General features: G+C 47.3%; 1 protein-coding gene across 4 annotated transcripts; it reads right to left on the minus strand.

Annotated features, from left to right (window-relative positions):
- Positions 1-36,313: 36,313 nt before the first annotated feature.
- On the minus strand, positions 36,314-381,991 carry greb1 (growth regulating estrogen receptor binding 1). 4 transcript variants are annotated; one of them, XM_085996298.1, is made up of 35 exons: positions 381,712-381,990; positions 323,440-323,603; positions 258,215-258,284; positions 222,827-222,986; positions 218,113-218,235; positions 212,677-212,853; positions 189,016-189,198; positions 175,409-175,555; positions 168,791-168,928; positions 161,163-161,288; positions 150,451-150,588; positions 146,327-146,512; positions 143,969-144,319; positions 137,520-137,648; positions 133,739-133,861; positions 132,486-132,683; positions 128,841-129,021; positions 117,413-117,599; positions 115,621-115,757; positions 105,362-105,701; positions 100,817-100,932; positions 96,258-96,457; positions 92,357-92,452; positions 91,633-92,231; positions 75,901-76,003; positions 73,195-73,341; positions 70,426-70,568; positions 65,932-66,093; positions 63,427-63,631; positions 59,441-59,615; positions 57,475-57,702; positions 54,043-54,178; positions 46,717-46,917; positions 43,640-43,778; positions 36,314-36,789 (listed from the first exon to the last, which is right to left on the minus strand). In XM_085996298.1, exons 3-35 carry the CDS (start codon positions 258,257-258,259, stop codon positions 36,626-36,628), a joined length of 5,883 nt encoding a protein of 1,960 aa, XP_085852424.1. In that variant the 5' UTR covers positions 258,260-258,284; positions 323,440-323,603; positions 381,712-381,990; the 3' UTR covers positions 36,314-36,625. The 4 variants fall into 4 exon arrangements, with proteins under 4 accessions (XP_085852424.1, XP_085852427.1, XP_085852426.1 ...); XM_085996301.1 differs by lacking the exon at positions 65,932-66,093 and having other exon boundaries at positions 381,712-381,991; XM_085996300.1 differs by lacking the exons at positions 323,440-323,603; positions 381,712-381,990 and adding an exon at positions 245,819-245,914 and having other exon boundaries at positions 258,215-258,286.
- Positions 381,992-405,746: the final 23,755 nt, after the last annotated feature.

A 405,746-nucleotide genomic window follows, 5' to 3' on the forward strand; every position in this document is an offset into this window, starting at 1 on the left:
CCCTCCCAGTCGGGGAACACTTCAGCAGTCAAGGACATTCAGCCTCCGATCTTTGGGTAAGCATTCTCCAAGGCGGCCTTCGAGACACACGACAATGCAAAATCGTCGAGCAGAAACTGATAGCCAAGTTCCACACCCATGAGGACGGCCTCAACCGGGATCTTGGGTTCATGTCACGTTACATGTAACCCCACCTGACGTAGAGTCATCCAGACTCGAGTCATCGTTGGCTTGTTCTCTCTACACAGATGCGGCCGGACCTGCTGTGATTTCGGGAAAAAAAACTTTGTTTGTTTTTTGTTTTTCATACAGACCCCAGCATCTGCAACATTTGACCCCTTGTGACCCCACCTTATTGTTCTTTAATGTAATGTTTTCCTGACTGACCTGTTTGGACACCATTCACACCTTTGATTGCTGTGATTATCTCTCTGCCGAGGTGTGATAAAGGGCAGTTAGAAAGATTACCTGTAATCATCTGGCAGTGTTCTCTGACAATATATGCCATGCCTATATGCATCTCTTCACTTCACCTGATGAAGGAGCAGCGCTCCGAAAGCTTGTGATTTCAAATAAAGCTGTTGGACTATAACCTGGTGTTGTGTGACTTCTCACATTAGATTGTATGGCAGACTTTTCTGTTTCAGCTAAATATATAGTAACGTTGTAACGTACACAGGCAGGAGGAAACTGTGCGGGTAATTATTGACTTTGGGCGATAGTGTAAAACGTCCGATATCGGACCAGACGCCCGTTACACAGCTCTCCCAATGTTTTACATCGAATTACATCGAATGTGCAGCACAGAAACAGGCCACTCGGTTCAGCTTGTCCATGCCAGTGTTTATGCTCCACACGAGCCTCCACCCGCCTTACTTTAGCTCACCCTACAATCACACCCTTCTATTCCTTTCTCCCTCGTGTACTTATCTAGCTTTGCCTTAAAGGCACTCTGTTATTCCCAACTCCCTGTGCCAGCAAGCTCTACATTCTAACCACTCTCTGAATAAAGAGCTTTCTCCTGAATTACTTATTGGATTTATTAGTGACTATCTTATGTTTATCAAAGGATCAGGATAGTGAAATAGTTTGGGTGGAGATAAGGAATAAGAAGGGGAAAAAGTCACTAGTGGGCGTAGTCTATAGGCCTCCTAACAGTTGCAACTCTGTTGGTCGGAGTATAAATCAGGAAATAGTTGGGGCTTGTAATAAGGGAACAGCTATAATCATGGGGGATTTTAACTTTCATATTGACTGGACTAATCAAATTGGGCATGGCAGCCTTGAGGAAGAGTTCATAGAGTGTATTAGGGGTGGGTTCCTTGAGCAGTATGTAACTGAACCAACCAGGGGGCAGGCAATCTTAGATCTGGTCCTGTGTAATGAAACAGGATTAATAAAAAATGTCCTAGTAAAGGATCCCCTTGGAATGAGTGACCATAATATGGTTGAATTCCAAATTCAGTTTGAGGGTGAGAGAGTTGGATCTCAAACCAGCATACTGAGCTTAAATAAAGGAGACTATGAAGGTATGAGAGTAGAATTGACTAAAGTGGACTGGGAAAACAGATTAAAGTATAAGATGGTACAAGAGCAGTGGTCTACATTCAAGGAGATATTTCACATCTTTCAAGATAAATATATTCCACTGAGGAAAAAGGGGAGTAAAAGAAAAGACAGCCATCCACGGCTTAGTAAAGTAATAAAGGATAGTATCCGACTGAAAACAAGGGCATATAAAGTAGCCAAATCTAGTGGGAGGATAGAAGATTGGGAAGCATTTAAAAGCCAGCAAAGAATAACTAAAAGATTAATTAAGAAAGGGAAGATAGATTATGAAAGTAAACTAGCAAAAAATATAAAAACAGATAGCAAGAGTTTCTACAGCTATATAAAAAGAAAAAGGGTGGCTAAAGTGAACGTTGGTCCCTTAGAGGATGGGACTGGGAAACTAGTGGTGGGAACATGGAGATGGCAAAGACGCTGAACAAATATTTTGTATCAGTCTTTACAGTAGAGGACACTCAAAATATCCCAACACTGGACAAACAGGGGGCAATGGGGGGGGGGAGGAGCTAAAGACGATTAAAATCACTAAGGAGATGGTACTCAGTAAAATAATGGGACTTAAGGCGGATAAATCCCCCGGACCTGATGGCCTACATCCTAGGGTCTTGAGAGAAGGGATTGTGGATGCATTGGTGATTATTTTCCAGAACTCCCTGGACTCAGGAAAGGTCCCGGCAGATTGGAAAACTGCTAATGTAACGCCCTTATTTAAGAAGGGAAGTAGACAAAAAGCTGGAAACTATAGATCAGTTAGCCTAACATCTGTGGTTGGTAAAATGTTGGAGTCCATTATTAAGGAAGCTGTGACAGAGCATTTGGATAAACATAATTTAATAGGACAGAGTCAGCATGGTTTTATGAAGGGGAAGTCATGTTTGACAAATTTGCTCGAATTCTTTGAGGACGTAACATACAGGGTGGATAAAGAGGAACCAGTGGATGTAGTGTATTTGGACTTCCAAAAGGCATTTGACAAGGTTCCACACAAAAGATTACTGATCAAGATAAGAAATCACGGGATTGGGGGTAATATACTGGCATGGGTGGAAGATTGGCTATCTAACAGAAAACAAAGAGTTGGGATAAATGGTTCATTCTCGGGCTGGCAATCAGTAACTAGTGGTGTTCCGCAGGGGTCAGTGCTGGGACCCCAACTCTTTACAATCTATATTAACGATTTGGAGGAAGGGACCGAGTGCAACATATCCAAGTTTGCCGATGATACAAAGATGGGAGGGAAAGCAATGAGTGAGGAGGACATAAAAAACCTGCAAAAGGACATATACAGGCTAAGTGAGTGGGCAGAGATTTGGCAGATGCAATATAATGTTGGAAAGTGTGAGGTTATGCACTTTGGCAGAAAAAAATCAAAGAGCAAGTTATTATCTAAATGGAGAGAAACTGCAAAGTGCTACAGTACAAAGGGATCTGGGGGTCCTGGTGCATGAAACACAAAAAGTTAGTATGCAGGTGCAGCAGGTGATCAGGAAGGCCAATGGAATCTTGGCTTTTATTGCAAGGGGGATGGAGTATAAAAACAGGGAAGTCTTGCTGCAGTTATACAGGGTATTGGTGAGGCCACACCTGGAATACTGCGTGCAGTTCTGGTTTCCATATTTAAGAAACGATATACTTGCTCTCGAGGCGGTTCAGAGAAGGTTCACTCGGTTGATTCCGGAGATGACGGGGTTGACGTATGAGGAAAGGTTGAGTAGGTTGGGACTCTACTCATTGGAGTTCAGAAGAATGAGAGGCGATCTTATCGAAAGATATAAGATTGTGAGGGGGCTTGATCGGGTGGATGCGGGGAGGATGTGTCCACTGATGGGTGAGACTAGAACTAGGGGGCATAATCTAAGAATAAGGGGCTGCCCTTTCAAAACTGAGATGAGGAGAAACTTCTTCACTCAGAGGGTGGTAAATCTATGGAATTTGCTACCCCAGAGAGCTGTGGAAGCTGCAACATTAAATAAATTTAAAATGGAGATAGACAGTTTCCTAGCAGATAAGGGAATTAGGGGTTACGGGGAGAGGGCAGGGAAGTGGACGTGAGTCTAGGTTCGGATCAGCCATGATCCTATTGAATGGTGGAGCAGGCCCGAGGGGCCGTATGGCCTACTCCTGCTCCTACTTCTTATGTTCTTATGTTATGACCCCTAGTTCTGGACTCCCCACAAGTGGTAACAGCTTCTCTACATCTACCCTATCAAATACCTTCATCATTTTAAAGATCTCTATTAGATCATCGCTCAGCCTTCTCTTTGTTGTTTCCATTAGAACATAGAAAAATAGGAGCAGGAGTCGGCCATTCGAGCCTGCTCCGCCATTCAACACGATCATGGCTGATCCTCTATCTCAATACCATATTCCCGCTCTCTCCCCATACCCCTTGATGCCTTTTGTGCTCATTGAAGTCAGCTTCCATTGGAGGGGCCTCCTAAAATAGGGAATCGTATCCAAACTTCCATCGAGTCCCCCTGAATCTCCTCTACTCAAGAGAAAAAGCTCCCTTGGCACAGAGTGCTTGTCACAGCTCAGTCCTCGAAGTTCTGACCTTAACCTTGTGCCCCTGTGGTGAGCCCTCTCCCGCAGTGTATGTTCCTTTTAAAGTAGGGGAACAAAAACTAAACACAAAATTCTAGATCTGGTTACATTAAGGCCACATAAAATGTTAAGATTAGTCCTTTCGATTTATAGGGCTGATTATACAGTTGGGCGCACTGGAAAGGCCAACATCAATCAGGTGACGGGAAAAGAGGAAGGGTGGGAACACGGGACGACCTGTTTCTCACCATTCTGCAGCAAGGTTGTGCTTTCTCGTGCTGAGGGCATTTGAGCTTTTCATGGAATACGCTCATTAAGGGTTTAAAGATTCTGAGGTTGTTTTCCTGCACTGAAACTGTTGAACGCGCTAAAGGCATCTTCAGCCATTTTGGATATTATACAGGTGTCAGCTTAACTCAGTGACAAGACCGTTGACAAAAGGTTGTGGAGTCAAGCCCCACTACAGGGCCCATTTTATTTTGCATTTTTATTTATTTTTGGCTGTCTATTTTTCACAATATTGGCTGCTGCTACCCCAGCCACACCCCCCACCCACCCATCACAACGATTGATCATCCTACCCCACCCCACCCCACCCCAGACCTCCCGATACTGCGCTGTCCTGGAGAGGGTGAGCTGCAGCTATCCCTTCAGGGCATGCAGCTCACCAGCGCCACGACGATGAGACCTGGCCCTCCAAATGGGCCCAGGCCTGCCGCTGACAGAATCGAGCAGCCGGCCGCCCTTAGGTCTTAGATGCTGCCGTAGATTCTTTAGGCGTCAGCTTTATTCATTGTCATGATATAGTGCCCACATCTTCTCATGATTTTGTCATGAGCAATGATGTAAAAAGACTACTGAGAGCTTGGTTTGAGTATAAAACAAGGCTTTAATCAACTGTTTCACAACCATGAGATTCTAGTTACATCACTAGTTCCTGGTTACAGAAACATCCTGAGCAAGCTGGGCCCATGCCCGAGTATTTATAGTCCTTGGATGGCGCCACCAGCTGGCCGCCCAGTGTTACTTCATGAGTCATGATAAGATTCATGACAAGCAATCTGTAGGTGTCTCAATGAAGTAACCATCTAGACGTGGTGTTCTTCCATGAGAAAAAGGACATGATGTGTTTACGTTTATGTCACTGTGCCAGACTTGAGGTACCTTTGCTGCATGACTGGATGCCTGTCTTAAGTAACGCTTTCTGTCTTCTCAAAATCCATCTCCACTTTTTCCATGCATGGTTATTTCTGGCATGTGGACAGCTTACGTTAGCAGAAGACCTCTACGTCTACTGGCTAACGGTGCTTAGTGTGTAGTACAGCAAGATGGGGAATATCAATTAACGCCATGGCCACTCCTGCCAAGGTAGAATTTTTTTACATTTTTATTTATTCATTTATGGGATGTGGGCGTCGCCGGCAAGGCCATCATTTATTGCCCATCCCTAGTTGCCCTCGAGAAGGTGGTGGGGAGCCGCCTTCTTGAACCGTTGCAGTCCGTGTGGTGAAGGTGCTCCCACAGCGCTGTTAGGGAGGGAGTTCCAGGATTTTGACCCAGCGACGATGAAGGAACGGCCGATATATTTCCAAGTCAGGATGGTGTGTGACTTGGAGGGGAACTGGGAGGTGGTGGTGTTCCCGTGCACCTGCTGCCCTTGTCCTTCTAGGTGGAAGAGGTCGCGGGTTTGGGAGGTGCTGCCGAAGAAGCCTTGTCGAGTTGCTGCAGTGCATCTTGTAGATGGTACACACTGCAGCCACGGTGCGCCGGTGGTGGAGGGAGTGAATGTTTAAGGTGGTGGATGGGGTGCCGATCAAGCGTGCTGCTTTGTCCTGGATGGTGTCGAGCTTCTTGAATATCCTAACACTGAGATACTTCCACTGACAAATAGATGGAAAAGGCGGCAAAATGGAGCAGGTTGACATTTGAAGCTGGCAGAGTGCCAGACCGCCCTCAAAACTGAACGGGAAATGAAGCCTGTGTTTATGCTGCTGAGGCACCTGTTCCAGTCTCTTATATCTACCACATTACTACACCACCACTTTAACAACTATACTCCATTGTATTGAAATACATATCGAAAGCACGTGATTTACTTTCCTGAAATATTACAGACTTTGCTCTCGTTGTTTGCCAGACACTGTCATGTGCTGTCAGCTTCAACAAAGGAAATCTCAACATATACTCTTAGCTTTGTTCTGCTGAAGTCTATGGAAGCCAATACTGTTGAACTGTGTTGTTAAAAGAACTTACGCCAAGTTGATACCACCTGGCCAAAAAAATTAAACAAACTTAAAAATCGATATATATTGAGATTTCAGAGCTCTCAAATATTGCTCCTGTTGTCACTGGTTGTACAAACAAAGTCAATGAAGTTTCCACATTCCACACAATTCTGCTAAATATCCGATAGCTTCTGTGAAATGGAAGAGGATTGAGTAATGTGGTGAAGATGATCTCTATGCTTTGCCAGCAATCTAACTTTGGGTGCAGCAGCTGAACATTTTAATGACTTTTCTCTAGATCCCATTAAAATCTACATTTCATCTTGGAGTGCCATCCAATTATAACTCAGTTAGTTTGCACGTTGCCCTGTCCATCTTAAATTCACAGGCCCAGTGAGTTGAGCAACAGCATAATGCCTGGTGTCTTGACAAAGGGTTTGCCCCGAAACGTTGACTCTATTTTCTCTCCACGGATGTTGCCTGGCCTGCTGAGTTTTTCCAGCATTTTCTGTTGTTATTTCGGATTCCCAGCATCTGCAGTATTTTGCTATCGCATAATACCTGGTGCTGTGGTTATGGTGATCAAGCTGTGGTGCATGCATTACTACTCTGCACATGCTGTAGTTTATGCATTACTGCCCTCCACAAGCTGTGGTATATGCATTACTACCCTGTGCAAGCTGTGGTGCATGCATTACTGTGTTGCACAAGCTGTGGTGTATGCATTACTGCTCTGTGCAAGCTGTGGTGTATGCATTACTGTTCGGCACAAGCTGTGGTTTATGCATTACTGCTCTGCACATGCTGTAGTTTATGCATTACTGCCCTCCACAAGCTGTGGTATATGCATTACTACCCTGTGCAAGCTGTGGTGCATGCATTACTGTGTTGCACAAGCTGTGGTGTATGCATTACTGCCCTCCACAAGCTGTGGTATATGCATTACTACCCTGTGCAAGCTGTGGTGCATGCATTACTGTGTTGCACAAGCTGTGGTGTATGCATTACTGCTCTGTGCAAGCTGTGGTGTATGCATTACTGTTTGGCACAAGCTGTGGTTTATGCATTACTGCTCTGCACAAGCTGTGGCATGTGCATTACTGCTCGGCACAATCGGTGGCATATGCAGTACTGCTCGGCACAAGCTGTGGTGCATGCATTACTGCTCTGCGCATGCTGTGGTGTATGCATTACTGCTCTGCACAAGCTGTGGCGTATCCATTACTGCTCTGCACAAGCTGTGGTGCATGCATTACTGCTCTGCACAAGCTGTGATGTATGCATTACTGCTCTGCGCAAAATAACGAGCAAAAGTAATAGACCAATGATGCGCTGCCACATTGTAAAATTGTTTTACAAGTATTTGGTAGTAATGAATAGCAGATTCCTTTGCACAACATCTATTTAAACATGTTCAAATGTGATGGTTCATGAAGTTATCACTTGACATTACTGACAGCACATGGCATGTTATTTTTAGTGATACAAAAAAGAATCTGCAGGTTTATAGAAAGAATCACTCACATTTCACCAAAGTAGCTCTGCAAATCTCACTAAAAATTCATTTTAGAATTAACTAAACATTTCTGCAGATTTACACAATTCACTTGAATATCTTTTCTCCGTTAACTCTTCTTTAAGGTTCCTCTTGCTTGCCCACATCACAAACTCTAGCTGTGTGAGGTGGTCTCCTCTCAGTTAACAGCAAGCGCAAACTCACGCACTGATCTTACCTCTAACCATGTGAGGAAGCAACCAGCCTCAGCTCTGTTTTTGACAGCATGCACTCCCTTGCAATGCCAAAATCCACAGCAAAGAGTATTGGAGCATGAACACACTGCACATTCATACTTTCTCCAATTGAATATTTTACGACTAAATTACATGGATTTATATCTTGGCATTTTGGTCAGACACAGAACTCTTTGTTCTCAACTCTACATTTGTAGAATTAAAAAAAACATTCTTAAGATAGATAGATTTTTGTTAGGTAAGGGTATCAAGGGATGTGGAGCAATGGCAGGTAAATGGAGTTGATGTGCAGGTCAGCCATGATCTAATTGAATGGCTGAGCAGGCCCAAGGGGCTGAATGGCCAACTCCTGTTCCTATGACTCACTGCTAAGCATTTGACTCTGACCAGGTGACCTGAGTTTGAACCTGCATTAACTAACATTCACATTCAAGCTTCCTCTGAAAGAAAGACTTGCATTTCTATAGCGCCTTTCACAACCACCAGATGTCTCAAAGCGCTTTACAGCCAATGAAGTACTTTTTGAAGTGGAGTCACTGTTGTAATGTGGGAAACGCGGCAGCCAATTTGCGCACAGCAAGGTCCCACAAACAGCAATGTGATAATGACCAGATCATCTGTTTTTGTTATGTTGGTTGAGGGATAAATATTGGCCCCAGGACACCGGGGATAACTCCCCTGCTCTTCTTCGAAATAGTGCCATGGGATCATTTACGTCCACCTTGATACGCTTATCAATTACTTCATAAAAGGTGATGAGTCGAAGAAGAGATGATGAGTCGAAAGAAGAGATGAATAAGGCTTTTATTAGCTAAGAAGAGACCATGCTTCTTCGTGAGTGACTGAACAAGTCTGAACGAAACCCACACAGTGGTGGGTGGAGTCAGCTGAGGCATGCCTCCATACACAGCGCCACCCAGAGGTGGCAATATACAATACAGTGGTTTACCACATTCACCCCTTGTTTAATGTGAAGTCCGGCGGGGTGAAGGGTACTACAAGTTAAGTCTATCAGGAGGCCTTGTCTGACGTCCTGATCGTCGTGGTGGCGGCGGTGGTGTTGCAGCATCCGACGTCGGGTCTGGTGTCTGGGTGGTTGGCGAAGATTCCTGGGGCTTTGGCATGCCGTCTGCAGGGGTTGGGTTGGGAGGGGTGGTGGGGGATAACAGTGGTAAGGGGGATAACGGTGGTAAGGGGGGTAACGGTGGTAATTCAGGGGTACCCGAGGGTGCGAGATCTCGTATGGAGACCGTGTCCTCCCGCCCGTCTGGGTATGTCACCCAGGCATACTGGGGGTTGGCGTGTAGGAGGTGCACCCGCTCGACCAGGGGGTCCGTTTTATGCGTCCTCACGTGCCTCCGCAGTAGGACGGGCCCAGGAGAAGTCAACCATGCCGGTAGCGAGGTTCCCGATGTAGACTTCCGGGGGAAAACGAACATTTTCTCATGAGGGGTCGCATTAGTGGCAGTACAAAGCAGTGACCGAATGGAGTGAAGCGCTGCAGGGAGGACCTCCTGCCAGCGGGAGGTCGGAAGGCCCTTAGATTTTAGTGCTAAGAGGACTGCCTTCCAAACCGTCGCGTTCTCCCTTTCCACCTGGCCGTTCCCCCGGGGGTTGTAACTGGTGGTCCTGCTCGTGGCGATACCTCTTGTTAGCAGGTACTGCCGAAGTTCGTCGCTCATGAACGATGAGCCCCTGTCGCTATGTATATAGCTGGGGAACCCGAACAGAGCGAAGATGTCATTCAGACACTTGATGACCGTGGTACTGGTCATGTCTGGGCAAGGGATGGCAAAGGGGAAACGGGAGTACTCATCAACTATGTTGAGGAAGTACACATTGCGGTCAGCGGAGGGGAGGGGCCCTTTAAAATCGACGCTCAGGCGTTCGAAGGGGCGGGTGGCCTTGATCAGGCTTGCTCTGTCCGGCCTATAGAAGTGCGGTTTGCACTCGGCGCAGATTTGGCAGCTCTTGGTCATGGTCCTGACCTCCTCGATGGAGTAGGGCAGGTTACGGGATTTGATAAAATGGAAAAACCTGGTGACCCCCGGGTGGCAGAGGTCATTGTGGAGGGACTGCAGCCTATCACTCTGCGCGTTGGCGCATGTACCACGTGATAGGGCATCTGGGGGCTCATTGAGTTTCCCTGGCCGATACAAGATATCATAATTGTAGGTGGAGAGTTCGATTCTCCACCTCAAGATCTTGTCGTTCTTGATTTTACCCCTCTGCTTATTATTAAACATAAAAGCTACTGAACGCTGGTCAGTGAGCAGGGTAAATCGTTTCCCGGCCAGGTAATGCCTCCAGTGACGCACCGCTTCTACAATAGCCTGGGCCTCCTTTTCGACGGAGGAGTGTCTCGTCTCGGGGCCCTGGAGGGTCCTTGAGAAAAAGGCCACGGGTCTGCCCGCCTGGTTAAGGGTCGCGGCTAGGGCGAAGTCGGAGGCATCGCTCTCCACTTGGAAGGGGATGGACTCATCCACCGCGTGCATTGCGGCCTTCGCGATATCGTTCTTGATAAGAGTGAAGGCTGCACACGCCTCTGGTGTCAGGGGGAAGGAGGTGGCTTTGATGAGGGGCCTAGCTTTGTCTGCATAGAGGGGCACCCACTGGGCGTAGTAGGAGAAAAACCCCAGGCATCTCTTCAGTGCTTTTTGGCAGTGGGGAAGGGGTAGCTCCATTAGGGGGCGCATTCTGTCGGGGTCGGGCCCGATGACTCCGTTCTCCACCACGCAGCCGAGGATGGCCAGGCGCTTGGTGTGAAACATACATTTTTCCTTATTGTACGTTAGGTTCAGCCGTTGGGCCGTACGGAGGAAATTTGCTAGATTAACGTCGTGGTCCTGCTGGTCGTGGCCGCAGATGGTGACGTTATCCAAATAGGGGAAGGTTGCCCGCAGCGCGTTCTGGTCAACCATTCGGTCCATCTCCCTTTGGAAGACCGAAACCCCGTTGGTGACGCCGAAGGGGACCCTAAGGAAGTGGTAGAGGCGGCCGTTTGCCTCGAAGGCAGTATACTGGCGGTCCTCATGGCGGATGGGCAGCTGGTGGTACGCTGACTTAAGGTCGATGGTGGAGAATACTTTGTATTGCGCAATCTGATTGACCATATCAGATATGCGAGGGAGGGGGTACGCGTCCAGCTGGGTGTACCGGTTTATGGTTTGGCTGTAGTCGATTACCATGCGGCGTTTTGCAGTGGTTTTAACGACTACAACCTGGGCTCGCCAGGGGCTAGTGCTACCTTCGATAATGCCCTCCTTCAAGAGCCGCTCCACCTCGGAGCTGATAAAAGCTCTGTCCCCGGCACTGTACCGCCTGCTTTTGGTAGCGATGGGTTTACAGTCGCGGGTGAGGTTAGCGAACAGGGGAGGGGGGGGGACTTTTAATGTGGAAAGGCTGCAGGTGGTTTGCAGCGGGCGATTTAAAAGTTGTTGGTTGCAGACTGTGAGTGGGGGGAGGGGTCCACCGTATGCTAGTGTGACACTCTTAAGGTGGCACTGAAAATCCAACCCTAGCAGGACGGCAGCGCAAAGACGGGGCAGGACTAGCAGTTTAAATTTTTGATATTCAGTGCCCCCTACTGACAGGGTCACCACACAGTAGCCGCTGATGTCCATTGACTGGGACTTGGACGCCATAGAAATGCGATGGTGCGTTGGCAGAATCGTGAGGGAGTGGCTACGTACCGTGTCGGGGTGGACGAAACTCTCTGTGCTCCCGCTGTCGATCAGGCAACTGGTGGCGCGGCCGTTTACCGCGATATCCATCATGGAGCTGGATAGATGGTGAGGGAGGGCTTGATCCAGCGTCACGGAGGCCAGTATGTGGCTTAGTGAGTCACTATAGTCATCCGCCGAGACGGTGGTCGGTTCCGGTGACGAAATGGCGGTTGAGTGCGTTGGATACGATGGCGGCGGATGCCATGCGGCCGGGGGTACACAAAATGGCGGATAAGATGGCTGCTCCCACGGCCCGCACGCTGCGCTGCTGGCTGGCTTCCCCTTGCAGGCGTTAGCGTAATGGCCTTTCTTCCCGCAGCCCGAGCAGGTAGCTGTCTTAGCTGGGCAGTGCGCTCTGGGATGTTTTAACTGGCCACAGAAATAGCATTTTTGGGCCTGGTTACTGGGCATCGAAGCAGTTCTTACCGGAGGCTGCTGTCTCGGTTGGGTCGCTGCAGCGGTTGGTGCCGGGGGCGGCGGTCCCGTGTCCCACGGTTTCGATTGCCATGTCTCGGCGCCGTTACGGGGGTATGCCTCGAGGTTTCGGTGGGCCTCCTCTAACGAGAGCGCAAGGGCAATGGCCGTCTTCAGGTCGGGTTCCTTGCTTTCTAGCAGTCTCTGCCGGGTGTGGTCTGACTGGAGGCCCCTGACGAAGGCATCACAGGCGAGTCCCTGCGCGTGCTCCACAGCCGTTACCGCTTTACAATCGCAGTCTCTGCAGAGTGCCAGTAGCGCCCGTGCAAATGCCCCTACCGATTCTCCCGGTTGCTGCCTGCGGGATCCCAAGAGGTGTCGGGCGTAAATTGTGTTCACTGGGCGCGTATATTGCCCTTTTAGTAGCTCGAGGGCCGCCACGTACGTATTAGAGTCCCGGATTAGCATATATACTTGATGGCTCACCTGGGCGGTCAAAATTTTCAGTTTGTGATCCTCCTCTGTAACCTGTGAGATTGCGAGGAAGGATTCAAAGCAGCTCCGCCAGTGTTCAAACTTGGCTGATGCACCCACATCTTGAGGGTCGAGGTCCAGGCGTGGTGGTCTGAGGGCTCTCAGCAATGTCTGCTGTATCCGTTGCTGTTGTTGCTCCTCAGGTGTCGCCATTTAACTTTTAGCTAATAAAATTGATACGCTTATCAATTACTTCATAAAAGGTGATGAGTCGAAGAAGAGATGATGAGTCGAAAGAAGAGATGAATAAGGCTTTTATTAGCTAAGAAGAGACCATGCTTCTTCGTGAGTGACTGAACAAGTCTGAACGAAACCCACACAGTGGTGGGTGGAGTCAGCTGAGGCATGCCTCCATACACAGCGCCACCCAGAGGTGGCAATATACAATACAGTGGTTTACCACACACCTGAGAGAGCAGACGGGGCCTTGGCTTAACGTCTCATCCGAAAGACGGCACCTCCGACAGTGCAGCTCTCCCTCAGCACTGCGCTGGAGTGTCAGCCTAGCTTTATGTGCTCAAGTGTTTGGAGTGGGACTTGAACTCACAACCTTCTGACTCAGAAGCGAGTGTGCCGCCCACTGAGCCACAGCCGACACTGTGGGGGGAGGGAGGATGAGTTATGTCACCGTAATCCATATCATCTGAACAGGGGAGATAAGTTGGAATGGGTCTCTTCTGACTGCTTGAATGTATATCCTGGTGGGACACTAAAGTTGTAGAACTCAGTATCTGTATATGTTGGCCGCATTTGTTGAGGATGTCACCGTGGATACAAAGGCGTAAATATTAATAATTTGATTTAAATGTTCTTAATACACTTCGCTAATATCTAGGCTGAACTATGAACTGCTATGTGGAAGATCTTTGTGTGGCCACTAGAATTATACCAAGAGCTTCTGTGAAATGAAAGAGTATTGAGAATGGGGCGAAGGTGATCTCTATGCGTTGCCAGCTATCTAACTGTGGGTGCAGCAGCTGAACATTTTGATTTGTTCCATGCTTCTATGGCTAAACAGTGTGCACGTATACAAAGGCGGGTACACTTACTGACATGAATCAGTCATTCATGAAAGAAAGACTTGTGAAATAATATTGAGCGGCCTACGTGTGGCGCTGTCCAGGGAGAGTATAAATACTCGGGCACGGGCCCAGCTTGCGCAGAACATTCTTAACAGGAACTAGTGAAGGACACAACTAGACCTCCATGTTGTAAAACAGTTGATTAAAGCTTTGTTTAACGCTTAGACCAAGTGCCTAGTAGTTTTCTTATGTCACTTACCGTGCCACTTCTCCCGCTGTTACTGAACTTCTTCCAACAGACTTGGGAAAGTACATTCGCTTGCTCTGACACCATGAAACTCAGACCTGTGATTTAACAGGACGGCCTCCAGCTCCAAAGTGGCCACCCATCTACACTGCACCTCCTGCATTAAGACCACCGAGTCATCTGACAAGGAGGGAGTCTTCCCCACTGCCTTCATTGCACAAAGCTATGCACGCCCTCTCAGAGCCGATTAATCAACAAACCCAGTGCACTCACCCCTGATGCCCAGCGGTAGCCCTTTAACAGCTGCTGCGCGCCCAATTGTTGCACCTCTCAGCCAGTCGGGTTACAGGCCCGGGGAGCATTTGAAAATTAAGGGGAGTGGTTTATTATACAAAATCACCATGACCAGTCCACCCAGTTTTGGCACAGGTGTGTCTGGACCACAGGCAAATCCAGCCCCAAAATCGAGGCTCATGTGTTTGTCTGCTTAAGAATGAGCCTGTTTTTTATTTAGCACCTTGTCATATCCTCGGGACATCCCAAGTCACATTATAACCATCGTCATAGTTACTGTACATAGGCAAACATGGCAGCCAATTTTCACACAGTAAAGTCCCACAAACAGCAAATGAATGAGTGACAGGATAAACTGTTTAGGTGTTGGTTAAGGGAGGAATATTGACCAAGACACCAGCCGAACGTTCTGACCTTCTTTGAATGGATGGCAGACAGGGCTTCGGTTTAATATTTTATTCGAAAGACATGGGAGATGCGTATAAATTTGTGGCATAACTGCCAATGTGGTATTTCAGTGAACAGGTCAACAACAACAACTTGCATTTATATAGCGCCTTTAACATAGGCAAAAGGCTTGTGTGGAGCATAAACACTGGCACAGACCAGTTGGGCGGAATGGCCTGTTCCTTTGCTGTAAATTCTATGTAAAGGTCCCCGGGTGCTTCACGGGCGTGTAATCTGACAGCAAGCAGCACCTTCACAGTTATCTATGTACCGGAACATAAGAACATAGAAACATAGAAGATAGGAGCAGGAGTAGGCCAATCGGCCCCTCGAGCCTGCTCCGCCATTCAATGTGATCATGGCTGATCATCCAAATTCAGTACCCTGTCCCTGCTTTCTCCCCATACCCCTTGATCCCTTTAGCCTTAAGAAATATATCCAACTCTTTCTTGAATATATTTAATGAACTGGCCTCCACCGCCCTCTGTGGCAGAGAATTCCACAGGTTCACCACTCTCTGGGTGAAGAAATTCCTCCTCATTTCAGTCCTAAATGGCTTACCCCTTATCCTTAGACTATGACCCCTGGTTCTGGACTCCCCGGCCATCAGAAACATCCTTCCTGCATCTAGTCTGTCCAGACCTGACAGAATTTTATAGGTTTCGATGAGATCCCCGCTCAATCTTCTAAACTCCAGTGAGTATAAGCCCAATCGACACAATCTCTCCTCATACGTCATTCCTGCCATCCCAGGTATCAGCCTGGTGAATCTTCGCTGCACTCCCTCCATGGCAAGAACGTCCTTCCTCAGGTAAGGTGACCAAAACTGCACACAATCTCACCAAGGCCCTGTACAACTGTAGCAAGACATCCTTGTTCCTGTACTCGAACCCTCTTGCTCCGAAGGCCAACATACCATTTGCCTTCTTAACCGCCTGCTGCACCTGCATGCTTACCTTCAGCGACTGGTGCACAAGGACCCCCAGGTCTCTTTGCACTTCCCCTTCTCCCAATCGATTGCCATTCAAATAATAATCTGCCTTCCTGTTTTTGCCACCAAAGTGGATAACCTCACATTTATCCACATTATAGTGCATTTGCCATGTTTCTGCCCAATCACCCAACCTGTCCAAATCGTACTGGAGTTTCCCGACATCCTCCTCGCAGCTTACCCTCCCGCCCAGCTTTGTGTCGTCTGCAAATTTGGAGATATTACATCCAATTCCCTTGTCCAGATCATTAATATATATTGTGAACAGCTGGGGTCCTAGGACCGATCCTTGCGGTACCCCACTAGTCACTGCCTGCCACTCGGAAAATGACCCGTTTATTCCAACTCTTTGCTTTCTGTCTGCCAACCAGTTCTCTATCCAAGTCAATACCTTGCCCCCAATCCCATGTGCCTTAATTTTGCACGCTAATCTCTTGTGTGGGACCTTATCGAAAGCCTTCTGAAAGTCCAAATACACCACATCCACTGGTTCTCCCTTATCTATTTTACCAGTTACATCCTCAAAAAATTCCAGTAGATTAGTCAAGCATGATTTACCTTTTGTAAATCCATGTTGACTTTGTCCGATCCTGTCACTGCTTTCCAAGTGCTCTGCTATTACATCTTTTATAATAGACTCTAGCATTTTCCCCACTACCGATGTCAGGCTTACCGGTCTATAATTCCCTGCTTTTTCTCGACCACCTTTTTTGAATAGTGGGGTAACATTAGCTAGCCTCCAATCCGTGGGTACCGTTCCAGAGTCTATCAAGTTCTGGAAGATGATCAGTAATGCATCTACTATTTCTAGGGCCACTTCCTTAAGTACCCTGGGATGTAGACCATCAGGCCCTGGGGATTTATCGGCCTTCAGTCCCATCAATTTTCCTAACACCATTTCCCTACAAATACTGATTTCTTTCAGTTCCACCCTTTCATCCGACCCTATGTTCCCCGGCATCTCTGGGAGGTTATTTGTGTCCTCCTTTGTGAAGACAGAACCAAAGTATGCATTTAGTTGGTCTGCCATTTCCTTGTTTCCCATTATAAATTCCCCTGATTCTGACTGTAAGGGACCTACGCTTGACTTCACTAATCTTTTTCTCTTCACATATTTATAAAAGCTTTTACAGTCAGTTTTTATGTTCCCTGCTAGCTTACTCTCATATTCTATTTTCCCTTTCTTAATTAATCCCTTTGTCCTCCTTTGTTGACTCCTAAACTGCTCCCAATCCTCAGGATTATTGCTTTTTCTAGCCAATTTATATGTTCTCTCCTTGGATCTTATGCTATCCCTAATTTCCCTTGTTAGCCATGGTTGAGTCACCTTTTTTGTTTTATTTTTACGCCAAACTGGGATGAACAAATTCTGTAGCTCATCCATTTGGTCTTTGAATGTTTGCCATTGCCTATCCACCGTCAACCCTTTGAGCGCCATTCCCCACTCAATCCTACCCAACTCGCTCCTCAGACCAACATAAGAAATAGGAGCAGGAGTAGGCCAATCGGCCCCTCGAGCCTGCTCCGCCATTCAATAAGATCATGGCTGATCTGATCCTAACCGCCAATCCACTATCACAGAACCATCTCCTGAATCTAACAGAATTAGACACATGAAATAGGAGCAGGATCAGGCTACACGGCCCCTGGGCCCGCTCCGCTACCCATAGGGCCATGACCGATCCGAACCAAGACTCATGTCCAAATTCCTGCCTGCTCCCCGTAACCCTTAATTCCCTTTACTTCTAGGAAACTGTCTATTTCTGTTTTAAATTTATGTAATGATGTAGCTTCTACAGCTTTTTGGGGCAGCATATTCCATGGACCTACCACCCTCTGAGTGAAGTAGTTCCTCCTCATCTCAGTTTTGAAAGAGCAGCCCCTTATTCTAAGACTATGCCCCCTAGTTCTAGTTTCACCCATCATCGGGAACATCCTCCCCGCATCCACCCAATCCAACCCCTTCACAATCTTATATGTTTCAATAAGATCGCCTCTCATTCTTCTGAACTCCAATGAGTAGAGTCCCAATCTACTCAACCTCTCTTCATATGTCCATCCCCTCATCCCCGGGATTAACCAAGTGAACCTTCTTTGTACTGACTCGAGAGCAAGTATGTCTTTTCTTAAGTATGGACACCAAAACTGTACGCAGTATTTGAGGTGCGGTCTCACCAACACCTTGTACAACTGAAGCAATACCTCCCTATTTTTATATTCTATCCCCCTAGCAATGAAAGCCAACATTCCATTGGCCTTCTTAATCACTTGCTGCACCTGCATACTAACCTTTTGAGTTTCGTGCACCAGGACCCCCAGATCCCTTTGTACTTCAGTACTCTCCAGGAAGAGGAGATTTGGGTCAAGACCTGAGTAGGACTGGATCAAAGAATCCTCAACATATCTGACAAAAAGGACGGGCATAGCACGGGCCCGTGTGGATCCCCGTAACGACACCGTTTATTTGGAGGAAGCGAATGGAGTTAAAGGAAATGATGTTCAATGTAGATACAAGTTCAGCCTGGCAGAGAAGAGAGTGGTGGATGGAGACTGGTTGGGCTGCTGTTCAAGGCCCACAGGTGGTTCTGCTGAAGGTGGAGAGAGACTGAATGCCCATAGTTAGGAGACGATTATAGCTCGGAAACTGGAATTGGTTAATGTGGTGGATGGCGACAAAAGAATTGCAGATGTCGGTGGGTAGGGAGTGATTTGGAATGATGAGGTACATTTTAAAGTTGCTTCCTATAGCTCTGCCTGGCCAATAAGGTTGGGTTTGAATCCCCAATATGCTAATAGCAACTTTTTGTAATAAAAGAAAATCAATTAAAACTTTTTATCAAATCAAATTCAAATGCTTTATTGGCATGAAAGTTTACAGGGAACCATATTGCCAAAGCTTACATAACATATCTTAGTAATAATGATCTGCTGCTATTGAGAAAAGATGCTTTAGAATATAAAATAAATTAATTCATTTCCAAACAACAAACAGAAAGTAGTTTTGTATAAAGTTGAGCAAACGAGTAGAATTGAAGTCAACTGAAGTCAATGGGAAAACTCTCCACTGGCTGGAGTCATACCGAGCACAAAGGAAGATGGTTGTGATTGTTGGAGGCCAATCATCTCAGCCCCAGGACATCACTGCAGGAGTTCCTCAGCCCAACCATTTTCAGCTGCTTCATCAATGACCTTCCCTCTATCATTAGGATGTTCGCTGATGACTGCACAGTGTTCGGCGTCATCCGCAACACCTCAGATAATGAAGCAGTCCATGCCCGCATGCAGCAAGACCTGTGTACAACATTCAGGCTTGGGCTGATAAGTGGCAAGTAACATTCACGCCACATAAGTGCCAGGCAATGACCATCTCCAACAAGAGAGTCTAACCACCGCCCCTTGACATTCAACGGCATTACCATCACCGAATCCCCCACCATCAACATCCTGGGGGTCATCATTGACTAGAAACTTAACTGGACCAGCCACATAAATACTGTGGCTACAAGAGCAGGTCAGAGGCTGGGTATCCTGCGGCGAGTGTCTCACCTCCTGACTCCCCAAAGCCTTTCCACCATCTACAAGGCACAATTCAGGAGTGTGATGGAATACTCTCTACTTGCCTGGATGAGAGCAGCTCCAACAACACTCAAGAAGCTCAACACTATCCAGGACAAAGCAGCCCGCTTGATTGGCACCACATCCACCACCTTAAACATTCACTCCCTCCACCACCGGCGCACCGTGGCTGCAGTGTGTACCATCTACAAGATGCACTGCAGCAACTCGCCAAGGCTTCTTCGGCAACACCTCCCAAACCCACGACCTCTACCACCTAGGACAAGGGCAGCAGGCGCATGGGAACACCACCACCTCCAAGTCACACACCATCCTGACTTGGAAGTATATCGCCGATCCTTCATCGTCGCTGGGTCAAAATCCTGGAACTCCCTCCCTAACAGCACTGTGTGAGCACCTTCACCACACGGACTGCAGCAGTTCAAGAAGGCGGCTCACCACCACCTTCTCAAGGGCAACTAGGGATGGGCAATAAATGCTGGCCTTGCCAGCGATGCCCACATCCCATAAACGAATAAAAAATAAATCCTTTTTCATACAGGTGAATAAAATTGTGACGTCCACGTTTATTACTGATTCCAAAAAATGCTGGATAATTAAAGTTCAAAATCAAAATGTCCTGGGAATGCACGCTGCACTTTCATTGTAATTACTTGTTGTCATGTGTCGTAAGCATTTATTTGTTGCCATTTTCTGAGTTATCAGCTTTTTTTGGGAGCTGCAACAGCAATTTTTGAAGCTGTTGGTCAGCTTGCGATAGTTTTCCCAGTTCGGCTCACAATTAATACGTCAACCAAAGAGTAAAATAATCTCACAAACTTTTACACAGTACACAAACTTTGGAATTTTTTTCCCCATTTAAATGAACATCTAATCAGAGAAAAACAGAATCATTTTCTGAGCTGGGATTATGTTTCACGCTCTTTCATAATAATTTTCAAACGTGGGCGACAGCTGAAAGTACTTCGTGCCCACATGGTTCTCAGAAAGTTCAGTTTTAACATTCAAGAAATGATGAACATTTTGCAGTTTCTTTCATAACATTCTTGTACAAGTATAGTGAGAAACCATGTAGTGATGGATAATTGTGGGCAAAGTGCAATCATTTTTAATTATGTATCAACTCCCTTTTAAAACCATAGAAACACAAACAATTTTATTCGTCCACAACTAAATTTCATAAACATTAACTACAAACAGTACAGTCCATTTGCACGCTTATGGTTTCAAAATGACAATGTACAGTATGAACTTTTCCACATGCCCACAGAGCTGGGAACTGTAAGCGCAATAAATGAAACTTCAAGCTTTTGTCCATGTTGTGAAAACAAAGAGAATTTTCCAAAGACACTCAATGCAGGATTTTCACTCAGGAGTCGGGTTGGAGGCAGGACTACAACTTTCAGGGTTGTAGTCCCGCCTCCATTGAGATGTAGCCAATCCACGTGATTTTGACTTGATTGACCTTGTTGAGCCCGCCCAGTGTGCTCAGCAGGCCAATTAAGGGCCACCCGGCAACAGATGACGTCACAGACTGAAATTTCATCTGTCAAGAGCTTTTGACAGATGAAATATCAGTGTTTCACAGCTGTTTGAAGCTGTCAAACACTGACAGTCTTACTTCTAACCTGAGTCCTTCTCCACAGACTCAGTTAGAAGTCTCTCCTGCACAGTAAGCTGAAGGCTGTCACTTTTGACAGTTCACAGCCATTCTGCTTTCTGTGCCGGTGAGATGAGGGACTCCCGAGACCTAAAGGAAGGAAGGCTGTAAAGGTAAGAAAAGGTATGTAAAACTTCTTTAATCACTTTTAGACACACCAAATACACTTACCTTTGCACTCATGCACACATCACTCACCTGAACACCGACATCTCGACCCCTCCAAGCCCTTCAACCCGACGGCCCGACTCCTCCAACTTGGCGTGGTTTGGAGCCGTCGGGAATCCCACAGTTCAAGCTTAAAAATAGGGATTAGGCTAAAAACTGCCTGTTAAGAGGCAGTTAATTGTCACTAATACCTTCACGCCTCGGGTAGGCGGGTCCCAGTGCGGGGCGGGTACCCACCTCCTTTGAAACATGCATGGAGTCGGGTTGGGGGCGGGATGGGGTCGGGACCCCCGATTTTGGGAAGTTAACCCCCCGCATGCCTCCAAACCCGACTCCACGGCACACTGTAAATCGAGCCCGATGACTTTCTCCTTGCTCCGATAGCTTATGTTCTTCTTAACTACAAGCAACTTTGCAGAAGATCTCCTAAAAGGTCTTGTTGGGCCAATTGAGGTTATGGAATACAACCTTGAAAAGCTCTGAAACAGAGGAATACTTACTACTGGTCGTGCATGAACAAGATTATTCCAATGCACTGTAAACTAACTGACATGGTCTATTTTTCCTGTCACTGTTGTCTGTCAGCACTTGTTTCTAAGCCGATTAGTCTTACTGTGATTTCCAGCTCACCGGTGAAAAAGTGAGGTGTTTGCAAAATGTCACGTTGCCAATTTTAGGATCGACCATACATCTCAAAGTTGCAACATACTACAAAGTAATGTCACTTACAGCTGAGAGTTGAATATCATTTTAACCACTGACCTACAAATAACTAATAATAAGAAAACACAATTGTTCTAATGTCTGTTTATATTCCCTTTACTTGGCTTTTAAATGGGCACGGCTACTTAAATGTTGCAATGGTCACATAGCTGAGCCTTCGGAGGCCAAAAATTACCCTGGTGTACTCTGTTTATTTCGGAACTCCAAACTTTATGGCGATGAAATTGGTCTTTGCTGGTAGCGCGAAACAGGCTCATCGTGAATCAGCGACCCATTTTACACCGCGCCCTATTTTCTTTAGCATTCAAGTCAATTGTGTCCAACCTGGGCACCAACTTCAGGAAGGATGTCAAGTCCTTGGAGCGGGTGCAAGGGAGATGTATCAGATACCAGAGATTGGGGACTTCAGTTATGTGGAGAGACTAGAGAAGCTGGGATTGTTCTCCTTAGAGCAGAGAAGGTTAAGGTGAGATTTAATAGAGGTGTTTTGATGTTACCACTGGTGGGTGGGTCGGTAGCCAGTAACTATTGAATCTGCAGATTTAAGATAATTGGCAAAAGAACCAGAGGGGAGATGAGGAGAATTTTTTTTTTACACGGCGAGTTGTTGTGATCTGGAATGCGCTGCCTGATGGAAGCAGATTCAGTAGCAACTTCCAAAAGGGAACTGGATATATAGTTGAAAAGGAAAAATTTGCAGGGCTAAGGAGAAAGAGCGAGGGGGGAGTGGAGCTAATTGGAGAGCTCTTTCAAAGAGCCAGCAGAGGCACGATGGGCCAAATGGCCTCCTTCTGTGCTGTATCATTCTATGAAAATAAAATTGAGTAACCAATGTTATAAATCTCATCATTATAAAGAAATGACTCATGAAATAACACTGGACGGCCAGCTGGTGGCGCCGTCCAAGGAGTATAAATACTCGGGCGTGGGCCTAGCTTGTGCAGGGACATTTTGTAAGACAAGGAACTAGTGAAGTACAACTAGGCCTCCATGTTGTGAAACAAGTTGATTAAAGCCTTGCTTTATACTCGAACCAAGTGCGTAGTGAGTTTTATTACGTCAACCTTTAAGTAAGTTGGTCACATAACTTGGTATTAGCGATCACTAAACATACTTTACTTAAAATAATGTAAATTTGGTTTATCAGTTTGTATATATTAACTGGCCTGAAATCTGCAGATTATTTTAATGGTACATTTCAGCATTATACTTTGTGGAGTTACTTATGACCAGTTTTCTACTTTGTCCAGAATTAGTATTTTACAGACTTTGTAATATGTAAATAATTTCAATTTCTTCCACAGTAGCACGGATAATTGCCAATCAAAGTACAAAAACAAAACAAGCATCACAAATACATCAATTCCAGTGTCAAATATAAAAGTACCAAAAAGCACAAGGTCAATTTACTGTCCAGAAGTCAGAACAAAGAAAACTATTGCATAAATGTCCATCTGTAAAACAAAAAGTTTCTATTCTAATGTTTAGTAAAAGACTATGAAACCCTGGAAAAATAATTTAAAAAGATATTGGAAAACATTAACAATCTACTATTATGCCTACAGTTCAAAAATATAAATTGTTTGCGAAACTGTTCAGACAAAGTATGTACACTGTAAAAGGGAACCTGCCAAATTAAACAACATTAAGTCTGGTTCTTGTAGGTCAGAGTATGGTTACGCAATGTGCATAAGAACATAAGAAATAGGAGCAGGAGTCGGCCATTCGGCCCCTCGAGCCTGCTCCGCCATTCAATGAGATCATGGCTGATCTTCTACCTCATCTCCACTTTCCTGCACTATCCCCATATCCCTTGATTCCCTTAATATTCAAAAATCTATCGATCTCTGTCTTGAACATACTCAACGACTGAGCCTCCACAGCCCTCTGGGGTAGAGAATTCCAAAGGTTCACCACTCTCTGTGTGAAGAAATTTCTCCCCATCTCAGTCCTAAATGGCCGACCCCTTATTCTGAGACTGTGACCCCTGGTTCTAGACTCCCCAGCCAGGGGAAAACATCCTCCCTGTCAAGCCCTGTAAGAATTTTGTATGTTTCAATGAGATCATCTCTCATTCTTTTAAACTCTAGAGAATATAGGCCTAGTCTACTCAATCTCTCCTCATAGGACAATCCCCCCCATCCCAGGAACCAGTCTGGTGAACCTTCGTTGCACTCCCTCTAGGGCAAGTATATCCTTCCTTAGGCATTCATGGTCTTCATAATTTAGTTGACACCCAGAAAGTATTCCAGGAGGATCTGGCTTTTACATTAAATGGCTGGAAACTCTCAACGTTAATACAAAGTGTTGCACATCATTCAAACAATGCAATAATTAAATAGCCTTAAGAACTGTTCACATTTTACACATCACAAATAATAGTGAAATGGGATCAGACCACTCTTTGTACTGAGTGCTTCAAAAAGATGGATTAGTTGCACAGATTGTGGGGGCAGGACAGGGAAGAGGAATATTAAGGTTTACATACTCGGTCCTCATAATTCTCTGTTCTGGAGATTTGACTCAAATCAATGAACAGCTTGGGGGCGGTTTTAAGTCAGAGCCCTTGGGGGGCGGTTTTAAGTCAGAGCCCTTGGGATTTGGTTTTAAGTCAGAGCCTTTGGGGGGCGGTTTTAAGTCAGAGCCTTTGGGGGGCGGTTTTAAGTCAGAGCCTTTGGGGGGCGGTTTTAAGTCAGAGCCTTTGGGGGGCGGTTTTAAGTCACTGAGGCTGGCAGGGACGGGGCGGTAGCTGGATGTGGTGCACTTATTGCCGCCACGTTCCCGCCTATTGGCATTTTCCTGGGGACCACTGCATGGGCAGCCCAGGTGTTTTAGGGTGGAGCCTCAGTCAAATCTGCTAATTGGGGTCCCATGATGGATAATTATTAGGTACCAACAGGTGCGCTGCGCACTCCGCCCATGGTACCAGGCCTAGGACGGGCTAACCAGCACGGTGGCATAGTGGTTAGCACTGTTGCCTCACAGCACCAGGGACCCGGGTTCAAATCCGGCCTCGGGCGACTGTCTGTGTGGAGTTTGCACATTCTCCCCGCGTTTGCGTGGGTTTTCTCCGGGTGCTCCGGTTTCCTCCCACAGTCCAAAGATGTGCGGGTTAGGTTGATTGGCTATGATAAATTGACCCTTAGTGTTAGGGGGATTAAATACGTGGGGTTACGGGGATAGGGTGGGATATGTGTTGGTGTAGGGGTTACGGGGATCGGGTGGGATATGTGTCGGTGCAGGCTCGATGGGCCGAATTGGCCTCTATCTGCACTGTGGGGTTTCTGTGATTTCTGTGACCTCAAAGGGATTGCCGCAGGCAGCTTGGGAAAAGGTTAAGTTTTTTTTTAATTTTGTGGGGCCCAGGAAGAGTACAAGGCCCCGCAAACATCTTCCGACCTTCAGGGCACCTCTTCCCCCCCCCAAAGATGAAATTTCCGCTCTGTCAGAGGCGCTAGAAATTCCCACCCCTCCCGCAAGCTACCTGTGAGCACTGGAACAGCACCTGCCGTTCAATGGTCTAATGCAAGCGAGGCCCGGCTCTCAAAATGGCTCAAGCCATTCAGCGGGCACTTTGATCGGACGGCATGCATGGCCCACCACTCGCTTGAAATCCACCCAAACTTTAAACTGCTGGGCCTGAACACCACATTGAAGTCTCATTTCTTGTGCCAATGTAACAGTGTTAGAACTTCGATATATAACAATAAACACAAGCAAATTATTATAAATCTTAACTATAACCATAATAAAAACATGCTGAAAGATGTTGAAGAAGTGAGGACACATCAAAGTTATAATCAAAGCCTCCATTTTTCTGCATGAGAGAGGGGGAAAGAGGATGGGGGCAGGGGAGAAGTGGGATGGAGAGAAGGGAATTGTGTGGAGGGAGAGACGGGATGAAGAGTGGGAGGGGATGGGAAGAGGGTGGAAACTAGAGAGGGAAAGGGGGAAGAGGAAGGGGAGAAGAGCTCTTCCGCCTAGAAGGACAAGGGCAGCAGGCGCAAGGGAACACCACCACCTCCCAGTTACACACCATCCTGACTTGGAAGTATATCGCCGATCCTTCATCGTTGCTGATCAAAATCCTGGAACTTCCTCCCTAACAACGCTGTGGGAGCACCTTCACCACACGGACTGCAGCGGTTCAAGAAGGCGGCTCACCACCACCTTCTCAAGGGCAACTAGGGATGGGCAATAAATGCTGGCCTCGCCAGCGACGCCACATCCCGATAACAAATATTGAAAAAAAATGGGAACAGAGACGGGGCCAGGGCTGGTAAACTCGCTCAAGGTTTTTTGTAAGGTTGGGTGATTAGGCACGTAGTCAAGGTCTACGAATCTGAATGCAGCTGTGGAATTTGTTGACAGTCTTCTGAAGAAAGCAGTGATAGCTACAGAACAAGATTGGATCCAAGAGCAGATAGGATCAAAATCCTCAACAATGTCACATGACACGATCCATGATTCAGGAAACCCTTCACTGTGATGACAGAGTAACAACACAACCACATTATATTAAGTTTATTTCAGAACTAAATCTGCTACACTGGAGTTAGAAAATGAGATTTCAAAAATTAAACTAACGAGGGTAATTCTGAAGCTCAATCAATTTCCTGTTAGTACGAGTTTGCAGTTTGTACATTGTGTTACACATAGTTTAAATAGGTTTGTGATGTTGTGCAGCACAATACATTGTTCCAGATCAACGAAAGGTGAAATAAAAGGATAATAATGTAAAAAAAATGGCAGCATGTGTGCATACTTCATGGTACATCATGGAATTACTCGATGATTTTTAAATTTTATTAACTCAGTAATGGAAAATTGCAGGCAATCAGGAGTAAAATGGTCATGGTTTATTTCAAGAATGTGTGGAGAAAAGCACTTCTTTAACTAGTTGATGCCCCATGGTGTTGCATGTGGAGAGTCAAGGTCAAGGGCATAAAACAGATTAGAGGACAAGGGGGATAATTGGATCAAGGCAGGGGAAGTGGAGGAGGGGGGAGAGGAGAAAAGATTCAGTGGGGAAGATTTAAAGCGGAAAGGGTGGGGGGAGAGGAGAGCGAGAGGAAGATATGTGGGTGAGAATGGGAGGGGCAGAGAAAGGCATGAAGAGAAGGAAGGAGGAGTGAGTGGAGGTCGGGATGGGGAAAGCAGGAAGAGGAGCAAGGGAGAGGGAAAGGAAGGAGAAAGAGAGGGGAGTCATTTGGGAGGGAGAAGGCGGAGGAGGGTAGCAGGGGAGGGAGGATGATGGGAGGGGAGGAGGGTAGAAAGGATGAGGGGAGGGGTGTAGAATTGGTGGGGAAGAGGTGTGAGAAGGTGTAGGGGCAGGGGAGGATGGGGAGTAGAGAAGAGGGAGGGGGAAGGGACAGCGAAGAGGAATGGGGAGGAGGAGTTAGCGATAAAGGAGAAGCTTGGGTGACAGAAGAGGGGTTGGGAGTGAGGAGTGGGGAAGGAAAAATGAGAGAAACTGAGTGGCAAGTGGCTTGTACTGGGACATGTTGCCAGCAGTGAAGGGTGGGTTCTCGGGGCCACAATATACTGGCAGTAGGGGGAGCGGTTTAGGGGCCACAATATACTGGCAGTAGGGGGAGCGGTTTAGGGGCCACAATATACTGGCAGTAGGGGGAGCGGTTTAGGGGCCACAATATACTGGCAGTAGGGGGAGCGGTTTAGGGGCCACAATATACTGGCAGTAGGGGGAGCGGTTTAGGGGCCACAATATACTGGCAGTAGGGGGAGCGGTTTAGGGATAACAATATACTGGCAGTAGGGGGAGCGGTTTAGGGATAACAATGTACTGGCAGTAGGGAGCGGTTTAGGGGCCACAATATACTGGCAGCAGGGAGCGGTTTAGGGGCCACAATATACTGGCAGTAGGGGGAGTGGTTTAGGGGCCACAATATACTGGCAGTAGGGGGAGCGGTTTAGGGGCCACAATATACTGGCAGTAGGGGGAGCGGTTTAGGGATAACAATATACTGGCAGTAGGGGGAGCGGTTTAGGGATAACAATGTACTGGCAGTAGGGAGCGGTTTAGGGGCCACAATATACTGGCAGCAGGGAGCGGTTTAGGGGCCACAATATACTGGCAGTAGGGGGAGTGGTTTAGGGGCCACAATATACTGGCAGTAGGGGGAGCGGTTTAGGGATAACAATATACTGGCAGTAGGGGGAGCGGTTTAGGGATAACAATGTACTGGCAGTAGGGAGCGGTTTAGGGATAACAATATACTGGCAGTAGGGAGCGGTTTAGGGATAACAATATACTGGCAGTAGGGAGCGGTTTAGGGATAACAATATACTGGCAGTAGGGAGCGGTTTAGGGATAACAATATACTGGCAGTAGGGAGCGGTTTAGGGATAACAATATACTGGCAGTAGGGAGCGGTTTAGGGATAACAATATACTGGCAGTAGGGGGAGCAGTTTAGGGATAACAATATACTGGCAGTAGGGGTAGCGGTTTAGGGGCCACAATATACTGGCAGCAGGGAGCGGTTTAGGGATAACAATATACTGGTAGTAGGGGGAGCAGTTTAGGGATAACAATATACTGGCAGTAGGGAGCGGTTTAGGGATAACAATATACTGGCAGTAGGGGGAGCAGTTTAGGGATAACAATATACTGGCAGTAGGGAGCGGTTTAGGGATAACAATATACTGGCAGTAGGGGGAGCAGTTTAGGGATAACAATATACTGGCAGTAGGGGTAGCGGTTTAGGGGCCACAATATACTGGCAGCAGGGAGCGGTTTAGGGGCCACAATATACTGGCAGTAGGGAGGGGTCTGGCCAGGGAAGGGGGGCTGTCCAATTCCACAGGACTCACTCTCAGTGACACATTGCAGCACAGCTGGCCGGATGTCGATCAAGGTTTATGACCAGCGTCGGCACAATGAGGAGGCATTTCATTCAAATAATTAGGAATCAGATTTTCTTTCATACCAGAGTGATAGTAGCTCGTGGGGGCACGTGTCAGATTCCACTTGAGGTTTGTAGCTTCATTGGTTAAAAAGCGACACGGAGACCAAATTGTCACAGCAGGAGGGTATGGGGGGGGGGAGAATGGGGTATGGGGGGGGGGGAGAATGGGGTATGGGGGGGGAGAATGGGGTATGGGGGGGGAGAATGGGGTATGGGGGGGAGAATGGGGTATGGGGTGGAGAATGGGGTATGGGAATGGGGGGGAGAATGGGGTATGGGGGGGGAGAATGGGGTATGGGGGGGGAGAATGGGGTATGGGGGGGAGAATGGGGTATGGGGGGGAGAATGGGGTATGGGGGGGGAGAATGGGGTATGGGGGGGAGAATGGGGTATGGGGGAGAATGGGGTATGGGGGGGAGAATGGGGTATGGGCGGGGAGAATGGGGCATGGGGGGGAGAATGGGGTACGGGGGGGGAGAATGGGGTATGGGGGGAAGAGAATGGGGTATGGGGGGGGAGAATGGGGTATGGGGGGGAGAATGGGGTATGGGGGGGGAGAATGGGGTATGGGGGGGAGAATGGGGCATGGGGGGGAGAATGGGGTATGGGGGGGAGAGAATGGGGTATGGGGGGGAGAATGGGGTATGGGGGGGAGAATGGGGTATGGGGGGGAGAATGGGGTATGGGGGGGAGAATGGGGTATGGGGGGGAGAATGGGGTATGGGGGGGAGAGAATGGGGTATGGGGGGGGAGAATGGGGTATGGGGGGGGAGAATGGGGTATGGGGGGGGAGAGAATGGGGTATGGGGGGGAGAGAATGGGGTATGGGGGGGAGAATGGGGTATGGGGGGGAGAATGGGGTATGGGGGGGAGAATGGGGTATGGGGGAGAATGGGGTATGGGGGAGAATGGGGTATGGGGGGGAGAATGGGGTATGGGGGGGGAGAATGGGGTATGGGGGGAGAATGGGGTATGGGGGGGGGAGAATGGGGTATGGGGGGGGAGAATGTGGTATGGGGGGGGAGAATGGGGTATGGGGGGGGAGAATGGGGTATGGGGGGGAGAATGGGGTATGGGGGGGGGAGAATGGGGTATGGGGGGGGAGAATGGGGTATGGGGGGGGGAGAATGGGGTATGGGGGGGAGAATGGGGTATGGGGGGGAGAATGGGGTATGGGGGGAGAATGGGGTATGGGGGGGGAGAATGGGGTATGGGGGGGAGAATGGGGTATGGGGGGGGAGAGAATGGGGTATGGGGGGGGAGAGAATGGGGTATGGGGGGGAGAGAGAGAATGGGGTATGGGGGGGAGAATGGGGTATGGGGGGGAGAATGGGGTATGGGGGGGAGAGAGAGAATGGGGTATGGGGGGGAGAATGGGGTATGGGGGGGAGAGAATGGGGTATGGGGGGGAGAATGGGGTATGGGGGGGAGAATGGGGTATGGGGGGGGAGAATGGGGTATGGGGGGGAGAATGGGGTATGGGGGGGGAGAATGGGGTATGGGGGGGGAGAATGGGGTATGGGGGGGGAGAGAATGGGGTATGGGGGGGAGAATGGGGTATGGGGGGGGGAGAGAATGGGGTATGGGGGGGGGAGAATGGGGTATGGGGGGGGAGAATGGGGTATGGGGGGGAGAATGGGGTGGGGGGGGAGAATGGGGTATGGGGGGGTGGAGAATGGGGTGGGGGGGAGAATGGGGTATGGGGGGGGAGAATGGGGTGGGGGGGAGAATGGGGTATGGGGGGGGAGAATGGGGTATGGGGGGGAGAATGGGGTATGGGGGGGGGAGAATGGGGTGGGGGGGGGAGAATGGGGTATGGGGGGGGGAGAATGGGGTATGGGGGGGAGAATGGGGTATGGGGGGGAGAATGGGGTATGGGGGGGGGGAGACACCACCAACAATCAAGGTGTGTCAGACTGGAGCACGGGATTAAGGCTGGGCAGCGGGCTACCGCAGGTCTGGCCACTCTGGGATAATGGATGGAAATTTTGAGAAGTTGCATTTACAGGTGGGCTTGTTTCCTTAATCAGGAAAAAGTGAGTTCTAAGCAAATTAGATTTTCATTTAGGTATTTTGTTATCGCTCAACAAAAAACCTCACACTTTTAAAAAAGAAGAAACTCCCGGCCCACATTGGGATCCTGTGACAAGATCTACAACATCCCTATGCTGCTATCTAGAGTCTTTGTACTGGAACTGCACACCGACCCTCAGGCCCAGAATACCAGGACACAGCAACACACACAAGCTTTGCAACTCGCCTCCCGCGACAGGCTATTAACACTCGAGATGCCAAACCTATATGCATAACTGGTATTGCGGGTAAACGTTGATATTTTTCAAATGAGTTTTCCTATTGACAAAGCTAGACCCAGGAGTGAGTTTTCAATGCATTTTAAAAGTGAATGTTGTGACCCATCCAGCATTTTCAGTATACAATAGGTTTTTAAGAAAATAACACATTTGCACTTGTTTTTAAGAGCGGTGGCGATGTAAACTTGCGAATGTCGAGCGTTTCTATTGTTAAATCTTACCCTATCTTTAAAGGCTCTTGATTGTGTTTGATGAAAGCAGTGATTCCTTTCCTCGCTGTGCACTGAAGTGCTTTTTAGTTAATGTTATAGTACCAGGGCGTGAGGCTCCATCGGTTATCACGGCTCGTTTTCAAGTTAGTCACATGAATTTAAAGGATCTTTTGCTTATTCTGGACTTTTATGCTGGTCGAGTAAAGAAAAACACAGATACAAACTTCAGCACAAAATTACCAAACCTTCGTGGTGGAATTGCTTTTATTTTGTAACACTGTACTTGGAAAGGTATGTAAATTTATAAATAAAATAGAAAAATAATCTGTAAAAGTTAATGATTTGGCAAATTGAAATGTTCACAAATGTCTTGTTAATGAACTCGGACCCTTGAATGTAAGTAAGAATTCAGTCATTTCTCTGTGAAATATGTACTTCAGCCCCACAGATACTGAGCTTGATGGGGTAAGCACTGACTCGCTCATGGGCATGGTAGTTGACTTTTCGGTCTTCAAATGCTGATTAAAAGAGGAAATCTCGATTTTTACCGATGTTATTCAATGTATTTCCGAAAGTGTAAACCAAACGTCCCCCTTTTGTATGTTTATGGCAAAATATTAATGTTTGCGCTGCTGACACGGTCTAATCGAAGTAAATGATGTCCAATCACTATTGGAATTGTGCAGATAGTGGCCACTTTCTGTCTGAATATTGCTGTGCGTCCACATGTCATACTATTGAGTTACGCTATTAAATAAAAATTGTTTTTGCGAGCTCTTGTCTACGGGTCCATACAATATCTGTTTATCTATTTAAGTAGTTTAAAAAAAAGTTTTATAGATGGAAACAAGACCAGCTATTTGCTAACCTAAAAACAAAGGAATTAAGCCATACAAACCAGGACAATACCAGCTTTGATTTCCAAACTATGCCGTTTGCTGATCTCAACTAAGGTGGTGTTATGGATACTATGATTGGCCTTAATGAGCTGAGGGAGATGAAAAATCAGCTGGGGCTCCGACTCCTGACCACTATCCAGCGACACCGGCTGTAAATCATGAGTGTGTAGCAAATCGTGCAATGTCAGCGTTGGGCTTGTCTGCAACTACCTCCGAGTCGAATAGCCTGTCAAAAACCTACAGCGACACATGAAGAATGAGCGCTTGGAGAAGACACTCTTGGAACCAATCCCAGCCAAGAGCCAGTGCCTCAGGAAAGGGAGGGGGGGAAATCAAGAAAATTGTAAACAAAATCTAAATCAAAGCACTTTCTCTCTGACCTGACTAGCCGGTAGCTTCCCTACTGCTAAACTAAGATGGGGAAAGTGAAACTGCCCAAGACTTCGAGTACCATAAGCCTTTCCTTTCCTGCTGGGTGGAAAATGTATTCACAGCAGGAAGATGTAAAGTTAATGAAGGCCAAGGGCTCATGTAGGAAGCAAAACTTTGCATCAGTGCCTCCTTTATTTTCAGCCTAATACCAACACATCACTCAAGTGTACTCTTTGCAGGCATTAGCCAACATTTATGTTTCTTTCCCAAATGTGTGACATGCAGAGATTTCCAAGCCAGTGGGGGTGATGCTGAACCAAAACTGAAATACTGTTGCATAGAAATTCCACTGCGTGTTGTTACACTGGTTCTGCTCGAGTTCCTTATAAAGATTTGACGGATAGAATACTTTATACCTTTGGTTTAGAATCAAAGATGTAAGTGGTTATAATACAGTCAAATGGCATGGAATGGAAAGGGTTGGAGACATTGGCAAAACGCACTGGAGGTCTGCACACTCAAAGACAATCGTCACTTCACTGCAACCGCAACTCAGGATGAGAAGCCACGAAACAGGAAAATTCTAACAGGACTAGACAGACTAGATGCAGGAAGGATGTTCCCGATGGTCGGGGAGTCCAGAACCAGGGGTCACAGTCTAAGGATAAGGGGTAAGCCATTTAGGACAGAGGAGGAATTTCTTCACCCAGAGAGTGGTGAACCTGTGGAATTCTCTACCACAGAAGACAGTAGAGCCAATTCATTAAATATATTCAAGAAGGAGTTAGATATATTTCTTAAGGCTAAAGGGATCAAGGGATATGGGGAGAAAGCAGGGACAGGGTACTGAATTTGGATGATCAGCCATGATCTCATTAAATGGCGGAGCAGGCTCGAGGGGCCGAATGGCCGACTCCTGCTCCTATCTTCTATGTTTTTATGAAACAGAGCCTATCAGCCTGCCAGGTACTCAGCAAATGAACTCAGGAACTGTAGCTATAACTACAGATTAGAAGAAAATATAGGATTTTAACTCCTGCTGGGAGCCGTGCAGGCGGGGGGAGCTGAGACAGACGGGAAACCATACGCCCCCACCCCCCCCCTCCAGTGTGAAGCCCAGGAGATTTGAATTCCTGGGCCTCATCGACGTGGGCCCAGTCAGTCTACCACTCGAACCCGGCTGGAAGCACTAGCGAGCCGGTGGGCAGGAGCGGGATTTCAGGAGGCCGCAAGCGAGGGCATGAAGGAACAGTCCCCGGCACTCAGCCAAGTGCTTACGAGGATGGGGGTGAGAATGGCATCGAAGTCAGGGGAGGTGGAGGGAAGCCTGAGGCAAGGGAGGCCCAAGATTTCCTTGTGGGGCTCAGAGGGGCACTCCTGCCCCCCACAAGGAAACAAAAAGAAAGGAAAATAACTTAAATCTTCTGGGTCGCTTCTGGCCCTAGATCTGCTTGCTACCAGGTTTTACCAGCAGGTCCAGTACTGGGCGAGACAGCCACAATTCTTAGTTAAAATTGCGACGGGGTCCGAATTGCGTCACTAGACCCGGATTTTAATATATTCACAAAACCCCCCCGCCTGCCTGTGGTAGGCTGCCTCCCAAAAGTGTGAGGTTAAAATGGTGGCGATCTGGAACGCAGAGGTAAATACTCTACCGTTATTTTAACCGCTCGCCCGCCCTGGTCTGGTCTGGTCATGGGAGCAGGGTTAAAATCGGGACTTATAGTAGTCCTCATTCTCTGTGCATTAGGTAATCCTTTGAACACTGCATGACCATTTTAGCCCATTCAGTAGCAATTTAGTATTTATATTAATGTTCTGATAATTACTGGCTTGGAAATAAAACAAGGTAAAAAGTTGCTCAACTCCTGTGACATGACGTTTTGGTGAAAACTGATATTTAGATCTTACATACAAAGCTCAAAGCATACAACTTGTATACAAGTTGTCCTTTAGGAGGTCAGGGAATTGCACACAAGAAATTATGCAACATTTTCTTCAACAGCAGTGATTTTAACCCTTTACCCGGAAAAATATATTCCTGTCATTTGCATTATTCGCCATTCGGATGGAAAAGGTTTCCAAACACCTTTGCATTCGAAAATCTTACTGCCACCTTTCAAGCGTGACTCCTCGACTTCTTAACTTCCCAAATGTTGCAACTCTTTGAGGACTGCAGCATTTCTGTACCAGACTACAAAAAAAATGTAAAAACAAGATTTATTGTTTTTTTATGTTAATTCTACCGGGGGGGGGGGGTTGTGAACATGTTGATCAATTTAGGCTTTGGATTCAGATCATCTGAAACCTCAACTGAGATCATGGGAAAAATAAAATAAAAACAGATACAATTGGAGATATATTTCCAACCAATCCCCCCACCCCAGCCAGCAATGTTAAGGAACGACTCTTAGATAGTAGAAGCACAACTGTATACTCCATCCTCCTCGACTGACAACCCCACCCTATGGTCCGTATTGAGTCCCTGACACACAATGCCTTCAAAGTATGCAGAACTATGCCAACAAACATAACATACCAAGGTATAATCCTAAAAAGACCATGAAAACAAGATATAATATTGGCCCGGATTTTGCAGTGGTAATGATAGCGAAACCGTCAGTGTTCGCCGTCATTACCCCTCTGAAACTGACCGTAACTTCAGGATTTAGCACATGGGCAGTTAAATGCGGTCAGTCATTCCCTGCCTTCGCCATAGGCTGTGGTGTGAAATTCCCCATAGTCGGCAATCAGTGAAATCAGTTGAACTGATGAAAACATAAGCTTTTCTGCCGTAATATTGCTGTTAAACACCCCATAAAAAAGCTAAGCCTTGTTGGAATGGTGTAACTGGGGTTTTAATGGCTTATTGGCTGATGAACAACCGTTCTGGCCCTGAAAAACAATTATTATATTTGTGGAATGTCAAATTTCTCTTATGATAGAAAATTACTAGATTTTTAAAATAAAAAACGTCTTTGTTGAAGTTTGTTCTTGATACTTCAGCTTCTACTTTAACCCCATGCGTATGTCCCAATCTTTGTTTCGCTCTCTGTAAATTTTTTAACAATTGAATTGAATCAGTGCTTTTTATTTCCTGGTTTGCTGTCTGTGCGAATTCGTCAATGTGATTGGCTGCTTCGACAGCTTGATGACATCACTGCTGCTCGACACTCGGGATCCCCTTTCGACAGCACTGCCATCAATTTAACATTGAGAGCGCTCAGGTTTTCGCCAAAGAAATCGCGAGATCTTTGTGGGCAGCTTTCTTCGAGGGTCAGCGGTGATCGGCATCACTTCACCACTGACCGCAAAATCCGGGCCACTGATTAGCCAAATATGTTTATTGTATATAAACTTCTGATAAAACAACATTTAAAAAACAAAACTTTTTTTTAAAGCCTCAGTCCTTAAAAGGAATGACTTTGATTTTGAAAACAGAAAAGGTCTTTCAGTCCTCAAAGGGTTTAAACCCACTGCTATGTCACTATGTCAACACTTCCATTAAGGCCTGATCATGATTCAATCCATTACCTTCAGGGGCTTACTTAAGAGTGCAGTCCCTCATTATTCTTCTCACAGTTCAAAGGTTCTAAAGTGCAGACTTGCCACCAACTATCGCAGTATCTAATGAGGAGGGCACTCTTCCTGATTTCGATCAGAACAGCAGAGCGGTGATTCAAACCAGGACATTTCAAACTGGATCTAATACAAAATCATTTACTCTAAACTACAGCAAACATTAAAGTTTACACTTGTCTATTATTCAGGCAAGTAAAGACATTTCAAAAATTCTGTTTAAAAAAAAATATGTTAAGGCAGTGCATAAGATTGATGAAGGTTTACAGGAAATTGTTCTCAGCATGTATCAGTCTTTATATTTGATTGATTTGGTACCATTCGATTCAGTTTTGTAAAACACTGATTTAAACACTGCAATATGTTCATGGCTCAAAGAAAATTCTGTGTTACTTATGGAGTGCTCATTTCTGCAGTCTAAATTTTCATGCTTCAGACATGTCGTCCAGTCAGAAAAAAGAGTGGCTTGTCCTCTTGGGAGTTCGCTGTCTGGAATTCATCTCTTAACCTGAACTGCCACTCATCTTCCAGCTCCAGTCTTACAACAGTCTGGCGAAGAGAACTACGATCTTGACAAATTACACACAGCGTAGCGCCTAAACAAATGAATTTGTAAAGTCAATATAGGCAAGCTCTTTTTAAAAATGTGTTCGTTTAAAAACAGATCATTGCCCAAGGCGGTGTCCATTACAAAGGCACTGGAGACTATATATATATATATTTAACAAGCTTCAGGAAATGCTAAATGTTATGTACAATATATCAGTACATTCTTTCAAAGGCAAAATCAAATTTCAACATTTTAAACTTTAATAAAATGAAACATTTCTTGCATCTGAATATTACAAATCATGTTCAGGGGTATATTTTGCCACACTCGACCTCATTATCAATAATGATTTCTATTAAAATCCTGTTTATCTGTACACGAGAAAAAGCACTTCCTGTTGTTAGTAAACCCTTTTGTTTCCCGAATGGCACATGGGCTAACTGTAACATGCAGCATGGTACTGAGCCAGAGAGATCAGAAGGTCTTGTGTTCAATCCTGCTCTGTGTTAAGCGAGCTTGTCCCCGCCAAGGCAGTAGTAGGTGCTACAATCGGCTTCAGACTCCTGGGCTAAGGAAGGCTGTACTTCCTTATCCACATGTGACAGGTCAGATAATATCACTACACTATATTTTCCAGTGTCTTTGAAAGTTTAACTAATTATATAAACTGAATCAAACAGGATAATTAGAATACACATTAATTCCAGCTTTGTTGGAACCAATCCCCAAAAGGATTTTAGTGCACTTTTGAACTTTTTCTAACCTCTTTTCCCAAATAACTACCTAATTAATGCCTGCACATGATTAATATCCCACTTGTGGCATTAATCATAACTCACTTGTGATTTAGCTGCCCGAGTGTAATCAAGTAAGTCTGTTCATCGGACATGAATCAGATCTCACTGGCCTTCATTGTTTATCCTCTATTTACTTCCCACAGTCAGGCAGAAAGCAAGTCTAAAATTAATAAAGTTATGTTACTTGCTCTAAATTGTGCATCATAAATTTTTATATTTATGGTAGCATTTGGATTCTTTTTCATTTCCTCACTGCTATAATGGCACACTACGAGGGCTGACTACCCCACAACAACATTGAAGGAATGTGTCCCGATTGTGAGTCCTTTGCAAGACGATAGCCCTCAGCCAGATCTCACGTTTAGGTCAGGAACAGAAGACCTGTTCTGCAGCTTCACCTCAACATTTCGTATCCCGAAAAAAATCGGCACAAAATACCAGTGGCAAAACGTCACGCAGCAATGCATCATTTCTACCTGCGGAATATGCCTATGCCAAAGAGTGCCGTCAACAATAACATTCAGATCCCTGTATGCGGAAGTTCAAATGCAGAGTCACAGGCACTTGTCGAAGCAGCTTAGCTGCGGCCTGCACCTGTGGCTTGCCCATTGTTGCTCCGTGCAATTTCTCCCAGTCTCCTCTCTATGCTCTGGCCACAGCTAGGGTCAGATTTATGAGCCATTTTCTTTACACACAGTGTCCCCTAGCTGCACCCTTTTGTTACGCTGCCACATCTGGACAGTAGTGGTAAAATAGCAGAAGAAAGAACCAACAATATTATACAGCAAAATAACAACAGAGAATGCTGGAAAAACTCAGCAGGTCAGGCAATATCCGTGGAGAGAAATTTGAGTTGACGTTTCGGGTTGAAACCCTTCTTCAAAACTGGAAAGAAAATAAAAAGATCGAAGGCAAAGCTGCGATCGAACAAAAGAAGAAAAGAGACAATAAAAGGTATGCGAAGCCAAGTGAGATGGTAATGGGCCCGTGGAGACAAAAGGCAGCTGAGATTAGGTGTGAAGTGTACTGGCAGGATAAGGACAGCTGCCAGGTGAGAGAGAGAAACAAAAGGAAAGGGGGGGGGGGGGGGAAAGGACCCAAAACAAAAGGGGTGGAAAAAATTAAAAGGAAAAAAGTAATAGGGGCCGAGGTTATGATCGGAAATTGTTGAACTCGATAGAGAGTCCGGAAGGCTGCAGAGTGCCTAATCGGAAGACGAGGTGCTGCTCCTCGAGTTTACGCTGAGCTTCCGTGGAACAATGCAAGAGGCCAAGGACGGTGAGGTCCGAGTGGGAGTGGGGCGGTGAATTAAAGTGACAGGCGACCGGAAGCTCGGGGTCCCCCTTACGGACTGAACGGAGGTGTTCCGCAAAGCGGTCGCCCAATCTGCGTTTGGTCTCCCCAATGTAGAGGAGACCACATCGTGAGCAGCGAATACAGTATACTAGATTGCAAGAAGTACAAGTAAATCGCTGTTTCACCTGGAAGGGGTGTTTGGGGCCCTGGACAGTGGGAAGGTATAGGGGCAGGTGTTACATCTCCTGCGCTTGCACGGGAAGGTGCCAGGCGAAGGGGAAGGACTGTTGGGGGTGCTAGAGGAGTGGACTAGGGTGTCTTGGAAGGAGTGGTCCCTACGGAATGCTGAAAAGGGAGGGGAGGGGAAGATGTGTTTGGTGGTGGGATCACTTTGGAGGTAGCGGAAATGGCGGAGGATGATCCGTTGAATGTGGAGGCTGGTGGGGTGAAAGGTGAGGACAAGGGGAACCCTATCGTGGTTCCGGGAGGGAGGGGCAGGGGTGAGGGCAGAAGTGCGGGAGATAGAACAGACACGGTCGAGGGCTGTGTCGACCATGGTAGAGGGGAATCCTCGGTTGCGGAAAAAGGAAGACATGTTGGAAGCACTGGTGTGGAAGGTGGCATCATCAGAGCAGATACGGCGGAGGCGGAGAAGCTGGGAGAATGGAATAGAGTCCTTACAGGAGGCGGGGTGGGAGGAAGTGTAGTCCAGGTAGCTGTGGGAGTCACATTTGTCAGGAAGTTCCTGATCACATTGTCAGGAAGTTCCACAGCACTTTGTATAATGTTTTTTTCTTTTTTCTTTAGTGGTGTCGGTACTGTTAGATGTAACCTCGCAGAGTAGCAGAGATTGAAAGAATGAGCTGCTCAATAAACAGATAGTGATCTATCTCCCATGTTTTACCTTTGCGTAATAATTTTATATTAGCAAAACAGAAGACCACTGGAAAAGGGACCATTTTGGTTTGATTCCCAAGCGACTTTACGTCACTTAAGCTGTTAGCTGTGGCTCAGTGGTAGCCTTCTCACCTCAGAGTCGGAAGGTCATAGGTTCAAGTCTCACTCCAGAGACTTGAGCAGGTAATCCAAGCTGACAAGCTCCCGGCTCTCGGTTAAGCAGCGCCTCGATTTCAAAATTCTCATCTTTGTTTTCAAATCCCTCCATGGCCTCGCTCCTCCCTATCACTGTAATCTCCTTCAGCTCCACAACCCCCCCTGAAATATCTGCGCTCCTCTAATTCTGGCCTCTTGAGCATCCCTGATTATAATCGCTCCACCTTTGGTGGCCGTGCCTTCTGTTGCCTGGGCCCTAAGCTCTGGAATTCCCTGCCTAAACCTCTCCGCCTCGCTACCTCTCTTTCCTCCTTTAAGACGCTCCTTAGAACCTACCTCTTTGACCAAGCTTTTGGTCACCTGCCCTAATTTATCCTTATGTGGCTCGGTGTCAAAATTTTTGTCTTAAAATACTCCTGTGCAGCACCTTGGGACGTTTTACTATGTTAAAGGCGCTATACAAATACAAGTTGTTGTTGACACTCCAGTGCAGCACCGAGGGAGTGCCAGCACCAGCAAAGGTGCCATCTTTCAGATGAGATGTTAAACCGAGGTCCTGTCTGACTTCATGGGTGCATGTAAAAGATCCCACAGCACCATTCAAAGAGGAGCAAGGGAGTTCTCCTCATGTCTTGGCCTCAACCAACATCACCAAAAGTAGATTATCTGGTCATTTATCTCATTGCGGTTGGTGGGACCTTGCCGTATGCAAATTGGGTCGCCATGTCTCCCTGTATTATAATATAGTGACTGCACCTCAAAATGTTCAATCAGCTGTGAAGTGCTTTGGGACATCCTGAGGACGTGATAGGTATTCCATAAATACAAGTTCTTTCCTCTTTATCTTATCATTATAGCCTGAAGTCCGATCCTCAATTAGTACTTTAAAAAAAAAAATAAAGGCTCATTGCCTCATAGCAGCATCTGAAAAAAATGGTCACCATAGAAGTAGATTTAGATACTTAAATTTCATTGCTAAGTGTAGCAAGTTCAATTTTATTGTTTCAGCCATTTTAACATAGAAACATAGGAGATAGGAGCAGGAGTAGGCCATTCGGCCCCTCGAGCCTGCTCCGCCATTTAATGAGATCATGGCTGATCATCCAAATTCAGTACCCTGTCCCTGCCTTCTTCCCATATCCCTTGATCCCTTTAGCCTTAAGAAATATATCTAACTCCTTCTTGAAAATATTTAATGAATTGGCCTCAACTGCCTTCTGTGGTAGAGAATTCCACAGGTTCACCACTCTCTGGGTGAAGAAATTCCTCCTCATCTCAGTCCTAAATGGCTTACCCCTTATCCTTAGACTGTGACCCCTGGTTCTGGACTCCCCGACCATCGGGAACATCCTTCCAGCATCTAGTCTGTCCAGTCCGGTTAGAATTTTATAGGTTTCAATGACATTCCCTCTCATTCTTCTAAACTCCAGCGAGTATAAGCCCAATCGACCCAATCACTCCTCATAAGTCATTCCTGCCATCCCAGGTATCAGCCTGGTGAATCTTCGCTGCACTCCCTCCATGGCAAGAACATCCTTCCTCAGATAAGGCAACCAAAACTGCACACAATACTCAAGGTGTGGTCTCACCAAGTACAACTGTAGCAAGACATCCTTGCTCCTGTACTCAAATCCTCTCGCTATGAAGGCCAACATACCATTTGCCTTCTTAACCGCCTGCTGCACCTACATGCTTACCTTCAGCGACTGGTGCACAAGGACACCCAGGTCTTGTTGCACTTCCCCTTCGCCCAATCTATTGCCATTCAGATAATAATCTGCCTTCCTGTTTTTTGCCACCAAAGTGGATAACCTCGCATTTATCCACATTATATTGCATCTGCCCAATCACCCAACCTGTCCAAATCATACTGGAGTTTCTCTGCATCCTCCTCACAGCACACACGCCCACCCAGCTTTGTGTCGTCTGCAAATTTGGAGATATTACATCTAGTTCCCTCGTCTAGATCATTAATATATATTGTGAATAGCTGGGGTCCAAGGACCGATCCCTGCGGTACCCCACTAGTCACTGCCTGCCACTCGGAAAAAGACCTGTTTATTCCAACTCTTTGCTTCCTGTCTGCCAACCAGTTCTCTATCCAAGTCAATACCTTGCCCCCAACCCTATGTGCCTTAACTTTACACGCTAATCTCTTATGCGGAACCTTATCAAAAGCCTTCTGAAAGTCCAAATACACCACATCCACTGCTTCTCCCTTATCTATTCTACCAGTTACATCCTCAAAAAATTCCAGTAGATTAGTCAAGTATGATTTACCTTTTGTAAATCCATGTTGACTTTGTCCGATCCTGTCACTGTTTTCCAAGTGCTCTGCTATTACATCTTTTATAATGGACTCTAGCATTTTCCCCACTACCGATGTTAGGCTTACCGGTCTATAATTCCCCGTTTTCTCTCTACCACCTTTTTTAAATGTGGGGTTACATTAGCTACCCTCCAATCCATGGGGACTGTTCCAGAGTCTATAGCATTTTGGAAGATGACCAGCAATGCATCTACTATTTCTAGGGCCACTTCCTTAAGTACCCTAGGATGTAGATTATCAGGCCCTGGGGATTTATCGGCCTTCAATCCCGTCAATTTCCCTAACACCATTTCCCTACAAATACTGATTTCATTCAGTTCCTCCCTGTCATTAGACCCTATGTTCCCCGGCATCTCTGGGAGGTTATTTGTGTCCTATTTTATTTTGAAATAAATTTTCGAACATTTCTTCAAGACGTAATTCTCTGCCCCAGAGAGTTGTGGAGGCTCAGTCGTTGAGTATATTCAAGGCTGAGATCGAGAGATTTTCGGACTCTAGGGGAATCGAGGGATATGGAGATCGGGTGTGAAAGTGGAGTGGAGGTCGAAGATCAGCCGTGATCTTATTGAATGGCGGAGCAGGCTCGAGGGGCCGAATGGCCGACTCCTGCTCCTAATTCTTATGTTCTGATGTAAAATGAAGGGCGATATTTAAAAGGGGACCTTTTTAAAACGACAGTGGCCCTGACCTTGATGGGGGCAGGTTTTGTGAGCGGGGGAGGAATTGTGCGGGGGAGGGGGTCAGGGGTTTTGTTCAGGAAACCCAGAAGTCCACAGCGTGCATATTTTTTTCAAGCAGGTCCCCCTTCCCCCCGCCCACCCCTCCGCCCAGAAAGCAGCCTGATTGACAGGTTTGGTTCCCTGTGGGACGGGGAACGCGCCGGAGGAGTCCGCAGGCTAGGAGCAGGTAGGGAGGAAGGGTGGTTGACGATCTCAGCTCCCAGGATGACCAATCACGGAGGGGGGGGGGGGGTCTTTGGATCTGGGGGGTGGGGGCCCGATGGCAGGCAGGGAAGTAGGTTAGCTGGGTGGGGGGGTGGTCTGGGGAAGCAGTGCTGCAAAGGCACTTACCTCTTCCACAAAACACTTACCTCTTCACCTCCCTTTAGCTGTCGGGTTTCCCGACGCCTGGGAAACCCGATCAGCCTAGGAGACACGCAGCCTGGGAGTGGGTTGGTCGCCTGCCCCCTAACCCCGCCCCCTGTAAAACTGGAAGTGGCTGGGTTGGAGGCGTGTTTGAGAATCTTACATTTTTTAACAGCCACCTGACCCCAACCCACCCATTTTGTGGTTAAAATTACCCCCAGTATCTATGAAAGTCCACTTAAAAAAAACTCTAGTCACAATAAGAGAAAAAGCCATACTGACTTTTCAAAGCATGAAGACTAGAATGGAAAAAAGCTTAATTAAAGAATGCCTTACCTTTCAGAAAGTGGAATTGTTTCAAAATACTAGCTGTGACAAATGAGTCACAGAGATACAGAAGGAGACCACTGAAAGCAAGGCCAGAGCTGTCGATATTTAATGAATGAGGACGAGAACTCACAAAGCAAACAGTAATCTGAAATATTTAAAAAATGAGATTGTAAATGTCACGACATCCTGACATCTTTTACTTTACGCTTTAAAATAAATTAAACTGATTTAAATAACGAGTTTCAGACAGGAACAAATACCATTTGGAACAGCACAGGTTTCTTCTCGAGGCGACCAACATTGGGGGTGGAATTGGCTATCGCCGGCCGGCGGGGGCCAAGAAACAATCCCTGCGCCCGAACGGGTAAACCCGAGACACGCTCGATATCGGGCCTCATTGAAATTTGTCTGCGCGTCCCCAGGCAGCTCACCGGTGAAGCGGATTTAAATTCTATGCCGCTGCTATACTGGCAGCAGCCCTCGGGTAGGTCCTTGGAGGAGGGTGGAGGCGGAGGCAACCGAGAGTGGGGATCGGGGGATGATCAGGAGGCAGGGGTAGATGATCGGGAGAGGGGGGAGGCAAACAGTGAGGATGATACCGATCGACTGCAACAGGACATAGAAAGGCTAGCGGAATGGGCAGACAAGTGGCAGATGGAATTTAATACAGAGAAGTATGAGGTGATGCATTTTGGCAGAAGGAACAGGGAGAGGCAATATACACTTCATGGCACAGTTTTAAAGAGTGTGCAGGGACAGAGGGACCTGGGAGTTAATGTGCACAGGTCCCTGAAGGTGGCAGGACATATTGAGAGAGTGGTTAGCAAAGCTTATGGGATCTTGGGCTTCATAAATAGAAGTATTGGGTACAAAAGTAGAGAAGTTATGCTGAACCTTTATAAAGCGCTGGTTAGGCCACAACTGGAGTATTGCGTCCAGTTCTGGTCACCACACTTCAGGAAGGATGTGAAGGCCCTTGAGAAGGTGCAGAGGAGATTTACCAGAATGGTTCCAGGAATGGGGGATCTTAGCTACAAGGACAGGTTGGAGAAGCAGGATTTGTTTTCATTAGAGCAAATGAGGTTGAGGGGAGATTTGATAGAGGTGTACAAGATTATGACAGGTTTGGATAGGCTAGACAGGGAAAGGATGTTCCTACTGCATGATGGTACAAAGAGTAGGGGACACAAATTTAGCGCCCCCGCGGCTGAAATTCATTGGTAGCACCCCAAGAGGGAAGCGGGGTGCTACTGGAAGCGCTCCCCCTCCCTCTTGGGCGCTGCGAGAGAATTCTTAAAGGGGAGGGGCCTTGCGCAGCGCGACCCGGGCCACCAGGGATTGGAGTGCCGGCTAAAGAGCCCGGCACTCAAGAGAAGTGCTGGGCTCATGGAGCGCAGCCGGCACTCCGCGCGGGGGGCTTCAGGAGGCAGCCGGGGACGGCAACGGGGGCAGGTGCTGGCAGGCGGCCAGCAACAAAAATGGCCGTCTGGCACTTCCTCTTTAATTTGCGCCGCCCTGGCCGCAGGTAGGCCCCCTGACCCCGTTGGATATAGCGTCCGGCGGTAAGTCAGGGGACGCTACCGAAGATCGCGAGCGGGGCGCTGTGCACGACGATGATGTCATTGCCGGTGGCGCAGTGCGCTAACGGTTACCGCCGCCACTAACTTCCCGGTGAATTTCGCAGGAGGTGCTGGCGGCACCGTGCCCTAGTTGCTTTGCGAGCGAACGGGAGGCGCAAAGCAACCAAATTTTTAGGCCTATGACTCCTGTTCCTCCCGGCTTCACAGAAAGGTAAGTTTGTTTTTTAAAGTTACTCTTTTGGTGCCAGCTGCCAGCGGTCCCTTTAAGGACTGCCGATTAGGCCACGTGTAGAGTTAGTTTGAGATCATAAGAAATTGACTGTAATATTGTTCACTGATTATGCTCCGACAATTGTTTTCTCTTGTATTGTAGAGGCTTGAATAGTCACAGACACAAATGAGTGTCGAACATCTCTTGTTCTTCTAGTAGTACTTCACTATAAATCCTTAATAGCCTGAAGTTAAAAAAAAATCAGCTTTACTCAAATTCTGTACAACACCATGAGATTTGACAGTAGCAGGTTACTCTAATGGGCAAAAAAATTGTGTATACTGCAAATAAAACACACAAGTGTTTGTTGATAATGGTATATCATTTTACAGCATGGATCTGATGATATGGTGACCTCTTGTGCCCTCCTCCCCACTCTCGCCCCACATTAGTCTCAGACTTGCTCACAACCCCCCTCCCTCCCCGCCACTGCATCCACTCCATTTCTTGGCAGTGACCGACCACTACCTGAAGTCCCTCTCTCGCCGGCTGGCCAGGCAGCGATTCTGGCCGGATTCGGGCAGCGGCCTGACTTAAAACATGGAAATGAGGCTCAGCAGTTAAAATGATCCGGAGTTAAAATTCCACAAAGCGAGGGGTGTGATTTACGCTGGTATTGGCAACACAGGAAGGCTGGCTGCAACATTTGAAGCCTGCTCATAATCTCACTTCGAAGTTTATTGTTTTACACCCGAGTCAGAAGGTTGTGGGTTCACAGTCCCACTCCAGGGGCTTGAGCACATAAAAATCTAGGCTGACGCTCCAGTGCAGTGCTGAGGGAGTGCTGCACTGTCAGAGGTGCTGTCTTTCAGATGAGACGTTAAACCCGAGACCCGTCTACTCTCTCAGGTGGTCGTAAAAGATCCCATGGCACTATTTTGAAGAGCAGGGGAGTTATCCCGGGTGTCCTGGGGCCAATATTTATCCCTCAACCAACATAACAAAAACAGATTATCTGGTCATTATCACATTGCTGTTTGTGGGAGCTTGCTGTGCGCAAATTGGCTGCCGCGTTTCCCACATTACAACAGTGACTACACTCCAAAAGTACTTCATTGGCTGTAAAGCGCTTTGGGACCTCCGGTGGTTGTGAAAGGCGCTATAGAAATGCACAGTCTTTCTTTCTTGCGACCCAAGTACGTGATCAGACAGTTTCAAAGTAGCCAGCCAATTTTCACATTATAATTATTAATGAGAGACACTGTACAGATTTGATGATATTTGCGCCATACCTCTTGCCCTAGGTTGAGATAACAGTCTACTGACAGCACTGGATGACTGTAGTTCCTTACTGACAATGGGAAAAGACGTTTACTTGTGTGTTGCAGATATTTTTCCAGCAGTAACTGGGCTGGTGCTGCTAAAAATGTATGTTTGCTGTCTGGAGCACAGATATACTGAGATGGGGAAATGGACATTGGTACATCAGGGACCTGCAACAAATACAAATAGATTCAGTGTGGTCAGCAAAGGAAAATATGCTTGAACTTGTCCTTCACAAGACTGCTAGATGATATACATAAATACATGAAAAATAACAGCGATAGGAATTGGAATGAGATACTAAAATAAGGAATTGGGTGTGGTATTGATCGTCAGTTCTGACCGTCAAGTGAGAAATGAGAATGTGAAAATAATGAACTGGATTGGATGGTGCAGTGTGTTAACACACAGGCCTGTCTGCATCTGGAACCAGGGCTTCAGTCCAATTCTGACTGATGAGATAAAAGACCCCACACTCCCAACAGCTGTAAACTGAAATGAGTTTGAACAGACTCTACGCAGTTTCTAGTGCCTACAAGAACTGCACAAAACTTTGGGGTGCAATAATGCGGTGTGGCATCAGAGCTGATGCTCTTTGGGCACTGCACAGGCCTGGGATATGGGCGTCGCTGGCAAGGCCAGCATTTATTGCCCATCCCTAATTGCCCTCAATGGTGAGCCGCCTTCTTGAACCGCTGCAGTCCGTGTGGTGAAGGAGCTCCCACAGCACTGTTAGGGAGGGAGTTCCAGGATTTTGACCCAGCGACGATGAAGGAACAGCGATATACTTCCAAGTCAGGATGGTGTGTGACTTGGAGGGGAACTTGGAGGTGGTGGTGTTCCCATGCGCCTGCTGCCCTTGTCCTTCTAGGTGGCAGAGGTCGCGGGTTTGGGAGGTGCTGCCGAAGAAGCCTTGGCGAGTTGCTGCAGTACATCTTGTAGATGGTACACACTGCAGCCACGGTAGACCGGTGGTGGAGGGAGTGAATGTTTAAGGTGATGGATGGGGTGCCAATCAAGCGGGCTGCTTTATCTTGAATGGTGTCGAGCTTCTTGAGTGTTGTTGGAGCTGCACTCATCCAAGCAAGTGGAGAGTATTCCATCACACTCCTGACTTTTGCCTTGTGGATGGTGGAAAGGTTTGAGATCAGTTTTGCTAATGCATAGTGCATGGTGTGTACACTGGGAAAGGGGCAGATTATTGGGCACCTGATCATCGTAAAGCTGTCTTGCTTCTGAAGTGTGGGAGAAATGACTGAAGCAAGTGCACACCGCACAATGACTCCATGTAATGAAGAAGCTTTGGAGGCGCTGTTTGAACGACATCTTGCATTTGTAAAATTGCCTTATAAGATGCGTTAACAGAACTTCAGTGAAAATTTTGGGTGTTATCACTGAGGAAGAATACACGACACTCTGGCAAATAAGAACATAGGAAAGTAGGAGCAAGAGTCGGCCATTTGGCCCCTCGAGCCTGCTCCACCATTCAATAAGATCATGGCTGATCTTCTACCTTATCGCCACTTTCCTGCACTAGGCTCCCCAGCCAGGGGAAACATCCTCCCTGTATCTACCCTGTCAAGCCCTGTAAGAATTTTGTATGTTTCAATGAGATCATCTCTCATTCTTCTAAACTCTAGAGAATATAGACCTCGTCTCCTCAATCTCTCCTCATAGGACAATCCCCCCATCCCAGGAATCAGTCTGGTGAACCTTCGTTGCACTCCCTCTATGGCAAGTATATCCTTCCTTAGGTAAGGAGACCAAAACTGTACACAGTTAGGATACTTTCCAAATGTCCATGTTTTACCAGGATATGATGTATCGCTGCCACGGCACTGTGCATGCGTGGCCCATTATCTACGACAGGCACACAGCCAACCCAAGTATCTTCACAGACTCACAAGGTGCTTGCTGCCCTGGACATTTGAGAAAAACGCATCGTTCAGATTCCTCTTTCCAACATATGTCCCTTTTCCACCTGCTTTCAGGAGAAAGCTGCAGATAACAGAGGCTCGCGCATGTAGACCTTGGGGAGGGGGCAGGTTCACCTGACACACAACCCTTGACCGCATGATGAGAGGGCCTGGAGATTCTGAGCATGGAAGCAATAGGAGGGGGAGGTAACAGGCCTTCCCCAAAGGCAAGATTACAATCACCCTTTGTTCTTCATTCTTTAGCTCTGCACTGCAGCATAACACACAGGAATATCATACCCTGCAACACCGTGGCAATGGTGCAATAGGGTGGAGCTCTGAAGCGGTAAAATTATCTTTAAAAATGAGGAGTAGGTGACAATTCACTATTTGTATATATTCTACTCGGGTTCAAGTTACTTCCAACAATCCCAATGAGCAATCACAGCCAGGCACCTCACAGCACCCTGTGTCAGCCACTCCTACAGTGACAGGCACCTGTAGGTGTACCCATGCCCTGAGGAGGGAGGGTTCAGTTAGTGACTTGCAGATGGAGTAATTGGTGAAGTTCAAAGCAGGAAAAAGTGTAGATGGACTTGGTGAAGCTGCAACCTCCTGGTCAGAGGGTCAACTCGAGAGATCAGCAGAGCCAAGAATTCAAACCTTACAAACATCAGTAACTCAGAACTTCCTCCATCCCTACAACTCCCCCAGAACTCTGTTAATTCCCTGACCCTTCGCCCCATCATTGGCAGCCGTGCCTTCAGCCACCGAGGCCCTCACGCTCTTGAATTCCCTCCCTAACCCACACTGCTTCTCCTCCTTTAAGGGTCTCCTTAAAACCTACCTCTTCAAACAGGCTTTTGGTCACCCTTCCCGATATCTACTACTTAGGCTTGGCAGCCATTTTTGTCTGATTATGCCTGGGGACATTCTTTACGTTAAAGATGCTACATAAATCCAAGTAGTTGTTGTTGCTGTTGTTGTCATTTGAATGTGTTAAACAGTTTGGGAGCTTCTATAGAGAAACCCACAGAAAGGATTGGTGGGAGTGCTTTACGATCGCTTCACTGACCTGCAGACCGTCATGGAGTGCATGATCATTCCAGGGCTCTTTGCAGTAGAACTATACTTGGCTGAGGTACAAAGCTTCACAACAACTTATTTAATGAATACTATGGCTAGGGATTCAGGGACTACCAGCTCCAACCTACAGCAGGTGGTTACGGTAGCGTAGTGTTATGTTATTGGACTGGTAATCCAGAGAATGTGAGTCAACCACTCATACAGTGTCAGGCACCAGTGCAAAACATGAGTTTGAGAAGGTTTACTAGACTAATACCTGGAATGGGCGGGTTGTCTTATGAGGAAAGGTTGGACAGGCTAGGCTTGTATCCGCTGGAGTTTAGAAGAGTAAGAGGTGACTTGATTGAAACATATAAGACCCTGAGGGGTCTGGACAGGGTGGATGTGGAGAGGATGTTTCCTCTTGTGGGAGAATCTAGAACTAGGGGGTCACTGTTTAAAAATACGGTGTCGCCCATTTAAGACAGAGATGAGGAGACATGTTTTCTCAGAGCGTTGAGAGTCTTTGGAACTCTCTTCCTCAGAGGGCGGTGGAAGCAGAGTCTTTGAATATTTTTAAGGCAGAGGTCGATAGATTCTTGGTAAGCAAGGGGGTGAAAGGTTATCGGGGGTAGGTGGGAATGTGGAGTAATCGGATGAGCCATGATCTTATTGAATGGCGGAGCAGGCTCGAGGGGCCGAGTCCTGCTCCTAATTCGTAGGTTCGTATGGCAGTTTGAGAATTTGAATTCAGTTTTTAAAAATATGGAAATTTAAAAAAATGCTGGTACCAGTAAAAGTGAGAATGAAGCTGTTGGATTGTCGTAAAAACCCATCTGGTTCACGAATGTCCTTTAGCGAAGGAAATCTGCCGTCCTTACCCGGTCTGGCCGATATGTGACTCCAGACCCACACCAATGTGGTTGACTCTAAACTGCCCTCTGAAGTGGTCTAGCGAGCCACTCAGTTGTATTAAACTGCTAGAAAAACGCCCACCACCACCTTCTGAAGAGCGAATAGGGATGGGCAATAAATGCCAGCCTTGCTAGCGATGCCCACATCACAAGAATGAATGGAAAACATTCACCATGTTTGAGAATCAGATAATGTAGGGCACAACCTCATACCTGCGCAGCGGTCTGCTCCCATACAGATCGCTGGCCACACGACAATCACTCAGCATCAGGGAAATGGCAGGAGCTGGCACAGGTAACCGATGTCGCTCTGGGCAAAGTCCCATCTGTTTTACCCGGGTTGCTCTGCTCAAGTGATACAGATGTGCTGCACACACACTGCATGGATACCGGTGGCAACTGTGACTGCCGGGACACTGACTGACCCGGCAGAGTGAGGTAGATGGTGGTGCAGCTCCATTCTCACCACGGACACCCTGCAGTTAGCCATTTCACTCCCTCTCCCCAATGGGGAAACATTTCAAACAAGCACATGGACACTTTTGATAAGGGCACAGCACACTGAATCTTCTCCTCCTTCTTAAGCAGTCCCTCGGAACTGAGGATGATTCGCTTCCACATTAAAAATGAGTTCTCAGGTGACTGATGCGTCCAATGCGGGACCTACAGTCTCTGTCACAGGTGGGGCAGACGGTGGTTGAAGGGGCGGGTGGGTGGGGTGCTTGGGTTGACGTGCGCTCCTTGCGCTTGGCTTCCACTTGCTCCCAGCGAAGAGACTCGAGGTGTTTGGCGCCTTCCCGGATGCTTCTCCTCCACTTTGTGCGGTCTTGGGCCAGGGATTCCCAGGTGTTGGTGGGGATGTTACACTTTTTCAAGAAGGCTTTGAGGGTGTCCTTGAAGTGTTTCCTCTGCCCACCTGGGGCTCTCTTGCCGTGCCAGAGCTCCGAGTAGAGCGCTTGTTTTGGGAGTCTCGTATCGGGCATGCGGACAATGTGACCCGTCCATCGGAGCTGATTGAGTGTGGTCAAAGCTTCGATGTTGGGGATATTGGCCTGAGCGAGAACACCGACGTTGGTGCGCCTATCCTGCCCATGGATTTGCAGGATCTTGCGGAGGCAGCGTTGGTGGTACCTCTCCAGTGCTTTGAGGTGCCTGCTGTACATGGTCCATGTCTCTGAGGCATACAGCAGGGCGGGTATCACTGCTGCTCTGTAGACCATGAGCTTAGTGCCGGGTTTGAGGTCCTGGTCTTCAAACACTCTCTTCCTCAGGCGACCGAAGGCTGCACTGGCACACTGAAGGCAGTGTTGGACTTCGTCGTCGACATCTGCCCTTGTTGACAGTAGGCTCCCGAGTTATGGAAAGTGGTCCACGTTAACCAAGGCCTTGTCGTGGATTTTGATAATTGGGGGGCAGTACTGTGTGGCGGGGGCAGGTTGGTAGAGGACCTTTGTCTTACGGATGTTTAGTGTAAGGCCCATGCTCTCATACGCTTCAGTGGAGGTGTTGACGATGGTTTGGAGTTTGACCTCTGAGTGAACGCAGACGCAAGCGTCGTCTGCATACTGTAATTCGACTACAGAGGATGGGACGACCTTGGATCTGGACTGGAGGCGATGGAGGTTGAACAGTTTCCCGTTTGTTCTGTAGATTAGCTCCACTCCAGCGGGGAGTTTACTGAGGGTGAGATGGAGCATTGCAGCAAGGTCGAGAAGAGCATTGGTGCGATGACACAGCCTTGCCTGACCCCGGTTCGTATGTGAATTGGGTCTGTGGTGGAACCGTTGGTCAGGATCACGGCTTGCATGTCGTTGTGAAGCAGGCGGAGGATGGTGACAAACTTTTGAGGGCAGCCGAATTTGAGGAGGACACTCCATAATTCCTCACGGTTGACAGTGTCGAAGGCCTTTGTGAGATCAAAGAAGGCCATGTCCAGCGGTTGGTGCTGTCCCCTGTATTTCTCTTGTAATTGACAATCAGCACACTGAATAATACACATGCATCACACATTTGGAAGGGTTAATAAAAGTTGAGAGGACTGCTATTGTAAAGGGTCTGACAATTCTCTTGGTACGAGTTAGATTAAGGTAGTTGGAGAGAAAAGCTTTTGTCGTAATTGGTTTTGCACAGCTGGGGTTAATGAAGGCCCAGCTTTATTTGGGAAGTGTACTAAGCAGATGTGCAGACAACTGTCATGCTTAAATGTTTCAGGTACTTAATTAAAGGGATTTTTTTTGCAGCCTGCCTTACGACTCTTGCTGAATGAGTGACTGGTTCCTTTTGCAGACAAGTCTCATATCATCTTCTACCACTGGTTGCTGCTGTCTCTTTTCCTGTCCGCTCCATGGCAAAGCTCCTCTGCAAGGCAGAGATAACTTTGGACGCCTTGGCCAGGCTCCACCGCATGCCTCCTGTGATCCTGACCTTCCTATCCAGAGCCAGCTGGTTTGGCCGGATGGCCATCAAGATACCAATCGGTCCTCGTCAGGCAAAGCACAATTACAGTTTCCCCTGCTCTAAAACCCACAAATAGCAACTGGACTGCCGCTTTAAGAATGGGTGAATAGCAGCAGTAATGAAACTCAAGGAAGCTGTGAAATTGATAATGAAATTGCTGGGCCATCAGTCCGATGCTCAATGCAACGACCAAGCAGACTCCCTTTTAAGAAACAGGAAAGAACATTGTTGCACAGACTGATCATCCGATGCCTGCCTTATCGGGGGTAAAGACCTCATTAATGGGGTTTTTAAGTTCCCTGAGGCTTTACCGAGCCTTGCACATGTCTGGTGTGCAGGCCCTCAGCAGCATGGACACTTCACCACTGCAGGATACTGCGGGCCCCAGTACCCGAGTAAATGGATCGCCTGGATCCATGCGCCAAGCAGCACATCATTGGCACTAAGTTAACAATCTTGCACAAGTCACAAGGATAGTATGCACGGAAATAAAAAGCTTTACACTAGCACAGTGGTGGCCGAGCTTTGGACTCACTCGAGAGATAGATGATGTGATGCAGGAATGTCATTTTTTTGGTCTATTTTGGATGTATGAGCCATGATGGAGCAAATGGCTTCTTTTATCTGCATCAGTCTAGTCAGCTGCTACAGTTAGATTAAGGCACAATGTTGGGGTAGAGTACAAGGGGCCTTTAATCTGTATCGAATCCATCCCGTGTATCGTCTGGGGGCCTTTGATGTCAACACTGGGAACAAAAATGGAAAGTGTTCAGCTCCCCAACACTGCCAGCCTTACCCAGATGGGCACAACATTTAACCAACGGCAAAGAAACAACAATTACGGAGCACACGATGGTTAATGCATTGCTGGCATCTCGTTCTACCACATTTTCAAGGTTGGACAACTGTCGAACAGCACATTTTGAGGTTTCCTTAATAGTACCTTTGATTTAATGAGGAAGGTTCTGTGCCCCCCGATGGCAATTTGTTTCTTCATAACACTGAAGCAGTTAAAACGACAGATAAGAAGACCAGCACTATGGACCCGAAGGTTGAAATCCACATCAGCACAGGTAAATCTGAAAGAAGTTATAAACACATGCAATTATTTTTTTGACAAACAATTACAGGAAACATTTTTCCCTCGAACTGTGACCCAGCTAACTCCCAAGTTGTTATACTTTAGACTGTAGTAAAGAAAGAAAACATCAGAGTGCAAACTGAGATTTGGTGGGCCGGCATGTTCATGTACCAACTAACTCAGTTAGTGTGCAGCTGATTATTCGTTTCCCCTTGTGATTCCCCAGGGATGAGCTCCCGATTTCAGTGTCCTAATCGGGGACACTGTGGCAATGGTGCAATAGGGTGGAGCTCTGAAGTAAGAACATAAGAAATAGGAGCAGGAGTCGGCCATTCGGCCCCTTGAACCTGCTCCGCCATTCAATAAGATCATGGCTGATCATCGACCTCATCTCCACTTTCCCGCCCGATCTCCATGTCCCTTGATTCCCCTAGAGTCCAAAAATCTGTCCATCTCCACCTTAAATGTATTTAATGACCCAGCCTCCACGGCTCTCTGGGGCAGAGAATTCCACAGATTTATGACCCCCTGAGAGAAGAAATTCCTCCTCATCCCAGTTCTAAATGGACAACCCTTTATTCTGAAACTATACCCCCGAGTTCGAGATTTCCCCATGAGGGGAAACATCCTCTCTGCATCGACCTTGGCGAGCCTCCCTCAGTACCTTATATGTTTCAATAAGATCCCCTCTCATTCTTCTAAACTCCAATGAGTATAGGCCCAACCTGCTCAACCTTTCTTCATAAGTTAACCCCCTCATCTCTGGAATTAACCCAGTGAATCGTCTCTAAACTGCCTTGAGCTGCCTCGAAATATATTGACCTATGAAAGGGGCTGAACACTTCTCAGTGAAGATTTTAACCATCAGATGGCCAGCCAACAGTGCCGGCTGGAGGCTCGATCCATACTGAGGGCCGGGCCTCGTTAAAATGTACATGTGATTGGCTGCGGGCCTCAATCCGATATCCTGATGAATCTCATCGGCTCCAGGCCAGTGCAATATCAGCCGAGCTGGAGGCAGACACAGCCGCAAAAAAGGTAGGTCGGGAGGGGGGGGGGGGGGGGTTGGGGGGGAGCCTGGGACAGCAGAGGCCCACGTTCTTCTTGTGGGGCCCAGAGGAGCGCTCCCGCACATTCAATCCATATTTAGCATATTAAAACCACCTTTTGTTTTAACAGAAACCAAGACCCCCAGTCGCATATTCATCGACCTTTCTCCTTCCAGAAAGAAAATGCTTATTTCTGTACCTCGCAGAGACAGCCCACAGAAACAATTCATCCGGAATTAAGGAATTCAAATCAATAATCTAATATACATTTTTGTCACAACACGTAACAATATGCAAAATATTAGTACCCGAGAGCTACCCGTAACTCGCTAAGTAATCCGAAATTCTTCTGATTGTGATTAAGGATCTGGGAGATAACCACGATTATTTATTACAAAGGTTAGGACTCGCCGACTCCGGGCCGGGGCTCGCCGACTCCGGGCCGGGGCTCGCCGACTCCGGGCCGGGGCTCGCCGACTCCGGGCTATAGATCCTTCTGCTGCTAAAGACCAAACTTTGAAAGAGAAAGACACAGGTATCTTGGGTAGGTTACTCTCCAAGAAAAGTGGTGCCGGGCACCATTCAGTCCTCGACAGTAGGACTTCCCATCTCGGACTTTCTTTAGCGTTTACTCCAAGCTCCACTTTCTGCAGCTCATTCAGGATGTGGGGAAACACACTGCCCCAGTCAGAGTGGACTTTGTACTCAGCAAGCACCACTTGCTTCGTATCCTGTGAATTCAGCTGTGGTTCTCAATGCTAGATACAGGAGGCCAGTGGCAGTCATCCTTCTCTGGTAAAAAACCTATTACCCCTGAGAAGCGATGTACATGTTTTGACTTACACAGAAGGAAGCTGCATTCCTAGTAGTGTCAGCTGTGGCTCAGTGGGCAGCACACTCGCCTCTGAGTCAGAAGGTTGTGGGTTCAAGTCCCCACTCCAGAGACTTGAGCACTGATGCGCTATCAACAATACCAAAGACTACGAAATGGACTTATATGAAGTAGGCTTTTATTGACTAAGAACTAGAGCATGCCTCTGCTAGTGAATCCATCCTAAGAGCTCCCGGGGGAAGGGTGGTGAGTCACCTTTATACCCGGGCTTAGGGGTGGAGCCAGGGGCTGAGACATGCCTGGACTTGTACAGGGTTAACAGTGGTTTACCACACAGGCATGTACAGGTTAACAGTGGTTTACCACAAGCACATAAAGCTAGGCTGACACTCTCAGTGCAGTGCTGAGGGAATGCTGCACTGTCAGAGGTGTCGTCTTTCGGATGAGATGTTAAACCGAGGCCCAGTCTGCCCTCTCAGGTGGACGCAAGAGATCCCAAGGTGCTATTTTGAAGAAGAGCAGGGGAGTTCTCCCCGGTGTCCTGGGGCCAATATTTATCACTCAACCAACATAACAAAAACAGATTATCTGGTCATTATCACATTGCTGTTTGCGGGAGCTTGCTGTACGCAAATTGGCCACATTACAACAGTGACTCCACTTCAAAAGTATTTCATTGGTTGTAAAGTGCTTTGAGACATCCGGTGGTCGTGAAAGGCGCTATATAAATGCAAGTCTTTCTTTTTTTCTAAATCCAAATGGCACTTCATTAGAACTCTTGGATTAGCTTTGACCACTAACGAATGTCACAGAATTTGGCTGTAGCCAGAGCCATTTCTGCAGCAACAGACAGAATCACAAGGTGGCCTTCATATTGGTTCAATAATACCTCCCAAACCCGTGACCTCTTCCACCTAGAAGGACAAGGGCAGCAGGCGCATGGGAACACCACCTCCTCCAAGTTACCCTCCAAATCACACACCATCCTGACTTAGAAGTATATCGGCCGTTCCTTCATCGTCGCTGGGTCAAAATCCTGGAACTCCCTCCCTGACAGCACTGTGGGAGCACCTTCACCACACGGACTGCAGCGGTTCAAGGCGGCTCACCACCACCTTCTCAGGGGCGATTAGGGTTGGGCAATAAATGCCGACCTTGCCAGTGACGCCCACATCCCATAAACAAATTTTTAAAAATAAGCACCATCCAGGATGCCCCAATCTGCTGGCATGCCCTAACTTTTGGATTTCGGAATGAAATAATGAAATGGTGTTTAATGGCTTTTCTTATAACCCAAATGATGACGTTGCAAGTCCAACTTTAATGAGAGTGATCCCTTTGACGCTAATGAGTTGAGGACATCAAACTTTGACGGTAAGGTACAATATTTGGCAAATATTGCCAACAACTTACCTGTTCTGATTGTACTGCACGTTTTGTGTCAAGTCCACATTTAGCAGCAAAAAGTCGTGTAGGTGACAGTGAGAGAAAGGCTCCGCGAGGGACGGACTGCTTACTTTACTGGACCACTTCCGGATCCCACAAAGGGCATAGTGCGGGATTTGGGCAGCTGTCTCAATATGCTGGAGTACATGCTTCAAAGAAACATTCCTCTCGGAGACTTTTTGTTCAGCAGGGACACTGGACAATAAAAAGAAAACAAATAAGATTCAGTTAGTTCTTTTATTCATGATGAGGGTAGCCAGTCAAGGGAGACAGGAGGCTGGAGAGAGAGTTATAGCATGTACATTAAACTGTTCTGATTGGCTGAAGAAAAACATTTCTGTTGAAATTAAGATTTTTGTAGATTCAAAGAGTCAGCTGTTTATCTATAATCATTTGTTCAAATTAGCAGACTCTTTTATAGCGGTTCATTAAATAGCTGGAACTATACTTTTCTCTAATTATTTCATAAACAGGTCATTAATTCCCACACAAATCCTTCTTAACTTTTTTTTTTGCTAGTTCTTGAACATTATCTGAATTTCTCGAGAGGGTTTGCCTGTTGAGGTGCAATCACCATCTGAAGGTTCAAGCCCCACTCCAGAGACTTGAGCACATAATCTAACCCGACCCTTCAGTGCAGTGCTGAGGGAGTGCTGCACGGTCAGAGGTGCCATTTTTCAGATGAGATGCCAAACTGAGGTCCCATCTCCTCTCTCAGGTCGACGTCAAAGATCCCACAGCACTATTCAACAGAGGAGCAGGGAGCTCTCTCCATGTTCTGCACAACATTTATCCCTAAACACCACCAAAGAGAGATTATCTAATCATTTATTTGATCGCGGTTTGTGTGACCTTGCTGTGCGCAAATTGGCTGCCACGTTTCCTACATGGAATAAACTGTGTTTTAATTCCATAACCGGAATAAATTATCCTTTAGTTTACCAAATTCTGAAATGTTTTGTTTTAATCGAAAGCATTGAAGTTTTTATTTGTACAATAGTGTTTATATAAATTGAGCTCTAAATGCAGTATTGAAACGCGCATTGCTTAAACTGTGCTCACATTCCAGCAACTAAAACATGAAAGTAGTTATTTAAGGCAAAGTGATGTGAACTGGAGAAATGGTTTGGGTTTTTTTTGGTTTTCACTAACTTGTCCTGTTTACCTAATTGTAGTGTCAGCCATTGCTCAGTGGGCAGCACACTCGCCTCTGAGTCAGAAGGTTGTGGGTTCAAGTCCCACTCCAGGGACTTGAGCACACAAAGCTAGGCTGACACTCCAGTGCAGTGCTGAGGGAGTGCTGCACTGTCGGAGGTGCCATCTTTCGGATGAGACGTTAAACCGAGGCCCCGTCTGCTCTCTCAGGTGGATGTAAAAGATCCCAAGGTGCTATTTCGAAGAAGAGCAGGGGAGTGTGTCCTGGGGCCAATGTTTATCCCTCAACCAACACAACAAAAACAGATTCTCTGGTCATTATCACATTGCTGTTTGTGGGAGCTTGCTGTGTGCAAATTGGCTGCCGCGTTTCCCACATTACAACAGTGACTCCATTTCAAAAAGTTCTTCATTGGCTGTAAAGCGCTTTGAGACGTCCGGTGGTCGTGAAAGGCGCTGGAGAAATGCAAGTCTTTCTTTTTCTTCAATTGTAATTATCTGTACAGCAGATACATTAACTTGGACAGGAGAAATAGTTACTTAGTGTTTCAAGAAATGATTAATACTTCAAACTGCTACCAGATTCGAAGACCAGCTTTATTTGTTGAAAATGAAAGAGATGACAAGTTTATGTTGAGGGGCCGATGTATGAACAACACTTGTGATACTACATAACTGGGTACATTCAGAGCAAAAAAACTACAAACTAAAGAGGTCTATTTGAGTTCCCAATAGCAGAGAAAATAGGCAGTTTTTGAAGTGTGAGTGCTTTGATTACCTGGTGGAGTTCTTGGAGATTTCAGTATTAAGACTGTGCCACATCACGCAAGAGTCATCTGCAATGACAATAAATGGCCACACGTCTTGGGGTTTAGATCCAAGCTCTTCTTGGCGATTGCGTTCCAACTCTAAATTATGATAGGACAGCTCTTTAATCAAAAAATGAGCTGCACCTAAAACACAAATAAGAGAATTGCTAATCACATGAATCTGATAAAATCAAATACTGCGGTGCAGTATTAAAATAAAAGAAAAAATATCGCATATGCAAGTTGGTACTGTACTCTAATTTGCTTCTCTTTGTAACCCTCCCGAGCCCTTCACCAGTCCCGTGCTGTGCTTCCTGCTAATTTGGCTAAGCAACTGATTTTTCAGTACAATGTAGACCAGATCAGGCTGGGGTGAAGGACATTAGGGAGCCAGATGGGTTTTTACAACAAACCAGGTGCTAGAATTATTGAACTCACCACCTCTGGGTTGCTCGTCCAGTACCACGACCACTAGACTACTGTATACTCTCCATGTGCCTGGATGAGTGCAGCTCCAATAACACTCAGGAAGCTCGACACCATCCAGGACAAAGCAGCCCGCTTGATCGGCACCCCATCCACCACCTTAAACATTCACTCCCTCCACCGCCGGCGCACCGTGGCTGCAGTGTGTACCATCTACAAGATGCACTGCAGCAACTCGCCAAGGCTTCTTCGGCAGCACCTCCCAAACCCGCGACCTGTTCCGCCTAGAAGGACAAGGGCAGCAGGCGCATAGGAACACCACCACCTCCAAGTTCCCTTCCAAGTCACACCATCCTGACTTGGAAATATATCGCCGATCCTTCATCTCACTGGGTCAAAATCCTGGAACTCCCTCCCTAACAGCACTGTGGGAGCACCTTCACCACACGGACTGCAGCGGTTCAAGAAGGCGGCTCACCACCACCTTCTCAAGGGGCAACTAGGGATGGGCAATAAATGCTGGCCTTGCCAGCGACGCCCACATCCCATAAATGAATTTTAAAAAACACTTATACATAAAACATAACTTCTGCTAGATGTTTCAGACTTTGAGGTCGTCATACAAAGCAGTTTCTTTAAAGTACTTTATATTTCTATAAGATATTAAGGCGGGAGCATTATTAGAATAAAATCGGGGTCCTATACTGGTTGTAGGACCCAAAGGCAAGTTTTCATGTACCAATGGGCGGAGTGTGTGCCATGTGTACCAGGCATTAAGCGGCCTAAACAGCAGTCATTAAAGGGACCACTGGAGATGGCTGAAAAAACAGCCCCACAAGAATGTTTAGTGATTTTTCTGGGGCCTGGAGCAGCTTCAAACCCACTGCCGGACACTTGGTAGCGCCCCCCCCCCCACCCCACTACACCACCCCTCCCTCCGGCCAGGATTACCCCCCCCCCCCACCCCAAGGTTTTAACTCTGGCTTGGCTCCACAGGGGAGCCGCCACATTCTCCGCCCCACATGTGAATGTGAATTATACACATCATCATGTATAATTATAATGGTAATTAACTAGGATTATAATTTATGTAGAACATATATTGATGAGATCTTGAGATCTTAGCATAACGCACTGTTTAATCATCATTCATACCTTAACCTCTAAATATAAATAGTACACATGGTGTATACCTGCTACTAAATCCCAGACTGGAATTTTCAGAAGTCTTACGTTATAAATACAACTCACATTCGTTATGAGACATTCTTCCACCAAAATGTTACAGAACAGAACATAAGAAATAGGAGCAGGAAAAGGCCACTTGGCCCCTCGAGCCTGCTCCGCCATTCAATAAGATCATGGCTGATCTTGGGCTCAAAGCTACTTCCCCGCCCGCTCCCCATAACCCTTCACTCCCTTATCTTGCAATAATCAGTCTATCTCCACCTTAAATGTATTTAATGACCCAGCCTCCACGGATTGTAATTCAGTCCCAATGTAAACAAGATATGGTTATGACTGACTAAAGGCTGGTATTCGCAGCACAGCCAGTAGGGGACGATATTCACAGCTTAGCCACTGAAGGATGGCCTGAACAGCAGAGACACCACTGACAACCGGCACTAGGGGAGGGGAGGGGAGGGCGAGATGGGGGAATGCTAATCAAAGGCAATAAAACAGGAAGGTCACAGCTCACAAAACAAAACTACCTTTTTTTTAAAAACTGGTTTTCCCTTCCTCGAACATTTATTTACTTCCCGGCAATTTAACACAGAGTGACGACCAAAGAGTTTCCTCCATTGACTTTGAAAGTAGAGTTTTTTTTTTGGAGGTGCTTACCTTTGAATAAATTGAACCTATATAAATAGATCAATCATAATTCAATCAACCTGATGGATTAGTTATAGTCTTGCAGTATGGGCGCTCCAGGGCAGAATGTAAATTTGGTAGATTGTCCATCCATGACCATCACGTTCATAACCCACTTGTAACCCCTCGGGTTTTAATTTGCAGAATAGTTTACAGGATGCCAGGACAATATTGTTTAGTGCTTAGACACAAGTGGAGCGAAGTCGCTAAATCGGGGCCATCGGAACAGTCTCAAAAATTAATTTGATTTTTAAAAAAGCGTTGATTGTTGATGATTATTAACAAGATTAGTCGCTGTCTCACACGTTGGGCTTTAACTGATTAAGAGTTTTTCTTAACTTAATTTCATTTAATTGTGTTGAAACTAATTGAAAAAGATCCTGATTGTGGGTACCTTTTACCATGCCCAATTTGTTTTTGACTTAAATTGTTAATATTGTTATACCACTCCTAATTACAGTGAGACTTATATATGATTTTACTGGACACAAATATATTAAGCTCATAAAAGGCATCACATTTGTAAGCCTTCCCCTTATAAACCTGCACAATATACAGTAAAAAGTACAAAACGGATTTTGTATAAGTTGTCTGAGGTATTATGCCAATGACCATTCCACATAGCTGAACAACCACAGCAATTATAAATCCTCAAATAATTATATAAGGCAAACTTATATTAATTTTTAACTGTATGATCATGCTCATAAGCGAAGATTCACTGCTACGATTTTCTTGGAATATATATACAGGAAACTTTCTGGTGTCCGGCACTGACGGGACCGAGTTGGTGCCGTCCCATCAAAACTGCCGGACAAACCAGCGCGCTCCGTGTGAATCAACAAACCCTGTTGCTTAGCAACAGCTTCAAAACAGTCGGCCGCAGCTTAAAAGCGTCTCTGTAGCTAAGCAACAGCTTCAGCTTGACCTTGCAGAGCCTGACTGGGGAAAAAAAAGCAACGAGAAGTAAAAAAACTTATAGGAAACGGCTCCTTAATTTTGCCGGTAGCTAGAGCTTTCCGGACTTTTAACCTCCGGTTAAACGAAAGTTTCCTGTATATACATACACACACACACACCTTTAAAATTCTGGCCCAACCTATTTGAGTCTGTGGGCTACCAATTAGGCTCAAAAAAGCCATTAACACCGCATGAAAAGCTTCACTCCAGATGGGACTCAAGAATGAACAGAACTTTATCGAACAAATGCATTTCTAAATTAGTACTGAGAAGCTTGACTGAACTGCCATTTTACCAGCTGTGATTTTACAGCAATGTTTAAAATAAGGGAGGATATTTCCCCTGGCTGGGGGGGGGGGGGGGTGGAGTCACAGTCTCAGGATACGGGGTAGGACATTTAGGACTGAGATGAGGAGAAATTTCTTCACTCAGAGGGGTGGTGAACCTGTGGAATTCTCTACCACAGAAGGCTGTGGAGGCCAAGTCACTGAATATATTTAAGGAGGAGATAGATAGATTTCTAGACACAAAAGACATCAAGCGGGTATGGGGAGAGAGCGGGAATATGGTATTGAGATAGAGGATCAGCCGTGATCATATTGAATGGCGGAGCAGGCTCGAAGGGCCAAATGGCCGACTCCTGCTCCTATTTTTCTATAATACAAAAGAAATTCACGTGGATTACTTTTAAACATACCAACTCCAGAGTTGTTGAAGATGCTGGGCAGGACGAGCATGATGTGGTTGGGCCAATATTTCTTGTACACTGCCATCTCATACTCCTTGATAACTAGCACATGCAAATGGCTCGCACCATCCATAGCGTGATACAGATTGAAGAGACCATGCTCATGACGTCCCGTCGTAGGTGTAAAGACTGGGCTCTTTATGTAGTCTGGATTCTGGGACAAAGCAGATGTTTTAAATAGTCATGCTGTGATTCAACAAATTTAATTGCAGGAATGTTAAACTACTGAAATGTGATGAGAAATGAAATGAGCATTTTGAAGCAGTAAAGGATTTTTGTAAACTTTTCTTTGGTCTAGACTTTGTGCAGCTGATTAGTAGGGGGCAAGAATAAAACTTTCTATTCAATTCATCTTCACAAGCGCACAATCTGGGAAACCTCCAAATCTCATCCTCACATCTATCCTCACCTCATCAGGTCAGGTGAAACAGCTACACACACTCACCGCTGTACTCAGAGACAAGAAACACACACATTGCCAGACCAATCGTCCCACCAACACCACCAGCGATGATGTCCACATACTCTACAAATAGACTATGAGGGACTGAAGTTCCAACTAGGTTACTAAGAGATACGGACAGTCACTTCCCCCATGTAACATCACCACGGACTCATTTAAAAAAAATCTTTATATATCCAGCGATCCAAGTGCAGAACCCGCCCATCTACTTCCAATGGACCACTGAACTGACCATCAACACCACAAGATACATATTGCACCACTAGACTGACAGAAATCAGATACTTTCCCTCTCCACATACACACTAGTCCAGCAAGAAATGGATTTCTTTCACCCCTCCACTTCCCCCACATTCAGATATACACGAATACCAATCGCTTGCATCTGTGGCCCAGCAATAAACAATGTGTGCTACCTACAATATTGTGAAATTGACAATGAAACTGGTCAAATGATGGCATGCATCTGCAAAGGGATTTTTTTCCCCCTTCTGTGGTTTTGGAGTTCCAATTTTTAAATGGATCAGTCAACCCAAACCCAACGTTGAACAAAATTCATGTATTTTCAAATGAACACAAAGCAATCTATTCATTTCAAGTTTGGAATTTAGTTTCGATCTCACCGATACCTATTACACAAACTGCGTAACCATAAACAGAAGTGAACAACAGCAGAGGTTTGACCAGCCACAGGAAAGGTCCAATAGGTTTTATTCAGCAATAAGGATCCCTGTACTTAAAATCCCACTGTATCAAACTGCTTTCAATTTGTATGGACGGGGGTAGAGGGAAGTTAGGGAAGGATTGGGTCGATTAGGCTTATACTTGCTGGAGTTTAGAAGAATGAGAGGGGATCTCATTGAAACGTATAAAATTCTAACAGGACTGGACAGACTAGATGCAGGAAGGATGTTCCCGGTGGCGGGGGAGTCCAGAACCAGGGATCACAGTCCAAGGATAAGGGATAAGCCATTTAGGACAGAGATGAGGAGGAATTTCTTCACCCAGAGAGTGGTGAACCTGTGGAATTCTCTACCACAGAAGGCAGTTGAGGCCAATTCATTAAATATATTCAAGAAGGAGTTAGATATATTTCTTAAGGCTAAAGGGATCAAGGGATATGGGGAGAAAGCAGGGACAGGGTACCGAGTTTGGATGATCAGCCATGATCTCATTAAATGGTGGAGTAGGCTCGAGGGGCCGAATGGCCTACTCCCGCTCCTATCTTCTATGTTTCTATGAAAGGTAAGTCATTTCCCAGAAATGGTGAAATTATGGCAGATGTCCTGTGGTAAGCGTATCAGCTGCACCCAGGTCTTTGCCACAGGAGGAACCAAGACTATAACTATGTAATCAGTGTTAATGACACGGACCATTTCTCCCTGGTAAAGGTCATCTTTATTTTTTTTTTAAATCCCCAGTTTTACAGGATTCCAGTCTGATTGCAACAGGAGTCCACTTATGCTTTTCCGTTCCACTGAAGAAATGGAATTACAGGTAATATCCACTTAAATTGGCCCTTGAGTGCTACAAAAAAGATTTCTCGCCAGCCGTTAGCCGTCCCTTCCCACTGTTCCTTGCTGGCCCTCCCTTCTCCACTTCACGGGGGTTAGGTCCCTGGTACTTGTGGAAAACCAGAATTGAAACCAATAGTGTAAGGGCAAACACTGTTAAAACTGGCACAGAGCGAAACTACATTTATCTGTCCTACAGGGAAATAGCATTTGCCCCGAACCCAACAATGGAAAACAAAGCCTTAACACTTCACTTTTTGGGTCGACTTCGCCTCAATCCGCACTCATTACTCTCAGCCTCCTCTACAGAAGCTAGAACACATTTATTAAACTGCCTGCAAATGTTAGTAAGAGGTAGTAAATTATAAAAATGTCTAATTATTCCCGTTAGATCAGGCATCCCTTCATCATAACCACAACAAATGGCAGTAAAATTGCTGTTTTAATGTGACGATCGATCGCGTGGTATTTTCCCACCTTGTCAATAACAAGTGGCAACCTCATACTTTCCAGCTGGCCTCCAGGTTGACTGAAAATAAAATTATGTTCCTTTGATTTGGGAATAATAAAGTGGAGCTGGACTTCCTCTCCCAACATGGAGCAGGAAAAGGTGAAGGCATGGAGTGTGGCATCATATGGCTAACAGAAAACAAACAAGAGAGAGAAATTAGTTCTGAATGCATTTTGCCGTGCAGAAGAAGTATTTCTTCACTGTGTTTTACACCTGTCTTTCTGAAGATGATCAAACGAGAGATTCTATCTGCACGTTGAGAATCAAGAAGTGCCGAATTCTATTCTCTACAGGTGTTCACGCAGCACAAAGTACAAAATGAAGTGGCGTTGGGCACTGTACCCGTAACAGCTTATAGCAGATCCGACAAAAGGCCCTCCACCTGAAACGTTGACTCCGATTCTCTCTCCGCTGATGCTGCCTGACCTGCTGAGCGTTCCAGCATTTTCCGTTTTTATTCCAGTTTCTATCGTTCCACTTGCTAGTTTCAAGCACGTTGTGTCAGATCTCATGATCAGGTGTCAGATCGCACAGTTTGAGCGGAATACAGTGGAATCTGGACCTTAATAGTTGGCAGAACTGACTTAAGCTAATTCATTGCTTTTTTAAATTTATGTAATATACAGTTGCGTGTTATATATATATATATATATCTTATCTTTTACCCCATCCACACGCCAATTACATATGTAATTACATCTGTGTCACTAACCACCGGTACAGTGGTTAAGTAATAACAGAAATAAATCAGAAATGTACCAGGCCAATTTTCTGCATGCACATTCCACTGGGAGTGCAGGTCAGGAAATCAAAACTACGCTCCCCACAATTTTCCATCCGTTAATAAATAGGTCAGTATCAAAAACATATAGAATATGCAGCAGAATATACACAAATAAATAGATTACAAATTAAAGAATTTATTCATAACCTCAGTGAATTATATTGCATTGTAATGCCTGAAAATATAAACTTGTGACAAATTCCAGTCTTTAAAGTACAATTAGTAATATTCCGACTAAGAACACTCAGTAATATATTCATTCATTGTTAAGTATGTAATGTAGCAAAAATTTAATTTTTGTCCATAGTTTCTTTTTTTCCACCACGTCTCTTAGTATAACTTAGTTTTCAAATGCCACATTTAAAATGGAAGCTTTACATTCATTTAAAACACAATTTCCATTGGAAGAGACAAAATATCCTTGATTTGCAAATACAGTAGTTTGTTTGCAAAACTTGTCAAGCGTGAATGTTCACTAGAAACAGTCGTGGTAATCGTATCCACAAGTTTAACTTGTCCCAATTCAAAATGGGCCAATTGATGGTGCTTTGAACCCAGTGTCAATGAGACATGTGAAATGGTCCATCCAAAGACATCGAGCTGGATTTTACCAACCTCGGCGGGTCCATGTCGGGCGATGTCGGTGGCGGGTCCCGACCCCGCTGCTGTCTCCATCCCGGCCTCTGAAATGAATTTCCCTTGATTGGGCTCGTTAAGCCTGCCCAGCGTGTTGCCCAGCCAATTAGAGGAAGCGGGTCTGGTGACGTCATTTGATGACACATCATCAGCCGGTTTCCTTAAAGGGACCATGGCCAACTTTAATTTGACATTTGTGCTGTCAGTGTTCTACAGCATTGAGATGCTGCAAACACTGACAATCACTGCATAGAGGTGTACAGCTGCACCCAGGCTCTCCCATTTCTCCTTCCATATGCTTATGGAGGGAGTCGCAGTACACTGGGAGGTCCTCTTCCCTTCCCATGGGTGGAAGAGACCTCCCTAGGAGATCAACACAGCCTGGTTGCACATTGCACAGGAGGGCACAAGCAGGGATGTGGTCAGGAGAACCTGGGTGCAGTGCCGCAAATGTTTCAATGATCTCAGTAGATCACAAAACGTTAGTACAAAGCCACACTCAACCTCACCCTGCTGTGCCTCTCATCACATCCCCATCTCACTAGCCACCCCTCATACTCACCCTCATCCTAGTGTAATCATACCAACTAACAACACACAAGGGTAAGCACTTGGGTGTTTTATGCAATGTTCCTGTAAAGTTTCTAATAATGTGCTGTCAAACATTGAAACCTTTATTTTCAACACTTTGCATTCTTGGACAGATTTGTGTGCACCTTTGGAAGTGGCTTAGTGAATGGGGAGACATAACTGTACCCCTCACAATGGTGATGAGTGTGAAAGGAATGACTTGGGCATTGTAGGGATGCTTTATGGTGTTGGTGGGGGGTGGTGCCAACCTGGCAGCCAGGGTGCACAGTGTCAAGTGAAGTAAATCTGGCCATGGTGAGGTCATCCCTGGCAGGAATGTGGTTGGGTGCTGATGCTCTCTGTCCTGTGCAACATCAAGTGATTGCGGAGAAGGTTGCTGTTGTTGTTGGTGATGCTGGTGTTGGGGCTCATCATGGTGGGATTCTGAGGACCAAGGACAGAGAGTTTCAAGGGCACCGATGCTGATGTAATAGGTGGCAGGTGACGTAGAGATGACAGAAGCAATCTGTCAATGGTGGGAGAGGTAATGAGGTCAGACTGGATGGAGACTTGTGTAAAGACTTGCAGCATCCTGAATCTGTAGTGGAAATGCAGTTTAGAGAAGCTAGTCATTAAGGGAACATTTCTCAATCAGCTGGGAGCTTTGACTTGACATTTGAAGCTGTCAATTCATCAGCTGATTCAATGGCCACTGACCTCCCGCCTCAGCTTCGCAGATGAGGTCTAGGCACAGCAGGAAACCGGTGGGCAGTCTGTCAAATCCAAAAATCTGGGAATAGACCATTGTTAAGTGGCTGTAAACAAGCCACTGATGATTTTAATTGTCTCCCCCGCCACTGCGTGTCGGGTCAGCTCAGCGCTGACAGACCCGACATTTGGTGGCGGGTTCACAGCAGGGTCCCGACACACTGGGGGGGAAAAAACACTTTCCCACCCGACCCGCCACCGATCGCACCCGCTGACCCCCCATAAAATCCAGCCCATTGTTATTGTGCCTTTATGTTTGCAGGTTGGGTGGACTGTAGATGCTGTTCAAGTAGATAACTTGATCTCAGATTGTCCTTCAAATCAGAAACTGGTTTTTTTTTTTTTTTTAAAAGTTCTTTTATGAGTATTATAAAGTCCTACACATTATACGTACGTACGTAACAGTACTTTTAAGCTTTGTCTGCCCAAAGGGATAGTGATTTCACACACATGCAACCAGATAAATCCTGCAACAACTGCTTTATGTTGATTCCTTAAAGAATCAGACTGTGGTCTTTCTCTAAAAATTATTTGTTTTATCCTAAGTTTTGAAAGGAAGTTTTGAAAGGATTTCATTTGACTTGTTTGTCTGATTGAATCTTTGTGAACTGACTTCAGAACACAATGGCCCAGAAATTCGGCTCTCCCCGGGTGAGTACGCACGGGGTACTCACCCGCAGGCCCAATGGAAGTGCCGGTTTCCTGCATGCACTGCGCATGAAACTGGAACTTCCTTTCCCCTGAAAAAAGGGGTTCAGAGGTGGAACGCGTGCGCAGGAGAGGCAGCGCGTGCGCATTGAACATACGTTTTTTTTTTGCAAGTTTCTCTGGGAGGGTAAGTCTCCAGGAGTTACACTTTTAAAAAGCAGGCGTAAGGCCTGCTTTTAACAAGGTAAGTGGTGAAGTAATTAAAATTAAAACATTTTTTCCACAGGTTTATTATTTTTAAATACTTTAAAGAAAGGTAAGTTTATTTTTAGCCCCGTTAGAAAATAAAATTATTTTTTCAAAAATTTAAATTATTGTTTAAAATAGTTATTTCATGTAATTTATAGTTTATTTTAAAAAATTTATTTGAAGATTTAGTTATGTTTTGGGGCTTATAGTATTTATAGGTTTGACAGCTCTTCCCGTCAAACTTATGAATGAAGCATTCCCTGCTACCATTGGCTCCCCATGGCCCATGTGATCCCAGGGGACGCTTCGAACTAACTGCGTCCCTGGGATACGCAAGCACTGCGCGCCGGCAGCTGGAGGAGGCCCAGGATCGGAATCCCACGCGGGCCCACAGCTCAACGGCCGGCACGCAAGGTAAGTGCAGGTCGGGGGCTTACACCCGCGGGAAGCCCCCGACCCGAATTTCTGGGCCATTATGTGAACCGATTCAATAACGTGCCTGCATTATCGCTCCTGTGAATGACACAGCACAAATAAACCGGTCTGATTGTGCAGTCTGTTACAGCAAATGGCTGGTATTATCAGTCTTCCAGCATGAGACTTAGTGGAACTCGTATGTACTATCTGATAGCAATGGGGACTTTGTGCATCTGTTTTGATTCATGCGGAGCGAGAGCTTGCTTGTGGAACTAGACTTCTTTACTTGGGGCACAAAGAGAGTTTGTAGAATGAGCTCAAATAATTGCTCTTTGGATTTCTAAACCACACTGCTGTTGCTTAATTGTCAACCTCGCCACACGCATACCTGGCATCGGGGATTGAAACCCATGTATTCATGGCACTGTTCACAGTGGTGGTATGTGTTATACGCAGCATATTTGGACAACCTCATTCGTGTTGTATGGCGTCGCAGATAGATGTCATCTTCTTTCTTATTGGCTTTATATCCTGTTAAGTTAGGGAACTTTGGTCAGCAACTGGCAGAAACACACAAGGATAGATTTTACTAACTTGTGCTCAGAGTATGGAGCTGAGTACAGTGGGAGTGCACACTTCCATCTATTCATTTAATAAACAGAAAATCCTCCGCTGACCCAAATTCAGGATTCCCACCCCTGGCAGGGAAAGCTCCACTCTGGGAACGCAAATTCGTGGAACAATCTATACACTTGCAGTAGTATAACACTGGGCCAGGAAGCCAAGGTCCGGATGAAAATTGGCACGAAGGGGATGTTTAGGGCATGTAGCTTAACTTCCTATCATCCTGACCTGACCCTGGGGTCCACTAGTTCACAGTTAAATACCAGTGTCTACTCCAATCTTATAACATTAACTTTCTACACCTCATCTTGCATTTAAGTGACATTGCCAGTTTTGGTTTATAACTGGCAATTCCGACCTGTTATCAAATATTAGCCAACCAGCTGGATCTGGAGCGACATCCTCTCTCCCTGCGTCCGAGGCATTTCAGGCAAGCACAGAAGGTGCACTTGTGTTCTGCACTCCAAGAGGCCGATCTTCCTCTCCTGGCACTAACTGGGCGGGAGCAGCGCACTGGACAGTGCATTGATTTTCCAGTCGGTCCTCACCAGCATGGAGTGGGAATACCTCGACACTGGTAGAGGTGCTCTACTGGGGGAGATTAAGAAACTAAGAGGAAGTGCCAGCACTGAAAGGGCAGGTTAACTGGAAGACCCATGAGACCCCCAGAAGATTTTCTAATTTGAAAGGGTGGGATTTTTATTGTGCCAGCTTCTGATTCAGTATAAATTTTTAAGATAAGTTTTGCTGACCAGAAGCTGTGATTTGAATGCCAGTGGTCCTCTGATTTATTTAAAGCTTCCATCACTTGTGAATGAGTTTGAGAGTCTGTGCCATGGCAGTAACAGCAGCAGCACCTAAACAGTAGTCCAGACACTCCTGCAATCGAGCACCACTCTACTGCCGACCTGTATCCGCATCCCCCCACGCCCGAACCCCGCTGGTCTCTCCTCGCCCGCTTGTTGCATGTAAATGACAGCGGGGAGCTGGGGTCAAAGCCTCCTGCACACCCACCCATGTTGCTGCCACTTCCCGGGGTCACAACGGGGAAGGTCGGGGTAGGTCCCAGGAAGCGGTGGAATCAGCCGGAGGTGCTCCATGGAGCCTAAACAACCCAATTACATAACTGAGCAGAGGAACACCGCCCCCTGACCTCCTTAACCCCCCCACCACCGCCCCGACCTCCTTAACCCCCCCACCGCCCCCTGACCTCCTTAACCCCCCCACCGCCCCCCGACCTCCTTAACCCCCCACCGCCCCCCGACCTCCTTAACCCCCCCACCGCCTTAACCCCCCCACCACCCCCGACCTCAACTCCCCCCACCGCCCCCCGACCTCCTTAACTCCCCCCCACTGCCCCCCGACCTCCTTAACCCCCCACCGCCCCCCGACCTCCTTAACCCCCCACCGCCCCCCGACCTCAACTCCCCCCACCGCCCCCGACCTCCTTAACTCCCCCACCGCCCCCGACCTCCTTAACCCCCCCACCGCCCCCCGACCTCCTTAACCCCCCACCGCCCCCGACCTCCTTAACCCCCCCCACCGCCCCCCGACCTCCTTAACTCCCCCACCGCCCCCCGACCTCCTTAACTCCCCCACCGCCCCCCGACCTCCTTAACTCCCCCACCGCCCCCCGACCTCCTTAACCCCCCCACCGCCCCCTGACCTCCTTAACCCCCCCACCGCCCCCTGACCTCCTTAACCCCCCCACCGCCCCCTGACCTCCTTAACCCCCCCCACCGCCCCCTGACCACTTTAACCCCCCCACCGCCCCCTGACCTCCTTAACCCCCCCACCGCCCCCGGACCTCCTTAACCCCCCCCACCGCCCCCTGACCTCCTTAACTCCCCCACCGCCCCCTGACCTCAACTCCCCCACCGCCCCCTGACCTCCTTAACCCCCCCACCGCCCCCTGACCTCCTTAACTCCCCCACCGCTCCCCGACCTCCTTAACCCCCCCCACCGCTCCCCGACCTCCTTAACCCCCCCCCACCGCTCCCCGACCTCCTTAACCCCCCCCCCACCGCTCCCCGACCTCCTTAACCCCCCCACCGCCCCCGACCTCCTTAACTCCCACACCGCCCCGACATCTGCCCACAAATCACCCCCAAACCGCCCCCCCCCCCCCCCGCCGAGCTGTAACTAGCCTTGTGGCAACTGCGAGTAGGTACCAGCATTCTACAGTACTATGTACTGCAATATATTGTTGAACTCGCTGCTAAACTATCTTGCTTCAAACTATCATTTTAACAAGCTAACTGAAAAGAAATAAAATTATACCCCGCAGATGTACATTTCATCTCCCCCACATGCCACCCCCCCCCACCCCACCCGTGTTACCCTTACTTAATGCCACAGGAATGACCCTCCAGGATGTATTTCCAAATCATTGAAGCATTTTGCGCACAGTACCATTGCCTCTCATCAAACAGTGGCCTTCGGTCATTCCTTCAGCTTCTCTCTCTCTATATATGAAACATTTTTTTTTTGCTGGCTATACACTGACAGAATTGAAAATAATGAAATGATTGACCTTTGTTACTTGCAAGGTCCCTGGAATAAACTGGACTTGCATCTTCGTACTTTGAATCGTGAACGGTGGAGTCAAACAGCAGTTTACTGAAAGTCTCCGAATCCGGCCACAGTAAGCTCGGCTGTGGGGCAGGGTCCTCTCTGGCTTCTAAAAAAAAAGCAAATGGAAATAAGGAAACGAGATTTTGAGTTCATCCATTCGATTCTGCTGCTGCGCATTTCCAGTAACAAAGATTCAGTCTTCTGTGCGTAAATGTCTAGCGTTGTAAAACCACAAGAAAATTTGATTTCAGGAGGTATTACTGTGATTTCCTCAATTCATATTGAAACAACCTCGAGTAGCAGAACAAGATCAGCATCACCTCCTGACAAGTTGATAACATCAACATTATTTCCCATTAAGTTAATGATTTATAAGCTTTTTGGGTTTATAATGGCCATTACACCCTTATTGGTTTGAGAAATTAACAGTGAACGTACGAAAGCTTTAAATGTGGCACAACAGGTGGATGGTGGCGAGCTACAAGATGGTAATATAACTGGAGACTACTGCCATCATGTGCCAAATTACAGTCTTATACCTTCTAGTTATATTATTTTCCATATAATCATTCAAAGAAGCTTGTTATTATGTCCACCATTGTGTCAGCTGTGGCTCAGTGGGTAGCACACTCGTCTCTGAGTCAGAAGGTTGTGGGTTCAAGTCCCACTCCAGAGACTTGAGCACATAAATCTAGGCTGACACTCCAGCGCAGTGCTGAGGGAGTGCTGCACTGTCAGAGGTGCCGTCTTTCGGATGAGACGTTAAACCGAGGCCCCGTCTGCTCTCAGGTGGATGTAAAAGATCCCCATGGCATTATTTCGAAGAAGAGCAGGGGAGTTCTCCCCGGTGCCCTGAGGCCAATATTTATCCCTCAATCAACATAACAAAAACAGATTCTCTGGTCATTATCACATTGCTGTTTGTGGGAGCTTGCTGTGCGCAAATTGGCTGCCATGTTTCCCACATTACAACAGTGACTACACTTCAAAAAAGTATTTCATTGGCTGTAAAGCGCTTTGAGATGTCCGGTGGTCGTGAAAGGCGCTATAGAAATGCAAGTCTTTCTTTTCTTTTAACTTCACTGAGCACTGACAGACTAGAGCAAGGAGCTGTCAACAACTGCCGTGATATAAAAAACAGCCTCATAATACTAGGATAAAACCATCCAGAGAACTGAACATTAAAGATATATAGAAGAATAAAGGCAGATTGTTTTTTTTTTTTAAGAAGTGTCTTCAAACCTAAAACTTCCAGCTCCGAGCTCTCACACGATGGTTACAAATTGCTCTATTAACTCGTGTTTTATCGGATCTTCTGAGCCCTCAGGCAGATCACTGCCTTGTAACCAGCCTCCATTTCCTTATTCTCCATTGTTTTGAAATTACGCTGTGGTCTTAATGCAGGTAATTATGAACCGTTAATGGGGGCAATTGTGACTTTGTGCAGTAGTTTAAAACGGGCGACACGGAATCAACAGCCCAGTTTACATCTCTACTGATTTTTTATTTAAAGCGGACTGCCAATTTGCTATTGGCCCCTCTATCGCACAGTCAAAGTTACCCCCAGTCGATGTTCCCTTTAAACCGTGAAGCCACACAGCGATCTAGAGCTCCCGCGCAGCCGGCTTTCAAATAGGAAAAAAACCGCGCTTGCGTGGGAATTTCAATGGTACGTTAAAGGGGCCGCGCACCCAAAAAAAAATTAAAGGGGACACTGCCCCCAATGTGTTCATACGAAATTCCTTCTTCACCCCAACTCAGTTTTCATGGCTGGGTCTGGTTCGGCCACGCATTGCGGCTGCTTCGCAGCCTCCACGCCTGAAACCGGGCTCCGACGAATGTCTACCCCCTCGTGGTCATAAAAAAAATCAGTCTCAGGGAATAAGAAGGGGTCGGAATGAGTTTCGGTTCTATGTTTCATTCTTTTCCCCACATTACAACAGCGACTACGCTCCAACAAAGTACTGCATTGGCCGTAAAGCGCTTTGAGACGTCCGGTGGTCGTGAAAGGCGCTACAGAAATGCAAGTCTTTCTTTCTTTGTAAATAGTTGAAGAGTTACTGAACACAACCAGCTATGCCACCTATCATTTTTTTTCCTCTGTGGGTGTAAGCTGTGTATTCAGCAAAGTTGGATGTTATAAACAGGATCGGATCATGAAATTGTAATAAATTATTAAATACGAGTGAATCTCCTGAAAAGCCAAATATACTGGGCAAAACTTTCAACATCAGTGGGGCAAAAAGCAATAGGAATTGGATCAGGCTTGAGGAAAACCGGGCCAAGTGTATAAAGGGAGGACAATCTGGTAGCAGCTGTTTTATGCCCCCACCAAAGTTGAAAATTTCGCCCACTATTTTATAAGGACCACGTAGTACCATGTAACCCAGATCTACTATTCTGCTTCGAATGTGAAGCTGATTTTCTGTTTTTTTTTTAAACATGTTAACGCTAAGGTCACAGAGGATACAGACATTCTGGCTTCTGTGTCAAATAACTGTCTTTGTTTCTTTATATTTTTTTTTAAAGTGTGACACAGGAATTTTGAAACTTTAACTGTGACAGACAAGAAATGTATGCTATAAAATAGTATTTTTTATAATATTATAGATAGATGTTTGAAGATCATGCCAGGGTCTACGTTAAGTATAAAATAAACACTTACTGAGGTTAATTTCTTCTTCATCATAAACATCTACCTCCATCAGTCGAATCAACATCCTCGACAGAATACTAAGGAATTGCAGGTAAGCTCCCGTCTTCCCCACCTAAGAACAAAGACGTACATTAAAGGGACAAAGCACGTTTACAAAAAACACTCTTTATAAAAACATTAACTTCCACGTCCGATGGACTACAAAACAATAGGGAGCAAAATATGCCTGGAAAAGGCACATGACTACATGGGTCTGAATTTCCGATCGGAGCATTCGTGCGGGCGGATCTGTTAGAAGTATGAATGGGGATATTTAAAAAAACAGTAAAACATTAAATACATTTTTTTTTTAAAACCACATTTAAAATTAATTAAAATGACATTAAATTAAATATTTTAAACAAAAATTTAATTTTTTGAAAAAAATTAAAGTTTTGTACAGGGCTAAAAATAAACTTACTATTTTTTTAAAGTATTTTTAAATTATAAATCAGTGATAACATTTTCTTTTTCTTTTTTTTTTAAACTCTTATGCTGGTAAAAGCAGGCCTTACGCAGGCGTAAGATTTCTAAGTGTTTTCAGCGGGCGGAGGTTCTGCAGAAAGCGGAACTCTCCCCCCCGCAGAGGCCCTTCTCCAGGGCAGGCGTCCGATCTGTCAAGAGGATTCTTCACAGATCGGAAGTGCCAGGTTTTAGCCCATGCACTTCACACGCCTGAAACCGGCACTTGCGAGGCCCCTATGGGCGTGTACACGGCTCGTACACACCCGTGGGGGGTCGCAAAATACGGCCCATGAACTTAGAAGGCATATTAATTTGTTTCAATGTACACTAAAATGCAAGAAAAATAAAAATATAGGGGGAGAAAATCAACTTTCACTCTAAATGGGCGGCAAGTCAACAGAGTGGTTGCTCGATTTGAACGTCAATGCGAGCCCGAGGTCTGAGCGGAATTCAGCATCGGGCCTCATTTGAACAGAGACAGCAAGCTTCGACGGGCATCTTGATGCAGCTCCCCAGTAACAGCCTGATGAATTCAGGCCGGCGCAAAACAGGCGGCTATAAGTTGAATCTCGCTCCCATCGAATCGTATAACTTCACAGCACAGGAGGCAGTCACTCGCCCCACTGCGCCTCTGCCAGCTGCCTGAAAGAGTGATCCACTTTGTCCCATTCCCCTGCCCTTTCCCCGTATCCTTTTCAAATATTTACCTATCTCCCTTTTAAAAGTTATGATGAATATGGATAGCGAGTAGCTGATCGGATATCGCCAGTTTTGCGCCACTGCCCAAAGAAAAAATTAGCCCCACTATTCCAAATTAATTGTCAGCTGTGGCTCAGTGGGAGGCACACTCGCCTCTGAGTCAGAAGGTTGTGGGTTCAAGTCTCACTCCAGGGACTTGAGCACATAAAGCTAGGCTGACACTCCAGTGCAGTGCTGAGGGAGTGCTGCACTGTCGGAGGTGCCGTCTTTCAGATGAGACGTTAAACCGAGGCCCCGTCTGCTCTCTCAGAAGAACGTGAAAGATCCCATGGGCACTATTTCAAAGAGGGGAGTTATCCCCGGTGTCCTGGCCAATATTTATCACTCAATCAACATAACAAAAAACAGATTATCTGGTCATTAGCCCATTGTTGTTTCTGGGAGCTTGCTGTGCGCAAATTTGCTGCTGCGTTTCCTACATTACAACAGTGGCTACACTCCAAAGTACTTCATTGGCTGAAAAGCGCTTTGGGACGTCTAATGGTCGTGGAAAATATAAATGTCTTTCTTTCTAAACACGGCCTAACCAATGTTTTGTACAGGTTTAAGATTACCACTTTGCTTTTTGTGCTCTCCGCCCCTACTTGTAAAACCTAGGATCTCAAAAGCTTTGATTTTACAACTTTACAGAAGGTCGTGGGTTCAAGTCCCACTCCAGAGACTTGAGCACAAAAATCTAGGCTGACGCTCTAGTGCAGTACTGAGGGAGTGGTAAAGCGCTTTGGAACGTCCGGTGGTCGTGAAAGGCGCTATATAAATGCAAGTCTTTTTTTTTTTCTCGTCTTCTTCCAACTTGTCCTCCCATTTTAAAGATTTGTGCATCTGAACCCCAGTCTCTCTGCTCCTCTCCTCCTTTCAAATCTTTACCATTTGGTGTAGATTCTCCCGCCACAGTCATTCTCCCAAAATGTATCACCTCGCATTTCTGTGCATTAAATGGCATCTCCAACAGCATTGCTCATTGCTACTGTGGAGAGCAGTAAAGATAATTAGAAAGTCTTTACAGCATTATGAAAGACTAAAGTGAGCATTAATCGAGTGTCGCATTACAATAACACAATGGGAGTAAAATTGGGTGCCTTTGCGCCTCACGTTAGGGGCGCGAACGGCATTGCGATCGGACACGGCGCTGACATTGACTCCCGCCATATTCGGAGGGAGTTTTGCGGCGGCGTTACGGCGTTGTGCCCCAATCTCCTTCGCCCAGAGATCGTGACATCATCACTGTGCGCGTCGCCCCGGTCCCAAAAGTTCCTTCCGCCCCGTGCAGCACCGGTCGAAAACACACACATATCTGAATGGCAATAGATTGGGAGAAGGGGAAGTGCAACGAGACCTGGGTGTCCTTGTGCACCAGTCGCTGAAGGTAAGCATGCAGGTGCAGCAGGCGGTTAAGAAGGCAAATGGTATGTTGGCCTTCGTAGCGAGAGGGTTCGAGTACAGGAACAAGGATGTCTTGCTGCAGTTATACAGGGCCTTGGTGAGACCACACCTTGAGTATTTTGTGAAGTTCTGGTCGCCTTATCTAAGGATGTTCTTGCCATGGAGGGAGTGCAGCGAAGATTCACCAGACTGATACCTGGGATGGCAGGAATGACGTATGAGGAGAGATTGGGTCGATTGGGCTTGTACTCACTGGAGTTTAGAAGAATGAGAGGGGATCTCATTGAAACTTATAAAATTCTGACAGGACTAGACAGACTAGATGCAGGAAGGATGTTCCCGACGGTCGGGGAGTCCAGAACCAGGGGTCACAGTCTAAGGATAAGAGGTAAGCCATTTAGGACAGAGATGAGGAGGAATTTCTTCACCCAGAGAGTGGTGAACCTGTGGAATTCTCTACCACAGAAGGCAGTAGAGGCCAATTCATTAAATATATTCAAGAAGGAGTTAGATATATTTCTTAAGGCTAAAGGGATCAAGGGATACGAAGAGAAAGCAGGGACCGGGTACTGAATTTGGATGATCAGCCATGATCACATTGAATGGCAGAGCAGGCTCGAGGGGCCGAATGGCCTACTCCTGCTCCCATCTTCTATGTTTCTATGTAACACCGACAGCCGCAGGAGGCGAGCATCGTGCAGCCGGCCGCTTCGGGGGCGATGATTAAAGGCGAGGTGGCCGAGATAAGTAAAAAAAAAACTTACCATCATAAATCAATATAATATTGTCTGGTCACAAAGTATTGGCATCAGTACCGATGGAGCAAAGTCTGTGGAGTAGTGATGCTCCCAATGCGATGTGGGTGCATTGCAGTATACAGAGGGAAACACTCGCTGCCAAAAGCAGGCCTACCAACATGGAGGTGGTGCTGGACAATGCTGTGAAGATGGTAAACTCTATAAAAGCTCAACCCTTGAATTCCAGAATATTTTCCGCTCTATGTAATGAGATGGGAAGCGAGCACGTCAATCTACTGGTCCACACGGATGGTTCGATGGCTGTCACGTGGCAAGATCTTGGCACGTTCCTTTGAACTTCACTCCGGGGTCAAGTTATGATACAAAGCTGGGTGGGAATGTAAGTTGTGAGGAGGATGCAAGGAGGCTTCAAGGGGGTATAGACAGGAATATAATGTGGAGAAATGTGAAGTTATCCACTTTGGTAGGAAAAATAGAAAAGCAGAGTATTTTTTAAATGGAGAGAGATTGGGAAATGTTGGTGTTCAGAGGGACCTGGGTGTCCTTGTACACGAATCACTGAAAGTTAACATTCAGGTACAGCAAGCAATTGGGAAAGCAAATGGTATGTTGGCCTTTATTACAAGAGGATTTGAGTGTAAGAGTAAAGACGTCTTACTGCAATTATATAGGGCCCTGGTGAGACCACACCTGGAGCATTGTGGACAGTTTTGGTCTCCTTACCTAAGGAAGGATATACTTGCCATAGAGGGAGTGCAACGAAGGTTCACCAGACTGGTTCCTGGGATGGGGGGATTGTCCTATGAGGAGAGATTGAGTAGACTAGGCCTATATTCTATAGAGTTTCGAAGAATGAGAGGTGATCTCATTGAAACATACAAAATTCTTACAGGGCTTGACAGGGTAGATGCAGGGAGGATGTTTCCCCTGGCTGGGGAGTCTAGAACCAGGGGTCACCGTCTCAGAATAAGGGGTCGGCCATTTAGGACTGAGATGAGGAGAAATTTCTTCACTGAGAGGGTGGTGAATCTTTGGAATTCTCTACCACAGAGGGCTGTGGCGGCTCAGTCATTGAGTATATTCAAGACAGAGATCGATAGATTTTTGGATATTAAGAGAATCAAGGGATATGTGGATAGTGCAGGAAAGTGGAGATGAGGTAGAAGATCAGCCATGATCTTATTGAATGACGGAGCAAGCTCGAGGGGCCGAATGGCCGACTCCTGCTCCGATTTCTTATGTTCTTATTCTTTACAGATCACCCGCTATGTATCATAGAACTATTAAGCCATTGTTTAAGTTGTAAATGTGTATTATAATTTGTACATTTTCCACAATGCTTGGGCATTAAAGGGGTTAAAATATTGTGTGCTGGTAGGGGTACGCGGGCAGCTGGGAGATCTGGAAGGGGCTGCACAATAAGTAAGGTTTGGGAACCTCTGGCATATGCAAAGGGCCCAACGTCTGCTTCAGGCACCGGGTAAAGGACTCCTCGTTTGTCCTTACCCAATATGGCGGGCAGCACGGTTCTGTCGGAAGTGCGCACGCTCTTCCCCGCCCGGCATATTGGGGACAGAAGGCCGTGTAGCGCCTGAAAGACAAGCGTTACACGGCCCAATTCATAGGGCACCGTGTTTATCTTTGATTTGGGTATAGGCCGAGAGGCAGCGGTGTCGACATTTGCAGATGAATCCAAAAGCAGGAGGTATAGTTAATTCTTTAGAAGACCGAAGGAAACTGCAAAGGGATATTGATAAGTTGGGAGGAATGGGCTAAAAAAAAACTGGCAGACGGAATTCAATGTCAGTAAGTGCGACAGGCAATCCTAAACAATTATGTTAACTGAAAAAAGGCAACAAAAAAAACCTACACAAGTTGGAAACAAACAGCAACAACAACTTGCATTTATATAGCGCCTTTAACGTAGTAAAAGGTCCCAAGGCGCTGCACAGGCGCGATTATCACCAGCATTTGACACCGAGCCACATAATCAAATCAAATCAAATCAACTTTTATTGTCATTGTTAGTGCACAAGTGCAGTACAACGAAATGTAGGCTTGCGAAATGTAAGGAGCTATTAGGGCAGGTGACCAAAAGCTTGGTCAAAGAGGTAGGTTTTAAGGAGTGTCTTAAAAGGAGGAAAGAGGCGGAGAGGTTTAGGGAGGAAGAACAGGTCAGTCAGGATCTGTCGAGAGAAAGGACAAGTTAATGTTTTGGGTATAAACCCTCCGTCTGAACGGCAATAAAAAGGAACTGCATTTCAGACAGAAAAAGAACAAAGAAAAGGGGGAAGAAAAAAAAAATCACCCACACGAGAGAGGAAGTAGGGTAGAATGACCTGTAAATGTGCTTAAAAAGAAAAACAGGAGATCGTTCAACGGCTGAGGTGATATTAACACGAGATGATAGGAAGAAGCATAATAAAAGGAATTAATGACAAAAGGGAGACGAAGAATGTGTGAATAGCTGAGGCAGTGGGGGAGGTCAGTCGTGTCTCACATTGAAACAGGAGAATCTGGCAAAGCAGGACAGGTTTCACTGACCCGACGGGAGGGAACCTGGGCCAACACTGACAACAAGTGCAGACGGTGCTTTGATCCTTTCTTCTTCCTCCTTACTTTTTTAAAAATCCTCCTTATTTATTCAGTTCTACCAAAGGATTACACCCCCAAAATTCACTCATCTGCTCGCTACAGGGTAACTTCACTCTGCGAAAATCAAATGAAGCTTCTGGATTGTGGGCGATAGGCCAGCTTGTGGGAACTGCCATGAAATCACTGAAAGGGAAACGGTATTTAAAACTTGAAGTGTAGATAGTATCAATCATCTTTTTTTATGCACATTTCACTTTCTCTCTCTCTCTTAGGCTGTCCCTCGGAACCGAGGATGACTTGCTTCCACACTAAAAAAGTGAGTTCGCAGGTGACTGATGAGTCCAATGCGGGACCTACAGTCTCTGTCACAGGTGGGGCAGACAGTGGTTGAAGGGGCGGGTGGGGTGGGGTGCTTGGGTTGACGTGCGCTCCTTGCGCTTGGCTTCCGCTTGCTCCCAGCGAAGAGACTCGAGGTGTTCGGGGCCTTCCCGGATGCTTCTCCTCCACTTTGTGCAGTCTTGGGCCAGGGATTCCCAGGTGTCGGTGGGGATGTTACACTTTTTCAAGGAGGCTTTGAGGGTGTCCTTGAAGTGTTTCCTCTGCCCACCTGGGGCTCTCTTGCCGTGCCGGAGCTCCGAGTAGAGCGCTTGTTTTGGGAGTCTCGTATCGGGCATGCGGACGATGCGATTTCATTTTATACAACAACTTGTATTTATATAGCGCCTTTAACATAGTAAAACATTCCGAGGCGCTGCACAGGAGTATTATAAGACAAAAGAATTTGACACCGAGCCACATAAGGATAAATTAGGGCAGGTGACCAAAAGCTTGGTCAAAGAGGTCGGTTTTAAGAAGCGTCTTAAAGGAGGAGAGAGAGGTAGTGAGGCGGAGAGGTTTAGGCAGGGAATTCCAGAGCTTAGGGCCCAGGCAACAGAAGGCACGGCCACCAATGGTGGAGTGATTATAATCCGGGATGCTCAAGCGGGCAGAATTAGAGGAGCGCAGATATCTCGGGGGGTTGTGGGGCTGAAGGAGATGAAGTTCTTTATGACCTCCTTTGACATTACCCATCACTCTTTGTTTATCCAGTATCTTTACAATCCATGTGGTTTTTAACTGACACATTGTGCACATTACATTTGTATAGAATTACAGGATGGAAAAAAATCGGAGCATCAAGGCCCCAAATTTACTGATTGTTTTTGGTGAGCTTGGGGCTTAGAAGCAGTGTACGGACAACTGTGTCAGTGGATTCTGGGACAGGACCCATTGCCACAGGTTTTCCTCACACCGTGATTGCAGTGCTGTAGTTTCAATCGTCACCCGGGGCCTTCCATGCACGCGCTTGCCAAAGCTGCTGGCAGCTCAGAAGAATATATTAAAATGCAGATGTTGGAAGCCCAGGACCCGTGAATTGTGCTCCTAGTGCACAAAGAGTTAATTCCCAACCAGTTAAAAGAGGCGCACCTGCTGCCAGGATCAGCTGAGACCGGACGTGCTTTCCGTTGGAGCCTGCAGACCGGAGTTACAGAAGAGCATTTAACATGTTCTGATTACACCTGGTTAGAGCGGGATTTGCCCCAAACAGCGTGCGGGCTTCCAAGACCACCGGGATATTTCTGCCACAACCAACAGGGAGAGATTCCGAGTTCCAGGTATGAGAATCCAAATGGACATTCCCTTGTTTGCAATGTTAATGGAGGAGGAGGAAGAGGAGGAGCAAGAGGAGGAGGAGGAGGAGGAGGATGATGATGAGGAGGAGGAGGAGCAGGAGGAGGAGGAGGAGGAAAGGTGGGCACGACAGCAGATGCGGAGGATGCGACTACCCCTCCCGCCCCTCGATTTACGGGCCACACAGATCTTAAGATTACTTTGAGTACCTCTGCATGAGAAAAACTAATTGAAACATATAAAATTCTGACAGGGCTAAACAGACTGGATGCAGGGAGGATGTTTCCCCTGGCTGGGGGGTCTAGAACGAGGGGTCACAGTTTCAGGATACGGGGTAGGACATTTAGGACTGAGATGAGGAGAAATTTCTTCACTCAGAGGGTGGTGAACTGTGGAATTCTCTACCACAGAAGGCTGTGGAGGTCAAGTCACTGAATATATTTAAGAAGGAGATAGATAGATTTCTAGACACAAAAGGCATCAAGGGGTATGGGGAGAGAGCAGGAATATGGTATTGAGATAGAGGATCAGCCCTGATCATGTTGAATGGCAGAGCAGGCTCGAAGGGCCGAATGGCCGACTCCTGCTCCTATTTTTCTATGTTCAAGAAACTCTTTATTATCTGGCACCAACGGGACCGGCGTGGTGCCAGTTTATCAAAAAGTCCGGATTACAGAGAGGTATAGTTTAAAAGGTACGAGAGCTCCGTACACAGCAACAAATCCAGGCTTCCCTGTTGCTTAGCAACATGTGCAGGAACTCCGGCCACAGACCAAGCGTCCCTGTTGCTTAGCAACAAGTGCACGAACCCCAGTTACACAGCCACAGATCCAGGAACTGCCATTAATATGAAGTAAAACTTACCTGAACCTACTCCTGAATTTTGCCGGTTAAGAGAGTGTTTCCGGTTCTATGTTACTAAAAATATGCGCCACCTTTGGCAATAGAGAGACTGCACCCGCTCCTATATGAAGACTTGCAGCTAAGATTATCTGCCTGGACTGCTCTGCCTGCGGCGGTGAAAGTGACGACCACACTCAACCTCCTTCGCCAAAGGTTCATTTCAAGCAGCCGCTGGGGGTCTGTGCAATATCACGGAGGCATGAATCCGTCGGGTAACTTGACACACTTCTCAGAAGAGTTAGAGGGGGAAAAATTCGTGCACGCCGAGAGAATTGGCAGTGTCACCGGAAACTCGAGTTAACGGCCGTTGAAAATGGCCGCAGCTCTACCGGTGAAAAGTTGGCGCTGGGGTCTGGTGATGTGTAGCACAGCGTTAACTTGCCATGCAAGGCCCTCCTGGTGGCGTTAGTGGAGGCCTCCAACCCGAAGTTCCCGTCCACAGTTGCCGTTGCAGCTTCTCACAGCCTCTGGGAGCGAGGCTGTGGCGTTCACAAGGCATTGTGGGCAATTAAAGGGGCCGTGCATTCAGCACTAATAAAAATTACAAGGCAGGGAAAAAAATGCAGCTTTCATCTCTTACTGCCTTTCGAAAAAAAATCACCATTAAAAAGCAGTCCCAAATGGGAGTCTTCAGCACTTAAAGCTGAATTCCCTTACGAACCTCAAAAAATGGGAAAAGTGCTTCAGCACCAACACAAGCCAGGGAAGGGGCAGCCAGGGTCTCACAGTGAGCACTCCAGCTTTGTGCAGGGGGTCAACACTGCAAGAGAGGTCCTCTACCCACAGGGACCAGGAGGCCCTCCAGAAAGAAGGATGTGGGACCAGATCACCGAGGCTGTCACTGCCAGCAGTGTGGCCCCCACCACCTGGCTCCAGTGCCCAAAGAAGCTCCATGAACTCAGACCACTGGTCAAGGTCAGTGAGTGCATCTTCAAAAGCCGTCTCCTACCAACTGCACCACTAGCCTCACACACTGCTCAATGCACGACCCCCAACCACTCACCTACCAACAATCTGCACCAATCATGAGGCATATCTCCCATTCCTAGCCTCACCTCACCCCCTTGGGGGGGATGGTGCTGGCCATTCTTGGCAGGGCCATGGCCGAGCCCTTGGCCAGCGGCGGGGCTGAAAGGATGAAAGATGCTGGTATCCTCCTTCTGGCATGCACCTCTTGCTTTCCCGCCCTCCCCTCACAACACACCCAAGAAATGCTGCCTGCCCAGCCAGTGGGTGATGAAGAAGAGGGAGAGGAGAGTGAAGAAGATCGATTTCACACTCCCAGCCACCAGCTCCTCAAGGTCGACCAGCAAGGCCATCAGCAGTGTCCCCCACTGAAAGTCAGCAGCCTTCCACCAGCCATGCTGCAGCCACTGGGGTAGCACTGCGTGACATCACTAGGATAGGCAAAGACAGTCACTAAGAGAATGCTCAAGGGTGATTAGTTAATTTCTTGATGTCATATTGGATGGATAAAGTTGAATTTGGAAAGTTTACTCTGTGGTGGCTTTTATTGCACGCCGACTGACGTCACCAGTCCGCCATTTTTTTTTGCTGGGCGCGAATACTTTGCGGGGACGTCCAAAATGGAGGATGTCACAGGACTCGCCACCAGCTGGCGAAAGAGCAGCCATGCTTTGACGGTAACGGGTGGCGTAAAGCCCCCAAGTTTTTCGGCCAGAGAATTAATGTAGTTTGGCAGTGCAGCCAGGCAGCAGTGTGTGATAGAGCCGTATAGTTTTATCACATTACTGGCTTCTCCGACGTGCAGAGTACAATAGCTGGCAAGCATGTAGTATTATGAGCACCAACCAGTAACCCCCTCAACTATCATAATAGGAAGGGGTAACCACATGCTGATTGCATCTGGTTACACACAATCTGGACAAAGAATCATTCTTGAGGGTATGGTAGTGCAATGGTTGTGTTACTGGAGTGGCAATTGTAGTGTATGTAACTGTTCTACCTTTAAGAGAACTATTGTATGTAACCGTCCACCTTTAAGAGAACTATTTTAGGTGTGGCACTACTTTATCCTGGCTGCTGTATACTGTAATACCGACGGTGACCACACCGGTATATAAGTGCTGTGGCAGAATTTATTGGGCAGATTCGCCCTGACCTTCGAATAGTAAAGTCCTGTTTAAGTTACTCTTGTAGTCTGTGTATTACTTCGCTATACAACCCACAGACTTTACAGTAATCTAGTGCCCTGGACTAATAATCCAGAGAATGCAAGTTCAAATCCCATCATGGCAGTTTCAGAATTTGAATTCAGCATTAAAAAAAAACCACCACAAGAGTGCCAGGCAATGACCATCTCCAACAAGAGAAAGTCTAACCACATCTCCTTGATATTCAATGGCATTTACATCGCTGAATCCCCCACCATCAACATCATGGACCAACCACGTAAATGCCTTGGTTACTACAGCAGGTATGCTGGAGCGAGTGTCTCACCTCCTGACTCCCCAAAGCCTTTCTACCATCTACAAGGCACAAGTCAGGAGTGTGATGGAATACTCTCCACTTGCCTGGATGAGTGCAGCTCCAACAACACTCAAGAAGCTCGACACCATCCAGGACAAAGCAGCCCGCTTGATTGGCACCCCATCCACCACCTTAAACATTCACTCACTCCATCACCAGCGCACTACATAAGATTACAGAAACAGGCCATTCGGCCCAACCAATCTATGCCAGCTCCACTCGAGCCTCTCGTCTTTCCTTATCTAAATCTTTCAGCATAACCCTTTCTCCCTCATATGCTTGTCTAGCCTCGCCTTAAATGCATCTATACTATTCGCTTCAACCACTCCCTGTGATAGCGAGTTCCACAGTCTCACCACTGTGGCTGCAGTGTGCAGTACTTACAAAATGCACTGCAGCAACTCGCCAAGGCTCCTTCGGCAGCAACTCCGAAACCCGCGACCTCTGCCACCTAGAAGGACAAGGGCAGCAGGCGCATGGGAACACCACCATCTCCAGGTTGTCCTCCAAGTCACACACCATCCTGACTTAGAAGTACATCGTCGATCCTTCATCGTCGCTGGGTCAAAATCCTGGAACTCCCTCCCTAACAGCACTGTGGGAGCACCTTCACCACACGGACTGCAGTGGTTCAAGAAGGCGGCTCACCACCACCTGCTCAAGGGCAATTAGGGATGGGTAATAAATGCTGGCCTTGCCAGCGACGCCCACATCCCATAAACTGTTGCTGTTATGGATCTGCAGGAGGGTATAAACTAACAAATTGTGGGCATAACCCCCCATTGGGATTCAGGAGACAGAGGTGAGTGTGAAAGCTTCTGGCTGTCTGATAATTCACAGGATGCGATGGTAACTTTTCTAGGTGGGCACTCTCGAAACTGCTGACTGCACCCTCCCACTGATCTCACCATCTCCCATGGCTAGAGTACAGCTTCCCCTTAATAGCGCCGTGATCAGCCTTCTGTTGTCCAGAAGTCTCCCTCTGGTCCCTTGCCTTTCACGGGTATTGTGCGCAAGTATCTGCTCTAACAAGATTGAGGGACTGAAGTGAAGGCGAGCATTTGAGGGAAGTCTCCCAGGTGACATCAGACAGGTGATGTATTAAACCAACTGGAATCACTCTGTTCAGTGGATGAAGGGGTTTCAAGGTTCTGCATGCATGCTCGACACCATCCAGGACAAAGCAGCCCGCTTGATCGGCACCCCATCCACCACCTTAAACATTCACTCCCTCCACCACCGGCGTACCGTGGCTGCAGTGTGTACCATCTACAAGATGCACTGCAGCAACTCGCCAAGGCTCCTTCGGCAGCACCTCCCAAACCCACGACCTCTTCCACCTAGAAGGACAAGGGCAGCAGGCGCATGGGAACACCACCACCTCCAGGTTCCCCTCCAAGTTACACACACCATCCTGACTTGGAAGTATATCACTGTTCCTTCATCGTCACTGGGTCAAAATCCTGGAACTCCCTCCCTCCCTAACAGCACTGTGGGAGCACCTTCACCACACGGACTGCAGCGGTTCAAGAAGGCGGCTCACCACCACCTTCTCAAGGGGCAACTAGGGATGGGCAATAAATGCCGGCCTTGCCAGCGACGCCCACATCCCATAAACGAATAAAAAAAAAAGTAATTGCTGTTAGCAGAGATGGTAACACAGAATATAAGGTCCTGAGTTAGGGACCCCCTTAACCACGGGGCAGTGTGAAGAGTTCCTCATGCAGCTATTATTTTAGAGGGTGAACAGTGTGTTGATGTGCAGGATGCCCAAGGAAGAAAAGACAGAGCGGCTTATGTGTTACTTTTCCTGCCCTCATCTGGTCTTTCAACTTTTTCCAGCATTGGTCTGTAGTTCTGGGGGGGGGGGGGGGGGGGGGTGGGGTGAGACAGATGGAATTCAGACTTTTTTTTTCACAGCATCCTCACACAGACAGTCTCTCGTTCCCTCTCTCCATTGGTGCACCTCTTCCAGGGGCATCTGTAGGTTAGCCTCATTTAAATTCTGTGCTCTTCATTCCTGCCTCCTTCCGATGACTTCATTGGCTGCCTCGGTCAGCTCTTCCATTTGAAGACGTGTTTTAAAAATGCTACAAATTCTTACAAACCACCTACTATCTGACAGGCAGCTCACTCTAGCAACAACAACAACTTGCATTTATATAGCACCCTTAAATGTCAGCTGTGGCTCAGTGGGCAGCCCGCTCGTCTCTGAGTCAGGAGGTTGTGGGTTCACAGTCCCCACTCCAGGGACTTGAGCACATAAAGCTAGGCTGACACTCCCAGTGCAGTGCTGAGGGAGTGCTGCACTGTCGGAGGTGCCGTCTTTCGGATGAGACATTAAACTGAAGCCCTGTCTGCTCTCTCAGGTGGATGTAAAAGATCCCACGGCACTATTTTGAAGAAGGGCAGGGGAGTTATCCCCAGTGTCCTGGGGCCAATATTTATCCCTCAACCAACATCACAAACAGATGATCTGGTCATTATCACACTGCTGTGTGTGGGAGCTTGCTGTGCGCAAATTGGCTGCCGCATTTCCCACATTACAACAGTGACTCCACTTCAAAAGTGCTTAATTGGCTGTAAAGTGCTTTGAGATGTCCGGTAGTCGTGAAAGGCGCTATAGAAATGCATTTCTTTCTTTTTTCTTCAACATAGTAAAACATTCCGAAGTGTTCACTGCTTACTTACTGCATCCTCAGCTTGTTATTGCAATCTTCAGCCATTACAGGCCCTTTAAAGACCAACTCCTTCAATTTCCATTTCAAACAGCACTGTACTCTCACTCAGGCAATGCCAAAGTATATGAAAAATGGGTTGACCCCATGATTGACAGTGGGGTCAGTGCTGGAGAGGATCATTAGGCAGAAGGCTGCCTCTGGGGCACACAACTGACATAAATGGCCCCGTGGATTTTTGTGGTCAATATTGAGGAGGGACGTGTAAAATGTTGGACGACATTCAGACTTGGGCTAATAAGTGGCAAGTAACATTCGCGCCACAAGTGCCAGGCAATGATTATTTCCAACAAGAGAGTCTAACCACCGCCCCTTGACATTCAAATGGCATTACCATTGCCGAATCCCCCACCATCAACATCCTGGGGGGAGGGGGTCACCATTGTCCAGAAACTTAACTGGATCAGTCAGATAAATAATGGGGCAACAAGAGCAGGTCAGAGGCTGGGTATTCTGCAATGAGTGTCTCACCTCCCGACTCCCCAAAGTCTCTACAAGGCAGAGTAAAGAGTGTGATGGAATACTCTCCACTTGCCTGGATGAGTGCAGCTCCAACAACACAATGAGCTCGATACCATCCAGAACAAAGCAGCCCGCTTGATTGGCACCCCATCCACCACCTTAAACATTCACTCCCTCCACCACCGGTGCACCGTGGCTGCAGTGTGTACCATCTACAAGATGCACTGCAGCAACTCGCCAAGGCTTCTTCAACAGCACCTCTCAAACCTGTGACCTTTACCACCTAGAAGGACAAGGGCAGCAGGTGCAGGGGAACTCCACCACCTCCAAGTTCCCCTACAAGTCACACACCATCCTGACTTGGAAATATATCGGCCGTTCCTTCATCGTCGCTGGGTCAAAATCCTGGAACTCCCTCCCCAACAGCACTGTGGGAGCACCTTCACCACACGGACTGCAGCGGTTCAAGAAGGCGGCTCACCACCACCTTCTCCATGGCAACTAGGGATGGGCAACAAATGCCGGCCTTGCCAGCAACGCCTACAACATAGAAACATAGAAGATAGGAGCAGGAGTAGGCCATTCGGCCCTTCGAGCCTGCTCCGCCATTCAATGAGATCATGGCTGATCATTCAAATTCAGTACCCTGTCCCTGCCTTCTCCCCATATCCCTTGATCCCTTTAGCCTTAAGAAATATATCCAACTCTTTTTTGAATATATTTAATGAACTGGCCTCCACCGCCCTCTGTGGCAGAGAATTCCACAGGTTCACCACTCTCTGGGTGAAGAAATTCCTCCTCATTTCAGTCCTAAATGGCTTACCCCTTATCCTTAGACTATGACCCCTGGTTCTGGACTCCCCGGCCATCATAAACATCCTTCCTGCATCTAGTCTGTCCAGGCCTGACAGAATTTTATAGGTTTCGATGAGATCCCCTCTCAATCTTCTAAATTCCAGTGAGTATAATCCCAATCGACACAATCTCTCCTCATACGTCATTCCTGCCATCCCAGGTATCAGCCTGGTGAATCTTCGCTGCACTCCTTCCATGGCAAGAACGTCCTTCCTCAGGTAAGGCGACCAAAACTGCACACAATACTCAAGCTGCGGTCTCACCAAGGCCCTGTACAACTGCAGCAAGACATCCTTGTTCCTGTACTCGAACCCTCTTGCTACGAAGGCCAACATACCATTTGCCTTCTTAACCGCCTGCTGCACCTGCATGCTTACCTTCAGCGACTGGTGCACAAGGACACCCAGGTCTCTTTGCACTTCCCCTTCTCCCAATCTATTGCCATTCAAATAATAATCTGCCTTCCTGTTTTTGCCACCAAAACAAATTAAAAAAAACAATCTTCTGAATTCAGGTATATCATGATGAGTGGACTTTCTTATTTTAATTTCCACTCACAATGTTTTAAAACTGCAGCCATGAACCATTTTATGACCTATTGCTATCCAGCCCCTCCCCCTCACCTGTGGTGGGCCATTCAGCAGAAGTCTGCGTGGATGAAACATCTCCGTTCTGCTCTGTGTCTTGTTGAAATCCATGTGGTTTTGTTTAGCCACTGTCCACTGGCGATAGTACAGGGATTGCTCTGTGGAAGTCATCATCTTGGCCAACGACGGATGAAAGGAGGTTATCCAATGCACTGAATGGTGTGGAAGAAAGGACGATATTTTAGCCACGCCAGCATTGTCCACTTTAGTAACGATCTCGTAGACCAATTTTGGGAGAAACACAGTTGGCGGTTGACTTGCTGCCTTTGTCCTTGGGCATTGGGATGACGTGTGTCCCACAACGGGAGTCTGAGTCGAGGAAGAGCCAGAAGAAAAGGTTTTTGAGGTTCTTCTTGAGCTTTTGCTGCTGTTGTCGATTTGATCCAAGTTTATTCTATGCTTTTCTGAATAGCGCGTCTCGTGGATAGGCTTCTGCTGGGTGTTGTCTGCTCTCAGCTTCGGCTTGTCTCTGGTCACACTGCTGTCCTCACTATTAAGAAATTCAGCATTCAGTGGATGTCTTGCAGAATCCTCTGCTCCGGAGGCGGAGAAAGGATCACTCTCACAGATTAAGCCTAAATTTGCCATAGAAAAATAAAGATATTAACTTACGTCAGATTGCAGCAAGTTTGAGTAATGCTTCTTCTGGTCCACTATGTTTTTGCAAAACAATTTCAAAACTCAAGAGTATTTTTCTTACTTGAGGCTTTTGATGATCTAGATGAAGCTGAGTGATTAGAATATGAGCGCTGTCTCTTAATACTACATTTCTTTCCCGGGTCTGCAACTGTGGTCACTAAAATAAGAGCAACAAATAAGAAGTCACAGTGAAACATTAGTCACTGGAACACATTTATGATGCATTTAAAATATAAATGGTGATAATTCGTTTTGCCTGCATTTAAAATATAAGCCCGTATTTTCCGATTGGAGGCTTCCTGCGTGTGGAGGCCTCCTATCGGAAAAAAATCTACGAGCTTACCCGAGGGCTCCCGAGGTCCAGACACTTCCGCTCCTGGGCCTCTCCACAGTCGAAGTGTGCAGGGCCCAGGTATCCCGGGGGCCGCAGGGCCCGGGTATCCCGGGGGCGCAGGGCCCGGGTATCCCGGGGGCCGCAGGGCCCGGGTAGCGCAGGGCCCGGGTATCCCGGGGGCCGCAGGGCCCAGGTATCCCGGGGGCGCAGGCGGTTCGCAAGCCTCCCTGGGATCACGTGGGCCATGGGGAGCCAATAGGAGAAGGGAATCTCCCTTCGTACTTTTGACAGCTTAGACATGTCAAATATATGAATGGAGATCACCCTAAAAAGAGACTAAAACATTAAATACATTTTTTTTAAAACCATCACATTTTCTAAATGAGTTAAAACTACAATAAATTAAATATTTTAAACAAAAATTTAATTAAAAAAAAAAAATTAATGTTTTTTACGGGGCTAAAAATAAACTTACCTTTTTTAAAAGTATTTTTAAATTATAAACTCTTATGCTGGTAAAAGCTGGCCTTACACAGGCTTTTACCATGCGTAAGATTTCTAAGGGTTTTCAGCGGGCGGAGGTTGTGCAGAAAGCGGAACTCTCCCCCCGCAGAGGCCCTTCTCCAGGGCAGGTGGAGGATCTGTCAAGAGGATTCTCCACAGATCGGAAATGCCGGTTTTCAGCGTGTGCGCTTCACACGTCTGAAACTAGCACTTGTGAGGCCCCTACATGTGTGTACACAGCTCGTACCCACCCATAGACATCGGAAAATACGGGCCAATATTTTTTTCTTTCCTTGCCGTTGATCCTTCCACATGGTAATGTCTAGTGAAGGTGGTGAGCAAGTGACCTGCTCACAAGCATCTCACAAAGCTTCAGCAAACTGTTGGGAAGTGCAGAATCAGCCTTCTGTTCCCATCCCACTATATGGTGAAGCCCCGAGCCCTCCACCGAATCCATTTCATGCTGCACATATCATTGGCTAGGCTCCAATTGGAACATTATATCCGATTTTGGGCATCCTACTTTAGGGAGGATGTTTCCCCTGGCTGGGGAGTCTAGAACCAGGGCTCAGAGTCTCGGAATAAGGGGTCGGCCATTTAGGGCTGAGATGAGGAGAACTTTCTTCACTCATGGTGAATCTTTGGAATTCTCTACCCCAGAGGGCTGTGGAGGCTCAGTCGTTGAGTATATTCAAGAAAGAAAGAAGGAGTATATTCAAGAAGGAAAGAAGCGTATATTCAAGAAGGAAAGACTTGCATTTCTATAGTGCCTTTCACGGTCACCGGACGTCTCAAAGTGCTTTACAGCCAATGAAGTACTTTTGAAGTGGAGTCACTGTTGTAATGTGGAAAATGCAGCATCCAATTTGCGCACAGCAAGCTCCCACAAACAGCAATGTGATAATGACCAGATCATCTGTTTTTGTTATGTGGTTATGTTTTTTGTTATGTCAAGACAGAGATCGATAGATTTTTGGATATCAAGAGAATCCAGGGATATGGGGATAGTGCAGGAAAGTGGAGATGAGGTAGATGATCAGCCATGATCTTATTGAATGGCGGAGCAGGCTCGAGGGGCCAAATGGCCGACTCCTGCTCCTACTTCTTATGTTCTTATGTAGGAAGCATGTCAAGGCCATGGAGGGGGTGCAGAAGAAATTCACTCTGATGCCAGGGATGAGAGACTTTCGTTATTAGCAACGATTAGAGAAACTGAAGCTCCTTTCATTAGAGTAGCGCAAGTTAACAATTTTGATAGAAGTATTCAGAATTATGAAGCGTTTTGAGAAGGTAAATAAGGAGACACTACTTCGACTGGTCACGGAGTTGGTAACTGGAGGGCATAAATTTAAGATCAAAAGAACAAACGGAGAGATATGGGGATTTGTTCATATTATTCTTTTACACAGAGAGCGGTTAGGGTACGGAGTGCCCAACCAGAAACATTGGTGGAAGCATAATCCATAATGACTTTGAAAATTGAAGTGGATAAATATTTGGGGGAAAAAATGCAAAGGCTATGGGAAAAGGACAGGGGAATGGAACTAACTGGATCATTCTTTCCAAGAGGCAGCACAGGGGCGATGGAGCGAATGTTCTCCTTCTATTAAATTTGCATGTCGTCTCACCACTTCCTGACTATTGACTCATTCCCTGACTCATCGTGAGTTCAGCTGGCTAATGTTGTGTCATTAGTATTGAGCCATGCAGACCAGAGTACTTGACCATTCTGTGCTGTGGACCTCCAGGAACTAGGCTAAGCAGGATCAAATTTCACATTCAACAGACAGAGAAGACTTTCATAAAATCAATCTTGCTGCACTTGAACCCCAAGATGAAAGGTCAGTGTGCAACACAGTGCCCTTAAACCTTGTCATTCAACGTCGAGTTTTCCCCTCCCACTTGTCTCAAAGGTAGAGTAGCTCATCCAATAGTGCAGTTCGACAGGATCCTTGCAGTCCCCTGCTAGCCTTGTTCAGGCAGCAATCCTCGAGGTCAGTGGATGTAGACAGACTTTTACACTATGGTGCATCACAGCCAAGCCTGCACATCAAATGTCCAGATGTGTGAATTTTTCAGCAGGTGTCACGAGTCATCAGGAGCAGAAAGCCTGGCTGGTTTTTTTTTGTTTTCCAATCTAGAGACACTGAGGTCATTTGTGATGTCTCCCAACACTGCTCTGCATTTCACACTTCATTTAGAGCCATTGTTTGTTTCTTTACCTATCCTCCCTTCTTAGGCAGTCCCTCGGAACCGAGGATGACTTCCTTCCACATTAAAAATGAGTTCTCAGGTGACTGATGAGTCCAATGCGGGACCTACAGTCTCTGTCACGGGTGGGGCAGACTGTGGTTGAAGGGGCGGGTGGGTGGGGTGCTTGGGTTGACGTGCACTCCTTGCGCTTGGCTTCCGCTTGCTCCCGGCGAAGAGTCTCGAGGTGTTCGGCGCCTTCCCAGATGCTTCTCCTCCACTTTGTGCGGTCTTGGGCCAGGGATTCCCAGGTGTCGGTGGGGATGTTACACTTTTTCAAGGAGGCTTTGAGGGTGTCCTTGAAGCGTTTCCTCTGCCCACTTGGGGCTGTCTTGCCGTGCCGGAGCTCCGAGTAGAGCGTTTGTTTTGGGAGTCTCGTATCGGGCATGCGGACAATGTGACCCATCCATCGGAGCTGATTGAGCGTGGTCAGAGCTTCGATGCTGGGGATGTTGGCCTGAGCAAGAACACTAACCTATTACTATCTCGTCTCACCTTGAATATCTCTTAATGTCTCTTCTTTCATCCCCTCCCCCATTTCCCAGCCCCCAAACTGCCTTTTGTTTCATTTCCTGCCTTTTCTCAGTCCTGACGAAGGGTTTCGACCCGAAACGTTGACTCTATTTCTCTCTCCACGGATGTTGCCTGGCCTGCTGAGTTTTTCCAGTATTTTCTGTTGTTATACTGCTCTGCTTACACCAGTTAACCAAGGATCAAAGCTGGAATTTTCCTGCACGACGTGATTCAATTCTATGGCATGTACTTCATGAAACCACTAAGTCACCAGGATCACCTTACTCTCATCAGTTTTTATCCACTGGTCTCAAGAGTTTTTGGTCATTTGTGTCCACTTATTTGTTTCAAAACAGCATACCTTCAACTGCGACATTGTCCTCGTCATCGTCAGTGCTGCCTGGCTTATCCAGGTCACTCTCGGAATGATCATTCACCATCACCGACTGCCCAGGGGCGTCAAGAACTACATAACAAGCTGCTAGGCCCAGTTCTTGCTCCAGGGCAGTTCGCAAAAGACAAGTTGAGTTTATTAAACGTAAATCGTAGTACTTTGCAGACCTGGGAAGGGAGGAAAGCAGAAAACTAGTTAAAAGTAATGCCAAGCAAACTTTAAGATTATCTCATTTACTTCACCAACAAACAGAGCCTACAGCTCACTTTCTAAAAACAAATTCATATAACACACATAGAAATTGTACTTCTCGTAGGGATACAAGTTTCATCTTGAGCATTGCGAAGGGAAAAGGACAGCAGGAGCCAAACTATATTCGACATGTGCCAGTGAGAGAGATGACAGTACCTGCCAGAAGAGTTGCATTAATATGTGGGCCTGAAGGTTTTTTTTCCCCAAGCGGTGATATCGGCCAAACCAGAGCAAGGGATTGCGGAATTTCGAGCACATTTACATCCAGCACAAATCGAGTTTCCGAGATCTTTTACACTAGTTTAAAAAACATCACGCTAGAATCTGACCCGGGCCGTGCGCTCAGCTCGAACTAATTACCATTGGGAGTTTCCGCTAATTGCACCCTGCCCAGGGCGCGAACATTAAGCCTGTTTTTTGGGGTTTGGGGGGGGCACAAGGGCACCAATAGGCGGGTTTTAAAAGCTTCTGAATTTTAAAAAAATTACTAAGAAACTGACTGCTGTAGCCCAATATAATTAGTAAATGTTTCTGTAGAGTTTTTTCAAATTCATTTTCAGTTATTTAAAATCAGGCTAAATCACAGGTGGTCATCACAGTTTGACTAAAAATGCGTATTTTTTGTGATAAACCATTTTCAGCCGTATTAATCAAACTGCCCCCAGTTACCACGCTTAAATACATCAAGGAACATTTTCTAAAACAAATTTTTTTTTAAAATTAGGTGCTAAAACGCTGCTCGATTGTGCTGGTTAATGCAGGTTTTACGTTCGGCGATATGCAAATGAGTTTGAGCGGACACTTGCCGGGGTGGGGAGGGGGAGAATCACTTCTCAAAACTGGCGCAATTTGCACCTGGATCGCTGATTGTGCCCAATGTGGAAACTCTGCCCCATGATAAATAATGCCAATTCTAAATGCTTCACTTGTTCAATGTGTGGAGGTCACCTTCTCTTGGCTGTCCACATCCAATCAAACCATGTAAAAAGCGCAATATATAAAATTTAAATGGATCCACAAGTGGGAAAGATAGCACACGTATATTAGCAGTATTAATACCTTTGAAGGGACAGTTCTGCATTCCTAGCAGGGAGGATATTGCAGGAGATTGCGGACACACCCATGAGCTTCCCATGAATCTCGTTCCCCATGAGCATGGAATCAACCCTCAAAGGTCATCCGTATCTCCCCTCTGTCTTTTTAATTTCTTTATTTTTAATTTGTTCTTAGGATGTGAGCGATGCTGAATTTATGGCCCATTCCTCAGTGCCTTCTGAAGTTGTGCAGGGCAACAGAAGTAAATGAGTGCAGTTTATACCTCAAGTCACGTGTAGGCCAGATTGGTAGGGCAGACAGATACCCCTTCCTGAACCAGTTGGATGTTTAACGACAAAACCGCAGCTTTCGTGATCATTTATGTTCTCATTATCATTTTGTTGTTCCGTTTCCTGCCCAGCCAGCAGCAATCAGTGAAGATCGGGGTGGGGGAGGTGGTAAAGATTGGGGGGAGGTGGATGTCGGGGGGGGGGGGGTGGGGGGAGAGAGAGGTGGTAGAGGTCGTTGGGGGGGGGGGGCGCGGAAGAGAGAGGTGGTAGAAGTCGTTGGGGGTGGGGGGGGAGGGGGAGGTCAGACTGGCAATCAGGAGGGAGGGAGGGAGGGAACGACAGTGGGTTGAGGGGGGGGGGGCGGTGTCAGCAGACCATGGGGCAGAAGGCTCGGGATCGCAGGTTGAAGGAGGAGTTGGCAGATCGTGGCAGCGACGAGAGGCTGTGATCAGCAGAAGATTTGCTGTGCTCGAGGGGTCGGGGGCAGCACTCCTGCTCCTACCGGCTCACAAGGTGTGCTCCAAAATTCCCGAGCCCTGGGAAACCCCGCTCGACAACCGGCAAATATAAAATCAGGCTTCCAACTGCATTGTGGGAGCGTGATTTAAATATTATAATGAAGTGCCCCGCCTCTCCAAGATGGGTCACAGGCACGCCACGCAACCAATCGCTTTAAAACGAAGATTCTGGATTTACCTTATCCATTTCCTTAACTATCTTTTATGCCTCCATATAATCACCTCTCAAAGATTCCTCCTTTCCAGGATGAAAAGTCCAATTTTCCCCAATCTTTGCTGATAATAGTCCTTTTACACGAGGAATCAGTCTTGTGGCTCTTGCCTGCACTGCCTCTAATGCTTGAACATCTGCCCTATTCCCCGGTGACCGGAACGGGACACAGTACTCGAGGTGCAATCTAAGATAACAGGATTTCCACCCCCTTATGTTCTCCCTTTACAAAGAAAAAAAATTGCCAAGCAATTTGCATAAAGACAGTGACTCTTTATAGAAAAGCTGATCCTTGGCGTAGTGCGGCCTAGCCAGAGGTCCTCAAAAGGGTTTTCAACTGAATTTTGTGGGGTCAAAAGGAGCATTAATCTTACCCTCTCCGCACAATGCGTGACCCTCGGTGACCTTCCCCTTTAACCTACCTGAACTGGCTGGGCTCATTGCCTTCTTGAGACGACACGTACATTTTCCAGTTGAGTTTGCCTGGCAAAGTGGACAGGAATGCGTTGTGCAGGATCGCCACCCACTTTGCACACCACTTGCATTTCCAGGGCTGGGTATATTAAGATAAAAGGACTAAAGTCCTGTGCCCAAGCTCCTGACGCTCATGGTGTGCAGAGTGCTCAGTCATATTTACACTCGTGATTAACGAGAGTCCAGGGTCAACTGAGCAGCCTGCTGGTGGCGCTGTCCAGGGAAAGTATAAATACTCGGGCACGGGCCCAGCTTACGCAGGACATTCTTAACAGGAACTAGTGAAGGACACAACTAGACCTCCATGTTGTGAAACAGTTGATTAAAGCTTTGTTTAACGTTTAGACCAAGTGCCTAGTAGTTTTCTTACGTCACTGTATACATAACTTCTTCTAAAAAGGGAATAGTAAGGACATTTATTCAACAGTTTAAAGGCCATTTTTACGCCGTTTATGTTTTTTTATCTTAGGCCACTTAGCTTTTGAAATACAGTTTTTGCAGCTGTATGATGTATTTATATACTTCAAATATTGCCAGAAAGGACGACTGAAAATATTTCCAAGAATTCCTTGTAGAACTGCTGATAACTCCCAATGTTTTTATCTCCATAGTGTGCATTTAACAGTTCAAATATAATTTGGTACAGTAGCATATACCTTTAGAATTTTTAATTGTTGGTCTTCTGCACTGAGGTAATTTTGCTTAAAAGAGGGGGCAGGTCAACTGAACTAAAATCTATGAACTGGGCCAGATTTGGAATGGTGAAATTTAGCTCAGACTGATGGATATGGGTTAGTCAGAGTCAGAACGGCAGGGAAGGAGGCCATTCAGCCCATCGAGTCCGTGCCGGCTCCCTGTACGGCAATCCAGTCAGTCCTGTATCTCCGTTCCCCCCCGCCCCCCCCCCACCCCGTTATCTCTTGCCCAAAACTTTAAATCCGTGTCCCCCAGTCCTTGTACCATCAACTAGTGGGAACAGCCTTTCCCCGTCTAGCCTATCCAAACCCGTCATAATCTTGTACACCTCTATCAAATCACCCTTCAACCTCCTTTGCTCTAATGAAAACAAATCCAGCTTCTCCAACCTGTCCTTGTAGCTCAGATCCCCCATCCCCGGAACCATTCTGGTAAATCTCCTCTGCACCCTCTCAAGGGCCTTCACATCCTTCCTAAAGTGTGGTGACCAGAACTGGACGCAATACTCCAGTTGTGGCCTAACCAGCGCTTTATAAAGGTTCAGCATAACTTCTTACTTTTGTACTCAATACCTCTATTTATGAAGCCCAAGATCCCATATGCTTTGCTAACCATTCTCTCAATATGTCCTGCCACCTTCAGGGACCTATGCACATTAACTCCCAGGTCCCTCTGTCCCTGCACACTCTTTAAAACTGTGCCATTAAGTGTATATTGCCTCTCCCTGTTCCTTCTGCCAAAATGCATCACCTCACACTTCTCTATATTAAATTCCATCTGCCACTTGTCTGCCCATTCTGCTAGCCTTTCTATGTCCTGCTGCAGTCAATCGGTATCATCCTCACTGTTTGTCATACCCAGTTCCTCACCCGATGGAAAACCTTACCACCACCAGAATCCACATTTTCTCTAAAAAAACTGTAGTCAACACACATAACCGACATTCACAGTGATTTGAAATCACCTCCAATTCCCATCATTACTTTGGTGAGGAATTTCAGTTGGTAATAAAAGTAATTTAAAAAAAAATTCAAAAAAAGTTGCCTTTACCTTGGAAAAGATTCTCCATAAGGATCGGTGCCAGATAGGATAAGTATGCACGGCAGGTCTTCAAGATCCAAGTAGGTTTGAGGCGCCCAATCAGGGTCCTCTATCTTTTGCCAACCCTTTCAAAATAAGAGATACATACTGATCAAATGCTGGTACACATCAACTCTGGTCGAGTCTAAAACCTGCATTATTAAAGAACTCTTCAGCAGAACCAATGCTCTTAAAGCCCATGTATCAAACGAAGAGAGTCTGTGATCCTTTTGTTTGGTCAGCTGTGCCTAACCACCGCTATTTTACAGCCTGTTTGTGTCTGTTGACATTGTGCTGGAGGCACTTACGTCATTAACGTCCAATATGTTTACTAATTAGTAGATGAGAAGGGATTACCCAAGACTCATACCAGATGAATTAAAAAGTTACCAATTTGTCAAACTACAAGGATTAATGTGATAGTTATAAATCAGAAGTTGAAAGAAAGACTTGCATTTCTATAGCGCCTTTGACGACCACTGGACGTCTCAAAGCACTTCACAGCCAATGAAGTACTTTTTTGAAGTGGAGTCACTGTTGTAATGTGGGAAACGCGGCAGCCAATTTGCGCACTTGAGTAGGCCATTCAGCCCAGTGTATCTGTGCCAGGTCTTTGCAAGAGCAATTCAAACTAACCTCTCTGTCTGATACTCTTTCCCATATCCCTGTATTCTCTGACTCAAACATCTTATCTATTCTTCCCTTAAAAGATTCAATGATCTCGGACTCAACCATTTCATGCTTTAGCAACTTTTGGCATAAAGAAATTTCTCTTAATTCCTCTTCTCATTATCTTTATGATCATTTTATATTGATGATGACTGCTCACCATTCATTTCCAAACCAGATGAATTAGTCTTTTCCTATTCACCTTATCAAAAGCCTTCATAATTTTAGAAACCTCTGTTAAGTATCCTCTCTGCTCCAGTGGAAATAGTCGCAGTATCTTAAGTCTCCTCATAGCGATAGTTTCTCAATCCTTGTCTTCATCCCAGTGAATCTACACTGTGTCCTCTCAATGGCTTTAATGTCATTTCTATAATGGAGCACCTACACACAGTGCCCCAACTGTGTCTAATTATTGCCCTGTAAGAAATTTATTCTTATAGTACAGGAACTCTCGATTTACCGGCACCTAAATAACCGGAAACCTTTTTAACCGGCAAAATTCAGGAGTAGGTTCAGGTAAGTTTTACTTCATATTAGTGGCCGTTCCTGGATCTGTGGCTGTGTAACCGGGGTTCCTGCACTTGTTGCTAAGCAACTGGGACGCTTGGTCTGTGGCCGGGGTTCCTGCACCTGTTGCCATGCAACAGGGAAGCCTGGATTTGTTGCTGTGTACGGGGCTCTCGTACCTTTTACTATACCTCTCTGTAATCCGGACTTTTTGATACACCGGCACCACGTCGGTCCCGGATAAAAAAAGAGTTTCCTGTAACAAAGAAAGAACTTGCATTTATGTAGCGCTTTTCACAACCTCAGGACATCCCAAAGCTTTTTATAGCCAATGAAATGCTTTTTGAAGTGTAGTCACTGTTGTAATGAAGGGAAATGCGGCAGCCAATTTCTGCACAGCAAGCTCCCACAAACAGCAATGACCAGATAATCTGTTTTAGTAATGTTAGTTGAGGGATAAATATTGACCAGGACACCGGGAGAACTCCCCTGCTCTACTTCGAAAAGTGCCGTGGGAGCTTCCACATCCACCGAGAGGGCAGACAAGGCCTTGGTTTAATGTCGCATTCGAAAGATGGCACTTCTGACAGTGCAGCACTCCCTTTGTGCTACACTGAAGTGCCAGCCTAGATTGTGTGCTCAAGTCTCTGGAGTGGAGCTTGATCTTCTGACTCAAAGGCCAGAGTGTTGTCTGTCAAGTAGCATTGAAAATAAAGACATAAACAGGTCTGCCAATAACTTGAAAACAAAAAACAATTCTTACATTTATGGAGAAAATGCCCGATTGAATGTCTGACAGGCTATATTCTTGAGGCAGTTTTAGAAAAGTGATTTGTTTTTAGACATTTTGCCATCTATTTCATTCTGTTCTAAATTTCCTTTGATACTGTTGATAATTTGAGCTTTTGGAAATCACAGAGTTCCATAATTTTTGAGGTTCTGGGTAAGAACGCGTTGAAGCACGGTGGCATAGTGGTTAGCACTGTTGCCTCACAGCGCCAGGGACCCGGGTTCAAATCCAGCCTCGGGTGACTGTCTGTGTGGAGTTTGCACATTCTCCCCGTGTTTGCGTGGGTTTCCTCCGGGTGCTCCGGTTTCCTCCCACAGTCCAAAGATGTGCGGGTTAGGTTGATTGGCCATGATAAAAATTGGCCCTTAGTGTTAGGGGGGATTAAATATGTGGGGTTATGGGGATAGGGCTTGGGTGGGATGGCTGTCGGTGTAGGGACCGGGTATTAGGGTTTGGATGATCAGCCATGATCTCGTTGAATGGCGGAGCAGGCTCGAAGGGCCGAATGGCCTACTCCTGCTCCTAGTTTCTATGAAGCTTGGATTCAATCAAATAAAATGAAGTGAGGAGGAAGAGCATCTAGGATGACATACCTATAGCACGAGGGAACAAGAGAGAGAACAAACGAAGAAAGCACAAAGACATTAAAGAAAGACTTGAATTTATATAGTGCCTTTCACAACCTCAGGACGTCCCAAAGTGCTTTACAGCCAATGAGGTGATTCTTGAAGTTTAATCACTGTTATCACTGTAATTTCCTACATTACAACAATGTACAGTGCCAGACCAGGTCAAAGCCTTTGGAGATGTCCAAGACAATGGCAAATGAATCACCAGAGTGTTCAAGAGCAGAGCCCCAGAGGTGCACATCATCGGCAATCAGATCAACAATGGAACGGCAGGCTGAAGGAGTTCTGACGAAAGGTCATCGACCTGAAACGTTAACTCTGTTTCTCTCTCCACAGATGCTGCCCGACCCGCTGAGTATCTCCAGCATTTTCTGGTTTTTATTTTATATGCTGAAAACTATATTGGCAATCATGAATTAGGCCAGACCTTTTCAGGTGAGGGCTAATTTGAGTTTACAGGAGCTTTCATGACTTTAGAAACTATTGATGTGAGGGCAATAGGATCGTTGTTTGTAAGTTGAGAAGGATCACCTTTTTAAGGAAATGACGAACATAAGCAATTCCCCAAGGAGAAGAAAAGGTGGACTGACAGTAAGATCACAACAACCACTTGTATTTATGTAGCACCTTTAACGTAGTAAAACGTCCCAAAGTGCCTCACAAGAGTGTTACAAGACACAAAATTTGACACCGATCCACATAAGGATAAATTAGGGCAGGTGACCAAAAGCTTGGTCAAAGAGGTAGGTTTTAAGGAGCGTCTTAAAGGAGGAAAGAGAGGTAGCGAGGCGGTGAGGTTTAGGCAGGGAATTCCAGAGCTTAGGGCCCAGGCAGCTGAAGGCACGGCCACCAAAGGTTGAGCGATTATAATCAGGGATGCTCAAGAGGGCAGAATTAGAGGAGCGCAGATATCTCGGGGGGTTGTGGGGCTGAAGGAGGTCGGGAATGGTAGCATAGTGGTAATGTCGCTGGGCTAGTAATCCAGAGGCCTGGACTAATGATCCAGAGACACGAGTCCAAATCCCACCACGATGGGTTTTTACAACAATCCGATAGTTTCATAGTTACCATTATTGATACTAGCTTTTTATTCCAGATTTATTTAATTAACTGAATTTTAAATTCCCCAGCTGGAGTGGAATTATGAACCCACAATCTTCTGACTCTGTTACCCACTGAGCCACAGCTGACACCTGAAGGAGTACACGTGTATAAGATAGAGACCCAGGCCAGAACACAAGGTACTTCCATCGCTACACTCCCAGATCCTCACACCAAGCTAGTAGATATGGACCAGTGGAAGTCAACTTTCATAAGAATCAGGCAGCCAGACCACTTTAGAAAGCAACCGGAAACTAATTAGGTAACTGTGGTAGACCTGAATTCGTAGCAGACGGATTTGACAAAGGATCAGAAGGAATTACTGTAGAGACAGGAAGAAAGCAGATGATGCCTCTTTTCAACAATCACATTAGCAGCTGTAGTTATGGATTCACAGAAGGTACAAGCAAGAGAGAGAGCATCCGCTTGGGATACTACAGACTGATCAGCATGAATTTTCATGAGGGACAGCAGAACAGCAAGCATGAACTGAAGCCCATCTGGCAAATGAGGAAGGATGGGAAGGAAAACATCCGCGACAGTTGGATTGACCTTAAGTTACTTCACTGGCCTGGGCAGAAGGGTTACAAGAGTAAAAGCAGCGGTTAGACCAAGAAAAGGTGGAAAGAATTCTCAGCGATCATCCCAGCTGGCGGAGTTATAACGTTAAATAAAACTGATCTCATTTGCAGAATGTGATGCGTCACAAAGTACACTAAAAGAGGAAAATATGAGAGGATACTCTGCAAGAATCCAGATAATCATCCAAATCTCATTAGGCACGGAATGTAATTATTGTAAATATGAACCGGTAGTTACCTTCAGTTGTGTCAGAAAGTGCTGGTCAATATTGATTTTTGTGTTTGGAGTCCCAAGGATGATTTCAAACCTACACTGCAGGCCCAGACGATACCTAACTTGACACAATCGTTCGTATGCCAGTGCAGCCAGTGAAATGGAGGGAATCCTGAGCAAAACCATATAGCCATGACGGCTTGGACAGCTTCCCGCAGAATTTATAAGGCTCTGAATTATCTCTAGAGTTTCCACAGAAGAGTAGTTCTTCATCTGAGAGTGCCCTGCCGTTACCATCATGGCCGCTGAGTAATGCTGGATTAAAATGTACGTCCAGATCACAGCACTGTGCATCTTGGGAAACCTTAAACAAACAAAAAAGGAATTTTTTAAATCAACTTTCACAAAGGGATAACCAACAATAAAATTTAAAAGCTACATTCCTTCATAAGTTAATTGACAGGTTACATGTAATTTCAGTAAGAGCTCTAAGTGCACACTCATGTAGAATTTCAAAGCATTCGATTTAATGATTGCACAGAGTTTTTAAGCACTGTTAGACTCCATTGCTATTATAGAGACACTATTTTTATACTGATAGTAGCAAAATATTGCGGATGCTGGAAATCTGAAATAACAACAGAAAATGCTGGAAATACTCAAGCAGGTCCGGCAGCATCGGGGAGAGAGAAAGAGAGTCAACGTTTCGGGTCGAGGACACTTTGCCTTTGGAGTTCTGACAAAGTGGCCTTGACCCGAAACGTTGACTCTCTCTCTCTCCCCGATGCTGCCTGACCTGCTGAGTATTTCCAGCATTTGCTGTTACTATTTTTTAGACTGCTTGTTACAACATCATCATGCTACCTCTCGAGCTATTTCTTGTTTCATTAGTTCTGGAGTCAGATGAAACGGGATTGGATTATTGGGAATAAATTTCCAAATTGGTAAAAGGGTTTCTGAATCATTTGGAATAAAAGCAGCAGAGTCTGATGATATCTATTCTGATGAGTGTAATTGTTAAAAATCAATTGTGCTCTCAAAATGGTTAGGTCACGTGCATATAAGGGGAAAATCATGGTTGATGGTGAGAGACGATCAAAGGCAGATGACACAGAAGGAGCAGAAAGACGGGGAGGATGAGAGGTGAAAAATAAGAGGAAATAAAAGTCAATATTGTTGTGTATTATTTTTCCCAAATAATTAAATCCCTGGGTTCAGATGTTGCCATCTTTATCAGTGTTCTCCCCGGTGTCCGGGGCTAATATTTATCCCTCAACCAACATAACAAAAACAGATTCTCTGGTCATCACCACATTGCTGTTTGTGGGAGCTTGCTGTGCACAAATTGGCTGCTGCGTTTCCCACATTACACCAGTGACTCCACTTCAAAAGTACTTCATCAGCTGTAAAGTGTTTTGAGACGTCCGGTGGACGTGAAAGGCGCTACAGAAATGCAAATCTTTCTTTTCTTTCTTAGTGTGATGGTGCTGTAACAGTTTTAAAACTGAACTCTGGATGTAATTAATAGTAAAAGGCATCGACTCATTAATTCTCGTGGGCCAGTCAGGAACGCAAAGCTTCTCCTCCCAGAACACCTTGAATAAAGTTTAAACAAAACATCTAATTAAAAGGTGACAGGTATAGCCGGAAAAAAGCACAGGAGGATGCAACTATAATTCCTTGCAATGGTTTGATTTTGTTCAAGGGTCCTGATGGTAACTCAGACACTAGTTTTTAAATAAACATACAGTAGCAGTAGGAAGGGGTGTACTAAAGAGTGGTTGGTGCATGTGATTGCATTGGCAGCTGTATTCTTGGCTATTTTAGCGATCAAAGTACATAGAAGCTTAGGGCATGGGATTAAATTGTCACATCTTTTGTAGGCTATCTTAATAGAATACACCTGAATGTTATTGTGCTATACTTTTCGAAACAATTTTTAAAATAATTATTTTTAATTACCTCTCCTTCAATTTTGCCTATAATTGGCATCAGATTTCTCATGAATAATTAGATCTATCCAATTCTCTGAATTAAATACACTTGTTTTGAATTGTCTCACTTGCCAAGTAGCCGAATCTGAGCGCAATGTCCTGTTACATCCCCTCCGCCCCCGCCACCCCGCCAGTGTGACCGCACGGACCGAACACTCCAATCTGAGCACGCTCCATCTACTCCAGTGGGACAGTACAGACTGAACACTCCAATCTGAGCACGCTCCATCTACTCCAGCGGGACAGTACAGACTGAACACTCCAATCTGAGCACGCTCCATCTACTCCAGCGGGACAGTACAGACTGAACACTCCAATCTGAGCACGCTCCATATACTCCAGCGGGACAGTACAGACTGAACACTCCAATCTGAGCACGCTCCATCTACTCCAGTGACAGTACAGACCGAACACTCCAATCTGAGCACGCTCCATCTACTCCAGTGGGACAGTACAGACTGAACACTCCAATCTGAGCACGCTCCATCTACTCCAGCGGGACAGTACAGACCGAACACTTCAATCTGAGCACGCTCCATCTACCCCAGCGGGACAGTACAGACTGAACACTCCAATCTGAGCACGCTCCATCTACTCCAGCGGGACAGTACAGACTGAACACTCCAATCTGAGCACGCTCCATCTACTCCAGCGGGACAGTACAGACTGAACACTCCAATCTGAGCACGCTCCATCTACTCCAGCGGGACAGTACAGACCGAACACTCCAATCTGAGCACGCTCCATCTACTCCAGCGGGACAGTACAGACTGAACACTCCAATCTGAGCACGCTCCATCTACTCCAGTGACAGTACAGACCGAACACTCCAATCTGAGCACGCTCCATCTACTCCAGCGGGACAGTACAGACTGAACACTCCAATCTGAGCACGCTCCATCTACTCCAGTGGGACAGTACAGACTGAACACTTCAATCTGAGCACGCTCCATCTACTCCAGCGGGACAGTACAGACTGAACAGTCCAATCTGAGCACGCTCCATCTACTCCAGTGGGACAGTACAGACTGAACACTCCAATCTGAGCACGCTCCATCTACTCCAGCGGGACAGTACAGACTGAACACTCCAATCTGAGCACGCTCCATCTACTCCAGTGGGACAGTACAGACTGAACACTCCAATCTGAGCACGCTCCATCTACTCCAGCGGGACAGTACAGACTGAACACTCCAATCTGAGCACGCTCCATCTACCCCAGCGGGACAGTACAGACTGAACACTGCAATCTGAGCACGCTCCATCTACTCCAGCGGGACAGTACAGACTGAACACTCCAATCTGAGCACGCTCCATCTACTCCAGCGGGACAGTACAGACTGAACACTCCAATCTGAGCACGCTCCATCTACTCCAGCAGGACAGTACAGACTGAACACTCCAATCTGAGCACGCTCCATCTACTCCAGCGGGACAGTACAGACTGAACACTCCAATCTGAGCACGCTCCATCTACTCCAGCGGGACAGTACAGACTGAACACTCCAATCTGAGCACGCTCCATCTACTCCAGTGGGACAGTACAGACTGAACACTCCAATCTGAGCACGCTCCATCTACTCCAGTGGGACAGTACAGACCGAACACTCCAATCTGAGCACGCTCCATCTACTCCAGCGGGACAGTACAGACTGAACACTCCAATCTGAGCACGCTCCATCTACTCCAGCAGGACAGTACAGACTGAACACTTCAATCTGAGCACGCTCCATCTACTCCAGTGACAGTACAGACCGAACACTCCAATCTGAGCACGCTCCATCTACTCCAGTGACAGTACAGACTGAACACTCCAATCTGAGCACGCTCCATCTACTCCAGCGGGACAGTACAGACTGAACACTCCAATCTGAGCACGCTCCATCTACTCAAGCGGGACAGTACAGACTGAACACTCCAATCTGAGCACGCTCCATCTACTCCAGCAGGACAGTACAGACCGAACACTCCAATCTGAGCACGCTCCATCTACTCCAGCGGGACAGTACAGACTGAACACTCCAATCTGAGCAAGCTCCATCTACTCCAGCGGGACAGTACAGACTGAACACTCCAATCTGAGCACGCTCCATCTACTCCAGCGGGACAGTACAGACTGAACACTCCAATCTGAGCACGCTCCATCTACTCCAGTGACAGTACAGACTGAACACTCCAATCTGAGCACGCTCCATCTACTCCAGCGGGACAGTACAGACCGAACACTCCAATCTGAGCACGCTCCATCTACTCCAGCGGGACAGTACAGACCGAACACTCCAGTCTGAGCACGCTCCATCTATTCCAGTGGGACAGTACAGACCGAACACTCCAATCTGAGCACGCTCCATCTACTCCAGCGGGACAGTACAGACTGAACACTCCAATCTGAGCACGCTCCATCTACTCGCGGGACAGTACAGACTGAACACTCCAATCTGAGCACGCTCCATCTACTCCAGTGTGACAGTACAGACTGAACACTCCAATCTGAGCACGCTCCATCTACTCCAGCGGGACAGTACAGACCGAACACTCCAATCTGAGCACGCTCCATCTACTCCAGCGGGACAGTACAGACTGAACACTCCAATCTGAGCACGCTCCATCTACTCCAGCGGGACAGTACAGACTGAACACTCGAATCTGAGCACGCTCCATCTACTCCAGTGGGACAGTACAGACTGAACACTCCAATCTGAGCACGCTCCATCTACTCCAGCGGGACAGTACAGACCGAACACTCCAATCTGAGCACGCTCCATCTACTCCAGCGGGACAGTACAGACTGAACACTCCAATCTGAGCACGCTCCATCTACTCCAGCGGGACAGTACAGACTGAACACTCCAATCTGAGCACGCTCCATCTACTCCAGTGGGACAGTACAGACTGAACACTCCAATCTGAGCACGCTCCATCTACTCCAGCGGGACAGTACAGACTGAACACTCCAATCTGAGCACGCTCCATCTACTCCAGCGGGACAGTACAGACTGAACACTCCAATCTGAGCACGCTCCATCTACTCCAGCGGGACAGTACAGACTGAACACTCCAATCTGAGCACGCTCCATCTACTCCAGCGGGACAGTACAGACTGAACACTCCAATCTGAGCACGCTCCATCTACTCCAGCGGGACAGTACAGACCGAACACTCCAATCTGAGCACGCTCCATCTATTCCAGTGGGACAGTACAGACTGAACACTCCAATCTGAGCACGCTCCATCTACTCCAGCGGGACAGTACAGACTGAACACTCCAATCTGAGCACGCTCCATCTACTCCAGCGGGACAGTACAGACTGAACACTCCAATCTGAGCACGCTCCATCGACTCCAGCGGGACAGTACAGACTGAACACTCCAATCTGAGCACGCTCCATCTACTCCAGCGGGACAGTACAGACTGAACACTCCAATCTGAGCACGCTCCATCTACTCCAGTGGGACAGTACAGACTGAACACTCCAATCTGAGCACGCTCCATCTACTCCAGCGGGACAGTACAGACCGAACACTCCAATCTGAGCACGCTCCATCTACTCCAGCGGGACAGTACAGACTGAACACTCCAATCTGAGCACGCTCCATCTACTCCAGTGACAGTACAGACTGAACACTCCAATCTGAGCACGCTCCATCTACTCCAGCGGGACAGTACAGACTGAACACTTCAATCTGAGCACGCTCCATCTACTCCAGTGGGACAGTACAGACCGAACACTCCAATCTGAGCACGCTCCATCTACTCCAGTGACAGTACAGACTGAACACTCCAATCTGAGCACGCTCCATCTACCCCAGCGGGACAGTACAGACTGAACACTCCAATCTGAGCACGCTCCATCTACTCCAGCGGGACAGTACAGACTGAACACTCCAATCTGAGCACGCTCCATCTACTCCAGCGGGACAGTACAGACTGAACACTCCAATCTGAGCACGCTCCATCTACTCCAGCGGGACAGTACAGACCGAACACTCCAATCTGAGCACGCTCCATCTACTCCAGCGGGACAGTACAGACCGAACACTCCAATCTGAGCACGCTCCATCTACTCCAGCGGGACGGTACAGACTGAACACTCCAATCTGAGCACGCTCCATCTACCCCAGCGGGACAGTACAGACTGAACACTCCAATCTGAGCACGCTCCATCTACTCCAGTGGGACAGTACAGACCGAACACTCCAATCTGAGCACGCTCCATCTACTCCAGTGACAGTACAGACTGAACACTCCAATCTGAGCACGCTCCATCTACCCCAGCGGGACAGTACAGACTGAACACTCCAATCTGAGCACGCTCCATCTACTCCAGCGGGACAGTACAGACTGAACACTCCAATCTGAGCACGCTCCATCTACTCCAGCGGGACAGTACAGACTGAACACTCCAATCTGAGCACGCTCCATCTACTCCAGCGGGACAGTACAGACTGAACACTCCAATCTGAGCACGCTCCATCTACTCCAGCGGGACAGTACAGACCGAACACTCCAATCTGAGCACGCTCCATCTACCCCAGCGGGACAGTACAGACTGAACACTCCAATCTGAGCACGCTCCATCTACCCCAGCGGGACAGTACGGACCGAACACTCCAATCTGAGCACGCTCCATCTACTCCAGCGGGACAGTACAGACTGAACACTCCAATCTGAGCACGCTCCATCTACTCCAGCGGGACAGTACAGACTGAACACTCCAATCTGAGCACGCTCCATCTACTCCAGCGGGACAGTACAGACCGAACACTCCAATCTGAGCACGCTCCATCTACTCCAGCGGGACAGGACAGACCGAACACTCCAATCTGAGCACGCTCCATCTACTCCAGCGGGACAGTACAGACCGAACACTCCAATCTGAGCACGCTCCATCTACTCCAGCGGGACAGTACAGACCGAACACTCCAATCTGAGCACGCTCCATCTACTCCAGCGGGACGGTACAGACTGAACACTCCAATCTGAGCACGCTCCATCTACCCCAGCGGGACAGTACAGACTGAACACTCCAATCTGAGCACGCTCCATCTACTCCAGTGGGACAGTACAGACCGAACACTCCAATCTGAGCACGCTCCATCTACTCCAGTGACAGTACAGACTGAACACTCCAATCTGAGCACGCTCCATCTACCCCAGCGGGACAGTACAGACTGAACACTCCAATCTGAGCACGCTCCATCTACTCCAGCGGGACAGTACAGACTGAACACTCCAATCTGAGCACGCTCCATCTACTCCAGCGGGACAGTACAGACTGAACACTCCAATCTGAGCACGCTCCATCTACTCCAGCGGGACAGTACAGACTGAACGCTCCAATCTGAGCACGCTCCATCTACTCCAGTGGGACAGTACAGACTGAACACTTCAATCTGAGCACGCTCCATCTACTCCAGCGGGACAGTACAGACTGAACACTCCAATCGGAGCACGCTCCATCTACTCCAGTGACCGCACGGACCGAACACTCCAATCTGAGCACGCTCCATCTACTCCAGTGGGACAGTACAGACTGAACACTCCAATCTGAGCACGCTCCATCTACTCCAGCGGGACAGTACAGACTGAACACTCCAATCTGAGCACGCTCCATCTACTCCAGCGGGACAGTACAGACTGAACACTCCAATCTGAGCACGCTCCATCTACTGCAGCGGGACAGTACAGACTGAACACTCCAATCTGAGCAAGCTCCATCTACTCCAGCGGGACAGTACAGACTGAACACTCCAATCTGAGCACGCTCCATCTACTCCAGCGGGACAGTACAGACTGAACACTCCAATCTGAGCACGCTCCATCTACTCCAGCGGGACAGTACAGACCGAACACTCCAATCTGAGCACGCTCCATCTACCCCAGCGGGACAGTACAGACTGAACACTGCAATCTGAGCACGCTCCATCTACTCCAGTGGGACAGTACAGACTGAACACTCCAATCTGAGCACGCTCCATCTACTCCAGCGGGACAGTACAGACTGAACACTCCAATCTGAGCACGCTCCATCTACCCCAGCGGGACAGTACAGACTGAACACTCCAATCTGAGCACGCTCCATCTACTCCAGTGGGACAGTACAGACTGAACACTTCAATCTGAGCACGCTCCATCTACTCCAGTGACAGTACAGACTGAACACTCCAATCTGAGCACGCTCCATCTACTCCAGTGACCGCACGGACCGAACACTCCAATCTGAGCACGCTCCATCTACTCCAGTGGGACAGTACAGACTGAACACTCCAATCTGAGCACGCTCCATCTACTCCAGCGGGACAGTACAGACTGAACACTCCAATCTGAGCACGCTCCATCTACTCCAGCGGGACAGTACAGACTGAACACTCCAATCTGAGCACGCTCCATCTACTCCAGCGGGACAGTACAGACTGAACACTCCAATCTGAGCACGCTCCATCTACTCCAGCGGGACAGTACAGACCGAACACTCCAATCTGAGCACGCTCCATCTACTCCAGCGGGACAGTACAGACCGAACACTCCAATCTGAGCACGCTCCATCTACTCCAGCGGGACAGTACAGACAGAACACTCCAATCTGAGCACGCTCCATCTACTCCAGCGGGGCAGTACAGACCGAACACTCCAATCTGAGCACGCTCCATCTACTCCAGCGGGACAGTACAGACCGAACACTCCAATCTGAGCACGCTCCATCTACCCCAGCGGGACAGTACAGACTGAACACTCCAATCTGAGCACGCTCCATCTACTCCAGTGGGACAGTACAGACCGAACACTCCAATCTGAGCACGCTCCATCTACTCCAGTGACAGTACAGACTGAACACTCCAATCTGAGCACGCTCCATCTACTCCAGCGGGACAGTACAGACTGAACACTCCAATCTGAGCACGCTCCATCTACTCCAGTGACAGTACAGACTGAACACTCCAATCTGAGCACGCTCCATCTACTCCAGCGGGACAGTACAGACCGAACACTCCAATCTGAGCACGCTCCATCTACTCCAGTGACAGTACAGACTGAACACTCCAATCTGAGCACGCTCCATCTACTCCAGTGGGACAGTACAGACTGAACACTCCAATCTGAGCACGCTCCATCTACTCCAGTGACAGTACAGACTGAACACTCCAATCTGAGCACGCTCCATCTACCCCAGCGGGACAGTACAGACTGAACACTCCAATCTGAGCACGCTCCATCTACTCCAGCGGGACAGTACAGACTGAACACTCCAATCTGAGCACGCTCCATCTACTCCAGTGGGACAGTACAGACTGAACACTCCAATCTGAGCACGCTCCATCTACTCCAGCGGGACAGTACAGACCGAACACTCCAATCTGAGCACGCTCCATCTACTCCAGCGGGACAGTACAGACTGAACACTCCAATCTGAGCACGCTCCATCTACTCCAGCGGGACAGTACAGACTGAACACTCCAATCTGAGCACGCTCCATCTACTCCAGCGGGACAGTACAGACTGAACACTCCAATCTGAGCACGCTCCATCTACTCCAGCGGGACAGTACAGACTGAACACTCCAATCTGAGCACGCTCCATCTACTCCAGCGGGACAGTGCAGACTGAACACTCCAATCTGAGCACGCTCCATCTACTCCAGCGGGACAATACTGACTGAACACTCCAATCTGAGCACGCTCCATCTACTCCAGTGACCGCACACTCCAATCTGAGCACGCTCCATCTACTCCAGTGACAGTACAGACCGAACACTCCAATCTGAGCACGCTCCATCTACTCCAGTGACCGCACACTCCAATCTGAGCACGCTCCATCTACTCCAGTGGGACAGTACAGACTGAACACTCCAATCTGAGCACGCTCCATCTACTCCAGTGACCGCACAGACCGAACACTCCAATCTGAGCACGCTCCATCTACTCCAGCGGGACAGTACAGACTGAACACTCCAATCTGAGCACGCTCCATCTACTCCAGCGGGACAGTACAGACTGAACACTCCAATCTGAGCATTTGCTATGGTGTCCCAAATCATGAATGAACGAAAAAGCAAGAAATGTGCAACGCACTGGGTGTGCAGGTGTAATTGGGCTGTTTTCGTGCTGCTTCACTTACCTGAAGTCTCACAACTGCCCTGAAGGTCTCACAGAGCTGCAGCTGTCTCTGTGGTACCTCTTTTCCCTTGTGCCAGGCCCCTAACAAATGAGTGAGATAATGACACAAGGCTGATCTGACTTGTGGTGTTAAAAGCTCGTCAGTTCGATCTTATTTCTGTGTTAATCACCCACCTTTCTTCTACTGCAGTGACCATTGCTTCAAAGGAACTGTCATATCTCAACAGTGGAAGCCTGTGCCCAGAGTATGTGGAATCAATGAAATCTGAAAGCCCAAAGTACTTATTGTTGTCATGGTACAGGTTCACTCCCTAATGAGATGCAAAGAGGAGAACAAGGGACAGCAATATCAGTCAAATACAATGTGTTGCCCAAAAGATTAAATACAATGATCAACCCGTAGATCTTCAACGTGACCATTAGGTTGCTGTGTAAGTTACAAAGAAATGAGACGAGATATTTCCACTGAATTGGATTTTTTAAAGATTTGCACTGACAGTGAAAATGATACAAGAGAGGGCCGTCTTTTTACATTAGGCATAGATCTGTAGTTATGCCACTTTTAGATCAGTCACACTACATGCTTGGCCAAAGAATGGCATCACACAGTGCCAACACTAAAACAGCTCTTCATTCTCCACTGAGGGATGGTTAATGAGGAAACAATTGTTGCTCATGATGCAATTATCAGAGAACCCATTGCCCAATCGAAGGTATTGGTCCAATATCTGTTTGCAACACATTTCAGGTAGCGATCATGTAGCTGCAAGTGATGAATTTCTGAAGACTGATTTTTCTGCAAGTTTTTCTTTCCACCTACTTCCCTAACCGCCCGCCTCCCCTCCCCTAACCGCCTCCCCTCCCCGCCCGCCTCCCCTCCCGCCTCCCCTAACTGCCCGCCTCCCCTAACTGCCCGCCTCCCCTCCCCGCCCGCCTCCCCTCCCCGCCCGTCTCCCCTAACCGCCTGCCTCCCCTAACCGCCTGCCCGCCTCCACCCCCCGCAAAGGCATATAATATGATGCTACAATGGAGTGCAGGGTCTGGAAGCCAAGTCAAGCGAAGGTAAAATTTCAGGTAAGTTAACGTGGTTATCAGCAGAGGTTAGGTTTGAGAAGCATAACCCTCCGCCTGGGAATTCATTGCTCCATTGACAGAAAGGAGGGCAATGACATTAAAAAGGTAGTTGCAAATAATAATCATCAAGATTTAATGGCGCTGGACATGGCTGTTACCCACAGTTCTCTTCACAGTAAGTTCTTGATCGGGGGTCAAGCCTTCAAGAGAACGTATTCCCTCGAGGGAAGGTAGGAGAATTACAGAGGAAATACTGGCTACAGTTTATAGGCAGATCGCCTGCTCACCCTTTCGGTTGGGGAATGGGGATCTTAAAGAGTCCAAAAAGTAGAATGTCGTGCAGAGGGCAGACCACCACTTTATAATCACCTATGTACATTCGGGTGTCCTTTTCAACCAATTTAGGTCACCTTGACTTTCAAAATTTACTACTTTGCTGCAATTTCTTTCATTTTGCGAATTAACAGCCCCTTTTGATAACTTCCACCAGTTTCTAACTTATCGCCCACCCCCACAAAACAAGTGATCACTTGTCACATGTGAACCATGTTTACCGGCTATTCCACTGTATGGGGCAACACATAAGCCCAGTCCTGGTATTATCTGCACATTCCTACAAAGGGTGCCGGCTAACAGTAAGGATCAGAAGCCTTGGCTGATTTTGCCCTCTCTGGTCCAAGGTGGTACCCTTACTGCTTGCCCGACTCAGGAAAGCTCACTTAGGAAGGAAAGATGGAATATTTTCTTTTTCAATTGTTTGGTTGATCCTTTAACCTCAGAATTCCAAGGATCAGCAAAATAGGATGCTGGTTCCTTCTGCTATCAACTCCATTGTAGCAACACTGAAGAGCACTTAAATATTAGGAATGACAAACACATCAGTAACATTTACATTGTTGCCAGGTGAAGGCCAATGGATCTCGTTATAGGGGCTGATGTGGGTCTGCTGTGTTTGAAAAGCGAAGGGGAAGGACGTTACTTGGAGTGTTAACACATTCAGTGCTTCTTTCATGTCTCTGCAGTTTACGATTCTATCAGCCAGGCCCAGAAATGGTTCACTTTGTGGAAAAGCACCCCCACTAAAAAGCAAGACAAAAATACAAGAGTGAGAACTGGACGAGGTCATTCAGGAAATACATAAACACAGATGCAGAAAACTGCTATAGGAGAACATCACTTAATACCAACAAGTCCCAGGCAAGCCGAGAACAGAAAAAATAAATTCTGGCTCATTGTTTAAAGTGTAAAGAGTAAAAAGGCACCAGAAGTAAGTGAAACCACCACGAGTTATTTGATAAGTTAAAAGTTAATTAAAGTACTAAAATGCCACATGCACTGTATCTGTGTAGACCAACTGTCCACACAATCGGGGAAATCCATTTGTCTTTCATTTTAACCAGTCCCCAAGCAGTTGTGTGGCAACAGGGCGCTGCAGGGAGATGAGCCCTCCGCTTACAAGGCTCGTTAGTACTATTACTGCCCCGACACACTTTACAACCATCAGCAATCAAATTCCACTAGAAGTGGTAACCAGTTCAATCAGGGACTGGCTGAGTGATTCCTAGCAGCTGAAAGTCTGCACCTTCCATCTCTCTCTCTCCTCCCCAACCCTCAGGCAATGACGTTGACAAATGTGTGCAACATGTGATGTGACTTTACTTATTCTACATACCGCCGCACAAGAGAAAATATCATGGCCCTTAATTTCCGATAGGAGGCTTTCTGCGTGAGGGGGCCTTCTATCGGGAAAAATTCTACGCCGGAGGGCTCCCGAGGTCCGGACACTTCCGCTCCTGGGCCTCTCCACAGTCGAAGTGCGCAGGGCCCACGTATCCCAGAGGCGCAGGTGGTTCGCAAGCGTCCCTGGGATCATGTGGGCCATGGGGAGCCAATGAAAGAAGGGAATCCCCCTTCATACTTTTGACAGATAGACCTGTCAAATATATGAATGGGGATCACTGAAAAAAGACACTAAAACATTAAATAAATTTTAAAAAACCATCACTTTTTAAAATGAGTTAAAATTACATTAAATTAAATATTTAAACAAAAATGTAATTTAAAAAAAATTAAAGTTTTTTTTACAGGGCTAAAAATAAACTTAGCTTTTTAAAAAAGTATTTTAAAATTATAAATGAGTGAAAATTTTTTTTATTTTTTTATTTTTATAAAGTCTTATGCTGGTAAAAGCAGGCCTTACGCAGGCTTTTACCAGGCCTAAGATTTCTAAGTGTTCTCAGCGGGCGGAGGTTCTGCAGAAAGCGGAACTCTCCCCCCGCAGAGGCCCTTCTCCAGGGCAGGCGTCCGATCTGTCAAGAGCATTCTCCACAGATCGGAAATGTCGGTTTTCAGCCCATGCGCTTGGCATTCCTCAAACCAGCATTTCCGATGTCCCTATGGCTGAGTACACAGCGCGTACCCACCCGTAGGGATCGGAATATCTGGGCCAATTCACCACATTCCTCAGCACACGTGACCAGATCAATTAATAAGCTCTATTGTCGTCAGGTCTCCTGCTGAGCCCCCATTCTTTATGATGTTCTCAGTGCGGGGCTCACTCCCAACTGCTTTTACACAGGTCTGACCACTCGGCGATTCTGAAATTGCCTCTTGTATGTTTTAAAAGGCAATATGGAGGCAGCTTTTAAAAAAAAATATATTGTTTATCAAATTCTTCAATACACAATTTAACAATAAAAGGCCACTGGATAGCTGGTACAAACTGTCAACTGACACGCAGCATAACTTGGAAAAACTGGTGGATCTGATGAAAGAAAGGTCACAGCAACTTTGATCTATTGCAACCAGATTTCTGCCTTTATGTCCTCCGGAGGGCTGACTTTAGCCTTGCCCACCCAGCAACTGGCAAAAGGCAGTGGGGTCCTCCTTTAAATATGCAAATGTAATATATCCACGTTTGCTGATGATACAAAGCTGGGTGGAGGATGCAAGGAGGCTGGGCGAACTTAACAAGGTCAATCAAGGGAAAATAGCGTGGGTTGGCTGGACGTTGTTGGGGGCGGGACTGAAACCCGACAAGCAGCAGTCCCGCCCCCAACGTGCCCCCATTGATAAAATTCCCCCCCCCCCCCCCCATTATGTGAGAGTGGAGAAGCGGAGATAAGTACAGAGGCCTAGAAATTAGATAAGGCCCGAAAACAGGCGGGGCATCGCCCAACGCTATTTTTTTTAAAATTCATTGATGGGATGTGGGCGTCGCTGGCTAGGCCTGCATTTAGTGCCCATCCCTAATTGCCCTTGAGAAGATGGTGGTGAGCCGCCTTCTTGAACCGCTGCAGTCCGTGTGGTGTAGGTACACCCACAATGCTGTTAGGAAGGGAGTTCCAGGATTTTGGCCCAGCGACAGTGAAGGAACGGCGATACAGGTCCAAGTCAGGATGGTGTGTGGCTTGGAGGGGAACTTGTAGGTGGTGATGTTCCCATGCGTCTGCTGCCCTTGTCCTAAGTGGTAGAGGTCGTGGGTTTGGAAGGTGCTGTTGAAGGAGCTTTGGCGAGTTGCTGCAGTGCATCTTGTAGATGGTACACACTGCGGCCACGATGCGCCGGTGGTGGAGGGAGTGAATGTTTAAGGTGGTGGATGGAGTGCCAATCAAGCGGGCTGCTTTATTCTGAATGGTGTCGAGCTTCTTGAGTGTTTCGAGCTCGGCACGATGTTGAGCTCTTTTTCCGCCGCCTTCGTCTCCGTGCCCACTTCACTGGCCAGGAGTCTTCCCCCCGCACAACTGACCCTTTCTCCCGCTTGCAGAATTCCCGTTCTACCTGGACCCCTCCCCCTGGCCTCTTACCCTCTCTAGATCTTTTCATCGCTAACTGCCGCCGTGACATCGGCCGTCTCCATTTCTCTGCTCCCCTCACTCACTCCAACCTACCTCCCTCTGAACTTGCAGCACTCCATTCTCTTAGATCCAACCCTGACATTGTCATTAAACCCGCTGACAAGGGTGGTGCTGTTGTTGTTTGGCGTACTGACCTCCACCTAGCGGAAGCTGAACGCCAACTCTCCGACACCTCCTCCTACCTCCACCTGGACCATGACCCCACTACCGAACATCAAACCACCATTTCCAAGACTGTCACTGACCTCATCTCCTCTGGAGATCTTCCCCCTGCTGCCACCAACCTCATAGTTCCCCAACCCCGCACAGCCCGCTTCTACCTCCTTCCCAAGATCCACAAACAGGACTGCCCTGGTAGACCCATCGTTTCAGCCTGTTCTTGCCCTACAGAACTTATCTCTTCCTATCTTGACTCTATCTTTTCTCCCCTTGTCCAGTCTCTTCCCACCTACATCCGCGACTCTTCGGACGCCCTCCGCCACTTTAACAGTTTCCAGTTTCCTGGCCCCAACCGCTTCCTTTTCACCATGGACGTACAATCCCTCTACACCTCCATCCCCCACCCGGATGGTCTGAGGGCGCTCCGCTTCTTCCTTGAACAGAGGCCCGACCAGTCCCCATCCACCACGACCCTCCTCCGCCTGGCTGAACTTGTTCTCACATTGAACAACTTCTCCTTTAACTCCACTCATTTCCTCCAAATCAAAGGTGTTGCCATGGGTACCCGCATGGGTCCTAGCTATGCCTGCCTTTTCGTGGGCTATGTGGAACAATCTTTGTTCCAGTCCTACTCGGGTCCCCTCCCTCACCTCTTTTTCCGATACATTGATGACTGTATCGGTGCCGTTTCCTGCTCTCGCCCCGAACTTGACAATTTCATTCACTTTGCCTCCAATTTCCACCCTTCCCTCACCTTCACATGGTCCATCTCGGACTCTTCCCTTCCCTTCCTCGACTTCTCCGTCTCCATCTCTGGGGATAGGTTATCGACCAATATTTACTACAAGCCCACTGACTCCCACAGCTACCTGGACTACACTTCCTCCCACCCCGCTTCCTGTAAGGACTCTATTCCATTCTCCCAGTTTCTCCGCCTCCGCCGTATCTGCTCCGACGACGCCACCTTCCACACCAGTGCTTCAGACATGTCTTCCTTTTTCCGCAACCGAGGATTCCCCTCTACTGTGGTTGACACTGCCCTCGACCGTGTCAGTTCTATCTCCCACACTTCTGCCCTCACCCCTGCCCCTCCCTCCCGGAACCACGATAGGGTTCCCCTTGTCCTCACCTTTCACCCCACCAGCCTCCACATTCAACGGATCATCCTCCGGCATTTCCGCTACCTCCAAAGTGATCCCACCACCAAACGTATCTTCCCCTCCCCTCCCCTTTCAGCATTCCGCAGGGACCGCTCCCTCCGAGACACCCTAGTCCACTCCTCTATCACCCCAAACAGCCCTTCCTCTTCGCCTGGCACCTTCCCGTGCAAGCGGAGATGTAACACCTGCCCCTATACCTCCCCCCTTCCCACTGTCCAGGGCCCCAATCACCCCTTCCAGGTGAAACAGCGATTTACTTGTACTTCTCGCAATCTAGTATACTGTATTCGCTGCTCACGATGCGGTCTCCTCTACATTGGGGAGACCAAACGCAGATTGGGTGACCGCTTTGCGGAACACCTCCGTTCAGTCCGTATGGGTGACCCCGAGCTTCCGGTCGCCTGTCATTTTAATTCACCGCTCCATTCCCACTCGGACCTCACCGTCCTTGGCCTCTTGTACTGTTCCACGGAAGCTCAACGTAAACTCGAGGAACAGCACCTCATCTTCCGATTAGGCAGTCTGCAGCCTTCCGGTCTCAATATCGAGTTCAACAATTTCAGATCATAACCTCGGCCCCTATTTCATTTTCTCTTGATTGTTCCACTCCTTTCCCCCCCCCCTTTCCTTTTGTTTCTCTCTCACACCTGGCAGCTATCTTTTGCCCTGCCAGTACACTTTACACCTAATCCCAGCCTATTACCATCTCGTCTAGCTTCTAATCTCTTTTACTTCTTTTGTTTCTTTTATTCTTTTGTCCGATCGCAGCCCTGCCTCCGATCTAGTTTCTTTTCTTTCCAGTTTTGAAGAAGGGTCCAACCCGAAACGTCAACTCAAATTTCTCTCCACGGATGTTGCCTGACCTGCTGAGTTTTTCCAGCATTTTCTGTTGTTATTTCTTGAGTGTTGTTGGAGCTGCACTCATCCAGGCAAGTGGAGAGTATTCCATCACACTCCTGACTTGTGCCTTGTAGATGGTGGAAAGGCTTTGGGGAGTCAGGAGGTGAGACACTCGCTGCAGAATTCCCAGCCTCTGGCCTGCTCTTGTAGCCACAGTATTTATATGGCTGGTCCAGTTCAGTTTCTGATCAATGGTAACCCCCAGGATGTTGATAGTGGGGGATTCAGCGATGGTAATGCCATTGAATGTCAAGGGGAGATGGTTAGAGTCTCGCTTGTTGGAGATGGTCATTGCCTGGCACTTGTGTGGTGCGAATGTTACTTGCCAGTTGTCAGCCCAAGTCTGAATGTTGTCCAGGTCTTGCTGCATATGGGCACGGACTGCGTCAGTATCTGACGAGTCTCGAATGGTGCTGAACAGTGTGCAATCATCAGCGAACATCCCCACTTCTGACCTTATGATGGAGGGAAGGTCATTGATGAAACAGCTGAAGATGGTTGGGCCTAGGACACTGACCTGAGGAACTCCTGCAGTGATGTCATGTGATTGAGATGAATGACCTCCAACAACCACAGCCAACTTCCTTTGTGCTAGGTATGATTCCAACCAATGGAGAGTTTTCCCCTTGATTCCCACTGACTTCAGTTTTGCTAGGGCTCCTTGATGCCACACTCGATCAAATGCTGCCTTGATGTCAAGGGCAGTCACTCTCACATCACCTCTTGAGTTCAGCTCTTTTGTCCATGTTTGGACCAAGGCTGTAATGAGGTCTAGAGCTGAGTGGCCCTGGCGGAACCCAAACTGGGCGTCAGTTATCAGGTTATTGCTGAGTAAGTGCTGCTTGATAGCACTGTCGACGACACCTTCCATCACTTTGCTGATGATTGAGAGTAGACTGATGGGACGGTAATTGGCCGGGTCGGATTTGTCCTGCTTTTTGTAGACAGGACATACTTGGGCAATTTTCCACATTGCCGGGTAGATGCCAGTGTTGTAGCTGTACTGGAACAGCTTGGCTAGGGGCGCAGCTAGTTCTGGAGCACAAGTCTTCAGTACTATTGCCGGAATGTTGTCAGGGCCCATAGCCTTTGCAGTATCCAGTGTCTTCAGCCGTTTCTTGACATCACGTGGAGTGAATTGAATGGGCTGAAGACTGGCATCTGTGATGCTGGGGACCTCAGCGCCCGTTCAAAGTGGTGCAGGAAGAACGCACAATTGGTGCTGCCTGCTCATTTACAAAGTTGCAGCGCTGATCTCCGCACTAAATGCCCCGCTGATTGGCTTAACGCTCAACAAGGGGGGGGGGGCAATATCAAGTGCAGTCTACGGGCCAATAAAATTTTCCGAGGCTCTCTCCACTACTTAAAGGGGAGGTGCTTTGTTGCAGAAGCATCTCATTGTCAGTCGAAAGGGAGCCATGGCCCAACAGCCGGGGGAAAGGGCGAGACGATTTTCTGATCCGACACTGGAGGCCTTGGTCCTGGGGGTCCAAAGACATCGTGAGGTCCTCTACCCGCAGGGGGGCGGGAGGCCTTCAAGGATAACCACAAAAAAGATCTGGGAGGAGATCGCGCGATCCGTCACTGTGACAAGTATTGTCCCCAGGACTTTGATCCAGTGCTGCAAAATTTCTAATGACCTTACACGAGTGGTCAAGGTCAGTTAATGCATCAGTAAATGCCATATCCCCATCATCTGCACCACGAGCCTCACACACTGCTCAATGCACCACACCCCCATCACTCACCGACCAACAATCTCTACCTATCACCACTCACACCTCACAATCATGGATTCACCTCACCCTCACACACTTACCACTGCTGCAACACTCACACCCACATCTCACACCTTGCACATACCGTCAGCTATTCAACTATGGCAGGCACATCACCCAAACACATTGCACCACACTCACTGACGCACTTCCCTTTCTCTTGCAGGTAAAGGCGGCACAGTACAAGAGGGAGCAACAACAGACGGGAGGCGGCCAAGCCACAACCAAGAACCCGACGGACGTCGAGGAATCTGTCCTTGAAATCATTACATGGATGTCTTGCTTTCCGCCGCCCCCCCCCCCCGCCCCCCCTCAGCACAACCTGACCCTTGTGCCTTTCTCCTTTCAGACACCCAAGAACTCCAACCTGGTCAGCCTGTCCCTGAAGTTCTGGAGGAGAAGACGACACCATCGCTGCATCCGACACTCGCAGACAGCAGCTCAGAAAATGGCACTGCGCCGAATGTAGAGGGTAGTATTTAAGAAATAGCTGTTAGATTCAAAGATGGGTTTTCATTCTTAGAACAGGGACTGACAACATGCAGCCGGGAACAGAGAGCAGAAATGCCAGCAAGGTCAAATAACAAGCATCAAAAGACAAATAGAAGTGATAAGGGAATCATGAAATGCAAAACAACACAGGGTGGTGAGATTAATAGACAAAAATGGAGCCGAAGTGTCATAAAATGTCCTTAAAGAAACATAATAAAACATTCCTCTGAAAGAGGAGAGAGAGGCCTCGTCAGCCATGCAGAAAGGGACAGCGAGGGATGCCTTCCTGCTTCACAATTGGACAATAGGATGGGGGATCAAATGACTAACGCCAGGTGATTACCAGCCCACCGAAATAACTATAAATATTGACGACCGAGAGGGGAAATCAGGCAGTTAGGGGCAAAGGCTTCCCCGAGGTGGCTACGGCCTAACACCTTGGTCAAGTTTAGCCTCTGAGGTGGCTGACGGCCTAACACCTCCATCAGCTCGAGAGATGACCCAACGGAAGTGACCGCTGCAGCAGACTGCAGGAATCCACCCAATCAGAGACCACCGTACTGCCTCCCCGTCCGTCCGGTCGTGGCATTCCGATTCGGGAGTCGTAGATCGCTCCTACTGTCACGGGTTGTATGTCTATTATACTCGGCTTAAACATATGTGATATCTGATTATGCTTTAAAACTGTAGCTCTTTAATAAAAGCCTCGCAACTGCTAAAACCCTTTGGGTAATGTGTGTGTGGCCTGTGATCCTAACCTTGCAGTATAGAGGCGGGATCTGCACATGGCGAGTCCCTGGGCACCAGTGGGCTGCAGCAAAGCCAGGGGGAAAGGGAAGCTCGGGTGCTCCACAGGACTCAGATGATGACCTCAATGGTGTGGCCTTCTGAAGAAGGGTGGTGGGCATACACACAGAAATGCTTGTTGCATTGGCAAGCCTGCCAGAGAGCCTCTCATTAGTGTCAAGGAGTATGGAGGAGTCCGGCTCCAACATTGGACGGGCTTTTACGCCGAGCTGGGAGCCCATGATTTCCAGGCTGGAAATGATGGGCAACTTTAGGAGAGACCTTGTGGACCCAAAGATGATGCTGGGTGTGATGGGTGATGTCGCAGCTTCCATTGCAGCACAGGTGGAAACAACCCAACATCTTAGTGCTGCAGTGGAAGCGCAGATCGCTCTTCTGTAGTCTCAGCTTGCAGCCACCCAAGCTCAGACTGCTGCCATCGTGGCTGGCATTATAAGTGTGAAAAGGGATTTGCAGGATCTCACACAGTCCAGCAATCTGTGCTCCAAACTATTACTAGGATTGCTGAGGCACTGCCCCGGGAGAGTGGCAGCGGTTCCGTGGAGCAAGAACCTGCTGTCCTCTCAGAATGACAACATTCATACTCCCACCACTGCCACTCCACCAGTGCCCTTGCTATTGCCCAGTCAGCCAGCCCAGACTGCTGCCGTCCATGCCGAGGTGGTGCAGTCCGCAGCCTGGCCTTCTAGGCCCAGAGCTGCTCGAGGTCGTCCTGCAAGGTCCATCTGCAGTCTCCCCTGCTGCAAGTCAGCAGCCTTGCACAAGCGATGCTGCAGCCACTGGGGGAGCACTGGAGTAGGAAAAGGCACACGGAAGACAGACACCAAGGGAATGCACAAGGGTGATAAGTTGACTTTGTCCCTTCTCCTGGAGTAGAGAGCCACTGTGACCTCTCGGATGCAGTGATGGACGACGAACATCGAGATGACCGCTATGTCTCCTGCTCCAGACTGGAAGGATCCAGTGGTGAAAGCACTGAGAGCCATGGTGCCCTGTTCGGAGGCTGCAGGTCTGGTTGCAGGAGTTGGCAGAGTTCTGTGACCACCTCCTTGGTGGAGTGGAGCCTCCTAATACACTGCTCCTTGCTTAAGTGCAGGTACGAGAGGTGCTCTTGGAAGACCCTTGGGTGGGTAAGGCCTCCTGCTGAGAGCCATCCACCTCCTCTCTGCGAGCATTTTGTCCTCTTCTTCGCTGCATCTCCTGTCATACCCAAGCACGAGGGGGACTGCAAGTCGAGCCCCCATGACTGTGAGCAGAAGCCTTTAAATCAGAAGCAAGACGTTCTCCACTTGCACCAACACTCCCCATCATCTCACCGATTTAAATAACTTTAGAAAGCTCCAAACAGTTGCACAAACTTACACAGGGCCAGCAGAAATCAAAAAGCAAGTCAGCTGCAAGTTGTTGCTGATCCCTTTAAAATAGCGCTGCTGGGGGGGGGGGGTCCTTCCTGCTGCTGAACGCGTGTTCAGTTGGCCGTGATTAGGAGAGGGCGTTAAATGGAGCGGCAAGATCCACAATGGCAGATCGTGCATCAGGTCAGCGTGCAGATTCACTGGCGTCACGATCTGCCTCATAAGAACATAAGACATAGGAGAAGTCGGCCATTCGGCCCCTCCAGCCTGCTCTGCCATTTAATGAGATCATGGCTGATCTGATCTTGGCCTCAACTCCACTTTCCCGCCTGTTCCCCACAACCCTTGTGATGTAATAAAACTCACTACACACTTGGTTTGAGTATAAAGCAAGGCTTTAATCAACTTGTTTCAGAACATGGAGGTCTAGTTGTACTTCACTAGTTCCTTGTCTTACAAAATGTCCCTGAGCAAGCTGGGCCCACGCCCGAGTATTTATACTCCTTGGACGGCGCCACCAGCTGGCCGTCCAGTGTTATTTCATGAGTAGTTTCTTTATGATGAGATTTATAACACCTTGATTCCCCTGTTTTTCAAAAATCTGTCTATCTCCGCCTTGAATATATTCAATGAACCCGCCTCCACAGCTCTCTCGGGTAGAGAATTCCACAGGTTCACGACCCTGTGAGAAGACAAAATTCCTCATCTCCGTTGTAGTGGCGCTTCTGGCTCTTACATCCGTTTTAAATGGGTGACCCCTTATCCTGAAACTATGCCCCCTAGTTCTAGATTCCCCCACGACGGGAATCATCCTCTCAGCATCTACCCTGTCGAGCCCCCTCAGAATCTTATATGTTTCAATAAGATTCCCCTCTCATTCTTCTAAATTCCAATGAGTATAGGCACAACCTGCTCAGCCTTTCTTCACGAGACAACCCCTTCATCTCCAGAATCAACCTCGTGAACCTTCTCTGAACTGCCTCCAATGCAAGTATATCCTTCCTTAAATAAGGAGACCAAAACTGTACGCAGTACTCCAGGTCTGGTCTCACCTGGATCTAAATATGTGGAGCGAGCGCAGGCAACGGCAGCGCTACCGATCTCCCCAAAATGGTGCCGCCACAGGATACGCCGGAAGTGGGTGGAAGCGAGTTGGCCGCCATTTTTTTGGCAAAACCGTCCGGCGCTAAACCTCCAAATTTGATGCAGCAAAAGGTCGGAGTGCAGAAGTCGTTGCTGCAATTTCAGGAATATGTGTCACTTTTTCATTCCCTTAGTAATGAATAGGTTGATAAATGTCATGATTACATACCCAAACGTAAGAAATACCCTCAATACGACAGGATCTTGAATTAAGTAGTGCCTGTGTATAAAATGCAAAATCAAGAGGAAAAAGAAGAGGCTTGACAATTACCAGTGCAGGATCTCCGAACAAAGACTGTGCAAAACTCAGACAGCAGTGTTAAGTTTCAGGGCCCCAACTAAAAGTGGAAGGTGACAGGTGGTCAGTGACCAGCACTGGGTGTGGGGGCTAGGGGGAACAGTGCGCATTCACCCTGCAATAAACAGCGGACACCGTGAGCAATGCCACTGGCATACTAGAACATACATTGCGTTAGTGAACAGAAAAACCAGAGCATATGGCTCCATTTTGAACAATGGCAGGTACATTTTCTAACCAAAATTTTAATTCTAAAAACAAAAGTCATGAAAATTATAGGGAATGCATTTCAAATTCTGGATACGGTGCAGAGACATGTTTAGTCCTACAACTGAAACATAGGAAGAATAAAATCAATCTCAGAGATTCACCTGGTCAAATCCCAGTGTGCATGGTCATGGATCAGAATGAACAGTGTGTAGGGGTTCTTCAACGCTCTTTGCTGAAAAGCTTCAAACTTGCTCTGAGCTTCTGCAGTAAGCTTCATCACATACTGCTCTGTACACTGATTTGCAACAGACTCTGTTTCCAATCCAAGTTCCACCAAGATCCCTGCAAAACACAGGTAAAGCCCAGAGATTACACTTTGCTGAATCCCAACACAGTATTTAGGTGCTTAAAAGATATTCTATCCAAGGATAATTGCCTAAGAATATTCTCTATTGATAGGCTATTGAGCATCTAGCATGGCTTGTTTTTTTTAAAGGAAAAAATAAGTTAAATTTCAGATGCAATTTCCTGATTGGAGGCAAGATCCAGACGATCACAATCACATTGGCCCAGAACTTCGGGTCTCCACGGGTGAGTACACACGGGGTACTCGCCCGTAAGCCCAATGGAAGTGCCGGTTTCGTGTATGCACTGCGCATGCGCGGGAAACCGGCACTTCCGTTCCCCTGAAAGAAGGGGTTCAGAAGTCGAATGCGTGCGCAGGAGAGGCAGCGCGTGCGCATCGAACTTACGTATTTTTTGCAGGTTTTCCCGGGAAGTTAAGTCTCCAGAAGTTAGACATGTAAAAAGCAGTCGCAAGGCCTGCTTTTTACAAGGTAAGTGGTGAATTAATTAAAATTAACAGTTTTTCCACAAGTTTATTATTTTTAATAAATACTTTAAAGAAAGGTAAGTTTATTTTTAGCCCCGTTAGAAAATGTAATTAATTTTTTCAAAAATTTAAATTATTGTTTAAAATAGTTATTTCATATAATTTATTTATTGTTAAAATGTGATGTTTTTAAAAAATTTATTTGAAGATTTAGTGATGTTTTGGGGCTTATAGTATTTATAGGTTTGACATGAATGAAGCATTCCCTGCTCCGATTGGCTCTCCATGGCCCACGTGATCCCAGGGAACGTATCGAACTAACTGCGCCCCTGGGATACGCAAGCACTGCGCGCCGACAGTTGGAGGAGGCCCAGGATTGGAATCCCACGCGGGCCCACAGCTCAACGGCCGGGGCGCTAGCTAAGTGCAGGTCGGGGGCTTGCACCCACAGGAAGCCTCCGACCCAAATTTCTGGGCCAGTGATTTTCATGGAGGTTCGAGATATCTTCCAGTGATAACCACAATCCCTCTCTATTGCATCAGCTGTGGCTCAGTGGGTAGCACACTCGCCTCTGAGTCAGAAGGTTGTGGGTTCACAGTCCCACTCCAGGGACTTGAGCACACAAAGCTAGGCTGACACTCCAGTGCAGTACTGAGGGAGTGCCGCACTGTTGGAGGTGCCGTCTTTCGGATGAGACATTAAACCAAGGACCCGTCTGCTCTCTCAGGTGGACGGAAAAGATCCCATGGCCACTATTTCGAAGAAGAGCAGGGGAGTTATCCCCGATGTCCTGGGGCCAATATTTCTCCCTCAATCAACATAACAAAAACAGATTATCTGGTCATTATCACATTGCTGTTTGTGGGAGCTTGCTGTGCATAAATGGCTGCCGCGTTTCCCACATTACAACAGTGGCTCCACTTCAAATAGTACTTCGTTGGCTGTAAAGTGCTTTGAGATGTCCGGGGGCCGTGAAAGACGCTGGAGAAATGCAAGACTTCTTCCTTCCTAATTCACTTCTTTGGACATTGAGAATCTCTGTAATGTGCTACGGACATGTTTTCTGCAAATGGAGGTGCACTGGTGACGGCAGATGGAATGAGCTATACTACAGTTATTTAATCATGGAAAGTAGTCCTTTTCTAATGCAGATGTAAACACATTTGGTCAGAGTAAGAATTAACAAGCTTTTTAAAAAAAATTAAATATACACTTTTTTTTTAGCATTCATAAAATGTTATCATTAATTCATCTTAGAATGTAAATATATTTATCACACATAAGCTCATTTGTCTGCTTTCAATGTTTGGAATCAGCTTTCTTTAGCTGCGCTGGAGACAAGCAGTTGTGCTGACGATGAGCTTTACCTGTGCAGAAAGCAGACCTGGAATCTGGGTATGGAGCTCAGTTGGGCTCACAGGCTTTTCCACCCAATCATTGTAATATCTGGAGGGGGGCAGCGGACCTCCGCACCCAAATCACCATCACGTGCTTACAAAACACTAAGCCCCGTGCAGGAAGCAAGTATTCATAAAATCCACCTTAGGATTCAGACGTCAGCACATTTTGTGGGCTATGTTCTATTACTTTACAATAACGGTTACGGGTCGGACCTACGAAGAGTGTGTAGGGCGTTCTTTAATGCTCTTAGCTGAAAAGCAGGGGGTACTTTTGACTGCATTTTCTAAAGACAAGTAACTTTTTAGCATAAATCAGAAATGTTTTTCCGTGAAATCTGAACAGGACAGTAACCTTTTAATTGGATACCTTTCGGAAAGCTGCAAGATCTAGAACTCTACAAAGGGACCTGCACCATAGCCGCTTTGTCCACACAGGTCACTGAAGTGCATCAATAATAGTCTATTTTGAAAGTCAATTTTTAACGTACAACAATTTTTTTTTAAATGGCGAGGGATTTTTTACTCCTAAAAGATTAATTTTAAAAGCTCAAAGTTTATGCAAGGAGTGTGCCTGGTCTTAAAAAATGTCACTTTAAACACAGACTCCAACAGTGCTTTAAACTCACTGCAACATAAATAGAAGTACAAACTTAAAAATATGCGGTTGTTTGGTTAGTCCTGGTAAAATCATGGGCACGATCTTGCCAGCCCTGGGGAGGCGGGACTACCGGGAAAATGGCAGAATTTGGGGGCGGGTGCCCAACTGGTGACGGCAGATGAAATGCATTATACTACAGCCGGGTCCAGTCTCCTTGGAGGCGGGAAGGGGATTACAACCCCGCCAGGGTCACCGAGGCAAGTAGGGGGTCTGCGGGGTGCAAAAGTGCACTGTGAAGGCAAGTGATGGGTGCAAGTGTGGAGAGGTGAGTATGTGAGGTAAGTGGAAAGTGTTAGAAAAAGTCTACTTCCTTTTGTTTCTTCCTGCAGCCTACAATCGTTGGGGATGCGGAGAGTCTCGTACCTCTGCGGCAGAGATAACAGATGGCCGCTGCATTCTCCAATGCAACAGCCATCTAATTTCTGCTAAAGAGGTTTGATGAGTCTTGAATTCAAGAACTCATCAAACTACAGAGAATGTCAGTGTTTGACAGCTTCACAGAACTGTCAAACGATGACAATTCATCTGTCAAAAATGGACAGATGAAACGTCATACACTGACATTCTCTGTAACCAGTTTTCCCTTAATTGGCCTGCTAAGCCCACTGGGCGGGCTTAACAAGGTCAATCAAGGGAAAATAGCGTGGGTTGGCCAGACATCGATGGAGGCGGGACTAAAACCCGACAAGCAGTAGTCCCACCTCCAACAGGCCCCCATTGGCGAAATCGCCCCCAAAGTGTCCAAGTATTAAGTCTCTGGTCTGTGATCTTCAAGTTTACCAAGCATCTGCCTCAACAACTAATTAAGACTTTTCTGTGCACAACTTCTCTGAGCAGCTCTGTTACATTTGTAAACTGAACTACTTACAGAGCGGAAATATACAAGAAATAGTGGCTTGAAAGTGTAATCTTCACCTGACTGCCGGACACGCAGCACGGTTTGCTGGTAGGTCACTTCTGACGGAGGCACCAAAATAAGGAAATCTACTTTCTCAAAGGAGCCCAGATCCAGATTTTGCGTGCTGGAATCGGCAATAGCGCAGACATGAGACAGTAACTTTCGAGCGACAGCAAGCTGGACAGGATGAATCTGACATGTTTCTTTGTTTGAAACTGTGGAACACAAATGGAAGTTAAAAGGAAAAAATTCATCACTATTTTTAAAATTTCAAGTTTGTTGAATTTATACGGTTAATTAATTGGATCGACTAAACTGACAACAGCTGGAATTGTATGGATTAGATTTTATTCCTCCAATCAGCCTAACAAAAAACATGTAGTGTACCGCCAGACAGAAAAAAAGCAATTTTTTTCATTACCTCAAACCCTTTTTATTATGATCACTGAATGAATATTCAGACATTTAGAATACGCCAATTGATTTTGTTTGTCACTGCTCACAGACTAAAATCCTCGTCTCTCATTCCTCTTCTAGCCGTTACTCCACCTGTCCCACATTCTCTAATTCCGTGTGGCGCCTCTCTGACTTTCTGTTAGTCTTCCACTCTTTCAGTCTCCCTCTTTCTCTCGATGTATAGCTCCGGGACATTCTTCTGTTGTCACCTTTGCATCAGTCTGCCTCCGAGTCTATCTCACTGTTTTTGATTCCCTTTTTCGCAAATCATATTTTTATATCTTGCATTTCATATTTTTGCTGGAAGGCCAGGGAGAAATAGCTACAAATGCCACTGGGTGGCAAAGGAAACAATAAACTGGTAGGAGTTAGGAATTTAGAACATCAGAAATAGGAGGAGTCGGCCATTCGGCCCCTCGAGCCTGCTCCGCCATTCAATATGATCATGGCTGATCTTCTACCTCATCACCACTTTCCTGCACTATCCCCATATCCCTTGATTCCCTTAATATTAAATCTATTTAGAATCCAATATACTCCATCCTTTACATTGGAAAAGTAAATGAAGAAAAGGACTTCCTTGAATGGAGAGTGTCAATTTTGTACGCCAGTCTGTCTCCATCCTTCTCATCCAGAAGACGTGTGCATGATGTGCCCACAAGATCCATTTCCACCTGTGTGCCACTGATCTGATCAGCGTTCTTCCATAGAACAAATGAGCAAATTTTGGCTCTGAATGTTGCTGTACATTACTCAATGATCCCAAATGTTTTAATCACGTGCAAGCTGTAAGGGAATTAATCCTGGTGCTTACCTGAACAAATAGTGGGTCTCCGAGCTGTGGTGTCATCAAATTTCTTTGATGAAGCAGTGAAGCAAGAACCTTGACCATTCCTTGCCAGACTGCACTTCTCTAAGAGAGTGTCGATATCTCCTTCTAGTCAAAATAAGAACAGAAAGCAAATAAGTTACACACAGTCGTTATCTTGGCATTTTAACCTGGTTTCTACAGCTAATGAGGGCAATAATTCCACACAAACTCCTTTTAAGCATTCATTCATCCTTTTCAAAGAGAGGAATATACGTTAAGCAAACCATATGCAAGAATGTTCTGTGGATTGAACAGAACATTGCCTCTCAGTTTAAGATCACACATTCAGGTTAAACTGTTATCCATACTGTGTATTTTCATTCCTTTTGCTTCTGAAGTAAATACATTTTGGAGAGAGAGAGTTGCCAGAATTTGCTTTCATAGAATCATAGAAATTTACAGCACAGAAGGAGGCCATTCGGCCCATCGTGTCCGTGCCGGCCGACAAAGAGCTCTCCAGCCTAATCCCACTTTCCAGCACTTGGTCCGTAGCCCTGTCGGTTACGGCACTTTAAGTGCATATCCAAGTACTTTTAAAATGTGATGAGGGTTTCTGCCTCTCCCACCCTTTCAGGCAGTGAGTTCCAGGCCCCCACCACCCTCTGGGTGAAAAAATTTCTCCTCAAATCTCCTCTAAACCTCCAACCAATTACTTTAAATCTCTGCCCCCTGATTATTAACCCTTCTGCTAAGGGAAACAGGTCCTTCCTATCCACTCTATCTAGGCCCCTCAATTCAGTCTCCCCTCAGCCTCCTCTGTTCCAAAGAAAACAACCCCAGCCTATCCAATCTTTCCTCATAGCCAGAAGTCCCCAGCCCAGGCAACATCCTGGTAAATCTCCTCTGCACCCCGTCTAGTGCAATCACATCCTTCCTGTAATGTGGCGACCAGAACTGCACGCAGTATTCTAGTTGCGGCCTAACTAGTATTTTGTACATGATGTGGAGATGCCGGTGTTGGACTGGGGTGGACAAATGTAGGAAGTCACACAACACCAGGTTACTGTCCAACAGTTTCAAATAAAGCTGTTGGACTATAACCTGGTGTTGTGTGACTTCCTAGTGTTTTATACGGTTCAAGCATAACCTCCCTGCTCTTATATTCTATGCCTCGGCTAATAAAAGCTCATGACTATCAACCACAACATGGATGTGATCGCATTAAATGTCTACAAATAAACATAGAACAGAGCAATAACAAATATAGTAAAACTGGTGCTTGCTCACTTCTCTTCATATTGACCGTACATATTAAGGCGGCTTTGAAACGCTCAAACATCCTGAATCTCTTGTTTTTGAATATTTCATTTCTGGTCAGATCAATCTGCCATTTTTGTTCTTTACAAAGAAAACAATAAAGAACACCCAGAATTATTTTTTTTTTTAGTAAATCTCACACCCTAAGCATATTTGTTAAGCTGAAATGGCTGAAGGTCGCAAGGGTTGAGAGAGCTTCTGGAGTGCTGAGCATTTCACCTTACAATTCATTGGAGACAGAGGGCTGAATTATCCGGGGTGGTAGCGGGCGCGATCGGTGGCGGGTCGGGTGGGAAAGTTGTTTTATTTGACAGCGGGTCGGGAATACAAAATTCTTACAATGCTTGACAGGGTAGATGCAGGGAGGATGTTTCCCCGGGCTGGGGAGTCTAGAACCAGGGGTCACAGTCTCAGAATACGGGGTCGGCCATTTAGGACTGAGATGAGGAGGAATTTCTTCACTCAGAGGGTGGTGAATCTTTGGAATTCTCTACCCCAGAGGGCTGTGGAGGCTCAGTCATTGAGTATATTCAAGACAGAGATCGATAGATTTTTGAATATTAAGGGAATCAAGGGATATGGGGATAGTGCAGGAAAGTGGAGATGAGGTAGAAGGTCAGCCACGATCTTATTGAATGGCGGAGCAGGCTCGAGGGGCCAAATGGCCGACTCCTGTTCCTATTTCTTATGTTCTTATGTAAACGAGGCCTGGCCGAGGACAATGGATGGGCAAAATGATCGCACCACCTGCTGTCCACCCAATAACCACTTCGGATAAAAATCAGCCTCCTGGTCTCTATATGGTTAACACTACAGCAGTATCAAATTAAAATCTCTAACGCAGAATAAACAAATCCACCGAAGCTACCGACCGCTTCTGAAGCTGTTCCAATGAAGTTTGATTTCAGTTCTGTAAGTGTTAATTACCTCCAGTAGAAAATAAGCTACATGTGTCTGAATGAATGGTTTTAAGCCAAAGCCTCATGGCTCCTGTTGAGGATGGACAAACTAACATTCTTTGGGGCAAAAATTGGGTTGCGCCCCCTTTGGGGCGATAACTTTTAGCGCCCCGGAAGACTTAGCGCCCGAAATTAAACGGTAGCGCCCCAAGCAGGAGGCGGGGCTACAGGAAATGTTCCTCCTCCCTCTTGGGGCGCTCCCATGGAATATCGCGGCGCCACAGGCAACAGCGCCACGGGCGTCGGCATGTAGCGCCGCGGTACTGCAGGCCTCCCTCCCCGGATTAAAGGGGAGGGGCCTAGCGCTGTGCCCTGCTGGACCGCTGGGGAGCGGGGTGCAGGGAAAACAGCCCGGCACGCGAGGAGTGTCAGGCTGACCGACTGCAGAAGGCACCCCGTGGGAGGAGGGCAAAGGGGGCAGGTGCTGGCAGGCTGCCAGCCAAATAAATGGCCGCCCGACACCTCCCCTTTAAATATCGCCGCCTCGGCCGCACGTACGCCCCCCCTGAACCGGTCGAACATAATGTCCGGCGGTAGGTCAGGGGGTGCAACCGAAGTTTGCAGCTAGGGCGAGTGGGGCGCTGCGCACGGGGCTAACATCATCGGCGGAGGCGCAGCGGGGCACTACCGGCTACCGTCGCCGCTATCCCCCCCATAATTTCGCGGGAGGCATTAGCAGCGCCACGCCCAGTCGCTAGTTGCTTTGCGCCCCGTTAGCGCCCCGAGGGCGCTAACAGGAGGCGCAAAGCAACCGAATTTTGCCCCCCATTGTTTTTTAAAAATGTGTTTTTGTGTTTATAAAAAGATGTTAATGTTGGGAAACAGACAGTGTTTAATTTATCTACATTATATTATATTATATACTCTCGAGAACTTTCCTGCCCAACAAGGAATGAAGCAGCGTTGGATCTAGTTCGGGAGAAATGAAGAGGGGCAGGTGGAGCACGTTTCAGGGGCGGAGCATTTTGGGAAACAGTGATCACAATATCATCAGGTTTCGAACAGTTATGGAAAAGGACAAGGAAAAATCAAATGTGAAAGCTTTCAACTGGAGGAGAGCTGATTTCCGTGAGTCGAAAAGGGATCTGGCCCAGGTGGATTGGCAGGTAAAACAGTAAGTGAGCAATGGGAGGCCATGAAAGAGGAGATAGTTCAGGTACAGGCTCGACACATTTCCACAAGGAGTGAATGGAGGCGCATCCAAAGCTAGAGCTCCCTGGATGACAAGACTTATAGATTAAAATGAAGCAGAAAAAGGAGGCTTATGATAATTGTTAGGTTCCTAATTCAGTAGAGAACCAAGCTGAACAGAGGAGATACTTCAAAGGTCATCCGCGCTCAAAGCGGTTCAGGGAGGACTGGGACTGGAAAAGAGCTGAATGCAATGAAAGCAATAGTTGCGTTTCCCCTCGTCCCCCACCCCCTTCCCCCCCACCCCCCCCACAATCAGATTCCCCAGCTCTTGGGGAACAGGTTTGTGTGAGAAACACCTGACAGCAATATCTTACCTGGACAAAGGCTGCTGAAGAAAGCTCCAAGGGCCCCGACTTTCCCAGTCACGAGCTCATAGTTGATTTCTTTCAGATGCTCTTTCGGACAGAGCATTCTTTCTGCTAGAAACCCGGCCTGACGTTTTCCTGCAGAGAACAGAAATGGACAGTTGGGCACCGGTTAAAATAAATTACACAGCAAAGACATCTTTACCAATCAATTTCAAAAGATGCTCACTATCTCTGTAACCTCCTTCAGCCCCACAAACCCCACCCGCCGCCGCCCTCCCCCTCCCCAAGATATCTGCGCTCCTCTAATTCTGCCCTCTTGAGCATCCCTGATTATAATCGCTCCACCATTGGCGGCCGTACCTTCTGTTGCCTGGGCCCTAAGCTCTGGAATTCCCTGCCTAAACCTCTCTGCCTCGCTACCTCTCTTTCCTCCTTTAAGATGCTCCTTAAAACCCACCTCTTTGACACAGCTTTTGGTCACCTGCCCTAATTTATCCTTATGTGGCTCAGTGTCAATTTTTTTGTCTTATAATACTCCTGTGTAGCGCCGTGGGACGTTTTACTATGTTAAAGGTGCTATATAAATACAAGTTGTTGTTGTCATTTGATCCTAATTCAGTGTGAAACAACAAATCTGGATTTTTAGCAATCACAAAGAATGACTAGAAACATATATTCAGGAAGAAATGAAAACAAATGCATCATCTTGGATCACTGCAGTTTTGTTTAAAAAACATAAAAATGCAGGTGTTTTCATTTAAGAACGGGAGGATGAGCAGAACTTCAAAAAATTGCTGAATAGAAAAGAAACACCGAGATGCAAACATGCAGAGGGAATAACATTTCAAAAATAATATCTACATCTCATCACTGTCTACCCTCACACACACTCTAATTTTCCTCCATCAATGACTCTTTAGTCGATATCCTTTAACTCAGTAGATACATCTATTAGTGTATTTAGTCCAGTTCTGACTTAGCATTTCTGGTCCAAGTAGCTCCCCATAGACAGCAGCAACCACACTCTGGTAAGCTATCTTGAGTACGGAGTTAAACCAGGTGAGAACGGCAGGTGGCAGCTACTTCCACAAAGGGGCATGTCGCAAAGTCTACATTTTGTAGATAAAACCATCTTCAGTAGAATCGGTGGAACAGACTGGCTCAGTGAGTTTAATCAGTGATGGCCATAGTGCAGGGTGCTGTGACAAACTGAGGGCAGCACTCAAGGACTCTCAAGGTATTGGCCACCGACACAGGTAGACGTCCATTTCCTGCACTGACTGGCGAAGAGCGCTGGAGCGCGCCGCAGACAGGCGAAGAGCGCTGGAGCGCGCCGCAGACAGTAATGGGCTGCATTGCAATCTCTCCCAGCCACCTTTGCATGTAATTCTCCTGGATTCAGAACTAAAAAGGACAATAACGAGAGAGTCCGTGTTGGGGATCGGGTCAAGGAGTGCCACGAGGTCTCTGTCTCTGTGAATAATGGAAACCCCACCTCGAAAGAAGCAGCTTCATTCTCTTGCTGATGCTGTGAAAGTAATTACAATAGTGAATTACAGCTCCAGCGTGAAATTGCTGAACAGTTTGGCATCAGTCTTGTTTTGTAAGATTTGCTATACTGCACTGTCATGAAGCAAATGACATAAATACACTTTCGTAACGACTGTGTGATCGTTTTTACTGTACTGTAAATGCAATCCAGTTTGCATTCCATTGATGGCTTCTTGCCAATATTGATACAACAGTTAAAATGGATAAAAGAATAGAAGGGTTAAGTGAATAAAATTACTGGGCAAAATCATTACTGATTTAACAGTTTTCCTCTGTACTTAGCTGGCTGGTGAATTATGCTGTTGATTATAGTTTGTGCTGGGAAAATAGTAATTGGCCATTGGCATTTACATTCCCAATACCATTGGTTCCAATGGGAATTCCTCAATAGCTAATCCACTGCAGCTACTCACCAAGCTGACTTTGACAGCACCTCTCAGCCGGTGACCTCGAACCAAAAAGGTCGAGAGCAGCAGTGTCATGGGAACTTCACTGCTTATAGGTTTCTCTCCAAGGGACACACCATCCTCCTGGCTTGGACATGTACTACTGCTCCTTCACTGCTGCAGGATGAAATCCCTGGAAATCTCTACCTTTTTTTAAAATTCGTTTATGGGATGTAGGCATCGCTGGCGAGGCCAGCATTTATTGCCCATCCCTAGTTGCCCTCAAGAAGGCAGTGGTGAGTCACCTTCTTGAACCGCTGCAGTCCGTGTGGTGAAGGTGCTCCCACAGTGTTGTTAGGGAGGGAGTTCCAGGATTTTGACCCAGTGACGATGAAGGAGTGGTGATATACTTCCAAGTCAGGATCGTGTATGACTTGGAGGTGGTGGTGTTCCCATGCGCCTGCTGCCCTTGTCCTTCTAGGTGGAAGAGGTCGCGGGTTTGGGAGGTGCTGCCGAAGAAGCCTTGGCGAGTTGCTGCAGTGCATCTTGTAGATGGTACACACTGCAGCCACGGTGCGCCGGTGGTGGAGGGAGTGAATGTTTAAGGTGGTGGACAGGGTGCTGATCAAGCGGGCTGCTTTGTCCTGGATGGTGTCGAGCTTCTTGCGTGTTGTTGGAGCTGCACTCATCCAGGCAAGTGGAGAGTATTCCATCACACTCCTTACTTGTGCCTTGTAGATGGTGGAAAGGCTTTGGGGAGTCAGGAGGTGAGACACTCGTTGCAGAATACCCAGCCTCTGACCCAAGAGCGCCATCAGTAAATGGACTGCAGAGACTCGAGTACGTAATCCAAGCTGACACTTCAATGTAGTACTGAGGGAGTGATGCTCTGTCGGAGGCACAGTCTGTCAGATGAGATGTTAGACCGAGGCCCCATCTGCACTCTCAGGTGGGCATAAATGATCCCATGGCACTATTCGAAGAAGAGCAGGAGTGTTCTCCCTGGTGTTCTGGACATTATTTATCCCTCAACCAACATCACTAAAATCAGATTATCTGGTCATGTATCTCAGTGCAGTTTGTGGGACCTTGCTGTGTGCAAATTGGCTAACTGCCATGTTTCTGACATTACAACAGTGCAGACTGCATATCAAACATTAATCATTGGCTGTAAAGCACTTTGGAACACCTGGAGGTCCTGAAAGGCACTATATAAAACGCAAGTTTTTTCCTTATTTGCTAGGTGATTATACTCAGTCAGGTATCTCCCCCCGCCACACCCACCGCCCACCACCCCGCTCCAGGTGACAGAGGCTGCATTTCAGAACACAAAGGAATCTGGGTGAGAGGCACTTATTCCAGAGATGTATTTTATGAATTTGCTCCGTAGTTGCAGAATACTGTGTGGGACACACTGATCTCTATGCCTGAATGTGCACACAAATGACCTGAAGTGCTAATTCTGAAAATCTATACCACTGAGGCAGCATAACAATAGGTGGATAAGGTGGTTAAAAAGGCATATGGGATACTTGCCTTCATTAGCCGAGGCATAGAATATAAGAGCAGGGAGGTTATGATGAAACGCTGGTAAGGCCACAGCTGGAGTACTGTGTGCAGTTCTGGTCGCCACACTATAGGAAGGATGTGATTGCATTGGAAAGGGTGCAGAGGAGATGTACCAGGATGTTACCTGGGCGGGAGCGCTTCAGCTATAAAGAGAGACTGGACAGGCTGGGGTTGTTTTCCTTAGAGCAGAGAAGGCTGAGGGGGGACCTGATTGAGGTGTACAAAATTATGAGGGGCATAGATAGGGTAGATAGAAAGGAACTTTTCCCCTTAGTAGAGGGGTCAATAACCAGGGGGCATAGTTTCAAGGTAAGGGGCAGAAGGTTTAGAGGGGATTTGAGGAAGAACTTTTTCACCCAGAGGGTGGTTGGAATCTGGAACTCACTGCCTGAAAGGGTGGTAGAGGCAGGAACCCTCACAACATTCAAGAAGCATTTGGATGAGCACTTAAAATGCCATAGCATACAAGGCTACGGACCAAATGCTGGAAAATGGGATTAGATTAGATAGGGCTTGATGGCCGGCGCGGATGCGATAGGCCGAAGGGCCTCTTTCTGTGCTGTATAACTATGGCCTAGAAATTCGGTATAGCCGCGTTTGGGGCGCTAGTCCTGGCGATGCGCAAAGTTTAGCGCCACCTAGCGCGATATTGGGTTGCAGCGCCCCTAAAGGTGACTGCGGTGCTAAATCAGGCGCTGCACGCTACTCTTAAGGCGCTAACCTGGCGGTGCAACCCAATTTCGCGGCGGCGGGGCGCAGCCAATAATTATTTTCCCTGAGACACAGTGGCGCCGGCCAGCTCTTAAAGGGGCAGGCCAATTGGCATCACCAGACACACTCACTGCCTTGTAGGCCTTCAAAGCGGTGGGAGCCTACCTGTGGCGCACCAGCCTAGCAAGACATGGAAAGGGTGAGGCAGAGGGCAGAACGCCTCACTGATGGGGCATTGGATGCTTTGGTTGGCGCAGTGGAATCAAGGCCAAGGAAGATGGTCGGAATGTGATTTATGTTTTGGACAGTCTCCCGGGTGTGAGAGGCAGTTATGTGTCAGTGTATTAGTTTTGCTTTCTGTCGCCATAGCTTTCTCATGTTTGAAGGAACCACATTTTGTGTAATGAAACACTTTCTTCATTTACAATGGCCATGCCTGCTATTTACATGCATCTTGCCCTTCACAGGCTTGGGGGTATCAGACCGGTTCCATTCCTGTTCTTGGAATGGCAGCAAGCATTCCGTGAGAGGGGCCTAGAAGCTACTTCTGATCAGCCTCTGACGCGCAGCCTGAGAAGAGCCGTTCGCGTAGAAGTTCAGGCCAGCAGCCATCTTCTCAGCCGCCGACAGAGATGTCCTGCACCTTATCTGAGGCTGCAGATCTGGCTGAAGCAGCTGGCACAGCTCAGTCACCACCTCCTTTCTAAATCGCAGCCTTCTGACACACTGCTCCTCCGGCATGTTTATGTAGGAAAACTGCTGTCGGATAACCCTGCCAGCGTAAGGTCTGCTGTGGCGACGTCTGTTGGCCCTCCTCCGTCTGGCCATGCCCGCTCCCCTCTCCCTGCGTCTCAGTGCCCTTTCCAGATGATTCAGCAGCAGGACGTTCCCCTCCAATGCAGCCCCCATAATAAGTGCCCACAGGAAGGTTCCCCGTTGTCAAGGCTCACCAACAGCAAGGTGATGGTCAGAAGGCTGAAGATCGTCTGCCTGCGCTGGCTCAGTGGTCAAATGGCTCTCAGTGTGCAGCTCAGCAACTCTTTGTAGCTCTCGAGGAAGTTGTGATCCAAAAATGGCTGCCACTTTTAAACCACACCAGTCCCCTTTAAATAACGCTCCTCCAGCCCGAGAGCGACTCGGTAAGGCCCAGGTAAGCTGTCACTATTGGCGCCAGGCGCTACGGAGGAGGGCGCCACTGAATTTCCAGTCCGGGGCGCCCAAAAGGCGTTTCACACTCAAATGACGTCATAATCAGCCTGCGCCCATGAGCGGGCGCTAAGATTTAGCACCGGCGCTAAATGCATGCTCAATATGGGGCGAGGCGCTAGGTGCCTTGCGCCCGCCCAGAAATTGGCTAGTGCCCCACTTCTCGGCCTCTTTAGGCGTTAATCGGTGGCGCTAACAACTGAATTTCTCCCCCTATGACTCTATGTATTGATATAGCGCCGTTAACGTAGTAAAACGTCCCAAGGTGCTTCACAGCAGCAATTATCAAACAAAATTTGACACAAAGCCACATAAAAAGAGATATTAGGACAGGATAGATCCTTGGGGGACTCCAGGGGTAGCGATGCGGGAGTGGGACAAGAAGCCATTGGAGGTGATTCTCTGGCTACGACTGGATAGATAAGAATGGAACCGGGTGAGGGCAGTCCCACCCAGCTGGACGACAGAGGAGAGGTGTTGGGAGGAGGATGGAGTGGTCAACCATGTCAAAGGCTGCAGACAGGTCGAGCAGGATGAGGAGGGAGAGTTTACCACGGTCACAGTCACACAGGATGTCATTTGTGACTTTGATAAGGGCCGTCCCAGTGCTGCGACGGGTCAGGAACCTGATTGGAGGGGTTCAAAAATGGAGTTGCGGGATAGATGGGCAGGGATTTGGGAGGTGACAACACGTTCAAGTACTGAAGGAAGACTTTAATGAACCCTCAAACTCTGTAAATAAATTCTAGTATGATAGCAAAATACTGCGGGTGCTAGAAATCTGAAATAACAGAAAATGCTGGAAAAACTCAGCAGGCCAGGCAACATCCGTGGAGAGAGAAACAGACTCAACGTTTCAGGCCGAAGACCCTTCGTCAGACAAAGGGTCATCAACCTGAAACGTTAACTCTGTTTCTCTCTCCACAGATGCTGCCTGACCTGCTGAGTTTTTCCAGCATTTTCTGTTGTTATTTCTGTAGATAAATTATTCCGTTTATAAATAAGCAACTTTTGTAAATCCCAAACACTGACCTGTTACCACCACACACGACTCCGTGCTTTGGTTCTTAGTGATGCAAATGATCACCACAAAATTCTTCCCTTGCAACTTCCCCTCAATGAGAAGCTTAAACGTTTCTGCGATGCCTTCCGCCAATGAACTGGACGAATCAAGGATCCGGACAACATTCTTGCAGGAGCTGGCTGCTAACTTGGCCAGCCAAGTGAGCTGCTTTGGGGTGACGGCCAAGGACTGCGATGACACATACGGCACTGACTGAGAAACAGCTTGCTGGTATTGCTTGGTTTCGGTAAGATTAGATTCCTGCCACGCTCGCACCAATATATGCTCCAAATCCTCAATCAGAGGCACCTGATCTGGGGCTAGGAGTGAAGAAAAACAAATCAAGGTTTCAACTAGTGTAAAGAGCCAACGCACAATAGTCTTCCCAATACAAAATTAGGCACAAAAAAAAGGGAAATGTGAAGCTACATGAGGCAAAGTTGGTTTATAGCCTTAGAGAGTAATTTAACTCAAACTAACAGCCCTGTGCAAGACCTGCAGACACCCGGGCTTCATGACACATTCCTTAGCACGGGTAAGAAATAATTTTCCAGTTTGGCAACATACTGTGCACCAACAAGCCATTAACACTGATATGAGTAGCCCTCTGAAAAATGCATGTACGTTATGAGAAGTGAAATGAAAACGGGAAGACAATGAAGCCCCGTAATCGAGACTCCCCAGTCCCAGTGTGAAGAGCCACATTTGAACATAGCACAGTTCAGAAAATCGGTCACAGAGGTTCACATGTCCAATTTGTGGTGCTCCACATTTTCCAGCCTTTGATTTTAAAGGCTCTTCAATTTGTCAGAATGTTGTGGGTTTAAGTCCCACTCCAGGGACATCAGCACAAAATCCAGGCTGAGGGAGCGCCGCACTGTCGGAGCACCGCACTGTGGGAGGGGCAGTACTGAGGGAGCGCCGCACTGTGGGAGGGGCAGTACTGAGGGAGTGCTGCACTGTCGGAGGGGCAGTACTGAGGGAGCACCGCACTGTCGGAGGAGCAGTACTGAGGGAGTGCTGCACTTTCGGAGGGGCAGTACTGAGGGAGTGCTGCACTGTCGGAGGGGCAGTACTGAGGGAGTGCTGCACTGTCGGAGGGGCAGTACTGAGGGAGCACCGCACTGTGGGAGGGGCAGTACTGAGGGAGCGCCACACTGTCGGAGGGGCAGTACTGAGGGAGTGCCGCACTGTCGGAGGGGCAGTACTGAGGGAGCGCCGCACTGTCGGAGGGGCAGTACTGAGGGAGCGCCGCACTGTCGGAGGGGCAATACTGAGGGAGTGCTGCACTGTCGGAGGGGCAGTACTGAGGGAGCGCCGCACTGTCGGAGGGGCAGTACTGAGGGAGCGCCGCACTGTCGGAGGGGCAGTACTGAGGGAGCACCGCACTGTGGGAGGGGCAGTACTGAGGGAGCGCTGCAATGTCGGAGGGGCAGTACTGAGGGAGTGCTGCACTGTCGGAGGTGCCGTCTTTCGGATGAGACGTTAAACCGAGGCCCCGTCTACTCTTTCAGGTGGATGTAAAAGATCCCCATGGCACTATTTCGAAGAAGAGCAGGGGAGTTCTTCCCGTGCCCATGGCCAATATTTATCCCTCAACCAATACCTAAAAACAGATTATCTGGTCATTATCACATTGCTGTTTGTGGGAGCTTGCTGTGTGCACGTCGGTTGCCGCATTTTGTACATTACAACAGTGACTACACTTCAAAAATACTTCATTGGCTGCAAAGTGCTATGGAATGCTCTGAGGTTGTGAAAGGCGCTATATAAATACAAGTCTGTCTTTTTTTTTAAAAATGGGACAGGAATACATTCTCTTACATTATGCCATTATACTTCCTGCTTTCAAGTATAGGAGGGGGTACTGTTGCTTCCTAATATTGTAGGATAAGAACATTACAAAATATGGAATTAATGAAAATTTAACAACATTTTACATGAGGAAAATTGGTATTCTTGATCTTTGCAACAACAACCTCCATTTATCTAGCACCTTTAATGTAGTAAAACCGTCCCAAAGTGCTTCACAGGAGCAATTATCAGACAAGGTTTGACACCGAGCCGCATAGAGATATTAGGACAGGTGACCAAAAGCTTGCCCAAAGAGGGAGGTTTTAAGGCGCGACTTAAAGGAGAGAGAGGCGGAGAGGTTTAGGGAGGGAACTCCAGAGTTTATGCAATTGTTAGATTTACTGTTTCTAGAAAGTATCGCTTTGACCAAAATAGCGACGCTCAACTGTGTGAAACATCTGCCGACTCCAGAACAAACAATAAGTCATACAATATTTTTTTGATAAAGCAGAAAGCAACCAGTTAACACTTACCGAGTTGAACGAGATAGTACACCGTTAGTAGGATTTGCATCTCCACAGACAACACCGTAGTCACAGATGTGCTATGTTGTTCATGTACTCTGGGTAAAGACTGGGTATTTCCGTAGCAGCTCTGCAGTAGTGGACTGACCACAATATCATTCAGATTACCACAAAGGTAAGGAAAGTTGCCATGGCCTAAAAAAAATGAAATTGTCACATTTATCCTTTCTCTTCCCAACCATTAATTATTTCATTCGGATTTCACGATAGGCGTTATTCAGATTTAGCAGCATTTGCATCTAAAGTTTGTTTCTTTATAACTCCAATAAGTAAATGAACTGACGCTTGTGCTGGTCGACTTGGCAGACTCGAAGATAATGAGCGCTTTGTAAATTACAGACTTTTTAAAAATTCGTTCACGGGATGTGGGCGTCGCTGGCAAGGCTGGCATTTATTGCCCAGCCCTAATTGCTCTTGAGAAGGTGGTGGTGAGCCGCCGCCGCCTTGAACTGTAGAGGGGCAGTTAAAGGTCAACCACATTGCTGTGGGTCTGGAGTCACATACCGGCCAGACCGGGTAAAGACAGTAGATTTCCTTCCCTAAAGGGACATTAGTGAACCAGATGGGTTTTTACGAAATCTGATAGTTCCATGGTCACCATCGCTGATAATAGCTTTTAATTCCAGATTTATTTAATTAACTGAATTTAAATTGCCCAGCTGCTGTGGTGGGATTTGAACTAACGTCTCCAGATCATTAGTCCAGATCTCTGGATTACTAACCCAGTAACATAACCACTATGCTACAGTTCCCATTACTGAACTGTGTGATATTATGGCTTCAATTTTAAACCCCCCCCCCCCCCCCCGCACAACCAATGGGCAGGAAAGAGTAGATTAAAATCGAAATCCCGCCTCAAACCCATCGCGTTCCTGGCCACCGTAATATTAACAGCGGCAATTCAGGCCTTGGACGAGGCTCCCGCTAAAAGCAGGCAGGGGTCTACTGAAGATGCAAAAGTTGCAGCCCGATGATGTTATCGGCGCCACAACTTAATATTAACAGGAAGGCAGGGGGAGTCAGGCACGGCGGGAAACACCGACTGGCCAGAAGAGGTCACAGTCATTTTTTTTAAATGTCCTTCTCTTTGAACTCCTTGCTGAGTGCTTCCCCAGGGACCTCAAGGAGTTCTTGGGCATCCCCAGCTCCGGCCTCCCATGGGCACACAACTCGAGGGAATCCCATCCCTCCCCGGTCTGACCTCGATTGCCATGGAACACTTCCTCCCACTAACCATAAGAACATAAGAAATAGGAGCAGGAGTAGGCCAATCGGCCCCTCGAGCCTGCTCCGCCATTCAATAAGATCATGGCTGATCTGATCCTAACCGCCAATCTACTATCACTGAACCATCTCCTGAATCTAACAGAATTAGACACACGAAATAGGAGCAGGATCAGGCTACATGGCCCCTGGGCCCGCTCCGCTACCCACAGGGCCATGACCGATCCGAACCTAGACTCATGTCCAAATTCCTGCCCGTTCCCCATAACCCTTTATTCCCTTTACTTCTAGGAAACTGTCTATTTCTGTTTTAAATTTATGTAATGATGTAGCTTCTACAGCTTTTTGGGGCAGCATATTCCATGGACCTACCACCCTCTGAGTGAAGTAGTTCCTCCTCATCTCAGTTTTGAAAGAGCAGCCCCTTATTTTAAGACTATGCCCCCTAGTTCTAGTTTCACCCATCATCGGGAACATCCTCCCGGCATCCACCCGATCCAACCCCTTCACAATCTTATATGTTTCAATAAGATCGCCTCTCATTCTTCTGAACTCCAATGAGTAGAGTCCCAATCTACTCAACCTCTCCTCATATGTCCATCCCCTCATCCCCGGGATTAACCGAGTGAACCTTCTTTGTACTGACTCGAGAGCAAGTATGTCTTTTCTTAAGTATGGACACCAAAACTGTACGCAGTATTCCAGGTGCGGTCTCACCAATACCTTGTACAACTGAAGCAATACCTCCCTATTTTTATATTCTATCCCCCTAGCAATGAAAGCCAACATTCCATTGGCCTTCTTAATCACTTGCTGCACCTGCATACTAATCTTTTGAGTTTCGTGCACCAGGACCCCCAGATCCCTTTGTACTTCAGTACTTTCCAGTTTCTTGCCATTAAGATAATAACTTGCTCTACGATTTTTCCTGCCAAAGTGCATAACCTCACACTTTCCAGTATTGTATTCCATCTGCCAAATCTCTGCCCACTTACTTAGCCTGTCTATGTCCCCTTGCAGGTTTTTTATGTCCTCCTCACTCACTACTTTCCCTCCCATCTTAGTATCATCTGCAAACTTTGATATGTTACACTCGGTCCCCTCCTCCAAATCGTTAATATAGATTGTAAAGAGTTGGGGACCCAGCACTGACCCCTGTGGAACACCACTAGTTACTGATTGCCAGTCCGAGAATGAACCATTTATCCCAACTCTCTGCTTTCTGTTAGATAGCCAATCCTCTATCCATGCCAGAATATTACCCCCAATCCCGTGATTTTTTATCTTAAGCAATAATCTTTTGTGTGGCACCTTGTCAAATGCCTTTTGGAAGTCTAAATACACTACGTCCACTGGTTCCCCTTTATCCACCCTATATGTTACTTCCTCAAAGAACTCCAGCAAATTTGTCAAACATGACTTCCCCTTCATAAAACCATGCTGACTTTGTCCTATTAAATTATGATTATCCAAATGTCCTGTTACTGTCTCCTTAATAATGGACTCCAATATTTTACCTACCACAGATGTTAGGCTAACCGGTCTATAGTTTCCAGCCTTCTGTCTACTGCCCTTTTTAAATAAGGGTGTTACATTAGCAGTTTTCCAGTCTGCCGGGACCTTTGCTGATTCCAGGGAGTTTTGGAAAATTATTACCAATGCATCCACAATCCCTACCACCCCTTCCCTCAAGACCCTAGGATGTAAGCCATCAGGTCCAGGTGATTTATCTGCCTTGAGTCCCATTATTTTACCGAGTACCACTTCCTTAGTGATTTTGATCGTGTTTAGCTCCTCCCCCCCTATATGTCCAGTGTTGGGATATTCTTAGTGTCTTCTACTGTAAAGACTGATACAAAATATTCAGTGTTTTTGCCATCTCCATATTTCCCACCATTAATTTCCCGGTCTCATCCTCTAAGGGACCAACATTTACTTTAGCCACCCTTTTTCTTTTTATATAACTATAAAAACTCTTACTATCTGTTTTTATATTTTTTGCTAATTTACTTTCATAATCTATCTTCCCTTTCTTAATCAATCTTTTTGTTACTTTTTGCTGTCTTTTAAAGTTTTCCCAATCCTCTATCCTCCCACTAGATTTGGCTACCTTATATGCCCTTGTTTTTAGTCGAATACTATCCTTAATTTCTTTACTTAGCCACGGATGGCTGTCTTTTCTTTTAAACCCTTTTCTTCTCAGTGGAATATATATTTTTTGGAAGTTGTAAAATAACTCCTTAAATGTACACCACTGATCATGTATCGCCTTACCCTTTAATCTATTTTCCCAATCCACTCTACTCAATTCCGCTCTCATACCTTCATAGTCTCCTTTATTCAAGCTTAGCACGCTTGTTTGAGATCCAACCTTCTCACCCTCTGATTGAATATGGAATTCAACCATGTTATGGTCACTCATTCCAAGGGGATCCTTTACTAGGACATTTTTAATTAATCCTGTCTCATTACACAGGGCCAGATCTAAGGTTGCTTGCCCCCTGGTCGGTTCAGTTACATACTGCTCAAGAAACCCATCCCTAATACACTCAATGAACTCATCCTCAAGGCAGCCCTACCCAATTTGATTTGGGGACCATTCCCACGGGTCCCCAGCTGCTGCCTCCTATGGCCAAATTCCCACTCTTGCTCCCCTGGCCAGGTGTGGGGCAGGAGTTCCGGAAGCTTTATTTAAATGAGGCCCTGCTGAAGGTCAACAGGCCCTCCCCTCCACGTCCCCGACCTGTGTCTGTGCACCACTCGCTACTGGGCTCGCTCGCAACCTACCCCCAGCCCCCGCCACCCACAGTGAAAACAGAGGCCTAAATGTCTAACTTATATTTGCTTACCTTTAAAAATTACAGGTCTGGTCCTGCAGATTTTAAGTAAATTGTCGGGTACAACCACAGGCTCCTCTGAGGCAGTAAGTAGAGAAGGAATTGGTCCCAAAAGGCTGGATTGAGTCATACAAGCTAATTCCACAATGTCTGCAATTAGCAAAAGGAGACAATGAATTTCATGGAACGTTAATGAACAATGGGTAGTCCAGTATGCAATGCAAAGGTGTATGTACATTTCCTGTGTTGGATTAGTACTGCTTTGCACCTAAATTAAGTAACAACATAACTACTGAGTGACCACCAATACTTTAGTCATTCACCCTAGAATATATATAGGTAATTAATCTCCCATGACATTTTTAAAAATTCATTTATGGGATGTGGGAGTCGCTGGCAAGGCCAGCATTTATTGCCCATCCCTAGTTGCCCTTGAGAAGGTGGTGGTGAGTCGCCTTCTTGAACCGCTGCAGTCCGTGTGGTGAAGGTGCTCCCACAGTGCTGTTAGGGAGGGAGTTCCAGGATTTTGACCCAGCGACGATGAAGGAACGGCCGATATACTTCTAAGTCAGAATGGTGTGTGTGACTTGGAGGTGGTGGTGTTCCCATGCGCCTGCTACCCTTGTCCTTCTAGGTGGTAGAAGTCGTGGGTTTGGGAGGTGCTGCCGAAGAAGCCTTGGCGAGTTGCTGCAGTGCATCTTGTAGATGGTACACACTGCAGCCACGGTGCGCCGGTGGTGGAGGGAGTGAATGTTTAAGGTGGTGGAGGGAGTGAATGTTTAAGGTGGTGGATGGGGTGCCAATCAAGCGGGCTGCTTTGTCCTGGATGGTGTTGAGCTTCTCGAGTGTTGTTGGAGCTGCTCTCATCCAGGCAAGTGGAGAGTATTCCATCACACTCCTGACTTGTGCCTTGTAGATGGTAGGAGGGCGAGATGTAAGTGATGTAGGTTTATAGAATTTAAAAATCAAAACTATGGGGCCACAACACAAGTGAAGTGGGGGCTTACCCGTTTAAATTGTGCAGTGCCAGGAATTTGGCAAATCATGATGGCGGAAGTTTTAGGAAATGTTTTTGCCTCGGATCTGGTTTCCAAACGGAAAGATGGACGCAGGCCAAACAAAATATCGTTTGTCCAATCAGAAAGTATCTTTATAATGTCAGAATTTATTTTGCGACCGACAGCAAGACTGGCCATTCACACAACAAGCTATGATTTCCTATTTGTAAACCCATCCTACCCACCCGGTGAAGTATTAGATGGAGCAGAGAGAGAGAGAGGAGAGAGAGAGAGAGAGAGAGAGAGAGAGAGAGAGGGAGAGGGAGAGAGAGAGAGAGAGAGAGAGAGGAGAGAGAGAGAGAAGCAACCTTAGTGTGCATTCCGAGAGCTGTCGTCCATCAGAGGGAAACACACACTGACCCTGCTACAATCTGGGAGTTGTAATCTATCCCAGTGCGGTATGCACAGAATGGCACTGATACAGACACACAACCATGGAAGCACCATCACCACAAGGGCTGCAATTGTTCAAAGAGAACGCTCACCACTCAGGACAACTACAGATGGGCATTAAATGTGCCCTTAGTAGCATCTCCCACATCCCAAGAAACAGTAAAAAAAATTCTATCGCATCTCACACTTGAAAGCTTCATCTTTTGTTACACAGTGTGTACCATCTACAAGATGCACTGCAGCAACTCGCCAAGGCTTCTTCGGCAGCACCTCCCAAACCTGCGACCTCTTCCACCTAGAAGGACAAGGGCAGCAGACGCATGGGAACACCACCACCTCCAAGTTCCCCTCCAAGTCACACACCATCCTGACTTGGAAATATATCGGCCGTTCCTTCATCGTCGCTGGGTCAAAATCCTGGAACTCCCTCCCTAACAGCACTGTGGGAGCACCTTCACCACACAGACTGCAGCGGTTCAAGAAGGCGGCTCACCACCAAGGGCAACTAGGGATGGGCAATAAATGCTGGCCTTGCCAGCGATGCACACATCCCATAAACAAATAAAAATAAACCATCCCAACTAGAAAAATAAATCATTCAAAATACAGGTCACACATCATCCGGCTGACTCAAATGTCAAATTAATAAAACAGCAAAACGAGGAGGAAGTACGGAGGAGGTATAAGAACCACCAATCAATATTCAGCAGTCAACAAAACAACTATTAAGAAAAGAATTAGCTGCAGGAAAACAACCAATGAAGCCACTCAAAATATTTTTTGTCGGTAAGCAAAAGACATGACACTGAACCCAAGCTTCGGAACATTAGGGGGATGACTTTCTGCAGGAGAAATTTTGTATTTGGAAATCTCTCCAACAGCGATTTCCTCTGGCGGCCTGGCCCGTTTCGCACAATCACCGTGTCAGCTACCCTGATTGAAAAGGTTCCACAAGGTGCCAGACTCCAGCTCCTAAAATGCACCAGTGTCGTTCTGTGCCAGCACTCTACACAGAACAAGTCCCAGAATGTAACTGAAAGGATTCTGCAGCTTGCGTCTCGGACTCCGAGAGCAACACCATGGCAGTTCTACTTGCATGGTTAACATTTATTGAATAATTATTTTGCTTGTTTACACTGCAGTGCATCACTTGATTTTTCTTTGAGGTAATTACACAAACATTGCTTCATTAAAACTCCTGTGTAAGTGATGTACAGAGCGCAAACTGGGATTACTCCCTTGCATGTTCAACTTGTCTCAAGGCTTTGAAATAGTCACAAATTCAGGACTCTTAAGAACATAAGAAATAGGAGCAGGAGTCGGCCATTCGGCCCGTCGAGCCTGCTTCGCCATTCAATAAGATCGTGGCTGATCATCGACCTCAACTCCACTCTCCTGCACTATCCCCTTGATTCCCTTAGTATTCAAAAATCTATCAAACTCTGTCTTGAATATACTCAACGACTGAGCCTCCACAGCCCTCTGGGTAGAGAATGCCAAAGATTCACCACCCTCTGAGTGAAGAAAGTTCTCCTCATCTCAGTCCTAAATGGTCACAGACTACCACAAAATAATACTTACAACAAAAACAGAAACTGCAAATTCATTTGTCAGCCTTGCAAAATGTTTCCACAGTTAGTTACAATGGAAAACGGGCGAGGCATCACCCAACATATTTGCCTGCGCCCGTTCAAAGTGGGGCAGGAAGAACGCACAATTGGTGCTGCCTGCTCATTTACAAAGTTGCAGCGCTGATCTGCGCGCTAAACGCCCCGCTGATTGGCTTAACGCTCAACAGGGGGGCCAATATCAGGTGCAGTCTACGGGCCAATAAAATTTGGCCGAGGTTCTCTCTACTACTTAAAGGGGAGATGCTTTGTTGCAGAAGCATCTCATTGTCAGTCGAAAGGGAGCCATGGTCCAACAGCCGAGGGAAAGGGCTAGACGATTTACTGATCCGACACAAGAGGCCTTGGTCCTGGGGGTCCAACGGTGCCATGATCTCCTCTAACTGCAGGGGGGGGAGGGGGTAAGGGGGAGGTGGGGCAAGAGGCCTTCAAGGATGACCACAAGAAGGATTTGGGAGGAGATTGCTCAGTCACTGTGACAAGTGTCGCCCCCAGGACCCAGGATCCAGCGCCGCAAAAAATTTATTGACCTCACACAGCTGCCATATCCCACCATCTGCACCACAAGCCTCACACACCGCTCAATGCACCACCCCCATCACTCACCGACCAACAATCTCTAGCCATCACCACTCACACCTCACAATCAGAGAGTTGGATTTTGCGGGGGGTCAGCGGGTGTGATCGGTGGCGGGTAGGGTGGGAAAGTGTTTATTTCCCCCAGTGAACCCACCACCACACGTCTTTACCAAATGTTGGGTCTGCCAGCGCTGAGCAGACCCAACACGCAGCGGCGGGGGAGGCAATTAAAATCATTAGTGGCTTGTTTACAGACACTTATCAATGTCTTTTCCCCCAGCCTTTTGGATTTGACAGGTCACCCACCGGTTTCCCGCTGTGGCTAGACCTCGTCTGTGAAGCGGAGGTGGGAGGTCACTGGCCATTGAATCAGCTGATGAATTGACAGCTTCAAATGTCAAGTCAAAACTCCCAGCTGATTCAGAAATGTTCCCTTAACCACTAGCTTCTCTAAACTGCATTTCCACTACAGATTCAGGATGCTGCAAGTCTTTACACAAGTCTCCATCCAGTCCGACCTCATTACCTCTCCCACCATTGACAGATCGCATCTGTCATCTCTACTTCGCCTGCCATCTATTCCATCAGCATGGGTGCCCTTGAAACTCTCTGACCTTGGTCCTCAGAATCCCACCACGATCAACCCCAACACCAGTCTCACCAGGCACACCAACATCACCAAACTTCTCCGTAATCAACTGGTGCTACAAAGGACAGAGGGCATCAGCACCCGACCACATTGCTGCCCGTGAGGCCAGGGATGGCCTCACCATGGCCAGATTTACTTCACTTGATGCTGTACACCCTGGCTGCCACATGATGTGCCAGGTTGGTACCACCCCACACCAACACCATGAACCATCCCTACAATGCCCAAGCCATTCCTTTCACACTCATCACCATTGCGGGGGGTACCGTTATGTCTCACCATTGACTGCAACTCACTAAGTAACTTCCAAAGGTGCACACAAATCTGTCCAAGAACGCAGTGTTGAAAATAAAGGTTTCAATGTTTGACAGCACATTAACAGAGACTTTACATGAACATTGCATAAAAGACCCAAGTGGCTACCCTTGTGTGTTAGTTGGTATGATTGGACTAGGATGAGGGGGAGTGAGAGGGGTGGCTAGTGAGATGGGGAAGTGATAATGTAGGTAGAGAGGGATGGGTGGAGGTGCAAGGTAAGTTGGTGTGAGTAAGGATGTGCAGGAGTAGGTTAGGGAAGGCAGAGTGATGGGGATGTGATGAGAGACACAGCAGGATGAGGTTGAGTGTGGCTTTGCAGTAACGTTTCGTGATCTACTGAGATCATTGAAACATTTGCGTCACTGCAGCCTGGTCCTCCTGACCACATCCCTGCTTGTGCCCTCCTCTGCAATGTGCAACCAGGCTGTGTTGATCTCCTAGGGAGGTTTCTTCCGCCCATGAGAAGGGAAGAGGACCTCCCTGCGTGCTGTGACTCCCTCCATAAGCATATGGAGGAAGTCATGGGAGAGCCTGGGTGCAGCCCTGCATCTCTGTGCAGTGCTTGTCAGTGTTTGCAGCACCTCAATGCTGTAGAACACTGCCAGCACAACTGTCAAATTTAATTTGGCCATGGTCCCTTTAAGGAAACCGGCTGATGATGCGTCACCAAATGACATCATCAAATCCACTTCCTCTAATTGGCCGGGAAACACGCCCAATCAGGGGAAATTCATTTCAGAGTCCGGGATGGAGCCGGCAGTGGGGTCGGGACCCGCCACTGACATCGCCCGACACGAACCCGCCGAGGTTTGTAAAATCCAGCCCACAGCTTCACTTCACCCTCACACACTTATCACTGCTGCAGCGCTCACACCCACATCTCACACACTGCACACACTGCCAGCTACTCAACCATGCCAGGTACATCACCCAAATGCTACACTCATTGAAAACACTTCCCTTTCTCTTGCAGGCCAAGGTGGCTCATAACAGCAGACGGGTCGAGGCCAAGCAAGAATTGACAACCTGACGAACCAGAGGAAACAGTGCTGGACAGCATTGGAGGAGCAGTGATAGAGTCCCTGGCGAGCGGAGCAGTGGAAAGCATCGCTGATGACGGTATGCTCATTCCTAATCCTCCTTCTCACATCCCATTTCCCCCTCATCCCACAATCTCTTCTCACTTACAAGCTGCTGATGTTGTATGCATGGATATCTTGCTTTATCCCAACCCCATCCCCTCCTCAGAACCTGACTCTTGTGCCTTGCTGCTTTCAGATAACCAAGAATTGAAACCTTTGTCAGTCTGTCCCTGAAGTTGTGCGAGAGATTGATGGAGGAGACGACACACCGTCACTACATCGGACACTCGCAGACACCAGCTCAAAAAATGGCACTGCGCCGAATGTAGAGGGTAGTATACAGAGGCGGGATCTGCACATGGTGAGTCCCTGGGCATGAGTGGGCTGCAGCAAGGCCAGGGGGAAAGGGAAGCCCGGGTGCCAGCTCCCTGGAGGATGTGTTTGTGCACAAGATCTGCTCCACAGGACTCAGATGATGACCTCGATGGGGCGGCCTTCAGAAGAAGGGTGATAGGCATACATACGGAAATCTGAGGTGCAATGATAAGCCTGCCAGCAAGCCTCTCGTCAGTGTCAAGGAGCATGGAGGAGTTCGGCTCCAACATTGGACAGGGCTTTACGCAGAGTTTGGAGCTCATGTTTTCCAGGATGGAAACGATGGGCAACTCCATGAGAGAACTTGTGGACCCAGCCATGATGCTGCATGTGATGGGCGATCTCGCAACTTCCATTGCAGCACAGGCAGAAGCGACCCAACGTCCGAGTGCTGTAATGGACTCTCCTGCAGTCTCAACTTGCAGATTGCTATTATGGTGGCTGGGTTTACGAGTATGGAAAGGGGCTTGCAGGGTGTCGCAGCAGGCCAGCAATCTGCCCTCCAACAGATGGCTAGGAATGCTGAGGTGCCGCCCCGGGGGAGTGGCAGTGGGTCTGTGGAGCAAGAACCTGCTGTCCTCTCTCAGGATGACAGCATTCCTACTCCCACCACTGCCACTCCACCATTGCCCTTGCCGCTGCCTATCATCCAGCCAGGCCTGACTGCTGCAGCCCATGCCGAGGTGGTGCAGTCTGAAGCTGGGCCTTTGAGGCCCAGAGCTGCTCGAGGCCGTCCTGCAAGGCCAGCTGAAGTCTCCCCCACTGAAAGTCAGCAGCCTTCCACCAGCCATACTGCAGCCACTGGGGGAGCACTGCGTAGGAGCACTAGAGTAGGAAAAGGCACACGAAAGATGGGCACTAAAGGATTGCACAAGGGTAATTAGTTGACTTTGTTCTTTTGATTTGAATTTGATAAATTTATAAATTATGTTTGGAATGTCTGTTTTGTGGTGGCTCCCATTTCAGCTTTGTACCCAGGAGGACGCAGTGATGTTCCGTGACAGAGGGATGGTGCGATGGGGATGTGGTGAGCAACGGGGACCTGTGGTTTCATTCACTGGAACCGGAGTCTGATGAGGCCTTCACAGACAGCCCATCCGGAATGGGGATCCTTATGAGGTGGGTGAGGAACCCGTGGTGACAAGGGCTGCACCCTCATGATGGACAAGTTGTGAAGAATGCAGCAGACCGCCACGAAATGGGACACCCGCTCCAGCGAGTACTGGAGGGCTCTTCTCAAGCGGTCAAGGCAGCGGAACCGTTGGGTGAGCACCCCGATGGTCTGCTCGATGACGTTCCTCGTGGCAGTATGGCGGTCATTATATGAGTGCTGGCTACGAGTGATGCAGAGGGGAGTCACCCAGCCAGGTGTAGAGTGGATAGCCCTAATTTCCGAGCAGCCACCCTTGGGTTTGTCGTTGTGGCTGTAATATTGCTGGCTCACCGGACTGGCATAGGATGAAGACATCATGAGAGAAGACAATGAAGTCCCTTCTCCTGGAGTAGAGAGCCTCTGTGACCTCCCGGATACAGCGATGGATAGCGAACTGGGAGATGTTGCCTGGTGTAGACTGGAAGGATCCGGTGGCGAAAAATTTGAGGACCCCGGTGACCTTGAGGGCCACTGGCAGTGCAGTGGTCGTCCTGCTCTGAGGCGGCAGGTCTGGCTCCAAGAGGCGGCAGAGTTCTCTGACCATCTCCTGGGTGAAGCGAAGCCTCCCAATACACTGCTCCTGGCTTAAGTGCAGGTAGGAGAAGTGCTCTCGGAAGACCCTAGGTGGGTAGGGCCTCCTGCCCGTCGTCCTCCTTCCTCCGCGAGCATCTTGTTCTCTTCTTCGCCGCCTCCGCTCCGTCTCCTGCGGCAGCCCCCATTTTAGGGAGGTTGGTAACACTGCCGTTGCCAGCGCTCGCTCCACATAATTAGATGAGGCAGATCGTGACGTCAGTGAGTGTGCAATGCTCATTTGAAGCACGATCTGCCACTTTCGACGTCGCCGCTCCATTTAAAGCCCTCTCTTAATCACGGCCAGCTGACTAAGCGTGACCAAACTCGAGCGCGAGGGGGACTGCAAGTAGAGTCCCCATGGCTGTGAGTAAGTGGTGCGAGCAGAGCCAATGTTGCTGTGTAGCTGCGCAGCCGCACAGCTACCTGAAGCTCCCGCGCAGGCAGCTTGCCGGTTTCTCAATGGAAGTTTGAATGGCCAGTGCAGTCCATTAAAGGGGCTGCGCACCCAAAAAAATTATAAAGAACATTGAGCAGATTGCTTCAAATGAGAAACAAGGCCTTCTCCACTTGCATCAACACTCCCCGTCACCTCGGCGGCTTTAAACAACTTTAGAAAGCTCCAAACAGTTGCACAAACTTAGAAATAAAAAAGCGAGTCAGCTGCAAGTTGTAGATGATGATGAACCCCAGAAATAGCGCTGCTGGGGGAGGTCCTTCCTGCTGCTCAATGCTTGGTCATCTTGTCGTGATTAGGAGAGGGCGTTAAATGGAGCGGCGGCGGCGAAAATGGCAGATCGTGCGTCAAATCAGCGCTGCACACTCACTGACGTCACAATCGGCCTCATCTAATTATGTGGAGCGAGCGCTGGCAACGGCAGCGTTACCGACCTGCCTAAAATGGCGGCCGCTGCGGGACCCGCCGGAAGCAGGTGGGCCGCTATTTTTTCATCAAAACCGGCCAAGATGTTTTCAAAACCTGAAAATATTATAAATATCTATAATCTAGTGCTTTTCAAGGTCTGTTTATTTCAAGAACTAGATCCATCACTTCTGTCTGTTTCGAACAGTACCTAATTCACAATAATGAGGAAGATGTTTCCCTGGGACTACAAAGCCACTAATGTTCTTGGGTATATCAGGTTGTCCATAATGAACACTGCATAAAAAAAAATTTGGTGCGAATAAATCAAATAATGGAATGCAGCTATTCTAAGAAAATAATAGTGGAATAAAGCCCTTTTCATTGGTACTGCTGATGTACAATGGATTAGAAGCTGTTCTTGTCCCTCCATGTTAGTTGAAATCAATTTAATGAATGTCTCAAAAACTAAAAATGGCAAACGAATCCTGTTCTTGGTGGGACAAGACCATCATGTTTCTGGACTTACATAAAAGTCAAGGGCAGATGTGCAACACGTCATTTGAAAAATTTTAATGCAAATACATTGAGCAAATTATGAAAATAGCAAACTTAATAATGGATCTAATTACACAAAGAGCGAGGATGGAAACAGCAGTGGCAATTTTGCATTTGGAGAAAGAGGGGGTGAAACATAATCCATGCCCAAAAACTGGAAGCACATACTCCAAACACTCAATTTCTAACATCCCCGGCCCCCACTCCCCTACCCCGAGCACACGAGTGATATCAACTTGAATACTCACCAGAAATAATACTCAATTAAAGATGTATAAACTTCTGTGAAACACTGTACATAAATTCCGGGGGTGGGGGAGAAATTCGGTTGCTTAGCGCCTCAAGTTAGCGCCTCTGGGGGGGCGCTAGGAATTTAGCGCCACTCGCGAAATTGACCAGTCGTTTTGCGGCGGCGCTAAACACTACCGCCACGATCTCTTGCGCCCACAGATCGTGGCGTCAGTCAAGCATGTGATGCCCCGGTAACGCCCCAGACCGGATATTGAGTCGCGCCCCCTGCCTTAACGCCTGCCGCTAGGAACAACAGGTAGAGGGGAACGTTTTCAAGTTGGGAAGGGGCTGCTTCCTGCCTTTTCTTGTCAGCAAATTTTTTGGTTTTAACACTGTCCTAAGGAGTTTTGGCCCTCAGCACCACTTTTGAGGTTCCGAAGTGCCGAGCTCTTTCCGTGGGCCGATCCATTAGTGCTTCCAACACAATTGTTTTTGAGGTCTCTGCAGGCTGAGATTCAAGGCTGCAATGAGCAGAGAGTGGCTGGCCAGCAAGATGGCCCCTCCCCTTTAAGAACTGGAAGGCGCCAGTCTGTCTGGCTTCCATGGTAACGGACATCGCCTGGGCTTCGGTAGAGTTCTGAGGTAGCGCCTCGCTCCCCGACGTTAGCGCATTAAGAGAGGTGTGTAGCGCCTGATTTAGCGCTCAAATCACCTCCAGGGGCGAGAGAGATGAATTTTGCAGCCAGAGGCGATAATTAGCGGCGGGCGCTAAACTTTGCACCCGGACGATATTAGCGCCCCAAAATGGGCGATACCCAATTTTTCCCCCCCACCCATGTGTATCAGACAACATTTGTACAGTACATCACTATAACTTAATAGTCAATGGTGTAGTAAAAAAAGCTAGAAATAAATAAAACAGTTCATTAATAAATAGACATTCTTATTATGAACACAGCTAGCTTCTAGCTAGTCATTTATTCAGTACACGTTCTCTAGGTACAGTATCTGTAGAGATGCAGCATGTGTGCTCCTGTGTGCAGGCTGCCATCTTGACTGTTGCCTTGTGCCTCATGGGTAATGTAGTCTTAATATATATACAGCTGGGTAGTGTAGTCTTATATACATACAGCTATATACAGCTCTACGGCTCCACCTAGTGTCCACTATAGAATGACATGTTATTGATCGTTACAAATGGTGTAGTAAAAAAAGCTAGAAATAAATAAAACAGAAACTGGATAGTGAGAATGAGTGATACAACTTACCAGCTTTGCTTCCTGAATTTTGAGCTTGTGGATTGCTCTGAATGGAGCCGGTTTCTGTTGCCAGTGGGGAGTCTGGTGACCAACCCCGGTGGCGTTTCTTTGGAGGACCTGAATTTGCTAAATTGCCTGTTCAAGAACACAAAATATATCAACAATTATGACAATGACATGCACATACACTGACTAGAAGGCAGAATACCACACTTGCAACTGTGTGTACTCAGGAGTTTTATTTAAGGTTGTTACCAACAATTGAAAGAGGACCAAGGACAAAAATGTTAAGTATTTCTTTTAAAGCTGTACATTTCCAGTGTATGTTTCAACCTTTCCAAAGTGGCTGGCAAAATAAATGTGGAGGGAGGAAGTGGAGTGTACGGTCTAGGTTACCAATGATATGGCTACCAATGGTGGGGTGAAGTGAGAGGGGATGCTCAAGAGGCCAGAGTCAGAGGAACAAAGAGCTTGGGGTGGCTGCAGCACTGGAAGAAGTTACATTGAAAGGAAGGGGTGGTGCCATAAAGGGTTTCAAACAAAGGACGAGTACAGTAAGTTCAAAGTGTTGGGAAACCGTGGGCCGATGTAGATCAGAGAGGACAGAGATAATGGGCAAACAGGACTTGGGTTTGGGATAAGATTTGGATGAACTGAGATTTGGATGAACTGAGAGGGTGGAGGATTGTTGGCTAGTCAGGAGAGCATTGGAATAGTTGAGTCTGCAGGTGACAAAGGCATGGATGAGCGTTTCAGCAACCGATGGGCTGAGATAGAGGCGAAGGCGGGTGGTGTTATGGAGGTGGATTGGAATCAAGTCAAAAGGTACAGAGTTTGGGGCAGTGACTAAAGACGAAGAGCTTTGGTCTTCCCAGTGTTCAGCTGGAGGAAATGGCGGCTCATCCAAGACTTTGTTGGACAAGGAGTCCGTCGGCCCAGAGGGAGTGGAGAGGTAGCGGAGAGGTAGAGATGGGTGTCGTCAGTGTATGTGTAGAATCTGACCCCATGCCTTTGGATAATGTTGCCAAAGGGCAGCATGTAGGTGAGGAAGAGGAGAGGGCCAAGGATGGATCCTGGGGCAAGGTGACAATGAGAGGAGGGGGAAGTGACGTACATGGTAGAGCTGCTCTGGCTACGATCAAATAGTGAGACGAAGTGAGGGCAATCCCAGAGCTGGACAACGGAGAAGAGGACTTAGAAGAAGACAGTATGATCGACTGTGTCAAAGATTGCAGAGAGGTTGAGGCTGAGGAAGGATAATGTACCACCGTCACAATCCTGGCCAAACACAAAGAACATCACACTAGGCTTCACTTCAGTGCAGTAATTTTATTAGACAAAAAATTGTGCAGGCTTCGAAACAGGCACAAGGACCACTTTAGTTAAATTCCCAATGTACACCCCAGCTGCACAAAGCTCTGTGCCTGATGCACTACATTGTCACTGCATTGAGAGAGGATTGGGGCCGGCTGATTGGGGTGGGTGAAGAGAAGATCGTGGCCGGCCTCAGCCTCGTGAGGGGGTCACCGATCGCGGAGGGCGGGTTGCGTAGGGACCCTGGATCTAGAAGGTAGGTATAAAGCCAACTACCTCCTGGATCCAACAGTCCCCATCTTGCTGTAACTGCCGGGTTTTACGAATTGTGTAAAACCGGTCCACATGCAGTTAAAAGCAAAATGGAGGTTAAAAAAGCAGCTTCCAGCCTCATTATAATATTTAAATTTACATCCCGCCTCCTGGGACCAGGTTGGTCGCCTGCCCCCATTAAAACCGGAAGTGGATGGGTTGGAGGTGGGTTCAGGTTTAACAATTTAACTACCCCCATGCTGCCAACCCACCCGTTTTTTTAGGTTACAATCCACCCCCCAGCGTTTCCACTTGTGGGGAAGAGCATAACTAGAGGCCATCAATATAAGATAGTCACCGAGAAATCCAATAGGGAATTCAGAAGAAACTTCTTTACCCAGAGAGTGGTGAGAATGTGGAACTCGCTACCACAGGGAGTGGTTGAGGCGAATAGTAAAGATGCAGTTAAGGGGAGGCTGGACAAGCATATGAGGGAGAAGGGAATAGAGGGTTATGCTGATAGATTTAGATGAGGAAAGACGGGTGGAGGCTCGAGTGGAGCATAAACACCGGCATGGACTGGTTGGGCCGAATGGCCTGTTTCTGTGCCGTATATCCTATGCTATTAAAAATCACACTCATTACATAAGCGATGTAGCTCCAGCTGGTTGCCCCATGGTCAGATTTTCTGATATCCCAGTTTTTGTCACTGGGTTTAAGGACTGGAAAATCGACCTGAACATTTAAAACTAAAAATTCAAATGTTTTTGTTAGTAAACCTTGTGCTGGAAGTAAGTTCAGTTCCGGCTCACTGAGAGCTCCTTAAAACTGCAACCCATCCACCACACCAGCTTGTTTCCCCACGGTGCGGTCAGTGTGTGCTCCCGATAAAGGAGCCATGCAACTCATAAGCTGCAATCCCAGCCCAGCAAATTATCCGACGGAAAACAGGCAGCACCATAAAGGTTCCGGTACTTTTACCACCTGGCTGGATTCCTCAAAATGTTGAACATTATTGATTGAAGCAAACCTAAAGGCAGCTGATTTGACAATTGAACTGATGGCAGCGGTGAGGAAATTTGTATTTCAGACCATTCTGCCTTCTTGGCTGGGACAATAATTATGGCACTGGGTGGTGGAAATGGGGGTCGAACAGCAGGATGTGAGAGAATGCAAAAAGATCCACAAGTACTGGCAAGATCACAAGCATGCGTACAGAAACACTTAACCATAAGAGTAAAGACGTCTTACTGCAATTATGCAGGGCCTTGGTGAGACCACACCTGGAGTATTGTGGACAGTTTTGGTCTCCTTACCTAAGGAAGGATATACTTGCCCTAGATGGAGTGCAACGAAGGTTCACCAGGCTGGTTCCTGGGATGGGGGGATTGTCCTATGAGGCGAGATTGAGTAGACTAGGCCTATATTCTCTAGAGTTTAGAAAGAGAGGTGATCTCATCGAAACATACAAAATACAAAACCAGGGGGGTCACAGTCTCAGAATACGGGGCGGCCATTTAGGACTGAAAAGGAGAAGAAATTTCTTCACTCAGAGGATGGTGAATCTTTGGAATTCTCTACCCCAGAGGGCTGTGGAGGCTCAGTCGTTGAGTATATTCAAGACAGAGATCGATAGATTTTTGAATATTAAGGGAATCAAGGGATATGGGGATAGTGCAGGAAAGTGGAGATGAGGTCGAAGATCAGCCGTGATCTTATTGAATGGCAGAGCAGGCTCGAGGGGCCAAATGGCCGACTCCTGCTCCTATTTTTTGTTTTTATGTCTAGTGTTTCACTTTTATCTGCTTAGTCACTTTGCCGAATGACATTTACACATTCAAAATTTATCAAAAAGCTAGACTGGTTTCCTTTAATAAGGTTTTCAGGTTCTGCGAGAGAGCAGTTCTACACAGCATAGCACCTTGTTGCAGTAAGAGCGAACATCCACCTTAATTGTAATGTCATTGAAAAAGAGAACGTACGACAGCCCGACCTTCTACTGGGAAAATGACAAATATGGTCAAATCTTCCACCCACGAGGAGTCCTGATGCCCACAGGGATGGCCTTTACCGTGCAATTACACCCAAGGGATCTCTGCCAAGCCGAAACAGCTGTGAACCCTGTTCAGCTGATGCCTCCTTTCATAAGAACATAAGAACATAAGAAATAGGAGCAGGAGTAGGCCAATCGGCCCCTCGAGCCTGCTCCGCCATTCAATAAGATCATGGCTGATCTGATCCTAACCGCCAATCTACTATCACAGAACCATCTCCTGAATCTAACAGAATTAGACACACGAAATAGGAGCAGGATCAGGCTACACGGCCCCTGGGCCCGCTCTGCTACCCACAGGGCCATGACCGATCCGAACCTAGACTCATGTCCAAATTCCTGCCCGCTCCCCGTAACCCTTAATTCCCTTTACTTCTAGGAAACTGTCTATTTCTGTTTTAAATTTATGTAATGATGTAGCTTCTACAGCTTTTTGGGGCAGCATATTCCATGGACCTACCACCCTCTGAGTGAAGTAGTTCCTCCTCATCTCAGTTTTGAAAGCGCAGCCCCTTATTCTAAGACTATGCCCCCTAGTTCTAGTTTCACCCATCATCGGGAACATCTTCCCTGCATCCACCCGATCCAACCCCTTCACAATCTTATATGTTTCAATAAGATCGCCTCTCATTCTTCTGAACTCCAATGAGTAGAGTCCCAATCTACTCAACCTCTCCTCATATGTCCATCCCTCATCCCCGGGATTAACCGAGTGAACCTTCTTTGTACTGACTCGAGAGCAAGTATGTCCTTTCTCAAGTATGGACATCAAAACTGTACGCAGTATTCCAGGTGCGGTCTCACCAATACCTTGTACAACTGAAGCAATACCTCCCTATTTTTATATTCTATCCCCCTAGCAATGAAAGCCAACATTCCATTGGCCTTCTTAATCACTTGCTGCACCTGCATACTAACCTTTTGAGTTTCGTGTACCAGGACCCCCAGATCCCTTTGTACTTCAGCACTTTCCAGTTTCTTGCCATTAAGATAATAACTTGCTCTACGATTTTTCCTGCCAAAGTGCATAACCTCACACTTTCCAGTATTGTATTCCATCTGCCAAATCTCTGTCTCCCACTGTAACTCTGGCACCAGAACATAGCAGGGAAATGTTTCACTCTGGCTTTGCACCTCGTAAACAAAGTGTTGGTTGCCTGCTTGGTACACATTTTCACCGCAAGCTGTCTAATAGGGCAGATGTCCCCAGTGGTGGATTGGAAGTATGCATTGACACAAGTTTCATGCTGTGATAATCTTCTTTCCCGTGAGAAGAGCCATTCCTGTTCCGTATGTTATCCTGCAGGTCATCCTGCACCAGACAGCAGCAGCTGTTCTTGCAATTAATGTCATTATTTCCCACATTCCAACAGTGACTCCACTTCAAAGATACTTCATTGGTTGTAAAGCGCTTTGAGACGTCTGGTGGTCGTGAAAGGCGCTATATAAATGCAAGTCTTTCTTTTTATTCTAGATAAAGTTTTTAAAGAGCTGTTACAGTAGTCAGGAAGCAGAAATTAGTTTAGAATTGATGTGGTCAATTCATTAGGAAGGTTTCCAAATGAATGACAACGGAAAGTCAAAAGGCATATTCAAATAACACGCCAACAACACATGCAAAGAACAGCACACTACCCACTCATTGTCACTGACATATAGGCCCAGAACTTGGTGTCGGGGGCTTGCCGCGCGTGCAAGCCCCCGATCTGCACTCACCCTGCGCGCTGACATCTGAAGCCCGGGCCTGCTTGCATTTCCTCTCACAGGCCCGGTTCAGATGTCAGCGCGCAGTGCTTACCTGATCCAGCGGCGTAGTTAGTGCGATGTGCCGGCTGGGATCAGGTGAGCACTGTACAACCAATCAGGGGAGGGGAAGGTTCATTCATGAGTGGTTAGCACTGTTGCCTCACAGCGCCAGGGACCCGGGTTCGAATCCGGCCTCGGGCGACTGTCTGTGTGGAGTTTGCACATTCTCCCCGTGTTTGCGTGGGTTTCCTCCGGGTGCTCCGGTTTCCTCCCACAGTCCAAAGATGTGCGGGTTAGGTTGATTGGCTATGATAAATTGACCCTTAGTGTTAGGGGGATTAAATACGTGGGGTTACGGGGATAGGGTGGGATATGTGTTGGTGCAGGGGTTACGGGGATCGGGTGGGATATGTGTCGGTGCAGGCTCGATGGGCCGAAATGGCCTCTATCTGCACTGTGGGGTTTCTGTGATCTGTGATTAACTGTCAAACTCATGAAAACTACGGGGGCCCAAAACACTATTTAAAGTTTAAATAAAAATTTAAAAAAACATCCCAATCATTAAATTAAGTATAAATAAGTTTAAAAAATAATTTGAACAATAATTTTTTTTTTTTGAGAAAAATAATTTTAATAAAAAGGGTCTCAAACTAAACTTACCTTATTGTAGATTCTTTAAAATAATAAACCTGTGGAAAAAAAATTCTAAATTGCACTAAAACACCACTTACCTGTAAAAATAAATACTTACGTGTGCTTTTTACAAGCGTAAAGACCGGAGGCCTTTACACATGCGCAAATCCCCCAAAACGGAGGAAATCCAAGACGCATGCGCTGCCCCCTACAGCACACGCGCTAGCCTCTTCACCTCTTGGGTTAGAGGAGAGGAAATGCCGGTTTTCAGCGCATGCGCTGTGCATGCTGAAAACCGGCATTTCCTCCGGCCAGGCACGTGAGTACCCCTTCCGTACTCACGCGTTTGGGGAGGAATTACTGCCCCATTAAGGCATGTATGAAATAAAATTTACAACTGCATCCTGAAGCTGTTCAATCACCGAGAATTAATCTACAGTATTATCTAAAATGAGCTGTGAACCCTGATGAGCATTGCCACAAAAAGAAAACAAGACTTGCATTTATATAGCGCCTTTCACCACCTCAAGATGTCCCAAAGCGCTGTTGTAATGTGGGAAATGCGGCAGCCATACAGGCACAGCAAGCTCCCACAAACAGCAATCTGATAATGACCAGATAATCAGTTTCTTTAGTTATGTTGATTGATAGATAAATATTGGCCAGGGCACCGGGGATAACTCCCCTGCTCTTCTTCGAAATAGTGCCATGGGATCTTTTACATCCACCTGAGAGAGCAGACGGGGCCTCGGTTTAACATCTCACCCGAAGGATGGCACTTCTGGCAGTGCAGCACTCCCTCACTACTACCGCTCCGACAGTGCAGCGCTCCCTCAGTACTGCCCCTCCGACAGTGCGGCGCTCCCTCAGTACTGTCCCTCTGACAGTGCGGCGCTCCCTCAGTACTGCCCCTCCGACAGTGCGGCGCTCCCTCAGTACTGCCCCTCCGACAGTGCGGCGCTCCCTCAGTACTGCCCCTCCGACAGTGCGGCGCTCCCTCAGTACTGCCCCTCCGACAGTGCGGCGCTCCCTCAGTACTGCCCCTCCGACAGTGCGGCGCTCCCTCAGTACTGCCCCTCCGACAGTGCGGCGCTCCCTCAGTACTGCCCCTCCGACAGTGCGGCGCTCCCTCAGTACTGTCCCTCCGACAGTGCGGCGCTCCCTCAGTACTGACCCTCCGACAGTGCGGCGCTCCCTCAGTACTGACCCTCCGACAGTGCGGCGCTCCCTCAGTACTGTCCCTCCGACAGTGCGGCGCTCCCTCAGTGCTGCCCCTCAGTACTGTCCCTCCGACAGTGCGGCGCTCCCTCAGTACTGCCCCTCCCACAGTGCGGCGCTCCCTCAGTACTGCCCCTCCGACAGTGCGGCGCTCCCTCAGTACTGCCCCTCCGACAGTGCGGCGCTCCCTCAGTACTGCCCCTCCGACAGTGCGGCGCTCCCTCAGTACTGCCCCTCCGACAGTGCGGCGCTCCCTCAGTACTGCCCCTCCGACAGTGCAGCACTCCCTCAGTACTGCCCCTCCGACAGTGCAGCACTCCCTCAGTACTGCCCCTCCCACAGTGCAGCGCTCCCTCAGTACTGCCCCTCCGACAGTGCGGCGCTCCCTCAGTACTGCCCCTCCGACACACAGTTACTGTACCTATCACTGAAGGCCTCGACATATTCTGACTGGATAAGTTGTTGGTCTTCATTGCGTTTTGCTGCCTGGAATCTCTGTTGTTATGAGTTACAGAAACCATTGTAACAGCTCGAGCAAGAGCCTGATCTATTGGTGCACCTGCAATCACAAACAAATCTGCTCATGGTCGATGTTGTTTAGCCGACAGGAATATAAGGAGGCATTGTATTCCTAATTTAATAGCTTTCATATGTTTGTAAATTAGTAAACATGAAGTAGACAATAAAATGTTAATACTCAATCAGCTAATCAGGAAGCGGTTTTCAGGTAAACAGTGTGCTAAGGTACACAGACTCTCCTTTACACGCACACTGCCTCTCTGCCCCTGGGAAGGTTGCCACCAGGATCTGGGAGGTTTTCCCTTCCCCTTTCCCTTGGGGATCCAGGATGAAAACACTGACCTTCCACTTTTCCACCAGTACCAATAAAACACCCACTAACCATCCACCGTACCAACAATACCCTGTCCAGACACACACTACGGGCTGAATTTTGCCGGCGCGCAGAGGGTGGGTTCAGCGGCGGGTCCGCTGTCAAAATCCAAATGACCGACAGCGGGGCGGTATCCCGCTCTGAACCCGCCTCCTTGTGAGTTTCCCTAGTGCCGGCTCTGCCTGCGCTTTGCAGATACGGCACCAAGCCGCGGGTCATTCAATTGTGCTCGTTGAGAGGGTGTTTAAACCAATTTACTCACCATTTTAGCAGGCGCAAAGTATTTCCCCAAGTTTTCCACGAGGTTCCCGTTGATCGAGGATCACGCCAGGTAAGTATGTCGGGTTCTGAACAACTCTCCATTTCTTTCAATAGGTGACAGCTGCAAATGTGGTTTAAAACCTGCCATTTTACAGCTGGTCACTTTCCACTCTCAGAAGCTTCAGGCTTGAGCATTTGGAACAGATTTTTAAGCTTTATGCATTTGGGAAGTGTTTGCTGTAAACTCTCTATTCACTGTCACCTCCTGGTAACATCATATCTAACCCTTGATAGATTGGTTCTGTCATCTGAACTTCACCTGCTGTATGAATCATCAGAATGGGCACCATTTATGCTCGGTCACCTTAGTCCTCCGAATCTGATGACGATCAGCCACAGCAGCAGAACCAGCCACACCAGCAGCAACAAGAGCGCCAACCTTCTGCTCAACCACCTGATGCTGCACAGGACAGAGGGCATCAGCGCAGGGCTGCACGGCGCCGGAGGCCATACCCCCAACACAGGGTATACAGGCAGAGGATGAGCTTCCTCAACATGACGGAGCACCAGTGCCAAAGGAGGCTCAGGCTATCGCAGCAGGTCGTTGCCGACATTTGTGCTTCACTGGAGCAAGACCTGCAGCCCAGAGGAAGGGGTGGACACTCCTTACCAGTGGCTGTCAAACTCACCCTTGCTTCTTCGCCTCAAGCTCCTTCCCGGTATCTGCAGCAGATCTTTGCAGCAATTTGCAGTCGGCCGCACACAGATACATCGCACAGGTAACCGATACCCTCTTTAACAAGTCCGCAAATTATATCCATTTTGCCACTGATGAAGCCACTGTCAATGAGCGTGCGCTCGGCTTTGTCGCTCTAGCTGGCTTCCCACGGGTGCAGGGCATCATCGACTGCACACGTGGCCATCAGGGCACCCCATCACACCCTGGTAGCATTTGTTAACCACAAGGGCTTCCACTCCCTCAACATTCAGCTGGTCTGCAACCATAGCAAGATTATCATCCATGTGTGCGCCAAGTTTCCTGGCAGCTGCCATGACACGTACATCCTGCACCAGTCCACCCTCCCTCAGCTCATCGCACCACCAGTCTTGGCGGCTGGCTGCTTGGAGACAAGGGCTATCCCCTGAAGACGTGGCTCATGACATCTTTGAGGCCAACAAATGGGCCTGAGGGACATTATAATCAAAGCCACATCTCCACGAGAAATGTCATCGAGCAGACAATAGACTTCTTCAAAATGCGCTTCAGATGCCGCGACAGATCTGGAGAAGCCCTTCAATACGCACCAGCTAGGGTCTCGCGAATAGTCGTCATCTGCTGCGCCCTGCACAACATAGCGCAGCAACGAGGATTAGTACTGAGCGCAGAGCTTCATCGGAGGACGAGGAGGGTGAGGATGAGGATGCTCACCATGAGGTTGGTTACGAGGGTGAGGAACACCTGGAAGAGCCGGCGGTCCCATTGCAACCAGTACGCGAGCACGTTGCTGCCTGTCACGCCAGGGATACCCTTATCAATGGCAGATTTCAATAACTTGATGCAGCTCATACATGTGGCTGCCACCCACGTACGCAGGTTTGCATCACCCAACACCAACACCATGCAGCAGTCAAACAATGATTCGTCCCTTGCTTCGACTCTCACCACCATTGCTGGGTGTGAAATGAGCCCTGACCCTTCACTCGGCCACTTCCATTTCATCACAATAATTTGCCAACGACCTCCAAGTGTGACAATTAGATGATTTATTAACAGCACTTCATAGAATACTAACATGACATTGATAAAGAAAGACAGACCCGAGTGACAACCCCTTGTGACTATTTATGTGGGATTTTCCTTTTCCGGGTGCTTCTACGTTGTGCTACCCCTGCAGCCTCAGCAGAGCTGGAGACAGCCTCTTCACCTCCGTGCTGCGCCTGCTTAGACGCTTTTGGCGGTTGTCCTCTGGTTTTGGAGCCACTGATGGCTCCACCAAAGTCTGCTCCTCCTGCGGCTGTGCATGTGCAGACTCGGCCATCACTGTCCGGGGAGGCATCTGGGGCTCTGACCGAGGGGTTGGCAAGGGGGTGGAAGTCAGAGTGCTTGGAGCGGAGCTCCCACTTCCATGTCCCCTCCCACCATCATCCCTCTCTCATGGACCACCCGCACTTCCCTGCTAGCAAGTAGCTGGAGAGTACCTTGCTGCACTGCAGTGGGGCCATGAGGGCCCACCTCTGTACTGACATCCCTCCTACAAAGGACGTCTATGAGCCTCTGGCTTCTCTCCTCCATAGATGCCCATCTCTCCTCCATTTTTCCCCATCTCTCCTCCATAGATGAGCATCTATTTTGAAGAGAAACCATGTTCTCATGCGACTGGTGCCGTGTCTCCTCCATGCAGGTGGCCATCCTATCCATGGAGGAAGCTAGAGTTGCCAGTGAGTGCGCCACGGTGTTACTCATGCTGGAGATGGACTCCTCCATTCTCTGCACACTCGCAGTCACAAAACCAGTCAGAGCCTCCTGCACTTGTTCCTGCAGCTCCAGGATCGCCTTCTTCCTGGATGGCCCCCCGAGGCTCAGCGTCTACATGCAGCCGAGCAGAGCTAGGAGACTCCTGCGCCATCCGACGAGGAGTCTCCACTGCTGTCAATGTCTCCACCATCTGCTGCTGCTCAGTTGTGATCTGTGAGACACCAGGTGACGACACTACTCTATCTCGCGACATACCCACCGAGGTGTGCGGCTCTGCGCTGGTGATGGGTTGCGTTGTCTGAGGTGACGCTGCACCCTCAGAGGCAGGAGGCTCCTCTGAGGAGTCTTCTTGCTGTTGCTCCTGGACATTGGGGGGGGGGGGGCTCTTGATGGACCTGTGGGAGAGTAAAGACATCAGTTAGAGACACAGGATGTCTACTGCAGACACATACCATTATCCACATGATGTGCATTTATCTTGTCTTGACATCACACCCTATATGAGGTAATGATGAAAGGCATGCAATTGTATGGAAATTCATTCTGTCACCAGCATCTTCTACTGAGCCCCTCTCTCCGTCCCCCACTTCCGTAACGTCCACCACTCCAGCAATCTCCAGTGCTGCCTCCTCTGCACTCGTCAGATATGACATGGCTTGTGGAGGCCCTCCTCCCGTTCTCTCCCTCTCATTGTGCGCTATCTTTTCCTGCAAGGAGGTAAAGAAGAGAAGGTTCAGTGAGAGTGATGGTATGAGTGTAAGGAATGGAATGGCAGAGAGCTTTACACTGACAATTTGATGGAGTGGGTTGGCAATACCAAGTTGCCTCCTTTTGTGTTGTTATTTGTTGTCATTGCATAATGATGAGGCTCAGTGTGAGGGTTGCATAGTAAGATGGTAACCTGATAATGTAGATGGAGTTAGAGGGATGGATGACGGTACAAGGGATGTTGGGCTGTGTAGCGTTGTGCAGGAGTAGGGGTGGCAATGTAGAGTGGTGCGAATGTGATGGGACGCACAGCAGCATCAAGGTCATTGTGGCTTAATACTCACTTTTCCTGATCTTACCAGATCATTGAACCTCCTGCGGCACCGCACCCAGGTGCGAACCATCACTGACAGCCCCGTGACCTCCTGCGATATCTGCAGCCACGCTGCCTGTGTCTGCTGGGGAGGGAGGCCTCTTCCTGCCGTCCTCAGGGAAGAGAACTTCCCTACGTGCTCTCACTCCCTCCACAAGATGGAGGGACTCACCTGTGAAGCGAGGAGCTGCTCGTTGGCGCTGCCAGCTCAGAGTGCAGAGACTCAAAACACTGACAGCACTGAGTGCTATCAATTTGCAACTGACAGTAACTGGGGCCATGGCCCCTATAAATAAACCGGCAATAATCGCGTCATCCGGTAACGTCACCAGACCCGCACCCTTTAATGGGGCCGGGGAACGCGCAGGGCGGGCCTAACCAGGCCCATTAGGGCAAGATTCGATTTATCAATGGGATCCACGCAAGAGAGGGGTCGCCCCCCTGCCCCCTCCCGCCAACCTCACCCGCCTTGAAGCCGAGGAAGGTGAAATCGCGGCCTAGCTCTCCACTATACTGCCACCACTTCTCTACCACAGAAGAGCTTCCAAAGTAGTTCATCCTAACAATGCATTCAATATAAAAAATACTTTTTATCCAAACACAATTCTTTATAATAGGGCAGACTGCATGGCAATGTCTAATTAAAAATGCAACATAAAAATAGCACCAAAAACCTTCCAATCTAATATAATCAATACATTAATCACAAAAATGCCACATAATAATATCCTAACAAATAGATTATCATAATAATAAATCCACCCAACAAATAGTATTGTCTTACAATTCCAAAAATCTGCAGAATCAGCAATATCCAGTCTACCCAAATCCCCTTATCTTGGCTGCTGCTGTTCTCTAGCTCTACCCGTTGATCAATCTTGCCTCTCGAATCAGCTTACAAAATTATAAAGCAAACTGCACAGACTCCAAACATCATGAATGTTTTTCTGCGCTCTGCCCTAATTAATCCCTGAAACACAAATCACAGCTTTAAAAGTACAAAAAATGCAAAATACTGCAAACTGAAAATCCTGTGGTAACCCGAGTATAAACATCAATCACTGGACTCAATGCCATCTTCTTCTTCTTAGGCAGTCCCTCGGAACCGAGGATGACTTGCTTCCACATTAAAAATGAGTTCGCAGGTGACTGATGAGTCCAATGCGGGACCTACAGTCTCTGTCACAGGTGGGGCAGACGGTGGTTGAAGGGGTGGGTGGGTGGGGTGCTTGGGTTGACGTGCGCTCCTTGCGCTACCTGCGCGTGGCTTCCGCAAAGAGACTCGAGGTGTTCGGCGTCTTCCCGGATGCTTCTCCTCCACTTTGAGCGGTCTTGGGCCAGGGATTCCCAGGTGTCGGTGGGGATGTTGCACTTTTTCAAGGAAGCTTTTGAGGGTGTCCTTGAAGTGTGGGACTCGACACCATACCGTGACACTGGGATAGTTGGACGAGTTTGCGCTCTTAGTGTGGAGCTCAGCCGCAGGTCATGTGTCTCAGGAATTTGGGCAGAAAATTGGGGACGGAGGGTGCCTCGATTACTGGCAGGTGAGTCTCCACATCAAGAGTGTGGATACATAAAATCACCCCTAATTGCTTCACTTCTGCTATTCAGACAAGTCTAGTTATTTTATAAATAGCAGAATCAGTCGAGGCTCCCCACGGGGTGAAATTCAATTCTGGCAGAGGCACAAACGAGACAGTAGCCGATAGACCACCCGTAATACCCCCCCCCACACCCCCACTCCGTCCCCCACACCCCCACTCCCCCCCCCCAACTCCTCCCCCCCCCACTCCTCCCCCCCCCACCACTCCTCCCCACCCCACCCAACTCCTCCCCCCCCACTCCTCTCCCCCCCCACCCCACTCCACCCTCCCCCACACTCCACCCCCCCCTCCACCCCACACTCCCACCCTCCCCCCCCACTCCTCCCCCCCCACTCCACCCTCCCCCCCTACTCCACCCTCCCCCCCTCCACCCCACACCCCCACCCGCCCCCCCTCCCCACTCCACCCCCCCACTCCAGCCCCCCCACCCCCTCCACCCCACACTCCACACCCCCCCCCCCCTCCGCCCCACACTCCCACCACCCTCCCCACTCCAGCCCCCCCACCCACAATATTCCTTTCCATTGACTTCAATAGAAAGGTAACTCAGGCAGGTTGCATAGAGGCCGGCTGATCCAACACTGCCTCCTCTGCCCCTGCCAAAGTTACATTTCACCACCCCAGTCTCCTCTATTTGTGCTTATAGATTTTTAAGATTTAAATTAGCAGTATGGGGACCTATTGAAAAGAACACTGATAAAAAGGTAAGAGACAGTTAGGAGAACCTGCTTGCTGAAATCCAGTTGATGCATTCGGATTAGTTCCAGCAATGCTTTCGGCCGATGCTGCTGCAGTGGATGAGGCTGGACTCTCCGGTGGTTGTGAGGGAATGCTGGAGGTGGAACTCGAGGCTGACTGCTGTGTCCTACCCTCTGTTAAAATAAAAGTGAGTTTAAGCTTACAGCGTAATTAATACTTAACATTAGGCGATAGTAACGAATAGCTGGCAGCCCTTGGTTTCTGGAGCCCTTTGGACACAGGCAACGTCGTCGTAAGTGACATGAATCAGTCATTCATGAAAGAAAGACTTATGAAATGATACTGAGCGGCCTGCGGGTGGCACTGTCCAGGGGGAGTATAAATACTCGGGCACAGGCCCAGCTTGCGCAGGACATTCTTAACAGGAACTAGTGAAGGACACAACTAGACCTCCATGTTGTAAAACAGTTGATTAAAGCTTTAACGCTTAGACCAAGTGCCTAGTACTTTTCTTATGTCAGTAAGTCTGTCCCTTTTCTTCGCAGCAAATCTCTGTGTAAAGCGGTTCTTTGAGTATCGAGGTTTTAACCCATTCCTTATCAACAGTTCGTTTAGCCAGTGTCCATATATGGTCTTTAATGTAGCCAAGTGGGAAAATGCAGTGAATATTTAAGTCCACTAGATGGCGCGGTTCATTTTCCCCTTTAGAATTTGAAAAAAGGAGAAAAGGGTTATGGGTAAGGCCATGTGATGCCAAAGGAACCTCCCCTTTCTTCACAGCCTCCATTTTCTAGATCCAGCGTGGGGGGTGTGCTCTGAGGAGAGTTGGGGTGAATATGACTTTTGAAATGAACTTAGTCTGCGTAAAGTACAACTAAAACAGCATTTAGTGCAGCCAGACATAGTTTTAAAGTGATATTGTTTCCCAAATCACTCGATATCACGGGGATGCTTGTAGATTGTCCCACCATGTGCTGGTGTTAACCTTTGTTAAAATTGTTGTTGAGTCCTTGGGGCTACGTTTCGAACGAGTTTAATACTTTCTGTTTGCTTGTAAGAGGTGACAAGTGATAACGGGACATACGAATGTATGGTATGATATGTTTTGTTTTGTATAATGATTGTTAGTTAATTAACTGCCTTCACCTGTGGTTTGCCTCATGTTCTGTTTTGCAGCAAGCCACTGCCGTATTTTGTCGACTGTGTTTTATGTATTTACAATTTCATCCTAAACCTAGACCCAAGTTATTAATACAGAATAAAAAAACCCCAAAAACGAAAGTTCGTGTCCTGTGCTGCTCCATTTCGCCAGGCTACACATTTTGGTACCAGGAGTGGGGTCTGTTAGCTTGGAGTTTCTCAGGTTTGGGAAAGTTACATAAAATACGGCAGTGGGGGAAGAGCGGTGTGGTGCCAAGTGGACCTGGAGACGGACGGAGAGTGCTGCCTGGGGTTGCTAAGGAGGACCAGACCAGACAGACGGGATCCAGAGGGCGCCAGGACCAATCTGGGAGAGGACCCATCAAGGCACCGAGGAGGGACACCATTGGAGAAGAATCGTCACAGCGGCCATCCCATTCAGTGACTGTCAGGGACTTGTGAACTGAGTCAAAATGTTAGACCCTCCTGAGGAGGCGGGTGGAGCTCACAATTCGGATGGTGAGGACAATACCTCGAGTGTGGGTGAGGGCAACCAGATAGATCAACTCAAGGCACAGATTTCAGAGTTGAAAAAAAACCATGACCAAGCAATGGCAATTATTGCCACTCTAGGTAATGGGGCAACCAAGTCATATGTGTATGTACCCAGAGAGCGTCAGATCCAACCATTCAGTGGTGAGGTATCTAAAGATAGTCGTTCAGTTGATGAGTTCATTGAAGAGGTTGAAAGTGTACTACGAGCTAGAGATCAGACTCCTGCAGAGCAGGTAGATTTCATTCGATCTTTGTTGAGGGGGCAGCCCTACAGGAAATTAGGTTACGGTTGGGTGGAGAGTCTAAGCAGCCCAGTGACCTGTTCAGTTACCTAAGGGGGGCTTTCACCGAAAAACGCAGTGAGTCCCAGCTGTTAGAAACTTTCTATGGACGCAAGCAAGAAGAGGGTGAAGGTTTCCAAGAATACTCACATGCACTCTCTCAGATTATTAGAACTTTGGTAAAGCAATCACCTGATGCTGTGCCGGACACAAAACGGGTTGTCAGAAACAGATTTGTTGATGGTGTTAGAGATCCCTCACTCCGGAGAGAGTTGCGCAAGTTTGTACGAGACAACCCCCAGTCTACCCTGTTCGATGTACGTGAGGAAGCTGTCTTATGGTCCTTAGAAGACCAGCCCTGTAGCACTAAAGTTGCAAAGAGCAAGAATGTAGTGTGTGACAGTACGGGGAGGGATCTTCAGTGTTCTGCCATTGGGGTACCAGGCAGCCAGGCTGTCACTTTACAGGATGTTCTTAAAGTGGTGGCGGAACAGGGTAAAGCTATCGGGGAACTAACAGAGGCAGTACGGGGTCTTGCTCTACAGAAGGAAAACACGGGTAATGACAAGGTTGGGAAACCTAGAGCCAAGCCAAAGTTCACTGATGAAGGTCAGCCTATTTGCTTTAAGTGCAACGGGGCGGGGCACATTGCCAAACAGTGTCCTCAGAAGCACGAGGTAGCAAACACATCCACCAATGCTGGCTGGGGTGCAGGAAAACTAACTCCGATTGCCATGAGCCGGGCAATGCGAGGAAAACCTGCAGGCTCTCAGAACAGTACTGGTATTCGTGACAGATTTCTTGACCGTGCAGTAGGTAAATGTCCAGTAGTAGATCTCAAGATTGGGGGGGTTACTGCTAACTGTTTACTGGATACCGGGAGCCAAGTCAGCACTATTACTGAAGTTTTTTTCAGAGAGCACTTACTTGGGAGGGATGAGGATATGCTGCCTACAACCGGGTGGCTTAAGATCACTGCCGCCAACGGGTTGGACATTCCCTACTTGGGCTACCTTGAGTTAGACGTTGAAACTATGGGCATAACCTTACCCGAATGTGGTTTCCTGGTAGTCAAAGAGCATCAGCAGTCACAGCCTGCAGCACCAGGTCTTATTGGTATGAACATCATCAGCCGATGCAGACAACTAGTTCATGCTGAGTTTGACACTACTCTAGGGGGAAAGTTGGATTCAGATTGGAGGGAAGCATTTCAGCAAGTACAACAGTGTAACATCACTCCAAAGTCATCTTCTGTCCGTGTAGCTGGTAGGGGTGCTGTACATGTGCCTGCGTCTTCCATAGCTACAGTCTATGTAAAGGGACTTAAAACTCAGTCAGGTGGCAGCACTAAAATGCTGTTGGAGCCAGGTAACACACCATTGCCAGGTGGCCTGGTAGTTGTCCCCACTCTAGTTGAATCAAAGGGACATTTATTTCCAGTGCAGGTGGTAAATTTCTCTGAGGAGGATGTGTGGTTAAACCCCAGGACCAGGCTTGGTATTCCGACTCAGGCAGAGTGTGTAGACAAGGACTCCTGTGAGGTGCGATTTCAACGCATCTCCACTGACACAGAGGAAGTAACTGTTGGCAGACAAGAAGGACAGATGACAGACAAAGACATTCAGTTGCTTTTGGACAAACTACACATAGGTGGCACACAGGGCCAACAAGCAGAGTTAGGTGCACTTTTAGCCAGGTATTCGGAAGTATTTGCTTTTAAGGATGAGGACCTAGGCTACACTGATAAAGTTGAGCATGAGATTAACTTGGTAGATGACGCACCAGTTACAGAGCCATACCATCGTATCCCACCTACACTGTACAAAGAGGTGAGGGACCACATCACTAAGCTTTTAAGAAAGCGTGTCATCCAGGAGAGCAATAGTTCATACGCTTCACCCATAGTGGTAGTTCGTAAGACTGATGGAGACATACGACTATGTGTTGACTTTAGGAAACTAAACTCAAAAACCAGACGTGACGCATTTCCTTTGCCCCGCATTGACGAGAGTTTTGATGCCCTTCATGGTGCAAAGTTCTTCTCGACCATTGATCTTGCAAGTGGGTACCACCAGGTTGCTATTCGTGAAAGTGACAGGCCTAAGACTGCTTTTACAACTCCTTTTGGCCTTTTTGAGTACCTCAGAATGCCTTTTGGTGTCTGTAATGGACCTGCGACTTTTCAACGACTTATGCAAGCGACTATGAGCGACTTAGTGTTCCACATCCTATTAGTGTATTTAGATGACATCCTTGTGTTCTCTCAGACCTTCCCGGACCATTTAGAGAGGCTTGAGGCAGCTCTAAGACGACTGAAAGAGACAGGTTTGAAAGTAAAGCTTGAAAAGTGTCACTTCCTGCAGCAGGGAGTCAGGTTCCTTGGGCATCAAATTTCAGGGGAGGGTATAGGGACAGATCCAGAGAAAATTGCCGCCGTAAAGAAGTGGCCGGTCCCCAGTACAGTCAAAGATCTGAGGTCATTTCTTGGTTTCTGTAGTTATTACAGGAGGTTCATTGAGGATTTTTCTAAACGAGCTGGCCCTCTCCATGACGTAGTCAATGCATGCCTTAGGGAAGACAGCCCAGCAAAAGCAAAACGGTTGTTTGAAGGTTCATGGACAGCGGCGTGCCAAGCTGCTTTCGAACAGCTGAAAGAAAAGCTGATCAGTGCTCCAGTGTTAGGTTACGCAGATTTCACTCAGCCTTTTATTGTAGAGACGGATGCCAGTAACCTAGGATTAGGTGCCATCCTCCACCAGCAGCAGGGAGATAGGAAGAGAGTGATAGCATATGCCAGTAGGAGGCTCCGTAATGCTGAAAGAAATGACAGAAACTACAGTATGAAACTAGAGCTCCTCGCCCTCAAATGGGCTGTTTCAGAGAAATTTCGAGGTTACCTTCTAGGTTCCAAGTTCACTGTCATAACAGATAACAACCCCCTGTGTCACCTTTCTACAGCTAAGTTAGGTGCTGTTGAGCAAAGATGGGTGGCTCAGTTAGCTGTTTTTGACTTTGACGTCAAGTACCGCCCAGGCCGCTGTAATGCAGCAGCAGATGCCCTCTCTAGGCAGCCGTTAGCAGGGGAGCCCGAGTCAGACAGTGGGGATGCGGACTATGATGGTTGTGTGGCCATATGTAATGTCACTCACAAGGGAACAGCTCTAGGACCAGACTTAGGGACAGCAGGAGTCAAGTGCTGTAAAGTCAGACAGATCCGTGTTTCGGACGCAGAAGAAAGTACTGAGCGTAGTGAGTTGCAGGGTAACACACCAACACTTCCCGGTTACTCTAAAGAGGAACTACGTAAGTTTCAGGACACAGACCCCACCCTCAGCGTGTTTAGGAAGTTTTGGGGTGAGCAGCGAAGGCCAACTTACAAGGAGAGGTCGCAGTTATCCAAGCTAGTATTATCCACGTTAAAGCAGTGGCCCCGTATTTGTGAGCAAGATGGTTTGTTGTACCGTGTAATCGAGGATGTCCATGTTGGTGAGTGTCACCAGCTACTACTGCCCTCTTGTTTGAAAGAAGTCGTGCTTGAAGGTGTGCATGATCGTATGGGCCATCAGGGAATAGAGCGCACACAGAACCTTTTGAGACAGAGATGTTTTTGGGTTGGGATGTATGGGGATGTGGAACAGTGGGTCAAGAAATGCGAGAGGTGTGTTTTGACAAAAATGCCCCACCCCAAGATACATGCCCCTATGAAATCATTTCTAGCCTCCCGGCCCCTTGAAGTAGTTGCTGTAGATTTCACCATGCTGGAACCGGCCTCCGATGGTCGTGAGAATGTGTTAGTGGTGACCGATGTTTTCACTAAATTCACACAAGCCTTCCCTACTCGGGACCAAAAGGCTGATACCACGGCAAAAGTCCTTCTCAAAGAGTGGTTCATGAAGTATGGGGTCCCAGAAAGATTGCATTCAGACAGAGGTCGAAATTTTGAGAGTGAAATCATTGCCGAGCTGTGTAAGCTTTATGGTGTAAAGAAAACCCGCACTACCCCACACCACCCAGAAGGAAATGCTCAATGTGAGAGATTCAACAGATCTTTACATGATCTTTTGCGTACACTGCCTCCAGAAAAGAAGCGCCGCTGGCCTGAGCACTTATCTGAGTTGGTGTATGCCTACAATGTAACACCCCATGCTACGACTGGCTACTCACCGTACTATCTGCTTTTCGGGGTTCATCCACACCTTCCTGTAGATGCTTTATTAGGTCAGGAGCAAGTGTTAGACAAGAAACATGAGTGGTTGGTTGTCCACCAAGAGCGTTTGAAGGAGGCACATGCAAGGGCAAGAGAGTACACTGAAAAGAAATCAGCTCAAAGAATTGAACTTAACAAAGACAAAGTGTACTGTCCAACCATTGAGGTGGGTCAGTTGGTATACTTACGACACAGGCCTTTGGGTAGGAACAAAATTCAGGATGCGTGGGGTCCTACTGTGTACAGAGTGGTGGAGGTACAGGGTACTACACATGCAGTTGAGCCTGTAGAGGGCGGTCCTTTAAAAAGGGTCCATAGAGTTAATCTTAGGCCATGTGTTACCCCTGTCCCTGAGCCTAGGCAGACGAGAACCAAGTCCCCTGTCACCGTACCCCCTGTCACTCTTTTGACAGAATCGTTGCCAGAGCCCTCTGATACTGAGTTTGTTGTGGTAGAGGAAGTCACCTATCCGGAGTTAACTCAGGAGGAAAAAGTAAACAATGATCCTGTTGGTAACGCCCAAGATGTACAGGAATCAGAGGCTGTTTCTGAGCCAGAGCATTCAGATCCTTCTGAGTGTGGGACTGAGGTTGAGGTACCCATTCCGGCTCCTCGCAGAACTAAAAGAGCCAATGCTGGGGTAAACCCTAACCCATACCATTTGCCTCAGTCAGCCTGTAATGCAGTCTCACTCAGTCCTGAGGTGTTCTCTCATGTTTTATCGAGTCTGGGTACTGCATTTTTTCGAGAAGCTGTAAAAGAAGTGAAAAACGGGTGCTAAGTCACCGAGGACGTTGACTTTAAAGCAGGGGAGAATGTAGCCAAGTGGGAAAATGCAGTGAATATTTAAGTCCACTAGATGGCGTGGTTCATTTTCCCCTTTAGAATTTGAAAAAAGGAGAAAAGGGTTATGGGTAAGGCCATGTGATGCCAAAGGAACCTCCCCTTTCTTCACAGCCTCCATTTTCTAGATCCAGCGTGGGGGGTGTGCTCTGAGGAGAGTTGGGGTGAATATGACTTTTGAAATGAACTTAGTCTGCGTAAAGTACAACTAAAACAGCATTTAGTGCAGCCAGACATAGTTTTAAAGTGATATTGTTTCCCAAATCACTCGATATCACGGGGATGCTTGTAGATTGTCCCACCATGTGCTGGTGTTAACCTTTGTTAAAATTGTTGTTGAGTCCTTGGGGCTACGTTTCGAACGAGTTTAATACTTTCTGTTTGCTTGTAAGAGGTGACAAGTGATAACGGGACATACGAATGTATGGTATGATATGTTTTGTTTTGTATAATGATTGTTAGTTAATTAACTGCCTTCACCTGTGGTTTGCCTCATGTTCTGTTTTGCAGCAAGCCACTGCCGTATTTTGTCGACTGTGTTTTATGTATTTACAATTTCATCCTAAACCTAGACCCAAGTTATTAATACAGAATAAAAAAACCCCAAAAACGAAAGTTCGTGTCCTGTGCTGCTCCATTTCGCCAGGCTACATTAAAAAAAAAAATCACCTTTTTTAATTGGTTCTAATGGTCAAAAATACCATTATCACTCAGGTTAAGGTGAGTAACCTGGCCACTCCTTTTCCAGTACATTTCCATTAACCCTGTTCCGCGGTCGTGTTATCTTGTTTATAGCTTTTCAGCCCATTGGAATTTACTTTATCTCTCTCATTTCTAGCTTCAAGTGGTACAAGGCCTTTCTCTACACCAAGGGCCCAGATCATTTCAGCGCTGTTTCACTAGTCTTGATGAATCCAGACTATCTCACTTTAATCTACCAGATAAATACCGTAACTTCCATGATCTCTCTCATTTTATTGGAATTTATACGAATTATCCTTTAAATATTGTTGCAATTAGTTTTGTTAAGCGAGTTCCAAGTTCAATTCAGCATTAGAATATGTTTTTCTTAGCAATTTAATGATTTGACCTTCACTCGCAGTCTGTGGCTGTTTGTTATTAAAACTTAGTGAAAACTGCTTTTGACCGTGCAGCTTGTGGTAAACCACTTTTATCGTTCACTATCGTTACACTATGTTTATATCGTTACACTATGGTTATCACTGTTTACACTGTTGTATCACTACACAAGGTCACCTCTTGTCACGCTGTTATACCTGGGCTGACCACAGCTGACTCCGCCCATGGCTCCGCCTGCTTGCCCAGGTATAAAGGTGGTCGACTGGCTGGTATTCCTCCTTGTTGGACCCGATCACCCACGAGGGTGGGCTCTGTTATTTAGCCAATAAAAACCTATAGTTACTATCTTAACTCATCGCTTTTCATTGAATGAATTGATAGGTATATCAATTTTATTGGCTAAATTTTGAAATGAGTGGATCGGAGCAGCCAAACGACCAGCCAAACGGCCAGCTACAACAGCCACAGCAGCTGGCCTGGCTGCGAGCCCTCCGACCGCCGTACCTGGATCTAAACCCACAGGCAGCGAACTCAGCCCTCAGCTTCGAACACTGGCTGAGCTGTTTCGAATCCTACCTGGGAGAATCCGGCGTGCCTCCGGGATCCAAACTAAGAGTTCTGACCGCCCAGGTGAGCCCTAAAGTATCTGCATTCATCCGGGACCTTGCTACATACGAGGACGCCCTCAACCTGCTGAAAGAGCAGTACCGGAGCCCGGTAAATTCTATGTATGCCAGACATCTCCTAAGATCCCGCTCGCAACAGCCAGGAGAGTCTGTAGATGAATTTTTACGGGCGCTACAAACACTCGGCAGGGACTGTGACTTTAAAGCTGTAACGGCTGCAGAAAATACGGAAGGGAATATCTGCGATGCCTTCGTGAAAGGCCTTCGGTCCGACTACTCACGGCAAAGACTGCTCGAATCAAAGGACCTCGACCTGAATACAACTGCAGCCCTCGCTCGCTCTCTGGAAGTGGCCCATCGGGACCTCGAGGCGTACTCCAGGTACTGTGCTGCGCGACCCTGGGACTCGGGCCCGACCCCGGCCGCAATACCCCTCGCACCGCCGCCTCTGGGACCTACCTCAGCGTCGGCGTTCCAGAACCGATCGGGACCGCCACCCCCGGTACCGGCTGCGACATCGGAGCCCCGCGATCGGGCCGCCGGCTGCTTCTTCTGTGGCCAGGCGAAACACCCGAGGACGCGCTGCCCTGCAAGAAACGCGACTTGCCCCGACTGCCACAAGAAAGGCCACTTCGCGAAGGCCTGCAGGGGGAGAGCCACAGACGCCAGCAGTGCCTCATGCGAGTTGTGGGGGCGGCCATCTTTCATCAAGGCCACAGATGCCAGTATCCCCTCGTGAGTCGTGGGGCGGCCATCTTTGATCAAGGCCACCGACGCCAGCAGTGCCTCATGTGAGTTGTGGGGGCGGCCATCTTCTCCGCCATTTTATTCAACGTCGTGGGCGCCGCCATTTTGTCCACCACACTTGACCGCCACCTTGTCTCCAGACCCGACCACCGCCTCACCCGCAGACTACAGCAGCTCGCTCAGCCATACACTAGCCTCCGTCACACTGGACCAAGCTCGCCCGCATCACCTGTCCAAGTCCATGATGGACATCAAAGTAAACGGCCATGCCACGACCTGCCTGTTCGACAGCGGAAGCACGGAGAGTTTCATCCATCCAGACACGGTGAGCCACTACTCCCTCACTGTCCGGCCAACGCGCAACCGGATCTCGATGGCGTCAAGGTCCCATTCTACAGACATCAGCGGCTACTGTGTTGTGACCCTGTTGGTTAGGGGCACGGAGTATAAAAATTTTAAACTCCTCGTCCTGCCCCAGCTCTGCGCTGCCGTCCTACTAGGGCTGGACTTCCAATCCCACCTTCAAAGCGTCACTTTGGCATACGGTGGACCCCTCCCCCCACTCACAGTCGACAACCAGCAGCCTTTAAACCGCCCACCGCGTACCACCTGCGGCCTATCCACCCTCAAGGTCCCGCCCCCCTCCCTGTTCGCTAACCTCACCCGCGACTGTAAACCCGTCGCCACCAAGAGCAGGCGGTACAGCGCCGGGGACAGAGCTTTTATTAGCTCTGAGGTGCAGCGTCTCCTGAAGGAGGGCATCATCGAGAGGAGCAACAGCCCCTGGCGTGCCCAGGTCGTAGTCGTTAAGACCGGCAATAAAAACCGCCTGGTCATCGACTACAGCCAAACCATAAACCGGTACACCCAGCTAGGCGCATACCCCCTTCCCCGCATATCTGATATGGTCAATCAGATTGCACAGTACCGGGTTTTCTCTACCATTGACCTTAAGTCGGCCTATCACCAACTCCCTATCCACCCTGAGGACCGCCAGTATACCGCCTTCGAGGCGAATGGCCGCCTCTACCACTTCCTTAGGGTTCCCTTCGGTGTCACCAACGGGGTTTCGGTCTTCCAAAGGGAGATGGACCGGATGGTTGACCAGAACGGGCTGCAGGCCACGTTCCCTTATCCAGATAACGTCACCATCTGCGGCCGCGACCAGCAGGACGACGATGTTAATCTGGAGAAATTCCTCCGTACGGCCCAACGGCTGGACCTCACTTACAATAAGGAGAAATGTGTGTTTAACACCTCGCGTCTTGCCATCCTCGGCTGCGTAGTAGAGAACGGAGTCATCGGCCCCGACCCCGAAAGAATGCGCCCCCTCATGGAGCTTCCCCTCCCCCACTGTCCAAAGGCGCTGAAGAGAACCCTGGGGCTCTTCGCCTACTATGCCCAATGGGTGCCGAATTATGCGGACAAAGCAAGACCCCTCATGAAGTCCACCTCCTTCCCCCTGACGGCAGAAGCGTGCGCAGCCTTCTCCCTCATAAAGGGAGACATTGCTAAGGCCACAATGCACGCGGTGGATGAGTCTATCCCTTTCCAAGTGGAGAGCGATGCATCCGACTTCGCCCTAGCTGCAACCCTTAACCAGGCGGGGAGACCTGTGGCCTTCTTCTCAAGGACCCTCCAGGGCCCTGAGATCCGACGCTCTTCGGTCGAGAAGGAGGCCCAGGCGATCATGGAGGCAGTACGACGCTGGAGGCATTACCTGGCAGGCAAACGATTTACCCTCCTCACCGACCAGCGTTCGGTCGCTTTTATGTTTAATAACAAGCTGAGGGGCAAAATCAAGAACGACAAGATCTTGAGGTGGAGAATCGAGCTCTCCACCTATGATTATGATATCTTGTACCGGCCTGGTAAACTGAACGAACCCCCCAGATGCTCTATCACGAAGTACATGCGCCAACGCGCAAATTGATAGACTGCAGACCCTCCACAACGACCTCTGCCACCCCGGGGTCACCAGACTTTACCACTTCATTAAGGCCCGCAACCTGCCCTACTCCATCGAGGAGGTCAGGACCATGACCAGGAACTGCCAAACCTGTGCCGAATGCAAACCACATTTCTTTAGGCCGGACAGAGCAAGCCTGATCAAAGCCACCCACCCCTTCGAGCGCTTGAGCATCGATTTTAAGGGGCCCCTCCTGTCCTCTGACCGTAATGTGTACTTCCTCAACATCATTGATGAGTACTCCCGTTTCCCCTTTGCCCTCCCCTGCCCAGACATGACCAGTACCACGGTCATCAAATGCCTGAACGACCTCTTCGCCTTGTTCGGGTTCCCGAACTATATACATAGCGACCGGGGCTCATCCTTCATGAGCGAGGAACTTGGCCAGTTCCTACTAGCAAGAGGCATTGCTGCAAGCAGGACCACCAGCTACAACCCCCGAGGGAACGGCCAGGTGGAAAGAGAGAACGCGACTGTCTGGAAGGCCGTTCTCTTAGCCTTAAAGTCTAAGGGCCTCCCAACCTCTCACTGGCAGGAAGTCCTCCCGGCAGCGCTGCATTCCATCCGGTCACTGCTTTGCACGACCATTAACGCCACCCCCCATGAACGAATGTTCGTTTTCCCCAGGAAGTCGACTACGGGAACCTCGCTACCAACATGGCTGACTTCTCCGGGGCCCGTCTTGCTGCGAAAGCACGTGAGGGCCCATAAAACGGACCCCCTGGTCGAGAGGGTGGCCCTCCTGCACGCCAACCCCCAGTACGCCTATGTGGCATACCCAGACGGGCGGGAGGACACAGTCTCCTTACGAGACCTTGCACCCTCGGGCACCCCTGAGACACCACCGTTACCCCCCACCACCCCCCCAAATCCAGCCCAGGTAGACAGCATGCCGGAACCCCACGAGCCTTCGCCGACCACGCAGACACCAGCATTAACATCGGATACTGCACCACCACCGCCGCGCCGATCAGAAAGACTTACGAGGCCTCCGGACAGACTGACATACCCGAACTGGTAGTGCACTTCACCCCGCCGGACTCAAATTTAAACAAGGGGTGAATGTGGTAAACCACTTTTATCGTTCACTATCGTTACACTATGTTTATATCGTTATACTATGGTTATCACTGTTTACACTGTTGTATCACTACACAAGGTCACCTCTTGTCACGCTGTTATACCTGGGCTGACCACAGCTGACTCCGCCCATGGCTCCGCCTGCTTGCCCAGGTATAAAGGTGGTCGACTGGCTGGTATTCCTCCTTGTTGGACCCGATCACCCACGAGGGTGGGCTCTGTTATTTAGCCAATAAAAACCTATAGTTACTATCTTAACTCGTCGCTTTTCATTGAATGAATTGATAGGTATATCACAGCTACATTTTGAACAAGTCTTAGTTTTTTTTTTAAGTTACCCAGGAGTAATTATGGGTAATATTATTTGGTCAATGGCTACACTTAGTTATACATATATGATTCTTGTCTACTAAATATCTTTATTCATATAGTATAAACAGCAACAACCTGCATTTATATAGTGGCTTTAATGTAGGAAAAACGTCCCAATGGCACTTCACAGGAGGATAATCCAACAAAAATTGACACCGAGCCAAAGGAGGAGTCATTAGGACAGGTGACTGAAAGCTTGGTCAAAGAGATAGGTCTTAAGGAGCATCTTAAAGGAGGAGAGAGGTGGAGAGCTTTAGGGAGCGAATTCCAGAGCTTAGGGTCTCACCAGCTGAAGGCACGGCCGCCAATGGTGGGGCAAACGAAGTGGGGATGTGCAAGAGGCCAGAATTGGAGGAACGCGGAGATCTTGGAAGGTTGTAGGGCTGGAGCAGGTTACAGAGGCAGGGAGGGGGGGCGAAGCCATGGATATATTTGAACATGAGCTAGGAGAATTTTAAAAATCGAGACATTGGGGCAAAGGGTGGGAGAGGGGGGTCAGCACTTTGTCCCTCGCTTTTTGAAATGTAAAACAGAAGCGTAAAAACATTCTTGATAATGGCAACATTTCAGCACGAGTCCCCAGAATCAACTGAAATCAGTCTTTCCTGAGCACTGATCTGTGCCAACAAAACCTAGGTGGACACTGATGGATTTATTCGTCTCGCTGCACTTATCTATCTTGCTCTGGATAATTTTATGTTTTTAAGAACAAACTTCACATTCCAGCTCTCACCTGTGCCCTTCCAACAGATTAAGGGTCCTTTAGTGAGACTGCCCTGTGAATTCTTGATCAGATAGCACTTCAGGTGCTTTTGTTTCTTGGGCTGGGTGACGAGTTTCAGGTTGATGTGATTGGAAAACTCGGTGAAATAACGAAACCCTTTTTCTCCACAGCCAACACAATTGCCAGAGAAGCCTACAGAAACATGAGGATAAATGCAGTCAACAGGAATGAAGATTTCTCGCACAACCTTAATAAATAAAACTACTCAAGCTCATTTCACACAGGACCCTTGCAACTGGTCAGAGAGGAGACTTTTATCCCCTCAGTCTTGACGGCATTGAGATCCAGGTACCAGAGATGAAAGGACAGTGTGATGATCTACTACTGCAAATGGTCACTATTTGAGTGGTAGATTGATTTAAAAACATTCTTTAAGTCCTAAAGTTCTTCTTGGGCATCAGGTAATATTTGGTGCACTCCATTAAGATTTACAAGTATCAGATTACTGCTGATACAGGAAACTCTCGTTTAAACGGCACCTAAATATCCAGAATTCTCTGCTAACCAGCAAAATTCTCACTCCGAAAACAACACCTCAATAACCGGCAATGTTGCCGAGTCCGAATCCGAGTCCCGCGGTGGCCAAGTTAGTCAGTGGGGGTAGTTCTCCAAACTGACACTACTCGGCTTCTTGGCGCTGTCGGAAGTCGGAACACCTCAATAACAGGAGTCTGACTCTCCCGCGCTGCCGGTAGTCTCTTCTGATCCGCCATTTTACAGGGGTACTGTGTGTCTCCCACGCTGCTGGTAGTCATTGCATTGCATTACCCTTAACTGGCAGTACTGTACTTAATCAAGCATCTTCCACCATCCATTTAACACAACATTCTGTAGGCGAGTACCCAATTACTGTATACTGCACATTTCTTGATTTTTTTTGTTAAAAATAGCCTCGTTAGATAACGCTCTCCCTCATCCGGAGTTTTTGATCAACCGGGAACACGCCGGTCCCGTCAGTGCCGGATACCAAAGCGTTTCCTGTATCTATCTCAGTCATGAAAGTTACAATTGTCCCAGCATCCACAGCCTTTTGGGGGAAGAAAGTTCCAAATTTCTCCAACCTCTTGTGGGAAAAAGTGTTTCCTGATTTCACTCCTGAATGGACTGACTCTAATTTTAAGATCACATACAGATCAGACTGGAGAAAGACGGCAGGTTTTCTTCCGTAAACGGCATTAATGAAGCAGTTGGATTTTTACGACAATCACGAGAGATTTATAATCACATTTACTGATCACTATTTTTTTTATTTTCAGATTTTACAAACTGAATTCAAATTCTCAGACTGCCATGGTGTGATTTCAACTCATGTTCTCTGGATTATTAGTCCAGGCCTCTGGATATCTAATCCAGTAAAATAGCGACTATGCTACCGTACCAGCAGCAGCAGCAGTGGCAACAACATCCTGAAATTTATGTGGCATCTTTGACGTAGAAAAATGCCCCAAAGTGCTGCAAAGAGATGCAATGGAAAAAAAGGACGTGAGCCAAAGGAGGGTGGCACAAAGCTTGGTCAAAGGGGGACATTTTAAGGAGAGTCTTAATGGAGGAGAGAAATGTGGAGAGACGAAGGGCTGTAGTCAAGAGGGCACAGTCCAGGCAGCTAAAGGCACAAGTTCTAACGGTGGGTGCGAGAGCGTCTAGCAGCCGGGACATGGCTAGAGTTGGTATGGATGAGGCTGCTGTCTATAAAAGTAATGCAGAATCAGCCTTTCCGGCACTGCCTCCCGACAGCGCTAATTAGTGAAGATGTGCCGAAAGTGGCAGGGCTAGCCGTCCACCGCAGCAGTGGACTTGGCAGATCCTGCAAATCCACTGGCAGGATAGGCGCATCGACGTCAGTGTTCTCGCTCAGGCCAACATCCCCAGCATCGAAGCTTTGACCACACTCGATCAGCTCCGATGGACGGGTCACATGGTCCACATGCCCGACACGAGACTCCCAAAACAAGCGCTCGACTCAGAGCTCCGACGCGGTAAGAGAGCCCCAGGTGGGCAGAGGAAACGCTTCAAGGACACCCTCAATGCCTCCTTGCAAAAGGGCAACATCCCCATCGACAACTGGGAATCCCTGGCCCAAGACCGCACAAAGTGGAGGAGAAGCATCCGGGAAGGCGACGAACACCTCGAGTCTCTTCGCCGGGAGCAAGCGGAAGCCAAGCGCAGGCAGCGTACGTCAACCCAAGCACCCCACCCAACCGTCCCTTCAACCATCGTCTGCCCCACCTGTGACAGAGACTGTAGGTCCCACATTGGACTCATCAGTCACCTGAGAACTCATTTTTAACGTGGAAGCGAGTCATCCTCAGTTCCGAGGGACTGCCTAAGAGAGAAAAGAGAACTCGGCAGAAACAACTGCATGGTCATCTCAGAAGCATCATAAAGCGGCTCAGAGCCACCTCAATCCCAAAAGACTCCCTTTGAGACCCAGCAGGCAACTGCCACACTAACGTCTTCCAATGGGAGTCAGTTAGAAGGCACATAATGTGCAAGCATTAAGGGGAAACAGTGCACCAAAGTATGGCACAGCAGGTGCACACGACAAATTCGTGAAATAAATTGGCTGCAGTTTGTGTACGCAGCTTCTTTGAAATGATGCAAAATAAGGTAGCAAAATATGGATGGTAGTCAAGGTGGTGCAGAGGACTAGGTGGGGGAAGAGTCTTTTGTGCCATTTGATTGAATACATGTGGACAGTTCATTGAAGTGGCAGCTCAGGAACCTAAATCATAGAAGTTCACAGCACAGAAGGAGGCCATTCGGCCCATCTTGTCCGTGCTGGCTGACAAAGAGCTCTCCAGCCTAATCCCACTTTCCAGCTCTTGGTCCGTAGCCCTGTAGGTTACGGCACTTCAAGTGCACATCCAAGTACTTTTAAATGTGATGAGGGTCTCTGCCTCTCCCACCCTTTCAGGCAGTGAGTTCCAGACCCCCACCACCCTCTGGGTGAAGAAAGTTCTCCTCAACTCCCCTCTAAACCTTCGACCAATTACTTTCAATCGATGCCCCCTGGTTATTGACCTCTCTGCCAAGGGAAATAGGTCCTTCCTATCCACTCTATCTCGGCCCCTCAATTTTATTCACTTTTATTAGGTCTCCCCTCAGCCTCCTCTGTTCCAAAGAAAACAACCCCAGTCTATCCAGTCTTTCCTCATAGCTAAAATTCCCCAGTCCAGGCAACATCCTTGTAAATCTCCTCTGCACCCTCTCTAGTGCAATCACATCCTTCCTGTAATGTTTGTGGTCTACATTAATGATTTGGATGTGAATGTAAAAGGTATGATCAGTAAGTTCGCAGATGACACGAAAATTGGTGGGGTGGTAAATAGCGAGGAGGGAAGCTTCAGGCTACAGGACGATATAGATGGGTTGGTCAGATGGGCGGAACAGTGGCAAATGGAATTTAACCCTGAAAAGTGTGAGGTGATGCATTTTGGACGGACTAAAAAGGCAAGGGAATACACAATGAATGGTAAGACCCTAGGAAAGACAGAGGATCAGAGGGACCTTGGTGTGCATGTACATAGATCCCTGAAGGCAGCAGAACAGGTGGATAAGGTGGTTAAAAAGGCATATGGGATACTTGCCTTCATTAGCCGAGGCATAGAATATAAGAGCAGGGAGGTTATGATGGAGCTGTACAAAACGCTGGTAAGGCCACAGCTGGAATACTGTGTGCAGTTCTGGTCGCCACACTACAGGAAGGATGTGATTGCTTTGGAGAGGGTGCAGAGGAGATTCACCAGGATGTTACCTGGGCGGGAGCGCTTCAGCTATGAAGAAAGACTGGACAGGCTGCGGTTGTTTTCCTTGGAGCAGAGAAGGCTGAGGGGGGACCTGATTGAGGTGTACAAAATTATGAGGGGCATAGATAGGGTGGATAGAAAGGAACTTTTCCCCTTAGTAGAGGGGTCAATAACAAGGGGGCATAGATTCAAGGTAAGGGGCAGGAGGTTTAGAGGGGATTTGAGGAAAAACTTTTTCACCCAGAGGGTGGTTGGAATCTGGAACTCACTGCCTGAAAGGGTGGAAGAGGCAGGAACCCTCACAACATTCAAGAAGCATTTGGATGAGCACTTGAAATGCCATAGCATACAAGGCTACGGACCAAGTGCTGGAAAATGGGATTAGATTAGACAGGGCTTGATGGCCGGTGCGGACGCGATGGGCCGAAGGGCCTCTTTCTGTGCTGTATAACTCTATGACTATGACTCTAATGTGGTGACCAAAACTGCACGCAGTATTCTAGCTGCGGCCTAATTAGTGTTTTATACAGTTCAAGCATAACCCCCCTGCAAGTATCCCGTATACCTTCTTAACCACCTTATTTACCTGTCCTGCTACTGTCAGGGATCTGTGGACATGCACTCCAAGGTCCCTCTGTTCCTCTGCACTTCTCAGTGTCCTACCATTTAATGTGTATTCCCTTGCCTTGTTAGCCCTCCCCAAATGCATGACCTCACACCTCGCCAGATTGAATTCCATTTGCCACTGTTCTGCCCACCTGATATCTTCTTACAGTCTGCAGTTTTCTTCTTCATTACCAACCACACGGCCAATTTTTGTATCGTTTGCAAACATCTTAATCATACTTCCTCCATTCAAGTCCAAATCATTGATTCAGGAAACTTTGTGATATCCGGCACCGACGGGACCGAACTGTTGACGTCCCATCAAAACTGCCGGACAAACCAGCGCTAATGTTAAAGCTCCGTATCTAGCAACAAACCCTGTTGCTTAGCAACAGCTTCTAAACAGTCGGCCGTAGCTTGCAAGCGTCTCTGTAGCTAAGCAACAGCTTTAGCTAGACCTTGCAGAGCCTGACTGGTGAAAAAAAAGCAACGAAAAGAAAAAAAACTTACTGAACCGACTCCTGAATTTTGACGGTGGATCGACCAAAGTTTCCTGTATATACCACAAAAAGCAAAGGACCCAGTACTGAGCCCTGCGGAACCCCACTGGAAACAGCCTTCCAGTCACAATAACAGCCTAACAGAACGTGTCCTGTATGAACAGTTGGTGCAGTAATCTTCTGGGCTCCAATAGTGGTTTTGCAGCAGCATAGTAACAACTTGGGCTGAGTGGCAGCAATCTCGGAGTCAGAAAGTTGTGAGATAAGGTCCACTCCATCCAGGACATGAGCACAAATTCTAGGCTGACACTTCAGTGCTGTACTGAGGGAGTGCTAGATTGTCGGAGGTGCCGTCTTTTGGATGAACTGTAAACCTAGGCACAATCTGCTCGCTCAGGTGGATATAAAACAGCGTCATTCGAAGAAAAGCAGGAGAGTTCTTCCCGTGCTCGGTCCAACATTTATCCCTGGACCGACACTGCCAAAAACAGATTAACTATTCATTCACCCCACTGCTGTTTGTGGGACCTGGTGTGCGAATTGGCTGTTGGACTTGCCTGCAAAAAAACAAGCGGCTACATCTCAGAAGTTCTGACGAAGGGTCATCGACCTGAAACGTTAACTCGGTTTCTCTCTCTCTCCAGAGATGCTGCCTGACCCGCTGAGTGTTTCCAGCGTTTTCTGTTTTTGTTTCGGATTTCCAGCATCCGCAGTATTTTGCCTTTGCTCAAAAGTAATTAATCGGCTGTGAAGCACTTTGGAATGTACCAAGAACAGGAGGTGCTGTATCTGTGGAGGCAGGTTCCCTTGGTCACTGCCAGTTAAGGTGGACCAGGAACTGCAGATACAGTTTGCGGCATAACAGCGCTTATAGGCAGTATGGATCTAGTGCCAACTAATCTCCTTAGCACGCCTCTTTGATCTTCATCATCTTTATGCATTAAAATCTGTTGTCGGAGCATTCTGAAATAACACCTCAAGTTTTAAAGTAAAATTGCCATTGTTCTTGCCATGGAAGGAGTTCAGCGAAGATTCACCAGGCTGATACCTGGGATGGCAGGAATGACGTATGAGGAGAGATTGTGTCGATTGGGCTTGTACTCGCTGGAGTTTAGAAGAATGAGAGGGGATCTCATTGAAACCTATAAAATTCTGACAGGCTGGACAGACTAGATGCAGGAAGGATGTTCCCGATGGTCAGGGAGTCCAGAACCAGGGGTCACAGTCTAAGGATAAGGGGTAAGCCATTTAGGACAGAGATGAGGAGGAATTTCTTCACCCAGAGAGTGGTGAACCTGTGGAATTCTCTACCACAGAAGGCAGTAGAGGCCAATTCATTAAATATATTCAAGAAAGAGTTGGATATATTTCTTAAAGCTAAAGGGATCAAGGGGTATGGGGAGAAAGCAGGGACAGGGTACTGAATTTGGATGATCAGCCATGATCGCATTGAATGGCAGAACAGGCTCGAGGGGCCGAATGGCCTACTCCTGCTCCTATCTTCTATGTTTCTATGTTATTAAAAATGACTGTGCATCTTAATGACTGTGTGTCTACAAGAACTCCGTTCTTCATGAGCAAGAGCACATATCACCATTTGTGGCCACTTTGAACAAACATACTTAACACGAGGAAGCACTTTCAACCACACAAAAAAAATCAATCAGAAAATGGAGTGCTAAATATTGACACCATTATTATTTAAATAAATTAAACATGCATAACAAAGCTCTTGTACATTTTGTACAAGATCTGCATCATCCAAAAGGGAACATGACTCAGAGAAGAGTGCAGCGTATAATAATTTTCTAGTTCCCGCTTTCAACATTACGCCAATGGGATTGAACCATAAAACCATCGAAGTTTACAACCCGGAAGGAGGCCATTTGGCCCACAATGTCTGTGCTGGGCCTCGGCCAGAGCAATCCAAAACTAATCCCACTGCCCAGGCTCCCCTGAAAGCATTGCATCTGCCTCTGGTTCAAATATTTATCCATTTTTCCCTTAAATTATGCCATAGTTTCTGCCTCAGCCATTCCATTTGGCAAAGCTGTCCATGCTCCAATAACATTCAGTGAAAAAAAAAGTCTTGCATTTATATAGCGCCTTTCATGACCACCGGACGTCTCAATGCGCTTTACAGTACTTTTGAAGTGGAGCCACTGTTGTAATGTGGGAAACGCGGCAGCCAATTTGCGCACAGCAAGCTCCAACAAACAGCAGTGTGATAATGACCAGAGAATCAGTTTTTGTTATGTTGGTTGAGGGAGAAATACTGGCCCCAGGACACCGGGGATAACTCCCCTGCTCTTCAAAATAGCGCCATGGGGATCTTATACGTCCACCTGAGAGAGCAGACGGGACCTCGGTTTAATGTCTCATCCGAAAGACAGCACCTCTGACAGTGCAGCACTCCCTCAGCACTGCACTGGAGCGTCAGCCTAGCTTTATGTGCTCAAGTCTCTGGAGTGGGGACTTGAACCCACAACCTTCTGACTCAGAGGCGAGTGTGCTGCCCACTGAGCCACAACTGACACTGAAAAGAAATATCTGTTAATTTCTCTCCTCACACTCGTAGTGACAATGTTAAAGTGATAATCCCTCATCACCGACTTCCCAACTAAAAAGCAAATAGTCTTTCCCTTTTAACTCCATCAAAATGCTTCATAATTTTAAAAAACCTACATTCAATCTCCTCTTAGCCTTCTCTGGCTCAGTGGAATGAGTCCGATTATATTAAATGTCTCTCCTCAAAACTATAGGCCCCGATATTAGTGGGCAGGAGTGGGGCGCAGTTTTGAGGTCAGGAAACCCGGAAGAACAAGTTTCCCTCAGCTCCTGCCCAATTTAACGGCAGGACCTGATTAATATTTTTTTGTCTCCATTTCCTGGCCACAGCCAATCAGATTGAGAGGCTGGCAGTCGATTGGGTAGGCCTTTGTCACCAGGCGACAGCCGGGGAGCGGAGAGGAGAGAGGGAGAGATCGGGGGTGGGGGGGGGGGCCAGAGAGAGATCTGTGGAGGAGGGAAGAAGTTCGCAGGGGGAGTGGAACAATCGAGGGAGGAGGGGTGAAGATCGCCGGGGGGAGGGGGGGGGGTGGAGGGGGAGGGGAGTGGAGAGATCAGGGTGGGGGAGGGGTGAAGATCGCCGGGGGTGGGGGGGGCGGAGAGATCGGGAGGGGGAGCGGAGAGATCGGAGGAGGGGAGGGGAGGTGTGAAGATCGGCAGTGGGTGCCGTGGAGAATATGGGGGGGGGCGGCCAGGAGGAGATTACAGGCCGTGTTGGACATCGGGAGCGGATCGCAGGGCTGGCATGTGGTGGGGGGGGCAACAGATCACAGAACTTCAAATTGCGCTGAATGTGATTTATGCTTGAAATTCCGTAATATTTTGGGCTGGTTTGGCCAATTTGGGGCAAATTGCGCTGGAAAAAAACCCGAGCGGAAACTCCTGTGCCTTGAGTTCAAATCATACACTGAACAAAAGTGCACCCAGCACCAACCCCTGGGAGATACACACACACGGACACTATATGCGTGCATGGTACTTATTTGCTTTTATTTTAATAATGATTTTTTGCTTGAGAAGTACGTACAGGAATCCCGCCCCAACCGTGGTTTTGCCATACGCGGATTTCAAACATACACGGTTTCCTCTCTGCGACAAATTTTGCCCGACCGCGGCAGTGAATTTTGCGTATACGCGGTTTTTAATTTTCAAGTTGCACGGGTCGCGCTTCCAAACACGAGACTCCATTCATCCGCGCCGTTCTTTCGAGCATATTTACTACCAGGCGTGGTCTCGCTCCACTCGTGGAAATACTGTGTGTGTGTGTGAACGTCGTCTCGTTGCTACCCATTTTACCTTTACTTACAGTATTGTTCTGTTTAGCCCTTAATCATGGCCCCCAAGCATAATCTCAGTGGTAAAGGTGAATCAATAGCGAAAAGGGCAAGGAATGTACTAGTAGTTTAATATTCAAGCGCGGTTTGGAGGATTTAATGAGGCCGTACAAGCAGGTCCAGAAAGATATTCAGAAAAAAAGTCAACCATCCATCGCAGAATTCTTCAAGAAACTGCCCAGTTGAATCAACCAGCCACAATGTCGCTTCTCCGCATTCAGCCCCCTCGATTGATGATCTTTTTTACTGTGTTATCTATATATATAAAGCGGCTCTTCTGTCTGTCTGTCCCGATGTCTGTCTGTCTGTCCGTTCTCTATACGTTTGAAAGTTACAGAGCGTACCGACGCGCGCGTCGCCTCAAAAGAAAGCTTGCGATTCCGGACCGGTCATAGGCGTATTTACGTTTCGGCCGGACAAAAATCCCGCCCGCGGTATCCCAAAAACGTTCAGCGTTCCGCTCATTAGCATCTCATTAGCGACCGTGTGACGTCGAGGTCCACCAATCGGACGGCGGGTTCCTTCCTACAGTTGAGTGTCGAGTGACTCGACGATTGACCAATCCTACGCTTCGGTGACCTGACCGGTCGACCAATCGGTGCGTGTGTGGGCGGGCCTTATCCTTCTGAACCGAGGTGAGTGGCCGCCATCTTGATTTTTCACAATTTTTCCCCCCACACTTTCTGTGTGTTAGGGAACTAAGGTAAATATTTTAATGATGTGTTAGGGAATTAAATAACAATTTAATAGGGGGGGGGGGGAGCCTCGGGAAATCGCGGGGGGGGGGGAAAAAGAGCCTCGGGAAATCGCGGGGGGGGGGGGAGCCTCGGGAAATCGCGGGGCGCTCGCGCCGCCCGCACTGACCGCGCATGCGCCGCCCGCACTGACTGCGCATGCGCCGCCCGCACTGACTGCGCATGCGCCGCCCGCCCGCCCACAGCGGCCGTCCATCAGCCGCGCGATACGCGGGGGACCTCAGCTCCGGACCTCAGGCGCTAGGCAGGGGGAGGGGCCGGAGAGAGGGACAGAGGAGAGTGGGGGAGCGGGGGAGGGGAGGGGGTGGGCGAGGGGAGGGAGAGGAGGGAGGGGGAGGGAGAGGAGGGGAGGGATAGGACAGGGAGAGGACATGACAGGGAGAGGGGGGACACACAGGGGCAGGGAGACCAAGCGCCCCAAAATTGCCCACTGACCGCGCATGCGCCGCCCGCCCGCCCACAGCGGCCGTCCATCAGCCGCGCCATACGCGGGGGACCTCAGCTCCGGACCTCAGGCGCTAGGCAGGGGGAGGGGCCGGAGAGAGGGACAGAGGAGAGTGGGGGAGCGGGGGAGGGGAGGGGGTGGGCGAGGGGAGGGAGAGGAGGGAGGGGGAGGGAGAGGAGGGGAGGGAGGGATAGGACAGGGAGAGGACATGACAGGGAGAGGGGGGACACACAGGGGCAGGGAGACCAAGCGCCCCAAAATTGCCCACTGACCGCGCATGCGCCGCCCGCCCGCCCACAGCGGCCGTCCATCAGCCGCGCCATACGCGGGGGACCTCAGCTCCGGACCTCAGGCGCTAGGCAGGGGGAGGGGCCGGAGAGAGGGACAGAGGGGAGTGGGGGAGCGGGGGGTGGGCGAGGGGAGTGGGGGAGCGGGGGTGGGGGAGGGGAGGGAGGGAGAGGAGGGGAGGGAGGGCTAGGACAGGGAGAGGACATGACAGGGAGAGGGGGGACACACAGGGGCAGGGAGACCAAGTGCCCCAAAATTGCCCTCGCAACGCGGGGCTCCCCAGCTAGTTTAAAATAAAGCAACTTACTTGGGCTCTGAAGAGTTTAAATGCGTCCGCGTTGCCCCTAACCCCATTTTTCCCATAGGGTCTTGTATTTGCCAACCGCGGTTTTACTAACCACGGGGCTTTTCAGGGACATATCGCCCGCGGTTGGGGAGGGATTACTGTATGTTGAAACAGACACTGGGGTAGAAATTGCACTCATTTTCAGGCATAATATGGGCGCAAAGTACACGGATTTAGCAGCGGGATGGCCTGTGCCCAATCTGTGCAGGCGTTGGTCCCACTGGCAAACTCATGGGGCCCACAGGCATTCGGCTCCCATAAAATGTAAATCAGGGGTCTGATGCCGGTTAAAGGACGCCTTTTGGAAAGTCGACGGGTCTGCCCTGCTCAGGAGTCTTCAGCAACCCCCTCATGAACACCAATTCAAAATTCAATTGAAACAAATTCAAAAAAATAACTTGTTTCTGGGGGGCAAGGAGGAGCAGGAGTGCTCCTCACAGTCCCAAAGATAGTTGCCAGCCCCCACTCGCTTCTCCCCTCGCCCGATCGTCGCCTCCCCCCAAGGCTAGGAGGGGGGGTGTGGAGATTGTAACGTCCGTGTGTAATTGAGACACGGACTGCAGGAGTTGGTTATAACAGGTGTTTACTGAATGGAGACAAAACTGGAACTACTATACAAAGTTACTACACAGGCTTATATACCGGGGTGGTCACTACTGGTACTACAGTATACAGGGGCTGCAGAATATAGTTCCTTCTTCAAAGTACATACACTACAGAGATAAGCCAAGGAGCCCATGACCTGATCACTCTCGACTGGATGGTGCGTGTGTGCAGATATCAGGTGAGGAGAGGGTTGGGCCGTGATTCCCCTCGCTGGTAGAATGGCTATTGGCACTCATTGCCTAGGCTCACACATTAATGATGGCCACTTGTGCAAGGTGCCAGTGATCTGGTGACATTTGTGGAGCTGTACAGCTTTATGAAGAAAGGCAGGGAAAAAAATTGGGAGATGAAGTATTTTAGGCGTACTTATATAAAACTCTCTTGTTTGATATCCAGCCAGTCATGTTGCAGCCCTGCTTGTTTATCCATGAACTCTCTCAATAGCATACGCTGTTTGTCTTGTAACTGAGTGCATCATTCGGCCTGGTTTCCATGGATACACAACACAGCTACCCGTTAGGTCAGAAAGCATTTTTCCAAACGGCGTTTGGAAAATAGGTATTTTAATCATTCAATGTAGTTTCACGCAAGGTCTTAAAAAGTTAAACCAATGATTGAGAGCTGAAATAAGATCTTAAAGCAGAACCTGCACAACAGAGATTCTGTGCTAAAACTGTTTGTGTGTACTTACAAAGAAATATAGAAGATAGGAGCAGGAGTAGGCCATTCGGCCCCTCGAGCCTGCTCCGCCATTCAATGAGATCATGGCTGATCATCCAAATTCAGTACCCTGTCCCTGCTTTCTCCCCATATCCCTTGATCCCTTTAGCCTTAAGAAATATATCCAACTCCTTCTTGAATATATTTAATGAACTGGCCTCCACTGCCTTCTGTGGTAGAGAATTCCACAGGTTCACCACTCTCTGGGTGAATAAATGCCTCCTCATCTCTGTCCTAAATGGCTTACCCCTTATCCTTAGACTGTGACCCCTGGTTCTGGACTCCCCGACCATCGGGAACACCCTTCCTGCATCTAGTCTGTCCAGTCCTGTCAGGATTTTATAAGTTTCAATGAGATCCCCATACTTTTTATGCGATAAATCTTCTACAGCTTCCAGGCTCACAAGACTCGAGACTAGCTTGGAACATCCAACTTGTCTCATGTTAAAAAAAGGGTACAATTTCCAAAAATTGGATTTTTTTTTAATTCTAAAGATTTTCTGGCCTGTTATGGAAAGGAGTGGGATCGATGGGAGCTGAAGCAGATCTTCACATATGCTACATGTCAATCTTAAATTCAATGGCCTAGAAATTCGATCAAACCCAAAAACAGGCCCACGGGGGGTTTGGAGCGCACTGCACGCACCTGTTGACATAATCCCAGGCAGTGGGTTAAATTAGTGCCGGGACCTCATTAAAGTGATTCAGGCATGTGGCCAGTGCTACCCACGCTATTCACTGGCTGCAACGTCTGTTTGGCGGGGTGGGGCGTAGGATTCAGGTGTCTCTGACGCGACTTAAAGTCAGCCAGCACCTCTTAAAAGGAAAGGTGCACTCTATCTGCAGGCAACAGGGAAATTTGAAAAATGGCTCGAAGAGGTCCAGACAGGGCATCCAGGTTCTCCGATGCTGCGCTGGAGGCCCTGGTCCAGACAGTGGACAGGAGGAGGGAGATCCTGTTCTCCCCCCCCAGGGGACAGATAGTACTCCAGGCTACACCTCTGCCACCAATGGGAGGAAGTCGCGGAGGAGGTCAACAGCAGGAGCTTAGCTCCCAGCACACAGCTGTATTGCTGGAAAAGGTTCAATGTCCTCACCAGAGTTGTCCAGGTAAGAATACTCTGCTCTTACTCTCTGCTGATGACACCTCCACCATCTGCAGTCTCACTACTTACAATACTCCCCTTCCCCGCTTCCCTCCACTCTCCTACAATCAACTGCACCACACTTCACTCCAGCTCCTTCTCCCCATACTCACACACTCATCACTATTACAACCCTCACTTCCCCATACCTCACTTCTTGCACACTGCATACCAGTAATTCTTCCATGACAGACACATTTCCCCCCTCCAATACCGCACAAGGATGTCACTAACACGCTCGTTTCTTTCTTGCAGGTGAAGGTTGCACACAACTTGTGACAGGGAGCTGCCCCCCGAGGAGGCTGAGCCCGTCTGTATGCCCTTTCCCCCAGGGAAGGGAATGTTCTGGCCATCATGGGCCGGGGAAGAGTCATGACCATGGCGACTGGCAATGCTGGAGGACACAAGAACATATGACGTAGGAGCAGGAGTCGGTCATTTGGTCCCTCGAGCTCGCTCCACCATTTACAGTAATAAGATCATGGCTGATCTGATCTTGGCCTCAACTCCACTTCCCTGCCCGCTCCCCATAACCCTCGACTCCCTTATTGTTCAAAAATCTGTCTATCTCCGCCTTAATATATCCAATGACCCAGCCTCCACAGCTCTCTGGGGTAGAGAAGTCCAAAGATTCACGACCCTCAGAGGAAATTCCTCCTCATTTCCGTTTTAAATGGGCGCCCCCTTTATTCTGAAACTATGCCCCCCCCAGAAGGGTGTCTTCACAACTTACTGTCTCTTGACCTTTTCAACAATATTTAATGTAACAGCACCATTGCTCTTTAGCAACATCCCAAGTTCAAAACAATCAGTTGTGGTGAACTGCTAAACAGTCAAGCCCTGAAATTGCAGGACTCCACTTCAAGCTGAAAGTTGGGAGGATTGTAAACTGGGCATACTGACCTCCACAGCGAGTCTCTGAGCAGTGCTCGTCAAGCGAGACTCCACAGTGGGATCAGGGTTTGGGAGGATTGCAAACTGGGCATACTGACCTCCACAGCGAGTCTCTGAGCTGTGCTCGTCAAGCGAGACTCCACAGTGGGATCAGGGTTTGGAAGGATTGTAAACTGGGCATACTGACCTCCACAGCAAGTCTCTGAGCTGTGCTCGTCAAGCGAGACTCCACAGTGGGATCAGGGTTTGGGAGGATTGCAAACTGGGCATACTGACCTCCACAGCGAGTCTCTGAGCTGTGCTCGTCAAGCGAGACTCCACACTGGGATCAGGGTTTCACAAGTTCAACATATACATCTGCATTTCTATAGCACTTTTCACCACCTCAGGACGTCCCAAAGAACTTAAAAAAAAAAAGTACTTCATTGGCTGTAAAGTGCAGTCACTGTTGTAATGTGGGAAACGCGGCAGCCAATTTGCGCACAGCAAGCTCCCACAAACAGCCATGCGACAATGACCAGATGATCTGTTTCTTTTGTGATGTTAATTGAGGGATAAATATTGGATTTCAGGGATTATAGCTGATGAAACATCCACTCCAGCACCTGTTTCATATTAAAAAACAGTCACTTGTTAGCTCCACAGAATTACTTGTTACATTTCTGCCTTTCTGTTAGCCCTGGTCTGTCCAGCTCACCGCCAGTATACTGAAATCTACCATGATTATTACATCACAGGTTTCCTGCAGACTCTCTTAGTCACATAAACAGCTCCTGCACAAGGGCAGGTTCACAATAACATTGTGCAGACAATATTACTAATTGCTCAGGTTACTGCAGCTGATCTTTCAGAATGAAGGTTAACCTTGTGTTCTGAGGCTTGAAGCTATCCATACAACAGGATGCACATCGATAAAAGTCCTCTCCCATTCCTCCAATGATGCAAAAATGGTTAGAATTTCACCACTGTATGCCTACACATACATACAAACCAGGAGCAGGAGTCGGCCACTCGGCCCCTCGAGCCTGCTCCGCCATTCAATAAGATCACGGCTGATCCGATTACTCCACATTCCCGCCTACCCCCGATGACCTTTCACCCCCTTGCTCATCAAGAATCTATCTACCTCTGCCTTAAAAATATTCAAAGACTCTGCTTCCACCGCCCTCTGAGGAAGAGAGTTCCAAAGACTCACGACCCTCTGAGAAAATAATTCTCCTCATCTCTGTCTTAAATGGGCGACCCCTTATTTTTAAACAGTGACCCCTAGTTCTAGATTCTCCCACAAGAGGAAACATCCTCTCCACATCCACCCTGTCCACACCCCTCAGGATCTTATATGTTTCAATCAAGTCACCTCTTACTCTTCTAAACTCCAGCGGATACAAGCCTAGCCTGTCCAACCTTTCCTCATAAGACAACCCGCCCATTCCAGGTATTAGTCCAGTAAACCTTCTCTGAACTGCTTCCAACGCATTTACATCCTTCCTTAAATAAGGAGACCAATACTGTACACAGTGCTCCAGATGTGGTCTCACCAATGCCCCGTATAACTGAAGCTGAACTGAAACCTAGCCTAATGATTGCATTTTTTTGAGTTACCCAAATGTAATAACCTTAAAATGAAAATAACAGGGTGGGGTCAGGGTTAACAGGCTGTCCACAGTAAACTGTTCATGGGTAAAACAACAGATGATCAGTGGGAGATGTTCAAAAAATAATTTACGGTGATACAGAACCAGTTTATACCCGAGGGGCAAGAGGTCTACTTGCAAAAAAAAAAACCCAGCCATGGACGACTAAAGAAGTGAGGGGCAGCATAAAACTAAAAGAAAAAACATGCAAAAAGGCAAAAAACAGCAGATCTTGGCGAATGGGAAAGATACAAAGAACAGCAAAGGGTCACAAAACAGACAGCAAGAGCTACAAAAAGGGAGTATAAAAGGAAACTTGCAAGAGACATCAAAATCAACACTTTTTTTACAATTATATTAGGAAAAGAGGGCAGTCAGGAGCAATGTTGGCCCCTTAAAAACTGAAAGTGGTGATATTATCAGTAATAAGGAAGTGGTGAGCATGTTGAATAATTACTTTGCGTCAGTATTTATAGTAGAGGAAGAGGATAGCATGCCGGAGATCCCCAGGAAACTAAATCAGGGACAGGGACTCAATAAAATTAATGCAAGTAATGAAGAAAATAATGGCACTAGAGTGACAAATCCCCAGGACCAGATGGTTTCCAGCCCAAGGTATTAAAGGAAGTCGGTGAGCACATTGGAAGATTATAGTTCGGGCATCTGCAAAGTTCTCTCGATTCAGGAACCGTTCCTTTAGATTGGAAAACTGTGCATGCCACTCCGCTATTTGAGAATGGCGAGAGAGAAACCAGGGAATTATAGACCAGGTAGCCTAACATCTGTTGTCGGGAAATTGTTCGAGTCTATAATTAAGGTTAGGGTGACTGAACACCTCGAAAATTTTCAGTTGATCAGAGAGAGCCAGCATGGATTTCTGAAAGGCAGGTCATGCCTGACAAACCTGATTGAATTTTTTGAAGAGGTGACTAAAAGTAGTGGACAGGGGAATGTCCACGGATGTTATTTATATGGACTTCCAGAAGGTATTTGATAACAGTCCCTTATGTGGGACTTTAATTACGGTAGAAGCAACTCGCCAAGGCTTCTTCGGCAGCACCTCCCAAACCCGCGACCTCTTCCACCTAGAAGGACAAGGGCAGCAGGTGCATGGGAACACCACCACCTCCCAGTTCCCCTCCAAGTCACACACCATCCTGACTTAGAAGTATATCGCTGATCCTTCAGCGTCGCTGGGTCAAAATCCTGGAACTCCCTCCCTAACAGCACTGTGGGAGCACCTTCACCACACGGACTGCAGCGGTTCAAGAAGGCAGCTCACCACCACCTTCTCAAGGGCAACTAGGGATGGGCAATAAATGCTGGCCTTGCCAGCAACGCCCTGATCCCATAAATGAATATTTAAAAAAAATTGAGAGCAAATTATTACCTGGTTAGGAAATTGGCTGAGCGGCAGGAGACAGGCAGTAGGGATAATGGGCAGGTACTCAAATTGGCAGGAGGTGACTAGTGATGTCCCGTAGGGATAAGTTTTGGGGCCTCAACTATTCACAGTATTTATTAACAACTTAGATGATGGCAGAGAAAGTCATATGCCTAAATTTGCTGATGACACAAAGATAGGTAGAATTGTAGGCAGTGTAGATGGAAGCATAAAATGACAAAGGGATATCGACAGATTAAGTGAATGGGCAAAACTTTGGCAAATGGATTTAAATGTAGACAAATGTGAGGTCATCCACTTTGGACCTAAAAAGTATAGAACAGAGTACTTTCTAAATGGTGAAAGGCTAAAAACAGTGGTGGTCCAAAGAGACTTAGGGGTCCAGGTACATAAATCATTTAAATGTCATGACCGGTACAGAAAATAATTAAAAAGGCTAATGGAATGCTGGCCTTTAGATCTGGAGGACTAGAATACAAGGGGGTAGAAGTTATGCTGCAGCTGTACAAAGCCCTGGTTAGACCACACCTGGAGCACTGGGAGCAGTTCTGGGCACCACACCTTAGGAAGGATATATTGGCCTTGGAGGGAGTGCAGCGTAGGTTTACCAGAATGATACCTGGACTCCAAGGGTTAAGTTACGAGGAGAGATTACACAAATTAGGGTTGTATTCCCTAGAATTTAGACGGTGTGGGGTGATCTGATCGAAGTTTAAGAAATTAAGGGGAACCGATAGGGTAGATCGAGAGAAACTATTTCCGCTGGTTGGGGATTCTAGGACAATGGAGGGGCCTAGCGCAGCGCGATCCGGGGCCCAGCTGCGCCACCAGGGATCGGAGTGCCGGCAAAAGAACCCGGTGCTCAAGAGAAGTGCCGGGCTCACGGAGCGCAGCCGGCACTCTGCAGGGGGGGGGGGGGGGCTTCAGCGGAGGCCGGCGACGGCAACGGGGGCAGGTGCTGGCAGGCAGCCAGCAACAAAAATGGCCACCTGCCACCTTGCCTTTAATTAGCGCCGCCCCGGCCGCAGGTAGGCCCCCCCAGACCGCGTTGGACATAGTGTCCGGCGGTAAGTCAGGGGGCGCTACCAAAGATCCCGGCCGGGGCGCTAACGGTTACCGCCGCCGCTAACCTCCCGATGAATTTCGCGGGAGGCGTTGGCGGCGCCGTGCCCGGGCGCTAGTTGCTTTGCGCCCCGTTAGCGGGCGCTAACAGGAGGCGCAAAGTAACCGAATTTTTCCCCCACTCTATGATATTTAATAAAATGACGCAACGTCTCTGGGAAATAGCGCTAGAGAGTGAGCGCCGAGAGTGGTGAGCGCCAAAAGTGAGAGCGTGCCGAGCGTGAGAGCGCCGAGAGTGGTGAGCGCGCGCCGAGAGTGGTGAGCGCCGAGAGTGGTGAGCGCCGAGCGTGAGAGCGCCGAGTGTGCTCCTCAATTACTGTCTCACAAGCTGCAGAGAAAACGCTGTCCTGCTCTGGTGCTGTACTCCATCTGCTGGGCCACTTGTGAGCTGGCTTAACCCAGTTCCAGCAGTGAGTAAAGGATTACACTGAAAAGTAAAACAGAAGAAAAAGAAAAGAACTTGTGTATTGATGCTGGCCCAGAAATTCGGGTCCCCACGGGTGAGTACGCACGGGGTACTCACCTGTAAGCCCAATGGAAGTGCCGGTTTCGTGCATGCACTGCGCATGCGCGGGAAACCGGCATGTCCGTTCCCCTGAAAGAAGGGGTTGACAGGTGGAACGCGTGCGCCGGAGAGGCAGCACGTGCGCATCAAACTTACATTTTTTCCACAAGTTTATTATTTTTTAATACTTTAAAGCAAGGTAAGTTTATTTTTAGCCCCGTTAGAAAATGTAATTAATTTTTTCAAAAATTTAAATTGTTTAAAATAGTTATTTCATGTAATTTATAGTTATTTTAAAAATGTGATGCTTTTAAAAATTTATTTGAAGATTTTGTGATGTTTTGGGGCTTATAGTATTTATAGGTTTGACAGCTCTTATGAATGAAGCATTCCCTGCTACCATTGGCCCTCCATGGCCCACGTGATCCCAGGGGACGCTTCGAACTAACTGCGCCCCTGGGATACGCAAGCACTGTGCGCCGACAGCTGGAGCAGGCCCAGGATCGGAATCCCACGCGGGCCCACAGCTCAGCGGCCGGCGCGCTAGGTAAGTGCAGGTCGGGGGCTTACACCCGCGGGAAGCCCCCGACCCGAATTTCTGGGCCAATAAAAATTTCTCCTGAAGTACAGCCCCTTTTATATATTTTTTTTAGTTTCCCAAGAGACGCCAATTTAAGTTAAGGACGTACAATTCGAAGATGTGGGGCCCGATTTTAACTACGGCTCAGTTTTTTTTGGGCGGGTGAATAGTGGCGCGAGTCAGAAAATCACCCGGGGCTATTTTAACTCTCGGGTCTCGTTTCTATCCGAACAGCCAGCTTCCCACCTGTTGCGGGTGGAAAACTGCACAGCCCGGAGACCGCCCACCAACAGGTAAGGGGCAGGGTCCTGTGGGGGGGCCCACGACTGGGGAGAGTGGGTCGGGGGTGGAGGGGTCTGGTTCGCGGGAGAGGAGGTCTAAACATTCCTTGTGGGGGGCCGGAAGGAGTACTGCCCCGTCTGTCTTGGTCCCCACAGTTAAGTTTAAAACAAAATTAAACTTACCTTTTTGGGCCCCCAATCCTTTTCGCCGCCGGGTTGGTCAGGCGAGAAACAGACTGGGTGCTTCCCGCTTAGGCCGCCTGGTTAAAACCGCAGTCGTATCCCGATTACATCACCGGGGCCCAGCATGCACCTGTTAAAAAAGGACCCCCGCTGGCTTCGTGCGGGTGTCCTTGGCTGCCTGCTCAGAAGAGAAGGTGAAAAATCTAAACCCGCCAGTCAGCTCCCAGCGGCTCCAGGGTGATTTTAACTCCCCACCCAGTAGGCTGGGCTGAAATCGCCCCCTTAGATTGCTCCAAGTATCTGGAAATTGAAATACAATTGCATGGAAAGATACCTGGCAGGGCAGCTGGCTTCTCCAAGAGCCTCAACTAAAGATGGAGTTCCGAAGGGTGAATGGTGAACGCAAAAAGAGGTTTTCTCATTTCATGCCTTTTTATATAAATCACTGTAAAAATAGATGATGCAAACCAAATGTTTTTGCATCAGAATGCTATTATAGCAAAATATTTCCTTGCTAATTGCTTGTTGCATTTTAAAGGCTGCTTACGCAGTTGGCTTCCATCTAAAATCATTTTTAAAAGGTTCATCAACCCTTCAAATAGCGCAGTTTGTTACTAGCTCAACTAAATCAACTGATCTGAAGAAATAATTTGGCCAAATGTACAACATTTTATTCACTGAACTTAAAAATTGACTTCTGGATTGTACAAATCGGTTTATTACAAGTTCAAATCCCACCACAGCAGCTGGGGAATTTAAATTCAGTTAATTAAATAAATCTGGAATAAAAAGCTAGTATCAGTAACGGTGACCATAAAACTATCGGATTATCATAAAACCCCATCTGGTTCACTAATGTCCTTTAGGGAAGGAAATCTGCTGTCCTTACCCGGTCTGGCCTATACAAGACTCCAGACCCACAGCAATGTGGTTGACTCTTAACTGCCCTCTGAAATGGCCGAGCGAGACACTCAGTCGTACCAAATCGTTACGAAAAAGCATAAGAATAAAACTGGATTCGGACACGACAAAGGCAAACCCAGCCCAGTCGACCCTGCAAAGTCCCCCTCACTAACATCTGGGGACTTGTGCCAGAATTGGGAGAGCTGTCCCACAGACTAGTCAAGCAACAGCCTGACATAGTCATACTCACAGAATCATACCTTTCAGCCAATGTCCCAGGCTCCTCAATCGCCATCCCTGGGTATGTCCTGTCCCACCAGCAGGACAGACCCGCCAGAGATAGCAGTATAGTGGTATACAGTCAGGAAAGATTGAACCTGGGAGTCCTCAACATCCACTCTGGACTCCATGAGGTCTCATGGCATCAGGTCAAACATGGGCAAGGAAACCTCCTGCTGATTACCACCTACCGCTAATGAATCAGTACTCCTCCGTGTTGAACACCACTTGGAAGAAGCACTGAGGGCATAGAATGTACTCTGGGTGGGGGACTTCAATGTCCATCACCAAGAGTGGCTCGGCAGCACCACTACTGACCAAGCTGGTCGAGTCCTGAAGGACACAGTTGCTAGAGTGGGCCTGCAGCAGATGGTTAGGGACCAACACGACGGAAAAAACCGACTTAACCTTGTCCTCGCCAATCTACCGGTCGCAGATGCATCTGTCCATGACAGTATTGGTAGCAGTGACACCGCACAGTCCTTGTGGAGACAAAGTCCCGTCTTCACACTGAGGACACCCTCCATCGTGTTGTGTGACACTACCACCGTGCTAAATGGGATAGATTCAGAACAGATCTAGCAGCTCAAAACTGGGTATCCATGAGGCGCTGTGGGCCATCAGCAGCAGCAGAATTGTATTCCACCAAAATCTGTAACCTCATGGCCCGGCATATCCCTCACTCTACCAGTAACATCAAGCCAGGGGGCCAACCCTGGTTCAATAAGTGTAGAAGAGCAAGCCAGGAGCAGCACCAGGCGTACCTAAAAATGAGGCGGCCACCTGGGGAAGCTGCAACATAGGACTACATGCATGCTAAACAGCAGAGGCAGCATGCTATAGACAGGGCTAAGCGATCCCACAATCAATGGATCAGATCAAAGCTCTGCAGTCCTGCCACATCCAGTCGTGAATGGGATGGTCAAGTTAACAACTAATAGGAAGAGGAGGCTCCATGAATATCCCCATCCTCAATCATGGTGGAGCCCAGCACGTGAGTACAAAAGACAAGGCTGAAGCGTTTGCAACCACCTTCAGCCAGAAGTACCGAGTGGATGATCCATATCGGCCTACTCTTAAGGTCCCCACCATCACAGAAGCCAGTCTTCAGCCAATTCGATTCACTCCACGTGATATCAAGAAACGGCTCAGCACACTGGATACAGCAAAGGTTATGGACCCTGACAATATCCCGGCTGTCGTGCTGAAGACTTGTGCTCCAGAACTAGCCGCGCCTCTAGCCAAGCTGTTCCAGTACAGCTACAACACTGGCATCTATCCGACAATGTGGAAAACTGCCCAGGTATGTCCTGTCCACAAAAAGCAGGACAAATCCAATCCGGCCAATTACCGTCCCATCAGTCTACTCTCAATCATCAGGAAAGTGATGGAAGGTATCGTCGACAGTGCTATCAAGCGGCACTTACTCACCAATAACCTGCTCACTGATGTTCAGTTTGGGTTCCGCCAGGACCACTCTGCTCCCGACCTCATTACAGCCTTGGTCCAAACATGGACAAAGGAGCTGAATTCCAGAGGTGAGGCGAGAGTGACTGCCCTTGACATCAAGGCAGCATTTGACCGAGTGTGGCATCAAGGAGCCCTAGTGAAACTGAAGGCAATAGGAATCGGGGGGAAAACTTTCCACTGGCTGGAGTCATACCTAGCACAAAGGAAGATGGTTGTGGTTGTTGGAGGTCAATCATCACAGCCCCAGGACATCACTACAGGAGTTCCTCAGGGCAGTGTCCTAGGCCCAACCATCTTCAGCTGCTAAATCAATGGCCTTCCTTCCAACATAAGGTCAGAAGTGGTATGTTCGCTGATGATTGCACAGTGTTCAGTTTCATTCACAACTCCCCAGATAATGAAGCAAGCCGTGCCCACTAGCAGCAAGACCTGGACAACATTCAGGCTTGGGCTGATAAGTGGCAGGTCAACTTCGCATCACACAAGTGCCAGTCAATGACTATCTCCAACAAGCGAGAGTCTAACCACCGCCCCTTGACATTCAACGGCATTACCATTGCCGAATCCCCCAACAACATCATCCTGGGAGTCACCATTGACCAGAAACTTAACTGGACCAGCCACATAAGCAGATCAGAGGCTGGGTATTCTGCAGTGAGTGACTCACCTCCAGACTCCTCAAAGCCTTTCTGCCATCTACAAGGCACAAACCAGGAGTGTGATGGAATACTCTCCACTTGTCTGGATGAGTGCAGCTCAAAAAACACTCAAGAAGCTCGACACCATCCAGGACAAAGCAGGCTCGCTTGATCAGCACCCCATCCACCACCTTAAAACTTCACTCCCTCCACCACCGGCGTACCGTGGCTGCAGTTTGTACCATCTGCAAAATTCACTGCAGCAACTCGCCAAGGCTTCTTCGGCAGCACCTCCCAAACCCACGACCTCTTCCACCTAGAAGGACAAGGGCAGCAGGCGCATGGGAACACCACCACCTCCAAGTTCCCCACCATACTGACTTGGAAATATATCGTCGTTCCTTCATTGTCGCTGGGTCAAAATCCTGGAACTGCCCACCCAACAGCACTGTGGGAGCACCTTCACCACACGGACTGCAGTGGTTCAAGAAGACGGCTCACCACCACCTTCTCAAGGGCGATTAGGGATGGACAATAAATGCTGGCCTCGCCAGCGACACCTACATTGATGCTAACTGTACTGGAGCAATAACGTCGCCCCATTTTACCATTCCTAGGAAGACTGAAAGAGATAGTTAAGGTAAAGAATAATCTTACCCAATAGAGCATTTCGGCCATTATCATCTGGTAAAAATCGTTTATCCACAGCACAGACTAAAAGGTGCTCAGGAAGGTTCGGAGACTTGGCACCGATTAGCAAAAACCCCGATGGCACCTCAATCTGCTCGGTCGACAGAGAAACAAGTCGTAAGTCCTTTCCTGCCTGACAGAAGCCTAAAAAAAAAGAATTCACAGGTAGGTATCAGACCTAAACAAGTTAATTTCTTTAAGAAATAACAGAAAATGCTGGAAAAACTCAGCAGGCCAGGCAACATCCGTGAAGAGAGAAACAGAGTCAACGTCAGGACTGAAAAAACACAGGAAATGAAACAGATTAAAGGCCAGTTTGGGGGCTGGGAAATGGGGATGAGAGAACAAAAGAGAAGTGAAGAGACATTAAGAGGTATTCAAAACCAGACGAGCTGGTGATAGGACTAGTGGAGACAAAAGACGGCTCTAGATGTTTATTAAATGAATGCAGTGTGAAGTGTGAAATGAGAGACAGCTGCCATGTGGGAGAGAAAAAAAGGGGGAAGGGCACAAAACAAAGGTGTGGATAAAAAATAAGTAAAAATGTAATAGGGGCCGAGGTTATGATCTGAAATTGTTGAACTCGATGTTGAGTCCAGAAGGCTGTAAAGTGCCGAATCGGAAGATGAGGTGCTGTTCCTCGAGCTTACGCTGGGTTTCCGTGGAACAATGCAAGAGGCCAAGGACGGTGAGGTCCGAGTGGGAATGGAGCGGTGAATTAAAATGACAGGCGACCGGAAGCTCGGGGTCACCCTTACGGACTGAACGGAGGTGTTCCGCAAAGCGGTCACCCAATCTGCGTTTGGTCTCCCCAATGTAGAGGAGACCGCATCGTGAGCAGCGAATACAGTATACTAGATTGCGAGAAGTACAAGTAAATCGCTGTTTCACCTGGAAGGGGTGTTTGGGGCCCTGGACAGTGGGAAGGGGGGAGGTATAGGGGCAGGTGTTACATCTCCTGCGCTTGCACGGGAAGGATTACTTTAAGACCTGGGGAGAGAAAAGGTTCACTTGCAATCAGCAGAACTGCAGGTTCCTGAATTTTAACATTTATAGACTGACTGGGTCGCATGGTTGGAACATTTTTCTTGTGATCAAAACCGTACAGTGAGTGAAGTCAATTTCTAAAATTTGTACTTGTTTAAAAACTGAAGTTAATCTTTAAATAATCAGTACGAATCCAAAACTACAGAGAGAAAAGGTAGCTCGTGTGTCTCTTTACGGGAATGATGTAAATACATCTCGTCTTGTATTTAATATTGTGATGTGTTTTACCATCAATGAAAAGAACCTTTATATTTTTTAATCAGAGTTGTTCACTGTTTTTATCCTGTCCCGGTTCTTAACCCTTTCTGCATCGTGGACGCGTCACCTTCCCCAGTGCAAGCTGGTTGCTGTCGTCATGACAACTCATCCAGACATAGCGCATCTGAGTTTGACACTGAAACATCCGGGTAAAATTTGACCTGGTCATGCCTGTAGTGCATCCAAGTCAACCTCTGGAACTGTCGGCCCCAACCTGAACATTTCAAACAGCATTAGGAGTAGCTTTTCGGCCAGATATAACTTAATTGATTCCAGAAAGCCACGGAAAAAACAGGTAAGTAAATGTATTTAAAAGTTATTGTACAAAAGGAGTCATAGAAATGCTGAACTCGTTTATATTAAATGAGGTGAACAGTAAATAAAAGCAAGGCACCAAAGGTAAGGCACTTTGCTGCAGGGAAGGGGAAGAAAAACAGACAGGCTAAGTGAGTGGGCAAAAACATGGCAAATGGGATATAATGTGGAGAAATGTGAAGTTATCCACTTTGGGAGGAAAAATAGAAAAGCAGAGTATTTTTTAAATAGTGAGAGATTGGGAAATGTTGGTGTTCAGAGGGACCTGGGTGTCCTTGTACACGAATCACTGAAAGTTAACATGCAGGTACAGCAAGCAATTAGGAAAGCAAATGGTATGTTGGCCTTTATTACAAGAGGATTTGAGTATAAGAGTAAAGATGTCTTACTGCAATTATATAGGGCCCTGGTGAGACCACACCTGGAGTATTGTGTACAGTATTGGTCTCCTTACCTAAGGAAGGATATACTTGCCATAGAGGGAGTGCAACGGAGGTTCACCAGACTGGTTCCTGGGATGGGGGGATTGCCCTATGAGGAGTGATTGAGTAGACTAGGCCTATATTCTCTAGAGTTTAGAAGAATGAGAGATGATCTCATTGAAACATACAAAATTCTTACAGGGTAGATGCAGGGAGGATGTTTCCCCTGGCTGGGGAGTCTAGAACCAGGGGTCACAGTCTCAGAATAAGGGGTCGGCCATTTAGGACTGAGATGAGGAGGAATTTCTTCACTCAGAGAGTGGTGAATCTTTGGAATTCTCTACCCCAGAGGGCTGTGGAGGCTCAGTCGTTGAGTATATTCAAGACAGAGATCAATAGATTTTTGAATATTAAGGGAATCACGGGGATAGTGCAGGAAAGTGGAGTTGAGGTAGAAGATCAGCCACGATCTTATTGAATGGCGGAGCAGGCTCGAGGGGCCGAATGGCCGACTCCTGCTCCTATTTCTTATGAAAAATCCAATGGGAGTATTCACCGGAACAATCTCGTGCCTCCGAGTAGCTTGCCGAGTCATAGGCCACCCCATCCTCTGCGGACGCAAGCGATATATAAGCGAATAGCAAAGAGAGAAAGATAATTTGAAAAAGATGGTGACCAGACACTCGTTCTTATCCTAAAAAAAGTTTAATCTTTAGTTACTTGTAGTTTCATTTGTTTACGGGCGGTTTCCGTTAAATGGATATCCCTCTTTCCAAAAAGAGATTAACTTATCGGAAGCATTATTTTAACTGGAAATGACAGTGAAGGAAGCATGAGTATTGCTGTTGCTCTTCTGTCTCCCAGATAGCAGAAAGCAGAAAGCAGTAAATCTTGGCCACTGGGCTGAAAGGCTGTTGAGTGCATATGCAATGAATGCATACTGCAGCTTGGAGGAAGGGAGATCCTTGAGCCAGAGTAATTCACGGTACTACCTGGCAGTACTGAATTTTCAGGTCTCTGATGCCTACGATCGGTATGCAGAACAAAATAAATGCAGATTTTTAATTTTTATTCGTTTATGGGATGTGGTTGTCACTGGCAAGGCCAGCATTTATTGCCCATCCCTAATTGTCCTCGAGAAGGTGGTGGTGAGCCGCCTTCTTGAACCACTGCAGTCCGTGTGGTGAAGGTACTCCCACAGTGCTGTTAGGGAGGGAGTTCCAGGATTTTGACCCAGTGACGATGACGTAATGGCGATATATCTCCAAGTCAGGATAGTAAGTGACTTGGAGGGGAACTTGGAGGTGGTGGTGTTCCCATGCGCCTGCTGCCCTTGTCCTTCTAGGTGGAAGAGGTCGTGGGTTTGGGAGGTGCTGCTGAAGAAGCCTTGGCGAGTTGCTGCAGTGCATCTTGTAGATGGTACACATTGCAGCCACGGTACGCCGGTGGTGGAGGGAGTGAATGTTTAAGGTGGTAGATGGGGTGCCAGTCAAGCGGGCTACTTTGTCCTGGATGGTGTCGAGCTTCTTGAGTGTTGTTGGAGCTGCACTCATCCAGGCAAGTGGAGACTATTCCATCACACTCCTGGCTTGTGCCTTGTAGATGGTGGAAAGGCTTTGGGGAGTCAGGAGGTGAGACACTCACCGCAGAATACCCAGCCTCTGACCTGCTCTTGTTGCCACAGTATTTATGTGGCTGGTCCAGTTAAGTTTCTGGTCAATGGTGACCCCCAGGGTGTTGATGGTGGGAGATTCGGCGATGGTAATGCCGTTGAATGTCAAGGGGAGGTGGTTAGACTCTCACTTGTTGGAGATAGTCATCGCCTGGCACTTGTGTGGCGCAAAATTCTTATCCTAAAGGATGCTATGGAATTTCTCAATTAGCAGAGCCAAAACTGATCATCAACTGAGTCATTCTTTCCCAAGTATGATGATGGCTAGAATGGCAGATCTCAGAGAAGCAGCAATAATAGTTTTTTTCTACAGAATTGTAAAGAGACACTGGGCCATATTTTCCAATCGCTCCCCATCCCCCGCTGATTTTTCATTAGATCTGGAATAGGCACATGGCGGACAATGATTTGGCCACACCCTTTGCCACGGCTCCAGCTTGCTGTGATTTTAGAATTCTTCCACCCTGCCCCAGAGTCCAGTGGCATACAACATGCCCGCCCATGGGTGGTATGTTCCAACAAGATGCAAGTTAGAGATTCAGTATTTAATTAAGGTTAGAATGTTTTAAAGGCAAGTTTATCAATTTACAAATAGCTTTACTGTAAAAAAAATCACAGCAGATCAGCAACCCTCATGTTACTCGTCGCTTTACCTTTGTTCCAGTATTCAGGGCTTTTGTTTTACCAAAGGAAACAAAAAAAGTAGCTTAGTTACATTGCACAAAATGTAAAAAAAGAAACACTCCGTAATACGTAAAAGCTATTTACCCAGGGTTAGCTTACAATAACAACCTATTTGCTTGTTCGTCCTTTGTTAAATACATTTGCTTAATGGTTTTAAAATTGAAATGAAGTCTGAAGGCGTAACGCTCCAAACATTCATCAAAAGGTGAAACAAAACCCACGAGGACTTCGGATAATTGCAGTAACTAAGAAATATTAAGAAACTGTGTTTTGTTATCCCAGACACATTACCCAAAGCTTACCTAGATCTCAAGCCTGGGACAGTCATTCTCGAAGGTACGGGAAGTTGGGACTCACCCCCGCCCCCCCCCCACGAGAGTGATCTTAGATACAACAGTCATAATAATCCAGAGTAAGGGCAGTAAAAATCAAAAACCCAACAGAGCCTCGACCACATCTCCCTTCCCAGTCAGCCATTTCATCGATGACACAGTTGACGTGCGAGAAGCCACGGGGACAGCGGAGGCGGGATCAACGCTAGCGTGAAGCATTTTTAGTACCACCAATGCAGTAATCTGAAATAACATTCGGTGCCACAAAGGCGGCATTTATTAAAACCTGGAACTGGTGCAGCAGCCCTCCCCCGCAGTACATGCCTTAACGTGAGGGCAAACAATAAGGAGGGCCGGGGAGGGGGGAGTCACAATTCAGAGGATGTAGTACAGATGGCACAATGTAATTAGACAAGAGAAAGACATGTAATGGGTTCATGCCGGGTATTTATTTATTTATTTATTTTTTAAAAAAGAGGAAAAAAATTCCAATGCTCATTCGCTCCCTGTGATAGCTCTTGTTCCCCCCTGTTCTCAACCATTTCCTTTCATTCCAAACGAAGGAATTTATGGAGCCCAGTTTAGTTGTTGTAAGTTTGAGGCTGGTCACTCTTTATAGCACCAACTTCCACTGAAAATCGACATTCTTTAAAGTGAAGCTTGATCTACTCACCATCGGTGGTACAACAACCTTCTGGGGGAGCCTTCATCTGATATGGGATGAGGGGGCTGCTGGACTCTGAGCCATCATCCTCCTCCTCTTCTTCATTCCCTGGTCTTTTGCAAGCTGTATTGTCTGGAAGGCCATTTGTATTACTGACACACAAACATCTGATTCTCTCCGAGCCCCCAGAATTTTCACCAGCTAATTTAACGACTGATTTTACACACTGGTTGAATTCTTTGAAAACAGACCGTTAAGCGTGGGGTAACTTTTCCTGTCCAGCATGCTGTTCTGGGTGTCAGAAGGTGCGGGGAACTAAAATTTAACCTGAATGGACAGCAAATAATGGATGCATGCGGCCAGATTCTCATATGCGCTCCCAACATGCAGAGTCTGGTATGTGTCCACAGAACATGAAGACCATATGGAATTTATAAAATTCTAACAGGACTAGACAGACTAGATGCAGGAAGGATGTTCCCGATGGCGGGCGAGTCCAGAACCAGGGGTCACAGTCTAAGGATAAGGGGTAAGCCATTTAGGACAGAGGTGAGGAGGAATTTCTTCACCCAGAGAGTGGTGAACCTGTGGAATTCTCTACCACAGAAGGCAGTTGAGGCCAATTCATTAAATATATTAAAGAAGGAGTTAGATATATTTCTTAAGGCTAAAGGGATCAAGGGATATGGGGAGAAAGCAGGGACAGGGTACTGAATTTGGATGATCAGTCATGATCTCATTGAATGGCGGAACAGTCTCAAGGGGCTGAATGGCCTACTCCTGCTCCTATCTTCCATGTTTCTATGAACCATGCTAATGAGACAAGAAGGGGTGTTCGTGAACTATGTTGGGAATGCTTTGCAGGAGTGCCCAGAAACAGCTCGCACTGTGGCCTGGACCCAAACCACCATGGACCAGAGGGTTCTCATTGTCCCACAGGCAGGCCACAAATTTTAGTTTACACTTCAAAATGAGCCAGAATGTCCCAATCAACCAGGCCACAGAGGCAAGGCAGCTGCAGCCTGACACCCCCCACCCCACCGAGTGATTCAAATGGCCCAGGACAAGAAGTAGGGGCTATCCCAGGGCTGGACAGGTGTGGCAGACTTCAGGCGCGCTGTACCTGTTTAAACGCACAGGCAGAGAGGGCCCAGGAAAATCAGCCGTACTACATGATGTTAAGCTTCAGTTAAATCAGCTTACTCAATATTCAAGGCAATACTCGTCAGTCACTTGTACTTCACTGTAGGGTGCCCAAAACCACATTATAATGAACAAGAAATGCTCGTCCTTCAGTGTCTCTGCCACTGTCAGCGCAAAATCAAGGGCACTTATAACAGCAACAGCACAAAATGAATGGATGGCGCAGTAACTGAAGGATTGTTTGTATCTGCTGAGAGAACACTGATCCAGATCGGCAAAGGAAGGGTTGGCCCTCTGCACAAGAAATTTAAAGCAGATTTACCTGTACACACTAGGATCCGTGTTACTATGACTGAAAAAATTACTTATCTCAATACAGTCCACTCCTAAGAATTCAAAGCAATTTTTATGCAAAAAGTGTGAATTATCCAGCACTTTTAATTGAAAGATGGAGAGTGAAGTAGTTGACTCAGAGACTAGGGTCCTGAATTTAAATAAAGGAAACTACGATGGTATGAGGCGCGAGTTGGGTAGGGTTGATTGGGGAATGTCACTCAAAGGGTTGACGGTGGATAGGCAATGGCAAACATTCAAAGATCGCATGGATGAACTACAGAATTTGTTCATCCCTGTTTGGCATAAAAATAAAACAAAAAAGATGACTCAACCGTGGCTAACAAGGGAAATTAGGGATAGCATAAGATCCAAGGAGAAGACATAAATTGACCAGAAAAAGCAATAATCCTGAGGATTGGGAGCAGTTTAGGATTCAGCAAAGGAGGACAAAGGGATTAATTAAGAGGGGGAAAATAGAGTATGAGAGTAAGCTTGCAGGGAACATAAAAACTGAACTGTAAAAGTTTTTATAGATATGTGAAGAGAAAAAGATTGGTGAAGTCAAGCGTAGGTCCCTTGCAGTCAGAATCAGGGGAATTTATAATGGGGAACAAAGAAATGGCAGACCAATTAAATACATACTTTGGTTCTGTCTTCACAAAGGAGGACACAAATAACCTCCCAGAGATGTCGGGGAACATAGGGTCAAATGAGAGGGAGGAACTGAAAGAAATCAGTGTTTGTAGGGAAATGGTGTTAGGGAAATTGACGGGATTGAAGGCCGATAAATCCCCAGGGCCTGATAATCTACATCCTAGGGTACTTAAGGAAGTGGCCCTAGAAATAGTAGATGCATTGCTGGTCATCTTCCAAAATTCGATAGACTCTGGAACAGTACCCATGGATTGGAGGGTAGCTAATGTTACCCCACTATTCAAAAAAGGTGGTAGAGAGAAAACGGGGAATTACAGACCGGTAAGCCTGACATCGGTAGTGGGGAAAATGCTAGAGTCCATTATAAAAGATGTAATAGCAGAGCACTTGGAAAACAGTGACAGGATCGGACAAAGTCAACATGGATTTACAAAAGGTAAATCGCGCTTGACTAATCTACTGGAATCTTTTGAGGATGTAACTGGTAGAATAGGTAAGGGAGAACCAGTGGATGTGGTGTATTTGGACTTTCAGAAGGCTTTCGATAAGGTCCAGCATAAGAGATTAGCGTGTAAAGTTAAGGCACATGGGATTGGGGGCAAGGTACTGACTTGGATAAAGAACTGGTTGGCAGACAGGAAGCAAAGAGTTGGAATAAACGGCTCTTTTTCCGAGTGGCAGGCAGTGACTAGTGGGGTACCGCAGGGATCGGTCCTAGGACCCCAGCTGTTCACAATATATATATAAATAATCTAGACGAGGGAACTAGATGTAATATCTCCAAGTCTGCAGACGACACAAAGCTGGGTGGGCATGTGTGCTGTGAGGAGGATGCCGAGAAACTCCAGTATGATTTGGACAGGTTGGGTGATTGGGCAGATGTATGGCAGATGCAGTATAATGCGGATAAATGCGAGGTTATCCACTTAAAACAGGAAGGCAGATTATTATCTGAATGGCAATAGATTGGGAGAAGGGGAAGTGCAACGAGACCTGGGTGTCCTTATGCACCAGTCGCTGAAGGTAAGCATGCAGGTGCAGCAGGCGATTAAGAAGGCAAATGGTGTGTTGGCCTTCATAGCGAGAAGGTTCAAGGACAAGAACAAGGATGTCTTGCTGCAGTTGTACAGGGCCTTGGTGAGACCACACCTTGAGTATTGTGTGCAGTTTTGGTCGCCTTATCTGAGGAAGGATGTTCTTGCCATGGAGGGAGTGCAGCAAAGATTCACCAGGCTGATGCCTGGGATGGCAGGAATGACGTATGAGAAGAGATTGGGTCGATTGGGCTTATACTCGCTGGAGTTTAGAAGAATGAGAGGGGATCTCATTGAAACTTATAAAATTCTAACAGGACTGGACAGACTGGATGTAGGAAGGATGTTCCCGATGGCCGGGGAGTCCAGAACCAGGGGTCACAGTCTAAGGATAAGGGGTAAGCCATTTAGGACAGAGATGAGGAGGAATTTCTTCACCCAGAGAGTGGTGAACGTCTACCACAGAAGGCAGTGGAGGCCAATTCATTAAATATATTCAAGACGGAGTTGGATATTTTTCTGAAGGCTAAAGGGATCAAGGGATATGGGGAGAAAGCAGGGACAGGGTACTGAATTTGGATGATCAGCCATGATCTCATTGAATGGCGGAGCAGGTTCGAGGGGCCGAATGGCCTACTCCTATCTTCTATGTTTCTAAAGAAAGACTGTGCATTTCTATAGCGCCTTTCACGACCACCAGACGTCCCAAAGCGCTTTACAGCCAATGAAGTACTTTTTGAAGTGTGGTCACTTTTGTAATGTGGGAAACGCGGCAGCCAATTTGCGCACAGCAAGCTCCCGCAAACAACAGTGTGATAATGACCAGATAATCTGTTTTTGTTATGTTGGTTGAGGGATAAATATTGGCCCCAGGACACCCGGGATAACTCCCCTGCTCTTCTTCAAAATAGTGCCCATGGGATCTTTTATGTCCACCTGAGAGAGCAGACGGGGCCTCGGTTTAACATCTCATCCAAAAGACATCACCTCCGACAGTGCAGCACTCCCTCAGCACTGCACTGGGAGTGTCAGCCTAGATTTATGTGCTCAAGTCTCTGGAGTGGGGACTTGAACCCACAACCTTCTGACTCAGAGGTGAGTGTGCTACCCACTGAGCCACTGGCTGACAATGAAGCAATATAAATAGCACAGCAAAGTTATCTTTTAAACCTAAACGTAGCTTAATGTAGAGAGGAACAATTCTGCAATCTTTGCTACAGACAATACAACTAAGTAATTTTAGAGGCTGTTTGCTAGACTATTTCTGAGAATCTACTGTCCAGAGGTAATTATCAATTGTGATGTTAGTTAGTTACCAGTAACAACAACCAAATGAGTCAGAAAATGGAGTACTTCGTACAAAAACCGTACACTTAAAAATCTAACAATGTAGAGAGAGGAAAAGATAAGAGCCAGCATGTGACTTTTCCCCTGAAAAGGTGGAAACCGTTTATCTTTTGCTCATTTAAAATAGACTAAACACTAATTGTAAAGTTTTTGTTCAACTTAAGAACTAATATAGATTCAAGTTTTAAAAAAAGGAACCATGTTCTTACCTTCTAAATTCGAGATCAATTGGTGCTCAGCCTCCAGATATAACTGGGAAAACACAGGCCTCGGGACCAAGTTGTTTGAACGCAGGGAGGCTTCGATAGAATTGTGTAGAACTTCTTCAAAGCGGGTTGTCTTCAGTTGTCCAGCATATGAGTTTCCCATCTTTACAAAAACAGAAACAACTAAAAACTAAGAAGCAGCCGACCGCAGAACTGAACAACAAGAGTAACAGTTTCTGAAACTACTTTGGGCTATTCAAAGAGGAATTATATTTTCCTTCTGAATTTTCTTAAAAAACATGCTCAGTAAAGTAAAGCAGGGCAGCAAAAGCTCCCTGCTGGTAAATGACAGGAAACCCTGTCCTCAACAGCCCAGGGCAGAGGCACGGCAGAGTTTGACACCCTTCCGATGGAGGTTATTGACATCTAATGTTACAGGGTAATGAGGTGTGCAAAAGTAGAGTGCACGCATCTAAAACAGCAATAAACCCTGTCTACAAGACCGTCTCATTCTCCAAGGTAAAAGGCAGCAATAACCATTGAAATATAAATATCTGTGAAGCCTACTGGTGCATGTTTGTTTTGTCACATGGATTAGTCTAGACTGGGGCTGCGAGCTTCGCATTGACTTATTCTAAGACTGGTCGTTTAGTTGCAGACAATTTATGTTGAATATTGAAGGCGCCAATTGGTCTGAATTTGCAAACCTTGAAAAAAACAGTTGGAGCTCGACGGAACAAATTGGTTTGTATCTGCAATCCTTTAACAAAGCCAAAAGAATACAACAAAAAGTGGTGTGTGAGTCGAGATATCTAATAAGGACAAACTTCTTGAAGATCTGATTATATAACAAAACAGCTACACAAAATAGTAGCTTTACTGAATGATGCAATTAGAGTGTTCTCAGATGACTGTCTGGCTTGCTATACGTTCGTAGTTTTCCTTGGTGACTGTTCTGTCGATTGTCTTGTAAAGTCATAAGATTAAGAGCACATCACCCTTGGAAACAACCACAAACATTCTGACCCAGGGTTACAATGTCCTGCTCATGGGAGTGGATAATAACTGGTGGATTATTGACAGCTTATATTGACAGTTACATTTCATTAATGCAGCCAGAGATGTATGTACATAACAGGGAAAAAAATTGAATACTTTTCAGCATTTTAAAATCTTGGGGCGGGGGGGTGTGGGCGGTGGGGAGGAGAAATTCGGTTGGTTAGCAACTTAGCGCCCGAGCATGGCGATTTTAACACCGCTCGCAAAATTGACCTGTCGTTTTGCACTACCGCCATGATCTCCTGCGCCCACAGATAGTGACGTCATGCAAGCGTGCAACGCCCTGGACCGGAAATTAAGTCGCACCCCCTGCCTTAGCGCCTGCCGCAGGAATGACGGGTAGAGGGGAACGTTTTCAAGTCGGGAAGGGGCTGGGGGAGCGCTATTTGAAGACGGGCGCTTCCTGCCTTTTTGGCAAAATCTTTGATACACGCAGGTTGAGGGGGAGTGAGACATCTGGAGAGATTTAACGCTGTCCGAAGGAGTTTGGCCCTCAGCACCACTTTTGAGGTTCCTAATTGCCGAGCTCTTTCCCTGGGCCTATCCATTAGTGCTTCCAACACAATTGCTTTAGAGGTCTCTCCAGGCCGAGGTTCAAGGCTGCAATGAGTAGGGAGTGGCTGGCCAGCAAGATGGCCCCTCCCCTTTAAGAACTGGACGGCGCCAGTCTGTCTGGCTTCCATGGTAACGGACATCGCCTGAGCTTCGGTAGCGCTCTGAGGTAGCGCCTCGCTCCCCGACGTTAGCACTCTAAGAGAGGTGTGTAGCGCCTGATTTAGCGCTCAAATCACCTCCAGGGGGCGATAGAGGCAAATTTTGCAGTCAGAGGCGATAATTAGCACCGGGCGCTAAACTTTGCGCCCGGCCGATATTAGCGCCCCAAAATGGGCGATACCCAATTTTCCCCCCTTGACCTCTTAACGTAAATGTAATTGGTAGAAATATTCTAATGTCTTTGGAGGAGTGGAATCCAGTAAATAACTCAACTCATGACAGTGGTCAGAGATGTAAAAGGGATTCCTGTATTTCACAGAACTTCTTACTCATCAACTGATACAGATAAGAAATCTCAATTTTAAATGCGTTTTTCCTCTTTTTCTGCTAAAATGTCCATGATATGAAATGTCAGCCATAAAAAGGTGAATTTGTTTCAAACAAGAGTCATAAAGTGAAGTCTGGATCGAGATCACAGAGCACATTGGCAGCAGTGTGAGGCATCTGACCCAGAAACACGACAGCACAAGAACTATCGAGGAGGTGGCAGCAATCGGACAGGCTATGGACATTCCCTGTAACGGCACAGACAAGACGCAGGGAGGACAGAAATAAAACTGAGATAAACAGAAACAGACTGAAAAACAGCAGAGACAGAAGGCATGTATATTAAAAAAAAAGTAGAAAGAGCAGAAAGAGAGCGTAGGCACAATGAGAAAGAAAATAAACCTCAAACAGCAGGAACAGAAGGAGAAAAGAGCAAAGGCAAAAAAAAACAGCAGGGAGACAAGCAAAACAGACAGAAATAAGTACATATGAAACAGAGTGGGGGGAAAAGGAACAATGGCCGGGATTTTGCGGTGTTGATGGTGTACTCACAGCTCATGCCTTCACAGCGTATGCCATCGTAAGCCTTCTGCAATGCCCCACAAGTTTACGCACATGCCATTCGCCCAACTACTGCCCACGAAACCCTTACGCCTGGTAACAGCGGGCATAGGGCCTGCTTTCACCAGCATAAGGCTTAATATAAATCTTAAATTAAAAATTTTAAAGTAAAAAAATCAGGCACAAACGCTTAAAATTAGTTTATGCAAATTTTGGTCCGGATTAAAATGACAAATTATTTTTCAAAAAAAATTACATTTTTACTGTACATGCTTTATTGAAGGGACTTTTCATTACAGGAAACTCTTTTTTATCCGGCACCGACGTGGTGCCGGTTTATCAAAAAGTCCAGATTACAGAGAGGTATAGTAAAAGGTACGAGGGCCCCGTACACAGCAACAAATCCAGGCTTCCCTGTTGCTTAGCAACAGGTGCAGGAACCCCGGTTACACAGCCACAGATCCAGGAACAGCCACTAATATGAAGTAATACTCGCCTGAACCTACTCCTGAATTTTGCCGGTTAACAGAGATTTCCGGTTATTTAGGTGCCGGTAAATCGAGAGTTTCCTGTAAATTGGAAAATGGGAACATTTATTTTTACTCCAGTTGTATGAATTATTTAACTATCTGGGGATTCCTCATAAGTTTACGGGGATTCCGTTCGGAAATGGAATCCCCAAAAGCAGATTAGGAATCCTCCTTTCTGATTGGAGGTTCTGGCCCTCGTGATCCCCGAGGACGTGGCCGAACCGCCCGCATCCCCGGGATCCGTTGGCCTTTACGCAGGCGCACGCCCGCTGGCCCAGGACCCGAAGCCCGAGGACCTGAAGGTAAGTCCAGATATTTTTAGTGGGTTAGAAACATAGAAAAATAGGAGCAGGAGTCGGCCATTCGAGCCTGCTCCACCATTCAATATGACCATGGCTGATCCTCTATCTAAATACCATATTCCTGCTCTCTCCCCATACCCCTTGATGCCTTTTGTGTCTCAGAATCTATCTATCTCCTTCTTAAATATATTCAGTGACTTGGCCTGGGTTGGCGGCATACCGAGTGCAAATTCCGGGCCATTCACTCCTGATGGTTCAGTTGGTTCATGCCGTAGGGAGCGGAGTTACACCGAGCAGGTAAACCCCAGGTTTGAATCCAGTGTTGATTTAGCCGATTTCAGTCCAGGTGGCAGCAGGGGCAGCATAAGGGCCTCAGCATCACTGGGTTGGGGAAAGGTGGGGGGGTAAAAAAAAATCACCCAGTGTTCCTGCTCCTCATCACTGCACCGAGGGCCTGATCCTCATCACTACACCGAGGGCCTGATCCTCATCACTACACCGAGGGCCTGATCCTCATCACTACACCGAGGGCCTGATCCTCATCACTACACCGAGGGCCTGATCCTCATCACTACACTGAGGGCCTGATCCTCATCACAACGCCGAGGGCCCGCTCCTCATCACTTCACCGAGGGCCCGCTCCTCATCACTACACCGAGGACCCGATCCTCATCACTACACCGAGGGCCTGCTCCTCATCACTACACCGAGGACCTGATCCTCATCACTACACCGAGGACCCGATCCTCATCACTACACCGAGGGCCTGCTCCTCATCACTACACCGAGAACCTGATCCTCATCACTACACCGAGGACCCGATCCTCATCACTACACCGAGGACCCGATCCTCATCACTACACCGAGGACCCGATCCTCATCACTACACCGAGGGCCTGCTCCTCATCACTACACCGAGGGCCTGCTCCTCATCACTACACCGAGGGCCTGCTCCTCATCACTACACCGAGGGCCTGCTCCTCATCACTACACCGAGGACCTGATCCTCATCACTACACCGAGGACCTGATCCTCATCACTACACCGAGGGCCTGCTCCTCATCACTACACCGAGGGCCTGCTCCTCATCACTACACCGAGGGCCTGCTCCTCATCACTACACCGAGGACCCGATCCTCATCACTACACCGAGGACCCGATCCTCATCACTACACCGAGGACCCGATCCTCATCACTACACCGAGGGTCTGATCCTCATCACTACACCGAGGGCCTGCTCCTCATCACTACACCGAGGGCCTGCTCCTCATCACTACACCGAGGGCCTGCTCCTCATCACTACACCGAGGACCTGATCCTCATCACAACACCGAGGACCTGATCCTCATCACTACACCGAGGACCCGATCCTCATCACTACACCGAGGGCCTGCTCCTCATCACTACACCGAGGACCTGATCCTCATCACTACACCGAGGGTCTGATCCTCATCACTACACCGAGGACCTGATCCTCATCACTACACCGAGGGTCTGATCCTCATCACTACACCGAGGGTCTGATCCTCATCACTACACCGAGGACCTGATCCTCATTACTACACCGAGGGTCTGATCCTCATCACTACACCGAGGACCTGCTCCTCATCACTACACCGAGGGTCTGATCCTCATCACTACACCGAGGACCTGATCCTCATCACTACACCGAGGGCCAGCTCCTCATCACTACACCGAGGGTCTGATCCTCATCACTACACCGAGGACCTGATCCTCATCACTACACCGAGGACCCGATCCTCATCACTACACCGAGGACCTGATCCTCATCACTACACCGAGGGCCAGCTCCTCATCACTACACCGAGGGTCTGATCCTCATCACTACACCGAGGACCTGATCCTCATCACTACACCGAGGACCCACTCCTCATCACTACACCGAGGGCCTGATCCTCATCACTACACCGAGGACCCGCTCATCACTACACCAAGGGCCTGCTCCTCATCACTACACCGAGGACCCGATCCTCATCAGTACACCGAGGGTCTGATCCTCATCACTACACCGAGGGCCTGCTCCTCATCACTACACCGAGGGTCTGATCCTCATCACTACACCGAGGGTCTGATCCTCATCACTACACCGAGGACCCACTCCTCATCACTACACCGAGGGTCTGATCCTCATCACTACACCGAGGGTCTGATCCTCATCACTATAGAGGACCTGATCCTCATCACTACACCGAGGGTCTGATCCTCATCACTACACCGAGGACCCTGCTTGAAGTGCACACGTGGATGTTGGATAAGATGACACGATCAGGCTCAGCTGTGATTCGTTCTTCCCGTCTCCCTGTGGTCAAGCGGCCTGGCACTCATGTGGCAGGGCCTACACAGAGTATGCCGCTTTGCCAAGATACCAGAAAGTGAGCCGTTGCCTGTGTACACTGGCAAAGAAAAAATAGTCAACACAAATCCGGCACCACAGAGGTGAGGAGTCGGCAAAGATCTGCCCAGAATTAGACCGAAGGGAAAGGGACAAATCTAACAAATAAAACTGACCGTGAACAATTATAGCATGGCTAACAGATCGATAAATGTGCAGCACACATTTTACCCACATTATTGGGTTCTGTAAATATACATAGACTATAGTCTGGAAATTAAACTGTGCAATATTAATGAACAAATACTTACGGTGTTCATATCAAAATCCTTTGTTCTGTTATTTCAACAAAGAACTGTGTTAAACAGCGGCCAGAGATTTGACAGGAATGTGTTATGTGCTTGTAAAAATACCACAAATTGGAATTTCCAAGCTTAAACATAAAATATTTTTCGCTGCAGAACGTACCAGTTTAGCAGTGCGATGGCCTACGCCCAATCTGTGCAGGCGAGGGTCCCACTGCTAAATTCACGGGGCCCATTTTTTTTTTTAGGCATCCCAAGCAGCCGCCTAAAACAGTCGTCAGGGCTTTTGCGATGTTAACGGCTGCTGAAGAACCTCTCGCTGCAGAACGGGTTACAGACGATCACGGCAGGTGTCGGGCCCACTTTGTTCAGAATTCTTCCCTGCGGCCGCCAATTACAGGTAAATGTTGTTAATTTTCTTTTTTTTTTTTAAATGCTTTGTGATGTCAGGAGGAACAGAAGTGCTCGCTCCGTCTCCCCAGCACCTCGTCCCGAATATGTAGACGAGGGCTCAGGAACCAATTCCTGGCCATCCTTGGGCCTCTTGGTTTGGATACAAGACTAATTTTGATCCCTTCAAATTATACTAATACAATCTTAAAGTCTCTCCCACTACATTCCTAGATAATATTTTTAACATAACTGTACGAGTTGCAAATGCTCTATATCTGAGATAACAAGCCAGTTATCGCTAAAATTACTCTACCCTGCAAAGTGCCAGCCAATGACTATCTCCAACAAGCGAGAGTCTAACCACCGCCCCTTGACATTCAACGGCATTACCATCGCCAAATCCCCCATCAACATCCTAGGGGTTACCTTTGACTAGAAACTTAACTGGGCCAGCCACATAAATACTGTGGCAGCAAGAGCAGGTCAGAGGCTGGGTATCCTGCAGCGAGTGTCTCATCTCCTGACTCCCCAAAGCCTTTCCAACATCTACAAGGCACAAGTCAGGAGTGTGATGGAATACTCTCCACTTGCCTGGATGAGTGCAGCTCCAACAACACTCAAGAAGCTCGACACCATCCAAGACAAAGCAGGCTGCTTGATTGGCACCCCACCCACCACGTTAAACATTCACTCCCTCCACCACCGGCGCACCGTGGCTGCAGTGTGTACCATCTACAAGATGCACTGCAGCAACTCGCCAAGGCTTCTTCGGCAGCACCTCCCAAACCCGCGACCTCTTCCGCCTAGAAGGACAAGGGCAGCAGGCGCATGGGAACACCACCACCTCCAAGTTCCCCTCCTAAGTCAATATATCGCCGATCCTTCATCATTGCTGGGTCAAAATCCTGGAACTCCCTCCCAAACAGCACTGTGGGAGCACCTTCACCACACGGACTGCAGCGGTTCAAGGCAGCAGCTCACCACCACCTTCTCAAGGGCAATTAGGGATGGGCAATAAATGCTGGCCTTGCCAGCGACGCCCACATCCCATAAAACAATTTTTTTTTTTTTAATTGAACACATCTAAACAAAATGTGTCAGGGTCCTAATCTGTAATTATTTGCTGGAAGTTGAGGTCTATAACAATTGAAGTAAATGCCCTTCAGCTCATTTGCTTTCCTGACCTGTCCCTTCCATAATATACAATTCAAATCACACTTCAATACTGTACATAATTACTTCTCTCAATCATTTCTACTCAACAAAGCCCCTGGAAATAAAGCTTCCAATCAAAAGCTCTGTTTTATACTTAGTTTAAAAAGCACGGCCTGTAATTTGCAAAGGCGCTCGCCACTGGTCCCAAAGAAAGCCGCCCACACAGATCTCGTGATCTCCGTGGCGAGAAGTTTGGCTTTTTCAACGTTCAATTGATTGCAGCGCCGTGAATAGGGGATTCCTAGGGCGATGCTGCAGTGATGTCATCAAGCTGTCTAAGCAGCCAATCACATCGAAGAATTCTCACAGACAGCACCACCAGGAAATGAGAAGCTGCTTTTATCCTCACTTTTTTATTAAATGTTACAGGAGAGCAAAAAAAAGATTGGGGCTTTCACAGAAGGTTGAAGCTGAAATATCATGAACAAACTTAAAATATATTTTTTTATATAAACTTTTTTTTAAATTGTAATTTTTTATCCTAATGGAGAAATTTGATACTCCACAAATATAAAAATTAGTTTTTCAGGGCCAGAACGTTTGTTCATCAGTCAATACGCTGTTAAAACCCCAGTTACACCTATTCCAACAAGGCTCAACATTTAATGGGGTATTTAACAGCGATGTTACCGCGGAAAAGCCAGAGTTTATCATCAGTTTCCCGGATTGCTGGCTGTAAGCTGGGGGTGGGGTGGGTCCACACCTCAGCCAGTGTCGGAGCAGTGAATGACTGATCACAACTTCAGATTTCCGTGTTTAGATGCGCATGCGCTACATCCTGAAGTTGCGGTCAGTTTCAGAGGGGTAATAACGGCGTACGCTGACAGTTTGCCGCCATTACCCACCGCAAATCCCAGGCCAATATGTTTTGCATCAATACCTCAGTATACAAGTTAGCCTAACCTAATTCAGAACCCACTCATAATGACAAGCATCATAAAACATAGAAATGAAACCAGTCCGTGTTGCTGCTTATCCTCCACACAACTGTAGTTCTAATTCCATACGCCCACCCAGTTCCCACATCTCTTTAGCTCTCGTTCCCTCAACCTCCTGTCTAATCTATTCTTGAATGTTGACATGGTCTCTGCTTTAATCACCAACTCTGGTAGTATATGCCACAGCCTTACAACCCTCTGTATAAAAAAAATCCCTGCTCTCAGACCTAAATCTCTCACATTTAATCTTGTATCTATGTCCCCTCATTTTAGGTCCCACAATCACTGGAAACCATGGGCTGGATTTTCATTGAGGAGGCGGGACTACAACTTTCGGGGTTGTAGTCTCGCCTCCATCGAGTTGTGGCCAACCCATGCGATTTTCACTTGACTGACCTTGTTGAGCCCGCCCAGCGGGCTCAGCAGGCCAATTAAGGGCCACCCAGCAACAGGTGACGTCACAGATTGATATTTCATCTGTCAAGACCTTTTGACAGATGAAATATCAGCATTTCACAGCTGTTTGAAGCTGTCAAACACTGGCAATCTGTACTCCAAGTTAATTCCTTCCTCTCAGGATGATTTAGAGATCTCTCCGAAACAGAAAGCTGAATGCTGCAGATTTTGACAGCTCGCGGCCATTCTGCTTTCTGTGCCGGTGAGATGAGGGACTCCCGAGACCTGAAGGAAGGAAGGCTGTAAAGGTAAGTAAAACTTCTTTAAACACTTTACACACACCAAACACACTTACCTTTGCACTCATGCACCCATCACTCACCTGAACACCGGACAACTCGACCCCTCCAAGCCCTTCAACCCGTCGGCCTGCCTCGCTAACTTGGCGTGGTTTGGAGCCGTCGGGAATCCCACACTTCAGGAATGAAAATAAGGATTAGGCTAAAAACTACCTGTTAACAGGCAGTTAATTGGCACTAATCCCCGTCCCGCCTCGGGGAGGCGGGTCCCAGTGCGAGTCGGGTACCCGCTTCCTTTGAAACTGGCATGGAGGCGGGTTGGGTTCGTGCCCCCCCGATTTCGGGATTTTAACCCCCCACACGCCTCCAATCCCGACTCCACGGCCCAATGAAAATCCTGCCCGATGTGTTTCTATCTACTCTGTCCCATTCCTTCATAATTTCAAACACCTCTATCGAGCCACCCCATAATCCCTTCTGTTCAAGTGAACAATGACGACTCCACTACTGGACTTGAAATCCGATGAAGAGACTCAGAATTCAACTGATTTTTATTGGAAAGAAAGACAGAAAACAGCATTTAAAATACAGAAGTATACGTGGTTTATCTAACTTAAGACGTGATGGTGAGACCACAGGATACAGGTACAAATTGACAGCAAGTCTTAATATAAGTTTTTTTTGCCCCTACAGAGTTTGTGAAATCGACTTCCACCAAACCCAGCTGATATTATGCCCAAGAAAACTCATTTTACAAAAAAATGCTGGACAAATATTTTGCTAAGTTGGAATCACTAAAGAAAAGTTGATGCGCTATCAATTACTCATAAAAGACTGAGAGTTAGGAGAGTAACTAAAGGCTTTTATTAACAAAAGAATGAAGGTCTGCCTCGAGTGGTCGACCGGTCCAGAAATACAAAGGGCTGGGGAGCAGTCACCTTTATACCTGGATTCGTGGGAGGAGTCAGCCGAGGCATGTCCAGGCATGTACACAGTGGAATACAAACAGTGGTTTACCACAAAAGTGTAGCCCTAGATGATCAAATATTCTACGGAATACTATGGTCGCGATCTTTTTAAGGCTATGTGAGGGTTATCTCAGAAATGCAACTGGTGAGAGATGAATAATGTAGATTGTAAAGTTAGATTAATATCATGGAGTTTCCTCTCAAATACTCCTGGGAGTTGGGAATAAATGTCACCGTTCTAACTTCTTGGAATTTTTGGCCCCCCCAGGAGATGAAGTATATTGGGGAGAATCCAGGATAGTACAAGTTGTACATGGTCTATCAGAACAAGCAGGTCCAATGGGTCAAAACGGCAAATAGCTAAGAGTGAAAACTAGTAAAGAGATACTTCATCTTCCACTTACAAGTTTCTACCGTCTTCGCTTTCTGCATGTCCTATTGATGTCTTCCCATTGCCTTACTGAGGTAATTCTTTTATATCCATGTGCAAACCTTTTTGGAGTGCGAGGCTGTGCAACAAGTAGCACACTGCCACAGTCCGAGAGACTCCCCAATGGGAGGCACAAAGCAACTGAATTTACCCCCCCAAATAACTTCACTGTAACTATTAATAATCAGTAATTGGAAACTGATTTTAAAGTATAAAATATAAGGTAAGCTAAGGTAGGGTAGCTATTAACCTGGGTGCTGCTTGCACTGTTTTAAAGTGTGTACCTTCATTACCTATTTAAATTACTTTCATTAAAACATTAGTTTTAAAATGGCACTCTCAAAGTCAGCCTGTCCCACAGTATATTCCAAGAACAATCTATTAGGCCAGAACTTTGGGTCCCCACGGGCGAGTACGCGCTGGGTACTCACGTGTAGGCCCAACGAAAGTGCCGGTTTCGTGCATGCACTGCGCATGCGCGGGAAACCGAAACTTCCGTTCCCTTAAAGGAAGGGGTTCACAGGTCAAACGCGTACGCCGGAGAGGCAGCGCATACGCCTGGAACTTCCGTTTTTTTTTTGCAGGTTTCTCCGGGAGGGTAAGTCTCCAGGAGCTATGCTTTTAAAAAGCAGTCATAAGGCCTGCTTTTAACAAAGTAAGTGGTGAATTAAGTAAATTTAAAACATTTTTTCCACAGGTTTATTATTTTTAAATACTTTAAAGAAAGGTAAGTTTATTTTTAGAAACTAATTAATTTTTTCAAAAATTTAAATTATTGTTTAAAATAGTTATTTTATGTAATTTATAGTTATTTTAAAAATGTGATTTTTAAAATTTATTTGAAGTTTTAGTTATATTTTGGGGCTGAATTGTATTCATAGATTTGACAGGTCTTCCTGTCGAACTAACTGCGCCCCTGGGATACGCAAGCACTGTGCGCCGGCAGTTGGAGCAGGCCCAGGATCGGAATCCCACGCGGGCCCACAGCACAACGGCCGGCGCGCTAGGTAAGTGCAGGTCGGAGGCTTGCACCCGCGGGAAGCCTCCGACCCGAATTTCTGGGCCATTATGGTTAGCCTTCAAAGGTTGAACCAGTCCTAAATTAAACTCAATACGAATTCAAATCAAGGGGAGATGAAAGGCTACTACTCATCAATTTCTGCTGGCATCAATAAATGTATTTAGCCTAGTTTTCTTCAGAAGTAGCCTGTATTATGCTCTATGATCATTTGTTCAATTAAGTTATTCAGTTGCCAACAATTTATATATATCTATACTCCTGTACGAGTGGATAAATACCTCACATTGGGGGGAAAATTCAGTATCGCCACGTTTGGGGCGCCATTATCGGCCGTGCGCAAAGTTTAGCGCCTGGCGCTAATTATCGCCTCCGACGGCAAACTTGGCTTTTATCACCCCTGGAGGTGATTGGAGCGCTAAATCAGGCGCTTTGCGCCTGTCTTAAGGCGCAAAGACCGAGGAGCGAGGCGCTAACTCAGAGCGCTGGCGAAGCTCATGTGATGTTAGTCAGCAATGGAACACAGACACACTGGCACCGGCCAATTCTTAAAGGGGAGGGTCGATCTTGCTCTCCATTCACATCCTGCTCATTGCAGCCTTGAATCTCGGCCTGGAGAGACCTGTACATCAAATCTGCTGGAAAGAACAATGGAGAGACCCAGGGAAAGAGCTCAGAGTGCAGCCCCCACAGTCTCTTCTAAATCGATACAAGGAAGGGCAAATTAAAAGGAACCTGCAAAGTGCTGCTCAGTATGCAAAACTCCTTCACACAGGTTACGGGGATCGGGTGGGATATGTGTCGGTGCAGGCTCGATGGGCCGAAATGGCCTCTATCTGCACTGTGGGGTTTCTGTGATTCTGTGATGTCTCTCTCTCTCTCAGAATGCGTGGTGCAAAAATGTCACCAACAAAAAAAGGCAGGAAGCGGTCACCTTTAAATAGCGTTCCTCCAGTCCCTTCCTGACTGTCAAATGCTCCCCTCAACCTGTCGTTGCTAGCGGCAGGCGGCGCCACTCAATATCCGGTCCCGGGCGCTACCGGGGCGTTGTGTACTCGACTGACGTCACGATCTGCCGGCGCAGGAGATCGTGGCGGTAGTGTTTAGCACCGCCACAAAATGTCTAGTTAATTTCGCGAGCAGCGCAAATATCGCTGCGCCCGGGTGCTAGTTGCTTTGCGCCCCATTAGCGCCCTCTTAAGGCGTTAACAGGAGGCGCAAACCAACTGAATTTTTCCCCCATTGAGTGTTAAAATCAATTATTTTATTGTACATTGTTTAGAACTTGTTTTAGTAGGTTACTACAACACAACACTCTTGGTGGCATTGTTGGTTCGGTCAATGACTGGCTTACTTTGAAGCAAGACCTGGAACTAATTTAGGAGCAGCTATATCTCTTGTACCTCTTGCAACTCTGGTCTGTAAATGTGCCAGTTTGTCTAGCAATGTTGCCACGGGCCTTGGCTATGTCACCCTTGCAAACCAACCTAAAAAGGTATTCTTCAGTCATGAGGTCCCTGAAGATACAGGGAGTTCTGACCGTCAAAGGTTTCGCTGCTTCCCAATCTTTGGGCAGATTTTGCTCCAGCTCGCTCCATGTGTGTTTTCTGGTAGCAGGGTGAATGTTTCTCTCTCCCAAACTTTTCCTCTTCGAGCCTAAATGTACCGACACATTCTTGAGGTGTCAGTAAATCACTGGTACATCACCTAAATGCCCATTTTTAATGTGAGAACATAAGAATTAGGAGCAGGAGTAGACCATATGGCCCCTCGAGCCTGCTCCGCCATTCAATGAGATCATGGCTGATCTTCCACCTCAACTCCACTTGCCTGCCCTGTCTCCATATCCCTTGATTAAACACAAGTGTCAACGGCTTATCTGACTATATAAATGCAAGTTGCTTTTTTTTTTCCCACACACACATTCCAGTTGGAATTACTAGTCAGCAATGTAAAACGGGAATCTTGCCTGATTTTCCCCCTCCCTAGGCAAGCACTTTGGAGCTAGATGCATCATTCCAACTCCTACCCTGACTGAGATCACTTAGCATGAATCAGAGATCAAACCTGTGACCTTCTGGTCTGTATAGTTTATTATCACCATGGGTGCATTTATCCACTAAGACATTGGAGAGGCAAAGACAAAATGCTTTAGGAATTAAATCATTTTACAAGTTATGTGGTTGAAAGGGTTGTAAGACTATTCTACTGTCAGGCAATAAAGATGACTGCTGACATTATCCCCAAACTTGACTTGATTAATTCTGTTGCCGAGTGCAACTGATCGCCGAGGTCTTATTCATCCTTTGGGATCATCGCTCTTCCTCAGTCTGTCTGAAATCTGTTTCTAATGGCTAATATGTGCCAAGAAGGTTGCAATGTGATTTCTTCTTGCTCATGAGGGTAAATGATGATTTGTGCCAGTTCAGGCATACAATGCAGACCCACTACATGTGACCTCAAGGGACATGTAGCCCCAAACGTTTTAAAAGCTCCAACTGGCATGGTCAATAACATTTTAATGCCACATCAAGGTAAATGAACTTCACTTTACATATTCTTGTATTGTTAAACAAAAGTATCCGAGACTGACATCTAATAATCAGTTTGAGGGAGTTTTCAGATGAAAGGAGAATAAATTGTTCAGTTGTCTTGAATCTAGTTGTGTTTTTGTCAGTCTAGTTTCCAAGAAAAATGGACTTGCATTTGTATAGTGTCAGCCGTGGCTCAGTGGGCAGCACACTCGCCTCCGAGTCATGAAGGTTGTGGGTTCAAGTCCCACTCCAGGGACTTTGAGCATAAAGCTAGGCTGACACTCCCAGTGCAGTGCTGAGGGAGTGCCGCACTGTCGGAGGTGTCGTCTTTCGGATGAGACGTTAAACCGAGGCCCCGTCTACTCTCTCTGGTGGGCGTAAAAGATCCCGGGGCACTATTTCGAAGAAGAGCAGGGGAGTTATCCCCGGTGTCCTGGCCAATAATTATCCCTCAACCAACATAACAAAATATCTGGCCATTAGCACATTGCTGTTTGTGGGAGCTTGCTGTGCACAAATTGGCTGATGCATTTCCCACATTACACCAGTGACTCCACTTCAAAAGTGCTTCATTGGCTGTAAAGCGCTTTGAGACGTCCAGTGGTTGTGAAAGGTGCTATATAAATGCACGGCTTTCTTTGTGCTTTATCGTAACTCTCAGAAATGTCCCAAATACAAACTACACTGTATAATTTTGTTGGTTGCCTTAACTATTGGTACAGTTCCTTAACAACATAAGAAATAGGAGCAGGAATAGGCCACTTGGCCCCTCGAGCCTGCTCCACCATTCAATAAGATCATGGCTGATCTCGGGCTCAAAGCCACTTCCCCGCCCACTCCCCATAACCCTTCACTCCCTTATCTTGCAAACATTTATCTATCTCCACCTTAAATGTATTTAATGACCCAGCCTCCACGGCTCTCTGGGGCAGAGAATTCCACAGATTTACGACCCTCTGAGAGAAGAAATTCCTCCTCATCTCAGTTCTAAAAGGGTGACCCTTTATTCAGAGACTGTGCCCCCGAGTTCTAGATTTCCCCACGAGGGGAAACATCCTCTCTGCATCTACCCTGTCGAGCCCCCTCAGTATCTTATATGTTTCAATAAGATCACCTCTCGTTCTTCTAAATTCCAATGAGTATCGGCCCAACCTGCTCAACCTTTCCTCATAAGTCAACCCCTTCATCTCTGGAATTAACCAAGTGAATCGTCTCTGAACTGCCTCCAATGCAAGTATATCCTTCCTTAAATAAGGAGACCAAAACTGTGCGCAGTACTCAAGGTGTGGTCTCACCAATACCCTGTACAGTTGTAGCAGGACTTCCCTGCTTTTATACTCCAACCCCTTTGAAATAAAGGCCAACATTCCATTTGCCTTTTTGATTACTTGCTGTACCTGCATGCTAACTTTTTGTGTTTCATGCACAAGGACCCCCAGGTCCCTCTGAACTGTAGCATTTTGTAATCTCTCTCCATTTAAATAATAATTTGCTTTTTTATTTTTCCTGCCAAAGTGGATAACCTCGCACTTTCCCACATTATACTCCATCTGCCAAATGTTTGTCCACTCACTTAGCCTGTCTATATCCCTTTGCAGATTCTTTGAGTCCTCTGCACAACTTGCTTTCCCACCCATCTTTGTATCATCCGTAAACTTGGCTACATTACACTCGGTCCCTTCATCCAAGTCATTAATGTAGATTGTAAATAGTTGAGGCCCCAGCACCGACTCCTGTGGCACCCCACTAGTTACCGTTTGCCAACCGGAAAATGACCCACTTACCCCGACTCTCTGCTTTCTGCTAGTTAGCCAATTCTCTATCCATGCTATTACCCCCAATTCCGTGAGCTCTTATCTAATGCAGTAATCTTTTATGTGGCACCTTATCGAATGCCTTCTGGAAATCCAAATACACCACATCCACTGGTTCACCTTTGTCCACCCTGCTCATTACATCCTCAAAGAACTCCAGCAAGTTTGTTAAACATGATTTCCTTTTCATAAAACCATGCTGACTCTGCTTGACTGCATTATGATTTTCCAAATGCCCTGCTACTGCTTCCTTAATGAAGGACTCCAGCATTTTCCCAACAACAGATGTTAGGCTAACTGGTCTATAGTTTCCTGCTTTCTGTCTCCCTCCTTTCTTAAATAGGGGTGTTACATTTGCGGTTTTCCAATCCGCTGGGACCTCTCCAGAGTCCAGGGAATTTTGGTATATTGCAACCAATGCATCCACTATCTCTGCAGCCACTTTATTTAAGACCCTGGGATGCAGGCCATCTGGTCCAGGGGACGTGTCGTCTTTTAGTCCCATTATTTTACCGAGTACTATTTCCTTAGTGATAGTGATTGTCTTTAGTTCCCCACTCCCTGTGGCCCCTTGATTATCCATTATTGGGATGTTGTTAGTGTCTTCTACCGTGAAGACAGATACAAAATATTTGTTCAGAGTCTCTGCCATTTCCCCGTACCCCATTATTAATTCCCCAGTCTCATCCTCTAAGGGACCAATGTTTACTGTAGCTACCCTCTTCCTTTTTATATACCTGAAGAAGCTCTTACTATCTGTTTTAAAGGTTCTTGCCAGTTTACTCTCATAATTCATCTTCTCTCTCTATTTTTTTTTTAGTCATTCTTTGCTGGTTTTTAAAGATTTCCCAATCCTCTGGTCTCCCACCAATCTTGGCAACATTGTATGCCTTAGTTTTCAATTTGATACCATCCTTTACTTCCTTATTTAGCCACGGATGGTGCTCCCTTCTCTTAAAATCTTTCTCTCTCACTGGAATATATTTTTGTTGAGAGTTATGAAATATCTCCTTAAAAGTCCGACACTGCATTGCAACTGTCTTACCCTTCAATTTATTTTTCCAGTTCACTTTAGCCAGTTCTGCCCTTGTGCCATTGTAATTGCCTTTGTTTAAGATCAGGATACTGCTTTGAGATACAACTTTCTCACCCTCCAGCTGAATTTGAAATTCAACCATGCTATGATCACTCTTTCCTAGAGGATCCTTTACTATGAGATCATTTATTAATTCTGTCTCATTACGCAGTACCTGATCCAGGATAGCCTGCTCCCTGGTTAGTTCCATCCCGGATGCACTCTATGAACTCCTCCTCAAGGCTACCATGGCCAATTTGATTTGTCCAATCAACATGGAGATTAAAGTCACCCATGATTATTACCTTACCTTTTTTACAGGCCTCCATTATTTGTTGATTTATACTCTGTCCAACAATATTGCTACGCCCACCAGAGACTTTTTCCCTTTATTATTTTTTATCTCCACCCAAACCGATTCTACATCTTGATATTCTGAGCCAATATCACTTCTCACCACTGCACTGATTCCATCCTTTACCAACAAAGCCACCCCACCTCCCTTTCCTTTCTGTCTATCCTTCCGAATTATCATATACCCTGGAATATTCAGTTCCCAGCCCTGGTCACCTTGCAACCATGTCTCTGTAATGGCGATCAGATCATACCCATTTGTATCTATTTGTGCCATCAACTCATCCATCTCGTTACGAATGCTGCGTGCATTCAGATATAGAGCATTTAACTTTGTCTTACCATTCCTACTTGTTTTGGCCCCATTTTCTGTTGCACTCTTATTTTTAAACATTCTGTCCCTTCCTGCCACACTCTGGTTATTATTTCCCCCATCTCTATCCTGCTCTATTGCTTTCTCATTTCTCATTGACTTTTTAAACTCCCGCTCACACCTGGATCCTCCCCCCCCAACCCCCCACTATTTAGTTTAAAGCCCTCTCTACAGCCCTAGTTATTCGATTTGCCAGGACTCTAGCCCCAGCATGGTTCAAGTGAAGCCCGTCCAAACGGAACAGCTCCCTCTTATCCCAGTACTGGTACTGGTTAACGATGCTACCACCAGTGAAATACTGCAAAAATAAAATACAAAAACAGATTTACAGTGCAGAACAAACAGCAACAACCAAAGGGTACTGGTATGTCTTAACACAGTCGCTCAGAATTGCCAATGCCAAAGGACTCCTCACAATTAAAAATGTCCTAGTAAAGGATCCCCTTGGAATGAGTGACCATAACATGGTTGAATTCCATATTCAATTAGAGGGTGAAGAGGTTGTATCTCAAACAAGCGTGCTAAGCTTGAATAAAGGAGACTATGAAGGTATGAGAGCGGAATTGAGTAAAGTGGATTGGGAAAATAGATTAAAGGGTAAGACGATACATGATCAGTGGTGTACATTTAAGGAGTTATTTTACAACTTCCAAAAAAAGTATATTCCACTGAGAAAAAAAGGGTGTAAAAGAAAAGACAGCCATCCGTGGCTAAGTAAAGAAATTAAGGATAGTATTCGACTAAAAACAAGGGCATATAAGGTAGCCAAATCTAGTGGGAGGATAGAGGATTGGGAAAACTTTAAAAGACAGCAAAAAATAAAAGATTGATTAAGAAAGGGAAGATAGATTATGAAAGTAAATTAGCAAAAAATATAAAAACAAATAGTAAGAGTTTTTATAGTTATATAAAAAGAAAAAGGGTGGCTAAAGTAAATGTTGGTCCCTTAGAGGATGAGACCGGGAAATTAATGGTGGGAAATATGGAGATGGCAAAAACACTGAATGAATATTTTGTATCAGTCTTTACAGTAGAGGACACCAAGAATATCCCAACACTGGACAAACAGGGGGCTATAGGGGGGGAGGAGCTAAACACGATCAAAATCACTAAGGAAGTGGTACTCGGTAAAATAATGGGACTCAAGGCGGATAAATCGCCTGGACCTGATGGCTTACATCCTAGGGTCTTGAGGGAAGTGGCGGTAGGGATTGTGGACGCATTGGTAATAATTTTCCAAAACTCCCTGGACTCAGCAAAGGTCCCGGCAGACTGGAAAACTGCTAATGTAACACCCTTATTTAAAAAGGGCAGTAGACAGAAGGCTGGAAACTATAGACCGGTTAGCTTAACATCTGTGGTAGGTAAAATATTGGAGTCCATTATTAAGGAGACAGTAACAGGACATTTGGATAATCATAATTTAATAGGACAAAGTCAGCATGGTTTTATGAAGGGGAAGTCATGTTTGACAGATTTGCTGGAGTTCTTTTGAGGAAGTAACATATAGGGTGGATAAAGGTGAACCAGTGGACGTAGTGTATTTGGACTTCCAAAGGGCATTTGACAAGGTGCCACACAAAAGATTATTGCTTAAGATAAAAAATCACGGGATTGGGGGTAATATTCTGGCATGGGTGGAGGATTGGCTATCTAACAGAGGGCAGAGAGTTGGGATAAGTGGTTCATTCTCAGACTGGCAATCAGTAACCAGCGGTGTTCCGCAGGGGTCAGTGCTGGGTCCCCAACTCTTTACAATCTATATTAACGATTTGGAGGAGGGGACCGAGTGTAACATATCAAAGTTTGCAGATGATACTAAGATGGGAGGGAAAGTAGTGAGTGAGGAGGACATAAAAAACCTGCAAGGGGACATAGACAGGCTAAGTAAGTGGGCAGAGATTTGGCAGATGGAATACAATACTGGAAAGTGTGAGGTTATGCACTTTGGCAGGAAAAATCGTAGAGCAAGTTATTATCTTAATGGCAAGAAACTGGAAAGTACTGAAGTACAAAGGGATCTGGGGGTCCTGGTGCACGAAACTCAAAAGGTTAGTATGCAGGTGCAGCAAGTGATTAAGAAGGCCAATGGAATGTTGGCTTTCATTGCTAGGGGGATAGAATATAAAAATAGGGAGGTATTGCTTCAGTTGTACAAGGTATTGGTGAGACCGCACTTGGAATACTGCATACAGTTTTGGTGTCCATACTTAAGAAAGGACATACTTGCTCTCGAGTCAGTACAAAGAAGGTTCACTCGGTTAATCCCGGGGATGAGGGGATGGACATATGAGGAGAGGTTGAGTAGATTGGGACTCTACTCATTGGAGTTCAGAAGAATGAGAGGCGATCTTATTGAAACATAAGATTGTGAAGGGGTTGGATCGGGTGGATGCAGGGAGGATGTTCCAGATGATGGGTGAAACTAGAACTAGGGGGCATAGTCTTAGAATAAGGGGCTGCTCTTTCAAAACTGAGATGAGGAGGAACTACTTCACTCAGAGGGTGGTAGGTCCATGGAATATGCTGCCCCCAAAAGCTGTAGAAGCTACATCATTACATAAATTTAAAACAGAAATAGACAGTTTCCTAGAAGAAAAGGGAATTAAGGGTTACGGGGAGCGGGCAGGAATTTGGACATGAGTCTAGGTTCGGATCGGTCATGGCCCTGTGGGTAGCGGAGCGGGCCCAGGGGCCGTGTAGCCTGATCCTGCTCCTGTTTCGTGTGTCTAATTCTGTTGGATTCAGGAGATAGTCCTGTCATGGTAGATTGGCGGTTAGGATCAGATCAGCCATGATCTTACTGAATGGCGGAGCAGGCTCGAGGGGCCAATTGGCCTACTCCTGCTCCTATTTCTTATGTTCTTATCAGCTGCTGACCCGTTCTGTACATCCAACATTTTCAGTTTTTATTCCTCATCATCACTGTTAACTGGAACAACTCAACCAGCCCTCAGCAAAATCCTAGACAGCACCAGAACCCTCTGTATACTCAATTCCTCAAAAGCGTCTTCTTCACTGGATTTGGAGTTCCATTCCGGTACATCTGGTGACTTTCCTGTGATCCCAACCTTTCTAAATCCTTTGATGCAGAATCTTCAGGGTACAGGTTTCCAAAATACTGAGACCTATTCACATATTTCAAATATGGTGGGCTTCCTTATTTTGCCAACATTCCCACAACTAGCCGACAGCAACTTTGAAAACCTATTAACTGCGAACATTGAATGACTTTTCACTCAGAGGGTGGTGGGGGTCTGGAACTCACCGCCTGAAAGGGTGGGAGAGGCAGAGACCCTCAACACATTTAAAAAGTACTTGGAAATGCACTTGAAGTGCCGTAACCTGCAGGGCTACGGACCAAGTGTGGAAAGTGGGATTAGGCTGGAGAGCTCTTTGTCGGCCAGCACGGACAAGATGGGCCGAATGGCCTCCTTCTGTGCTGTAAATTTCTATGATTCTATCACTGTTAGACTTTGTGATATCATAGCTGGTGTCGACCTTGATTGCACAGGCCAGTTTCAACCTTGGCCAGTCTGTGGCGGCACAGTTTGGTGCCGAGAGTTTGACTCTGGGGTTAAATATTGCTCTTTGCCCAATGCCAGGCCTCGATTCCCTCCTAGATCAGGTCCCCAATCATCCAAGAGTGGTCCTCGCTGTAGGGTCTCATTTCCAGAAGCACGAGCTTTAATTCAACTTCAATTCTTTGTCATTTTGTTTTTATCTCCGCCATCTCCACTTCAATGAAATGAGCACGATGGCTTTTCAACACACTGGTCTGACTGCACCAAAATATGTTTATTTAGCTTTAAAATTTGCTATGATTTTATGAGCTCCAAGACACCTACCATTGTAATACCAATCTTATTCTAACCACAAAGGAGGAAAAATTGAGTCGCGTCCCCCTTTGGGGCGCTAACTTCGCTGGGCCCGAAAAAATTTGTGCCCCCGTGGCCGAAATTTACCGGGAGCGTCCCAGCAGGGAAGCAGGGTGCTACTGGAAGCACCCCGCCTCTCTCTTGGGCCGCTGCGAGGGAATATCGCGGTGCTACGTGCAGCAGCGCCACGCTCTGCGGCACGTCGCGCTGAGGTACTGCAGGCCGTCCTCCCCTTCTTAAAAGGGGAGGGGCCTAGCGCAGCGTGACCCGGGGCCCAGCTGGGCCACCAGGGATCAGAGTGCCGGCAAAAGAGCCCGGCACTCAAGAGAAGTACCGGGCTCATGAAGCACAGCCGGCACGCCGCGGGGGAGCTGGAGAGGAGGCCGGGGATGGCAGAGTGGGGCCGGTGCTGGCGCTAACAGGAGGCGCAAAGCAACCGAATTTTTAGGCCAAAGATTTTGGGGTAGGTTTTGGTGTGGGCCCACAAACAACAATCTGTTAATCTGTTTGGTGACATTGGTTGAGGGACAACTGTTGGCAAGGAGAGCTCACCCTGTTCGTCTTGTATGTCCACGTGAACAGGCAGACGGGGGTCCTCAGTTTAACACCTCACCCAAAAGAAAGGGGGAGAGGGAACTTCCTCTTCAATGCGGAATGGGCGCAAAGTCTGCGCGCGGCCTGGCAGTGTGCTCGGAGTTGGTGATGGGAGGCCTGCACCATTTTCAGGTCCTTGCCTCATTTGAACATAGCCGGCGAGTTGCGGGTGCTCCCAATCATTATATACAATTTATAGATAAAGCTGCTGGTCGGTTCCTTACGCAAAAAAAAAAAACCAATAAAATTTGGCAAGGACTGCCCTTTTTAGTTTTGGTTTCATGTGCCCTGTTCTTTTGAAAAACCAGAATCTGGATGATTACTTTGACCTACTGTACTGATCAATAGTAACAGGGTGAAAATTTACTCTGGTCACAGCGACCTGTACACGCTGAACTCCACAATTTAAAATGTGTGGAAAGGAAGTCGAAAATGCAACTGTAAAGCTGCAGAAGCAATATACACTCCCCACTCTCAAATGTTCCACAAACTCCACAGAATTGCAATTAGCATCTCACATCTACATACCCATTCGACCCAGAGAGGAAAAACATCGACAGCAAACCTGTGTTTTCAAATGTCAGTCTTCACTTGTGATAGCAGAAGTATTTGCTGGGTCATGTTGCCCTAACTCAAAACGGCAGCTAGCTGCACTGGTAGCCTAAATTCAGGAAAAGCAAAAATCAGATAACACTCGAAGAAATCCAAAATATAGAAATGTGCAATATCTCACTGTAAATCCAGTGTTCAATAACCACATTTAGTGGAGGACAAAATATCTTTTAATATTGTTAACTATTTCTTTTCCAACAGCTTGCGGTGCCTGCCAAATTCATGCCAAGTTACATAGCTGAAATCAACTAATGAGGTAACCACACATGTTTAGACTGCTTTAGAAGGAGGAGGTTCGTGAACAGACTTCCCCCACAAAGGAAACTTTTTTTCTGAAATGAACGTTTAGCTTGAAAGAGGCAAAGCACTAATAGTTTACGAACCTACACTGGTAGTTGCAATATAGGGCTGGCAGTACAACAATTATACTAGGAATAAATGTCAAGACGACCCACTATTGACATAGCCTTCTATAATTGCCATGAATTTGATTCTTGAATTGTTCACTCGATAAAGTGCTTTTCTGTGCTGGGGAAAAGTGCCACCATACAGCCACTTATGATTGGGTGCTTCCTCGGGGAGCAGTGAGCGCTGATCAGGAAGTTGCAGGCTACAGCCTGGCGATTTCCCAGCCTGCGCTCCCTGCTCGTTCGGTATGTACTCGATGCAGAATCAGCCCTTAAATCGGCTAGCTCAGTGAAACATAATAGCAACTCCCACCAACCGCTTATGCCGAACAGTTGTGGAGAACTTGGCTTCATTTGGCTTCATTATTTAAGTCCTAAGTGGGAGTGTTTTTAGCAAGTGATTGAATTGGATTTAATGCCAGGTCAAAGGTTAAAGAGCAGTGTTGACCTCAACTGTGCCCACTTTGCTCTCCAATTGTAATCTGAAAGAAAATACAACCAATAGGCATGTTCGATTTCTGACATTTTTACAGAGAAACATTAAACTTCAATTTGTATTTTTAGTACAGTAGATCTCAAGTTTGTATAACAGTAGAATGATTCATTTTGTGTCAGTTATGCCTATTATAACCATTGTCTGGCATCACAATATTGTAATCCACTTCCTTTCTCGGTCATACAATATAATAGCATACAGCAAGGCGTGTTGGCAATAATGGCAACAGTAAAGAGTTCAATTGCAAAACTTAAATGAAAAAAAGCTTGAAAAGGTAAAACTCAAAGAATCTATAAATATTATAAACAATTAAAAATGTTTCAGTTAAGTTCAAGGATATAAGACCAAACCCGGCACTAAGCTCATGGTCTACAGGGCAGCAGTGATACCCGCCCTGCTGTATGCCTCAGAGACATGGACCATGTACAGCAGGCACCTCAAAGCACTGGAGAGGTACCACCAACGCTGCCTCCGCAAGATCCTGCAAATCCATTGGCAGGATAGGTGCACCAACGTCAGTGTTCTCGCTCAGGCCAACATCCCCAGCATCGAGGCTTTGACCACGCTCGATCAGCTCCGATGGATGGGTCACATTGTCCGCATGCCCGATACGAGACTCCCAAAACAAGCGCTCTACTCGGAGCTCCGGCACGGCAAGAGAGCCCCAGGTGGGCAGAGGAAACGCTTCAAGGACACCCGCAAAGCCTCCTTGAAAAAGTGCAACATCCCCACCGACACCTGGGAATCCCTGGCCCAAGACCGCACAAAGTGGAGGAGAAGCATCCGAGAAGGCGCCGCACACCTCGAGTCTCTTCGCCGGGAGCAAGCGGAAGCCAAGCGCAAACAGCGGAAGGAGCACACGTCAACCCAAGCACCCCACCCACCCGCCCCTTCAACCACCGTCTGCCCCACCTGTGACAGAGACTGTAGGTCCCGCATTGGACTCATCAGTCACCTGAGAACTCATTTTTAGTGTGGAAGCAAGTCATCCTCGGTTCCGAGGGACTGCCTAAGAAGGAAGAGAAGGCGGCTTTCGCTGACATTAATAAACTGTTGTGTGTTTCACTCTGAACACAAGAGCATTTGAAATGGATGAGAAAAGTTATTTAACACACTGAAGCTCAACACTCGAGTACCCCAACTTTCTAAACACCCAGCTGCAATTTGAACAGCCTTAATGTTTTCTCACCAATAGCCAATGAGATAGATTACTCCAAATATTTCATCACACTTTTAAGTAAAGAAGTAATTCCTAGTATCAATTTTAAATTTACATTCCACTAATTTCAACTTTGTCCTCTGGTCCTAATCTCCTGGCTTAGAAGTACAGGTAGACTATCCTTTATCCGAAAACCTCGGGACCAGCTGTGTTTCGGTTTTAGGAAAATTTCGGATTTCGGAAGGTGCGCGAAAACACTTCGGTTTTCAGAGGTAATTCGGTTTTCGGGAGTGCGGATAAAGGATACACTATCCCTTATCCGAAAATAACGACTATAAATACTGTAGTTACAGGGATAAATACTGTAGTACAGTTTATTTGTAAGGAAAACATTCAGTAAAACTTCAAACATGTACAGGTACAAACTAAGCTAAATACCTGTACATAAACATGCAATAAAGGTACATTATATCTGGCTTGAGGATCTTGGAGAAGAGGGTACATCAGTGTTGGCATCATTGTCATCAGGTTGGAGTTGGACATCTGAAGATGGGCCAGGAACAGGATTCTCAAGTGATGAAGCATGACTACGACAGACGGCCTTTTTAAAGACTTCTTCCAGTGTCATCTGTCTCATTAACATTGGTTTCTGTCTAAGCAGTCTCTCTTTAATTGAGTAAACTTGCATAATCTCTTGCTCACTGATAAATGCACGTTTTTCAAGGCCAGCAATTAACTGATCACACATTGTCACCATATCGTCTATGGGGATTTTTTCACCTGTGTTCACAATGTCATCATCATCATCACTACTGTCCTCATGCTTGTCTTTATTTAACACCATTTCAGCAATTTCCCCATCACTCAATGAATTCACAACAGGTGCATCATTGTCAATGTTCAGCACTTCTTCGATGTCAGCTTCCTCTAACGTATTTACACTTTCGGATGATAAACCTTTGGCGTAAGTGAGGAGGTTTGATATCATCATCTTCTCCTGACTGACAGGAAATCCTTCAAACTCGTCATCTGCAGGTCCATCTTCATGAAACATCGTTGAAGGCCAAAGTCTGCGCCAAGCATTTGTTAATGTTGGTTTGTCAACATCGTTCCAAGCATTATCAACTGCATAAATGGCATCCTTAACATTGAATTCTTTCAGGAAGCTTTGGATTCCTATGCCTCTGTTGATTGCATCAAGCATAGAGTTCAAAAAAACGTCTTTATACTTGCTCTTCATGGAGCGTAAAATTCCTTGGTCGCAAGGCTGTATTAAAGATGTCACATTAGGGGGAAAGTTAATGCCGAAAACATAACTTTTCACAAGAAGTTCAGGAGGGGGATGTGCGGAGCAGTTGTCCAGGAACAATAAAATTTTGCAGTTTTCTTCCAGTCCAACTTGCCTGCAATGAGCTCGTGTCGCTGGTACGAAGTGGTTATTGAACCAGTGAGAAAATATTCCTCTGGTTACCCATGCTTTCCTGCTCGCATAATAATGCACAGGTAAATTGCATACACCTTTCAAACATCTCGGATGTTGGCTTTTTCCAATCACTACCAACTTTAACTTGTGTGTGCCTGCAGCATTGGCACACCCAAGAACAGTCAATCTGTCCTTAGCATCCTTAAAACCTGCTGGTGCACTCTCATCAGCCGTTGCTAATGTTTTTCTAGGAACGTAGCGCCAGAACAGAGCTGTTTCATCAGCATTGTAAATTTGTTCAGGACCGAGGTTTTCATCCGATATTATTTTTGCAAACTCATCTATGTAATTTTCAGCTGCTTCATGATCAGCAGAAGCTTTTTCACCACAGATTTTCAGATATTTTATACCATGACGCTTCTTAAATTTATGCAGCCAACCTTCTGAATATTCACACTCAACTTCAATGTTCAGTTCTTCATGGTATATTCTAGCTTGCTTCATGACCATCAAACCAGTCAGTGGCACACGTTCACCTCTGCGTTGTCGAATTCACTCAATCAGCACACGGTCAAGATCTTCATTTTTTGCCCTATGCAATGTTTTCCTAATTTTCATTAGTTTATGGTCATCACTGTCAGTGTAAAATTTCAACAACTTGTCTTTCTGTTTCTTTAAGTCATAGACGGTGGTACTTCCCACACCATATTCTTCAGTAAGATGTCGCACAGACACACCACGATCAAGCTTCTGCAATAACTCCACTTTCTGCGATATTGATAATGAGTGATGCTTCCTTCTCTGCTTCTCACTGTTACCCATTGGGGTATCTGCAGCTCTTTTTAGCATTTTCACAAATTGTTAAAAGCCAGCAAATATCTAAGAGAGCAGCAAATATCTAAGAGAGCTGCAAATATCTAAGAGAGCAGCAAATATCACAGAGAGCAGCATAACACCTGCGTGGGTCAAGCATCGGCAGCGTCGGGTCATGCTTTGCGCCACTTTCGGCTTTCAGAGGTTTTCTGGTTTCGGATGTGCGGATAAAGGCTGGTACACTATCTCTTATCCGAAATTGGGTGGGGTTCGGCGGGGGTGGGGTACGGCGGGGGGGTCGGGGGTCGGTGGGGGTCGGGGGTCGGGTTCGGCCGGGGGGGGGGGGGGGGGTCGTGGTCGTGCGCATTTCGGTTTTCAGAAGTCATGCTTTGCTCCACTTTCGGCTTTCAGAGGTTTTCTGGTTTCGGATGTGCGGATAAAGGCTGGTACACTTACGCTGAGCGATTTCGGTTTTCAGAAGTGCGGAAAAATGCTACACTATCCCTTATCCGGCTAGGCCTGTAAGTCGTGCGCCACTCTGGTCATGTCGTGCGCACAACTTACGCTGACCGAAAAAACCTTCGGTTTTTAGAGGGTTTCGGTTTTCGGAAGTCCGGATAAAGGGTAGTCTACCTGTAATACCCTGGGGGTTACCTGGCCTATACTATTTAATATTTCATATACATTAATGAGATTCCCCCTTAACTGTAGAAGCAGAAGCTGCAGTCTAATCTATCCTCAAAGCTGACCCTTGTTGCACTTGGGATCGGTCTTGCTGCTGTGCTCACCATCCTTTTCAATATCTGCATGTGTTTTTTGTGCCATGCAGACCAGAACTGAATACCAGACTCCAAATGTGGAAGGCTACTGCATTGTAAAACCTCAACAGAACCTCTGTAGCCCACCACTCGGTCACAGATTTATATTCCTGCATTTTATTAGCTTTTTTATTTGTTTTGCCATACTTTCTAGGCTTTTGTAGACATGACCTCTGGACACGACAGTGTCGAAGAACTAGCATAGTCTGTTACTGCACCCGTTTAATTTTTACTTCTAAATCACATCTCTTTCCGCTGTAATTAAATTTAAATCAAAAGAAAGGTTAAGAAACAGAGTCTTGCCCTGCTGCTCTAAGAATAAACTTGCCAACACCTCACCACATCTCTCAAGATATCCACATCGACCTCAGATTCAGTAAATTACTGTATGTAATGCGGTCACTGTTGTCATATGAATAAACATGTCAGTCAGTCTGTCCACAGCAAGGTCCCACAAACAACAAATAAGATGAATGACCACAGAAAATGCTGGAAAAACTCAGCAGGCCAGGGCAACATCCGTGGAGAGAGAAACAGAGTTAACGTTTCAGGTCGATGACCTTTCGTCATAAGATGACCTTTCGTCAGGCGAAGGGTCTTCGACCCGAAACGTTGACTCTATTTCTCTCTCCACGGATGTTGCCTGGCCTGCTGGGTTTTTCCAGCGTTTTCTGTTGTTATTTCGGATTTCCAGCATCCGCAGTATTTTGCTATTGTAAGGTGAATGACCAGCTCATTTGTGTTTTGCTGGCGTTGGTTAAAAGGAGAAATGTTGGCTCGACAGCTTTTAAATTAAAACTTTAATTAAATTTTATCCGAGGAGTGTTGAAGAAATAAAACAATCTGTCGTCCATTTTATTTGTACTTCGCTTAAAATCCATTTTTTAAAAATCACATTTTTTGCTACGATTATATTTAAATGCAAAGCAAGGAGAACGAACAGAGTTTTATCCTTTAAATTAAAACGAAACCTTGCTCTTTATCACAGAGTGCGAGATCGCTGTTGTCCACTTGAGCAAGCAATTGGTTTGATCTTTCATCCAATTCTTGTATTAAAAATTTGGGCCCAATTCATCCTGGTATCAGCTTTCAAGATTTCCCCAATTGTAAGACAAATTTGGCAACCAATTCATACTGGCCAGTATTAACATAAATTCAGCGCTAAATTATGAAAACAATTAATTTCAAATTGGTGGCCAAAAATTCACCCCAGCCTGGTCTATGGAAGGCGGTGCCAATACGCCATTCATTTTGTACCTAACCTTGCGTATTCACTGAAGCCAACACAAATCCCCAGAACCGGTGTGCATCATGACATGGCAAAAATGCAGCGAGTGTTTCAGGTGAAGGTAGACCACGCCCAGTGTGGGAAACTTGGTTCACAAGACTGCACCCTGAGGTGGACTGCACAAGAGGCCGGTGAACAGACAGACCAGCACTAATCGACAGTGCGACGGATGGTGTTGCAACACATCAGCTTTCAGGGCCTCTGTGAACTCCAACCGAAGCTTATTTTATTTCCTTGCTGCCAAGGGAAATAAACGCACGTTTTCAATAATTATTACAAATAAAAATGAGAAAGTCGGTGTGTTGCAGCAGCAGCAGGAAAACCAGGGAGAATCTCCAACATTATACACAAGTCAAAGATCAACTCTCAGGATGGGAATGGTCTACCTCAAGCGCAGGGGTCGATATAAAATCTGTCTTTATTATTATTTTTTTTTTAACGTCACTTTTATTTTCAAATTATCACTTAATTCTGGTATCAGTAATCTACTGAAAACAAAATAGGTTGTTTCCACCCTCCACCACAACCCCCAAAAGTACCAATTCGTCTCATCTCACCGAAATCGATCTAGTTCAAGAAGGCGGCTCACCACCTCCTTCTCGAGGGCAATAAATGCTGGCCTTGCCAGCGACACCCACATCCCATAAAAATGAATTAAAAAAAAGTTTACATGAGTAATGGATGCCTGGGAATGATTACAGCGATAGTTTTCCCCAAGAGGTTCAAACATTATAAACCAGGGGAGCAAATTCTCTTTGCTGCGCAATTTCAGTACATTTAAGAACCCGCTGAAAAGAGAGGGAGCGGAACCCCGCACAACAGCAAAATACTGCGGACGCTGGAAATCTAACAGCAGAAAATGCTGGAAACACTCAGCAGGCCAGGCAGCATCCGTGGAGAGAGAAACAGAGTTAACGTTTCGGGTCTGTGACCCTTCGTCAGAACCAACGTTGTTATAAGCAGAACGCTGTGCTATTTAAAGAATCATGAAAAGACCGTACATACTCGTGAAAACTTATCCTGAGCACCCCAGTGTATTCCTTTAAACTCAAGTGAACTGGCAGCATAATCGCAATAAATGCACAGGGTTAATTAATCTGGTCAGATATCAGCACTCATTATAGATTTACATGTACACAGCTGTACGAGATTTATATTAAATGGCTGCTAATCTGATCTGAAATAGCATTTTTTTTTAAAACATAGGGATATCAGAAAACATTCCTCATGCAGACAAGCAACTTACAGATTGCCTTTCCGTACAAACCCTGGAAAATCATTTTCAGTTTGGGTCACCCTGACCAAAACTCTAATCTCCAGAGGTCTAAACTATAAACAGGGACATTGATGGCTTTGAATTTACTGCATGATCTGTTTTATCAGCAAAGGTTACGCACCCTTGAACCCTTCCTGTAGGTGCACTGAGCACTTGCTTAAAAAAAAAACTGTCTAAATTAAAAGAGCCAAAAAAAAAAACTTTAAGTTCTGTAAATCTGAAATAAACCGGAAATGCAAAGGAGGTCAGTTATCATCTGAAAAAGCCAGATCTGTTAATATTTTCAGTGGGAGCCTCCATCAGAATTAGTCTGGAAATTTTAACTTATTTTGCTATTTCAGATGCTGACCAGCTGTGCATTTCCACCACTTTCTGTCCTTAATTACAGGGGTTCTGCCCGAATGGAAAAGGGTTTGATTTTTTTCCTTTGTGGGGAAGAGAAGCGAGCACCATTTCATCACAATACACTCTTAAATATATAATTTAATCTGATTAAAGTCTTTTATAAAGAAGAAGTTTTGCCAAGCTGTTTTTCATGAAGCAAGTGCACGAATGGACAATCACATTGGGGCATATTTTTTTGTCTTTGCCAACATCAATGAAAAAGATGAGTAAACAGTGATAACAAAATGGATGGAAAGCTCAGATACACTATACCTCCATGTTTATCACTGTGCGAGGATTCTCCACACTCCAAACTCTTTTATAATCTTGAGCGAGCATTAACATTTTTACTTGTTATTCAAGGCCAGTCATGAAGAACTGAATTAAAATGACAGTACAAGAGGTATTTTCTGCTCTAGTCAATGGATAGAATAGTCATTGCCAAGTATGTCACAGCGCAGGGAGGAGGAGGAGGAGGAGGAGCAGGGGACAACCCAGAAGAGCAGAGGCCACAGAAGGCACATAACTTGCAGTAGGATCTGTGCCAGGCAGGTCGGTCTGAACAAGGTCAGATAGTTACTTTGGCAGAGTGGAGAAGTAGTGGATGAATAGGCTTAAGCTCAACAAGGAAGCGGTGGTTGAGGTGTGATATCTGACCAAAGAAGACAGGCAGAGCTACAGATACACAGAAATAGAGAGAGAGAGAAAAATGCATGCACGGTTTGAGTGAAGCGGAGAACGAACTTAGCAAGAACTCGCCTTTATAAAGTGCCATTCCTGTCCACAGGACATCCCAAAGTGCTTCAGATAAATGAATCACTTTTGAAGTGTGATAACTTGTTATACGGGCAAAGACTGCAGGATCCCACAGCAGCAATGTGACAACTGACAAGTTAATCTGTTTTGGTGATGCTGGTTTGGGGATAATGTTGACCAGGATGTGGGAGAACACCCTACTGTTCCTCAAATAGTGCCAAGAGGCCGCCATTCGACAGCTCACCTAAAGAAGGCCAGAGTCTCACGGAAGTGTCAGCTACGTTTTGTGCCCATCTCCTGGAGTACGACTGAACTAACAGCCTTCTCACTCAAAGGCACGCTACCAACTAAACCAAGTTGGCATTTGGAACCACAAATGCACATAGGGATGTACATACACTAGTTAATCTCCATGGCATTGCTCACAGATAGTCAAGCGCTGGCTTCATTAACCAGGCTTCGATGGCAGGAGGATATTTGGACCACAGCAGGGGGAGGGAAGGGGGGAGAAATGCATGAGGAAGGGGGAAAAGGAGTCAAGCAGGAAGAAGTGGAGAAGGAGGAGGAAGGGATCAGGGAGTGACGAGTGTGCTTGTATCAACAACAACAACAACTCGTATTTATATAGCGCCTTTAACGTAGTAAAACATCCCAAGGCGCTGCACAGGAATATTTAAGACAAAAAGTTTGACACTGATCCACATAAGGAGAAATTAGGGCAGGTGACCAAAAGCTTGGTCAAAGAGGTAGGTTTTAAGGAGCGTCTTAAAGGAGGAAAGAGGGAATTCCAGAGCTTAGGGCCCAGGCAACAGAAGGCACGGCCACCAATGGTGGAGTGATTATAATCAGGGATGCTCAAGAGACCAGAATTAGAGGAACGCAGAGATCTCGGGGGGGGGTTGTGGGGCTGGAGGAGATTACAGAGATAGGAAAGGGCGAGGCCATGGAGCGATTTGAAAACAAGGATGAGAATTTTGAAATCGAGGCACTGCTTAACCGGGAGCCAATGTAGGTCAGCGAGATTGGGAGATGGGCGAATGTATCCATTAACAACCATCAATAGAACATGTTTCAGACACAATTGACTCAGAGAATTACCAGTCAGTTGCAGAAGATTTTCTTCCTATTTACTTTGCACAACAGTGTTACTCACTTCTAAAGGTACTGGCACATAGAAACATAGAAGATAGGAGCAGGAGTAGGCCATTCGGCCCCTCGAGCCTGCTCCGCCATTCGATGAGATCATGGCTGATCATGCAAATTCAGTACCCTGTCCCTGCCTTCTCTCCATATCCCTTGATCCCTTTAGCCTTAAGAAATATATCCAACTCCTTCTTGAATATATTTAATGAATTAGCCTCTACTGCCTTCTGTGGTAGAGAATTCCACAGGTTCACCACTCTCTGGGTGAAGAAATTCCTCCTCATTTCTGTCCTAAATGGCTTACCCCTTATCCTTAGATTGTGACGCCTGGTTCTGGACTCCCCCGCCATCGGGAACATCCTTCCTGCATCTAGTCTGTCTAGTCCTGTTAGAATTTTATAAGTTTCAATGAGATCCCCTCTCATTCTTCTAAACTCCAGCGAGTATAAGCCCAATCGACCCAATCGCTCCTCATACGTCATTCCTGCCATCCCAGGTATCAGTCTGGTGAATCTTCGCTGCACTCCCTCCATGGCAAGAACATCCTTCCTCAGATAAGGCGACCAAAACTGCACACAATGCTCAAGGTGCAGTCTCACCAAGGCCCTGTACAACTGCAGCAAGATGCAGGGTCTCACAGCACTCCAACAACCTGTCCCCCAACAGATGGCTAGGAATGCCGAGGCACCACCCCGGGGTGTGGCAGTGGGTCAGTGGAGCAAGCACCTGCTGTCCTCTCTCAGGATGACAGCATTCCTACTCCCACCACTGCCACTCCGCCAGTGCCCTTGCTGCTGCCTGTGAGCCAGCCAGCCCAGACTGCTGCCGCCCATGCCATGGTGATGAAGTCTGCAGCCGGGCCTCCGAGGCCCAGAGCTGCTCGATGTCTTCCTGCAAGACTATCCGTCATCTCCCCCACTGAAAGTCAGCAGCCTTCCATCAGCCGTGCTGCAGCAACTGGGGGAGCACTTCGTAGGAGCACTAGAGTAGGAAAAGGCACACAAAAAAGAGAGACACTAAGGCCGCGATTTTGCCGGCGCTCAGAGGGCGGGTTCAGAGGTGGGTCAGCTGTTAAATTCGAAATGATTGACGGCAGGTTGGGAACCCATTGCAATCCCGCCTCCGTGTGAATTTCCAAAGTGTTGGGTCTGCGATTTCAGAACAGACCCGACACCAAGCGGCGGGTGAAGGATTTAAGATACTTAACTCCTTGTTAAGTGCTTGTTAACTGCTATTTTGAGAGCCTTTTCCTATTTTGCCACATTTTCAACAGGTTTCATGATGTTTGGAGATCACATCAGGTGAGTATGTCGGGAGGACCAACGAGCTGAATTCTTCACAGCTGCAAAAGCTTAACTCTCACATCTGTTCACTTTCAAATGTCAGAGGTTGTTGATTTCAGGATTTGGTAGACACATTTGATCTGTCTTGAGGCTGTAAGTGTGTGGTGTTAACTCTATATGCAGTCGGTGGTTGAAGGGGCGGGTGGGTGGGCTGACGTGCGCTCCTTGCGCTTGCTCCCGACGAAGAGGCTCGAGGTGTTCGGCGCCCTCCCAGATGCTTCTCCTCCGCTTTGTGCGGTCTTGGGCCAGGGATTCCCAGGTGTCAGTGGTGGGTTTGAGGGTGTCCTTGAAGCGTTTCCTCTGCCCACCTGGGGCTCTCCTGCCGTGTCAGAGCTCCGAGTAGAGCGCTTGTTTTGGAAGTCTCGTATCGGCTGCCCCACCTGTGACAGAGACTGTAGGTCCCGCATTGGTCCACTCATCAGTCACCTGAAAACTCATTTTTAATGTGGAAGCAAGGCATCCTCGGTTCCGAGGGACTGCCTAAGAAGAAGATTTGTACTGTCACCTCCTTGGAATAACCTCTCTCCCCATTGAGTGAATGCTTATAACATCTCATCCTCAACTGCCATATATAGCAGCAGAATGAGAACCATTTATGCTCCTCCCATCTCAAATGATTTATAAATGATTAGATAGCTGGCTTTCTATGTCCCGCACTGGATCCTTGGCAGAGGCTGAATACTAACAGCGGATGTATTTGTTACCCAATAAATAAATCTGACTTAACAACAGAAAACGCTGGAAAAACTCAGCAGGCCAGGCAACATCCGTGGAGAGACAGTCAACGTTTCAGGTTGAAGACCCTTCGTCAGAACCTGTTGACTCTGTTTCTCTCTCCACGGATGTTGCCTGGCCTGCTGAGTTTTTCCAGCATTTTCTGTTGTTATTTTGGATTTCCAGCATCCGCGGTATTTTGCTATCAAATAAATCTGACTTGATAGTTATAGATATGTGACAGTTCTAAGATTGATATAGATCAAGTGTAAGCAAGAAAAATGGGAACATGCAATGAATAGTGCGAAATGGAAAAGTAGATTATTTACCTTGTAATCCTCATCGTTCGATTGGAAGATCTCCTTCACACACATACGGGTATTTCCTCCTACTGCATGCCTGAAGGGAAGAGAGAGAGGGGAAATCAGGCCTCCCTGTGTCTCTTATATCCTCAGATCACAATATTTTAAAATTCAAGTCTTGTGAAATTGTGCCCATATTTGCAATGTCATTCTTTCTCCCATTTATTCCATTCTGGAAGTGCTCGAGACAAACCTCTTAACTATTGCATCCACTGGGAGTTCCAGATTCTGAAAGAAGGGCTTCCCTTGATAATTCAAGTAGTAGATTTTCAGGTGAGTTCATCCAGTTTACTGAGATCAACATTGGAAAATCATGCACAGTGCACACCCAAATTTCCAGTCTGAGCTCCAGCAGGCAAAGCCCACAGCCAGGGGCACAAGATTGGAAACCTATCCGCTACTGGCAGTGGACAATGACTATTTTCATCCTGGGCTTTTTGACCTCTTCCATAGGAGTAACTTTCCCTTATGTAAAGAAAAAGATCGAAGCCTAGAAATTCGGTATAGCCGCGTTTGGGGCGCTAGTCCTGGCGATGCGCAAAGTTTACCGGCAAGTGCAATTTAGCGCGATATTGGGTTGCAGCGCCCCTAAAGGTGATTGCGATGCTAAATCAGGCGCTGCACGCTACTCTTAAGGCACTAACCCGGCGGCGCAACCCAATTTCGCCGCGGCGGGGCGCAGCGAGGGTGCTGTCAATAATCACTTTCCCTGAGACACAGTGGTGCCGGTCAGCTCTTAAAGGGGCAGGTCAATTGGCATCACCAGACACACTCACTGCCTTGTAGGCCTTCAAAGCAGTGGGAGCCTACCTGTGGCGCACCAGCCTAGCAAGACATGGAAAGGGTGAGGCAGAGGGCGGAACGCCTCACTGATGGGGCATTGGATGCTTTGGTTGGCGCAGTGGAATCAAGGCCAAGGAAGATGGTCGGAATGTGATTTATGTTTTGGACAGTCTCCCGGGTGCGAGAGCCAGTTATGTGTCAGTGTATTAGTTTTGCTTTCTGTTGCCATAGCTTTCTCATGTTTGAAGGAACCACATTTTGTGTAATGAAACACTTTCTTCATTTACAATGGCCATGCCTTCTATTTACTTGCATCTTGCCCTTCACAGGCTTGGGGGTATCAGACCGGTTCCATTCCTGTTCTTGGAATGGCAGCAAGCATTCCGTGAGAGGGGCCTAGAAGCTACTTCTGATCAGCCTCTGACGCGCAGCCTGAGAAGAGCCGCTCGCGTAGAAGTTCAGGCCAGCAGGCATCTTCTCAGCCACCGACAGAGATGTCCTGCACCTTATCTGAGGCTGCAGATCTGGCTGAAGCAGCTGGCACAGCTCAGTCACCACCTCCTTTCTAAATCGCAGCCTTCTGACACACTGCTCCTCCGGCATGTTCATGTAGGAAAACTGCTGTCGGAAAACCCTGCCAGCGTAAGGTCTGCTGTGGCGACGTCTGTTGGCCCTCCTCTGTCTGGCCATGCCTGCTCCCCTCTCCCAGCATCTCAGTGCCCTTTCCAGATGATTCAGCAGCAGGACGTTCCCCTCCAATGCAGCCCCCATAATAATTGCCCACAGGAAGGTTCCCCATTGTCAAGGCTCACCAACAGCAAGGTGATGGTCAGAAGGCTGAAGATCGTCTGCCTGCGCTGGCTCAGTGGTCAAATGGCTCTCAAGTGTGCAGCTCAGCAACTCGTTGTAGCTTTTGAAGAAGTTGTGCTCCAAAAATGGCAGCCGCTTTTAAACAACACCAGTCCCCTTTAAATAACGCTCCTCCAGCCCGATAGCGAGTTGGTAAGGTCCAAGTAAGCTGTCACTATTAGCGCCAGGCGCTACGGAGGGGGGCACCACTGAATTTCCGGTCCGGGGTGCCCAAAAGGCGTTGCACACTCAAACGACGTCATAATCAGCCTGCGCCTATGAGCGGGCGCTAAGATTTAGCGCCGGCGCTAAATGCATGCTCAATATGGGGTGAGGCGCTAGGCGTCTTGCGCCCGCCCGGAAATTGGCTAGCGCTCCACTTCTCAGCCTCTTTAGGCGTTAATCGGTGGCGCTAACAACCGAATTTCTCCCCCAGAGAGTTCTAATGGAAGGGCCATCTGAATTACAAACTGTGCAATATATTACTTCGAACCAATATAATTTTGCCTAAGAAATAAAAAGCAGGGTTCCACCTCTAGAAGGCGGAGAAATAGATTTTTGGACTCTCGGGGAATCGAGGGTTATGGAGATCGGGCGGGTAAGTGGAGTTGAGGTCGATGATCAGCCATGATCTCATTAAATGGCGGAACAGGCTCGAGGGGCCGAATGGCCTACTCCTGCTCTTACTTCTTATGTTATCAAATGCATTTGATATAGAAGAACCATTTTATTATGATCTGAAATTAATCTAGTATGCAAGTAGGTCTTGCTATCTCATTAATATCTAAAGATATTAAGTGAAGAAGAATGTCTACGGGATAGAGATGTTGAAATTTAATTGGAAAGTCGAAATAAGTCAACATTTAGCTGTAATTCCGCCTCTCCTCCGGTTTCCTCCTTTAAGACGCTCCTTAAAATCTACCTCTTTGACCAAGCTTTTGGTCATCAGCCCTAACAGCTCCTTATATGGCTCAGTTATGAATTTTGTTTCGATAACGCTCCTGTGAAGCACCTTGGGGCGTTTTACCACGTTAAAGATGCTATATAAATGCAAGTTGTTGTTGTTTTGCACCAATTGGTTGTGGTCATGTCAGTATTGGGAGAGAACTCGACTGGATTCTCTTCACCTCTGCGAGCGGCAGCCGAATCCAGACCAGGCAGATTGATTAAAGGTTCCGTTGTGCTGTAAAGTGACATCGTTTCCAGTGGGCATTGGTCCATAGGACAAAACTGCCCCTAATGCAACATTAATTGGCAATCTCACTCGGGGAAAGGTGGTGAAGGTTGGCGTGGGAAATGGGATCATGTCACATTTCTACGTTTGGGGCTGATGCACATTATTGGGGAAATTAGATAGAGCTTCATTTTGCATCTAATCCTTGCCATACCCGACTTGGGAGTAATTGAGGCTGATGCTGGGCATCCAAAACATTTCCATTTTCTGCACATTACTAAGCACACAATTCATCAAAATATTAAGAGGAAAAAAACCTATATATGAAATTTCACAATACTTGCGTCAAATTCATTGTCCTACAGCCATAGACTTGGCGGACAAACCCTCGACTCCCCCGCCACCCATCCCTCATTTCAATATAACGACATCTGCTCCATTACATCAGACCTAAAAGGATGAATTTCCTCAGGGGCTCAGAAACAAACATTTGTGTCTGATCTTCCCATTTAACTTTGAAGCTTTGAAACTCATTCAAATGAGTGTCAATCAAGGCATTAAGATTCAAAGTTCAATAACATCTTGGAAAAATAAAGACATTTTACGTAAGTTTGAGCTTTTTAATCCATCTTGTCTTTATCTTAAACACTTTTATGACTCATTTAAGACATTACTTGGAGTATACTGCCATTCCCCTCCCAACTATTTAAAGAAGGACTAAATCACTTTGATAAATGTTCAAGTTGAAAGGGCCATTCTGGAACCCTGAAACCGATTTGTAGAATGACCCGATAGCAAAGCTGCAGAGGGAGAAACCTTAGAATTTAAAAATCCACTGACATCAGTGTTGCTCTTGGAGACTCCAACCCGTCCCTAAACTGAGCTTGTCTGACTGATTCACATACTACAACTAGAACAACAACCTGGCACCTTTAACAGAGAAAAATGTCTCAAAGTAATAAAAGCACAATTAAAAAAAAAATGGACTGAGCCAAAAGAGTCGAGATTAGGAGGGGTGACTAAAAGCTTGGTCGAAGAGGTGGGAAGTAGAGGTGGCGGGACAGAGGGAATTTCAGAGGGTGAGAGCTGGGTGCTACAGGCATAGCTGCCAATGGTGGGGCAAAGGGAGAGGCGAGAGTAAGAAGGGAGAGTTCAGCAGAGTTATAAGGATGGACAAGGTTACAGAGATAGTGAGGCCTTGAAGGGACATAAACCAGGATGGAAGAGGTTGCAGAGATAGTAATGGGCAAGGCCTTGAAGGAATTTGAACACAAGGATAAGAATTTTAAATTTCAGACATGGCAATTTAGGTCAATAAGAACAGGGGTTACTGCCAAGAATGACGGAATGGGATAGGTACAAGCAGCAGAGTTTGGAGGAGCTAAATTTTACAGAGGATGGCGGATGGGAAGTCAGCCAAGGGAGCACGGAATTAGTTTGGAGTTGACAGATATATGGATGAGGATTTGAGCATTACAGGGGCTGAGGTAGGCAATGTTACAGAGTTGGATGCGGGTGGTCCTTCTGACGGAGAGGATGAGGTCAGAAGCTCGGCTTGGGGCTGAAGTTGCGAACAGTCTGGTTCAGCCTGAGATAGTGGCCGAGGAGGGGGATGGTGTCACTGACAAGGCTACAGTATTTATGGTGGGAGCTGAAGACGATGGCTTCAGTCAACCCAGTGTTTAGTTGGAGAAAGTTGCAGCTCGCCCAAGACTGGATGTCGGACAAGCAGCTGGGCAATACAGAGGCAGTGGAAGAGTTAAGAGAGGTGGCGCAGAGGAAAGCTGGTCATCATTAGCTTACATACTGAAGCTGATCCCATGTCTGCGGTTGATGCTGCCATGGGACAGTTTGTAGATAAGGAAGAGATGGGGACCAAAGTTGGATTCTTGGGGAACTCCGGATGTAACGATACAGGGATGGGAAGAGAAGCAGTTGCTGGAGATGATCTGGCTACACTCAAATAGGTAAGAGTGAAACCAAGCGAGGGCAGTTCCACCGAGCTAGAAAACAGGAGGTGTTAGAGGAGGATCGTGTGGTTGATAATGATAAAGGCTGCAGAGAGGTCAAGGGGAATGAGGAGGGTTAATACACCACAGTCACAGAGAATGTCCTTCATGATTTTAGATAGATCCATTTCTAAATAAGGACATCATAGGTACTGCAGATCAACGACAGGCCGCTGACCCTCTCCACCTCCTCTCACACACACAGCAGTTAACTAATGAAAAACTGTAGCAGGAAAAAGACTTCCATTTCGATAGCGCCTTTCACAACCACCAGACGTCTCAAAGCGCTTCACAGTCAATGAAGTACTTTTTGAAGTGTAGTCACTGTTGTAATGTGGGAAATGCGGCAGCCAATTTGCGCACAGCAAGCTCCCACAAACAGCAATGTGATAATGACCAGATAATTGGTTTCTTCAGTTATGTTGATTGAGGAATAAATATTGGCCAAGAAACCAGGGATAACTCCCCTGCTCTTCTTCGAAATAGTGTCATGGGAATCTTTTACGTCCACCTGAGAGAGCAGACAGGGCCTCGATTTAACGTCTCATCCGAAAGACGGCACCTCCGACATTGTCAGCGCTCCCTCAGCACTGCACTGGAGCGTCAGCCCAGCTTTCTGTGCTCTAGTCTCTGGAGTGGGACTTGAACCCACAACCTTCTGACTCACAGGAGAGTGTGCTACCCACTGAGCCACAGCTGGCACTTTAAGAAGAAGCCTGGTTCAGGACAATTAACATCTGGAAATTCCACCCCCCACCCCCCCAAGTTTGGCTCCTCAGAGGTACATGGAAAGTGATTCTCTGAAGGGTGATTCTGAGGCTGCCCACTTCAGCCCTCCCCAATGAGGTTCCTTGATGTTATGTCACCTCCCTCCTGAAGTAGACTTGCCCTGTAGCAGTTCAAACCTTTACACCTCAGTGTGGTCCATCCTTTACAATTGTGAGACACTGCCCATCTCTCTGTGTTTCTGCATCTAAATAAATGTCACAAGGTCTGCAGCAATTAAAGAGAAGACTCAATACTACCTTCTGAGCACAACTAGGTATGGGCAATAAAATCAGCCTTGCCGGTGTTGCTTTCATCCGAAAAACATTTAAAAAAAAACTGATACCCTTTCTGTATGCAAATCTAAACTTCGTTTCTCAATTTGCTTTCAATAAAATATGTGTCCACTTCGGTTTCTGCAACAATTCAGCACCCCTGGTTGACAGAGAAAATAATTGGGCAGAGTTTCTGCTCCAGATCACTATTCAATAAATCCTGCTACAAAGTGTGCATCTGTGGATGTCGGACAGCCTGCATACACTGTTCAGGCTCGTGTATGAGGAATGGCCACCTGGCTGAGGTACCAGAGGGTGACCGACGCCAGTGAAACTATACCCCAAGCATGCATCAGGGCCTTCAAAAGCGGAGGGGAGGAGAGAAAGCTGGAAGAGGTAAAACACTTATGAATAACTTATGAAAAAAATACCTAGGGGGAAAAGTTCGATTGATTTTCGCCTCCTGTTAACGCCCCAAGAGGAAGCTAACGGGTCACAAAGCAACTAGCGCCCGGGCGGGGCACCACCAACGCCTCCCGCGAATTTCAGCAGGAAGTTAGCGGCGATGGTAACCGTTAGCGCCCATAGGGCGCTGCGCCTCCGGCGGTGAAGTAATCGCCGTGCACAGCGCCCCGCCCATGATCTTCGGTAGCGCCCCCTGACCTAACGCCGGACGCCATGTCCGACAGGGTCAAGGGGGCCTACCTGCAGCCGGGGCAGCGCAAATTAAAGGGAAAGTGCCGGGCGGCCATTTTTGTTGCTGGCCACCTGCCAGCACCTGCCTCCATTGCTGTCCTCCTCTTGAGCGCCGGGCTCCTTTGCCGGCACTCCGATCCCTGGTGGCTCAGCTGGGCCCTGGGTCGTGCTGTGCAAGGCCCCTCCCCTTTAATAAGTGGAGGAAGGCCTGCAATACAGCGGCGCAACGTGCCGCAGCGCCACGCCGCGATATTCACTTGCAGCGCCTCAAGAGGGAGGTGGGGTGCTTCCAGTAGCGTCCTGCCTCCCTCTTGGGGTGCTTCCAGTGAATTTCAGGCGTGGGGGCGCTAACTTCTTCGGGGTGCTAGTTAGCACCCCAAGGGGGGGGCGTGACCCAAATTTGCCCCCCTCGCCTTTTTTCATTTAACTGTGCTTCATCAGCTAAATACAAGTCCTTAAATGTTCTTTTTTTTGGTTAACAGACTTTAGTGCTCCGAAGCAGATCAGCTCCAATGAATGTGACCACAAACTATTATGCAGAAATGTGTACGTCTGTGCCTCAGTTTAGTTATAGCCAACTCTAAACGACGTCAGTGAATTTGTGAAACGGGTTTGTAATTTCACCCATCCTTCTGGTACAGACAAGCTCTAATAACAAGATACAAGATACTCCCTCCTTTTGAAAACCAAAACTTGCAACTTTTTCAAGTTGTCTGAAACATAACTGCCAACAAGTCAAGAGTCTCGATCCCCAGAACAGGAGGCATCATCACGCTGGAGTTACAACCAAGACAAACAAGTTATCACAAAGAAACAAAAAAAAATATTTAAAGGGGCTAATATTACGCACTGGGTATTTTTACTTTGTAAACACATTAACAAAATATTTTTATACGTTCTCATGTAAATTGCTACCATTTCACTTTTCTCCAGAAAAATCTCAAGTGTTCAACCTTTTTGCGTTTGCTGTCCAAATGTGACTGTTGTTGCCTAGCACCAACTTCATTCATCATCAACCCCAAAGCTATTGTTCAATGTTAAGGGCCGTGCAAGGGTCAATAGAGGTTTGAATTTATTGGAAACGAGCTCTATCTGTCTCTGGAAGAAATTTGGCACGCTAAGTTTTTCCCCCCGATTGCATTTCCCAATTATCACAGCGAGGACTATAATGGTCAAAACAACTATAGTGTTAGGTGCTGATGGAGTGTTACGTTCTGACAAAGACTCACATCCAAAACAACAAACTATCCTTCACCATTTGAAGCATTTATTATAGTTTTATACTTACTGCTTTATTAATCTCTCATTTCCTAGTTAGAGCATTTCAGCCTCTCATACATTAGACGTAGGAGCAGGAGTCGGTCATTCGGCCCCTCGAGCCTGCTCCGCCATTCAATAAGATCATGGTTGATCTGATCTTGGCCTCAACTCCACTTCCCTGCCCGCTCCCCGTAACCCTCGACTCCCCTATCGTTCAAAAATCTGTCCATTTCCACCTTAAATATATTCAATGACCCAGCCCCCACAGCTCTCTGGGGAAGAGAATTCCAAAGATTCACGACCCTCTGAGAAGAAATTCCTCCTCATCTCCGTTTTAAAAGGGTGCCCCCTTATTCTAAAACTATGCCCCCTAGTTCTAGATTCCCCCACGAGGGGAAACATCCTCTCTGCATCTACCCTCTCAAGCCTCTTCAGAATCTTATATGTTTCAATAAGATCCCCTCTTGTCGGACCTCTGTGATTCCCTGTACAATGGACAGACAAGAAAAACTCTCTGGCCTCTACCAAATGCTGATTCATTTACACACCATGGACAGAATTTTAACCCCAAGGACAGATGGGTTAGGGGTGGGTGGGAAGAGAAAACATTTTTAAATTATCAAACCCGACCACAACCAGCCTCCAGCCCACCCACTTCCGGTTTTTTAAAACGGAGGCGGGTCAGGGGGACAGGCGACCAACCCGCTCTCAGGTGGTGTGTCAGTCACAAAAATCTCTTCAAGGAGGCCGCGTGGCTCGGTTTTAATTTTTTTTTTAACTCCCGAAAGCCGGAATTCCTGGGCCTCCAGAAACCCGGCAGGTAAAAGGAGGCATGAAGAGCCGAATCCTCGAGACAACTGCCTTCATTGCACTGCTTCAGGCCCAGGAACATTTCCCCCCAAGGCCCAAACAAGCTTACCTCCACGCAGTCAGCCGACCCCCCGACAATGTCCAAATCTCCCCCTTCCCCCCCCCCGCGGTCAGACTCACCTGACATCCACTCCTCAGCTGCTTTCCATGTCCACCAACAGACAGCCTGTCAATCTGGCTGATTGTCGGGTGGAAAGCCGGTTGAAAAATGTTTTAAAGATGTCTTACCGCTAAGTGAGCTGATAAGTGGCCGGTAACATTCGCGCCACACAAGTGCCGGACAATGATTATCTCCCACAAGCGAGAGTCTAACCACCTCCCCTTGACATTCAACGGCATTACCATCGCCGAATCCCCCACCATCAACATCCTGGGGGGTCACCATTGACCAGAAACTTAACTGGACCAGCCACATAAATACTGTGGCAACAAGAGCAGGTCAGAGGCTAGGTATTCTGCAGTGAGTGTCTCACCTCCTGAATCCCCAAAGCCTTTCCACCATCTACAAGGCACAAGTCAGGAGTGTGATGGAATACTCTCCACTTGCCTGGATGAGTGCAGCTCCAACAACACTCAAGAAGCTCGACACCATCCAGGACAAAGCAGCCCGCTTGATTGGCACCCCAGCCACCACCTTAAACATTCACTCCCTCCACCACCGGCGCACCGTGGCTGCAGTGTGCACCATCTACAAGATGCACTGCAGCAACTCGCCAAGGCTTCTTCGGCAGCAGCTCCCAAACCCGCGACCTCTTCCACCTAGAAGGACAAGGGCAGCAGGCGCATGGGAACACCACCACCTCCAAGTTCCCCTCCAAGTCACACACCATCCTGACTTGGAAGTATATTGGCCGATCCTTCATTGTCGCTGGGTCAAAATCCTGGAACTCCCTCCCTAACAGCACTGTGGGAGTACCTTCACCACATGGACTGCAGCGGTTCGAGAAGGCGGCTCACCACCACCTTCTCAAGGGCAGTAAACGCTGGCCTTGCCAGCGACGCCCACATCTGGCGCTGTGTTTCCAGATGGTGTTGCCAAGAGACCAATAGGAGGGGACCGAGGATAGATCCTTGGGGGACACCAGAGGTAATGGATACAGGAGCGAGAAGGGAAGCCATTGCAGGTGATTCTCTAGCTATGATTAGATAGATAAGAATGAAACCAGGCTAGTGGAGTCCCACCTAGCTGGGTGACGGTGGAGAGGTGTTGGAGAAGGATGGAGTGGTGAACCGTGTCAAAGGCTGCAGACAGGTCGAGAAGGACAAGGAGAGAGAGTTTACCTTGTCACGGTCACAGAGTGTCATTTGTGACTTTGACAAGAACCATTTCAGTACTGTGGCGGGGCAGAAACCTGATTGGAGGGATTCAAACATGGAGTTCCGGGAAAGATGGGCACGGATTTGGGAGGTGACAACATGTTCAAGGACTGGAGAGGAAAGGGAGGTTGGAGACGGGGCGGTAGTTTGTAAAGACAAAGGGTCAAGGGTTGTTTCTTTTTTGAGAGGGGTGACGATGGCAGATTTGAGGGAGACGGGGACAGTACCTGAGGAGAGAGAACCGTTAACAATATCATGGGAGCCAGGAAGGGAAGTTGGGTGGTCAGCAGTTTCGTGGGAATTGGGTTGTAGGAGCTGGAAGTGGGTCTCATGGACAAGATGGGCTCGGAGAGGGCATGAGGGGAGATCGCAGAGAAACTGGAGAAAGATGCCAGCTCAAGACTCGGGCAGGGGGAACCTCAGAGGAAGTTTGGCTTGGTGGGCGAGGGGAAGGGAGGGAAGTATCTGGTAGAGGCAGCTGATCGGATGGTCTCAATCTTGGTGACAAAGAAGTCCATGAGCTCCTCACACCTGTTGTTGGAGGCGAGGGTGGAGGAGACAGGGGAGGGGGTTCACGAAGATGGTGAGCACTAGAGAAAAGAATCAGGGTGCAGCCTCGTGTTCTGCTCAACCTTGAGCTGATCTTTTTATCCCACGTGCAGTCAGTCAGTCAACAAAACAACAACAACCCCCATTTATCTAGCTCATTTAATGTAGGGAAATGTCCCAAGGGCTTCAGAGGCACCAGGAAAAATGGACACTGAGCCAAAGAAAGAAACATTAGGCCCGGCGACCAAAGTTTGCTCAGAGATGGATATTAAGGGGAATTCTGGAAGAGGTTCTCGGCTGGAGGGGGTTACAGAGCTCGGGAGGAGCAAATCCAAGGAGGGGTTTAAACACAAGGATCCAAATTTTAAATTGGGAGTCATGGGGCTAATGAAAGTCAGCAAAGATGAGGGTAATGGAAAGGCTCGACATGGTGTAGGACAGGATATTGGATGAGCTGAAGGTTACAGAGGATGCAGGAGGAAAGGTTGACCAGGATAGCGTTGGGGTAATCAAGTCTGGAGGTGGCAAAGACATGAATGAGGGTTTCAGCGGCAAATCGGCTAAGGTAGGGGGCAAAGGCAGTCCATGTGACTGGGTCGGTATTTTCCATACCCAGTGATGTAAGAAAACTACTAGGCACTTGGTCTCAGCGTTAAACAAAGCTTTAATCAACTGTTTTACAACGTGGAGGTCTAGTTGTGTCCTTCACTAGTTCCTGTTAAGAATGTCCTGCGCAAGCTGGGCCCGTGCCCGAGTATTTATACTCTCCCTGGACAGCGCCACCCGTAGGCTGCTCAGTATTATTTCATGTCTTTTTTTCATGAATGACTGATTCATGTCACCCAGTACAATCCTTGCTAGCACCAATATTTTTGTCCTTGTGCTACTAAAACCCTAATCTCTGCCGTCATCATCATCTCAAGGACTGATTTTTCAAACACTTCCCTCACAACTTCCCCTCCTCTACCCTTCACAGACTTCAATTAATATTTGCAAGGGCTCCCCCACGCAAAAGGTTTGAAAACCACTAATTTGAAGGAAGAGAAGAAGGGGTAAGAAAGAAAGAAAGAACATGCACTTAACGAACACATTTCACATCCTCAAAATGTTCCAAAGCGCTTCACAACCAAATAAAAGTTGGCTTGGACTTTTCCTGCTCTTCTTCGAATATTGCTATGGGATCTTTTACATCCAGCTGGATGTGTATACAGGACCTCAGTTTAACACCTCCACTGAAATGCAGTCATAGCATGTGTAGCTCTCCGCTGGCATCGGATTCTAGTCTCTGACCCACTATTCTATGCATCTGCAGCACATCAAGGCACATACGTTGGGTGTCTAGGAATTTAATGCTAAACTGGTCCTGTGCATCAGCATACTTGTGCGATGATGCTTTTTTGTGTCAAGATAAAAGCATGCTGGTATACTGAATGGGATCAGAGAGTTAAGGAGGCCGCACAAGGGCATTGTTCCAATGGCCCAAATAGTAAGTCTCTACTGCATCAGCTATATGGGTTGTTTATGTTTATATTATGCCATTAACGGCAGACCTGCGGTTTTTGCACATTTCAAGAGTTAAGGAGGCCCTCAATATGAATTCGGAAGTTTCGAAGTATATAAATCAAATCTTTGATGTTATTATGGATGTGTACTCAGCGCTAAGATTTGTGTAGATTCAGTCACTTTGGGGTCAAGTTGGTTCAAAGACTTCATGCCTAAAAGTTGCAAGTTTGAAATTCAAATCAACCCCCTGTGACCCTTAGTAATCGGATACCTAAGCCAAGCAGATCTGCAGTACTCCCGGGCACTGTTTATGATTAATTAGTTAGATGCCTGGTCATTGGGACCTGGAGGGGTGGACCTGGCACTGAGGTCTGGAATTCTTCTCAGTCAGCCCCAGATAACCTTGCAAGCCAATGCCCTAATGGGTAGCAGTCCAGGTTGGACAAACAGCAGGAAAATTGCTGCTGCTGGTAAACTGCAGTTTGGCTGGATAAATTCCAGTACCTCTGTGCACACTTGGGGGGGGGGTCTCTGAGCCTGGGCTTTTGCAAAACTGCACCTAAGCTCGCCGGTAAGTAGGGCATAGAATCATAGAATCTTACAGCACAGAAGGAGGCCATTCAGCCCATCATGCCTGTGCCGGCTCTTTGAGTAGTCCCACACCCCAGCTTTTCTCCCCATAACCCTGCAGTGAGTCCACTTCGAAAGTACATGTCCGATTACGTGTGGAATCTGATTCCACCCACCCTTTTAGGCCGTGCGTTCCAGAGCTTAACAACCCTCTGTGTGAAGGTATTTCTCCTCATTACCCCTCTAGTTCTTTTGACTATTTTAAATCTATGACCTCTGGTTACCGACCCACTTGCCAGAGTAAACAGTTTTTCACTACTTTCTCTGTTAAAAACCCTCATAATTTTGAGTACCTCAATTAGGTCTCCCCTTAACCTTCTCTGCTCTAAGGAGAGCAATACCAACTTCCCAAATCTCTCATCCCTGCTATCATCCTGGTAAACCTCCGCTGTGCCCTCTCCAAGGCCTTGACATCCTTCCTAAAAAGTGTGGTAGGACTCGGGAGGACTCGTAAAAATCAACATTTCATTGTGCAGTACACACGTCTGCTGCATATATGACAAATAAAATTGAATTGGTGTCCAGAATTGTACACAATACTCCAGCTGAGGGCTAACCAGTGATTTGTGAAAGTTTAGCATGACTTCCTTGTTTTTGTATTCAATGCCGTATTTACAAAGCCAAGTATCCCACACTTTCTTAACCACCTTCTCAACTTGCCCGACGTCTTCAAAGATTTGTGAATCTGCACACCCACAGGTCCCTGTGCTCTTGCACGCCCATCAAAATAGTCCCATTTAGATTATACCGCCTCTCCATGCTGATTCTCCCAAAGTGCATCACTGCACACTGAACATTAAATTGCATCTGCTGTGTGTTCCCATTTCACCAGCCGACGTCCTCCTGAAGTCTGCTGCTATACTGCTCACTCTTTACTACGCTGCCAAGTTTTGAATCATCCACAAACTTCAAAATTGTACTCCCTAAACCCAAGTCCAGGTCACATATATAACAAGAAAAGCAATTGTCCGAATACCGACCTCTAGGGGACCCCACACCACTGCATTCTTCTCTCCCATCATAAAAACATCCACTCACCACTAATCTCTGCCTCCTAGCCCTTAGCCAATTACATACCCAACTTACCTCTTGTTCCTGTAATACCATGTGCTTCTATTTTCTGAGTAAGTCCATATATGCAACATCTGCTGTACTACCTTCATCAACCCTCTCTGTTACTTCATCATAGAACTCAAGAGACAAATCCATGCTGGCTGTCCCTTACTAACCCATGCTTCTCCAAGTGAGAATTTTCACCTTGACAATGGTCTCTTGTAGTTTTCCCACAATGACAATAAACTGTTTGGTCTGTAGTTACAAGGTTTATCCCTCTCCTCTCTTTTTTGAACAGAGGTGTAACATTTGCAATTCTACAGTCTGCTGGCACCACTCCCATACGCAAGGAGGATTGAAATATTGTGGTCAGAGCTTCTGTCATCTCCATCCTAGCTTCCCTCTGCAACCTAGGATACATCCCATCCGGAGCGGGTGACTTGTTAACTTTGAGTGATGCCAACCTATTTAGCACCTCCTTTCTATCTATTTTTTTTCTATCCAATATCTCTACTCCCCCATGTCAACAACAACAACAACTTGTATTTATATAGCACCTTTAACGTAGTAAAACATCCCACGGTGCTTTACAGGAGGATTTTTAAGACAAAAAATTTGACACTGATCCACATAAGAATAAATTAGGGCAGGTTGGTCAAAGAGGTAGGTTTTAAGGAGCGTCTTAAAAGGAGGAAAGAGGTCTAGGCAGGGATTTCCAGAGCTTAGGGCCTCAGCAACAGAAGGCACGGCCACCAATGGTTGAGCGATTATAATCAGGGGTGCTCAAGAGGGCAGAATTAGAGGAGCGCAGATATCTCGGGGCGGGGGGGGGGTGCGGTTGTGGGGCTGAAGGAGATTACAGAGATAGGGAGGGGCGAGGCCACGGAAGGATTTGAAAACAAGGATGAGAATTTTGAAATCGAGGCGCTGCTTAACCAGGAGCCAATGTAGGTCAGCGAGCACAGGGGTGATAGGCCTTATGTATGTCCCGAGAGAGAGAGAGAGAGAGAGAGAGAGAGTGTGTGTGTACACGCCACAGTGACCAACCAGAAACTCCACCTGTGTGGATTTCTCAGCAGTTTGGTTTGGAAACACCTGAACATAGTGATGGATTTCTGCATGTGTCAGACACCCAGTCTACCAAAAAAAAAATACAAATTACAAAATGCTTTCTTAGTTAATGGACAACAAACACAAAGCTATAGAAGTCTTGAGCAATGAGAGACAGACACAAGTTTGAATGTGTTTAAATTGTGCAGATGCAATTATTTTAATTATAACAAAGTACTGGTCTGGCAATTATCCCCAGCAGGTTCCTCTGACAGATAAGCTAATCTTCTTGCTCTTTATTTCTCCATGTGATGCCTGGAAACATTAAGCACCTGCTCTTTCTGTCTAACGTCTCAATCACCAAGAATGAGTAACATGGAGAATAACCTGAAAATCTACTCCGATGTGTGTGCAGTAGGATACCCTGTCAAAACCTTCTCCTTATAATCATCCTGCTTCACCTATTTTGAGCTTGCCTTTCTGCCACTCTCTCCCCAGCTGCCAAGTGATCTCCTTTTCTGTGTAACAAAGCAATTTGAAGACGAGGATTCCAAAGCATTATGCTTATGTAGCTTTGCCCATTGTGAATAAATCTTTTACTTGACAGGACTCGGGGAGTGTGGGGGTGGGGGGGGGCGGGGAAACGGGGGACCAAAAACAGCCATCACCCAGCCTGTATCATATGAATCTACTTTGAGTAAAATAAAACAAAATCTTTAACTTACTGAGGTCACAAAATACTTGAAAGTGTGCACATGTGGACATTAATTGAGGACAATGTAAGGCTCGGGTGTGATGCCCTCCAGTCAGAAAGCCTACCAATACTCACCAATTGGGCTCAAATAGGCAGAATGGCCACTTGGGTTAGGAACCAGAGACCGCAGCAACCCACGGACCCGTACCCTAATACGAGCCTTTAGAAGAGGGGAGAAAATTGGGAAATTAAAAAGGCAGTTTGGTACAGGTCAGCTCTCCTTAGATCAAAAGGAACAAAGTCCTTCATCAGGATGAGTTTATGTTGAAGGGTGAAACATGAAGATGTTTGGTTGAATCTGATGAAATGTTTTTGAGGGGATGATTTTATGTTGAAGTGTAGGATGTTTGCAGGCAGACTGTCAAGTGAACGGACAGTTGTGAAAGGGATCTGGCAAATGAGCAGAAATCTTTACTTAAAGTTTAGTTTGCATCAATCGCAAATTAAGTCGGAGTGCTAAATAAAGGACAGCTCCTTAAACCATTTCAAATAGACCCTCTTCCAGCTACTGTTTCCACAGAATTGCACAATGCTGATTAGAATTTTTGTAATTTAATCAATAAATTATTGGATTCAAACAGTCCACTTAGACATTGAACTTACTGAGATCTAGGATCAGTTCGGTGTGTTTAATAGGCCAGGTCAGATATATTATTGATTCAACAACTGTGTTCTTCTCATGCTATACATTTATTTTCATCCAGTATCAAAAAGATAATCTTGAATTTCAGTTTGAAAAATCTGAAAATTGCCTTTGCCTTGACTTCTATGCGCAACAGAATTAGATCTTTCTTTAGGTGATCCCGGAGCATTCAGTTAAATTAGATCTGCATGAACATGCTAGAAATATGACTGATGGGGCTCCTGTGGACCTCCTGTCTAATGCAAGCAGCTCTTTCACTTCTGACTTGTCAATCATCCTGTACGTCCACTCATGATCGACAGCAAAGAACACACACACACACACACACCCTCCCTTGTGGGCCCAGTTCAGACGATTCAATACATTTCTTTTTACACCCAACATAAAAGCCAGCTCCCACAAGCATGCCTGCACTTATCATCAAGACCACGTTGACAAAGTAATCTGGCACAGCATGCCCAGGATGAATAATAGATCGCCTTATTCCCTGGATTTCACACTGGATATTCGCTATGTACTCATGCCACTTCCGAAAAAGATCATCAGCAACGCCAGACACTTTCCTAGCAAATTCAACCACCCAACAACTTTATTCACCATTGGCAACAGCAAGTTATCAACGTTAGTCCAAATACCAACAGTTTTGAACCAGATACTGAAAGAATAAACTAAAGCCAGTCAGTTGAATTACTTTGAAGTTTTCTTTTACAGACCGTTCAAACAAATGAGAGACTTCTTCGAGAGGGAGTCGCTGTCCAATCCCTACTAGTTACAGTCTTTCTCCGAGGCTATGAAGACATCTTGGGGGTTAAATTGCATAATCCCCAAAAACAGGCGTGGGGATTGCAGTACGCAGTTAACCCGTGCCCGTACAGTATGTTGCATGCAGCCCATTAAATTTATGCTGCCTGCTGTTTTAACTGATCGCTGCGTGCAGCCAGCGCTACCCGCACTCTTCATTGGCTGCACACATCAGCAGGGGGGCCGATTTTGCGAGTGGCCAGCGCTATTTAAAGGCAGCCTGCACCTCTTAAAGGGGAGGTGCACTGTAGCTGCAAGAAGCGGCGAGAGTCCTTTGAAAAGTGAATCTGTGCTGTGACACTCTGCGGAATGGCTGATCATGCGAGAGAGCGAGCACCAAGGTTTACTGACACTGTACCGAAGCTCCTGGTGCAGGACGTTGAGAGAAGGAGAGAGGTCCTGCATCCGCGGGGGTGGCAGGAGACCCTCCAGACTCATGCTCAGGGGGCAGTGGGAAGAAGTAATGGCAGAAGTCAATGCCTGGAATGTTGCTCCAAGAACATGGATGCCGTGCAGGAAGAAGTTCACACGAGTTGTCAAGGTCAGCGAATTCAATCTTCAAATGCCATGTTCTACCAACTGCAGCACAGGCCTCAGCCACTGCTCGATTCAGTGCACCCCCAGCACCCACCTACCAACAATCTCTATCAATCAGGACTCAACCCTTCAATTCATCTGCTTTTCCTCACCCTCACACACTTGGCACCGTTACAAACCTCGCACCCACAACTCACAGCTCGCACCCACTGGCGGCTATTCAACCATGACAACCACATCACCCAAACACATTGCACGACGCTCACTGACACACGTCGCTCTTTCTTGCAGGAGAAGGTGGCACATCACAACAACAGGCAGCTGCAAAGAGCGGGAGGAGGACAAGCGTTTCTGTGTGTTTTAACCCCCATGGAGGAGACCGTGCTGGCCATCATGGGAAGGGGCCTCGCTAAGGCCGTGGCCACTGGCGTGGTTGGAGGGACTGATGACGATGATATCTGCATACCTAGTCCTCCTTCTCTCTTCCCATTTCTCCCTCATCCCACAATCTCTTCTGACTCACAAGCAGATGGTGTAAGCACACACTTCTTACTTTCTCCCTCTCCACAACCCAACCCTTGACCCTTTTTCGTTTCAGATACCCAAGAACTGGCACCTTCCCAATCAGGAGGAGGAAGAGGACAGTGAAGGCGAAGAGACACAGTCACTCAACCTTGAACTTGCAGCCACCAGCTCAGACACCGACACTGTGCGTATTTCAGAGGCTAGGAGAGAGGAGGGATCTGCACATGGTAAGATACCGGGCACAAGTACGCAGGAGCCAGGGTGGGGGGGGGGGGGGGGGGGGGCGGGGAAGGACAGCACAGGTGCCAGCTCACCGGAGGCAATGCTCTCCTTGCCCTGCTTTGAGGCTGCAGTTGGCAGATTTCAGTCACGATTTCTTTTGAGGCGAAGATGTCTTATGGTTGGTCCTCGCTGAAGTAGAGGCAAGAGAATTGCTCCCTGAAGATTCTCAGGGAATATGACCTCCTGCTGTGTGCCATTCTCCTCCTCTTCCTTCCTCTTCGAGCAACTTGTCCTGCTCTGCGTGGCCACTCTTCATTCTCTCAGTCACGTTCAATTCCCAGAGAAAGCCCCACCAGGCCACCCATGTCTGGAAGCAATTTGTTCCAGCATAAGATTTTAAATGACAAAAATAATACTTCTTCAAGACCAGCCAGAACACTCCCTGTAGAGTATTCAGACTTTAGCCAAGTACAGTAAAGCTCCAAAAATGCGTACAATTTATCTAGCAACTAACCTGCAAGTTCTTCATGAGCCCTTTAAATACCATGGTGAGGAGTGCTTCATTACATTTAGCTTCGTGTTCAGCTGTGTGAGGCTAAGATAGGGCGCTGGCTGGAGCGTAGAGTTCAAAAATGGCAGCACCGACATCAAATCAGCATTGCACGCTGAACTACCCATCATCCCGCTGCTCTACATTTCGCTAGCAGGCGTTAGGCGCGCGCACAAACCCCTTAACCAAGGTGGCGTCCTGCGCACTTCCCGATGGAAGTTTGCACGCTCATCTCGGACCTCATTTTCGACGATTGTGTGGCCGTGCAGCGCCTAAAGAGGTCGCTGCATGGCCCAATTTAGCCCCCCACCCCCGCCACTTATCTACGGAGTTGCATTTTGCACCACGATCGTTGTGATCAATGTTCCTGTTTAGCCACTCGGCCGCGCCGCAGTTCGACGCTCCCGCGCAGGCTGCCTGCCAGTTTCTCAAATGGAAAAACCGCACAGGCGCGGAAGTTTGAATGGGCCGCGCAGCCCCTTAAAGGAACCGCGAACCCAAAAATATTAGAGGGAACGCTGGTCGTGACTAGATTAAAAATGTAACTGGCGTATTAAAAGTGTCATACCCATAAACCTCTTTAAACAGTGCTCCCTTGGAGAAGTCACTCTACAAAGCAAAGGTCAATTCCTACTACATTCATCATTTATAAACACAAATGGCCTGAAGTTAGCAACCTGTTGTATTTGATAAAAATTATAAATAGGCAACGCCTAAATTTGGATCATTAGGGCATTCCAATGAAACCCTATTCAAAGCAAGCGGCCTTCCTGATTTGATTAGACTGAGTGGCTGTTATGTATTCTTAACAACTTTCCAATTAAAATATTAGCATTTTAAGTACTTGATTACAAGACAGAATGTCTATATCCACGTCAACAATATGCTGGGTTAATGAATGCAGCGCATCCGGTTAGAGCATGATATTTTTAAGAGGATCTGTTTTAAACTAAGAAATACTGCAAAGAGTGTGATGAAATATGCCATTCATCACTCACAGTATTCTCTGCCTGTGACTGTGGTTTAGTTTCGGTTTCATTTCCCTTACCTCAGTTCCGTTTCCTCACCATTGTATTGTATTGTAATGTATTGTGTGTAGGGCTCCGCCCATACCTGGCCCCTATGTAAGCTGGCTCAGCCTGCCTCACATCCAGTACAGCAGACCTCTGGATGGAAGATACCTCTCCACTGTGTGTTACCGTCTAAGTTAATAAAAGCCTTGTTTTGTTCCGCTAACATTGAGTCTCGGATTTATTGAGGCACATCAAAGAGCAGACGTAAATAAACTATGGACAAAGTACTCCACTTCACTCACATCCTGTTCCATATGTTCACTGAAACTATACGTTATACAAGAACTTTTTATGTTACCATAGCAAGGCAATACATTTTAGGAGAAAGTTTCAAATTAACAAGGGTATAGCGACTAAACGATCACTCCAATTCCTCTCTTGCAAAGTTCTGCACACCACCTCCACATCTCCCCACAGCAATTTCAAGATCCTCGTCCTCCTTTTCAAATCTTGCGCTAAACCACACTCCTCTTCTCCACCCATGTGTCCCTGCCCATGCTTCTCGTTCCTCTCACTCTGGCTGACCTTTTCTCTTTGGAATTTTCTCCTGAAACCGCTTTGCCTCGCTACCTCTCTCTCTCCCTTCACAAAGGAGTTTTCAAATTGTGTGCGTGCGAGGGTCCCTCCGAATATTAACCCTCTCCCTGGGATCACCTGCAAATAGTCACACAGAAATTAATGCCATGATTACAGGAAATATATTTTTTAAACTAGCATACAGCAACATGTGTTAGCAAATCAAAAAATACAGAAAACATACATAAACCTGATAACTTCACAGACCCATTGAGATCCAGGAAACCCAGTTTGAAAACAGCAAAAGTCTCCCAAATCCTCTCTCTCAAACTGTGCGTTCAGTCTGCCCCCTTTCATTTTTTCAGTGTCTTCCTATCCCCTTTGTAAGTTGCTTCTATATATTTTTCTACATGAAGGGTATTATACAAATAGAAACAGCTGTCGTTCTGGGAGGCAAGAGAATCTAGCCAGTACAGTACGGACAGCATCGGAGTTAGACCTAACCTGCACTTGGCACTGCTCCTGGAGATTAGCAACATGAATTGTGGGAGAATCAACCTACATCCCACCACTCTGTGACCTAGTACCACAGGACAACAATGAGGTACACAAATAGGCTACTTGCCTGGATTGTTATTTATGATAACAAGCACCTCCAGTCCGAACTCACAGGCAGTACACTTGGGAAAGGCTTCGTGGTCTGACAGATCATGACATGCTGCTCGACAAAATGTTGAATGCAGCAATCAGCAACAGGCAGCAATCCGAACCCAATCGCTCCACCTGATTAGAACACTGACATAATAAAAGCTGGCAAGTGCTCACAGTTCTACATTGCAGAAAACCAGCTTAAAGTTGCATCAGGTTTCTTTTATTTTAAAAAAGTACAGCAGTTCAGGCACAAACTACAACTTCTGTGCAGTAAAGCGTCAACAGCTTGAACCAGATCTAGCCTCAGAAGGCTCTCAAAGCAAGTATATATATATATATTTTTTTTTTTTTTAAAATGGCTTAATGCCAGGGCATCCTGACCGATAAAAATGCTTCTTCCCTTGTATTGTAATAACCTAATTGAGTGTACTGCACAACAGCCCATGGATTATATAGCTAATTACGAGGTTCATTCGCACCAGGCTCCTACAGAAAGACAAGGCAAGCTGACAACAATTCTACATCTGAATATTACAGTCACCGTCTGGCTTCACACCTGCAGTAACCCTTTACAGACGGTGCTATTTTTACACTGTATCTATAAATAAAAGATCAGAAGTTCAGTAATCATCTTACACCAGTAACAGGAGTAAAACGAGTGATGAGTTACGCCACAATCTCGTAGACTTGGTTTAATATTGTGTGTTATCCATTCCTCAGAATTTAAATTTTAAGTTTTAAATGTTAAAAGATTGTTAGTGAAACGTATTATGGAATATTACAGGGTAAAATATCAGTCAGAATTATTCTCTCGTGAGATATTGTACTGTAATCCAAAAATCTTGAGACAACTTTCAAAACGTTTGCACTCGGATTTGGTGGTCAGAAATGTAAACACTGTTCAATACCACAGATAGGTTTCATAGGAGTCAGATACAAAATTACCTTTAGCACAAAGTTAAATGAGGTAACTAAAACAAATACCAAAACAGTTTATTTTGTACCTTTATACAAGAGCCAGATTTGAAGTGCTAGTGTCAGCTGTGGCTCAGTGGGCGGCACACTCACCTCTGAGTCAGAAGGTTGTGGGTTCATAGTCCCACTCCAGGGACTTGAGCACGTAAAGCTAGGCTGACACTCCAGTGCAGTGCTGAGGGAGTGCGGCACTGTCGGAGGTGCCGTCTTTCGGATGAGACGTTAAACCGAGGCCCCGTCTGCTCTCTCAGGTGGACGCAAGAGATCCCACGGCACTATTTCGAAGGAGAGCAGGGGAGTTATCCCCGGTGTCCTGAGGCCAATATTTATCCCTCAATCAAAAAACAAATTACAGGAAACTTTGGTTTATCTGGAGGTTGTATGTCCGGAATACTCGATCTAACGGCAAAAATCAGGAGCCGTTTTCTATAAGTTTTTTTAGTTCTCGTTCTTTTTTTTCCCCCCAGTCAGGCACTGCAAGGTCTGTAGCTATAGCAACAGCTTCAGCTAGAGACGCTTGCAGCTGCAGCCGACTCTTTAGAAGCTGTTGCTAAGCAACAGTGTTTGTTGTCAGATACGGAGATGAAAACCTCCGTATGCTTCAACATTAACTTTGTATGTCCGGCAGTTTTGATAGATCGGCAACACGCCGGTCCCATATTCCACAAAGTTTCCTGTATGTAGTCATTATCACATTGCTGTTTGTGGGATCTTGTTGTGCGCAAATTGGTTGCCGCGTTTTCCACATTACAACAGTGACTCCACTTCAAAAAGTACTTCATTGGCTGTAAAGTGCTTTGAGATGTCCGGTGGTTGTGAAAGGCGCTATAGAAATGCAAGTCTTTCTTTTTTTTAAATCCAAACTATCACATTTCTTCAGGAAAATCCAAATTTAGTCCAATTTATTTCGAAATTTTTTCCAGTCATTTTGGATTAGCTTTATTTTCTGACCCTCACAGGAAGAGGATCAGGACATGCCATTCAACAAATTGGAGGTAGGGAGAGAAGTTAATAATAGGAACAGATTCAAGTCCCATCGAAGGGCAATGGGCTAGAGGGATCTGCCCTTGCAATGTTGAGCCAGGTTCAGCTTGGTACATTCAGGACCGGTGAAACATATATGAGATGGTCACAGTGTACAAAGTCCTCCCCACTTCGCCCTACAGAGCAGACTAATCTTGCTCACCATTTAATCATAGATGCAAACATTACATCGAACTTATTGTTCAGATCAATATATAGATTCTATACACGTCCATGCTATTCAGTCAGTGAAGCATCCGTAGAAGTCACAGCTTTTGTATTAGCTGTTGTAATCCGATACCTAGTGGGCCTTGGCTCAGTGGTCGCACTCTTGCCCGAGTCAGAAGGTCATGAGTGCAAGCCCCACTCCAGGGACCCGAGCATATAATCGCGGCTGGCACTTGCCGAGGGAGTGTTGCGCTGTCGGAGATGCCATTTTTATGAGGAGGTGTTAAACCAAGGTGTCTGCCCTCTCGTGTGGATGTAAAAGATCCCACGGCACCATTCAAGGACGAGTTCTCTCGGTGTCCTGGCCAACATTTATCCTGCAAGCAACACCTAAACACAGATAATCTGGTCGTTTATTTCATTGCCGTTTGTGGGGCCTTGCTGCATGCAAATTGGCTGCCGTGTTTCCAACATTACAGCGATAACACTTCAAAAGCACTTCTTTAGCTGTAAAGCGCTTTAGGATGTCAAGAAAGGTGCTATATAAATGCAAGTTCTTTCGTTCCTTCTTTCTTTACTTTTAACATTGTCCCGTTTTTGCACCACTGGGAGTCCTCAGCAGACAACATCATGATCGGGGACTCCTTGGGTGATTACTTGTTCAAAGTAGTTCCACCAGAGGGACCTCCTGAAGCTAGACATGGGGAACCACAAGGAGGCCATAGACATTGTTCCCATTGATGCACATTGACCAGAAACCTTCAGGCTTTGTTTAGCCATCTTTACTAAGTACAAGTAAGGATACATGTAAAATTATTGGAGACATTAATCAGCTGCTAACACTGACCAACACTTAAATGAAAAGGTATAGGGGAATTCTGTATTGGAAATAAAAAGTGAAAATAATTATTTAAGGGGATAATTGGCCCACAGCTAGACTGTATGATGACAGGCACAGTAATCAGTTAGAATTTCTCTTCATTAATAAATACTTTCAAGTCTATTGTGAATTATACCCACCTAAAGTGTGGACACCAAATATGCGGAGTTACCCTCACGGCACAAGCTCGAACCATTGGAAGCAGAACAATACCCTGACGTCGTTCAAATCATGTGAAGAAAATAATTTAGCTGCAGACAGGGGGCAGTTAGACTAAATTAGCAGAATAGAGAAGATAAGCAACAGAAAGCCGACAGCAATGAAGCAGAAAACAAAATGATAAATGGGGCTGGTGCTGCAAATAAGCTCACGGGGAACTCGAAAGCCGGCAGGTTGCTTTGTTGCTCCACTCAAAAGGTGACATGGAACTTGTTAGATCAGTGTATCTTGATGTTGTGTCCTTCAATAATTAGACAACAAGACTGCAGGGAACGATCAACAGGTGTTTACTGAATGAGGGTTACTCTAGAACTAACAGTACAGATCACTACTCAGGGTTTATATACAGGTGTGGGTACTAGAGTATACAGGAGCTGTAAAAAGTAGTTCTCCCCTTAAAGGTACATACATTACAGAACTCACCCAAGCTGGTCAGTTACTGTATTTTTCACTGGTGCTCTGTGCTCGCTCTCTGTCATGCAATGGCTAAAAAAGGTATGTGTGCACCAACAAGCCACCATCTTGGTGACAGAGAACAGAGGTCCCGAAGCAACTAAGTAACAAAGATAAAACAAGATGATTTGGGGTGAAATGTATACTTGGATAAATGGTTACTATTATTGTGCTCTAGCCTGGTCTTAAATCCTTGGATCTAATAGAGCTGGTTTCTCTTGCAATATTCCTTGGCAGCTTGTTGGATACAACCTACAAGCTGTGATCAACTAGTCGGCAATCAGAAAAGCCTTCCTGCAGCTTAAGAGAAAACTTGATACAAGGACTTGTCCTATACTGAGTACAAGTAAAGCTGAGCAATTTAAGCAAGGAACTGGGAAAGATCATTGAAAGAAAAACACATTACTCAAGCCAAAAGGCCTAATTTGAGTGTGGTACTGAGGAAACAATTTTCAATTCTATTCCAATGCGCCCCGGCTGGTCTCCCACCTTACAGGCTCCGTAAACTTCTCATCCAAAAACTCTGCTGCCCATATCCTAACTCGCACCACCTCTGTGCTCACTGACCTACACTGGCTCCCGGTTAAGCAACGCCTCGATTTAAAAACCCTCATCCTTGTATTCAAACCCCTCGTGTCCGACTCCTTTCCTATCTTTGCAACGTCTTCCAGCCCCACAACCCTCCGAGATCTCTGCACTCCTCCAATTCTGGCCTCTTGCACAACCCCGATTTCCATCGCTCCACCATTAACGGCCATGTCTTCAGTTGCCTGGGCCCTAGGCTCTGGGGTACCCTGCCTAAACCTCGCCGCCTCTCTCTCTTCCTTTAAGACACTCCTTAAAACCTCCTTCTTTGACCAAGTTTTTGGTCACCTGTCCTAATACTGTATCTCCTTATGGCTCGGCGTCAAATTTTCTCTGATAACGATCCTGTGAAGCGCCTTGGGATGTTTTACTATGTTAAAGGTGCTATATAAATGCAGGTTGTGGTTGTTGGTACCACACAAGAGCAGCACAAACTCGACAACAGTAGAAAACAATCAAAGATAAGAGTGTAGAAGGAAAGGTATATTCAAGGTATGGAAAAGGGAAAGGTCGTGTTAAAAATGATCAGGTACTTAGATTCATAGAATGGTTACAGCAGAGAAGGAGGCCATTCGGCCCGTCGAGCCCGCGCCGGCTCTCTGGAAGAGCACTTCAGCTAGTCCCACTCCCCCGCCCTTTCCCCGTAGCCCTGCAAAATTTTTTCCTTCAGGTACTTATCCAACTCCCTTTTGAAAGCCATGATTGAATCTGCTTCCGCCACCCTTTCAGGCAGTACATTCCAGATCATAATCACTCACTGCGTAAAAAAGTTTTTCCTCATGTCGCCTTTGGTTCTTTTGCCAATCACCTTAAATCTGTGTCCTCTGGTTCTCGAACATTCCGCCAACAGGAACAGTTTCTCTCCATTAACTGTCTAGACCCCTCATGATTTTGAACACCTCTATCAAATCTCCTCTCAATCTTCTCTGCTCCAAGGAGAACAACCCCAGCTTCTCCAGTCTATCCACGTAACTGAAGTCCCTCATTCCTGGAATCATTCTCGTAAATCTTTTCTGCACCTTCTCGAAGGCCTTCACATCCTTCCTAAAGTGCGGTGCCCAGAATTGGACACAATACTCCAGTTGAGGCCGAACCAGTGTTTTATAAAGGTTCATCATAACTTCCTTGCTTTTGTACTCTGTGCCTCTATGTATGAAGCCCAGGATCCAGTATGCTTTTTTAACCGCTTTCTCAACCTGCCCTGCCACCTTCAACGATTTGTGCACATATACCCCCAGGTCTCTCTGTTCATGCACCCGCTTTAGAATTGTACCCTTTAGTTTATATTGCCTCTCCTCGTTCTTCCTACCAAAATGTATCAAATGTATTAAAAAGAACCAAAGTATATTTAATGTAAAAGCCTAGGAGAATACAGACAGATGAGATTGAAGGACAGGAAAAGAGCAGCTGGTCTCTCCAGTCTGTCGCGTACTGTCATGGTCCAACTGATGGAAATATAGAAAAATAGGAGCAGGAGTCGGCCATTCGGCCCGTCGAGCCTGCTCCGCCATTCAATATGATCATGGCTGATCCTCTATCTCAATACCATATTCCCGCTCTCTCCCCATACCCCTTAATGCCTTCTGTGTCTAGAAATCTATCTATCTCCTTCTTAAATATATTCAGTGACTTGGCCTCCACAGCCTTCTGTGGTAGAGAATTCCACAGGTTCACCACCCACTGAGTGAAGAAATTTCTCCTCATCTCAATCCTAAATGTCCTACCCCGTATCCTGAGACTGTGACCCCTCGTTCTAGACCCCCCAGCCAGGGGAAACATCCTCCCTGCATCCAGTCTGTCTAGCGCCGTCAGAATTTTATACGTTTCAATGAGATCCCCTCTCATTCTTGTAAACTCTAGTGAATACAGGCCTAGTCAACCCAATCTCTCCTCATACAGCCCAGGACCCCATTCCCCCACCAATCATCGCACAACCTCCTGGGAGATGCAAAGAGAGAAGCCGGTGGCCAATTTAGAGAAAAGAAACTCTGCGACATTCTCCTCCGCTTCCCAAAGGTGAACAAACAAGCTTCAGGAGATGGCAGTGACGGAGGCAGATCTCCCAATACCCACCTACCTAGTTGTATCAGCCACACTCAGAAAATCATCCAGTTCCCTTTTGAATGTTTGCAGCCGATCCACGGTCACTGCACAAGCCAGCACCTCACCTCTGAATAGTTTCGAGGGCCTCAGTATCACCCACCGGGTGAGGCAATTACAACTGGAAACACTATTATAATTGGGGCCTAACAAAGGCCTCATGCAAAAACAGTGCAGCATTTCTTTGTATAATTTACATCCTGGTAATACAACCCGACACTCTATTTGGATTTCCAATAGCCTTGCAGCACTGGCCGTGAACCTTCAGAGATTCACGCATTAGAACATCCAGGTCCTGGTCTTATGGTATGAAAAATGAGAACAAATAAGGAACCTAAATTCGTCAAATTTTAAAGACGGTTTTCAACAAAAAAAAGGGAGTAAATTCTTCAGTCATGACAATGTTATCTCGGGGAAGGGCTGCACAATTACAAAAGTTCATCGGGCAAAAAGTTCATTTCGCTGATCCCCATTATAAACATTTTGAAGTTGCATTCTCCACTTTAGCTTTATAGCCCATTAAAACTTAAAGTATATCCATTCTGCAAGATAAGGATCTTGGAAAAAAAATTTTTTTTATTGCAAGCTGGAAAAGATCATTCAGCATGAAGGGGTTAATCAATCTCCCTTCACCAAAAAAAGCAAGAAAAATACAGATTATTAAGCAGATTTCTATTATTAGTGTGTTTAGGCTAGGCAACATTTTTCACACAGTTGCTCTGACCTTCAATAGCTGGTCATATCAGGCCTGTATAACACCCTGTACTTTCAATAAAGTCATGGTCACAGAATTTCCTGGCATTGGGAGAGATGTTATCCATTAGTCTGAACAGACTCAATTTAAACCATTCACATAAAAGAAATGACAATTGGGGCAGATTTTCAACTTGGTGCAAATGTCTGTACCGACACTGAAATGAGCATGTAGCAGTCGGGGTAAACAGGCAGGAATCCATTTTGCAGGGTCCCCAATCGCCTTACACTGCGCAACAATTTCTGGCCACGATATATTGTGACAGCAGCGCTTTAAATAAGCAATTTGCACATGGGAAATGAGGCCAGACACAAAATCCCAAATTTTTGCGACCAGATCTTAGGTGCAAGTAGACCACACATAAATAATGATCACAAAACGTCATGAACATTCAGGCCTCGTCCAGGAATTAGGAAACAAAAAATGTATTTTTGGTTGCAAGCAAAAAAAGTGTGCTAAAATTGGTACTGGACTGCCTGCACCCGCCATAACCCACACAGTCGTGTTCACAGACCCGTGCACACCAAGCTGGGAACATCAGACACCTTGGGCTCTGTAGCTGAGGATGCTGAAATGAGTCAGCCCTCCGGCCGGCAGGTTCCCACTCCTGCACTGCAACACAATACCCTCCTCCTCCTCACGCGTGCTCTGTTATTCACCCAGTGCCACCTCCTCAAACTGATTATTCGAATCCCCCAAGCCCCGTCTGCCCTCTCGGGTGGACGTAAAAGATCCCCACGGCCACTATTTTGAAGAGGAGCAGGGCGAGTTCGCCCCGGTGTCCTGGGGCCAATATTTATCCCTCAACCAACATCACTAAAACAGATGATCTGGTCATTATCACATTGCGGTTTGTGGGAGCTTGCTGTGCGCAAATTGACTGCCGCGTTTCCCACATTACAACAGTGACTCCACTTCAAAAAGTACTTCATTGGCTGTAAAGCGCTTTGAGACGTCCGATGGTCGTGAAAGGCGCTATATAAATGCAAGTCTTTCTTTTTTAGTGAGTGATGCAGATGAGAAGGGTGCCGGCTTCTTCTGTGGCCTTGGGAGCTAAAGCTCATTTTCGGGGGGGGGGGGTGCTATAGAAACAGAAGACGTGTCATAAATCTCATCATCGAGAAACTACCTATGAAATAACACTGGACGGCCAGCTGGTGGCGCCGTCCAAGGAGTATAAATACTCGGGCGTGGACCCAGCTTGCTCAGGGACATTTTGTAAGACAAGGAACTAGTGAAGTACAACTGGACCTCCATGTTCTGAAACAAATTGATTAAAGCCTTGCCTTATGCTCAAACCAAGTGCGTAGTGAGTTTTATTACGTCAAGAGGCACATGTTTCAGAATGTTGGGCACACTGATCCTCATTTAATTATTACTTACCTGTCACCATATTGAGTACCATGGTGTTGTGTCTGAATGTATGAGTGAGTGAGCGAACATGGTGAAAGGAAGCAACAGGAAGAGGATGGTACCTGCCCTCCATTCGGGGTAGGCCTCCAGCTTTAGCTAGGACAATTCTCTCGCCGCGTCATTACCAATGATTTCCAGAGCTGCTTCTTCAAAAATATTGAAGGATTTGAAATGGAGCGTACCTCCTCGTGCGCTCTGCGCTCCCTTCTGTTAGCTGATTTGCCCGACCAGCTGAGAAATAGGGCTGGATTTTGTCAATGGGGAGCTTTTGGAGGCGGGACTCCCACTTTGAGTTGTAGTCCCGCCTCCATCGACTTGTGGCCAACCCACACTATTTTCCCTTGATTGACCTTGTTAAGCCCGCCCAGCCGGCTCAGCAGGCCAATTAAGGGACACCCGGTTACTGGTGACGTCAGCAATTGACGTTTCATCTGTCAAGAGCTTTTGACAGATGAAAAATCGGTGTTTGACAGCTCTGTGAAGCTGTCAAACACTGACAATCTGTCTTCTAACTTGAGTCCTTCTACTCAGACTCAGTTAGAGATCTCTCCAGACCAGAAAGCAGAGGCTGCAGCTTTTGACAGTTCAGCGGCCATTCTGCTTTCTGTGCCGGTGAGCTGAGGGACTCCCGAGAACTGAAGGCAGGAAGCCTGCAGGAAGAAGTAAAGGTAAATAAAACTTATTAAAACACTTTACACTCACCTCACACACTTACCTCTGCACACATGCACCCATCACTCACCTGCACAACAGACAATTCGACCCCTCCAACCCCTTCAGACCGACGGTCCGCCTCGCTAACTTGGCGTGGTTCGGAGCCGTTGGGAAGCCCACACTTCAGGGCTAAAAATAGGGAATAAGCAAAAAACTGCCCGTTAACTACCTGTTAACAGGCAGTTAATTGGCACTAATCCCCTTCCCGCCTCGGGGAGGCGGCTCCCAGCACAGGTCGGGTCCCCGCCTCCTGGGACATTGGCACGGAGGCGGGATGAGTTCCTGCCCCCCGATTCTGCAATTTTCCCACCACTCCCGCCTCCAAACCCGCCTCCTCGGGGCTTGGTAAATTGAGCCCATAGTGTCCGGATTTTGAAAGTCTCATGGAGCACATATGCGGATACTTAAATGCACATTCTGCATCCCAGCACGTGCGAGAGTAAATGAACATGCATTATGCAGCTAGATTTTGTTTCGTGAGAGCCTCGTTAATGGCATAATTCACCCTCAAAAATTAGGGTGGCTGGGAACGCAGCGGGTTGGAGCCGGGAGATAACATTTTCAAATTCTCGCTGGCCAAGGCGGGGTTAAAGTCACAGTCACGGCCAATGTCTTTCTCCCTCTATCGCTCTTGCTGTCTCATAGGTGTTTGCTTAAACCTTTTGAGATAGATACCATCAGCAATTAACTTTTCCAAATGTCAACAAAACACAGGCGAGATCATTAGTTTTCTTCACAATTCTACTTTTTCTTAAAATAAACTAACATTAACAGAAAGAAAGACACTCTCTCCCTCAGTTTAATATATTTTAAGTTTATAGGCCAGGAAACAAAAAGTTCAAGGGCATTACCAGTTTCACGTATACAGAGCCTCTATGTTTTAAAAAGAAAACTCAATATAAACGTTACCCGAGTGAAGCTTTTTACATTTTTCCTCCTGTACTTCAAAATTAATTGAAGAAAAAGTAATGATCATAAAGTGCTAGAAGCTTGAAAAACAATATTGGGAGCCCCTGTGGTCTCAGGCACAGGTTTGGACCCTGCACCTCCTGTGCACCTAAAGATGTGCCCGAATTTCTGGGCCAACATGTTTCACCAATGTAGAGAGCAGCAATCAACAAAGCCAACAGAATGTTCAACTATCGAGCCAAAACAGGAAAAGTCAGAGTAAGTCTTGATCACACTGGATAGTGTACTGGTCAGCTAAAACCTCAAGCACGGTGTCCAGTTCTGGTCACAGGGGAGATATTCAAATACTGGAAGCAATGCAGAGAAAGCGAATCCCTAGTGTCGGGAGCTCTGAGCAAAGATTGGGAGAAACTTGTGCCTTTCAGACCTGAAGGGAGACATCAATGAGGTGACCATGTAGAAGTACAAAATGGTATGGGAAAAGTAAAACCCCCAAAATTATTTTATATTAACTGTGCGAGTAGAACAAAGGGACACAGGTACAAACTAGTTAAAGTCAAATTAAAAACTGATATCAGGAAATTCTCCTTCACACAAAGAGTAATCAATGCATGGAATAGACATCCAGATAGAGTCGTTGAAACAAAAACCATGGAATTATTTAAGAACCAACTATGCAACAGTGGCAGGGTGCGTGTGTGTGTGTGTGTGTGTGTGTGGGGGGGGGGGGGGGGGGGTGGTGGAATGTGAGTATTCTGGATGGATTAAATAGAATTAGACAGTCGCCCCACGACCTGGCTCCAATGCCCAAAGAGGTTTCATGACCTCAGACGAGTGGTCAAGGTCAGTGAATGCATCTTCAAAAGCCGTCTCCTACCAACTGCACCACTAGCCTCACACACTGCTCAATGCACAACCACCCCCCGCCCCATCACTCACCTACCAACAGTCTCTGGTGGAGTGGAGTCGCCGAACACACTGCTCAATGCACCACCACCACCCGCCCCATCACTCACCTACCAACAGTCTCTGGTGGAGTGGAGTCGCCGAACACACTGCTCAATGCACAACCACCCCCCGCCCCATCACTCACCTACCAACAGTCTCTGGTGGAGTGGAGTCGCCGAACACACTGCTCTTGGCTTCGGTACAGGTAGGAGAAGTGCTCCCTGAAGACCCTTTGCCGGTAAGGCCTCCTGCTGAGAGCCCTCCCCCCTCTGCGAGCAGCTTGTCTTCTTTGCTGCCTCTGCTCCATCTCCCTGTCATGCGGCAGCGCGAGGGGGACTGCAACTTGAGTCCCCATGACTAGGAGCAAGTGGTGAACTCCGAGCCCTTCCAGTAGCAGCCAACGCCTCCCTAAATGTCCAGCAGCACTCCCTGCACACTTCAACAACTTTTTCACTATCTTCCAGCAACCCAGCACTCCTACAAACTCTGCAAGAGCCAGTACAAAAGCAATAAGCAACTAGCCTGCAAGTTGGCTGTATCCCTTTAAGTAGCGCTGGTGGGGGGGGGGGTCCCTGGTGCAGTAGAATGCACGTTCAGCTGAGAGTCTTTAGGAGGGGGCGTCGAATGGAGCGGTGATGTGGAAAATGGCAGTTCGTGCGTCAAGTGAGCTCACAATCTGCATACTGGCGTTGCACGCACGTACCGCCCTTGCACGCACGTACCGCCCGCGCTACTGCCCTCACTAAGATGGCGAACAGCGCCAAAAGTGGGTGGAAACAAGGCAGACGCCATTTTTGTTAAAAACAGCCATAACTACCAAGGTGCTGAATTTCGCAGCCAGCCAGTCCCTCTCTTCTTTTTGGCAAAATCAAAGTGAGTTGTCCACCATAGTCATAGAGTCATAGAGTCATAGAGTAATACAGCATGGATAGAGGCCCTTCGGCCCATCGTGTCCGCGCCGGCCATCAAGCCCTGTCTAATCTAATCCCATATTCCAGCATTTGGCCCGTAGCCTTGTATGCTATGGCATTTCAAGTGCACATCCAAATGCTTCTTAAATGTTGTGAGGGTTTCTGCCTCCACAACCCTTTCAGGCAGTGAGTTCCAGACTCCAACCACCCTCTGGGTGAAAAAGTTCTTTCTCAAATCCCCTCTAAACCTCCCGCCCTTTACCTTGAATCTATGCCCCCTAGTTATCGACCCCTCTACTAAGGGAAAAAGCTCCTCAGCATCCATCCTATCTATGCCCCTCATAATTTTGTACACCTCAATCATGTCCCCCCTCAGCCTCCTCAGCTCCAAGGAAAACAAACCCAACCTGCCCAGTCTCTCTTCATAGCTGAAGCGCTCCAGCCCTGGTAACATCCTGGTGAACCTCCTCTGCACCCTCTCTAACGCGATCACATCCTTCCTGTAGTGTGGCGACCAGAACTGCACACAATATTCCAGCTGTGGCCTAACCAGTGTTTTATACAGCTCCATCATAACCTCCTTGCTCTTATATTCAATGCCTCGGCTAATGAAGGCAAGTATCCCATATGCCTTTTTTACCACCTTATCCACCTGTTCCGCCGCCTTCAGGGATCTGTGTACTTGCACACCCAGATCCCTCTGACCCTCCGTCTTGCCTAGGGTCTTTCCATTCATTGTGTATTCCTTTGCCTTGTTAGTCCCCCCAAAGTGCATCACCTCGCACTTTTCCGGGTTAAATTCCATTTGCCACTGTTCCGCCCATCTGACCAACCCATCTATATCGTCCTGCAGACTGAGGCTACCCTCCTCGCTATTTACCACCCTACCAATTTTTGTATCATCCGCGAACTTACTGATCATACCCTTTACATTCATATCCAAGTCATTAATGTAGACCACAAACAGCAAGGGACCCAGCACCGATCCCTGTGGTACCCCACTGGCCACAGGCTTCCAGTCACAAAAACAACCTTCGACCATCACCCTCTGCCTTCTGCCACTAAGCCAGTTTTGTATCCAATGTGCCAAGGCACCCTGGATTCCATGGGCTCTTACCTTCTTGACCAGTCTCCTGTGCGGGACTTTATCGAAGGCCTTACTGAAATCCATGTATACCACATCCACTGCGTTACCCTCATCCACACACCTAGTCACCCCCTCAAAAAATTCAATCAAATTAGTCAGACATGATCTTCCCTTGACAAAGCCATGTTGACTATCCCTGATTAATCCTTGCCTCTCCAAGTGGAGACACATTTTGTCCCTCAGGATTTTTTCCAATAATTTTCCTACCACTGATGTTAGGCTCACTGGCCTGTAGTTCCCCGGTTTTTCCCTACTACCCTTCTTGAATAATGGTACTACATTAGCGGTTCTCCAGTCCTCTGGCACATCCCCTGTGGCCAGAGAGGTCCTGAATATATGTGTTAGAGCCCCCGCAATCTCCTCCTTTGCCTCACACAGCAGCCTGGGATACATTTCATCCGGGCCTGGGGATTTATCCATTTTTAGGCCAGCTAAAACCGCCAATACCTCCCCCCGCTCGATGTTAATATGTTCGAGCATATCACAGTCCCCCCGCCCTATTTCTATGTCTACATCGTCCTTCTCCATAGTGAAAACAGACGCAAAAAATTCATTCAGAACCCCTCCTACATCTTCCGGCTCCACACACAGATTGCCACTTTTGTCCCTAATGGGCCCTATTTTTTCCCTAGTTATCCTCTTACCCTTAATATACTTATAAAACATCTTCGGATTTTCCTTTATTTTGCTTGCCAGTGTTATTTCATGGCCCCTCCTTGATCTCCTAATTTCTTTTTTAAGTATCCCCCTGCACTTTTTGTACTCCTCTAGGGCTTCCTCCGTCTTTAGCCTTTTGTATCTACCAAAAGCCCTCCTTTTTTTCCTAATCCATTCCCGTATATCCCCTGACATCCAAGGTTCCCTGTGGTTTTTGGAACCACCCTTGACCTTTACGGGAACATGTTGCCATAGTTGGCGTGTGTATTTCTAATGTTGCAACAACAGGAGTATTTTTATTTGACTGACAAATTTGACAGCTGTTTGGACAGTCTTAATGTTTCTCATATACATTAGGCCACCAGAAGCAGCGGCTAACCAATCTCTTTATTTATTTTTTTTAAGAATACCTGTACCACTATGTTCTCCCAGTAACCCAAAGAACAATTTTGGTTACAGGACCTCAAGTGTTAATAAACAATCTCCACAGACCATTCTAGTTTGTTAAACTATGGCTTTAAGTCATCATTAGGAACACTTACAGAACAACCTGACAAAATATATTCCTGCACTTAACACTTTTTTTTAAAATTGCAACTTTATTATTGTTTGAAGTCAAGGAAAGATTACCTTAAAGGAAATCTTATGCCAAATCAATACTCTTGTGATCACAGCTGCTTTCTAACCTCCTACTAGGAAAAGGTTTGTTGAGAATAAGTGTATCGAGAGGCTAATTTGTACACTTTGGAGGTATTGAGAAAAGTTGTTAAAGAAAAGGAACTGCCATGATACCCTTTAACCTGCTCCCCGACCTTTGGACCTGCAAGCAGACTTAAGGGGTGGCTGCTGGGAGACAAAGGATACCCACTTCAAACTTGGCTGATGACACCCATGAGGAACCCCGCAAATGAATCCTAAGAGCTGTACAAAGACAGCCGTATAACCACCAGATGCGTCACTGAGCAAGCGATCGGTATGCTCAAGACGCGCTTCAGGTGCCTGGACATATCTGGAGGCGCCCTTCATTACTGGCCAGCCAGGGTCTCCAGAATGATCGTGGTGCGCTGCGCTCTGCACAACATTGTGCAAGTGTGATGATTGGAGCTGCAGATGGAACATGGCACTGAGCACACATCGTCTGCGGATGAATCAATGAAGGGGAGGAGGAGGAGGCGGCGGTGGATGAAGATGGCAATGCGGCATCAGCTGCTCAAATTGCTGCCCAGGCCAGGATGACAGGGATTCCCTTATAGCTGGCCGGTTCAGTTAGTCACCACCACGGGACTCATGTAACAATCACAACTAACAGCCACTCTCCACCATCCCCCCACCCCAATCCTACTGACATAAAGCAGTCCTGTAACCAACCATTCACCCATTGCACATTCCCCTTCGGTCCCCGTTAAATTCACATCTTCCCATTCATCAACAAGGAACTGAAAAGGTGAGTTCCCACCCAGCATCCAAGAACAGACAACATGGGAAAGTGGTGCAAAGTTAAAAAGTGTGTGTGATCTACTAAACAATGGAAACTTAACATCGTAACATTTTGCCAAACATCCATGTGCATACCCTGTGCAACCCCAAAGCCGAACACTTCCTTGTTCTACCACTCCTACATGGTGCAACTTGTGTGGCAGCAGCAGGGGTCCAGGCAGGCTACTCAGGTGCATGCTGCGACTGTGGAGATGCTCTTGGTCAATGACCTCTGGGTGTTGGAGCCCATGAGGGCCCGGTCTGCACCTGTGCAGGGGCAGACTTGACCATCGGGAGAGGGGGAAGCATGTCGGGTACTGTCTAAGGGGGTGGTGCCTAAGGAGAGTGTTTCAAGACCAGGACCTCAAACCCGGCACTAAGCTCATGGTCTACAGAGCAGCAGTGATACCCACCCTGCTGTATGCCTCAGAGACATGGACCATGTACAGCAGGCACCTCAAAGCACTGGAGAGGTACCACCAACGCTGCCTCCGCGAGATCCTGCAAATCCATTGGCAGGATAGGCGCACCAACGTCAGTGTTCTTGCTCAGGCCAACATCCCCAGCATCGAAGCTCTGACCACGCTCAATCAGCTCCGATGGACGGGTCACATTGTCCGCATGCCCGATACGAGACTCCCAAAACAAGCGCTCTACTCGGAGCTCCGGCACGGCAAGAGCGCCCCAGGTGGGCAGAGGAAACGCTTCAAGGACACCCTCAAAGCCTCCTTGAAAAAGTGTAACATCCCCACCGACACCTGGGAATCCTTGGCCCAAGACCGCACAAAAAGTGGAGGAGAAGCATCCGGGAAGGCGCCGAACACCTCGAGTCTCTTCGCCGGGAGCAAGTGGAAGCCAAGCGCAGGCAGTGCAAGGAGCGCACGTCAACCCAAGCACCCCACCCACCCGCCCCTTCAACCACCGTCTGCCCCACCTGTGACAGAGACTGTAGGTCCCACATTGGACGCATCAGTCACCCGAGAACTCATTTTTAATGTGGAAGCGAATCATCCTCGGTTCCGAAGGACTGCCTAAGAAGGAAGGAAGGTGGTGAGGGGCAATGGGTGAGCAGTGGGAGCGCTTGGAATGGAGTTTCCACTTCCATGTCCCCTTTTGCCATCATCCCTCTCGCGGGCCAGCCGCGCTCCCTGGCACTGTGCTGGAGAGCAGCTTGGTGCAGATCAGTCACGTGCTGTAAGGCCAAGACTAAGGAGTTCGTCATCCTACTTAAGGCACCAGATGTGTTGGCATCCAGAGTCTGCACAGCGTGGTCAAGGCCTGCATGGACTCATTTGATTGCTGTGATTTATGTTCCATGGAGTCGGCCAATCTCTACATGGAAGACGACATCTTCGCAATGCTCTGCAACATCAACCCACTCACGCCTGAGCCGGCCTCCTCCACTGTCTCTGCAATCGTGGACAGTGGGCCTGAAGGCCTGCCAGTACATCACAGATTTTTTTGCTGCCCCTCAAATGATGATCTGATACCTGGGATGGCAGGAATGACGTATGAGGAGAGATTGGGTTGATTGGGCTTGTACTCGTTGGAGTTAGAAGAATGAGAGGGGATCTCATTGAAACTTATAAAATTCTGGCAGGACTGGACAGACTAGATGCAGGAAGGATGTTCCCGATGGTCGGGGAATCCAGAACCAGGGGTCATAGTCTAAGGATAAGGGGTAGGCCATTTAGGACTGAGATGAGGAGGAATTTCTTCACCCAGAGAGTGGTGAGCCTGTGGAATTCTCTACCACAGAAGGCAGTTGAGGCCAATTCATTAAATATATTCAAGAAGGAGTTCGATATATTTCTTAATGCTAAAGGGATCAAGGGATATGGGGAGAAGGCAGGGACAGGGTACTGAATTTGGATGATCAGCCATGATCTCATTAAATGGCGGAGCAGGCTCGAGGGGCTGAATGTCCTACTCCTGCTCCTATCTTCTATGCTGCTATGATTTGGGGTACGGCATCTATGTCCAGCTGAGCAGAGCTTGGAGAGGACAGTACCCTCCGACGTGGACTCTCCACAGCGGTCCCCGCCACTACTATTGGCTCGTGCTCACTTGTGAACCGTGAGTCACCCTGTGAAATCCCAACTAAACTGCCGAGCTGGGCCCACCGAAGAGCGAGTATCTGCGCTGGTGCACGAGTCCGGTGACGGTTCCCCCCTCAGAATCAGCTCCTCGGAGGATTCATCATCCGGGAGATCCACCAACTGCTGCTGTGCACATGACCATCAGGGCCAGGCATCAAACTGCATCAGGACCAGGGTGAGTGGGAGTGGTGGAAGGATAGATGGGGGTGTGGGGAAGTGCACAGACAGAGACGGATGGGTGCGCATGTAAGGTAAGTGGGTGTGAGGAGTTATGTGATGGGGTCGACTTGACAAGGTAATGTGCACAACAGGGTGTAGAGGAATGTGCAACTGGTTAGGTCATTAAAGCGCTCCCTGCACTGAATCCAGCAACGTGGCACAATGCTCCTGGTGCGGATCTCCTCGGCCACCTCCAGCCACGCCTTGTTTATTGGAGCAGCAGGTTTCTTTCTCTCGTTGCTGGGGGAGAGCATCCATCTCCGATTCTGCACTGCACCCAGCAGTGCATCATTCAATCTTGGTGAAGCTTCCAGAATCCACTGCAGCACTTCGTCGCTGCAACTCTCAATTCCTCCAAGTTTCATCCTTGGATTGGCCCTTTAAATGCTCCAGTGGGGATTGCTTCACATGGGTCCGCAGCACGCTCGCTGTCCCGCACTGGACACAAAGCCCAGAAGTTATATCATAATGAGGTGGCTCTGTTGAACTACCACAAACCGACGCGCTGAAACTTTTTTCCAGATTTCGCACCCAACATTGCAACGCAACTGCGCTCCGAATATGCCTCAGAGTTATCATTGGGGCCAATGTGTCTGCTTTTAACACATGCTCTACTCATCTTTACCGTTAAAGGTACGCAATTTATTCTGCCCCTGGAGAAACAGGATTCTGCACGATCAGCTTTCTCAGGTTTGGGTATTTATTGCATGCACAGAAGTATTTTTCCACTTAACTATTTTGTTTATTAATTCACAAGACACGGCCATACATTGAACCAGTGCATGACTGCCGAATCATTCAAAGCATTGTAGATTCTGCATCAGCTATCAGCAGGACCACTATTACCTTCATATTCTTCCTCATGTTCTGATGTAGTTGTGTTTCACTACATCAAAACATACAAATGCAGGGAATATACGTATCACAAACATATTTAACCCACCATAAGAAACTGCTGTGATGATTATGTTCAATGCATTTTCAAACTGATGTATAATTATCTGTGACTTTATTACAATAATATTTGCAAAGTACAATTCAGAAAGCATCCATTCTTCCTATGTAAGATTGACAAATTGATAATATTGCAGTTTCTTCTGCAATATGCAACAGCAAATTGTATCAATTACTATCTTCTTCTATAAAACAAACTATGGTTCTTACACTAACATGAGGGAAGGGGGAATGTATTTCTCCATTCATGTTATTAAGGAGGCAGTAACAGGGCACTTAGAAAATAATAATAGGATTGGGCAGTCAACACGGATTTTTGAAAGGGAAATCATGTTTGACAAATCTGTTAAGAGACTTTTGAGGTTGCAACAAGCAGAATAGATAAGGGGGAACCAGTGGATGTGGTGTATTTAGATTTTCAGAAGGCATTCGATAAAGAGCCACACAAAAGAGGTTATTAAACAAAATTAGGGCTCATGGGATTGGAGGTAATACACTAGCATGGATTGAGGATTGGTTAACGGACAGAAAACAGAGAGTAGGAATAAACTGGTCATTTTCGGGTTGGCAGGCTGTAACTCGTGGGGTACCACAAGGATCAGTGCTTGGGCCTCAGCTATTCACAATCTACATCAATGATTTGGATGAGGGGACCAAATGTAATATATCCAAGTTTGCTGATGATACAAAGCTGGGTGGGAATGTAAGTTGTGAGGGGGATGCAAGGAGGCTTCAAGCGGATTCAGACAGGCTAAGTGAGTGGGCAAGAACATGGCAAATGGAATATAATGTGGAGAAATGTGAAGTTATCCACTTTGGTAGGAAAAATAGAAAAGCAGAGTATTTTTTAAACGGTGAGAGATTGGGAAATGTTGGTGTTCAGGGGGACCTGGGTGTCCTTGTACACGAATTACTGAAAGTTAACATGCAGGTACAGCAAGCAGTTAGGAAAGCAAATGGTATGTTGGCCTTTATTACAAGAGGATTTGAGTATAAGAGTAAAGACATCTTACTGCAATTATATAGGGCCCTGGTGAGACCACACCTGGAGTATTGTGTACAGGTTTGTTCTCCTTGCCTAAGGAAGGATATACTTGCCATAGAGGGAGTGCAACGAAGGTTCACCAGACTGGTTCCTGGGATGGGGGGATTGTCCTATGAGGAGAGATTGAGTAGACTAGGCCTATATTCTGTAGAATTTAGAAGAATGAGAGGTGATCTCATTGAAACATACAAAATTCTTACAGGGCTTGACAGGGTAGATGCAGGGAGGATGTTTCCCCTGACTGGGGAGTCTAGAACCAGGGGTCACAGTCTCAGAATAAGGGGTCGGCCATTTAGGACTGAGATGAGGAGAACTTTCTTCACTCAGAGGGTGGTGAATCTTTGGAATTCTCTACCCCAGAGGGCTGTGGAGGCTCAGTCGTCGAGTATGTTCAAGACAGAGATCGATAGATTTTGAATATTAAGGGAATCAAGGGATATGGGGATAGTACAGGAAAGTGGAGAGAAGGTAGAAGATCAGCCATGATCTTACTGAATGATGGAGCAGGCTGGACGGGCCAAATGGCCGACTCCTGCTCCTATTTACATAGAAACATAGAAGATAGGAGCAGGAGTCGGCCATTCGGCCCCTCGAGCCTGCTCCGCCATTCAATGCAATCATGGCTGATCATCCAAATTCAGTACCCTGTCCCTGCTTTCTCCCCATATCCCTTGATCCCCTTAGCCTTAAGAAACATATCTAACTCCTTCTTGAATATATTTAATGAATTGGCCTCTACTGCCTTCTGTGGTAGAGAATTCCACAGGTTCACCACTCTCTGGGTGAAGAAATTCCTTCTCCTCTCAGTCTTAAAGGGCTTACCCCTTATCCTTAGACTGTGGCCCCTGGTTCTGGACTCCCCCGGCCATCGGGAACATCCTTCCTGCATCTAGTCTGTCTGGTCCTGTTAGAATTTTATAAGTTTCAATGAGACATAAGTTTCTTATGTCTCTGTACATTTGATTGATGTGATTTTGACTGTTAAAAGCCACATGGTATAAATATGCTTCAATAGATTTAAGGGCTTGTAACCAAAAAAAAAATCTATTGTATGGTTTTTGTTTAAATAAAATCTCAATGCTAGTGTCTTTTGTCAATCGGTATTCCCAGCACAGAGAACGGAAGGCAATTTCTAGCCTGGTTTCCCGCAAAAGAACCCAGATATCTGATGACTGAAAATTATAAAATGGTAACCCCGGCTTTAACTCGGGACACACGTGCGAGGAGCGAGGCAAGCAGCAAGCTCACACGGCAGTGCTGGCGTTAGGCCAGATCCATTTGAACTCCCGCGCCTCATCTGCATATTGGATGTCAAACTCCCGCCCGAAACCAGTGGACACTCGGGCCTAGAAATTCAGTAAGGCGCTGCAAGCTTTGCGCCCAGTTACCGCCTAAAGAGGGTTTCTGCGCCAGTATAGGAGGTTGCGCTGATATTGAGCTCGGCGGTAATGGCGGCGGTAGCGCTGCGCCGGCACCGATGACGTCATCGGTGTGCGCAGTGCCCCGTTTCCGCCCCGACGCCCATATTCAGTTGCCGCCGCCTCCTCCGTGGCGGCCGCTACTAACATCCGGAGACCAGGGCCTTACTGCAGCCTTAGTGGGGCGCATAAAGGTGGAGGTGCGGCCGGCCGCTTTTTCGGCGGCCGCCTGCCCGCACCTCCTTCCCTGGCCTCCTCCACCACCACCCCCCGCGGCATTGCCGGCTGCTTTCCGCGAGCCCGGCATTTCTCCGTGGTGCCGGGCTCATTTGCCGGCACAATCCAGCGGCGATCTCCCCGTTGCAGGCACCTCCACCTTAAGAGAAGGAGGAGGCCTGCAGTACCGCAGCCTGCCGCACCGCATCGGGTGGCGCAGCGGCACTTAGAGCGCTGAAATTCAGTTTCAGCGCCCCAAGCGGGGGCGGGCACACCCTGGAATAGCGTCCGGTTCCGACTTGGGGCGCAAAAAGCGAATATCGGACGGTCGCACATGGCTCCGCGCCCAGCGCTAACTTTTGGCCGTTAGCCAGCTGGTGGGGCCATAGTAAATTTCTAGGCCTCGGTGACCGAAGGGTAGGAACAGGATTTTGTGCAGCAGAAGTTCACCACCAGGGATCCGGGAGAGCATCGCATTTGGGAATTAAGAGGGAGGGACTCCTGCTCCTCCTGACCAACAAGGAAACCCAGGAGAAAAAAATAAATAAAATGACTTGCTTTCCTGGGCCTCTTCTGTCCCCCCCTCCCGTTTGCCGGCAGGACTCGCTGGCACTGTCCACGTCTTGTGCAATTTGCAGTTAAAATCGCGTCAAGGTCCCAATTGAGTCATAGGAGCCTGACTTTAACATATTCATGAAGCCCACGCCTGCCTTTGGCAAGCACCTCTGATGCTTCTCAAAACCCAGGTGTTAAAATGGCAGCGGGCAGCGCGAATGGAGTGTTGAGTACTTTTACCGCATTTTAAACCCCCACCCTCCCGCCCACCCCATTCTTGTTGGGCACGGGAGGTAAAAATCCAAGCTGGTGTTTAAGCTGTCTGGTGGTAAGTCAGTACTTCTGGACATACTTACTAAAACATCCATTTTCTTCACGCTGATTAACGATTGTCTAAAATTTCTGTGTAACCATATAATCAGAGTGGTGAAAAACAGTTGAGTGCGGAACGTCAACTCAAATTTCTCTCCACGGATGTTGCCTGACCTGCTGAGTTTTTCCAGCATTTTCTGTTGTTATTTCGGATTTCCAACATCTGCAGTATTTTGCTATCGTACGAGTGCTTTCATGTTGTTTGCTCAACAGCCTTGTATAGATGTGAAAATTGGGCCGTGAATGCAGAGGCGAGATGATGGAGAAGTTTGACTGATGGTGTTAAAGACAGATATTAAAACGTGATTAGCGCGGGGAAACAAAAAGAACAAAAAAGAGACAAACAACAGAGGAGGGAGAGCCAGGAAGTATGGCTTTTGCAGACTGGACTAGCCATGGTAGCATTCACAGATGTATAATTAAACAGCCAACCAAGATCTCATGAAGCTCACCCAGTGAGGGTATTAACAGTGTATTTTTATGTTAATTTATATTTGAATATTAATCTATGTTTCCATCTATGTTTCTATAAAAGACGACTGGTAAAATCTGCTTGGAAAGTTTTCTGCTCGATCATATTTTGGAAGTCCACAGATATAGAAAAAATTTGCATTTATATAGCGGCCTTTCATGTCCTTGGGGCTCTCTAAAGAACTCGACAACTGTTCTGAAGTGTAGTCACTGTTTTATAGACAAACAGCAGCCAATTTGCACAAAGCAAAAGGTCCCACGAATACCAGCAAGATAAGTGACCAGTTCAACTGTTTTGGTGGCGTTGGTTGAGGAATAAACGTTGACCAGGGCACTGGGAGAACTCTTCTGCTCTCGTGCCAAGGGATCTTTTACATGCGCTTCAACTGACACAGCCAGGGTTTCACATCTCATCCAATAAAAAGACTGTACCTCCAACAATGCAGCACACTCCTTTAGTATCGCTCTGAAATGTCCATCTGGACCATCTGCTAAAAGTCCCTGGAGTGGGCTTGAACCCACGACCTTCTGACTCAGAGACGAGAGCACGACTACCAAACCAAGCTAGCACCGTAAGGGAAAATGAGGCTGGCTAAGGAGCTTTAAACATGGACCATTAAAAGAGGAAGTCATGTGATATGATAATACCGCGCTCCTAAAGAGGCAGTCAGCCAACGAAGTTTGAACCCAACGCGATTTGTTATCTTTAAAAGGGAATATCCATGTCATGCAAGAGAATCAAAAAGCGAATGATGTTGTGCTGAAATTATAAAATTATCCAGGTGTTGTCTAAAGTATAGACACCTGACGTATGTTAAATATATGTGAAGAACTGGAGGATGAAACGAGAAAGCTTCCATCCTTTACTAAACTGTACTATAACATCCATTTAGTCAAGCCTGCATGAAGCAATAAACACTAATCCTGGCACTGAATAAAACCCCACGACTTGCAATGTCATCCAATCCCATTTTTTTTTCTTGGCCTGCTTCCTCCCATGAAGCCAGATGTCAGCCACCTAACACATAAGCTAAAGAGGATTCAAAAACAATTATCTAGAGGGAAAAAAACTGTTTCGTTCCAGGGGAAAATAGCATTTATATCTGACCGGGAAAAACTGGGCCCTCGAGAAATATAATTGGTATATACATGTAAAGTAGCGTACAATTACGTTCGAGAAAGCTTCCATACGAGAAAACCTGTTGGTTCAATATTTGTTCAAGACAAAAAAGAACAGCAAACATTTTTTTTTCCTGACAGGCAACAAAATAAAAAGGTTACTGTGACCCAGCGAGTTCATTGGCTCTATTGGGAAATTGCAAGGTCTGAATGGAGCAGCATCAGACATAACACACTACAAAAGACTGAAAAGCTTATGTAATTATGCCGTGACAATCTGAAAATGGACAACTCCACTTAGAAGAGGAATACAACTCACGAGATAACGGTCATGTTAACTATCCCGAGATGTATCTGGAATTTACTCTAAGTTTTTTGTCTTCATTAAGGTGAAGAGTGAAACAGGTTTCCACTTTGGAGTCTATTAATGCACTTTTAAGAAGAGTATGACTGTTCTCTAGGAACTGCATGTAATTATGAAAACCTCCTCTTACTGAATAAACCATAATCCGGGGAAAGATAATGTACAGCACAGTAATAATTCTCAGTCCACAATGTGTGAATGTACAATAAAAAAAACAGAAAATGCTGGAAATACTCAACAGGTCAGGCAGCATATGTGGAGAGAAACAGAGTTAACGTTTCAGGTCGATGACCTTTCGTCACAACTGCTGAATGTATATTTCACCTGTTTTTCACGGTTTTTGGGGAAAAATGCAGAGTGGACCCAAAATTCTTAGGCTTATTTCTGACCACAGATACTGTAAATTAAAGATTAGGGTCTTGAAAGCAACCAACAATCACAAGCTATTTCGATTAAGAATTCTGTACAAACTTTATAGAATTACAATTTGGGGTATTTCATGACTAATTTGCAATATGAAGGCGCAAATTTATGAGAATTTTATCATTTTTCATGGAATAATGCAGTTCACAAAATCATACATTGGTTTCAAATATCAAGTTATTAGTCGATCTATTGTAAAATTCAGAATTTTTCTGCTGAAATGTAATCACGTGATATTTTTGGTGAATAAGATTTTTTGGAAAATGCGATTGGTAAATTTAAACTGTTTCCAGTGGCAGGAGGGTCGGTAACTCGAGGACACAGATTTAAAGTGATTGGCAAAAGAACCAGAGAACCCAGCGAGTTGTTGCGATCTGGAATGTACTGCCTGGAAGGGTGGTGGAAGCCGGTTCAATAGTAACATTCAAAATACTCACTGTGAGCAGCGGACCTGACCGGGGACCGGAGCAGAGAGAGAGAACAAAAATCAAGGAGTGACGTCAAAGGACGGCAGATAGGTGATTGTTTTTTTTGTCTCTAAGCTAGTGTAGTGTTTTAAACTAAGAGCTGGGGAACAATAACTAATACTTTATTAAATGAATAACTTAACTAGATAAACTAATTAATTAATATAACTCTAAATAATCACTTGATTAAAAACTTTAACTAATTTAAATACGCATATAAATAAAAGAACTCCAGAGATGGCAGGGCAGGCTGTGTGTCGGGACTGTGGTATGTGAGAGTTTGCGGACAGCGAGACTGTCCCAGATTCCCACATCTGCAGGAAATGTCTCTGCCTTCAATCACTCCGGCTCAGAGTCATTGAGCTGGAGTGCAAAACACAAGGGAGGTGGTGGAATTTCTGGACAGTTTTATCCAGAATACAGTCACAGCCCAGAGGAAAAAACAGCTTCAGGAAGGGGAGGGTGTGACTGCTAGGGAGCTGGGTAGTGGGGACTCTGGAGAGGTTGAGAAGGAGGTCCCGCAGACACTGGTCCTGTCCAACAGGTCCAATGTACTCGCTACCTGTGTGGACAAGGAGAAAGACTGCAGGGAGGACAGCAGCAATGCAGGTCAAAGCACCGTGGCTCAGAAGGTTGTCCAAAGGCAGGGGGGTGGAAAAAAGCAGAATAGAAATGTGGTAGCAATAGGGGATTCTATAATTAGAGGGATAGATAGTGTCCGCTGCAGCCAAGAACAAGAATCCCGAAGGGTGTGTTGCCTACCTGGTGCCAGGGTAAGGGATATCTCACGGCGGCTGGAGAGGAACTTGGAAAGGGAGGGGGTAAATCCAGCTGCGGTTGTCCATGTCAAAACATACAACATAGGTAGGAACAGGGAGGAGGTCCTACTGAAGGAGTATCGGGAGCTAGTAGCTAAATTAAAAAGCAGGACCTCGAGGGTAATAATCTCTGGATTATTGCCTGAGCCACGTACAAATTGGCACAGAAGCAGACAGATCCGGAGAATTAACACGTGACTAAAGGGCTGGTGTGGAAAAGAGGGGTTCCTTTTCATGGGACAGTGGCACCAGTACGGGACAGGTAGGAACTGTATCGATGGGACGGGCTCCACCTGAACCAGGATGGGACCAGTGTCCTAGCGGAAAGGATAAATAGGGAGGCAGCAAAGACTTTAAACGAGTAAAATTGGGGGAGCAATCTACAAGAAATGAAACCAGCCTAAATATAAACAAAACAGGAAAGGAGAGCATAGGAAAGAGTAAAGTAAGGGAGGATATTGATGGCCAGGGAATAAATGGAGTTATAGAACAGGAGTCTAAAAAGATGGTTAAAAATAAAGTGAAAGGAACTGCTATTAAAAATGAGTTAAACTGTCTGTACAGCAATGCACACAATGTCCGTATTAAAATAGGGGAGCTGGAGGCAATCATGCGTTGCGAGGAACCAGACATAGTAGGGATTACTGAGACATGGCTGCAGAAAAATCAGGACTGGGAATTAAACATTGCAGGATATAACCTATTTAGAAAAGCTAGGAGAGGGAAAAAGGGGAGGTGGAGTAGCTGTACTTATTAGGGATAACATAACGGCAGTAGAAAAAAGTGACACAGCTATCACCAAGACAAAAATAGAATCCATAAGGATAGAGATAAAAGACAATAAAGGATCAATCACACTAATAGGTGTAGTCTACAGACCACCTAATAGTGGAAGGGAGGTGGAGGAAGAAAAATGCAGACAAATTAGGGAAATGAGTAAAAACCAGAATAATAATTATGGGGGACTTTAACTACCCAGATATTAATTGGTCAGAAGAGGTAGTTAAAGGGGATAAGAAAATGGTGTTCCTACAATGTGTACAAAGAAGGTTCACTCGGTTAATCCCGGGGATGAGGGGGTTGACATATGAGGAGAGGTCGAGTAGATTGGGACTCTCCTCATTGGAGTTCAGAAGAATGAGAGGCGATCTTATTGAAACATAGAAGATTGTGAAGGGGCTTGATCGGGTGGATGCGGGGAGGATGTTCCCAATGATGGGTGAAACTAGAACTAGGGGGCATAATCTTAGAATAAGGGGCTGCTCTTTCAAAACTGAGATGAGGAGAAACTTCTTCACTCAGAGGGTAGTAGGTCTGTGGAATTTGCTGCCCCAGAGAGCTGTGGAAGCTACATCATTAAATAAATTTAAAACAGAAATAGACAGTTTCCTAGAAGTAAAGGGAATTAGGGGTTATGGGGAGCGGGCAGGAAATCGGACATGAGTCTAGGTTCGGATCGGTCATGGCCCTGTGGGTGGCGGAGCGGGCCCAGGGGCCGTGTAGCCTGGTCCTGCTCCTACTTCTTGTGTTCTAATTCTGTGTTAGATTTCAGGAGATGGTTCTATTCACAGGGATTAGTGGAGACCTCGGGAACAGGCTGCCAGCTAGGTGTCCTTCAAGAGTAAATTGGGACTGTTCCTGGCTGGGGTGGAGATCACCTCTTACAGAAGGTAAGTACTGCAGGAAATACAAGGACAGAGTGATCTCCTGGACGAGTTTCGATCGCCTAGATGGGTCGGAGAGGAATTTCCCAGATTTTTTCTCCCAAATTGCCCATTGGGTTTTTTGCATTGAGTGGTGCTGGAGTTTTGCTAAGTGGGAGAAAAATCATTTAAGTGTATTTTGTGAATTTTAGTGTGTTAAGAAGTCAATTATTTGAAGTAAGTTTAATTTTTTTAAGGGTTTTTTAAACTCTTGGGCAGTTTAAACCGGAAGTAGAATCCGGGTATAAAAGGGGAGGGGCTAGTGCAGTGCACGGAGTGCCTTGTGCATTGAGTGGTGCTGGAGTTTTGCTAAGTGGGAGAGCTCAGATAAGTGGGAGGTGAGCGTGTGTTTTTTGCTTTGTTTTGTTCCCCACTCCCAGGCTTGGACAACACTGCGGAGGCGGAGCAGCGAGACGAGTCAACCAAACAGGCCCCACAGACAGTATTCAAGGAGGAGGTTGGTGATCAGCTGGTTGGTTGGTTTTCTTCCTTCTCTTCTCTTTTATACCTTTAAGTTGGTAAGTCCTTTGAATAGTGGTGTGACATTATCATCTATACCCGGGCAGGGTCTTCATAACTAATAATAAGAAATTTAATTAATTATATAGAATGGAGCAGGTGATGTGTTACTGTTGCGAGATGTGGGAGCCGGTGGTCCCCATTGAGGCTCACGGTGATTACATCTGCGACAAGTGTTTGCTGCTAGAGGAACGCAAGTTCCATGTTATGGAGCTTGAGACCGAGCTTCAGACACTGCGACACATCAGGGAGGGGGAGAAGTTCCTGGACTCTATGTTTCAGGAGATGGTCACACCTATGAAGTTAATTACTGCAGATGTAGTCCGTGGTCAGGGACAGGACGGTGTGACTACGAGTGAGGAAGGTACAGGGATCCAGGATGTAGTGTTGAAGGAGACGCAGCCCTTGTTCTTGTCCAGCAGGATCGAGGTTCTTACTCCCTGTGAGGGCGGAAGCGGGGACTGCAGGGAGGATGAGCAACCTGGCCACAGCACTGTGGTACAGGGGGCCATTCAAGTGGAGGGAGTCATTCAAGTGGAGGGAGTAAAAAGAAATGTTGTAGTGGTAGGGGATAGTATCATTAGGGGGATAGATAGGGTTCTCTGCAGTCAAGAGCGGGAGTCCTGAAGGCTGTGTTGCCTGCCCGGTGCAAGGGTTAAGGACATCTCTTCTGGGCTGGAAAGAAACTTGGAGTGGAAGGGGCAGGATCCAGTTGTCGTGGTCCATGTTGGTACAAACGACGTAGATAGGACAAGGAAGACGGTACTGTTAAAGGAGTATGAGCAGCTAGGGGTCAAATTAAAAAACAGAACCTCAAGGGTAATAATCTCTGGGTTATTACCTGAGCCACGAGCGAATATGGCTAGGATAAATAAAATTAGAGAGTTAAATGCGTGGCTCAAAGACTGGTGTGGGAGAAATGGGTTTTGCTTCTTGGAACACTGGCACCAATACTGGGACAGGAGGGAGCTGTTCCGTTGGGACGGACTCCACTTGGCCAGTGCTGGGACTAGAGTCCTGGCGAATCATATAACTAGGGCTGTAGAGAGGGCTTTAAACTAATTAGTGGGGGGGAGGTTTCTAGAGAGCAAATAATAGAAATGACAACAGAGAAGGTCATAGACTTAGGTAGCAGTGGGGGAATTAAAAAACAGAATGTGTCAGGAAGGGACAGAAGGTATGGAGCAAAAAGTAAAGTACTAAAAAGGGAAAAAACAGGAACTAAGTGTTACAAAACATATTTGAAAGTTCTTTATCTGAATGCACGTAGCATTCGTAACAAAATGAATGAGTTAACGGCACAAATAACGACATATGGGTATGATCTTGTGGCCATTACAGAAACATGGCTGCAGGGTGACCATGACTGGGAATTAAACATACCAGGTTATTTAACAATCAGGAAGGACAGGCAGGAAGGGAGAGGAGGTGGGGTGGCTATGTTAATAAAGGGAGGAATCACTATAATACAGAGAAATGATATTGGGTCAAAGGAGCAGGATAGTGAAACAGTTTGGGTGGAGATAAGGAATAATAAGGGGGAAAAAAACACTAGTGGGTGTAGTCTATAGGCCTCCGAACAGTGGTAACTCTGTTGGACGGAGTATTAATCAGGAAATAGTTGAGGCTTGTAATAAGGGAACAGCTATAATTATGGGGGATTTTAATTATCATATTAACTGGACAAATCAAATTGGGCAGAGCAGCCTTGAGGATGAGTTCATTGAGTGTATTAGGGATGGGTTTCTTGAGCAGTATGTAACTGAACCAACCAGGGGGCAAGCAACCTTAGATTTGGTCCTGTGTAATGAGACAGGATTAATTAAAAATGTCCTAGTAAAGGATCCCCTTGGAATGAGTGACCATAACATGGTTGAGTTCCATATTCAATTAGAGGGTGAGAAGGTTGGATCTCAAACAAGCGTGCTGAGCTTGAATAAAGGAGACTATGAAGGTATGAGAGCGGAATTGATTAGAGTGGACTGGGAAAATAGATTAAAGGGTAAGACGGTACATGATCAGTGGTGTACATTTAAGGAGTTATTTTACAACTTCCAAAAAATATATATTCCACTGAGGAAAAAAGGGTGTAAAAGAAAAGACAGCCATCCGTGGCTAAGTAAAGTAATTAAGGATAGTATCCGACTAAAAACAAGGGCATATAAGGTAGCCAAATCTAGCGGGAGGATGGAAGATTGGGAAGTCTTTAAAAGACAGCAAAAAATAACTAAAAGATTGATTAAGAAAGGGAAGATAGATTATGAAAGTAAATTAGCAAAAAATATAAAAACAGACAGTAAAAGTTTCTATAGTTATATAAAAAGAAAAAAGGTGGCTAAAGTAAATGTTGGTCCCTTAGAGGATGAGACCGGGAAATTAATGGTGGGAAACATGGAGATGGCAAAAACACTGAACAATTATTTTGTATCAGTCTTTACAGTAGAGGACACTAAGAATATCCCAACACTGGGCAAACAGGGGGCTCTAGGGGGGGAGGAACTAAATACGATTAAAATCACTAAGGAAGCGGTACTTGGTAAAATAATGGGACTCAAGGCGGATAAATCCCCTGGACCTGATGGCTTGGATCCTAGGGTCTTAAGGGAAGTAGCGGTAGGGATTGTGGATGCATTGGTAATAATTTTCCAAAACTCACTGGACTCGGCAAAGGTCCCGGCAGATTGGAAAACTGCTAATGTAACACCCTTATTTAAAAAGGGTAGTAGGCAGAAGGCTGGAAACTATAGACCTGTTAGTCTAACATCTGTGGTTGGTAAAATGTTAGAGTCCATTATTAAGGAAACAGTAACGGGACATTTGGATAAACATAATTTAATAGGGCAAACTCAGCATGGTTTCATGAAGGGGAAGTCATGTTTAACAAATTTGCTTGAGTTTTTTGAGGAAGTAACATACAGGGTGGATAAAGGGGAACCAGTGGACGTAGTGTATTTAGACTTCCAAAAGGCATTTGACAAGGTGCCACACAAAAGATTATTGCTCAAGATAAAAAATCACGGGATTGGGGGTAATATTCTGGCGTGGGTGGAGGATTGGCTCTCTAACAGAAAGCAGAGAGTTGGGATAAATGGTTCGTTCTCAGATTGGCAACCAGTAACTAGTGGTGTTCCGCAGGGGTCAGTGCTGGGTCCCCAACTCTTTACAATCTATATTAACGATTTGGAGGAGGGGACCGAGTGTAACATATCAAAGTTTGCAGATGATACAAAGATGGGACAGAAAGTAGTGAGTGAGGAGGACATAAAAAACCTGCAAAGGGACATAGACAGGCTAAGTGGGCAGAGATTTGGCAGATGGAATAAAATACTGGAAAGTGTGAGGTTATGCACTTTGGCAGGAAAAATCATAGAGCAAGTTATTATCTTAATGGCAAGAAACTGGAAAGTACTGTAGTACAAAGGGATCTGGGGGTCCTGGTGCACGAAACTCAAAAAGTTAGTATGCAGGTGCAGCAAGTGATCAAGAAGGCCAATGGAATGTTGGCTTTTATTGCTAGGGGGATGGAATATAAAAACAGGGAGGTATTGCTGCAGTTGTACAAGGTATTGGTGAGACCGCACCTGGAATACTGCATACAGTTTTGGTGTCCATACTTAAGAAAAGACATACTTGCTCTCGAGTCAGTACAAAGGTGGTTCACTCGGTTAATCCCGGGGATGAGGGGGTGGTCATATGAGGAGAGGTTGAGTAGATTGGGACTCTACTCATTGGAGTTCAGAAGAATGAGAGGCGATCTTATTGAAACATATAAGATTGTGAAGGGGCTTGATCGGGTGGATGCGGTGAGGATGTTCCCAATGATGGGTGAAACTAGAACTAGGGGGCATAATCTTAAAATAAGGGGCTGCTCTTTCAAAACTGAGATGAGGAGAAACTTCTTCACTCAGAGGGTGGTAGGTTTGTGGAATTTGCTGCCCCAGAAAGCTGTGGAAGCTACATCATTAAATAAATTTAAAACAGAAATAGATAGTTTCCTAGAAGTAAAGGGAATTAAGGGTTACGGGGAGCGGGCAGGAAATTGGACATGAGTCTAGGTTCGGAATGGTCATGGCCCTGTGGGTAGTGGAGTGGGCCCAGGGGCCGTGTAGCCTGGTTCTGCTCCTATTGTGTTCTAATTCTGTGTTAGATTTCAGGAGATGGTTTTATTCCTGTTCCTGGCTGGGGTGGAAATCGCCTTTACAGAAGGTAAGTACTGTAGAAAATATAGGGACAGAGTGATCTCCTGGAAGAATTTCGATCGCCTAGATGGGTCGGAGAGGAATTTCCCAGATTTTTTTCTCCCAAGTTGGCCATTGGGTCTTTATCTGGTTTTTCGCCTCTCCCGGGAGATCACATGGGTTCGGGTGGATGCGCAGTGATAGAAGATTTGAGGTTAGGATCAGATCAGCCATGATCTTATTGAATGGTGGAGCAGGCTCGAGGGGCCGATTGGCCTACTCCTGCTCCTATTTCTTATGTTCTTATGTTCTTATCTGGTTTTTTGCCTCTCCCGGGAGATCACATGGGTTCGGGTGGGATGGAGAGTGAAAGTAGATTTGAGGTTAGGATCAGATCAGCCATGATCTTATTGAATGGCGGAGCAGGCTCGAGGGGCCGATTGGCCTACTCCTGCTCCTATTTCTTATGTTCTTATGTACAGGACTCCTTGCTAACCCAATATGTAAAAAGCCCATCAAGGGAGGATTTGCTATTGGACCTAGTAATGGGGAATGAACCAGAGCAGATAAGAAAAGTAAAAGTAGGGGAACATCTAGGCAATATAATATGCTTTAAAATAATAATAATTAAGAAGGACATAAGTATGACGAAGACCAGAGTAATAGATTGGAGAAAAGCTGATTTTGAGGGGCTGAGAATAGAACTTCACAAAATAAAATGGGCAACAATATTGGCAAACAACAATGTAGAACAGTAATGGGAAACATTTAAAATGGTGTTCAGAGTCCAGGAAAAATAAATTCTGTTAAAAAACAAGAACAAGCTAAACACTAATGAGACTCCATGGATGAATAAAGTCATGAGTGAAAAATTGAGGGTAAGGAAAGAGGCATACATTACGTACATGGACAGCAGGGGAGAGCATGATAAGGGAAAATACAAAGAGATTAGGAAATAAGTAAAAAAAACAATTAGGAAGGCAAAGAGGAACATTGAAATTAAATTATCAAGGAACATAAAAAGAATAGTAAAATATTTTATAGGCACATCAATAAAAAAGTCAGGTTGGGAATAGGGCCACTAAGGAATAGACAGGATAATACCACAGGAACTGATAGAGAGATGGCAGAAATGTTAAATAATTACTTTGCCTCAGTATTTACCAGGGAGCTAGAACAGGTGGACATGACATTGGATCATGAGATTAGGAATGAAATAACTGCATTTAAAATAAAGAGAGATATATTAAACAAACTAATCAAGCTCAGAGGAAAAGGAACTGATGAAAATTTGAGCTTTTCCGTTCTAATCTCACGGTTCAACAGCCCATTAAACGTTAAGCCTTGTTGGAATAGTGTATCTGGTGCTTTAACAGTGTATTGACTGCTAAACAGTTCCGCCCCTGAAAAACTAATTATACTTGTGGAATGTCAAATTTCTCCATTATGATAAAAATTACAATTAAAAAAATTCTCCATTATGATAAAAATTACAATTTTTAAAAAATAATTTTTTTTTAAAGGTTTGTTCATGATATTTCAGCTTCTACCTTAACTCTACATGTATGCCCCAATTTTTACTTCACTCTCCAACATTTTTTTTAAAAGTGTGGATAAAAGCTGCTTTTCATTTCCTGGTTTGCTGTCTGTGAGACTTCTGCAATGTGATTGGCTGCTTAGACGGCTTGATGACGTCACTGCTGCACTATGCCATGAATCCGCTATTCTCAGCACTACAATCAATTACACGTCAAGAAACCTAAAGTTTTCGCCACATAGATTAGGAGATCTCTGTGGGCGGCTTTCTTCAAGGTCAGCAGCGATCGCCGTCACATCGCCACTGACCGCAAATTAATGTCAGGCCCTCGAATCCTGGGGACACTGGCAGGTTACGAGCAGATAGGTAGGAAAGCAAAGAGGAGCAAGCATTTCACGAGACGATGTGATTAAACACGGCATCTAGATCTGTAACGACTGTGCATAACTAATGATGTTTGTTTTGCCGAGCTAAATTCACCTGTAGTCGCTTCATCTGAGATTGTATGCTGATTGAGCAAAGCATCCTACACCTTCCACTTCATAGTCTGAGGTATTTCACACCAGGCTTGCTGAAGAACAGATTGGCTTGCTGCCCACACTGAGACCTTTTCACCCAATCTCATGTATTTCAATAATAGCTTCCAACTGCTGAGAGCAAAGGGATCCTAAACACTCGCTGCGTCAATCGGTTTTCCTCATGTCGCCTTTGGCTCTTCTGCCAATCACCTTGAATCTGTGTCCTCTGGTTCTCGACCCTTCTGCCAATGGGAACAGTTTCTCTCTATCGACTCTGTCCAGACCCCTCATGATTTTGAACACCTCTATCAAATCTCCTCTCAACCTTCTCTGCTCCAAGGAGAACAACCCCAGCTTCTCCAGTCTATCTACATAACTGAAGTCCTTCATCCCTGGAACCATTATTAAACGTTTCTGCCCCCTCTTTAAGGCCTTCACATCCTTCCTAAGGCGAGGTGCCCAGAATTGGACACAATACTCCAGTTGAGGCCAAACCAGTGTTTTATAAAGGTTCATCATAACTTCCTTGCTTCTGTACTCTATGCCTCTATTTATGAAGCCCAGGATCCCATATGCTTTTTTAACCACTTTCTCAACCTGCCCTGCCACCTTCAATGATTTGTGCACACATACCCCCAGGTCTCTCTGTTCGTGCTCCCCCTTTAGAATTGTACCCTTTAGTTTATATTGCCTCTCCTCGTTCTTCCTACCAAAATGTATCACTTCGCACTTCTCTGCGTTAAATTCCATCTGCCACGTGTCCACCCATTTCACCAGCCTGTCTATGTCCTCTTGAAGTCTATCACTATCTTCCTCACTGTTCAGGACTAAATATTGTTTTTAGGGGTTTTGTTACCAGTTAATAATAAACGTCACCAATAAGGAAGTACATGTATTGATTGTTCCTGGAGAAAAACAGAGGCATCCAGTTTGATGAAGAACAGCAAAGTTGTCCTTTTTCTCTCTTCCATCCCCCAAACCAGTTTTCTTCTCCCGCTTACTACATCGAATTTTCTCTCTCTGCCGCGAGTCTGATTTTCTCCTATTATTTGTGCTTATTGTCCCTCTGATTTTGAGAGATTACTTCTCCTCCTCATTAAGGTACTGGTGTGTGGTTTCACATTTTGGGGGAAAAATTCGGTTGATTAGCGTCTCCCGTTAGCGCCCTCTAACGGGGCGCAAAGCAACTAGCGCCCGGGCGTGGCAATGTTTGCGCCGCTCGCGAAATTGACCAGACATTTTGCGGCGGTGCTAAACACTACTGCCACAATCTCCTGCGCCCGCAGATCGTGAGGTCAGTCGAGCGTGCAACGCCCCGGACCAGATATTGAGTGGCGCCCCCTGCTTTTCTGAGAGAGAGAGAGAAAGAGAGAGAGAGAGTGACTTCTGGAGAGATTCAACGCTGTGTTGAGAAGTTTTGGGTACTGAGCAGCACTTAGCAGGTTCATTTTGATTTGACCCTCCTTTCATCGATTTAGAAGAGACTGTGGGGGCTGCACTCCGAGCTCTTTCCCTGGGCCTCTCCATTGTTCTTTCCAGCAGAATTGATGTACAGGTCTCTCCAGACCGAGATTCAAGGCTGCAATGAGCAGGGTGTGGCTGGAGAGCAAGATCGACCCTCCCCTTTAAGAACTGGCCGGCGCCAGTGTGTCTGTGTTCCATTGCATAGAAACATAGAAGATAGGAGCAGGAGTAGGCCATTCGGCCCTTCGAGCCTGCTCCGCCATTCAATGTGATCATGGCTGATCATCCAAATTCAGTACCCTGTCCCTGCCTTTTCCCCATATCCCTTGATCCCTTTAGCCTCAAGAAATATATCCAACTCTTTTTTGAATATATTTAATGAACTAGCCTCCACCGCCCTCTGTGGCAGAGAATTCCACAGGTTCACCACTCTCTGGGTGAAGAAATTCCTCCTCATTTCAGTCCTAAATGACTTACCCCTTATCCTTAGACTGTGACCCCTGGTTCTGGACTCCCCGGCCATCAGAAACATCCTTCCTGCATCTAGTCTGTCCAGACCTGACAGAATTTTATAGGTTTCGATGAGATCCCCTCTCAATCTTCTAAACTCCAGTGAGTATAAGCCCAATCGACACAATCTCTCCTCATACGTCATTCCTGCCATCCCAGGTATCAGTCTGGTGAATCTTCGCTGCACTCCCTCCATGGCAAGAACGTCCTTCCTCAGGTAAGGTGACCAAAACTGCACACAATACTCAAGGTGCGGTCTCACCAAGGCCCTGTACAACTGCAGCAAGACATCCTTGTTCTTGTACTCGAACCCTCTCGCTACGAAGGCCAACATACCATTTGCCTTCTCCTGCTGCACCTGCATGCTTACCTTCAGCGACTGGTGCACAAGGACACCCAGGTCTCTTTGCACTTCCCCTTCTCCCAATCTATTGCCATTCAAATAATAATCTGCCTTCCTGTTTTTGCCACCAAAGTGGATAACCTCACATTTATCCACATTATAGTGCATTTGCCATGTTTCTGCCCAATCACCCAACCTGTCCAAATGATGCTGACTGACATCACATGAGCATCGCCAGCGCTCTGAGGTCGTGCCTCGCTCCTCGGCCTTTGTGCCTTGAGAGGTGTGTAGCGCCTGATTTAACGCTCCAATCACCTCCAGGGGCGATAGAAGCCAAGTTTGCTGTCGGAGGCAATAATTAGCGTCAGGCGCTAAACTTTGCACCCGGCCGATAATCGCGCCCCAAACGGGGCGATACCGAATTTCTCTCCCTTTAATTTTATTTTTCTTCTGGGACCTGCCCGAATGCAGTCTGATATGCAAAAACATCTCTCAATTATTTCTTCCAATGTTCAAAGCAGTGTGAGTCGCAGCCACAAAGCCAAAGAATTGAAAAATAAGCATTATAAACTAACATTGAGGACCTTAGAAGCATTTATATAGCACATATATTGTAGAAAAGTGTGCTTCAAATAAATTTAATTTAAAAAAAACGGATAATGGACCAAAGGAGATATTAGGAGTATTCAAAAGCTTGGTCAAAGAGGTGGGTTTAAAGGAGGAGTTTATGGCGATCTTTTCAGAGCGTGGGACCTCGGCAGTTGAAAGTGCAGTTGTCAATGACAGAGCAAAGAGAGGCCAGAATCAGAGGAATGGAGAGTTTGGATGGTTGTAGGGCTGGAGAAAGTTACAAAGATAGGGATGGGCAAAGCCACCAAGGGACTTAAACACAAGGATGAGAATTGCTTTGGGGCAATCGGAACCCAATTAAAGAAAATAACTGAACGATTCTTAATTTTGACTCCATTTGTATCATTCCTGTTCAATTAAAGAAAGACTTGCATTTATATAGCGCCTTTCACAATCATCTGACGTTTCAAAGCGCTTTACAGCCAATGAAGTGCTTTTTGGAGTGTAGTCACTGTTGTAATGTAGGAAACAGAGCAAGCTCCCACAAACAGCAATGTGATAATGACCAGATAATTTTTTTGTTATGTTGGTTGAGGGATAAATATTGGCCCCAGGACATCGGGGAGAACTCCCCTGCTCTTCTTCAAAAGAGTGCCACGGGATCTTTTACATCCACCTGAGAGCGCAGATGGGGCCTCGGTTTAACCTCTCATCCGAAAGACAGCACCTCCGACAGTGCAGCACTCTCTCAGCACTGCACTGGAGTGCCAGCCAAGCTTTATGTGCTCGAGTCTCTGGAGTGGGACTTGAACCCACAACCTTCTGACTCGAAGGTGAGTGCGCTACCCACTGAGCCACAGCTGACAGTAACTAACAAAAGCTAACTTGTACATAGGACTACTTTGTTGTCTTCTATTCAGATCGCAGTGGGCAATTGCACATCACATCATTATCTATGAAAAGCAAAGATGTTGGGTTAGAAATTCGATGTCTCTGCGACCATTTTTCAGGTACAATACGTCCAAAGTCAGCATCTAATATGGCGGATGGGGCACACACCAGAACGACTTAAAACGGTGAATTAAATATTTGAATTAGGGTCCTGCACTCCTTTTCCGATATTGGACTCGCCATGTGCCAGAGAATCACCTGCAATGGCTTGTCTTCCCGCTCTATTTCCTCTGGTGTCTCCCCCAAGCATTTATCCTCGGCCCCCCTCCTACTTCTCATCTACATGCTGCCTCTCTGTGACATCATCTGTAAACATAGCGTCAGGTTCCACATGTAGGCGGACGACACCCAGCTCTGTCTCACCACCACCACCACCACCATCTCCCTCCACGGTCTCCAAATTGTCAGACTGCTTGTTCGACATCCAGTCCTGGATGAGCAGAAATTTCCTCCAACTAAATATTGGGAAGACCAAAGCCATTGTCTTCGGCCCCCACCATGGACTCGTTCCCGAGCCATCGGCTCCATCCCTCTCCCTGGCAACTATCTGAGGCTGAACCAGACTGTTCACAACCTTGGTGTCCTATTTGAGCCGGAGAGGAGCTTCTGACCACACAGCCGTGCTGGGATCGCCTATTTCCATTTTTGTAACACCCTCCATAAACCTAAGCTCATCCAAAGCTCTGTTGCCCGTGTCCTAACTTGCACCAAGTCCCGTTCGCCCATCACCTTTGCGCTCGCTGACCTACGTTAACTCCTGGCTCCTAAATAAGCACCGCCTCCATTTTAAAATTTTCATCCTGGTTTTCAAATCCCTCCACGGCCTCATCCCTCCCTATCTCTGTCACCTCCTCCAGCCCCACAAACAGCCCCCACCCCCCACCCCCACCCAAGATATCTGGGCTCCTTCAATTCTGGCCTCTTGTGCATCCCCGATTTTAATCGCTCCACCATTGGCGGCCGTGCCTTCAGCTGCCTGGGACCCAAGCTCTGGAATTCCTTCCCTAAACCTGTCCATCTCTCTTTCCTCCTTTAGACGCTCCTTAAAACCTACCTCTTTGACCAAGCTTTTGGTCACCTGCCCTAATGTGGTTTGGTGTCAAATTTTGTTTGATAACGCTCCTGTGTGAAGAGCCTTGGGATGTTTGACTACGTTAATGGCGCTATATAAATACAAGTAGTTGTTGGTGATAAACACACCCAGCAACTCATGGCACCAACAGGCAAGAAGGGCCCTTCAGCATCGCTACTTAAAGGGCGATTAAAGGGTTACATACAGATTTGTTGGTGGTTTGTCATTTGAGGCTTAATTCTGACTGCTGAGATGATGATTCTTCTCGTGCTGGACTGTTTTTGGCTGCTTTGTCAATAGTTGGACTGCATTATGGGTGGCCTCGTAGGGTTGTCTTTGGGGCTGGAGGAGGGCAGCAAGCAAGGCAGGAGAGAGGAGGAGCTGCTCGCAGAAGAGGGCGGTGGAGAGCACTGCACAGGAGGCCATATCCACAGCGGGTCTTCAGGGAGCACCTCCCCAACATGAACTTCTCGAGGACGAATAGGTCAGGCACTGTAACCCCGTCTTTATGAGGGACCAGCCCTTACTACCAACTGTGCAGCAAGAGGTTCAGCAGGGGAAGGAAGAGGAGGGAGAAGAGCAGGAGCACGGTCGACCACTAGAGCCTCACACTGCCAGAGCAGCTCAGTCAAGACCGCTTTACGTGAACCATCCCTCCCACCCACCCCCAACACACCGACACCCCTCCCGCCCCCCCAACACACCGACACCCCTCCCACTCCCCAACACACCGACACCCCTCCCATCCCCAACACACCGACACCCCTCCCATCCCCAACACACCGACACCCCTCCCATCCCCAACACCCAGACACCCCTCCCATCCCCAACACCCAGACACCCCTCCCGCCCCCCAACACACCGACACCCCTCCCGCTCCCCAACACCCAGACACCCCTCCCATCCCCAACACCCAGACACCCCTCCCATCCCCAACACACCGACACCCCTCCCATCCCCAACACACCGACACCCCTCCCATCCCCAACACACCGACACCCCTCCCATCCCCAACACCAACAGTTCTACAATCCTCATGACCGCCATCCCATTGCCTTCCTGCAGTCCAGCCTTCTGGGTCTTGTCCACACCACGACAAAAAGAACCACCAACACCAAATCCATACTGGAAAACAATTTGTGTCAAATATTTATCAAGAATAATTACGAATCACCCTTGTGCAACTCCTTAGGGCTGGTTTTGTGTTCTTTTACGTATCCTAGTGCTCCTACTGTGGCTACAGTATTGGAGGTGGAAGGCTTCTAGGTTGCCATTGAGGACATTTCAAATGACTGTGGTGGGTGACCTCAAGCGGCGCTCGGCCTTAAGGGCCTGGCTGCAGACTGAAGCGTCTCAACGTGGGCAGGGGCAGTCTAGCCTAGCTGGCTGTTCAGCACTGACTCGCAAGGCGGGTAGCAGTGGAGCAGGCATGCTGTCATCCTGAAAGAGGACAGCAGATGCCTCTCCCATGGAGCCAAGGACACTCTCCTAGGACTGTACCTCATCATTTCTACGGCTCTGTGTGAGACAAGAGTGCAGGAGTGATGTGACGCTCTGGAAACCCTGTGAGCACTGGCCTCCCAGAGCCACGACGCCAACCATCTGAGATTCCATGGCAGCAGTGTGTGAGCTGTCACCAGAAGCTCTGTCATAGTGGACACCACTGTCCTGTTCATTAAGCTGACCACTCCGTCCATGTTGGACAGCATGGTCTCCATGCTCGGCATGAAGCCTCAACACAAGTTGCAGCTGGACACCTCCATTCTCCGAGCAATTGCACGAAAGTTCATTGGCAGGCTTCCCAATACACCTAGCATTTCCTGGTGTATGCCCACCGGCCTTCTACAGTATCACGGGTCCGAGAGTTCAGCATCCGAGTCATCTTCAGTTAAGCTAATATACGATCTCACTTTCCAAGGAGCTGGTACCTGTGGCTCCAATCCCCCTGCCCTAGCTCCTGCACACTTGTGCTCAGTGATCCACCATGTGAATCCTACCCTCTAAAGTACATGTGGTGCCCATCTCAGAGCTGGTGCTTGCTCGAGTCAGAAACATGGAAAAATAGGAGGAGTAGTCCTTTCGGCCCTTCGAGCCTGCTCCGCCATTCAATATGATCATGGCTGATCCTCTATCTCAATCCCATATTCCCGCTCTCTCCCCGTACCCCTTGATGCCTTTTGGGTCTAGAAATCTATCTATCTCCTTCTTAAATATATTCAGTGACTTGGCCTCCACAACCTTCTGTGGTAGAGAATTCCACAGGTTCACCACCCTCTGAGTGAAGGAATTTCTCCTCATCTCAGTCCTGAATGTCCTACCCCGTATCCTGAGACTGTGACCCCTCGTTCTAGACCCCCCAGCCAAGGGAAACATCCTCCCTGCATCCAGTCTGTCGAGCCCTATCAGAATTTTAGACATTTCAATGAGATCCCCTCTCATTCTTCTAAACTCTAGTGAATACAGGTCTAGACGACCCAATCTCTCCTCATACGACAGTCCTGCCATCCCAGGAATCAGTCTGGTGAACCTTCGCTGCACTCCCTCTATGGCAAGTATATCCTTTCTTAGGTAAGGAGACCAAAACTGCACACAGTACTCCAGGTGTGGTCTCACCAAGGCCCTGTATAACTGTAGTAAGACATCCTTGCTCCTGTGCTCAAATCCTCTTGCAATGAAGGCCAACATACCATTTGCCTTCCTAACTGCTTGCTGCACCTGCATGTTTGCTTTCAGTGACTGGTGTACAAGGACACCCAAGTCTCTCTGTACATCATTTCCCAATCTATCACCATTTAAATAATACTCTGACTTTCTGTTTTTCCTACCGAAGTGGATAGCTTCACATTTATCCACGTTATGCTGCATCTGCCATGTATTTGCCAATGACGCAGGTCAAATAACGCTGCATTTTCAGGAATGCTGGCCCCCTTTTCCTGAAGTGTAACACCGGCTTCCACCTTTCCTGGCCAGTAAAGCTGCCTCCTTGCACTTCGTTCCACCAATAATCAGGACTGCGGAAAAAGGCCAATAAAAGCTTGATGTCACTCCGCAGCGCGTCAGCAGCATCAAAGGACACCAATAATGGTGCCATTTCTATTGGCTGGGGATTGTCACTGGTTTGCCGTTCAGGATCTAGTTTGAAGCCCTCTTGTTGATGGCAGTGGAACTGCTCAAGGCATGCTTCCTGCGCATTTCACAAAGTCCCGCAGTGAGAGGGCGGCGGGCCAAACCGTGGAGCTGTATTGTTATTGAAATTCGGCAATGTCTAAAAGGAACAACAATGATTCCTAAAATATTTTTACCCAGTGGTGCCAGATGATGAGCTGAGCAAGACAGTGTGAGATATAATATCTGCTACAGATAAAAGGGCAGTCCAGGGATACTCTTAGCACCTACAGGGCCTCGGGCTGTAAATATACATCATCGGAGGGGGGGGGCGGGGGAAGGGGGATAAAGTTGGGAGTCTAAATTGAATTTTGGGGGGAAAAACTTACTACCGTACAAGTAAATGGAGGGGGCGGTGAGGGGAGGCGAGGCGAGACGAGCACATGAGGGAGAAGGGAATCGAGGGTTACGCTGATAGCTTTAGATGAGGAAAGACGGGAGGAGGCTCGAGTGGAGCATAAACGCCGGCATGGACTGGTTGGGCCAAATGGCCTGTTTCTGTGTCGTATATCCTATATAATCCTGTGTTTGTTCACACAAATTAGTTAACAGATTTGAGAACGAACCCCACACCACCACCCTCCCTCCCTCCCTCCCCCGCCCCCACCGTCCCTCATTAAAATTTCTTCTATCTGCAGTCTGAGTGAAAACACACAAGGTCTTATTTAATGTTTTGAATATTCTTTCAACTTCCTGTTGGATGTATTTGCTAAATATGCATGATATGCATCAGTAATCCACAATGTACATCATGTAATTCACAAGTTGCTGAGAATTTGGAAAAGAGCACTGACTGAGATCTTACTGTCTTACACACTCGGTTTAACTACTCGAGGAACCTTCCCTGATGAAGCAGCCATCTGGAACAATTTGGTATTTTGTGACTTTTATTTTATAAAGTGATTTCACACCAGTAAAATTGGAATCTCAAAAATAAAGAAAAAAGTCAGTTTGCTAGTAAGTGGGAATAACTGCTTACTGCAAATAAAATCACACCTGCTGGAAGCCGATTGTACATTTGAAGACAGCAAGATTAGGTGTTGGTAAGTTTGAATGCGACGAGTTTAGGTGTAGCTGAACTATTTTGCTTTGTGGCTAGAGTTGTTTTATTATCTAACTTCCTCACAGCGAGATCTGGCTTTTAATGATGTTTCTTTGGGAAGGCAAAGGAGACAAAGAACAAAGCAACATAACACTGCCTGGACATTGCTTTGATGTCTCCAGGCATCGTCCTCACCAACTGGCCTGTGGAAACAAAAGAATTTGCTGAAAGCCCCATCTCGATCACAACTATTAATCTCACCACCTTTTGACATCCTGAGCCCTTGTACCATGACCTATGCATTTAACACAAAGGCCACATTTTAGGAATGGTCAGTCAAGTCAAAAATTCTATTCAGCATTAAGTCAGTAAGCCTGGGATTTTTCTTTCTTTGTCAGCATATTTTTAGATACCAGCTGGGAAGTGAGAACACAGACTGGAGAAATATTTTCCTGTCCTCTTCATGGAAATTCAACTTTATTTTTAAAGTTTGAACACAACTACCAGAGAGACAGTAAAAGTTTGTACTAACACGACATTGTAACTAGGGCTGGTCTAGTAAAGTCATTCACATTTTGAGAAATGAAAGCTACTCAAAATCACACCAACTATAAAGCCTGTAGCTCCAGCGTGCTGGAGTACAGTACCAACATGAGACAGTAGACGGGTTCATACAGCCCATTCTGATCTTACCTAAGTCACGGTGACGAGATGATTGGCCTCCACTCAGCACCTCTTCAGAGGGTGAGACAGAAATCAGAGGAAAAATTGCTACTGGGCTGATACTGCACAGCTTTTAGCAGTCAGTTAAACAAAGATAGAAGTCCGGGAGAGAAGGTCGCATTTTCCTTTGTGGCCTGTACCAGGGCGAGAAATAAAAACAGCAGTGATTTCAAACCGTGAACTAAAACACAATTAATCCATACATCCACATTTAATCACGAAACAAAGCAGCACCCAAACAAGCTCCATTAGTTGGAGATTAGCAAAAACACATGACAGGTATTATGCTATTCTGCCAGGAACAGAAATGTTAGAAAATATTTAAGTTCAAACAGAGTGCTATTAACTGACAAACCACCACATTATTAGAGGTTTACACCACCAGGCAGAGTATAATCGTCAAGGATCCTGTAAGGAAATCCATGAGATTCCCAAAGTGTTTCCCGTTTATACAAAAAACAATTCTAAAAAGCAAATGTTTCACTTAGAAAAGGGCAGAAAATAGGAATTAAAGGTGAATTAAGGTGTTGCATCGCATCGTGACATTATGCAAAAAGTTGAATCTTCTCAAAGTAGTAAAGAAGTCATTGGTTCTGCTATTGTCATGGCTTTGAATTGGAGGCAGTTCAGAGAAGGTTCACAGGGTTGATTCCGGAGATGAAGGGGTTGTCTTGAGGAAAGGTTGAGCAGGCTGGGCCTATACTCATTGGAGTTTAGAAGAATGAGAGGTGATCTTATTGAAACATATAAGATACTGAGGGGGCTCGACAGGGTAGATGCAGAGAGGATGTTTCCCCTCGTGGGGGAATCTAGAACCAGGGGACATAATTTCAGAATAAGGGGTCACCCTTTTAAATCGGAAATGAGGAGGAATTTCTTCTCTCAGAGGGTCGTGAATCTTTGGAATTCTCTTCCCCAGAGAGCTGTGGAGGCGGAGTCAGTGAATATATTCAAGGTGGAGATTGACTGATATTTGAGCAACAGGGGCGTCAAGGGTTATGGGGAGCGGGCAGGGGAATGGAGTTGAGGCCAAGATCAGATCAGCCATGATCTTATTGAATGGCGGAGCAGGCTCGAGGGGCCAAGTGGCCGACTCCTGCTCCTACATCTTATGTTATGTTTGAGTTAACATGGTAAGTTTAGGTCTGCTGTTAAATGCTGGGTTAGTTCTTGCTTAGTAAATAAAGACGAAAGGGAAAAACGATCTCTGAGCAGTTAATATGTTGTTACGCCAAAATCTGGAATGAAAATTGTACTGTGAGTTAAACAAGGCAGCCCATCCTATATCAATTTCCACTACCAAAAGGACTGCAGTAGCATTTATGCATTGAAACTATTAATTAAAAGGATAACAGCAGTTCCGCAGTTAATGGATATGACATTAGAATCATAGAATGGTTACAGCACAGGAGGCCATTCGGCCCGTCGAGCCCGTGCCGGCTCTCTGGAAGAGCACTTCAGCTAGTCCCACTTTCCCGTCCTTTCCCCGTAGCCCTGCAATGTTTCTCCTTCAGGTAATTATCCAATTCGCTTTTGAAAGCCACGATTGAATCTGCCTCCACCACCCTTTCAGGCAGTGCATTCACGATCATAATCACTCGCTGCGTAGGAGTCTCTGCACTCCTAACAAAGAATCTATAACTTGCTGGAAGTTAACAAACTGAATTTATTGTCTAAGAACTTTACAAAACAAGAAACTACAGGAGAAGCTCAAAACAGGTCTTTTCTCTTTCAATCCACACGAGGACTGGCTGGTCCCGCCCTCTACCTCTGACATCATGACGTCATGATGTTTCCCGCCGAAGGGGACGTCACGTGACCCACGTGATGACGTCATCGCGTCAGATCGCGATGTTGTCGATCTAGCTCTGTTTAACCAGAGCCAACTTGAAAGGTAATAACATTGGTTACAGACAATTAATGCTAGAGGTAATAACATTGGTTACAGACAATTATGTAAGTCACTTAGTGGTTTTGCCACAGCTGCGTAAAAAAGTTTTTCCTCATGTCACCTTTGGTTCTTTTACCAATCACCTTAAATCTGTGTCCTCTGGTTCTCGACCATTCCGCCAATGGGAACAGTTTCTCTCTATCTACTCTGTCCAGACCCCTCATGATTTTGAACACCTCTATCAAATTTCCTCTGAACCTTCTCTGCTCTAAGGAGAACAACCCCAGCTTCTCCAGTCTATCCACGTAACTGAAGTCCCTCATCCCTGGAACCATTCTCGTCAATGTTTTCTGAACCCTCTCCAAGGTCTTCACATCCTTCCTAAAATGCGGTGCCCAGGATTGGACACAATACTCCGGTTGAAGACAAAGCAGTGTTTTATAAAGGTTCATCATAACTTCCTTGCTTTTGTACTCGAAGCCTCGATTTATGAAGCCCAGGATCCCTTATGCTTTTTTCAGCACTTTCTCAACCTGCCCTGCCACCTTCCATGATTTGTGCACATATATCCCCAGGTCTCGCTGTTCATGCACCCCCTTTAGAATTGGGAGGGAGGGATGGATGGATGGAAGAGAAAGAAAAGAAATCTGTCGTGTTACACATGGTTTAAATGCTTTTTTTTTATAAACAGACCACGTGTGTGTGTGATATCATTTAAACCCCAAAATACAGTGACCAACGCCAGAAAAAAAATTCTTATTGTCTAAAATCAAAGAACCAAAATGTAATTAGTACTAGGAGACCGAGGAAAGTTCAGATTGTTCAGCATGGCTCAGTAATTGACAGCAATAGGAGGTGAAACAATAACTTGTGCAGAGTGAAATCTCCCTTACCTACCATAGAGTGAGGCACGGGGCGCTGGGAGGGTGGGGGGGCTGATCTCCTTCTGCAGAACGGAAATTGGCAAATAATCAAGAATCCCAAATTTTGGTCCAATGCCTTTGGTATAATCATTATCTTAGAAAATGAAGGCAAGTGCAATACAAATAACAAATTCTAATGAATCTTTCTCGGGGCTGTGTGTTTCGTTTATGTGAGGCAGAAGGCTGCGGCTGTTGTATAAGGTCATTTTTCACTAAAGAAATGATCGCACAAAATTTCTGACGGATAACTGCTGCATCGCTAATGGAGGTTCCACTGTAGGCAATGTTATAGACCAACTAGATCATCTGGCAAATAAGGATCAATTTGAATCAACTGATAGCCTCGGAGTCAAGAGGTTGTGGTTTCAAGCCCAACTCCAGGATGCGAGCGCAAAACTCGAAGCGGACACGTGAAGTGCAACGCTGCATTGTCAAGAGGTCCTGTCCTTTGGATGAAACATTAAACCAAGGGCAAGTCTGCCCGTTCCAGTGGACCTTAAAAAAAATACCGTGGCACTTTTCAAAGAAGAGCAGGGAGTTCTCCTGTTATTCTGGCCAGCAATGTCCCTCAACCAGCATCAACGATAGTTTAACTGCCCATTCATTGTGGGAGGCTGCCGTGTACAGAATGACTGCCACATTCACCTATGTGATTGCAAATTACTATGTGAAGTACACTGGGACATTTCCAAGGGCCACACAAAGGCAAGTTATTTTTTGCAAGCTGGGTAAAGTATAAAAGCGGAGGGGAAAATTGGGAAACGGTGCCTGTGCTAAATTGAATTTTCACACTCCAATGGACTAATTTTAGATCTGTAAAAATACAACACATCATCTCCCTGGTAACAGACTTGTCAACACAAAGGTTAACAGGAGTTACACAAGGTGCTCTATAAGGCAGCAGTCACTTCATTACCAGTATCTGAAACCCAAAAGTAAAAATCACTCACCTAAAGGGAGGAAAAATTAATGAGTTAAAATAATACTGATAGAGGTTAAATTTCTGTGAGTACTCCCAATTATCTGCCGTAACTTCAATGGAAGAGCCACAGAAATCGGAAAGAAATTGCATACACAGTGTGTACACCATTTCTCTGGGGTTTCTGCATATCTTCTGCCAAAGTTACTGTGCGATCAGGAGCGTTGTTCTTTATGTGTGAGGATCAAAAAAGCTAAATATTTACTTGCAACTGTGGCGAAGAGTGAAGAGAGACTGCTGACTCTGTTACCGAGGAAAGGAAAGTGCAAATTATGCCCAGATCTCTGGCTCAGTTAAACTAAAAGTCTGTCTGAACAACTGAATGTGGAAGAGGCTGCATTCATTAACGGTTGAGGGAAGTCTATATAAGCTGTGTCTTTATGCATTTCTCCACTTCACCTGACGAAGGAGCAGCGCTCCGAAAGCTTGTGATTTCAAATAAAGCTGTTGGACTATAACCTGGTGTTGTGTGACTTCTCACATTTGTCCACCCCAGTCCAACTCCGGCATCTCCACACCATTTCATATTCTAAGTTGGTTCAGTCTGACGAGACCAGTTGCCAAATAGCATATAGAAGTGCCTGACCATTTCAAGTGACATCAAGTAGAGAGTGGGTCTGGAGGAGATGCAGGAAAACTCAGGTGGGAAAACTGGCTCGCGCCCCCTTTGGGGCGATAACTTCGCCGGGGCGCTACTTTTAATTGCCCTGAAAAAGTTAGCGCCCCCGTGCCTGAAATTGAATGGTAGCGCCCCAAGCAGGAGGTGGGGTACTACTGGAAGCGCTCCCCCTCCCCCTTGGAGCACTCCCATTGAATATCGTGGCGCTACTTGCAACAGTGCCATGCGCGTCAGCATGTAACACCGCGGTATTACAGGCCTCCCTCCCCTGATTAAAGGGGAAGGGCCTAGCGCAGCGCGACCCAGGGCCCTGCTGAACCACCGGGGAGCGGGGTGCTGGCAAAAGAGCCCGGCACTCCTCGATGGCAGCCGGCACCCCGCAGGAGGCGGCGAGGGGGGGGGGGGGGCAGGTGCTGGCAGGAGGCCCCAAAAAAATGGCCGCCCGGCACCTGCCCTTTAATTATCACCATCCCGGCTGCAAACACGGCCCCCTGACCCTATCGGACATGGCGTCCGGCGGTAGGTCAGGGGGCGCGAGCCAGGTTTGCGGCCGGGGCGCGAGCGGGCGCTGCGCATGCCGATGACATCATTGCTGGCGGTGCAGCGTCACGGGGCACTACCGGCTACCGCTAACCTCACGCTGAATTTCACGGGAGACATTAGCGGTGCCGCGCCCAGGCTCTAGGGCTTTGCCCCCCGCCCCCCTCAAGGCACTAACAGGAGGCGCAAAGCAAACTAAACCCAAGTTTAGTTCACCAATTTTTTTTTTTTAAAGATACTGATGCTTTTATTTTTGAGTTAATTTGGTACTTATACCAGTTATCCACTGGAAAGTGTTTCAAAAGTGTATTTGGACTTTGATACGGCAAGTTCTCATGAGCACAGTTAGAACTCCAGATGCAGTGGATAATTTTGCCCTTTAAAATCGTGCATTTGCAGCATTAGGTGTAACTCTAAATATTTTGTTCTAGTTCTCTTTGGACAAACCACTTGCTGCTTTCTGCCTGAATCTGGAAAAAAAATGGATTAAAAGCAGTTCCTGTATGTGTGGTTGAGAAGGGAGGGAAAAAAAGCTTCCATAACCCTGGCACGGATTACTGTCTTATCTGCAGGATTATTCCACGCACTGCTTTTTATAAGCATGTTTATTATATGCCTGGCATTGGGAATCATTACTGGATCCAAGTTCCTACTTAAGAAACAGTAGGAAGATAAGTAATAAAACTCTGCATATTTACACAAATAGCAGATTGAAGAGCGGTTGGGGTGGGGATGGGAAACGTCCCGGTCCCGTCAAATGGAAGAAAATTGAAGAAGAATACAAAATTATTTCAGAATGGCTTTTTGAAACATTCAATATTACCTTCCTGGTTAGTAGGAACATAGGGACAGGAGGAGACCATTCAGCCCCTCGAGCCTGCTCCACCATTCAGTGAGATCATGGCTGATCTGCGACCTAACTCCATCTACCCGCCTCTGCCCCATCCCTTAATACCTTTGGTTAACAAAAATCTATCAATCTCAGATTTAAAGTTAACAACTGATCTAGCTTCAATTGTCGTTTGCGGAAGAGAGTTCCAAACTTCTACCACCCATTTCCTAATTTCACTCCTAAAAGATCTGGCTCTAATTTTTAGACTATGCCCCCTCATCCTAGAATCCCCAACCAGCGGAAATAGTTTCTCTCTCGACCCTATCTGTTCCCTCTTCAATCTGATCACCCCTTAACCTTCTAAATTCCAGGGACTACAACCCTAGTTTGTGTAATCTCTCCTTGTAATTTAACCCTTGAAGTCCGGGTATCATTCTGTAAACTTACGCTGCACTCCCTCCAAGGCCAATAGATCCTTCCTAAGGTGTGGTGCCCAGAACTGCTCACAGTTCTCCAGGTGTGGTCTAACCAGGGCTTTGTACAGCGGAATGGAGCAGAGGCATTCCTGGGGCTGTGCCTGAGATCAGAGGTGTTCTGACATTGAGGCAATGACATAGGGCAGTGAGAGAGCAGCAACTGCAAAACATGTAGCATGTTTGGACTAGCTTTCTTTATTATGGTAAAAGATCCCATGGGTACGATTTCGAAGAAGAGCAGGGGAGTTCTCCCCGGTGCCCTGGGCCAATATTTATCCCTCAACCAACATAACAAAAACAGATTATCTGGCCATTATCACATTGCTGTTTGTGGGAGCTTGCTGTGCGCAAATTGGCTGCCGCATTTCCCACATTACAACAGTGACTCCACTTCAAAAAGTACTTCATTGGCTGTAAAGCGCTTTGAGATGTCCGGTGGCCGTGAAAGGTGCTATATAAATGCAAGTCTTTTCTTTATTATATAATACAAACCCTTGAAAATGGTTATTTATTTGGGGGAATTTTACAGGGGCACAGCAGGTGGGTTGAGTGGGGGGAAAAAAATTTCTGACAGCAGGTCGGGAACCCGCCGTCACACAACTTTCCCAGATGTCGGGTCGGTCAGGGCTGAACAGACCCGACGTGCAGCGTCGGGGGAGGCAATTCAGGTCATTATGACCTCGTTAACAGCCCAGTAAACAGTATTTTGAGCTCACCGTACCATTTTACAAGGTTGTTCACGGGGATCACTGATGTCAGGTAAGGAGGTCGGGAGTTAAATCAGCATGGATTCAGCTCATTGCTTGACAGCTGAAAATGTGCTATAAAATTTCCCATCTCAAAGCCGTTCACTTTCCAAGCTCAGAAGCTGTTGCTTACTGCATTTGGAAGACAGATTGTGCTTTATGCAGGTTGCAAGTGTTTGGAGCAAACTCTCTATCCAGTGTCACTTCATTGGAACAACCTCTCACCATTGACAGATCACTTCTGTCATCGCAAGTTCACCTGCCATCTATTCCATCAGCATCAGTGCCCTTGAAACTATCTCACCTTGGTCCTCAGAATCCCACCACAATCAGCTCCACCACCAGCAGCACCAGGCACACCAGCAGCACCAACAACAAAACCAACCTTTTCTGCAATCAACTGATGCTGCACAGGAGGGCATCATCACCCGTGCACATTGCTGCCCAGGACGCCAGGGATGGCCTCACCATGGCCAAATTTACTTCACTTGACGCTGTACACCCTGGCTGCCACATGATGCACCAAGTTGGCACCACCCCACACCAACACCATAAAGCATCCCTACAATGCCAAAGCATTCCTTTCACACTCATCACCATTGCAGGGGGTACCGTTATGTCTCACCATTCACTGCAACTCACTAAGCCACTTCCAAAGGTGCACATAAATCTGTCCAAGAACGCAAAGTGTTGAAAATAAAGGTTTCAATGTTTGACAGCACGTTAACAGAAACTTTACATGAACATTGGCTAAAACACCCAAGTGCCTACCCTTGTGTGTTGTTATGATTGCACGAGGATGAGGGCGAGTGTGAGGGGTGGTGAGTGAGATGGGGGAGTGATAATGTAGATAGAGGGGGGATGGGTGGAGGTGCAAGGTAAGTTGGTGTGAGTAAGGATGTGCAGGAGTAGGGTAGGGAAGGCAGAGTGATGGGGATGTGATGAGTGGCACAGCAGGATGAGGTGGAGTGTGGCATTGCAGTAACGTTTCGTGATCTACTGAGATCATTGAAAGGTTGGCGCCACTGCAGCCTGGTCCTCCTGACGACATCCCTGCTTGTGTCCTCCTGTGCAATGTGCAACCAGGCTGCGTTGATCTCCTGGGTGGTCTCTTCCGCCCATGGGAAGGGAAGAGGACCTCCCTGCGTGCGGTGACTCCCTCCATAAGCATATGGAGGGAGTCATGGGGGAGCCTGGGTGCAGCCCTGTACCTCTGTGCAGTGATTGTCAGTGTTTGTAGCACCTTAATGCTGTAGAACACTGACAGCACAAATCTAAAAATAATTGGCCATGGTCCCTTTAAGGAAACCAACTCATGATGCATCATCAGACCCACTTCCTTTTAATTGGCTGGCTAATGTGCTGGGCGGGTCTTAGCAAGCCCAATCAGCGTAAAATCATTCAGCAGAGCGGGCTGGAGCCAGCAGCAGGGCCATCATCACATTGCTGTGTGTGGGAGCTTGCTGTGCTGCCACGTTTCCCACATTACAACAGTGACTTTGAGATGTCTGGTGGTCGTGAAAGGTGCTGTATAAAGGCAAGTCTTTCTTTCTTTATAAATCCTGGTGCGTTGTGCCTGTTATCTGCTCCAAAATGAAGGAAGGCGGCTGGAAGCTGCATTCTGGGAATTGAGCACAGAGTGACACTGGTGGATGCTGGGAATTGTTGTGTGCTCTGTCGTTGAGCCTCTTTAATCGGAGTCACTGATCGTTGACCTGGTGGTCGCTGTGGGAAGCCTTCGAGACGAATTCAAGTCCCAGCGACCCGAGAGGCGGCAGCCTCCAGAGAAAATATTGTAGCAGATATTTTAAGTACAAAAAAACAAACTGTATGGGAAGTTAAATTTTAATTCACAATAAAATCAGTTGTTATTTATTTAAGTAACAATCCTTATTAATTTTATTTTAGAAAGAAAGAACTGGCATTTACATATCAAGGGTGTTCCAAAGCACTTGACTTACTTTTGAAGTGTAGCCAGTGCAGCTGAACAGATTCTCAAAAAAGAGTGATTACATTGGTTCTTTTCTCCACCTCGGCAAGTTGTTTTATTGGTAGCCGCTTGTTGACTACTAATTCTTGATTACGATAGCAAAATACTGCAGATGTTGGAAATCCGAAATAACAACAGAAAATGCTGGAAAAACCCAGCAGGTCAGGCAACATCCGTGGAGAGAAATTTGAGTTGACGTTTCGGGTCGAACCCTTCTTCAAAACTGGAAAGGAACTAGATCGCAGCCCTGCCTTCGATCTATTTTCTTTTCTTTCCAGTTTTGAAGAAGGGTTCGACCCGAAACGTCAACTCAAATTTCTCTCCACGGATGTTGCCTGACCTGCTGAGATTTTCCAGCATTCTCTGTTATTATTACTAATACTTGATTGGTAGTTTCTGTACCTCTGGTACTTCTGGATTCGTATTTTCCTTCTCAGTTGTGATTTGTTAATTCATAGGTTCCTTACTTGTGCCGGTGTAATTTGTTGTTCTTTTATGAATATGACCAAACAGGTTTAAGTATGACACATACTTAGCATATGTGAACACTTTTAAGTGCGACATTGAGGTGTGACAGAAGCATGCAAAACTTTTGCACATCCACCTACCTTCCGTGGAAGATTTGCAGCAACCCCAGGAGAAACAGGCAGACAACTGGACAAATCGTGGACATTAACGACGATGGCCTCTGCTTCAATCACTAGCTCTGGTAGTGCATTCCACAGCCGTCGGTGTAAAGACTTTCTCCTGCTCCCTGTCGTAAATCTCTTACAAAATTAAATGTAAGAACGTAAGAAATAGGAGCAGGAGTCGGCCATTCGGCCCCTCAAGCCTGCTCTGCCATTCAATGAGATCATGGCTGATCTGATCTTGGCCTCAACGCTACTTTCCCGCTCTCTCCCCATAACCCTCGACTCCCCTGTAGCTCAAATGTCTTCAATCTCAGCCTTGAATATATTCAATGACCCAGCCTCCACAGCTCTCTGGGGTAGAGAATTCCAAAGATTCACGACCATCTGAGAGAAGAAATTCCTCCTCATCTCCGTCTTAAATAGGCGCCCCCTTATTCTGAGACTATGCCCCCTAGTTCTAGATTTCCCCACTAGGGGAAACATCCTCCCTGCATCCACCCTGTCAAGCCCCCTCAATGAAACAAACTCAATGTTCATCTGAAGAACACAGACAATGTTCCACACTGTTTTAGAATAAGAAGTCCTGCCTCCAGCCGCTGATGGGTCGAATTATTCTCCAAATTTGCGGGTAAAAGCTACCCAATGGCTAGGATCAACATTTCCCCCTAAGGTGCATGGCTGTCCGGAAGTCCCGCGCAGGCCGCTCACCAGCTGTTGAAGATACCGCGCAGCAAATTTAAAGGGACCACGCACAAAATAAAAAATTAGAGGGAACATTGGCTCGGATATACTTGGATTTTCTGAGACATTCAAAATTTTTCCCCTCAAAATTTTCCCTCAACCATTCTAGAACCACAAAAAAAAACTTCACTCATATCGTGTCAGCTGTGCCTCAATGGTCGTACTCTCGCCTCCGAGTCAGAAGGTCGTGGGTTCAGCTCCCACTCCAGACACTTGAGCACAAGATCTAGGCTGACACTTCAGTGCAGTGCTGAGGGAGTGCTGCACTGGCAGAGGGGCCATCTTTCAGGAGAGATGTTAAACCATCTGCTCGCTCAGGTGGGCGAAAATGATCCCGTGACACCATTTCGAAGAAGAGCAGGGGAGTTCTCTTCGGTGTCCTGGCCAATATTTATGCCTCAGCCAACATCACTAAAAACAGATTATCTGGTCAGAATCTAATTGCGGGTTGTGGGACCTTGCTGTGCATAATTAGCTGCCTTGTTTTCCTACATTACAGCAGTGACTCCACTTCACTGAAATGTTTTCGGATGTCGTGAAAGGCGCTATAAGAGCAAATACTTTTTTTTTTTTAATCTTACATGGGCATTTTCTCCTGCTTCAGTTGCCGTCAGTAACTTATCATTTGGCAGAACCTCTGGGTTTGAAATTATTTCATGTGTCAATAAATTAACCGACATGCAACCACAGCAATCGTCAGTTTTTCAGGACAATTTGAAATGAAAATCTAAGTTTCCCTAATCACCAAAATGAACAGTGGAATAAAGAGGAACAAACAAGAAGATAAGTAAAATATCTTGGTTATTTCACGGTGTTTTTTTTGAAGGTTGCTGATCTTCTCTCCTCCGGTTACATGTTTGGTCCTTGAAGAGTCTTAAAGCAGTTCAAAAATAGAAAACCAAACACACCAAATGCTGAACACGCACAGCAGGTCCATCAGCATCTAACAAAGGGAAAACACAGGTTAACCGGTGAAGATATAGGCCCCAATTTTCTGCCAGCCGTCGGGCAGCTTTTCGAGCGGGCGGGGGCCGAAAATCGCCAAAATAGGGGGTCGTGACGCCCCCCGCGCCCCCCCCCCCCCCCGATTCCCCGCCCGACTTTCGGACCGCCGTTTCTCTGCGAGCCGATTCAGTCCCGCCCGCCGCTGGCGGGACTGGCCGTCGGGACCCTAAGCAGCAATTATTGGCATGTTTAATGCCATTTTAGGGTGCCCATGCGATTTTCAGGGGTTCCCCACGCTAAACACGCCTGCGGGGAACCCCGCTGATGAAACCTGGCGTGAAGCTTGCCGGCTTGCTTGCTCTCAGCTGCAGGTTATTTGGGAAAGCTGGGATTTAAAGGGACAACATTTGTATGTTGAAGGACCTTACTGTTGAAGGCTTGGGGCTACTTCAAGGCTTAGGCACAGCTGTGGAAGGTTGGATCCTCACACACTTCTCCAATGTGATCTCCTGGGAAGCCCCTCTCGCCACCCTCACTCAGCGCTTCCTCAGCGGAGGCATCTGCCAGAAGCATGGAACGCCTTTTCTTCCTTCCCTACTTGCCATTAGAGGATCTCCAACAGCAGAGGCGGCAGCAGCAGAACCAGGAACAGCAGGATGAGCACCAGGAGCACCAGGCTGCTGCTCACTCACCTGAATCTGCACAGGCCAGAAGGGGCCAGCGCTTGGAAGTGGCTTGAGAGCACCTTGCTGCGCTTTAGGGGGCCATGGGGACCCGTATCTGCACTGGCAGTCCTACTCAGAAGGACTTCCATGAAGATCTGGTTTCTCTGTTCAACAGATGGCCAACGCTCCTCAAGAGAGGTCATTCTCTTATGAGCACTCACCATGTTTTCTGTACCCTGGCGAGTTATCTCCTCCATGGAGGTTGCCAACATTTCCATGGTGATGCATTCCTGCGCCAATGACTCCACAAAGGCTCTGCTCACGGTCGCTATGGACGCCTCCATTCGCAGTGACCCTGAAGGCAAAACCTGCCAGAAACTCCTGCATCTGTGCATGGAGATCCATCACCTCTTCTCTTGCGGATGGACGCAGAGGCAGAGGGTCGACATGCAGCGCAGCTGAGCTGAGCTGGCAGAGTCCTGCGCCCTCCAACGAGGACTCTACACTGCTGCCCCTGTCTCCAGAATCTGCTGAGGCTCACTTGCGAGCTGTGAAACACCAGGTGCCAACACTACTCTATGTCCCGAAGGTCCCCCCGAGGTGTGAATGTCTGCGCTGCTCCTGGGTGCGCTTACTTCTGCTGACGCTGCGCCCTCAGAGGTTGGAGCTTCCTCTGAGGAGTCTGGCTGCACAGCCTCTTCCTCCTCCACAGTGGGGACGGGGGCTCTGGATGGTCCTGTGGGGGAGTAGAGGAAGGAGTTAGAGATGTGATGCCAAGGTTACATGCACATTCGAGTTGACATCTGCTGACACCTGCATCCATGCAGCCTTGGTCTCAGTGGGAGGCCTCTTCCTGCCTGACCGAGGGAAGAGGCCCTCCCTGTGGGCCCTAACCCCATCCAATAATGCCTGCAGTGAAGCTTCGTCGAATTTGGAGGCAGCTCGGGGTCTGGCACTGGCCACAGCTGCTGAAGGCTCCTCTGCCATCCTGTATGGTTCGTTTGGAAGCCAACAGAGGATGCAGTGCTTGCTATGGACCTTGAAAGCACCACGAATGATGACATCATACTGTGGGGCTTCCTGACTAGAAATGGACAATTAGCAAGGCTGCCCACACGCTGGGAATTAATTGGCCACTTGAGGGAAAATTGTGTGGCACTGGCTGACATTTTTGTGTGTCAGAACCCCACATTCGGGGGAATCCGACCATTTCCCACACAATCCACAACATCGGGCCCAGAGAGTCTTCGCCCAAAATATTAACCTGTTTTTTCACACGCTAGCAGATCTGCTATATCTTTCCAGCATTCTCTGTTTTTAAACGACACTCTTTTGGCGCTTACACCACTGTCTTTCAAGACGGAAAGCTGTTATGTACTGTTGCTGGAATGAACACGAAAAGTGCAAAAAGAAGCTTTTTCTATGATTTCTCTCCTGTACTCGAGACTCTTCCAAGTTCCTGTTGTACGCTCCCAGTGTGCAAAGCTGTGAACTGGAACCTGTGAGGAAGAAACTTTACCCAGAGTGTTGAAGTTAGACCGCTAACTGTTCAACTCCACTGGCTGCTGTGGTTTACTTTGTTCCTCGGAGAGTGAACTTTTCAGATTGCTCAAAGGCAAACGTTGTTCGTAATTGAAGTGTGGGCAATGGAAAGCTTGTACCATCATGTTTTATGTTGATCAGCACAACAATGGGCTGAATTTTAATGGGAAGGCGGGCTGGGAGCGGTGCTTCCGAAGCAGTTGGGAAACCCGGGAGAAGCCGGCTCTGCCAAATTTAATGGCAGGACCTGGCGTTGCATGGGAAGCGACTGTTTCCTACCCGCAGCCGGCCAGAGAGAGAAGCTGGCTGTCTCCGGGTGGGTCGGCCTGCAGCACTAGGTCACGGAAAGGAGGGATGGCGTGGGGGCCGGAGGAGCAGAAGGTGGGGGGAGTCTCCGATCACGGGGGATCGTTCGGGCAGGGACCCTGGATCCAGGCGGTAAGTGTAAAGGCACTTACCTCACAGATCGAGGAGTCCTCGCTTTACATCAGCTGACGGGTTTCACGCTAAACCTGACCAGCTAAAATTATCAAAATGGAGATTAAAGCAGAGGCCTCATTATAATATTTAAATAGACCACCCGACTCCTGGCAGCGGATTGGCTACCCGCCCCCCATCTCGCCTCCATTGAAGAGGGTGGGTTGTGGTCGGGATTCAGACAGTTAACACTAACTTCCCACACGTCCCCAACCCACCCTTCTTTTTTAAAAGGTTAAAATTCCCCTTTACATGTTTCTATTTCAACTTTATTAAAAATCAAATATTAAAGAATGAGAATATTCAAATCTGGAATATATTAAAAATCTTATCTGCACACACTTCTTGTCTACAGAGTTTGTTTTCCTCTTGTTACTTTTTTAAAAATATCATATTTTGTGTCACATTTGCCCCCATTATAATGAGTCCACATTTATGAGTTTTGCTCATATAAATTTGTCACACTGTAATTATACACTCTGGCTGCTTGGTAGGTTTCTGCCCAGTCTGTGAGCATCCTCACAGAGCCTCGCTGAATAGTTACAGGGCCCGTCATCTTCAGGATCCCAAACTTATTCCAATGAATTGTAAGTCACTAATGTTATGGATAATCAATCAAAGTCACCAACTTTGTTCACAGCAACATCCCAATGAGATGAATAACTAGTTAATCTTTTTAATGGTGTTGTTTGAGAGAGGAATCTTGGTTATGACCTCGAGAACACCCCCATCCATTCCTTGGTCACCTGCAGACTCGACTATTCCAATGCTCTCCAGGTCAGTCTCCCGGTCTCCCGAAACTTCAGCACATTAAAACCTCTGCTGACTGTATCCTAACCCACTCACCCATCACTTCTAGTCTTGATGACTTACACCCAGCGCCTCCAATTTAAAATTGTCATCACTGTGTCTACACCCCTTCATGGCCTTGCCCCTCCCTATCTCTGTAATCTCCTCCAGTCCTACAACCCCCATCCCTGAACCCTCTGTTCCTCAGCCTCTGGCCCCATGCTTTGAATTTCCTCCCTCAAACCCTCCACCTCTCCACCTCCCTCAAACCCACCTCTTTGATCAAGTTTTTTAGTCACCCCTTCTAATAGCTCCTTTTTTGTCTGGGCATTGATTCTCATCTAATTACAGGATCAGGATGGTGCCGGTTGATTAAAAATTCCGGATAACGGAGAGGTATATCTACCGAGGCTATTTTTAACAAACAAAAAATTTTTTAAATCAAGAAATGTGCAGTATAATTGGGTACTCACTTACAGGATGTTGTGTTAAATGGACTCGGACTCGGCAACATTTCCGGTTATTGAGGTGTTCGGATCGGAAGAGACTCCCAACAGCGCCAAGAAGCCCGAGTAGTGGCAGTTTGGAGAACTACCCCCATTGACTAACTCGGCCACTGCGGGAGACTCGGACTCGGCAACATTTCCGGTTATTGAGGTGTTGTTTTCGGAGTGAGAATTTTGCCGGTTATTGGAGAATTCCAGATATTTAGGTGCCGTTTAAACAAGAGTTTGCTGTACTCCTTTGTGTAGCACCTTAGGATGTTTTTCTACATTGAATGCCTTGTATAAATGCAAAAGCAAAATACAACGGATGCTGGAAATGTGAAATAAAAACAGAAACTGCTGGAAATGCTCAGCAGCTCACGCTGCCTGACCCACTGAGTAGTTCCAGCATTTTCTGTTTTTATTTCTGTATAAATGCAAGCTGTTATTGTGAAAGGCACTATTGGGCCGGATTTTCCAGGGCCCGTGACAGCGTACACACAGCGTTCGCAGTCCTAAGGGCCCCGCAAGTTCCGGGTCTCCGCACGCGATGCGCCTGCGCGAAAACCCGGAGCTCGCGATGTCCAGTTTCAGCTCGACAGACAGTGCGAATCCGAAGGAAACGGACACTCGCTGGCGCAGGGCTGGGCTATTTGCTCAACTAATGCCCACGAAACTCTTACACCTGGTAACAGCAGGCAGAAGTCCTGCTTTTACCAGCGTATGGGTTTAAATAAATAGTAAAATAATTTTTTTTAAATCATTAAACATTCAAAAATTAGTTTAGGTTATTCTCTGGCCCCTTTAAAAATGTTTACAGTTATTTTTCAAAAATTACATTTTTGTTTTAAATGTTTAATGAAATTATATTTGAATTAATTTTAAACATGTGACAATTTATTTTTATTTTAGGTTGTGTGAAAATGTTTTTTTTTTTTTTAAAGTGATTCCTTATGTTAATGGAATCCCCATAAGAATCAACAACAACTACTTGTATTTATATAGCGCCTTTAACGTAGTAAAATGTCGCAAGGTGCTTCACAGGAATATTATAAGACAAAAATTTGACACCGAGCCACATAAGTATAAATTAGGGCAGGTGGTCAAAAGCTTGGTCAAAGAGGGAGGTTATAAGGAGCGTCTTAAAGGAGGAAAGAGAGGTAGTGAGGTGGAGAGGTTTAGGGAGGGAATTCCAGAGCTTAGGGCCCAGGCAACAGAAGGCACGGCCACCAATGGTTGAGCGATTATAATCAGGGATGCTCAAGAGGCCAGAATTAGAGGAGCGCAGATATCTCAGGGGGTTGTGGGGCTGGAGGAGATTACAGAGATAGGGAGGGGCGAGGCCATGGAGGGATTTGAAAACAAGGATGAGAATTTTGAAACCGAGGTGCTGCTTAACCGGGAGTCAATGTAGGTCAGCGAGCACAGGGGTGATGGGCAAACGGGACTTGGTGCGAGTTAGGACACGGGCAGCCGAGTTTTGAATCACCTCAAGTTTACGGAGGGTGGAATGTGGGAGGCCAGCCAGGAGTGCGTTGGAATAGTCAAGTCTAGAGGTAACAAAGGCATGGATGAGGGTTAAATAATGGGAATCCCCCTTTTTGATTGGTTGGGCCGTCCCACGTGATCTCAGGGATGCTTGCGAACCGCCTGCGCCCCTGGGATACGTGGGCCTTTACGCAGGCCTACGCCTGCAGGCCCAGGAGCACGAGTCTTCGTAGGCCCGGGGCCAGCGGGTAAGTACGGACTTTTACTTGCGGTTTGGAGGCATTCGCCCGCGGGCAGCAATTTCAGGTCCACGAAAGTGTTAAATAAGGACTTTCTTTGGGACTGAAAGCAGAACCTTCTTCTTCAGACAAAGCCTGACCAACGCACGGCCTGAGCGCCGAGATGGAGTAAAAGATACAAAATAATCCGTGAAATATTTCAAAACGAATTGGATGCTACAATGGCAGGCGGGGGGACGACTTTGGGGTCGTTCTGTATGGATGAATGAAGGGGTCAAATGGCCTTCCTCATCTGTAATCATCCTTTGACCTTGTGATCTGACTGGCATCCTTGGGTAAATTAAATACAATACAGCTACTTTCAGGAAAACACCACAAAGCAATTAGTCTGACCACCAAGATTCTGGAATGTCCAATTATCAGAAATTGAGGCTGCAGTTATACTGCAAATACAAGCCTCAGACTTTGCTTGGATGCATGTTCAGAGCTTCAGTCCACAGCACAAAATCAAATCAGTGGCAGGCAACCTACTGGAGATAGTTGGAATATCAGCTTCCTGACTTGGAAATATATCGGCCGTTCCTTCGTAGTCCTTGGGTCAAGATCCTGGAACTCCCTCCCCAACAGCACCGCACGGACTGCAGCGGTCCAAGGCAGCGGCTCACCACCACCTTCTCGAGGGCAATAAATGCCGGCCTTGCCAGCGACGCCCATGTCCAGTTAACAAATAAATAAAAGAAAACAGTTTCACAACATTTGTTTTCAGTGCAGTCAGAAGTCAGGACTGCTGACCTGACTCCACGTTGGTGCACACCCAAACTGGTGCACACCCAAACTGGTGTACACCCAAACTGGTGTACACCCAAACTGGTGTACACCCAAACTGGTGTTTATTGGCACAAAAGTGTTCATACAACTGCAGCCCAACGATACAATGGCAGGCGCTGAATTGTCCGAATGTAGGCGACAGTATTAGAGTATTTGTTGACAATGCTCAAAATATATTACTCAAGTCCCGAGTTAGGCCACAGTTAAGGCTGCAACGCTACATACACCCAAACTTCTACGTTTACTTGGCAGGTCTTTGTTCTGCTGGGGAACTTTGTAAGACCTGTGACAAACAGACTAATTACTCACAAGCTGTTCTCCGCAGGTGTTAAGGACATCAAATAATATGAACTTCATCAAATGCTGCATGGACGACTGCAGATGAATGAGATTTCAGCCGTGGCTCAGTGGGTAGCACCTCAAATCAAATCAAATCAAATCAACTTTTATTGTCATTGTTAGTGCACAAGTGCAGTACAACGAAATGTAGGCTTGCGGCTCCCGAGAGTGTACATTTGGATTAAGACATTTAAACATTCAACATACATTTGGCTTGTAATACATTAACATAAACATAACCATAATAAAGTGCATTGGCAGATGTGCAGGCTTTAGAGTTTATTTGTGGAGTTCAGTAGGATGACAGCCCTGGGAAAGAAGCTGTTCCTAAATCTGGTCGTACGGGTGCGAATGCATCTGTAGCGTCTCCCAGATGGCAGGAGGGCTAACAGACTGTGGCTGGGGTGGGTAGGGTCTTTGATGATGGACCGTGACCCCCGTAGACAGTGTTTCTGGTATATGTGCTCTATGGTCGGTAGCCGGGTGCCGGTAATGCGTTGGGCAGTTTTGACTACCCGCTGCAGGGCTTTCCGGTCATAGTAGCTACAGCTGCCATACCATACTGTGATACAGTTCGTCAGGATGCTCTCTATTGTGCAGCGGTAAAAGTTAGAGAGGATCAGGGGTGACAGATTACATCCCTTCAGCCTCCTTAGGAAATATAGGCGCTGCTGGGCCTTCTTCACCAGAGAGGAGGTATTGAGGGACCAGGAGAGGTCTTCCGTGATGTGGACTCCGAGGAACTTAAAACTGTCCACCCTTTCCACCACAGCCCCATTGATGTGGATGGGGGTGTGACTTCCGCCTTTGGACTTCCTGAAGTCCACAATGATTTCTTTTGTTTTCTTGGTGTTAAGGACCAGGTTGTTATCGGCGCACCACTTCACGAGGTACTGGACCTCCTCCCTGTAGGCTGACTCATCGTTGTTGGTGATCTGGCCTACTATCGTGGTATCATCCGCAAACTTGATGATGGTGTTGGAACCATTAACAGCCACACAGTCGTGTCTCTCGTCTCTCGAGTCAAAAGGTTGTGGATTCAAGTCCCCACTCCAGAGACTTGAACACAAAAATCTAGGCTGACACTACAGTGCAGTGCTGAGGGAGTGCTGCACTGTGAGGTGCCATCTTTTGGATGAGATGTTAAACCAAAGCCCCGTCTACCCTCTCAGGTGGACGTAAAAGATCCCATGGCCAGTATTTCGAAGAGGAGCCGGGGCGTGCTCCTCGGTGTCCTGGCCAATAATTATCACTCAATCAACATCAGTAAAACAGATCTTCTGGTCATTATCACATTGCTATTGATGGGAGCTTGCTGTGCACAAATTGACTGCCACGTTTCCTACATTACAACAGTGACTCCACTTCAAAAAAGTACTTCATTGGCTGTAAAGCACTTTGGGATGTCTGGTGGTCGTGAAAGGCGAATCCAACATGCTGAACTCAAGTTATGCTGAAAACAACTATTTAGCCCCAAAGTAGCTCACAAGTAAACTGGCTGGGCCAAACTGGTATGCAAGATTCACTTTTAAATCCCACAGTTAAAATGTCCCAAATCTCACAAGCTAAAAAACTGTCCATCACTTCCTATTCTATTGATCACCTTCTGTAGCTAGTTCACGTCCGATACAACAGTTCTCCCCCGCTCCCCACCCCCACAACCTCCCCAATTTACAAATACTGCTGGATGAGAACCAGCTGAATTAACCTGAAGGTTTAATTTTTAAAAGAAACTACTGTGCCTGCATATGTGAAGTGTGCGATTTATTTCAAGCACCTTGAGGTTCTGAAAGCCAATGAATCCTCCACCCGTAGTCATCAATACTTAAAAAGGTAATATAAATAATTTCAAGCTTGAATCTTCCCAATGATAATTATCACTTCTGCCTCTAACTGCCGTGCTGCCTTACATCAGTGTTTTTAACTTCCGAGATCACCCGATATAGAATTACCGCTGCTGGTTCTACCTCCAACTATCAACCCAGACGAAAATTTTGAAATGTAGGCAATAGCCGTCATATTGGCATTAAAAACTCTCTGGATGATAATTCAATACGACTGCACAGGTTACGATTATATCCCCACATCCCCAAAATGTGTTACCACTTTGTATGTTAGTTATTTTAAATCTATCCAAAAGTTGTATTGCACATCTAAAATCTCGGATAAACTGAGTTTATTTATTTGTTAGTCAAATGTTACATAAAATACCACCACAAATTATTCCTTCTATGAAGTACTTATTGTACATGAGCCTAATTGTGGTTTTAAACTACACATTTTACAAACTAGGCACCCATCCCAGCGATGTACAAATCAGTCTCATGTTTTTTAAAACAATGTTACTATTTGTGATGGTGACTTTTTAAACAGTGCTACAATGCTGTAAGAAACCAACCGCCAGTACAAATGCATACCTCTTTCCATAGCCAACTCAGGACATGGATTTAGAACAATACGAAATTCAGGTTACCTCTGAAAGTGGTTTTCTCTGCTATATATTTTTATTTTTCTAAAAATACTTAAGTGGCGTATTGGCTATACAATTTGAAGGGCATCACAACCGAGTCTGATCATATCTTCACCCGACATCCACACACTCACTTTCAGCAGAGCTGAATAACAATCAGAGCCCGAAGCCATCCCCAGCACTGGAAAATTGAGGCCAATTCTAGAACTTCCACTGTTGCCTTGGCTGAGTTTAGTAACCACATTCACACCACACAAGTGCCAGGCAATGACCATCTCCAACAAGCGAGAGTCTAACCACCGCCCCTTGACACTCAACGGCATTACCATCGCTGAATCCCCCACCATCAACATCCTGGGGGTCACCATGGACCAGAGATTTAACTGGACCAGCCACATAAATACTGTGGCAACAAGAGCAGGTCAGAGGCTGGGTATTCTGCGGCGAGTGTATCACCTCCTGACTCCCCAAAGCCTTTCCACCATCTACAAGGCACAAGTCAGGAGTGTGATGGAATACTCTCCACTTGCCTGGATGAGTGCAGCTCCAACAACACTCAAGAAGCTCGACACCATCCAAGACAAAGCAGCCCGCTTGACTGGAACCCCATCCACCACCTTAAACATTCACTCCCTCCACCACCGGCGCACCGTGGCTGCAGTGTGTACCATCTACAAGATGCACTGCAGCAACTCGCCAAAGCTCCTTCAACAGCACCTTCCAAACCCGCGACCTCTACCACTTAGAAGGACATGGGCAGCAGACGCATGGGAACACCACCACCTCCAAGTTCCCCTCCAAGTCACACACCATCCTGACTTGGAAGGATATCGCCGTTCCTTCATCGTCGCTGGGTCAAAATCCTGGAACTCCCTCCCGAACAGCACTGTGGGAGCACCTTCACCACACGGACTGCAGCGGTTCAAGCAGGCGGCTCACCACCACCTTCTCAAGGGCAATTAGGGATGGGCAATAAATGCTGGCCTTGCCAGCGACGCCCAGATCCCAGGAACAAATTTTTAAAAAAGGTCCACACAGACCCAGCATCAATTTGAGACCGTTTCTGTCTGTATAGCTCATCCTAATATCCATTTTGACTTACGCTCAAAACAGTAAAGATAAATACTCATCTTTTCTGTACAGCAGTCACTGTCCTTCAAATTATAGCATATCCGCACACTAGGGAAAAGTCACTAATCCAAATGGCAAAAAATATTGAAGTTATGTTCCTTTGAGGTCAAATCATATCACAGCCTTGCTGCATTACTACAATGCCACACAATCACCAGTCCTCCGCTGGTGTCAGCAGCAACTTCAGTATAAAACCTATTCACAATTTCAACTTTTTTTTCAATTCTGTGGTCTTCCAGGGCCAAAAAAGACAGGCAGCCTGCACCCAGTCTTCCAACCATGCTTCACTGCACTGACGATGTGCAAGAATGTCCCAGGCCGCTCTCCTTGTAATGATCCACCTTTCCTCCCGGGCTTCAACCACACTATAAACTTATCAGAGAGAATATTTACATAAAGAAGCAAAATACTGCGGATGCTGGAAATCTGAAATAAACACAGAAAATGCTGGAAATACTCAGCAGGTCAGACAGCATCTATAGAGAGAGAAACAGAGTCAACGGGGTCGATTTTGTGGAACCTGTCGGGAAGGCGGCGGGACTTCCCCTTTCGGGTTTCTGACCCGCCTACTTCGACGTCCGGCCAATCCGTGCGATTTTCCCTCGATTGACCTCGTTAAGCCCGCCCAGCGGGCTCAGCAGGCCAATTAAGGGCCACCTGGCAACAGGTGACGTCACAGACTGCAATTTCATGTCAAGAAAATATCAGCATTTCACAGCTGTTTGAAGCTGTGAAACACTGACAGTCTGACTTCTAACATGAGTCATTCTGCACAGACTCAGTTAGAAATCTCAGCAGCACTCAGCTGAAGGCTGTCACTTTTCACAGATCGCAGCCGCTCAGCTTTTAAGTTCCGGCTGAATGATGGGCTCCCGACGGCTAGAGGAAGAAAGGCTGTGAAGGTAAGTACAGGTAAGTAAAAGTTCTTTACACACTTTAGACACACCAAACACACTTACCTTTGCACTCATGCACCCATCGCTCACCTGAGCACTGACATCGTGACCCCTCCAACTCCTTCAACCCGACGGCCCGCCTGCTCTAACCTGGCGTGGTTTGGAGCCGTCGGGAATCCCACACGAAACTCCTCAAAATAGGGATTAGGCTAAAAACTACCTGTTAACTACCTGTTAACAGGCAGTTAATTGGCACTAATCCCTTCCCGCCTGGTTTTGGCGGGTCCCAGTGCGGGGCGGGTACCCGCTGCCCCTGAAACTTACGTGGGGCGGGGTTTTGGGCGGGATGGTGTCAGGACCCCCAAAGTCAGGATTCCCCCCCCCCCCACACGCCTGAAACCCCGCCTGACGGCTCCCCGAAAATCTAGCCCAACGTTTCAGATCGATGAAGGGTTCTGACAAAGGGTCATCAACCCGAAACGTTAACTCTGTTTCTCTCTCCACAGATGCTGCCTGTCCTGCTGAGTATTTCCAGCATTTTGTTTTTATTTTACATAAAGAATATAGCTAACATCATAACACACACACACTTTATTGCTCAGTCACAAAGTGGTCATCTTTATCTAACCAGGTAAAGCTGCAAGGTATAAAAGAGAAATTAAGTTAGTCTGAAAAGGACTGCATTTTGTTGCACTCTCTCATGCAGTGAAGCGGCTGTAAATTAGAGAAACTACTGAAAAGAGCTCCAAGTAATAATGTCCAGAATAGAATCGAATGGTTCCAGCCCAGGATGATCCAGGCACAGCATGATTTTACTGGCTACATTTATGATCCATGGGACATATTGTTGTGCCCAATATCCATAGACAAGAGTGATTTTGTTAGTCACTTTCTAAGTGCCGGGATACAAGAGAGAACAATAATTGAAAAAAAAAAGTTCCATTTACATCATACCTCGTCACGTCTCTTGAGATGTCCCAAAGTGCAGTTGGCAAAAGCAGCGACCACTTTACGCACAAGTTGATCAGACAAGCCATGATGAGATGAATGGCCATTTATTGGGGGTGGAAAATATTGGGAAGGACACCAGGAGAGCTCCCTGCTCCTCAAATTACACCATGGGGATTTTTTTTGGGAAGTAAACAAGACGACAGTTCATTATCTCAGCTGACCAACAGCACCAGGAGCGGTGCAGCTCTTAAAAACAGTTGGAAGCTTTTTAATTTTTTTTTAAATTCCAGTTATACCATACATTTTTAATACAGGCTCCTGCTGTTGATTTGTTGGGCTTATGATGAAAAAAAATTGAGAATTTATAGCTTTTCTAACAGTACATATTATATCTGTGAAATCTAGAAAAACCCAATACTGTCTCTGCTAATTCACCAGAAAGGCAACTGTAATTGGAGTATTTCCAGGACTTCGGCGGGACAGGAACAGCTTAAAAAAAGGGCATGAAAGAGGAGCTCTTACAATACTAATGCAGCTCAGATAACAAGGTATCCAAGGTGACCAGTCCCTTTGCAGTCAACAAGTTGCAATTAAGGGATGGCTTTGAAATCCACAAATACAGTGTTGCATGGTTGAGATCGTACAAGATGACAGAAAGCATGATTGGGAGGTCAGTGGGCACCAGAGCCAGTCTGCCCACACCCGTCTAACGAGCAATAAATGCAGAGAACTTGCTCCTCAGGCTATGGGTCGACGTGGTGCCGGTTGCAGATCTGTGACAGAAAGAGCAACTGCAGCCAACCTGCACCGTCGGAGACAGCATCGTCCGCGGCAATCTAAGTCACCTCCTCCCTCAACTTGTTTGCCTCCACCTCCGCCTCCTTTCGCGCTGGCATAAGTATCATCTGCGTTATCGGCCAATGCACTGCTCACGCACTTAGCAAATAGGCGACTGATGCACAAGCTCGTCATTTCAGCTAATCTCCCACTGAACAGCAACAGCAGCGCGACACAGCAGCCCGCTATCACCACAATGCTGCATTCCCAAAGTGGAGAGTCATTGATAGAAGTTACGGAACTATCCGGTCATGCAAGTAGGTTGGGTTGTAAGGGTATTATTTGTGAAGACCTTTGAAGATGCAGGTAAAAAAAGTGTCCACAGCAAACGGTTACCTGAGTGTGTGACTTAATGGAATATGGGCAGGTATGATAAGCAATGAAAGGTTTAGTAAGGACTGATATGAGCCAGCAGTAAATGTGGAACAGTTGACAGGCAACCCTTTGAGGCAATGGAATCTTGGGCCTTCAACCTGATAAATGTTTCTGTGGGTAGGCTTACCACTTTTTTAAAAATCATTCATGGGATGTGGGAGTCACTGGCAAGGCCAACATTTATTGCCCATCCTTAACTGCCCTTCAGAAAGTGGTGGTGAGCCGTCTTCTTGAACCGCTGCAGTCCGTGTGGTGAAGGTACTCCCACAGTGCTGTTAGGGAGGGAGTTCCAGGATTTTGACCCAGCGACGATGAAGGATTGGCGATATACTTCCAAGTCAGGATGGTGTGTGACTTGGAGATGGTGGTGCTCCCATGCGCCTGCTGCCCTTGTCCTTCTAGGTGGAAGAGGTCGCGGGTTTGGGACGTGCTCCCGAAGAAGCCTTGGCGAGTTGCTGCAGTGCATCTTGTAGATGGTACACACTGCAGCCACGGTATGCTGGTGGTGGAGGGAGTGAATGTTTAAGGCGGTGGACAGGGTGCCAATCAAGCGGGCTGCTTTGTCCTGGATGGTGTCGAGCTTCTTGAGTGTTGTTGGAGCTGCACTCATCCAGGCAAGTGGAGAGTATTCCATCACACTCCTTACTTGTGCCTTGTAGATGGTGGAAAGGCTTTGGGGAGTCAGGAGGTGAGACACTCGCCGCAGAATACCCAGCCTCTGACCTGCTCTTGTAACCACAGTATTTATGTGGCTGGCCCAGTTAAGTTTCTGGTCAATGGTGACCCCCAGGATGTGCTGGTGGGGGATTCGGCAACGGTAATGATGTTGAACGTCATGGGGCGGTGGTTAGACTCTCGCTTGTTGGAGATCGTCATTGTCTGGCGTGAATGTTACTTTCCCCTTATCAGCCCAAGCCTGAATGTTGTCCAGGTCTTGCTGCATGTGGGCAAGGACGGAGGAGGTGCGAATAGAACGGAACACTAATCATCAGCGAACATTCCCACGTCTGACTTTATGATGGAGGGATGGTCATTGATGAAGCAGCTGAATGGTGTTCCACATGGAGGGGTACTGATTCATTGGCTGAGGGAGGGCAGCAGGTGGTCATCTACAAGAGGTTTCCTTGCCCTTGCCTGACCTGAAGCCATGAGTCTTCATGGGGTCCGGAGTCAATGTTGAGGGCTCCCAGGGCCATTCCCTCCCGACTGTATAGCACTGTGCCACCACCCCGGGTATGATGGGATGGTGACCAATGGTTACATTGGCTGAAAGGTATGATTCTGTCAGTATGACTATGGCAGGCTGTTGCTCGACTAGTCTGTGGGACAGCTCTCCCAATTTTGGCTCAAGTTCCCAGATGTTACTGAGGAGGACTTTGCAGGGTCGACTGGGCTGAGTGTGCCATTGTTGTGTTCGAAGCCAGTGCCAAGGTCGATGCCGGGTGGTGCGTCCGTTTTTATTATTATTATCATTTTCCGTAGCAGTTTGGTTCAACTGAGTGGCTTGCTAGGCCATTTTAGAGGGCAGTCACATTGCTGTGGGTCTGGAGTCACATATAGGCCAGACCGGGTAAGGACAGCAGATTGCCTTCCCTAAAGGAAATTAGTGAACCAGATGGGTTTATATGACAATCTGATAGTTTCATTGTCACCATTACCGACACTAGCTTTGTCATTCCAGATTAATTTAATTAAATTAACTTAAATTAAATTCCACAGCTGCCGTGGTGGGATTTGAACTCATGTCTCTGGATCATTCATCCAGGCCTCTGGATTACCTGTCCAGTAACATAACCACTATGCGACAGTGCCCATACACCTCAGCATCGTCAAGATGTTCCATCACCTGCTTCTGTTACCACGTACTATACACAGTACTACCTTGACCACCACATGCTGCCAGATATACGGCACTGCTGGGCTCTGGGGAGGGGGTCCACCCAGTTGCATCAAGCTGGGCAACCTTCGTCGCTTCCACCTCATGCAGCAGCATCTTTACTTTGCCAGCATCAAACGGGGACTTTGGGTGCGATGCTGCTCTCTCGCTTGCCCACAAGTTCAGTTTCCTGCATCCATCTTTATTTTTTCTAATGCAACCTTTCCAAAAGCTGAAATACAGATCCACTTCTGACAATTTTACAGTCTTTGTGATCTTTTGCTCCCGTATGTCAGGGTGGCTGTCACAGGGCCGTGTAGACACGGGGCCGTGCTGTCCAGGCGAGGCTGGTTCTGGACCCAAGTGCGGACAGACGAGGCGAGAAGCAGATATGCAGTCTTAAATAACAGTACTTTACTAGAATCACACAGGTAAACAGTTACGAAACATATGAGCTCAAGACAAGCTACCACATAGGCAAACGGCTAGTCAAGATAGGAACTCAAGACAAGCTACCATGAGGCAACTGGCTTGTCCAAACTGAGCACCTAGTCAAGACAGAGCACCTTGTCAAGACTAACTCCCTTGTCAGGACTGAGCCCAGAAGGAAGAAACCACAGAACTTAAATACAAGCAAAAACAGGCGAAACCAATAAACCAGATGAAAGGCAGTTAAGTAATAAACAGGAGAAACAAGTAACAATTAACAAAGGGAAACCCACCAGTGAAGGTGCCATCTAGGGGTTAGTGAAGCAACTGACCGGCACCCTCAGAGGAGCTCATTGTGTTGCAGCAGTGAGAGGAGAAGGCTGTGCTGTTCCTGAGCTCCTGCTGCTGTGGGGAGCACCACTACTACTAGCAGCCTACATCATTTACAGAGGTGCCTGGAGAGGACAGAGGGAGAGGCCAGCATTCCAACAGGAGGGGCTTTTTTTTCCATCACTGCCTCCCAAGTCGGCCTCCAGCCCAGGAGAGGGAGAGAGGAGACCAAACAGCTCCACGTGGAAGGAGGGGAGGAGCTGCAACTCGAAACATCTGCAGGTGGGTGTCTATGTGCATTCCCCCCTAAAGACTTTACATCCTAGGCGGGGGGAGGAAAGAAGACGGGCCGAAAGCCTGGCCTGGGTTGGCTGGAGCCTGCCCAGGTGAAGTTTTGTTTCCTCCATACCAAGAAGACCTGGTGTGGGCTGAGCCTGGGTTTTTTTCCAGCCTACCCAGGTGAAGACATCTTTTCCCCCTGCCCGAAGACCATCGGGAAAGACTTTTTTATTCCATCGGGGGAGTGCACCCAGCCGACGCCCACCCACTGACCAACACCTTAAGTGGGGACCCTGCCTTTGCGGCCCCCCCTCCTTCCCATCCCCCTCTTTCTCTCTCCTTGTCCTCTCTCTGCCTCTCCAAAAGGCACCTCTTTTATTTTTTCTAATTACCCATTGAGCAGAGGGAAGGAAGGGCCCCCCTCCCAATTAATACCATCAGGGGGAGAGGCGGGCCAGTTAATTTACACTCCCTCTGCTCTGGGAAAGACACACTTACTGAGGCCATTAACATCTTGGGGCCTGTGACTTTTGGGGTGTGTGTAGCTCTTCCTTAAAAACCGCCCCATTATGGCGAGCACTTGTTCGGCGGTGACGGGGTCAGCAATGACCTATGCGGCGGCGGCGGCCAGGGCCGGGGCTGCTCCCGCTGCTGCTGCGGCCCCGTCGCCGTTCCGACTGGTGACCATGAAGCTCGGGGTGAAGAGCTACACCCACCCCGACATGACTATTGAGGCGTGCGTGAAGGCTATGGCCGGGGTTGTCGGCCCTCCGGCCATAGTCGCCGCCTCAAAAATGTACGGGAAGGCTGTCTTCTTCCTGGAGTCCGAGCGGGCGGTGGCCCTGGCCATCGCCCAGGGGCTCACCGTGGGCGGGACTTTCCTGCCGGTGGACCCGCTGGAGGCCACCGCGCAGAGGGTTGTCCTGTCGAATGTCCCGCCCTATATCGCCGGTGAGCTCCTCCTCCCCCACCTTCGTCAACTTGTGGAGGTGAGGTCGGGGATTTCCCCGATCCCGCTCGGGCTCCGGGAAAGCAGCCTTCGCCATGTCTTCTCCTTCCGGCGCCAGGCCTTTGTCCAGCTGGCGCGGGAGGGGGAGACGGACGGGGCTTTCACGGTCCTCCACGGGGGGACCCCGTACCGCACCTTTTGGATCACGGACGGCGTGCGGTGCCACGCCTGTAGGGAGGTGGGGCACGTTCGGAAAAACTGCCCCACCTCCAAAGCCGCCAGGGTGACTGGCGCGACCAAGGCTGGCGCCGCCGCCGCTCCTCCCTCCGGGTCTAGCCGCGCCCCCTCCCGAACAAAAGCTAACGGGGCGCGGTCGTCGTCGGAGGCCAACGTCATCCAGGCCTCCGGCAGGGGGGAGGAGGGAGGTCCGGTCGGAAAGGCGGCGCTGGGCAAGAACAAACACCGTAGGGTGGGTCCCCCCGTGGAGGGCGAACCCTTTGATGTGGACCCCCTGACGCCCGAGAGCATCGCGGCATTGTTCGTGGAGTGCGGAGCTGGGAGGGACCCCGTGCCTGAGCCCGTGGCCGCGACCGCCGAGGCGGGACCACCGGAACCTGCGGCCGGGCTTGGGTCCGGGGGACCCAAAGAACTCGCTCCTCTGGAGGGAGCAGGGGAGGCCCCTGAAGACATGGAGGCCTCCCTCTACCCCTCCGCACTCAAGCGAAGGCGCGACTCCTGGGACGAGGGGGGGGACCGGGAGGTGGAAGGTCCCTCCGGTCAGGGGGAGTCGTCGCCCGCCGCGGGCGCTGCGCCCCACCCCACCGCTATCACCATCGCGAGCGAATGGCAGGGGTCGCCTGTCCCCGGGGAGGCTGAGGCAGAAGCGTCTGCCCAGCTCGTGCCTCCCGGGGACGGGGACGAGACCCTGCCCGTGGGGGGGGTCGCGGAACAACCCGCGGCGGGGATTGACCCTCTAATGGTGGCATTACCCCTCGACGGGTCGGGCGGCCAGGGGACCGGGCCGGGCGAGTCATCCGATGATGAGCTCGCCCAGAGCGGCCCGGACCTTTCCCAGGTGCTGCTCGACTTCGTCGAGGTCTGCGGGAAAATCACCCCATCTGCTGGGTCGGAGGCCGGTGGCGTAGCAGAGGAGGGCCCTCTGTCTGTGTCTCCGGCGCCGGGCGACTTGGAGGAGATCAGTTGCACGTATTCTCCCGTCTCTCCGGTCGTTCCGGCGCCTGGGGCGGAGGGGGTCTCCGAACCGCCGCCGCCTTCTGGCCCGGCCCCCCTAGAGGAGCCCGGGGGGGAATCCTCCGCTACCGATCCTGGGGGTGGGATCCGGGCGGAGGCGGGGCCGGCTGTCGCGGCCGAGCCGCCCGATGCGCACTGCGTGGCGGACGGTTCGGCCGCCGGTGGCGACCCCCCGGAGGAGGACGGGGACTCGGTGGTGGGGGCGGAGGAAGACTTAGAATCCATCGCCGATGAGGCGATGGATGACCTCGCGCCCCTCGCCGGGACCCCCCTCATTCTTATTCCCATCAGGGAGCTCCGGGAATTTGTGGCCACGAGCCAGGGTCGCCGCAGGACCCGGCAGGCCCTCGACAGATGGTCGGGGCTGGCGCTGCTCATCGGGTCGGCCCGCGTCGCCTATAAGACCATGGGTGCGGACGCGGGCGTGAGCCCGTCCGAGCTGCGTCGGTTCCGGACATTCTTCACCGGGCTGCTAAGGGAGTGGCGGTTGACTAGCGGCCGCCCTCCCTTCCCCCGTTAGGTTTAAGTAGGGGTTGGTTGTGCTTCTGAAATGAAGATAACCATAGCCAGCCTCAACGTCAACAGCAGCAGGGAAGCTAGCCGCAGATTTAATAACTTGTCGGTCCTTCGGGACGGGAAGTATGCGGTGTGCTTCCTGCAAGAAACCCACACCGTTCCGGGAGACGAGGCCACGTGGCTCCTGGAGTGGCAAGGAGGGGTCAACATGAGTCACCTCTCCAGTGTTTCCAGTGGGGTGGCTATCTTGTTGGCCCCGCATTTTCAGCCGGAGATCTTGGGGGTCAAGGAGCTGGTGCCGGGCTGCTTGCTCCAGGTCACCGTTCGCCTGGGGGGCGTGCCGCTCCATTTAGTGAACGTGTACGCCCCTCGGGCTGGTGCGCAGCAAGCGCGCTTCTTTGAAGAAGTGTCCACTCTTTTGGGCTCCATCGACGCGGGCGAGTGCGTCATCCTCGGGGGGGATTTTAATTGTACCCTCGAGGCGAGGGACCGCACGGGTACCCAGCCGAGCCCGGCGTCGATGGGGAAGTTGAGGGACCTGGTCGGGTCCCTCGACTTGGTGGACGTCTGGCGTAATCTCCATCCCGACTCCAGCGCCTTCACTTTTGAGAGGTCTGGGGGAGGAGCGTCCAGGATCGACCGCCTCTACATTTCCTGGGCATACGTCTCCTGCGTTCCGACAGCTTCCATGCGGCCGGTGCCGTGCACGGACCACCACCTGGTGTGGGCGGAGCTCGTGCCGCTGCGCGCCGGGGGGGGGGTCCGCGTACTGGCACTTTAACAACCTGCTGCTGGAGGACGCGCAGTTCCGGGATTCGTTCGGTCGGTTCTGGGCCGGCTGGAGAAGGAAGCAGGGGGGCTTCCCCTCCTTGAGGCTATGGTGGGATGTGGGCAAGGCTCACATCCGTCTCTTCTGTCAGGAGTACGCGAAGGGGTCGACCAAGAGGCGGGAGGCCCGGGTCGGGCAGTTGGAGAAGGAGGTGCTCGACCTGGAGTCCCGTCTCGGTCAAGTCGCCGAGGACCCGGCCCTGCGGCTGGCGTACGAAGAGAAGAAGGGCGCGCTGAAGGACCTGCAGCTCGTCGGGTCCCGAGGCGCGTACGTGAGGTCACGGATCCAGTTCCTGCGGGACCTGGACCGCGGCTCCCCCTTCTTCTACTCGCTGGAAAAAAGACGGGGGGTCCGTAAGCCGTAAGCAGCTTTTGGAGCTGCTGGCCGACGACGGATCTCTGGTCTCGGATCCGGAGGGAATCTGCGCGGAGACCCGCGCCTCTTACGGGGCTCTGTTCTCTCCGGATCCGTCCAGCGAGGACGCGCGCAGAGTTTTGTGGGAGGACCTGCCGAAGGTCGGCCTGGAGGGCGCCGAAAAATTGGACGCTCCTCTGAGTTTGGAGGAGCTGTCCGGCGCCCTCCGCCAGCTCTCTAGGGGGAAGTCCCCGGGGCTGGACGGGCTGACCGTGGAGTTCCACAGGGCGTTCTGGGGCGTCCTGGGGGGCGACTACGTGCGGGTCCTGGGGGAATGTTTGGCGACCGGGGAGATGCCCCTCTCGTGGCGCAGGGCGGTGATTGTCCTGCTGCCTAAGAGGGGTGATCTCCGCCTCCTTAAGAACTGGCGCCCGGTCTCCCTCCTCAGCACGGATTACAAAATCTTTGCCAGGGCCATGTCTGTTCGCCTTGGCACCGTGCTGGCCCACGTGATCCATCCCGACCAGTCCTACACGGTCCCGGGCCGGACCATTCATGATAACATCCATCTGGTCCGGGACCTGGTCCACCATTCCCAGAGGGCTGGTCTGTCGGTCGCCTTCCTTTCCCTGGATCAGGAGAAGGCGTTCGACAGGGTGGATCACGAGTATCTTTTCGGGACTCTGCGCGCATTCGGGTTCGGGACGCATTTTGTCGCCCGGATCCGACTTCTGTACGCTGCCGCGGAGTGTCTGATTAAAGTTAACGGGTCCTTGACGGCGCCCCTTCGCTTCGGGAGGGGGGTGCGTCAGGGATGCCCCATGTCCGGCCAGTTATATGCCATTTGCGTGGAGCCTTTCCTGCGCCTCTTGCGGAAGAGGTTGGCGGGATTGGCTCTGCAAGGGCCGGGCGTGGAGGTGGTCCTCTCGGCTTACGCCGATGACGTGCTCATGGTCACAGATCCCGTTGACTTGCGGAGGATGCGGGAATGCCAGCAGATTTACTCGGACGCATCCTCCGCCAGGATCAACTGGGGGAAATGTTCTGGACTCCTGGTGGGTCGGTGGCAGGTGGACTCTCTGCCGGAGGAGTTCAGGCCCTTCGCCTGGAGTACAACGCACCTCCTCTACTTGGGAGTCTACCTCAGCCCGGCCGAGGACGCCTGGCCGGCGAACTGGCACGAGCTGGAGGCCAAAGTCACCGCTCGCTTAGGACGTTGGACAGGATTGCTCCGAGTGTTGTCCTACAGGGGTCGGGCGTTGGTCATAAACCAACTGGTGGCCGCCATGTTGTGGTACCGGTTGGTTACTCTGATCCCCCCCCCTGCGTTTGTCGCCAAGATACAGAAGAAGCTCATCGACTTCTTCTGGAACAACAGGATACACTGGGTCGCTGCCGCGGTTCTGAGTCTCCCGCTTAGGGAGGGCGGTCAGGCGTTGGTGTGCCTCCGCACCCAGGCTGCGACTTTCCGTCTTCAGACGCTGCAGAGATACCTGTACGTCGAGAATCCTCCAAGATGGTGTGCGCTGGCGACGTATTTTTTCCGCCAGCTGCACGGCCTCAATTACGACACGCAGCTCCTGTTTTTGGAGGTGAGCGGCAGGCGTGAGAGCCTGCGGGAGCTGCCTGTCTTTTACCAGGAACTACTATGGGTTTGGAATTACGTCGCCTCCAGGCGGAGCTCCCCGTCAGGAGCGGCGGCTGTCCTCCGGGAGCCGCTGTTCAGGAATCCGCACCTCCACGTCCGCGAGTTCGGGTGGCTGGCGGAGCGCAGGGCTGTGCCTGGCAGGGTGACGAGTCGGGGACCTATTCGATGGCGGAGGAGCGGGCTGGATGGCGCCAGAGGTGCTGGCGCGACGCATGTCATGGGACAATGTCCGGCTCGCGGTCAATGCCATCGGGGCGGTGAAAGCGATGTTGCCCCCCAGCGCCACGAGGTGTGTCGAGGCGGCTCGGGCACGTGGGGAGATCCCGTCCGAGCTTATTCCCGTTCGGACGGAATTCCTTATCGGCGCCTTGCCCCGAAACTCCCCTCGGGGATCGGTGCCTCACAACTTGAGCCGTCTCGAGGAAATACCCTCCGTGCTTTTTCATTGTGCGCGGAGGGGTTTCCTGTACGGGCTGCTCTTGCACACCTTCCACTTTGCCATCTTCGCCTGTCGTCCGGACACGCCGTGGCGTGCCGTTTTACCTCCGGACGGAGACGGAGGTCCCCAATGGGGGGCTCTCTATGCGGGAGTCCTCCCTTGTTCTATTGGGGACTTGGCCTGGAGGGTGTTGCACAGAGCAGTTCCGTGCAATAGATTTTTAAATAGGTTTACGGACTCCCAGACTGCCTGTTTGTTTTGCGGTCTGGAGGAGTCCGTATTTCACGTATATATGGGGTGTGAGAGGTTGCAGCCCCTCTTCCATTTTTTGAAGGGGCTGCTCCTCAAATTTTGGTTGCACTTCAGTCCCACGCTCCTGATCTACGGTCACCCCGTGCGGAGGGGAGCGGGCAGGTTGGAGGACCTCCTCGTGGGCCTGCTCCTGGGCCTGGCCAAGAAAGCCATTAATTGGTCCAGGCAGCGGGCGGTCGAGGGGGTCGTCCGACCGGATTGCCTCCCCCTCTTCCGTGGCCATGTTCGCGCCCGGGTGGCCCTAGAGATGGAGCACGCGGTGTCCGCCGGCGCGCTCGAGCTTTTTCGTGACCGGTGGGCGCCGCGGGGACTGGAGTGCATAATTAGTTTAAACAACCAAATTTTAATTTGATTGGTTAAGGTTTATTTAAAGGGTTATTGGATTTTAGTTACAGTTTATTTGTTAACTTGTTTTGGTTGCACGCAAAGAGGAACCAGTGAAGGTGCCATCTAGGGGTTACTGAAGGAACTGACCGGCACCCTCACACCGTATGCAGCCAGTTACCTTAAAGTGACAGCATCCTTTTCCAATTTAAGCTGCAGGCTTTAAAGGGATGGTGAATGCACACAAGATTCCATGACCCTCTTTGACAAGCTCCCATCACCAGAATGGTCGAAAATTTGCCACGAACAATTCATTAAAACTAACCCTGTAAAACCCTGGGAGTTTGCCTCAGTTGAAAGTCAGTAAGCATTATACACACCCTGCTCCAGGCCAACTGATTTAGCACTCGACCAAAAAATATATACTACAGTCTGGAAATTACTGTGAGTAATGTTACCATATGAACACTAAACACATTTACATCAAGTTGCACTCGCCACTATTTAACAGAAGAGTTCATTGAATTGAAATTAAATGAGGAACATTGTCAAATTCCTCTTTCCAGTTTTGAGAGCAATGAGCACATTAAGCAACTGCACTCATACATCACTCTCAGTAATTTCCAGGCTTATATATCTGCAAATGTACTTTTACCAACAATCTTATTTTGCACTTCCACTTCAGAAAATAAAGTTGAAATATTTAGTTAAGTGACTGCAACCTACATTTATACAGATAAAGAAATGAAAATAACCAGTTCTATTTCCAACCTGGCTCGGCGTACCGAGTCATTGTTCAAAGATCTCAATAGCACCTCATTTTCATCACCACAATGACATAGAACAGCTACATGTCATAAGCAGAAAATAGCACAGGCATTAATTGCTGAAATCTCTTACCAATTGCTAACATAAAAGGCTATTTTAATGTGGGCAGCACAGTAGCACAACACATAGGAGAGAGAATCAACGCACAGTGCCATGGTGCAGAGAGACAGATGTCGACTCCCGAATCTTGTTGAGTTCCCAACTTCAGCCAAGGTGGTGTGAAGCAACATAGCTTCATTGGGGAATGCAGTTCCAATCCCTCAAAAAATGCAGCTGAATAGAAACAAGAGCCGAGGTCTGAGAGTGAATAATAGTGTCGGAATCCACTGTATATCTTCTCCTATACTTGAGCGCATAAAGCTAGGTTGACACTCCAGTGCAGTGCTGAGGGAGTGCTGCACTGTCAGAGGTGCCGTCTTTTGGATGAGACGTTAAACCGAGACCACGTCTGCTCTCTCAGGTGGACGTAAAAGATCCCAAGGCACTATTTCGAAGAAAAGCAGGGGAGTTATCCCCGGTGTCTTGGGGTCAATATTTATCCCTCAACCAACATAACAAAAACATTTTTAAAAATCTGGTCATTATCACATTGCTGTTTGTGGGAGCTTGCTGTGCGCAAATTGGCTGCCGTGTTTCCCACATTACAACAGTGACGACACTCCAAAAGTACTTCATTGGCTGTAAAGCGCTTTGAGACGTCCGGTGGTCGTGAAAGGCGCTACAGAAATGCAAGTCTTTCTTTCTTCTTCTACCATAGGCTGCATTGTTCAGACCATGTGCATATGATTTTCAATCTTTTTTCCCCTACATATTAACCATATATACTAGAGCAGGGATGTCCAATCTTTTGAAGTTGAGGGGGACAGATAGACATGTCAAAACCAGCGAATTGGCTGCAAATGATTACAAAAAAACACAAGATTCCCATACACAAAAAAAGTGAGACCCCCCTCACGTGAAAAAATGCCAGAGAATCCCCCCCGCCCGCAAACACCATTCATCGCAAAACTGAAGATTTCAGTCATTCAACTTTGTACAGTAAATGTGTAATAATCGAAGGAACAATCAATTTGTGAAGATGATGACTGGAGCCAAATAACTCGGAAAGCAGCTTTCGCATCTCTAACGTAACTGCAAATAAATAATCGATCTCGTCAGCCAGTGAGTACAAGCCTAACCGGGATTTTACACTCGCCACTATTTCACAGGCAGGGTTGTTGGTGGACGGCACTGCAGCAGTTTTTCCTGTGTGGTTGGTTAGAGTCCCCATGGTCACCAAGGCCAGGTTCCAGGAAGGGATCTTCGATAAAAAGGAGGGGTGCCCAGGAGCTTCTGTATGGCGGAAACCGTGCACTCTATTTTGACTCTAATGAGGTCACCTCAGGTCGAAATCTTTAGGGTTCAGATTTCTTATTCTAAGCAGCTAAAGCGGTCATAAAATCACCAGAAGTCCTCACTTCTGGTGTCTTCCCCCTGCCCAGTACAAAAATTCTTTTTCTCTTGCCAAAACATTTCAACCAGAAATCGGCCTCATCACTCTACCTTTCAACACCATAACTCATACAATGCCAGTATCCTCTTAAGAATTTAATTTCCAAGTTTCACATTTTATTAAACAGCTCATTTGCAATGGCTAAATGAAGATTTTACACTTCATCTACAGCCATCTTTTGTTTCTTAACTTGTCCTATTACCATCTCCTTTTGCCTCGCACCATCTTCCCTTTTGTCTCTTAATCTCTCCTGCCTTCCACCCTATCACAGACCTTCCTCATTGTTCTTTCCTCCCCTTCTTCCCTCTCCCGGCCCCTACACTTGCTTAAAAACCTCTTCCATCTCCAACTTTTTCCAGTTCTGATGAAGGGTCATCGACCTGAAACGTTAACTCTGTTTCTCTCTCCTTCTCTCTCCACGGATGCTGCCTGACCTGCTGACTATTTCCTGCATTTTCGGTTTTTATTTCAGGTTTCCAGCATCCGCAGTATTTTGCTTTTGTATTAGTGTTGCAATGGCTATCCTTGGTTTAAAAACTTATTTATTTCAGCCATCTAACTAACATGGTAAGAATATTGGAGTAAACTATTTTATTGACTTCTATTACTATGTTGTTGACTCGGGTATATTTTTGGGACATCTTTCATTCGGATCCCACTTACGCTTTGCATTTCTTTTGAAACCATATTCCAAACTTTCAATAATCTCTTGTAAGCTTTCTTTTGTGACTGCAATTTATAGTTTCATTGGTGTATCTTAGGTTATCAATTTTCTATTGATCTTGAACCCAATTCGAAATCATTCAAACAATCTTCTAACAAGACAAGATGTTGAAATGATTTGAGTCATAACGGCACAGAAGGAGGCCATGCGGCCCATCGAGTCCGTGCCGGCTCTCTGTGGAGCAATCCAGTCAGTCCCATTCCCCCGCTCTATCCCCGTAGCCCTGCAAGTTTATTTCCCTCCAGTGCCTATCCAGTCTCCCCTTGAAAACATCGAGTGTCTCCGCTTCCACCACTTCCGTCGGCAGCGAGTTCCAGGTCCTCACCACTCGCTGCGTAAAAAAGTTTTTCCTCACGTCCCCCGCCGTATCTCTTGCCCAAAACCTTAAATCTGTGTCCCCTAGTCCTTGTACCATCAACTAGTGGGAACAGCCTTTCCCCGTCTAGCCTATCCAAACCCGTCATAATTTTGTACACCTCAATCAAATCACCCCTCAACCTCCTTTGCTCTAATGAAAACAAATCCAGCTTCTCCAACCTGTCCTTGTAGCTAAGATCCCCCATCCCCAGAACCATTCTGGTAAATCTCCTCTGCACCCTCTCAAGGGCCTTCACATCCTTCCTAAAGTGTGGTGACCAGAACTGGACGCAATACTCCAGTTGTGGCCTAACCAGCGCTTTATAAAGGTTCAGCATAACTTCTCTACTTTTGTACCCAATACTTCTATTTATGAAGCCCAAGATCCCATATGCTTTGCTAACCATTCTCTCAATATGTCCTGTCACCTTCAGGGACCTATGCACATTAACTCCCAGGTCCCTCTGTCCCTGCACACTCTTTAAAACTGTGCCATGAAGTGTATATTGCCTCTCCCTGTTCCTTCTGCCAAAATGCATCAACTCACACTTCTCTGTATTAAATTCCATCTGCCACTTGTCTGTCCATTTTGCCAGCCTTTCTATGTCCTGTTGCAGTCAATTGGTATCATCCTCATTGTTTGCCACACCCCCAAGTTTGGTGTCATCAGCAAATTTAGAAATTCTACCCTGTATTCCAATATCTAGGTCATTTATACAGTATATATATATATTTTTAAATCACAAAAAACAAGTGGCCCCAGCACTGATCCTTGGGGAACACCACTGGCTACCATCCTCTAGACTGAAAAACAGCCATTTACCACAACTCGCTGTTTTCTGTCCTTAAGCCAATTCCTTATCCAAGCTGCCACTGACCCACCTATTCCGTGAGTCTCAATTTTGTTAACCAGCCTTCTATGTGGTACTTTGTTAAACACCTTCCGAAAATCCATGTAGACAACATCAATTACATTCCCTTCATCAATCCTCTCTGTTACTTCATCAAAGAATTCGATTAGATTAGTCAAACACGATCTGCCTTTTACAAATCCGTGTTGGCTTTCCTTAATTAGCTTAAACCTCTCCAAGTTCCCGTTAATTTTTTCCTCGATTATTGTTTTTAAAACTTTACCCATCACTGATGTTAAACTGATTGGCCTGTAGTTACTAGGATTGTCCTTACACCCTTTCTTGAACAATGGTGTCACATTTGCCACTTTCCAATCCTCAGGCACCTCCCCTGCATCTAGGGAACATTAGAAAATTATGGCAAGCCCTCCGCTATCTCCTCCCCCAATTTCCTTAGCAACCTGGGATGCAAGCCACCTGGACCAGGCGACTTGTCCGCTCTAATCATACCCAGTCTTTCTAGTACATCCTGTCTATCAATTTTTACCCCTTCCAATGTTTCTACCTGTGGTAAACCACTTTTATCGTTCACTATCGTTACACTATGGTTATCACTGTTTACACTGTTGTATCACTACACAAGGTCACCTCTTGTCACGCTGTTATACCTGGGCTGACCACAGCTGACTCCGCCCATGACTCCGCCTGCTTGCCCAGGTATAAAGGTGGTCGACTGGCTGGTATTCCTCCTTGTTGGACCCGATCACCCACGAGGGTGGGCTCTGTTATTTAGCCAATAAAAACCTATAGTTACTATCTTAACTCGTCGCTTTTCATTGAATGAATTGATAGGTATATCAATTTTATTGGCTAAAATTTGAAATGAGTGGATCGGAGCAGCCAAACGACCAGCCAAACGGCCAGCTACAACAGCCACAGCAGCCGGCCTGGCTGCGAGCCCTCCGACCACCGTACCTGGATCTAAACCCACAGGCAGCGAACTCAGCCCTCGACTTCAAACACTGGCTGAGCTGTTTCGAATCCTACCTGGGAGAATCCGGCGTGCCTCCGGGATCCAAACTAAGAGTTCTGACCGACCAAGTGAGCCCTAAAGTATTTGCAATCATCCAGGACCTTACTACATACGAGGACGCCCTCAACCTGCTGAAAGAGCAGTACCGGAGCCTGGTAAACTCTATGTATGCCAGACATCTCCTAAGATCCCGCTCGCAACAGCCAGGAAAGTCTGTAGATGAATTTTTACGGGCGCTACAAACACTCGGCAGGGACTGTGACTTTAAAGCTGTAACGGCTGCAGAAAATACTGAAGGGAATATCCGCGATGCCTTCGTGAAGGGCCTTCGGTCCGACTACTCACGGCAAAGACTGCTCGAATCGAAGGACCTCGACCTGAATACAACTGCAGCCCTCGCTCGCTCTCTGGAAGTGGCCCATCGGGACCTCGAGGCGTATTCCAGGTACTGTGCTGCGCGACCCTGGGACTCCGGCCCGACCCCGGCCGCAATACCCCTCGCACCGCCGCCTCTGGGACCTACCTCAGCATCGGCGTCCCAGAACCGATCAGGACCGCCACCCCCGGTACCGGCTGCAACATCGGAGCCCCGCGATCGGGCCGCCGGCTGCTTCTTCTGTGGCCAGGCGAAACACCCGAGGACGCGCTGCCCTGCAAGAAACGCGACTTGCTCCGATTGCCACAAGAAAGGCCACTTCGCTAAGGCCTGCAGGGGGAGAGCCACAGACGCCAGCAGTGCCTCATGCGAGTTGTGGGGGCGGCCATCTTTCATCAAGGCCACAGATGCCAGTATCCACTCGTGTGAGTCGTGGGGGCGGCCATCTTTGATCAAGGCCACCGACACCAGCAGTGCCTCATGTGAGTTGTGGGGGCGGCCATCTTCTCCGCCATTTTATTCAACCTCGTGGGCGCCGCCATTTTGTCCACCACACTCGACCGCCACCTTGCCTCCAGACCCGACCACCGCCTCACCCGCAGACTACAGCAGCTCGCTCAGCCATACACTAGCCTCCGTCACACTGGACCAAGCTCGCCCGCATCACCTGTCCAAGCCCATGATGGACATCAAAGTAAACGGCCACGCCACGACCTGCCTGTTCGACAGCGGAAGCACGGAGAGTTTCATCCATCCAGACACGGTGAGCCACTACTCCCTCACTGTCCGGCCAACGCGCAACCGGATCTCGATGGCGTCGAGGTCTCATTCTACAGACATCAGCGGCTACTGTGTTGTGACCCTGTCGGTTAGGGGCACGGAGTATAAAAATTTTAAACTCCTCGTCCTGCCCCAGCTCTGCGCTGCCATCCTACTAGGGCTGGACTTCCAATCCCACCTTCAAAGTGTCACTTTGGCATACGGTGGACCCCTCCCCCCACTCACAATCGACAACCAGCAGCCTTTAAACCGCCCACCGCATACCACCTGCGGCCTATCCACCCTCAAGGTCCCGCCCCCCTCCCTGTTCGCTAACCTCACCCGCGACTGTAAACCCGTCGCCACCAAGAGCAGGCGGTACAGCGCCGGGGACAGAGCTTTTATTAGCTCTGAGGTGCAGCGTCTCCTGAAGGAGGGCATCATCGAGAGGAGCAACAGCCCCTGGCGTGCCCAGGTCGTAGTCGTTAAGACCGGCAATAAAAACCGCCTGGTCATCGACTACAGCCAAATCATAAACCGGTACACCCAGCTGGACGCATACCCCCTTCCCCGCATATCTGATATGGTCAATCAGATTGCACAGTACCGGGTATTCTCCACCATCGACCTTAAGTCGGCCTATCACCAACTCCCTAGCCGCCCTGAGGACCGCCAGTATACCGCCTTCGAGGCGAATGGCCGCCTCTACCGCTTCCTTAGGGTTCCCTTCGGCGTCACCAACGGGGTTTCGGTCTTCCAAAGGGAGATGGACCGCATGGTTGACCAGAACGGGCTGCAGGCCACGTTCCCTTATCTAGATAACGTCACCATCTGCGGCCGCGACCGGCAGGACCACGATGTTAATCTGGAGAAATTCCTCCGTACGGCCGAACGGCTGAACCTCACTTACAATAAGGAGAAATGTGTGTTTAACACCTCGCGTCTCGCCATCCTCGGCTGCGTAGTAGAGAACGGGGTCATCGGCCCCGACCCCGAAAGAATGCGCCCCCTCATGGAGCTACCCCTCCCCCACTGTCCAAAGGCGCTGAAGAGAACCCTGGGGCTCTTCGCCTACTATGCCCAACGGGTGCCGAATTATGCGGACAAAGCCAGACCCCTCATGAAGTCCACCTCCTTCCCCCTGACGGCAGAAGCGTGCGCAGCCTTCTCCCTCATAAAGGGAGACATTGCTAAGGCCACAATGCACGCGGTGGATGAGTCTATCCCTTTCCAAGTGGAGAGCGATGCATCCGACTTCGCCCTAGCAGCAACCCTTAACCAGGCGGGGAGACCTGTGGCCTTCTTCTCAAGGACCCTCCAGGGCCCTGAGATCCGACACTCTTCGGTCAAGAAGGAGGCCCAGGCGATCGTGGAGGCAGTACGACGCTGGAGGCATTACCTGGCAGGCAAACGATTTACCCTCCTCACCGACCAGCGTTCAGTCGCTTTTATGTTTAATAACAAGCTGAGGGGCAAAATCAAGAACGACAAGATCTTGAGGTGGAGAATCGAGCTCTCCACCTATGATTATGATATCTTGTACCGACCTGGTAAACTGAACGAACCCCCAGATGCTCTATCACGAAGTACATGCGCCAACGCGCAAATTGATAGACTGCAGACCCTCCACAACGACCTCTGCCACCCCGGGGTCACCAGACTTTACCACTTCATTAAGGCCCGCAACCTGCCCTACTCCATCGAGGAGGTCAGGACCATGACCAGGAACTGCCAAACCTGTGCCGAATGCAAACCGCATTTCTTTAGGCCGGACAGAGCAAGCCTGATCAAGGCCACCCGCCCCTTCGAGCGCTTGAGCATCGATTTTAAGGGGCCCCTCCCGTCCTCTGACCGTAATGTGTACTTCCTCAACATCATTGATGAGTACTCCCGTTTCCCCTTTGCCTTCCCCTGCCCAGACATGACCAGTACCACGGTCATCAAATGCCTGAACGACCTCTTCGCCTTGTTCGGGTTCCCGAACTATATACATAGCGACCGGGGCTCATCCTTCATGAGCGAGGAACTTCGCCAGTTCCTACTAGCGAGAGGCATTGCTGCAAGCAGGACCACCAGCTACAACCCCCGAGGGAACGGCCAGGTGGAAAGAGAGAACGCGACTGTCTGGAAAGCCGTTCTCTTAGCCTTAAAGTCTAAGGGCCTGCCAACCTCTCGCTGGCAGGAAGTCCTCCCGGCAGCGCTGCATTCCATCCGGTCACTGCTTTGCACGGCCATTAACGCCACCCCCCATGAACGAATGTTTGTTTTCCCCAGGAAGTCGACTACGGGAACCTCGCTACCAACATGGCTGACTTCTCCGGGGCCTGTCTTGCTGCGAAAGCACGTGAGGGCCCATAAAACGGACCCCCTGGTCGAGAGGGTGGACCTCCTGCACGCCAACCCCCAGTACGCCTATGTGGCATACCCAGACGGGCGGGAGGACACAGTCTCCTTACGAGACCTTGCACCCTCGGGCACCCCGAGACACCACCGTTACCCCCCCACCACCCCCACAAATCCACCCCAGGTAGACGGCATGCCGGAACCCCACGAGCCTTCGCCGACCACGCAGACACCAGCATTAACATCGGATACTGCATCACCGCCGCCGCTGCTGCGCCGATCAGAGAGACTTACGAGGCCTCCGGACAGACTGACATACCCGAACTGGTAGCACACTTCACCCCGCCGGACTCAAATCTAAACAAGGGGTGAATGTGGTAAACCACTTTTATCGTTCACTATCGTTACACTATGGTTATCACTGTTTATATCGTTACACTATGGTTATCACTGTTTACACTGTTGTATCACTACACAAGGTCACCTCTTGTCACGCTGTTATACCTGGGCTGACCACAGCTGACTCCGCCCATGGCTCCGCCTGCTTGCCCAGGTATAAAGGTGGTCGACTGGCTGGTATTCCTCCTTGTTGGACCCGATCACCCACGAGGGTGGGCTCTGTTATTTAGCCAATAAAAACCTATAGTTACTATCTTAACTCGTCGCTTTTCATTGGATGAATTGATAGGTATATCACTACCTTTTCCACTTCTACCGATATTTTGTCAGCATCCATCTCCTTAGTAAATACTGATACAAAGTACTCAATTGAATATTCTAGCCTTGCCCTGCGCCTCTAAGCATATATCACCTTATTTGTCTCTAATAAGCCCCACCCCGCCTCTTACTGCCCGCTTACTGTTTACATGCCGGTAGAAGATTTTGGGGTTCCCTTTTATGTTAACCACCATTCTACTCTCATTCTCTCTTTGCTAATCTTATTTTCATCTTCAAATCCCCTCTCAATTTATTGTATTTGGTCTAGTTCTCCCTTAAAGAATTCACCTGACATGCATCATAAACCCTCTTTTTTTGTTTCATCATCTTCCCTATCTCCCTCGTCATCCAAGGAGCCCTTGCTTGGATTCCTTTGCCCTTCCTTCTTGTTGGAATGTACCTCGCCTGTACTTGGAACATCTCCTCCTTAAAGATCACCCATTGTCCCGTTACAGTATTTCCTGTCAGTCTTTGGTTCCATTTTACCCTGGCTAGATCTTTTCGCAGCCCATTGAAGTTAGCCCTATTCCAGTTTAGAAGTTCCACTCTAGATTGTTCCTTGATCCTCTCCAGTGCTAATCTAAATCTTATGATGCGATGATCACTCGTACCCAAGTGTTCTCCCACAGACACTTGGTCGACCTGGCCCACCTCATTCCCCAGCACCAGATCCAGCAATGCCTCCTTCCTAATTGGGCCAAGAACATACTGATCAAGGAAATTCTCCTGAACACATTTCAGAAATTCCTCCACCTCCTTTCCCTTTACCCCAGCATTATCCCAATCGATATTTGAGTAATTAAAGTTCCCCAATATCACCACTCTATCGCTCTTGCATATCTCTGCAATTTCCCTGCAGCTTTGCTCCTCTACCTCCCTCTCACTATTTGGAGGCCTATAGAATACCCCCAATAGCGTGATCATACCCCTTTTGCTCCTCAACTCTAACCAAATGGATTCTGTCCTTGTCCCCCTCAAGAACACTACAACTGTTTGCCATCAGCCCTTACTGTTCATTTCTATGCCACAAATTAACGTGAGTCTTGTGGTGGTAAAAATCGCATTCATGAACACGTGAATTAACTCAAAATGAAGGCCCAAGGACATTCACACGACGCAGCAAATGAACAACATTTGGACAGAACTGCATAACATATGCGGCCCTCGCTGGAAACTGATGAAGTGTGAAGTGAGAGACTGAGAAAAACAACAGATTAAGTGGGAGTAAACTGAACTCAAATCAATGCGAGGTCAACGTGCCTAGAAACGACTGCAAGTTCAAAACAATCAACCAGCTGAAGAAGCTCGAAATATTAAAGCAAATATGTTTGAAGAGGAAGTAGCCAAGAGATCATTTTATGAACATAATTTGAATTCACATCAAAGTAACAAGAATCATGTTAGATTTAATTTCAAATAAATGTCAAAACTGAAAATATTTAACGCAATGATGCATCTACTAAAAGAAAACATTACTCATAACACTGACCATCATTTTTATATTCTTCCTCCTTCTGGTTTCCCTACCCCATTCCTGGACCAAGTAAGCAATCGGCTCCCATGACCCTCTCAGTGCCACTCAAGTTAGCGAAACCCAACAACTGCAAGGCCAAGCTATGGATGTTGGGTTGGGAATTGTAGCTACAAATTGTAGCATAGAACATTAATTCATCAATGCTCAACACAATACCAGCCCAACATTCATTTTTTTTTCTTTTTTTTTCTGCATGGCAGCAGATCTCACTTTTTTTTTTAAACTGCGTTCCTGGGATGTGGGAGTCGCTGGCAAGGCCAGCATTTATTGCCCATCCCTAATTGCCCTTGAGAAGGTGGTGGTGAGCCGCCTTCTTGAACCGCTGCAGTCCGTGTGGTGAAGGTACTCCCACAGTGCTGTTAGGGAGGGAGTTCCAGGATTTTGACCCAGCAACGATGAAGGATCGGCGATATACTTCTAAGTCAGGATGGTGTGTGACTTGACGGGGAACTTGGAGGTGGTGGTGTTACCATGCGCCTGCTGCCCTTGTCTTTGCAGGTGGAAGAGGTTGGGTTTTGGAAGTGCCGCCAAAGAGCCTTGGCGAGTTGCTGCAGTGCATCTTCTAGATGGTACACATAAAGGATGGACAATAAATGCTGGCGTTGCCAGCGACGCACACATACACGGATAATTAAAAAAAAGGTAACCTTGTATCCTTATATTTACATAGATTTACTCACTGCCAGTGTCTCTGCTGCAAATCACCATCTGGATCATTTTTTGGTGACACCAGTCATTGTTACAGTTGTCTGTGCGCCAGTGGTGGAGGGAGTGAATGTTTAAGGTGGTGGATGGGGTGTCAATCAAGCGGGCTGCTTTGTCCTGGATGGTGTCGAGCTTCTTAAGTGTTGTTGGAGCTGCACTCATCCAGGCAAGTGGAGAGTATTCCATCACACTCCTTACCTGTGCCTTGTAGATGGTGGAAAGGCTTTGGGGAGTCAGGAGGTGAGACACTCTGCAGGATACCCAGCCTCTGACCTGCTCTCATTGCCACAGTATTTATGTGGCTGGTCCAGTTCAGTTTCTGGTCAATGGTGACCCCCCAGGATGTTGATGGTGGGAGATTCGGCGACGGGAACGGTGGGGGACTCGGGGACAGTGGGGGACTCGGTGATGGGAATGCCGTTGACACAGCTTCTTTGGTTGGGGAAGAGTGATGACATGTTTAAGACCATTTTTTCATGCAAGTCACACCCCCATTCCAACACAAACTCCTCTGTGAACTTTGTGGCCCCGATTTTCTGGCCGCCGTCGGACGGCTTTTCTTGCGGCCGGGGGCCGAAAATCAGCGAAAAAGCGGGTCGGGACCCCCCCCCCCCCAGCCTGATTCCCCACCCCGTCCGACTTTCGGACCGCCGTTTCCCCGCACCCCGCTTCAGTCCCGGCCGCCGCTGGCGGGACTGCTCATCGGAGCACTAATCACCAATGATCTCCTTGTTAAGGAAGATTTTCTGCGGCCGTTGCGACTTTGGGGCTTTCCCCACATGAAACCCGCCTGCGGGGAACCCCGCCGATGAGAGCTGACGTGAAAACAGCTGGTTTGCTTGCTTGCAGCAGCAGGTTGCTGAGGGCTGAAGAGATTTAAAGAGACAGCATTTGCAGGCTGCAGGACCTTGTTGATCAAGGCTTGGGGGAACTTTTTGAAGCCTCAGGAGCAGCTGTAGAAAGTTGGAGCCTCACACACTTCTCCAGTGTGAGCTCCTGGGAAGCCCCTTTCACCACTCTAACTCAGCACCTCCTCAACGGAGGCATCTGCCAGAAGCATGGGAGGCCTTTGGTACCTTCCCTTCCTGGCATTAGAGGATCTCCAACAGCAGAGGCGGCAGCAGCAGAACCAGGAACAGCAGGATGAGCACCAGGAGCACCAGGCTGCTGCTCACTCACCTGAAGCTGCACAGGCCAGAAGGGGCCAGCGCTTGGAAGTGGCTTGAGAGCACCTTGCTGCGCTTTAGGGGGCCATGGGGACCCGTTTCTGCACTGGCAGTCCTACTCAGAAGGACTTCCATGAAGATCTGGTTTCTCTGTTCAACAGATGGCCAACGCTCCTCAAGAGGTGTCATTCTCTTATGAGCACTCACCATGTTTTCCGTACCCTGGCGAGTTATCTCCTGCATGGAGGTTGCCAACCTTTCCATGGTGATGCGTTCATGCGCCAATGACTCCACAAAGGCTCTGCTCATGGTCGCTATGGACTCCTCCATTCGCTCCACACTCGCAGCGACCCTGAAGACAAAACCTGCCAGAGACTCCTGCATCTGTGCATGGAGATCCATCATCTCTTCTCTTGCGGATGGACCCAGAGGCAGAGGGTAGACATGCAGCGCTCTCCACTGCTGTCCCTGTCTCCAGAATCTGCTGAGGCTCACTTGTGTGCTGTGAAACACCAGGTGACAACACTACTCTATGTCCCGAAGGTCCCCCCCGAGGTGTGAGTGTCTGCTCTGGTGCTGGGTGCGCTTACTTCTGCTGACGCTGTGCCCTCAGAGGTTGGAGCTTCCTCTGAGGAGTCTGGCTGCACAGCCTCTTCCTCCTCCTCCTCCATAGTGAGGACGAGGGCTCTGGATGGTACTGTGGGGGAGTAAAGGAAGGAGATAGAGATGCAATGCCAAGGCTCTTCTGGTGACTCCTAGCGAGTTGGCATCTGCTGACACCTGCATCCATGCAGCATTGGTCTCAGTGGGAGGCCTCTTCCTCCCTGACCTAAGGAAGAGGACCTCCCTGTGGGCCCTAACCCCATCCAATAATGCCTGCAGTGAAGCCTCGTCGAATTTGGAAGCAGCTCGGGGCCTGGCACTGGCCACAGCTGGTGCAGGCTCCTCTGCCATTGTGCAAGAGTGGCTGAGAAGCCTGCAGAGGTGGAGAAGCTTGCTGGACACTTTGAAAGCACCACGAATGATGGCATCATATTGTGGGGATTTCTGACTCGAATTGGACAATTAGCAAGGCTTCCCACATGCTGGGAATTAATTGGCCAATTGAGGGAAAATTGCGTGGAGCTGGCTGACACTTTTTTACGTGTGTCAGAAACCCCACATTCGGGGAAACCCGACCATTTCCCACACAAGCCGAAAATCGGGGCCTGTGTGTCTGAATTAGAAGCCATCCAAGGAGCAACAATTTTATGTTGACATAATTTCCTTCCCTCATATGAGAAATGCACTCCCTGTTGGAAGAACATCTGATAAACAAAGGCTGCGGTGATGTATTGGATAACAGAGGAGATATAAAATGGAAAAGAATACCTGCCGACACAAAAGGACTTCAGTGAAAATCTACATTGCAATCTGGAGATAACAAACAGCAAAGTTACAGACAACTGGTTACAGACAACTAGTTACAGACAACTGTAACAATGACTGGTGTCACCAAAAAATGATCCAGATGGTGATTCGCAGCAGAGACACTGGCAGTGAGTAAATCTATGTAAATATAAGGATACAAGGTTACCTTGGTTTTTTTTTTATTATCCATTTATGTGTATGTGTGCGTCGCTGACAACGCCAGCATTTATTGTCCATTCTTTATTGCCCTTGTGAGGTGGTGGTGAGCTGCCTTCTTGAACCGCTACAGTCTTATTATACTTATCATAGCGGTTTGGTACAACCGAATAGCTTGCTAGGCCATTTCAGAGGGCAGTTAACAGTCAACCACATTGCTGTGGGTCTGGAGTCACATATAGGCCAGACCGGGTAAGGACAGTAGATCTCCTTCCCTAAAGGACATTGGTGAACAAGATGGGTTTTTACAACAATCTGATAGTTACATGGTCACCATTACAGGAAACTTTGGTTTATCCGGAGGTTAATTGTCCGGAATGCTCGATCCACCGGCAAAAATCAGGAGCCGTTTTGTTAGGTTTTTTTTCTTCTCGTGGCTTTTTTTTCCAACAATCAGGCTCTGCAAAGTCTCTCTGAAGCTGTTGCTAAGCTACAGAGATGCTTCCAAGGTACGGCCGACTGTTTAGAAGCTGTTGCTAAGCAACAGTGTTTGTTGCCAGATATGGAGCTGAAAATCTCCGTATGCTTCAACATTAGCGCTGGTTTGTCCGGCAGTTTTGATGGAACGGCAACAGCTCGGTCCCGTCAGTGCCGGATATCACATAGTTTCCTGTACTGACACTAGCTTTTTATTCCAGGTTTAATTAATTAACTGAATTTACATCCCAAGCTGCCGTGGTGGGATTTGAATTCATGTCTCCGGATCATTAGTCCAGGCCTCTGGATTACTAGTCCAATAACATAACCACGATGTAGTCACATTACCATTAGGGTGCTCCAGAGGAGTTGTGCTTCCCCCACCCCCTACCATCCCCATCTCAGTCTCTTGTTTATTACAACCCAAGGATACCTCTAATCCCCAAAAAACAGAAACTATAGTGGGCAGGTAATGGGAAACATAAGAAATAGGAGCAGGCCATGTGTTCCTTTGAGCCTGCTCCGCCATTCAATAAGATCATGGCTGATCTTCTACCTCATCTCCACTTTCCTGAACTATCCCCTCGATTCCCTTAATATTCAAAAATCTATCGATCTCTGTCTTGAATATACTCAACGACTGAGCCTCCACAGCCCTCTGGGGCAGAGAATTCCAAAGATTCACCACCCTCTGAGTGAAGAAAGTTCTCCTCATCTCAGTCCTAAATGGCCGACCCCTTATTGAGACTGTGACCCCTGGTTCTAGACTCCCCAGCCAGGGGAAACATCCTCCCTGCATCTACCCTGTCAAGCCCTGTAAGAATTTTGTATGTTTCAATGAGATCACCTCTCATTCTTCTAAATTCTACAGAATATAGGCCGTCTACTCAATCTCTCCTCATAGGACAATCCCCCCATCCCAGGAACCAGTCTGGTGAACCCGATTTCATTGATCTTAATGAACCGTTCAGCAATCTTGTTTTAAGCTTCTGAAATTTTACAAAAGCATGATTCATGGAGACCCCAGTCCACTAGGAACCCAGATCAGGCACATTCATAAAATTGGCCCCATTGACTTGGTCTTCTCGGCACTGAAAGTAACAAACTGCTGTCCAATTCTGAGTGGACTTCTTTTTCAATACAGTTAACCGCTGTATCAAAAGTGGTGTCATCAGCAAAGAAAACAATGGTATTTTTGATGAGATGCAGAAGCAAAGTGGAGCCAAGTGCCCTTCCCTGTGTTGGTGTCATAAAACAAAGATCCCCAGATCATAACTGCATATTTGCATCCTGTTAAAAAAAAGCTCAACAATGATATCTTCAGAAGCCAGCTTCTCCGTAAACTAGAAATGGAATAGCTTGTCAAAATCTCTGTACATGTGAATGGCTCCTGTTATAACTGGGTAAGCTGGTCACTCCACTTCTGGACGATTTGATGGAGAACATCACCAGGTTATTTGCTCTGGAGCCAAACGAGTGACTGGATTGAAGTGATGACTGAGGTGTTGGTACAGTTTCTCAGCCAGTATTATTTCTATCAGCTCCAACGTGCGTGAGAGGAGGGATACTAGTCGGTAATTGCTGGTTTGACTTTCTTTCTTGTTGTGAATGTACAAAATGTTAGCTTTGCTGTTTCCAATGAGAGATGAGAACATCACTTGACAGCGATGGTTGTAATAAATGAGCCAGAGAACCAGATTGTTCTACCATGTCAGTAAGGTTAGTAAGAACAGTAGCTTAATTGGGAACCAACTTTTTGAATAAGATTCTTAACTTTCTTGTGCTTGGTCTTAGTTTGACTGACTGGATTGCTGCACTCCAGTGGAATTTAACTTCAGTGCTGTTGTTTTCCAGTATTGACAGAATTGCTTTTCCCAGAGATCGCTGCATTGCAACAACAAGCAAGAACCGAGGCAGATTTCTTTCCCTTCCTAGCCCCGTGACACTGACGCCAACTTTAAGTGCTCCATTGCTACCTCAACCGAGACCAGATAACTCAACAAAAGCCGATGGATGAACAAAGGACCCCCTGGTCTGTTTGGCCCATTACAACATCATACAATCCCATTACCAACTGAACTTACACTGAGGAATTTAGAACAAGCAAGAATTTCAAACTATAATTCTACTGTCCAATGTGGCACCCAACATGTCCAATGCAATCTTTTCAATGTGGATATTTAAATGTTCAAAAAATGTACTCTTTAGCTAGAAGCTTATGACAAAAGTTATGTTGAGCATGTTTACTTCCAGTGATGTCAAATTTTCAGATGATTTTATTAATTGTACAAACATTAAATATCATTTGCCAATGTCTCAGCAAACAAGTAACTAACCAGCAAGCCCCCAACTTTGCTGCCCGATGGCTATACGGAGTGAGCCAATTTCAAATCGGTCAATGGCAGGAGCGCCCTTCGTTTCGTCTAGTGAATAACAGCAAACCCAGCTGTAAGTTTGCTTTGGAGGGCAGGAACAGGCTCAGCGATGACCCTCCACAGTTAAACAGCTGTGGACACTCATCAAGATTCACATATAAATAATGGCGCAGGTTTTGCGGTGGGCAATGACGGTGAACTGTCAGCGTACGCCGTCATTACCCTTCTGAAACTGACCGCAACTTCAGGATTTAGCGCATTTGCATCTAAACGTGGAAATGCTGAAGTTGCGGTCAGTCATTCACTGCTCCGACACTGGCTGCGCTGTGGACCCACCCCACCGCATAGCCGGCAAGCAGTGAAACTGAAAAAAACTTGAGCTTTTCCGCTCTAGTATCAGTTAAATACCCCACTGAATGTTAAGCCTCGTTGGAATAGGTATAACTGGGGGTTTTAACAGCGTGTTGACTGCTAAACAATTGTTCTGGCCCTGAAAAACCACTTTTTATATTTGTGGAATGTCAAATTTCTCCATTATGATAAAAATTACAAATTTAAAAAAAAATTCGTTTGTTCATATTTCAACTTTTACCTGAACCCTATGTGTATGCCCCAATCTTTATTTTGTTCTCTAACATTTTTAAAAAGTGAGAATAAAAGCTGCTTTTCATTTCCTGGTTTGCTGTCTGTGAGAATTCTTCAATGTGATTGGCTGCTTAGACAGCTTGATGACATCACTGCTGCATCGCCCTAGGAATCCCGTTCACAGCGCTGCACTCAATTACACGTCGAGAAACCTGACGTTTTCACCACAGAGATCACAAGTTCGCTGTGGGCGGCTTTCTTCGAGGTCAGCGGTGAGCGTCTTTGCTTCGCCGCTAACCGCAAATTACAGGCCAACGCCAATGAACACTTGGGTGAGGCACCAGAGAGCAACTGGCATCCAGGAACCATATTCCAGAAAGGAGTCAATATTTTCACGAGAAGGGAGGGGAGGGGAAAAAATTGGCAGAACAATCCTAATATTTAAAATTGTATTTAAAAAGCCTATATTTAAAAAAAAATCTAAAAAGCATGAATTCCTATTTTAAAGATAAAATAGGGTACTTGATGCTAATATTTTCACACTGGATAACTGACAGGCAGCTGAGTGCCAATAACTGAGCATTATCACAAATATGTTAAGTGTGGGAACTTCTTATTACAGGTACAAAGCAGTATCTTACTCCGTGTTCTGAGTATTCAGTGAGACAGTCACTGTTGCTATGGTGCCTTGCTAAGTATCAAGTGACCTGGTGAAATACCATGTCACAGGCCCCATTACATGGTATTCTTCGCTTTTATAACTATCTTGCTCACTTTTGTTTCACTGGACTATGTATTGAAAAAGTAAACCAGAGTAGGAATTATTTGGACCAGAGCATCCATCCCCGAATAGTATGTACACATAGAAACATAGAAGATAGGAGCAGGAGTAGGCCATTCGGCCCCTCGATCCTGCTCCGCCATTCAATGAGATCATGGCTGATCATCCAAATTCAGTACCCGGTCCCTGCTTTCTCCCCATATCAAAAATATTCTTACTGGGTAGAAGAAATTGTGAAGAATCTCGATCTCCAATTCTTGTTCGACAACTTGAGATACTGGGATTATTTCCTGTGCTACAGAGACAGCTAAAATTAGACTAACAAACAGACCTCAGTCTGTCAAATTAGGTAACCACACCTCCCCCGCCCCGACCCTGAACACGGGGGCCCCACAAGGATGTGTGCTGAGCCCCCTCCTCTACTCCCCTCTTCACCCACGACTGTGTGGCTGTTAATGGTTCCAACACCATCAAGTTTGCAGATGACACCACGGTAGTAGGCCAGATCACCAACAACGATGAGTCAGCCTACAGGGAGGAGGTCCAGCATCTCGTGAAGTGGTGCGCCGACAACAACCTGGCCCTTAACACCAAGAAAACAAAGGAAATAATCGTGGATTTCAGGAAGTCCAAAGGCGGAAGTCACACCCCCATCCACATCAATGGGGCGGAGGTGGAAAGGGTGGCCAGCTTTAAGTTCCTCGGAGTCCACATCATGGAAGACCTCTCCTGGTCCCTCAACACCTCCTCTCTGGTGAAGAAGGCCCAGCAGCGCCTATATTTCTTGAGGAGGCTGAAGGGATGTAATCTGTCACCCCTGATCCTCTCTAACTTCTACCGCTGCACTATAGAGAGCATCCTGACAAGCTGTATCACGGTATGGTATGGCAGCGGTAGCTCCCATGACCGGAAAGCCCTGCAGCGGGTAGTCAAAACTGCCCAACGCATTACCGGCACCCGGCTACCGACCATAGAGCATATATATCAGAAACGCTGCCTACGGAGGGCACGGTCCATCATCAAAGACCCTACCCACCCCAGCCACAGTCTGTTCGCCCTCCTACCATCTGGAAGACGCTACAGATGCATTCGCACCCGTACGACCAGATTTAGGAACAGCTTCTTTCCCAGGGCTGTCATCCTACTGAACTCCACAAATAAACACTAAAGCCTGCACATCTGCCAATGCACTTTATTATGGTCATATTTATGCTAATATACTGCAAGCCAAATGTATAAATGTATGTTGAATGTTTAAGTGTCCTAATCCAAATTGTACACTCTCGGGAGCCGCAAGCCTACATTTCGTTGTACTGCACTTGTGCACTAACAATGACAATAAAAGTTGATTTAAGAGGTTTTTAAAACTTTGAGAGTTTTGATAGGGTGAATAGGAATAGGAAAATATTACGGTTAGGGAGTCTGACCAAAGGTGATCAATTTATCAATTGTCACTGAGGGGGTGAGGAGAAAAGTTAGGAAAATATTCTCTTCAGAAATCTGAAATAAAAACAGAAAATGCTGGAAATGCTCAGCAGGTCAGGCAGCATCTGTGGAGAGAGAAACAGAGTTAACGTTTCAGGTTGATGGACCCTTTGTCAGAACTAGAGACATACAGGGTAGGATAAAGAAAAAAAGGGAGGCGTATGACAGATACCGAGGGCTAAATACTCCAGAATCTTTAGAGGAGTACAGAAAGTGCAGGGGTGCAATTAAAAAGGATATTAGGAAAGCAAAGAGAGAGCATGAAAAATTCTTGGCAAGTAAAATCAAGGAAAACCCAAAGATGTTTTATAAATATATTAAGAGTAAGAGGATAACTAAAGAAAGGGTAGGGCCTATTAGAGAGCATGAGGGTAATCTGTGTGTGGAGACAGGAGACGTCGGTAGGGTTCTAAATGAATACTTTGCATCTGTTTTCACAAAGGAGAGGGGCGAAGCAGACATTGCCATCGGGGGGGAGGAGTGTGAAATATTAGATGAAAAATACATAGAGATAGAGGAAGTATTAAGGGGTTTAGCAGCTTTAACAGTGGATAAATTCCCAGGCCCGGATGAAATGTATCCCAGGCTGTTAAGCGAAGCAAAAGAGGAAATAGCAGAGGCCCTGCCCATCATTTTTTCAATCCTCTCTGGCTTCAGGTGTGGTGCCGGAGGACTGGAGGACTGCTAATGTGGTACCCTTGTTTAAAAAGGGAGAAAAGGATAGACCGAGTAATTACAGGCCAGTCAGCCTAACCTCGGTGGTGGGGAAATTGTTGGAAAGAATTCTGAAGGACAGGATAAATCTTCATTTAGAAAGACATGGGTTAATCAAGGACAGTCAGCACAGATTTGTTAAGGGAAGGTCGTGTCTGACAAATCTGATTGAATTTTTTGAGGTAACAAGGAGGGTAGATGAGGGTAGTGCGTTTGATGTAGTGTATACCAAGGCTTTTGATAAGGTTCCACATGGCAGACTGGTCACGAAATTAAAAGCCCATGGGATCCAGGGCAAAGTGTCAAGTTGGATTCAAAACTGGCTCGGAGACAGGAAGCAGAGGGTAATGGTTGATGGGCGTTTTTGTGACTGGAAGGCTGTTTCCAGTGGGGTTCCGCAGGGCTCAGTACTAGGTCCCTTGCTTTTTGTGGTATATATCAACGATCTTGAGTTGAATATAGGGGGTATGATTAAGAAGTTTGCAGATGTTACTAAAATCGGCTGTGTGGTTGATACTGAAGAAGGAAGCTGTAAACTGCAGGAAGATATCAATAAATTGGTCAGGTGGGCAGAACAGTGGCAAATGGAATTCAATCCAGAGAAGTGTGAGGTAATGCATTTGGGGAGGGCTAACAAGGAAAGGAAATACACATTAAATGGTAGGACACTGAGTGGTGTAGAGGAACAAAGGGACCTTGGAGTGCATGTCCAGATACCTGAAGGTGGCATTCCAAGTAGATAAGTTGGTTAAGAAGGCATACGGAATGCTTGCCTTTATTAGCCGTGGCATAGAATACAAGAGCAGGGGGGTTATGCTTCAACTGTATAAAACACTAGTTAGGCCTCAGCTAGAGAACTGCGTGCAGTTCTGGTCACCACATTACAGGAAAGATGTGATTGCACTAGAGAGGGTACAGAGGAGATTTACAAGGATGTTGCTGGGAGTAGAGAATCTTAGCTCTGAGGAAAGACTGGATAGGCTGGGTCTGTTTTCCTTGGAACAGAGGAGGCTGAGGGGAGACCTTATTGAGGTGTATAAAATTATGAGGGGCATAGATAAAGTGGATAGAAAGGACCTATTTCCTTTAGCAGAAGGGTCAAAAACCAGTGGGCACAGATTTAAAATAATTGGTGGAAGGTTTAGAGGAGATTTGAGGGGAAATTTCTTCACCCAGAGGGTTGTGGGGGTCTGGAACTCACTGCCTGAAAGGGTGGTAGAGGCAGGAACCCTAACCACATTTAAAAAGTACTTGGATGTGCACTTGGGATGCTGTAACCTGCAGGGCTACGGACCAAGAGCTGGGAAGTGGGATTAGGCTGGATAGCTCTTTGTTGGCCGGCGCGGACACGATGGGCCGAAATGGCCTCCTTCCGTGCTGTAACTTTCTATGATTCTATTTCTCTCTCTCTCCCTAGAGATGCTGCCTGACCTGCTGAGTATTTCCAGCATTTTGTTTTTAATTTCAGATTTCCAGCATCCGCGGTATTTTGCTTTTCTCTTCAGACAGCTGTTGGAGCACGGATTGCTTTGCCAAAAGGATCCAGTTGAGGCAGAGATCATTGCATCTTTCAAAGAAAAACTGGATAAATATCTGAAGCGGAACAACATGGGGCTGAAGGGGTGAGGTCAACACAGTAGAATTCGTTTTAGATTTCTCACCAGCAGAGCCAGTACAGACAGAGGCAAAATGGCCTAGCCTGGTGTTGTAAACTGATACGTTCAAACCCACTTATTTGGGCTGAACTGTTTACAACAATTTATTCAGTGGTCATGTAGGTTGACCATGTTTTTCCAAAATGTTTAAGGAACCAAATAAATAAATACATTTTAATTAATATAATTGGTTTATATTTTTAAAAACCACTTACAACTTGTTCAATAATGGTTTTAACACTGAGGATTAAACACTTAATGCTAACCGAAGTTAAATTGCAGCAGTCAACATCTCTCAAACCGCAGCAGGGATGTTAGCGCTGCGATGCTGTAGTGACAGAACCCTCCAAAATATTCACCACAGCCTCAGTCAGTCAATTATTTCTTCCATGGCGCCATAATATAAAATTCAAAATATACCAGAGTGTGAAAAATGGCCATGACATTGCTTCTCGGAATGTTAAGTTGCAAATTCCGGAAAACGGGCGAGTTTGGCAGAAACCAAACAGGAATGAATGATATTGCGGGTTCTGTGAGTATTTCCAAAAGGGAGGAGGCTGCAGACGATGCCTTTTGTTGTAAAATAAATCGACGCCTCAAGGCGCTGAGCTCCAAAGGTTGGGCAGCGGGGCTGGAAATTCTGCAGTGCCAGAAATCATCAGACACAATGTCACTGACTGGAGGGGCTTCCCCACTCTTGCAACTTTCAGCATTAGGAAATATTGCGCTCATTATTGATGTGTTGATCAAGAACACTTATTTTTATATTAATATAACAAGTTTTATTTGCAAATCATAAGTTATAATAACTAGCAACGGTTCGGTCAGTGAAACTTGTTATAAATAACACCAATAAAAAGCTCACTCTCTGCACTGAAACACGAAGTTTCCGTGTGGTGGGATTATTGGCGGAGAGGCGCTCACTCGGCTCCCAGCTTGACTGAGAAAGTGTCCTGACAAAGCCTCGGGCGGGACAGAGCAAAGTTCTTGCAATTCAAGGAAATGCCAAAGAGTTCCCCAAAAAAGACAATCCGATGTGAAAACGTTCCCGGTGGCGAGGTAATATTTTGTTGAGGGGTTTAGCGGGGAGGTGAGAGTCTCATCAACACATCACTTCCAAACTCTGCTCAATCACAGCACGGTCATATAAAGAAATAGAATTAAAACAACAGAAATAACGCCGGGACCAATATCTGGTGAACCCTGAATCCCACAGGGAAACCTCCGCCACACAAGACCGGTCCGAGCCGATCTTTTGACTCTTTTGCTGTTGTTCCCCGAGCGGTTTGCACCGTGTCAGAAACTTCACCAATAAATGAAAGCAGAAGGAACAAAAGTAAATAAAACAAAATCTTACCGCAAAAAAAATGGAAAGAAAAACAATTTGCTGCAGCTTATTCTCCGCTTTGACTCCAAATCTGGTGAGTCCCCGGTTATTTGTTGCTTGCAGAGTAACAATAAGTCAGTCAGCGAGCGCTGGGGAGCCGCCGCTACCAAACCGCTTCGAAGCGAAAAGCCAGGCTGGGGGACACGGGCTACACGTGGTTGCACCGACGTAGTTGCCTTGAGGGCAGGAATGGGAAAGGGCATTGTTGTGGAAGGGGGTGCTGCTGCTGCCTGGCTTGTGAACCATTGCACCCCCCACGCTTTATCTGCAGCGTGCCCCGCACCAATATACAAATCCATCTTTTTTTTTAAGATATTGGTCTTGCTGCCTGCAGGGTGGAGGTTGTGTCTGCGGGGGCTAATTGTCCTCAGTGCTGCTGAAAATCTGTGGACGTGTGTTGGAAGCTGGATTGCCTTTCGCAGGAATTAACGTTTAGTGCAGGTTCGGGGTTTTTTTCCCTTCTGTTTAGCTTGAGATACTGCGAGGTGTCGATGCGTGTGTGTGAGTGTGTTGCGCCCTCTTCCTACAGCCCAACACAATTGTTTGCAATCCTCGCTCTCAAGTATGGGCCGAACTGAAGAAAGGACCCACTTGGTTTTTTCTGTTATTTTTATAGCGCCTTTTATGACCACAGGATGTCCCAAAGCACTTCACAGCCAATTAAGTACTTTTGAAGTATAGTTACTGTTGTAATGTAGGGAAATTCGGCAGCCAATTCACCCACAACTCGATCCTACAAACAGCAATCAGACAATGACAAGAAATTCTGGATTTTTTGTTGGGGTGGGGGGGGCGAGATTGAGGGAATAAATGTTAGCAAGGACAGCAGGGGACCTCCCTGCTCTTCAAATAAGGCCATGGTATATTTATGTTCACTTGAGAGATGTACAGATTCTTGGTTTAACATCACTCCTCGAGTCCAACAACAACAACAACAACTTGTATTTATATAGCGCCTTTAACGGAGTAAAACATCCCAAGGCGCTGCACAGGAGTATTTTAAGACAAAAAATTTGACACCGAGCCACATAAGGATAAATTAGGGCAGGTGACCAAAAGCTTGGTCAAAGAGGTCGGTTTTAAGGAGCGTCTTAAAGGAGGAGAGAGAGGTAGCGAGGCGGAGAGGTTTAGGCAGGGAATTCCAGAGCTTAGGGCCCAGGCTACAGAAGGCACGGCCACCAATGGTGGAGCGATTATAATCAGGGATGCTCCAGAGGGCAGAATTAGAGGAGCGCAGATATCTCGGGGGGTGTTGTGGGGCTGAAGGAGATTACAGAGATAGGGAGGGGTGAGGCCATGGAGGGTTTGAAAACAAGGATGAGAATTTTGAAATCGAGAGCCCTGCTCTGAGGTGTCAGCCTAGATTACATACTCAAGCCTCTGGAGCAGGGTCTCAACCCACAACCTCCTGTCCACGAGGCAGGGGTGCTACGACTGGCCAGAGGCTAACACCCTATTTTAAGAAAATGTGCAAGTATCAAAAATGGGACAATAACATGGCATTTGACCAATTATGCCATCTCATTCCACAGACATAGACTATATACAATCTGTTGAGGAATCTTCTTCTGTGCCAAATGGCACAATGAGACATCCCATTTCTTCCACTTATTTACACCCAGCAGATTGTGCTCTGGGTTGTTTCCGTAACAAAGTTCCATTTTTACATGGACAAGTCGTTAGCCTGACTCACGACTCCCTACCTGGACAACTGGCTCAATGCAATGGAGGTCATCACATAACTCCCATCGGATTCGAGTACCCCGCTAAATGTCAGCCCAGTATTCAGAGGCTGGAGCTCCAGTCTGCTGCTCACTGGGCTGTAGAGTGACACGTACAAACCAAAAGAGTGCAATGGATCCCCATTTAAAGAACTTGTCGATCTCCAAGGCATTGCTGAAGACGAATGGGAGGATGTGCATTCTCTGTAATCTATCGCTGCCGTCTTAGTGTTGCTGCTTTTATCTTTCCCTCGTGTGCTGTTTCCCACTTTTATTCCTTTCTGTTTGTCTTTTCTCATCAATCTTTCTGTACATTTCTCTTGTGGTTATCTCTGTTTTCCTTCTCTGTCTCTTCCTCTTCGGGGAGGGATACAGGCAGTGCAGCAGTCGGCAGATCGTGGGTGCCTTTTGGGTGGTGCATCGGGGGTGGGGTGGGGGGGGGAGGGCAGATTGAGGTTCGAGACTGCATTTCCCAGTGGTGAATATGAGATGGTAGTCGGAGAAAGAGCTGGCTAAGGGCAGGAAGTGGCAGGAGGGAAAGGAAATGGGTGAGGAGTGAGAAGGAATGGGCAATTGAGTCGCTCAGGATGGAAGGGAAAGGGAAGAGGTGGTATGTGGTAGAAGGGAGTGTAAGAAAGCCGGGTTACAGTATCCTGACAAATATATGCAGAGGAACCAGACAAATCCTTAGGTGGAGAAATTCGGTTGCTTTGTGCCTCCTGTTAGTGCATTAAGAGGCACAAGGCAACTAACGCCCGGGCGCGGCGCCGCCAACGCCTCCCGCGAAATTCAGCAGGAGGTTAGCGGCGGCGGTAACCGTTAGCGCTCCGCAGCTCTGCACCGCCGGCGATGACATCATCACCATGCACAGCACCCCACTCGCGCCCCAGCCGCGATCTTCGGTAGTGCTCCCTGACTTACTGCCGGACGCTATGTTCGACGGGGTCAGGGGGCCTACCTGCGGTCGGGGCGGCGCTAATTAAAGGCAAGGTGCCGGGCAGCCATTTTTGTTGCTGGCCGCCTGCCAGCACCTGCCTCCGTTGCCGTCCCCGGCCTCTTGAGCACCCCCCCCCCCGGCGGAGTGCCGGCTGCGTTCCGTGAGCCCGGCACTTCTCTTGAGTGCTGGGCTCTTTTGCTGGCACTCTGATCCCTGGTGGCCCAGCTGGGCCCCGGGTCGCGCTGCGCAAGGCCCCTCTCCTTTAAGAAGGGGAGGATGGCCTGCAGTACCGCGGCGCCCCAAGGGGGAGGCGGGGTGCTTCCAGTAGTACCCCGCTTTCCTCTTGGGGCGCTACCAATGAATTTCGGCCGCGGGGGTTGCTGATTTTTTTAGTAGCGCCCCGGCGAAGTTAGCGCCCGAGAGGGGGCGTGACTCAATTTTTCCCCTTTAACTCCCAGTGTAGGTCCAGGGGTGAATGATAACTGGCTCAGCTCGCTGAACCGGCTTACAATCACTGGTTCGGATTGAAATTAATTGAATGTACTTGATGTGCCTCAATAAATCCGAGACTCGATGTTAGCGAAACAAAACAAGGCTTTTATTGACTTAGAAGGTAACACACAGAGGAGAATGTATCTTCCATCCAGAGGTCTGCCGTACTGGATGTGCTGCAGGCTGGGAGCGGCCGGGATTCGGGGAAGAAGGCGGCCATGGTCACGTGTCTCCTCCAAGTCAGCACCCTCATGGTGCGGCGTGGGAATGAGAGTGCCCACGCCACTTTTCCAGCCTTCCCCCCCCCCCCGCCAGGAGCTTGGCTTCCTCATCTTCCTCCTGGTCCCCCTGCTCAGTACTTCCACATTCGATGTAAAGCAAGCCTCACCTCGAAGGCTTTAGTTTTCCCAAATTTTTTACGTGCTCATATCTGTCACATTTGACGCCTTGTGTTAAAAAGTATTTAAAAATATCTCCAGACCTCCTCTTCATGAACCCATATTGTCTAATTCTATGATTGTATTTCTATCCAGATGTTCCAGGATCTGATCTTTAATAAGGGTTTCCAGAACTTTTCCCACAATGGACACCAAACTCACGGGTCTGTAGCTTCCTGGGTCACTTTTGCTGCCTCTTTTAAAAATAGGAGCACCATCTGCCATCCTGCCTGTCAGCCAATGTAGCACACTCGCCTCTGAGTCAGAAGGTTGCAGGTTCACAGTCCCACTCCAGGGACTTGAGCACATAAAGCTAGGCTGACACTCCAATGCAGTGCTGAGGGAGTGCGGCACTGTCGGAGATGCCATCTTTCGGATGAAACGTTAAACTGAGGCCCCGTCTGCTCTCTCAGGTGGACGTAAAAGAACCCAGGGCACTATTTCGAAGAAGAGCAGGGGAGTTCTCCCCGGTGTCCCGGGGCCAATATTTATCCCTCAATCAACATCACTAAAACAGATGATCTGGTCATTATCACATTGCTGTTTGTGGGAGCTTGCTGTGCGTAAATTGGCTGCCACGTTTCCCACATTACAACAGTGACTACACTTTAAAAAATTATTTCATTGGCTGTAAAGCGCTTTGGACGTCCGGTGGTCGTGAAAGGCTCTGTATAAATGCAAGTCTTTCTTTCCAGGCACCTCTCCAGTATTCAGTGATTTCTGAAAGATTTGTGCCAGAGTTGCTTCAATTTCCTCCCTTATTTCCTTAAGAATCCTTGTATGCATCTTATCCGGCCCTGAGATTTATTCACCTTAAGTTTGCGCGGCTGTTTAGCAACCATTCAGGTACTAATGTGAATAGTGTCACAACTTATGTCTGCAACACCCTCGCGTTCCCTTTCCAGATCAAATAAGTTACTTATCTCCTCCTTGGTAAAAAACTGAGGCAAAAAACTTATTTAGAAATTTTCAGGCTGTGCAGCATCACTTGTCATGCCCTCACCCGATCCCACTTTCAGTGGCCCCAGTCCATCTCTCTTTTTCCTTTTTCTCTTAATATAATTATTATCCTTCACTCCTCTTGCCATATTCAATTCAAAAAATCTCTTTGCCATTTTGATGCTGTTTTTTACACTGAAGGCATGCCTTTCGGTTTTGAATCCTGTTCCTCCTGGCCCACAAGAAACCATTAAAAATGAGGGGGGAGAAAACTCCTGGACCTCTTGTGGCCAGTATCGCTACTGCCGTCCACCTCTGCTGTGTGGCCCGATGATGCAACACTCCCTTTCAAATTAGGCCCCCAATTGGCAATTGTCCTTCTCGCGTCTGGATTCAAGCAAGTAAAAATGGTGCGGGCCGAGAAGGGGGAGTTAAAATCAGCCCTATTGTCTGTTTAAAAAATAGTCAGATTTAAACCACTATTTAACTAATGCGCTGTTAGTTGCTGGGTTACCGGTCGGGGTAGAGTTTCCGCTTTAGACGCAGTCGGCGATCCGAATGCACCCGTTTTGAGAAGTGTTTTTTTTCTCACGTTTCCGCTCAAACTTATTTGCATATCATCGATCACAAAATCTGCCTTGAACCAGCGCGATCGGCGTTTTAAAATGTAATTTAAAAAAAATATTGCTTTAATAAATATTCCTTGATGTATTTAAGAGCGGTAACTTGGTGCAGTTTGATTAATACAGCTGAAAATGGGTTTATCACAAAATATAATCCTTTTTAATCATAGTGCCCAGTCCACCACCTGTGAGTAATCCGATTTTAAATAACTGAAAATTACTTTAAAAAATCTACAGAATCATTTGCTGGTTATATGCTCAGTCATTGAGTATATTCAAGACAGAGATCAATAGATTTTAGGATACTAAGAGAATCAACGGATATGGGGATCGGTCGGGAAGGTGGAGTTAAGGTAAAAGATCAGCTATGCAACTGCCGGCGTGACATCGGCCGTCTCCATTTCTCTGCTCCCCTCACTCACTCCAACCTACCTCGCTCTGAACTTGCAGCACTCCGTTCTCTCAGATCCAACCCCGACATTGTCATTGAACCCGCTGACAAGGGTGGTGCTGTTGTTGTTTGGCAAACTGACCTCTACCTAGCGGGAGCGCTGAATGCCAACTCTCCGACACCTCCTCCTACCTCCCCCTGGACCATGACCCCACTATCAAACATCAAGCCACCGTTTCCAAGACTGTCACTGACCTCATCTCCTCTGGAGAGCTTCCCCCCACGGCCACCAACCTCATAGTCCCCCATCCCCGCACAGCCCGCTTCTACCTCCTTCCCAAGATCCACAAACAGGACTGCCCTGGTAGACCCATCGTTTCAGCCTGTTCTTGCCCCACGGAACTTATCTCTTCCTATCTCGACTCTATTTTTTCTCCCCTTGTCCAGTCTCTTCCCACCTACATCCGCGACTCTTCCGACGCCCTCTGCCACTTTAACAGTTTCCAGTTTCCTGGCCCCAACCGCCTCCTTTTCACCATGGACATCCAATCCCTCTACACCTTCATCCCCCACCAGGATGGCCTGAGGGCGCTCCGCTTCTTCCTTGAACAGAGGCCCGACCAGTCCCCATCCACCACCACCCTCCTCCGCCTGGCTGAACTTGTTCTCACATTGAACAACTTCTCCTTTGACTCCACTCATTTCCTCCAAATCAAAGGTGTTGCTATGGGAACCCGCATGGGTCCTAGCTATGCCTGCCTTTTCGTGGGATATGTGGAACACTCTTTGTTCCAGTCCTACTCGGGTCCCCTCCCTCACCTCTTTTTCCGGTACATTGATGATTGTATCAGTGCCGTTACCTGCTCTCGCCCTGAACTAGATAATTTAATTCACTTTGCTTCCAATTTCCACCCTTCCCTCACCTTCACATGGTCCATCTTCGACACTTCCCTTCCTCGACTTCTCCGTCTCCATCTCTGGGGATAGGTTATTGACAAACATTCACTACAAGCCCACTAACTCCCACAGCTACCTGAACTACACTTCCTCCCACCCCGCCTCCTGTAAGGACTCGATTCCATTCTCCCAGTTTCTCCGTCTCCGCCGCATCTGCTCCGACGATGCCACCTTCCACACCAGTGCTTCCGACATGTCTTCCTTTTTCCTCAACCGAGGATTCACCTCTACAGTGGTTGACACGGCCCTCGACCGTGTCCGTTCTATCTCCCGCACTTCTGCTCTCACCCTTGCCCCTCCCTCCCGGAACCACGATAGGGTTCCCCTTGTCCTCACCTTTCACCCCACCAGCCTCCACATTCAATGGCTCATCCTCCGCCATTTCCGCCACATCCAGCGTGATCCCACCACCAAACACATCTTCCCCTCACCTCCCCTTTCAGCATGCCGTAGGGACCGCTCCCTCCGCAACACCCTAGTCCACTCCTCTATCACCCCCAACACCCCTTCCCCTGGCACCTTCCCATGCAAGCGCAGGAGATTCAACACATGCCCTTATACCGCCTCCCTTCCCACTGTCCAGGGCCCCAAACACCCCTTCCAGGTGAAACAGCGATTTACTTGTACTTCTTGCAATCTAGTATACTGTATTCGCTGCTCACGATGCGGTCTACTCTACATTGGGGAGACCAAACGCAGATTGGGTGACCGTTTTGCGGAACACCTCCGTTCAGTCCGTAAGGGGGACCCCGAGCTTCCGGTCGCCTGTCACTTTAATTCACCGCCCCATTCCCACTCAGACCTCACCGTCCTCGGCCTCTTGCATTGTTCCATGGAAGCTCAGCGTAAGCTCGAGGAACAGCACCTCATCTTCCGATTAGGCACTTTACAGCCTTCCGGACTCAATATCGAGTTCAACAATTTCTGATCATAACCTCGGCCCCGATCATATATATATTTTTTATCCACACTTTTTGTCTGTCTTTTTTTCTTCCCTCCCACATGGCAGCTGTCTTTCATTCTGCCAGCGCAATTTACATTTCATCTAGAGCCATCCTTTGTTTCTTAACCTGTCCCGTTACCATCTCCTCTCGCCTTGAATATTTCTTAATGTCTCTTAATCTCTCCTGCCTTCTATCCAATCACAGACCTTCCCTTTGTTCTTTCATCCCCTCCCCCATTTCCCAGCCTCTTCAGTTGCTTAAAAATCTGTTCCATTTCCTGCTTTTTTCCAGTTCTGATGAAAGGTCATCGACCTGAAACGTTAACTCTGTTTCTCTCTTCACAGATGCTGCCTGACCTGCTGAGTTTCTCCAGCATTTTCTGTTTTTATTTCAGATTTCCAGCATCTGCAGTATTTTCTTTTTGTATCAGCTATGATCTTATTGAATGGCGGTGAAGCCTCAAAGGGCTGTTTGGCCGACTCCTGCTCCTATTTCTTATGTTATTATGTTCTTGTATTGGGGTACAGTCGTCAGTATCTTAGCAAAAAAAAGTGACATTCAAAAGTTTTTAAAACGTGCCTATTGGTGTCCTTGCGCCCAACAGATCCAGCTTCACTTTCAGAGCCTCCTTGAAGGCCTGCAAATGAGCGCAATTAGCGGAAACTCCCAATGGTGATGAATTCGCTCTAGAGGCGTGGTCCGTGTTGTGGGCGTGGTCGGTGTTGTGGGCATGACCATTGTTGTGGGCGTGGTCGGTGTTGTGGGCGTGACCATTGTTGTGGGCATGGTCAGTGTTGTAGGTGTGACCATTGTTGTGGGCGTGGTCAGTGTTGTGGGCGTGGTCAGTGTTGTGGGTGGGGCCTGCTAGCGCAATGTTTTTTAAACTAGCGCAAAAGATTATAGAAAATCAAGTTGCTCTGATTGTAATTTGCGCTTAAAATTCCGTGATCTTTTGCGCCGGTTACACTGATTTCAGATGAATCATGCCGATAAAAACAGTGCAGCTGAGCGGAAACTTTACCCCGTTTGTTTTAATGATGCCCTCCTCCTGGAGGGGAAGCTTGTAGAAATTTTTTCCCCGAGTGACATTGTGCCAGCTCAATGTTCCTCCACGGACTCAGACAGAATGGAGCCAATTCTCAGAGACACCTGTGTCATCTGAGCTCTGCCCACTTGTACAGGGAAGTGCAGGGAAGGAGAAGGACAAGAACGGAGATGAGGAGGAATTTCTTCTCTCAGAGGGTCGTGAATCTTTGGAATTCTCTTCCCCAGAGAGCTGTGGAGGCTGGGTCATTGAATATATTTAAGGTGGAGATAGACAGATTTTTGAACAATAAGGGAGTCAAGGGTTATGGGGAGCGGGCAGGGAAGTGGAGTTGAGGCCAAGATCAGATCAACCATGATCTTATTGAATGGCGGAGCAGGCTCGAGGGGCCGAATGGCCGACTCCTACTCCTAATTCTTATGTAAGAACAAGAAGGAGGAGATCCCTTCAACACAGTCAACACCGATGTCACTGCAACTCAGTTCCTGATAACTGCCAAATTACCAGGATTCACCACTCTGGCACTGGTGGATCCCCATAAAACCGACCTCTTCCCCGTGGTACCAACCCAAGATCAGTGTCGGTACTATTGTCAACTGTTTGTGTCTCTGGCCATTCGGAAGTTAACCTGCAGTTACACACCTTGGTATTGGCGGCCAATCCCTCGCTACTTAAACAACAGGGGATTCCCATCATAAGGCTGATTCTTCCAGCAACTTAGTCTCCGAGTACAAAGCCGCTTCCAGCAGCATGACCCCTACTGGAAGCAGCAGTGCAAATCAAACTAAAAGATCAGTGATTAATAATCTCAGTATTTCTTTGTGGATTCTGCCTTTAGCTCCATTATCAAAGAGCTGTGATCAGTGCCTGTTACTGAATGCCTTGGATCTTTTAGATTGCTGATCCTTGTGTCCTTTTCCTCTCCTCCCTTTGAGTGCCAGAGTAAGGAGTTACATGCCTCCTAAGTATCCATGTATCCAAAGATACATGCTGTGACAACCAAAAGATCCACCTCAAAAGCCATTGATGTCGGCAAGATTCCTCAGTGGTGTTTGGTTTCATTAGGATCGCTCTTCTTGTGGACAGAAGCTATAGCTGCCCTTCGGAACGCTGGTATTCATGCCTCAAATAGAATCCCATTCCCCAGCCCCGGTGGACCAGCTGCAAAGCAAGTTAGTAGCTCGTGGCATTAATTTCCTAAATCACTGCCGGTCTTTCCCCTTCTCACTGAGAGCAACATTTACCAATTCAAAATGAATACCGTCCATGCCTGTTAGTTAGGTGACACAATGCGGAGTCCACTTCCTTCCAGTGAACTGGTTCACTAAAGCGCGGTACGCTTCACTGTCTTTTCCAACTCCCATGCAGATGAGTTTTTAATATAGTCTCTTGGGTCAGACACCTACTCAGGATAACGCGGTCTCCCACGGTCACATTGTCTGTTGATGAGTTCACACAGACTCAGTTGATAGTGTGCTTCTTGTGGTTGAGCGCCTTGACCCACTCACTCTCAGCAGAGAGGTCATCATCCAGTCCAACCTGGCAGTCATCTTTTGTTGCAAGAACAGCACCTTGTCCAAAACAAGTAAGTGCTGCCCTCTTGACGTGGAAGGTAGCGAGCCAGTGGTGTGAGGTTTGCCAGTAATGTCAAACAATTCAATTGGACAATGACATGAATCAGTCATTCATGAAAGACTTATGAAATAATACTGAGCGGCCTACGGGTGGCGCTGTCCAGGGAGAGTATAAATACTCGGGCACGGGCCCAGCTTGCGCAGGACATTCTTAACAGGAACTAGTGAAGGACACAACTAGACCTCCATGTTGTAAAACAGTTGATTAAAGCTTTGTTTAACGCTTAGACCAAGTGCCTAGTAGTTTTCTTATGTTAGACAACAAAGAAAGTGCCAAGCTATTCACAACTACAGAATAAATTGCTAAGCTGCTCTGAATGACCTGCTGATGCCCCGTTTGGTGAAGGAAGGAAAGAGCGCCGCTGCCTTGGGAATTTTCTTCAACTTTGAAGTTGACATATTTCACTCGCCCGTATGGAGCAATGAATAGTCAGGACACTGCTCCGCAAAGCCAGCCAGAGATATTCGACAGTCTTGAGGGCTCTTTGGTGCTCAGTCAGCAGCCTGGAGTTTTTGAAGAATACACATGGGCCCCACAAACCAATGTCTAGACTCATTCAAGAACATCTAAACAAAAGCTCGTTCAAACCTCTGCTGCTCATGTCCTATCCTGCATCAAATTCTCTTTGTCCATGACCTTAGTTTCAATCACCTACATTGGCTTCCAAACCCTCAGTGCCTACAATTTAAATTTCTTGTCCCGATCTTTAATTCTGTACATGGTCTTGCCCCTCCCGACCTCTGTAACCTCCGCTAGGCCCAGAGCCTCCTCCAAACTCGGTTTGTCTGCCTCAAGCTGCTTGTGCATCCCCCCTCCCTATGTCCCACCATTGGTAGCCATGCCTTCAGCTGCCTAGGTCGGATACTCTGGAATTCCTTCTTTAAACCCCTCCAGGGCTATGGGTTCCGACAACATCACGGCTGTCGCATCTCGAGCCAAGCTGTTCCAGTACAGCTACAACGCCGACATCTATCCGACAATGTGGAAAACTGCCCAGGTATGTCCTGTCCACAAAAAGCAGGACAAATCGAATCCAGCCAATTACCGCCCCATCAGTCTACTCTCAATCATCAGCAAAGTGATGGAAGGTGTCGTCGACAGAGCTATCAGGTGGCACTTACTCACCAATAACCTGCTCACTGATGCCCAGTTTCGGTTCCGCCAAGACCACTCGGCTCCAGACCTCATTACAGCCTTGGTTCAAACATGGACAAAAGAGCTGAATTCCAGAGGTGAGGTGAGAGTGACTGCCCTTGACATCAAGGCAGCATTTGACCGAGTGTGGCATCAAGGAGCCCTAGTAAAACTGAAGTCAATGGGAATCGGGGGGAAAACTCTTCACTGGCTGGAGTCATACCTAGCACAAAGGAAGATGGTTGTGGTGGTTGGAGGTCAATCATCTCAGCCCCAGGACATCGCTGCAGGAGTTCCTCAGGGCAGTGTCCTAGGCCCAACCATCTTCAGCTGCTTCATCAATGATCTTCCCTCCACCATAAGGTCAGAAATGGGGATGTTCGCTGATGACTGCACTGTGTTCAGTGCCATTCACAACTCCTCAGATAATGAATCATTCCATGCCTACATGCAACAAAACCTGGATGACGTTCAGGCTTGGGCTGATAAGTGGCAGGTAACATTCATGCCACACAAGTGCCAGGCAATGACTGTCTCTAACAAGCGAGCGTCTAACCATTGCCCCATGACATTCAATGGCATTACCATCGCCAAATCTCCCAACATCAACATCCTGGGCGTCACCATTGACCAGAAACTTAACTGGACCAGTCACATAAATACTGTGGCAACAAGAGCAGGTCAGAGGCTAGGTATTCGGTGGCGAGTGTCTCACCTCCTGACTCCCCAAAGCCTTTCCACCATCTGCAAGACACAAGTCAGGAGTGTGATGGAATACCTGCCTGGATGAGTGCAGCTCTAACAACACTCAAGAAGCTCGACACCATCCAGGACAAAGCAGCCCGCTTGATTGGCATCCCATCCACCACCTTAAACATTCACTCCCTCCACCACCGGCGTACCGTGGCTGCAGTGTGTACCATCTACAAGATGCACTGCAGCAACTCGCCAAGGCTTCTTCGGCAGCACCTCCCAAACCCGCGACTTCTTCCACCTAGAAGGACAAGGGCAGCAGGCGCATGGGAACACCACCACCTCCAGGTTCTCCTCCAAGTCACACACCATCCTGACTTAGAAGTATATCGCCAATCCTTCATCGTCACTGGGTCAAAATCCTGGAACTCCCTCCCTAACAGCACTGTGGGAGTACCTTCACCACACGGACTGCAGCGGTTCAAGAAGGCGGCTCACCACCACCTTCTCGAGGGCAATTAGGGATGGGCAATAAATGCTGACCTTGCCAGCGACGCCCACATCCCATAAACGAATAAAAACAATTTTTAAAATGCTAACCATGTGACAAATAATTCATTATCATGACATCATGAGAGAAAAATTCTCATCCTTCTAGTCTATCAGTGGCCAAGCCCTCAGCTCCCTGCTTCCTCCCACACCAGTCCCAGTCCCTCTCCCTTCCCCACCCACAGTCCCTCCAAACCCAAACCTCAAGCAAACACTTTCTCAACCCATGCCGCCCATTCCCTTGTATGAAGCCATCAAGAGGACACATGCCCCATGTCTCACCGAGACAGATCACTTCTGCACCTATCAAAGACTTGGAGTCCCAGATCTGTCTCCACATCTCCATGACAAATGAGAGGAAAAGGAGAGACTGTGAGACATAAGGAAAAATAGAGAGATACAATAAAAAGGGGAGACAAAGTGTGTGGAAATTATACAGAGTATTAGACGTACAGGAAGAAAGATATACAGAGGGATTGAAAGAGACAGATACTGACAAAAATACATAGTGTATGAGAGGCATACAGAGAGAGTAAAGGACATACAGAAGAAAGAAAAAAAGAGAGCACTGCAAAAAGGGAACAGAATGAGAAAAAGACTTGTAGATAAACCCAGAAATACAGATGACAAGAGTAACTGCATGAATGCCATATAGAGGAAGATAAAAAGGTAGAGTTTGATCCTAAGGCTAGTACAGGTAGACTATCCTTTATCCGCACTTCCGAAAACCTCTGAAAACCGAAAGTTTTTTTGTGGAGCGCAAGTCGTGCGCACGACATAACCCAAGTGGTGCCAAACATGACCCGACGCGGCCGATGCTTTTCTGACCTGATTTGCAGGCCAGCTTAGCGTAGGAGTCAGCCGATATCCGGCTTTCACACAACTGGCGGCGGCAGTCGAGCCCCAGACCCCCGCTAAGTCAAGGAATTCAGATACGGAGCAGGGGGAGCTGTAAACAGACTGGGAGCGGCAGCACAGAGAAGCAGGAAGGGGAATGAGACACGGAACAGTCGCAAGAGGTAGCCTGAACTTTTAAAATTTATATTAAATACAAATACTAATTACCAAATTAATTTAATGTTCAGAGTTTCCCAGTCTGAAATAATACCTTCTGAAATCCGAAAATTTCCGAAAACCGAAACACAGCTGGTCCCAAGGTTTTCGGATAAGGGATAGTCAACCTGTAGCAGAAGAGTTAAACAGGCAACAGGAGACCAGAAAACCTGGCTAAGACCTGTATAGCTAGATCTGTGCCACTTTTTCCACTGAGCATAATTTTCCAGTATGCTGTGAAAACTAGCCTAAGGCAGTCTGATTGAAAATGAGCCATAGCCCCATTCAAATACTACAGTGCATTGAAACAGTTTAGTGCCTTTTTCTGTCTGCTTAGGCTGAGCACTCACATCTCCAATTTGCAATAGGTCACAAGGAAGCTCCATGAATGATGGAGCTCTTAAAGCATCTGAAGATTTTACTAGCCATTTTTTTGTTTTGCAGTTCTGCAGTACACTTTTGGTAAGAGCCTCTGCTAATTTTTGTTCGCCTTTTTATGAAAAGGTATTTCAGCCATGTTCTTTTACCTCTGCTAAAAGTATGTAAATTTACAACTAGCTCAATATTATCTGTTTATTCACTAAAAAACCAACTGTAATTGAAGCATTTAAAGGATCTAAGCAGAACGGGGTTGAAAAAAGGGGACATGAAAAAGACTCTTACAACAGAAACTTTCATGGAAGTTCAGAAAACCGCAAGGCATCGAGGTGGAGTCCCTGCTGGTTGGTAAGTCAAGTTAACTGTATTGATAAGGGTGGGTTTTGAAATGACCCAGCACAGTCCCTACCACTTACCATCCACGCTTATCATGGGCAGTCGCCAATATCAGGCAAATAGTGCTAACCATTTACCAGTATGATTTTTAATTGTAAAAGATTTATTTGTTTGCTAAGACACTTGGATACTGTAATGCAACTTTTGTCAAACTGCAAAATTTGTCATAAAATATTGTGTAATTTTTACATGATAATATTGTTGCAAAATAACACAGGGTTCCTTGGCTATTCAACCTTACCAGGCATAACAATAGTGTTTCTTGCTCAATGGACTCCCAGCATTTCAGATCTCCCGATGCAATAGAGGGCCACTTTTAATGAGCGGGTCTATAGGGTCTGACACAGATATGAATTCTCATTGGTCTCCTGCTATTGATTGAGATTCATTTGAGTTGGAACATTCAATTATAACCAAGAGAGAATAGACCTCCATCCTAAACTAGACTAGAACCAAACTTGGGGCTGAACAGGACAATATACTTACCCACTGTGCCATCCCATGTAATTTGTACAAATTGAAAATGCTGGCTAGCATCGGTGCTGCATTTGTCCTGTGGTTAACTTTCAGTATATTTATGTGGAAAACCCAACCCAATGTACAACTATATTTACTTATCACGATGAGCACCATGGAATAAGAAACTTGGAAAAAAAAACTCTACAATGTATAAATTACAAAAGGCATACTTTCTAAGTGACTTTATTTTTAATATTACTACTCACAATTACTTTATGTACTTTCCTTGACTGGGAAAATGATTTTATTCTTTGGATAATACAAGTAAAAATCAAATGTATTGTAATTAATTATCAGGAGTAATTCTGATCCATAACTTGGAAGAATAGGATCCTAAATATGGAAATAATGTAAAAGTTCACCATTTCTTTTTGTATCTGTGTTGTTTGGGTTTAAATAATGACTGTGGATGGTAATGCAAAGTGAACCTGTTTAGACAGTTGCTGTATTCAAAAGCACATGGTTCAAGTTTCCAAATCAGCAACATCTGATGGAAATGATCAATCAGAGAATAAACCAGGTATTATGCAACACACTAGTTTCTGCAAACAACCTTTATAATAGCTAATTAATCGACACCTACACCAGCAGCCTTGAGATGGTTAAATAAAGTTGGCATAATCAGCAAAGAATAACAAGAAAATACAACATTCATGTGACACAATTGAACCTGCATTTAAAGTTTTATGAATAATATTTTTGATTATTTTTCACAAGTAAAATGAAAATTGAGACAGTAAAACTTAAGTACACAATTATTATTATATATTTTGAGCAAAGCTTCAGAAGAGTTTTACATTATATAATTATATACATTATTGTACATAATCTCCCAAACACCAAAGGTTGCTCATGTTAGTTCTAAATATATCAAAGGTGTGTAAAACAAAGTTTAATAAAAACAAATAAGAACATAAGAAAATGTAAGATACACTTTTGAAGTAGGAAGTCCTCATTCTAAACTTGTCTCATAGATTCCACAACAGTTCCGTTATCTCTTGCTTGTTTTTATTCCCATATAATATGGTATAGTTAAAGAAAATAGAGGGAACAGAAAAATACAAAAGCAAAATACTGCAGGTGCTGGAAATCTGAAATAAAAACAGAAAATGCTGGAAATGCTCAGCAGGTCAGGCAGCATCCGTGGAGAGAGAAACCGAGTCAACGTTTCAGGTCGATGACCCTTCGTCAGAACTGAAAAAAACTGGAGATGGACCAGGTTTTTAAGCAAGTTTAGGGGCTGGGAAAGGGGAGGAAAGAACAAAAGGGAAGGTCTGTGATAGGGTGGAAGGCAGGAGAGATTGAGAGACACAAGGGGATGGTGGTGCGAGGCGAAAGGAGATGGTAATGGAGAAAAGTAACAGGATGAGACAAGGGAACCGATTGAAGAAAGGATGGAGAAGTCAGCATCTTATTTTGGTCACCTTTTCCTGTAAGGTGATAAACTTTTAGTCGTTTCCTTATAAATATGACTTAGATCACAGCTGAAAAAAATTGACATAACGCACACCTAAAAAAAATCTGATGTCACCCTGGTAAAATGTAAGCTGAAATTGTCGCAAGGTTACCCCTATTAGTGCCAACTATAGTAATAGTGCGCACAGCGAAACATAATCACAGTTTGGTTTACTCAAACTATAGTTAGCTTTCATTTTACTCATTAACGCTATATTTAGTACTTGGGCAACGTTGTTGCAAGCGGCCATGTGTGGAAAGAAGTCCTGTACTCTGCACCGACTTTAACTCAGCATTTATTAGCTGTGTGACTAATGCGCAACAATTCCCGGGAATTCATTCTTCGGGGGTTTACTCAGGAGCTCGGCTTGTGGGTGCGCGTCTCTGATTTCGTTTCTAAATCGAGCTGGCGGACAGTCGGTAGCTATTTTCTCTCTTAGTCAGATGGACATGTTCTTGGAAAGGAAAAAAAACCTTTCACCAATTAGGTCATCAGAAACAAAAACAATAATTAATGTATGTGACAATTATTTCTGCAGGATGATAATGGCTTCAAAAAGACTTACACTGGATGTCAAGTTTTAACGAAGATTCATGATGGAGTTTATTTTTATTTTGCTCCGTTATTAATCTTTGGGGGGAAAAGTGACTTGCACAGAATTATTACACTGACAAAACATGACACAAAACAACAGCAATACAATCAGAGCAACTGAAAGCTGTCTGACCCCAAGCTTTCTGCTTCCAAAACTGAAAAATATGAAATGCCCCCTAAATTACAAACATGCTTAAAAATAGATTTGCAGTCACACTTTTCTTGTTTTCTTTTCTCGAAAGCTTATGATTTCCCACAGAGATTAGGTTTAGACTTCAAAGTATCGCCATGACGACTTTTGAGCTGACCTCAGTCCAACCATGTCAGGATTTAGGAATGTGATCCACTTCAGTTTTAAAGTCCCCCAAAAACAAACTAGATTTAAATCACTCCCTCCCTCCTCGGAGCTACATTTTAATTGGTGATGATGATTATCCGCCAGGAATACATGCGGATACGGTCGTGAAGACGTTTTGATCGCAGGAACACAATTAGACAGGATTACAATAAATCCGTTCAATGTTTTCGATGCTCCATTTTTTTGTCCCTGTATTGTTTCCCCAATTTAAAATATAATCATGCAAAATATAAAAAAGAGGAGAAATGTAAAAGCCAAAAATGCGCGGACGCGAACTGGTAATACGAAACAGACAAACAAGCAAATTGTTCATGACCAATTACTTCCCTGTTCACGTCTTATGGACACAACATACTTCCATGACTTCATGATTTAATTGCGACTGCATTTGTCACACGGGAATGAAATAACGGCCAGGATTGCAGAATTCTGCCGGAGCATCCTTCGCATCCAAAGAAAAACGCCAACAAATGCATGCAGAGCCGAACTAGGCAGATACCCACTGATAATAAACATCCAAAAACGAGCACTAAACTTCCTAAATCACCTCAAATCTAGCTCCCCAGACACCCTTCATTTCAAAGCATTTCAGACCCAAGAGCTAAACCCAGAAAAGAGTCCCCTGAGTCAGCTGCTACTGAAACTAAGTACTCAGCCGGACCCTGACCAACCCCAGACCAACACAGCCGTCCAAACACCAATCCGAGTGAACCAAATCATTAAACAATGCAAAGAAACCTACCTGGAACATTGGAACAAAATAACCGAAAGCCAAAGCAGATTAGAATGTTACCGGGCCCTAAAAAGAGAATATAAACTGGCAGACTACCTCACGACCATCAGAGACACAAAACAGAGACAGACCCTCACCAGGTACAGACTAAGCGACCACCAACTGGAAATTGAAAAAGGCAGATACAAGAAATCCTGGCAGCCTAGAGAGAATAGAATATGCGATCAATGTCTGGCCGGCGAGGTTGAAACAGAAATGCATTTCCTCCTAAAATGCGAAAAATTCAACACATCAAGAAACATATTATTCAACAAGTTAAGCCAAACAACCCCAGATTTCAAGGAATTGGATGACCTGTCAAAATTGAGATTAGTCCTGGGAGAAGGAGACAGACCATACCTTGGGGCCAAATATGTAACAACATGTCACAACCTGAGGACTGTTTAAAATTAATATTGAACGTACCAAATGAAGTACAAAGACTGTTTAAAATTAATATTGTTTAAAAGTAATATTGTATGTACCCAACAAATGTCAAATCGATTGACACCTACAAAATGTTTGAAAATGTACCTTTTTGCTATGTAAGCTTTGGCAATATGGTTCTCTGTAAATTTTCATGCCAATAAAGCATTTGAATTTGAATTTGAATTTGAATTTGATTCGGACTACTTGCAGCTGTCCATGGAGGCGCTACAGCCTCCACAAGGGCTCATTAGTTCTGACCAAACAGAAAGTTCAACTCTCCCGGTGTGAACTGACCCGCACTCTGTATTTGCAGCGGGAGAATTTTTTCTACTTCCAGCTCTTGCCCTTTGTCGACTGATACAAAAAGCTCCTGTGTTCAAGTTAGCTGCCCCCTGGCTCAACAGGACACTGGCCAGCTGCCAGGCAAGGTGGGACTGGCCTTCACTCCTCACTCACTCCACCAGACCAGTGGCAAGGCCCAGGCATGCGGACCAGCCAGGTGAGGGGAACTTTAGAAAGTTAGAGAGAGAAACATAGAAACATAGCAGATAGGAGCAGGAGTAGGCCATTTGGCCCTTCGAGCCTGCTCCGCCATTCAACGAGATCATGGCTGATCATCCAAACCCTAGCACCCGGTCCCTACACCGACAGACATCCCACCCAAGCCCTATCCCCGTAACCCCACGTATTTAATCCCCCCTAACACTAAGGGCCAATTTTTATCATGGCCAATCAACCTAACCCGCACATCTTTGGACTGTGGGAGGAAACCGGAGCATCCGGAGAAAACCCACGCAAACACGGGGAGAATGTGCAAACTCCACACAGACAGTCACCCGAGGCCGGATTTGAACCCGGGTCCCTGGCGCTGTGAGGCAACAGTGCTAACCAGAAGAGAAGGCAAGAGTGCAGGGTAGCGATAGGGGTAATGGTAACAAGACTGTGCCTAAGAGAGAAGAGGGGTGACAGGAAGGGACAGAGCGTACAAACATAAGAACATCAAAACATAAGAAATAGGAGCAGGAGTCGGCCATTTGGCCTCTCGAGTCTACTCCGCCATTCAATATGATCATGGCTGATCTTCTACCTCATCTCCACTTTCCTGCACTATCCCCATATCCCTTGATCCCCTTAATATTCAAAAATCTATTGCTCTCTGTCTTGAATATACTCAATGACTGAGCCTCCACAGCCCTCTGGGGTAGAGAATTCCAAAGATTCACCACCCTCTGAGTGAAGACATTTCTCCCCATCTCAGTCTTAAATGGCTAACTCCTTATCCTGAGACTGTGACCCCTGGTTCTAGACACTCCAGCCAGGGGAAACATCCTCCCTGCATCTACCCTGTCAAACCCTGTAAGAATTTTGTATGTTTCAATGAGATCACCTCTCATTCTTCTAAACTCTAGAGAATATAGGCCTAGTCTACTCAATCTCCCCTCATAGGACAATCCCCCCATCCCAGGAATCAGTCTGGTGAACCTTTGTTGCACTCCCTCTATGGCAAGTATATCCCTCCTTAGGTAAGGAGACCAAAACTGTACACAATACTCCAGGTGTGGTCTCACCTGGGCCCTACATAATTATAGTAAGAGTACAAACATATGCATGCAGCAGCAAATAGGGCCAGAGTTGGGAAAAATGTTAAAAAGACAAAATTGAAGGCTGTTTATCTGAATGCACGCAGCATTTGTAACAAGATAGATGAATTGACAGCACAAATAGAAATAAATGGGTATGATCTGATAGTCATTACAGAGATGTGGTTGCAAGGTTACCAAGGCTAGGAACTGAATATTCTGGGGTATTTGACATTTTGGAAGGATAGGCAGAAAGGAAAAGGAGGTGGGGTAGCTCTGTTAATAAAGGATGAGATCAGTGCAGTGGTGAGAAATGATCTTGACTCGGAAGATCAAGATGTAGAATCAGCTTGGGTGAAGATAAGAAATACAAAGGGAAAGAAGTCACTGGTGGGAGAAGTCTATCGGCCCCCTGACCGTAGCTACACTGTGGGACAGAGTATAAATCAAGAAATAATGGGGGCCTGTAAGAAAGGTACTGCAATAATCATGGGCGATTTTAATCTTCATATCGATTGGACAAATCAAATTGGCAATGGTAGCCTTGAGGACAAGTTCATAGAGTGTATTCAGGACGGTTTCTTAGAACAATGCGTTGTGGAATCGACCAGGGAACAGGCTATTTTAGATCTGGTACTGTGTAATGAGTCAGGGTTTATTAATGATCTACCCCACCTCCTTTTCCTTTCTGCCTATCCTTCCAAAATGTCAAATACCCCAGAATATTCAGTTCCTAGCCTTGGTAACCTTGCAACCACATCTCTGTAATAACTATCAGATCATACCCATAATAAAGTATCCTCTGGGGAAAAGTGATCTTTACATGATAGAACTTCACATTTCAGTTTGAGAGTGAGAAACTTGGGTCTGAAACTAGTGTCTTAAACTTAAATAAAGGCAATTACAAAGGTATGAAGACAGAATTGGCTAAAGTAGACTGGGAAAATAGATTAAATAGTAAGACGGTAGATAAGCAGTGGCAGACATTTAAGGAGATATTTCATAACTCTCAACAAAGATATATTCCAGTGAGAAAGAAAGACTCTACGAGAAGGATGAACCGTCCGTGGCTAACTAAGGAAGTTAAGGATGGTATCAAATTGAAAGAAAAGGCATACAATGTTGCAAAGATTAGTGGTAGGCCAGAGGATTGGGAAATTTTTAGAAATCAGCAAAGGATGACTAAAAAAATTATAAAGAGGGAGAAAATAGATTGAGAGAAAACTAGCAAATAATATAAAAAACAGACAGTAAGAGCTTCTACAGGTATATAAAAAGGAAGAGAGTAGCTAAAGTAAACGTTGGTCCCTTAGAGGATGAGACTGGGGAATTAATAATGGGAAACAAGGAAATGGCAGAGACTTTGAACAAATATTTTGTATCTTTCTTCACATTAGAAGACACTAAAAGCATCCCAATAATAGTAGATAATCAAGGGGCAAAAGGGAGGAACTTAAAACAATGACTATCACTCGAGAAAATGTACTTGGGAAACAAATGGGACTAAAGGCTGACAAGTCCCCTGGACCTGATGGCCTGCATCCTAGGGTCTGAATAGAGGTGGCTGCAGAGATAGTGGATGCATTGGTTGTGATCTTCCAAAATTCCCTAGATTCTGGAAAGGTGCCAGCTGATTGGAAAATCGCAAATGTAACGCCCCTATTCAAGAAAGGAGGGAGACAGAAAGCAGGAAACTATAGGCTGGTTAGCCTAACATCTGTCATTGGGAAAATGCTGGAATCCATTTTTAAGGGAGTAGTAGCAGAACATTTAGAAAATCATAAGACAATCAAGCAGAGTCAGCATGGTTTTATGAAAGGGAAATCGTGTTTGACAAATTTGCTGCAGTTCTTTGAGGATGTAACGAGCAAGGTGGATAAAGGGGAACCAGTAGATGTAGTGTATATACCTCGAGCCTGCTCTGCCATTCAATGAGATCATGTCTGATCTGATCTTGGCCTCAACTCCACTTCCCTGCCCGCTCCCCATAACCCTTGACTTCCTTATCGTTCAAAAATCTGTCTATCTCCACCTTAAACACATTCAATGACCCACATAGAGCTGTCGAGGCTGGAAGAGAATTCCAAAGGTCAGAGACTAGGTATTCTGTGGCAAGTGTCTCACCTCCTGACTCCCCAAAGACTTTCCACCATTTACAAGGTACAAGTCAGGAGTGTGATAGAATACTCTCCACTTGCCTGGATGAGTGCAGCTCCAACAACACTCAAGAAGTTTGACACCATCCAGGACAAAGCAGCCCGCTTGATTGGAACCCCATCCACCACCTTAAATATTCACTCCCTCCACCACTGGTGCACCGTGGCTGCAGTGAGTTCCATCTACAAGATACACTGCAGCAACTCGCCAATACTTCTTTGGTAGCACCTTCCAAACCCGCGACCTCTACCACTTAGAAGGAAAAGGGCAGCAGGTGCGTGGGAACACCACCACCACCTGTGAGTTCCCCTCCAAGTTACACACCATCCTGACTTGGAAACATATCGCCGATCCTTCATCGTCACTGGGTCAAAATCCTGGAACTTCCTCCCTAACAGCACTGTGGGAGCACCTTCACCATGAGCCAATTCATTAAATATATTCAAGAAGGAGTTGGATCTATTTCTTAAGGCTAAAGGGATCAAGGGGTATGGGGAGAAAGCAGGGACCGGGTACTGAATTTGGATGATCAGCCATGATCGCATTGAATGGCGGAGCAGGCTCGAGGGGCCGAATGGCCTACTCCTGCTCCTATCTTCTATGTTTCTATGTTTTTATGTGTATTTGGATTTCCAAAAGGCATTCGATAAGGTGCCACATAAAAGGTTACTGCACAACATAAGAGCTCGTGGTATTGAGGGTAATATATGAGCATGGATAGAGGATTGGCTAACTAACAGAAAACAAAGTCGGGATAAATGGGTCATTTTCAGGTTGGTAAACTGTAACTAGTGGGGTGCCACAGGGATCAGTGCTGGGGCCTCAACTATTTACAATCTATATTAATGATTTGGATGAAGGGATCGAGTGTACAGTAGCCAAATTTGCTGACGATACAAAGATAGGTGGGAAAGCAAGTTGTGAGGGGGACACAAAGGGGTAGATTTTCCCGAACCTGTCGGGAAGAAGGCGGGACTTCCCCTTTTGGGTTTTTGACCCGCCTACTTCAACGTCCGGCCAATCCATGCGATTTTCCCTTGATTGACCTCGTTGAGCCCGCCCAGCGGGCTCAGCAGGCCAATTAAGGGCCACCCGGCAACAGGTGACGTCACAGACTGAAATTTCATCTGTCAAGAGTTCTTGACAGATGAAATATCAGCGTTTGACAGCTGTTTGAAGCTGTGAAACACTGACAGTCTGAGTTCTACCATGAGTCATTCTGCACAGACTCAGTTAGAACTCTTACCGGCACTCAAAGCTGAAGGCTGTCACTTTTCACAGATCGCAGCCGTTCAGCTTTAAGTGCCGGCTGAGTGATGCGCTCCCGACAGCTACAGGAAGAAAGGCTGTGAAGGTAAGTACAGGTAAGTAAAAGTTCTTTACACACTTTAGACACACCAAACACACTTACCTTTACACTCATGCACCCATCACTCAGCTGAGCGCCAACATCGCAACCCCTCCAACCTGACGGCCCGCCTGCTCTAACCTGCCGTGGTTTGGAGCCGTCGGGAAACCCACACAAAACCCCTCAAAATAGGGATTAGGCTAAAAACTGCCTGTTAACTACCTGGTAACAGGCAGTTAATTGGCACTAATCCCTTCCCGCCTGGTTTCGTCGGGTCCCAGTGCGGGGCGTGTACCCGCTGCCCCTGAAACTTACGTGGGGCGGGGTTTTGGGCGGGATGGTGTCGGAACCCCCAAATTCGGGATTTCCCCCCCCCCCCACATGCCTGAAACCCCACCTGACGGCTCCACGAAAATCTAGCCCATAGAGTCTGCAAAGGCATATAGAGAGGTTCAGTAAGTGGGCAAA

Source organism: Somniosus microcephalus, chromosome 9 (assembly GCF_052327205.1).
Source record: "Somniosus microcephalus isolate GS21.2 chromosome 9, FLI_Smic_1.0, whole genome shotgun sequence".
Classification (NCBI taxonomy): Eukaryota; Metazoa; Chordata; class Chondrichthyes; order Squaliformes; family Somniosidae; genus Somniosus; species Somniosus microcephalus.

Excerpts from the sequence above, each read along its gene's own strand:
- greb1 (XM_085996298.1), bottom strand. The coding sequence starts at position 258,259 with ATGTGTGTGAAGGAGATCTTCCAATCGAACGATGAGGATTACAAG. Across the intron at positions 168,929-175,408 it reads AACTGGATTTCAGCAAGCAG|GTGCACCAATAGATCAGGCT; the intron begins GTTCTCCTAACT and ends TTGTGATTGCAG. Across the intron at positions 76,004-91,632 it reads TGCTGAATGGCCCACCACAG|GTGGGGAAGACGGGAGCTTA; the intron begins GTGAGGGGGAGG and ends CTTTGTTCTTAG.